The 430,799-nt window shown below is 38.4% G+C and overlaps 33 protein-coding genes, 1 non-coding gene and 3 pseudogenes across 43 annotated transcripts; 23 read left to right on the top strand and 14 right to left on the bottom strand.

Moving 5' to 3' along the window:
* The first annotated feature begins 1,953 nt into the window (after positions 1–1,953).
* LOC149025653 (glucan endo-1,3-beta-D-glucosidase-like) lies at positions 1,954–4,823 on the top strand. The gene has a single exon (XM_089145850.1). The coding sequence runs from the start codon at positions 2,214–2,216 to the stop codon at positions 4,452–4,454; it is 2,241 nt and encodes a 746-aa protein (XP_089001976.1). The 5' UTR covers positions 1,954–2,213; the 3' UTR covers positions 4,455–4,823.
* Positions 4,824–10,113: 5,290 nt separating this feature from the next.
* LOC149025652 (proline-rich receptor-like protein kinase PERK8) lies at positions 10,114–17,398 on the top strand. Its single transcript, XM_089145849.1, has 8 exons — positions 10,114–11,790; positions 12,154–12,561; positions 12,646–12,732; positions 13,791–13,861; positions 13,969–14,045; positions 14,710–14,857; positions 16,209–16,370; positions 16,518–17,398. Exons 1-8 carry the CDS (start codon positions 10,818–10,820, stop codon positions 16,776–16,778), a joined length of 2,187 nt encoding a protein of 728 aa, XP_089001975.1. The 5' UTR covers positions 10,114–10,817; the 3' UTR covers positions 16,779–17,398.
* Positions 17,399–18,063: 665 nt separating this feature from the next.
* LOC149025651 (cinnamoyl-CoA reductase-like SNL6) lies at positions 18,064–19,953 on the top strand. 2 transcript variants are annotated; one of them, XM_089143158.1, is made up of 5 exons: positions 18,064–18,326; positions 18,439–18,596; positions 18,805–18,990; positions 19,074–19,227; positions 19,389–19,953. In XM_089143158.1, exons 1-5 carry the CDS (start codon positions 18,080–18,082, stop codon positions 19,691–19,693), a joined length of 1,050 nt encoding a protein of 349 aa, XP_088999284.1. In that variant the 5' UTR covers positions 18,064–18,079; the 3' UTR covers positions 19,694–19,953. The 2 variants fall into 2 exon arrangements, with proteins under 2 accessions (XP_088999284.1, XP_088999283.1); XM_089143157.1 differs by having other exon boundaries at positions 18,436–18,596.
* Positions 19,954–21,542: 1,589 nt separating this feature from the next.
* LOC149025650 (dihydroflavonol 4-reductase/flavanone protein) lies at positions 21,543–29,368 on the top strand. The gene is made up of 9 exons (XM_089145848.1): positions 21,543–21,888; positions 24,261–24,375; positions 24,669–24,766; positions 25,921–26,046; positions 26,150–26,270; positions 26,382–26,466; positions 27,986–28,099; positions 28,221–28,260; positions 28,964–29,368. Exons 1-9 carry the CDS (start codon positions 21,718–21,720, stop codon positions 29,114–29,116), a joined length of 1,023 nt encoding a protein of 340 aa, XP_089001974.1. The 5' UTR covers positions 21,543–21,717; the 3' UTR covers positions 29,117–29,368.
* A 1,233-nt stretch (positions 29,369–30,601) lies between these two features.
* LOC149025649 (putative calcium-binding protein CML16 pseudogene) lies at positions 30,602–31,629 on the top strand (annotated as a pseudogene).
* A 1,435-nt stretch (positions 31,630–33,064) lies between these two features.
* On the top strand, positions 33,065–34,198 carry LOC149025648 (pentatricopeptide repeat-containing protein At3g62890 pseudogene; annotated as a pseudogene).
* Positions 34,199–34,895: 697 nt separating this feature from the next.
* Positions 34,896–42,655, bottom strand: LOC149025647 (putative phospholipid-transporting ATPase 9). The gene is made up of 11 exons (XM_089145846.1): positions 41,552–42,655; positions 39,789–41,134; positions 38,822–38,932; positions 38,040–38,316; positions 37,831–37,919; positions 37,623–37,731; positions 37,131–37,340; positions 36,909–37,034; positions 36,715–36,813; positions 36,235–36,426; positions 34,896–36,086 (listed from the first exon to the last, which is right to left on the bottom strand). The coding sequence occupies exons 1-11, from the start codon at positions 41,945–41,947 to the stop codon at positions 35,454–35,456; spliced, it is 3,588 nt and encodes a 1,195-aa protein (XP_089001972.1). The 5' UTR covers positions 41,948–42,655; the 3' UTR covers positions 34,896–35,453.
* Positions 42,656–51,145: 8,490 nt separating this feature from the next.
* LOC149025646 (coatomer subunit alpha-1-like) lies at positions 51,146–59,318 on the top strand. Its single transcript, XM_089145844.1, has 3 exons — positions 51,146–51,539; positions 55,303–55,797; positions 55,914–59,318. Exons 1-3 carry the CDS (start codon positions 51,332–51,334, stop codon positions 58,862–58,864), a joined length of 3,654 nt encoding a protein of 1,217 aa, XP_089001970.1. The 5' UTR covers positions 51,146–51,331; the 3' UTR covers positions 58,865–59,318.
* Positions 59,236–59,745, bottom strand: LOC149025645 (small ribosomal subunit protein bTHXm-like). Its single transcript, XM_089145845.1, has one exon. The coding sequence runs from the start codon at positions 59,678–59,680 to the stop codon at positions 59,426–59,428; it is 255 nt and encodes an 84-aa protein (XP_089001971.1). The 5' UTR covers positions 59,681–59,745; the 3' UTR covers positions 59,236–59,425.
* Positions 59,746–59,917: 172 nt separating this feature from the next.
* LOC149025644 (uncharacterized) lies at positions 59,918–69,113 on the top strand. The gene is given in 5 exon segments (XM_089145843.1): positions 59,918–64,288; positions 64,372–64,459; positions 67,326–67,410; positions 67,413–67,452; positions 68,001–69,113. Coding segments are annotated over 5 exon segments (4,332 nt in total). The 5' UTR covers positions 59,918–60,437; the 3' UTR covers positions 68,269–69,113.
* A 1,600-nt stretch (positions 69,114–70,713) lies between these two features.
* Positions 70,714–71,842, top strand: LOC149025643 (uncharacterized). Its single transcript, XM_089143156.1, has 2 exons — positions 70,714–71,439; positions 71,540–71,842. Exons 1-2 carry the CDS (start codon positions 70,714–70,716, stop codon positions 71,627–71,629), a joined length of 816 nt encoding a protein of 271 aa, XP_088999282.1. The 3' UTR covers positions 71,630–71,842.
* Positions 71,843–75,422: 3,580 nt separating this feature from the next.
* LOC149025642 (proton pump-interactor 1-like) lies at positions 75,423–78,147 on the top strand. The gene is made up of 5 exons (XM_089143155.1): positions 75,423–75,890; positions 76,040–76,234; positions 76,323–76,484; positions 76,662–76,856; positions 77,771–78,147. The coding sequence occupies exons 1-5, from the start codon at positions 75,582–75,584 to the stop codon at positions 77,828–77,830; spliced, it is 921 nt and encodes a 306-aa protein (XP_088999281.1). The 5' UTR covers positions 75,423–75,581; the 3' UTR covers positions 77,831–78,147.
* Positions 78,148–80,180: 2,033 nt separating this feature from the next.
* Positions 80,181–83,610, top strand: LOC149025641 (proton pump-interactor BIP103-like). The gene is made up of 6 exons (XM_089143154.1): positions 80,181–80,298; positions 80,825–81,176; positions 81,326–81,520; positions 81,609–81,749; positions 81,927–82,121; positions 83,072–83,610. Exons 2-6 carry the CDS (start codon positions 80,868–80,870, stop codon positions 83,249–83,251), a joined length of 1,020 nt encoding a protein of 339 aa, XP_088999280.1. The 5' UTR covers positions 80,181–80,298; positions 80,825–80,867; the 3' UTR covers positions 83,252–83,610.
* A 1,874-nt stretch (positions 83,611–85,484) lies between these two features.
* On the top strand, positions 85,485–92,150 carry LOC149025640 (monothiol glutaredoxin-S17-like). The gene is made up of 3 exons (XM_089145842.1): positions 85,485–85,844; positions 86,051–86,125; positions 90,607–92,150. The coding sequence occupies exons 1-3, from the start codon at positions 85,674–85,676 to the stop codon at positions 91,864–91,866; spliced, it is 1,506 nt and encodes a 501-aa protein (XP_089001968.1). The 5' UTR covers positions 85,485–85,673; the 3' UTR covers positions 91,867–92,150.
* Positions 92,151–92,386: 236 nt separating this feature from the next.
* Positions 92,387–93,619, bottom strand: EXPA12 (expansin 12). The gene is made up of 3 exons (XM_089143152.1): positions 93,389–93,619; positions 92,988–93,297; positions 92,387–92,895 (listed from the first exon to the last, which is right to left on the bottom strand). Exons 1-3 carry the CDS (start codon positions 93,537–93,539, stop codon positions 92,583–92,585), a joined length of 774 nt encoding a protein of 257 aa, XP_088999278.1. The 5' UTR covers positions 93,540–93,619; the 3' UTR covers positions 92,387–92,582.
* A 1,800-nt stretch (positions 93,620–95,419) lies between these two features.
* Positions 95,420–111,241, top strand: LOC149025638 (Nucleotidyltransferase family protein). The gene is made up of 13 exons (XM_089145841.1): positions 95,420–95,852; positions 97,973–98,085; positions 98,389–98,445; positions 101,798–101,893; positions 101,974–102,044; positions 103,388–103,430; positions 105,971–106,051; positions 106,139–106,198; positions 108,340–108,408; positions 108,598–108,695; positions 108,837–108,885; positions 108,973–109,017; positions 110,419–111,241. The coding sequence occupies exons 1-13, from the start codon at positions 95,516–95,518 to the stop codon at positions 110,899–110,901; spliced, it is 1,602 nt and encodes a 533-aa protein (XP_089001967.1). The 5' UTR covers positions 95,420–95,515; the 3' UTR covers positions 110,902–111,241.
* Positions 111,242–111,367: 126 nt separating this feature from the next.
* Positions 111,368–116,808, bottom strand: LOC149025637 (uncharacterized). The gene is made up of 3 exons (XM_089145840.1): positions 116,431–116,808; positions 113,813–114,094; positions 111,368–113,171 (listed from the first exon to the last, which is right to left on the bottom strand). The coding sequence occupies exons 1-3, from the start codon at positions 116,584–116,586 to the stop codon at positions 111,813–111,815; spliced, it is 1,797 nt and encodes a 598-aa protein (XP_089001966.1). The 5' UTR covers positions 116,587–116,808; the 3' UTR covers positions 111,368–111,812.
* A 794-nt stretch (positions 116,809–117,602) lies between these two features.
* Positions 117,603–153,866, bottom strand: LOC149025636 (WD repeat-containing protein 55-like). Its single transcript, XM_089143591.1, has 16 exons — positions 153,792–153,866; positions 153,488–153,698; positions 150,158–150,319; positions 150,034–150,066; positions 149,786–149,850; positions 149,584–149,671; positions 149,389–149,461; positions 141,816–141,866; positions 141,648–141,704; positions 140,175–140,251; positions 139,975–140,023; positions 139,825–139,871; positions 139,536–139,609; positions 138,634–138,689; positions 118,450–118,580; positions 117,603–118,267 (listed from the first exon to the last, which is right to left on the bottom strand). The coding sequence occupies exons 3-16, from the start codon at positions 150,250–150,252 to the stop codon at positions 118,075–118,077; spliced, it is 1,089 nt and encodes a 362-aa protein (XP_088999717.1). The 5' UTR covers positions 150,253–150,319; positions 153,488–153,698; positions 153,792–153,866; the 3' UTR covers positions 117,603–118,074.
* An 8,829-nt stretch (positions 153,867–162,695) lies between these two features.
* On the top strand, positions 162,696–171,615 carry LOC149025634 (callose synthase 12 pseudogene; annotated as a pseudogene). Of its 3 annotated transcripts, none has more exons than XR_016171763.1 (3): positions 162,696–168,321; positions 170,188–170,490; positions 170,650–171,615. The product of XR_016171763.1 is annotated as a callose synthase 12 pseudogene, transcript variant X3 (transcript). The 3 variants fall into 3 exon arrangements; XR_016171762.1 differs by having other exon boundaries at positions 170,188–170,556; XR_016171761.1 differs by having other exon boundaries at positions 170,188–171,615.
* On the top strand, positions 165,930–166,010 carry LOC149025635 (small nucleolar RNA J33). Its single transcript, XR_016171942.1, has one exon. It is a non-coding gene; the product is annotated as a small nucleolar RNA J33 (small nucleolar RNA).
* Positions 171,616–178,497: 6,882 nt separating the features above from the next.
* Positions 178,498–193,909, top strand: LOC149025633 (putative ubiquitin-conjugating enzyme E2 38). Its single transcript, XM_089145839.1, has 8 exons — positions 178,498–178,783; positions 178,906–178,999; positions 187,470–187,583; positions 187,695–188,123; positions 188,237–188,300; positions 192,039–192,178; positions 192,262–192,573; positions 193,019–193,909. Exons 1-8 carry the CDS (start codon positions 178,746–178,748, stop codon positions 193,247–193,249), a joined length of 1,422 nt encoding a protein of 473 aa, XP_089001965.1. The 5' UTR covers positions 178,498–178,745; the 3' UTR covers positions 193,250–193,909.
* A 2,368-nt stretch (positions 193,910–196,277) lies between these two features.
* On the bottom strand, positions 196,278–208,859 carry LOC149025632 (beta-glucuronosyltransferase GlcAT14A-like). Of its 2 annotated transcripts, none has more exons than XM_089145837.1 (5): positions 208,706–208,859; positions 207,436–208,165; positions 207,243–207,318; positions 207,029–207,144; positions 196,278–197,065 (listed from the first exon to the last, which is right to left on the bottom strand). In XM_089145837.1, exons 2-5 carry the CDS (start codon positions 208,004–208,006, stop codon positions 196,566–196,568), a joined length of 1,263 nt encoding a protein of 420 aa, XP_089001963.1. In that variant the 5' UTR covers positions 208,007–208,165; positions 208,706–208,859; the 3' UTR covers positions 196,278–196,565. The 2 variants fall into 2 exon arrangements, with proteins under 2 accessions (XP_089001963.1, XP_089001962.1); XM_089145836.1 differs by having other exon boundaries at positions 207,436–208,162.
* Positions 208,860–209,528: 669 nt separating this feature from the next.
* On the bottom strand, positions 209,529–240,319 carry LOC149025631 (protein SPA1-RELATED 4-like). 2 transcript variants are annotated; one of them, XM_089145834.1, is made up of 8 exons: positions 239,754–240,319; positions 238,382–239,505; positions 238,110–238,267; positions 235,878–236,844; positions 235,642–235,788; positions 235,178–235,489; positions 223,269–223,328; positions 209,529–210,357 (listed from the first exon to the last, which is right to left on the bottom strand). In XM_089145834.1, exons 2-8 carry the CDS (start codon positions 239,270–239,272, stop codon positions 210,169–210,171), a joined length of 2,724 nt encoding a protein of 907 aa, XP_089001960.1. In that variant the 5' UTR covers positions 239,273–239,505; positions 239,754–240,319; the 3' UTR covers positions 209,529–210,168. The 2 variants fall into 2 exon arrangements, with proteins under 2 accessions (XP_089001960.1, XP_089001961.1); XM_089145835.1 differs by lacking the exon at positions 209,529–210,357 and adding an exon at positions 211,455–216,016 and having other exon boundaries at positions 239,754–240,318.
* A 17,081-nt stretch (positions 240,320–257,400) lies between these two features.
* On the top strand, positions 257,401–258,494 carry LOC149025630 (VQ motif-containing protein). The gene has a single exon (XM_089145833.1). It carries the CDS (start codon positions 257,705–257,707, stop codon positions 258,374–258,376), a length of 672 nt encoding a protein of 223 aa, XP_089001959.1. The 5' UTR covers positions 257,401–257,704; the 3' UTR covers positions 258,377–258,494.
* A 1,490-nt stretch (positions 258,495–259,984) lies between these two features.
* LOC149025629 (haloacid dehalogenase-like hydrolase family protein) lies at positions 259,985–306,754 on the bottom strand. Of its 2 annotated transcripts, XM_089145832.1 has the most exons (13): positions 306,679–306,754; positions 306,282–306,549; positions 306,037–306,173; positions 304,861–304,956; positions 301,779–301,898; positions 280,850–280,939; positions 266,036–266,176; positions 265,661–265,816; positions 264,233–264,382; positions 264,018–264,119; positions 261,824–261,933; positions 261,561–261,679; positions 259,985–261,057 (listed from the first exon to the last, which is right to left on the bottom strand). In XM_089145832.1, exons 2-13 carry the CDS (start codon positions 306,493–306,495, stop codon positions 260,966–260,968), a joined length of 1,527 nt encoding a protein of 508 aa, XP_089001958.1. In that variant the 5' UTR covers positions 306,496–306,549; positions 306,679–306,754; the 3' UTR covers positions 259,985–260,965. The 2 variants fall into 2 exon arrangements, with proteins under 2 accessions (XP_089001958.1, XP_089001957.1); XM_089145831.1 differs by having other exon boundaries at positions 306,282–306,742.
* A 367-nt stretch (positions 306,755–307,121) lies between these two features.
* Positions 307,122–327,564, top strand: EMB2737 (embryo defective 2737). Its single transcript, XM_089145830.1, has 12 exons — positions 307,122–307,452; positions 308,743–308,807; positions 309,738–309,836; positions 311,489–311,621; positions 317,447–317,506; positions 319,615–319,674; positions 320,102–320,224; positions 320,586–320,657; positions 322,312–322,449; positions 323,254–323,409; positions 326,224–326,328; positions 326,773–327,564. The coding sequence occupies exons 1-12, from the start codon at positions 307,228–307,230 to the stop codon at positions 326,806–326,808; spliced, it is 1,272 nt and encodes a 423-aa protein (XP_089001956.1). The 5' UTR covers positions 307,122–307,227; the 3' UTR covers positions 326,809–327,564.
* Positions 327,565–329,970: 2,406 nt separating this feature from the next.
* LOC149025627 (protein DETOXIFICATION 18-like) lies at positions 329,971–334,011 on the top strand. The gene is made up of 7 exons (XM_089145829.1): positions 329,971–330,355; positions 331,507–332,051; positions 332,596–332,682; positions 332,797–332,853; positions 332,970–333,208; positions 333,306–333,424; positions 333,512–334,011. The coding sequence occupies exons 1-7, from the start codon at positions 330,083–330,085 to the stop codon at positions 333,641–333,643; spliced, it is 1,452 nt and encodes a 483-aa protein (XP_089001955.1). The 5' UTR covers positions 329,971–330,082; the 3' UTR covers positions 333,644–334,011.
* A 261-nt stretch (positions 334,012–334,272) lies between these two features.
* LOC149025626 (protein DETOXIFICATION 19-like) lies at positions 334,273–338,059 on the bottom strand. The gene is made up of 7 exons (XM_089145828.1): positions 337,585–338,059; positions 336,301–336,845; positions 336,016–336,102; positions 335,858–335,914; positions 335,493–335,731; positions 335,294–335,412; positions 334,273–335,204 (listed from the first exon to the last, which is right to left on the bottom strand). Exons 1-7 carry the CDS (start codon positions 337,867–337,869, stop codon positions 335,073–335,075), a joined length of 1,464 nt encoding a protein of 487 aa, XP_089001954.1. The 5' UTR covers positions 337,870–338,059; the 3' UTR covers positions 334,273–335,072.
* Positions 338,060–341,794: 3,735 nt separating this feature from the next.
* On the bottom strand, positions 341,795–346,094 carry LOC149025625 (protein DETOXIFICATION 19-like). The gene is made up of 7 exons (XM_089145827.1): positions 345,754–346,094; positions 343,737–344,281; positions 343,506–343,592; positions 343,339–343,395; positions 343,000–343,238; positions 342,790–342,908; positions 341,795–342,708 (listed from the first exon to the last, which is right to left on the bottom strand). Exons 1-7 carry the CDS (start codon positions 346,006–346,008, stop codon positions 342,577–342,579), a joined length of 1,434 nt encoding a protein of 477 aa, XP_089001953.1. The 5' UTR covers positions 346,009–346,094; the 3' UTR covers positions 341,795–342,576.
* An 11,750-nt stretch (positions 346,095–357,844) lies between these two features.
* Positions 357,845–364,638, top strand: LOC149025624 (protein kinase and Mad3-BUB1-I domain-containing protein). The gene is made up of 15 exons (XM_089145824.1): positions 357,845–358,021; positions 358,128–358,178; positions 358,292–358,439; positions 358,553–358,710; positions 358,786–358,876; positions 360,400–360,510; positions 360,587–360,665; positions 362,476–362,579; positions 362,666–362,737; positions 362,823–362,912; positions 362,993–363,150; positions 363,844–363,898; positions 363,975–364,109; positions 364,198–364,316; positions 364,447–364,638. The coding sequence occupies exons 1-15, from the start codon at positions 358,005–358,007 to the stop codon at positions 364,634–364,636; spliced, it is 1,578 nt and encodes a 525-aa protein (XP_089001950.1). The 5' UTR covers positions 357,845–358,004; the 3' UTR covers positions 364,637–364,638.
* Positions 364,639–365,179: 541 nt separating this feature from the next.
* Positions 365,180–365,959, bottom strand: LOC149025623 (auxin-repressed 12.5 kDa protein-like). The gene is made up of 3 exons (XM_089145825.1): positions 365,757–365,959; positions 365,446–365,668; positions 365,180–365,269 (listed from the first exon to the last, which is right to left on the bottom strand). The coding sequence occupies exons 1-3, from the start codon at positions 365,857–365,859 to the stop codon at positions 365,230–365,232; spliced, it is 366 nt and encodes a 121-aa protein (XP_089001951.1). The 5' UTR covers positions 365,860–365,959; the 3' UTR covers positions 365,180–365,229.
* A 7,683-nt stretch (positions 365,960–373,642) lies between these two features.
* LOC149025622 (ADP/ATP translocase-like) lies at positions 373,643–375,365 on the top strand. The gene is made up of 3 exons (XM_089145823.1): positions 373,643–374,136; positions 374,316–374,687; positions 374,831–375,365. Exons 1-3 carry the CDS (start codon positions 373,657–373,659, stop codon positions 375,128–375,130), a joined length of 1,152 nt encoding a protein of 383 aa, XP_089001949.1. The 5' UTR covers positions 373,643–373,656; the 3' UTR covers positions 375,131–375,365.
* A 498-nt stretch (positions 375,366–375,863) lies between these two features.
* LOC149025621 (ADP/ATP translocase-like) lies at positions 375,864–379,116 on the top strand. Its single transcript, XM_089145822.1, has 4 exons — positions 375,864–376,003; positions 377,435–377,939; positions 378,073–378,444; positions 378,551–379,116. The coding sequence occupies exons 2-4, from the start codon at positions 377,460–377,462 to the stop codon at positions 378,848–378,850; spliced, it is 1,152 nt and encodes a 383-aa protein (XP_089001948.1). The 5' UTR covers positions 375,864–376,003; positions 377,435–377,459; the 3' UTR covers positions 378,851–379,116.
* A 97-nt stretch (positions 379,117–379,213) lies between these two features.
* On the bottom strand, positions 379,214–392,640 carry LOC149025620 (putative E3 ubiquitin-protein ligase RING1a). Its single transcript, XM_089145821.1, has 10 exons — positions 392,234–392,640; positions 392,087–392,129; positions 389,873–389,931; positions 381,448–381,529; positions 381,148–381,268; positions 381,012–381,053; positions 380,156–380,674; positions 379,963–380,070; positions 379,628–379,849; positions 379,214–379,537 (listed from the first exon to the last, which is right to left on the bottom strand). Exons 1-10 carry the CDS (start codon positions 392,340–392,342, stop codon positions 379,505–379,507), a joined length of 1,338 nt encoding a protein of 445 aa, XP_089001947.1. The 5' UTR covers positions 392,343–392,640; the 3' UTR covers positions 379,214–379,504.
* A 7,017-nt stretch (positions 392,641–399,657) lies between these two features.
* Positions 399,658–417,566, top strand: DEG15 (protease-like protein). The gene is made up of 14 exons (XM_089145820.1): positions 399,658–399,914; positions 400,002–400,048; positions 400,144–400,315; positions 400,485–400,532; positions 400,651–400,731; positions 401,701–401,847; positions 413,424–413,522; positions 413,678–413,781; positions 414,393–414,478; positions 414,566–414,660; positions 414,744–415,491; positions 415,598–415,799; positions 416,243–416,334; positions 416,437–417,566. Exons 1-14 carry the CDS (start codon positions 399,849–399,851, stop codon positions 416,700–416,702), a joined length of 2,253 nt encoding a protein of 750 aa, XP_089001946.1. The 5' UTR covers positions 399,658–399,848; the 3' UTR covers positions 416,703–417,566.
* A 4,182-nt stretch (positions 417,567–421,748) lies between these two features.
* LOC149025618 (dof zinc finger protein DOF1.4-like) lies at positions 421,749–424,042 on the bottom strand. 2 transcript variants are annotated; one of them, XM_089145819.1, is made up of 2 exons: positions 423,499–424,042; positions 421,749–423,308 (listed from the first exon to the last, which is right to left on the bottom strand). In XM_089145819.1, the coding sequence occupies exons 1-2, from the start codon at positions 423,535–423,537 to the stop codon at positions 422,433–422,435; spliced, it is 915 nt and encodes a 304-aa protein (XP_089001945.1). In that variant the 5' UTR covers positions 423,538–424,042; the 3' UTR covers positions 421,749–422,432. The 2 variants fall into 2 exon arrangements, with proteins under 2 accessions (XP_089001945.1, XP_089001944.1); XM_089145818.1 differs by having other exon boundaries at positions 421,750–423,311.
* Positions 424,043–427,352: 3,310 nt separating this feature from the next.
* On the bottom strand, positions 427,353–430,530 carry LOC149025617 (protein RICE SALT SENSITIVE 3-like). Of its 2 annotated transcripts, none has more exons than XM_089143150.1 (8): positions 430,081–430,530; positions 429,904–429,954; positions 429,638–429,766; positions 429,409–429,514; positions 429,220–429,261; positions 429,054–429,110; positions 428,456–428,933; positions 427,353–428,393 (listed from the first exon to the last, which is right to left on the bottom strand). In XM_089143150.1, exons 1-8 carry the CDS (start codon positions 430,209–430,211, stop codon positions 428,131–428,133), a joined length of 1,257 nt encoding a protein of 418 aa, XP_088999276.1. In that variant the 5' UTR covers positions 430,212–430,530; the 3' UTR covers positions 427,353–428,130. The 2 variants fall into 2 exon arrangements, with proteins under 2 accessions (XP_088999276.1, XP_088999277.1); XM_089143151.1 differs by having other exon boundaries at positions 428,260–428,376.
* Between the last annotated feature and the right edge of the window lie 269 nt (positions 430,531–430,799).

Raw genomic sequence — 430,799 nt, 5'->3', positions numbered from 1 at the left:
TGTCTCGGTTCTCTGTTTCTTGAATGAATGAGCTTTATACCAAAAAAATAAAAATAAAATTGAGAGAGGTAGAAGTTGAAAACAGTAGAGGAAAATAAAGAAACAAGTTAAGTGTAGGGTTTTTTGTTTAAGGTTAATCTTATCCTTGTAAAATATTTAATATGTACGTAAACACTTTAACTCTCTCTTTTTTTGTGCAATTACTTCCATACTTAACCAAGATTTCCTCATGAGAAAGGATGTCTTTGAAATACTCTCTCACCCTATATGATGTCTGATTGATAAATTGAATAACCCAAAGGTAGCAATAATCTTAGGGGTTGCTCAAGGAGTGGCATTAAAAATCCCCCTTCTTTTTTTTCATCTTTTTGGAATAAAAGAGACAGGGAATCGGGTTTAACTTAACATCAATACCATAAGATTGGATTTCTTCTTAAAACAAGATAAAATAATTTTTCTTTTTAATCTTTTTTTCTCCTTGAATTGAGATTTGTTTGAACCAGCTTACACACTTAATACATCCTCAGAGGGATACTATATAATAATACAGTAGGGTTTCATCTTTGGCATAAGATTCAAACCCTTTATTTCATATTATGAGGCTTTAATCTTTACCCACTGAGCCAACCCCTTGAGAATGAACTCATCAGTTCTTTGTATCACCCAAAATATTGGATCTAAGTATTGATATTGTGATATAAAACTGATATGTATCACCGACAATAGATCAATACTTACAACCATGCTATCAAAAGGACCCATCAACTTTTACAGCAAAAAAAGGAAAAAAGGGAGAAAAAAGAGCCATCAGCCATACGTTGGCGAGTCCGGATCAGCTCCCCGACGGGGCTCCCCCGACGGTTTCTGACCACACAAAGCAGTGGGGCCCACGGTGAAAAACACTTTTTGGAAAAACAAAAAAAAAAAAATTTAATTTTACCCGTGGGCCCCACGTTTTGTGTGGTCAGGAACCTGTCGGGGAGCACTCTGTGCTACCCCACGGGGTGAGGATCCAGATTCTACGTTGGCACCCTGATTTGAATGACTACACCAAAACTAAATTGGCTCCTAATGTAATGGAAAGCTGCATAAGAATAATTTGAGATGTCAAATGTAAGTAGAGAATCCAGATTGGTAGGCTACAGATACCAACACTGTTAAGGAAGGTTTCCTAAAGGAGAATGGATAGACTTATAGAGAAAGCAATCTAGTTGGATATATTCCAGTGATGTAGGCTTGTGAATACTGTGACTGTGACGGGATGAAAAGACTTAGGATAAGAGTTTATAGATAAATCAACCAGAAAATAATGGGTTCTCAGATCACATCAAGCACTGATCAAAGATTGCCCAGAAAACACATATTCATACAATTCCAAATATTCCAACAGTTGAGAGAACATCCTCTCAGTAAGTTAAGCCAAAGAAAGTTCAGAAACTAATGGTGATACAATCAGACATTGGTTTCAATGCACTTGGATCTTTCATTCCTTCTCAAAACTCAAGCTACATTCACTATTGTTTTATTTTTCCCCATTCTGGGTATGTTGTTAAGCTTCAGGAAATGCCAACAGTCATTTTCTCATTCTAGCAAACACAGCCAAAATCAAGACTGTTTTAGCTACCTAAAAGCTCTACTACATCAGTTTACCTTAAGATCTCAGATTGAAATGTATACTCCTTGTTAAGTCCCAACCAAACAGAAATCTGAATTTAAATTTCAGATTGAAATGTGTACTCCTTGTTAAGTCCCACCAAACAGAAATCTGAATTTAAATCCTCGAAATGATAAAAGAATGAACATTCTATCAATTCCTTACACGCCAAACAATCCAAAACCCAACGTTCTGCTTCCAATATCTCTTCCCCTTACCTCACTCAAGCTCTGTAAAACCAATATATCTTGCAAGCTGTGAGCTGCAACTTGCAACATCTTCAGTAATTTCATACCTAACTGAATACTCAATTCCCATAAATCTATCTTCTTCTCCTTCTTTGCTTCCAATCTAATTCTCACCAATCAATGAGCAGGCCACAATTGCCTTTTCTTTGAATGCAGAACACAACATCCATGCTCCATAACAAACTCAAAAGGTTAGGTCACCATCTCTTTCAATCTTGTATTTTCTTTTGAATTTTCAAATCCAACGTTCAACATTTTGATATCTTCCTCCCCTAACGTCCCTAAGCCAACTGTTCTACCTGCAACTATAAATGCAAATCAAAATGAAGAAATTTGGGTGCAAAATCAGAAACCTCGTCATCAAACCATTTAGAAAGAAACGCAGGCCCTCTTTACCCAGACCACCTAGTCCTCCATCACCAGAGCTTCCACCTCCTTCACGCTCCCCTTCACCACCTCCTCCTCCTGAAACTACAGCACCCACTATGCCGCCACCATCACAGAAACCCTCTTTTCCTTTCCTCTTCCCTCCAACCCAATCGACTGTTCTTCCTGACCCATCTCGTTTCTTTTCTCCAAACCTGCTTTCATCGCCTCTTCCCACAAATTCATTCTTCCAGAACTTTGTTCTCAAAAATGGTGATCAGCCTGAATATATACACCCTTATCTCATCAAATCATCTTCTTCTGCCATCTCCCTCTGCTACCCATCTCGTTTCGTCACCTCAGCTTACATCTACCAAATATTCAATCAAGATCTCATCATATCGGCAACCCAGAATACCAACGATGGTACTCATAACAAACACATAATCTCTTCCTTCAGTGATCTTAGTGTCACCTTAGACCTCCCTTGTAATCTTCGATTCTTCCTTGTCCGTGGAAGCCCATTTCTGACCTGCACCGTCAACACTGCAACCCCTATTTTCATCTCAACCATCCATGAGATTCTCTCCCTCACACCAAACAGGTCCCTCACAAAGTACACCATTAATCTAAGCAACAACCAAACATGGCTCTGCTACGCTTCGTCGCCAATCAAATTGACCCAAAGTAGCACCTCTCTCCTTACTTCAGATAATTTTCGTGGAATAGTTAGATTTGCCATCCTACCTAATTCTGACTCGGGATATGAAATGATCCTTGATCGGTTCAGCTCTTCTTATCCAACCTCGGGAGAAGCTGTTTTCACTCAGCCCTTCCGTTTGGAGTACAAGTGGGAAAAAAAGGGATGGGGAGACCTCCTCATGCTTGCCAATCCTCTCCATATAAGGCTTTTGTTAGATAATGGACAAGTTACTGTTTTGAAGGAATTCAAATACAGAAGCATGGACGGAGAGCTTGTTGGTGTTGTGGGGGACTCTTGGGTCTTGAAACCTGACCCTGTTTCAGTTACCTGGCATTCAGTTAATGGGATCAATGAAGAAAATCTTCCCGAAATCGTTTCTGCCCTAGGCAAAGATGTTGAAGATCTGATTTCGTCTCCGATAACTACTACTTCGTCTTACTTCTACGGAAAGGCAATTGCAAAAGCAGCTAGATTGGCATTGATTGCAGAGGAGGTCGGCTCGCTGGAGTTGATTCCGAAAATTGGGAAGTTCTTGGGGGACTCAATTAAGCCGTGGTTAGATGGAAATTTCGAAGGGAATGGATTTTTGTACGATGGCGAATGGGGAGGACTTGTCACCAAACAGGGTTCTACGGATTCTGGAGCAGATTTTGGATTTGGGATATACAATGATCACCATTACCATCTGGGTTACTTTCTGTATGCAATTGCAGTGCTTGCAAAGATTGACCCGGCATGGGGAAGGAAGTATAGGCCTCAAGCGTATTCGCTGATGGCCGATATTATGACCCTATGCGGGCGATCAATTTCAAAGTACACTCGTTTAAGGAACTTCGATCTCTGGAAGTTGCATTCATGGGCAGGAGGACTCACTGAATTTCCAGATGGAAGGAACCAGGAGAGCACAAGTGAAGCAGTGAATGCTTACTATTCAGCAGCATTGATGGGATTGAGCTATGGAGACACACATCTGGTGGCCATTGGCTCAACACTTGCAGCTATGGAAATTCAATCTGCACAGACCTGGTGGCACATAAGAGAAGGTGAGTCCTTGTATGAAGCAGAGTTCACTAAAGAGAACAGAATGATGGGTGTGTTGTGGGCTAGCAAGAGGGATACTGGACTCTGGTTTGCTCCACGTGAATGGAAGGAATGCAGGCTTGGAATTCAAGTTCTTCCATTAGTGCCCATCACAGAGGTGTTGTTCTCTGATGTTGGATTTGTGAAAGACCTAGTAAATTGGACTTTGCCTGCTTTAGAAAGAGAAGGGGTTACAGAAGGGTGGAAGGGTTTTGTGTATGCATTGGAAGGGATTTATGCCAAGGAAGAAGCTTTAGAGAAGATAAGAAGTTTGAGTGGGTTTGATGATGGGAACTCACTGTGCAATTTGCTATGGTGGATACACAGCCGAGCTGATGGGGAAGTGGAGGGACATGTCAAGGGAGGTGGAAAGTATTGCTGGTTTGGCCACTTCTGTCACTAAAAAGACCTCTTCTGTGAGTCTTTTCAGACGAGCTACACATGGACATTCGAGTTTGGATCCTCTATTTGCGAGGGTATACGATTATACTATCATCAAATGGTTTTACCGTATATTTAAGATGCGAGTTCACCTTTGAGTACCGATGTAACATATGGGTGTGAGAGTAATAGTATACTCGACTCACGAGATTGGATCTTCTCCTAATGTATGGTGAAAGAATGTGAAAATAATATTATCTTCTATCCCTGTACATAGAGAACCTGAACTTTATGTGTTCATCAGAATGTATCAATGTATGTGTAATATGATTCTTTAATGATATCTCAAGATAAGTTTTATATGTAATTTAAATATCCAAGGAGAATTCAAACCTTCACCCCTTGCATCAATCATTATCAAAGACCAAGTCTTTGAAGTTCCTTTCACATTCTTCTCCAACCATACAGAAGAATAAATCGCAGTAGAGTTTGACTTTTTGGCGTTGAGAAAAGGAATTGCTTCGAACCATCCAAGAGCACCTGTTGGGTTTGTCATCATAACAGATAGCTTCATGCCTCTGAACAAAGAAAACTGGTCATCACTCATCAGGCATCAGCACAGACAGAGAGAAAGAAAGACAGAGAAGGCATGAAAATTGTTTATTCTCAGGTGCGTGACCCACTGGACCCTCCGTGATTATTGGCTCATCTCATCCCGTGTTAACTTTCAATATAAGATATGAACACAAAAAAATATATGAACAAACGTGGTCCCCATTAATGAAATTCCAATTATTTCTCCCACTCCCCATTAATGGAATTCCAATTAAATCTTGAACTTTTGTGTTCTTAATGCTTCTCTAAGGCCTTGTTTTTAGGATCTCATGTCTGAACATGGGTAGTTGAGAATCAAGATTATTAATTAGGCAGACACATTACGAAAAGATATTAATTAATTAAGTGGGATATAATTTTTTTTGGGAAGGGGAAGGCAGGACCTTTATTTTTTTAATTTGGGGTCAATGGGAATTATGTATAAGTTTCAAAAAAATAATTAGATTTAGACTTGTCTAAAGGGCATGGTGGTCATTTTGTATTCTTTTATGTGTGTTCGTGTGTGAACATAAATACTATATTCCTTTGTGAGGATTCTTTTTTCCACTGTCCTATCAATTGTATATCTCAATATTAAGTAAACTATATTTTTAATGATTTTTTTAATTTCACTTTTGGATACATATATTAGTTAGTTTTGGATGTCTTTCATATTAATTTTGTCCTTAAACCCTCACCGCCAAATCCTAACATTTTTTTAAGGGATAGTAAATCTAAAAAATTAATTAACTCATGCAACCGCTTAATTGTGAGGTTACTTCAACTAACAAAGCCTACTCTGAGGAAATAAGAGATTGGACAAGGGAGGATTGTGGTTATTGTAATTTTATATTAATTACGACCTAATCCCATGTTAGGAGCTCTAGTTTAATAAGAAGAGAACTTAACTAATCAATATATAAATTTCATAATTATTTTATGTTTTACATACATTTTTTCTTACGAGCGACAAAAGGTAGTTATTGTCGTTGTCATTATCTATCACCACCTCTTTGTTTTTCTTTTTTTTAATTTTTATTTTGGGGGGGGGGGGGGGGGGGGGGGGGGGGGGGGGGGGGGGGGGGGGGGGGGGGGGGGGGGGGGGGGGGGGGGGGGGGTCCTTATGATAAAAGATTGTTTTTTCATTCTTATCAATTTACATCAACACTAGATAGATCATCTCATCACTACACACATGTAGTAATCTTATCTCACTCTTAGGCAAAAAATAGCATTGACATGGTTGTGTTTTAGCGAATTGGTTAATTGGACTTTTAGAATATGATATCCACTAGGGGTGCAAATCTAGCCAAATCCAGCCCCGCGCCTCTATTTGGCTTGACTTATTGGGGGATGGTTAAGGCTGGGTCAAGGTGGCTTTGATTAGGGTCAAGGCTATGCCAGAATTTAGTATTCGATTAGGGGGTTGGCACTCCAGGCTTGGCTCAACCTCTCCCCCAGTCAAAACTTAGTTTGTTTTATATTAGTCTAACACCCTCTCGCTGGCCAAAAACTGATCCCTTATGTGGATGCGACAACTACCATACGTCACATTAGATATGTATTAAATTTTATAGATAGATTGATTCTTGAGTTCTTATATTTCAGGAGTTAACTTCTATAATCTATCAAGTAGGTGAAAAGAGAGATACACACAAGTAAAAATGACTAGAATTGATTTTCGGGTAAAAAAATTTATGCTAAAATAATAATCCAACCAATGATGATGAAAACTATGATGACAGTGAAAGTTACGAACTGAATGAGTAATTAATGAATGTGATGAAACTTTCAATTACTTTATTTCATAGTCTTCTATTCATAGAATCACATTAAAAGGGTCACGAGTCTCTTTAAGACAAACGAGGAGTGAGACAATGACTAGTTTAGGGCCAGAGTTATTGGTCATGTTCTTCTAATTGGTTACTGAGGTTATCTTCAGTTTCCGTCCAGTCCCTATTTCTTATAGTAGACATTGCACTCAACATAGTAGGTCCCTCAATTTCTTATTCCATCCACTGAAAAGAAAAACTCACCTTAACAGCTTTTGAAAATTTAGTAGTTTGTGGGGCCCTTCTGACTCTCCACCGACCATTACACTAGCAGGAACTTATCTCTCTCATCACATGAAGCATTGGACCACTCCACTCTCTCTGTTTCTTTCATCACTTTTCAGAATGCTATTCCAATTAGTTTTTACTTTTTTTTTTTTTTTTTTTTTTCGGTTTTCTGTTTTTCCTTTTTTCAATCTTATCTAATTGCCCTACAAATTTGAATTGTTGTTAACTCATTTTTCTCTTAGAAGCTTGGAATTTAAGTTGGCTTCACATGGCCATTTTTCATGATTATCACAACTTGCCAATTGGTCAAGTAAATACGCCTTTGTTAATAGCTTGCTACATGACAAAGCCTTATTTTAAAATCATAACTAAATCAACTCCTTTCACACTTGAAAATTGCCTTCATTTATTGAAGCAGTAAAGTCGAAACAGAATAACAAAGGTCTACAAGCCAAAGAGTGGACGAGGGTCATTTAGTCATGCTCCCAACTAATTGAGTCTTCTTAGTTAGATGATCAGCTAACTCATCGATCAATCTAGGAGAAAATAGGAGGAGAGGAGTCTAAAATTCCATACAATAACTTATAGCTCTAAGGGAGTGGGGGGCTTTGCATGATCTTGTACTAGTCTGATCGCTTCCAATGAATCCGATTCAAAGCTCACTTTGTCTAGGCCCTCCATAATGGTATGAAGCATCACTTCCCTTATGGCTAAGACCTCCCCTATAAGAACTCACTAAAATTCCATGAGCTAAGACACTGCTTTTGTTGATCGACTTTATACAACCTTGAAATATTTTGATATGTCAAACTAAAATTTGAGTTTTGATTCTGCATGCATTTCGACTAGTATAGGTAGAAATAGATTGTTACATTTCATAAGATATGGGATCCACTTCTTAAGTATGGATCAGTATCATGTAGATGATGGAGATTTGAATCGAGATATTAAATGGGATTATGGTGTCATCGGACTAGTTCAATTCTTTGAAGTTTGAAAATTCAAATATATAGCTACCCTAATTATTGATATATTATCTTACATTTTTTATTAAAGGACAAATTACATATAAACAATTTATGAAAGAAAAAAAAATCAATTACAAATGCCTTTTTACTGTTTTAGCAGTGTTGTCTATTTATAGCTTTCAATTATTAACGGTAAATAGTACCTATATATAATTAATTTTTTTTAGAGATAGTAGATGTAATTAACTACAAATACAAGAGGTTTATATGTAATTTGCCCATTATTAAAATAAATTCAAGAATGTGTGACGTGAAGACTTTAAAATCTAAACCTTTCCTCCTTCAAAATTTTAGAGTCTTTGAAATCTTGATTTATCATTTAATATGTCCTATTTAGTCAATGATGAAAACTAAAGGGTGATGGTGATTAGCCCAACAAATACTTTTTAACGTAGATATTTTGTTGGTAAATTTAACATAAATGTTACAAATTGCAAGGAATATAAAAAATCCAACTTAGTCCTTTCTCCACTCTATCAATACATTATTATTTCAAAATTCTTTATAACAATATTTAAAATTTTCTCCACATTCATTACGTCAATCACCCGATTTGTTGATTTTGAATTTATTTTATTTTAAAATCTACTCTTGTGGTTAATCTTCTGCTTCCATGATGTTCTACTGTTTATTTTTTTAATTTTAATAGTTGATTAACCACAATACTATATAATTATGATGGTTTCTAAATTGAATTTTATAATAAACTAGAATAATATTTGGTCACGGACCAATAAAAGCATATATGTTGGCAATAAACACATATAAATTATCAATTACGTATAAATTATTTAAAATACGTATTTTTTACGTATTTATATTTTTGGGTAAATGTGACCTCCCACTCATGTTTGAACACATGAACCATGCGACTAATCACCTTATTTTTCTTAATTTTTAATTATTTTTCAAATCTAACAAGTTTTTTAAAGAAAAAAAATTCAAAAAAATTTAAAGAGAAAGTAAAGATTTCGTGCGAAATTAATTGATCCTATCTACATTGACCAAAATTAGGATGACTCTCAACGTTCAATTTTCACATAAATTTTTTTTAAAAAGTCTTAATAAAGCTTTTAATTTATTTAAAAAATGCATTTGATTGCAAGGAAAATTAAAGGAAAAACAAGCTAAATTTTCAAAAATTAATATAAAAGTTCTAATCAATTATTTGATTTTACTGTTAACTCCAAATCAACGTGATTTTTGAATTCAAACGTATAGCTTTTTTTTTTTTTTTTTTTGATTAATATTTTATTTAGCTATTTTTATATAGAACAAAAAAAGAATATTTCATTCTATAAAAAAAGAGATTTTTTTGAAAGTAAAAGGCAAATTACATATATCCTCCGGTGTTATAATTAATTACATCTATTATTCTTTAAAAAAATCAATTATAGATGTCCTTACTATTAAGAATTTAAAACTGTAAATGGATAGTTCTGATCAAGAAATGAGGGATATTGTAATTGATTGCAAATATAAGATTTATATATAATTTATTTAAAATAAAAATAAAATTAGATATTGGCTACACTGCCGACATGTTTAACTATGCCTACCCCATACCCCCTTCATGGTGCTAGCGTGCAACATGCAAGTGGCAGCGTAGCCAACTCTCTTTCAAAAACATATTATTTTCTTGGTGAGATTTCAGACACATTAACGATTATATCTTTCTGATTACTCAAAAGATGCCATTTTGTTTAGACAAATTTCAAGCCTGGTTATCTTTTTGTTGCTGTGTAGGTGTAACCAACCTTCCTGCACTGCATAAAATCCAATTTTATGTCTTTTTTGGAGTTTTTAATTATAGATTTGCCTTTAAACAAAAGCAAAGCAAAACGTCTACTCTTTTTTATTTTTTATTTTTTGGGGCTTTCTATCTTCTTAAAATTACAGTATTGATCAATTCTTTTTATTCTTTTGGTTTTACGTACCTTTTGCCCTTTTTTTTATTCGATGTCGCTCTCACGATCCTTTGAACAATTGGATTTGATGCCAGAGGTTTTTTTTATATTTTTTTAATTTATTTTTCATATTTGAATTGATGTTTCTTTTGTTTGTTCAGATGGTGAAGAAGTTTCTAAGGAAGTCACCACAATTTTCTTTTCGGGCAATTAGCCACAATTCAAGCCATCCAATTCCAACCTGTTGAAGGCGGATGTCCAAAGCTACTGTTGTGAACTGTGACATCAGCCTCTGAAGAACAGGAGTTGGTAGGACTCCTGCATTTATAGTTTTTGGGAGTGTTTTTTAATTTTCTCCCACTTTTTTTCTTCCATTATTTTTTTTTTTTGATTAACTGGCAATACTGCATTTTGCTTATCAAATTACTCGAAAACTTGGTTTGGGCATTTGGTCTTTGGTGATATCGGTTTTGGGATTTGGAATTGTCTGGTGCCAGTGATTTTGTTCGAGTTTCTCTGGTCAAGCAGGACTGTGTCAACTTGGTTTAGAGTATTTGGTTGCCATGTTTGAAAGAAGGGTAGCATTTTGTGCATCTGGGCGTTATGTTTTCTGTGGAGTTGTGGTTGATGTTCTTGTAGATGGGGTTCTACTGGTGTGGGAGAAACATTTCTGATATCGAAGTTGTGATTTTGGGTTATAGAGTAAGTGCCTGCAGATGCATAAAGTTTGGGGATAGTGGTGAATGAGTGTCAGATTTGGATAGTATTGTTAAGGTCACAGAGAAATTTGACGAACATGGCTTCTCCTTCTCCAAATGCTCCTTCTCCCCCTGCCACACCTGCACCAGATGCTTCTTCTTCTACTGGAAGTCCACCATCTCCGTCTGTGATCAATAGTCCAGCTCCATCTTCCAATTCAGCGGTTGCTTCACCTCCTTCAACGACGACCCCTTCTGATCCGTCGCCCTCTCCTCCGGCTCCAGTCTCAACCCCGCCTCCTCAATCCTCTCCGCCGCCGCCGCCTCCTGTGGCTTCGCCGTCCCCTCCTGTGGCTTCGCCTCCGCCTCCTGTGGCTTCGCCTCCGCCTCCTGTGGCTTCGCCTCCGCCTCCTGTGGCTTCGCCGTCGCCTCCTGTGGCTTCGCCGTCGCCTCCTGTGGCTTCGCCGCCGCCTCCTGTGGCTTCACCACCGCCTCCTGTGGCTTCGCCGCCCACTGTGACTTCACCACCACCATCTCCTGCTCTTACCTCTCCGCCACCTCCGGTGTTTTCGCCACCACCACCTCGACGTAATAGTTCTGCGGCAGAAGGTCCTGTGCCACCACCACCTTCACCTCCATCTCCAGCAAACCCACCTTCAGTGCCTCCGCCTGTTGTTCTTTCTTCACCTCCCCCGCCTCCAGCAAAACCACCTACAAATTCTCCTCCCCCACCAAATTTAGTGCCTCCTCCAAGCTCATCACCGCCTCCGCCTCCAGGTAATCCTCCTCCACCAGTTGTGGTGACACCCTCCTCTAAATCTCCAATTGTGACACCACCCCCACCACCTGCCAATGACACTTCTACGGCAAACCGAATAGTTCCTTCTCCTCCCTCTCCCTCGGGAGGGGTATCCACCGCTGCGGTGGCCGGAACTGCCATTGCAGTAAGCTTGCTAATCCTTGGTCTTATAGCAGTTGCAGCATGGTTTGTAAAGAAACGGAAGAGAAAGACAACTGTTTTCAGTGGTGGATATCATATGCCTTCTCCATATGGATCTTCTGAGCGATCAGGTAATGAAATCCCTAACATCAATTGTCCATTTTAAATGAATGATTGAAGCATGAAACTCTTTCTCAATTGAAGCTTGAAATGGTGTCAACATAGTATGAATTGTTGTTCCATCAATGACATAAATTATCGGATTCCCCGACATTATGCACATTGAAATCATGTTGAGGTGTAAAAAGTAAAAATTTTTCTTGGCATGGACATCAACAATAGTATTAAAAATTGCCATTAACAATTTTAATTGTGGTTGACTGTCAAGTTTTGTTGATATATCAATATGATTTTCAAAGCTGTCGATCTGAACAAATCTGTACATATTTGAAATCATTTGAATGGAGTTGACAAGAGTTGCATTTCCTTTTCAGATTCATCCTTTATCAAGCCCTATTCTTCAGTTCCTCTGGTAAAAAGTGGCTCCGGAAGCGAGTTTATGGGTTCGCCATCAGAGTCAACTGGGTTAGGAAATTCAAAGTCATTTACCTATGAAGAACTACAAGAGATCACACATGGATTTTTGCCACAGAATCTGTTGGGTGAAGGTGGATTTGGTTGTGTGTATAAAGGATGCCTACCAGATGGAAGAGAGGTGGCTGTAAAACAGTTGAAGGTGGGTGGTGGGCAGGGAGAACGTGAGTTTAGAGCTGAAGTCGAGATTATTAGTCGAGTGCACCATCGGCATTTGGTTTCGCTGGTAGGATACTGCATAGCTGAACATGAGAGGTTGCTTGTTTACGATTATGTTCCAAACAACACCCTTTACTACCATCTTCATGGTAAAATAAACCTTTTAGCATCTTACAGATTCTTGTTCTGTTATTGTGAGATTGCTGATGTTCTCTTCTATTTTGAATTTGTAGGGAAAGGTATGCCAGTAATGGATTGGGCAACAAGGGTCAAGATTGCCGCAGGTGCAGCTCGTGGGATAGCGTATCTCCATGAAGACTGTAAATAACTTTTCTTTTGTTTGCATTTGATAATTTTCCCCTCTTAAACCTTCCATTGCATTGTGCCCTAGAATTATATACCCCCAAATCAAGTACAGTCACAACATGTCTGTCTCTTGTACTTGTTTTCCATTACGCTATATATAGTTATTTGATTAACATTTCTTGTTTTGTTTTGTTTTCTCTGAAGATATGATGCTTTCATATCTTCAGAATGATTCCTTATTACTTTAAGATTAAATCTTAATTAATGGTTTATACTTTTCATATTTTGTATTATGTTTGTTGCTGGTTATGCTGAGAAACCTTAATTTCTGGTCTGGGCCTAATATTTGCCCTGTTTTCCATGGTGTAGTACTTTTTTTCTTAACCTAAATACCTATTACTTTTAGGTCATACCTTAGCTTGGTTATTTGTATGAGAGTAACCCTTAACAACATGAGATTGTGGTGTGTGAGATCAACATCAATGTAGAAATATAAAAGCACACATGTACAAGAACTGTACAAAATGGATTTTGCTTGGGAGCAGTGCCAATGTGGCGCTGCTTGGGGCAGCCAACAGCCCAGATTCACTGCTCGGTCCAGATTTAATCTGGACCATTTATTAATCCACATGCAGATTGCTAAAACTTAAGTGAATCTGGAAATGTGGATTAATTAAACGGTCCAGATTTAAATCTAAACCGAGCAGTGAATCTTGCTCCTCGGCTGCTCCAGCAGCTCCACATCAGCGCGGCTCCCAAGCAAGATTTGTACAAAATAAAAAAGATTATGAATTTGACATTTGGTTCTCCAGTCCAATCCATTACGTAGAATTTTCTAACACCTTCAACATGGCATAGCTAGGTATGCAGTCCAATGGATTCCATAATGGACTGTACTTTGGTACGGGAAAATTTCACCATAAAATTGATGCTAGTATATTATCTTCTTCCTCTTTACGGAACATATTTCTAACATATTAATTTCATAAAGAAGTGGTTGTACTTTTCTCGTAAAATTTATTCTTCATACTTTACATCTGAATAGAAACTCTTTTTGTTCTTTTTTTTTCAGGTCATCCTCGGATTATTCATAGGGATATTAAATCTTCAAACATTCTTTTGGACAACAACTTTGAAGCTCAGGTATGCATTGCTATTTAGAATTCATGTTTTCTTGAGCTTCCTCTTTGCTAGTTGCTAATGCTGCTTATAATTCAGCTCCTCTTATCCTCCCTTTCCTCACATGATAGGTTTCAGATTTCGGGCTTGCAAAGTTAGCTCTTGATGCGGACACACATGTAACAACACGTGTCATGGGAACCTTTGGGTAGGCATTCATTTGTATTTTGGTTCTGAATGTAGCTTGAAAGATTAGTGGGGTTTATATTTTCTTATCCAGTTGGCCGTTTAATTTGAGGCACACCAAGGGCGGTTGTGGCTATTTCGACCATTGCTAGTTCTGGTATCATCTGGATTGGTTGCTTCTAGTTAAGATTTGTAGCCTAGTTTCTCTTACTGGCCACAATGCATTGCAGTTGTTCCCTTCTAGTTTTTTAAAAAAAATACTTAATTATAAACCATTTTTGAAGCTTTATTCTACCATGTGGGAAAATATGTGTGGCTGAAAGTTACCAGCCAAATGTAGAGGGTGTGTGCAACATGTCCTCATGTTAGAGGGTGCCAGCAAAGCTGGTACTCAAGCTGTATATTTCACCATGCGTCATAATGCTTCCAGAAATGGTTGAAAAGTTAGTATTAGAGAACATTTGCAAGAAACCATTTTGGTAGGGACGGACCATAAAATTTGACATGTTTGAATCCAAATGGGTAGCTTGTCTATTTTATGGTGGATATGGATGTGACAACCCTCTGTGTATGAAATTATTTTCCCATTTGGTCAAGTTGTGTTGTATGAACCATGCTCTCTGTATTTATGCATGTATTGCAATTCTGTATATTCATCTGATGAATGATGATGGTTGGATTTCCAGATACATGGCTCCAGAATATGCATCAAGTGGCAAGTTGACTGAAAAGTCGGATGTTTACTCTTTCGGGGTCATGCTTTTAGAGCTAATTACAGGTCGCAAGCCTGTGGACGCATCTCAGCCCTTGGGAGATGAGAGTTTGGTTGAGTGGGTAAGTTCCATACATGTACACAGTGAGACAGTGAATCTCTACTTATGGATTAATTTCACTTGGTACTTCCTTTGTCCTGACTTCAATACTTAACCTGGTGATTTCTGTATATTTTGAGGACATAAACATTGCCTGGTTTTGTATTATGCCTGGAAAGGGTTTTCTGAGCCAGCAGGACAGGGGACCCTAGTGTCTATCTGTCTCCTCTGATGAAATGACAGCTCTGTCCTCTAACATGCAATACCATTTTGTCGCACTTACTAATTTGCTTCAGTATGCTGCTTGCTCAGAGAACCCTTCCCCCCTGGTCAAACTACAATCTTGTTCCTTTCCTGGTTACTGTGATTGCACCATATTCATTTTGTTTCCTTTCACCCTTCTGTTTCTGGCCCCAGCATGGTTCCCTTGTTAATTTGGTCTGATTTGTGTCATAAAATCAACTGATTCTTCCCAATCTTGTTGATCCCTATGGTCTTCCACCTTGACTAAGACTATCAGAAGTGGCGTAGTTGGGCTGAATGAGTTTCAATCTGTTACAGCCAACCTCAAAGGATACTATGTTAGGAATTTTTAGGTTTTTGGTCCAGTTTGGTTCGGAAACATCACCTTCCGTTGCTACATGGATAATTACCCTATATTGAGTTTAGATTTGTTCAAGCATCAGGCTTACTGATGGTACACATGCATTTAATAGGGTTAATATTGTTGGGCGTTAATATCTTTTGTTTTTTTGGGTACATTGTTGCACTCATATTTACCCAAGAATAACAACCATAATTAATCTATGCTGTACTGAAGCTGGACAATGTTATTCTATGTGACAACAATATGAGTGTTCTGAGATTATAACATAATATTGGATGCAGTTGATATTTAGTGTGTTGGGCAAGTGTGAGAAGCTGTGGTGGTTAAACAAACTTCAAGGACAGCTTTTTCATGTTGAGTTGGTTTCTAACTGATGCAAGCATATTGATTACATTATTTGGAAAATGATACCCAGGAAGACAATATGCTGGTACAGGTTTTTGATATGATCTGGGTTCAGTTCATTACAGATTTGCATTGGTTACCTTCTAACCTCACACATGCTTACCCAGTGTCAAAACTTACAGTTTCACTTCAACACACATGCAGCATTCCTTGATCAAGTGCCAAATCTGTCTACCATGTTTCTTTTCCTTTTTTTACCCCTTCCTTCATAGTTGCTATCTCATCTGAATATGTCCTTCCTCTTCCAGTTTCTTTGGAGAAGCTGAAAATAATGCAATTGATCTCCACCGGTGACAAAATATGATTGAATCCCTGGGAAAATGTTTAGTTTAGCTTTACTAAAATATTATTTCTTTTTCAGGCTCGGCCATTGATTAATCAAGTGCTTGATAGTGAAAACTTTGATGGGTTGGCTGACCCAAGGCTTGAAAATAAATATGTACGACATGAGATGTTCCGGTTGATTGAGGCAGCTGCAGCATGCATACGTCATTCAGCTCCAAGGAGACCTCGCATGGGACAGGTAATGAATTCTCAATTGCAATGCAGATTCAAATCTTGCATCAAATTTTTCCCTCTTTTTTTTTTTAATCAAGAAAAACCTTGCTCTGGGGTAATAAAATGAAATGATTCAAGAGTTTTTTTTTTCTTCTTCTTTTTCCTGCCCCAGGTGGTACGAGCTTTTGACAGTTTAGGAGATACCAGTGACCTGAATGATCTAAGTAATGGTTTGAGACCAGGCGACAGCAAACTCTATAATTCCACCATACAATCTGCACAAATCAGAATGTTTCAGAGGATGGCATTTGGTAGTCAAGACTACAGTTCAGGTTTCATGAGTGAAAATAGCTGGAGGAGCCGAGAATCTGGGACGACTCAAGAAAATGAGAGAAGCCGGGAATATGGGAACAGCCATGAATTTGGGCCATAGAAGTAAACACAGATCATTGCTTGGCGATACAGAGATTGCTAGGATTAATAGCTCAAAGGGACAAGAGGATTTTTCCAGGTCCCAGTAATATTTTTTATTTTTCTGTAAATGTATAAAGGACCTGGGGCTCAAAAAAATGGCTCATTTTGGCCTTGTACCGAGCCAAGCCAAATTGTTTACTGGTACATGGAACGCACCAGCTGCCCTTACATTCGACACATCCTAGTGCTACGTATCCTGTAATTTCTTGCTCGTCCATGGTTTACATATTTATGCCTGTAATGTTCCATTCACCATTGTCATTCAGAATTGTCAATAGAACTTCAATTTACCCCCATCATGTTGTATGTATTGGTGAATGAACTGGAGCAAATGTTCATCCAAAATGAGTTAGAACTCTTTATCTTCTTCTGGAAAGGCTTCTTGAAGTACTGAGAAGTGTTGTTCAAATTGATCAACATTTTGGCTGTTTCTTCTGACTCTTACTTTTCTCCTGGGGTCTAATTCAGACTAAGCTGAAAATTAATTAGGGAATTGTGTGCCCTATCATCAACATAAAGAATTTTGGTTGAAGAACTGGGAAACAAAAATTTATGCAAAAGAGAGAACTTCACTTGGTAATTATAGATAAGAGGCATAAGAGGGAAGAATCACAAATTCTAGACGATCATATGAAAGGTGAACCTGGGCTGGGTTTTAATTTTTTTTTCCTGGGTCAAAGGGACGAGAGAATAGTTGACAAATGCACATCTTGGGCTGGGCTAAGAAGACCAGGACTGGGTTGGGGTTTTAAAAAGATCCAGCCTAAGCAAAGCCAAGCCCAGCCCAGCCCAGCCGGTTGGGGTTTTATCTTTGTTTTTCTATTTGATACAAACTTTGTTTGTTGAAATGGCAACTAACCGTTACAACTGTTTCGAGAACGAACTAAGTCACCGGAGACGGAGAAGATGAAACTCACTTCGGCAAGGACAATGGCTGGATAGACGTTTAGGTAGAGACGAAGAAAGCCATTCGTTCGGACAAACCGTTCAAGTTTACTTGTTAGAACGGTTCAGCAGATACACTTATGAAAGATTAATAGTTTAGATTTTTGAAATGACACGTGGCGTCCATCCATCGTACGGCCGCCCAAATTTGCGCCCACGGAGGATTTTGATCCCACGTTTCTATCTAATCTTCAATTTGACAATCTACGCTTCCTTCATGCACGGTACACCTAACAGCAACCTCCTCTAATCCCCGCGTGCACTTATTATTAGTTCCTCTGCCATTTCATTTCCTCAATTTGACGACACAGAGAGATGGGGAGAATGGAGAGTTGCAGCGAGGCGGTGCTGGTAACTAAACCAGAGACATCGATCGCAGCTTCATCATCAGTCTGTGGAAACCAGAAGCCATGGGGGAGCTTCAATGCTATTGCTTGCAATATGAAGGGGAGTGACAGGAAACTGGTCTGTCTCACAGGTGGGAATTCACACTTGATCTCTCACATACTAAGGCACCTCTTGGCTCGAGGTTACCTCGTTCGTCTCGCTCTACAAAACCCAGGTCTCTCTCTCTCATATACACACACAAAAACAGATGAATTGCATGCGATGTTGTTGATGTTTTTAGCTAGCTAATTTGATAGATCGATGGTTGGTTTGTCTTTGAACAGTAGAATTGGAGGAAGAGGAAATGATAGAGTGGGTGGGATTAGAAAGCGTGGTGGTGGCGAAGTTAGGAGATGTAGAGAGCCTCTGCAGAGCCTTCACTGGTTGTCATGCCGTTTTCCACACCTCCTCTTCTTTCGATCCCCGCGGTGTCTCCGGTTATTCGGTTAGTCACACCATAACACTGTCATGTAATTTGCGCATTTTATGTTGAATTTCTGGCCAAATAGATCAAAAGTGGTCGTCCTTTATAATGTGAACTCACTCACCAATGGCCATATCTGTGAATTTTTAAAGAGTTCACTGATCGTAGAAAACTTACTTGCCCTTGACATAGGCACAGAGGCTGCACCTGTTTTTGATTAATTTTGCAGGAAACAATGGCCTTTCTGGAAAGGGAAGCAGCAAATAATGTTATTGAAGCATGCGGCAGAGCCGCTTGTGTTAAGAGATGCATCTTTACTTCATCTCTGCTAGCTTCAATATGGCAGAGCAATGATTTTCATGGAGTCATCAATGAGAATTATTGGAGCGACGAAGAGTTCTGCAGAGACAATAAGGTAGTCAAAATCTATTTGCAGAACAAACTAGAGGTGATACATTATGCAAATGAACATGGTTTCTAATTTTTTTGGGTGAGCAGCTTTGGTATGCCTTGGGTAAGACGACAGCAGAGAAAATTGCTTGGAGAAAGTCCGAAGAACTGAAAGTCAATCTGGTGACAATTTGCCCTGGCCTTCTTATGGCACCAACCTTTCCAAATGCTCAAACAGAAGCTTCTCTACCCTATCTTAAAGGTAAAGAAATCCATTTGCTAGCTAGCTACTCTAGTTATAGCCCTCTAAAAATTCATGGGCTCAACAGATGGCAGATCAAGTGTCATCTTTTCTTTGGGTAAATTTTACAAGCACCTTTCATACACTTGGTTCTAATAAAAAGTACTCATGGCTCTACACAGGGGGACAGCTTATGGTAGATCGAGGAGTATTGGCAACTGTGGATGTCAATACAATGGCGAAGGCCCATGTTGATGTTTATGAAGCTATGGACTATGGAGCTTGTGGGAGATATTTCTGCTTTGATAAGGTTGTGGAAAGATTAGATGAGGTTATTGACCTTGAGAATGGGTTGAAAATGCATGGCCTTTTGTCAAGAGGAAGACCTGCTGTGTCAAACCAAGAAGAAAATGAAGAAAGGCATTGCTCTCTTAGTAATGCTAGACTTGCTAAATTGGTATCTTCTGCTCCATCTTGCAGACATTGAATCACAATCCATCATCTAGCAGAGTCAGTTCCCTTGATATTCATGGTGTGATAAGAGAGCAATAAGAAGTCTAGGTAGAGAGAGAGAGAGAGAGAGAGATGCATTTTGCATAATAATGATTTGAAGAAAGCTTTACATGGAAATCTCATTACAATTGGCTGGGTTTGATTGTGTTTGTTGTAGCCATTGATGAGGCAATGTAGAGTTGCATCTTGCATAATAATGATTTGAAGAAAAAAGCTTTACATGAAAGTCTCATACCACTATCCTGACCATCTTGTGTTTGTTTTTTTGGTTCATCGGTAAAATTAATTACAAAGAGTCGGGATCATAGGCTCAGGGATGGGGATGGGAATGGAAATTGGCGAAAATTCAAACCTAAGACCTCAATCAAATTATATCTATGTAAGAGACTGGCACCACTATTCCAAAAACGCATCTAATTAATCAATGCTTTGAGGTAGATTTTTCTACTCAATGCATCGTGAAAGAGATATTAAAATATGAAAGGTATCTTCTATCCTTGACATTGATTCGAGTTTAATTATGTTTGAGGCAAACACTGATGTAGCATTGATGAACAACCCTCAAACAAATTCTATACATTGACATTTCATTTTGTCCACGTGTTTTGATCAACAAATCAAAGACCTAATAAAAGACCAGGCGCGTGGGAAAGGTGGGGGGGAGTGGGGAAACAAAGGACCTTCCAAACCAGGGGCGGGGGGGGTCCACCCGCTCCCCCCCGCTTTACCCCCTTGGTTGGGGGAGGGCCCCCGCCCCCCCCCCCCCCCCCCCCCGGGGCCCCTGCCCCCCTCCCCCCCCCTTGCCCGCGCCGATACTTTTACTTGATTTAAATTGAGTTTCATCCTTTTAGAAGAAATTTCAATTTCCTTTTCCCTCTAGTGCAATCAAAAACTAAAATACCAAAGAGAAAAATAGTGACGGCCCATTCCAAATCAGTCACTCAATGGAAACTTTTGCGTAGTAATCTCAAAGAGATATAGAGAGATACTAATATTGGCATGGATGGGAATTGGGATAGTAACTGTTTTGTAAAAATACGTCATTTGGCCAACACAGAGTTGTTCTAGTGGTTGAAACCAACACCTCTTAGTGAAGAGGTCGTGGCTTCGACTCTATTGAGGCATATTAATATTCCATCCTCCGGTTAATATCTCATTACTTCTGTTGAGGCATATTAATATCTCATCGGGTTGCTAAGGTTGAAACAATTCTTATCCTTATCGTTTTCGTGTCTTGAATTTTCTTAGTGTAGAACTCTTAATGAACTCGGATTCAAACTTAAATTCAAATTATTGATTTACATTTTCCGACCACAAAATACACGAGACCACAGGGTATTGGTGTGGGTCTTGCTTCCTCTTAAAATTTTCTATCTTTTTATTCATCGAACCCACTTCATTTTGTGGCTGAAAAGTGTAAGCAATGCTCTCCATCCGGGGTGTTGATCCAGACTCTCTTTTCTTTAGGTGTTGGAGCATATTTCAAATTTTGTACAACGATGTACAAGAAATATGAGGTGAAGATAAATACAAACTACAAAGACATATCAAAACGGTGAGTTGGAGTCCAGCTTATGGTACCGTATCATTTACAACTCACAATGAGTCGAACCGGTTCCTCAAATTGCTGTTAGTTTTATCAACTATGATCTTTAAGAGACACGTGGCAAATGAAGAGGCTTCTAGTTTTGATATTGTGGTTGGACCAAGTAAACCCGGTTTAGGTGTAGCACAGGATTGATCCTGAATCGCATCGACCGTCCGGTCCGCTTCACCTAATAAATTGACCTTCTGGTGGTGTTCTGATCGAATTGCAACTCTCGGTATCCGATGATGCCGTGGATTGATTCCCCAAAGGTTTGAGATTCTTCGCTAGAAATAGTGAAGAAGTACCTCTCAAAGCAGAAGAATCGGCCACTGATTTCATTGGAAGAACTGTAGAGTCAATCGGTCAGAGCCAAGAAGAGAAAAGAGTAATCAGTGAGTGATCGATTATTAATGGCGGAAGATCAAGATCAGCGGTTGAAGAAGATAGCCGCCGCCTCTTATGACTATGATAACGACCCCCGATGGGCGGATTACTGGTCTAACATCCTTATTCCTCCTCAGAAGGCCTCTCGTCCTGAAGTTGTCGATTATTTCAAGCGCAAGTTCTACCAGCGTTACATTGTTAGTTTTTAACACACCCAATTGCCTCTTATTTCTTTTTCTGCTTAGCAATGATTCTGGTGAAATTTTTACAACTCAAGAATATGAGTTCCCCTCTCCCCTTTGTTTCATTTAATTTTTTACTGCAATTCAGAGAATTTTGATTCCTTTTTGGTCTTTTGACTCATGATGCTTCTGGTGCCTTGTTGTTTTGTTCTTATTTTCATTTTTCATGCGATCTCCTGGTGCGAATTCGTTGACCTGTATAATTTATGCCCTTTTTTTTTGGGGTAATTTCATTATTTTTTACTTCCATAGACTGGAAGCCCCTTGTGGGAAGTCTTCCCTTTGGTAACGTCGGAAGTATAGGGAAATTATCTCTTTTTTTTTTTTTTTAAAACAAACAGGATTTGGTTGTGTGGATTTTGTCATGTTTTAGAGATGTTGGTTGTAGTCTCAACCAGTTGGGCCGTTCTTAGAGTTCTGGAAGTGGGATGCTGACAGTAACTGACGATTTAATGAACTCAACAACGCGATACCTTACCATTTTGGGTCTGATACAAGAGTTCAGATTCACCATTCCACTCAATGGACTTTTTCTCTCTGAGCAGTTATAATTATGAAAGTGTTCTTTTTTGCTCAATTAGTAGCCCTTTTCAGCCCCCTTTAAGTTGCATTATATCAATGTTTTTCTGTTCCATTCGTTGCTTTTCATTGTGCATGACTGGACCATCCTGGTCATTGCTCCTTATCTTATAACTTATGCTAGGGAAAATGTTGTCATCAAGGTGTATGCTCTGTTAAACCAGTATATTGCAACAGAAAACGTGTCTTATAATGAAGACACAGACTTATATTTATAGTAAAACAGAGTAATACATTAAGTCATACAAGGATAAAATTGTCTTTATACTTTATCCCTAACACCCTCCCGCAAAGTCAAGGGTCCAGAATGGAGCTTGAGTTTGGACCGAAGAAACAAAAACCGAGTGACAGGTAAACTCTTTGTAAGAATGTCAGCAGGCTGAGCTGTACTAGAGAGAAAACGAATGAACAAATCACCCTTGGCCACCTTGTCAAGCACAAAATGAAAATCTATTTCAATGTGTTTAGTACGAGCATGAAATACCGGGTTGGCGGAGAGATGAGTGGCCCCAATATTGTCACACCACAACGTAGGAGGAGAGGGAAGGTGAAACCCAACTCAGTGAGAAGAGATTGAACCCAAGTGAGTTCGGTGGTGGCAAGAGCGAGAGCTCGATACTCACTTTCGGTGCTAGAACGGGCAACAATGGTTTGCTAACGAGATTGCCATGAAATGAGATTGTCACCAAGATAGATAAGAAAGCTGCCAGTGGACTTGCGATCATCCGGGCAGCCAGCCCAATCGGCGTCGGAATAGGCGACAAGGGAAGAACTAGGTGATGGGGTCAAATGAAGACCATATAAAATTGTTCCCTTGAGATACCGAAGTAGTCGCTTAAGTGCCAACCAATGCTCCTCTGTGGGACATGCCAAGAATTGACATAGCTTATTAACAGAATATGATAGATCCGGTCTTGTTAAGGTAACATACTAAAGGCCACCAACCAAGCTTCGATACAAAGTGGGATCCAAAAGAGGGGAACCAGCGGAACGTGTGAGAAGCTGTGATGGAGCAAGAGGCGTTGAAATAGGTTTGGCCCCTTGCATGCCAGCCTTTTCAAGTATAGAACTGATATAACGTTGTTGAGATAATAACAGGCCCGTAGGCTGCCGAATGAGTTCAATACCCAGGAAAAAGGTTGCTGGGCCCAAATCTTTAAGGGAAAATTGATGAGAAAGAGCATGCATGAGAGTATTAATTTCGGTGGAAGAAGGCCCAAGGATGAGGATATCATCCACATAGATGAGAATGAATAATTAACCATGCGGAGTATGGCGAAAAAATAATGAAGAATCAGTCTGAGAGCCTTGAAAACCAAGTGTTACAAGATAAGAACTGAGGCGTTGGAACCAAGCCCGCGGTGCTTGTTTAAGCCCATACAATGAACACTTCAGTTTACACACATAATGAGGAAATTGAGGATCAAGATACCCTTGGGGTTGTTGCATAAACACAGTTTCTTCAAGAGTCCCATGTAAAAATGCGTTGTTAACATCCAATTGACAAATATTCACATATTCAATTACAGCTTATTCCGTCTATAAATTCTGAAGACATTGCAATCAGGACAAAGAAAATCAATTGCTGTATAATCTGCTCAAAACAACAAGTTTCATTAATTCCTTTCATGTGATGAATCTATTAAAGTATGAAATTCAAGGTCGTAGCAGATTCCTGTGATTCTTGTATGCGTTCAACTCTTACGTAACTTATTCTTATATATGTTGAATACCTTTTATATGAGCAGGATCCTGATCTTGTGGTTGAGCCGATGGCCTCTGGCAGTTCTTCTCAACCTACAAGACCATCTGCAACATCCTCAGCATCATCAGCAGCTGAACAGGCACGGCCAAGGAATGCAGGTACAAAAATTTTGAAGCTTCATATGCTAGGATCAGTATATGAACATTAAGAAAGTGCATGTTATTTTTGTGGGAAAAGGTTCTCTTAACCACTGGGTCAAGTTATGGTAGCACTTCTGTGTCAATCCCTCTCTTAATATGACTTGATTTTGCTGCTTTTCTATGTAAGAGTCTGTTTTGTTTCAATGGGGTGGTGCACCCTATGCCACTGGCTGAGAGAATCCTCTCCCATTAAGTTAAATTTTTTGATTTGCTAATTTTCCTGCCCTGGTCTATCCCAAATTTTGTTGTAGGTTCAACTACTAGGACATCAGGAGCATCAACAACCAGCACAAATCCTGGTTCTTTCCGCTGGGACCAACAAAGCATACAATTTTCTGTCAATGCTTGGGTAAAGAAAACAAATGCACATACTTACTTTAGGGAAAGGGTTCTCTGAACCTACAGCACTCTTACACCTTCTCACATATATTCTTCCAAAAGTAAAAAATAATAAAAGAATCACAAGTGAGAAGTCGTAGGAAATGTTAGGCTCAGAGACACTTTTCTCAAATTTTTTTATTTATGAAATTTCATTTTTGTAATGTATTTTGGTGTTGACAACTTGTTATCATTTAAACATCTGAGGCATATGTCTCATCAAGAAAGTACTAATGATTGCATTCTTCATTGGAAGGTTTACTAAAATTTTCACCACTTGTAAGGTTAAAATTAGTAGATGGTGATTACATTATTATATCAATCAGAATATATAATATTATGATTTTTCTGACGTTATCAGCTTTATGTAAAAGGAATGAAATTCAAGCTGCTTAATTTGAAGTCCATAGTATTTTTCGTTCTGACACTTCTAGAAACCAATGTGGAATTTGGAAATTATAAAAGCATTAAGAGTCATTTAGAGTTGGTAAATCGGGCAGCATTTCTGTAACAGTATTCAAGATATCCATGGAGGAACCTGCCAGATAGCATTAATCATGAGTTTGTGGATATTATTGTTTCTCCAACCCCTCTGAAATGTCTAGTTAACCCATTTTGGAGTTTGTGAATCGCATTGCTTGGTTAACTCATTTTAAAGGATATACTCCACAAATCCCTTTCTTGTCCCTCACAAGAGAAATTCTTGGAATGATGGGGTCTCAACTACTTGTCCAGTTTTATGTGGCATCCATAATGTAATATTATGGACAATATGATGGCTTGTTTCTCTGCAGAAAAGAAGCTGAAAAAGTGATATCCATCAGTTAGACTTTCAGTGCTACAACGTATAAGGTTATGAATGAAATACAGTTGTGGTGTGTACTTAATAGGGAAACCCATGCTACATGTAAGAATTAGTGAGGGCTAGTGTACCATACATCAAAATTGATTTTTGAACTGATCTTTGTATCTAGCAAACTTTTTTGGCTTTAACTTGGAACTTCTATTGGTCCTCTGTAGCATCCTTGTATCTGTATAGCAGATTATTCCTGGAAATCTGGTTTGTTTTGCAGCTTTTACCTTCTGCCTTTCCTGATTTTATTGTATTGTGCTGGTTTTTTGTAGGTACTTATTGTTGCTTTGCTTGCAATATTTCCTCTTGCGCCTAGGAATCTTTCGCACAGGGCATATCGCTTGTCCTTTATGGGAACTGCTTGTTCATCTCTCTACTCTTTGTACTCAGTATATGGGGTAATGTTACTACCAAGACCTACCTTGTCCTCTCTGTGATGCGGTGCATTTTCTTGTTTATTCGATATTTCGTGTTTTACAAGAGATAGTTCTTTCGTTTCAGAAACCTAGGGCATGGAATCTTCAGGCTCTCCAAGTATGGTTTCAGTCAATAATCCCAGCAAAGGATTTTATGTACTTCCTTTACTGTCTTATGTTTGTGACCTCCAACCTTCACCTGAAATGTATGTATCCATTTGCCTAAAATTTCTTAAGTAGTGTTTTTTAGTTTCAATGATTAATTTTCTTATATTTTGGTTATAGCTTAGTATTACTAATGTCAAGTTACATGGCAGTTGCTTTGATACCTGTGCTTTGCCGAGTGCTTGAAAATGTTGCGAAGTTTCTGAGGCGCAATTTTAGCCGTTCCTCATTATACAGGTAAATTTTGTGCAACCATGCATTTAATTGAGTGAATTTGATTGCTTAATGCTTGGTGTCTACCAGTTGTTAGTGAATATCAAGCCTGTTAATATCTATCTTTTATGGTTGCATGTATATGTATCTAAAGAAAATTTCCTATTTTCGTTTACCGGTTTTGTCCATGTAATGTGCTTCTAATCCACCTAACAGTAGGTTTTGGAGAACCAACAGTAGCCAGGATCATAGACAAGGAAAATATACCAGATTTGAGAAACATCCATTAACATGGATTCAAAGACTCCTCAACTAATAGTAGGAAGCAACGATATGCAGAATTTGGATTGTTAACTAAAGGAATTGAGACTTTGTATTTGAAAATCTCCATTCTCTATTATAGTAAACTTTGAAGGCTTAAGAGAAAAGATGCTGGGCCTTATCCAGTTTCCCTATGTCTTTCCATGCCTCAAGTACCTCCCCAGTGCCTTTGAGTGCCGCCTCTCTTCCCCCACCCTGGGGTTGTGTAAGAAACCTGTTTTCAAATCGAATAATTAGGATGTCTGAGAGTGAACGCAAGGGGTCTATGGTTCTTGGTAATCCTTGAGAGATTTGATTGGAACTCTGGTTGAAATAAGAGAATAATTACCAAACAAGAATCAGAGTCAGAAAATTTTTTGTACAAACCAGAGCTTTTGCAAAATAAGGAGGAAAGAAAGGGATGAGCCTAGGTAATCAACACTCAATATGTAGTCTGGAAATATCTCTGAACCACTTGTTGAATCAACAGAGCAAGATCTGTTTCGTTAAAAGAAAGAAAGTGAGTTGGATTGTCAACTAAACCATTTCCTGTAGTGGCTGAATGTTGTCATTGAGTAAAAGCACTTCTAGTGCACAGGATTCCATGTTTAGCAGGGTCGGCTTTGGGAAATATATGTAACATTACCCCATTTTTCAGAGGCTGTCCAAGGTATTAGATCATGGGTAATATGCCCCAGGGGAAAAAATCTAAGCCTCTGAACTGCTTTCAGTTGTTTGACCTGTAAAGAAGCTACTGTAGGATGCATACAATCATATTTTGAAGCACCTTATTCCCCCAACCCCCAAAAAAAACAAGAAGAAAAACAAAGGAAGGTTGGGGGGGGGGGGCAACGGAACATACTATAGTTTCATCTTCCTGTGGTGCTTTTCTTCTTTATTCCAAATTAGCTAATTTCTTTTTGCTCTTTCCTTATTTCGATGAAAACAAGTCAGCTTCTGTCTTTCTCTGCTTAAACCATCATATTATAGTTTCAGAGTTCCTGTTTCTGAAGAGATGGTATAAAAAGAATTGTTTTTATGAGCGGCTCAGAGAGCATGCTTACCCAACCTTCCCAGTGCAAACATTTGTGTTGTTGCAGTGTGTTTGTGTGTGTTTTATATGATGAATTAAATAATTGGCTTCCTTCTGTTCCTGTGCTTAAGCTGTTCTTTTCTGTGGATCTTTTGTTTGTTACTCTACGTAGTTCTCTTGTTTAACTTGTCTAACGCGCTCTGTGAACAGGAAGTATATGGAGGATCCTTGTTTGTGGGTTGAGTCAAACACAACCACCCTTAACATACTGGCTTCACATGTTCAAATCGCATTGGGTTTCCTCCTAATCGTTTCACTATTCTCGTTAGTTGCAAATTTCTTGCCTTGCTCTATTTTTTTCCTCCCCCCCCCCCCCCCCCCCCGCTAAAAAAAAAAATCTTTTTTTTCCCCCTGTTAGACAATAAAGTTCACCTGGTGGATGCAGGTGGCAACGGAACATAATACAAGCATTTATGTACTGGCAGGTTAGTTTTGTTCCTTACTTCCTTTCACTATTTAGAGTTATATCTACTGATTCTGCTTAGGTTTTAACCAAGGAAGCTTTTGTAATGATTACCATTTTAAAAGACTTAAGGTGGACAAAAGTACAGCTGGGCATCCAGCTTTATTTAGATGATTGGCCATTGTGCGTCCACCCGATAGAGTTCAAAAATGTTTTCCATCTGAAAGAACTGATAAAACTGCATTTAACGGGAAAAGGAAATACATGCTGTCAAAGTACTTCCCCTTCACTGTGTCTCATTAAGTATGTGGGTCCCCCTTCTCTTATGGAATATAATGTCTTGCTACCTGCTGTTTGCATGGCTTGTGAGATCTTAATGTTAAGAGGCAGCATATAGATCTCTCTCCCTCGTTATGTTTCACATTTGGTCAGTGATGCTTTAGAGAGCCATTGGCCTTGCATGTGGAACCGTGTGACCTATGTCATATTTTTTCTGGGTATGATTTGGATCATTCAGAGAAGACCTTTTGTTTTGAAAAAAACATTACGTAAGTATTGCATATAGGTTTCAAACCATAAAAGAAATTTCAGTCTTCCCCTGGCTCATTTCATTTCCATACATTGCAAATGCAAATTTATTTATGTTTCAAGTATGAGTCGGAATGCAAGTTTATTATGCTAATGGATCCCTTTTCCTTTTTGTCTGCTGGACTTGTTTCTGGCAGCTGTTGAAGCTCATGTATCATGCTCCTGTGACTGCAAGCTACCATCAGAACGTGTGGAATAAAATTGGCCAGACTGTGAACCCCCTCATCAGCCGCTATGCCCCATTTTTGAATACACCCCTAGCAGCTGCCAAAAGATGGTGGTTCAGGTGAAAACGCATCAAGGATCGAGATAGAGATGATGAAAGGGGGAAAAAATCAGATTGATCCTTAGTTTTTGTTGTTTGTTTTTGTTTCTTTCCAGGAAAATTATTCAGCTGGAACAAAATCCAAATTAGATTGTATGGGATTCACGTTATAGTTGCTTTTCTTTTGGGTTAGTAGATTCAGTTAGTCATGGAAACTTTGTTAGACGCCATTTCACAGTTTCAACATAAAATTCTCAACTGCAACACTTTCATTGAAGTTGCTTACTGATTTTGTTTATTTTTCTGTGTTGTCTGCTTTTCTAGCTCTTATCATTTGGTTGTTGGAGTTAATTCAGTTTATTATTTTATGGATATATAATAATGAATGCCTCCATTTTACGAACCCATGGAATATGGCTGTCATTGCTGCGACAAAATCCACCATGGCCTAGGGTTTAGTTCCAGCAAGACGATTGTGGATCCCTTATTTTCAATTGACATGATTGGATTATTGATACATATTTAAGATTTTCTTTTTTTTTAATGATAATGGTTAATAATGTTTAATTTTATTTTAAGTTTTTTTTTTTTTTTTTTTTTTTTTTTTGCCAACTCCGGTTTTAGTTTGGGGCCCCGGGGTTTTGCATCCTTTGTCGGCCTGCTCCCGTTCTTCCTTGGCCCCCGTTGGTTGTTTTTTTTATAAAGTTATTTGTTGGCTGGTTTATTGTTGGTTTTTTTAACTCAGCAACAACTGCTATTGGTATATGATTAATGAAAGGTAAAATTTTGTTTCCAGGATAATGATTCGTGAAGTCTTTAACACTTTCTTTTCCTCGTCTTCCCAAAAGATCTCGTTAGATTGATGAAAATTGAAAATCCTAACAACATACAAGAGGCAAAATGACCTTTGCAGCCTTGCAAAAGCCGAATATTTCACCCCACTATTCTGTTGTGCATGTTTGTATTGGGCCACGTGTACAGATGTATTTCTCCCAAAAAGAAAATAAGAGATTTTCATATTTTTGAAGGGATAAAAAGCTCATTTTTTTTTTTTTTTCTTTTTCAGAGAAAAACATCAAGACTCAAGAAAGCTATCTCTATTTTATGATGAAAAAACGTAAAAAGAGCACATAACTCTTATAACTATTCCATGGTTAATTCTACTGTGTGCTTTCCAATTAATTTCAAGGAAGATTAACAGCTTTGACTTTAACTTCCTGCTAAATGTTTGACTTGATTCTCTATCGTTTCTCCTTCCACACATTGTACAAGATCAGAGGGATCTCCTCACAAGTGACGATCATGATCGTTGGATCCATGGTTACCTCTACTACCGCGTTACACAGTATCAAAATGATCTCCGTGATCTCCTTTCACACATTTATTTATGCGGTTCAACTTCATTGCAGCACAACACTTGCTGCAAACGGTCGGTCGAGATTAAAATCTCGATTGTTTCAACTGACGCGTTTTCTCTCCCTGTATAACAAACCAGCTAAAACTGGGACATTTTCCATTTTTTTTCCGCCCTTTCTCTCGCTGTTCCTGAGCTTCTTCCAGCTTTCCCTCTTTCACCACAAACGTTGTCAGATCTCCATGGCTGTCACCACAGTTCAAGGCGACGAATTAAAACAGTTGAGAGAAATTTTTTGCCGGTTCGACATGGATTCCGACGGCAGCCTTACGCTCCTGGAACTCGCGGCGCTTCTACGTTCTCTTGGGATCAAACCAACAGGAGATCAGATGCATGCCTTGTTAGGTAACATGGATTCGAATGGTAATGGGTTAGTCGAATTTGAAGAATTGGTCAATGCAATGTTTTCGCCGGACGACCAGACGGAGAAGCAACGACAGGAGTTATTGATCAACCAAGAACAACTATTGGATGTGTTTAGATCTTTTGATCGCGACGGCAATGGATATATAACTCCGGCGGAACTCGCCGGTCAAATGGCGAAGATGGGTCATCCTTTAACGTATAAAGAGCTTGCAGAGATGATGCGTGAAGCTGATAGTAATGGTGATGGTGTCATTAGCTTTAATGAATTTTCCACGTTAATGGCGAAATCCGCCAGTGATTTCCTTGGCCTCCCCCTTTGATATTTCTCTTTCTTTACCTTTTTGTTTGTTTTCCCTTCAAGAACAAGAATTTGACATGTTCCTTCTTGGGTTTCCTGGGTTAATAGCTTTTCTTGTTAGGATTCTTGACAGGAATTCATGTACATGATTAAATCTCTAACAAGTGTTTGTATAAAAGATTGAGAAACTCAGAAATTTTCCCCCACTCAGAACTTTCAATGTGATCAAGTAGCTTTGTTTATTATGTTTTTTTTTTACTATTAATTGTCTTGCATTGAATGTCTTCACTGTCTTTGCACATGAATCCATGTGTTTGCCTGAAAATTAAGAATAAAGTAGGCAAGTCCAAGGACTTCAATTCAAACCAAAAAACATCTCCAAGATATTTATTTTATAATTACATCACAAGAGAGGGAGAGATTTGTTTACATGCCATGGTCAAAAGAAAATTTTTGACAAGATAATTAGAGGAATTTGAAACTTATTGTAGAACCAGTCATGCAAGAAATGTCTAAGAAGAGAAAGCAAAAAGAATTTACAACCATAAATTTTTGGATGTATTATTAACATCTACTTCAACTCTCACAAAGAACAACAAAAAAGGAAAAAAATCTACTTTCAATTACATTAAAATTTTGTGAGTAAAAGGACACTTGGATTTTATTATATATCTAAAAAATAAATGAATACCATATTAATATCCAACTTGGATTCAATTGATTCCATTTAATTTATTCAATTATACTTTAATCCCAATGACACCCTAGTCAAATGTATTATTTACATAAAATAAGATCTGACTCCTCTTCAAGTAGGGTGAAAGTAAACGGTCCCAATGAGAATCTTACACATAACAGGTAACAATTTTCTTGGAAACTTCGTTCTTTTCCAAATTATTTTTTGGTGTTTGCGTGACAATTTTGGTTGTTGGGTAAAATATGTGCGTATAACATTTAAGAAAGACAATAAAACAAATTGACATTTGGTAATTTAGGTTATTAAGAATGAATTTCTTAATAAAAGATGTCATTATATGAAATACCAATTTTTTGCTCTAATATTTTTATAACTTTGGATTTCAAAGAGTTAGATCTTGATGAGGTGAATAAATAATAACAAAAATCTTCACGTTAGATTAACAGTTAAAAAAAGTACGAGAAATAAGATACTAATTGAACTATAGTTTGAGAGGAATCCATAATTGTTCCTTTTTAAAAATGTTATTTCTTGTGAAAACGGAAAGGATTTAGAATTGAAAATTAAAGTGGACTATAATCTCTTTTCGTTGCCAATGAGAATTACTTTTTGAATTTTAGAGAACGATAGAACGACCCAATTCGCCAAATGGAGTTTAATAAGCCCTAAAGTTTTCATCCTTTGGAGGATTTCAATCCCAAAAACCAACACTCATCAATGGCATTTTGGATCTTGAATCCTCTTCGATGACATTAAATCATTAGTTTCACTCTTTCATCATCATTTTTACACCCATGGATGGTGGGGGATTGACTACAGTGGTTGCATCTAAACAATGAGACAGCCACAACTTCCTAGGGTAACCAAACCTAACCTAAATCATCACCGAAATGGTCGCATACAACTTCATAGGATCATACTGAGATATTACAGCCCCATCAACTGTTCGATCAAAGTTCCAAATGACTCCTCAACGTTTACATGGAACACAGCCATCCGAACCTCTCCTCCGCACCATGCTTTCTCTCTGTATTTTCACATGCTCTGTTCTAGTGTTGTTCCAAACAAATTCACCTTCACTTTCCTCCTCAAAGCCAGCAACAGGATCTCACCGCCTAATCAATGGCTTCACTTACATTGTCATCTCATCAAATTTGGTATTGGGGCCGACCCTTTTCTTCAAAGTTCACTCATTGGCATGTATGCCAACGCCGGTATGATTCAAATAGCTCGAAGGATGTTCGATAAAAATTCTTGCAGAGACATAGTGTCATGGACCTCTCTTGTTTCGGCTTATACTAAGTGTGGCCTTCCTGATGATGCACGGCGAGTATTTGATGATATGCCCGAACGAAACGCTGTGTCTTGGGGTGCTGTTGTCTCGGCATATTCTCAGAGTGGGCGTCACAAAGAAGCCTTATTAATGTTCCATAATATGCGTAGTGCTGGAGTTGAACCTACCGAGGCAACACTTATCTCTGTGCTCTCATCTGCAGCCCACCTTGGTGCTCTTGAGGAAGGGCAGTGGGTGCATGGTTATATTGACTACAATGGGATTTCTTTGACTGCAAGTCTTGGCACTGCACTCCTTAACATGTATGCTAAATGCGGTTGTATTGATGATGCAATGAAAATTTTTGCGGCAATGCCTTTTCGGGATAATCCTGCTTGGACTGCAATGATATCTTCACTTGCCATGCATGGACAAGGAGAGAAAGCACTTGGTCTCTTTGATGAAATGCTCTCCCTAGGATTACAACCCGACAGCATCACCTTCGTCGGGGTTCTTAGTGCATGTAGTCATGCTGGGTTGTTTGAAGAGGGTCTTTATCATTTTAAGCATATGAAGAAAGTGTTTAGGATTTCCCCACGACTGGAGCACTATGGATGCATGGTAGACATTCTTGCACGAGGTGGGCACATCGAGGAGGCATGGCATTTGGTTCAAACCATGCCCATGGAGCCTGACAATTTGGTCCTCAAGAGTCTTCTTAGTGCTTGTGCTAGCTATGGATGGATTGAGCAAGCAGAATGGGCTGCTAAGAAGCTTATCAAGTTAGACCCAAGTAGTGCTTCTCCTTATGTGCTGCTAGCAAATGCCTACTCAAGCATTGGTAGATGGGCTGATGCTGGAAGAGTGCGGAAGATGATGAGAGAAAAAGGCATCACAAAGACACCAGGGTTTAGTTTGATTGAGATAGATGGAGTTGTTCACGAGTTTGTGGCTGGAGAAAACGAGGAACACCCAAGAATTAGGGAGATCAAGATTCTGTTGCTTGGGATGAGCAAACTTTTCAGATTAAGTGTTGGTGCTCCAACTTTAAGTGCATAACAAGTTGCAGGGAAACTTTCTTTCTGCAAATACCTTTGTTTCCCTGGATTGATCTCCAGAAAAACAATGCCAAAACCCATTACCCTGTCTGGATATCCCATTAGATAATGAATAATAAGAAACATTTATAAAACAGAATGATTATAAATCAGTTGCATGAGATGACAAAATCGTGTCAAAGAACTCAAGAGGAGCATTTAAGGACGCAACTAGAACAAAGTGTTGCCTTCTCAACCTCCTGGTGATCGAGTCTCGATGCTACATCTTCTTGGATTGTCATACCAACCTTTCTTATTGAATGCTTTTGCTTTAAGCCCCAGTGAAGTCAATTTGGTAGTGAAAAAAAGCAAACTGTAAGAAAACAACTTCCAGACGCTTTTTAGGGCTCTCCCAATCAAAGAGGCAATATTGCTGAAGAAATCTCTGATGGGTTGCAACAGAAATGAAGGAAACTGAAACAAAACCAATATATGAGGCGCGACTGTTAAACTCCAAAACACATCAAATTTGTCAGTGAATACTTTGCATTGTACATTCCAATTCCTTTAATTAGAAAAGCAAGAGAATGTTTTCATGAAAAGAAACCTCCTAAATAGAAACAGAGGAAAATATAAATTTATAATGCTGGTCATGCAGATATCACAAACTTTTTTTAGCTTGTTGGGAAAATGTGAACAGGTTGATAACCTATATGACCTTGGTAACAGAAACAGAATTCATAAAGTAGAAAGGTTCCATGATATTGTGAGAATGACTGAGTTCTCCAGAATGGAGGCTAAAAAAGAGTACTGATGCTTTCCTGGTAGGGGTGAAACATCTGATCCTGAAAGGTTGATATACTTTTCTTTGAAAAAAGGAAAAAAGAAAAGCAACTTCTTCCCAAAAAAGACAATAGCCAAAACTGTGATGAATTTATTATCTACAATATGTTACAGAAGTGAGCAATGATACAAGATGGACGATAAAAAATAAACGGTGTGAGACACCCAAGAATCAAAATTTACAGTCTACAGGCTTCCTCAATGGCGCTGGCAAACTAATGAATAGTATACAACTTTCTTTTCTTTCTACGGATACTTGCAGGAAATTGAAGCAGTAATTATCCTGACACCAATATCGGCATAGCAATCTTAATAGTTGAGCAGGAGAATGCACATGTGCCTGCTTGTTTACTGAAGAGTTGATCCACATCTGCTTGGCCTCGAAAAATTGCCTCGCCCGAGATGCAACCCATCCAAAATCATAGAGCAAGTAATTACGTCCTGTGATGGCGCTTCTCTCTAAGATGTCTTCTTTTAGCTTCAACCCTTGCTGTGAAACCTACTGTGGTGGGCCGAATTGATCTCTGTCGCACAATGTGGCAGTACTCAGGATCTTCTGACTGTCCATCCACTCTTATCCATTGTATCATTGCATGATACATGGGAAAGAACCGGACCTGGATGGCAGATAATGTGACATAGGGGACAAGGCTGGAGACTACCGCGAACAGTGTGATAATCCAGTAGAAGGGCGTGGGAGCACAAGCCTCAATAAATACCTGGTAGGCAGTGGTCGATGTGATAGGCGACATAGCACCATAAGCCAAAAGGAAAAGGTACCACAGTATGACTCCACCCCAGATGAAGATATGTTGAATAAGGGTGAAGTAACTAACAGAGAGTGCCATCTGGCAATTCACAACCCATACAACACACGTGTACATGGTTGCTCCCAAGATCTCCATTCCAACAACCTCTCCTCCCTTGCGGAAAGCCTGAATATCTAGTGCCTTAATGCAGAAGTAAAAAATGATTATGCCACTGCAAACCCCATTTAACATCCAGCTCAATATTCGAGTCCAGCTAAAGAGAACATTCTGCACACCTTCTTGGTACAATAGAGGGAACTGCCATATGCAAATTGGCAAATAAATAAGCTACTAGAAGAAAAATATATAAACAGAACCTTTTCTTTTCTTTGTTTATTGTTATTATTTTTTTGTTTTGGGGGGGGGGGGGGGGGGGGGGGAACAAGAATTGGCGGATGGGACATACCTTGAGACAGAACCGAGCAGAGACATCCTGATCAAACACACCCAGAGCAATCACAGGAAGTGATGTGAAGAACACATTATACAATGACATAAACCAGTCATTATATGCGGCTTGTGCAGAGAATGAAGTATATGCCTCAAACAAGAAGACAGTAACGCCAAATGTGATGTTCTTGTAGAAGAAGTAGCAAATCTGCAGAACAAGCAGGACAAATATTAGAACTGGATCTTCATGCAAGCTAATTGGGTTTCTTAAGGGATATCTGAGTTCCTGGATTTCTGAGGTTAAAATAGAGCAAAGATTGTTTGGGTTTAGAGCTGCTCTTCAGTTGCAAAATGAGCAATTTGGGACAATAGCCAAACTCTTATGTTAGTTGGTTGAACTGCAGCACAGTCAAGTAACAGGACTGTTCTAGGAACCTTCCAAATTTAATACAAAAAAATGAAAAGCTTTTGACATGCCAAGACATGGAAGTCATACCATTGATGAGATCCTTCTGTAACACCAATGGCCATGCACAAGTAGCAAACGCTCAAGATATTGAAACTGAGCAATTGCAAAGTCACTTGACATGACTGCCTGAAATCCAAAGTTGTAATCAACATAGTTCAGTAGGAATGAAGTGAATAAAAATGAAAAATGAAGTCAAAAAGCAATGCTGCTGTTCGCAGTACCTGCATGCCTTCAACACCACTAATGCCAACTCCAATATCTGCTTCTTGAAGCATTCCCACGTCATTGGCCCCATCACCAATTGCTAATGTAGTCTTCCCGGTTCCAGCTTTGACCAGTCGTGTAACCTGCATTATTTTTCCTTATTTAATTATTTCTGTGGGCCAAATCATATTGACTAAAGTAATGACTATGCGAGAGAAAAGAAGATGATATCTACTCACCAGTGCTTTCTGTTTTGGTGATGAGCGGCAGCAGATAACAGATGCACATCTAATTGCCAAATCTAGAAAATTGTTCTTCACGTCGTCCTCTAAAGCATATGCGAGAGATTTCCCATCAATGATCAAAGCAAATGCATCAGAGCCACCACTTGATGCAGTGAGCTTGGCCCTCCCTTCAGCTATCTGATTGATAACACTTGTCTTTGATGCCTAAAACAGTAATGAGCAACAAATGATCAAACTACATGTCAGAATTAAATATCATACTGACCAATATTTCTTTTAAAACTTTATTCACCAAGACAATAGACCGGCTATTAAGCAACTAGACCGACTTACAAGTAACTACATACAAAAAGCTGTTCAGATTTCTCACTTGACAGTAGTAATTTTGGATTGGACATTTTTTTGCAAAGCTAACCAATGTCATCACCAACAAGAAAAATACCTCAAATAGCAAAGAGATTGAGCTAAAAGCAAATTGTAGTATACCTTGGCAATGGCAGACTTGTCTCCCTCTTTTTCCAATACTTTGATTCCTGGCGTCTCCAAGTTGATAATTATTTGTTCCATTCCTTGTCTAAGCAGACTACATGCAAAACTGCAAAATTTAACTTCGAGTCAGAAATGTGAGGACAAACCAAGTTCCATCTTATCTCAAGAAGAAAAGGCAGGTGACTCAAAAGTCAAAGAATCTCACCCAATATTAATAGCAGTCTCCATTTTATCTCCAGTCAAAACCCATATTTTGATCCCGGCTTGCGCAAGTTTATCAATGCACTCTGGAACCTATAAAACACAAAAAGAGAGATATCACACCTAAACCCTACAGCCACTCTTGATAAAGTTCAGAGCCTAACAGTTCCTTCTCTTTTTTTTCTTCCCTCGCTACTAAAGTCATCCACTCACCCCATGTTGCAATTTGTCCTCAACAGCAGTGGCACCAAGAAGAATCAAATCTTTCTCTATCTTCTCCATCGCTTCATCAATCCTTGCATCACGATCTGCACTAACCAAGTTCTTGGCCTCGGTGAGTTCCTCGTTAAACTCTTTATATTCCTCTTCACTGAGTTCACGATAAGCAAACACTAAGGTTCTCAAGCCTGCATCAGCATACTCATGCATATGCTCCTGAGTCTGCAGCTCAAACTCCCTCCCCTTCTTTGAAAGCCTCTCAAACATGACGCTGTTTGGAATAATTGTAGGGAAAGTTTTAGCATATATTTGGAATAAGAAACTAAACCCCTGAATAGTTAGAAGTGAAACAAGGAAACAAAACGACCATTTACTCTCAAGAAAAGAAAAAAAAAAAAACAAATGAGGAAGAAATTCTAAAAGAAACTTTCAAGTGCATTTAGGTAAAAGTAGAGCTGACTCTAAGTGATATGGAAACATGTAAGGATCCTAACATATTGTAACGCATCCTAAGCTATTCAGAATGTTTTGAGTTTGTCACACAAAAGTTCTTTTTAATCATTATAAAAATTTCATCATTTTTTGGTTCTAAATTTAATTCAAGTCATTTCGCTCCACATATATCCAGACAGGGCTTCAAGAATCATCTGTTTTGAGGAATTTAGCCACATTGAGTAGGTCTTGGTCTTGCACCAAAAAAAGAAAAGAAAAAAGAGAGAGTGTCTTGGTCTCTCGACAATTATATCAGCTTTAAAGTAAATGTGCAATTTACAAACCTGTCAGCACCCTTGCAGAGTAGAAATAACTGTCCTTCGTTATTCCTTACTACGACAGACATCCTCTTTCTTGTACTATCAAACTCTAAGACATTCAGAAGCTTATAAGACCTGCAAAATTTATAAGTGACAACCATATTCAGACACATGTTACAACTAATATGGACAAAGATTGCTATCTAGAATCCAGAATATAAATCCAGACTTTATAAATGAGAAAGTCCTTCAGCATCAAGTTTGTGTAGGGAAAAAACCATTAAAACCAGAATAGAAGTCACTGCTCTAGTGATGCAATTCCATGCAAAGCTTGCTCAAAAATGCATATTTTCAGAGAGTAGATGAAGTGTCACAAGATTTCGATACAGTAGAGTATGTGAAATGCACAGATTGAGAAAAGATGCCTCGATTTTGATTATATTTATCAGAAGAAGAGTGATATTTATGCATAATCTGAAGGAAAACTAATTTGCAGAAGGCAAAAAAAGGAAGGGAAAAAAAGGGATGCATGAATTTATTTCTTGGGCATTTAAATTGCCAAAAAGATGCAGTTGAAAATTCAACATTACAGTTCCACATACCCATATAAATAGTGCTTACGGATGTGTATTCTATAATTTGCGAAGTCCACGCACTACTGTATTTAGGAGAAAGATACCCTAGAAGACATTCTAATTTTCATGTCCCTATGGTGCTTTCAGGTTTCAAAATTTTGTAATAGCAACATTGCAGACTATAGTATCATGCACAACAATGTGCTGATTCTAGCAACCACTCCCTAATACAGGTCCATGCAAAGGGGCTTGCCAGGATATGGAATTCCTGTTTGCAATAAAAGAAGGAACTTTATGGATAGGCCCTCCACTTAATATGCTTTTGGGAATTCAACAGTAAACAGGCCCATATGCATGCCATTCCACAGGTAAGTGTATTATATGATGATAGAGCCACAGTGGGGAAAAAAACTAACCTTTCAACTTGCCTATTGGACACAGGATCCAACTCATGCAGGGAGATACTTGTTTGTGTCCTCTGGTAAAATTCAAAGCCAAGTTCTCTTGCTGCAATCACAAAGGCTGCCTCATCTGGGGATTCTGCCTCATACGTAATATTCCCAGTTTCATCATCTACGTCAGGTATAGCCGTATGGCAGATTGCCAATAACCGAAGGAATTTTTGAATGACATCTGAACGAGGCTCATTAATCCATTTCCCATTCATGATCCTTTCATCCCTAAAATTGAAGCCTTTAACAGTTGGTACTGTATCAGCAGAATCCTCAACATGGGCATTATCATCCTCATGAAGCAATGGTGATCCTTTTCTCTTAGCCATAGCCCTTTCAACTTCTGTGGTCCCACGACCATAAGCTGTCCCAGCTATCGAACACTTTATGAACTCCATTGAGTTGCAGGTTAGAGTTCCCGTCTTGTCTGAAAGAATAGTGTCTACTTGGCCAAGCTCTTCATTCAAGTTCGAGGTGCGGGCATGTGCAGGTTTATCAGAATCCTCACAATACATGTGCAGATCTTGGTTGATGAAAATACTCTGCAGAACTTTGACAATTTCTATGGACACATACAAGGAGATGGGGATGAAGTAGCTATACAACATCAGGGCAGTTAAGAAATGTAAAATTGCTGAAACGGATGCATTTTTTGGATCAAAGAAAATTGTGGTGTCATCTGGTCTAAGATACCACCTTTTCATTCTGCCATTTTCAAGGTCATCTTTAGTCCAAATCCCAAAAAAGATAGATCCAATGAAACCAATCAAAGCCAACATAGAGAACATGAAGTAGACAAGTCTATCCATTGTCCTCTCAATGTTGCTTCTTTTAGATGGTGGTTCCATGGAATTCTGCATGACTTTTGTATCTTGGCCGGTGTAAACAACTGCCCCATAAATATAGTCTGTATTTCGCAGCTTTGAGTCCCTTAAGAGAAGTTGCTGAGGTGAAAGGGGATATTGTTGCTCTTTAAATTCCATCGTTCCAACAAAAGTGTAGAGGTTTGCGTTGGGGTCTTCACATTTAACTATAGCATTGAAATCACGGAAGTCCCCATCATCCTGTAAAGCTGATGTTACCTCGAGTGCTTGTTTCATCTTCAAGTTCGTCTCCCCATCGAGGTTCATGGTCTCAACATAGCAGACTGCATCCTCATAAGTGGACGAAAGCAAGAGCAGGTCAGCAGGAAAGAACTCATCCTTCTCTACCTTCACTATATCTCCAACCCTTAGGTTCCTCCAAGCTGTAGAATCAAAACTGCCATCACTATGAAGGACCCTAACCTTTCGATTATTCATCTCAATATCCTGTAAAAATTAGTGGAAAATAAATGATGAATAACTAACGAAAGCAACAGAATGTCCCTCTCCCCCCCCCCCCCCCCCCCCCCCACCCCAACCCAAAAAATAAAAGGAAACGGGGAAGGTGGTCTTCCAATTTTCCAGCCTATTCAAATTCTTAATGGTTTAGTCGATTTAGTAGCAAATAGAAGAACCACAGAAGGAACTGGGTTAATTCATCTAAGGATCTCTGAAAAAGGGCACCATGTTTTCCACAAAAAATCCAACATAAGAAAAGAAGCAATTAATAAGCTAAATTTTTAAAGCAATCACTTGAGTCCTCGTCATCTGATTTCAGAAGCAAGTGTCAAAGACAAGTGCAGTATATACTCAAATACAAAAGCATTGACACTAAAGGAGAGGAAACGGAGATTGATTAGATACCTGCTTCTTACGCCTCCAATCTTCTATGGCTTCTTTAATCATGCTAGCCCCAATCACAACAGCAAGAGGGATAACAGAACTGACAGCTGAGTAAGGAGAAAGAGGTGTAAAGGACAAGCAGCCAACAATGAGGAAGTATATGTTAGCAACTCTCCTAAACTGCTCAAATAAGGCCTTGGGAAAGAAAGTGGCAAGCGTATACTTGGTAGTTCTAACGTAATTATCTACATAATTGAGGCCTGAAACTTCACAGCGTTCTGGGTCGTTGCAGAAGACCACCCTTGAGAACCCAGGACCTCCAATCTGCGAAAGGTCGTCCATGAGAGATGATTTCCCACATGAGAAACCATAGATCTTCCTGAAATGCAGCTGCTTTCTTCTTCTACCACCAGCCATCCTTATCTTCTACCCTCAAATCTCACAACTCAGATGAACTACCCAAACTGCTACTTCAACACCTGAATCTTCAGGTGAATGCAGCTACAATTCCCAGAAACCAATTTGTATTTGGTTTTTCCTCCCAACAGACTGGCACCAGGTCTATAAACCACAAGCCCAGAATAGGTTCTTCTAATCCTGGCAGAAGTTCAACCTTAAGATAAGCAATTATGACAGAGGGGACCAAAAGGGAATAAAACCCAGGAAAACCCAAAACAGAAATTCTCAAAATCTACAACCCAAAAAATCAAATTCCAGGCACAAAATCTGTACAAAGAGAAATTAACTCAGTAAACAACACTGAACGACACCAAAAATTTCCCATTTCTGATCCTATTCTTAAAGGCGGTAGCATGGTAAGGTAAGGTTCGGTGTCTTGAAGGGCAAGGATCTATATTCTACAGTAGTTCCATATCAACATTGACTCACAGACGAGAGACAAAATAATTAAACACGCGTATCTGGTATACCGAGTCTTTCTCTGAATATTCAACATGATACAGCTTAACTGGCTGCGTGAAAGATTTATGCTGGTAGATCGATTTTGACCTTCTAGATATTGGTGGCTTTTCTTCCCAATTTTCGTTTTAAATAACTGGGTTTTCCAATTTTTTCCTCCTGAGCTGAAAAACCAATAGGAAATGGCTGAACTCAGAAGTGATTTATTTGGGAACATCGAAACAAATGTGTAAAACAAAATATAAGAAAATGGAAAGCGATGTTTATTTTTTTTTTGGGTTTTAAAATCCAGACATTTCTTGGCTTCATAACTCACATAACTAATAACGAGAGATTCGGATTTCTGCGTTCTGAAACATCAAAAGATTCGCCGCCATGGGTGGGAAGAAGCAACGTGGAGGAAGGGTCAAACAAGACTAACCACATGCTGCTGTGCCATATAAACATATCAATTTCTTCTCTCTCTGTCTCTCTCTTGTGGACTTTTCAGCTTTTTCTTACGAGAGAATTACAAGATTAACCTTCTATCATGAATCCCTAAATATACTCTTTTGGGCCCAATTGACTTTAATTCATTAATCATCACTTAATTAATGATGGGGTTGTTTGCATGATTCTTGCATTTAAATACAAGAGCACATGAAATTAGTATTCATGCATTCTTAAATTCTTCCATGCATAATTTCATCCGCCCGTCATATGCAAGGATTACCTAATCTCACATTCTATAAAGCTTTTTTTGTATGCAGAGACAACAAAATTATCGAGAGTACAGGCTTAGAGCTCAAGTTCAGATATTTGAATCGAAAGCAGTCTCCGCCCTCAAATTGTTAATTAAAGGAATCTAATTACGTGAACATGGCTACTCTCATGCCATTTGAAGACACTAGACAAACAAATTACGTTAAAAGATGCACACCAAGGGATAATCTGAACTATTTTAGTTAAATATGACTTTTTATATGCAGATGGCTCATCTTTCATCACCTGGTAGCACTTACAAATTAATTTTCTCTAGGGAAGGTGTAAACATGATGATTTTTTTTTTCTTCTTAGAAACATCCTTTCTTGGTAGTTGGTATTGTTAATATAATTTGTTGAAAACAAAAACCACAAAATAAAGACAAAAAACAAAGATTTAACAAGATTTACACACCAATGTGGCATGGTACATCCACCGGCAAAGAAGAAGAGTTTTCATAATGTAGAAGAAGAACATAAGGAGATCTCACAACCAATCATCAAAAACAGCATTACACAAACTCTCACCCATTGAAAAATCACATATCTCTCACTAATATGGTATGCGTACATAAGATACATATATATAGACTCCAATCGGATAAATGGGTTTGATCATACTGTACCATGGGAGCTCTGCCCCTGCACCCCTTCCACAGGCCCAAGCCATCTACTTCCACCACAAATCTTTGCAAATATGTCATTTAAGTCTCTCACAAAAATAATTTTAATGGACGTTCATCTTTCAAATCGAATATAAGAATTCGAATCAGAATATACCATAATTTAGTTAGTAAATGATGGATACAACCATCACTTTCCATACTTTTAGGTGCGTAACAATATGAATTGAAAGATGAGTTTTACCAAAAAAACAAAGAAAAAAATAATTGAAAGATGACTAGCGCAAACGCATTGTTCACTATTTTGAGGAGAATGAGACATATGAATGGATAGTCAAACCTCATGATTAAATTAAACTTCAAAATTAAAATAAAATTGCCAAATTTAGGGTATTATGTTTATATAAATTCAAATTTATATGATTATAAATATACGTTCTTTTACTTCATTAAGCATGAATTTAAATTTATTCAAAATTAAAATAAAATTAACATAGATAAAATAATTTTTAAAAACATTTGTATTGTTTTCAATGTGGCACTTAGGAGAAGATGGACTTGAATGAATCATGCTACAAGATTGAAAGAACTTAAACTACATATGTTACACTTGAAAAAAACACTTAGATGACTATAATCTGCCTCCCCAATGGCTTATCTCGTATACATACGTAAATTTACCACCAAAACTTACATAATCTCAACCTAATTCATTCATGAGATTAATCAGAAACAATCTCAATTATAATTTGTTCATCTTATAATATTTAATGGCCAGAGATGATTCTTGAGGGATAAAATTGAATATAGTCTCTCTCGCAAATAAACAAACAAACCCTATTCAGCTATTCTAACGTGAGGTGTGGATTGCATTGTCAAAGGGTCCTAAAGTTAAAACACTTGAATTTATTTGTTTTGTGTTTTAGTAGTCAAACTAAAAACTAATGAAGCCAGCTGCACTTGGTTGTCGTGGGTTGATTGTTACATATATATATATTATATAGAAATACTAGGTGACCTCATTGATGACTATGTTCATGACATTAATTAGTAATCTATGTTCACTATTTTAGTGTAATTCTTCTATTCTTCCCCCTTCTTCATAGTCTGGATTTAACATGGTTGGAGGTTAAGTATTAATATATTCATACATGAAAATAGGGCTAGAGAAGTAGAGAATCAAACATGGAAAAAGAACCAAAGGAAAATTTCTAAAAAATTGGTAGGGAAGGGTCATGGGGTAGCTCCGTTCCTGCTCCGGTGCATCCAGAGGCGACTCGATTATGTGTTTTGATATGTCTATTATGTGTTTTTAAAGTTTCAGTATATTTTCAAGTTAACTACTGACCGAAGTTTTATAATTGTCAGGTATGGATACTTGTAGGTGACCTACCCTTTGGACTTTTCTATCCTATAACCTAACAAATTCCTGGATGCATTTGATAATGGTTTCGGATAATAGTTTTGGTGTTTTTTATTATAGAAGAACAAAAGAATGAATGGTAAGTGTTTGTATAAATCGGTCTTTCAGTTGTTCTTCAGAATAAATCAATGAGAAAAATAGTTTGAAGAACATCTCTGATGAACAAAAACTTGATATAATTATCCCAATAACAAAGGTCTCTCGAGACCACCCCCACCCTTTTTACTTTATTCTTCCACGTTGCGCTTTTATTCGAAAACCTTTGCAAAATATTTAATTGCTATATGTTTGAGATTTATTTTCCTTATATGAACGTGAACCTACCCATGTAAATTCTTAGGCATTTTAATAGTTTTGCGGACTATTTAGCACGTGGGGCACGTCTGTTTCAGTTATCTAGGGTGTGGTGGGGTGTCCCATTTATTTATAACTAACTCTTCTTTTATTTCTGTTGCGTCTTTTACTCTGGACCTCTTCATTTAATGAAACTTTCTAGTTTTTTACAAAAAAAGAACCTACTTAGAACTTTCACTTATATAAATAAAAAAATAAAAAATATAGTCTTATCCAATAAAATAGAAAAATTAAAATTAAAAAACCCTAGCTAGCATTGCATGACCAAAGCTTCTAATAAGTTGAATTAGAGATTGAATTAGAAAAGTATAACTATTTAAATGGCTTCTATAGCTTTGGTCAACATGAGAATTCTAATACCTAAAATATATATGTATGAAGAAGTCTACGAGTTTTGACTTTGTCTTTTCTTACCCTAAACTTTGTGGCAAAGAAGAATTCTTTCACTTTAACGATGGAAATTTATCAGGTCCATTTCATTATCACAAATGGACTATCTATTTCCTTGTAGATGTGAAACGTGTGCGCCAACATAATTATTTGATGCGACTTATAAATGAATTTCAACTATTTAATGTGATGTTATGACACATGTCACACATCTACAAGGAAATTAATGGTTTATTTCCATGTTAAAAATGGATCTGATGTGAATCCCTTTAATGATTATCAGATGTATAGATCTGTCATGTTAGAAGAAAAAAAGAAAAAGTCTTAATTATAATAATATATTATTATAAAAAAAATAATAAAAAATTCTTCTATTTAAATGTTAAGAAATATTATTTAAGGAACCGTGTGGTATATAGGCAACTTCCCACCTTTAATAAGTTGAAAACAAAAAAACGAAAACGTCATATTTTGAATTCCAAAACCATTTCAATTTTCAAGTCGTCAGGAAACGGTATTGGGTCAACACAGCCACCGATTCAAACAACCTTAAATTAATATACACTTTCTTATCTTCTTCGGCACCATTGCATCATCACAGAAAAGAAACTTTCCGTGTTGATTTTAAAATTAATTCAGCATTTGGTAATACATATAAATGGTATTGTCATATCAGGCTTTACCACTTACCAGGAATGAAAAGATTTACAGGAGATTCCACGCATTTGATGATTTAACTTGGCTAGCATTGGAAAAACGTGTTTCATGCAAATCACATGTTTAAGCCCCAAAATCTAATTTAGGGACAAAAAGATTGAATCACTCTAAACCGATCATATGATTCCCATTAATGCCAAAATAAGCGACTCTTTCTCCAATTAAATTCGTTCACTTTTGGTTTCACCAACCATCGATTCAATGCCGATCACTTTTGGTAGTATACGTTTTTTTTCATCATACAATAAAGATAAGGCATGTATGGGATTTATTTGGGGTCCTACCTCTAAATTATTTTATCAACTCATACGTGGATTCTACACTTAATGTGTAGTGGAGAAATGAATGTTGTTTCAAAAAAAGTGTTAAAGTTTCATGGTTCATTTTTTGTCTAAACCTTGTTTTTGAAGACAAAGCAAGAGTGAGAGTGGGCCATCTCTGAGGATGGAAAGTCGCTTTCAATTATTAAGTCAGTTAAGGTGAGGAATCCAGGGTCTCCCCCTTGAGGAGTAAATGCTCAAGAAGATGAAGAGTAGAACGTTTTTCTAAAGTTAATATAGGAGAGTAATGACTGGAAGTTCAAAATCCTACCCCTTTCCACACATAGTAATCATTTATATAGTTGGGTCATACCTCAGGTGATAGTGGATGCTCCATAATCCTATGATGTCCATACACTGGGATGAAGGGTGGAGATGGCTTCTTGGGAAAACTTGTTCAGTAAGCTAACTGCTTGATTTGTTGAATAGATGAAGATCTCATCGTTGAATCAAGTGGTTAACGCATCAAGTTGTCCTTAATGTGACATCAATCACCAGATTGGGAGACAAAATGTGAAAATGCAATACTCAAGGCTGGTCTTGGACGAATGAAAAGTTTATTTATCAGCAATGAACATTTAATGATTCTCAGTGCATTCAATATAGAATTTAATGTTGTGATTGATGTCTGGATAAAGATATGTCGAATCTCCTATCGGTGCTACTTTTGTCGGGAAGTCACATGATGACAATTGGGTGTCACCACAATGCCCACTTCTTAGCTTCTCAACAAACTTCTCTTCCGAAAAGTGCATGATGTAAGAAGCATCAGGTGAACCATCTTGGACCAGATTTATGCGCTTGGTTTGATTCGAATGGTCTGCCCCAGTTCAGTGGCTTGAACCATAATGAACATGATAAAAAATATCATCGAGCAATATGTGTTCTTTCGACGAAAATGTGTTCTGGACTCACTCTATTAGGTGATCACTATTCACATTTCGCAAAGAGAGATAAAACGCCTTGACCTCTCAAATGATGGAAATAAAACACCTATTGTCCAAGATCCATTTTGCTATAAAATTTTATCTTATTTAGTTTTGTTTTTGGTTTCAGTTCTAATTTGACACGCTTGGTCTTGGTTAGGGTTAATTAAGCACAAAGTTACTTCCATCGGTCAGAACTAGTTTGGAATACTTAACTATTGCTTCCATCTGGTAATTATATACGACATTAGCTTCTAAGGTTAATTTGACTCTCCCATAAAGCACATTACACCGTGGATCGTAATATATCTAATGGTCTATATTAGAACATAAAGACAGATTAAACGTCTTGTCTATCAAATAATGAAAATCAAACACCTAATGTCTTTCACTTTCAACCTCTCCCTAATACCCAAATTGGTTTGGAATTAAATATCTAGTTTCGTTTTAGGAGTACCATTTGGGTACTCAATTAGGTTTCAGTTTTATCTCATTTAGTTCTGATTTCGATTTTAGGTCGAAATAATTCAATAGAAGAGTTATTACAAGCAATTACATCTGGTGTTATAATCATTTAGATGCTAAAGATTGAATACATGCCAAATTTTTGGAAACTTCACCCAAAAAAAGTAAACTTAGACAAGAAATCTGCCAAAGCGTTAAGGTGACACCTTATATTGTCCAACTATGAAAGGCAAAGACTTTTAATAATGCCAAATTGCCAACACCCATAGAAATTTTAAGAATTGAGTGATTCTAAAGCTTCAAAGGCCCACCAAACAAACCACTGTGGACTTTTCTCATAAACCTCATGTGCTTGATATTGACTCCCACCTTAAAATTATAACATCTAGAGGATTAAATGAAAATGTTTCCTTTATATAAGACAATTGAAGAAGTTGGCACTTGTTTCTTCTTATTTAAGTCTGTTTTTTATCCTATGGGAGAAAAATTTTAAAAACTAAAATTGAGATGACTCATGATTTTGGTTTTTATGAATGAGTGACAGATGGTTGCAAACAACAAGTCAAGTCAAGGGCTCAACCCAAACCACAAACTTATAAACACTGTTACTTTCATAGAGATCACTTGAGTTGGCTTTTAAATGAATTTATTGGAAATCCCAACCAAAAGTCAAAGTGGCTTATTTAATTTTTTGGATCAGCACCTCTAGATGTAGCATTCTAGAATATTATTGAAAAATTAAATAGAAGTGTTCTGAATGATATATGAACATCTTCATTTTTTCAAAAAAGATAATGCTAATAAAATTCAATTTGTTGATATAGTTGTAGTTTATTTTATATATAAAAATGGGAAGGTGGTGGTTGAACAACCGTGTAAATTGCTTGGCTGAACGGTTCTAGAAATCCTATCCTTAAATTTGGTGGGTTTAAATCGGAATCGTCCATCATAAATGGTTCAGATTTAATTCAATACCTTTAATGGTATGATTTATTTACACAGTCGTTCAGCCATATTTATGTCTAAAAGTATTTAAGATTTAGGAAAACATGACTGTGTGGCCAATGGTGGGTTAGTTGAGCAGTTAAAAGCCCAGACTTCCATGGGGAGGTCTTGGGTTTGCACCCATCCAGGGTCATATTTTTGTTCCCAGCCAAATCCTACTTTCTTCCCTCCCAAACACCCTTCTCCTTCTACTTTCTTTCCTCTCAAACACGACCTTTCCGTAAGGTGGTTTAGATTTGGTTTTTTGCCTTTAGTTAGGATGGGCCAGGCCCAAGGCCCAGTCAAGTGACTCAAAGTTGGGTTTAAGTTTTAAAAAAGAGGGCCCAACCCAACCTTACAAATTAATTTTGCCAAGCTGTCATTAACCTTTACAGCTTTACTTTTTTTTTTGAGTACAAAAGCGGGGTACACTGATCTAATAAAAAACTAAATAGACCCTGACATAAAATCAGTACTAAGGATCTCCTTCAAATCCTTAGGGGATCCAGAAAGAACACTGATGATTAATGGGCAAGGAGCCCCATCTTCGAAATCTAGTCAACTGCTTTATTGGCTTCTCTCGAAACATGCTTGAAGCTATTTACAGCTTTACCTTTTCCCATAAGTAACAACAATATGTAGAACTTATAATATTTTCCTAAAATGTCTCTTATCCAAAAGTCTCAGTGGGGAGTAAGTGTCTATCATAGAATTCTATTGTCTACTAGTATTTTCTACAACACTTCTTTCCATCTCACATGAAATGTCATCTTTGCGCTCATATGAAACTCACCATCATTCACAGAGGGTTGGTCACTGCTGTGGAGCACACCATTCCTATGGTTCAAATCCGTTCTAACTCGTAGGGTGCTATTGCAACGATTATGGAAAAGTATAATGCATAAATGAAAAGCGACATTCGTGATATGGCCAAACGATTTCGCCAAATGCGTCTTCCACTATTCGATGTGTGAGCTCCAATGCAGGAGCCAATTATTTGGTTGGATTATTGTTGCGTACTAATACTTTGTTTTTCCTTCTTGGCTTTTTACCTGAGGCATTTACCCAAATTGTTGATGAAAATGACGATGGTGGGACTTATTTCAGATTTTAAGTTTGATTTGCTTGACAAACAAATAATTGAGACAAAATGAAACCGAGAAATAAAATGGAATCAAATCTTCTTCAATCTAATTAATCGATAAAAAGGAAGAATGAGATAACAAATTTAGAATTCGATAAAATACGATGATACTGAAACAAAAGGAAACGAAGATAGAAAAAACAAAATCTTACTATTCTCTAATTAAAAAAAGAAGGTAGAATTATATGCAAAAAATTCATGACATTAATCAATACAGTGATTATACAAAATAAATAGACAAATTTGAACTCATAAAATATCTAATTTTTTTTTGTTTCTAATAACATCGTGGTAGTCATTTTAAGGAAGAAATTAGGATAATTTTGTCCATAAAATTAATTTTCTTTTTTTATATAGTAATATAAATATATAATACGATATTATTTGTCACATTTTCAATCAAATCATATGAGAGACTCAACAAGCCAAGATTCCCATCCAAGTGTTACGCACGTGTTTAAAACTTCACATATCTCCACGCTCCATTCCATCGCGCCCTACGGCAACGTTCCGAGGACGTCCCAGTGTCGGACAGTTATTTTGGATTGCGCGCCAGGCGTAATATATATGGAGCTGGCACTACCGACTAATCAGTCACTGGTCTCTTCTCTCTCCTTCTCCCTCTCATTTCTTCTTTCTCCGAAATTAGCGTGAACTCTACGTTTGTCTCTTCCTTCAGATCTGTGACCAACATGTAGGTAGCATTACTTCTTGATTCAAACCCTCGCTGCTGCTGCTGCTGCTTCTCTGCTTCTCCTGCTCCTGTGTTTAGATCAGATTTGCCAATTAAAACACGATGCTGATCAAGTTCGAGACGAAGAGTAACAGGGTTAAGGGCTTGAGCTTCCACAATAAGAGGCCATGGATCTTGGCCAGCCTCCATAGCGGAGTGATCCAACTCTGGGATTACAGGATGGGAACACTCATTGACAAATTCGATGAGCACGACGGTCCAGTTCGTGGTGTTCATTTCCATCACACTCAGCCGCTCTTTGCCTCTGGAGGTACATTACATATTTACATTTCGTTTTTAATTCTCATTTTCATTTTCACCGACAATGCTAATCAGTCATCATGATGATTGGATTCCGCGCAGTATATATGTGCTATAATTTACTCACTCATGAAAGTTGGGATGCTCCGCCAATCTAGTACATGCAGGCTCATTGCTTGTCTTCGCGATTTGGTTAGATAGGGAGCAATTTCTTCTTCTTGATATCGAATTTGTGAATAGTTTACATTAATTGTGCTCCAACAATATCTTATGATTAGATCGGGGAGTGCTGAGGTGATCATTTAACCTTTTCCGTAATGCAATTGCAAGTAGCTTTTAAGAACACGCATGGTATAGATTACCGTACGTTACAGTTTATGCCTGGAACCATGCTTCTTCTGCTTGGGGATTGCTAAGCGTGATTCACAAGGAGACCAGCACATGGTGGAAGTTTTCCTACATTCAATGCAAGGGTGGATCTGGATCCCAATTTCTGCGCAAGGTCAAGGCAAATGATAATGAGAAATAGGTTTGATGCATTACTATTTGATCATCTTGTTAAGTGGGCATTTAACTCATCCAGCCCAACCATTTGTAGGAAGTTAAATTAGAATATTGTACTAGAAAAGAATGACATGCTAAATTAAGTGAAGTATGTAGCAATTGAGATAACAATAGAAGAGTTGTACTTCAAATAGTAAGAAACAAAAAAACATGCATAGCAATTGTTGGCTTGTTTCTCACTTCTTGTGAAGCAAAGGAATGAGTGGATCACCATGAGCAAAATCACCGAGCATATGGAGTAAATTATCATATTTATTGACTCGATGGGTTCGGGTTAAAAAAAGGTTTTTAAAAGGGGCCTGCTTATGAGCTTTTTGGGTTTATCTCCAGGCAAAAAGGACAATACATGCCTATTATGTTGCAGCCTACAGTTGCTGAAGTGGTGCAACATGGATTTTTAGAATCTTTGAAGCAGTCTACAAAGTATCAAGTAATAGATTTTACTGTCAACATGACTTTGAAAATTCCATCTTAACCCCTTCATTTTAGTAGGGTAGCATTTTGGTGGTGGATATCAAGAAGACAAGCCCAAGCAATATGGCTAAGTTGGATTACAAACAAATGGGCAGGATCTCCTATCAAATAGATGGTCCGATTTTGAAGCATCTTTGCTTCACATGGCTGTGAGCTGAGAGGTCAGATAGTGAAGAATGTAGGTTTCCGCCGGAAATCCTCCCATATTGTATTGCATATCCATGTAATAGCTACCAAAAGTAGAGGGAGATGAGCAGGAAAACCTAGACACTTGAACAACATCAAGATTAAGTGATATATGGACTTTTCACTGTGAAAAGAGAAAATGTCATAAGACCTTGCACAGGCGGTGGAAACTTTACATTGATAAATGAAATTCTCCCACATAATTCTTGAAAAGAACATCAAACATATGGGTATTTATATTGTTTTTTCAAGAAAAAAATTTTTCCTGGAAGCTTAACTGCTCTTTGTTCCTATACTTTAAAAGACAAAAGACTGACCCTAGAGAGTATTGGAAAGTCTATTACAAAGCTATATAACTTCACCTCTACAAATTTTAGCCTTGGATATCAGTGTTATAATTGATTCGATAGTCAAGGGTTGGTGTACTCTTTCAGTCTTTGTTTAAATAGAAGCAGAACTACGGAAGCTTTTTTGCCTATGGCAATCATGCATGCTTGCTCTTTGTGAACCATATATATCTCCCAAGGATGATTTTCATTTCACAGCATTTTCATTGCTACAAAGTATAAGTCTCTATATATATGCTATAAAAATAAAAAAATAAAAAAGGAAATCTACACCAGGAATTGCCTTCCTCATCTGTAATATTCTCTGTCATTTGAAAATAGAATCAATGTCCCTGGATCAGCAGAGTTCAATTTTTCTATGGTATTGTATATTTAAGAAGCTTTGGCTACTGTTGGGTCTAAAAACAGAAATATTTAGATCTGTTGTCTTCTTTGGTTCTACAAGATGTTGCTAATATGTTTGTCTCAGGAAAGTGATCCAATGTTCAACTTCCTCTGTTCATCTGGCTTTTCCTCAATTTCATTAGGGTTTTTTTTCCATCTGGGTAGATCTTGTCTTATATGATTCCTTTATTTCTCTGTCTTTATTTTCTTAGTCAATTTGATTATCTATGTACTTTATATTTATGATTTTGGAAGTGTGATCTTACTACACTTAACTGTCATTTCTTACAAAATCCACCTTTGGTAATAAAGGGAAGGAAAACAAAAATCAATACTGAAGTGGAAAATTTTCTGTCCATACTAGTTTGTGGCTTAAGTTTCTATTTTCTGTCTCTCCCAATATAATCATCAGTTTGCCTTGGTATTCTAGGTTTTCAATCAATCTGTTAGGACTTCTTTCCAACACTGGTTATTGCCCTATTGGTTGGGTGGGTTGAGAGATATAACCCTGCCAGTTTTCTGCCTAATGTTCACAGTTTTTGGTTCAGTGCAGTTTTTGTTTCCCAAAGGATTTTCAAGTCTTTCTATCTTCAACCTGGTGAACTTCATCAAAACTCTATTGTCTTAGTCCTTCAGTAATCACCCATATATAAGCATACAGAAGTGAAGGCTTCATTTATGCATCATTCAGGGGATGAATAACATGCATATTTTGAGTGATGATCTTGGTAATAGTAAGACTCTTTTCTTGCAATACCATGTATTCTGTAGACAATTTTCACCTGTGGGCTCAAATTTTGATATTCTTGCATGAGAACTTGCAACTTTTGAGTTGCATAAATTTTGAAAATATTCTCTCCTCCCTCTCTTGACAGACTTGTGTGATGAGATTATGCTCAAAGCCAGGGTCTCTCAGAACCATCGTTTTAATCACTTCAAACACCCATAACGTAAGATGCAACCCATGAAGCCTTTTTTGTCAACTGCACGGAAGTGTTTGGCAGATCAGGACAGCAGTTCACTTAATAATTTTCTTCTCCCTACAGAATTATGGCATCAAATTATTTCTTGAATTGAGACTCCCTCAAAATCGTCATCTAAGGTATTCTTTCATCACCAATAATTTAAGATGCATCGTGAGGCACTGTGTCAATTCCAAATTGGGTTTGGAGAGGGAATGTAGGAATCTGCACAGTACACTAGTTTATGATCTGAAAAAAAGTATCATTTTTGTGGAATCCACATTTTAATGCAGATGAAATGAAAATTAAATAAAAATACATGCATGGGGCCCCACATTTCTAACAGAGGGAATGGAAAAGAGTCCGCACACAATGTGCAGATATTTTTCTCTTAACCTAAATTTACTGTGTAATTAAACAGAACCTGATGGTCTTTGGTAGCCTCATGTTTATGCCCTCCTTGTGCAGAAAGGAAAACTTCAGAACACAAGAACCCGTATGTCTTCATACCTTTCCCTGTCTCACTTGTCTGATTACATATTCTGTCAGAACAGGATGTGACATACTGACATTACAAGTTCAATCTTTCCCATGTATACATCCATGTAGTTCTTGTTTGAGGCTTCAAATGCTAGGAGTTGAATTCATCCTGAATGTATTCTGTCAATTTTCTTGATTCTGTTAGTTGTTGATTTCTTTATTGGTTCCTGGGTAATAATATTGACATCAATACTTGCACTTATAAGTAATCAAATAGACACCGATACTTGCACTTGTAATCCTCAATGCCATGATATGAGCATCAATAGAATTTTTTTCTTGTTCCCTAAATGATCAAACCTAATGGTTATTGCAGGAGATGATTATGTGATCAAGGTCTGGAATTATAAGACACGTCGCTGTTTATTTACTCTTCTTGGGCACCTTGATTACGTCCGCACTGTCCAATTCCATAATGAATATCCCTGGATTGTAAGTGCAAGCGATGATCAAACGGTTAGAATATGGAATTGGCAATCGCGCACCTGTGTTTCCGTTTTAACTGGACACAACCATTATGTTATGTGTGCCTGTTTCCATCCAAAAGAGGATTTGCTCATTACTGCATCCTTGGATCAAACAATTCGTGTTTGGGATATAGGAGCCCTGAGAAAGAAGACTGTGTCTCCTACAGATGACATTCTGCATCTTAGCGAAATTAACACAGATTTATTTGGGGGAGTCGATGCTGTTGTTAAATATGTCTTGGAGGGTCATGATCGCGGAGTAAATTGGGCTTCATTCCACCCCAGCCTGCCACTGATTGTATCTGGAGCGGACGATCGTCTAATAAAATTGTGGCGAATGAATGGTAATGCTGAGGCATATTGTCTTTTTGATGGATTACATGTGTAATGCTGCTTTGGTATATCTATTTATCTATTAATACATGGGTAAATACAGTAAACTCTGTTCTCTTTATTTCAGATACCAAAGCATGGGAAGTGGACACACTGCGAGGCCACACAAACAATGTGTCTTGTGTTATGTTCCTTGCAAAGCAGGACATTATTGCATCAAACTCTGAGGATAGAAGTGTTCGTGTCTGGGATGTCACTAAACGAACTGGTATCCAGACATTCCGCAGAGAACATGATCGATTTTGGGTTCTTGCATCCCATCCAGAGATGAATCTTTTAGCAGCTGGTCATGATAGTGGTATGATTGTCTTTAAGTTGGAAAGGGAAAGACCTGCATTTTCTGTAAGCGGTGATACCTTATTCTATGTCAGAGATCGTTTCTTGCGTCTTTACGAGTTCTCAACACAAAGAGACATCCAAGCAATTCCCATACGGCGACCTGGTTCCCTCTGCTTGAATCAGGTTCCAAGGACACTCTCTTATAGCCCAACAGAAAATGCTGTTTTGATCTGTTCAGATGTTGATGGTGGATCTTATGAGCTTTATGTCTCACCAAAAACCGGCATTGGTAAAGTTGATGTTTTGCAAGAATCAGTGAGAGGCATAGGAGCTTCAGCTGTTTTTGTGGCTCGTAATAGGATAGCTGTGCTTGACAAGAGTAACAACCTGGCATTAGTTAAGAACTTAAAAAATGAAATTGTGAAGAAAACCAGCCTTCCTATTGTTGCTGATGCAATATTCTATGCTGGAACAGGCAACCTATTATGCCGGGCTGAAGATAGAGTGGTCATCTTTGATCTTCAGCAGAGAATTGTGCTTGGAGAGCTCCATACTCCCTTTATTAGATATATTGCTTGGTCAAATGACATGGAGTGTGTTGCTTTGCTCAGCAAACATGCTATAGTAATTGCTACCAAGAAGCTTATGCATCGATGTACAGTTCACGAGACAATTCGCATAAAGAGTGGTGCCTGGGATGATAATGGGATCTTCATATACACAACATTGAACCATATGAAATATTGTCTTTCAAGTGGTGACAGTGGAATTATCAAGACCCTTGATGTTCCTTTGTATATCACAAAGGTTACTCAGAATATTGTTCATTGTCTGGACAGGGATGGAAAGCACTGTTCCATAACAGTTGATGCAACCGAGTATGTTTTCAAACTTTCACTCGTAAAGAAAAGGTTTGATCATGTAATGAGTATGATCAAGAGTTCAAGGTTCTGCGGACAAGCCATGGTCGCCTATCTGCAACAAAAGGGGTTCCCAGGAATTGCTCTTCATTTAGTCAAAGATGAAAGAAGTCGATTTAACTTGGCACTCGAAAGTGGTAATATTCAAATAGCTGTTGCATCAGCAAAGGAGATAGATGAAAAAGAACACTGGTATAAGTTGGGTGTTGAGGCTCTCCGACAAGGCAATGCCAGCATTGTGGAATATGCATACCAGAGGACAAAGAATTTTGAGAGGCTGTCCTTTCTTTATCTTGTAACAGGGAATCTGGAAAAATTGTCCAAAATGCTGCGAATAGCTGAGATGAAGAATGATGTAATGGGGCAATTCCACAATGCCCTGTACTTGGGTGATATCCATGAGCGTGTGAAAATTCTAGAGAATGCTGGACACTTACCTCTTGCATATGTTACAGCTAAAGTTCATGGGCTAAAGGAAGTTGCTGATAGGCTTGCTAGTGAGTTAGGTGATACAGTTCCATGTGTACCTGAAGGAAAAGTCTCGTCTCTCCTCATTCCTCCGGCACCCATTGTATTTGGTGGAGATTGGCCCCTTTTGAGGGTAATGAAAGGCATGTTTGATGGTGAGTTTGACAACGTGCACAAGACAGGACAAGAGGAAGAGGTTGAGTCTGTTGATGGTGATTGGGTTGAGGACCTGGACATTGCTGATGTAGATGACATGCTGAATGGAGATGATGGGGTTGTTATTGTTAATGATGAAATCAATGGAGAAGATGCAGAGGGAGGATGGGATCTTGAGGACCTGGATCTACCAACTGAAGTTGATTCACCAAGCACTGCAATTAGTGGCCACACTGCTACATTTATAACCCCAACACCAGGCACACCTGTATCCCAAGTCTGGACTCAACGAACCTCTCTAGCTGGTGAGCATGCAGCCGCTGGCAATTTTGATACTGCAGTGCACTTACTGAACCGTCAATTGGGTGTGAAGAATTTTGCTCCCCTGAAACCAATGTTGATGGACTTATACCTGGGAAGCCATTCATATATACGGGGATTTGATTCTGTGCCAGTGATCACTAAGGCAATTGAGAGGGGATGGAACGAATCTGCCGCCCCCAACATAAGGTACCCTCCAGCCCTGATGTTTGAACTTTCTCAGTTGGATGATAAACTTAAAACAGCTTATAAGGCCACCACAGAAGGTAAGTTTGTTGAGGCTTTGAGAGTTTTCCTCAACATCTTGCACACGATTCCACTAATTGTGGTAGAGTCAAGGAGAGAAGTTGACGATGTTAAGGAGTTGATTGCTATAGCAAAAGAATATGTCCTGGGATTGAAGATGGAAGTCAAAAGAAAGGAAATTAAAGATGACGTTGTCCGTCAGCAGGAGTTGGCAGCCTACTTTACCCACTGCAATCTTCAGATGATCCATTCGAGGCTTGCTCTGAATAGTGCAATGGGAATTTGCTACAAGGCTGGAAGTTTGATCACAGCAGGAAATTTTGCGAGGCGGTATTTGGAAACTAATCCTTCTAATGAAAATCAAGTGAAAAGGGCAAGGCAAGTTCTGCAGGCTTGTGAAAAAAATATGAAAGATGCAACCAAGTTAAATTATGACTTCAGGAATCCTTTTGTGGTTTGTGGAGCAACGTATGTGCCCATATACACTGGACAAAAATATGTATCTTGCCCATATTGTGGTTCACATTTTGTACCTTCAGTCGAGGGGCAGCTCTGTGCTGTTTGTGACCTTTCTATAGTTGGATCAGATGCATCTGGTCTGCTTTGTTCCCCTTCACAGGTCAGATGATTCACAGGATTCCTTGATATGCCATATAGCTTTAGGGGAGCAGGTGGGGAAATCATCCATAATTTTAAAATTTGTTTCGTTATTGACTTTATTTATTTAATTTTTTCAAAATCACCTGAGAGCTTGTGCTCGTAGTCTCTTCCCCTCTTTTTCTTGGAGTGGGTGTTAGTAGCAGTCCTTAGAATTCTCTGTTCCAACTGATAGAAAATATTCTTTGTATTGTCGCGTTTTCCCTTTTTTGCCTTTGTGAAATTTCTTTCACGGTTTGTATCATGGTTTCTATTTTCTGATTTAAAGATGAACAAATTTATCATTTTACTACTCTGTAAAGCCAGACAAGATTGCCATAAGCTAAACCGATGAATGTTTCCTCAAAATATTTGATCCCAATTCAGGAGAAAGATTATACACCTAGCTAGAAAAATATTCATTCGTAATAACAAGGAAATGTACAAGTACTCTGCTGAACTGCATAAAACAAAAACTCCCACTGATTAACACAAACTGGAAGAAGAAGACTATGCAGCTGTAGAGATATTCAGGTGATGAAATTCAGAAAAATTAGATGAGCTTGAAAGGGAGAGGCCAAGGAGTGGACCTTGGGACCTCAACCTTGTCCTTGATCCTCTCGATCATCTTCTTCTTTTTGGGTCTTGCATTGCCGTATGAACCCTTGAACCGCTTCCCCTTCTTCGTCTTCTTGTCCCCACGACCACACAGAGCCGGCAGAGACGATGCTGCAACCGCCGCCTGCGGAGCTCCCGTCGTTGCCATCATCACCCTTCTCGCTACGCCACACAACTGCACCATTGCCATCTTCTTCGCTTCTCAGAAACACGCAGAGAAAGCTTCTGGAGAAACGGGGGAAAATTTAATACCAGTGTTTCAACTTTTAACCGGAGACTTTAAAGGGCGGAATTTTTTTGTTGGGTAAAGAGGGGAGGAAATTGGAAATCGAGTCGGTTAATGCTTTCCGATCTAACTCAGCGGGTTTACTTGACTCAGTTAATCTCTACGGAGCCAGCTGGGGCGAAGACATGTCAGACACGTGTGTTTGAAGGGAAAGGTGAAGTTGCAGGCACAGGCACACACTACCAGTACTCACAAGTGAGTGAGTGATTCGTGAGGGCTCACATGGTGGTGAGGGCTGCCAGAGGAGTATTTTAAGTTTGGGTTTAGCCTGCAACTTGTTGGATCGAGGGAATCTTGTTCTTCAAAGGGCTTCGATGGTCTATCTTTGGCTTGGAAAATGAAAGACAGCTGTCATGCTTTATACAATTAGACTGTATTTTATCAGAGGAGCAGCTTGGTTCTAATGGGCGACTCAAGGATAAAGCACAAAGGGGAAAACTGAGTTCTCATTTGTCATGTTCCAGCGTCGGCAATCAAACTTGCGAAATCCAATCTGGGCAGGTGCGGTCTGGTCTCCTTGGATCGGTTAGATTACATTAGCATCGTCTTCTCAAGTATCAACTGCTGAAGCTCAACAGATGCTTCAAATCCGCCATTTTTAGTATTAGTGGTATATCTCTTTCGTATCGCTCTTTTTTCTGTCTATTACTCCAAAGTAAACATGCACAGCACTTACCTGAGCTCAATGTCCCTTTGGAGGAAAGGTTCTCTTTCTTTTTCCTTCAATGATAGTAGTTACTTATTGAGTGAAAGAACTGAGAACTTGCACTCATCATCTTCTCATTGTACTTGCTGTGCTTTATCCAACCACGGGTTGCCTGTATACCCTAGATTTTTTTATGGGTTTACGCATGCTTCTCTGATTCAGTGGTCAGCTTCTAGAAGGCTGATTTTAACTGGTTTCGAGCGTTATTGCCAGTTGCCCCTTTATGATCTTGATCGGGGATCCTATAGAGTGTCCTGCTCTCTCAATGAGAGTAATGCTTGTAGGAGGAGGAGGAAGAGGGGAAATGGGAAATTTGGTTGTATGGTTTGGGAGGAGAAGAGTGAGGGTGGTGATTCAGGTACTGATGAAAGTGCTGAAGCAATGCTCAGCTTGTTGACTGACAAACTCAGTGATACGTTAGTTGGTCGATCAGCAGCAAGGAGGAAGCCAGTGGATAAGATAGGGAGAGTGGTTGATCAACGTCGCAGGAAAGGAAAAGAGTGTGTTAGAAACAAATCACTGGAATGGGATTCCAAAGGTGGATATAAACCCATCACAGTTGAGTCAAGGGAAGATAATTATCATCAGTCAGGGTGGAGTGAGGCATCTTTGAGGACTGAGAATCACGTGCTTAGGAAAGATGGACATAGGAAAGAAAAGGAGTGTGCTCAAGCTCCATCATCTCAGAGGAATTATAAGGGTGAATATAAATCTAGTATTGTCAAAACAACGGAAGAATGTTATCAACTGTCAGGGAGGAGAGGAGTATCTTCAAGGGCTCAAAGTCCTGGGTTTAGGAGTGAACATCCTAGGATGGAAAGGGAGATTGCTCAAGCTCCATCATCGGAGAGGAATTCTAAGGTGGAATATGAATCTAGCACTGTTAAATCGAGGGAAGATTATTTTCAGCTGTCAGGGAGGAATGGAGTATCTTCGACAACAGAGGATCATGGGCCTAGGAGAGACAGTTCTGGTTGCTCATCATTTTACTCAGCATCTTCTTTTGATGACATTGAGAGTGACACCTATATTGAGGATAAGCATCCAGAGTTTGTTGGAGGATCCTCATGCGATTACAAACAGAATGAATCAAGGAGTAGCAGAGAGGATGTTCTTGCACTGGATGTCAGAAAACAGTTTAAGGGTCATGATGAAGATGTCCATGGGTACAGGGAAATCTCAAGACAGGGAAGTGCTGCAGGGTCTGCAGTGGGATCAGATAAAATGATGAGCAGTAATAAATGGGGTTCTAGAAGCAAAGCAGAGAAAAAATTCACTGAAGTTTCTGTTGTGCCAGTACAATCAAGAGAAGAGTCTTCACAGATGTTGTCCAGGAAACTTGAGGTTAATGATAGTGACATGGAAATTGTTTTGGGTCACCAGAAGGGATTTAATGGCAGGGAAGATGAGCCAAGTTCAGCGGTGAAATTGGTCAAGGAAACAGTGGAGAGAAATAGCCAAAGTGGTAGGGTAGCTCTTGAACATGCAGAATCAAGAAGAAAATCTCAACAAGTTCAAGAAATGTCAGGGATCCAGGGAAGTGATTACCAGAAGGCCTCTGGCTTCCAGAGGCAATTCAGTGGCAGAGAAATGAACTTAAGTTCACCTATAAATTCAAACCAGGTAGCAAGAAAGCTGGATGGACAAACAGTTACAGAGACTGTAGAACAAACTGAAATAAGAAGGAAATCACAGCAGCGGACCAAGTTTACAGATAGTAAAATTCAAAGGGCTCACACTTCAGGGATGCGTTTTGAGTCTGGAATGGATAACAGAGAAGAACTCTCAACTAAAATGCAGGGTTCTGTTCAGAAGTCAAAGGAGCAACAGGTCCAAACTGATCAAAGGTTTTATGGGACAGCTGAGTTAAGAAGACGATCCCAAGATCTAACAAATCAGATGGCTTCTGATGCTTCTAAAAATTTTAATTGGGCACATACATTTTCTGATACAAGAATGAATAGCAGAGAAAGAAATTTGGCTTCAGTTGTGGTTGATCAGGTTCATGAAGAGAGACAAAATGGCAGCGGAGCTGGTGAAAGAGGCGCTGAACAGGTTGGACTAAGAAAAGAATCTCGAAGGCCAACAAAAGTATCGAGTTCTTGGTGGAGCTCCATGGAGAGGGCCTCAACCTCCAAGGCACCATTGTATTCAGATCCACTTGCTAGAGTGGAACTTAAGGGCGTATCAACAGAAGAAAACAAAATTTCCCAGGTTATGCTGGCACATCCATCGCAATTGGTAGATGTCAAAATTGGGAATGAAGACCTAGAGGCTTCTGTTGAGCTCTCAGAAAGTAGCTCTAGCTCTTTGACTACGCACCCACAAGCGCAAACTGCAAATTCTCCCCAAGAATTACATGTTGAAACTAAAAGCGGTGAGGCTTTTGGAGAGAATCTAAGCCTTATGCTCCATGAAGATGCATTGGGTTCTGCTAATCGCTTTGAGAGATCCTCCAGTCAGTTTGTTGGTGAGTTTGTGGAGAAAGTCCAAGATGAAATATTTACATCTGATTTCCAGAAGGAAAGAACTTCTGAAACTACATCTGCATATGGTGACTGGAAATATATACAGCAGGGTCCTGGGCAATCTGGATCTGAGGACTTACAGCTAAAGAGACCTGATCCAAGGCAGTCATCTGATGTCTCTGAAAAGAAGGGACCCTCAGATGAAATGTGGGATGTTAATGACCCGTCCTTGCATGGTGATTCTCAGAGAGAACCACCTGAGGAGTTCACTTCCACAACTGGGGGTACAATTGTGAGGACAACTGGTAGGTCTCTCTGGAACATTATTACAGATGTGATTCGGCTACGGTGGGGCACCCATTCTGGAACCAATAATTCAACAACAAAATCAGGTGGAAAGAGTCCATCAAATGAATCTATTTGCAGTGAGGTAGGGTTCTCTGGGCATGATCCAGATGACAATGATCACGACAATGTTAAAAAGAGACAAAGAGGTACTCCGAAAGTTCCCAGATCTGCTGATCTACTAAGTAAAGCTTCAACTCAAAGCCAAGCAGAAGCCTCTGAATCAACAATGTCCGGGGACAGAATTTTAGAGGCTGAAGGTGATGCTTCATCCTATTCAGGTACCTTAGGAAAAGGTGTGACATCCCAAGGCACTTCTTCTGCCTCTGTAGAGGAAAGATTTGATTGGAAAGAAGATGGTAATGGCAATCAAGGTACTCCTTCCACTATTGCGCCGATGGAATCATCATTACCATTACTCACTAGGCGCGTCATAAGATCATCTCCAGTCACAGAACAGTTAACAGGAAGTACTAAAGCCAAGGTGTCTATTGGAAAAGATGTGACATCACAAGGCACTTCTTTGGCCTTTGAAGAGGCAAGATTTGGTTGGAAAGAAGAAGATAGGGGAGATAAAGGCAGTATTGTTTCACTCTCACCCGTGGATTCATCTTTACCATTGCCAAGCAGAGGCCTGATAAGATCTCCAGCCATAGAATGGATGCCAGAAACTATTAAAGCCAAGGTGCCCATGTGTGACTTCAAGGAGAATGTGGAGCAAGCCACCACTGAGAGCTTAACTGAAGTCCCAAAAACTGATGGGAAGGATGATCAATTGAAGAGACAGAAGTTCCAGCGGAATAAGCAAGTACCAAAAGATATATTTGATGAATGGGAAAATGCATATAAACTAGAAACTCTTCGAAGAGAAAATGATGAAAAGTTTATGAGAGAAGCGCTTTTGGAAGCCCAGAAGGCTGCTGATGTTTGGGAAGTGCCTGTTGGTGCTGTGCTGGTACAAAATGGAGAAATTATTGCTCGTGGCTTTAATTTGTAAGTAATTACTGGTTATGCCTCATTTTCATCAGGAGAATAAATAATTCCTTGACTTTTCTTTTCTTTTTTATGTGTTTCAGAGTGGAAGAATTAAGAGATTCGACTGCCCATGCAGAAATGATTTGTATAAGGGAGGCTTCTAACCTACTCCGGACTTGGAGACTTGTGGTATTTTCTTTCTCCAGTTCTTTTCTTCTGGATGTAGGTTTTACTAATTAGCATATCCTTTCTTAATCCTCAAAAGTAGGTTGTTGATTTCCCAGGATGAATGAGCTAATTAATAGTTGTATGATTGGGCCAATGACTTTATTTACTATAGGTTTGTCTGATTATGCAGAATTGATTGATCATCTTGTATCACAATATTGTCACTGTTGCGATGATTTTAAATGAAAATTAGGAATTTCGATGATGCAATAAACAATTGAAAGTTCATAAAAGAGAGAAGAAATATAATTCATAAATCGAAAGAGAAAACCAAGAATGCCTTAGATTGATGAAATCTGATACTGGATCAGCATCCATATTTCATTGTGCAGACTACAGCAGGCTAGTAATTAGATCCCTTTGACCTTAGTATATGATACTGTCGAGGAAAATAGAGAAACTGATCAAGGGATGCAAAAAAAGACGAGCTGGTAGACTGATTTGTGGAAGGTTAATGAATGGGTGTGCAAGACTGTGGGAGACTGAAGTTATGGTTGGAAGAAAGTGCCAAAGTTTGGGAGTGTAGGTAGGTAGGGTTCGTCCTGTAGCTCAATCACTTTTCTTCTCTCTTCTTTCCTCTGTCATTTATGTTCAGATCTGCTAAATATCAGAGCATTGACCTAGGACAATTCACCGTTCAAGTAACCCATCTAGGTGCTGATCATGGCAGGGTTTAGTATCCTATGTATCTGCTGATACTATCAATATGTATTGTATCATTACAACATTGTTATTATACTTAAAAACTTTTGGTGTTCGAAAAAGTAAGAAACTTCACCAAGAGATGACTCTTCATTCTTTATATAGTATCCACTGTATGCGCTTGTCTCAATATACTTTGTTCTTTCTATACATGATACATTTTACATATTACCTTTTTTTGGGTGAAGACATATTACTGATTTATAGGCTTTTATGTCTCAGACAGTATTTTCCACATATCCTAGACGTTCCATACCGCATTTTCCACATATCTTGCATCTCTCTGATTTGGTATTGGTATCTTTTCTTAAGATGACACTTCCACTGTGATAGCCCATTACTGATAGTGGTGCATATCTGGTCTCAATCCAAAAGGAGCTCACTAAGCTGAAAGTATGGCTAGCAAAAATTGTTTTCCTTAGTTCTCATTGATGAATTTCTTTTACAATGGGAGGAAGATCTCACATTGGATCACTTTAGATATCTGGGTTCAATTATAAACAAGGAAGGAGATATAGATGATGATGTTGCCATAGGATTATAAAGTGGATGAAGTGGAGAGGTGCAACTGGACAGCTGTCACTTCTATGTGCTTGTGGTATCCCTTTAAAGCTCGGAGCATCAATTAATGAAGGTTTTTAATTGATGCAGATGTGAACTCAGCATAAACAATCACTAGGCTTCCAGACGTTCTGGTCAACTTGGGCTCCTTAGATCCCTTGTTGATATTGCCTGCAATTTCAGGCCTCTCCACTGCCTTGGTTTGCCCATCACCATGTCAACTAGGACCATAACCCATGAAGCACATGAAATGTGTGCTAACTAGTGCACAACATACAAAGAAATCAGGTAACAAGGACACGAGTCCTGTTATCTATCATGGACACTATGTAGACCTGCTTGTCCGACATAGCATAGTTTTGAAAGTTGAAGTCTCCTTGTTTTGTAGAAGGATATGGTCATGAATCTCATGAGATTGCCATGATTTTGAAACTTCAATATGCTTGGAAATCCGAGTGTGCTGATCTCATAATTATTTACTGGTACCGCAAAGTGCCTTGGTTCCCTTGAGCGTCTGTGGGCAAACAAAAGTAACACTTGATGGACAATTTGTAGTTTTTGCCTTTTATGCCAAGAACAAGTGAGTCTTCTCCCTGGTCTCTTTATACTTACAGAATTGGTGATTCCTTCTTGTTTACTGTTAAAATAAGATATATGATTCCATTAGGATGGGTATGACAAGTTTGCAATCATTTAAGTTAAAAATGACCTCATAAGCAATGTTTGAATCTCGCAAAATTTCTTGAGATTTCATATGTTTCAGGGTCACCAAAATGAAACATACCTGCAAAATGAAATTGATTAGTTGACTGGAATTTCGATGATTTTGACTTTGGTCGATATCTCAAAAATTCCGGTCAAGATCTCGAAATTTTCAATTGAAATCTCAGGAATATTTGAAATTAATTGTGAGTACCATTCAAAGAGATGTATTGACTCGATTTTTGTGGACAACATCTTCTTTTAGCCAAGCCACCAGCCATACATGCTGCCAGCAGCTTTATATGACTTATCACAATGGATCAAGGGGTTTCATCACAATGTGGTGATCTATATCCTATAATAGGTGCTCAAAGAGCAGTGCACAATGGATCAAGGGGTTTCCATGAATGTGAATTTATACTTCATAAATGTTAGATTTGTGAAATTACATTAAGATTTGACTGCAAGACACAAACAAGAGTGCAAATCCAAAAGACCATTGAAGGTTGTTTTTTTCTTTTCTTTTTTCCTTTTTAACCAAGCTAACCGTGGGGTATGTGTTTATAGGCCCTATAATGGGTTGTCCAAAAAGAACCACACCCCCAAAATACACAAAGTCCACTTGCAATCTACCACCAAAACCTGGCAGATTTTGGCAAGATTCAGCAAAATCCTGAGTTTTTGGTCCTCTTGGGGTGGCTGAAACCTTGAGACAAGACGAAATCTTGAACTTAGCTCATGAGTGATTTCTTATGAATTAGACAGTTTCCAGTGCTTACCTGCAAACACTCTCTCAACTCATTTGGACTTGTCTTTCTTCTGACTCCACTTATTAGCCATTTTGTTGTGTTTCCTGTTGTAGGATACAACCCTTTATGTGACGCTTGAACCTTGTCCAATGTGTGCTGGAGCAATTCTTCAAGCTAGAATTGATACTGTAGTATGGGGGCTCCCAACAAGCTTCTTGGTGCTGATGGCAGCTGGGTTAGGTAATGTAATATACTACTATCACCTTCTGGACAGCAACTTCTTCCATAGAAAATATGAACTCGAGTCCTACTCATGAGTCTGTCCTTTTGCTGGGAAACTGATCCTTTTTCGTGTTTGTGGCCTTCTTTCTTTCAATAGAAGAGTTTTAATGGCATTGACATCCAACTGTGTATATTGCTTCCACGTTTTTTCATCTAGCAGTGAGAAGTTATGCATGTAAATCATTAAGAAAGACATTTAAGGGAAGGGGCTGTTATTCATGAACTCAACCGAAATTGTTGTACACATGAATGACCTTTTACCCCATTCCTGTTCTGTAGGTTTATTTATGGATCCCTTCATAGTTTGCTAAGTCATGTAGATATGATACAATGTGTCATTTGAAGTTCATTGGTTTTCCTGTGAGGAATATATCTTTTGATTGGATTCAACTCAACTAATCAAAGTTTTAACTCGTGATCACGTCGTATGTGAACGTGACTTCAAGGACCTCAAGTAAAAAGAATTAATGAAGTGTCAATTAATAACTAATAAGTTTGCATTGCAGGCTATTCCCTGGTGGGGGTGAAGGGGGAAGCAGTTCAGATCAGCCGGCTGGGCCGATCCACCCATTTCACTCCAAGATTACAATCCGAAGAGGGGTCTTGGAGACACAGTGTGCAGAGATGATGCAACAATTCTTTAATCTGAGAAGGAAGAAAAAGGAGAAGAATCCAGAGCCCAAGACACCGCCTTCATGCCTGCCTGTTTCATCCCATCCATCAAAATTTCTTTCCAAGATGCATGATATGTTTAGCATCATGTTCTGCTTGTAACAATTGGAAAGATGGTCTCTGTATGCCTTGAAAGTGTAAAATTTTCATGGAAATGACGTTTAATTTTAAGAAGTTTTGTAAACAACTTTATATCCAATTTTAGGTGGAGAATATATAAAAGAGCTTCAGTTCGCATTCAAGATGAGTGATTAGTGTTTCAGACATTCAAGAATGCATCCATGTTCTAAAAGAAGGTTGCTTGCTCGGCCTTTGGTCTTGTACCCTGTTCTCATTAGGTTTCAGCTTTCACACTTAATAAAACATTTGCAGGTGATGAACGTGAGGTGTTGTATGCGGGATGATGAGTTCGGTTCCACTACCTCCAGAGGGAGCCAAGGGAGAATCCAGATCTTCTACCCTTCAGGGTGACGAATAGAGGTGTGCACTCCCTTAACATCTGTCTATCACATAGTAAGAGGGAGATTTACCTTTTAACTTCTAACAAGAACATCAGAAGTAAATTTTCTTTTTTTTATTTGTATTGGAGAAATATGAAGAAAGCATAAACCTCTACTTGTTAGCTAGATTTGCAAAAGGGTGTTTTGTGATGGTTGCACGTTGATCTAAATAATGGGTAATGGAGCAGCAGTTAATGTCAGGCAGCACAGATCAAAATCTCTTCACCTGGGTGTATCTTGGTGGTCAATTTATTCTGTCTTTTTTTTTTAATTTATTTATTATTTTCTAAAGTATAAATATATGCAATGTTTTTTAGTTTGTCTTCCACCATTGATCATCTTTGATATTGTGAATATTTAGATAATTAATAACAGATCACAACACATGTGTAATCTACAATCAAGGCAACAACCAGCTTATATACTATACCTAAAACAGCCCAATGTGGGGCCTGAACCAACTACCACATGAAAATCTTGTGTTCTTCTGAGAAAAATATTTTTTCTTCTCCAACTGATAATAGATGACGGCAAGCAACAGAATGTAGTTAAATAGAGAATGCGTTTCTTCTGTTCATTTTAATGCTTCTGATGGAGATATTCCTTTTTCTGGTTGTTAGAAATTTTTGATGGAGATCATTTACCAAAAATTTGGTCCCAGGTTTTTATCAATATGAAGGATCATTCACCATCACAAGATTAATCAATGGAGAACCTATCAGAAAGAAAGATAATAATAAATGGATAATAAACGTGTTTATGTTCATTTCTTTGCAAACGTGTCAATGTGTCAGGTTAGGAAAACAGTGGAGAAAAGTCAGGTCAACCGGTTGATACAGTATGATTGAACTGGTTAATGCTCTTCTTTTTTCACTTTTGTCTTTCATGGTCTTGCCAAACATCATTAACCATATAAAATGTTTTTTTCCTATACATTTTACAGTTTCAGATTTTGATATTATATCATTCGTGTTAGACTTTGGATGATTTATATCTATCTCAGAAAGTATCATGGAGAAAAAACTATTGAAAAACTGTATACAAAATAAATGATTTCTTAAGGATTTAATATTTTGAGATAAATGAACCCAAAAAAATTTATGTATTTTGAGATAAATAATTTTATAAAGAAGTGTTTTCCTCAAAAAAAACAAAAAATGAAAAAGTAATTTGAGATCCAAGTGAAGATGGATCCCTCGAACACAAATTGCTTCAACTAGGGGAATCTGATTTCTCAACAATCTCACACGGATAGGAGTGGATCCCACATTAAACAGGATTTTAGGAAGGTGAGGGTGGACATTCCACCCGGGCCAACCCTACCCAGTGTGTGATTAAACGAAATTGAAATCGATAAGGATTTAGAAAGGAGTTTGATCCAAGCAAGGCTATAGAGTTCATTTTCCACTTGCTTGTATTTGACATGAAAGGAAAGGTGCTCGATCAGCTCATTCATTAGGAGTGTTTATTTCTTTACTTCCCAAATGATGAAACACGTCTAAGGCTCTTTTTTCCTTTAAAAAACGAAATGATAGAATCACACCAATACTTACATAGAACTATAGAAGTAGAACACATCCATGATTGATATTCATTTCCCTTAATATTTTATACACACAACAACATTTACCTTCAAAAAATAAATAAAAACAAATATTAAAAAAGAAAACCTTCCACGACATGGTTAACAAGGTTTGAACATTTAATAACAAGACAGGAAGAAATCATATATACTTCTTTGGAGGTCTTATAATAAAAACAAATTTCCTTAGTTTGTTATAAGTTTGATTCCCTAACCTAGTGGTAATAGCCATACTTGAATCCCATTTCATTAATCTACAATTTGGTGGAGCAACACTAAATACTTATAACCCAACCAGCTCTAATCCAACCTGTTCTTGACAACCTGGTTTTCTTGATCATTAGTAGAGATGTCCAATCACATGAAAGCATCTGAATGCTACATTTCTCCCTCCAACTCCACTGTTCACCAAACGTTTTTTAATTCTAAATTCCTTCTGTGTTCCCTTATATACAAATCAATCTAATGAAGGCATCTCCATTAGAGAAACACCATTTCCTGCTTACCCATCTCCAGAAAATGGCTTCTGGGTGGTGGGTTTTCGCTTTTGTTTGCATCTCTTTTCAGATCAGCATTTCCCAAGCGCAAACTCCGGCAGCCGCACCTTCCAATCCACCACCTGCTGTGGCGGCTACACCTGCTGCTGCTGCAACACCGCCAACCGTAACTGCCACACCACCAACCACCACGGTTGCTCCTCCTGTCGCCGCTCCTAAATCCTCACCACCACCACCAACGGTTTCACCCGTCTCAGCTCCTGCATTACCACCACCCGTGGTGGCACCAACTTCACCACCGCCCGTGGTAGCACCGACTTCACCACCGCCCGTGGTGGCACCAGCCTTGCCTCCACCAGTTTCCGCACCAGCTCCGGCTACTGTACCACCATCGCTGCCGCCCCCAGTACCCTCTCCGGCCAAAACACCACCTGCACCAGCACCAGCACCAGCCGTCACCCCACCTGCACCAGCACCGGCACCAGTGAAACCCCCAGCTCCAGCACCAGCACCGGTGCTGGTGCCATCACCCGCTCCCGCTCCCTCGAAGAGCAAGCACAAGAAGAAGAAGCACAAGAACAAGCACAAGAAGCACCACCATGCACCGGCACCGGCACCTCTTCCACCTAGCCCTCCGGCACCACCCACTCCAAACGTTGATGCCGAATATGCCCCAGCACCTGCACCGGATCTGGTATGATTGCATGCTAGTGCTCTTTCAGAATCTCAAACAATTTCAAATCAAATTTTATTTTCTTGACTGATTTTTGTATTCTTGATTGTGTAAATTGCAGAACGGAGGAATTGCACTCAGGGGTGGATTAATTGAAAAGTTGACAACAATTGCAGTAGCTATCTTCGTCACACTAGCAGTTGTGGCATGAATTCCTTAATTTATTCAAGACGGATTTTTTTGTTATGTTTATATTCTTATGTATTATAAGAGATTTTTATTGATTACCAGGGAAAGAAGAAAAAAAAAAAAAGAGATTCCTGTTCTTGTTTACAAAGAGAAGCGAAAAAGCTGAAAATGTGTCATGAATTCCTTTATTTAATTAATACATGAACATGTTTTCTTTGGAATGAATCTAACCATGTTGGTGTTGCTGAAATTGTTGTTGTCAATGCAAGATTGGTAAAGTGGTAAGATCCATATTTCTCATTGGAGAAGTCATGAATTTGACCTTTGCGGACAAAGCTCCCTTTGAGGATGGAATCAAAATTTAGGAGAAATTTTAGATTTCTTGGGAAGAGGGGGATAAATATTATATTTCACATATAGAAAGAGAAAATTAAGTTGGGGGGATACAAAAACTTTTGAAAAAATCCGACGAGGGCTGTCAGTGGCCACCCTTGGCCCCTTAGCAGCTCTGCCTCTATATGCCAATGTGTCGATGTCAAATAATGGAATAGTACAGTACGAACAGTCAAATGGTTAGAACAATGTTCTTTTAAGGAAAATTAGAGGTGTATGCTGAATCCGGATCTTCTCCCCGTCATGGCTTCCTGACCACAAAAACAGTGGGTCCCACTGGTGGAAAAAAACTTTTTCCAAAAAGTGTTTTTCACCGTGGGCCCCACAAAGTGTGATCTGTCGGGAGAGCTGATCCTGACTCGTGTATGGTTGGCCCTGGTCACTTGAATTTGCCCAAACCTGAGCGAGGTTGGGGTATTACAACCAAGATTGAGTATTTCTCTAGGATGGGATTCGGTCTATCTTGTAGGTTGTTTTTTTATGAAAGGCAATAATATGACATTATGCATTATTTTGTCATATTATGGTTGGTCTGATTAGGTTATATATGTAGAAAGTCCAACCCATCTATGTAGAGCCTAGTTGATATTATTTTAATTTGGCTTTGATATCATATTCGCTTTACAAGTTACCAATAATTAGTTGAGTTTGTATTTTCTACTCGAAGTAACTCTTTAATGAGTTTTAATAAATTCTATAATTCAACCATGGATAATATTTTAATTCAAGAACACTAGTTAAATTTACGCCTATGAATATTTTTGGGTTGATGCGTCTAAAATCTGCTCAGCCCTTAGATCTTCTATGGATGAACTGCAAAAACAATCGTCAGACGTGGCCTGACCGCTGGGGTCGGAAGTCCACCTCTGAAGGCTAAGTCAGTTGATGAACTGATCATAATGGGCTCTACTTGAGTATAAAGCAAATGTATGAATACGAATATTGAGAATACGATTCAGATTACCTCTCTTGTATGTAGGTGATGTCTTATATAGTGTATACCTTTGAATCTCCTTCGTTGGATTTATTTGAGCCTTCTTCGGGTGGCCGCCAGATCTTAATGAATAGATCCGTTAGTGATAGATCCATTTATTGTTGAGCTAATAGATAACTCACTCGCTAATACGATCGTTGTATGGTAGTTATCCATATAATCACGATCATTTTCTCCCGCAAGTGTCATTAACCGTCTCCTTGACGATTCGTCCACTCCGATTATCATGGATTCGGGGGTGCTTGTTGACTAGGGGCGGAACCAGGATTCAATAGTGAGGAGCCGAATAATAAAAGTTCAGATTGGGGAAGCACCAATGCTTTTTCGTCACACATATTGTGTAGGCCCTTATAAGACCAATTAGGGTCCCACCTATGAATTATTTTATTATATTAAGAAATACTTCTACATATATTTTGTGGGCCCACATATATTTGAAAAAAATAGGTAAATTATTAATAATGGTATTTTTTTGAACAAGGTAAATTAAAGCATCAGTTAAAGAAAAAAATACAAGTGACTTTAACCCTAAAAAATTTGCAAAAAAAAAAAAAAAATTTAGGTAAGAAATGCAATCAATGGTAGTTAGGTACCTTACAACTATAGACATTTTATTTACAATATAAAATCAAATAATAAAAACTGCAAAAGAAATACAAAAACAAAGAATATAAAATCAAATAAAGAATAGCATAAAAAAATAAGTAAAAGAGAAAAAATAAATAAATTGAAAAAGAGAAAGAAAACCTAATTGTGCAGAAGATTTTTTCAAGATTTTCCTTAATCCGCACTTATAGAATAAATAATAAGAAAGAAACTGAAGAGAATAAATAGGAGATATGAGATAATAAATAGGGATTGAGGAGTTAATTTCCATTAGAAATGACATTTTGAATATTTAATAATATATATTTTTTCAAAAATTTCTCTTAACCCACGTTTATAGAAGGAGAATATATAGGGAGAAAAGATGTGAGAGAGAAGAGAGGAGAATTAATAAGAATTGGGGAGTTAGTTTCCACTAGAAATGGTTTTTTCAAAAATTTCTCTTAACTCACATTTATAGAAGGAGAATAAATAGGAAGAAAAGATGTGAGAGAGAAGAGAGGGGAGAATAAATAGGGATTGAGGATTTATTTTTTAAATAGAGATGACATTTATACCTATTATTTTACCTTTAAAATTTGTTTTCAAATTGGCGGGGCCAAATAGTGATATTTCACATGTGAGAAGAGAAAAAAAGCTGAAAAAACGAAGGAAATTAATATAAAAAATGAAAAAACTAATGAAATAGTAAAAAATTTAAAAATCCGGGGGCCATGGCCCCCGCCTCTTAGTGAGTCCGCCCCTGTTGTTGACTGAGTCACCAGTTTACTTCCTCACTAATCTTTCTTTTAAACCCGGCTCGCTCAGATGCGAGTTGGCTCTATTATTCCTAACCGGGGTTGTGGGTCGAACCAAGGGCGGACCCGGTTCGATTATAATTTCTCCTGTATAATGGGTAAATCAGACTTTTTACTTTTTTTTTTTTTTTTTTTTTTTTTTTTTTTTTTTTTTTAAGTTGGCAGTATAACAAAGCATAGGAAAAAAAACCTTCCTTTTTTGTTAAAAATCTTCTATTTCTCTAGATTTCGCGCTTCAAGGTCTAATAAAAATAGATATTTGAAAACTAAGTGATAAAGGAGAAATGAACCAACCTAAACCGAATCGAACAGGTTGAGCCAAGATAAACCGACCATCTTAAGGTCGTCAGAATGACAAGACAAATATAAATAAGACTTGTAGCGGAAGAAACGGTATTCAGTCAAAACTCAACTATTCATATTTTAGTAGGATTTAATTACTAAGATTAATATTGCAATCTGATTAAGCTTTGAATCCTATTCAAACTCATACATAGAAAAACTATAAAAATGTATGAGAATACCATAAAAAAGTACGCTGAATAGAACTATTATTCGAAATTCTTATTGTTCATTACTTTCTTGTCTTCCTTAGTCTTCGGCTGTCTTGACAACAGGATTGTGTAGAACACTAACATCAACGAGTGAGTTTTCTACATCAAAGCCCTCAAAAGTTGTCGAATAGCTGAGAAAATCTTTGAATCGATCGTCTTCTACTCCAATCCCAATCCAGGTAAGACTCGAACAATGTAGGGAATGCAGTTCTTTACGAGAGAAACGTTTAGATTTTCTTAATTTTTCAGTGTTTCAACTTCCAACTTCCAAGTAGTTACTCAGCTAGAGCCTGGAGGGTAATGACATTCTTTTTCTTTTTCTTGTTGAGAAAAGCGCCAAAGTGTTCAATTTTTTTCATGTTTGAGAGATTTTTTATTAATTATTATTATATCAGTATTCTACTTCCAGTGGTTTCCTAATTCATATAAACTAACCGTACAAGCTTCTTTGATATGGGAAAATCACACGAACCCCTTTTAGATTCCTAATTGGATTGTAGGACTTAGCTTTCTAAGTATCTGGCGAGTTGATAGAATCTTCTTTCTTGATGTTAACTCGCGATATATTATCATATTTTCATCGTCAGGAACTGAATCCGTTCTGCCCTGTTTCTCGATTCGGTGGAAACCATGGCTGTGGAGGTAGCCGAAGCTGATTTCACAGGGGCATCTGTGAAGGACGGAGCTGCAATTTTGAAGGAGAAAGACAGCACAAAACCCAATCAGGTTACAGGGCTGGACAATCCAATCGAACTTGGTTTGCAAGGAAAAGATGTTCCTATCAAACTAGAGGGACACTCTGTTCTGGATGTCAGCAGCATCACGAAAGATGTTAATGATGATACAAAGCTGAAAGCCCAAATTGATCAGGTTGCCAAGGAGGTTCTGAGATTTAACAAATCTCGTTTTCCCATCATTGACGCTTTGAAAGCCAAGAAGGTACATAATGGGCTGTGATTGCCTCTGCTTTTTCCCTATTTGTTTAGCCGGAGATAGTGTGATAGTGGGTTCGCCCTTGTTTTCTGCCATATATATCATGACTCCATGAACTGGGTTTATTAGTATTTCTTTTGTTTCTCTTTGTGCAGCTGGATCTAGCACAAGTGAAAGCTCAGTTGGAATCTGTATCTCTTGAGAAAGAGCAACACATAAAATATGTTGATTTAAAGAGGAAGGAGATGGAAAAATTTCAGCAGTCATTGGTTAAGTTGTCTAATGAAAACGACGCTGACCCAGAGAGCGGGGATGGTTTGTGTTCATCTGAGGAGGAGCTTGATGGACTTGTAAGCCTAAACTTGATATTACTGTTGAATCTTGTGTACCTGTTAAGGCTATGTTACTTATTGTCCTTCGCTGTAATTGTAATTACAGATTAAGAGCTTGAATTATCAAATGCAACATGAGAGTCACACCTTAGCTGAGGAGAAGCAGCTTATAAGAGAAATTAAACAGCTTAAGGGGTCTAGGAAGAAAGTTATTGCTAAGGCTGCAGTGAAGATGAAGGTTCAGGTTACTCTGGAAGACCAAATTAAAGTAAGAGTTATATATGTTAATCTAAAATCCCACATGCATTGATTAATGTACTTTCAAATCTAGTTTTATATCTTTGCCTTTACTTCTTTCTTAATTTCCACTGAATGATGTTCCTGTCATGGATTAATCTAAGCTTAAATTTCACTAATGAGTTTATGTGCTATAATGTCATTGTAGCAAAGTGGTTGTCAATTAGATGTATTGAGGAAGGAACAAGAAGCAATTAGGGCAAAAATCAAGAATCTGAAGGATGAAAAGAATGCAATTGACAATGAACTTAGTTCATTGGAAGAAGAACTGACCACTACAAGTCAGAATGCAGATAATGCATATGAAACCCTACTTGTACTGAAAAAACGGCTCAATAAGAAGGTATGAACTATGAAGACTTCCAACTTCCAACCTCAAGTTTTACACTTTCTGCTTTAAAAGCTATCAGGCTTAAAAGTTGCACTCTATTTGTTCTCTATTGTTGATCATGTATAGCTTACAGATGTAAATTTATACACAAAGTGTAGCTTTTCCTTAAATTTTGTCTGATTTTCAAGTTAGTGATATATGTTTTGCCAATATTAAATATCTGTTGAACTCCTTGGTGATTTAAAGTTTACTCACTGGTATTTGTCTTTGAATTTTTTTTCAAGTTATTGTCTTACCTATATGTGAAGCCTCAGACCTAGATATTTATCCACACAAGGGAGAACAAGTGGTAAACAATAAACATACTCTATTATTGGCAACACCAAGGAAAAATGAAAAAGAATATCAACCAAAACAATTTGGAAGAAACATTACCAATACAATTAATTTTAACAGTAACTCATACTATTAATTGTACGATGTAAAAATTGAATACAATTTATGAACATGGTAGTGCCCAATCAACGCAGCAGGTAAACATTGAAGTATCTTGAATCAATTTCTCCTGAATTCTGATTATGTTCACTCTGTTATCAAAGTTTGCTTGGAACTGATTCTTACATTTAAATCGGAACAATAACAGTTAATGCAATTGTTGATGGTTGTTTGTTGTTCAACTGAATACAAACTTTCATAATTTTCTAATAGCTCCAAATTCTTATTGTTTGATTTAATCAAATTCAATTTCTCTCCTAACATATCTCACCTTCACTTAACCACATCACACGAACATAGCATAAAAAAATAAAGCTTCATTAATCATCTCAAATTGCAGCTTCATTAATCACCTTTCAGGAATGAGCTTACTTGCATTTTGCTTTGGATTTAAGATATGATGCAAATTGTATGTTCCCTGTGATGTTCAGGAGCGTGAAAATAGAAGAAAGAAGGATGCAACATCTCAGTCTCCTACGAATCCTGAGTAGCAGAATGAAGCAGCAGCACATAGAGAGGCTGCAGAGGCAGAGAGGACTAACCACAAAGCTTGTACTCAGGTCTCAGGGGTGGATTAATTGAAAAGTTGACAACAATTGCAGTAGCTATCTTCGTCACACTAGCAGTTGTGGCATGAATTCCTTAATTTATTCAAGACGGATTTTTTTGTTATGTTTATATTCTTATGCATTATAAGAGATTTTTATTGACTACCAGGGAAAGAAAAAAGACAAGAGATTCCTGTTCTTGTTTACAAAGAGAAGCGAAAAAGCTGAAAATGTGTCATGAATTCCTTTATTTAATTAAATACAAGAACATGTTTTCTTTGGAACGAATCTAAGCATGTTGGTGTTGCTGAAATTTATATGGTGTTTATTCAGTGCCGGACATCATAGGTGCTACCACGTTCGCCACACTAGCCTAGCAAAGTCCCTTAGCTAATGGTGTTGTATTTACCAAAAACTCTACTCAACAATGACATGCTTCTAACTAACAATATTAGTTCCGCGGTATTTTGACACATTCCATCTTAGTGGAGAGAGAAGCTCTGCAACCTTGATCGTCGCCCACAGCGCTCGTGTGGTCTGAGAGGCGGAGAGGCTCGCCTGGTAGTCTCTTCGCCTCCCCTGCTCTTTGCCTCCCTTGCTCGCCGCCCTGCACTCCGCATCCTCTGCCTTTTGTCCCGCCTCTGCCTCTCCCATGTCTGTCTCGTCTCTCCCATCTCCGCCCTGATTCCATCTTTCCCCTCTCTCCCTCGTTTCTCCATCTCCTCCCTCGGCTATGCCTCGTCTCTCCCGTTTCCATCTCTCCCCTCTCTCCCTCTCTGTTTGTTTCCTGTCGAGGAACACCAGATCTGGTGTTCTCCTTCCTCTCTTCCGCCTCTACAGTCTCCACCTCTAGCCTCTCCGGTCTCCACCTTCCGGTCTTCGGTATCCGTATTTTTGCTCGGACATCCGATCTTGTAGTTGTTTGGCTTCGATCTGTTTGTTTTTCCGGCCAATCTCTCCCTGGTTGCAGCACCTCTTTTTTCCTTTCTTCAATTTTAAATAACAAATAACTTCTTTGGTTGCAGCGATCGTTGGTGCACACTGCAGATTAACTCCACATCTAGATCCAAGTTCTTCTACCGCAAGCTTGAACGCCTCTACGGCAGAGCTAGATGGCAGGTCCGACCTTCCTCCGCACTTTTGATGTTACCACTGCGACAACCGAACGACTTTTGTGTCAGCCCTAATGGCGTGTTGTGTGTCCGCCTTTGTGGCGTGTATTTTGTCCCCCTATGTGGGTGCCTGTGCTTATTTGGTGCTGTATTTGTTGCAGCTTTCTTTCTAAGGGTATACTGGACTTGACCCATCCCTTACTCTAGAGGACCCTGTCTATTGCATGTATGACAGTTTGGTCGCATTCCGCTACTTGGTTCAGTTTGAACCTTGTGTTTTCATGCTCGTGTGTCTGTACTTTTCTTTCTTTAGTTAATGAAGTGTTTTTTTACCAAAAAAAAAAAAAAACTAACAATATTATATTTGGCCCTACTAGATGATACATACCAATAGGGCCAACCTAGGATTGAACATTGGACAAGAGGCCAAATAATGAGTTCGGATCACCTCCCGTCAGAAAAAGACCATCTCCTTTTCACTACAGATATTGTGTGGGCTTATATGAGACTCACTATAGATTTCATCCCAAAATTTTTATCATATTCAAACTAAAACTCATTATAAACATATAAATAAATTAATAGGAGGATTAAAATATAGATAAAACAATCAAAGGTAAATTATTAAAATATATTGAAATAAAGCATGGGAGCTAAAATTGTATGATTAGATTTATTACCATTTACAATTTAAAAAAATCATGAAAAAAAAAAAGATCGGGGAGAAATTGTAAGAGAAAAGATAGTTTGAAATCTATTAACTAAATATGGAAGAAAAAAAATTAATTTCTATAAATTAAGTAAACAAAAATTCAATGGTTTATGAATAAATCTGATAAAATCTTTGGTTAAAATTTTAAATGTCCAACTAAAAAAATTTAATATTGAAATTGTTGAGTATGTATTCTCTTTTCGAAGGAACTTTTCAATGAGTTTTAATAAATTAGAATTCAACCATATATAATATTCTAATTCAAGAGTACTAATTAAATTTACGAACATTAGTATTTTTGGGTAAAACAGACTTTTTACTTTTTATTTTTAAGTTAACGGGTAAAGCAAACGTTACTAGTTTCAGAGTTAAGTAAGGACTAACAAATAAATATTAATCCATAAAAAAAAGCATAGGAGAGGAAAACCTTTCTTTTTGGTTGAAAATCTTCCCTTTCTCTGGATTTCGCGCTTCAAGGTCTAATAAAAGTAGATATTTGAAAATCGAGATCAACGAGTGAGTTTCCTATATCTGAGGAAATCTTTGAACTGATCATCTTCAATCTTCTACTTCAATCCCCAATCCAAGTAAGACTCGAACATTGTAGGGAATGCAGTTCTTTACGAGATTTTTAAATTTTTTTTTGTGTTTCAACCTCCAAGTAGTTAATCAGCTAGACGGTAATGGCATTCTCTTTCTTTTTCTTGTTGGGCGAAGCGCCAAAGTGTTCAATCTTTTTCATGTTTGAGAGAATTTTTATTAATTATTATTATATCAGTATTCTACATTTCTACTTCCATGGGTTTCCTAATTCATCTAAACTAACCATACAAGCTTCTTGATATGGGAAAATCACACGAACCGCTTTTAGATTCCTAATTGGATTGTAGGACTTAGCTTTCTAAATCTTGGGAAGTTGATAGAATGTTGTTTCTTGATGTTAACTCCCGATATATTGACTTAGCTTTCTAAATCTTGGGCGAGTTGATAGAATGTTCTTTCTTGATGTTAACTCCCGATAATATTGACTTAGGTTTCTAAATCTTGGGCGAGTTGATAGAATGTTCTTTCTTGATGTTAACTCCCAATATATTATTATATTTTCATCGTCAGGAACTGAATCCGTTCTGCTCTGTTTCTCGATTTTGTGGAAACCATGGCTTCGGAGGTAGCCGAAGCTGATTTCACAGGGGCACCTGTGAAGGACGGAGCTGCAATTTTGAAGGAGAAAGATAGCACAAAACCCAATCAGGTTACAGGGCTGGACAAGCCAATCGAACTTGGTTTGCAAGGAAACGATGTTCCTATCAAACTAGAGGGACACTCTGTTCTGGATGTCAGCAGCATCACGAAGGATGTTAATGATGATACAAAGCTGAAAGCCCAAATTGATCAGGTTGCCAAGGAGGTTCTGAGATTTAACAAATCTCGTTTTCCCATCATTGACGCTTTGAAAGCCAAGAAGGTACATAATGGGCTGTGATTGCCTCTGCTTTTTCCCTATTTGTTTAGCCGGAGATAGTGTGATAGTGGGTTCGCCCTTGTTTTCTGCCATATATATCATGACTCCATGAACTGGGTTTATTAGTATTTCTTTTGTTTCTCTTTGTGCAGCTGGATCTAGCACAAGTGAAAGCTCAGTTGGAATCTGTATCTCTTGAGAACGAGCAACACATAAAATATATTGATTTAAAGAGGGAGGAGATGGAAAATTTTCAGCAGTCATTGGTTAAGTTGTCTAATGAAAACGACGCTGACAGAGAGAGTGGTGTTGGTTTGTGTTCATCTGAGGAGGAGCTTGATGGACGTGTAAGCCTACACTTGATATTACTGTTGAATCTTGTGTTCCTGTTAAGGCTATGTTACTTATTGTCCTTCACTGTAAATGTAATTACAGATTAAGAGCTTGATTTATCAGATTCAACATGAGAGTCTCACTTTGGCTGGGGAGAAGCAGCTTAAGGGGACTGGGAAGAAAGTTATTGCTAAGGCTGCAGTGAAGATGAAGTTTCAGGATGCTCTGGGAAACCAAATTAAAGTAAGAGTTATATATGTTAATCTAAAATCCCACATGCATTGGTTAATGTACTTTCAAATCTAATTTTATATCTTTGCCTTTACTTCTTTCTTAATTTCCACTGAATGATGTTCCTGTCATGGATTAATCTAAGCTTAAATTTCACTAATGAGTTTATGTGCTATAATGTCATTGTAGCAAAGTGGTTGTCAATTAGATGTATTGAGGAAGGAACAAGAAGCAATTAGGGCAAAAATCAAGAATCTGAAGGATGAAAAGAATGCAATTGACAATGAAATTAGTTCATTGCAAGAAGAACTGACCACTACAAGTCAGAATGCAGATAATGCAAATGAAACCCTACTTGTACTGAAAAAACGGCTCAATAAGAAGGTATGAACTATGAAGACTTCCAACTTCCAACCTCAAGTTTTACACTTTCTGCTTTAAAAGCTATCAGGCTTAAAAGTTGCACTCTATTTGTTCTCTATTGTTGATCATGTATAGCTTACAGATGTAAATTTATACACAAAGTGTAGCTTTTCCTTAAATTTTGTCTGACTTTCAAGTTAGTGATATATGTTTTGCCAATATTAAATATCTGTTGAACTCCTTGGTGATTTAAAGTTTACTCACTGGTATTTGTCTTTGAATTTTTTTTCAAGTTATTGTCTTACCTATATGTGAAGCCTCAGACCTAGTCACCTAGATATTTATCCACGAAAGGGAGAACAAATGTGGTAAAACATACTATATTACTGACAACACCAAGGGAAAATGAAAAAGAATATCAACCAAAACAATTTGGAAGAAACATCTCCAATACAATTAATTTTAACAGTAATTCATACTATTAATTGAACGATGTAATTTGTAAACAGTAATTGATGGCAAAAGAGAAAATTGAATACAATTTATGGCAAACATGGTAGTGCCCAATCAATGCAGCAGGTAAACAGTGAAGTATCTTGAATCAATTTCTCCTGAATTCTGATTATGTTCACTCTGTTATCAAAGTTTGCTTGGAACTGATTCTTACATTTAAATTGGAACAATAACAGTTAATGCAATTGTTGATGGTTGTTTGTTGTTCAACTGAATAGAAACTTTCATAATTATCTAATAGCTCCAAATTCTTATTGTTTGATTTAATCAAATTCATTTTCTCTCCTAACATATCTCACCTTCACTTAACCACATCACACGAACATAGCATAAAAAATAAAGCTTCATTAATCATCTCAAATTGCAGCTTCATTAATCACCTTTCAGGAATGAGCTTACTTGCATTTTGCTTTGGATTTAAGATATGATGCAAATTGTATGTTCCCTGTGATGTTCAGGAGCGTGAAAATAGAAAAAAGAAGGATACAGCATCTCAGTCTCCTTCCAATCCTGAGGAGCAGAATGAAGCAGCAGCACATAGAGAGGCTGCAGAGGCAGAGAGGAATGATCTGGAAGTTAACCCTTCAGCCCCAATCAAGAGTAAAAGAGCCGAAGAAGAATACTATCAGGTACAGTAATCAACTGAAAGGTGAAAACCCTCGTAACAGAATCATCCTCAAGCAGGAGGAGGAAACTCCTCATTGGGTATGGTTCATTGCAGTAGCAGCTATGGTTTTCTGGCTCTTGGCTTGTATATACTTGTATCTTATCTGTGCATAAAACTGGACAAAATCAACTCTTGGCTGGCTTGATCTTGTGGTAATGAAGGTTTTGTTATTCTTTTTTTCTTTCTTTCTCAGCCTGGGAATGGGAAGGATGGACTTAGCTCATAATGCAGTGCAGCTGCCAAAGCATCATTTTTAGCGGTTTGCTTAGTCAAATTTTACTGTGATTATTGTATTATTGCATTAGCCAACAGAAAAGGACCCTCTCTTTTTCTTATGAGGTAGGAATTAGTGTTCATCTCAAATTCTTTATCCCCCTCTATTGAAGTGAATATGATGTAAACGCCTTCACAAACCCTCTTATCCTCAAGAGCTGTTCATCTCAGTTTTTGCTGCGTTTTGTTTAAATTGCAAAATGATTTTGGAATCGGATCCACCATGTGAGATTCATAATCCCAATTTTCAAAATCACCACATTACCATTGAAGGTTTGCTGAGTTGGTAACTCTGTTAATGAAGAGGTTATGGCTCGACGCTCTCTATTATATATGTAATAGTCCCCACCCCTTAATATAATAGTTACCAGTTTAAAAAGAAAAGCATTCAAACCTTAATTCGAAAAACGAAAAGAAAGAGTTTGTAGAGGTTTATGTAAGGATGTGAATTATACTGTATTAGTAATTCGATACAATATTAACTTTGAACACCGAAAATCATAACCGTACGGTTTAGGTATTTGTAAAAACGGTTCAATATTAAAATCGGTGCGGGAAAATGGTTTAAACATGGTATTTAGTATGGTACAATATTTGTACCAACGAATCCATACTACTTTTTTTATTAGTTCATTAAGATCCTAATGAAATTGCAATTAAACAATTCTATCTGATATTAACAGAGACAAAACAAGTAAATCTAAGAAGAGAAGTGAATGATGAAACAAAAAACTGAAATAGGAAATTAAGGATAGGGTAAAGTGTTTTAATTGTAAAATTACATTTATACGCTTTAATTTGGTACAGTACCAATTCGGTATGGTTTCGGTACATACCGACGGTATGAGTGCTTGAAACAGGAACCATAACGAAGAAATTTGGTTTTGGTACACATTGTATCAAATTTTGAATGGCACGGTTCAATATAGTTAAATGATTTATGTATGCAATTGACACCCTTAAGTTTATGTTTCCCTCATATATTTTTTGCCACACAATTGGATGAATTCTACTTATGACTATTGATAAAATGAATTAGATATGGGACCTTATAGGGTATTTCATACGGAATCTAGCTTTACTGTGTGTGGAAAAAGACGAAGGGAGCATATACCTCTTGAAATACCTTGGGTGCTGCACAATTAACATGCAACACTGCAATACGATCAAAATTTTGATATTCACCGTCCATTTTTGAAAAATGTATTTTTACACTTTTGATCAAGTTTTAAAGTATTCCACGATACCATATGATACTAGCCGATACGTATCCATATATGACCCAACCGATACGATACATCTCAATACATCTCTCCATTGAATTACACTAAAATACATTAGCCAGAGCGATACAATACTCAATACAGGATGATACGTCTCTTAAAATCACCTAACCGATACGATACTTGATATCGATACTTTAAATCTTGCTTTTGCTAAATGAAAAATCGAGACTGATCGGTCGCCGTACATTGCTACGCAATAATTACGCAACAGTGAAGTCGAGCTCCATAACCCACCACTCTGGCCTCTGCTGGGGTGGTGACTGAAAGGCTCCTCGTACACTTGATGACAGTTGTGATTGAAACTGATTTGACTTTGGTCCCCACCTAGATGCTTTCGGCCCTACGATGAGACCTCAACCACAAAGCTTGCCAATCCCCTGTACGTCGGATCAAGCGGCGCTATTCTTAAAGGAGTAAACCAATGGTCCAGATTCATCATACGCTCCGTGAGTGCGGCCTTGGAATTGATTCAAGATGAGCATCGAACCTTCGCTTACGACACCACCGCAAACGATTCATCTCTTTTCTTTTATTTTTTTCGGTTAGAAAAAAACGATTAATCACTATCACAATTTTTGGTAAATATTAATCACTTTCACAGAAAAATAATTTTTAATTTGTGTAAAATTGAAAATATATGACTCTCGCTTCTCTTTTCTTCTTTTCTCTAGCGCTCTAGTGTTTCCACTGGTGATCTTTCGTTCCTTCGAAGGGTTGCGATTCTTGACGAAAAAAAAAAAGGAAGAGTTGGCGACCTTCAATACCACAAAGCAGCTCTCACTGTTGCTTATTATCATACAATTCGTTCGATTGTCGAAAGAGGAAACCTTGGATATGGATGGTACTGTGAAGGATTTGCAGTCAAAGGTGGAGCTTGATGACATGCTTCGCCAAGGCTCACCTATTATTCTCCACTTCTGGGCATCCTGGTGTGAAGCTTCCAACCACATGAACCAAGTCTTCACCCATCTGGCCACCGATTTTCCTGGTGCTCATTTCTTCAGGGTTTGTTCCCTTTCATCTGTTTAATTTCTGTCTTCTTTAAACTTCATTCTGCAATCGGGTGCACTGTTTTAAATACTGTCTTCGAATGGCCGAATCCTTGTTTGTTCTTTTTTCTCGGTGTAATTTTTCGATGTGTACCTACGCCATCATTTATTTATTCTAATAGATCCTCTTCTCATTGCTGCAATTCGTGTTGTATTCTGCAGGTTGAAGCCGAAGAACAACCTGAAATCTCTGAGGCCTATTCAGTTTCATCGGTTCCTTACTTTGTCTTCTTCAAGGTTAGTTTTGCAAGATTTTATATATATATTATATTCACACGTTCTTCTCCATCTCTATCAAATTTATACTGCGATCCTGTTAATCACCGGGAAGCAAGGGGTAAAGGGACATGGTTGCAACGTTTTATTTTCTAGATGGTTTCATGTTTTTGTCCTAAGCGATAATTAACTCTTTCTGTTGAGTCCTTGCTGGAATTTGTATTAAGGTAGTTGCAGTTACAAGGAAAAGCTTACTGGTGATAATGGTGGCTAAACCAAAACCCAGCACACACATACAGTCAAGTCGAATATAATTGTACTGGGATTATGCCATATCAAGTGCCTGAAGATGTCGGGTAAAGGAACTCATTTTGGGCATCTGCAGTTGACTATTCATGGGCACACTAATATATAGTATATTGTTGTCAGTGCCTAAGCAACCTAAGTAGTTGCAGAGGGCTGAAGGCAAAGCGAAACCAACAAGGTGGCTAATGCAACCAAACCTCCCAGATGCTTAGGTGACGCCTGTTCCTTAGGCCTAGAATGTGAGGCATCAATCTAGAGCACATTTCCAGGACGTCCTTCCTTTCTGTTGGAGCATATAGGTCACCCTTTACTAGATATTTTTTCCCCATAGTCAATGGTGGAGCACAAGAAATTCTTGTCTAAATACTGAAGTGTGGAAACCACTCAGCAGGGTCTATAACATGGTTTTAACTAGACAGAAGGATTGATTAATGTGCTTTTTTCCCTACATGCTTCAGAAAAAGAGAAAAGATGAAGAAAAGGATAATGTCCTTTTTTTAGGAGATTGACTAGCATGTTTTGGTTATACAAGGCTAGAAACCATACTGTTTTGCAACTTTTGTTGAAATTGTGGCTGAAAATTTCATTGTTAATGTCACCTTTTTTTTGGGAGAGGTGCAAGTCTTTTGGTTCAGTGATGAAACTGTGATTGATAGAAACTTGATTCATTGTTCCCACATTCCAAGGTGTATGCTGTACTGAAAGAATCAGATCTGAATTAGAAGGTCCGTGGGTTGTCCCTAATAGTGTTTCTAGATAGAAGATGGAATTCCTTCCTAGATTAGTTAACTCCTCTGACCCTTAGAAATGACATATTTTCAAGCACAATGCTTTCATGACATTATCTAATAATTTCATAGCTTGCCTTATAAGGAGCCACTTTTTCTTCATTTAGTGGACATACAAAATATTGATTTAAAAAACTTGCTTAAATGTATTCATTATGGCTGTTGCTTCTGCTTATTGAATCAGTTTGGTATACTTAAAGCCTCAAAAACAAATAAGTACATATAGATGACATGCCTTGCAGATCCAGCTAAAGCTTGTAAAGAAACCCTGTATGAGCTATTAACTGAAATAGTTAACTTGGGGTGCTAATCTGCATTCAACTCCCCCTTTTACCGCCTATTACATTCTCCTCGAGTATTATTGCCAGGTAATTGCAAGCTACATTTCTCTGAGACTCCATATTTTGGATCTCAGATCCCTGCAGGCTGAATGATTTTTATGATCAGGTTGAGGTCAAAGGAAACAACTGTGGTGTTAGGGAAGAAATGAAATTAATGGAAGAAGAGGAAAACATATGAGATTTGTTTTGCTTGGGAGGAAGTTGAAAGAAGAAGGGAAGAGAATGGAAGAAGTCGGGTATGGGATACCCATCTTGTATACGTTGAATAACAACACCCAAACTCTTAAAAAAAATCTCATATTCTTTACTCAAATAATCCTTAATTGATCTTTTCTTTTCGGGGGATGGGGTCATATTATATACTACGGTGCTCTAAAATCCCTAAATTAATTCATGGAAGGACTTCTATTCACTAAGGGCGTACCTAGTGCATGAGACTCTTGCCATTGTGGAGTCCATGGAGGGTCATAAACTCATAATGTAAAGTGTCTAACCCCTGCTTTGCTGAGAGGCTGATTGTCGGCTTGAACCTGTGACCACAAAGTTGCTATGGAGCAACACCATTTCTCTGAGGTCCACCCACTATAGAAGGACTTCTCACTCTACTGACTTACCTGAGTTCATCTAAGGGATCTTTAGCAGGGCAGAACAGGCCTAAGTTCCCTGGTGTCAATCCCAAAGCCGAAATACGTCTTCATGAGGTAATGAAATTTTATTCACACTTTCATTCTAGACCAAGTCCATGTTTGATGATACAATAGCTTAAGTCAACTCAAAAGAGAACTTTATCTAGCTAATTTATCTTAATCAAAACCAAATTCTTGGTAATAATCCTGCGCTCTAACTTCAGGGCTTATAAATTAAGCTAATCACAATAAAACCCAAAAGAATGTCAGGATAATATGACTTGCTGATGGTCAATTATTAGGGCATTGGACTATTACAAACACTATGGGCTTCCATACTAGATTCTGATGAGTGCAATTGCATGAACCATTGTCATAAGTTGGGATATAAAGTTAATTTTTCCAGACTTGCCACTTTCCATTATGCCATTGGAAATCGGAGAGCTAACCTAGATATGCCTGCTTTTCGATTGACTTCCTGATATTATTGAGGCTTGATGCCCTTCAGAAACCCTTTTTATGGAGTAGGTGCACGGCAAGCACCAGTGGTAAGTGCTAACAGCTTAAGAACATACCTAGGCTAATATTATCAAAAGTCCTTCATAGCACATGCCCCGTCAATTTTTGTACCAAAAGCAATAAAGTTAAGAGGCACAGTTTATCTTGCACCTTGTTAGACTTCAGCTTGCATTCAAAAACATTGCAGAATGGGCATATGGAAGTAATTGAATACCACTGCTTCACAGAGTTCTAATAAATGTTTTTCATCTCAATCTACTTCTCTGAGATTGAAAAAGGTGAGGTTTAGTCAGCCCATTTCCACATTCTAGCTGTGACGAAGTTTGGTAAGATGTTCTATAAAGAACCACTTGCCAAACTTGACCATTTACATTATTGCATTGGATTTTTGACCCTTGCAAAACTGGATTTTTTTAGGTAGGTTATGGGAAATTCCATTGAGAGCTTGTATCATGGGTATTGGGCCCACATCCAAATGAAAACCCCCCCCCCCCCCCCCCCCCAACCCACACAAAAAAAAAGCACCTTAGGCATTATGAATCAGTCTGTTAACCCTATATATGTAAAAATAAGACCATTTTAGGATTGATCGTATATTATTCTCGATTTTTATAGAAGGGTATGGATACGAACAGTTTGATGGACATTTGCAGCTCCACTTCCTTAACTCAAAAGGAGTCAGAATATAATGCATTGACTGTATGACGGGTTTAAGTCTAGAAACAGGCCTTTTTGTGAAAGCGGGGTAAGGCTGCAAACTTTATGACCTTCCCCTATGATGGCAGTAGCCTTGTGCACTGGCCACTGAGACTATATGTTCTTGCTTGCAAAGTGTGAAGAAGAACAAGGTAGGGTCCCACGATATCCCTATGATTAATTCTGTTTGATTAAGACTAAATTAAATCTAATGAGGCCTACCACCAACTGAAAAATCTATATCCAGTACCCGGGTAGATGCCCCTTTTAGGCTTAGAATTTATCACATTACAAAATAAATGTCAAAGAATTGAATACCCATACCCTGTAATATTAAATTAGAATTACTTATTGGACTGGTTCTGAATTATGACCCCTTTGCAAGTTTGTCAACGTATACCTACCGACTATCCAAGTGGGCGTTGTCATTCTAGTTGTCAGGAGGGCAAAGAAAGGTAACATATGAGAGGAGAACATGGATTAGCATTTTTTGGGTGCTTCATGCTCTGCTCTATTTGTATCATCACCTCAGCTAATCCATCCAAAGGTGATCTAGCTCTAATCTTTAAAGATAAGAAGCTGAGTTATTCACAGATTTTGAAGGTACCCCACCCCCCACAACCGGAAAAAATAACAAATATTAATAAATAAAAATAAAACAAATATTAATAGAATAAAATAAAACAAATATTAATAGAATAAAATAAAAATGCAGACGAGCACTGCCAAACAACCAAAAAAGTGAGTGTGTCTACCATGTTATCTGATGTCATTTCATTTGTTGCAAGTTACACCAAGAGCTGTTGAGATTTTAAAATTCCATATTCTGTCTAATATTTATCATGTTGTGCACAATTTCAATTAATCTAATTTATCTTTTTGGTGTGGTTGAAAATGGAATCAAGTATTTTGTTGATAGGAACTTGGGCATTGTTTTGATAGTTCTGTTTTATAAGCTTCTCCTTGTATTTAAAAATGGATGACCAAGAATATCTGTTGAAATACCACCGTGCCAACTGGGTAAATGGACTTGAGGATATTGTTTGATAGTTTTGTTTTGTAAGCTTCTTCAGTATTCGAAAAATGGATGACCAAGAATTTCGGTTGATATACAACAGCTGGTTGGCAATTCCACAAGTTCATTAACTGCTTATGGAACTCCCACCATATGGCCTTCTGAAAGTGTTTTCCCCCCTAAAGATATCTTTCTCTGCATGCTTTTTCAGGAAGGTAAGAAAGTTGATACATTAGAGGGTGCTAATCCTTCTAGTCTTGCCAACAAAGTTGCAAAAGTTGCAGGGTCCACCAATGTTGGAGAAGTGGCTGCTGCTCCTGCCAGCCTTGGAATGGCTGCAGGACCTGCTGTCCTTGAATCAGTCAAAATGTTTGCCAAGGAAAATGGTTCTTCCCGAATGGAAAGCTCTTCAATGTCTGGCCTCAGTGATACGCTTAGAAAGCGCCTGCAAGAAGTTGTGCATTCACACCCGATTATGCTTTTCATGAAAGGAAACCCTGAAGAGCCCAAGTGTGGGTTTAGTCGAAAGGTTGTTGAAATTTTGAAGAAGGAAGGTGTCAAATTTGGGAGCTTTGACATACTAACAGATGGTGAAGTGCGTGAGGGATTGAAAAAGTTCTCCAACTGGCCTACCTTTCCGCAGCTTTACTGTAATGGAGAGCTTCTTGGGGGCTGTGACATTGTAATTGCAATGCATGAGAGTGGTGAACTGAAAGAAGTTTTTGGAGACCAAGGGGTTCTTGCAGTTGGTCCTGATGAGGCAAAAATGGCTGGAACAGAAAACATTTCTTCACCTAATTCCTTGCCTGGAAAGGGCGGTGTCACAGAATCTACAGGCTTGAGTGTGGCCTTGACCTCTCGACTGCAGAGCCTCATAAACTCAAGCCCTGTCATGTTGTTTATGAAGGGGAAACCAGATGAACCTAGGTGTGGTTTCAGCAGCAAGGTTGTTGAGATTCTTCGGCAGGAAAAGGTGGATTTTGAGAGCTTTGACATCCTCACTGACGATGAGGTACGACAAGGGCTGAAGGTTTACTCTAACTGGTCAAGCTACCCTCAACTCTATATTCAAGGTGAGCTGATTGGGGGATCTGATATTGTGTTAGAAATGCAGAAGAGTGGGGAGCTCACGAGGGTATTAGCTGAGAAAGGCGTCACTAATAAAGTGCCCCTTGAGGACCGGCTGAAGAAAATAATCTCGTCTTCTCCAGTGATGCTCTTCATGAAGGGTACACCTGATGCTCCTCGCTGTGGTTTCAGCTCCAAAGTAGTGAATGCCTTAAGGGAGGAGGGCGTTGATTTTGGGTCCTTTGACATCTTAACTGATGAGGAAGTGAGGCAGGGGTTGAAGACCTTTTCAAACTGGCCTACTTATCCTCAGCTTTACTACAGAGGCGAGTTAATTGGAGGCTGTGACATTATACTGGAAATGCATAGCAATGGTGAGCTCAAGTCTACACTCTCTGGGTAGGCTTGTCATGTACTCTTGACTAGATAGCGTTCAAATAAACACTATAGCAGCTTTCAGTTTATATTTGAAGAAGAAATGTGTCTTTAATGATATTATACTTGTCCTGTGTGAGTCATGTTTCATCTTTAACTGACTTATGCCTATGATTTGAACTCCAATAGTTGTAAAGAGGAATAGTCAGTTTGTTTTGTCATCATTTAACGGATGGTTGTGATAATAAAGACTTCAAAATTTTTGTAATGGAAGAGAAGAATGAACCAGGATTAGTTTCTTATGTGGAGCATTTCATGTAATTAATGAAGGAAACTATGAATTAACTTGGTTCAAATTTGAATTTGCCTGTGGTTCAAACCTTACTCTTAAAATGACTATATTAAAGAATCTTAACAGTTGATTAGATATTAACATTATTCAAATATAATTATTAAACTACTAATAATTTGAATGCATCTGCAGATCTCTATAAAACTGATTGAGTTCGGATTGATCATTGTTGACCATATTTTTAATTGGCAGCATAAGTGCATAACACAGTTGATTGAATGTAAAGAATATATCTGAGGCAATGAATGGAAATCCGTGGTTGTAGAAATGATTTTATAACACATCCAGCATGTATTATTTAGTAATTGTAGTGGAACATTCATCTTGATCCTATTGCCTTCTCTTCAAGGTTTGATTAGCATACACTTAAGAAGTAGGTTTGATCACGAAAATTAATAGAACTGCTTTTGGGAAGAAAATGTTTGGCCAAATCTCCATGATGATGGCACAACGTTGTAGAATTCTAGGGTTTTGCCATCAGCCAAGGTGAGCTTGAAAGACAGAATTTGGCTTTGGAGATCTGTGCTGCTTAGCCAGTTTACTCCCCAGTTCCTGTGCATGGCCATCCATCTTCCCATCCTCGATCCCTTAACCCACGCAGCTTTCACAGCTCCACTTCCACCCACATTTGAGATCATCACCAAATTGTAGTTGAGTTTCCCTTTAATGGTAAAACGAACTCCTCCCCTCCTCCGGCATGGCACCCTTAAAAAAAAAGAAAAGTAAAATAGTACATTAACTCATATCCTTAAAAGCAAGTCGTCGAACGAAGTGTGTATGTCAAGTTTAATTAAAACCTTCTATAGAGGATTGGAACAATGCCTTCATTGCCTCGTCGAGCAATTCTGAAGAAAGCAGGTGTGGACATGTCGAAATGCTTGTGAGGGGGATCACACCACCCTCCATTATTGTTGGGCGGGCAGAAATTGGTGGTTGTCACAGTAACAATGGCATGGCGAAGGCACCATTTCCGGTCATGGCGTAAATTGCACATTACTTGAAAGCAAGCACCGCAAGCCTCCCCACTTCTGAAGAGTGCACCACTCAATGCTGCAGTGTTTGTGCCAAACCCAGCATGGTAAGTGTTGTCATAACCACAAGCTCCTCCTTCATACACAAAAACAATTACATTAATACACAGACAAACAGATAATGCAAGCAAGAAAGAAAGAAAGAACGACAGAGGAGAAGAACATACCAAGAGAGGAAGGGTCTTGACTGGATCCATAGGAAGTTGCATGACCAGGGAACCAACCATTATGTTGGCCATTAATCCTCATAGAACTAAAGAACTCTCCCAGGAAGAGAGGAAGCCATACCAGAAGATAATGAATGGCAATTGTTGCCATTGCTATTTGTCCAAAGTCCTCAACAGTGTAGTTCAAAATCCAAACTCCAACCACCAAACACTCCCAACGTCTATAATGGATCTTCTTCTTCTTCACTACCCAATAACCAGAAACCATGCATTTATAATGTATATGACGTGAGCTTCTTTATCTCTAATTGGAAAACGCGGTTTTAGTCGGTGACTAATATTTAAATTTCTCAGGAAATAATTTGAATTACAGAGAAAGACACGTTCCTTCACGTCTCCCTTATCTTATAGTGGTACGGTTATATGTACGAACATGAGCATTTAAAGTAGATGGAAATGGTTGGTTAGTGTCACATGCTTGGATGCTTCTGATGTTGGCTTTGATTCGGTTTGTTTCCTTGAACACTGGTAGCTTCTGCTAATTGATCAATTCCTTAGCTTGGAAATTTAGTATGTCAGGTTTCAGAGCAGGCAAGCGTAGCGAAGCTTCTTAAGAGCAATGACGGTGGACACTGGCATTGTGGCACCGTCAGTGCTTCATTTTGCTTTTAGCCTTGTCGGGTGTAGGCATTCAATGTGTCCCCAGCTCATTCTCATGTGCTGAATAAAGACTTTTAGTTTAGTAGATGCATATGCTGCATGGCTTTGTCATATATTGTCAAAATTACAAATATGCATGTAATCCACATGCATGCAATTACAATAAAGATGATATCATAGGCATGGAAAGATGATGGAGGCATTGTTCAAGGGAGCATTTTATGGGTAGGGATAGGGATAGGGATATTATATATAGGATCAAGAAAAGTTAAAGTCATGACTTATTTACTAAGAGGAATTGATTAACAACAACCTTCTTATAGTAATTCTCATATCATACTCTAATTGCAAGAATTTCACATGTAAATTCAATAAGAGACCTTCTATGCCGAAAGGATCATTATTTGGTAAAGTTTCAATCTCTAGTTGTCGGAGAATTGTTTTTCTAACTTTGGTCGTTCCTCCTAGGCAGGACCAGGATTTAACATTGGAAAGAAGGTGGAGATGACAAATATCAAATCACACGGAAATAAGGTCAACTGTTGGTATTTCCCACTTCTATTAAAAATTCAAAAAAGTGGAGGCAAGGGGTGGGGACAAGTACTAGTATTTCACAAATGAAAAAGGAATAGAAAGACTAGACAAATTTCAAAAAATGGGTATAGGGGAGGCCATGGTCCCTAGGTAGCTCCACCCCTGCCTCTTGCTCTTTTGAAAGAGTTTTATCTTACCCAAAAAAAAAAAAAGTCTCCGTCTTAAAATATTCTTAGTCTTGAGTTTGGTGTAATCGATTGACTTTGAAAGGAAGACACTTACAATGGTGAATTGTGGAAATCCCTCATAGCTAAGTGGAAAATTATTTTAATACTCCTCATCGCATGGTTGCTCAATTGGTAAGATCACTACTTCTCAGAGTCTTAGTGAAGAGGTTGTAGGTTCTATTATGTCTGATGGTGTATTATGTAATACCCCCATCTCAATACACAAAAAATAATCTATTCAAATTTTAAAAAATCATGATTTAAAATCAGGGTTGGGTTGACTCAAGGCCTCAATCTTAATAAAGGCTAGCAATATTTATCAACCCTAACCTATCCTCAGGGTGGAACAAACCAATTGATGCCCTTATTCAGATTAGATCTAAGCTCCTAAACTGCCTTCAAAGTTGAAGTGTCGTGACTCATGCGTAAGTAAGTATAGGGTATCGGATCGGATTGGATCGGATCTACGTTCTGATGTTGGGCACATAAAGTGCGTTCACATTTAGGCGTGGAGGATCACCCCGCAGGACCAACTGCTAAAGCCCAAAAGCCCAGGCCCAGAGTCCAGAGCCCAAACTCTGTTTATTAGTTTCCCTCGCTTTTCTTGGTTCTCCTGTGTTATCTGGCGTATCGGCTCAACCTAGTTGCCGCTGCCGCTGCCACTGCCGGTTGCCATTCTCGACTGCATCAGAAATCAATACTGGCAATGGAGATAGAGGGGTTACTCTACGAAACCCTAGATCCTCTTTCTGCCTCCACCATCACTTCAACCGACCCTTCCGATGCCGAACCGCCTGAGCCTTACTCGGTCTTCCGTAATCAAATCTCTGCTTCGTTACCCGACTGTCCTTCGCCGGAGATCGCCGCTCTTGATTACTTCTCCCTCGACGTTGACGCCGACGACGATGCCGATGGCTTGATAAAAACCCCTCTATCTCTTGCTGCTACTACTCCTGCGACACCAACTGTAGAACGGGTGCTTGAGTCAGGTTGGTTCAGACCCAGTGGTCGTTTTAAGAGCCCTATGCTCCAGCTTCATAAAGGTAATGTAACCTCATGCCTCTCTTCCACTGCTAACTTCACAGGATTACGTAGATATTATTATATCAACGTCTCCTGGTTAATTCAACCTCTTCTGTGAAATTGCATACGGATTTAAAAAAGACTTCTTTTTTTTTTTTTGGGGGTTTTTTTTTGGGGGGGGGGTGGTGTTTCTGATACAAAAACTTGAAACGCGGAATTCTGACTAATGTTCTGTTCTTTGAACATTCTGATTTTTGATGAGAGATTCCAGGAGTTTTTTGATGGTTCGTTAGTTAATTAAATTGGAGTCGGTGTTGAAGAATTGGCCATTGCTGATTTTGCAGCTAAAACTGATTTTGCAGCTAAAACTCTTTAATTTTTATAAGTCGGCTATAAGGCTATCAATGAATGCATGGAGGTAAATGTTGAGTGGTGATAAAACAACATAAACAAAATTAATGTAGTTGAGAGGAGGATGCTGACATGGGGGAGTGATAAAACTAAAGAAGAATGAATTGAGGGATCAGCACACTAGAGGTGGTATGAGTGCAGCTCTGGGAGAGACTAAGTCGAGAAGTTGTTTGAAGTAGTATAGACATGTCAGAAAGTAGACCTTTAAATGCACAGATAAGTAGGAATACCATGATTTAGATTAATAAATAGAAAAGAGTAAAAGGGAGGCCTAAAACAGCACTGGAAGAAGAAGAAGAAGAAGTAAGAAGTAACATGCATAGAATAGGATTGACAACAAGTATAGTTTTGAATTGAGTTGAGTGCAGAAAGAAAATCTAATATAATCTAAAAGTATATTAATATAATCTGGTTAATCTATAAGTAGGTTCACACGCAAACTGCATGTGAGCAATCTGATGGAGCCCAAGTCCAGGTCAAAAGGCTCAATGGATCCAGGGAGTGAACATCAAAATATTGTACAAGTCCAATGGCTGAATTTGAAGTTAGGGTACTGATACAAAAATAAAAATCTTCCAAAGACAGATTTACAAAAGTTGATGCTAACTTTACATCTCAAAATCATCATAAACTAAATAAATAGAAGAACAACAGAGACTAGTAATACAAACAACAACCAGAAAAGTAACTGTTGATGGATGGATCATGGACTAATACTTTACGATCCAGAAAACTTACACATAGAGCACTGCAGAATCAGTAGATGATATCAAAGATAGGATCCCTGAACCTGTGAACAATCAGAATAGATGGACAGGTTAACAAGAAACCAAGAAGAAAATTTTTTTAATAGAATTTCATTAACAGATTTGTGACTAGATAAACAAGCAAATTTAGAAAAGAAACTGATATTACCAACTTCAGGATATGCAAGTCAGGAAGCTAGCCTACGCTGATTGAGAAGAAAATGAATAAAAAAGAAATCAGAGATACATTAGGCCTCTCATCCAGCTGTGGATAAGGAATAACACCTGGGTTTCCATACTCGTAGTGGACCAGTTATGATTATCAGACCTCCAAAAGCCTGCTTTGTCTCTCACAGATCTCATAAGCTCAAGACTGAATTATTCCTTAAATCACTACTAGTGGGTGATCTCATACTCATAAGCTAAACAGGAACAGACCATCTTTCCCTTCTCTCTAATTGGTAGGAGGGTCCCTTACTAGTCGAAGCTCTTCAAAATAGAAGCTATCCTATAATGTTGCAAAAAGGAAACTAACCACTTAAAGCCAAATTAGGGCATAAATTCCTAATATTTGGGCTTATAGTTTAATAGTCTTTTTGTTGCTGGCCATCTTGTTGTATCTAACTGCATCAAGATCCTTGTTGCTGGCCCAGTTGAGTTTGATAAGATTTAGCTTACTTCAGTTGAGGGTTGTATTGCTGATTTTGAATTTTTACCTTCTGGTGTTAGGACTACATAAAAAGTAATGTATGCAATAAAATTAGTTCCAGAAATGTTTGGACCTTCATTGTTGGATGAGGCCCAAGTCTCTCTGACATTAGATTCTCTTTAATACGTTGTTCTGATATATTGGATTACTTTTTCTGGTTCAATTTATCAAAAGTATGATGTCTGTTTGCTTTTATAAAATATATTCAACTGTTTAGATGTCTCATAGAGAAATGTCATGGTAGCTGAACAAATTGAGGTTGTGGATATTTCAGAGATTCTCGATTTTTGCTCCTTTCTCTCTCCAACTGCTGAAGAGCAAGCATCACGAGCGAAGGCTGTAGAATGTGTATCTGAAGTAATTACATATATATGGCCTCATTGTAGGGTAAGAATTTAAGGAACTGCTTGTGTTTATTCCCATAACTGTCATCGTTTTCATCGTTGTTATAGTACTACCCCAACTGTTTAGGTTCAGCTATATGAATCCTTTTATCCAGATTCAGTCTATAGAGGGCTTTATTTCCCAACAGAAAATAAACAAACTCCACACTGATGTTTGTTTTCTCATCATAATTTTGGAGCTATCAGCTAGCGTTCTTACCATTCCTTTTTGACCCAGTCAAATGAAAGCTACGCTACACTGTTATTTTATCTCTATCCTTTTATAACCGATATTAGCATTTTGTAGGTTGAAGTGTTTGGATCATATCAGACAGGACTTTATCTTCCGACCAGTGATATTGATGTAAGTATACTGCTTCTTTCTGGGTTAGACCAGTCTTCTCTAGGTTTGGGTTTCCAATCTCACTCATGCTGGTCCAAACAGTTAAGTCTACTACATTGTGTAGCTTTTAAATCACTAAAATATTCGAACTGTCCAAATCATTTATGGCATTTTCTTTTCTTCTTTGTTTTGGGTATCTTCTTTCTCTCTCTCTCTCTCTCTCTCCTTCTCCCCTCTTAAAAAATATGGGGCTGGGAGGTGTGGGTTGAGAAGAACTTTAGGACCACTCAAAATAATATTTTGTTTATCATTTCCTTGACTCAGAGAACACTGGCATTGGATGGTTTTGATGTATTTTTGGATGAAAAGACTGATGTTGGATAAAATTTTGCTACAGCATTCCTGTGTTTCTCTTTAAGATCCTATTTCTATTACCTAGTGATGTTACCCTGTAGTGCTACTGACACTCTAAAGCCATCAATTCAAGGACCCCATTTGAGGTCACCCCATAAAACCCATCTCATACACCCTAGTAGAGCCTACCTAAGCTTAACCTTTTTATCCCATTGAGCTGGGTCCGTTAAAGATCTTGGTGGCCCTCATTCAGTTGAGGCTACATCACAGTTACTTCTCTTCCGACTTTGATAGTAACCTACAAACTTTCATTGACAGACTGACACCTTCAGGTAAAGGTTTCAAGTCCGATTCATTCTGGAGATTCTGCCAACTCCATCCCACAGGACCTGTCTCGTGTTGCGCAACCATTACTTTATGGGCTGGCCTACAATTCGATGATACTCCCTATGGAGTTGCAGGAGAAGCCAAGTTAGATGTCCTCAATTTGTAATTTTGTACGGGGATATAATCCAAAGAGATATCACGATTGGATTCCAGGTTTGGGAATTTTCTTTTGATGATACTGTTTGACCAAGGCCAGGAAGCTTTTATTGTTGAAGCCAAGTTCCTGGGTACAGCTTGAGGCTAGTGGAGTAAATATCAATAGTGAAATTGGACCAGAGGCATGAAACTGCTCAACTCTTGGGCTGAATAGCTTACCAACTACAAACAGTGCATGCACTTTAAATTCGCACCGTTGAGATGAGACCATGACCACTGATGAATGTGGAATAATTCTGTTTCTTGGTGACTGGTTTTTGAACTTGGATGGGATGATGAGGCGTTAATTGGCACAATTTTGGAATGGAACTCAACTCAGCCTTTTCGCAAACTGAATGGGTCAGGTTACATGAATCCTTTTTCTCCATTCAGCTCTGCTTAGAGCCACAGTTGTTACAAGTCTAACATCCACATTTCTTTTCTTAGTACTTCTCCTTGGAGTTATTTTTGGCCCATCCCTGGCTCTTTTAGTTCCTTCATTTGAATCAAATCAGCTATTCATATTGCAGCATTCAAAGGCCTCTGTTGCACCCTACTATCCACTGTATTCTAATTCTTTGTGCATCATCATATCCTTTGTTTCTCCTTTTTATTATCTTCTGAACCTATCTACCTAAAAGTTTCACATTACAGCATCTCCTTATCGTCAATTTTGACCACCTCACATTCACTCCTATTGCCACTATATTTTCTTATTGAGTTATTTATATATTTGCGGACCCATGGTGATTTCGAAGCAAGGTTTCTTTTGTCCTGTATTGGATTACAACTACTTATAGTAGCAAAAGACATAAAAGAAAAAGTTATATGTAGAGCACAAAGATAGTTTTGTGGTTGAACATTCACACACATTGCAAAATTCTTAAGGTACATTGATATACCACAGATTATGGAAGATCCAAACATGACAACACAATTTTCCATTCCAAAGAAATGGGTTTCTAATGCTTCTATTGAGGACTCTTGAGAAGTCCTACCTGCAAGTAGTTTATGACCTAAATCCAGTACAACCTTATGATGTACCACTCCCATATATTGACTTCTTTATAACATAAACCCTATTCACATAAGGCCTAAGCCGTAAAGAAACCAAACCATTAACCAAGTCCTGGACTTGGGAGCTTAGTTACTAACCAAATTATTGTACTTCCAGGAAAAAAAATGTACTAGTTAACAATAAAATCAGAATTACTTGAGAACTGAAAAACAGTCATACAACTGTCTGTTCATGTATTGATGTCTCTTTGCAGTGGTAGGGTTGACTTGGCCAACTGGATTGTCCCTTGTGGGCCTCAGAGAAGGTTAACATCAGTTCCTGCCTTTTGTTGTCTAATGTTCAACAATCTGGGATGTCGCTGTTGGCTCTATTATCTTATATTTGGATAAAAGGGCTTTGTCATCAGTTAACATGTGATAAGACCCTCTTATCAGTTCCTTGTTCTACTGAAAGCTCAATGATAACCAGAGATATAATCAGCCATTTCAACAGAACAAATATAGTCAGCAACAGTTGAAATTCTATTCATTCAATAATTTTGTTAAAAATATCCATCTACAGCTCAACTAAGATAACTATCAATGGAATTCAATTCTTGGAATGAAAGTAGTATTCGCTTAACTATAGGATTTACTCCCTATTACATATTCCCAGACTCCCTGTAGTCTTACCACCATGCCCGAGAGACTCCCCTCTCCTAGCAAGCAGAGCTTGCTGCTCTATCTTCTCCCCCTTCTCTTCCAACCCCTCCTCCCCTCTTAATCCTTCTGCTGCTAACAAACTTCCATTTCCCCCCAATCTTTCATTGCCACCTGGCGGCTCTTCTGCTGCTAATAAACTTCCATTTTCCCCCAATCATTCATGGCCACCTGGCAGCTCCTCTTTTCTGCTATTTGGTTATGGATGCTGCCCAATAACCTCATGACACTTGTCCCCTGCTGAAAGGTCTGTCCCTCTGCTCCTCACTACTGCTGCTCCGCTGCTTCTCATCTTATTCTTCCTTTGATATACGTGGGTTATTAGGGGCTTATCAACATGCTGCTGACCGTGTAGTCATAACTTCATCCAATTTGTCTTAAAAGAGAGGAGAAATATAAATAAATTGAAAAAAAAAGGAATGGTAGTATTATTGTTATGTATAGGACTTCAATAATGGATTGTCTAAGGATACTAGAAAAGTAATAATACATATATATATATATATATATATATATATATATATATATATATATATATATATATATATATATATATATATATTAAAATTGAACATTGACTTCCTAAAACAATAGTCTTTTTGAAGTCACTTCATTCAGTTTTGGTCATATACTGTCTGAACATCTTTCCCCCCTTTTTTCCTCTCTTCTTCTTCTTCTTCTTTTTTTTTTTTTTGGGTGGGGTGGGGGGGGGGAAAGGTGGGGATCTGTGTGGAATCTAATGATGTGTATGACTAATTTTCTGCACATTTATCATTTGTAGGTGGTGATTTTGGAATCAAAGGTCAACTCTCCTCAAATTGGTTTAAAAGGTCTTTCAAGGGCATTGTCACAAAGGGGAATTGCCAAAAAGATACAGGTTACTAATTTACACTGACTGCTTAATTATTCTTGTTGCCAGAACCTGTCATTAAAATGATTAAACTGTTCATATCTCAGGTGATTGGAAAAGCTCGTGTGCCAATTATTAAATTCGTAGAAAGGACAAGTGGCATTTCTTTTGATATTAGGTATGACATTTTCTTGCACTGAAGATTGGCTAAACACGATATTTCTTGGTTCTACTTCCTTGCATTTCCATTTTTTTATTTTCTATCTCGAAGAAAATCTTATTATTATGGTCTTAGATCTGGATGCTATTGGGATTAAGGCTCTTTTTTCATGGACTGTTGGTTTGTATTTATGTTTCTACCATATTTAGGAAAATAATTTATGATAATAATTATTTTTAGGCTATAAAAAAATAATCATGAGGTTATCGTTATACGATGTAGTTTATGAGATGAAAAATAGATTGGTATGTGTTATTTGATTACTTTTGTAATTTTCTTTGTTCTTTGTTCTTTTTTTTGGGGGGGGGGGGTTAAGGAGGGGCTGTTTGAATTCCAAAGAATTGGGAACAGAGTTGTTGTTCTACTGAGGCTACATCGGAGAGGAAGAAAAAACAGGGCATGACTTTGTTGACATTGTTGCAAGAGACAAAGGTGAATAAAGGGGCAGATGTCACTTCTGTCCTCCACAGACCATGGGCTAACCACTAAAGGGTTGGGCCATTGGCCTAAGTAGGGCTCCTCTTCTGGAACTTCCTACCATTGTGTAGTAAGTCTAGATACGTCCAGGGGAACTTCTTGAACTAAATACTAAGATAAGTAGGAGGTTCTGGAGTTCTCTGCGGAGGAGTTGTGAATGTTTTAGGTCCAAGTTAGGTGCCTCATTTGACCTTCGCAACAAGCAACCAAACAGACAAGTTGTAGTTACACTTTGTTGGTGCAATGCAACATCCATTCTCCCAAACTCTACTGGTTGCCCTAGCTTTCTGCGTTGGTCCCTCAAGAGTGTCCTAAGGCTGACTTAATGCTTCAAGAGTGCTAAATACCAGCTTGGTTGGATTCTCAAAGACTAAGTCCATGAAATAGAGTTATGCCACCAATTGTCCAATCTAATGGCCTCCAAGATCAGGCAACACAAACAACACCAGCAACCGTTAAGACTCCATCTGCTTAATTCTAAGAACTGATTCCCATGTTGAAGCAGGAAATTGCCTCATTTACTGACTGGGGTACATCCAAGTTGAGCCTCATTTAGTTTTTGGCTCATTTGGGTCCGAACAAATGCAAGCATTTTAGGTCTTTACAAGGAATATGTTTTTTCCCCGAAGTTCAAAACTTTATCATATTGCTTAGTCCTCTAAATATTTATTGTCACCTGAAGAAATGATTAAATGAAAAAAAGCACGAACATATGTTTTCAAGTCAAAATGCTTTAATATTATTTCTTATGGGAACAATATCTCTGATACGCATAATAGGATCAGTTCTTTATGATTTACTAATTGTTTTTTGTACTGGTCCAGTTTTGATATGCATAGTGGACCCCAGGCTGCTGAGTTTATAAAGGTACAGTACCACGTCAACTTTCATAGGTGTGTTACTTTATTTTTTCTTCTGGCATGTTGATGTGTAAACAAATGATGTCTATACCTGATAGGTAAATGATAGAATATGAGCATATGCAATATAAACTTGATGGGTATTATTATCAGATATACTACAGCCAAGGAGATTAACCTATTGATTTGATCCCCTTTGCTTTTATTATCTCTTATTACTGCTTCTATTCTGAAAAAAGATATCAAAAGTGACACATAGCAAGCTGCACTCTAATGAATTTTCTTCAGAGTTTGGTAAACTGACTAGTAGCTGCAACTGCAAAGGATTTATTACTAGCCTTCTTTAAAGTTGTACATTTGTAAAATCCCCACTTCCATTGGTAAGCTTTTGATGGGATCTATGGGAGTATTTGTGGTTTGGAGGCAAATATTCCAGTCTCAGACAAAAGGCCTAGGACATACTTCCTTTGAGATAAGTTAATTACCTTTCTTACTTCATTAGACTTCAATACTATTAAAATTCATGATTGTTGGGTTTATCTAATGATACTTCTGGAGCTATTATGTAATTCCTTTCATCTTATTACTTGAAGTAGTATAGGTGTGGTAGAGATAATTCTATAAGACATCACGTTCCACCAGTATCTCACTTCTTCTTCTTCATTGTTTTGTATCATCTTTCACGTTGTTCTTTTACATCCTTAACTTCCAACATGGTAACAAGGCACACTTCGTTGGTTTGACAGTCAGGTTACATTTTTGTTCCTTTTTCGTCCTCTGCTGGAACCTTAAGCTACAAAGAGGTTCCAAGGAAGGGACTTTTGTGTGACTTGTTTGACAGAATCTTGCAAGGAGCATGAATGAAGACTGTGGAGACACCAAAAGAGAATCCCCCATTTGAAGAAATAAGACCTTAGAGCTTAAGCAAATCCCCCAACACCAAGTTACTGCCAGTTTCTTTTCTTTTTTTATTTATTAGGCTGGTATTGAAGCTGAGGTTAGGCTCTTTTGAATCATCTTAGGGTGTACTTCAACCCCCAACTTGCTTCATGTTTATAAGGGTTGCTGCTCCACAACTGACTTGTCCCTCTCTTTTTAAGCCACTACCAGCCTTATATTTTGTGTTTCCCTCCTCCCCAACCCCTCTCTCTCTCTTTTCCCTCTGTTTTGCCTGTAGTTTGGGTCTGTTATGCTTTCAACTGCTTGGAGTTGGTGAGATATGTTGTTTTAGTGTCTCTGGTGGTATTTTGATGAAGCTATACTATGAAAAATGTGGTAGAATTCTTTGAGATATTTGCCTTGTTTGTTGTAGAATGTACTCCCCATCTGACTTTGGGTGTTTTTTCCACCTTGTAAGCTTGTTTCTTCATCATGTCTGGATCAGTGAATTTACAGGTTGTTTCAACTTTCAAGTAGTGCTCCTACATGGGCATTGTTTGAAAACCCAAAATACCCAGGCTTGCCTTGTGAAGTTAGGGAATATCAACTACTTGGACTTGGCACATCCTTGTGAAGTTTTCCCTTCAGAGTGAGGCGAAGCTGGGGTAGGTTACAAGAACCATCAAAGCCATCAATCCAGATGACACATATCCTAAATGGGAGACGACAACAGTGCGGTCATGATCTCGCTAATCTTTTCTATGAAGCCAGAAATTGGGAGAAGATTTATTAGAAAAGGAAATATTAAGGACATCCATGTTTCTGTTTCCAAAACTTTAACTGAGTTGGTGACTCAGCTAAGATGTATCAACTTTTTTAGAAGATCATTACAATGAACCAAGAGTTTAGGTCTATTTCTGAATTTTATACTACTGTCATTGGTATCTGGGAAGAATTTGATCATTATAGGAATTTTCAATTATCCAGCCAAGAATATGAAGCAAGGGTTTACCAGACCCTCGAGTTTATTATGTCATCTGGTGGTGTAGTAGCAGATCTGAAAAAGGTTTGGACTATACTTGATTAGCCAGCTCCAAAATGGTGGTAACAGATGCAAGGATGTCCATAACTTAGCTTCTTTTCATCACATGTTCATTCAAGACTAAAAACAATACCATGATGTAGAAGCATGAAAACGAACTAGGGCAAGTTCAAATGGGCACCTGCAGACAACAATGCCTTTGATCATATAATTAAAAATATGATGGAGGCTACCCGACTGAGGTGTTCAAGCTTGGAATTGTTTTATGTTGATGTTTGGACCCTCCTAACACGGGAGAACCTGCATTAAGCCTTCATGAACTCTTGGGGTGCAATAGCCAATAAGTCATGCCTTGCAACCTTAAGTCTGAAAGAGTTCTAAAACAATGTTGTCGATTCTTATGAGTGAATTTTGATGCGCCATAATCCTATAAGCATTTCTTCAATTTGTTGTCATTTTCCTTCACTTTTAAGGCAGTTGTATGCTTTAGTTAACTCAGTAACATGTTTCTTTCATTGAGTCATACCTAATTTTTATGCAGAAATTGTTGTTGACTTGTGAGGTTGTCTTAACTTTTTTGCCCTCTTAAAGTAAAGTATATTGTTATATGATTTTTTTTTTTACAGGATGCTATAACCAAAATCCCACCCCTAAGACCATTGTGTTTGATACTGAAGATTTTTCTACAGCAAAGAGAACTGAATGAGGTCTGAGATTGTGTGCATGATTCTTCCATTTCTTACGTAGCCTATCAACTCTTCCCTTTCTGATATTTATTTGCTTTTATTTTGTAGGTTTATTCTGGCGGAATTGGCTCATATGCTCTCCTTGCCATGCTCATAGCACAGTTGCAGGTAAGGATTTCAAATTTGCGGATGCAGACAAAGATAATATTCTTCTTTCAGCTAATGTAGGTCTTGTAAAGGGTATATTGAATGAACTACTACGTTATTATTATTATTCCTCACTTGACTTACTATTACAAAAACTACTCACCATCTAATGTTACCTGCTGAGGTGGATACAAATTCATCCACTTATAAGTAGTGTACCCCTTAACCCCTGGACTGCCTTCCCTATAAAGTCTTGCTGCTCTTGCTTGCTCTGGTAATAGGTTTCGTCAGTGAGGTCTCCTGTAGTACCATGATAAAGGAACCAGTTTGACATATCCATCCCCCACCTCAAACCTCTAATTGGACCACATTTGATTCAGCTTAAGTTTAGAGAAGTGCAGGATTCTAGTCAAGTAGGTCCATCATCATTAATGTTCCTTATCGGTTGTGGAGTCAGGCTCCCCTCAAACTCTGCAACCTTTCGAATGGTAACTTTGGCTGCATTTGTTTATTCCAACCCTGTGCAAAGTCATTGGGACCAGCCTCTCCTATAGCTGCTCTAGGTAGAGGAATCAGCTCCTTCCCTGGACTTTCTGCCTCCCTTTCTCCTTTCCATGTGTGACATGGCTCACTCTGGTCAATGGCCATATCTTTCCGGCTTCATCTCTGTCTCCTCTTTCAGTTGGCACAAAGTCGTCATCAGAACCAAAGTCAATGTCTGAGTCCCTCGTTCTACCTCTGCCTGTCCCCCTGCTACTGTCTCATCGAACTTTTCCCTGTCCTCTTGTTGAACTTCCACTTCCTTCCCACCCACCCCCCACCCCACCCCAAAAAAAAAAAATGATGTTAGTCATGGCCCTGTGCACCTCAAGTGGAATCCTGGGGCACTTGGCCGCATTCTGACATCTACTTGCCAAATGCCATTTTTGTCATTCCCAGTTAGTAAACCATGGCTCCGTTCCATATCCCCCCCCCCCCCCCCCCTCCTCCCTAAGCAACCATTATACAAGAAGAGTACATTATTGCACCAAAAATGGTCATATTATTAAGTTTTATATATATCAGTTAAAATACATATGAAGAGGAGCTATTTTCTAACTAATTCATATTTTCCCATGCTTCATACTGACTTCTATAATTGTTTCAAGATAATATTGATAGGAACAACGGATAACTGATGCTTTGGAGTAGGTTGTTTCCCATTCTTAAGATAGCAGCCTCTTGGACAACACATATCCAATGCTTTTGGAGTTGAACTCATGACTGACACTCTTAGAGTTGGAAGTAACAAAAACTGTACTTTTGAAATTCCTATTTTCCGAACCAAACAGAATCTTTTTCCATTTTTGTAACTTTTATACTTTTTTGGTTTAAAATAATTATTTTCCAAGGAAAATTAAAATGGCCAATGGTGTCTTCTGACTTGAATTAAGGTTGAGTTTCAAGCACAAAGAATTAATCATATTTATCTGCAAGAAAATCATTTAGTCTAAACCAAAAATCGTACCTGACTTTCTGAAGTCAAAGATTGGTTAATGCTATGTCACATTTAAAAAATAGATGCCTAAACAGTACATAGATATTGCCTCAAACTGTGAATATGCAAGAAATATCCCTCAAATCCACCAAATGTTAGCTGTAGATGACTTGTAAAAGTTTCCAGCTGGTTGTTCCACAAAAGTTAGTTGCAAGTTGAATGTGGCAAACTAAAACAAATCCAAGTTTGGAGTCAAAATACAGGTTTCAAACTACTCCTCGAAATGAGTTGAAACAGTAACGCTTTTAAACGAAAACTTGGACTTCATAAATATGGCCCACATTGTTTCTTTTAACATTATCTACTAGAAATGAACCCAAAAAAAATTATCTACTAGAAAGTTTGCCAACACAATTCAGAAAAGGCAAATTTGGTATTATGTTTATGCGCTATCTGTACTTGAGCCATTAATGTTTATTTCTTGTATTTATAACTGCCAGTCAATCAAATAATTACATTAAATTTCTGGGAGGGACTTAACAAGATGTCACATGTTTTGACATCACAGATTCTCACCACTCCTTATTGCCTCCAAAAAACTTTGCTTGGTTTTCTCAAGGTTTTTGAATCATGTTTTTGAAACTCTTGGCTGATTCATGCCCTGATGTCTGTGTTTTGTTACCAGATGCATTGGAGAGGACAGGCTTTACATGATTCCCAAAATAACTTAGAACATAACTTGGGAGTCCTTTTGGTATGTTCTGCTGTAGCACCACTCTGGGTTTTTTTTTTCCTATTTACATATTGGATGAACTCTTTTTTCCTGTGATTATCCGTTCAACAAAGAAATGTTTAGTTTTGCTTCTCACTTTATCCAAACATAGAACATTTTTCTATGCAATTCTAATACTTTTTTACATCTCACTTTGGACTTGGAGAATAGGTCAACTTCTTTGACTTTTATGGTCAGAAACTGAACACTTGGGATGTTGGTGTATCCTGCAAAGTACCAGGCACCTTTTTCTTGAAGAGTGACAGAGGGTAACATTATTTTTCTTTATGGAACTCATAATAACTGGTCATAATATTTTTCTTTCTTTTCTTAGTCTTCAGATCTTTGAATTTAATAGCGCTTGACTAGAAAATTTATTCTCTTCTTGCCATGTTATGGTATTCTTTTAGGTTTTCGAATGCAAAACGACCATATCTTCTGTCCATAGAGGACCCGCAGGTGACCTCACTATATAAACTGTGTTTTCATTTTTGGGAGGCCATTTTGCTCATCCTTAACTGATTGAAGTTTTTCCTGGATGAATAGGCTCCAGATAATGACATTGGGAAGAACTCCTTCAACTATTCTCAGGTTTGATATTCCCATTCTTCATTGCCCAATCTTTAGCTAGCATGTCACTCCTGGTTTCATTTCAGCAGAGCTCAAAATAGATTTAACATAATATGTATCGTACATCTGACGCCCCTCAGGCCCTGATAAATGTCAGAGCCTTGTGCACTGGGTACAACTGTTCTTAACAAAATCTCTGTCCGTTGTTCTTTTAGTTTTGTATTATCTGTATGTGCTGCATGTGGCAGATTAGGTTGTTTGTTAGGATCTAGTGACATCAGCTGAGTAGCAAATTGGTTTAGCCAGATTTTATTAAACTAGTTCAGCTTTAGGTTTTTTTCAACTAATGGTTCAGATTAATTGACTGAGTCGGTACCAACTCATCCTTAAGTCTCATTTAAGGGAGCTGAATTGTAACAAATGTGTGCTTATACTGAGGAAGTCACGCTATTGTTGAGTGCAAATCTCAAAATAATATCAGTGTCAACAAGGCTTTTCAACAGGATCAAGGAGCTCCCATGTTGACATTGTTTATGCAACATCTGACATTAAGTATAGTGGTGGGATGCAAAAATTTATGTTTGCATCCAGTTATTACTCCTGAGAGTACCACTTTATTTTCTCTTCAAGTTTTAATGGCTTTTTTACCCTTTACGGTCACCTGATTAGTCAAATATGTTGAGGGTCATATATCTATGGTTCTACAAGTTACTGCCGTATAAGAAGTGCAAATTTTAACTGCTATCTTGGGTTTAACTACTTGAGCAGTTCAGAGTTCTGGAACCATCTATCTGGGGTAATGTCCCTTGTGATGTTCTGGAGTGCTTTCTCTGCACTCATAGATTTCTTTTACTCATTTTCTTCTTTCTTCTTTATGATGGAATCTTTATCCACTTCAAAATGGTTAAACCTCGAGGTTTCAAAGGGATGTCTATGGATTTTGCATTACCTAAAAAATACATCTTTTCACAATGTTGTTATATTGCTTTCCTTGTGATATATCATTTTGCAATATCTTTATATTAGATTCACATTTTCATGACATCCTAATTGTTTCATTCCCTTCTGCCATTGTTATGAGAATTCACTGGGTTATTATTTCTTTTCTCTTGGGCTTCATTTGGCAGCAAGGCAAGTGGTATCATGATTGTTGTAACCAACTTGTAACTCTTAAAAAATTTAGCAAATATGTTCTCCAGATGTAAATTGTATTTTACTTTTAGTTACTTATTTTTGGTATGTTTTGGTGCTACACCTGATTACCAAAATTCTGTGTTCTGTCATGATTTGTTTTCACTAGTTCCCTTTTATTCCTTCCCTTTGTTACCCTTGCAACCAAGTAATGCCGCCTGGATCCACATTGAGATGTTGGTAAATGGACATGTATAAAAGCTTCACTGAGAAGCGACTTTCCTGTTGCAGATCAGGTCAGCTTTTGGGATGGCTTTCTCAACATTGACTAATGCAAAGACAATTTTAGGTTTGGGCCCTGACAGGAGCATTCTTGGAACCATTATAAGACCCGATCCAGTTTTATTAGAACGGAAAGGCGGCTCGAATGGAGAGATGACTTTTGATAGATTGCTCCCTGGTGCAGGCAATGTGGTTCATACGCAGTCAAGGTCTGGAAATGATTTCTTATGTAATTGGCAGTTGGATGAAGATGATTCCCCACTGCCTAGGGGGAAGAATGTTGCCGTGGAAGAGGATAGTCGGCATTCTTCACGAAAGAGGAAAGCTTTCAAGGAAAAATTGAAAGCCAAGGTGAAGGAATCTGGGGAGACATCAAAGAGAAGGCATGTAGAAAGTGCAGGTAAGAGAGGAACTAAGAATCGGTGGAGACATTCAAAAGATTACCAAGATGGTCATCATGCTCGACGGCCTCCATGGAGTCGTAGCGGTTAGAATTTTTCTTGTCCATCTGCGGCACTTAAAAGAGGGTTCAAGTACTCACCCAAAAAAAAGAGTGAGGGCTTGAATAGCTACTAGACCTTGGAGGTGAGCCAGGGCTAGGTTGTACAATGCGCAATTGCAAATGCATGCTATATAAAGCGGTTTCAAAGCAAATGTCAGATTACCGAAAATTTGCATCAGCCTTGTATCAAGATGGCAGTTTTGACAAATCAAAGTGTATTTTATAATTCTAGAAAAAGTTGTTTCACAGTTATCTAGTTTCAATAGAGGCCAAGTTTCGTTTGCATTCTTGGAAGCAATTCCTAGTAAATGGTGCATTCTACATTACTGTAAATTGCAAGATTGATAAAAAAGGACCAGAACCGTAGTAAATCTGTAAAATTTCCACAAGCATGAGGGTGCTGACCGAGAACTTGAAATCCCTGATATCCTGGCGAAAAGGATAGTCATTTTTATGCAAATTCGTACGAACTCTTTGCCATTTACACAATGCTCTGAATATCCAGTAGCAAGACTGTCAAAACTCAAAACATTTGGAAGCAATTGGATTTGAAGATCTCTAAGCAAAGACTAATAAAAATAAAACAAGGGAAGATGTAATGAGGTAAAATTACTACCTAAAACATCTGACGTGATAAGCCAGGAAAAGGGTAGAAGAAGGCATCCATGACTTGACGATAAAAATAGGACCAAGTCATGGTAGATGCCACAAATATACAAAGTCGGTCCCTGCCCCCTAATATAAAACTACTAGTTTTCAAAAAAAAAAATCCGTTACTCTTAGGCCTGAATATGGAATGCCCCACATCTAGGACCTTTATTTACGGCGCTGAGCATAGAAGAAACGCATAGAAGAAGCATATCTGCTTGCTGCCATGCAAATGGACACCGACATATAGAGTTTAGCCAGACCATCCCCTTTGGAAACCACCAGATGACTGCACATTCAACCTGCGAATCAAGCTGTTAAAATCCACTGGCTGACCACTTTCCTCTAGCCCATGGATCACAGCAGCAGCATGATCTCTCCCATAACCTATGTTCACAGCTTTCTCAATAAGCTCGCTATACATATGACTACGCATCATCTGTGATGAGCTTGGATGGTGGACTAGAAGACTACCACCAGCAGGAGGCTGTGGATTCTGGAGAGGGGTATGCGTCATTGTAGGAGGATACTCACCCTGTGGACTCTGGAGGTAATGAGAGGGCAGTGAATGAGTGGTTTGTACACCCTCCCTATCATCATACATCATGTATCCTTTTCCACGAGGCTGCGGTGGATGGTGTCCAGCACCTGAGGAGGAGTCATTGACTTGCACTCCAAAAGTGCTCTGGCTGGTCAAAGGCTGTGGTTGCCTCTGAATGTCAGGCTGTGGTGGATGGTGTCCAGCACCTGAGAAGGAGTCATTGACTTGCACTCCAAAAGTGCTCTGGTTGGTCAAAGGCTGTGGTTGCCTCTGAATGTCATGCTGTGGGGGGAGTGACTGCCGAACTGTTGTTGTTCTAACAGAACCACCATAACCATAAGCCATGGATTCTGCACGGCTCACTGCAAGTGGCATGTCTCCGGAAAACGAAACATGCATAGGCATACTGCCTGAGAAGGTCCCAGGAGTCAGGTTTGCAGGTTGAGTAGATGAGTACGATGAATACATTGGTGTTGTCTGGGGTCTAACCTGAGGTTGTGGAGACGGTTGTTCTGGTTGTCTTGGTTGGGGAAACTGTTGTGGCCACTGCTGTGGGTATGGGGAAAAGGGAACCATTTGCTGGGTCTGAGTCACCTGACTTACAAGAGGCTGTGGTGGCTGTTGGGCCTGTCCAGACAAGTCATGCATTTGCGACCTCTGGTATTGGGTATGTGCTTGCAAATATTGGTCCTGAGATTGAAGTTGGGTTTGAGGAAGCAAATTAGGCAAAGGATTCTGTTGGGGGTAATAGGAAGCTTGTTGAACCTGAGCGTGAACATTCTGAGCAATGGTTTGATGTGGAGTTGGCTGCAGTTGTTCCACAGGCCTAGGCAGCAGGGAGGATGATACAGCCACTTGATGGGGTAAAGCAAGAGCCAACTGCAGGTTCTGCCCTCCTGGTGTACTAACAACTTTTTGGCTATCAGAACCAGATGCTACACACCTCTCTTCCTTGGGCTGCAGATGAGTATTGCTCGAGGATTCTTTCTGTAAAAGCTGAAGCTTGGCTAGTTCCTTCTGAGTTTCAGCAAGTTCTTGCTTGTCTCTAAGGATTTGCATGTACCTGTGGACCTGAAGAAATCATTACACATCAACGCAAATTAAATACAGATACTGAAGAGCCTAAAGATTTCTGCAAACAAGCCATTTAAAAGAGGAGAAAATATCATTCCAGTAAACATAATATTTCTGCTTCCAACGAATCACCAGAAACCGCATTCAAAATAGAGCATTTATGTTAATTTTACTCAAAATTTTGGTGAAGATGTTCAGCCAGCATGCATCTGATGGCTTTGCTACCTGATTGGGGGCTAATAAAGCAATACTCATTCACAATAAGAATTCGCATTCAAATATAGTAACCAGTGCCACAGCCTTTGGATAATCAAACATGAGCAGCACTCACTATATGTAAAGATAGAGCATTGCTTGTAAGGGAAAATCCTGCGGAAACATACATCCGACACATTCACAAATTTTCTTATTACAGAAGCCAGTCTATCTCACCATGCTCAGCTATATGTGTCAAGTGTCAGAAGGCAAAACTTACTAATAACTGCCGTATGTCAGCAATGTTCTTGCAGAATGACAAGATGATTTAGACTGTCATGAATAATAGGTGGGGGTGGAGATTTCTAAAACCATAGGACAAGTTAAATAAGAATATCTGGAGTGCTATGAAACAATAAAAATTCGTAACAGTATACACTTACTTCTTGTAGGTATTTCTCAAGAGATCTAAGCGTTGAATCAGATTCATTGTGCTTTTGAACCAAATCAGACCGCATTTCTGCCATTGACTTATCAAGATTGTAGCAACATAATTCTACTTGTGACAGACGGCTACTAATTCCCTCAAGGAAACGAAGTAGATTGTCAGCATTTTTTTTCATTGACTTTTCTACAATAGAAATCAGATCTGGATTAAGGGATTCCTCTTGATGGTTATAGGCATGTAACAATGATGATCTCCCTATCTTGCCTTCTTGAAAGTCCTGCTCAACATATTTCAGAGAAACCATGAGTTCAGTGCATTACAGATGATAGAATAATATATAGAATCAGAAACATATGAATGGAATGATTGGCTACCAAATTCCTCCTGCAGAAATTAAAAGATACGAAATGCTTATGCCTGAACATAGGAATACAGAAGGGCCTCATAATTGCATTAATTATGCAAAATAAATCGCTTGAATGTGATGATTGTTGAACAGCAAAAGTTTCACAACTGGTAAGAGAAGTTAAAATGTTATTGATTAGTTCTCCAAAGTCCAAATAACCATAAGCAGATTATTTCTGACTGGAATTGGAACCCAATAGTATCAGCTTATTGGCACATACAAAATCAAATAAAAATAATAATAAAATAATAAAATAATAGAAAAGGTTTCCTTCAAGATGAGTTTCATGCAAAACTTCAAGAGATCAATTTTATGGACACATTAGTGTTTGTTTCTTCAGTAAATACCCCAATGAAACTTGAGGGCATCTCTTCTATTGATTTTATTTTATTGAGGAATCTTAAGCTGCAAGCAGCAGAAATTGCCTGCTTGAGGGCCATTAAAACAGGGTCCACGCATTGTGATAGTAGATCACAACTACCTTCAACTGCTATCTTCGAGAAATATTTCAACTTGAGCAAATTTACAATGCAACAAAACTTTACCTCAGCAAGTCAATATGAGACTCCTGGTTCCCCAAAATCAATTTAAATATACTGCCAAGGAATATTTGTTGCTTAAGTATAGTCCGGTGCCATGGGTTCATTACTTGCACTGTTTGTCATGGTCAAGAATCATATAGGCATGTTAAAAATCCTTTTCCCCCAGTCATCAGTACTATTTTCCTGAGCACATTCAATCAGAGCTTCTCTAAGCTTTAACAAAAGAGGTACTTTTTCTAAATGAATACAAGTGACGTAAGTGATTTACCAAAAGAAAAGAATGATATAAGTGATTTTGAAACACAAGTACACAACACATAAAGCTCTAGGAAACGAAAATTTCTAATTGCTGAAAATAGGCTTCCAATACTCCTGCTCAGATATGGCACATAAACTGCATGAAGTTTTAAACAACACCACAAAATTAACCTTCCATGGTAGAGCCCACCGGCTTTATAAAGATTGTCCATTTGTCCTCCTCTGTGACCAAATTCATTAAAGGTATGCCTTTTTCATTAAAAATTGAAAGATCATACTCTTTTAGTTAAAATAAAAGACCAGGGTATAGTTTTATAAATTTTACTAATCCTACCAGAATAGTAGGTGCAATACTACCCAAGCGTTACTCTAAGTCTAAGAGTATATTCATAGTTGCACTCTCAGAAACAATCTAACAAAGACAGCATCCAATTTAGAAGGAGCAACTTTGGTGTTGAACCAAACCCAAAACAACAGATATTTAAATCTTAGTAGGAAGGATTCCCTCCTGACGGACCTACTTGTTATGGAGCTAACATAGTGATCGTCATAAGAACCTTCCAACGGGCCTGTCATTATGGAGCAAACCTTATTAATGCCGCAAAACTCAATTATCTTCAACTTTCTTCTTCTAGCTTCCATGCATTATATTGTTTTGCAAATGAGAGATCTGGCACAATAAACTCAGATCTCAACATGTTGTTGTTGTTGAAAATGCAGGGATGCCATAAAGAATGTAATATCAAATACAGAGTCAGTGATGTTGCAAATCAAGAACTCCTAGGCAGGGTGTTTTTAAGACATTACCATCACACAAGCCTTCTGATTTATTTTAAACCATCTGGATACATCATAAGGATGACCGCCACTGGCAACACAATCAAACCAAATAATATATTCCTCTAAGCAGCATAAAGGATGAGTTTCTCAACCTCCATTTCAAGCTTAAAATTAGACCACAATAAAAGGTATCCATCATCCGGAAATTAAAAGACCACCATCAAACAGGTAACAAATACCACAGATCCATGAGCTGATTCAGACTTAAATTTATGCTTCACCATCCATTTGCCCGTGCAACCTTCAATGCTCCAAGTCAAAAATTTAGAGCCGTGAGCATGGAAATGGACTCTCCCAAGTTCCAAGTAACAAAAATACGCATGAACGACTCTAATTACATTTAAAATCCATCGAAAAGCTAGATCTCCTTAAGAGAAGCGAACGGACAATTTCACAAATAAATCTCAGCACATATGTAGCACCAAAAGTTTTCAATATCACACAAATTTCGATGCTTTTCTCCAACTCTTTTTATCAATCTAATCGTAATTCAATTCTATATAACTGAGAAATCTTAAAACGTAATAATAACAGAGAAGAGATAAGAAGGGGGAAGAAAAAAAGCACCTTTCCGGAGTTTGTACTCATCACATGATCCCTGTGGCCGAGGACAGGAGCTTCTTGATTTCCAAGGTCATCGTATGAACATAAAACGTCGTCAGAACCAAAATCGAACCCTTTGGATCCGCCAGAACTCGTCCTACCCGATGAACCTGACGCCATTGAGCTACTAAAGTGATAAACTCTGCTAAGTATCGTGAAGCCGAGACTTGGAAGTTAGGGTTTGAAACGACAAAAAAAGAATATAGAAACCCGGCAAGGATCAATCTCTCTCTTTTCTTTCTCTCTTTCTAATTTTCGTTTTGAGAGCTGTGAGGACCAAGCACTGCTAACAAAAGAGCTTCGATACGATTGCTTATCTTTTGAGTCACCGAAAGGGATGGTTTTTAATCTTAATTTATATAATTTATTAAGCAGAGGCCAGGGCTCGTTGAGGTTGACTACAGTGATGGAAGTTGGAAACTTCGGAGCTTGGATAAGGATTAAATTACATGATAATACTTAATAAATGGACACGTGGTGGATTTGAACTGGTGGGCCATGTCGGGATTCGGAAACAATAAGATGCTCTTATTGTTCATCTCATTGGTTCAATGCATCACTTGTTTTTCTCGTGCTTCGAAGTTGGGGGATTTATACTTTTACTTTCTGATCTCTCTCTCCTGAAATGAAGGGTCCCACCCGATTTCTAGATGACGAAAAACGCAAATCACGCGGTGGGTTTATTGGTCACGTGAAAAGCGTGTGGGTGAGATGAAAGGAGAATAGACACACGTGTTTTTATTTTTTGTTGTTGTATTAGCAGCATTAATCCTTTCCCGTTTAAGTGTTAACGCGTTTCATATTCATAAGACCACGTTTGGTAGTCAAGAAAATTTTTGTATTTGAACTTGGAAGTTGTACAACTCATGATGCAGCAGTCAATATTTTCCTTTTTTAGGAAATCCTTGGACCAGTTCCTGATGACTTGATGGTTATCTTTCGTGTCGATTCCCCAGTAGTTTCTTCTAATTTAACCTGCTTCACCTAAGTATTGTAAAGTGCTGCAATGTCCGTTTACCCAAAACAAAATAAAAAAGTACTGCTATGTTCTGAGATGCTTTCTCTTGCAGCATTCTTTTAACAAAATTGAAGTCATAACAAATTCACAACAGATCTGTTCAATATGCCATGTTATTAAATAAGAGGAAACAATCATTCCAAATATCCCAGCCAAAACAGCCATTAAAACCTACGTTCATCTGAAAATCTTTCCAAAGTTCATTCAAATGTTTAACCAACAAAATTGGACGAGAAGGGAGGGAAATTCAGCTGTCCTTCACCTTCAAATGTCATTTCCCAAGAGATGATACTAGATTCAGATAGGTGCATGGAGGCATGGTATGTTATACCAACCAGTAGTAGGCAATCTCCAGACTCAACGCATGGCAAACTTCATCATCGAAGGCAATGGTTCTCCTCCCAACTGTTGAGGTTCTGACACTAGTGTGTTGAGCCATATAACATAAGTCCAAATGACACTTTGCTGCGATATCGAACTCCCATGAATGAATACATGCACTACACATCTGAAATTAGAGTACCACCTAACAAAGCTTGGTTTCATGGTTCCCTATAACTGAACTACAGGAGTTTAATTGCTGATGGAATTCACTCCCTGTCAAAATTTGTGTCAATAGAAGTCGTATAGTACATCTCTAAAAATAAGAATTCCCTTGCACACTGGCAAGTGAAAATTGAAAGGAAAGCACCAATCCCTAACAATCTCACTACAAATCCATAAAGAAGCTGCTGGATGCATTGCACGGAGGATGTCCTTTTTTTGCCTTTTTCTTCTTTTTCCCTGCAAAATACAAGCACATTTTTTATAACAATACAAGCAATAATGATCCTCGTCACAAATAAATTTCAAATGTTTTGAAGAGCAGCTTAAAGTCTAAAATGTAGTCATCTCAAATGGAAGCAATCTTCAAATAGTCAATGAATCAACACTGTTTTTCTGACAAGTGAATATGATTGGCACACCTTTGGAGGATTTTTTGAGGGGTTTCGACGTCCACATCCATCTCATCACTGTCACTGTCACTGTCAGCCACAAAAGCTTCACTCTGAGGCTTATTTGCTCCACCGTCCAATAACTCATCTAAATCCCACAGCTACATGCAACAATACACAGAAAACCATTTAGAAAATTATTATTGAACTCAACTCCCTGTAACAATTGAGGTTAGGAGAAACCATATTACAAGTGTAGTGTTCCCAGACTAGCTCTTAAAAAATTAAGAGGGGAAAAAGGTAGTGAAGGAGGGTGGGGAAGAAACACTAGCTTACCTAACCACCTGAGGAGTAATACGACCCAGACAATGCCCCTTTATTCTACAACCAAGTTTTTTGGAACATCCCCCACACAAACACCCCCCCCCCCACCACAAAAAAAAAAAAACAAAAGAGGGAAGATTTAGTTCTCAATAGATTGCAACATCCATACCCTGTAAAAAAAATTTGCCTTTTGAAAATAATGTACAAGTTACAGGCATGGGTCAGTTACATCAATGGATTGATTAGATGAACTAGTGGATCAGTTTAAATAATTTGGATCCATTTGAGTGGATTAGGTTTTTTTTTGGATGAATAAATAATTAAATTAGACAAACAGCAAACTACAAGAAAGATCCAGAAGGGGAAGGATCAGAGAGCAGCATGGAATTGGGAGTTGAGACCCCAAGAGACAACAATGAGCCTGTTCCTTGGGGAGTCAACAACCGGGGGATAGGGAATGGGGCTAATCCTAGCCAAAACATCAAAGTGAATAGCATTCCAAATCAAGTCAAGAGAGCAGGATTTGGACAACCAATGCTTGAGATTACGCTCCCACCACAGATGGTGGATTATAGCACAGAAAACAAGTCTACCAATCCGGTCACAAATGGAGGAACCTGCAAAGTTACTCAAAACCCAAGACCAATCACCATCAAACGTAAATGAGCGAAGAGAGCGGGGCCAAAAGGAAGCGAGGGCTTTTCTCCAAATAGAACTAGAGAAGGGGCAAAAGAAGAACAGATGCTCAATGTCCTCAGTACCATTCCAACAAAAGATACAACTGGGGTTAGCAGGGATATGGCAGCTAATAAGGAAAACTTGGGTGAGGAGGGCTAAGTTTAGGGCTTGCCAAGTGAGGGAATGATGGGGTATATGATCTTTGAACCAAACCAGGGGGACCAAGGGTGGGAGGGAGATGGGGAACGCAAATAGATTCCAAGCAGAAAATGTGGTGAAGGAATTGGTGGTGGAGGGGAGCCAAACTAATAAGTCATGGGGGGAGGGTAAAATGGGGGGAAGAGAGTTCCAAACTTGTGTGAGACTGTGGTGGGGGAGGGGGTCCCAAGAACCATTAGAGATGAAAACCGAGAGAGGGGCTGATTTTGGTGTGCGGGTTTCATAGACAGTGCGGGGGGAGAAGAGAGTAAGAAGAATACCCATCGGATGCCACGGATCAAGCTAGAAGGAAGTGGAGGAACCAGAGGAAACATGGGTGGAGATAGCAGGGAGAGCTCTTGGTCTTAAGAGGAGAAGCTTCCTCCAGATCCATGAGGGGTTAAAAGGGATGGGGATAGTCCAAAAGGAATCAGATTTGAGGAGAGAAGAGTAGACTCAATTGACCCAAATGGAGTCATGTTTAGAAACAATTTTCTAAATAAGTTAAGCAGAGCAGCAGAATTGACCTCTTGCATTTGACAGATCCCAAGGCCCCCCTCAAATTTAGGTCGACAGATGTTAGACCAACTGATGGGGAGAAAAAATCCCGAGGATCCGGCCCCCGGGAAGGCACAAAAGAGGACCATGTCGAAGATGACTGGGGAGGGAAAATACCACACCAATAGAGGTAGCAAAATTGGAGGACATAACAGATGAGCTCAACCTTACCCGCGAAAGAGAGGAGCCTACTTTTCCATAAATGAAGACTCTTCTGAATGTGATCAAGCATAGGGGAGCATTGGTGCCTAGAGAGTCTACCAGCGATAAGAGGAAGACCAAGGTAGCCGACAGGAAAGGATCCAAGCTTGAACCCAAAGAGACTAAGGAGGGTAGAGCGCAGATGATCAGACACCCCAGATAAGAAAATACTAGACTTGTCAAGATTGACCTTGAGACCAAAGATGGACTCGAAGAAGGAAAGGACTTAAATGATGGAGGAGATCGAGCAATGCTCAGCTTTGGAGAAGATCATGAGGTCATCAGCAAAGGCAAGATGGGTGAGATTGAGGGATTTGCATTTAGGGATAGGGAAGATCAGGAGCTGATCAGTTTTGGATTGGAGGAGACGGGAAAGAACCTCCAGAGCCAAAGAGAATAAGTAAGGGGAGAGGGGACATCCTTGTCGAATGCCGACACAAGAGGGGAAGAATCTAGCAAGGGAGCCATTGGTGATGATGGAGAAGTATGGGGTAGAGAAGTATGTTGTAGACTTGAGTGGATTAGTTTGATGGGTTCAATGTGTCATTTTTGTCCAATAGGAAAAAAGAGGAGGGTTGCATGAAAGGGGAAACTAAAACAGAGTTTAATGGGAGGGTGGAGAAGAAAGAGGGGTAGTTGGCCTGGTAAAACCCCATTGTATTATACTCTTGGGGTTGTGTGGATGATATATTGGCTCAATCATAAGTGGAAAAAGAAAAAAAAAGAAGAAGAAGAAGAAGAAGAAAGAAAGAAAGAAGAAGAAGATTATATGGATGGTGCTTCCCCAAGAATTAAAAATGGATGAATGAATTGGATAGATGCGTCCGGGGTTCTGTATGATTGACGAATTCCTTTACAAGGAAATTTTATAAGACCATCTTATGACCAGCATGTATGCTACAGAGTGTTGGGCAGTTAAGAAGCATCATATAAATTAACTCAGTATAGTATAAATGGGGATGTGGAGATCAATGAGTAGCAAAACTAAGAAAGAATAAAGGAAAGAATGATTAAATTAGGACTGGTATGGGAATACCTTCGGTAAATGATGAGCTATGAGAAAGTTATTTGAAGTGGCACGGCCATGTTCAACTAAGACCTATTAGTTCCCCGTATGGAGGAGTGATTTAATCTGAATTGAAGGATATAACAGAGCTAAATGCAGACCTATGACAACCATAGAAGTGGTGAGAAAAGATATGCAAGACTTAACCCATGTATCGGGTATGGCCTTAAATGGATCTCATTGAAAGGCAAGGGTCCATGTAATCGACCCCATTTAGTTGGGATAAGACTTGTGCTGCTATTGTTGTGAGTGTGTGGATGGTGCTGCACAAGTGCCCATTGTAGACCCTGCTTTTTGTTGAAAAGGAAAAAAATGAAGAAGAAATCAGAGGTTGAGGAAGCAACGCTTCATAATGGGCCTCCCATATAAGCCTACATCATGGTAAGTTGACGAGTCACTAATTAGAGTACCCAAAAAATATACAATATGCTCTCACAATGTGAACAAGATCTTTATATTTATGTTGTTTTTTGGGGAATACTTCAATGGAATTTTTGCAGTAGTTATTGTTTCACATAACAATGGTAACCACGTACAAAAATAATGCATGTAATGGGGGAGTTACTCTTGAATCTATATGATGCAAGGGCTGTTATACATATCTATGGACTATTATGCAAATAATTTCAGAATCTACAGAGATAATCATTGCCTAGTATGGTCAGAACATGAAGCCTGACTAAGGCTATATCCTTGTGTATTGGAATAAGTTAAGGAATTTGACAGGTAAACTAATAAGGCCCACCAGATACATTGGTGTGAACAAGAATTCAGCCCCTTCCTGAAACCTGGTTTGGGCCCCAAGGCCCAACCAAGGCTGGCTGAACCCCTGTAGGGGCAGTTTGGTCATTTTACAGCCTGAATTACATGATTATTTTATTTTCAGAATTTGTTTTCATTTTTTGAATCTAACTAAGTTTTGAATTCTTAGATTGAGTTAGTAGTTGAGTCCTTGGGTCATAGTCTTTCTTTTAAGTAGGACTTTTATGGATAATCAAGTCTATTAGTTAAGTTCTTTTATTTATGTGTGGCTAATATTTATTTGTAAAAGGTCTCCTAACTTATAAATGAAACCCTAGTTGAATTAGTTCTCTAGTTGAGTCAAGTTAGGTCTCTTAGAAGCTTGGTTACTCTAGAGTCTTGTGAAGGCTATATATTCTCATGCCTATTAGAGAAGAAATCAATTTTGATAAATAAAATTAGGGAAGGTGGTGGCTGAATGGCCGTGTAAATTGCTTGGCTGAACAGCCATGTAAATTGCTTAGCTGAACGGTTCTAGAAATCCTACCATTAAATTTGGTGGGATTAAATCTGAATCGTCTATCATAAACAGTTCAGGTTTAATTCAATACATTTAATGGTAGGATTTATTTACACAGCCGTTCAGCCATATTTATGCCATAAAATTATTGAGAGTATTGCAGCCAAGGAGGTATTGGCAGGGTTCCTTTGAGGGGGACCTTGCAGTTGTCAAGTTTCCCCTCTTCAAAAGCTTCTAAGTTCAGTTCTGCAACTTCAGCGAGCATCTTCAGCCTTCAACCAAGGACTTCCCCCTTCTCTGTCACTCTTCTTTCCTTTTCTTTAGCCAGCAGCAGCCAAGAAACAACAGCAGAATTTCTGGAATTCACTTCCTTCTTGAATCTGAACTGAAAGATCAAAAAAGAGGGGGCAGCATTTTCAAGAAAAGAGAACCACAGAATTCCAAGAAAATACCCCTCCTTTTCTTTCTTGCAACAGCAGCCAAACCCCCCCCCCCTCTTTTCCCCTCTTTCTTGCAATACCACCCCAACCCCCTTTTCTTTTTCTTTTATATTTTTCGGTTCATGCGGCAGAATTAGAAAAGGAAAAGAGAAAAGAAAGAAATGGAAGAAAGAAGAGAAAGATAAGAAAAGAGGAAGGAAGAAAACAAAGAAAAAGAAAGAAAGAAATATAGCAAGAACTCCCCCATCCCCTAACCATAAGCTTCCTTCCCCTTCCCCCCTTCCCCCCTTCCCAGATAATTTTAGATTATCTTATAACCAAACCATGTCTCTTCCATCTAATCCCAAATTGTATATATTGCTTATCCATTAATATCCCAAACTCTTCCCACACGTTCGCAGGATTTCTCTCCTTTCCTCTTCCTTCCCCTCCCTTTTCCTAAAACTATCCCAACCCATTTGATTTGTGATAATGGAGCTTTCCCACATAATTTTAGTTTGATACTCTTTCATCCCCTACTAATCTAAATAATTCTTACCCTACCATAATGATCCAAAGTATCCCCATGGGATATTGATAAAACCCTAACATCTTTCAAATCTCCCCATTACCTTCCCCTAAGCTTCCTAGCTACCTGAACATCATCTATTAGCTTTTGGATCTTTTTGCTGGTCTGGTTGAGAGATTCTGGGCAAAACCTTAATCTTAGAGAATTCATCCAAGAAACCTAACCCTAAAGCTGAGTTTTACATCATACATGGTACACATTCTAAATAACAAGAACCCAAGAACGTGCATGCTGAGATTATAGTCACTTATACATGCATACATCCATAAAGTTAGGGGCGGTAAAATGATACACTTAAAGTAAGACAAAACCGTAGAATTCAAATCCTAGACAAACAAATTCTGTGAAGGAACATTAAAATTAGGTTCCTAGCTTGGGCCTACCTCAAGCAAAATATGTACATAGGTGGTGGTAACCATATTAGAGGATATAGTAATGGGAAAACATGATTAATAGAGGGTGGTCTACATAGGTAGATTAAATATGTAAAAAGAAAAACTGTAACAGCTCCTTCTGGGGGTGAGCCCCCCCTTTCCAAGAGAAACCCTAAGCCGGGAACAAACCCTAATCTGGAATCTCTTCTTGTTTCCTTCCATCGCCGAAGTTTTCCATTTATGTGGACGGATTTGCTGTTGGAGTTTTCATCACAAGATTCGATCGACAGAGCCCATATCCTTTGGCTGAGCTCTCCAAGAACCTATCCTGCAGATCTGGCTGTAACTGCTTCCTCTTCCCAGGTACCTCTTGAGAACTTCTACCCTCCAAACATTTTCCCCATGGTCGAGGTAAGCCTTCCAATACCTTTCCTTCTCTTCACTTTGTTGCATTAATTGCTTCTTAAGCATGTTTAACTCTTTATTTTTCCCAAAGATTTCTTTTAAGCCTGATAATGATGACTTTAAATTTGAACTTCACGCATGGCTTTTGGTTTCTGATTTTTTGCCTTCATTTTTCGCAAATTTCTCTGAGGATCTTTTATTTTTCGAGGGGATCGAAATGTTTTTCACTAGAGCATGGATCATCACTAACTCATACCCATTGCATGTTGAGATCATTCACTCATTGCTTGTTATCTTGTCTGATTTCTTCTTTTTCTCAAGCAAATCCACTGATTTAGGCGGCTATAGGTCTGCTCTGCTCTATTTCGATGTTCGGACTCTCCTGATAATCACCCCATGCCCTCTCTCCTCGTCTAGGTTCATGGATCTCCCTCTTCTCCCTTCGCCTATTTATTCCTTGTGGTGGGTTGGCCGTCCCTATCCCCTAGCTATCCTCCATCAATTCTTCTTCACGTTCAGTTTTGTTAAATCTGTGGTTTGGAACTTTGTGGAAAGGGTTTCCATGGCTAAACCAACTCCCTCTTTCTCCCAGAATCCCTTTGACTTCCCCAGCTTCCTCCCCTCTAACCCTGTGGTTGAGAGATTATCAGCTGAGTTCGCTGCCAAGATAGATCTGCCTGTTCGCCCTATCAAAACTGTTTCTATCTCTTCACAAAGACTCAAGGAAGTGAAGAATGATCTTAAATATACTATCTTGGGCTGGGTTCCTGATGGTTTTCACATTACCTATCCTGAACTTAAAAAATGGTTCACGGTGGTTGGAAATCAAAGTCAGTTAAGGCTGAAGGGTATCATCTCATCGAAGAGGCTATTGACAAATTCATCATTTAGTTTGCCAGAGCTAGAGACATGAATGTTGTCCTATTCTCCCAACCATGGAACTATAGGAATCTCCTTGTCTTTTTGCAGCCCTGGGATCAATCCATCCCTGCTAGCCTAGCACCATTCCCTATTGGTGTGTTGTGGGTTCAAATCACCAACCTCCATTGGAGCCTTCATAAATAGGATATTCCTTTCGATCTTTTCTCTACTGTAGGTCATGTGCTAGAGATTGAGAGTCCTGAAGGACCCGTAGCATCAAAAAACTTACCTGCTCCTAGGGTGGCTATCCCTCTAACCATGGATCTGATCACTTCTGTCATATTTGAGATCACACCCACTAAGCACCAAATCATTTATTTCAGTTATGAACACCTCCCCTCCTTCATTTGTCCAAACTGTATTAGGATTTGTCACAAAAGTTGTGATTGCCCTTTTAAGACTTCAAATGAGCTTACCCAATCCACTGCTTCATCAAAAGCTGCTGATAATCTCAAACTCTTCCCTAAGGCAGCCATACTTGCTAGATGGTTAAGTCTTATAGTAGATGTCCAAACCCCAAAGAATTTAGGATGATCTGTTCATGGGCTACCCATGGTTATCAAAGTGTCCGCCTAGGCGGCAAAGCGGTTTTTGAACTACTAAAATTGTTGCTGCTTAACTAACGGGCTGATTTCTTGCCGCTTTTTTGCATAAGCACTACTACTTTTGCGCCATATTGCCGGCTTAGATTCTAAAGTAACCATTTTTTTTACATTTTGTAATTTGTGCATATTCTTTTTTCTTTTTTTTAATCATAATTTATTCTACAATGCCGTATATAAATTTAAATATGTGAGCCATTTCGGAATCGAGGCCCAATTTGCAAATGAACTCCGAGGCCCAAAGTGTCTGTTGGCAACAAAATGTGAAGCATGAGCCATATTCAACATTGATAATCAATGAATCATTAAATAAACGATGACTTGGAAATCGGAATAATGAGATCATTAATTTATCATGTCGGAACTGTTTGGTTAAAAAAAGGGGGAAATGGATACATCAATTTTGATTACTAATCTATGCACAAGAGTACAAGACACTTATTTGGCGTCACACTATCATAGAGGTAAGTAAGAATGTAAAATTACTACTTTTATTTTCATTTTTCACATTGATTACTGATATAGTACATACTAGATAATTATTGTTATGAATTTTATGATGTTTGATGAGATGAAGTGATGTTTTTAATCTTTTTTTGGATAATTTTTCATAATTATGATTCTTGAATGTTTTTTTATTTTTATTTTTATGAATGTGATTGTTAATTGTTTGTTTAGTACTTTAGTTTATTATAAAAAATATTTGTATTAAAAAGTAGTTTAAAAGTAGTTATATTAAAAATATTGACTAAATCGCTTTTGTTGCTTTATTGCCTCCTAAGCACCGCTTAGTCGCCTAAACGCCAAGACGGAACCCCAATCGCTTTGCCGCTTTAATAACCTTGGGGCTACCCTTTGACCCTTCTCATTTGAACAATATTCCAAACCCACCTATGGAAGCCCCGTACATAAGAGAAAGACAGCTACAACTTCTGAAAATTTTTCTTTGGTTAGCACATGCTTTCAATATTGAAATCCCCAGATACCATGCTTTGAATGACCCTGTTCCCATCAACATCATAAAACCAATCATAAACCAAAACCAATCCCAAGACCAAACCGTTCCAGTTTTTTAAGAAATGGAATTCACCATCAATCAACCTAAACAATACCATAACCCACCAACAGACCTCACTCTAGCCCCACCTTCAGCTCTTGTCACTTGTCACTCTATCCCTCCAACACAATACCTTGTTAGGCCAAACCCTTCATCCCACACCCCCATCGTCCACAACCCCAATTGGATATTACCACAAGCTGAAACCCAAGGAGAATCTTCAAACTCCATCAATGCTCAAACAAATCAGAATGAAGGTCCTATGAAAATCAGCTTATTTGAGAAAGAAATTCCCGTTTTCCTAGAATGTTCAACCCTTTGATGTCTTACAAGAGAAAGTGCCTCATTTGAGAGATAGAGGATGTGACAGAATCAACTGAAGTTGAACCAAAAAAGATGAAGACTAATCAAATTTCCTCTGAGGTTGTGATGGCCGACCGGAACCAGCCATCAAAAGAGCCATGAAAGCTTATTGTCTAAATTGTCGAGGGCTTGGTCAACCCTCGACACAAAGGGAAATCAAGGAAAATATCAGAAATTTCAGACCTTCCTTTGTTTTTCTTTCTGAAGTTAAGAGTGTTATTTTCTGTCCTAGAACTTTTGCTAGACAATTAGGTTTTGATTGTTTCTTTGTTGTTCCTCCTACGCATGGGAATGGAGGTCTTTTTGCTTTGTTGGGATTCCGCTTTTTCCTTTCATATTTTGTGGTCCTCTGATCGGTGTATCCATGCTCTAGTGTGTAACAATCCCCATCAATGGACAATGACATTTCTCTATATGAGTCCCTACTATAATATAAGGAGACTACAATGGACACCTTATATAATATTGCTGGAGTATACACCGATTGCTTAGGATGACTTCTCCCCCTCCCCCTCCGGTAATCCTCTCCTCTCCGCCGTCCCTCTCCCCTCTCTCCGCCACCGCTCCCCCTCCTCCCTGCCCTCTATCGTCGCCACCCCCCCCCACTCTCAGCCCTCCGCCACCGCTACCATTCCCACCCCCCTCCGTCGAAAGCCTGGAACAATCTTTTTTCCTCCCAAACCCCTTCCTGCGATCTCTCCTTCATCCCTCCTTCTTCTGAATCCCCCATCCCTCTGGTGCGTTGCCCCTCCTCTGCTACTAGCCCCGATATCCTTCATTGGAAGAATGTTGTCCTGGGGCAGTTTCTTGGCCCCTGCCCTCCCATTGGTATTATCAAGACCTCTTTGGCTAAGCAATGGAATTCCTTGGGTTCTTTAGATACTTTTACCATTGACGAAGGGATTTTGTTGTTCAAGTTTGCCTCTCCTGCTTGTCATTTGAAGGCCATCAATGGTTCTCCTTGGTATGTTGGGAAGTCTCCTATTTTCATCAAGCCTTGGGAGCCTTCCATGCCTCTCTGCAGGGTCGACTTCAACTCCCTTCCCCTATGGATCAACTTGCCAGGTCTCCCTCTAGAATTTTAGAACAGAGAATGTCTCAGCCGCATCGGTTCTACTCTGGGGCGCCCTCTTCGTTCTAATTTGAAGACCTCTAGACTTGAACGACTGTCCTATGCCCGTATTTGTGTTGAGGTTCCTGCTTCCAAGCCTCTGCCTCCCTGCATCTCTATAGCTGATGACTCAGGTATTCACTTCAATCAGATTATTGTCTATGATTGGATCCCTGTTTGGTGCTCTGGTTGCCTGTCGTTTAGACACGAAGTTCACAAGTGCTCTGCTGGTATTGCTACTCCATCGCCAACTGCTCCTCTGGCGCCGAAAGATTCCTCTCCCGATGCTGCTCTGTCCTCTTACCATCGATTGGTTTCGCCTGCTGCCACTGTTGCTTCTCCTTCACGTATTGCTCCGCCACCGCCTGTGGTTGAGTTGATGATTCCTCCTTCATCGGATATTCCCAGAAGTCTGATTGATCGGTTGGATCTCATTTCTGTTCCGACTGCCTCTGCTCCTCCTTCGACTGCCGCCGTTGATCCATCGCCAGTTCCTCCCTCGACTGCCGCCGTTGATTCATCGCTAGTTTCTCCTCCCGCCGGCAAGACTTACAGAAGGCGGAAGAAAAAACTGAATCACCGTACAACTACTGCTCCTGTGACTGTCGCTGCTGCAATGACTGATACTGCTTCTGATCCTCCTGATCCTGCTCACCTGGCGCTGATCTCTGCCATTGTTGTTTCTACTCCAACCATTGATGATGTTGCTCCTGACGGTGCTGGCATTCTCAAACTCCCTTCATCTGGGTCTTCGAGCTCCTTGGTATGTCCGACATCTTCCTCTCAGGTAAACTTCCATTCTCGTGCAAACCCTAGGTCTGCCAGGGTCTCTGAGCCTCTGCAAATACCCCCTTTGATAAACCGTCAACCTTCTTTTGAACCGATCCCATCTTCCCACGATACTACCATATCTCCAAAATACCCTTCATCGAACCCTTCACTTAACGACACATCACCGCCCCTCTCATCCCTTTTCTTTCACCATTCCCGGGCTCATGGGCCTACTATCCAAGGCCCACGGACCTCGACCCCTCACCCATTTTTTCCCTCGAACTAATCCAATTCTAAATCCCTTTTAAAGCCCAACCCATCCACCTCTAACTCTCGCCCCGCTTCCAAAGCCAAATCACTTAGCCCTCAGAAACCTCTCTTACCTTTACCCATCGCCTCTCCTTGCTCCTCCTATCCAAGCTCAACCATATTGCAACCGTCTCCTAAGCTTACCTCCCTGACCACCTCTTCTGAGCCTTTCACTGCTTGCTCCCCTTCCCTTGCCAAGCCTGCCATCTCCCCTGTTGCCTCACCCTCTGGTTTTGGCTCCACCATTGACCCTGACATGTTTGAATCCCCCTCCCCCATTAGCTCATCCCTGTGTGAGATTTGCCCTCACTGTAGTTTGAATAGTCACTTATGCATGGATGATAGACTGGATGGTTCCCCTTCCCCTTCTCTTGGTTGCTTAATTTCTACTCCCCCCCACTATTGTTTAAATGACTAATGTTATCATTTGGAATGTTAGAGGCCTAAACTCAATTGCTAAACAAGCTGAAATTAAACGGTCCATACATGAGTCAAAGGCCTCTTTTGTAGCTTTATTAGAAACCCATGTTCACTGTGACAATGCCCGTCGGATTGCCATCTCCATAGCCCCCTCTTGGTCTTTCATTTCCAACTCGTCTCATTCCCCTAATGGCCAAATTTGGGTTCTTTGGGACCCAGCAAAATTCCAGCCAACCTTGCTCTTCTCCTCTCCCCAACTCTTACATTTTCACTTATCCTCTACCTGTTTCCCCTCCTTCTATCTCTCAATTGTCTATGGTTTCAATCGCCCGCTGGATAGGGCTCCTCTTTGGGATGACCTCCATTCTATCTCCTCTTCCTTGTTCGGCCTGCCTTGGGGTATTGGGGGCGACTTCAATATTGTTCGATTCGCTAATGAACGTATTGGAGGTAACCCCCCTGACCCTGCGGCTGTCGACAGCTTCTCTTCTTGGATTAATGATGCGGAAGTCTTTGATCTTCGTTGGTCTGGTCAGCATTTTACCTGGGATAATCGTAGGACTGGATCCGCCCGCATCGCCTCCAAAATTGACAGATTCCTTATCAACATCCCTTGGTTCTCTCTCTTCCCCGTTAGCCATGCTCTTTATGATTCCCCTCTCCTCTCTGATCACTCCCCTTGCCATATCAAGCTTCTTGATCATCCTTCATTTGGTCCCAAACCCTTCAAATTCTTCGATATGTGGACTTCTAACCCTTCTTTTCTCCCCATTGTCATGGATGCCTGGTCCCAACCTGTCCACTGTCACTCTCTCCCTCTTGTGGCTTTTGCTCGTAAACTCCAAAACACTAAAATTGCCCTTCGTTCTTGGAACTCCTCTACTTTTGGTAATATTTCTTCTAGAGTCTCTGAGTGTCGGGTGAGCCTCTCCAGTGTCCAATCCCTCCTTCAATCTGATCCTTTTTGCCGCTCCCTGGCGGATGAGGAGAAAGCCCCCTCCCTTCACCTCTCCTCCCTGGTCTCCCTGGAAGAGAGTTTTCTCCGTCAAAAATCCCGGATCAAGTGGCTTGAGCTTGGAGATGCCAACACCGCTTTCTTCCATCACTCTCTCAAAGCCCGCCACAATTTCAATTCCCTGCCTTGCCTCCTTTCGCGGAGTGGTGCCTGGATCTCTGACCCTCCCAATATTAAGGAGGAAGTCGTCTCCTACTTCTCTAACCTCCTCTCCCCCCCCCTCTCTCTCCCCACTCGCCCGCCCTTCCTTCCCTCCATCCTTAATAAATTCTTAGACCACTCCCTTCTTCCATCTCTGTGCGCTATCCCTTCCCCTGATGAGATCCGTTCTGCCATTTGTTCCCACAAAGCCAACAAGGCCCCTGGTCCTGATGGCTTCAATATGGGATTCTTCCTAGCCACTTGGGATTTCATCGAGCTTGACCTTATTCATGCAATTCGCAGCTTCTTCCTTAACCCGTCTCAACTTGCCTCCATCAACAACACCTTTCTCTGCCTTATCCCCAAGAAGCCTGGTGCCTCTTCTCTCTCTGATTTTCGTCCCATTTCGCTCTGTAATCTCATCTACAAATTCATCTCCAAAATCTTGGCCAATCTTCTTAAATTGGTTATCCCCTCTCTTGTCAGCCCCAATTAGTCGGCATTCATCGCCGGTCGGAGCATCTCTGATAATATCCTCCTTTGTGCTGAAATTGTCCGAGGCTTTGATAAAGCTAGCCATTCCCCGGCTGCTCTTATAAAGGTTGATCTTCATAAAGCCTTTGACTCTATTCGTTGGGATTTTATCAGTGAAGTCCTCTCGGCGATGGGCTTCCCCCCCCCTTTGTCCATTGGGTCGAGACTTGCATCTCTACTCCTCACTTCTCGGTCATCACCAATGGATCCCCTGCTGGCTTCTTCTCCTCGCGTATTGGTATTCGTCAAGGATGCCCTCTTCCCCTTATCTCTTCACTTTAGCATTGGAAGTGCTATCCCGTCTTATCCAATCCAAAACTAATCAGATGCTCATTTCCCCCATTCCCAAATGTTGTTCTCTTAAGCTCACCCACCTCGCCTTTGCTGATGACCTAATGATCTTCTCTAGGGCTGACCACTCCTCCATTTCATCTATCCTTGAAACTCTCTCCCGTTTCTAAGCCCTTTCTGGCCTTAAAGTCAACTTTGAGAAATCCACCATCTTTCTCTCTGGTATCTCTGATTCCTCTAGGGCCACCCTCCTAGCTCTCTCTGGTTTCTCCCCTGGCTCCTTTCCTATGACCTATCTTGGTCTTCCCCTCATCCCTAGTAGGCTCACTCGCCACCATTGCTCCCCCATGCTTGATCATATTCGAAAGAAGCTTCAACTCTGGAAGAGTAAGCTTCTTTCTTTTGCGGGGAGAATGGTGTTTATCCACTCTGTCCTCCAATCCTCCTATCTCTACTGGTGTGGTATTTTTTCCCTTCCTAAATCTATCATCCATTCTCTTGAGTCCCTTTTCTGTGCTTTCCTTTGGAAAGGTCAGGAATCCTCCCGCTTCCTTCATCCTATTAGCTGGAAAGCCATTTGTCATCCCAAATCTGAGGGTGGTCTCGGATTCCACCGTATCCGTGATATGAATATGGCTTGTCTCATGAAACTCATATGGAAGATTGCCTTCAGACATGATTCCATTTGGGTTTCCTGGGTATATGCCTATCTCCTCAAGAATGACTCGATTTGGACTGTTGCGCTCCCCTCCAACCCCTCCTGGATTTGGAGGAATCTCCTGACTCTCCGTGGTCGGGCCCTCCCTGCCATCTCTGTTAGTGTTTCCTCTAGTCATTCCACTTTTTTTGGCTAGACCCCTGGCATCCGATGGGTATCTTGTACACTATTCTTGGCCCCATAACCGTTTATAACACCCGTATCCCAAAAACCGCCCCCTTTCCTCATTCATCTCTTTTGGTTCTTGGTCCCCCTCCCCCCACCCCAATCTCACACAGGTTTGGAGCTCCCTCCCCCCCTTATCCCCCCTCTCCGATGACCGCATTGTTTGGCTGCACCCCCACTCTACCCCCTTTTCTACTACATCGGCTTGGAACCTCCTGAGAACCCCTTCTCCCTCTACCCCTTGGTCCCCTCTTGTTTGGTTCAAAGGCCACATCCCTCGCCATGCCCTTACTCTTTGGAGAACCCTTAGCCTTGCCCTGCCTACCCAAGCTTTTCTCATTAGCCGTCACATTCCTGCCAACCCAAATTGTGCCATCTGTTGGAATAGTTTAGAGGATATTAACCACCTATTTTTCTGTTGCCTTCTTTCCCGCTCTGTTTGGACCCACGCCCTTGCATCTATTTGGCCTAGATCCCGTCGTTCTTTTGGTTTTGCATATGAATGGAACTGGATCTTGAGAATCTTTGCCGGTACCTCTGCTTGTGACCTTGTGGGTAAGCTTGTCTTTGCCGCCACTATTCACCATCTTTGGTGGGAGCGTAACATGCGAAGATGGTCCTCCAAATCCCATTCAATTGATATGATTTGGAATGCCATCTACTTTGATGTTTTTTCGAGACTGCGTCCTCTCCCCCCCCCCCCTGTTGCTGATTATCCAAGAAATAGGCTAATTGTTAGTTCTTGGAGTCTCTCAGCTACTTTCTTGCCCCTCACTTGATTTTTTTTTGTATTTGCATTCTCTCCCCTCCCCCCTGTTGTAGATTCTCCAAGAAATAGGCTATTTGTTAGTTCTTGGAGTCTCTCAGCTTCTCTCTTGCCCCCTTTTTCTTGTTTCTTTCGTTACTTTCCTTAGCTTTTGGTAATTAATTATTTATTCATCAAAAATATATATACATATATATATTGCTGATTTTGTTGATAATGCATGGATTTTGGGTGGTGCTTGGAATTCTTATCTTCTTTTCAAGATAAATTTGGAGGGCTTGCTTTGAAACAGCATAGAGTATTTTCAAAACTTCTCTTATGCTGCAAATTTACTTTCCTTACAAGCTCATGGTTCTAAATCTACTTGGTGTAACCGTGTAACAAACAAAGAGGTAGGAAAAGGGAAAGAGTCCTTGACAGATTTGTAGCTAATCCTAAATGGATTAACATTTTTCCGGAAGCTTAAACCCAACACATTACTTTCACCAAATCTGATCACTGTGCAATCCTTCTTCATTTCGACCCTCCTTCAGCTAGATTTAATAAACCTTTCAGATTTGAAAATTTCTAAACTCTTGAACCTACCTACCTTGACTTAGTAAAAGATGCTTGGAAAGCTCAGTTTTGAGGGTCACCTTCATATATTTTAGTTTCAAAGCTTCACCATCTCCAAAAGAGAGTCTCGGATCAGATCTGACATTGATATCATATGAAATGTCCATGGGATCATAGAGACACAAAGTGGAAAATCACTGAAAATCATCTCCTTGCTACTCTGAGACTGACTCTTAATCAAATTGACCTCAAATGGCAACATTAGTCATGAGTTCAATGAAACCTCCAGGGGGATAGGAACACCCACTTTTTCATATATCTACTATGAAGAGAAGAGCTAGAAACAGAATTAGATCTCTTAACTTTCAAGGCAACTCCATTAGTGATCAAAAGGAAATTGAGGATGATGCAGAATTGAAGACATATTTACGAAAGAAGAAGCCAATTGAGTTAGGCCCATCAAAGGCCTAAAGTTGTCACCTGAATCAGCCCATGGCTTTCATGGGCTAGGACTGTTTTATTGGGTTAAAGTTAGCCCACTTGAGTTGAACTTCATAGTCTTAAACCTTAAGCCCAAGTCTAGTTTTTGAAAAGTCAATAAAAGGGGCTATGGTTTGAAAATAAAAGAACTCATTGTCAAAGGATTTTTCCTTTGTCAAAGAGATAGGTAGTAGTTGAGTTATTAATAGGTAGGTGGTGTTAGCTAGTGGTTGGATATTACCATTAATGTTGATGTCTCTTTAGAATGCTATATAAAGAAACTTATGTAAGAGGTGAAGACACAACTCATCTATTGAAATCAAATTGCTTTGTTAGCATTCCTTCTCTATGGAGACTCCTTGTGTTTGATCAAGGTAGGTTGGTGTTCGATCCAATCGATTCACCTTGCGGTGTGAAGCCCGTGTGTTACATTCTTATTCTCAACTCCCTCATATTGTCCTTTCAACTTCTTTATTATAGTTTTGCCCCTGTTTTGAAGATCTATTCAGCATGTTTTGTTATGTTATTATCCTTAAAATACCACTCTAGTTCCAGCCCTCTTTCACATCCAAATTATGTTTTATCTTAAGTCTATCAACTCTGAACTTGATTCCCTGTGAAAGGTCCTATATCCTATTTGGCTATTGTTTTGATCAATCAAATACAGTACTACATTAGAGGAAGCCTTCTTATCTCACTTCAAAACTGTCTACTCCACTTCCAATCCTTGCTTTGAAGATTCATACTTGGATGTCATTAGAGATAGACTTACTAATGATCATCTCAGCATCCTTAACACACCTTTCACTGATGAGGAAATCCAACCTACAATTTTCAGTATCTCTAGCACAAAAAGCTCCTGGCCCGGATGATTACTCTAGTGGTTTCTATCACTCTACATGGGACATATGCAATCATGAAGTCATAGCCCACATTAAAATTTTCTTTGAGACATCACTTTCTCTTCCCAAATTAATCAGACTTTCAGATCCCTCATTCCTAAGGTTGACATCCCTAATTTTGTGAATGAGTGTAGACCTATAAGCTTATGTAACGTAGCTATAAGGTTATTACCAAGGTCATGGTTAATAGGATCAAACACATCCTCCCTAGTCTAATCTCTTTCATCAAAATGGATTCATCAAGGGAAGACACATACAAGATAACATCTTGATTGGCCATGAGATTATGCACAAAATCAATATGAGAAAGAAAGGAAAGAAGGGTATTATGGCTATCAAACATGATATGAGCAAGGCTTACGATAGAATGGAGTGGACCTTCATTAGAAGAGTTCTTCAAGTATATGGCTTCCCTACTACATGGATCAATTGGATCATGTTTTGTATTTCAACCCCTCAACTTTCCATTCTCATTAATGGAAAGCCTTCACCTTACTTCAAACCAACAAGAGGTCTAAGACTGGGTGACCCACTTTCATCCTATATTTTTGTTCTTTGTGTTGAGGTGCTTTTTAGCCACATAGAAGAAGCAAGATCTAGAAAGAAAATCAAAGGGGTTAAATTATGTAGAAGTGGAGAAAGTCTTTCCCACCTAGCTTTTTCTGATGACCTTATTTTATTTGGGTAAGCATCTCACAAAGAAGCTGACCAATTTCATAAGATTATGGACAAGTACTGTCAAGCTTCTGGCCAACTCCTGAATACCCAAAAAACTCGTGTACATTACAGCAAGTGCACCCCAAATCAAACTAAAAGGCTGTTGGCTAAGCATTTCAATATAAACCCAACTTCTGATCTAGACATTTACCTTGGCATTCCTCTGTTTTGTGGGAAACTAAAGAAAAATCACTGCCAAGGTCTTATCGATAGGGTCAATCTCAGACTTCAAAGCTGGAAGGCAAAACTCCTTAGCTACGTTGGGAAATCAGTACTCATCCAATTTGTTACTCAAACAATGCCTAGCCATTACATGTCTTGCTTCCTTTTGCCCAAAAAATCCTTAAAGGAACTGGATCTTGCAAATAGAAGATTTTTTTGGTCAAGTGGAGAACAGAATCACTTTCACACTGTTGGGTGGAACACCATTTGTCAACCTAAGAGAAGTGGTTTACTCAACATCAAAAACCTTGAAGCTTTCAATTGTGCATTGGTTGCCAAGAAAGCATAGGAGTTGATCACAGAGAACGATTCACTTTAAATCTATGCCCAAAATTCTTCATGGGTTGGAAGGCTCTTATCAAAGTTAGAAATTTGATATTGGAAGGAATATTTCATCAAGTAGGTAATGGTTCTAATATCAATCCATGGAAAAATAGATGGTTTCCTCAATCCCATCCACTTCAAGCACCTTACCCTCTTCCTATAAATGCTCCAAATGATGTAGCATACTTCATTGATAATGAGACCTCATCTTGGATTGAAGATTGGATAAACCAGTGGTGGCCCCCTGATGTGGCACAAAGCATTATGAGCATCCCATTATCATTGACTAACACTTCTGATAAGGTCATCAGGGATCAAACATCTTCTGGTGATTTCACTGTTGCATCAGCTTACAGGTTAATTACCAAGAATGAAAACTCAAACCCTCATCATTCTTGGCTCCATCTAGGGCATCTTCCCATCCCTCCGAGAGTAGCTCTTTTTATTTGAAAGATTCTTCACAACAAACTTCCTAGTTCCTACTACTAAGTTGCTTAAGGAAAGAGGATGCAAATTTACTGACCGATGCTTCTTTTTCCAAGCTGATGAAGCATCTGTAAATCATATATTTCTAACTGTACCTATGCAAGATAGGTTTGGGCATGCTTTAGTACCTGCTAGTGGAACCATTTGACTGACTTGATTGATCAAATCTCAAGATGGATCACTTCATCAAAGAAAAATCCTGAGGAGGTTTATTTTCTCACTTTACACTGGTTTACCTCGTGGATTATTTGGTCTTCCTTTAATAAGGCTACACATACAAAAGCATACAAAAAGCCTTCTCAGGTCTGGTGGTTAACTCAAACTTTGAACAACGAGCACTTTAAAGCATCCCCCCCCCCCCCCAAAAAAAAAAAAAAAAAAACAGAAAGTCAAAGATGAGATTCATTGGATCACCCCTCCTCACTCTGTTATTAAGATCAATGTCGATGGATCTGCATATTAAGAAAGAACACAATATTCATCAAGCTGGTTATGAAGGAGTGGCCCGTGATCATCTAGGCCAAGTTATTTTCTGTTTTGCACAACCTGGAGGTAATATTTCTGCTCTTCAAGCAGAGGCAGCAGCAGTTAGAAGGGCTCTCCAACTTGCTATCTCCAATAATATAAAACAGGTGATAATTGAAGGAGACAATAAAGCAATAATCTAGCTTATAACAAAAAAGAGAAAGGTTATCCTTGGAAGATCAGACACTTGATGGAAGACACAGAATCTCTACTTCAAGAATTTGATTACATTGAATTCAAACACACTCTTAGAGAAGAGAACAGTGTTGCTGATTTACTTGCTTCTCATGCAGCATCATATCAATCTTGTATCTTCACTTTCTCCCCTCCCCATTTTATCCTTTGGTCACTTTATTTTGATTTTGTAGGTTGTAAGCTCCCTCAGGGATTTTCTTTTAAATAAATGCCCCCCCCCCGGCGTTTGGAAAGAGGGGGGGTGGTTCTGAATTAGGGGAATGTTGCAATGAACTTCACCTATGTATGATTTTCAAGCTACCGCTGCCACACCCCAACCCATAGTTGTAACTCCCTTTCTCTTATTTAACGATAACTATTTAGATTTCCTAACAACTCCTCGAAATCCATTTATTTGAAATTAGTCTTTGACAGTATATTTTGCACTACAAAGCTCTCAACTCCATTCAAATTTTCAATATAAGTGAAGATTATCAAAGGCCTTATTTAAGTCAAACAGTGCAACTGGAGCACACACATAGACACACAGAGGGAGAGAGGTAGCCACACACCTTCAAAAATTGATCATGTGAAATACTGGCCAGATGCTTCCTATTGCAAGAAATAGCTGCAGAATCAAGTAATAAGTTAGGCACAGAAGGTCAGTACATGATCAGAAGTGAGATAACCTACATCAACATTTCTCCGGTTCTACCCTTTACATGTATCTTGGTACAAAGGCTTGTTTGTAAAAAGCGTCAGAGAAAACACTGGCCCATAAGGACAACCAACCAAAATGTACAAAGGTATCAATTTAGGGAAAAATCCTTGCTTATACAATGGTTCCAAAACTCATCTTGAGATCTCAGAAAAATTTTAAATTTTGGCAAGCAGATGGAGAGATTTGGATAGTAGAAGGCTCAGAAGTTATAGTGAAAGTTCACATTGCATATTATGTAAGAAACCCAACCCAAGTACAGTGAGTAAAACACATGTCATAGACACCTAACTACCCTCCTCCTTCGCATTTCAAATCCCAAGTCCAATGATACAATACCATGGGGTATGTGACCAAGATTCACTGAGATTACTAGAGAAAGCCAAGATCTTATGAAGTTTTTGTAATTATGGCTCTAACAAGCAGATGTGGGGGTTGATTCTCTCAGACTGCCAATCACAGCCTAAATATTAGGCAAGTCCACTTCAACAGCATTGCCCAAAGCTACCCCAAAACTTCAGGTCTACTGACCTCACTTAAATGGAGAAAATACAGCATCATGGATACAATTTTCACAAGACAAATCCTTTGGCATTGATCATTAAAAAAATATTATACAGATCAGACATTTAGGATCACACAAATATATCAAAATTTGAAAACATGAGACACCATGTATGGGCAGTAAGAAGCTGCTCCGCATAGGCAATGGGTTCTCCCAGGTTTGCTTGAAAAGAAAAAGATTAGAGATCATACCAAGGCGCTCCACAGGATATTCTGAATGCTCAGCCAATGGTTGAATTACTCGGTTGGGTAAGATGCCTACCAAGCTGTACATGAATTAGGATATTACGTAGTGGAGGGGTGAAAAAAGAGTACTAAATCTCCCCATATATGTGTCTAATACATGACCAACATGCAGCAAGATGGTCTTATGCTAATCAAATCTAGCAGAACCATGTAAACAGTGATTCTGACAAGCATGCATGCCAGCAACAATAGTTTTTTCATGCCCATTTCCTTTCTACACAAGAAACCTTCTCACCTGATGAGTCCATTCTCTGACCCGGTAATAACCCGATCTTCATCAAGCTGACAAATGAAAAGCACACTATTAGTTATTTTCTTGAAAGCACATTAGTAAGCTTGAAATGCAACAGAAGAAAAGAATGGACAAGCTCAAGGTGTCAATCACCTTCAGTAGTACATCAACAGCATTTGGACAAAGTTTGATGAATCGGTCACTGCAAATTCACAATGAAGAGATTTGAGCATTTTCTCAGAAGATCATTGAACATGAAAATGCCTTCTAAACAACCACTGCTGTGGAGATGCAAGATTTTCTTATTAATAAATTTCAGTGAATCATATCAACCCAGTTCAGAATTGGCATACCTGCAATCCTTGAAATGGCCCCAGGAATAGAGTAATAAAGATCCAGATTGAGTTCCACAGACAACTTTGCGACCATTCTATTCAAACAGACAACCCCCCCCCCCAACCCAAAAAAAATAAAATTAGAACATCAAAATAAAGAGGTAATAACATAGTTATAATTCTTTCTTATATTTTCTTTTCCTTTTTCACCCTTCGCTTTTAATGTCCTTTTTCACTATTTCCACTATGAATCTAACGATTTTTTTTTTTTTGGATGAATAAATAATCAAATTAAAGAGACGAAAACCGAACTACAAGAAAGATCCATAGGGGAGGATCAAAGACGACAATGGAATTGGGAGTTGAGCCCCCAGGATACAACAATGAGCCTGTTCCTTGGGGAATCAACAACCGGGGGGAGGGGGATAGCAATAATCCTAGAGGATACATCAAAGTAAATAGCATTCCAAATAGAATCAATAGTGGGATTTGGAAGTCCAATGCCTAAGATTATGCTCCCACCACAGATGGTGGACTGCAGCACCAAAGACAAGCCTACCAATCCGGTCACAACTAGAGGTACCTGAAAAGTTACTCAATATCCAAGACCAGTCATAGACAAACTCAAATGAGCGACGCGAGTGGGGCCAAATGTAGTTAAGGGCTTTTTTCCAAAGAGAACTAGAGAAAGGGCAAAAAAAGAACAAATGTTCAATGTCCTCAATACCATTCCAGCAAAGGATGTAGTTGGGGTTCGCAGAGATGTGGTGGGTAATAAGGAATGACTAGGTGGGAAGGCTCTTTTTAGGGCTCTCCAAAGGGTAATGATTGATGGGGGATATGACCTGTGAACCAAACCAAGGGGGGAGGGGAGGGGGATAATCTAAAGATATTATAACATCATGAGGTCTCCTGACTTCAAGAACACAGTGGATATGGTGAAACCAATGCCAAGCACACAAAAACACTGCCTGCTTTGGCAATATTTTCAGATTATTGAAACCCCACCAACATACCTAAGAAACTATACCATCTTAAAATAAGATGGATTCCTAAACCCAACTCCACGGATTTGGGTCTTCCAAACCCCCCTCACCCTCAACCCCCCAACTGGGCCACTGTTAAAAGAAAAAAAGGAAAAAAAAAGTGTCTCCACCATTTTCTAAGTCCACAATGAATATCTCACTTGAGCCGATATACCATTTTCCTACTTTGACAAGTCTTATGGAGCAACAAACTTGTGGAATAAATTTAAATCATGATATTACAAGTTCAGAAACCTAATAACTGCACTACAATGTTCTATTCACACAGAAAGGAACCAGAAACAGTTACAATCTTGCAAAGGGGAAAATAATTACACATTGAAAATTGATACATACAAGTGACCTAAGTCAACCCATTCACATCTATTCATTTGTTTATGCAACACAAACTTGAATGTAACAAAAAAAAGATCCCCATATCTCAGGCTGAAAGAAAGTAATATACCTTCATAAGAACTACAGACAGCAGCTCATCTTCAGAGAATTCGGATTGAGATTGCACCTAGAGTTAGCATTTACAAGATAAGCAGATTTCTAAGATTCTAGAGAAAAGAAAAAAAACGTTTGCATTCTTTAAATTTCATTAGATTTATATTCAAAATCAATAACTAACCTTATTTCTTCGAAGATTGCACACAGACAGAGTCCCATCTCCACTATACAATTATAGCAAGACAGTCTTAGACTTAATCTTAAACATTGTTTTAAAAAAATGGCAAGCAAATAATTATGTCAAATGTGTGAGATAATTCTCCAGAGAATAGACTAATCACTAATGTCAATAGCACAAAATTGGCATGGTAGTAACAAATGAGTAATTTCAATCTAAAGTGCCCAGCAATTAGCGTTCTGCAATGAGGAAGACAAGCATCAAACTGTGATTTGTAGGACACTTCCTGATGTAGGCCGATCTTCCAAACATCCATCACAAGTCCAAAAAATAAACTGCAGAATTGAGCACAAAGAATTGAAGAAAGAAAAAACAGGAGCCTCAAGAAACTTTTTATTTTTTATTTTTTTTTGGTAATCCAAGGCTGAGGATGTCACTCATGATAACATGCTTCACTCTTAATTGTTTATTTTCAGTGTCACAATTTGGTCAGTTAGACCTAATGGACCATGCAGAAAGATTGAAGCATCATTCGCTGTAACATTAGCATTCAAACATATCAATTAAACACAACCCACTGACAAAAAACCCCCCCCCCACTCTTCTTTTTGTCTTTTGAGCCCGGTTGTTTTGCATTCATGTAAACTTCTATTCCTTGTAATAGTCTACTTTCCTCTTTATTATAAATAAAGGGCTTGAGATCATAGATCAATAAGCCATTCTGCCAAACATTGTATTTCAACATGGCATCAGAGCCTAAATTCGATTTGGGAAGCGACCTACCTTCTTCTTCTGATTTTTTTTTCAAACCCATCGCCAATCTTCAGTTCTAGGCAGTTTTTCAGTACCATCTTGGTCGCCAACTGAAACAGAAAAAAAAAAAAAAAAAAAAAAAAGAAAGAGAAGCGATTCGTTCCGTCTCGATTCAATGAATAAACAACGAGGAGAGAAAAAAAATCGCACTTCCCTCTTCCAACAACTTCGCTTCGCCTCCCCAATTTTTTCTCGTCATTCTTCATCCGCCTGCGATTCGGCTTGGTTAGTCATCCAAACCTTCGATTGGGTTCTCTATTAAGGTTCTTCGATCGGTGTTCTCCTTAGCTCTGAAAGACCATAACGGATCTGTTATGGTTTGAATTTGATTTTTGAATTCAGTTTTTGAATTCAATTTTTGAATTCAAGTTTTTGAATTCAATTTTTGAATTCATTTTTGATTCAAGTTTTGAATTCAAGTTTTATTTTTGGTAAATTTGCTTTACTGAATTCAAGTTTTTGAATTCAATTTTTGAATTAGTTTTGATTCAAGTTTTGAGTTATTTTGGTAAATTTGCTTACGGACTTATATGTAAATTTGTATAAGTTCTGAGATTTATTTGCAAATTCCGCTTTTTCAAGGACATATTTGTCATTCTGGAAAAAGGGTAGATCTGTTTGGGTTGTTTGCTATTGCATTCTCGACATTTCGGTTACTTAGGTTGAAGACTCAAGAATCTAGATAATTTTGTCAACATGACAACTATTGACGTCACCTCCCCTCTTCCTCTACTACCCATACCAACTCTTACCTTGCTATATCGGTAAACTTTTACGCTTTCGCTTCTTCAGTTTCTACTCCTTGGATCATTGATACGGGAGCCACAGATCATATGACAGGTTTATCCTCTTCTTTCTTACAATATTCTCCAACTTCCGGAAAGGATAAAGTTCGAATCGCTGATGGCTCATATTCTTCTATTGCTGGAAAAGGAACCATTCAGCATTCTCCATCACTTTCTTTGTCTAAAGTTTTACATGTTCCCTCTTTCTCTAGTAACTTGCTCTCTATCGCAGTCTTACACATGACTTGAATTGTAAAGTGACTTTTTCCCATCTTATTGTGTCCTTCAGATCCGGTCACGGGAAGGAGATTGGACGTGGTAAACTAGACAATGGACTTTATTTGCTTGAGCCGATTGAGAATCTCCGCTTTGACTACATCTTCTAATCCAGTCCATTCGGTAAAATTAGACCTTCATCGTGGCACCGTAGGCTAGGTCACCCCCTCTAGGAACTCTTAGAAAATATTTCCCGATTTGGTTTCTTCTTATAACGAGGATAATTTTTTTTGCGAAGCTCGCATTTTTGCAAAGGACTCGTTCTACTTATTTACCTTCTCTTCATAACAAGACCTATTCCTTTTATGCTAATTCATACTGATGTGTGGGGTCCCCGCCGCGTGTATCTATTCGCCATAGGTACTTTGTTACTTTTATTGATTGTCACTCTCGTTCTACTGGATTTATCTTTTAAAACAAAATGAGGTTTTCCATGTTTTCTGATTTTCATAATATGATTAAAACTCGCTCAATGCCACCGTAAGATCCTTCGCAGTGACATGGCACCGGTATATTGATGGTGAATTTCAAAGATATCTCTCTCCTGGCATAATACATCGACCAGTTCTTGATACGGCTGCCCAATGGGTGGCCGAAAGGAAGAATCGGCATCTCTTAGGATGCCCGTTCCATTATGATTGCTATGATGTCCACCGACTTGGTGATGCTATACTCACGCTTCTTACCTTCTCGAATAGGATGCCCGTGGATACTTGGTTTTAAATGTCCTAATGAGATTCTTCAGGGAGCCTCTTCTTTTGTTATTCCCCCAGGTTTTTGGATGCTGTCTTGCCTAATCACCCCACCAGTGCTGCTCCCCCGGCTTACGTTGCTTTTTGGGGTATTCTGCTACTCGGGTACAAATGTTATCATCCTCCCTCTGAAAACCATTGTATCCATGGATGTATTTTTCATGAGTTTTGCCCTTACTATACACCTCTCCAGGGGAGAGTCCTAGGAGAGGTGTTCTTTCCACTCTAGATCTTCCTATCATCCACCACTTTGGTCCCGAGTTTCCACCGGGAGACTTCGCCGATACGACTCTAATCCACCCCCTCGTTTTCCAACCATGTGAAGAACCTCCGGGGACCACTCTGTGAGACACCCTTGGGTCTTTCACCAATTGACCGTAGGAGGTGAGACTTATCGAGGAAGAAATACAACCGGCTAGCGTGGAGGTGATCTCCACTTCCCTCTCGCTCCCAATCGTTCTCCAGGTATCTTCTTCCAATCTTCCTATTGCTGTTAAGGGGTCAGTCTTTACTCAACATCCCATAGCTAAATATGTTTCTTATAACTCTTTGTCCACTCCTACCATGCTTTTATATCCTCTCTCGTCTCCGTTCTGTCTAAAGTTCAGCCTATCTGATAAGAAATGGAAGGAACTTGTAGAGGAAATGGCAATGAAAAAAAATGACACGCATTACCTTCCTCCAAACTCTCTTATTTTTTCTTTGATCTCCTTCTCTTTCTTTCCCCCTTGATTTTTCCCTTTCCCCCTTCACTTCCTCTTCCTTTCTTCTGTACACCCAACTTCCCCTCGTTGCCTTCTTCTGTTCAGTCTTTGGAATCCCCTGGTTTTTCCTCTCTCAGTCTCTTGGTCTTTTTCTCTCCTTCTTTCCTTCCTCTTTTTTCCAAAGCAATGCTGATCATACTCTATTTGTCAAGTCACTAACATCACACTTCTCATTGTTTATGTAGTCAATATTTCATCACAGGAATGATGGTGAGAAATTCAAGTTAAAAGACTTTCTTCAGAGTTTAATTAAAGATCTGATTCTATTTCTTTTTCTCATCAATAGGTATATTCCTATCCCGAGTATTCCTGATCTATTATCGATGTTGGGGTGTAAACCTTGATACCCCTATTGCTGAGCTAAACTTAAGAAAGAGGAGACCTCGGATCCGGCTTAGCTTTTTACTTTCCCACCCACCCATCCTTTCTGTGATTGAGCCTTCTCTTCCTTTTCTCTTCTTCTCTCTTTTACTCTGTACTTCATCCCCCCTATCTGTCTCCCTCCCTTCTCCCATCTTTCTTCTCCTTTTTGTTCTTTCTTGAGTCTTTCTTTTCTTCCTTTCTTTTCTTTTTCTCTTTTCTTCTCTTTGAGTCCAGTTCCCCCTATTGTTTTTTACAACAAGTCTCTATTAGTATTGCTAATAATCCAACAACATATCGAACTAAGCACATTGAATTGCGTTTTTTCGTTCCTTTCTCTCCTTTTGTGTCTGACCGTCTTTTTTCTTTTAGTTTCCTTCCTTTTGCTTGGCTCTTTCTTCCTCCTGGGGAGTTTTTCTTTAGTCTTTTTTTTTTTTTCTTCTTCTTCTTTCCTTTTGTCTCTTTCCCTTTTTTTCTTTCTCAATAAGCCATTGGGGGGGGGGGGGGGGGGGGGGGGGGGGGGGGGGGGGGGGGGGGGGGGGAAGAGGGGGGGGGGGGGGGGAAAAAAAAAACAAAAAAAGAAAAAGGGGGGGGGAAAAAAAAAAAAAGAAAGAGGAGGGGCAAGTATATTATCATTTCTAAATTTAAGTAAATCAGTCAAACTGTTGAAAGAACTGAACAAATCCTGACTTGTGTGTGAAGGGCACAACAAGAAATTTATTTATACTCAAAACTTACCAAATACAGATCAAATTAAACCTTCCCAGTTTGCAAATCTTACAGGAAAAATAAGATCCTAGAAAATCTAATCCCAATAAGGAAAGTAAACTAACTAAATCAACCAAATCTCCCATAATTGATTCTGTCTTTCAACACAAACAAAAAAACTATAAAACAATGTGCGGAATGGGCCACAACCATGCAAAAGGAGGCTGTTAGGACACTAATGTGGAGGGGCACTATAGGGTAGTGAGTTGTAGGGGATCATTTCCACCCAACCATGTGAGAGACAGAAGGTGGAGGACAAGGACACATGGCAAGGACTCATTGGGGAGCAGCTACTTGCTGTTGTGATATGGCTAAGGTGGAAAGGGGTAAGTTAGGATTTGTCTTGGGGTAGTGGTTGGGGGTATATGAAGGGAAGGGAAGGAAAGGGAGAAGTGGGGGCTTATGCATGGAGTCTGCAAGAGAGGCAAGGAGGTCTTGCTGGGGAGAGCTTAGCTCTCAGGTGAGCTGTTAGGTTAGGATCTGCAGTTAGTCTTACTGTAGTTATGTTTGATGTTAATGGAAGTTGTTAAGCAATCTTGTTAGTTCTATACTCTGTAACTATTCAGCAGAACAGGAATGAAGTAATTGCATGATTGTCCATTGATTTCCCACTGCTCTATTTGTTCTATGCCCTATGGTTCCGTAGCTTGCAATCAATTGAGAGTTATACGCTGCAAGTGAGGAGAGTTTGTGGTAGCAAGGTGATAAGGTTCTTATCAAAGGCACTGAAGCACAGATGATGAATTTGGCCGATGTGGTAGCTTGGGGAATGAGTTTTTATTTTTGTAACTCATGGTTTCTTGTACTTTGGGCAGCAACAATACTTTTTTACTTCTGTTATAAATGAACACCTCCTTCGAAAATGCTGATATCCAACCTAATAAACAAACAGAGCCACAAAGGATATAGCAGCCAAGTCCAGTCTGTTCGGATAGTTTCACTAACCAGTATGATCTCTACATTCAACAAGGACATGCCCGAAACTCCATCCCAGCAACATAGAGAGATTATCTTAACAACTTTTTTCTGGCTAATAAGGAATAGGCAGAGAGATGTTTAGTAAACCTTCAATTCAATAAACTCATTTTAAAGGGAAAAACAGTTTTGTTTTTACTAAATTCTAGGATAGTATCTTTTACTTTCTCATAAAAATTGCCTTTCATTGTCAGTTTGACCAACTCATTTTTAGCCTTCTAGTTTTATTTTTAGCATTTAGGAATAAAAAGGCTAGTTTTAAGACATGGCAAAGAACTAAGGATGTGAGGACTTCAAGGTATAGGTTAGAAAAATGAGCTAAAAATGCGGAAACAGGAAAAGGTTAACAATAGTTGGGCCAAGAGGAAACTTTTATAGATACTAGAGGGGGAAACTTGACCTGTGATGTAATGGAGGGTTAGTTTGTGAGGGAAAGTGGGAAACCTATTTCCGTTCAATGGCTTCTTCCTTGTTTGGCGTTACCTTCCCGCCGGTGTCCGCTTTCGTTTTTGTCGGGGGTGGGGTGCCCCCGGTCCGTATCCCTGGGGCGCCCGCTGTTTGGTTGCTGTTGTTTGTTGGCCTGCCGTGTTGGGGGGGGGTTCCTTTCAAAGGGTTTGTTGTAATACTTGGGCTTTTGATGCCTCGTTTTGGGGGTTCCCGCTTCTCGTTCGCCTTGGGTTTTGCCGTCTCGGGTTTTCTTTTGGAGCTTTGGGGTATGTGTGGCCTTCTTGGTTTTTTGCCTGGCTTGTGGTCCCTGGCGTTTTTGGGTCTGGGTGTTGGTATTTGTGTTGGTATGTTGTGGTTCGGTGCTGTGTGCGTGGGGGACGTGGTTCCGTCGTTGGGCTACTCGGGTCCTTTGCCCATATCTATTGCCGGTTGGATGATTCCAAGCATTCGATGGGTCCCCGCGGTGTGGATTGTGTTGATTGATGAGCCCGTGGGGTTATACCTTAGATCATGGGGTAGCTTTGGAATCGGCTTTAAACTTAGTAGATCGAAGCGAATATCTGTTTGTCTTTAGTCATGATCGGGCGGTGATGGTGGTGTCTTGCGATGAGTTCCTCGAGTGTTGTTTTGGTACCTAGGTTCATCTGTAAGGGTGATTTAGAGATGGGTTTCCCAGTTTAGGGTGGATGAGTGGAGAGGTGCATCCGGGGTCTTATGCGTCGGCGTATTCCATTAGCTTGGTTTTATGGCCGTTGTCCGACCAGCTTGATGTCGGTGCGGTGTTGGGCTGTTAGAATCATATAGATAAACTCGGTGTGCGAAATGAGTGCTAGTGGATGGTGGCAACTAGGATGGATAAGATAGCGATCATATTGGTTGGTCCGGGAGTTGCTCCCATGTGATAAGCTTGAGAGTCGTTTGGGTGGCCGGCCCGTTCCGAGACCTATAATGCTCTGTTCGGAGAGTGATATAATCCATATTGAAGGACTAGAAGAGCTAGGGGTAGCCTAAGATAACCTTGGAGGTGGTGAGAAGGATATGTATGCTTAGGCCTTGTATCTGCTGGCCTTGAGGACTGTTGGAGGGCAAGAATCCATGTGCCGACCCCATTTAGTTGGGGGCTTTTGTTGTTGTTGTTGTTGTTGTTGTTGTTGTTGTGTAGTTTTATTTTTAGCACCTCCAATTTAAATGAAACCGACTTCACAGTAGACGGTTTTTTTGTTCACAATTTCACAAGGCCAAACCATCTTTATGAATTATCCCAAACCTTTGCCATCCTCATCTTGTCGCCTCGTGGTGCTTCTCCTAAGTTCCATTGCATGCATTCATTTTTGCTAACACATGCATCTCATATGACCACGACTAAACCACTAACTCTCTAAGCAAAGGAAGAAAAGCATGCTAATCATAAACCCTCTTCAATTCCCAATGAACAACATGCTCTTGACCATACCACTTGCTCAATTTTGTGAAACTGAAACTTAGTTAAGCATTTTACTCCCTTATATTTATGTTCCCACAAAATAAATTTAAAAAAATCCATAATAGAAGGAAAAAAGAGATACGAGATATAAAGGCACATTAATACTATATCCAAAAGAAAGGAAATTTTGTGATATAATTAATTGTAAGGCACCTTAATACAACCCTCATCATCTCCTGAGGCAATAGTAGTCTCCGTCAGGTTGACCAAGCGATTCACAGCAGCACTGTTCATGAGCAAACGCAATACTATCAATTTTCAAGCAGCTGAGAAGACACAAGAACAAATGGAAAGGGCTGAAGAACGACAAAATTGATTGCAATTTGGTAGGATATCAAAAAACCATACCCATGGGCATCTTCCAGGCGTGCAATAGTGGAACCAGTTTCCACATCTGTGGCCAGAATTGAGCAATCTGGAGATCCAGTCAAAATCGCTGAATGCATAAATCCCATCCAAAGCAAATCTAAGTTAGTTACAGACGAAAATTAAAAAAAAAAAGTTTTCAAACTCAAGTGTTGGGCTAAAATGGAAAGACAAATAGCAATACCACAGCCTCCATTGATGAATCGAACAGCCCTACATGATTCAGAGTGTGCATGAATTTCCAACAACCTGAAAGAATGGGAGTAAGGATCATACAAAAAACATTAGAGCCTGACTGTAATCAAATCAAACCATTGCAAGACCAATGGAAATTATAGAAAACTGTGTTGTCTGCATAAATCGACATATTGGATTTGATGAACTGGCTATAAAACAAATTAGACCATAGTCAGATAAAGTGCTTCAGTTTACCTTTGAGGCTGCGAATCTATAGCATAACGGTACCTGATCCAGAATGAGTTCAATAAGGATTTCAGAAACACTATCAAGATAACCACATAGAACTAGTAAATGAGACTCTTCTTATTGGACTTACAGCAGTAGGTCACCGGTGATCAAACCTGCACTGACAAGTGAACTTGAAGGATGAAAATCGAGATCAAATGGAAGTTTTCCCAAATTAATCTCCATTGTAACGTGTTGAAGATCAACACTCAATAGAACTATCAGATATTACTGAACTTCCACTGCCAAATCACTGCACCAACAGACATGAGAAGATAAGACTGTTTGAAATTACTTCAGTTCAGAGTCTCAAACCATCAGCTTGACAAAAATTTGGAAGGGAAGTGGGACACAAGGTGTGCTCATTTTACTTTGTAGTGAGATATTGTCAGAAAACTCCAGTGACAATAAGTTCTTCTAAATTCAATAAATCTTTGTACTGACTACTGAAAAGCTTCATTATCATCAAATGGGTGTTCAAAACAGAAGATACTGACACAAAGAAAATGATGTCAACAGAGGAAGAAAAAGAAAGGAGCACAGTGAGATTTGAGTGCCAATAGGGGTTGAGTGTAGAAGACAGTAAGGGCAGTGGTGGAAATTTGAGGTGGAAGATAGCAAGAGGGAAGTTGAAGACCTAAAATAATAATAAATATTTTTTAAAAAGAATCTCACAGCGCACAGTAATCGCAAGAATAGAGGGGCAATGAACAGGCCAGGACTAGATGGCTTGAGCGCAGGGGAAAACTCTGTGAGTTAAGAAGGGAATGGCAAGAAAATGCTGTTCAGTATTAATGAGGAAGCAAGAATATTAATGAACAGGCAAGGATTTTTCTCCCTGATTAGTGATTAATGAGTTGGTTCCATGTGATTGCTGCCACCACCCCCACCCCCCAACAAAAAAAATTAGATGCTATGAAAAGGAAACCTTTTAGGACCTAAAATCCAACCTTAGAATTGGGCGGGCCTACGCTTTATTGCTCGTAACAACAAAGGGGAGCCTGTTTTAGCCGTGTCAGAGCTCACATGCGCAGCATCACCACTTATGGCTGAGGCGTTGGCACTCCAAAACGCCATGCATCACATGTTAGGGGATTGCATGGACTATGTGATTTTTGAATCGGACTATAGGGAGCTAGTCCAATATGTAATGGGCGGGTGGAGTCCCCCACCTATTTTTATTCACCTATCCAGGATATCTTAGAATTGGCAAAGCATTTGAAGCTTGCCAGCTCAATAATGTTTCTAGGGTCATCAACCATGTAGCTGATGCCTTAGCCACAAAGGCCAAATCAATGTCGGTGGTAACCAATTCGCCTGTTTCCACTCCTTGGGTTCAATCACTTTGTAGTCTCGTTCCCTCGGTTTTGCCATCTCAATTAAAAAAATCCAACCTTCTACAAGTGCACACATAAGATGAATGGGAAAAAGAAAACCAAAAAATGCAAAGAAAATTATCCACTTTGACTATATAATTAAATATTTTAATCTCTTTCACTAGGGGGTGATGGTGGTGTGCTTAGTTTTCCACACCAATATGAATATTATCTTGAACATTTTACCCTTCGCCTTGATCTGGTATTAGCTAGGTTTTGTTACCGGTGTCAAGAAGATCAATTAACCATAGATAAATAAATAAATAAATATTTCATTAATTTGGGATGGCTTAGGAAAGCTTTTACTTATGACCTATCATATTCTTGAAAAGGAACCATATTTCCTGTTTTCTAGAATTTTTCACTCCCCAACAATCCAACATAAACCTCTAGAAAAAGGCAGTCTTGACTCATAATGTGAAAATGCACTAAAAAATATGACATGCTTAACAGCTAAGAACACCATGATACGCCCACCAAAATTGTTATGTGTCTCCCATTTCAGGCATAAACCCCTTATGTTCCTATTTTATTTCCATCAAAAAAAACAACAACAACAACAACAAAAAGCCTTGTAACAACTAAAGGGTCGGCTACAAGAATTCTTGCCATCCAATCAGTTCTATTTGAGGTCATGCTAGATACAAGGCCTAAATTATACATGTCATTTTTCACCACTTCTCTTAATGTTATCTTAGATCTACCCCTAACTCTTCTAGTCTCAAATTATATCACTTCTCTGAATAGGGGCATTTGTAGGTCTCCGTTGAACGTGGTTGTGCCACCTCAAACGACTTTCTCGAAGCTTATCACTTATGAACAACTCCCAAACCAACTCTAATATGATCATTTCTTATCTTATCCTTCCTAATCTTGCCACTCATCCATCATAACATCCTCATTTCTGCTACACTAAGTTTATATATATGCTTCTTTTTAACAACCACAAACTTTGCACCGTATATCATAGCTGGTCGAACGGTCCTATAAAATTTTCCTTTAAACTTTAATGGAATACGCCAATCACACAAGACCTCGGACGCACCTCTCCACTTCAATGACCCTAATTTAATTATTTAGGAAACATCATCCTCTATATCACCTCTTTTATTTATTATTGAACCTAGGTACCTAAAACAATCCCTTTGAAAAATCTCATTATCGTCAAGTATCACCACCTCATCAATTCCCCGATCATGAGTCATGACTAAAGTTACAAACTAGATATTCTATCTTTATTCTACTTAGCTTAAAGTCTCTTGATTCCAAAACTACTCTCCATGATTCTAATTTGGTTTTAATCATCACTTGAGTCTCATCAATCAACACAATATCATCAGCAAAAAGCATAAACCAAAGGACCTCATCTTAAATGTCTTTAGTTAATTCATCCATTACAAGTGCAAATAGATATGGGCTTAAAGTTGATCATTGATGTAGCCCAACTATAATTAAAAATTCATTACTTTGTCCCCCCACTATTCTTACACTTGTCACCGAATCATTATATGTATCATTAACTATGTCTATATATTTACTTGCAACACATATTTTTTCTTGTACTTGCCAAATTAATGCTCTAGGAACTCTATCATAAGCTTTTTTTTAGGTCAATAAATACCAAATGAATGTCTTTCCTACATTGCTCTATACATTTCCATAAATCTCTTAATTATGTAAATATCCTCCATTATAGGTCTCCCGGCATAAATCCAAACTGGCTCTTCGTAATTATAGTTAAGTGGTTTCAATTACTCTCCCATAATTTCAAAGTATGGCTCACCAATTTAATATCTCCATAGTTATTACAACTTTGAATATCTCAATTATTTTTGTAAATTGGAACAACGATACTTCTCCTCCATTCATCTGGCAATTTTTTAGGCTCATAATCTTATTAACCAACTTAATCAACCAAACTAGTCCGTGGGTTCTTAAGCTCTTCTATACTTCAAAAAAATAAAGTCGCACAAATTGAAAACACAGAAAGGTACATATATGTTCCCCCGACAATCTCAGAGAAGGAAAGAAGCACCGATGGTAACCTGGTGATTTTGGGTGATTGAAGGTGCGACAACAAGTCCAGGGTACTCAAATCGCCGCTATGGCGCTGTATTGAATGAATCTTTGACCAAATCTCTTTGTACGCATTAGCCTGGAGTGCGAAAGTATACTCACGAGTGAGGTCGAAAGTCGGTGAAAAATATCAAGACGACTCCGGCGTCTCCTCTCGACAATTCTCGGTGGTTTGAGTCCCTACACCACCAATCATCACGAATATAAATCCCACCATTAACGTGAAAAAACACAAAGAATTATCGAAGAACTGCGAAACAAAAGCAGAGTTACCTTTCATAGAAGAAGATGAAGGAGAAAAAGTATAGGAAATTTTCAGCGCCCAAGCCCACCCCGTGAGGCTGTGAGGTTTCCCTCAAAAAAATAAATGTGGTTGATGATTTCAAACAGGTGGGGCCGGTGGCGGGTGGAGGGGTTATTTTAGTCATTACATGGTTCAATGAAAATGTAATATTAAAATTTTATCAGTAAAAAATAATTGAAGACTAAGAGCGTTAGTAATAGAGTGTATTCGTCAAAGGAGGAATTTTAATTTGCGGCAGCAGCTGCCTGCTGCTGTCGACGGTCCTGATCTCTCCACGTCATCAAAGACTGATTGTGTGGTTGAGATTCAAATACTAAAAGTTTATCTGTAAATATAGATTTTTCTTTTACATTGAAAGGGGTTAAGTTTATTAATTTACAAGTTCAACTCCCTCATTTCCCGTACCCAAACCCTCCTTCCCCCACTGCGTTTGGGCCGTGGCGGTTCCAATCGCAGGCAGTCTGTTGCCTGGAGTCCGTGGGCCTCGCCGGCGGGGTTTTGGTTGCGGTGTGATATCCCCTCCCTGTTTCTCCCCCCTAACTAACCCTTTGACGGGGCTCGCTCGCCCTCTTTGTCTTGGTTTACCGCTTGCTTCGTTTGTTTCGTTGCTTGTGGCTGCTTTTTCTTTTGGTGTCTCTGTTGGTGGGTTTTTTGTGCTATTTCGTGTTCTTTTTCACCGAGCGACATGGATCAATCCTGTTTTGCTTTTTGGGATTTGTCGGTTGGGTGTTGCAGCTTGGAGCTTTCCTGGTGTTTCCTGCTGGCTTGGGTGGTGCTTCGCTTCTCGTTTTCATCGCAAGCTCACTGGAAATCTCCCTGGTCTCTGTTCTGGTCGCCTTGCGCCATGGGCTTTCTGTTTGGTCCGTTCCGATCGCTGGGGGTGCGTCGCTTGTCGGTTCGTGGGTGGACTTTCTCATGGACCATTCCGGGGGCTCTTCGCTTGCCTCCTTGTTCGTTGAGTTTCGATAACTATCTTGGGGTGTTTCGAGGCCTCTGTTGCTGTGTCTGGGGCAAATCGCCTTCCACACACTCACGGGTCTCTGCCTCCTTCTTGGCGTTCGCTCATTCGTGGTCATGTTCTCTGGTCATCCTGCTGGTTGGGTTGCAGCAGCTATCCAGCGGTAGGTTCGTGTTGCAGTGGGTTTCTTTGTTCACTAGTAATCATATTCTTGATGGTTGTTCGCGGTGTGTCTGGGTTGTTCCCGTGGTTTTCAAGCTCACGGGCGTCCCGTGGTGGGTTTTCTCTGTTGGGGTTCATTTTGTTTAATATCTCTAACCTGTTGTATAATAAATATTTACAAATAAATCCTGTCTTTGATTTTTCCTTCGTCATTGATTATGTGGCAGTCTGGTGGCATTAATTTTGGGAAAACCAACTTTGGCATTTTATTTGTGACTGATGTTCATCCAAGCCACCTTGTGCATACCTTGATTACATCCTTAGATGGAGCTTTGTCGTCCATAAGAATCGAACCATGACCTCTCCACTGAAAAATATGGATCTTACCACTCTACCAAACCATCCAGGCATTTCCCCATGAATCCATTTGCAAGTTTTTTACCCAAAAGAAGAAGAATAAATAAATAAACAAAATAGCAAAACCATGATACGCCCAAAATGCTTTTCTTGTGAATCCATTTGCAGGTTTTTTATCGAAAGGAAAAATAATAAATAAATAGTTGTTATGGACAATTTATAATAGACCTACCTAGGTCAATCAAAGAAGAACCGAACCGATCAAAACTTGGTTAAACCACAAAAAAAATGAAGGCACTCAACAATGTGTACAATTTGAATCGTCTCCAACCTCTTTAAAAATAAGAATAAGGGTTTCGATCAAATAAGATATTTTGAATTACTCTTAAAATCCAAATTAAATTTCACAATTACAATCAAAGTAATACTCTCTTGAAGGATAAGATTATTCTCCTCAAAAAGTTAGCAACAACTATAGAGTTTCATTCAAACTCTATTACTGCACATTTAAGATAACCTCTCTTAAATTATATAAATATTCACACCTTCATCATTATCATGTATGTACTATTGAGTTTACTCTCTCAAGCATTAAAAGTTGTACGAGCTATTTTCTTATCCTAAAGATACGAGTTTCTACTAATTCGATAGTCAGAGAAGTTCCTTGACTAACCTGGTCGAGTAAATTTTTTGCAAGTTGTGCTGTAAAATGAATTTTTGCAGCAACAATAGCAAAACCTAATTTTAAGATAGCAAAAGCAATATCATGCCATCATAAATTCAGAAGAGACAGAAAGGTGGAAATATTTAGTTTGTTTTGAGATATGATTGTAAATATTGAGAGAAAAAAGTGTGGAATTAGGAAAAGGAGAGAGAGAGTGCGTGTGTAAAAGTGATATAGAAAAAGGATTGATAACAAAGGAAGATTGGTTACCAAAAGAAATATATATACAGATAGATATAACGTAAAGTTAGAACCAATGGTGCACCAGATACACGTCTCTTGGAAGGCTGAGCCCTTCACGGCATCCATTGTTGACATATCGTATGGTAGATAGATTCCTAGGTCTGCAACTCAGTCTTCTCTTCTTTGTGTGATGGAAGATGGCGACACTAAAACTTTATTATCACTTCTCACTGATAATGGTGTAGTTTGAAAATAAAATAGTTTTTTACATGAGTACCTTTTATTTTCATGGCAAACAAACTACATCCTCTCTAAAATAAAAATCTTTGCAAACACTCGCTTCCACCATTAACTCCGTTACTTAAGACTGTTAACTAATTTTAATATTACCATATTACCCTCGAATATGGTAAGGTTTGAACTTTTTATTTTCAAGATTTTTTTACATGAGCCCCCTCCAGTTTCATGGAAAACAATGCTCGCCCCCCTCTAAAATAAAAAACTTGCAAATACCCCCTCCATCAGAGGAACATTTGAGGAGAAGCAGTGCGTACCTCTCTTGCAATTTTTTTTTTTCTTCTCCAGCAACGTTTCTTCTCCTCAAGATGATGTACACACTGCTTCTCCTCAAATGTTCCTCTGGTGGTAATCGTAGATGTTGATTGGCAGTAGTGATGATAGATTACGAGGCATTGTGAGTAAATGTGAGAAGTGAGGTGGTATGGCTTTGAAAATAAGAAATTAAAACGTTACTATATTTGAGGGTAATATGGTCATATTAAAATTATTTAACAGTCCTAAGTAACGGGATTAATGGTGGAGGGAGTATTTGCAAGGTTTTTTTTTATTTTAGAGGGGGTGCGCATTGTTTTCCATGAAAATGGAGGGGGCTCATGTAAACAGCTTTTGAAAATAAAATTCAAACGTTTCCATATTTGAGGGTAATATTGTCGTATTAAAATTATTTATCAATCCTAAGTAACGTGATTAACGGTGAGAGGGTATTTGCAAGGTTTTGATTTTAGAGGGGTTGTGGTTTGTTTTCCATGAAAATGAGGGGTTCATGTAAAAAACTCAAAATAAAATAATGGTGTGGAACTTCCAATAGGGTGGGTCACGATTTTCGCTTTGAATATTTGACATTCTCAAATCTTGTGCCGCTTTTTAGAAAAAAGGAGAGCTTCTACTTTGCATACAAATCTTATTTACTTTCTCAGATTATATTTTATAATATATGCCATAAGGAGGTAGCTAATTCGTGACAGAAGTAAAGTAAAATTTTAAAAGACAAGAAAGGACTTGTGAGGGAGACAGAAGGATTGAGTTTAAAACAAAATGGAGAGAGAAATATTGCGTTTAAGATAAGATGGAAAGAGAAACCTTGCGTAATAAGTTCGGATTAGTTGTTTAGGTTGCGTTTGTTTGTTGGAAAAAAATTATTGAAAAATTAAAATTTCTCTTTAAAATTTAAATATATAGTTTTTTTCGTTGATTGGAATAGTAAAGTTAGACAAATTTTCTTAAAATTTTTTTAATTTAAGAAAGTTTATTTGGTGACATGACAAGCTTCCCACTTCAAGTGTTTTAATAACCCGACAAAATGTGTAGATTTTGTGTAAAAATGTAAAAAATAAAAAAATCACACAATTAATACTTTTCTACCAAATTAATTAATTTCTTTTCCTTTTCCCTTACCCCACTATAAGCCTACATTTTTTTTTCTTTTCTTTAATCGCCTCACCTTTGCAAACTGATAAGGATAAAATAAGCTGAGCTGGTTTCGACCACAGTAGGGTCACAAGTTCCGATTGGAGATGGATTTAATCATGGTCGGTTCAAGAAACTCGGTCGGGTCGGTCCAGAGTTCAAATTAGTAACTAACGCGAGGATAAAGGGACTTTACGGTTATCAGGATAAATATGGTTCCAAATAATTCAGGGGATATGTGATCAGAATTATAAATGGATAAATAGTAACTACCATTATACAAAGTGGACGATCGTGTTTTGAAAGGTCTGTCTTTGTCTCCGAAAGAAAGGTAAATCCCTAAGATCAAATGGTCACCAAGAGAAGATACCAAGGAATCTTTGAGAAATAAAGGTAGCCCTATATAAATCACAAGTTCACGTACAATTGAGATGTCTTAATCATTTCCTTCCCATATATTGAATTTAAGCCCGGCAACTTATTAGAGCTTGGTGATCAATTTCAACACTGTTGTATTATTTTTAATATAATAAAATAATAAACGTTTCATTTAAAATTGGATTTATAAGTGCGAAAACTTTCCTTTTTTTATTTTAGGAAAGTGTGTTATATAGTCCCACATTGGAAACCGAGATGTCGGAATCCAAGTTAATTAATAGGTACGCCTATTAACTTTGATTTAATATCAAAAGACATGCCAATGCGTGTGCGATGTCGCGGGCGGTGTGCCGTCCGGCCCGGGCGTGGGCGTGGGCTATTTAGGCGTTTTTGGCGCCGCCTCGCCTGATAAGATCCGCCGTCTATTTTGATCACGGGATCTAGGGCGATGGAAGTAGATTCATAAATGTCATTTTGATGGTTCAATCGGCCGTTAGATCGTGCGGCCGATCCAACGGCTCAAATACCCGTTGGCATTTGTATCCCTCGAGAGGGGTGCCCCATACGAAGTCATGACTGGGTAAAGGCCCTCAATGCCTATAAATCCTCTCTATTTTCTCAACGGCAGAAAATAAGAAAATTCGAAGTTTTCTCTGTTCTGAGTTTTGTCTGTGCTTTGCAAAACTCGGGAAACAACCTTGAGTTTGGGCTTCTTTGTATCTTGGGAGCGGTTCTGGCCTCATAGCCCTTCCGTGAGGGGCGTTCGTCTTAAGGACGAGACATATCTACGCTTCGAGCTATCTTGTTGATCTCGTGCTCCTGATTACACCAGGTTTTATTTTTTCTAATAAACACTAACTTAGCCTTCGAAGGTGGCTTCTGGCCTCCTAACCCCACGGTCGGACCACATCTAACATTGTTTTGTAAGTTAATGCTTAAGGATCTAAAAGTTTAATAAATTTTAGTCGCATCACAAACAAATACTGCCTCTAAGTAGATGTGGAAGGATAAATCTCCACTTTTTATGACATTCATTTCTCTCTCACCGAGATAAAAAAAAATAATAAATAAATAAAAAGGCATTTTTTTTTCTGTTAAATATCAGATGCGTGGAAGTCCGATCCTCAAGTTGTTTTCACTTTTCAGCCAAAAAAAATAAAGAGAAGAAAAGACAACAAAGCTGCAGTTTAGGATTTAAAGTATTAAAGACAGAATCTTGCTTGGCCAGCAGACTAGCACTATGTGAATTTTATTATTATTTTTATTAATTTGTTTTTTTATATATATATTTATTTATTTATTTTTTTATTTTTTTATTTTAGTTCAATGAAATCTCAACCACTCAAAACAGGATTGATTTCTTTCAATGAAAAAAAAAAAATTGGTCAAATTGAATGCACATAATATTTTGAATAGCTAGAATTTAATGAAATTAATGTAGCATGTATCTAATGGCGATATGGTGGCATCACAAGCACCGTCATGTTGCGTGCACGCACAACTAAAGAGATATGTTGATAAATGGGACCAGGTGTTTTGATTCTACTGAACTCCTCGAGAAAAGGGAAAGCATATCTAAAGTGTGAAATGCATATTAGAGCTCTTGGATTTACAACCCGTGAGATGCTTTTGTTGTGGTCCCGATGGAATGATGGTAGCTACAAGGAACGATAGTTCGTTCAGTTCGCCCGGTTCGCTACCCAGCGAACCGAGCGAAAGGGCGAAATATCGCCGAGATTTCGGCGATATTTCACCCCAAATAGTAATTAAAAATTTAAAATATATCACATTGGTATGACCGTATGAGAGTTTTGGTTTTTTTACATTAAATAATAACATGTGAAAAGTGAAAAACTGAAAAGTCGATTAGTCAAATCAGGTTCATGTTTACTTTGAAGGTTTTTGTTTTTTGTGCCTTTTTAAACAATTTCATGGTCATTAAAGAGCCACGTGACATGAGGCTCAAATGCCAAAAAGGTGAAGATGGTATGATTTACCATATTTAATACTTTCATAAATGAGTGAGAATGACGGTTGCTTGTAGTCTTGTACATCTTCATCTTCTCATCTTCATCTTCACCATGAACGGTCGGGCGAACTCTTGCCAGCAGTGGCCGGAAGTCAGGTAGGCACCCTTCGTCGCCTCCATTCTTCTCCTTGAACTGCTTCTCCCACAGCTATCGCTGCTGCTGCTGCCGGTGGTGCCTCTGGGTGCCGGACATACTACCACCACCAACACCAAAGACAACACTGATGAAGACCTAGAGGCTAGAGCTCCCTCGGATTGACGGAGAGAAAGAAGACAAAGACTGAAAGAGGCGAACAGTGTTGATTTTCCGGCGAGATATCGCCGGATATCGCTAGTTCGGCAAGATATCGCCGAAAAATCGGCGATATCCGGCGAATATCGTTTCGCCCTCTTATTTCGTTTCGCCGGTGAGCGAAACCAGCGAATTTCGGTGAAATTTCGCCGAAATTCGCCGAAATTACTTTCCCTGGGTAGCTAGATGACCCATTTTAAGATTGAACCAGTTTGGTTTGGTTAGACTTCATTTGGTTTTTATAAGGTTTAATGAATTTGTTTTAAAATGAAAGGACACTCATAAACCAAAGGACGGACTTAGTGTTAGATAGTGTTAATACTACTAGCACATGAACCCCACAACAACCGAATAAGTAATTTGAATTTGAATTCATTAAGAGTTATACTTAAGAAAACTCAATACGATAAAATGATAAGGATAAGAATTATTTCAAATTTCAACTTTAAGAGAGTTGTGTGTATCTTATTGTAATAAAATTCAATAAATTAAAATGTAAAACAAATCATAAATATAGTAACGGATAAAATTTTTATAAGAGGTATACCATATCCATCAATAAATTATTGACATAACCCATTCAATAATGATCGTCAAAGCATTTGAACCATTCTAAATCTATGTTGTTTTTCTCTCTTTTTTTTTCCTTTCTTTCTTAAATATGAATTTAACAATTAGTCTTTTTTATTTATTATTATTATTTTAATTTTTATTTGTTTTGAATTCAAGTTTTTAGGACTTTGGGGTTGATTTATATTTTATTCTCACGTAGTGTTTGCTGACTATGTGGATTACTGGATTGTAATGTGTGATAAATTTACACGGAGGGGAATATGTTTGCCTATTCACTAGCCATGAAGGCTATGTCTATTTCCAGCAAGACGTACTTCCTAAAGTCTACCACTTGAATCCTTGAATTATGCATTTAAGACTCCTTGAGGTTTGTTTGTGTTTTTCAATGAATTTTTTCTACACAAAAAAAAATACTAAATTGATAAATATCACATTATCAACATTCTCCCCTTGCGACCTTGCTTTAGTCTTGTGCATTAATTGTCAAGCATAACACTTTCGGCCGTCGGTTCGAAATCTTGGCCGTTGATATTCAATAGTCGAGATCGAAATCTCGACCAAAATTTAAGATCTGATGATCCGAAATTCGGCTTGATAGTCATGGGCATTTAATTGAAGCAATTCCCCCTTTCACACCACATCCCCCTCCCCCAAAAAAGATGAAAGAAATAAAAACTTAAATAGTGAAAAAGAAAAATTGTAACCATGCTATATTGCAATTTAGCGCATAGAGAGACTTTCTTTCTTAATCCCTCTTGAATGATGCACCACCCTCTATATATGATGTTACGATTGCTGGTTAACTTTCTACACGCAAGTGTTATGCTTATCTCTATCTCTTATAAATAATAATTCAAAATAAATTGCCATATGACTCTTCCAAACCCAATTACTAATTTAATTTTTTTTTATTAAAACTATAGCCTCTAATTTTGATTGTACTTCACAAATATCATTACTATTCAACAAAAATATAAAAAATAAAAAATACATTTTCTCTCTCTACCACCTAACAAATGCCAATATTTTCAAGTTAAGTATATAGAAAGAAAAAGCAACATTGATTATCACTTGATTGTGTAAGCTTCATGCTTTTTGGTTTCCATTGTGGGAGTGAAGAAGGCAACATTGCAACAACATATGCCTTCTTTAGATCTCCCCATTCCTTATCATTAATTATGTGGACTCTTCCATTGACGAGTCCCTATTTATATAATTTTTCTAAAATACTCCTCTTGTTTTCATGTAATAAATCATTTTCTCAGGTGTCTTACAACATCATAAATCAAGTAACAACGTCAAAATTCTCCAACAACTAATACAGTAACATTTGTTTGATGTCATGCCATTCTCATAAGGCAATCGAATCTTTTAAAATTCAACAACAACTCTACGAAAAAAAAATCGATTATGTCACATCTTTTTCTTCTTTTCTTTTTGCAAGGAATATAGATCTTCAATTTCAAACGTATATTCTTGAACTAATCATAACGGACAAATAATACTATTATTGAATCAATCGCTTTGCGTGTTGGCTTCTGTGATGGATTTTTATCTCTACACGATATAAGTGGATCTTTCAGTTTCAGTTACTCATTTGTTGTTCCTTTCGGAGTCTCAGTGGCTCCGTCACTCTTTCCATCTCTGTGATCTTCCGCAGACAAACACAAAGACAGATTCCGATGAGATGAGATGAACTTGAGACAGCGCCAACCTCCCCCACGTGGTCCCACCCATGGATCCAACTACGTCCAGAACCCCATCGGTGCCGCCGCCGCCGCCGCCTTCAACGGTGGAGTACAGCCGCCGCCGCCACTATACTCCCGGCGGCCGCAGGCAGAGGAAATCTACAACATCATCCCTGTACACGATCTCCTGGCTGATCACCCATCCCTCCGCTACCCTGAAGTACGCGCCGCCGCCGCCGCACTTCGTACGGTCGGAGAACTCCGGAAGCCACCGTTTGTCGTTTGGCACGAACGTATGGACCTGCTGGACTGGTTGGGTGCTTTCTTCGGCTTCCAACGTGATAACGTTCGTAATCAGAGAGAGCACCTGGTTCTTCACCTAGCAAACTCGCAGATGCGTCTTCAACCTCCTCCCAACAACATCGACATCTTGGATGCCGGTGTTCTTCGCCGTTTCCGCAGAAAGCTTCTCCAGAACTACACTGCCTGGTGTGGTTACCTTGGCCGTAAGTCTAATGTTTGGATCCCAAATCGCCGTGACCACTCCATGTCTGACCTTCGCCGTGAGCTTCTGTATGTGTCCCTCTATCTCCTCATCTGGGGTGAAGCCGCAAACCTTCGTTTCGTTCCGGAATGCATATGCTACATCTTTCACCATATGGCCATGGAGCTTAATCGAATCCTCGAGGACGACGACATTGACGTAAACACTGGTGGCCCTTTTATTCCTTCCTTCACCGGTGAAGATGCGTTTCTGAACGGTATTGTAACCCCTATTTATGAAATTATAAGCAAGGAGGTCGGGAACAGTCGAAATGGCACTGCTCCTCACTCTGCCTGGAGGAATTACGATGACATTAACGAGTTTTTCTGGAAGCGCCGCTGCTTCCAGCGACTCAAGTGGCCAATCGACCGTAGCAGCAGCTTCTTCACTACTAAGGCGGAGGGGAAGGGTATAGGTAAGACTGGGTTTGTGGAACAGAGGTCGTTCTGGAATATTTATCGCAGCTTCGATCGGCTTTGGGTTCTGCTCATACTGTTTCTTCAGTCGGCCATTATTGTCGCTTGGGAGGGGAAAAATACTCCGTGGGATGCGTTGAGCAGCCGTGATGTTCAGGTAAGGGTCCTCACCTTGTTCATCACCTGGGCTGGTCTTCGTTTTCTTCAGTCACTACTTGATGCTGGTACTCAGTACAGTCGGGTATCGAGGGATACGATGCTGCTTGGGGTGAGGATGGTTTTGAAGAGTGTTGTTGCCACAGGATGGACTGTTGCATTCGGTGTTCTCTACGGAAGGATTTGGTCTCAGAGGTATCATGACCGTAGGTGGTCTGCCGAAGCAAACCGTAGATTAGTGACTTTTCTTCAGGCTGCCTTTGTTTACATCGTCCCAGAGCTGTTGGCATTGGCACTTTTCATTGTCCCCTGGTTGAGGAACTTTCTTGAGGAGACTAATTGGAGGATCTTCTATGCGCTAACATGGTGGTTTCAGACCCGGGCTTTCGTGGGTCGTGGTGTCAGGGAAGGGCTGGTAGAGAACATCAAATATACCACGTTCTGGATTGTTGTTCTGGCTTCCAAATTCACCTTCAGTTACTTCCTCCAGATCAAGCCAATGGTCGCCCCAACCAAAGCTGTGTTGAATCTTAAGGGCATACGGTTCAAATGGCACGAGTTCTTCAATAACACTAACAGGTTAGCTGTTGGACTGTTATGGCTTCCTGTTATCTTGATCTACTTGATGGATCTGCAGATATGGTATTCAGTTTTCTCATCCTTTGTTGGGGCTATGGTTGGTTTGTTCTCACACTTGGGTGAGATTCGGAGCGTCGCACAGCTTAGGCTGAGGTTCCAGTTCTTCTCAAGCGCAATGCAGTTCAATCTCATGCCAGAAGAGCAGTCATTGAGTACTCAGGGAACACTGAAGAGCAAGTTGTTTGATGCCATTAGCAGAGTGAAGCTGAGATATGGGTTGGGCAGGCCCTTCAAGAAGATTGAATCAAACCAGGTAGAGGCAAACAAGTTTGCACTGTTATGGAATGAAATAATTACAACGTTTAGGGAAGAAGATATCGTTAGTGACCGTGAGGTTGAGCTTTTAGTGTTGCCACCAAACTATTGGAACATCAGTGTCATCCGTTGGCCTTGTGTGCTCTTGTGCAATGAGTTGCTTCTGGCTCTTGGCCAAGCAGAAGAATTGGTAGATGCACCTGACAAATGGCTTTGGAGGAAGGTTTGCAAGAACGAGTACAGGCGGTGTGCGGTTATAGAAGTTTATGATAGCATTAAGTACTTGCTTATTGAAATTCTCAATGATGACTCTGATGAGCGTTTAATAATTATAAACTTGTTCCAAGAGATCGATAATGCGATTCTGACCGAGAAGTTCACACAGACGTATAAGACTACTTCACTGAGGCTGATACATTCAAAGTTGGTTGACCTTCTTACACTAATCACCAAGCCAAAGAAAGATATGACACAGGTGGTAAATGTTTTTCAGGCCCTTTATGAGGTTATCATTTGGGATTTTCCGAAGGCGAAGAGGACCCATTTGCAGCTGATTCAAGAGGGGTTGATACCTCGCAGTTCAAACAGCGGAAAAGGTCTACTATTTGAGAATGCTGTGAACTTGCCGAGTGATGAACATGTTGACTTCTATCAGAAATTACGCCGTTTGCAAACAATTCTTACCTCTAGAGATTCAATGAATGATGTCCCAAAGAATCTTGAGGCCAGACGGCGTATATCATTCTTTAGTAACTCCCTCTTCATGAACATGCCCCGTGCTCCCCAAGTTGAGAAAATGATGGCTTTCAGCGTCCTTACTCCCTACTACAGTGAAGATGTAGTTTACAGCAGAGAGCAGCTGAGAAGTGAGAATGAAGATGGTGTATCTATCCTGTTTTATTTGCAGAAGATTTATGATGATGACTGGAAGAATTTCATTGAGCGGATGCACCGAGAGGGAATGGCGGATGACAGTGAAATATGGACAAAGAAACTCAGAGATCTCCGCCTTTGGGCATCATACAGAGGTCAGACGCTGTCTCGCACTGTAAGGGGAATGATGTATTACCATAAGGCTCTCAAGATGCTTGCGTTTCTTGATTCTGCATCAGAGATGGAAGTCAGGGCAGGGTCAAAAGATCTAGCATCTCTTGGTTCAATGAGGCTTGATGGTGCAGTGGATGGTCTGGGCACAGGTAGATCCTCATCTTCCCGGAGGCTTACCAGGGCAGGTAGTATGGTGGAGGATCTATTATTCAAAGGCCATGAATATGGGACTGCTATGATGAAATTTGTATATGTGGTCAGTTGCCAGATCTATGGGGTTCAAAAAGGAAAAGACCAACGTGGAGAGGAGATTTTATATTTGATGAAAAATAATGAGGCACTCCGAGTTGCCTATGTTGATGAGGTCCACACAGGTAGGGAGCAGGTGGAATATTACTCTGTCCTTGTGAAGTATGATACAAAGCTGGAGAAGGAGGTTGAAATCTATCGGATTAGGTTGCCTGGTCCTTTGAAGCTTGGAGAGGGTAAACCGGAAAATCAGAACCATGCAATTATCTTCACTCGTGGTGATGCAGTTCAGACCATTGATATGAACCAAGACAACTATTTTGAGGAGGCACTCAAGATGCGGAACCTATTGGAGGAATTCAAAACCAATTATGGTATTCGTAAACCAACAATTTTGGGAGTCCGGGAACATATCTTTACTGGTTCTGTCTCTTCACTTGCTTGGTTCATGTCTGCACAAGAGATGTGCTTCGTTACCTTGGGACAACGTGTTTTGGCAAACCCCCTGAAGATTCGGATGCATTATGGCCACCCAGATGTCTTCGATAGATTCTGGTTCTTGACTCGTGGTGGCATTAGCAAAGCTTCCAGGGTCATCAATATCAGCGAAGACATATTTGCAGGATTTAATTGCACATTGCGGGGTGGTAATGTGACGCATCATGAATACATTCAGGTTGGTAAGGGAAGGGATGTTGGATTTAATCAGATCGCAATGTTTGAGGCCAAGGTTGCCAGCGGTAACGGTGAGCAAGTTTTGAGCAGGGATGTCTACAGGCTGGGGCATAGGTTAGATTTCTTCCGGATGCTCTCATTCTTTTATACCACTGTTGGATTCTATTTCAACTCGATGGTTGTGGTCCTGACTGTTTATGCATTTTTATGGGGCCGCCTTTATCTTGTTCTAAGTGGCATTGAGACTGCTATGTTGCAGAATTCTAACAATAATAGAGCACTTGGCACAATCCTAAATCAACAGTTCATTATTCAGTTGGGTCTTTTCACTGCCCTCCCAATGATTGTGGAAAATTCTCTTGAGCATGGGTTCCTTCCTGCAGTCTGGGATTTCTTGACGATGCAATTCGAGCTTTCATCCGTATTTTATACATTTTCTCTGGGAACTCGTACCCATTTCTTTGGACGGACCATTCTTCATGGTGGTGCAGCGTATCGAGCAACAGGGCGAGGTTTTGTTGTGGAACACAAGAGCTTTGCTGAGAACTACAGGCTCTATGCTCGTAGTCATTTTGTTAAGGCGATTGAGCTTGGGGTGATACTGACGGTATATGCTTCACACAGCAGTATAACTAAGAATACTTTTGTTTATATTGTGATGACACTCTCTAGTTGGTTCTTGGTAGTGTCATGGATCATGGGTTCCTTTGTGTTCAACCCCTCGGGCTTTGATTGGTTGAAGACTGTATATGATTGGGATGATTTTATGAACTGGATATGGTATCCTGCTGGGGTGTTCACTAAATCGGAACAAAGCTGGGAGATGTGGTGGTATGAGGAACAGAACCATTTTAAGACTACGGGTCTCTGGGGAAAATTACTGGAGATAATTTTAGATCTCCGTTTCTTTTTTTTCCAGTATGGAATTGTATACCAGCTCCGAATTGCTAATGGAAACACAAGTATTGCGGTTTACTTGCTATCTTGGATCTACATGGTTGTTGCTGTTGGTATAGCGGTGATAACTGCATATGCTCGAGACAAGTATTCCGCGAAAGAACACATCTACTACCGGCTAGTTCAGTTCCTTGTCATTATGCTTGTTGTACTTGTGGTTGTTTTGTTGGTGGAGTTTACCGCCTTTGAGTTACTCGACATTCTCACAAGCTTCATGGCATTTATACCCACAGGTTGGGGTCTCATATCTATAGCCCAAGTACTCAGGCCCTTTTTGCAATCTACTGTAGTATGGGAGACTGTAGTTGCCCTGGCGCGGTTTTATGATATACTGTTTGGACTCGTTGTCATGGTTCCTTTGGGACTACTTTCATGGTTGCCTGGCTTCCAGTCTATGCAAACAAGGATCCTCTTCAATGAAGCATTCAGTAGGGGCCTTCAGATGTCTCGTATTTTAGCAGGCAAGAAATCTAGTCAGCCTAAAAATTGATTGTTGGCGTGTGAGTTGAGGTAATTCTTTTTTGCAAGTTTATATTCTTATCTTGTTTATTCTTATCACTATCATTTTAAAATCTCCTTTTGATGCTTATTTCTTCACAAAAATGGCATAATACCTTCAGGTACTGCACTTTTGCATCATAATTCTGCAATTTAGCCTCTATTTCTGGAATATTTGTGCTATGTTGCGCTTAAAGCATTATTAACTTCGTGGAGAGGTCTTGGGTTCAACTCCTACCGGCGGCATATGTAATATCCCTATCCCCATATATAAAAAGCGTCTTTGTACAAAAAAAAAAAAAAAAAAAAAAAAAAACCTTCGTGGATAACATTAAAAATTCTGAATCATCAGCTTTATTGGTAGATAAAATTTTTGAACAGCTTGAAATGGACAATTTTTGAATATTTGTCCTAGTTTGCTCTTGAGCCCCCTGGACCCCCCATCTTACCTGGTGCTTCTCACCCCCCTTCACAACCAACCCCCTCGCAAAAGAACAGACATTTTCTGACGGTAGCTTGTGCCATGGTGTTACATATGCCACATTCCTAAGTATTTATGATGTAATGGAATTTTAACTGATAGTTTTATAATCAGTTACATGCCAACCTCTGTGCTTGCCAATAGGTTCCCCTTTCCAGAAATGTTTCCTAATCTGGAACCCTTCACCTGTAACCCTCAGGTTTTTGGTAGTGTCTGTTTTGGGCTTACTTTCCACTCTTTAAGTGATTAGTTAGCCTATCAGTCCAGTATGTTTCAGTGTACTCCCATACTCAAAAAGGATAGTGGTGTTATGATTGGATTACTCATCAGCAGTTTGTTGGTGCTGCTATATTTTTCTTCGGGGCAGATCCTGCTTTTCCGATCGGCACATCTTGCTTATGATACATGGACTATTTATGATCCACCACCTATTCAGTCCCTTATCCTGCTTCTTACACTGCATTTACAGGTTTATAAGTGCCAAATAGAGAATGAAACTGCCAGGAGAAGTGTCTGTTCCTCCAGTCACTACATGTCCACAAAATTTGGCCCCATCTGATCTTCACTGGGAAGATACAGGGCCATATTGGAATACCTGAGTAAACAGTCCAGAAAGTCATTTCTTTGCTAAATGGCTGGGAACATTAGAACAGTCATGCTCTTTACTCAGCTGCATTGTCTATAGGATTTGAAAGGTTTAGAACTAGAATGGTTTTGCACTTATACTTGTAATATGTCCATTTCTTCTTTGTGTACTTGAAATACAAATGAAAAGAATATTGAAAGAAGAAGAAAATAGAAGTGTGTGTGGAAGAACTAGAATGCCATCACTTGATAGAGAGGAATTGGCTTCATTCTTATTGGTTAATTTCTGTAACAATATATTGCATATTTCTCACCCATGTATTGAAGTTGGCAACAAGCATGTTATCATTATTGAAAACTTCAGTCTGATGGAAAGCTAGAATATAAAAAGTATTTCACTATGACTAGTGGTTCACTAGTCCACTTTGGTCATCTGATAGACTAAAATGATAAACTTGTCTTCCTTTTAGTCTTGCAGATGTTTACCCTGAGAGTCCAATCTGGACTTCAATTGGTTTATTACTTTATGGATGGTCCATATTTGATGCAACGAGGAATTCTCTAACATTTATTGTGGAGTATTGATATTCTATAGGAATGGTGTGGTGATCAGTAAAGTGAACTGTTACCTGTTTGTTCTCCTTTTTCAAAGCACCCATCCAAATTCACTTTTGCACAAAAATGTTCCCTTTCATTTTGTGGTGAGGTGGGGTAGGTTATCCAAATTATCAGTGATTCTGTGCATGCATTCCCCTAGTTCCATTCATTGTATTATCTGCATGCTTGCTGATTTGATGGTTATGGTTTTGCAGGATGGAGTGGAACTAGGTGTAAAAGCAGAGGAGTAGGCGATGTATTTATTTTTCTACTGAGGGAGTTCCTTATTGTGTGCAGTGTCATGGTTGCACAATTTTTTTATTCTTTTCTCATCTTCAGTGTGAGAGAAGGATAATCTGACTGCCACTTCATCATCGGTTGCATCTCACCCCGCCTTTTGTAATCAATATGAGTTTTAGATTTGATGCTGACAGTCTTGTCTGAGCACCATGTAATATATTCTGCAGAGGGCTTTTAGTTTACTATGGACTCTCTTCATTATCCCCAGGGTCTATAAGGTATGTTTATACACAGACCCTTTTGCCGAATGGAGCTAGGAGCTTTGGTTTTTTTTTTCCTTCCTGGTAAACAGCTTTGTGTTCTTTAAAAGCATATTTTCTTATCCACTAATTAGGTTTTGTGATGACCCAAATTGTGGTGCCCATGTTTCTCTACAGGTACATTTTGGCCCTTGGGCTTCAGAAAAAGACCAATATCCTAATCTTAAATGTGTCTTGAGGCAAAGATCCGTGAACTTGGCTTTTACTTTTCGACAATGGGAAAGCACAGAGTCTAGCAGCCTTCAAAAGAGTCAAGTTGGTGAGTAGCTCCAACCCGGGCCCATAGAACAGTTAAGCTGTTTCTTTACTTCTTTTTACTCTGAAGCGAGGGAAGCAAAGAGTTAACTGTACTATGCAGTTCATTTTGCAAAGTGGTGTTCATCTGATGAGGTTTTGATCGGTCACACCAGCCTTCTATTTCAGTTTTTCCACCATGGTCCACAAGTAGCTTAGGTGGCACTAGGGTTGTAAGGATCCATTGTAAATTTTGACTTATTTTCGTGTGGTAAGTTGGAGTCTACTGGGAAAAAATAGAAGCTTCTAAAATGGAGAATCAGAATGACGATGTGATAATTTTGACCGTTAGATAAATTGGTATGTCTTTTTTTGAAAAAAAATTACTTTGATTAGCTACAGTTATGTTTAGGGAGTCTACTTGGGAAAAAAATAGAAGCTTCTGAAATGGAGAATCAGAATGATGATGTGATAATTTTGACCGTTAGATAAATTGGTTTGGTAATTTTGACCGTTAGATAAATTGGTATGTCTTTGTATGAAAAAATTACTTTGATTAGTAATTATGTTTAGGTTAACAAAAATAATCATTCATTGTTTCCCTCAACAGGAATAAGATGTTTTGGAGTTGGGTTTACAAACTAGCCAAACAATGGTTATTATTTTTTTTTTTTACAGTTTTGCCCCTTTTCCTTTCTTCATGACTGGTTTCTCTTCTTCTTCCTCTCACCAAAACAGGGCTGCAACCCCTAAAAATGGCCATTTATGGCGACCATCGAAAACGTCAGGATTATCACCCCGCCCCCTAAGGTTTTACCACCACAAATTCTGTGGGACCCACAGGAAAAGATAATAATAATAAAAAAATCATCACCCAACCTTGGGTCCCCTTGTATTTATGGTGGTAAAGCTGTTGGGGAGCACTTTGTTGCAATTCCGGACTTGGGAAATCGTGCCTTTCTTTGAGTCTCTAGCGTCACCTACGGCAAGGAAAGAGTTGATCTTGCTCGGCTGCTGGAAAAGTAAAATAAAATCAGGATTTGGCAGGAAAATTAAAACCTCATCGAACCAAAGTTCAGAAACCCTAAATTCGAGAGTCATGTAGCTATTGAATTTGATAATTTGGAGCTGGTGTCAATTCTCAAAGTACCCTCCAAACCGGCCCCTTTGACTTCTCAAGCGGTGATCTCAGCTATTCGGCTCCTTGCAGCCAATTTTGCTTTGTGTTTTTTCTCTTTTGTTCCTAGAGAGGCCAATGTAATGGCCAATAGTCTAGCAAAGGTGGCCATGTCTATCTCAGAAGAGACATGTTGGCCTATTTCCACTCTAGCCATGTCTATTTCGGAAGAGACATGTTGGCTTATTTCCATTCCGTGGTTGGACGACCCTAGTTGTGTCCCCACGTGTTTTCCCTCTATTTGAATGGATTAACTTCACACCAAAAAAAAAAAAATTGTGAATTTACTACGTAGAAGGCATAAAAATTGATTCTTCAATGTTGAAACAGATCCTAAATAAGTGAAAATCGAATTCCTTCGTTTCTGCTTCTCTTTTGGATTTTGTCATATTTGTACTATCTGGGGAAACAAGAGTTTCAATCTGATGATGTAGTGGTGAAACATTATTTTTTGTTTAGCACACTAAAATTTTATTTTGATTTCCTACCCACCTCTTTGGATTGATAGAGATGCTGACGTGAAAGTCTTTTCGGTTTAAAAGAACAACGGTTGTGTTACAAGGTATCGTGTGTCAGCAATATATCGCCGACACAAGGAGAAATTTCGACGTGTCGTTGGGGGCGACACGAAATCCCCCAGTTATACGATTTTTACCGTAAGTTGGCGATATATAGCCAACGGCGACATTGGTAACCCAGCGTCGGAGATGACGGAGTCGAATGCAGCGAGGATGGGCAAGCCTCCCCGTTTGGTGCTTCCGGTGCTAGGAGAGAAGGCCATGGAAATTTCCAATTCGAAATTACTTTAGGAATGTTAACTGTATAATTGTTTTTGTCTCAGGTGGTCGTTGTTGTCTCAGTCTCAAGTGAGCAGGACAATTTCGTGTCCTGGTTTGTAGTTACCAGACTGAATCGTCATAACCAGCAGACCTTGTAAACGGCGAGCCTTAGGGGCCATTCCAGCGGCGATGCCACTTACATATCTCAGAGTGGAGGCAGGGGAGACGTACCTGCCGACGGCGATGGAGGCTGTGTGGGTGTCGTGACCATCGGAATCCCTGGGAGAACAGTATTTAGTAGTCTCGTTCTTCTTACCATTGGTGGCCTCATAGCCATTGCAGAAAAACCTAGCTCCAATGACTTTCCGGTTGCATGAGGTGGCGGGGAAGTTCTTCGAAACCACGCAATCTCCCTTCCATCTGCTAGGAATTGAGGAGATCGAGTGGTTTGGGGATGGCGGACTTGTTCAAGAATGACGGTGAGTATCCTTGGGAGACCTCGAAAGGAGAGAGCTTTGTAGAGAAACCGTAGAAGACGGTTTGATAGCTTTTCAAAAAAACCAGAGATGATCCCGATTCTGTGAATGATAGGTTTGAAAAAATCGGGTGACATGTTGCTTGTGTCGCCTGGCACCGACATGTCGGACAATGGTTATGACTAAAGATGGTGGAGTTGAAGAACATAAAAGTAAAGGTAGGGAAAATAGAAGATAAGGGTTGGTAGAGTGGATAGATCTATACTTCTTAGTGGAGAGGTCATGGGTTTGATCCTTGCGGATGATAAAGCTCCTTATGAGGATGTAATCGAGGTACCCACAAGCTGGTCCGGATGAACCTCAGACAAAAAAGAAAAGAAAAAGGATAATTACTATTGCCTTGTTAAGTTTCGTTAGTTTACTGTTCTATATATTTTTTTTAAAATCCCAATAATCCTGCAGTTATTCCCAACGGGGGTTGGTCCAAGTGGTAAGCAGCTTGGTTCGCTTAAGCAAGGTTCCGGCATCGAATCCTTGTGGATGCAAAAAATCCCCTCTGGGAGACTCACCCACCACAGCTAGGTGTGCGATGCGGGTCGAACCATTGGTTTATAAAACCGGGGTAGGGAAAAAAAAAAAAAAAAAAACCCCATGAGAGTGTGGTCCCACCAAAGCCAAAATTGATTATAAAATAAAGATTTTAAGGATATAATTGACATTCAACATAGTTCTTATAAATGAAGGTAACATCATATTTTTAACTTTTTAATTTTAATGAAGGACAAAATAAGTATTACATATTTGACGTTAACAATCATTTAACACCGTTAGAAGTGGGGGATAACAATAATTTCATAAAGAAAGATGTTTGATTATTAATAAAACAAAAGTACAAGGGAACAATAATAATTATCTTAAAAATAAAAAAATAAATTAGCGCAAAATTGTCACACAAAAAACAATGATTACTATTAAGCCAAACTCATAACACTCTATTTTTATTAATACAAACGTAATTGTAGTAATCATGTAAGTTTCCTCCTTTTATTGTTTTCTACAATTTCTAAAATTTTTCTATTTATGTTCGAGTATTTATTTTTTCCGAAGGCTTTGCTTCTGACCTTAGAAGCGATATGGATGGTGGTCTAAATCGATGAGTATCCGTGTTTAGGGTCCTTTTGCCCTCGCCAGGTGCTTCTCTCCAATGATAAAATTTTATGTACCCAAAAAAAATAAAAATCTTTAAGTAGGTATGTTTGATTTTTTTTTTTTGGTATAGGTATGTTTGATTCCAGTTCTATTACTATGAGAAATTTTCCAGAGGAGGATGGTGGCAGAGAAATTTGCTAGAGAAATTTTCTGGCAAGGGGTGGTTTTTGGTGAAAGTGGACTATTTTCGAGGAGGTGTAGATAGAAAGATTGGTGAGGATTGGGTGTGGAAGGGTTTAAATGAGAATTGATTAGTCATTATATCATATAAGAGTGGTATAAATCATGGAAAGTAATATCGCTGAAATTCAATGGTTTCGGTTCACAAACCAAGACCGAAACTTGATCTGCAAGATATTGCCGATATCTCGCTATTTCTTGTGATATATTGACAAAATATTGATATTTTGCCGATTTCTCTCACATTTTACAGCAAAATCTTTAGGGTCAATGGACAATCTTACTATTTCTATCCTAATGATTCAAGACTAAAAAAGTAATGTATTAAATATGAATAGGGAGGAAAGAATAATTTTTAAAAATAATTTAAATTAAGAAAACATTTTATAACAAAATTTTCAAGATTAATAAGCAATCTTATCAATTATATTCTAGTGATTTAGGCCTCAAAAGTCAACGTGCCAAATGTGGTTAAGGAAGAGTATATACATTAAATAATTTATGGAAATAATTTAAATTATTAAGGAATTTTATAATAGAATATTCAAGGTGAACAGGTAATCATTATAATTATGTCCAAATGATTTAGGCCTTAGTAACATGTTAAATGTGGCTAGGAAGGAGAATTTAAATGGAAGAATTTATAGGAAATAATTCAAATTTACCAAATATTTGCATCAAATAAGGGTATGCACCAAATTTGGACTCAAAATGACCAAAACTATCCAAAATGGGGGTCAAAATTTGACAATTTTTGGGCGAAATTTCGTCAATTCGTCCGGTTCACTAGGTAACTTCAGCGATATTTCGCACTATGGTATGAACATTTCACTCTTAACTTAACAGAATCTTAGATGGAAAGTGATGAGCGTGCAACTTGTAAGTTTGAGTGTACAATATGTAATATAGGGCGTTAAAGCGTGCAACTCGTAACTTAAACCCCAACAAAACGTGTAATCTGTAATTTTCTCTAAAATATATTTACCAAATTTTTTTTTTTGATAAGTATACATGTTTGATTCCAATCCTATGACTATGAAATATCCACGAAGATTTCACTTTTAAAATTTTCGTTTTTTGGAACTGTAACTTGTAAATACAAGAGTTCCTTCGGTTGTAAGGGAAATATAAATATTTTTACGTAATCATGTAATGTAAAATTTATTTCCCTAGAAAGAATAATTTATGTGTTTGACTACTGGAATATTATTTTTCATAGTAAGAGAATTTTACACTACAAACGAAAATTGCAATTTTAATTAATTTATTAAAAAGTACAAGTAAATTAAAAACCCAGAGATTTTTCGTCTCCAATGATGGTTTTGATGGTTGAAAGCAAACTAATTTGTTTTTGTCGTGCACATTGTAAGCTTGAAATAACAAGTGTACGAGGACGAGATCATTTATGTGTTGGTGGGAGGATGAACAAATGTACTAGATTGTGCAGGCCAACATGTACGTGAATTGTGGGTCTATTGACAAGACATGTAGTCTCAATGCGTAGAACCACATCCTCTACAATTCACGTCCTTGCCAGTCCCTGCAATTAGGGTCTAGGATCGTGACATGTGACATATAATTATCTAACAATTATAATTAAAACCTCATATTAGGAAAACATTGATCTTCTCTTAAAATTTCTCTTCTATTTTCTCTTCAAATTAGAAACGAAGTCTAATAAATTCTTAAGGGTAGACATGTTTCTGGAGATTTCAAATCTATGGAGTTATAATTCATAAATTAACTGTTTGGTTAACCTGAATTTGTGAAAATTTCATTATGAAAAACTGTTTGGTTGATGTGATTTTGTGAATGGGCAAATGTTTAGTGTTTTTATAATAATGGTGAAATCCGGAGATTCACCCCATACCTATAAATCTACATATTCACGTTTTTAGTGTAAAAAGATGAATCTCTAGATTTAATGATTCCATAGATTTTCATAGCCAAATGAGTATAAATCTCATATTCGTGGATCTAGAATTTGAAATATCTGGACATGTAACCAAATAGGCCTTAAAATTTTCCCAAATTCTAAGTTTTTTCCCATTTTCAGACGTTAATCACACTTGGAGGGAGGAGGATCCAACAAAGCCTTTTGAACTCCACTTTTACAAATTTAGAGAATAGTTTGGATCGTCTCTCTGACGACTGACAGATGTTGACCACAAATTATAGGGTTGGGATGCTAGGTTAATTTTTTTTAAATGTTTTATTAATTTTTACTTGTGGGCCTCACATAATTAATGGTTAAATTGAAGAAATAATAATGAAAGAAATTGAACAACGCATATAAGAATGATTAAATTGAAGAAATAGGAGGAAAGAGAATGTGGAAAGAGATAGTAAAAATTTATAGTTAGGAGAGAAAACATGAGAGAAATTGTTAAGAGAAGATCAATGTTTTCCTAATGTTGGGTTTTAATTATAATCGTTGAATAATTAGATGCCACATGTCCGACCTATACCCTAATTTCAAGATTTGCTAGGAGGCGTGGATTTACAATAGTTTAGTTAGAGGTGTGTATCACGGAATATTATAATCATGGCGCTTAGATAAAATAATATGACTTATAAATTTTAAATAATTTTACATTATTTTTACATCAATTTTACAACAGAACAAATAATTTGATAAAATTAACTTCACTTTATTCGGTTCATAACCCAACAATGTAGCCTTCCTTTCTAGCCTTGAGGGGTGTGGCTCAATTGGCAAAAAATCAACGTCACGTATGAATTTAGAGTTCGAATCCCCTTGAGGCCAGGGCCGAAACCTCGTTTATATTAATTACAAAAGCCTCCTCAAAAGATGTAGTCGAGGTGCGTGTAAGCTTCTCACCACTTCCTTTTGAGTTAAATTTTAAAAGTAGTTATCTTCAGGTGTATACCTAGGCAAATCTACCACATAGCTGGTCAGGATCAGCTTCTCATAAAAAGAGAACAAACCCTTGATGCTTTTGAATCACTTTTGAATCACATAATAGGGGTGAAACTTACAAAGACCTACTGAAATTTCTATCTTTAATATATTTTCAAGTGGGCTCCACTACTATGTGTGTTTGGGAGGTGATCTAGATTAGGTCACAAGATCTACATTGTCTATAATCCATTTTTTCCTTTTCTGAAATAGCCGATTGTTTTATATATTGGCGATGGAGGTATTACATCATATAAGAGGGTGCTATGCTTACTGTTGGATTTATTTACCAACGAAACCAAATTGATAGGATTGTTACGCCTACTGATATTTTAGGGTTGGATAGTAGCATGCGAGTATCAAATCCTAACCTCCTTGGCTGAGAGTCCTACAAATTTTTTGCTCTCTTTAGGTTTTACCTGGGATATGTTAATATAATATTTATAGTTGTTGGAAAAAAAAAAAGGTAGAGTCCTTGGCTGATAGGCTTATTTCAAAAATGGTTTTCCTAAATTTAAAAATATTATTTTTTTACCCCCAAAAACGATATTGTTTTGTGATTCGATTTTAAATGAGGTTGGATGTCCATTTTAAATCAGTGGGTCCTATTTAATCAAAGAGAAAAACAAAAATTTGTGGGTCGTTGATCTCTAGAGAAAATTCAAAAAGTGGCCCAAGTATCAAATACACGTGTCTCATAGCCGAAGTCTGAATATCGCTCCGAATTTCTTGGCAAGCACGGTAAAAGATCCAATGGCTACAGTGTGTGGGGCCCAAACAGCTTTTTTAATTTATCACATTTGATTGATGCACGACCACCAGATGACAGTCCCGTATTCTGCACGGATTCAAAAAACTCACGAGGTCCGTACACGTACCAACTCTGCCGCAAATTAAAGAGTAGCAGTTGAGCGAGGGTAGTTTCCGTAATATATTGGTTAACTTAAGGGTATTTCTTAGGCGTAGCAATCTAGCTATTTTCTCTTGCGGATGAGCGAGAGAGAGATTTGCTTGAGATTCTGAGAAGGCGCGAATTAGGAAAGAGTAAAAAACGGAACTAGGGGTGTAGAGTGAGAGAGAGACGTCGAGAGTACGAAGGTTTGCAAGCGAGAGTGAACGAAGAATCTCAAGAGAAAAAAAAAAATTTGAAACCGTCGAAGCCAGTGGAGCCTTAAAAACCCTCACTCGTCTCCCAAGACTTTCTTGCTCTATATCAAAATCAAAGCAGCATTACAGAGATGGAGCGATTCTCCAGACATGAAGCACGGAAATCGAGGTCAGTTTAAATGCTATATTTTTTTTTAATACTGTTATGAACTTTTATTTTCAGTTACAGTTATCTGAGTTTATGTTTTTTTTTTCTTCCTTCTTTCTTTTCTCGATTGTATTGCGAAACAGCCTTCGTGCAATGTCTGTGGCCGGTTCTTCCCTCTACCAATCAGACATCATCGAGATCAAACCTTCGGCTTCCAAGTGCCGCAAACGTAATCCGGTAATTTTCTGATCAATAGAATTCTGCTCTTTAATTACTTTAATGTTGATTGTGGATTGAATGGATGGAAGATTGATCGGATTGCCGTTATCCTTTCTAATGATTTTAAAAGAGAGCGATCGTCGGTTTCAAGTAAACACTATCCTTTCATGAGTAGTTTTCTTTTGTTCGATTTTCCTGATGAGAATCAATGTCCTTTCGTGGTGATCGTTTGCTGTGTTTGATCAACCGTTTTGCAGTTCTTGGTTCTCTTGGTATTCCTTTTCCCTATACTTTTTTTTCGGTAACAAATTTACTGTGTCGCAGTCTGGTGATTAGCTTTTGCTTTTTATTTGATTTGTATGTGGTGAGAGATTTGTAATAGACCGAATGCTTTCATTGAGTATGGATACTAGCGTCAACCATACGGATGCTTCCTTTACGAGTCAAGTAACATTTTTTGAACTTCATGTTACCCAGTCCTTTAGAGTTCTGCTGAAAAGTAGTTTGTTAGAGACAAGGGAAATGTTTCAACTTTAAATTTTGCACAAAATTTTCCTTTTCAGTATTTTGAATACCCATTCTTTTGTACTGTTGAGGACTTTTAGTTGCTTAGAATTGCACTTTTTCAAGAGGTTTATTTCGTATTTCTCCAAATTTACTTTTCAATATTTTGAATACCCATTCTTTGTACTGTTGAGGACTTTGAGTTGCTTAGAATTGCACTTTTTCAAGAGGTTTATTTCGTATTTCTCCAAATTTCCTTTTCAATATTTTGAATACCCATTCTTTTGTACTGTTGAGGACTTTTAGTTGCTTAGAATTGCACTTTTTCAAGAGGTTTATTTCGTATTTCTCCAAATTTACTTTTCAGTATTTTGAATACCCATTCTTTTGTACTGTTGAGGACTTTTAGGTGCTTAGAATTGCACTTTTTCAAGAGGTTTATTTCGTATTTCTCCAAATTTACTTTTCAGTATTTTTAATACCCATTCTTTTGTACTGTTGAGGACTTTTAGCTGCTTAGAATTGCACTTTTTCAAGAGTTTTATTTCTTATTTCTCCAAGATCTTTTTATATATGGATGGAACCAGGATATAAATATCCAACCTTAGAGATTGTGTTGATGCCCTCACCATAGCTATCAATTCCCTGCAGACTATGATTTTATCCTTTTAAGTTTCTATTAATATTAATTAACTGCTGCTTCAGATATGGGAACCTGTCATTGAATATAGGGATTCTTCCAATTCTGTCCCGTAGGGCCCATCTAATGTTACACACTGCCGCTGCCGCCACATTTTAGAGCTCCAAAATACTGTATTTTACACCACCACCATCTTCACCATATGGGTTTGGCTGGCCTTTTGAAGGTTCTTTGTCTGGAACTGAAAGACTAGACATTTGATATCGTTGATTGTACGGCAAAATGAGTTGAAAGTTACTCACACTATGTTGGATACTACTAACATAGTGCAGATTAAGGAATAAGAGATGCCATAGAATTACTATTTTAGGTATCTAGGGTCAATCATAGATAAGTAAGGTGACATGGAGGAGGATGTTTCCCAAAGAATTAAAGTTGAATGGTTAAAGTAGAAAGATAGCATCCTAAGTGCAGCATGAGTCTATCATCATTTCATTCCTAAATGCAGAATGTTAGGCAGTTAAGAAATGTCACATTGAGAAGTTGTGTTGTAGAAATGATGGTGTTTAGATGGATATGTGGAAAAATTAAGGGGGACAAAGTTAGGAACGAATGCATCAGAGCCAACTTGGCAAATTACCCTGATCAGGTGAGCTTTCAGGGTTGTTATGCTGGTTTTCTTTGGACTTCCAAGTCAGCAGGATTGGTATGATCCTGACAGGCCTAGCTCAAAGAGCTAGGGGAGGCCTAAAATGACTATTGGAGAAAATTGTGAGGAAGGACATGCATGTTGTGCCAAGTACGACTTTGGAGAGCTTATTGGAGGGCAAAGATCCATTTGTAGACCCGGTTAGCTGAATTTCTCCTGTATTGGTCGGCTGTTCTTTTCCTTTCACATTTTTTCATCATTATTTGGCTTTTGCAAATATTTGTTTTCTCTTGTCTTACTCACCTTCCCTCATTTTTCATCTCTTGATTCCTTTATTTTAAACCTTATCTTTCCCTAAATTGTTTTGATTGGATTCATGTAGTTGTGATAAGCCTAGGTTACTATATATATATTTTAAAATTTTTTGTTGATTGGACAGGATATGGTAATATAGAAAAATATTTGGATTAGATTAACAGTTTGAGATTTTTAGATGGTATAGGTCGATTAGGACTCGAAAGATTCCTCTCTCTCCCTTTTTTGTGTGTAGAGGCTAAATGAAGGCATTCCTGAAGTATGGCAGGTCAAGCCCTAGTAACTGATTCAGGCTGAAGGCTTCAGGTTAGTTATTACTTGGGTTGGAGTTGAGAAACCACCACAGGTTGGTTCCTACCAGTTACTGGTGGTGCACACATACCTCAGGTTTGTTTCAGTAAAGACAAGATAACATGATAGCTGAAAGTATGTGGCTTTATTTTTACTTATCCACTCAATCTGATATTGAGTGGGATGAAGAGGTTTTGATGCCGCAGTTGCCCCTGATGGAGGATGCAGTTCAGGTGGCATGTTAGGTAGCAAGAATCTTAGGAGGCCTTATATTTGGAAGACTTTCATAGCTCCTTTCCGAAAGGTTATAGTTCCAATCTGCAGTAGCCTTCTCCCTAGGTAAGTTCATTTAGCAAGCTGATTGTTCATTTGTGGTATTTTCATCACCTAACTGGCCAAAATCTCCACATAAACATGGTTACATCCTGTGATGCAAAACTCTATTGATCAACTTTCGCTTGCAAAGGCGAGTATGTCTCTTCTCAGTTTCCTAACCCTTTGAAGCTTATATTAGGAAGAATTTACTGATACCTCTAATGTGGACACAAGGACCCCCTGGCTGAAATCCCAAGTGGGCCGGCTCTAGGAAACCCCCATAAGCTGGCCGAACCCCCTAGTAGGTGTAATTAGGGCATTTCAGCCCTTTTTTATTGCTGGAATTAATTCCAGCTCAGTCCTAGAGTCCTATTTGAGTTTTATCTCTTAAATTGAGTTTTGTCTCAGTTGGTTTTAAGAGTTGTGTTCTGATTAAATTTTGTCGAGTCCTTGGTTATCTTAAATTTAGCACACGTGCCTTAAGATTTTTTAGTAAAAAAGATTTCAGGCTTGTGCTTATTTAAGTTAAAGTCTTATTTCAGCATGTGTCTTTAGTTATTTAGATACCAAATCAAGAGTACAGGTCTAGTGGTGGGATCTTTATCTGTTAAGGATTAACACATGGTGTTAAAAATCTTTTAGCTTTTAAAAGGCTATAGATAAGCCTTTTATTTCTTTGTAAGTTTCAAGTTGGATTGAATAAAATTAAGTCTTTGTGGAACACAGGGTTGTGGTTCTCTTTGGAGGGCCACGATGGATTTTATGAAGAGTTTTCAATCACAACCACCACCTACTCTCCATTCACAGCAGCCATTAGTCATTTTCAGAAGCTCATATCAAGTAAGTAAACTCCCCAGCCCCTTTCCCCTCTTCTTCCCTCCCTGTGCAAGCATCCCCTACCCTGCCTTGTCATTCCCAGCTCCTCCCCTAGCACCCGCAGGCCTCCCCTTATGACTTCCAATTTCCTAGCTTTTTTAACTTCCCTTCTTCCGCCATTAGGATTGAACCATCCTTTGGGTGTTATCCCTGTAGCTATTTCCCCAATTAAATTCTGGTTCCCTAGTTCTAAAAAATTCCTGCACATCATCTTCTTCTGTTGAATTCTCTGCAAATTAGTTTTAAAACTGGTGAAACATAAACCTACAATTTTGACCATACCCTCCATTCTAGTCCTTTAAAAACCAGTTCTGAAATTACAGAAAGCTAGTGCAGGGCCTCTCCCACCCTAGCTGAAACCCCCAAGCCCTAGTTTTCCTGTTTTTCGTTAAAAGAAGATCTAAGTATCTCAGCAGTCGCAGCAGGCTTTTTTAGAGCTGTGGAGCTCCCTATACACTCTAGAACATCCTTCACCTTGCTGGAATTCCTGGGCAGTTTGAGGGAAATTCACCACCACCCCTAGCCCTAAAACTGGGTTTACATCAACATCTTGCTTTGGAAGTGCAACCAAATCTTAATACAGTTAGTTTGGAGGCAGAGAGTGAGCATCGTGAAGTCAACAACGGTGATAAGAGTGACAACCTGCTTTGCGTTTCGTCCTTATTTTTGATCACTCACAACGTCTTTAAGGATTAAGATGGATGCCATAGCAATGTGTTTTAGATCACAATGAAATGCAGTGACTACTTGTATATCCTTTGATTGATGGAAATAGTTGCACTAGACACTAGTTGTCTTTATAGATGTCAGTCACAAGTTTGGATAGAAGACAGAGCCCCCATAGTTATCAAGGTGTGTGTGGGCCTTTCTAAGCAACTTGGTTATTAGGCTGCCGCAAGGTGTTGCCTTGGTGAACAAAAGCAGTTTACATTTTTCTAATAGCATACTAAGACTCTTATAGTTCTTATCAGCTAACAAGTATTTAGTCATAACAATGCAAGATTATCATAAAACTAAAAAATTAAGAGACAAATTAATGGGGGACAAAAGAGAAGAAAGAAGGATAATGAAGATGGGGGAAGAAGGGGAAATCTTAAAAGAATTAGTTTTGAAGAAGGGGAAGAGGGAGAAGGACACTCATAAGAAGAAGAGAAGGGGGAGGTGGTTGCAAATGCACAAAGCTAAAGCTTCAATTCAAAATTTTCTATTCCATCCTCAATAAGCTGATTACAAGTGTTTAAATAATAAAAGAGACATACTTCAATACGGAAACAACTATTGTAGGACTCTTGGTAATTTAAAACTAACAAAAAAACTGATCATAGTAGGACTCTTAGGAGTTTAAAATTGACTAAAATTGATCTTAGATATCCCCCCTAATTAAAAATCTAATTACATATCCCTTGCTTGACCTGCTGACTGGTCTGGTCTATGGCTGTTTCCTTGTGCAATTATCCCAATAAATAAATAACAAAATCTTAAATTATCTCTAAAACTCCCACGAAAACAGTTCCTATTTTATCTCCTTGCAAACTGGACTTTGGACCCACCAAATTTGAATTTATCTCCATGCAAGCTGGACTTGGGGCCCACCAGATATGAAAATCAGCATCTAGGTTACTGTTCACGCTAAAGTAGTGTGAATGGTAACTTCTAGCTGTGCTGCATCAATTTCTCCTTCTCTTAAAAAAACTCGTCCTCGAGTTTTATTAAAAGAAAATCTGCCTTGCTCGATCTGCATCTACAAAAACAGGCTTTGATGGGTTGCTGCATCATTGTTCACAATTACGGAGAAAATAAATTAGGGGAAAGAAAAAAATGAGGAAGAGTAGAAAAATCTCAAGGAGGAGAAGAAAAGCAGGGAGGAGAGACAAGTAGGTTGAACAGACCATGAGATAAAGAAGAGATTTACCTAGTTTTGGGCTTTGATACGAATTAATGGGGGACAAAATGGAGAAGAAAGAAGGATAAAGAAGATAGGGAGGGAGGAAAAATCTTAGAAGAATTTGTCTTGAAAGGAGGGGAAGAGGGAGAAGAACACTCATAAGAAGAAGAAGAGAATGGGAGAGGGGGGGGGTTGCAACCGTACAAAGCTAAAGCTTCAATTCATATTTTTTCATTTCATCCTCAATAAGCTAATTACTAGTGTTTAAATAATAAAAGAGACATACTTCAATACGAAGACAACTATAGTAGGACTCTTGGTAATTGAAATCTAACAAAAATTGATCATACTAGGACTCTTAGGAATTTAAAATTGAATAAAACTGATCTTAGATATCCACCCAAATTAAAAATGTAAACATAATTATCCCAATAAATAAATAACAAAATACTATTTTAACTCCTTGCAAGCTGGACTTGGGGCCCACCAAATATGAAAATCATCTAGGTTACCGTTCACGGTACTGTAGCGTGAACAGTAACTTCTTGTTGTGCTGCTTCACAAATATAAGTTCATCTCATAATATTGCAATAGCAACAGAGCATCATAACATAGGATTATGATTTATATAAATATGAAAATAGTAGTAATTTTATTTACCTCTGCAATGTAAAACTAATAATGACTTTGATGGTATTGTAATCTGGTTTTTACTTCTAATCTGATTTCCAATATGTCCCAATTAATTTGTTTCCTTTATGATTAGGTTTTGATTTTTATTTTTGTAACTCTTTAACCTTAAAATAATTCCACGCTTCTCATTACATGGAAACAAAGTATACAATCAATAATTTGTAGTGTTAGAATTTTGATCATTTAAGAAAATCCAAAAAGTGAAACCTAAGCATAAAATGTCAAAAGAGCAACTGCTCAGCCATAAGGCTTCAATACAGTGTACAAGGTGTCGCCTAGAGTATAAAATAAGGATCCCTTTCACGTGTACGAAGGTGGACCATCACCTTGGTATACCTTGTCGCCAGGGTGTCGCTTCGATAACTCATCTCATTGGCTCACTCCTTAGTAGTTTCCATTGCTTGAGTAAACAACACCACCTAAAGGCCTCTGAACGTCTGTCATATTCTTCTGGACGACCATGGTTTTTTGATAAGTAGGCACAACATCGTGGGCATGCAATCACCTAGTTTTCCCGGCATGGAATCAGAAATTAAACATTTTCCACCAAGGAGCTCTCCAAAATAAGCTCAAAATGGCAGTAGGGTTGTTCCTCATCCCATGAGTTGGCTATGATGGCCTCCTAATCATCATCTAAAATTGATGGTCTAGTTTTTTTTAAAGGAGAGTTGATGCAATGGTATTTCAACCAGGTTTGAAGGCTTTATTCTATGTTATCCCATAGTCTTTTTGTTCTTTTCTTTTGTCATGTTTTACTTGGGTAGGAGGAGTTCAGCTCCGTTTTAGTCTTTTGGTGGTAGGCTAGGAGTTTCTTTGTTTCTTTTCTTGTTTATGCAAGAATGTACCTATATCATTGGACTGAATTTAATAGAATGAAATTGGGTTATGATGCACAGTTGTGATCAATGGGTGACCAACCGTATTAGTCTTGAATCTTCTTTCTCTTCTTTGATTCATTCCCTTTCAGTGAACCCATACTGGGTTTTTGCCCCCAAGATCTCATTATTGTGCTTGGTTCTTATTGACGTGCTTTGCCATTGAGAAAAGGATGACATCATGTTTGTCAAGGTAACCAAAGGCAATAAAGTAGTGCCTTAGTGCTTAAGTGACAAGGCACCTTCATAGGCATTGCCTAGGTGACAAAAGCACCAAGTTCTATTTTCCCTCTTCTCTGACATTATTTAGCAGTGTACAATACATATTCCCAAATTATAAAGAATATAAATATCAACATAGAACTAAAATACTGCAGAATTGACAACCTAATGAAAGTTACAAACCATCAAAACATACATTTGATTATTTTCTTCCTGGAAATAATTTTTACTTGTTTGTCTAGTATCGCCTGTGGTTTTTTGTTCTTGGTAAATATGGTCTTATCCATGAGAAATTGAACAATTCTTGATTTAGAGGCATGTTCTTGTTCTCTGATAACCTCAAAGGGTCAAATTGTTTTATTTCTACATGAGGCTTGTTGTGTTAGGTAGAGTTGTCACTCCGTTTGGGGGAGGGGGAGAGGGAGGTGAGAGTTTTGACATGGGGAAGGGGGATTAGGTTTGGTCAAGTTTGCAAGGATGGGGGTAGGGGAAAGCCCAAGTCCATATGGAGATAAAGGATGAGAGAAGGTTATCTTTAGGGATACCAAAAGAATAGACAGCTCTAGCTCTGACAACATTAAAGAGAGTGCTTAGAGGATGCCAAAGGTCCAGCTAGAAAGAGATCTTGAACCGTCAGCAATTGAGAATGAAATGGTGGAGAGGCAAGCTGGCAGAAGGAGAGGATGGATCTCCAAGTCCTGGTGTACTTAAATGTTATTTGGCATAAATAGGTATAATCAAACATGGTTCTTACCAATAAAATCAGCTCCCTATAGGTAAGGGATCATATAGATCCTGAAAAGCCGGCTGGATGCCAAGGCATTCCTAGTCATCACCAAGGTCACCTTGGCAACTATGGTACAAGTGTGTATTGTTGAACTTTTCCCCAGTCCCACAATGAAAAGGGAGGAAAAGTACCATTTGTCTCTTGATGGATTGAATCGTTAGAAAATGGTTAGCCATTGTACGACTGCATAAATTTGAAGTGCAATATATCTATTCCTCTGATCTACAAAAAACTTTGGCTTTATTTTTATTTATATTAGGAGTTTAGGACTATACTCTCACTAAAGAGGTCCACTGTACTAGATTCAGTGATTCAACTTTTTTATTTGGTGTTACGAGATGCAAAGTTAATTTTAATTTTCCTACATTGTTCATCAAATCTTCTGTAGTTCGTTTTCTCAATGTTTCAGTCATCTAAAGGAATTGTTTCTTTATAGGTTCTTCCTGATGGCATCATTGAAATTGATGGAGATGAAGATCTTGGAGTTGTAACTAGTGGCAAAGGAAAGGCTATAGTGAATGGACATGATAACAGTAGGAAATTCGTTAAGGTATGTGGTCAACTGTCTTACTGGTCTATGATGATTGTTTTTTTTCCTTTGCTCACAGCTCCCATGTTCTTTGGGCTCATTAATTTTTATGTTCTCTCCTTGGTTTCATAGGATCCTTTGGCCAATGATTTTGTGGGTCCTACTTCAACAAATATCAAGTTGATAAATAATCTTCCTACACCTGATCTGGACAATCTTGAGCTAGATATGCAGGATCTGGTGGATCTTGAAGAATCTGATGATGATGATTCATCATATTATGATGATGATTCATCCTTGCAAGCCCAATTTGATGCAATGGACCTCCCTCCTGGTGTAGAGGCATCGGTTCCTTGGTTTCTGGATTCTACTTTAAGTCAAAACGCAACAGCTGGTACAAGCAGTTCACCAGTCCACAGCCAGTCAAGTTCTTGCTGTGAAGTTGAACTGATAGAGATTGATGATGAAGAGGATGAAGTCCTAAAAAAGTATAAAGATTTTAAACAATTTGATACTGTTGAAGATTATTCAGACCATCATTTTGTTCAATCAAAATCTAAGGTGAAATTAGTTTTACAAACATCTGGACACTCCCTTCCCCAAAAAAAGATACCCCCTAAGAGAAGTTTTATAGTTCATTTTCTTACCTTTGTCATTTTACTCTTGTTTGTCAGCCACCCAAAGCTTGGACAAAGAAAGTTCAGGAGGAGTGGAAGATCATGGAAGCTGGGTTACCAGGTGAGTTTCTAAATGGCAGTATTTGACAAAAGTCATATGGTGATATTTTCATGGTACCTTCTGTGACTCTCAGTTATGGTACTTGTTTATTTCTTATCCTCCACACCAAGATCTATTTGATTCCATAGTTGTCATGGCGACGAGGCGATACAAGGCGGTTTAGGCTAGTTGAGGCGATACAAGGCGGTTTAGGCTAGTTGAGGCGATGAGTCGACGAGGCGCCCTCCGAGGCGCTTTTAAGGCGGTTGAGGCATTTTAAGTGAAATTTTTAGTGTACATCTCATTCACTCTAATCCATTATAAATATATCATATCTTATATAATAAAAAAATTAATATTACCCTACCTCAAGTCATCCAACATACTACAAACCACACATAGTAGGTCCTAAATAAAAAGTAGCAAGAAGAAACCAAGAGAAGAAGTCGCCTGTCTCTGGCCACTGCTTGCCGGAGTGTCGTCGCAGGAATCGAAGAGAGGAAAAGAGAAAGAGATTAGGATTAGAGTGAGAGTGAGAGTGTGAGACTCAAGTCAAGAACTTATTCTCTTTCGATTTTGTTTGTTTTTATTTTGATCCCATGTAGCGTCATTATAAATATGCATATAGGTTCAAACAATAGATACTTTACAATCGGAATCTAATAAGTAATTCAATATATGCCTTCAATTTGGCATCTTTCATGTGATTTAAAAAAGAAAAAAAAGCTATATGCCTAAAAATAAGGCGACGCCGATTTGAGGCGCTCCGAAGGCACCTGGATGCCGAGGCGACGATTAGGCGACGCCTTAACAACTATGTTTGATTCTTTTTCATTTTCAATCAAATTCTTGGGTTTTGACCTGATGTTTATTGGGAGGATCTGAAACTTGCTTGTGTTGTGGTAATCATCGTTATCTGATGACTAGGGGACCCAATGTGTTGGAAGGGAGCTTAAGCGAAAGGTGCCTACCTAGGCACCCTTGGCATGCAATGACTATATGTAGGATGACAAGGATCATTTTTTTTATAAAAAGGGAGTACCTGATGTAGGGCCTAAGTTACGCTTATGTGCAACAATAAGTTGTATCAATGTAATAAGATATGTTGAAGCTAGTAATGACTTAATATGAGAAAACCACGAGGTTTTGGTTGAAAAGTTGAAACCGAAATTTCTGGTTAAACCTGTAGATATTTCTTTTCAAGTTTTCATGTGTTTTGGTTTCTTGTGGTCAAATTGGCAAATGAGGTCTAGGAACTTAATCAACTATATATAAGGCCCTCAAAACATACTAGAGCCCCTTAATTTTAGAATATCACACCAAAATGTTAGTTTGATTTTGAGACCCTAGGTAGTAGTGTATGGTGTATATGTTCTTTAACATGGTCTGTTCCACAAAATTTTACTACATGTATCTAAAGTAAACAATTCAAATCTGCATTAAAAGAAGATGCTCACCCCATAGGACCTTCTCATGATTTTTTGAAGAAGGTAGAAGTTTTTCAGAACTTTGCCACAACATCCTTCAACTGCTTTTAGACTTTGCATTCTTTTTCTCCTTGTATGCTTCCACAGACTTTAAGAAGACAGTCTTGCCATCATAGTAGACCATTAAGTAGATGATGGACTGTCTAGGGGAACAAGCCCAATACCGCAACGATGACATGTTACGGTCATCCTGTAATTTTTTTATGTTCCCTTCATTGTGTATGTTTTGTCCAATTCCTTTTGCCGGGTAACATTCATCAATTGCCATGGGGTAAGCCCCTTCACTCCTGGATCAGCCTTCCCTGTGAGGTTAAGCATTGCATGGTCATATGTTCTTGGAGCAGCATTCAGTAGGATGCTATAATAAAAGAGTTTTGAAATGGCATCACCAAGTTTCCCTTTCCAACCATCCCAGACTTGCTCTTTATAGTTCTGTCTGGTATACTGAGTCCTGTATATCAGAGGATCCTGCTGTAGAGCCTCTGTGAGTTCACCGTGGCATACTAGTACTGGTACTCTGTGATGGGGTGTCCTCACATTTTGTGGTCTCCTGAAGTCAAATTCCCTGCCTCTGCTTCTTCCTCTCCCCTTTGGGCCTGTCTTTTATCCACCTGCTCTGGAGCCAGAAATAACAGCTCCTCCCAACCCCCCACCCCTCCCCCTCCCAAAAAAAAAAAAAAAAAAAAAAATCTCTGCTGCCCTAACCCTCTCTATTTTATGTGAGAGTCGACTCTCTGCCCTAGTTTGTGAGAGCTGTCTCCACTTTGCCTGCCTTGAAATACTCAGGCTTGTAATCACTACCGGAGTCATTAGAGGCAACCTACGGGTCTCTCTAACACTACCTATCAAACTCACTCTTGCCTTTTGCATTTTGGACTTATTCTGTCTTGCTGCCTTCAAGATCTATACTCACAAGAAACCTTGGTGCATAGAGCCACAGCAACTAGCCATTTCTCCCCACAGTTGAGTCCTGAATTTAGTATCTTGTGACAATAATTGCATTGAGACTTGTTCTTGTCATTTCAAACCCCTTCAACAATCATATAGCTCTCTAATACTATACCTTCATCTCTGCCCTCAGCATGTGCTGTGATCTCTTATCTTTTAAATTTTTAGGCAAAACCTGCATATATATATAACGTTTTCTTTACTCCCCCCCCTGAAAAAAAACCCATTTCAAACCCCTAAAACATTATAGCTATTTCCTGTTTGCCTTCTCTTATACTTGTTCTTAATTAAAAATTATTTTGTAGAGAAGGGAATAGGAAATAGCTATTTCCTATTGTTCTCCCTTCTTACGGAGCAGTAGATTGTCATGGCTCCCCTCCCCCTTGTTCCTTCTCTCCCTCTCTTGTATATTCTTTCCCCCTATTGGTTGGGCTTTTGATTAATGATTATTTCATTCATGCAAAACAAAAAAACACTATTATTTGTCAAAATGATTGTTGAACGACAGATGAATCTTATTTTTTCTGTTGTAAATACACCAACAATGGTATATTATTTTTAAAAATTTACAAACCCTTAAGAGAATTTTCCCCCTATTTTCTTTAATAAATAAGGAATCCAAAAGCTAAAATAACTAATTGCACAAACATTATAAACTCAACCCTCTCTGTCAGTATATCGGCTAGGTAGTAGTGCCCAAACCTTACCCAAAATGTTAAAACTACCGCAAAGACCTGGACTGAATGAATCTGATCCTTATTCGATTGGTTTTGGACTAGGGTATGATGAGGCTAGCTGAAAAGCAGACCGCACCAACCAACGGACATCCCAACCTAAAGGAGAACTAGATGAAACCAATAAAGAAAACCATCAAGTACAGGGGACAAATAGGCGAATTGATTATCCATTAATTTCAATACTAATAAACACATCAGTCAATCAACGATGAGTATTCAGATGGTCACTATGGCAGAGATGAATAGACAGCTCCTTGGCAATCTGTCGACAACTATGGGGGTTATCATTGTTGTGCTAACCATTTGAAAGAAAATTAGTAGTCCACCTGGTCTCTAACTGGATTTGTCAACCAGGCACGTTGGCTTGTATACTAATTCAATTTCATGATTTGTTGCTAGCACAGCAATAAAATATTGTGATATAAATAAGAGAACGGAAACCTCTGATCAAACCCTTGTTTAGGCACAATGTTGATGATGAGTTGGTTCTGCCATGCCTCTGTGACCGGAATAACTTGTTCTTGCCCTTCTTAAGTTTTTCTATTGACTCGCTTCTTTGTTTTCTCTTTTCATTTCAATTCTGACAGACACCATATATGTGAGAGTCTATGAAGAGCGGATGGATATCCTTAGGGCTGTTATTGTCGGAGCTTCTGGCACTCCTTACCATGATGGCCTTTTCTTTTTTGATGTTCTCTTTCCTCCGAGTTATCCTAATGAACCACCAGTAAGTGCTTTTGATGGTAGTGTGACTTTTCTAATTGTTTTTATAATAAACTAACTTTATGATTTCGGGATTCCTCATGCCAGAAAGTACATTACCATTCTGGGGGACTTCGACTGAATCCAAACTTGTACCACTGCGGGAAAGTCTGTCTGAGTCTTTTGAACACTTGGACGGGTAATGCAAACCAGATGTGGATCCCTGGAAAATCAACCATTTTGCAAGTTTTATTGTCTATCCAAGCATTGGTTCTGAATGCAAAGCCCTACTTCAATGAGCCTGGATATGAATATACCCGTGGGCGTAAAGATGGGGAAAGCAAGTCACAGCAATATAGTGAAGAAGCATTTATCTTGTCTTGTAGGACAATGCTTTATTCGCTGAACAGGCCACCTAAGGTAAGTATCCTTATCCATCTTTCTCTAAATTTGGTTATTTTGTGTGCCTACCCCTTCTGCTGCTGGCATTTATTGTAAATAGTTCTTTTGGTTCAGTGCAACTGTATCCAGTAACCTGCGTGCCTTGATAGGCATAGTTCTATTACTTGATTAGGTAACTTAAACCAGCCAAAAAACAAGTTGCACCAAGATCTCGCTGAGTTGGTGCACTTTTTTCAATTGAAATTGAAGCCAGGTTTGGGTGGGGAGCTTACAATCATACTAAATTCCCTGAATGTGTATGTGCAGCATACATCCGCACTAACACACCCGACAGACATATAATGGATGTTCTATTTCCAAGCATAATAGTACCCGTTTCTTGTCCTTCTTTGGGAGAATGTTGCTTTAACTAGTTTGGTGTTATGTGTTGATTAACCTATATATAATTCTTTTTGGATTGCAGAATTTTGAAGAATTTGTCCTCGGTCATTTTTATAAGAATGCGAGCAATATCCTGGAGGCTTGTAAGGCATATAAGGAGGGTGCTCCGGTAGGTTCTCTTGTTAAAGGAGGGATTCAGGACCTTGATGAGGGTGACCAAAGCTGCTCGAAAACTTTTAGGAAGAAAGTGAATGACATTTCCAACTTACTCCATACAAAATTTACAGAAATTGGAGCAAAGGGATGTACATGATTTGGAACCCAAGCAAATTAAGGGGGACGATATGCCTGATGAACCAACCACATTTTTAAAGTTTTTATTCACCTATGCACTACTGAAAGAACAGAAAGGCAGGTTGACTGAAGCTGACATACAAGTTAACAGAGATCTGTTTGTGGGTAAGAAGATACATTTTGAAATATTTTAGGTAGATTCTGGACAAGAGGAACCATGGTTGTAAATAGGTGTAGATATGGCAAGGGATTGAATTGTCTATATCGTTATTTATATTTAGTGACAAGGAACCTATGAACTCAGAGGATGTTGCGATTCACATCAATGTTCTATACGTTTTTTTGGTTTTCTATTATTTTTGTTCTTTGTAGGGAGTAAGGTTTATGCCAACGCTCGCTTGTGCATAAAAATCCCTACGAATATCGTAGTATCAAATTCTGAAAGCAGAAACATACAAGCAATCCTAGGAATCACTGTCTTTCGTTTATTGCAATCTTGTCATTCTATTCCAAGGGTTACCATTAAAGCTCTATCCTTATAGAAGCAGTAAAATCTCAATTAGAAACTAACTCATAAATCTTTCTTTCTATTTATTCTCTCCTATTTTCTTTTGTATTTCTGCTCTCTTTTCTCCCAGCTTAGGGAAAACTTGAAGAAAAAAAATATGAGTGCTAGGAGTTCATTACCAAACCTTCTCCACAACAATTGGGTATTCTCTCTTTGTTTTTAAAAAAAATTAATTTGACTGAATATTGATTTTTTATTTTTTTATTTAATTTAATTTTATTAATGGAATATCTAATTTGTAAAGTAACTAACAAAAACAGTATCCCCCTAATCTGATGCGCTAGATGCTAAATATCCAAAATAGAAAGTCTACCACCTCATTGAGGATATTGATGACCTCCAAATTTATAGATAAATTCAATGTAACAAAAATAAAGAAGCTAAGATGGATAAGTGTTAAAATTAAAAAGAATAAATGAATCACCATATTAGTGCTGCCCACATTCTATTGAGGCCTTTAAATGTTCTTGTATGGAGGAGAAATATATCCGGTTGCAGAAACTAAAAGAGTAAAAGCATACCTAAATTAACCTTAAGAGAAGTTGTTAGAAAAGAAATACATGGCTTAACCTTTATATTTAGTATGGTCTCAAATACAACCAGTTGAAAGGCAAAGAACCGTGTAGCCAACACCGCTTGATTGAGATAGGATTTCGTGTTATTGATGGATTAAATGTCTGGACATTAAAATTAACTGTGGCACAATTCTAGAAATGATTAAAAATAACATAGTTAGCATCCTCTACCCTTATGGGTGGAGGACTATACTCTCTTAAGCCTCCTTTGACGATATTGCACTTGATAACAAAAGCAAATGAAAAGAGTTTGGATCTGGACCACATAATGCTCCCTTGACGGGGAGGTGATTTGGACTAAAACAAAGTTGGGTTGGATGGAAAATTAATATATTTGTCCTAATCAACCGACTTCATTGCGATAGATTGTTTTTTTTAGGACAAGATTAATGCCAAGACCTAAAAAAAATCAACTAATCGATCTCATGGTATAGAATATGATACTAGAGATCTGTATTTGTTTATAAATTGTCTCAACAGATGAATAATACTCAGAATAGCTATTTATGATACTATGCAATTTGTGCCACAAGAACAAAAAAAATGAAGAATAAGGAAAAGGTTGTTGAATCCTGTACTAGTGGAACGTGACACTCCTAATTTTTTTATCATCGTTACCTAGTCATGGCGACTAGGGGCTCACAGACCGGGGGAGGGAGGAACGTGTGGTAGGGGTAGAGGTTCGAATTTTTTTTTACCATCATTATCTAGTCATGGCAATTAGGGGCCCACGGAAGGACGTGTGGTAAGGGTAGAGGTTCGAATCCATGACCTTCTTCGACTTTTACTATCTCGTCATAGAAGGCTTCCAAAAACACATCCACGAAACACTCCGGGAAGAACAAAAACTTAAAAGAAATAGTTTTTCTGTTCGTCATCCTCAACAATTTAGGGTTTTAGGTACTAAAAATGGAGAAAATGGGAAGTAAGGATATTGCGGAAGAAGTTGACACAGCAATGGCTAATCCAATAATTTATTCCGTCCCTTTCCTATAATCTGATAATTTCAACTTGAAACTTCTGTCTTCTGCTCTTCTTTCCAGAAACCTTTTTTAAGTTGTATTCATATGAAATTCTGATTAGATAATTTTGAACATCGTCTCGGTGTGAGAATTTTTCTTTTGGGACTGAGGTTTAATACTTGTGTTGAACTTGCAATACGTGTTCAATATGATTCACTTGTGAAATGGTGAAATGGAATAGGAAGGATATAGAAAATATAACTGCAATCGAATCCAGATTCTATATTTAGTTGAAGCTCTTGTCTACGGCAATTCTATCAAAAGATAATTACAACCAGAGAAAGATAATTTTGCTGCAAAAAATAAAATTGCATCTCTTCATCTTCTTTTTCATAAGTTCATCGCTCTCTGATACGCTCTCCTACCCTCCTTACTCCGGACTCAGTGGCTAACAATGAAGAGGGAAGGAAAAGGAACTTATTAAACCATTCATGGATTCCCAATACGGTTGAACTCTTCTGCCGTCAATGAAACAAGAGTGAATTCACTTTTTGATTCCCAAATACCCTCTAGTTTTTTATACCCAGATTGCAGCACAACTTGCAGAGATACTGTAATACCAGGCGATGTTGGACTTTCCAAAGTCCTACAAAACTTGCCCAAAAAGGTGCTCGGCTTTGGGAGAATTCATCAATGTTATTCGTATAGCTCATGCTGACAGTTACAAGTTGTAAAAGAGAAGCCAAAAATGGTTGTAAAAAAGTATTTAAACATCAAGAGAATTAGAGAGCCAAGCATTTAGAAGAAGCAGTCTGTAATTATAGAGTGTTCTCTGTTTTTTTTTGTTCTTGTTGCAGTTGCAAGGCGTAGCCGGTGTGTATTTAAACCGTGCCGCTTTGGGCTCTGTTTTTTGGTGGTTGCTTGCTTGCATTTCTCCTTCCTTTCTCCAAGAAATAAAATAGACCTGGAGTGCCAGATACATACTGTTGCTAATGTAAGTGTGTCTCCCTCCTGATCCTACAATGAAAATGGACTACCCTACTGTGTCGACAATTTGAAGCTCTGCTGCCTGTGGGCACATGAATTCATCACAGGTCCAACTGTATAAAATTGTGTACGACGTGATGAACAGTGCCGCTGGCAGCCTCTATTGTCTAATCCTTCCAACGTAGAACTGGCAGTTGCTGAATTAAAAACCTCCCAGCCTTGTGCAAGAATGCTTTGTGCACTTCAATGACACTGGTCTTTCTTAAACATTGAAGACAAAACTATCCTACCCAAGAGTTCTGCAAGCCTTTGTGCTCCTAAACCTGGTTTAAGGAGGGTAGGGTCCCCCACTTCCGAACAAGGTGGGTTACCAGAGCACCAACCACCCTGGACAAAGCTCCCAGGCACCCGGAGGAGGAGTTCGGCATCAATCTTATCCAAAACAGGATCATCTTGTTTAAACTTTCTAGCAAAGGGAGCATTGCTTTTGATCATATTCGTTGTGTCATTAATATTAAGGGTTTGTGGGTGTTGTTGTGGAGGCCTATCCCATGAGATGTAGTGCAAGTCATGGTTAACAGCAGTCCGTGCAAACTCCGGGACATTGCAGATGACTGTGTGGAAGTAACCTTCAGGAGAAGACACAAAGTTGGTGTAGTACATAAGGAGAGTTCTTGGTAGGTTATCCCAACCCAATATGCTGTACTCCACAAATTCTCGTGACAGAACCATCCAAGCTGAACCTGCAAAGCAAGATTGCAACAAGATCATAATGAGATATACTCTATAAATATTTTTTTTTTTTGGGGGGGGGGGGGGGATAAATAATCAATTATAAACCCTAGAGAGATGAAAAAGGTGGCTTGGAAAACTCCATGGCTAAGAGCTAGACCAAGGAGATAACAGAAGGGAAGGTTCTACCCAAGGTAACAATAGTAAGCCTGTTCCTTTCGGAATCACCAAAACAATTAGGGGGTTGCAAAGAAAGCTTAAATCTAACATCATGAAATATGGCTTTCCAAGTCTGATCAATGAAGTAAGATTTGAAAGTCTGTCTTCTAAGATTCTACTCCAACCAAGCATGGGAGATAGTAGTCCCAAAGACCAAGTTTGCCAACGTCATAGATGGAGGAACCTGAGACGGAGAATTACACAGATCCCCCCTGCATTTTGACATATCATTGAACCACAGCCCATTAGTATTTTAAGGTTAACTCATAAATTTGAAAGACAACATTTTACTGACCAATTTACCCTTGATGTAATCTATTTGCCCTTTAGGAAGTTACCCTTGATAGGGTTAATGTTACTTTTTTGCCCTTAAGTTGTTACCTCCTTTTTCTTCTTCCTCTTCCTCCTCCTCTAACCGTTTCCTGCAACTCTGCCCCTTTCTTGTTGCCAGCTCTCTCCCTCTCTTCTCCAACTGCTGTATCCAATCTCAAGAATAGTTGTAGAGCTCAAATAAAGTTACAAACAGGCTTGTGTACCACATCCTCTAGCATGGAACTTTATCCACCCCTCATCCCCCCCCCCTCCTTCCCTTGGTTTTCTTTGGTTTGGTTCAAAGGCCACATCCCCCGCCATGCCCTTACCACTTGAAGAGCCTTTAACCTTTGCCTTCCCACCCAATCCTTCCTCACCCACCATCAACTCAATATTAATCCAATTGCATCATGTGTTGGAATGGCTTCGAAGACATTGACCACCTCTTCTTCTCCTGCCCCTTCTCCAGCTCCTTTGGGAGAAATCCACTACCTCTATTTGGCCACGCTCCAAACGCTCGTTTGGGTTCTCTAGGGATTGGGTTTGGTTATCAAAGCACTTCTCCAGCTCTTCCATTTGTGATATGGTTGGCAAATTGGTGTTCAACACCTTGATCTCTCATTTGTAGTGGGAGCGGATGGACCTCCAAATCTAGATCTATCGACTCTAATCTCTATTTAGAGAGCCCTTTGCTTCGATGTCTCTGCTAGGCTTCAATCTTTCCCCACTCCCCCAATTCCTGACACCCCAAGGAACAGAACTATTGGTGTCTCCTGGGGTTTAGGTTCTTCCCTTTTACCGGCTAGTAGGCTGTAATTCCCCCCCCCCCTGTTGTGGCACCCCAATGAACAGGATTATTGTTGTCTCCTGGGGTTTAGGCTCTTCTTTTTTGCCAGCTTGTAAGCTGTAATCTCCCTTCTTCCTTCTTCTCTTGTACATTCTTTCTCCCCTTCGGAGCTTCAGTTAATGAATTTACTCATTTATCCCACACAATAAAGAAATAAAGAAATAAAAAAATAGTTTAACAAAAAGACCAGAATCATTTTCTGATGTTGAAAATGTGGTTTCTACTTTCTACAAAATACACTGAGAAAAGGCCTTGAAACCAAAATAGAAATCCAAGTAGTCTCATGGTCCCTCCCCATAGTCTGGTCCGGATGAGGGTGAGGTGGGTGATGTTTGTTAGAGATGCACCTTCCCATTTGTGAAGAGATTAGTGATCATTTGCAGCTGCCCCTTGCAACCCAAGTTTCTGAAGAAGTGCCAATACGAGAAAACATAAATCTCAACCAAATGGGGCATTCATTAGAATAAATCCTTGCGGGAGACACTTGCTTTAGCATTTGGTTGTTGTGACCCCAACCAAATTCTCAAGTAGTCGTGGCTGATGCACACATCACTGCACAACATATGCCTTGATCATTTCCTTCTCCAAAATGGAGGATTTGGATGAGGTAATTCTCTTCCAAAAATTGTATACGGATGATGATCATATAGTACACCCAAATTCTTTCAAATTCAACCCGCCAATTTCACTTGGAATGTTATGGATTATAACCAGACTGAATAAATCTAAGACCAAAATACATAAGTGCTGAAAATATTTTAAACAAAAAATTCCAATATGGATTACTAAATATTCTGTATGATAGCAACATTGTAGATTCTATGATCAAAAGAGAATTGGGTTTTCTTGGGATACACATATATTACCGGGACTTACAAATACTAAGTAATTCTCATGCCGCCACTGTATGGAGTTTCGGTTTGCTTTCTAATCAGAGAGGTTGAGCTATGAACTTAGAAATTTCTTCCAAGGCCTTTGATCTTATTGGAGGGCATTTTGGGCATTAGAAAATAGCCTCAAGATTAGCGCCAGGCACTAAATCTCAGCTGAGGTCTTCAGTTTTAGAGTCCACACTGGACTCTTCCTTCTCTGGTTTTTAAGTTCGAGTGTAAGTCTGCAACTATTTTATAAATAGTAGAGATGTTTCATTGGAGTCTCTCAATTAATTGAGGATCTTCTTCTTCTTCTCTGTTTTTCTGCAATTTCTTTTCTTTCTTTTATTCATCGCATTCAGTCTTGTGCCATTACTAACATGGTATCAGAGCCAGTTGCATCCTAGAAAGCCTGCAATCCAGCTCTCCATCTTCCTTGATGTCTTTCCATGACAAAGAGAGGCATCGAAGGTCTGGCAGAGTCTATCCAAGGCTGCAATTTGGGGGGAGCAGCACCCGATACTGTATTTTTGGGTTTTATTGATGAAGTAAGGAGCGAAATCTTACGTGTTGGTCTTCAAAATCTCAATCCCTTGATATGATTTGGAAGGCTATCTGTTTTGAGGTCTCTTCTAGATTTCTTTTTTTCTCCCCATCCCCCGGTGATTGACTCTCCCAAGAATAGGCTAATTGTTAGTACCTGGAATCTCACCTCCTCCTTTAGGCCTCCCCTGTGAGAGGCTTGTTCTTCCCTCCCCCCTTTTTCTCCCTTTGTATTCTTGGCGTTGTTGTCTTTAATATCCCTGAAATGCGTTGAGGCGCAGCAGTTGACTGGACATCTAAGGGTAAAGCACTGTTTTGGTGCGGGCCATGAGATTATTCATCCAAAAAAAAAAGGAGTTCCCTAGCAATTTCTCTTTCTGTTGAAGGTTTCGGCAGCTTCTGAATTTTTGAGGTCAGTCAGTTTTGGTTTGCGATTCCATTTTTTCTGGACTTTTCTCCAATTGGAAATATTTTTTTGGGAAGTTTACTGTATTTGGAATATTTTTTGGGAAGCATTCCGCAATTAGAATAAGTTCTTAGAATCAGAAGCTGCTCTCTTCAAAAAAAATTTGAGGTCTTGGTTTCGGTGGTAACCTCTGGAACTTATTACTGCTGTGCTTATGTCAGTCATTTTCTAAAAAGCAATTCTGGCAGAAATCCTTTTGAGAAGAGATCCTGGTATGCAACATATTTTTCTGAGAAAATTCTGATATGTTCTAATTGAGAAATTGTTGGGTGTTGCCAGTGTTATATATATTAAAGTGTTTCTGATTAGATCATCATAACTGAACCTCAGAATTCAATTACTGAAATCATGACATCCACATCCCATCATAATTCTAAACAAAAACTTGAAGGGGCTCTACTAATTTTTATTAGTGGAAAAAGATAGTTCAGATTGTGTTGACTGGTCGTGAACAACAAGACCATCTTACTAAGTCCACTGGGAATGATACATGGAAGACTGTAGATACCCAAAATTTAGGGCAGATGTTGAATTCTAGGAGAAAAGTTTTGTTGATTTAGTTACACATATTGACCCAGTGAAGGATTTATGGAACTACCTAAACATATTATATTCTGGGCATGATAGTCTTTCTACTTATGAGGTTTCACAAGACTTCTATAGGGCCTATAGGAAGGGCAGACCTGTGACTCAATATTTTGCAGACTATAAGAAATGTATGAAGAGTTAAATCCCATTATACCCATCTCATCAAACGTTATTGAGATGCAAAATCAGCAGGAACAACTTGCAGTCATGGGATTTTTGGGAGGACTTGGGAAATAATTTGAATCAGTTAGAGCATAGATTTTAGGAGGAGATAAAGTACCCTCACTGTCTAAGACTTTTCCCATGTACATTGGGTGACCAAAGAAAACACACAAGAATCTAATTCCTCCACCAATTTTGCGTTAGCTTCTTTTACTCCTAACTGTGGCTCGAGTGGTGGGTCAGGTACTCGTGGTCGCGGAAATGGAGGGTCAAGTAGAAACTCTAATACTTGTCATCACTGTGGAAAACCAGGACATATACAGAGATTTTATTGGAAGCTTCATGGTAAGCCACCTAAGGTTGCTAACACTGCATCATTTGAAACATCGACCACTACCATCCCACAGTCAAAAGAAAAAAGTATAAAGATGACTAATGAAGAATATGTGCGCTTCACCCAGTTCCAAGCACTCAGTCTCCACCTCCCAATGCCACCATTGTTCAAGCAGGTAATGTTGCAGTTTATCTTTCTACATCCCGTCCTTGAATCATTGACTCAGGGGCATCTAATCATATGACTAGTGACTCAGTTAACTTTTCATCTTTTTTCCATCATCTTCAATTGTGACCCTTACTGATGGTTCCCATGCCAATATTAAAGGTGTAGGAACAGTCAGTCTTACCCCCATCTTATCCTTGTCTTCTATTTTGTATTTACCTGAGTTTCCTTTTAATTTATTATCTGTTCATAAACTAACTACCACCTATAATTGTTCTGCGACTTTCTTTCCTGGTTATTGTGTATTTCAGAATCTTACGACAAAGAGGATGCTTGGTAGAGGCCGTAAATCAGGAGGACTGTACGTGTTTGATGACATTCTCTCTTCTGCTTACTCAAGCACATCTACCCCTCACCAAATTCATTGCCGTTTGGGCCATCCTCCATTTAATACTCTGAAAATTTTGGATAAACATTTTGATTGCATTTCTTCTTTACCTTGTGAGTCATATCAATTTGGGAAGCTTCACTGTGTAAGTTATCCCCCTTGAGACAATAATAGGGTAGACAAACCATTTTCTCTTGTTCATTCTGATGTGTGGGACCATGTCCTCTTCTTCTTTGGGCTTTCATTATTTTGTTACTTTTATGGATGATTATTCAAGAGTTACCTAGATATATTTAATGAAAAGTCGTTCTGAATTGTTTAGTATATTTTCTGATTTTATGAATGAATTGTACACAATTTGGGGTCATTGTCAAAATTCTTCAGAGAGATAATGCAAAAGATTTTTTTTGGTCCTTAATAATTCTATGGCATCACATCGCATTCTTTATTATTCCTCTAATGTTGCCCCCCCCCCAAAAAAAAAAAAAAATGGCATGGCAAAACGAAAGAATCGCCATCTGATGGAAGTTGCCTGCCTTTACTGTTTGAAATGCAGGTCCCCAAATCCTTTTGGGCTGATGCTGTCCTAATTGCTTGTCATCTTATTAACCGACTGCCCTCATCTGTTTTGAAAGGAGGTGTCCCCTTGTTATTTCCTAATCTTCCTTTGCATAAGTTGCCTCCTTACATCTTTGAGGAGTGTTTGTTTTGTTAGGGATCACCGACCCGGGTTGACTAAACTTGACCCAAAAGCCCTTAAATGTATGGTTGTTGGGTAATCCCGTACTTAAAAGGGGTACCTTTGCTATTCATTTGAGCTTCGGAAATATTTCATTATTGCTGATGTTTCATTCTTTGAGACTATTCCTTATTCTTCTAACATTGTGCATGACTCTCCTATAGATGTGGATCTCCTTGTAATCATTTTTCTACCTGTTACAAATAGGCCACCACTTCCACATGTTCAGACAGAGAACATTGTTGTGTACCAGCGATGTCCGACGACATCTATAGTTTCTCCTACTCGTGTAGCTCCTCCACCTTTGCTTCCTCCACTTGTGGATCTTATGGTAAGTGCTTATGTTTTTGACCTTGATGTTCCGATTGCTCTTCGTAAAGCAACTCGGAGTTGTGTTCAATATCCCATTTCTAACTTCATTTCATACACTAATATTTCTCCTACCTTTCATGTGTGTTTATCTATCATCGAGACTCAGGCTCTGCCCAAGAATTTGTTTGAAGCCTTGTCTAGCCCTGGGTGGACGGCAATGATAACTGAGGAGTTGGCATCCCTAGAGGAAAATCATACTTGGGACCTTGTTCCTCTACCTTCTGGGAAAACTGCTCTTGGATGTCGTTAGGTGTTTGCAGTGAAAGTAAATCCCGACGGTACACTTGCTAGAACAAAGGCTAGAGTTGTTGCAAAAGGATATGCTTAAGTATATGGTGTGGACTATTTGGATACTTTTTCTCCCGTTGCAAAGCTTACTTCTATTCGAATCCTGATCTCATTAGTTGCTACATATCATTGGCCCTTGTTCCAACTAGATGTGAAGAATGCTTTCCTCAATGGGGATCTTTATGAAGAAGTTTATATGGAACAACCTCCAAGGTTTGTTGCTTAGGGGTTGAATGGTTTGGTATGTCGTTTAAAGAAGTCACTTTATGGACTAAAACAGTCCCCACGTGCATGGTTTGGCCGGTTTACTTCAGTTGTGATAGAGTTTGGTCTGTCTCGATGCGTGAGTGATCACTCTGTGTTCTTCCATTAGTTTTGTACAGCGAGGATATTCTTAGTTGTGTATGTGGATGATATAATCATTACTAGAGATGATTCAACTAGTATTGATGCATTGAAGACTTACCTAAAGAAACAATTTCAGAGCAAAGATTTGGGAAAACTTAAGTAATTCTTGAGGATAGAAGTGGCCCACTTTAAGAAGGGAATTGTTTTGTCCCAACGAAAATATGTGGTTCACTTACTATCTAAAAGGGTATGCTTGGCTCAAAGCCTTTGGATACTCCGATGGATCCAAATAGAAACTTATACCTGAAGATGGAGATGCCCTTGATGACCTAGAGAAGTATCAAAGGCTATTTGGAAAGTTAAACTATTTGGTTGTGATTCAACCTGACATTGCTTTTCCAGTCAGTGTTGTGAGTCAATTTTTATCTAGCCCTTGTACCACTCACTGCAGTTGTGCACATATTGAGATATCTTAAGAAAGCTCCTGCACGTGGGCTCTATATAGATCATGGTCATAGGAGAATTGAAAGATTTTCTTATGCATATTGGGCTGGTGCACTGAGTGATAGAAAGTCTACTACAAGCTATTGTACCTTTTTTGGAGGAAATCTTGTGTCATGGAAAAGTAAGAAGCAAACAGTAGTCACTCAATCTAGTGCAGCATCAGGGTACCGGGCCATTTCACTTGTCACTTCTGAATTAATGTGGATCAAATATTTCTTGGGTAAGCTTGGCTTCAGTCACTGAGTCTCCTATGTCTCTGTGGTGGGACAACTAGGCATTATTCACATAGCATCGAATCCTGTCTTTCACGCGCGTACAAGGCATATAGAAGTTGATGCCATTTTGTTCCAGAGAAGCTTCAATAGGGACTGATCTCCACTCATCATATACGAACCGGAGAACAACTGGTTGACTTATTTACAAAATCTTTAGGGGCAGAAAGAGTGAGGTATATTTGTAACTAGCTAAAAATATTTGATGTTTATTCTTAAGCTTGAGGGGGAGTGTTGGAAGGCATTTTGGGCAACAGAAAATAGCCTCGAGATTTAGCGCTTGAGCTGAGGTCTTCAGTTTTAGAGTCCACACTGGACTCATCCTTCTCTGGTTTTTGAGTTCGAGTGTAAGTCTGCACCTATTTTATAAATAGAAGAGATATTTCATTGGAGTCTCTCAATTGATTGGGGCTCCTCTCAGTCTTCTTCTTCTTCTTCTTCTTCTCTCTGTTTTTCTGCAACTCTTCTTCTTCTTCCCCTCTGTTTTTCTGCAACTTCTCTTCTTTCTTCTCTTCATCACATTCAGTCTTGTGCCATTACTAACAGATCTATTGAAATTCAGTAACTGAAACTGATTGGATAAGGCAATCTCTTGAGCTTCCTCCTCTTCTGTTGTTGGTTTTCTAATCTTAAAGTTTTGTCATTTCACTTTGTTGTTAGGGCTTGTGGGGGAATATCAATTCCGGTATATGTGTTCTGGAACATAGTCTCAGAAAGAAGGGTGAAGAGAAAAACTCTGGACACTGTGTCCCAGCGTGTTCAAATAAAAGTCAAAGTCAACATTCATGGATGGGGCTCAAATTTTGGTTTAAGGTAGGATGATGTTAAAAACAATAAACTCTAAACCATTGCAGTGATTCAATGGTCTGATTTGAACAAAATTCAAACAGTAAATTCTGAACTTGAACAACCAGAACTATAGGATCTTTTTTAACAGCAAATCAGAGGCTTTGATCAGCCCAAAAACCTAGTTAAAGGATGCTCTTTCATGGTCTTAGAATGCCCCCAAATGGTAAGTAATCTGATAAACAGACTACCCACTACTTCTAATCTTAATTTATAGTAAAAGAGGCTAAAAAACAGTATCTAAAAAGATACCAAAATCACTCTCACTTTCAGGTTAAATCAAAATTCAGGAAGCATACAAACAGCAGATAACAGCACTTGCATGAGAATATTAGTCACAGTCCATTTGGAACTGAAACAGTCGAAAGGAACTGTCCAACATCAGGGAGTTGTAATGCATCTTTACAACTTGTACCATAGCTCAAAAAAGAAATAGAAACAACATTAAGTAACCATCGTATGAAGTAGGTTGATGGATAGAAGCTAGGAGAACATAAGAAAGGCCACCAGGAAAATTTGCCTTTATTTTCCATATGGAAGCATGTTTTGAGCTGCTCCACATCAGTGTGCCACAACTTTCCCTTTATTTTCCTGATGGAAGCATGTTTTGAGCTGCCCCGCAGCAGTGTGCCACAACTCTTTTTGTCATCTTATATAGCTTAAGGCAGGAAGGGGATGCTTATGATATTCTGGCTGATAAGTTTATAACACAGTCTAAAACTGAGTGCTCTGACAACAAAAAGGGGCCAGGAAACTGAGATGACACCAAAAGATGCCCAGGCAATGTCTTGAAAAGCATTTATATAGAAGGACTCACAATGTATCTTCCACATTACTGTATTTTATACTCTTAAGGAAAACAAGATAGAAATAACTGAATTTAACAGTGTAAGAAAGTTACCAAAACCGTTAATGGCTGATCCAGTAGAATCAGCAAACTAGGGTCTATATGCTGAAAAATGGGGAATACAGAGAAACTTCTTAAGCCTCATGCTTATAAATAATCAAGAGAAACAATTACCACTAACTTTCTATAGCTTAAATCACTCCTATGTTCTAAACACTTGGCATTTTGTATATTGTTTTATATATTTGGTCAAGAGGTTTACTTGGTCGGTAGCACAATTTTCTTAATGAGCTCAAAGTGTGCAATTTTCTGTGGGCATGGTTTAGAAACTGATAGTTGGGATAAGGATATGATTATTGTTGTTATGGTCTAGAAACTGAACCAGATACACAGCCTTGAACTGACCTAAATCCAATTGTGTATCTAAATGGAGATGAACAAGGATAGGAATCTTAGAAGATCATTTCATTGTTAGAGTTTGTTTCTAAGCTTACTAGGTTTCTTTGTTAGTTGGATGGTCATAATTCAGTTTTTGTTTTAGCTAGTACTAAGATGAAATTTCAGATATGAGATTAGCTGTATTTGGATGCAATTTCAGGTATCAGTTATGGTTTGAAAACCTGTGTGGCAGTGCACTCCCCCTTCCTCTCTCTAAAGGGATTTCTTCTCTCTACCCTGCAAATCTGGTCCTTCCCCAGATCACTTGAAACTTAATGACTAATGCTTAGAGCGTTGAGTGTTCAATTTTCATTACGAAGAGAAACCTCATAAAGTTTCATGTGCAGCAAATATGAAACACTAATAAATCCTCCAAGTACTAGCGGATTATACATAAGCACAAAGTAATGGAAGGACTGCTGACCGGTAAATAATTTAAAAGCTGTTGGCAATTCCCTTTGCTCAGTCGCAAAGAAAACACTTGACTTAGGTGCCATATAAAGGCCAGGGTCTATAAGCATTGGTTTTCCCCTTTGATTCCTGCATCAACAGCCATAAGATTTGTCAGGATGTACAACATGAACAATGGGGAAAGAAGCATGCTTATGATATAGTAAACTGAAAAATCCAAAGCTTACAACTTCCATCCTAGTCTGCCGGTGTGCTCTATGAAATTGAGACTTCTATTCAATGATGAAAATGCAAAAAGAATATCTGTATTCACCAAATTTGTCAGAAAGGATCCCTAAAGCAGAGTAGCAGACCACTTAAATATCACAAAATACAGAACAAGGTCAAATCAACATGTATCCAGATTATATTTACACATACCATCTTGCGTCATGAGCGGATAATCTGAAGCGCTGAGGTTTATGAACCAATCCCATTCCTTGCTTTTCTTGAGAAGGATGGCACATGCATGAAGGGTATTGGAAACCATTGTGGGTCCTCTGTAAGTAACCATGTTAGCTTTGGCAGTCAAGTGCACGTTCCCTACCTTGGCAAATATGGTATCATTTTCCACACGAGAAGCAAGAGCCTGTCGTTCCTCTGCAGATGATTCCAGGTCCAAATGAACAACGTACTGGTTCAGTGGATGATAAAGCACATGGAGAGTCCTCCAGAGCTTATCTAGATCACCTTTTGATCCAGAGATCAAATATGCAAATCGAGAAATATTGGTCTCGGAGGGAGGTTGTGGGAGCAAAACCTTCGTTTCAATAAAAGCACGGTTGATCTGCTCTACAGACACTCGTGATGGGAAGATTGAGAAAAACGATTTTATTGTATGTGTTGAAGAGATAAGACCCATATTGAAGGAAGTAGCAATTATGAAGACACATATCACGGAGCTTACAACAAGCGGGAATACCCATTTCTTCTCGACCTTTAGTGGCTCCATAGCTAATGAGTTTCATGAAATCTGCCCAATTTTTATCATCCTTCCTAATTTTAACTTATGATTCACCAAAGATCTTCTAACATGTAAATACTCTCATTCAAGTTGTGAACTGATCCTATTGTGTTGACGAGCTTATGTCGGATAGTTGAAAAATACCTGCTAAATTAGTAACCAGAAGACAAAAGCATATTAATCAGGTTGAATTTGAAAACTCACTGAAGGAACAAATAAATAAGACAAATTCCATCTGTGGACTGAAAGTGAAGCCACCTTCGCAATCCAACAATGCAATCTTGACCATGAAGCCTCTAAATCCAGAGAGACAGAACCAATTACGAAAATCCAAATTAAGTTTCTGTCTGTTTGTTTTAAGGATTGAATGACTAAGCTAAACCAAGAATAATATAACACAGATAGAAACCCAATGCCGTTACACGCTTAATTAGCAGATTGATGACCCATAAACAGAATCAGACAAAACACAGAAGATCATGAAAGAATCATAAAATTAAAGTTGTCATGGTTTCCCCATTTAATTACAGCAAGACAGTCAATAGAGAACACACCAAGCAGAGCAAAAACAATGAAGAACCAATACCATACGATGCAGCAAAACAGAACCCATCAACCATGATCCATGAGTCGCCCTGTTAAAAGAATTCTAAAGTGAAGCTACAGCTACACAGTTTAAGAACGAACCTGTTGCAAATGTGATTTTGCAGCTAGAAACCCGTTTGTGCACTTCCACAAACAACACACAGGAGGAGAGAGAGAGAACCTGGCGTTAGAGATAGAATAAGAGCCGAGAACGGTGAGGGGAGAAAGACTTTACTCGTGAGACTAGGGGATGTAACTTTTGACACCTGTCAGAAACTAAAGAACAGTGGTTTCGAACACCTGACAAATTATTATTTTTTCCCCTTTTTTTTTGGGTTCAAACCTGACACATTACAACAGTCATAAAATGAGACAAAAACCATCTGACACGTTCCTTCCCCACTTTCTCGGATTGAATTTTGCAGTTTTTTTAGTGAAAACTTCTGGAAGAGAATCTACGCGTGAGCAATGTACAATAGAATGTTGCGGAAGGTGAAACTAGCATTTTCTTTAGGCATCCAATGAAGCACGGTCATTACCAAATTAAAAATAAAATAATAAAACACAGCACTTCAACCGTTTGATCTTTGATTCCGTGTCATCATGATCAAATTGTGACGTGTCAATGTAGATTCTATCTGATTGAGTCTTCGCCCGTCGTAGACGCCATAAGGACATGACATTTTCCTGGGGAAAAACCAGGAAACCTTATTGTTTATTTAAATAATTATACAAATTATAACTCGAAGACGTAGTTGAGACGTGCAAAAACTGGTTAGGACGAACTTGAGTTCCACAAAATACTATTTTAAAAAAATAAAATAAATAAATATATGACAGTCTAGATTCGATGACATAAATCTAGTTTATTAGTGCCATTCATGATTTTATTAGTTTGAAACTTAGTCATAAATGGAGCCCTAAGTCGATTGATAGAGCGGTAAGATCCATATTTTTCAGTGAAAATGTCATGGGTTTGACCTTTACGGACGACAAAACTACCTCTGATGATGTAATTGAAATACGCACAAGCTAGCCCAGATGAACCTCAGACACCAAATCCAAAAAACAAATGAGACAACTTTTGTGTTGTTTAAAGATTTTTAACCCAAATCTCTATTCTATGAACCTGGTAGATGATGTGAGACTTTTAATTAACAAATGAACCACAATAGATTACAAAATCACCTGAAATTAGAACTGCTATAATCAATTAATATACAAGTATCCACTTGATATGAACTCTTCCTCTTTATTGTTCTTTTCCTGCTATCTTCAACAGTCACTGGTTAAACTGTAGCCCCTCCTTTGTTTCCTCCAAACAGCCATAACTGCTTACTGTAGATATCTAATGTCAAATGTTATGCCCACAAAAAAAATGGCATTATTTGGTCTATCCATCATGCCTCTTAGATTGCTGCCCTGAATCCTCGTTTCTTGGACTCTGATTATTTTTTATGCAATTCTTTTTTAAGTCCAGGAAATCCATGGCATCCCAATACCTTTCTATCCTCCTACCACCTTTTCTTCGTTTGGGACTATTTGAATTTCCCACAGGAAACAAATCAGAACATCTCCAATAGTTTGATATTCCCAGTGGAATTGGCTGCAACAAGTGTGGAAGTCTGACCGCGCCAACATACGGAGGATATGAATTGAGTAGCATTATCATCCTCATGGCCAAACAATGAGTCCTCACAGCCAAATTCGAATGACAAAACTGGCATTGGGAAAGCTTTGTGGTAAATGAAAACCTGTTGCATAGAAAATGAGAACCATATCATAATGATTAAAATGGGCAGAAAATGCGTCAGGTATAATTGCCTATAAAATGGATTTGTCTCCTCCCCATAATTATAATAAAAACATGCTTCCACTTCAAGTTTACAAAGAAAGATTACGAAATGCCTAACGCCTGGCCAACACAAGGAAATCAAATTAACTGAAGGCATTGACAAAAGAATTCTAAGAGCTTAAAAACCAAAAATAAAATAAAATAAAATAAAAATGAAAGGAAAGCTAGGTAGGGCTAGCTTTGAGGTCAACAATAGACTTACTGGTGTACTTGATACATCTGTAAACAAGTCCATAGGCTGGGAAGAGCATCACGGTTCAAGTTGGTTGTAACAACTATCTGGTCATCATGTACAGACAATGAAGCTGAAATCATTTGGGGAGATGTTGACACAGTTCAGAATAACAAGAAGTCCAGAAGGAAGCCAGGTAACTGGACTGGCAATAGATTTTATTTAGCATGTTTACTCTGTTACATGGACCTAATACTTTTGGGTTGATTTTATATTAGGTCAGAGGATTCTGTAAGCTCTGATGCTAGGGATTTGATCCCTATATGAGAATGGGATCAGGGTAGAATTCTATTTAGTAGTCCTACATAAGTGTCTTTTGTGGTAAGCTCTTAAGCTTTAAGAGATCCTCCCAACACACATGGGGGATTTCCTGTTTTGCTAGTTTCCATGAAGTTACAAGTACAGGAGATAATACCCCCCCCCCCCCCCCCCCCAAAAAAAATCAATTTCAAAGTTTTTTAAGGTTGTGCTTGATTCTGAGAATGGCTCTGCTGGAATGAGGGTTGCTCTACTATGGAATTCAGTAGGGGAAATTTGGTGAGATTCTGATTCAGGACAATCAGCTAAGACTAGTTCAAACCAGCCAACTAGTCAAAATAGAGGGTCCCCTTGCGCCACAATTTTGGTCAATCAACTGACACTGCTACAGTAGGAGATGTTGTGTTTTGACCCAAATTCTTGTACCCAATTTGGAAGATGGACCTACACCGACATATTTTGGTGGGTGACCCGAATGACCCGTTTTCGAGATCTTGTGGCTGACCCGTCTACCTGATTGGAGTCTATATATAGGTATCTTATGTTCGCCAACCACATTATTAAAAGATTTGGGATTTTTCAATTAGGGTTTTGGGTGAGAATTCTTGTGACGCCGTTCTGGGCAATTGGTCGTGAGATCTCCTTCTATTCTTCTTCTACATAGTGAAAAACCTCTTCTTCTTCGCCCGTGGACGTAGCATACTGCGTTTATGTGTGAACCACATTAAATATCTGCGTGTTTTCGTTTTGTTTATATTTCAATTTGCTATTTTGTGGTGTTTGTTTTAACAAACTATTATCAGAGCTCTTGGTTATTCACGATCTGTACATCCATGGCTTCTACATCAACGAAGTACAACAACAACAACAATAAGCCTTATCCCAACTAAATGGGGTCGGCTACATGGATTCTTGCCTTCCAATCAGTTTTGTTTGAGGTCATGCTAGATGCAAGGCCTAAGCTATGCATATCCTTTCTCACTACTTCTCTTAAGGTAATCTTAGGTCTACCCCTAGCTCTTCCAGTCCCTTTAATGGATTATATCACTTCTCCGTACAATGGCATATATAGGTCTCCGTTGAACATCATCATGCCACCTCAAACATTTTTCTCAAAGCTTATCATTTATGGGAGCAACTCCCAAACCAATTCTAATATGATCATTCCTTATCTTATCCTTCCTAGTTTTGCCACTCATCCATCTTAGCATCCTCATTTCTGCTACATTGAGTTTAGCTATATGATTCTTTTTAACAGCCCAACACTCTACACCATACATTATAGCTGGCCAAACAACGGTCCTATAAAATTTTCTTTTAAGTTTTAATGGAATACGCCAATCACACAAGACCCCAGACGCATCTTTCCACTTCATCCAACCTATTTTAATTTTTTGGGAAACATCATCTCTTTACATCATCTCTTTATTTATGATTGAATCTAGGTACCGAAAACAATCACTCTAAGGAATCTCCTTATCGTCAACTCGTCAAGTAACACCACCTCATCGTCAGCCAAATCATAACTAAAGTTACAAACTAGATATTATGTCTTCATTCTACTTAGTTTAAAGCCTCTTGATTCCAAAACTGCTCTCCATGATTCTAATTTGGTATTAATCCCCACTTGAGTCTCATCAATCAATATAATATCATCAACAAAAAGCATACACCAGGGGACCTCCTCTTGAATGTCTTTGGTTAATTCATCCATTACAAATGCAAATAGATATTGGCTTAAAGTTGATCCTGGATGTAGCCCAACTATAATTAAGAATTAATTACTTTGTCCCCCACTATTCTTACAATTATCACTGAACCATCATACATATCCTTAACTATGTCTACATATTTACTTGCAACACTTCTTTTCTCTAGTACTTGCCAAATTAACGCTTTAAGAACTCTATCATAAGCTTTTTCTAGGTCATAAATACCATATAAAGGTCTTTCCTACATTCTCTATACCTTTCCATAAGTCTCCTAATTAGGTAAATAGCTTCCGTTGTAGATCTTCCCGGCATAAAGCCAAACTGGTTCTCCTTAATTGTAGTTAAGTATCTCAAACGGGTTTCAATTACTCTCTCCCATAATTTCATAGTATGGCTTATCAGTTTAATGCTAGTATAGTTATTACAACTTTGAATATCTCCTTTATTTTTGCAAATTGGAACCACGATGCTCCTCCTCCATTCATCTGGCATTTTCTCTATGCTCATAATCTTGCTAAACAACTTAGTTAACCAAAGTAGTCCATGGGTTCTTAAGCTCTTCCATACTTCTATTAGGATTTCATCACGACCTTGTGTCTTATTGAGTTTCATCCTCCTTAGTGCTTCTTTTACTTCGGACATCGAAATTCTCCGTATATAAGTTCGAAAATTGGTGCCTTGGTGAATGGTGTAATCATTTGAATCATATGTGCTTAAAGTATGCACGTTTAGTAAACTAGAGAAATAGATTTTCCATCTTTACTTAATGTCCACATCACATACTAATAATTTACCATCTCCATTTTTAATATATCTTCTGAAACTCATTTGAAAAATTGCCTCAAAACAAGAATCCATCTGGGTTTCTTAGGACTACTCCTACCTTCTTAAATCGGACTCCATCTGGACCTCCCCTATCCCCTCTAACCCTTCTTGGGTTTGGAGAAAGCTCCTCCTTCTCCGTCCTAGGGCCCTGGCCAGTATCACTATCCTAGTATATTCAGGATCTTCCACCTATTTCTGGCTTGATCCGTGGCATCCAATGGGCATTTTGTACTCTCTTCTTGGTCCCCGTCTAGTCTACAATACCTGCATCCCTAGAGACGCCATCCTATCTTCATTCATCTCTAATGGTTCTTAGTCCCCCTCCCCCCATCCCAACCTCATGCATGTCTGGGATTCCCTTCCTCCCCTCTCACCCTCTGGCTTCGATCTCACCATATGGCTTCCTTCTCCCACCAAATCCTTCACTACCTCTTCAGCTTGGAACCTCATCCGTCCCTTAGACCACCTTTTTCTCTCTTGCCCTTTCCCCCACTCGCTTTGGTCCTTAGCCATCTCCTTTATTTGGCCTTGGTCGAGGCACCCTTGTAGTTTTGCTAGTGATTGGAATTGGATCTTGAGAATCTTTTCGGGTTCCTCTATTTTTGACCTAGTAGGTAAGCTAATCTTTGGAGCCACTATCCACCACTTGTGGTGAGAGCGCAACCTCAAGAGATGGACCTCCAAATCTCGCCCCTTAGACTTGATTTGGAGGCCATTTGTTTGATGTTTCTTCTGGCTTTCGTCTCTTCCCCACCCCCGGTGGCAGATTCCCCCAAGGACTAGGCTTATTGTTAGATATTGGGGTCTCTCCGCTACCTTGCGATCCTCTTCTTGATCGGTTTCCCCACCCCCTCTCTTTCCTCTTTTTGTCATTTAATATATTATTTATTCACCTGAGAAAGCAAGAAAGAAAAAAAAGCATGGTCAAGATCTCTACTCTTCCTATCCTTCATCTTACCTATCTTATAAATAGATTTTTCCCCTTCCTTCGTGCCCAACTTATTGTATAACTCTTCATACTTCTTTTCCCTTACTTTTTCCATAATTTTCTTAGCTTCATTTCTATCCAACCTATACCTTTGGAGATCCTCAACATCCTTAGTTTTTTTGCCATGTCTTAAAACTAGCCTTCTTATTCCTAATGGCAGCTTGAACCTCAATATCCTATCACCAAGTCTCTCTATGAGAATGGAGCTTTCCTTTTGAATCACCTATGACATCTTTAGTCACCTTTTTAATACACACAGCCATCTCATTCCACATTGCATTAGTATCCCCCTTAAAATCTCACTTTCCTTGTTTGACTACTTAATTAGCGAAGGATTTCAAGCACTCTCCTTTTAAGCTCCACCATCTTATCTTGGGGATAGTTAATCTTGCGCTTTCTATGAGTTTTTTGGGTTAGGCACATATCCAAGACCACAATTCTATGTTGTGTAGTTAAGCTTTCCCTTGGTATCACCTTGCAATTCTTACACAACAATCTATCAATCCTTCTAATTAGGAAGAAATCTATTTAACTTCTATGATGTCCACTTCAAAAGGTAATTAAATGCTCCTCTCTCTTTTTGAGGTACTTACAATAGATAGATCAAAAGCGACAACAAAATCTAAAATTGAGATCCCTTCCTCATTCCTCTCTCCAAAGCCATATCCTCCATGTACACTCTCATATCCTCTTTGATCTTTCCAATGTGTCCATTTAGATCACCTCCTATGATAATCTTTTCTCATCGACGAATTCCTTGCATTAAGCATTCATATTTTTCCAAAATTCTAGCTCTAGACTTTCATCCAATCCTAGTTGAGGTGCATATGCACAAATTAAATTTACGAACTCTTTCTCCATTACTAGCTTGATAGCAATAATCCTATCACCCACTCTTTTAACATCCACCACATCATTTTTAAAATCTTTATCCACTATTATACCAACTCCATTTTCATTAGTTTTATCCCTAGTATACCCATTGTTGTCACGGCAATGAGGCGATGAGTCGACGAGGCACCCTCCGAGGCGTTTTTGAGGCAGTCGAGGCGTTTTAAGTGAAATTTTTACTTTTTAGTGTACATCTCATACACTAATTCATTATAAACATATCTTATATATAATAAAAAAAACTATTATTAGCCATTTAGCCTACCTCAAGTCATCCAACATACTACAAACCACACATAATAAAAACAGAGACACGTACACCAGATAAGAAAAAAATCATTACAATGATACAATCAGGTAGATGAAATAGAGATGGAACAAATTCAACGAAGAAGAATCGTTACAAATAAAAAAAAAATGCAGATACACCAGATTGCAGCTCTGAACCATGCAATTAGGTGCAATTTGCAAGTCACTGACTCACATAAATGGTGAACAAAGCTATGGACGACATACAACTACATAAGTATATAACATAGTTACAACGTAGGGAAGAAGAAGAAAAAAAGCATTCCAGCGACTTACCGTCGCCTGAGATGGTGACTAGAGTGACCGGAAGCTACTGCAACTTGGTCGCTGACTAGCTGCAAGCCTGCAACCGCAACAGTTGCAAAATGGATTTAGGAAAAAAATTAATGATCCGTCGCAGAAAGAAAAAGAAAAAAGAAAAAAAGAGCATTTTGGCGACTTTCCGTCGCCTGAGATGGTGACTAGAGTGACCGGAAGCTGCTGCAACTTGGTCACTGACTCGTTGCAAGCCTGCAACCGCAACAGTGGGTCGCACGGTGAACAAAATAAATTTGGGAAAACAAATAATGATCAGTTACAGAAGAAAGAAGAAGAAAGAGAGTCGCACGATGGCACGTTGCTGCCGCCGGAGGTTGGCCGCTGCAAGCTTGCAACTGAGATACAGTGGAGTTTTGGTTAATGAAAAACAGAAACCAAAGTCTAGAATTTGACGCTGGCTGTCGCCCGGTGACGCTGGCTGTTGCCGGTGTCACTGGTGTTGCCAGTGTCACTGGTGGTAGGAGTCGGAGACGAAGAGAGTAGCAGAGGGAGAGTAGAGAGAGCAGAGAGGTTAGGGGTTAGGACTTGATTCGATTGAGTATGCTCGAATGGGATTTCAATCTCATTTTTCCATTTTTTTTAATTAATTTAATGTTACAAATAATAATATGTAACACATATATAACAATTCACCCCTTAGATTCTTTCCGATTGGAATCTACTTTTCAAATTATTTTTTACCTTTGATTTGGAATAAAATAAGTTACAACTTTTAAAACCCAATTAGTCGGTCGCCTAGTGGAATATTGCATCCGAGTCGTCGCCTCAGACGACTCGGAGACGCCTCAGAGCCGAGTCGAATGCCTTATGGACTTTTCCTGAGGTGAGTGTCGCCACAGGCCCTTCATATCCGCCAGGACGCCAAGGCGACGCCTTGACAACTATGAGTATACCAAAGTTTGAAGTCATCCAACTCTTTACCTTTTTTACCCTTCCATCTAGTCTCTTGAATGCAAGCTATATTAATCCTTCTTTTTCCTTATAACGTTCATCAATTCTAAGCTTTTACCTGTTAAAGATCCTACATTTTCAAACTAGCTTCTTTACCAGCAATCGTCCACAACGTGGGAACCCTTGCTTAATTATCACCGCATCCAGGCGCCGAAACGATGCGTCGCTTACAGGGGACGCCCTAACTAACCCTTACCCACTTATCACTACACCTGGGCCATAGTGTAGTGCTTTGCTTCTTTTGTCGAGGGACGTCCTAGCATAGCGTTTATCATATATGGTTGAATCCATGAAAAGGGTTTGGCTAGATTTTTCTGGCGCTAGCTGTTGACCTGACGCACCAACCCTCCTCCTTTACCTAGGCTTGGGACTGGCAGCAAAACACTGGCGGAGTTGCATTAACGAAGTACGGTATTCAAAAATTCAACGGGAGCATCAGTTCAGTTTATGGCAAGTTCATATGTTGGCATTTCTTACTTAATAAAGAGTGAAGAATGCCATATTTGCGAAAACGAAGAAACCTGCAGCTATGTCTGAAGACGATAAGAATGATATGGATGATCGAGCCCTCACCACAATTCAATTATGCATATCCCGAAGTTCTGCAAGAAGTTCTCTTGAAGAAGACAACGGCATATTGTGGTCGGCATTGGAAAGTTTATACCTCACAAAATCCCTCACTAACAAGTTAAGGCTAAAGCAACAGTCATATACTTTGCGTATAGGTGAAGGTACTTCTTTCACATCTCATATTGCCACTTTTAACTTTATTGTTATTGATTTGCAAAAGATAGATGTTAACATTGAGGATGAAGATTAAGCCCTACTATTGTTATGTTCACTATCATTGTCATATAAGCACTTTAGAGACACCATGGTCTATGGTAGAGAGACAATCTCAATTGCAGATGTCAAAACGAATTTCTAAGTAAACAGAATATTGATGATGAATTGACAACAACCAAATCTAAGGGTGTTGGTTTGACGGTTAGGGGTTAAATTACCAAGAGAAATTCGGACAATGACAAGAAAAAATCTAGGTCAAAATCAAGGAATACAAACTTGACCCGTGATTATTGCAAGAAAAAGGGACACATCAAATTAGAGTCCTATAAGCTTCAGAACAAGCAAAAAGCAAGTGGTGGTGCCAATCAATCAAAGAAAGAAAACTCTGCAAAGGCTAATGTTGTTGAAGATGGGAGTAATTCTAAAATGCGATTGGTGTCTGATAACAGAATTAGATCTAAAGAAGAATGGATCCTAGATTCAGAGTGTTCCCACCATATGTGCCTTAACCGTGAGTGGTTCTCTACTTATAAACCTTTTCAAAGTGGAGTTGTGTTGATGGGGAATAATTCTCCTTGTAATATAGTCGGAAAGGGAAATATCAAAGTTAAGATGCACGATGGTATTATCAGAACTCTAACAGATGTCTGGCATGTTTTTGAGTTAAAAAAATATCTCATCAATTTGGGCACCTTTGATCCAAATAAGTACAGAAACACAACCGAAGGTAGAGTCATAAAGGTCAGTAAGGGTGCCCTCTTATTAATGAAAGAAAAGAAGGTTGGTAACTTATATGTCTTGCAGGTACTACCAGTCATTGGATTTGTTGTATCAGCTTCATCAGTTTCTGATTTAGATACTACAAAATTATGACACAAGAGATTAAGTCATATAAGTGAAAGAGGGATGGTTGTGTTGAGCAAAAGGGGTCTATTATGTGGTCAAAGTATAAGAAAGATGAGTTTTGTGAGCCTTGTGTTCGGGAAGCAAAAGAGAGTTTCAGTACTACTATTTATAGGACCAAAGGAGCTCCGGACTACATTTATTCAAATATATGGGGGCATCCAAGGTTCCTTCAAAGGGAGCTAGTGTTAGGTCTTTATTTACTTTTATTGATGATTATTCTAAGAAGGTCTGGATCTACTTTTTGAAGCACAAAAACAAAGTATTTGTTACTTTCAAGCAATGGAAGCTTTTAATTGAGAAGCAGACTAGAAAGCAAATTAAAAGATTGAAAACAAACAATGGCCTAGAATTTTATGAAGGAGACTTCAATGAGTTCTGCAAAAATAAGGGAATTACAAGACACCATGCAGTTGTGAAGACACCTCAACAGAAAGGAGTTGCACAACATATGAACAAAACCTTGTCAAAAAAGGCAAGGTGCATGTAATCAAATGCAGAACTTGGCAAGGAGTTCTAAGCAGAAGCAATAAACATAGTAGCATGGTTGGTGAATAGGTCTCCTTACACGACTATTGAGTGCAAAACTCCAAAGGAGGTATGGATTGGTAAACCTGTTGATTACAGTAATTTAAAATTTTCTGAAGTCTTACTTATGCACATGTGAATGATGGAAAGTTGGAACCTAGGGTTACGAAGTGCATTTTTCTTAGGTATGGATATGGAGTTACTAGATTCAGGTTATGGTGTCCTGATCCAATTAATCCTAAATTTATTATTAGCAAACATGTAACTTTTGATGAGCTTACTATATTGAATCCTATAAAAGAAACTCATATTCACAGTGATGAAATTCAGAAAAGTTATGGGGAGAAGGTGTAGTTTGAAGTGGACGATCCATCGACAAAGAAAGCACAAACAACATCAATTCAACCGCCCACTCTTACTGAAGAAGAATATGCTCTGGGGAATCGAGAAGAAGAGAGAGTACAACATTGTCAGAAACAAGCCAAAGAGGAACATTAGGTCACCACAAAAATATGGGCATGTTGAAATTGTTGTTTTTGCATTGTTTGTTGTAGATATATCTGCAACATATTCAAAAGCTATTTCTTCAGTTGATTCTTCAAAGTGATTGTTGGTCATGAACCCCAACTGCAACATTTGCTGGTTTGGTTTGGAAAACCTTGAACACCTCTTCTTTTCTTCCCCTTTTTCTAGATCTATCTGGGAAAAGCCCTCTTCTCCATATGGCACTGTTCGATGCGTTCCTTCGCATTTGGTCTAGATTGGTCCTTGATTTAAGAAACTTTTCGGGTTCTTCCATTTGCGATCGGATTGGTAAACTAGTGTTCTGTGCCTTAGTCTATCACCTTTGGTGGGAGTGCAATCTTCGGAGATGGACTTCCAAAACTCGCTCTATAGACAACATTTGGAATGCCATCTATTTTGATGTTTCCTCTAAACTGGTAGCTATTCCCCATCCCCCTGTTGATGATACCCTAAGGAATAGGCTTATTGTTGTCTCCTGAGGTCTTAGTTCTTCTTTTCGGTCTTCTACTTAAAGACCTTGTAATTCTTCTTTCTCTTTAATATAATTTTTTATTCATCCAAAAAACAAAGGAGATTGGGTCTCTTTATAAAAATTAGACATGAGAGTTCGTTAAGCCACCTAAAGGGAAGAAAATTGTTAGTAGCAAATGGGTCTACAAGAAGAAAGAATCCACCACAAATGATGGAGATGCCAGATACAAGGCATGGCTGGTTGCAAAATTGTTAGAGATTCTAGATACAAGAAAAAAATCCACCAAACGGTAGAAAATTGTTGGTAGCAAATGGGTCTACAAGAAGAAAGAATCCACCACACATGATGAAGATCCTAGATACAAGGCACGGTTGGCTAGTCAAGTACAAGGTGTTAACTTTAATGATGTATTTTCACCTGTTGTTAAGTATAGTTTCATTTATGTTTTGCGTACTAAGTTGCTATGCATAATTTGGAGTTTCAGCAACTTGATGTGAAAACTGCATTCTTGCATGGTGAACTAGAAAAACATATTCATATGCATCAGCCTGAGGGTTTTGTTGTAGAAGGAAAGGAGGACCAAGTTTGCTTGTTGAAAAAGTGCTTATATGGTTTGAAGTAGTCTCCTAAGCAGTGGTATAAAAGGTTTGATTCTTTCATGGCTACTTTAGATTACAATAGGTGCAAGTATGATTGTTGTGTATACTTTAGAAGACTTTTTAATGGTTCATTTACATATTGGCTATTATACATTGATGATATCTTGATTGCTACTAAAGATATGGATGAGATCATCAGGTTGAAGCAACAGTTAAGCATTGAATTTGAGATGTAAGACTCGAGGGCAATAAGAAAAATATGAAAATTATGAAGGATTGGAAGGCAGGGAAGTTATGGTTATCTAAACAAAAATACATGGAGAAGGTGTTGGAGTGTTTTGGCATGAAAGATGCAAAACCTATTAGTACTTAGACTTTTAGCTGCTCTATCACCTCAGACAGATGAAGAGGTGAGTTATATGTCACGTGTTCTATCTAGTGTAGTTGGTTCCATTATGCATTCTATGGTGTGCACTCAACCTGACATTTCACAAACCGTTGGTGTGGTAAGTAGATACTCATCATGTCTAGGTAAAACTCATTAGGAAGCAGTGAAAAGGATACTTAAGTATCTAAGAGGAACCTCCGACGTGTGTTTGGAGTATGGGAGGAATGGTGATAAGTTGACAGGTTATGTTGACTCAGATTATGTAGGTAATCTTGACAAATGAATGTCACTCACAAAATATGTGTTTACTTTGGGAGGTTGTGTAGTTAGTTGAAAGACTACAATTGTATTATATACCATAGAAGCAAAGTATATGGCAGTGACTAAAGCAATTAAAAAAATTATTTGGCTGTGAGGCTTAATTAGAGAACTCATAATGGTTCAGGAGGTGATTGTTGTCCATTGTGATAGAGTGGTATTCACTTAACTAAAGATCAGATGTATCATTGGAGGACGAAGCACATTAATGTTCGGTATCACTATGTCAGAGAGGTAGTTGCTGAAGGCAATATCCAGGTATTGAAGATTGGTACTAAAGACAATCCAACTGATATGTTGACAAAGCCTTTATTTACTGACAAGTTCAAGCATTGCTTGGTCTTTATTGGAGTTGGTCGCATTAGAGCTTAGCCCACGAAGGGGCTATTGGAGAAGATGAAGATTATTCAGCTTCGTGGTTAAGGTGGAGGTTTGTTTTGTTTAGACCCAAATTCTTGTACCCGCTTTGGAAGATGAACCCGCACCGACATATTTTTGTAGGCGAGCCAAATGACCCGTTTACTCGATTGGAGTCTATATACATGTATCTTAAGTTTGCCTACCACATTATTGAGAGATTTGGGATTTTCCAATTAAGGTTTTGGGTGAGAATTCTTGTAATACCATTTTTGGCGATTAGTTGTGAGATCTCCTTCTGTTCTTCTTCCACATCATTAAAAACACTTCTTCTTTTCTCATGGACGTAGCATACTGCATTTGTGTTTTCGTTTTCTTTCTATTTCAATTTGCTATTTCGTGGTGTTTTTTTTAACAGGAAAAAAACATGAAGAAGGCAAAACCACCATTCACATGAGTAGTATCACAGCCCTTTATTTAGTATCTTGGGAATGCTTCATAGAAGATTTGTAGGGCCCAAAATCAGTTGCATGAAGATTTTATTCTTGGGAGATTTAGGATCTTTGTTTAATTTCTATTTAAGTTATACATGCATGTAGCTGATACATAAAGCCTAGTAGTTTCTAATTTTAATTACTTCCTATTTCTATATTCATAAGATTCTCTAGTCACTAGTAATCAGCATATTAGTTTATATTTTTAGTTTACTAACTTTCTATTTCTTGTCAAGATTTAGCCAAACTATAAATAGGCATTTACATTGCAATAAAGAGAACACTTTGGGAATAGAAAAAGAGATGAATTGAAGCTTTAGCAGTGTGGATTTGTACCCCCCCCCCCCCGCGTTCTTCTTATGAGTGTTCTTCCCCTTCTTCAAGACTGATTCTTCTGAGATTTCCCCTTCTTTCCCTTATCTTCTTTATCCTTCTTTCTTCTCTATCCTGTCCCCTAATAGATTCCTTCTCCAAAGTTGGCTGAGAAACCAAATGTAGATCCTTTATTTCTTCTTTCATTATTCTGTATTCTTCTTATTTCCATTTACTAAAGATCAGATTTTATTTTTCCACACCCTCTTCATCATTGTACATGTGACATGCAATTTTCTTGTCATCTCCTGAACTGCATTTTAGAATCTAGCAATCACCAAAGGCAAGAAGAACAAAAAGGCACAGAGACCAGTAACCTATAGCCAGCATACCCAACCAAAGTTCCAGTAATAGACTTGCTGATTACAATAGTAGCATTTCCATTCACATGGGAAGAAGAACTAACAAGAAGACAAACAATTAACAACCAACAAATGTTTCCTAGTAAAATATGAAGAAGGGAAAAAAAAGTAAAAAAGGATTCCATGATAGAGGAACTACCATCCCTGTTCAATCAAAAGCCTGATTAAATGGTAGGTTTCAACAGCTATTTCATGGATATGGAGAAGGTTCAAAGACAGTACCTCATTAGTTTCTGAGCCTGTAGCAATATACCCATCAGATACAGAGAGGCCCACAAAATTCTACAACCAGACGGCAATATGTCAGCAAAAAAGAAGGATAGAACAACACAGGAATGGATAAAACAATCACAAAAACTCAGCCTCGGCTACTTGGATCCAAAACAAAAAAAATTGGGGAAAAGTAGCAGTCAAAACGATGAGGGGAAATGATAAAGGGAATATGGAATGATATGGGAGTGTAAATTGGGGAAATAAATAAATAAAAAGGCAAAAGCAAAGATAGCCATTATTAATCTTATAAGACGGAAATCATCTGAGCAAACAGAATACACAATCAAGCAACAGAAAATTTGCAGGATTTGAATAAATTAACTTTTGACTTCCTTTTTTTCTTGAAGGGATTTTTTTTTTTTTTTTGGGGGGGGGGGGCAGTGTTGGGTGGGGAGGTGTACCAACTATGACCCAGAATTGCTACCAAAAAATGGGTTCCCACTGGGCCATTGGCCAGAGCAGATTGATCAGAAAATCTAAATTCTCATTAGCAAAGAGCATGGGATGGCATTGTTGATCAACTGGATTCAAGTGAGTTATGCCATGCAAGTTAAAGGTATTATAGCTGGGATATCTGTTATAAGATTTTTAAGAAAGAAATTCAAAGCACCAAGAAGAAAATCTTATAATCTCACTCTACTTTTTCCTTGATTTAATGAAAAACATAAGTAAATTATAAATGACAAAAGAAATCACAGAAACCCATAATTGTCAAAATGTGATACACATCATCCCATATTTAATTAACATTGGACCAGAGACTCTAGAACTAGAGAGATGCTGGGAAATGCCAAGGGAAACACTCTCCTCGCTTTGCTTCACATGGACCAGCTTGTGAAAGCATCAGGCATCTAAGCACATCAAAACTGACTGTCACAATATCTGGAATGCTGTTAATAACAAGCTCATTGTTACTCCCATGGTGGGAGATCTGCCGAGATCTTGTGAGATATCTCGGTTTTTTTCATAAACCGAGACGAGATCAAGGGCGAGATCTGCGAAATGGGATATCTCGCTATATCTCGCCATATCTCGCCCCAAATCTCGCCATATCTCGCTGGAACTCTTAATTTTTGCCATTTTTTTTTGCGGATTTCAGCCGAAGTTTCACTTGCAACTACTCTTAGCACATCTACAACATCAAAGGAAACTCAATCATCCTCTACTTATCTTATGAACTTATGCGTTAATGACTTATATAGAACTTCTAACGGTTGTATACTTTTATCATTCTATTCTCAAAAGTCAAGATTGTAATACTCATATGAATGTTATCTTGATGACATTTAAGTTATTTGATGTATTTGATACACTTGATTTTCATTTATATGCCTTAATGGTTTTATATTACATGTTATATAACCTTGCATTCTCTAATCTTATAGAATTTCGGTTTCACACTATGGGTAGACTTAGAAATCATACTTAAGGCTGTTTTCTCACAAATCCAAGGCCATTATTGTGTTCAAAAGGCCTTAAATAGGCTAAATACCAAGTTTTAACTCAACTGGGACCCTAAAAAACCCACCGAGATGGGCTACCGAGTTTTTTTTTTGGGTGAATAATATATTAAATAACTGAAAGAGAACAAGAGAACATATACAAGTGGGGAAAAGAGGGGGTGGGGGAGAGAACAGTCAATTTGAAGATTGAAGAGGGGGAGAGAGGCTCCAAGAACTAACAATCAGCCTATTTCTTAGAGAATCAGCAATAGGGGGTGGGCAAGAGAGCGAAGTCTCGTCGAAACATCAAAATAGATGGCATTCCAAATCAAATCACGGGATCGGGATTTGGAAGTCCATCTTCTCAGATTACGTTCCCACCAAAGATGGTGGATAGTGGCTGCAAAGACAAGCTTACCCACATGGTCACAGATAGAGGCACCTACAAAGTTTCTCAAGATCCATTTCCATTCTCGTTCAAAGCCAAAAGGGCGTCGCGATCTAGGCCAAATAGTGGCAAGGGCTAGGATCCAAACAAAGCGGGATGGCGGGCAACCAAAGAAGAGATGGTCCAGGTCCTCTAAATAGTTCCAGCAAGCGGCATAGTTGGGGCTAACAAGAATGTGGCGGCTAATGAGAAAAGCTTGGGTAGGAAGAGCAAGGTTAAGGGTTCTCCAAAGGGTGAGGGAGTGGCGAGGGATGTGGCCTTTAAACCAAACAAGCTTACACCATGGGACCGGGGGTGAGGGGGTTCTGAGGAGGTTCCAGGCTGAGGCAATGGTGAATGGGTTAGAGGGGGATTGAAGCCAGGTGATACGGTCCTCAACGAGGGAAAGGAGGGGGGGAGGGAGGGAGGTCCAAACCTGTGTGAGACAGGGGTGAGGGATGGTAGTCCAAGACCCAGAGGAAATGAAAGTGGAGAGGGGGGTGGATTTAGGGATACGAGAGTCATACACAGTTCTGGGACCAAGAAGAGTGAACAAGATACCCATCGGATGCCAAGGATCAAGCCAAAAAGAGGTTGAAAGACCAATAGAAATCTGGATAGAAATTGCAGAGATAGTGCGGTCCCGGAAAAGCAGGAGCTTCCTCCAGATCCAGGAGGGGTTAGCAAGGAGGAGACAGTCCAAAGGGAGTCATTCTTAAGGAGGTATGAATAGACCCAAGGGACCCAAATGGAATCATGTTTAGAGGCAATTTTCCAGATGAGTTTCATAAGGCACGCCATATTCATGTCAGAAATACGACGGATCCTCCTTCAGAATAGGGCAGGCAAATAGCTTTCCAAGGTATGGGATGGAGGAAGCGGGAGATCTCTTGGCCTTTCCAGAGGAAAGCGCAGAAGATAGATTCCAGAGAGCGGATAGTGGATTTGGGAAAGGAAAAGATACCACACCAATAAAGATAGGAGGATTGAAGGACAGAGCGGATGAGCACAACTCTCCCAGCAAAAGAAAGAAGCTTACTCTTCCAGAGTTGGAGCATTTTCCGAATATGGTCAAGCATGGGGGAGCAGTGATGGCGAGTAAGCCTACCAGGGATGAGGGGGAGGCCAAGATAGGTGACAGGGAAGGAGCCAAGGGAAAACCCCGTAAGTAGGAGGAGAGAGGCACGGGTAGAGTCCGAGGTACCAGAGAGAAAGATAGTAGACTTCTCGAAATTGACTCTGAGACCGGAGAGAGAATCAAAGAGAGAGAGAGTGGACAGGATAGATGAGATAGAGGAATGGTCAGCCTTAGAGAATATCATGAGATCATCCGCGAAGGCCAAGTGGGTGAGTTTCAAGGATCAACACTTAGGAATCGGAGAGATGAGCATTTGATCAGTTTTGGATTGAAGGAACCGGCAAAGAACCTTAAGGCCTAAGGTGAAAAGATAAGGAGAGAGGGGACATCCTTGACGGATCCCGACTCGAGAAGCAAAGAAACCCGCAGGGGAGCCATTAGTGATTACAGAGAAATGGGGGGTGGAGATGTAGGTCTCAATCCAATGGATGAAGGGTGGGGGGAAACCCATAGCCGATAGAACTTCACTAATAAAGTCCCAACGGATAGAGTTAAAAGCTTTGTGGAGATCAACTTTCATGAGGGCAGCAAGAGAATGGGCAAATCTATCAAAACCTCAAATAATCTCAACACAGAGGAGGATATTGTCAGAAATGTTGCGGCCAACAATGAAAGCGGATTGGTTAGGACTCACAAGAGAGGGAATGACAGACTTTAATCGATTGGCCAAGACCTTGGCGATGAATTTATAGAGGAGGTTACAGAGAGAAATTGGACGGAAGTCCGAAAGGGAGGAGGCACCCGGCTTTTTGGGGATGAGACAGAGAAACGTATTGTTGATGGATGAGAGCTGGGAAGGATTAAGGAAAAAGATACGGATAACATGAATGAGATCAACTTCAATGAAGTCTCAGGTGGCTAGAAAAAATCCTATACTGAAGCCATCCGGGCCAGGGGCTCTATTAGCTTTATGGGAATGGATGGCAGCATGGATTTCCTCGGGGGAGGGGATAGAGTAAAGGGATGACAAGAGGGATGGGTCGATGAATTTGTTAAGGATGGAGGGGTTAAGGGGTGAGCGATGAGGGATGGAGGGGGAAAGGAGATTCGAAAAGAAAGAGACAACTTCTCTTTGATGCTAGGAGGGTCATAGATCCAGACACCCCCATGAGAGAGAAGGCAAGGAAGGTTAATGAAATTGTGGCGAGCTTTGAGAGAACAGTGAAAGTAAGCTGTATTAGCATCTCCCAACTCAAGCCACTTGATTCGAGATTTTTGGCGGAGAAAGCTTTCCTCATGAGAAGAAAGCGAAGAGAGGAGCAAGGAAAGAGATTTCTTTTCCTCAGCCAAAGAAAGGCTAAAGGGATTAGCCTAGAGGAGATTGAACTCTGGAGAGATCAGCACAACAAAAGGAGACTCTAGATGAGATGTTACCAAAAGAAGACAAATTCCAGGAACGAAGAGCCTCTTTGGTATTACGAAGCTTACGAGCAAAAGCTACAAGAGGGAGAGAGTAGCAGTGGGTGGGCTGGGACTAAGCATTGGAGACAGTGGGAAGAAATGATGGGTTGGAGGTCAACATATCAAAGAATTTGAAGGGTTTGGGGCCAAAAGACAGATGATCAAGGAGATTAAGATGGCAAGGAGAATGATCCAAGAGGAGGGGAGGGGAGAAAAGGGCATGAGAAGAGGGGGAATGGGAAAGCCAAGGGTCATTGACGAGGAACCTGTCAAGCTTGGAAGCAATACGGGCATTACCAGATCTTCGATTTTGCCAAGTGAGATGGTGGCCACTCCAACGGAGATCGGAAACACCCGCATCATCAATCCAAGAATTGAAAGCATCAACAGTTAAGGGGTTAGGGGGGTTACCTCCAATTTGTTTGTTCGAGAAGCGAACAATGTTGAAGTCACCCCCAATACCCCAAGGTTGATCCACCAAGGAAGAAGAGATAGAATGGAGATCAGACCAAAGGGAGACTTTATCAGAAGGACGGTTGAAGCCATAGACAATGGACAGATAGAAAGAGGGGGATGAGGTAGAGGAAATGTGGAAATGTAAGATTTGAGAGGAAGAGAAGAGAAGAGTGGGTTGGAATTTTGAAGAGTCCCATAGGACCCAAATACAACCATTAGAAGAGTGGGAGGAGTTGGAGAGGAAAGACCAAGAGGGGGCAATGGAGTTGGCAATCCGACGGGCATTGTCACTATGAACATGGATTTCAAGTAATGCAAAAAAAGTAGCCTTAGACGAATGGATTGATTGTTTTAATTCAGCTTGCTTGTCAAGGGAATTAAGACCCCTTACATTCCATATAATGATGTCAGTCATTTAAATACACATGGGGATTAGCAGTGTTAATGTTGCATGGGGGTGGGGAGTCATCTTGCCAACTAGATATGCATGATTGAATATCCACTGAAAGAAAATGGGACGTCTCACACAAGGAAGAATTAAGGGGGAGGGAGATTCAAATATATCAGGATCAATGGTTGAAACCCCCCCCCCCCCCCCCCCCCCCCCCCCCCCCCCCCCCCCCCCTCCCCCCCCCCCCTCCTTCCTCCCCCCCCCCCCCCCCCCTTCTTCTTCCCCCCCTTTCTTTTCCCCCCCCCCCCCCCCCCCCCCTCCCCCCCTTTTCCCCCCTGTGCTAAAATAACCACTTTTTCTTTTGTTTTGTGCTTTTTTTTCTTTTTTTCTTTTTTCCTGGGGATGATAGTTTGGGGTGGAGCCCTTTCAACATTGATATCATGTCTTCTGGCTTGAAAATCGGAATAATGAGATTTTTTTTTTTTGAGGGGTTAAAAAGTGGATACATCAATTCTAATTACTGATCTATGCCGGTTCAAGACACTCAATTGGCGCAATGGTATAGAACATATTACATTTATTGTTATGAATCTTATGATGCTTGGTGAGATGAAGTTTGCTTTTAATCTTTTTTGGATAATTTTTCATAATTGTGATTCTTGAATTTTTTTATTTTCATTTTTATGATGTGATTGTTGAATGTTTGTTTAGTACTTTAGTTTATTATAGTATTTGTATTAAAGTATTTAAAAGTAGTAATATTAATATTGACTAAACCGCTTTGGTCGGTTTGTAGCGCTTAGTTGGAGGGTTTTGTTTAGAAGGTTTGGCACTTGGGCGGTTAGAACTGGGGGTGAGATGGGCGGGGGGGGGGGGGGTAGGTGGGCTTTTGTTGGTTTTGGTGGGCTTTTTGGTTTTGGGCCAGGGTATCTTCGAGTAATGGGTTTAAAGGGGTTGGGCTTAATAAGCGGGCCAGAGCCTGAAATGTTCAGAGGACCAAGAGAGGGAGGTGAGATGGGCTTTGGGCCAAACAGAGAGGGCCCAGTCGAGGTAGATATCGTAATTCCAAATAAAAGGTGAGGCGGTGGAAGGATAGAGGGGCTGAGAGAAGGTGAATGTTTGGCGAAAGGTTGCAGAGAGGCGTTGGTCAAAGAAGAGGAAGAACTTCTCAAAGGGGTAGGATGCAGAGGGACAGGGTTCACGACAAATTCAAGGCTATCATGAGAAGGAAAACATACCTGGAAACAGGTTATAGGCGCCAGTACAATCGGAGACCCAGGGTTAGCAGGCTTTAGGGGAGCAGCTGTTCGAGAATCGTCGATCAGGGGGTGATCCGACACGGCAGAGGTAGATACAGGCACAGTAGGCTCAGAAGGAGCAGTCTTCAACAGCAAGGCAGTCGTACGATGGATCTTCTTTTTATTCTTTTTCCTTCGATAAACATTTCCGGCGAGAGATGTTGCCGGCAGCAGAGTAGCAGTGGTAGCATCATCAGCGGCAGGAGTAGTGGTAGCATCAACAGAGATAAGTTCCAAACGGTCAATCAATTTGTGAGGAACAACTGATTCCAGGGGAGACATCAGTTCTACTAACGGAGGTGTCGGCAAGATAGCACAGTTCGGACGGCCATCATCAGCAGTGGTGGACAGCAGGATCGTCCGAGAAGATTGATTAGTAGCAGCGGTGTTCGTCGAAACAGCAGGTAGAGGGGCAGCAGAAGACGTGGCAGGGGCAACAGTGACAGGGGCAAGAGCAGCCGAGCACGAGTGGGTTTCGTGGCCAAAAGTTTGACAGAGGTGGCATCGCGAAGGAACCCAGTCGTACACGATAATTAATAAGCATGCATTTACCATTATTTATTTGATTTAATTCCCCATACTTATTTAATTAAAGAGATCTAATTAAGTATTTTTGTGTATTTTTCAGGAATAAAGAGATTTTGGATATTAGAGATAATATGGAGTAAAGTTGGCAAATATATTAGATATTGGTGGATTTTAAATCATGGCATTCAATCTTGCTGCTCAAAAAATCATGAAAAGTGAGATCTTAGCCAAATTGGAAATAGGTGGAGGTCTAAGGAACAAAATTGGTAATAAATCTGAAAATCGGGTAAACAGACCTACCTTCAGTATTTTGGGCATATCTCTCCGTATGAGCTTGGATTTCGATGATTCAAGATGCTATGAAACGATATTGAAAATATCTACAACTTTCCAGTTTTGAGTTTTTCCAAATTCCGAAAGAATAAAGGTCAAATCGACGGGTAAAGAGAGGGGATTCATTGTGTGCGGGAGACATAAAAGAGAAGCCAACCACAGAAAAGAGGACGGCGAATGCGGCTCTCATCTCTCTCATTGCTGAAGAAGAAGACCACATCTCTCTCTCTCTCCCTATGTTTCATCTTTATTTTTCTTATGAACTTTGTAATAATGAGTAGCTAGTTCCTTTGCTTTGGTATGTAGATGTACCATGCTTATTTCATTAAGTTGATTGTGTTTGAGTTTGGCCAAAGATGTTCTATAACTCAGCGAACTAAGCGTGCCAAGCTTCCGTGAAGGACGATAGTCTTGCGAAGATAGGGCATATCTAGGAAGACCATCCCTAATTTACTTTGAAGTATAAAGTTATATCGGTTAGGGAAAAGCATTGGGGATTCGAAATCCCAAAGATCTTCACATATTCACAGTTAACATTTTACATTAGTTAATAGATTTAGTTTAAATTTAGTTTTGTTAAATTCAATCTTAGTAACTTAGCCTTTTAGTTCCCCATAGTTCGACCCCGTACTTTCTGCTAGCTAGATTAGTATAGGATTTTATTTTTGATTGGTTAGCGACACGATCAATAATTTGATTAAGGTGCTTGCCAGAGTCGTCAAAGATAGAGATACAAGGCGGCAGGGGCTTCGAGGCAGGAACGTCAACACAGATACGAGCATAAAAGAGACGCTCCATCCTGGAAGTTTCCAAGTCCGATCGTAGAGGGCGACCCAACGCAAATCCGATACGGCTAAGGCAATCGCAGCTCCAAAACTCCAGGGGAAGTCCAGGGAGGTTGAGCCACAAGGGGAGAGAGTTGAAATCATCCCGGCGGAGAGGCATAGAGGGTTCCCAAGGCTTGATGAAAATTGGTGATTTCCCAACGTACCATGGGGAATCCTCAATGGCTTTGGAGTGACAAGCAGCAGAAGAGAATTTGAAGAGCAAAATCCCATTATCAATAACAAAAGATTCCAGGGAGCCAAGCGCGTTCCATTGTTTGGCAAGGGAGGCTTTGATAATGCCCAAAGAGAGGCAGGAACCTAGAAACTGACCCAGAACAGCAAGTTTCCAGCGGAGAACCTCAGGAGAGGTAGCAGAGGATGGGTAACGAACCAGAGGGTAGACCTATAAACGGACCGGATGCGGCTCGAATACACTAGTATCCGAATCCGAATCCGATTAGCAAATCCGCTATCCGAATCCGAATCCGAATCCGAATCCGATTAGCAAATCCGCTATCCGAATCCGAATCCGATTCCGGCAAAAATTTAGAGAAGGCATCCGAATTCGAATCCGAAATCAGATTTCGGATATCCGATAATAATTCGATCCGATAAAATATCCGATTATTGATTGATAATTGTCACTTTTTTACATTTTTTATTATATGTTTCTAATTTCTGATTACCGAATACTGCTATCTGAATCCGATTACCGGTATCCGAATCCGATTATCATCTATTTTTAAAGAAAATTTGTTAAAATACTTTACTCTATCCGGATATTATCCGATCCGAGAAGCAATTATCCGAATCCAAATCCGGTTGTTTAGCGGACGGATACGGATATTTTCCAGTAAGAAAATTTTCGGATACGGATGCCCTTAAACGAATACGAATGCGAATTCGGAGGTGGATTTCGGCTATCCATTTACAGGTCTACCAGAGGGACAAGGGAGCCAGGAGGAGAAGAAGAAGGAATGAAGGAGAGAATGCAATCAGGGGTGGAGGGTTGGAAAAGGGTGTTCCAGGCAGACGGAAAGGATTGGGAAGGAGCTTGGGGAGTTGGAGATGGCGGAGGATGGTTAGCAGAGGTGAGGGGGTTTTGGTTCAAGGTGGTGGAGGGGGACGGCAATGGAGGGTTAGGGGGCGGGGGATGGAGGAGAGGGATCCATCAAGGGACAGCAAAGAGAGGAGGGGAGAATGGTCGTCGGAGAAGAGACAAGGTTACCGGAGAAGGAGTAGAGGTCGTCGAAGATATCGGTTTTTCATGGTAGCGATTTCCTACCATGGTTACTCCATTCAAATCAACTGGATGATGTTTTCACTAAACCAATAACTCCTTTTCTGGCAAGTTTGTTTCAAGATGTACATGAGTGACTTGTATGCCCCAGCTTGAGGGGGAGTACCATATTAGAAGTGTGCCATGATATGGGGAGTGTTCCCATCATGGTTTAGCTCAGTATTTTGTTTTCTAGTCAGTCCGGGATCGTTTAAAGGTTTTAGATTTTGCATCGTTTCAAAGACTCCTACTAGGTTTATGAGTGTGGATCCCTTGTACTCTTTCTAGTCTCCTACTATTATAAATGTATTAGTTAGGGAGAGCCATAATTATCATGTCTACATATTCTTCAAACACTCTCACCTAATCTTCCTCATTTGCTTATTTTCTTCTCTTGCATGGGTGCTGATATGTGTGTAAAGTACTGTCACAGAAAATAAGGAAGGAGTGCTAAAGAGAAATCACCACCCCACCAAAAAGGCAGCTCCCTGATGCATTTTGACCCCAGCCCACCCAGACCCAACCCCTCCCCCTAAAAAGAGAAAGGGAAGGGTTCTCTTTTCTGTTCTTTTCCTTTTCTTTTGGGGGGGGGTGTTTGTGGAAGAAAATCCAAATCCTAACTTTTATTTGTGCAAATTGCAGCGGCCACAAATCAGCAGCCAACAACCAAGTTTCTTCTTCATGGTAATTCTATAAAGTTCAATCAATAGACCAAAGCAATGCCTAAAAAAGAATTAGAATTTATCACTAGTCATAGCCAGTTTCCTTAAGCAAAGACAAAAAAATAACTCTGGATGACAATTATTGACTACACAAAAAAATATTATTGGTTTGAAGGAATAAAAATGCATAACTCTACTGGTGCGGTATCTTCACCCTTCCCAAATCCACCATCCACTCTTTGGAATCCATCTTTTGTGCCTTCCTCTGGAAAGGCCAAGAAGTTTCCCGTTTTCTCCACCCTATTTGTTGGAAGACCATTTGCCGTCCCAAATCCGAAGGAGGTCTTGGAATCTGCCGTATTTTTTATATGAATATGACTTGTCTCATGAAACTCATCTCGAAGATTGCCTCCAAACATGATTCCATTTGGGTCTCTTGGGTCTATTCCTATCTCCTTAAGAATGACTCCCTTTGGACTGTCCCACTCCCTTCTAACCCCTCTTGGATCTGGAGAAAGCTCTTGCTTCTCCGTGGCCGTGCTCTTCCCACCATTTCTATCCAGATTTCCACTGGTGTCTCCACTTCTTTCTGGCTCGACCCTTGGCATCCGATGGATATCCTGTTCACTCTCCTTGGCCCCAGAACCATGTACAATCTTGTATGCCAAAATCCACCCTCCCTCTCCTCCTTTATTTCCTTTGGATCTTGGTCCACCACCCCTCACCCAAGTCTCACATAGGTTTGGAACTCCCTCCCCCCCCCCCTTCTCATCCCACTCTGAGGACCGCATTACATGGCTTCATTCCCTTTCTACCCCTTTTTCCACCGTCTCGGCTTGGAACCCCTCCCCCCAGGTCCCATGGTGTCAGCTTGTTTGGTTTAAAAGCCACATCCCTCGCCACTCCCTAACTCTTTGGAGAGCCCTAAACCTTGCCCTACCTACCCAAGCATTTCTCATTAGCCGCCACATCCCCGCTAGCCCCAATTGTACCATTTGTTGGAATAGTTCAAAGGACCTTGACCATCTCTTTTTTTGTTGCCCGCTCTCCCGCTCTGTTTGGACCTTAGCCCTGACCTCCATTTGGCCCAGATCGCGAGGTTCATTTGGCTTTGCTCGAGCTTGGAAATGGATCTTGAGAAACTTTGCTGGTGCCACTATCTGTGACCAATTGGGTAAGCTTGTCTTTGCCGCCATTATCCACCATCTTTGGTGGGAGCGTAGCTTGAGAAGATGGACTTCCAAATCCCGATCCCGAGATATGATTTGGAATGCCATCTATTTTGATGTTTCGTTGAGACTTCGCTCTCTTCCCCACCCTCCCTGTTGTTGATTCTCCAAGAAATAGGCTGATTGTTAGTTCTTGGAGTCTATCTTCTCCTATCCAGTCTTCTCCTTGACTGGCATCCCCCGTCACCCTCTTTCGCCCTTTGTACATGTCCTCTTGTTTGCTTTCAGTAATTTAATTTATTATTCATCCAAAAAAAAAAATGCATAACTAGAGTGAAAACAAGTTAAAAATATTCAAATTCAAAAAGAAAAGTTGAAAAAAAAATTATTTTTTTTTTCCTTTTTCTTCCATTTTTTCAGGATCTTCACACATAAACTTGCGACCCTGTTTAGTATAACATATGCTTTCACATCTAGAAACTTATTTGAATCAAGAAGAAAATGTACCTTTGTATTTGTGTGCCCTGTGAAGGTTTGAAGTGGACTGTCTAGCATCCCAGACGAGCATGCTGATAAATCCCAAAGCTTCAGTGTGCTATCAGTGGATGCAGAAACAAGAGTGGCTGAATCTACAAACTTCACATAACTCACAGTCTTACTGTGACCAACTAATGTGTAGAGAGGAACTTTTATGCTACGAAGATCATAGTAATAGATTTTATGATCTGCTGAACCTATTGCAACTGAATGTGCAGAATCAGGAGGGAACTGCACACAGCAGATGTTAGCCTTTGCTTTGATAGTACTGAGACTTCCCCTCTGCAGACACATGTAAGGGAAGGAAAAATTATACATCAAGATCAAAACATAATGTGGTAAAATTAACAGATGAATTCTACCTAAAAAGAAAAATTAACAGATGAGAAGCATGTTTGGATTCAAAGCAGACATCAACCAAGGGTCAAATATACCTGATTAATATTCCATAGTTTAACTGAGCCATCATCACTTCCACTAGCTAACTTGGTTGGATCTGCTAAAGAAAAGTCTACCGACCATACACGTTTCTCATGCTCCCTCATTTCTGTAAATACCTGACCTCTTGTGACGTCCCAAACCTGACCACATTTGACATAGGTGATAGGTTAATGGAATATCATACTAAACATAAAATGAAAAATATAACACAGATAAAGGCTTGGTGCACCTGCACGATGCCATCAAAGTCACTTGAAGCAATCTGGCATTTGATATAACCATTCCAACATATACTTCCAAGTTTTGATCCACTAGACATCTCGATAACAGGATAATGAATGTCTCGGTCTTCATTTAGAATTATGTCACTTTCAAAAATTTTAATTTTCCTATTGACACCAGCTGTAGCAAAAAATTCTCCATCACGATCAAAACTCAAAGAGCACACAAGGTTGGAAGAATTTAATAGGTCCCCTTGCTTCAGGTCTGCCCTTACTTTTAACTTGCTGAATGATAGATATTTGCACAAACCCTCAAGGAATGGATTTATCCATCCACTTCTTCTATCTTCAGCAAAACCCTCCTTGAAAGCTACATTATCAACAGACCAGCCATCAGTTACCACAATTGACCCCCTTCCACTACTACTGATTGGAGAGCATCTGTTATGTGGTTTTGCAGTTGGCTTTGTAAACCTGCATCTTGTTGAGAAGTAAGCAGCCTCCAATTTTTTAAAGTTCTTCATCAGTCGATAATTTTTGGATAATATAGTTTCCAGGTGTTCTGGCTTCTGTACCTCAGCTTGGTTCCCATAAAGTTCTTCTTCATCAGAAACCTGAAATCCTTGCCTGACACGTTTCCTGGACCCCAGGGCAACTGACCCCTCTTCTATGGCAAGATTCAGTGATTGGTGACCTAGCTTTTTCAATGCTGAGTTATCATCCTTGTTTGGTTCTGGGTACAAGCCCTCCTTCTTTAGGATACTGTTTCGCTCAAGAACTTCTTCAATATCAGAAGATAGGCAGCAAATGGCATAGCGCAATTTATCAGCAGCTTCTTGTTTTCTTTGTTGCACATGTAACAGGAAGTCCAACACAAATTCCTGTTCTTCAATTTGCTCTTTGAGACTTATAGCTGATTGGTGTTCTTCCACATTGGTACTTGGTTCATTGAAGAACTCACTTTTCAACAGGTCACTGATAATTATAAGAGAAGAATAATTAGTATCCAACTACTTTAATCTCAGGGAGTGCAAAGACTACAGCTGACATAAAGGACACAATGTAGATGCCATCTCAATTATGATTCTCAGACAAGAAGACAAAAAATTTTCAGTCCAAGGGGGAGAGAAGATTTATTTAAAAAAAAAAAAAAAAAAGGTTGACATGAGGAGGAAAATGTGTGTCCAATGTGACACCTAAAGTAATTAAGAAGGTAAAAGTCAGGATACGTTGAGGACCCACCCAACATCAAATATCACTAGATTAACAATAAACAAGATTCTTTATTCATAACTTGTAAGCCAATGATAATAGGAGGAAAACACATAATTTAATTTCTAATGATTAAAAGCACTAAATTGATGTAATTAATCACCTCAATTTGAAGTATACGTGTCAGGTTAAGTGTGCCAAGGAATTAATTATGACCATCGCCTTTCTAATGCAAGGCAGCTAATACTCTTCCTGTGTCGAAAGGTAACTTTCATCTACCAATGGAGATCCAGTCCTAAGCCTATCAATCAAAAAATATCTACAACCATGAGGTAGATAAATAAAAGAGAAAAGACAACAAATATAAGTAACATATTTTTCAAGTCTGCCAACATAAATTTTTCTAGTTTGTCAACATCAAGTCAAGCAGATGAGCGACTTCAACAAGAATATAAATCAGCAGAGACATCTTGAAAGCCTAAGTAACAAACCAGTTTAGCACCCAAATACAGCATATGTTATCAATATGTTATCAAATGGTGCAAACCCCACAAACTTGCCAGCAAGTTCTTGTTAACAAACTCTTCGAATGTTTGTCATTATTCCCATGTTCCAAAGTTAATCAAAAGCCTTTCATTGAAAGTAATAAATAAATATGTCAATCTTTTCATATCAAGTTGTAATGGATAGGATTAGAAATTGAGCGGCTTAATAGCAGAAATGGATGACTAGCTAAATGCATTACTGTAGCAGCTGAAATTTTATCAGTTAAGAGTATCTTTTGTTCACTACATTCAAAGTGAATTCTCAGCATGAATCCTAAAGGTGGAAAAAATACTATAGCCTACTGGACATGATAATAATTTTTTAATGTCATAATTCTATTTCCAAAAATAAAAATAAAACATTTTTCTATCTAAATCAGAAGGCAGCAAATTTCACTTTACTCAGCCAAAGAGAAATCCTGTCGGTCAATCAGCAGGATAGAAAGGCAAGGAACAAATGCAGATAAGTAATGCTGCACCCACCTCATCTTAGGCCTAGAACTAGGCTCAGGGTGCAATAACCAAAGGCAAAATGAAGCTTCTTTTGGCCATTTCAACAGCAACTGAGGGGGTAGAACTCGATGCTGGAGATTGGACATTGTTCTGATCCTTTCACCCATCAAGCTACACGGACAGAATAACTGCTTGTAAATAAAGCATCATGGGTTTAAAATTAGACGAAGGACCATAACAAAGCCTACGTTTCAACATCCGATTAGAAATACTGATCAAGAACAAGCTACAACAATACAAACCTCAAAAAGAAGAGTGCCCAATCGATAAATATCTGAAGAAAAAGAACTTGAAGCACCAGCAACTTCTTCGGGACTAGCGTACCATTTGGCCTCCATAAGCAAAATCCGCTTTAGTGGGGAAGTCTCCCAATTTTCTTCTGCAACTTCAACTTCTTCGTTACCCTCCACTTGAGTTCCTTCTCTCTCTTCAATTGATGATAGGTATGTCGGACAGGCTGAACCTGACTGCAAACTACTGGTCTCCGATTCCCCAAAGAAAGTAGCAACGCGAGAAATCCTCCGCAGGGAATCTTCGGCAGCAATCCTGCCTCCGCCACAAGGCAAGTCCTGGGGGGAAGATGAGGAGTAGTTCCGTGCCATTAGAGTTTGGTAATTCCAGGCACTGCCATGTGAATCAGCACCTGAACTGAAACGTGAAGAAGATTCGATGAAGGAAACCCGATTAAACGACGACACGACGAAATAGGATGGTCGCACATTATGGAAAATGACGCCCTGCGCATGGGCCAGGTTCACAATCTCCACAACCTGCCTGAAGATGTTAAAGCACTCAGTAGTGTCAACAGAACGGTCTGGTTTATCCAACCATTGCCTCAAGCTGATATCACCCCGTTCTAATGCATGATCAACAGTTCCCACAGCCTCCGTATCTCCAGAAACAACAGAAGAACCGACCTGGTTATCAAGCTGAGCAGAGTTGGGCAAAAGTACCCAATCAGTGTCTTTCCTCCATGGCGTAAACCTAGCGGAACTGACATTATTCGAGGCATCAACGGATACGCCAAACCTGTTAGCGTGAGCTAACCCAGCACTCCTGCGGGAAACAACACAAGCATTCAATTCGCTAGAACTATCGGACTTCTCCAAGCGGGACTCTGTTGAACCCTCCATCAGTATCCTCCTATAGCAGCTCCAATACCTGAGGAAACGCCATGAAGCAACACAATGATGTTCCGACGTTTAACGTCACTTCTTAAACCACCATTTTGATCTGGTAAAAAACACAACTTGGGCTGACAATCACAACCAACAGTCCTAACTTGGTTTGGATTTCTCCAGGAGAAAAGGGGAAAAAATCAAACCAGTCCACCACTTCAGTTCCAGAAATCAAACGTAATCATCTCCTGTACAGACATAGATAACGAGCTTTGAGCATGGTATTCTGAGCAGAAACAAGGCAAACATATCTAGCCACAAGTACCCACTTTCAGAACAGAAAAGCTAATTTCAGCATTAGCCAAAAAAACATAACTACAATCCAGTTCTACGAGTATAGATCAACTCCAGGTCCAGTTTTAGAATTCCAATCTGGAAATAAAGTATCAGAAAAGTAAAAGCAGTACGAAGAGGAGAGAGTGCAAGTAGGATATACCATAAGCAGATTTCCTGTCACAGGCTTGATCCTTCTCGTCCAAACTGAGAAGAGAGCCACACAGACCTGCAGCTCTACGAAGTCCCAACAGAGACCAGCGTCAAGTTGTCAACCTCGAAAAACCAGAGCTTTTATTTAGCTTTCCTCACGCCGGCCAAAACCCACAAATCTCTTTCATTTCCATATGAGGCAAACGCCGGGACTGTCAAAACGCATGTAAATAGAACATAAAATGAGTGCATGTGTAAATAGAATACTCATTTAATAAAACCTAGAAAGTACAAAATCTTGCAGAATCTCGGGTTGGTTTCCTTGTATTAATTTATTGTTGCTCTGCGACTCTGCGAGCCTAAGGTCCTCAATTTCGTCATCTTCGCTACTATCATTTCTGCTTTATTGAAGGTAACGTACGTGGAACAAGCGCAACCACGACTTCACGACTTCTATCTCCTCGCGATTGGATGGGGCCTAAGCAACTACTTTTGTGAGTGGACTAGGGTTTTCATACGAGTTCGACGCAAGAGACACAGAAATCGGACAGATGGGATGCTCATCCCTAATTTTGCGCACGGAATTCATTCATTATTCAGGCTAGAAATGACAAACCAGATTCGATGTCTCACTCGGCGATCTTCGTTAATGGACATGCCAATGCAGAAAATCTCAGGGAAAGATCACGACTCACGAAGCTTTCCCTCTTCATTCACGAAATCATGGAAGTAAGTTGAAGTACTACGATCGACATATGAAAGATGAAGAAGAAAATGAAAAATTAGTGACTCTCGATCTACCGGAAAGCAACCCATTTATTTTTACGAGATCGATATTTGCAAATCAAAGTATCATACATGGGTATTTTCCCGCGCTGAAATTGAGAGCGATATCACAAGACAACTAGCGTGTGTCGGCTTTTTTTTTATTTATTATTAATTATTAGCAAGTGTCTCATGGGAAGTTGCGCTGGACGACAATCGACATTAGGAGTTAATGGAATAACGGCTACCCTATTGTTATCCTCTCCACGTACGTTAACAGGGATTACCCTCAACATGTGATGGAAAAAGAAAGAAAAAAAAAATTCCCTGTAAGATGTAAGATAAAAAGGACAAATGTATTGATTAAACTAAGGTTGCGTTTGTTTGTTGAAATAAAAATAAGGTTGGAAAATTCTTGAAAAAAATGTAAATTTCTTACTTTTTCTTTAAATTTCAAAATTGTAGATTGTTGATTGCTTGGGGTGGAAAGTGAGAGACAAGTTTCTAATTTTTTCCTGGTGGTAGACTGGTGATGTGGTAGACTAGTAGTCCAACTTTTCGACCCCAAACCATTTTAAAACCTCACAAATTTTGTAGGATTTTATGGTAAAATTTGAAAAAGTAAAAAGTAGAACCTACTACTATCACTTTTCCATAAAACTTTTTCTTTTCCTTTCCTTCTCTCACCTACACATGAGCCCACATATTTTTTTTCCCACTCCTTTTTTTTTTACCCCACCTTTGCAAACAAACGTAGTCTAATGGAACAAAAAATGACATCACCATTGTATATATGTCAATGAGTGGGGAGCACATACTCCTCCTAATGATTTTTCACCACAAATTTTGATGGAACTTACATCTAAATAATAATCAAATAAAAATAATATGATGGCTAAACTACCATGCAAAATGTTTGGCTAAATATTCATAAAAATTCTGTCATTAAATTTGGTAGGATTAAATTTAAATAATTTATTGTATTTAATTTAATAATAATATTTATTTCACATCCGTTAATGAAAATTTTTGCCTACGATAAAAATATTTAAAAGTCAAACCTCTAGTAGGTCTTGCATGTGCCCCCACCAAAATTAATGGTGGACCCCCAATGGGCCCTTAATACAAAAGTAATTTTCAATTTGTTGAGGGAAAATTCAACTTATACTCCTAATAGCCATCATATTTTGAAGTTCAATTAACCAATTCATTGGTACACATTAATTTCATGCTATTTTTCGCCCTGAAAGTGAAAGGAGAGAGAAAAGAACATTGCATGTGTGTAGTGAAAAGATGATCTATCTAGTGTCACAGTAAGTGGATAAGATGTAACAAAAAAAAATAGTATGTATGTATCCGGTAATCGCAGAGCTCTTGGGCCTAAAACGAACTCAAAGACTGGATAATAAATGTATTCAGTTGCGTTCCCCCATTCAAGAGATTGTCTAATTTGGACAATGGTAGATAGTGACAACAAATGAAACCACCTTATGAGACTATAGAACAAAATGCATAAAAGACATAAAACAATCATGAAATTCATATCTTGAATCCTTGATCATCTAATTTCCTTTTTATTGAAAAATTGAAGTTCCTAACATGCATAGTATTAGGTTGCGAGCATTCAATATAGCATTATAGTAACCCTGATCTCCCATTAGCCCTGACCTCTAATTTTTTATTTCGTAAAGAAAAATCTCATAAAATTAGCTTTTTCGCTTGGGGTTTAGAATTGAAAGTACACAATTAAGTGGTTGTATGAGTTAAATCACTTTTTGTGATTTACTCATCAGTTATCAAAAAATCTTAACTGTGAATAAGTTGTAATTTTAACAGTGAATAATTGAATGCTATATAATTTAGAGCATAAAAGTTAGTGGTCACTAGTTTCACCCTAATAATAATAAATATTGTATAATATATTATTTTTAATTTAATCATAATTATCAACCTCTCATGTTCTAACATAGGATCCTAGAAAAACAGGGCGTTGAAGCATTAAGAAGACAAAAGTTAAAGACATCATTTTTTTTTACGAAATGCAGCCTTTGATATTGTTTGTTTGTTTTTGTTTTTGTTTTTTTGGTTTTTCAATTCAAAAGCTAAAACAATAGGCTTACATAACTAGTCATCCACAGACCATAACTATTCAGCAAATCTCAGCTACTTGGCCATCCCCCACCGAGGAAGCAAAGCCCGATGTCGCATTTTTTATTTCTACTTGCATCTCTTGAAGATAATTCTTCCTCTTCGAGAAATTTGAAGAGAGGCGACATATCCTCTGTATCAAAATCCTAAATTTCAATATCTCTGACATATACTCTTTATCAAGATCCTAAGTTTTGGATGAGAGATAATTAAGAAGACCACAACTCCATTCCCTTTAATTTGGATTCTTTATTCAATTCAACGTACCTAGTAATGGGGGAGGAATGGGCCTTTGTGGTTTATAGCCTTACAACTTATAGCAATTTGGCTAAGATCCAAACTGGGAACTTATCCATAAAGGAACCCCTTTACTAAGGACTCAACTACTTAATAACAAAAGGACTCTTAAAGAAACCCTAATTGGACTCATACACAAGACACCTTGAATGGATCAAATTACTAACTCTCAAGAGTCCTTTTTGAAAGTATGATTCTAACTCAGAGTCTTACATAGACTAGGACTCTGTCATAACTCACAAAACATTAATCCAAATAAGAAAATGAAGATATATCAAGGAAATTCCAACCAGATTCTTCTTGAGCTCTTAAAGTGCTGGAAAAGTGACAAAAATACGCTTAGGTATTTGGCCAGCTCTCTATTGGGAGTGTAATTTGAGAAGATGGACCTCCAAATCTAGATCCTTAGATGTGATTTGGCATGTCATTTGCTTTGATGTATCTTCTAGACTCTAGTCTCTTCCCCACCCCCCAAGTTGTGGATTCCCCAAGAAACAAGACTATTATTGTCTCCTGGGGTCTAAACTCCACATACTCCCCGAGTAGTAGATTGTGATAGCTTTCTTCTCCCCCTCCCTCTTCCTTCTCTCTCTTGTACTGTGGTACATTTCTTTCCCTCAGTTGGGGCTTTTGGTTAATGATTATTTCATTCATCCCCTCCCCCCAAAAAAAAAAAAAAGAAATCAGCTCAAAGTACAAATATATCTAGGGTCCCACAAACAAGATGGACCCAAAGACACCCTAACTTGGATTCAACGAAAATTGTCAAAATAACCAAAATACCCCTGATGGAATTAGGGGCTGTATTTGGGAAGCAACCCTAGCCCCTATGCTGCCCTTGGAAATGGTTTACATAAATAAAGCTATCCTATTAGACAGCAGGGTATTCTTTTGCAGTGTACTGGTTTTATAAATGTTCATACAATTGTTGTTAGCAGATCATATGCCAATTTCATCTTTGATTGATTTTTTGAAGTACTCAACCTTCTACATAGGCACTTTTCAGCAAGATTTGGGAGGAAGCCATCTTGCTTCTATTAATCTTCTTCTTCCCTTTCCTCGGCCTTTATTTATATTTTTATTATTTCTTGGTAATACTGACAGTCCCTCAAAGTTGTTTCTTTACTAATATACTGTTCATATATTAATGCAAACACATGTAGTTCCTAGACGGGGACAGATAAAGTTCCATCGTGATAGAACACCAAGGAGAAGGGGGGGGGGGGGGGGGGAAAGGTTTTGCGAAGGAGAAACTTCTACCCAAATTTTTAGAGGAAGGTTTTTTTTTTTTTTTTTTGTATAGTCATAAGCCCTCGCTGAAACAAAGTCTGTGCTGCTACAGTGTCATGTGCCTTACCTAGAGGACTTCTTTTCTTCTTTTTCTTAGAGGACTTGAGGTCCACCAAGAAATTGTCTCCAGATGGGTTATGCTCTTTAGTGGGTCGATTGCTTCTTTGACACTCAGTACGGTCAAGGACATGTAAAGAGGGGAGACGGGGGAGTATCCGAATCGAGATCGGAAGGGATCAAACTACAGGCCTGAGAGATGATAGTGCAAGCAAATTTCGGGGAATGGGCTTGGGAATTTCAAGAAGGGGAGATGGGCGAGGAAGGTTTGTAATGCAATATTTTCTTCAGTGACCTTGTAGAAAGATACCAAGCTATCCAGTTGTTTTTTAAAATGTTAACTAGGGCAGGAAGTTGGAACTGAATCTGGGTATGCTAATGAACATGCTAATGTATTGGGGTCTTCTTATATTTCTTGTGGCGAGTTTTGCAAGTAGTTTAAAAGATAATGAAAGGTTGGTTAGCTGGAGCTTATTTTTGGTCAATTAATCTCTCAAGTGAGGTCCTAATTCCTCTTTGGATAGCAAGAGAACTTTAATTTTCTCTTTTTGGATCTAAGATTATCTGATTAGCTGATCGGCTGGTTTGGTTTGCATGGGCTTCTTTCTGAAACTCGTGGTGGCCTATTCTGGGCTGGACTTTGCAGGGATCTTCACAGGGTTTAAATGGGCTGGTCAACCCAATTCAGATTTCTGACACTAAATATAATCCTTCCACTGCACAGTGATCAGCGATTGCCTTTTCTATACCAACTCTGTTATGCTCCCTCTCTGTGAAGTTGTGAACTGCAAGTAATCTGTTGCCAAGTGTTGCCCTGAGTTTTAGTACAATGAGAATTCCAAAAAAGAGAAATCCACGTGTCAAATCTTTCATTACTTTTGGAATTCAGAATCCAAAAAGTTCTTCTGTGATCCATTGTCCACTCCCAAGGTAATCCAACCTTTGAAAACTATCATTCAACTTATTTAGAATTCAGAAAGTTCTACTTTGTCATCTGCACCTATTCTACTTTTCAAAGGTTGCATTACATTAGTGGTGGAGAAGGGCGAATTACTATGACTTTAGTGTGAATTACTATGACTTTTGGTGCATAATCCTGTGTTCAGAATAGTTCCCATAACAAAAAAAATAGATTCAGCAAGTAGCTGGTAAAAGAAAAGCAAAGAGAAGAGGAGATGACACAGGAGTAGTTCTTTGGGCTAGGCTAAACCTGTTTGATAGTTCAAAGTTCTGGAATCAAGTTGAGTTTTTGGCTGTAGTAGGATATTTGTAATATGTATTTGCATTTTGGATGTATCTGGTTATCTTTTACTTTTGCTAGAGTTCTTCTGTTCCAGTTTTAGTTCTGAGTCAAATTTGATCATAGATTTACTAAGATAATCAGGAGACACATAAACATTTTGCTTCCATTCAGAATAGATGAAATCTTATTTAGTACTCATCTACATGATTCATGTATATGCAATTGCATAATTAGAGTGAGGAAAAAATTGTTGTGAATACCCTAAAGTTGCTGAATGTATCATCTGATCTATTATTGTTCTTCGTCCCTTGCAGGCTGCTAGGAGGCCAGAAAGTTAAAGAGAAAAAAAATGCACCTGTCTGAAATAGAGGTTAGACAAAAACTGCTCATTGAAGAACTGTGACACTTGCAGAATATGGTATGACCCTCTTTTTTTTTTTTAATGAATAAATAATATATTAAAAAGAACAAAGCAAGAAGGATCCAAACAAGGAAGGATTTGGGAGTTGAGCCCCCAGAAAGCAACAATGAACATATGTTCCTTAGGGAATCAACAACTGGGGATGGGTAATACAAATGATTCTAGAGGAAACATCAAAGTAAATAGCATTCCCAGATGACCCTCTTAACTCTTTCTTCATCTAGTATTTTGTTTCATCATTTGCATTTCTGATGCATAACTTTTCTGACTTTTCCCCCCTTATACAGATCTAATCCAGGAGGAAGAAATGTTAAAGCTGAAAGAGCAGATGCGTGATGAGGTAAGGCTAGAATTGGGAAAACTAGAGAACAATCATAATGATTTGTTCCATTGGGCGTGATATATACCTAGATGTATTTGACATATTTGAGGCACAATGCATGCTCTATGATGCATCACAGAAAAAGATTGAACCTGTTCTCAAATTTCAACTCCTTGGCCTCACGGCATGAATTCTGTTAATTCTGTTCTCCGGTTCAGTGTGTATGATTCAGTGTGTATGGGATTCTTCCTGGCTTCCAGCACATCATATTTTTCTTCTTTGTTTGAAAATGGAACATCCCTTTGTTTCATCATCAGGTCCTCATTTTATAAAACTTTGCTGTTTCATCACTCTTCATGATGATGTCTTTACCTCTTTACTTTTAGGATATCTTCAACCAGAAAAAGACAATAACAGTTACTGATTATACCCAAAAGAAAGCCAAAATAATGCTTATCTTGCTGTTGTCTTCACACGATTACAGGGTCATACGGGCCTCTTATCATTTTTCTGGTATTTTGAATTTTTATTGTTAATGAACTTGGTAGAAACTACAGAAGTAGAGAGTCAGAGAATGATCTCTCATTGTCTCAGTCTGAATGATTTTCTTTTGATTTTCAAGTTTACTGGATCGTATTACTAACATAAAGAAGTGGGTTTGTTCCAATGCTACAATTGCTTGTCAACCCAGAAATGGTTTGTTGGAAAGGAAATGATAAAGAGTTCCTCTTTAGTTGCTAAAGTGTGACCCACTAGAACAAAAAGCCATACCATAACCCTACTGCTAGGCTGGATGGATTAGGTATATTATTTTGATGGCGATGGGAATAGGATCCAAGGGATTTGAGTGATAAAATGTCAAAATGATGAAAAACTAGGGGCTTACACTTCTTTATACAGGTTGGCTTCAGGCTCTCTGAACATCTAGCATAGCATAGCCAGAAGACCCAGAAGGGCCAGAACCAAGGCAATATGAAGTTCTTGTTCCAATGTCCTTGCTGCTCATGCTTCTGCTTCATGAAGCCCAAGAAGGGTAAACCTAAAGAGGTGGTCAAGGAAAGTAAGGCAGATAAACCTAAAGAGGTTGTGAAGGAAGACAAGGCTGATAAACCTAAAGAGGTGGTGAAGGAAGGTAAGGCAGAGTGAAAAATGTAGAAAAATTGTGCTTCTCTGTAACTGTTTCTGAGGATTATTCTTCTTCTAGATCTATCTTTCTTTCTCTTTGTAACACTCATGAGGAATGTGCATTTCTCATCCAATAAGCTGAGATGCTTCTTCCAAATCGATCCTTGTTGATGCTTCTATATTAAAGTATTATGTTTGCAAAATTTGAACATTAGCATGATCAGTTTACTTGCTTTCTTCTTTCTTTTTAATTTAAGCAGTAGTCGTCTCTGCTAAAAAGCTGGAAAGACACATTAACATCACTTTTCATAAGGATAGGCCTCTTTAGTCCTGATTTAATGTCTCACAACGCTCATTGCTATTTCCCGGAAGTTTCAGATCTGCTAGCTTTGAAACTTTATCAGATGTGAAAACCACCCTTGGAAGAAATGCAAAAGGTGGAGAAATTTAGAAAAGAAAGTCCTTGATTTGATCTGTAAAGAAGCTACTAGGAGCCCTAAGCTCGAGAACTTAATAAAAAAATAAATTAAATCAATTAGAATTTAAGAGAAAACCAATGATTCCAAATCCCAACTTGGGGTCAAATAAAGGGTCACGGGAGGGCAAGCATATCATCATATGGCCTAATTCCACTACATCACTCTTGATCTTTATAATCAAGACGTCTTTAGTCCTCATGGCTTGTTTCAATGAAATTCTCTCAAAAAAAAAAAAAAAAATGGTTCAAGGGACTACGAAAGTGCTTGGTACTATTTGGACACGCTTCTGATCACAAATACAGGAGGGCCTCCAAGATACCATTACAATAACATTATGGGTCCCATTTCTCTTATTATTATTATTTTTTAAATTTGGAAGTCCTACATGATTTTGTGTAATTTTGCTTGGGTCATGGGCATTAAATGTGCATGACTGTCAAGTCGAGATTTTGGACTGTCGGATCCAAAATCTCTGTCGAAATTGAACCTCGACCGTTGATTTTCAATGGTCGAGATAGAAATTTCGACCGAAATTCCACTCCGACGGTTGGCTTGATGGTCCATCGCATTAAATGTGCAGGACCTAAGCAAAGTCCAATTTTGTGGTTGAGAAGTGTAAGGGGGAGCAATTCCTTTCAGGAAGATGATCCAGATTTAAACCTTAACCCAACTTTATCATTCTTTAGTTCAATCTATGCTGGACCTTGCTTTATTCATGCGCAAGATTGTCATGCGGTACATCTCGGCCGGTCGGATCTAGATCTTGGTCGAGATTTCAATCTCGACCCTTGAGATTCAACGGTTGAAATTGAAATCTCAGCTAAAATTTCAGATCTGACAGTTCAAAATTTCGCCTAGATGTCATGCACATTACTGAAGCAATTTCGAGTCTATGCCTAGCAAGAATATCAAAGCTCATCTCAGCCCAAGTCCACATGATTAACTGACTGAGCTTGATTGACCTTGATGGACGTAAAACCTAAAAGGGGATGGAATCCCAAGTAGATGGTGGTGGTTTCCCTAACCCTGTGTTTATCTACAAAAGAGAAAAAAAGAAATGGAAAAGATAGGCATGTGGAACCACTAATTGTCGAGGTGAAAAAAATAAACATATAAGACCCACATACAATGAGTGGAAGAATAAAAAAGGAAAAGAAAAGAATTGGTAGAAAAATTAAAATATGGGTCCCCATGATATATAAAATAAAATTTTTCCCCATTTCTATTATTCCACTACATCTAAATAAACAAACCTATATTTGAAAATTTGTAAAAAAATATTTTTTTTCCCATCCTTTTTCCCAATCCCACTTCAAATTGTTCAAAAGAAACACAGATTTTAAAAGATCAAAAGAAAGTCGCTAGTCAATATTTGGAAAATAAAATGCGGTTTAATATAAAAATCCTGCAACTTTATGAAATAAAAATCAGGCTGGACCGGGCATCAATTCTAGCCCGGTCCAACCTTGAATGAGGGCTTACATTTTCTAACCCCAATCTGCCCTTAGAGTTGAAAAACTTAGCCCAGGCCTCTTTAAATAGTGCACACTGCACGAGAAGCCAATTCTGATCATGTTAAATGGGCTGGGCTTACACATGGCTGGTTATTGAGCTGAGTTTTCTTGCTGGTTTTGGGCCTCCATGAGGCTGGAGGCCCATTGTGGCATCAATATACTTGGACCCCCCCACCCCTCCAAAGATTTTGTGGGCTTTCTTAATAGACACCAGTCCCTCACCACATCACAAACCTCACAAAAAAAATACCCTTTCAGAATCAATCAGGATCATGGGGTTCACATCCTCTACAATTCCCACCGGCTTGCAATTCCTGTAATTCCTATATAGGATTGTGACACGTGGCAGTTAATTATTTAAGGGTCAGAATTATCATCCAATTAGAAATTGAATCTAATAAATCCCTAAATTTGTCAATTGTGGGTTAGTTGAGCGGTTAAAAGCCCAAACTCCTATAGAGAGATCTTGGGTTCGCAGAACTTCGCACCATCCGGCAGCACCTATATTAGTAATATTCTCCCCCTCCCCCCCATAATACAAACTTGTTGGCTACAAAAAAAGAAAAAATCCCTAATTTTTTTCCCAATTTTGTCTCTCTTCTTTTCTTGAGACATAATTCTAGAGATTTTATTAAATTCAGTTCTTAATTGGATTCTAATTCTGACCCATGAATAATTAACTGTTACGTGTTACAATCCTAAATAGAAATTATAGGGAATTGCAGGGGTTGAGAATTGTAGAGGATGTGAACCCATGAATCAAATACAACAATTCGAGTTGCACGCAATTTTAGAAGAGTTCTGAGAACCTACTCTATACGTTTGTTCTAAGAAGAGCCAAAGAAAATAAGTAAACTAACATTCACAAGGTGACATTTTTTTCTAACATCATCTAATTGATATATTTTTGAAGCAGGTGAGTATAACACATGCATGTAGCTTAACAGTGATGAAGGAAATAAAAAAAATAAAAGAACTACTAGATTCCAGTGAGAAACTCCAAAGCCACTTTCAAGAGAAGTTTGATTCTCCCTCCAAGATCCTTTCATAACTGCCTTTTCTTATTTGGTTAATATACCCATCTTTTCATTTGACCAAGTTAAAACATTTTTAGCTTTCTCTTCCCATTTCATTAAACAAAAGTTTCTTGAATTCACTTTGAATCTGTTCCTCCACTACTTAGCCATTTTCCAATACAAAATTAATAAGCTTTAGTTGAGTAGAATCCACAATTTACAAACACAAAGAACTGCCCTGTCTTTTTAAAGTTCACAAGTTGCAGATTAATTTCTGGAATCTAAATTTTTTAAACTCCATGCCCAGATTTTCTCTGATTCTTTAATGTGCACAGCATAAACACTCTAACATATTCCAGTTGCACTCAGCTTCCTGGTAAAGAATCCTAAAAAAATCTGTAACCTTTAGCTTAAACAGTAATGGTGAGGCTCACCTTGACATCTAATTTCTAAAGATTTGGGTTTGGGTTTTTTAACATTTTAAAAGTTTTATTTCTTCTAATCATCAAATAAATAGGAAATCAATGAAACTTAATTTTATAATAGATTTACAAGATTTTGGAACTAAGAAAAAAATATTTTCTATGGTTATAACCTATTCAAATTAATTTGATTTTTCATTCGAATCAAGTCAAAATCGATGAAAGCGAATCTCATGCCCCATTCTGAATTTTTAAATCTTGTGCTTTACTTTATAACCATCCAACATTACTTCTTGGAGCATTTTGAAGTAGCCATGGAACCCATTATTAGATTTCAAAATTCCAGTATAATTAAGAAGACAATCTCAAAGTGTTTGGTAGAGATATATTCCTTCGTATTTTATTTAATAAAATAAGATGATAAAACTGCAAGTAGAATCAATAAAACCAAGAATTACTTCTGGGTTCACGCAATCTGGTAAGCATTTACATGGTTCATCTGAAAGGTACGTCCATAAACCAGTAATGATACTAACCCAAAGCCGAAACATTCAAACTTAGTAAAATTGATCTTCACTAAATAATATAATTTGTATTAAATTAATACTCAATTATATAATAACAATTACATCTACTTACTTGAAGTAAATTACTAATTTGATATCAAAGAAGGATCATAATCATATAATCAATGATAATTAAGTAAGTAGAAGGTGGATAAGCAGTAAGACTGAGAGAATCAATTCTATTAGGAAAAATCTATGATGGCCAATCAATTGAGGGCTTTGGAATATGTGGAACTGGTCATATGATTGGGTCAACAGAGCAATTCAAAATTTTCTATATAATAACTAAGTACATTAGCCCTATTTTACTTCACCTACCATTTAGAAATATATCTATAATTTTTTTCTTCTTTCATTTGTAAAATTTTCTAATATTATAGACAATTTTTAATAGGTGTAAACATAGAATGTTGCCAACTCCTTCTCTGGCATATCTTTGAGATATTCCCATAAAATTTACGTGTCAAAAATCTTATAATTGTTGGATCATATATTTCTTTGCTGCTATTTCAATTGTTTGACCCTTTAATGTAGTACACCATTTCTTACTTCACCTAATACTTAAGCTTCTTTTTTATTAAGTTATTGACTTTTTAATAAATTTTAAAATTTATTTATAAAAAAATTAAATTAAAATTATAAATCTCTTTCTTTCTTTGTAATTTGTAGATTTTAAGTTTTGATGTTTATGGACTTCTAATTTTTTTTGGTAAACAGCACTTCATTTAGATAACTAAAAAAAAAGTACAACATAACTGCATGAATACACAAGGTTCGAAACCGAACCAAGGAGCGGAAAGCGACCAAACTGTCGTACATGCAATTGACAGGGTCATCCAGGCTAAGGGTTGGGACAAGCCCAAAGAACCCTTAGAACATAAACTGTAGCAACTACAGCACCAAAACACAAACACAACACGCCACAAAGGGCGGAGATACAACACCCTCATAGGGGGACATACAACACGCCTCAAGGGCGGACACAAAACTCGTACGGTTGTTGCGATGGTAGCATCGAAAGTGCGGAGAAGGTTCAGACCTGTCATCCGGCTCTGCCTTAAGGTGAAAAACTCGACCCAGAAAAACTTGTATCCACAGCTGGAGTTAGTCTGGGTGTGCACCAAGGAACGCTGCAACCAGAGAATTGATGTGTTATTTGATAAAAAAAAAAAAAAAAAAGCTGCAACCAGATGAGGAGTAGCCGGTGAAGGGAGAGCAGAAGTACGGGAAGGAGCGACCGGAAAACCTGCAGATCAAAGTAAAAACTCCAGATCTGGTCGTCCGAACAATGAAGAGGGAAAGCAAGCCGAAAACACCAGATCTGGTGCTGGAAGAGATGGAATCGGAGAGGCGAGGTGGAGATGGGAAGTGAGAAGATGGGAGAAGAAACAGAAGAAGAGAGGCTGAGATGGAGAAGAAACAGAAGAAGAGGGAAGCGGGAGAGGTGTGAGGCGGAGATGGAGAGGCAGAGATGGAAGCTGGAAGAGCCGGGAGAAGAGACGGGCCGGGAGATGGAGAAAGAGACAGAGAGGGAAAGAAGATGCAGAGACGGGAGGTGGCCAGGAGAAGGAGAAATAGACAGAGAGGGAGAGAAGAGGCAGAGGCAGAGGCGGGAGGCGGAGAGACTACCAGGCAAGCCTCTCCGCCTCAGGTGTTGCGAACAATGGATAAGAACTTTTAGCAGAGTGATTATAGTCTTTTATGAAAAGATGGTAAGATCAATGAGATTTTGAGTTCGAACATTCATCTCTTCGTACCTTCGCCTCCTGCCCCCCAACCTCAACCTTCCATCCTCGGCCCTCTGGAACCCAAATCCTTGTGATTGACCTAATGATAAATCCAAAAAAATAAAATAAATTAAGAAGACTTTTTTTTTGGGCATAAAAAAAGCTTTTATGTTTGGGCCAATTCCATAACTACACACATAACAATTAAACTAAGTGAGTTGTCCATCAATCCTTCCTTGTTCCACTTGTTCAAAGTTCACCATGAATGAGAAATATGGGGACCTTGTGGGACTTAGTGACTTATTACTCCCTCAATAAAACAAAATAAGACTACAGTTGCTATGTCATGTCCTTCTTATTCTTCATTTTTCATCCCCACCACCTAAACACAAGTGAGATCCATAAAAATCTTTCATATACTATTAATGTCCCACAGAACAAATCAAAATACTAGATATAACTTCGGTTAACAAGTTAGTTCTTAAGTAATAAAAATACTCTTCCAAAGTTGGTAAAAGACTTATACCTCGTAATATAAGTTTAAGAGTCCGAAGCTCTTTGGGGCTAGGGGTGAAGTTTTGCTTTATATTTAAATTATCTGTAAAAAAACTACCACTCTAAGGATATAGTCAATGTGTACATAAGTTGATCAAGACAAAACTCAGTTATAAAAAAAAAAAAAAAAAAAAAAACTATTTTAGTTATGTGAAGTATCTATTAAAGAGACCAATCAAATGATGAGAAATTGATCTAGAAATTATTTCTGTATTGAATTAGTGTTGTATTTGTAAACTTTTGATTTTGGTGAGAAGCAAAGTCTTCCAATGACAGTGAATATATAAGATGTTCAAAGACATGGATGTGGGACCCACATGATAACATGCATGGGCCCACTTATCTCTATCATCTCTATGAATTGATATAGGTGGCAGTTGCAATAGAGACACTCACACTCACTAGTCAGCAAAGACTTTATTGTTTTGGATGAAAAAGAAAAACAAATCAGAGACTGAAAATAAAATAAAAGGTGTAGGCCACTCCATGGAACTAAGGTGGAGAAGGAGAGTAATTAAGTTTAAGGAGTCCAAGAACTAATCATCTAACCAAATTAGGGTCAAGTCAAGGTCTTCCTCTATATCATTACCTTTTAATCAAATTTTTTACTTAGTGGGCTATCCTTGTTAAAGCTAATCTTAGTAGATTACTTGGATAATTAAAACTATCTTCATAAGCTAAAATACGTGTCTCTAATCTCTTAATCTGTATTAAGTTGATTTGTCGTGTAATCATCATAGTTTAATTATCTAGACGTAAACCGTCATCTTCAAACTTCGGTGAAATTTAAAATTGCTTCCGAACATGTACTCTCTGATTAGCGTGGTTCTTGTGTCTAGATGTAAGCCATCGCCTTCACAATATAAATACCCTTGAAACCCTGGTGAAATCTAAAATCACTTTCAAATCTATTCATTTTCCGGACACTTTCATTAGATATGTTCTCGAATTCTCTTCTATTCGACTCTTGTATCGGCATCAGAACGACGCAACTAGATAGTATTCCCTTATCAGTCAACTTAATTATTATAAATCTGAAAATGATTCCGAAAGAATTTCTGTTAATACAACAAAATGCAGAATGTCCAAGCTGACATAAACACAAGTGGTGTATGATGGTGAAACATGATTCATGCATATCTGGTATGACCTTGTCAAGTTGAATTCGCGTTGTCTACTAAAATATCTATTAGATTTATTTCCATGTAAACATGATTTTAAGAATCGAATCCAAATCCACTAATATAATTATGGAATTACTCATGAATAAACTTAGATCATCAGTAAATAATCTTTCTTTGAAAAGGAAAAAAAAAAAAAAAAACACTACCTCAAGTGTTTTCTCCTCCATTCTTTTCTACTAACCTTAGGGTTTTTTGACATTATGAACTGACTTGAATCAAAATAGGTAGAAATTTTGATCTTATGAATGCTTCCAAACAGACAAATCCACCAACAAATCTGAGATTCTGGTCATGTTGTGAGAGATTGGAAGATCTGAGTTAGATTAGAATCAGTGAATTGTTGAAATATATAGAACCAATACATAAAGTCAGAGGTGCAGGCATAGCACGCCATGACAGATTTAGGACTTGAAATTGAGAATAGATTTTCTTCCATTCTGCCAACCTCAAAGAGGCTTCAAGTGATTGGTTTAGATTCTGCACTAATTTGGACACCATGGATATGAATGCTGGTTGGTTCAGGTAAAGCTGATCGATCTAAAATGCTATTGGCAAGATCTGAACTCAAGTAAAAGTATTTCTTCAAAATCATAAGCTTTTTGACTCTTATCAAATATCATCATAACCTTCATAAAGGAATTTTACAACTCAAAAAATTTCTTTGCTTTCCCTTAAGATTTTGAAAATCAAATTTTATACATCTGGGCATGGGGAAAAACATTGGGTTGGGGCCATGGTTCCCTAGATTTTTTACTTGTTCACTTTTTTAATTTTGTGAAACTTTTCTCATTCATTTCTTTAAATTTTAAAAATTTTTTTTTCGACAATCATTTCATGTGCGAAGTATTAAAACTTGTAACTATAAAAATATTTGATAAAAAATTCATTGTGTGTTGTATGAAATATCAATATTTGACCATTTGTGATATCAAATCCTACCCCTGCATCTGGGTTTTGTTTGAAAATGAACTTTTCAAATTTGAGATTATTTTGATACTGATTCTTAATCTGATAATACACTTGATTTTTCTGGAAGGCTTCAAATCCTCTGTTTTTTTCACCTTTCATTGTCTCATTTGTTACCTGGAAGACGAAACTGAATGATATTTTAATACTGAAATGGTTTGGTCCCTTCTTTAGTCTTCTATGGTTCGTTGAAAAATTTTAATACTTTTTTTAGGTCTTTGAAAACTTGGAATTTAGTGGCCGGTCTCATGATGTTAAATAAATATTTAAAAATGGCCAGACCCAACCCATCATTGACCACCCCTCTCTCTCTCTCTTTCTCTCTCTGACGGTGTGGGTTTTCAACGAAAGCAGACACTTTTAGGTCCACAAGTTCAAGCTCTGGGTACTTTCATTTTTACACCAAATGCCATTGACTCACTTCTTATTTTCCATTCTACCATTTTACTAATAAATTCATGATTAAAAATTTTGTTTATATTGTTATGAAAGTTGGGTTTGATTTATTTAGTCTCAACTCGTTGTTAAATCAAGTTGAAATCTCTTCTCTAAAATCAAATCAAATCAAATCAAATCATGGAGTATATAGAGAAACTTGAAATCGTATTGTATAAGATACACATTAATACATGATGAGGAGAAGGAGAATTTGTTTGCTTATAATTTAATCAAACAATGTGAATTAGGGAGAAAAGGGGGAGAAAGGAGACTAGAAGAGGAAGAAGTTGTTTGCTTGTGTTTTAATCAAATTGTATGAAATAAAATCTTGTTAACCCATTAATTTAGCATGGGGTGAGGTTAGTTAGGAACTCCACACCATAATGACATTTAAAATTATGAGAATTTGTAGATGAAAGGTCTCATCTTTGCACTAGTGTATATAGGGAAAATGGGCAAATGGTCCCCACTTTTTCCCTTTCATCTTCTCTTTTCCATTATAAATGAGAATTTGATTCCTCCTCTCTCCCCCCTTGTTTTCCCCTTTTCCCAATGCTCCATTAACCATATTAGCTTAAGTTCCAGAACAGAGTAGTCTTCCTACCTCATGTGGGAATCAATTCAAATATTACTAAACAAAGAAATAAAGAGAAAAAACTAGCCCACTTCTGACATGATCAATTGCTGCAAGCTCATCCATGGAGGTATCTTGTTGATGTTGTCCTATAATGATAAGAAAGTAAAAATCCAAGAGAGAGTACTGTGACAAGTAGCAAGGAGAAGAAATAAAAGGGTTTTGAGGAGAATCAAAATGATAATCTAACCTGACATATTATACCATTTTGTCTATAATGAATAGGGGGAAAAGGCAAATTTATATTGTCTGTTTCTTACAGGTTTGAGTGGTAAGTTAATGGGTGTATCCCAAGCAACAAAGAGTCAGCGTCAGAGCTCTGAAGTCAATGGCAAAATTTTGAAACTTTTGATGACTTCTTCCACATCACAACCCATCTTCACCACCAGACTTGAAATTCCAAGCACAACCAATGGGTTCCCTCTGTATTTTTGCTTTAAAACCATTGGGCATTTTATTAATAGCCAATGAAGAGTGAGGACCACCCACTTCTCTCTCTCTTCTCCTCTAAAAAACTAAGAAGAGCAAACCCATTATCACCAGAACTGCATAGAAGATAAATAAATAAAGAAAAGACTAATAAGAGATAGGGGAAGAGTGAGAGAAAGAGTTGAAGAGAGAAGCAAGGAAAAACAAAAGTCATCTCATCATCTCATCAAACCTTGTTCTTCACACATCCTTCTCTCTTTTTCTTCCTCTCTACCCGAACCAACCCAAGCCCTTTTCCTCTTTTTTGCTTCTTTTTCTTCGTCTGCGTGTGAAAGCAGTAGAGGAGAATTCCATTACTGATCGATGGAGAACTCTCCGCGACGCCAAGAGGGAGAGAACCCATCTGCCTTAGCCTCTCCAAAGAGCAATAGCAGCAGTAGCAGCAGCAGCAACAGCAATGGAGTTCAACTTCCCTTGACGCCAAAACCCATCTCCAGATCTGATGCTAATGCTTACCCAACGACCTTCATTCAAGCTGATACATCATCCTTCAAGCAAGTTGTTCAGATGCTCACTGGATCGTCAGAGACAGCCAAACAAGCTTCCAAGGCAACCCCTGCTGATCCATCCAACAAGAGCGCTATACCTCCGATTAAGTCTGGACCCAAGAAACAAGGTTTCAAGCTTTATGAGAGGAGGAACAGTCTGAAGAATCTAAAAATCAGTCCTTTGATGCCTGGAGCACTCAATCATCCAAATTCTGGGTTTTCGCCGAGGAAGCCAGAGATCTTGTCTCCAAGTCTGCTCGATTTTCCTGGACTTGTTCTGAGCCCTGTTACGCCTTTGATCCCAGACCCCTTTAATAGGTCTCCTCCAACTTCTAACGGTAACGATTCTATGGCGGAAGATAAGGCGATTGCAGAGAAACGGTTCTATTTGCATCCATCTCCGATTTCGACTCCCAGAGACGCCGAGCCACGGCTTTTGCCCCTGTTTCCGGTTACATCTCCCAAAGTTTCAGGTTCTTCTTCTTGAGATGTTTAACTTCGGTAAGCATGTATGGGCACTGAAGATGTCGAACTTCTGGGTACTTGATTGTTTGTAGAGAAATATAGAGATATTATTGCTTCAATTGTAGAACTTTTATCTACTACATCGTGGTTTCCCCTTTTTCCCCCCCTGTTCTATCAACCTCTGTTTATCGTTTTCGATCCGTTAACACTGAGCTTGCTCTCTCTCTCACTATGGGTTTTCAGTTCTGTGCTTGTCTTTCCTTTTTACCTCTTTTTCGTCTTCTAATTTCATGGGTTCTGCTTCATGCGAGAGGATTATTCCTCTTTCTAGTTGCATTTTGGAGTCTGCTCTGCTTTGGAGTGGGGTTTCAGATTTCCAGTAAAGAAAGAAAATTTTTCTTATTTAGTTGTTACTGTTTGGTGGGACTTGAGAGAGAAGGTGACTGCCGCGCTCTCTCTGTCTTCTCACTCTTGTCTCTCCTCTCTCTCTCTCTCTCTCTCTTGGTTACAAAATAATGTACATTGAATGTGACTGAGATCCAACTCAAATTTGACATTATTTTACCATTAAAAACTACCGGAAAATGGGGAAGAGAGTTCGTAAGTCAGGAAGGTGAAGACTTCCATTACAAGAATTTGGAAATCTATTGTTTCGTATCACTGTGGAAGGGCTGGTTTTTTCAACCCTTAAAACAAAAAGGGTTGGTCTTTTACGCCAGCTGTTGAGCTGGGATTGGATGGAAGCGAAAGGAATCTTGACCCTTGATGAATGATGTGAAAATAGGCCAAACTATTCAAGGGCCCAGAACCTTAAGTACAGGCAGGCATTCTAGCTTTTGCACTTTTGACCATTGTGATTTGTGAGTTATATAAGTTTCAATCCAGGAAAAAAAAAAAACTCAAAAGTCTTCAGCCATGCCCTTCAGGTTTAGGTACTAATAAGAAGAACTAGGGTTCCCCACCCCACCCACTTTAAAACAATATGAAAATGAAAGTGTTTGGGTTTGGGGAACGGGGTGTTTGGCAGGTGCTTCAAAGAGAGGATCCAACTCAGTGCATGGTGAACACTTTCTGATATGCCTTGGTTAGGTCGGTGGAATCACCTAAATTTGGATTGGGTAGGAAATAGGGATGGTTTTTCTCATCATCCATACCGTTCCATTAATACTGGAATGGCTTTTATTGATTGCCCAAAACCACAAACTATACTAGAGATGCTAAAATGATTACCAGGTTCTGATGCAAACTAGGAAGATTCACACGTTTGGCAATCAGGGTTCTGGGTTCTTGTCCAGGGTGTCTGTATCTTGCCAAAGATGCTGTTGGTCTACGTATTGAGTAGTCAAAACGATCTGATGCATCATTGAGAAAGAGATGCTATAGTGACAGCAGAGGGAAGGGGCAACCTTGATTATGTATCAGTATTTCCTGTTTTCTTATGTCGTGTGCTGTCATTGGGTTGGTCATGGAATTGATAGATGCCGTCAAAGAAATAAATCAAACCTGTCAGTCCAAATCCCCGTTGGGAGACTCACCCACCACAGCCAGGTGTGCGACCCGGGTCGAACACCGGATTAGTCAGGGCAAAGCCTTGGAAACCGGGGTTAGCAACCCAAAGAAGAAAAAAAAAGGGCATCAAGCGCATTCCAGTATAGACACAACAAATTAGAGTTGATGAAAATAGCTGACGAAGACCAAGTAACCCACCTGTGTTCTTTAAACTCATTCAAGAATCAAAATTGGATACAAGAACTTGGGAGTAGTTCAGTTTTCTTTCTAGAGTTGGAAGTTGGAAAGAGACCTGCAAATGCAGAATTAATGTGTTTCAAGAGAAATCAGAGTGGAGAATTGAATCGGGTCCAAGAAGATGAAAATCAGTAGACAGAAGTGAATAAGAACAAAAACTGTGGTGGTCAAAGGAAAAGGATGGGTGATTTTGGCTCTGAACTGCCATTGTCGTTCGGCAATGGTTGACCATCTAACACAAATGGGGACTTTCATGTTAAGTGGTTGGCTAATTCATTAATCATCAATATCCCCATCAATATCCCCATCAATTATCATTAACTTTCTCCAGTTAGTAAGTAGTGAATAAAGTACAAGCGTCATCACCTCCTCACCCCAAAGTCCCCTATCTGCACCTATTAAAGAAAGGAGACAAACGTTGGTTATAAAATGTCAGTACTTACCACATCTTGCACCATGAGCTTCTTTTTTTCCCAGAAGAAATTAGGTTTCTTAAAGGTAGTTGTACAATGAGCTCGGTGGCTGGATAGATATCACTGGAAACTAACACAAGCATTTTCCACAAACGGGTCCCATAGCCAGCTCTGAGTCTCTGACCATGCATTCTTTTCCAGCACTGGAGGTCCTACTTTGAATTCCTGCGGAAATTCATGACATGGGCCAAATGCAACACGACTCTATAAGGCCATACTACAGCTTGATTTGGCTTTCTTGACCTCTTTTCACACGCCCCAATGACCACGGGCAAGACTAGTGTGAATACAAGTGGTCAAGTCACATATTTCAGCTTAAGAGATTTTGAGATTGTTGGATAACTATTTATTGACTTCCATTGCTCATTCAGAAAAATACAGAACTGAAGAACTCAAATTTCAACAAAGGACTGAACAGTCTTAAAACCATGGTTCTCTGGGAGTGGTCCATTTCCTGGCCGAACAGATATTATCACTTCCAAACCTGAAAAAATGCATTAGTATGTTATTGTAATTAGTGCCTAATCAAAACAAAGGCTCTCAAATATTTCTTTTCTATCTTCATTGTAGTGGTTAATTAAATCTATCTTCAAGAGTTTTTCAACAAAGGATTTCACGCTGGTGCCTTGCAGCACAAATGTGAAACAGGAAAGTCAGTCTGTGTCCTGTGACCTCCTTCAGGCGTGCACTCTATTAGCAAGCCACCAACCGAACAAGCATTTGCCACTTTTATAATAAAATGGCAATTTTTTAGCTACTTGACCTGCCCATTTGATACTTGTATACCGATTTTCCTTTTTTTGAGGGTTAAAGTGATGATACTTGTATTACTTAATTTAGGAAGAAACTGAAAATCTTGTATGAGTGTATATACATGCATACCTAAATATATTTACCAGATGTAAAAATATGTAAATAGTAGTGCAGATGTGTCATATCAGAACTCTAGATGAGGATCAATGAGAATCAATGAGAAATAGAAATTACCAGCTCCTTTTGCAGCCTCAGCTTCCTGATAGATATCAGTTACAAATAAGATATCTGATGGCTTATCAACTCCAATCGACTGTGAGATCTCAAAGTAACTTTGTGTTTCCTTTTTGTTTCTGTAGTCCAAAAAAAAAAAAAAAAAAAAAAATAATAATAAAAAAAAATTATATATCTTATAGACGTCCAGAGATGCTGCAGGTAAGCTCCCACATAAAAATTGGTATGCATAAAAACAGAGGTATGACACAAGAAAACCATACCCTACTGTGGTGTCAAAGAATCCACACAAAAATTTTCTCAAGTCCCCATAATTTGAATTGCCAAATAAAAGCCGTTGAGCCTCCCTGCTACCACTAGAATATATATACACCTGAACAAAAAGACACAGGTGACACAGGTGACAATTAGCTCTACAAATGATTTGTTATAAACAGGAACTCCTTTATGAACAACCAGAAGGATTCAGTAAAAGGTGAGAATCTAATGGACTAGCAAAAGAGAAGAAAATGGCTGAGGACTAGCAATTAAACTTATACTAACAGATATGTATTACTGGTACTTTCGGAAAGAAATTGTAAATCCCTTCATAGGCCTGGAAATCTCTTTCAGTAATCTTTTGTCCAATACGATGCATATCAAGCTTGAAAGATCTCAAAAATTCCCATGATCTTAACTTGGAGAAACCATCAAATGGAAGATTAGCCTTCAATATGCAAATGATTTTTTATAACTTAATCTTACATATCTGCCTTATAGAGAATAATGATGCTTAAGTAGTTTATCTCCCCATATAGTGGGTTCCATTTTGAATGTGTATATCATGTATATGCTAAAGGCATTTTAGAGCTTTTAACCCAACATCTTCTATAATGGAGTTTGTAAGGGTTAGGTGCAAGCCTTAAAACACTTACAGTTAAGAGTAAAGTGGCAGTAACACTGGCTTCCCCCCCCCCCCCCTTTTTTATTTGCTTTTTTGGGTAAAAGGAAACAATGGGTTTGATAGTGAAACTGATAAAAAGAAAGTGGTTGCTTAGGGAGTCATATAAAGCTACCTTGCAAGGGTTTCCGATAAAGCAATGAAATCTGTAGAAATGTGAGGAGCTTATTAGTGGTTGCTTTAGGCAATATTTTGGCTTATTGGTGTGAAAACCCCAATGAACAGGCTTATTGTTGTTGGGTTTAGGCTCTACTTTTGGGTTTTCCACCAAAAGACTAATTCCCCCCCCTTTCTTCCCTCTCTTCTCTTCTGCATATTCTTTTTGCTTCTCTCTCCCTTTTGGGGTTTCGGTAAAATGGAATTTAATCCATCCAAAAAAAATATTGTTTTTGCATTTTTCTCCATTGTTCTTTCTTAATCCTTAACATTATATTTAAAGGTGAAGAATTTCAACATGGGTCATCGCCTTAACTAGGAAATTTGATGTTTGAGCTTTGAAGTATTATTGAGAAAAATGCTTATAAAACAGCTGGACAAACTAGAAGCCACAAACACAGAAATCTAGTCTGGGACTTGATAGAAAAGAGGAGTGCCCGAACCACTATCAGGCCGTGTAAACTGATCAGCAAGTCAAGTAAAAACAAGAAGATAGAAGCAGCATAGGAAATTAATCCACCTAATTCCCAACAATAGTCCAATATTCCATTGAGGAATGCACCATAACACTGCTGGAGTTCCAGCAAATCTTGAAGGCACTTCTCTACTTCATATCATCAATCAACAGCAAATCTTGAAGGCAGCTTCAATAATAATCTCAAAATTTCGAAGGAAACTTATATTTAGAATTTAAAAACTGACCATTTAATACTCCCACCTTTGAAAAGCCATAACATACTAGTATTTGACACTCCTCTTCAAGTAGGACTCTAAATCACTGGAAAAACTAAAAAGTAAACACCGACAGAGCTTTAAACTCTAGGACTCCAAATACGATACATACTTGGAAACTAGCACTAACTCCAACTCAAGTAACTAGTTAATCCCTAGTTCCTAATTCTTACCATTATCTAGGCCTATTACAGTGGCCAAATTCAACGAAAAAACCCATTGGATGAGGACCTAGAATTTGTAACCCAGCCCGAGACTTATTTCCCCTAGTGAGCACTGCTTGCTTTTAGGTAACGAGTTTGTGCATGTGTGGGTATAAATTCTAGTACAATAACCACCCAAAAAAAAAAAAAAAAAAAATTCTACTACAGATACATACACAGCCAACATACAAAAATTTGTTTTCTCATTCTTAATGAACTATAAACAAACAAACAAACAAAAGGAAAAAAAAAAAAGTTTGCTAAGAAAGGATCTTTACTGCTGCTAAAATTACTAATGCATGAGTAGAAGATAATATACTAAAGTAAAACTAGTTTCTTGAATTTCCATGTAAATATAAATGCCATGCCGATGCATATCATGAATTCATGACTACTCAGCTAAAAAACAGTGCAAAGAATGACAACCTTGATACCCATAGCATGCCATTTCTGAAGAGCATCTGGTACATCTTCAAAAACTACTCCTTTCAGTTCATTATTTTGAAACCCAGTTCTCCATATATGACCCTGCATTGAATACAAATTAGGATGTGAGAGAAAACTTGGGGGGGGGGGGGGGGGAGAGGTTGGGGAGCTACATTACAAGTAGCCATAAAGTAGCTCCAAAATAAATTTGGTACCTGCAACTGCTTCAGGGAAGTGATTTTACGGTCAGCCTTGATCATTGCTTCAATATTGGCAACCAAGGATGTTATCAACTCATCTTTTCCTGCGTCATTAGCAGGAATGGGCACAGCACCGGCAACACCTTGGCGCAAGTCCTCCTCAACCTATTATGATGTTAGCTCTATTCAAATTCCCTTATCCTGCATCACTAGTGGGATGGTACACTGACCCACACATATATCCAGCGGCCGCAATTGGTATAGAATATTACAATAACAGTTGCCAAGGAGCTGCCTAGGTGTCTAGGTGGATTTTGAGTGGTCAATGCAGTGGTTGCCTTAATGGCTATTTCATTCAAGTAATTTACTTTATTCATAAATAAGCAAATCCAATATAAATAAATTTTAGAAAAAGAAAAAAGAAAAATCCAAAGTCTTAAAAAGTCAACCCCCCAATTCAAGAACACAAAACTGGTTTTTGGGTGTCGGAGAAATTTTTAACTTTCTAATGCTGCAGAGTTTTCAAATCTAAAAATTCCACAGATCTTAATTTGTTAAAACATTGGAAGAAAACAAAAAGGTGGCAAACTATTCAATGTTTTGATATCTAAAAGATTATTTTTTCCCAAGCAATTTTGACAGCATTGGTATACACCATATAAGGTTCGACTGGAACATAACTCTTCCAATATAAATCAGATTTAAGCAACTTGGATTTGTTGGAGAGCTGGTTTGTACCCAGCTACTACAAAAAGTTTCATGTAAAAATAAATTCATTTAAGCAGCCAAACTTCACAGAGAACAAAAAGGTTTATCTAAATTGGGAGTGCTTTAATTTATCAGGGATAAGATCATTTTTTGAGAATAGTATAAATCAAAGGTGAGACTAGGTATATCATGAAGATGACTAATTTCAAGAATGGTATAAACCAGCTATCTGTTTTGATTGTTTCAAACTTCCAATGGCTTGCTTGCTCAGCTCTGTTGTCTTCTCATTCTATGTTGATTTTTCATGACTTTATGTGGCTAAACATTGATTTTTGATGAATTGATGCATGGTTATCAAGGTGACAAGGCGAGGCGAGGTGAGGCAATAGAAGGCAATGAAAGCCAAGGCGACACCAAGTCGCCTTGACTGAAAAATGGGCCTAGGTGACAAGGCTGCTGCCTAGGCGGACGCTTTGACAACCTTGAATTGATGTGGCTTTCTATTGCTTGATATGGCTTGATGTTGATTTTTTATGAGATAAGGGATAATCTTGTAACATACTATAATGTTAAAAAAAATAATATCTGGGAGACGTGGAGCCTTTGCAACTATGATTGCAATGACACTAAAAAAATTAAATGGAGGATTAAAAAGAGAACGGAAACCAGATATCTCTGCTCTACCGGTCATAAATATAAATGGTAATATATGATAACAAAAGCTAGAGAACTTACTTGAGCACGCAGCAACTTAATGTCAGCCTGAGTTTCTTCAGTGTCATATGTTGAGTATAAATGCTTTCCCACATTATCACGTGCATAAGGGAAAAGAACATCTGTAACAAATGATATAGGAGTAGTCGTCCCCTCAATGTCCAGAATAATACTGTGCTGCAGACAGCAGGAGACAAGAAGAAAAATGTAATCCCATATACACATGGCAATGGATAAAGCAATCAAAAATACTCATAAATTTGTCAACTGAAAATTTTAAGGTCAATATCCAGGCTCCCGTCCAGTTAGCTATCAAATCAACAAAACCAATATACAAAAGAATATGAGAGTCTACAACCAGAGATTGCTTCTTTAAAGAAGACCTCTAGAACTTACATGAGATAGCTCCAGAGCATTATTCAAATTCAGTGGACCTCCAAAAGCTCTTTGAATTGGACCATGGCTAGGAGTAGACCAGTCCAAGCCCAATTGATAAAGTTTAATAGCAGCATCAAATAGATAGTGATAACATTCAGCCTGACACAATGACAATCCAATTAGAAGATAACAAAACCAGTTAGCTATCCTTTTTCAGCTTGACAGAAACACAGAGCTAAAAGCAGGGATTATCAGATCAAATTCTTTGACGCAATCTGAAAACTAAGATTTACCTATAAACATCACTCATTTAGTTGTGCTTGTATTTTCAGACATTATAAAGACAACAAACTCCATCCCTAATCCTGCTATATCAGACTCTAATTCTTCATTTTCCTCTTACAAATATTTCCAGCATCTCTTTGATGATCAACCGTTCAGGCAACTCATGATTATGATGTTATACTATCTTCTAATCCAATAGATGCAAGTAAATCTGAAAGTTCCTAAAAATGTGCAAAGAAACTACAGTAGAATTTCATAAGATATCACAAGTTGTATCAATGTGTGTCAGTGTGCAGCTTTATTTTTGTAAAAAACACATCCTTGCCTAGCTATCAAGATTCTTTTCTTATATCATATTTCAGTCACTCTAATAGCCCCAGGTATGAAAGGAAGTAATTAAACTTGGTCATTTAATCCTGTTACATTTACAGGTGTGGCATTTTAGAGCTTCCAAAATCCACCATTTTTGCCATAATCTCTCTTCTGCACCTTCCTCTAGAAAGGCAAAAAACCCTCCAGATTTCTTCACCTTGGGCTGTCACTGCTCCCTAAATCCAAAGGAGGCCTTGGCATCTGTAAGATTTATGACCATAATTATAGTTGGCATGCTCGAGACCTAATTTGGAAATATTCCTCAAAGAATGACTCCATCCAGTTAAACAGGTTTTATTCCTATCTATTTAAACATGACTCCATTTGGACGATCCCCCAACCTGTTGAATCCTTTGAAGTATACTGCAAAATTCTTCTCCTTCATCTCTAGACCCTCCCAGCTACTTCCTACTTGATTGCTGATGGATCCTCTATCTCCCTCAGGCTGGATCCCTATCAACCAAATGGAGCTCCCAATAACTTACCAAGTGCTTCTCTGGTATCCCTAAATCTGCCCACCTCCCTACAATCACCTCCCTAGGGTCTTAGTGCCATTAAAAAATATAAAGGAAAAAAGAAAAACTTTAGTTAAGACAAGGTTTCTTGGCTCCCATCCCCAACAGGCAATTTTAGCACTTCTTCAGCTTGGGACCTCACCAGACACCATGTTCCTCCTGTCCCCTAGTCCAATATTGTCTAGTTTAAAGGCCACAAACACCTGCCAACATATGGAGAACCCTCAACCTTGCCTCCCTGCCCTATTCTACCTCCTTCACAAACATGTCCATGTCTCTCCCTTCCCCTTCTACCCTAGAATGATACTGAGGACATTGACCACTGTTGCAAGTCAAGAATTTAAGTGAGAAGGGTAGTTTTATCAGTTAGTATGCTTTTTTTTTAATTTTAGTCCACATCGGGTACTCTTGTATTCTTTCCCATCATAGCACCTCCACAGCTTCTGCCACCTACCACCACCAAAAAAATCCCTGCAATACCTTTAGAAGAGTCGCAATACTCCAGCAACTCATCTGGGGCCATCAAAATCCCCTTCCCCCCTTCCCTACCAGCTGCGATCTACCCTAGAGGAATCACCAGTCTCTTGTGATACTCTGAGGGTAATTGACCCTCCTTTCTTCTTTCCTTTCACCTGCAGTAGGTCCTAGAGAAGTTGCAATCATCTAGTGACACCTCTAGGCCAACCACCTAGCCTTCCCAACACCAATTGATGGTCCTAGAGCTACCCATTTCTCCAAAAATTACTTCTAGTGCCAGCATTCCTTAGTTTCCATGATCTGAATATCGTCCCTAATTTTTTGTCTTCATCCTTGACCTTTTATCGTGGATTCCCTTCCACGATTTATCCCTAAATTTTTTTTCCCTCATTCTTAATTAAACTTTGTTCCCTTGATGGCTAATCCAATTACCCCCACCTCTTTTGGTACATCTGAGGATCTTCCCGTTTTCACCTATTCCTCGGGATCATGATCTTTCTCCTCTTTAGACGGCCATGGTCAAGCTTAATGGGACCAATTATCTTTGGTGGCCCCGCTCTGTTTCCCTTGCCGTTGGTGCTCATGGTCTGACTGGCCATCTTGATGGAAGTACTACTAAGCCTCATACTCTTGGTCCGCAATATACTAAATGGTATACATATGAGTGTTTTGGTTATAGGATTTCTCCTGAATTCCATTGAACCAATCACAATCATAGCAGAGAGTCATCCCCTTCTTGAAGTTGCCACTGTTTGGAGAATTGCATGAGATACATATTCTAAATGGGTAATGATGCAAAGTGGTTTTAAGATTCGGAGGAAGATTCACCAGTTGCAACAAAATGATTTTACTTATCCCAGTATTACGATACACTTAAGAGTGTATTATCAAACACTGAATTTCTATGAAAACTTACCCCAACCAGTGCTGCTGATGTTGCTGCTCATCAGAATTGGGAAGACAAGCTCCGCATCTATGGTTTTCTAGTAGGCCTAAACATTGAGTATGATCATATTCAGGCACACATTCTTTCCCGAGAGCCCTTTCCTTCTCTTGAGCAAGCCTATGCAATGGTTGATATTGTGGACAGTAAGCGGACAACTATGGGTACATACATAGACTCCTAATAGATCAACATACTTGTTGGTTCTGGTGATTCTAAGCCCCCGATAAAGTGTGAATATTGTGGGAAAAAAAAACCATACAAAAGAGAAGTGTTGGAAGTTGTAAGGATGTCCAGTAAATTTGCATAGAGGATGTAGGAATTAAAGGTGTCAATTGGTAGAGTTTTGGTACGGTATCAACTTTGAATATCAAAACTGAGAACCATACCGTACCAAATTTATATGGTACGGTACGATATTTGCAAAAACGGTGTGGTACAGTTTCGGTATGAAATCACTGCGGGAAAATGGTTTAAACATGGCATACAATGCGGTAAATTTAAGTACCAAAGAACCCATTCCACTTTTATTATTGGTTTATTAAGATCCTATGCTCTAAAGGAAAGTCCTTATTGTCCAAAGTGGCAATAAATGTGCTTATTACCATAGGATCATGAAAGATAGTTCAATGCTTTTGACCTGTATCATCAAATATCTAATCAAGAAGAGCATAATTCAGAATGAGATTTTTATTGGGTCACTGTGGATATGATCTTTTTTTATTATACATAAACGGGGTTAAAAACCCAAATCAATTTAAAGAGAGCTGGTCAAACGATCCACCTGAAGGAACTCCTCTATACCGTGAGGGGGTTCTTGAAAGAAATGTGAAGGAGACTCCAATGTTGTTGTTCTCTTCGCCATCCAATCGGCAACCATATTTGCTTCTCTATTAGTATGAGTAATGATGATGTTTCCATGCAAATCAACCAACTCTCGAATCACCACAATAATCCTTGTCATCCTTCCTTGATTTTGAGCACTCGGCTTCAAACAATCGATTACTTGTGAAGAGTCATACTCCACGTGAACAGGTAGCATATTTCTTTCTACTACATAGCATATGCCTACACAAATAGCATGGAGCTCAGTTTCGAGAACACTTGTCTTGGGGATTCTATGCACAAAACCTCCCATGTACACCCCTTTTGAGCTACGAAAAACCCCTCCAATTTGATTGAAATCTTCTTTACCGGCTGCAGCATCCACATTGCATTTTAGCCACCCTTCCATTGGTCTCTTCCACTTTGCCTTTCTTCTAACACTTTGTGATAATGATTGTGGATTATTATGCTGGGTCCAAGCTGCCTCCACATGTGCGTAGTATTCTTTTATCATTTCCACCCCTCCCCCTTGGTCGAGTGAAGTCTTCTTTATGATTATCACGATTTCTCCAACCCCATAGTAGATATAGTGTGATGCGAATTTGGATGACCATCCTTTCTGTTGTTGTGATAGATTTCCACATATGTTTAGGTAAAACCAATCACGACGATCACAATTGAAGAAATGTTCATGTTGATTCATTGGAATTAATCGTTTCCATACTCCACTTGCATATTGGCAATCTTTAAATACATGTAGACTAGTTTTGGCTTCATGAAGACAAAAGTTATAGAAGGAGTGGCTCATGAGTCCCATTTTCCATTTCCTATCATTAGTTAGCAGCCTGTTCAGACTTAGAACCCACATGAAACAAGAGATTCTTTGCGGCACCTTTAACTTCCAAATGGCCTCCCAATACCTGCTATCAAAAGAAATGTCCACACCAAGACTACTGGAATCTTTAAACACTACATATGCCGATTTTATTGTAAATCATCCATTCTGTGATGGATTCCATAGCCATACATCCTTTCCTTCACCTGTACTTGGCGATGAGCATGCTTCAATTTTAATGCACCAATCAAAAGGTAATATATTTTCGATTTTTTCCTTTCTCCAACCTCCATTTTCATCCACATATGATGATATTTTTTCTTTACTCATTCCACTTGGTATATCATATATAGCTTTTGACTTAAGGTTCTGCCCCACCTCCAACCAATTATCTTCCTAGAAAAATGCTGAAGTTCCATCGCCAACATCAACTTTGTTGTTGCTAAGAACTTTGGGAGCTACAGTACAAATGGCTTTCCAGATGGGAGAATCACTCGGACTAGCTTTGAATTTCTCTTTTCTTTTACTGCTTCCATATTTTGCCTACAAAACAAGATGAATTCCAGATAGTATTATAATTTAAGAAACCCCCAAGCAAGCTTCATCTAGAAAGCTTCATTCACCTTAATGAGATTTCTAAAGCCCAATCCACCTAACTCTTTTGGTTTGCAGATAGTGTCCCACCCAATGAGATGGGATCGCTTTTTGTTTTGAGTATCACCCCATATAAAGCCTCTAGCTGATTTTTCAACATCTTGAAGTATTCCTTTTAGTAAGGGTCTTGACTGCATAGAGTAAATTGGAATAGCCATAATAACTGATTTAGCAAGGGTTATTCTGCCAGCCAAAGAGAGTGAATTAACCTTCCAATTCGACAATCTATTCTTCACTTTAGCTAAAATATGGTGGTAATTTTCCTTCTTAACTGTCCATTTCAGATTTGGATTCCTAGATATTTACCAATTTCTTTTGTTTCAGTGAAATTGCTGACATGGGTGATGTCTCTAGCTTGAGTGTGACTGACATTGCTAGAAAAGAAAATTCTAGTTTTTGAAGAACTGACCTTGTTACCAGAAGCCATACAAAAATTGTTGAGACAATTATTGATTGCTGCTACCTGTTCAATCGTAGCTTCGGCAAAAAGAAGTACATCATCTGCAAACATTAGATGAGAAATGCATGGACCGTTCCTCCCAATTTTGATAGGTTTCCATCGCCCATCACTTACAGCATCCTGTATACAATGTGACAACCTTTCTATACACATCACAAAAATATAGGGTGACAAAGGATTTCCTTGCTGAATGCCCCTAGTGGGGTGAAAAAAATTTGTATCTTCCCCATTCCAAAGAACACCCAACTGTGATGTGGTTATACACTTCATAATCACATAAATCAAACTACTCGGAAGATTGGCCAGTATGAGGGTTTCTTGTATGAAGCTCCACCTAATTCGATCATAAGCTTTCTCAAGATCAATCTTGATGGCCATAGTGAGTTGTTTGTTGGATTTCTTGCACATAGTATGAAATATGTCTTGTGCAGTAATGATATTTTCCTGTAAATGTCTCCCTGGAATGAAGCTGACCTAATTTGAAGATATGAGGCCTAGCATATACTCCTTTAATCTAGCAGTAATAACCTTAGTAATTATTTTCATGTTCACATTACACAGAGAAATTGGCCTGAATTGAGAAATTAACTCAAGTTTGTACACTTTAGGGATGAGGGCTAGATATGTTTCATTCAATTTGGCATCTATTTTTCCTTTAAAAGTCTCTTTCACCATCTTAGTGATTGCTTTCCCTACCACTTTCCAAGATTTTTTGAAGAAGGCAACTTGGAACCCATCAGGACCGGTGCCTTCCATGGACTAAACTGTCTAACCGTCTTGTAGACCTCATCTTCTTCAACCATCTTCCCAAGTGACAATAACCAATCATGATTTAATGTCGGAAAGCAATGAAGGGAGTGAAGTACCTGAGTATTTGATTGCTCCTCGGAAAATAGGTTTTTATAAAATCCAGTGACATGTGTCTGTAGCTCAGCTAGATCGCAAATCCATTCACCTTCATCAGATTTTAGTTCTTCGATCTTATTCCGCCGTCTTCTGATGATGGTTGAAGTGTGAAAATATTTAGTGTTTCTGTCCCCATGTAACATGTGGATATGATCTTTAACACAACAACTTGTAGGTTGAAGTGGAAGAGTGGTTTTACGGTAGGCTTGGAGAATTGGAGTTTAGACACCAACGAATCTCCAATAGCGTGTACTTTAAACGTCAAGGGGCCAATCAGCTTACTTGACTTGAAACACCAAGCAAAAAATATTTAATGTAGACTTTAAACACTAGATGATTCTCTCACAGAGTAGTAAGGCACTTTCTAAGTGCGAAATTACATATGTAGCATCTATTTGACATGATATACGGTTTTATACGATACCACACTGTTTTATGCAAATTCGGTACTGTTTCAGGACATACCACGGTATGGTTCCATCAAAACTGGTACAATACTGAATTTTAAACGGTGCGGTTCGGTATGGTTGAATGGTTTGGGTACACAATTGACACCCTTAGTAGGAATGGAACCAGGGGTAGCAATCTAGCATCTGCAAATTAGGCTATTTCAACCACCGTGAGTACCCAACACCTCTTTCCTCAGATGAGCTCCAACAACTTCGTCTATTCATCAATTGATGTCTAGGCTTCATTTATCCTCTTTGGGATAGATTCCTAGTGTGAATGTTGCCCATGCTGTTACATCCACTATTGATTCCCAACATTCCACAAGTATTTTTGGTTGTCACAATGTCAACTCCATTTATGCCTCCTGGATAATTGACTTTGGAGCAGCCAATTACATGATAAGCTCATCCTCTTTATTTCATACTTATTCACATGTTTCTTTTGCTTAGGATGTTCGAACAGCCGATGGATCTCTATCTCCAATCTCCGAAAAGGGTTTCATTATCTATTTTCCTACACTTACCCTTTCTTTTGTTTTGTACATTCCAAAATTTTCAGCTAACCTTTTGTTTATTAGTAACCTTACACATGATATGAACGGCAAAATAATTTTATTTCCTTCTCATTATGTTTTTCAGGACTTGGAAATGGGGCGTACAATTGGCAGTGGTATACAAAAAAGGGGCTTTATTTATTGGATGGGTCTCCATCAGCTTTTTCTACAACATCTACATTGTCCTCTCCTGCATTAGTGGCATATTCGGCTTAAGCCACATTCCTTTATCAATTTTGCCTACATTATTTCCTGACTAGGTTAAACGATGTGATTTGAATGATTTTCATTGTGATGCTTGCATTTTGGCCAAACAAATAGACATATTTATCTTATTTCTAATAATTGTAGTAATATTCTTTTTTCTGTTATTCATTCTGAAGTATGGGGTTCCTCTCAGATTGTGTCTATTTCTGATCATCGATGGTTTATTTCTTTTATTTACTGTTGCACAAAAACCACATAGGTGTATCTTCTTCACCAAAAAAGTGATGTATTTTCTAGCTTTTAGAATTTCCATAATATGGTTAGGACTCCGTTTAAAACTATTGTAAAAGCCCTACGAATTGATAACAAGACTGAATATACAGGTGGGGCTTTTCCCTCTTATCTTAATGATCATGGGATTGTACATCAAGCTAGTTGTGTGGATATCCCTCCAAAAAATGGGGTGGTTGAGTGCAAGAATATACATGTTCTTGAGGTAGCACGATCCCTTATGTTCACCATGCACGTGCCTCCTCGTTTTTTGAGTGATGCAGTTCAAATCGCCAACTATCTAATTAATAGGATGTCTTCCCGAGTCTTAGATCAGCGCTGTCCTCTTGAGGTTCTTTTAGGGACAACCAACTTTATAGTTCCCCCTAAAGTCTTTGGGTGCGTTGCTTTTGTTCGCAACCATCATTGTAATGGTATGTTAGATCCCCGTGGGTTACAATGTATATTCTTGGGTTATCCTCCTATTCAAAAGGGGTATAAGTGTTACCATCCCGAGTTTTGTTGTTTTTTTGGTATCTATGGATGTTTTTCAAGAACATGCTCCTTTCTTTTCCCCTACTCTTCTTCAGGGGGAGAGTATAAGTGAAAAAGCTCCAGTGTTCCTTGAGATTCCTCCTGAAGTTTCTACTTTTGAGTCTCCTTTGGCAGATTCTCCTTTGGAAGATGGAGGGACTAAATAGGAATAACTGATGCATGATGTGTAGGGGGAGACTAGACCTCTGAAGGCCTACCAAAGGAAGCAAAAAATACCCCCTTTTGAGCCATGCCAGTTAGAAGCACTAGCTCTTAATCCTAAAGAATCCGCTCCTCCTGATAAGTCTTGTCTTTGACCTTGTTCTACCTATTGCTTTGAGAAAGTAGCCACGTACTTGCACTAAACATCCTATTTCCAATCATGTCTCATATTAGTCCCTATCCCCAAAATTTTAGAGCTTTATTTCCTCTTTGTCCTCTACCTCTACTCCTAACTCATGGTAGGAGGCAATATCTCACTTAAACTAGAAGAAAGTCACGGACGAGGAAATACAAGCCCTAGAAAAAAATGTGGGACTTGGTGTCTTTGCATGCAAGAAAGCCAATTGTTGGGTGCTAGTGGGTGTTCCTCATAAAACACAAAGTAGATGGAACCATAGAAAAATATAAGCCAACCAAAGGCTTCACTCAAACCTATGGCATTGACTACCAAGAGACGTTTGCCTCTGTTGCCAAGATGAACATAGTTCAAGCTATTCTCTCATCTGCAATGAATCAAGGGTGAAATCTTCAGCAATTGGATGCAAAGAATGCTTTCCCACATGGAGAGCTTCAAGAGGAAGTGTGTATGGATGTGCCTCCAGGCTATTCTAGTCCTGAGAGACATAGGAAAATGTGCAAATTAAGAAGAGCCTTGTATGGACTAAAGCAGTCCCTAGGGCATGGTGTGGAAGATTTCATAAGGCTATGATCTTCTACGGCTACAGGCAGAGTTATGAAGACCAAACTCTATTTATTACGCGGAATGGTTCTCATGCTACAATACTTCTGGTGTATGTGGATGATACTATCATCACAGGAAGTAGTGAGGAGGTAATTACAGCTTTGAAGACTTTCTTGAGGACAAAATTTGAGTTAAAAGACATCGGTAAACTCAGATATTTTCTCAGGTTAGAGCTAGCATACTCAACTAATGGAGTCTCTCTCTCTCAGAGGAAATACACTCAGGACCTACTAGAAGAGACAAGGATGTTAGGATGTAGATCTATTGAGACCCCAATGGAGCCCAATCATTACTTGAAGCTGAAGGCAAAGGAAGGAGAATTGGTTGATAAGACTAGATATCAGAAACTGGTTGGGAAGTTGAGCTATCTGACACGCATTAGGCTGAATATCACTTTTGCAGTCAACTTGGTCAGTTAAGGTGTGTTTGGTACCGGTCTTTTTTGAGGATGACGTTCTTCGCGAGAATTGTTTTCTAATGTTTTTATCAAAGAACGGTGGTCTAAGCAAAATTTTGACCGTTTGGTAAAATCTTTGTTAAGAACATTTAAGATGATGGAGATTTAAAAAAAAAAAAAATCTTATAAGGGCGGGAAGGAATTAGAAGTTGCATGTGAATGAAATTTGGGTTGAATGTCCCTCTTTAACTTAATTTTGACATGCTTTTTGTTTTTGAAAATGACAAAACAAGTCAAAGTTGTTTTCGAAAAGCCTTCTCAGACAAGAAAATTGGACCGGTTCATTCCCTAAAAACAAAAGAACAACCCATTTAACCAAAAGCTTTTTGGCGTTCTGAGAACGGAAGAACGTCAAAAAATTGTTCCTTGGCTCGTTGCCAAACGCACCCTTAATGCATGCACGATCCTTACTCTTCACATCTTGATGCAATGTATCGCATCTTGAGGTACATGAAGGCACCCCCAAGAAAAGGCGTCTTAATTTCTCTTCCCATTGGCATCTTAGAGTTTTTTTTTTGGATGAATAAATAATCAATTAAAGATGAAAACCAAAATACAAAGAAGGATCCCAAGAGGCAGGATCAAATAGGGGGATGAAGTTGGGAGTTGAGCCCCCAGGAAACAACAATGAGCTTGGTCCTTGGGGTATCAACAACCGGGGGGGAGGGACTAGCAGAAATCTTAGAGGAAACATCAAAGTAAATAACCTTCCAAATAGTATCAATAGAGCGGGATTTAGAAGTCCAGCGCCGGAGATATCGCTCCCACCAAAGATGGTGGACTGTGGCACCAAAGACAAGCCTGCCAACGCGGTCACATAAAGAGGTACCTGAAAAGTCACTCAATACCCAAGACCAGTCCCGGTTAAACCCAAAGGAACGACGAGAGCCGCGCCAAATGAAGTTAAGGGTTTTTCTCAAAAGAGAACTAGAGAAAGGGCAAGAAAAGAACAAATGCTTAGTGTCCTCGGTACCATTCCAACGAAGGATACAATTTGGTTTCACAAGGATGTGGTGGGACAAGAGGAAAGACGGGTTGGAAGGGTTGTGTTTAGGGCTCTCCAAAGGGTAAGTGAATGGCGGGGAATGTGACCTTTGAACCAAACCAAGGGGCGCCAGGGAGGGGGAGGGGAGGGGTTGCGAACCAGGTTCCAAGTTGAACAAGTGGTAAATGATTTGGTGGTGGAGGGAAGCCAAGGGACCCAGGAACCACTAGAGATGAAGTGGGAGAGGGGGTAGTTTGGGAATGCAGGTCTCATAAGCAGTGGGGGGGTGAAAAGGTTAAGAAGAATCCCCATCGGATGCCATGGATCAAGCCAGAAGGAAGTGGAGGAACCAAAAGAGATATGGATGGTAATGGCAAGAAGAGCACGAGATCTAAGAAAAAGTTTCCTCCAGATCCAGGAAGGATTAGGAGGGATAGGGGTAGTCAAGAAAGAGTTAGATTTTAGAAGGTAAGAGTGGACCCATTTGACCCAGATGGAGTCGTGATTTGTGACAATTTTCCAGATGAGTTTAAGTAAAGCAGCGGAATTGACTTCTTGGATTCTACGGATTCCAAGGCCCCCATCAGATTTGGGCCGACATATGTTGGACCAACTGACGAGGCAGAGGAATCGCGTAGATTCCTGGCCCTTCCAAAGAAAAGCACAGAATAAAGATTCCGTCACCGACGAGATGGCCTTTGGGGATCGGGAAAATGCCGCACCAATAAAGGTAGGAAGATTCGAGCATAGATCGAATGAGTTCCACCCAACCCGCGAAAGAGAGAAGCCGGCTTTTCCAGAGTTGGAGACTCTTGCGGATATGATCCAACATGGGGGAACAATGATGGCGAGAGAGCCTACCCGGGATAAGAGGGAGACCAAGGTAGACAACCGGGAAGGAGCCAGGCTTGAAACCAGAAAGGTTTAGGAGATTAGAACGCAGTGGCTCAGACACTCCAGAAAGGAAGAGAGTAGATTGGTCAAGATTGACCCTAAGGTCAGAGATGGATTCAAAAAAGGAAAAGGCAAAGATGATAAAGGAGATGGAGCTGTGATCAGCTTTGGCAAAAATCATGAGATCATCAGCAAAGGCCAAATGGGTGAGATTGAGAGCTTTACATTTAGGGATTGGAGAAATCAGGAGCTGATCCGTCTTGGCTTGAAGGATACGAGAGAGCACGTCCAAAGCCAGAGAGAAGAGGTAAGGGGATGGGGCAACCTTGGCGAATACCGACACGGGAGGGAAAGAAGCCCGCCGGGGAGCCATTGGTTAAAACGGAGAAGAAGGGAGTGGAGATGCAGATGTCAATCCAATGGATGAAGGAAGGAGGAAATCCCATCGCAGAGAAAACATCACTAATAAAATCCCAGCGGATGGAGTCGAAAGCTTTGTGGAGATCAACTTCGAGGAGAGCTGCAGGGGAGTCAGAGGATCTTTCAAACCCCTTGACAATTTCTGCACAAAGGAGAATATTATCCGCAATACTTCGACCCGAGATGAAGGCAATTTGGTTTTCACTAACCAGGTTTGGCATAACCTTTTTTAGCCGATTCGCAAAGATTTTGGAGATGAGTTTATAGAGGAGATTGCAAAGAGAAATGGGGCGAAAATTAGAGACAAAAGAGGCCCCCGCCTTCTAGGGATAAGACAGAGGAAAGTTTGATTGATAAAAGAGAGTTGGGAAGGATTGAGAAAGAAATTGCAGACAACATGGATAAGATTAACCTCAATGAGGTCCCAAGCACAAGAGAAGAAGCCCATACTGAATCCATCCGGGCTGGGGGTCGGTTAGATTTGTGGGAGCAAATGGCTTGAATGATCTCATCATGGGAAGGAATAGAGAAAAAGAGGGGAGAGATTGGGGGTTTACAAATTTGTTGAGAAGACTAGGGGGAAAGAGGGGGGCAAGGCGGAAGAGAAGAAGGAGAGAGGAGATTTGAGAAGTAAAAGACCACCTCAGCTTTGATTCCTTGGGGGGTCATAAATCCAGGAGCTTGTGCTAGATTGGCATCTTAGAGTTGAAGCATATACGTATGCAAATTGGGCAGGATGTCCAGATGATAGGAGATCTACATCTGGTTATTGTGCTTATGTGGGGCTAACGTCATGGAGGAGCGAAAAACAAGCTGGAGTTGCACCGTCTAATGCTGAAGCACAGTTTTAAGGCTTTGGCTCAAGGCATTTGTGAGGTAATATGTTGAAGGGTCTTCTTTAGGAGCTTGGGACAAATCTAGAAGAACCTATACAACTGTACTCCGACAACAAATCAACAATCAATATAGCTCATAATCCAATTCAGCATGACAGGACTAAACATGTAGAGATTGACAGGCATTTTATTAAGAAGAAGGTTGAGTTTGGGCTGATACAGATTTTCTTTGTCACATCTGTTAATCAGCATGCTGATGTGTTCACAAAGAGTTTGAGTGTTAAGTTGTTCAGTAGCATTATTAGCAAGTTGGGCATGATAGACATCTATGCACCAACTTGAGGGGGAGTGTCGTAAGTCAAAAATTTTAGTGAGAAGGGTGGTTTTATCAATTAATACGCTTTAATTATTTTAGTCCCACATAGGGTACTCTTGTATTCTTTCTTTCACATTATTATTATAAATAAAGGCCTGCTAAGTCACACTAGCATAAGATAGGGGTTTATTCATTATTCCAACAACCACCTATTTTTCTCTTGCCTCCTCGCCTAGAGGATCTGAAACAGTGCTTTAGCCTCCATTTTGGCCCCTTGCAAGAGCCTCTTACCTTTCCTAGGTAGTGGTTTTCACCAAATAGGGCCTTCTTAGGTTGGATGATATGCAATCCTGTTGGCAAGCTAGTATCCGATGTTGCTATTTCTTATATCTAAATGTGGCAAATCTTAGAAGATGGACATCCAAATCTCGCACCATTGTCATCATTTGGAAAGCCATCTTCTTTGACTTCCTTTTTTTTTTCCCGTAGAAATCTTCTTTGACTTTCCTCCAAGCTCCACCAGCCCTCTCCCTGAGATTCTTTGATGATCAAGGAAAACTGGAATTTAGACGTTTTTCTTCATAGCCCTTAGTGCTCGCCTTCCTAAGGCTATGCCTAGTTCCAACTTCCACCCCCCCCCCCAATTTTTTTTTCTTTCTCTTTCTCCTCTTTAGAGCTTTGGTAATAGATTTTTCTTTATTCACCGAAAAAAACTTAATGAGATTCAAGCCTCGATCCCCTTACAAAATATTCCACCACTTAAAATACATTAAATAATTGAATATATTGGTATGGTTTAGCCAGCCAAGACTCTCATGTCCTAATTTTTCTAACTTTCTTATTAAGTTTAGCAAATTCAGGTTTAATTTCATTGATGAGAAAAATAATGGCTGTTAACAAGATCGGTAATGTATGGTCCAATTTGACCCATTTTACGACACACGTAACCACATACTTCTTTGAAGTCACAAGTCTATACTCTATAGCTAATTTCCCTACTTTTCTACAACTTCACTTATAAATCCTTTTCATGAATGTAATCATGCTTGCTTACCATTCTTTTTGAGTTGAGTAAGAATTTCAAATTTCAGAGTCTTTTATCCTAAAGAAATTTTCACTGAATCAACTTTCTTATTTTGGGAAAAAGAACCACACTTTTCCCAGATTTCCATAACTTCAGGAAAATTACCAATAACCAAATTTTTTACCTTAGTCTTCAGGATAAGGAATATCTTCAAAAACCAGAGGGAAAAAATTGATCATCTAGAGCTAACAAAATAAACCTGAACTAGAAATAACAATGCATCTGTGGAGCAGTTTGAAGAGCATATTTTTGCCTTATGGAATGGGAAACCTGGTAAGGCTGAAATCTGATAAGCATATGCTTTACGTGATGGATATGATAATTGTATTAACTAAGTGAAATAGCTCGAATGCAACAACATGCTCAGTCCTTTGGAGATCACTCATGTCAATAAGGAATATTTGACATTCTGCTTCTCAAATAAACTGCTCATTCTCTAAGTTAATCTCATAAAACTATCAAATACAGAAATACCTGGTCATTTATTACCAAAAAAAAGATAACTGAAGGATTTTAACTTAATGTCACAAACTTATATTGTCCATAATGACAAAATTTTTAATCAAAAAATACAAAAGTAAAATACAAACCTGAGTTTTAGCTCTGATCCATGAGTCTCCCCACACATAAATTCCATGGTTACGAACAAGAACAGCAGTAGATTTTGGGTAAGCTTGAACCTGCATGTTTAAGTTCAATAAGCATCTGTACAATGTAAAAAGCATTGGATTCATCACCTAGTGTAGAGGGATACCATCTACTTTGACAGTGAGGAAAATTGACATGTAAATTCCAATGAAAGGCTATTCACAAGAGAATCATTTTCTGGACAACACCCTTGAGCTAAAGCAGAGAGTATAAGTAACAAATGATGATGCTAAAATTCATTACATTAAAAGCTAGCGGGTGAGAGAGTAAGAATGGCAAGAATAATTAAGGATCCACCCTCTGTGTGTATGTGACTGCTATAGCCTGATTCTGCTAATAATTGAGAAGCAACTCACGTATACTTTGGGCAGCACTAATTTATGTTTCTACCCTATTTCTGCATTTGCAAACTCTATTTTCAGCAGAAAGAAAGTGCTATGACAGATTTAACTTGTTGAGAGTTGATCCAGCCACTAAGAACAGGAACCCACAAGATAAAGCCAATGGATCCATGTGAGTGAATGGATTGTAATCATATGCTATGATGTCATAGTCATAACACCCCTTATCTTATCAGAGAGAACCAGATGCAGACTTATCATAGAAAGAAGAGGAAGAAAAGATTTTTCCTGCAGTTTGGTTTGGTTCACCTGGTTTCGACAAAGGTTGCAATTTAAGATTGATGAAGTTAGACTCAAATTTAAAGTCCCTATGGATTATATGGGTCATAGCCAAGCACTTTTAGGCTTTGCATTGTAAAGGCCCAACATGCAGAATTTGAGTACACTATGAGATAGGGCTATACTCTATCTATATATATATATATATATATATATATATATATATATATATATATATATATATATATATATATATATATATATATACACCTTATGTATATAGACCCCTATCCATAAAATGGTATCAGAGCAGTTTCGTTTCTTGTGGAACTGTGTAATAATTTCTTCATATCTTGATAAGCTATATCTTCTTATGGAGATAATTCGTGATATTTTTAATGAGTATTGTAGATATATTATCTATGATAATTCATCAGATTTGCATATTTTACCTTTGCATGTTAAAGATATCATTTATGAAAAGCTATATCTTCTTATGGAGATATTTATCTAGATTTTGATAAAATTATAGATAAATATACAGAAAACTTTACTTAAAGTTTACCTATTCCAAATGCCCATATGCAAAGATTTTACCAAAAACATTCTAATATCTTTAATGTCTGAATTAAAGAAATTGGAATATCTTGGTCTTGAGATAACTGGTGTAAAGATTACCTTTTTAGATAAATATAAGGTTACATGTCATTTCCGTTCTATGCAATTTAGACATAAATTGCATAGTAACAAGTATGAAGATATTCCAGATCATATAAACTATTTGATTGATCTTTTGATAAGTTTATCAGGTTAATTCCTCCAGAATCAAGATATCACAGCTTGAAAGAGAAAAACATGATGCTTTGGCATGTCTTCTCAAGGCAAAAGATTTACTTTAGATGAATGGAGCTCAGATCCACAAAGCATTCGAAGAAAAGAACCGTAAAGCCCAAGATCCAGCCCAGCAATTTGTCCAGGCTCAGCTACAAGGATATTCAAAGATGGAAGCATATGTCAAATCGATTGATACTATGCTCGAAGATATGAAGAAGATGATGGACCCTCCCCAACTGACCAATGAATGCCATACAATTTCAAGTAAGATTGGAGCTTCCTAGAAGAAAGCCTCCAAAATCAAAACTTAAGAAAGTAGTACATCCACTTAAAAGATATTTGGCAAAAACTAAGAATAAGATAAACAATAAATTTGTTGTCCGAGAAAGTTGTGGGAGCACTTCTCTTCTCTCTAAAGTCAGTGAAGATGCTACACAAAGATTGGTGTCTCTTCTAGAAGAAGATGACATCACCAGATATTTCAGGGAATAATTTCCAGGATAACGTCGGTGCATACTGTATACTGCATGATGTGACCTGATTCTTATCACTAAGGATTAGATAAGAATTCTCGACGCACTCTTGACGTGTCACCTTTGTGATGGCGACATAAAGGATGTAAATTTGAATTAAACTTTTATGTGATTTTAATTTGCATCTGTATTTAGGTTTGCTTTTGATCGTCTATATAAACGAGCCTTTGTTTGTGTTATAGTAGAATTATATAAAATTATATTCGGTCATTCTAACTATAACACAAACAAAGGCTTGTTTATATAGACGAGCAAAAGCAAACATAAATACATATGCAAATTAAAGTCATATAAAAGTTTAATTCAAATTTACATCCTGTGGCTAACAGGCTCCTACCTAAATCTTGTTTCCTTTATGTCGCCATCACAAAGGTGACACGTCAAGAGTGCGTCGAGAGTTCTTATCTAATCCTTAGTGATAAGGATCAGATCAAATCATGCAGTATACAGTATGCACCGACGTTATTCTGGAAATTATTCCTTGAAATATCTGGTGATGTCATCTTCTTCTAGAAGAGACACCAATCTTTGTGTAGCATCTTCATTGACTTTAGAGAGAAGAGAAGTGCTCCCACATCTTTCTCGGACAACAAATTTATTGTTTATCTTCTTCTTAGTTTTTGCCAAATATCTTTTAAGTGGATGTACTACTTTCTTCAGTTATGATTTTGGAGGCTTTCTTCTAGGAAGCTCCAATCTTACTTGAAATTGTATGGCATTCATTGGTCAGTTGGGGAGGGTCCATCATCTTCTTCATATCTTCGAGCATAGTATCAATCGATTTGACATATGCTTCCATTTTCGAATATCCTTGTAGCTGAGCCTGGACAAATTGCTGGGCTGGATCTTGGGCTTTACGGTTCTTTTCTTCGAATGCTTTGTGGATCTGAGCTTCATTCATCTAAAGTAAATCTTTTGCCTTGAGAAGACATGCCAAAGCATCATGTTTTTCTCTTTCAAGCTGTGATATCTTGATTCTGGAGGAATTAACCTCTTCAACTAATCTGGAACAATGCGCTCTACTCGTGGAGAGACCCTGGACTAAGTCGTGCATCTCCATTTTTGTAACAGAACATTCATCACAAGCGACAAGTGCTCCCTTAAAATCTTTCTAATCTGATTTTTCAATTTTGGGATTTTTGTAAAAATTAATTTCAACTGTTCTACGGGCACAGTCAAAAGCCTGTCTCAAATCTGTAAATCCTTGGTATAAAGGATTCTTAAAATCTTTAATACACATAGCAACATCTAACCATGATGTATAAAGTATAAACACCAAGTAATTTCTCTTATATAACCACATAATAGCGGTATCTTGAGGATGATCTGGATTGGGACATATTCATCTGGTAGCATAAGCTATTCATTGTCGTAGCAAAATAATATCTTTTATTTTTATTAGCTGGGTTTTGGATCACCTGATGGTGTGATACCCAGAGATTGTTTAAAACAACTTTATCTTCTTGACCAACTTCAAGTAAGTTCTTGAATTGGAATCTAGGATCGACGGTAAACAAATAATTCTGCCCAAATCGACATCTTCTTGGAACATGTTTCTCCTTTAGGTTACGAGAGCTAATCTTTAGTGGTTTGTCCCACTGTATCTTTTATTGCTTCTTCAAGCAGCTTTTCTTTCGTCTTTGGAGACGAATCTTTGTTCTGAGCTGGATCAGCCATCTAAATCACAATCAAAGTGATAATCAGGATCACATAATAAAACCTGTTCTTCAACTGCAATATTTTGAGAACATGTTATTCTGGATAAATAATCTGCAATAAAATTGTCAGTTCCTTTGACATGTTCAAATTTTATATTGACTCCTTTGTTAACTACTATATCTCGAAAGACAAGCCATCTTCTTTGAGAAATCTTGTTTTCATTTAAATTTTTATAGAATTTGACTATGGCTTCGCAATCAGTGCGAACTAGAAACTTCTTATTTTGTAGAAAGAACTCAAAAGCTTCAAGTCCTTTAATTACTGATTCTACTTCAAAATCTATTGCAGCAAGGTGCATATCTACATAGAACTTCAGTATTCTTGGCCGAATACTCATTAGGTCTAATTTTAAGGATTGCTCCCCGTCCATCTTGAGATCCATCAGTTTCAAGTTTCAACAATATGAAACCCATCTTCTTTAGGATATCCCATTGGTTGTACTTTGGAGATCAGTTCTTTTATCTTTTTAACTAGAGCAATATCTTGCTGGTTAAATCTTTTTTCTCCTTTTTGTGAGGTTTTCGTATAGAGTGGTCCAAGCATCTTTCCAAGATCTCTAATGAAATCTCTGGCTTGGTTAACTAATCCAATGAAAGATCTTATTTGGGTAACTCCTTCAAGTTTATCTGGAAAATCAAGGGCTTTTCTGGCAATATGGTCTTGTAAGGATACTAATTCTTTGCCTAAATTTAAGCCTAAAAATTTGATTTCATCTTTTCCTATTTCCATTTTCTTTTTGAAAATAACTAAACCATGGTCTTTAAATAATCTGAATACAACCAACAAATGTTGAAAGTGATATTTCTCATTCTGGGAATATACCATAATGTCATCTATGTAAACAACTACAAATTTTCTATAAGGTAGGAAAATTTGGTCCATTCTACGCTGAAATATCAAAGGGGCATTTTTCAGGCCAAATGGCATAACTAACCGCTTATAATGTCCTCTACTTGTGACAAAAGTTGTCCATGGAATGGAATCTTTATGTACCATTATCTGATGAAAACCTGACTTTAAATCAAACTTACTAAAAATTTTGGCTTTATCAATATGTGCTATAAGAAAATCTCTTATAGGAATATTATAAGCATCATCAATTGTGTTATCATTAAGACGCTTATAGTTTATCACCATTCTGCTTTTACCTCTTTTCTTTTCAGATTCTTTATTAACAATAAAAGCAGCTAATATATGGGGACTATCAGAATTTCTGATTAATCCAAGCTTTAAGAGTTCATTAATATGTAAGTCAAACTCTTCATCATCTTTAGTGTTATATTTAGGAGTACCTGTAACAATCCTAAGATCTGAGGTTTTTTATTTCAAGTTTAATATAAGGCTTATCTTTATCCCAATGTTCAAGGGGATTTATATCTTGAATAACCTTTGCCTTTTCAAGTTTTCCTACAATCTGTTTTATCTGGTTTATCAATTGAAATGTTTAATCTTCTAAAATCTACATAATTTGAATCAACTTGGTAACATGATTCATTTTCATATTCTTCAAAATCTAACATGAGGTAGTTTTCAGAGACATCTGTATCTTTGGAACATTTTGAAATTTTACAAGATCCAGGGATCCTGCATTTACAATCTTTCGGCAAAACTTTATTATCCTTCACCATGTTTTGCTCGGAACTCTGATGGGAAGGTAGAGTGGGTATAATCACACTCGGTCTACTAAGCTGAACACAATGTTTATTGATGGTTAAAGCACCATCCATTACTAAAATAAAACTAAGGCCAATCAGTAAATCCCATGGCGAATCTCTAATAAGTATAGTTCCTAATTGTAACCATCGATTTTGGCCACAGTTAGTTTGGAAACTAATAAGAGGATTTTTTAGCTTTTTAGTAACTGAATAGCCTATATTATCTATTCCTCTAGTAACTATTGGAGTAATTTCAACTAACTCAGATGGATCAGTAAACCATTTAGTGTTAATGGTAGATACTAAGCATCTTGTATCTATAATTCCTTTAAGGTTATGGACTTTGTTTCTTACTCGTAAGTGGCAAGCAACCTCAAGTTCTTTTAGGTCTGGTTTCAGTTGACATAACTGAACTTGGCCTGTTTTAGCTATTCCAACTTCCGGCTTAGAAGTAGTTGGGATGTTTGTATTGGTGGATCCGAATCCTCCTTTTCTCTGTATATCTGGGCCAGGTTCATAATTTGGGATAATAATGAACTGGGCAATCTTTTCTCCTATGGTAATCGGTCTGTCTTGATCTGAATGATTAAAGAAAAATATTTTAATTGGATCATTAAAATCTGCATCAATAACTCCTCCAATAATAGCAATTCCTTGGCTAGCAAAGGAAGATCTTTCTTTAATCAATATTCCAAATCTTGGGTTAATCTGGAATGTTACATAGGTATCTACTTGAGTCATTGATCTAGCGGCTAAGATATAGTCAACAGGGCTGAAAACGCCATATCCTAGACTATACCTAATTGATTTTTTGGGTAGCATTGCTATTTCAGAAAACCATCTAACATCTAGATTTATGTCAATATCCTTAGTTTTTGCATTAAGGATATCAATATGGTCTTGTAAAAGTTCAATCTTAGTAGAATCTCTTTTAGTTTCTAGTTTTATAATTCGAACATTTTTTCTCTTTGTTCAACAAGTATTACAAAATTATCTAGACACTTATTGCATCTTTTTTCCAAGCAAGTCCTGCATTGGTATTTGACATCTAATCCTGGATATAATTTACATCCCACACATCTAATATGGAAACTTCCTGCCCTATGTTTCCAAGTATGCTTATCCTTTTCATAGCTTGATTTCATCATAGCAATATTTACTAATTGATGAAATAAATCTGGCAAATCTTCTTCACAAGGACTTTCCGTATCTTCACAAGGTACATTTATTGAGACAATACTATATACTGACTCATTATCCGACATTTCCTTGTCTACAACAATTAAACATTCATTGGTATTTTCTACCACTACTGCTCTTTGGTGGAACTATTGACTAGTTTAGGACAGTCCTTAACTAGGTGATCTAAGGATTCACAATTATAACAAGCTAACCTATTTTTGTAACTTCTTTGTGGATTATATCTTCTTGCATGTCTATCTGGGTTAAGAAAAGGTTTCTTCCTTTTTGATCTTCTCATATACCATTCCTTTTTAGGCATTCTTGATGTATCATGAAATCATTCCTGATCATATTCATTTTTCTGACTAGTAAATCTTTTGTATTGCCTTCTAGATCTTCTTCTGTCAATATCTTGTTCTCCATACACCTGATAAGTCAAGCCATCTTTACAAAATCCAAAGTTGTTTCTCTGGAATTGCTGCTGGATCTGTATAAAAGTACATTCTTCGATAAGCTTATTCATGATATGTGTTATTCTAATTGACACATTATCACGAATGGGTTCATTGGGTATTGGTTCCCAAGAATCTTTAATTTTTTGTCCTAAAGGTCCTGGTAGCTTTTGGAACAATTTATCCATAATAGCTTGACTAAAAATATTACCACTTTGGCTTGCATAGTAATAATATTCTTTTAGGAATCTTTTAATATATATATGTAATCATTGAGACTTAGTTGTTCAAGACTAGCTAAGGCTTTAAGCTGTAACTTGGTCTGCATACTATTTGGATCTTGTCCAGTACAAAGCATGTGTATGAGACTAGTAAAACTATAGGTATTTGTTCCTAAATCTAATAAATCCTTAAATTTATTGGGAAATTCAACCTTAAATCTTTCCCAATTAGCTCTGATTGTTTCACCAAGAAATGTTTCAAGGTATCTATACATCTCGTTGACAGTCCATGTCTTTTGTTCATTAAAGAACTCATTGATCACACCCTGTTTCCAAACTTCAAGGGTAGAATCCCACATCTGAGGATCATGAAATCCTAAATTTAAGAGTCTACCATTTTGTGTAGCAAACCTTAATTGTACGGGTGGTTTGATGGGCATTGGTTTTCCTCTAGGTTTAATTCTAGCACCCGGTTCCATATCTTCTAACTGGTAATCTATTTGTTCAACCGTAAGACGAGGTCTATCTCCCCATCTCATATCTGAATTTGCTGGACCATAAGGTTGGTTAGGATCATAAGGCCTTCCTTGTGTATTCATCTTAACATCTTCAAAGTTTATCTCTGAAGGGAAGTCATCAAAATCAGGCTGATTCATCCCAACTCTGGCTGATTCTATCAGAGTTATCTGGTCTTCTGTATCATCTATGGATTCTACTTTATCATCATAGGATTTTTCTTCAATTTTATCTACTGAATTTACAGATTCTTCAAGAAATATGTTAAATCTATCAAAATCTCCAGAAGATATATCACATGATTGAATTTTTGTGATGAAATCTTTCTTCTCCTGGTGGGTGTATTCTTTCATTTCACGATTTTCAGGAGGAAGATCTTCAAAACTTATTCCATATCTAGAATATAAAATCTTTTCAGCCTCTTTAATCATCTTGCTATCTTGCCTTAGATATGGCCTTTTCTCTTATCTGTCTAAGCCTAAATTCTTATACCATTAGGTTCTTTGATCAAGTTCCTCTCCGATGCTAGATTCGGCATCATCTTCTTCAATGTGATCTTTATTATGGTCTTGTATATAATTATGAAATCTAAGGAGTGTATTACCACTCATATCTTTATAAAGGGTATTTTCTTAGGGAATAATAACCTTATTATCTTTTTGATGAACTAATTGAGTTACATCCCATTCTAGTCCTACTAGCTTTGTGGGATCAACCATAATTGGTTTTTGTAACTGGATATATCTTGATGCTATCCCTTAGATTACTTCATCAATCTTAACTCTAAAATTTATAGTAGAATTATTGGATGATTTTCCCATAAATCCTACACAAACTAGGAGATTATTTTCTTTATAATCTTCGTAAACCCTTAGTTAAGATCTTAATTTTTATCTTATGGATATCTTTTGATTTCTTTCATAAAATCTGAGCAATATAGAACAATCCTAAGTTATTGTTCATATCTATCTCAGCTTATAATGGCATTTTGGAGATCCATCCAACCATCATCTGTAATGGCAACCAATACTTTGGTTCCCAAACCTTTTATGGTCAAACCTTTTACTCCTATGACAATTACGTTGCCTAGGTGTAAAAGATTCATTTTTGCTGATCTCATCAGGTCTTGTACCGCTCTATCAGAAAGTAAGTTGATGATTCCAACTTGTCTTCCTACAACTTCAAGGGCTTGTTCATGATATGCTTGAATTAGGCTTGTATCACGAACAAATCTATTATTAGCATACAACTCTTGGGGATGTAATAGGTCCAATCTTTTGTTTCTGAAGTTATCTATATTCTGGTCAACATCTATAACTTCTTCTAAAGACATATTGTGGTCATTAGGTGATCTAATCATTCTGCGGAACATATTTCCAACAAAAGATCTTCTTCCAGAGGATTCATATCCTCTATTTCTAGAGACTGATCTTTCAAGAGTATCAAATCTTCCAGTAAATGGTCTAATGATACATGATACTAATCTTTTTAATCCTATCTTGTAACCTTTTGTAGGTTGATAATCTACAAAATTTCCCTTTAGTGTTCTTTCTCCACTAACCTTCAAGTTCCTGAGAGAAAATTTAGGCCATCTAGCTGACTACACAAGTTTGTAGGCAACTTAGGTGCACTAGTACTTGTGGTAGGAATCTTCAAAATTTTTTCTGAAATTATTTTTAATAATTCGAGGATAATATTATTTTGGGTAATAATTATCCTATTTGGCACTCTTGGTGCAATATATTTGGTGATTCTCATATTATCTGCAGTAAGCTAGGCAATATAATCTTGCAATCTTTCAATTGCAGTGGTATAATCTCTATTGGGGGCAGGAGTATCTCCACTCATAGTCCAAACAATCTTTTAGTCAAAACTTCAAGTTGATCTATCTTAGAATCAATGATTTTAATTCTTTGTTTAAAATCTTCTGATTCTTTTTCTCTTTGAAGCCTTATCTTTTTAGCTTCATTTTCTAATTTTTCTAATTTAGATAATGTTTGTTTTTTAATATCTTATGGTTCTTTCATCTTTAGCTGAGTAATTAATTCTCTAATATCTTCCTTTGAAGGTATTTTGGATAAATTAATCACTGGTATTTTGTTTTTATATTCTTCAATCTTTTGATTGATATAATCTAAATTTCTTATAATCTGTGAGTTATCATCTTTTAAATTTAATCTAAGCTCAATATCCTTTAGTATGAGATTTTTCTCACCTATACTATTAGCTAAAATTCTAAGAATCTTTTCAACTGTTTCCCAATCTTTCTTTAGATTTTTTGATAAACTTATCAAAAGATCAATCAAACAGTTTATTTGATCTGGAATATCTTCATACTTGTTACTATGCAATTTATGCCTAAATTGCATAGAACAGAAATGACATGTAACCTTATATTTATCTAAAGAGGTAATCTTTAAACCAGTTGTACTAACTATCTCAAGACCAAGATATTCCAATTTCTTTAATTCAGACATTAAAGATACTCGAATGTTTTTGGTAAAATCTTTGCATATGGGCATCTGGAATAGGTAAACTATAAGTAAACTTTTCTATATACTTATCTATAATTTTATCAAAATCTAGATAAATATCTCCATAAGAAGATATAGCTTTTTCATAAATGATATCTTTAACATGCAAAGGTAAAATATGCAAATCTGATGAATTATCATAGATAATATATCTACAATACTCATTAAAAATATCACGAAGACAATCTGGTTTAGGCAAATGTTTGTGTTGAAGTATACGTAAATTTGGGATTTTTACTGTTCACGTGAATAGTAAAAACAACTTTTATTGTTCACGTGAACATTATTATGCTATTGTTTTTATTCTATTTTCTATTTCTAATGTGGGAGTCTTGCTACATAAGTTTTGGGAGTTTTTTTAGAAAGCATAGTTTCTATTTCTATTTTGGTGGTAGTTTCTATTTTCAGAACTTTCTATTTTAGGAGTTAGGAAGTTACTAAAGCTGTAATTTTTTGTTTCCTTTTTTCTAGAGGACAATTACTTGTCTCTCAAGTTGTATTAGATTCATTTAGAAGCTATAAATAAAAGGGCTCTGTGATTCTAGACTCTTTAGCTAAGAATCATAGGCTTTTCTACTGGTTCTTCATCTTTCTTCTTCTCTTCTTCTTCTTCTCTCTTTTCTCTGTTCAGGTTCAACTGCTATTTTGATTATTTAAAGCTTGTTTTTTAACATGGTATCAGAACTTTTTTGAATCAAAATAGTGTTGTTCTCAATATTCTCTTTTGAAAATTTTTTTTTCCCTCCTATTTTCCTTGGTGTGCAACCACCTAATGCTGTATATTATAAACTGTTAGATTAGATATTCACGTGAATTGATCTTTTCTACCTATTACCTTACTCTTACACGTTCTAGAACTTGGATACCTTTGTTACTTCTTTTTTTTGCTGCAAACCTTTTTTTTTCTTTCTCCTATTCAGTCCTTAGGTTGCAGAAATTTTTTTTTTTGGTGCTCATTCTACTTCAAGTTTTGGGGCGGGCGGCGCAAGGTGAGCCCCAGGGGGCGCCCCCCGGGCCCCCCCGGGGGCTTCGGGCCCTTATTCTACTTCAAGTTTTGGAAAACTGATTTGAGTGATATCTACCTCAATTTAATGTCTTCACTTACACGTGACTCAATCATGAGTACGGCTTAATCAAAAGGATCTCAAGGAGATCATGTAAACGTTCAAATTACATCTATCAAGCTCAAGGTAGTTCTAATTACTTGTTGTGGTCACAAGCGGTTTGGGTGTACATACTTGCAAATGGTAAGCTTAAGTTCATTGAGGATGAACCTCCTGCTGAAACTGACAATTCCTATTTTAGTTGGATCCAAGATGATGCAATCATCAAAATTTGGATGTGGAATAGTATGGAACCTGATATTGCAGCGAATGTTATGTTCCATAAGACTGCAAAGGGAATATGGGATGATTTGCAAGAGACTTATTCCCAAGCTAAAAATATGACTCGGATTTTTAGTATTTATGAAAAGCTATTTCAATTTCAGCAAGCTGACAAGTCTCTGCAGGATTATTACAACTCCTTTAAAGGCATGATGGAGGAGTTGAATGTCTTTCAACCTCTCACCACTGATATAGAGAAGCTTAAGGCCCAACGGAATGAATTTTTTGTGTCTAAGTTTCTTGCAGGATTGAACCCTGAACTGAAATTTGTCAAAGGACATCTTCTTGTTGGTGAGCATGTTCCTACTCTTAGTGAAGCATATTCTAGACTTCAACGTATTGCCTTGCCTGAAGGGAGTTCTCCAGAAAAAGTTCTAAAGGAAAAAAATTCAGCCTTCACTACCTCTCGTGGAAGGGAACATGGTCGTGGTTCAGGGGGAGTTAACAAGTCTTTTGGAGGTCGTGGTGTTCAACTGTCGATAAGACATCTCGACTTTGTACTCATTGCGGTAAAACAGGGCACTTTGTGGAAGCTTCGTTGGGTCAAACATGGAAAACCAAAGTGGGCCAAGCACCTTGCCAATCATGTCGTTTCTGATGGTGGTACTGATACTATAGCAAACAACGATAGTGGTTTTGGATCTTCTTCAAGGGACTTGTCTAAGACTCTAAGAGATGATGTATGCCAAATCCTTTGCTGATTGCAAAATATTGAAACTGGCGCTTCCACATCCACTAGTACTTCTAGTGCCACACTTTCTCATGCAGGTAACACATCACTTCTCACTTCTACTCCCACCCTTTGGATCATCGATTCAGGGGCAACTTCCCACATGACTGGTAAGTCATCACTTTTTAGCTCCTTTTCTAAATCTACCACTAAAAATTCTGTTGTTATAGCTAATGGGACTTCCACACCTATTCTAGGCTCTGGAAGTGTTTCTCCTACACCTTCTCTTACTTTATCATCCGTACTTCATGTTGCTAACTTTCCTTTTAACTTATTATCTATTAGTCAATTAACTAAAGCACTAAACTGCTCTGTGACTTTTACTCCCACTTATTATGTTTTCCAGGATCTTCACACTAGGAAGACGATTGGTGGAGGGTGTGAAAGGAACAGACTCTACTATCTAGACTATGCTACCCCTATTGCTGATGTTTCTGATGATTGTGTAGATGCTCTCCAGTGGCACTATCGTTTAGGCCATCTATCTTTACCTAGATTAAATTATTTCCTTCTTTTAAATCAGTGTCTAGATTAAATTGTGAAGCGTGTGAGTTAGGGAAGCATCATCGTGCCACCTATCCTCCACGCTCTATCTCTCGTAGTGAGTCCTTATTTTCTCTTGTTCATTCCGATATTTGGGGCCCTTGTAGAATTAGTAATAGGCATGGTTTTCGATATTTTATTACTTTTGTGGACGATTTCTTCCGTCTTACATGGTTGTATCTTTTAAAGGATCGGACAGAGTTCTTAACTACATTTAAAAGTTTTATTCATGAAATTCGGACTCAATTTTATCTTCCTATTAAAATTTTTCGATCTGATAATGCTTTAGAATATGTGCAACATGATATATATTCTAACCTGTGTGATTCTCTTGGAATGATTCATCAAACCAGTTGTTCATTCACTCCCCAACAAAATGGAGTGGCTGAACGCAAAAATCGTCACCTCTTGGAGGTTGCACGTGCTATTTTGATTTAGATGAATGTTCCCAAGAGTTACTGGTGTGATGCGGTTTTGATTGTTGGTCATTTAATTAACCGCATGCCTATGCCTTTGCTTTATGAAAAATCTCCTTTTTCAATTGTTTTTCCCAATAGAGAACCGTTTTCAATTCCACCCAAAATTTTTGGTTGTGTGTGTTATGTTCACATACCACATCCTTTGGATAAACTTCCCCCTGTTCTATTAAGTGTATTTTTCTTGGGTACTCACGTACTCAAAAAGGTTTTCGCTGTTATGATCCGGTTCTTCGCAAACAATTTACAAGTGCGGATGTGACCTTTTTTGAAGACACTCCTTATTATCTTAGTCAATCTGTGTTTGTTGAAAACTGTGTTTTGGATGATACTCCTCCTATTCCCTCTTTAGTTCCTTCCACTAGCAATGTTCCTCTACAGGTTTAACAGCGAAGACATAAGTTGGCAGAACATATTGTGGATAGTAGAGTTCCTCCTAACAATATTAGCGGCTCTCCTTTAGTGGAGCCTGAAGCTGGCCCTACGGATGTTCCTTCTTCATCCTCTCCACCGGCGGATTCTTCTAGTGGAGATCCCACTCCGCCTTCAGATGACTTACCAATTGCTTTAAGGAAAGGTACTCGTACTTGCACTTTACACTCTAACATTGTTTATCCTATTTCCAATTTTGTTTCTACCTCTCATCTCCCTCCTAGCTTTCGTTGCCTTGCTTTGTCTATGTCTACCGTTCATATTCCAACCCATTATACCGAAGCTCTTAAAATTCCTGGCTGGAAAGCCGCTATGGATGTGGAAATGGATGCTTTACATTCTTGTCATACATGGTCTTAAGTCAACTTACCTCCTGGGAAAGATGTGGTCCACTGTCAATGGGTGTATACTATTAAGTACCATTATGATGGTACGGTTGAAAGGCTCAAGGCTCGCTTGGTGGCTAAGGGTTGTACACAAACATATGGTGTAGATTATTTTGAGACTTTTTCTCCTGTGGCAAGACTTAATTCTGTCCGTGTCTTGATATCTTTGGCTGTGAATTATGATTGGCCTCTTTTTTAGCTTGACATAAAAAATGCATTTTTATATGGTGATCTTCATGAAGAAGTTTACATGGAGCAACCTCCAGGGTATGTTGCTTAGGGGGAGGACAATGTTCGTGTTTGCAAGCTTCATAAAGCGATTTATGGACTCAAATAGTCTCCAAGGGCTTGGTTTGAGAAATTTAGCAAGACTGTGGAGTCTTTTGGTTTTGTACAGTGTTATTCTGATCACGTTATGTTTGTTAGACGGCAGGGTGATTGTGTTGTCATTATGGCCGTTTATGTTGATGATATTGTCCTTTCAGGCAATGATGTTGATGCAATCCATATAGTTAAGGCACACTTACAAAAATCTTTCCAAACCAAAGATTTAGGTGATCTACAATATTTCTTGGGGATTGATGTGATCCACAGTAAAAAAGGAGTAAGTTTGTCACAAAGAAAGTATGTGTTAGATCTTTTGACTGAGACTGGCATGCTTGCTTCTAAACTTAGCGACATTCCCATAGATCCTCAGTTGAAGTTAGGACGTGATGATGGTGACTTGTTAGATGATGTCCATTGTTACAGGAGTCTTATTGGGAAACTTATTTATTTTATTTACTCGTCCTGATATTTCTTATTCTGTTGGTGTGTTGAGTCAATTTATGCAGTCTCCTAGGAAGGCCCATTGGGACGCAGCGATGAGAGTGCTTCGGTACCTCAAGAGTGCGCTCGGAAAAGGGCTCATCTATCGACCAAATCGGAGTATGGACTTGGTTGCCTTTTCTGATGCAGATTGGGTTGGATCCGTCATTGATCGTCGGTCAACCACAGGTTATTGTACTTTTCTTGGTGGAAATCTTGTGACTTGGAAGAGTAAGAAACAGTCCACCATTGCTCGATCTAGTGCTGAAGCTGAGTATAGGGCTATTGCCCACACCACTGCTGAATTGATGTGGCTTCGTTCATTGTTAGAGGAAATAGGATTTCCAGTTTTTGCCCCTATGAAAATGTTTTGTGATAATCAGGCAGCCACTTACATTGCTAGTAATCCAGTGTTCCATGAGAGAACGAAGCATATAGAGGTAGATTGTCACTGTGTCTTATGCAGTCAAGAAGAAGCTTATAGCAACTCCTTTTGTGAGCTCTACTGACCAACTAGCTGATTTGTTCACCAAAGCTCTATTCAGACCAAGTTTTCAGTCTATCTGTTGCAAGCTGGGCATAGGAGATTTGTATGCTCCAGCTTGAGGGGGAGTGTTGAAGTATACGTAAATTTGGGAATTTTACTGTTGGAATTTTTACTATTCACGTGAACGTTCATTCGTTTCACGTGAACAGTATTATGCTATTGTTTTTATTCTATTTTCTATTTCTAATGTGGGAGTCTTGCTACATAAGTGTTGGGAGTTTTTTAGAAAACGTAGTTTCTATTTCTATTTTGGTGCTAGTTTCTATTTTCAGAACTTTCTATTTTAGGAGTTAGGAAGTTACTAAAGCTGTAGTTTTTTGTTTTCTTTTTTCTAGGGGACAATTACTTGTCTCTCAAGTTGTATTAGATTCATTAGAAGCTATAAATAAAAGGGCTCTGGGATTCTAGACTCTTTAGCTAAGAATCACAGGCCTTTTCTACTGGTTCTTCATCTCTCTTCTCTTCTTCTTCTCTCTTTTCTCTGTTCAAGTTCAACTGCTATTTTGATTATTTAAAGCTTGTTTTCTAACAGTTTGTACACAGCCAATCCATCTATCATGTGAAAGAAACATGAATAAATTTGGAACATAATCTTATAATTAACTTGGAGCTCGTTTCATTTATCAAGATATGAAGAAATTATTACACAGTTCCACAAGAAACGAAACTGATATGATACCATTTTATGGATAGGGGTCTATGCAAATAAGGTATATATATATAGTTTTGTTTGTTCTTTTTTCAGTTTCTGACCTGAAGTTTACTGACTCTTCTGTCCAATTTTCATAACCAGAAGAAGTCTGCCAGGTTCAGAAACTACATAATTGTTTCTCAAATATCAGTTTTCTAACCTTCTGGACCTATGGTTTCTAACTTACATCTATTTTTCATCAAATAAACTGTTGGCTATTATCTTCTTTGGTACCAATTAGGTTTTCTGTTTAGCATTTCTATACCCAGCTGTCAATAATTCCTATCCCAGCACTACTTAATAAATCTGATGGGAGATTTGAAGCTTGTATTTTCTGTTCTATCAATTTTCAAATTTGGTTTTTATTTCTGGACATTTCTAATATCAAATATCTATGTTACTGTTTTTGGTTGTTTCTAGTTTAGGTTATTTAGGAGTTGTGAATATGGTTCTTTTCATTTTGAAAGTTACTAATTCTATCTCTGGTCTATATTCTGGGCCTAAATATTTTTAAATATGATTGTCAACTTTCTGTCTAAAATTTTGGGGTTGTCATCAATTCCCAATAGACCATTCAAACAAGCTCTCATAACCATCTGAACTGTTTTTGTTGGATTCTATTAGGAGTCTAATAAGAGTTTGTATAGGAGTTAAATTAGAGTTTGCATTCATGTAAACTTCTATTCCTTGTAATAGTCTACTTTCCACTTTATTATAAATAAAGGGCTTGAGATCATGGATCAATAAGCCATTCTACTACAATCGTTTCTTTCTACATGGCATCAGAGCCTAAGTTCGATTGAAGAATTTTTTCCTTCTGCAAAACCCATCGCAGATTTTTTGCAGATTTTCTCTTTCTTCTGCTACCGTAAAACCAATCGCAGTTGCAGAATTTTCTGCAACCATCGCAGGATTTTCTGCCTGTAATACCATCGTGGCTCTTTCTTTTGCAAATTGCAGAACTTTTTCTACAACCATCACAGGATTTTTCTGCAACTATCGCAGACATTCAAATTCCTCTTTTTTTCTGCAACTATCGCAGATATTCAAATTCAGAAATTTTCTGCACCTATCGATTCTTCGGTTTTGGACGAATCTGCCACCGCAGAACAAGAAAAAGGAGGGAAGAAGAGAAAGGAACCTCCTTATACCATCACCGCTGCATCTCTTATCGAGCCGTAAGCCATCGAAATTCCTTGAATTTTTTTTTCACCCATCGTTTTTTCGCATACCATCACCGCTGCATCTGCACCCATCGCAAACCCTCGCAACCCCGATTCTGTTTTTTCGGTTCTTCAATTCCACCCCATCGCAAACCCTCGCAACCCATCTCCTTTTTTTTCTGTTCTTCGGTCCCCCGCCTACATGGGTTGATTAGGGAGACCGGAAGAGGAGAAGGAGAAGAGAAACACCATCGCTGCTGCTACTTGCTTCGTCTCCAGCTTTTGGGACTTCAGAAGAAGAGAAACGAATCGATCAACCGGTAAACAATAAATCTTGGTCGAACCATATTTTGGTTCTCTCCAACTTTAGACCATATTTTGGTTCTCTCTAAATTTAGACCAAACCGACCATTGCATATTTGGCCAAACCATATTGTTATTTTGTTTCTTATAATCTGCTATTCGTTGGAAATTGTCCGAGTTGTTTGGCTATTGCATTCTGCGCGTTTGTTACTTGAAGGGTGGACCAAGAATTGCGGATAATTTTGTCAACATGACAACTATTGATGATACTATCGCTCCCACTGATTCGAATATTTTTCCACTTTTCATTCTCTTTCGGTAAGATTTGCGGCACAAATTACTTGATCTGGTCTCGATCCGCTTACCTGACTATTCTTTGGAAGAGGACTAGTTGGATACATTACGGCACTACTATCAACTATCAAACCCACTACCGCGGTGTTTTCAGATAAATGGATATCAACGACTCTCTTATTATGTCATTCTTTTTGAATTCCATGCATCCAAATATTGCCCGGGTTTACCTATTACTTGATCTGCAGCCCAATCGAAGGCTACTCTTAACATATGGACGGTTGGGGAATGATGCACGTGTTTATCAGCTACGAAAGAGCTTCATGAGACTACCCAAAGGAACTAACTGTGGCCCACTATTATGCTGAGTTGCGATCTCTTTGGCAAGAGTTGGATCATTACGGGGATTATCACCCCACTAATCTAGATGATGTGGCGACATATAAGAGTACATTGATAAGATTCGAGTATATGACTTCTTGGCGGTTTGAACGTGGAGTACGATCGATCGAGAATGCAAGTCTTAAGTCGTTCTCCCTTTCCTACACTAGAGCAGGTCTTATGCTCTTGTTCAATGTGAGGAAAGTCGTCGATTAGTCATGCTTCATACTCCTATTATGGAGAAATCAGCTTTACGGATCTGTTCGCACTAAATCCGATCCGGCTAAGGAGATTGTCAAGTGTGAGCACTTGTCACAAACCATATCATACCAAGGAAAATTGTTGGAAACCCATGGGAAGCATACTGATTTTGAGCAAAACGAGCACAAAGACAGGGAAGACCAAAGACTAATCTTTCCGAGACGGTTTCCACCACACCCTCTCGCAGCGTTGGTTTTCGCGGGAGGAGTTCACTACTCGCGACGTATATGCGATCTTCTCACGATACACCTCGACCATTGCTTCCTCTACTACCCCTACCAACTCCTACCTAGCTACTTCGGGATCCTGGGAAGGAGATTGGTCGTGGTAAATGGACTTTATTTGCTCGAGCCGATTGGAGGATCTACTTCGCTTTGACCATCTTCTAATCCGGTCCATTCGGTAATATCGACCTTCATTAGTGGCACCGTAGGCTCGGTCAACCCCCTTTCAAATTTTGTCATTTTCTCAGATTTGTTTTCCGATACTTTTATCTTACCATTACAATTTCTTCCTTTCCAAGTTTCCCCATTGGAATTTCCTTTGTTATTATCTTCCCACGGTAAAGCTACCGTGAGGGGGAGATTGAAGATGTCTACAATTCAAAGCCTTTCATGTAGACTTCCTTATGCAGAATTTGATCTTTGTTACCTTTGAAAGTTTGTCCCTTACCTTCGCAATCTTCCACTTTGGAGATCTAACATTGCTATGGTGCTATCTTTTTGACTCTGCGAACTTGATCTCCGTTAACCCGGAGATTTGCCCCTTAACTTGACATCTTCCCTTCGGAGATCTAACCTTGCAAAAGACTTGTCGTTTGACCTTTGCGGAACTGATCTCTATTACCTTCGGAGTTGTCACTTATCTTGACAAATTTTCCCCTACCTTTGGAGATTGTCCCTTGGCAAACTTTCCCTTTAAAGATCTAACATTGCTACAAATCAAAACTTTCACTTTGGCTGTTTTACCCTAGCTATTGTTACCCCAAAAATATATTTTCCTTCAGATTTGTGCAGAAATTTAGTCTTCTCAACATTTGAAGATTCTACTTTTTTACTTGGGCGTTCTTCCTTGGAGACATAAAGTTGCGGTAAAGATGAGGACAAATCAAATGGAAGTCTATAAGGCGACGTAATCTATAAGTTTGAAGATCAAATTGCGGATGTTTACCGGACGGTGTTTTATACTTTTTTGGTTAAGTTGGACATGTGTGATATCCATGCCTCAACTTGAGGGGGAGTGTTGGATTCTATTAGGAGTCTAATAAGAGTTTGTATAGGAGTTAAATTAGAGTTTGCATTCATGTAAACTTCTATTCCTTGTAATAGTCTACTTTCCACTTTATTATAAATAAAGGGCTTGAGATCATGGATCAATAAGCCATTCTACTACAATCGTTTTTTTTTTGCTTTTGTTTTTTTTTTTTTAGGGCTTTTCCTCGGGTTTGGTTCCTAATCCTGTGTTTCTTGATTTACATGAGGTTTTCTCACTGTGATCCCTTAGGTAATTAGACAGACCCATTAGAACCCCAGTGTCATGGGAAAGATGGCAAGATGGGAAAGTTCTGTGCCAAGATGAGTACCCTAAGGAGGAGGTGTTGGTTGTTCATATAAATATTAGTATGGTAATTAACCAGTAACAGTAACAGTAACAGTCAGGTACTCCCAGAGCATTCCATCATAGCAAAGTAAAACAAGATTTCCTTGCCACCCACTGGGTCTGTGACAATACCAATAATTGAGGAGCAACCTGCCAATATTCCATACAGAATCATCTCCGTTGCTACAATACAATCAAATCTCACAGAAATCTTGATTAAACAGAGTTGAGTGAGGACTATCTACATCCATCTTCTAACTCTAGGGTAGCCCCAAGAGCATGCATCTTTGATAAGAATCACTTGATTCTCTTCCAAGGGTGTTCAAACAAGACCAGAATCCATGTTCTTATTCCAAACAACCATAATGTTTAGAGAGGACTATCTATACTTCCATCCTCAAATTCTAAGAGCTAACGAAAAGCATGCACATTTGATGAGAAGCTGATTCCCTCAAAAAAGTGTTCAATCAAGAACACACTTCATCTTCTTATTCAAAACAATCAATTATTATAATTGTAATTATTTTATTGAAATAATCATGTGTTGTACACCAGTCAACAAGAAACAGTAGATAAGAAAAGTATGAACAATTGAAGAAAAAATTACCGCTTTACTAAGAGATTCTGTGAGCTCTCCCTCATGGGCAGTGTTTTCTATTATTGGGACTACAAGCTCATCATAATAACCATGCCCATCAATTCCTTTAATCATCTCCATATGAGTAATCTAATAATCAACAGGAAACTCAAAGTAAGCAAAAGATGAGGATGCATATAGAAGGTCGTCTGAAGACTATAAGTGAACAAAGGCAAGGACATACAGTTTGAACTTCCAATAACATGCAAGGAGGAAAGATCAAACAATCAAACAAAATTACAAAAAGGTAAAGAAGCTTTTTGAAAATAAAATAGCAGCATCATGATCAAGCAGTTCGTGTGGTTTGAAACCTAGTTATTACATCTTGCAGACAGTACAGACTACAGAGAATCTAAAGATTCAGCTTCCAAAGGGATAGGAAATGAATTGAGAAGAATGAATCAGTGACATTAGCATTACAAAGTAACTAAATTAAAATCAGAAACAGCAGAATTGAACTAGATGCAGTATTTGAAAAATTAAAAGCAGATCCATCCAACTTCAATCTATGATTAGATGCTTTAATGAAGTAAATACTAATCTAAATGCAACCACTGCTCATGGCACTTTATACATCAAATACATGCATAATCGTTGGGGGTGTACATCCTATAGGGACCCAAACCCATCCCACTAGTCAAGTTTCAGCTAGAAACAAGCATATTAAGTGGAAATGGTTGAAAAGTTAGTTAAAACTTACAAGAATGCATACTTCATAATAGCGTGACTAAGGCACTTTTGCAATGCTCAGTCACTTTAGACTCACTTATGAGGCACATCCCCTGATTGTTTGGTGCTGAAACTTGACACTTAAGACTGGTACCCATACTTCCTTAATATGGGCCATCCATGTCGGCCACATGACAAAGTGGAGCTGTCTAAATTGTGGTTGGTAGTTGGTGGAATGTAGACAGAGCCCATAATTGAAATCAGAAAAGTTCTATATATGTTGAAACTAGCAACAGATGCAATCTCCCTAAGGCTTCTCTTGTTTTCTCCAATCAACTAATCAAGTACAGTTCTTATGACTTCACTTCCAAAATATCGAGACTCAAACTTAATATAATCGTAGGAGCGATTTGTATAGGTTCTTGAATGATAAAAGGAGTTGCCCTTATCTGATGCTTACAAAGTCCCAGCTAGTAACTCAGTAGTAAGTCAAGCCTCTCCCTAGACAATAGGTGCAAGAAACCTCTTAATAACACTAAGAAAAAACATAACAAACCATCTGTAACGAAGACTATCAAAAACCTTTACCCATGAAACCTAAATACAAGCATAAACTAGGGTTAAGGTTTGTACCAACTGGTCAACATAAAAAATCTCCGTTAATCATACTATTGCTTTCAGAATGGTCTGGTACTGTATAGGCCATAGGGGAGACACTTGTGAGTTAGTACATGAGTTGGTTGCTATACCACGAGCATAGAGCAAAAGGGCCAAGAAAACCATAGTTAATACTTCTAATGCTCATACATTTTCCAAGTTGTGGTATTGAGTTCAACTAATTCTTTCTAAAGATTTGATAAATGAAATAAAATGGATGCACAAAATGTTGTCCCAACAGCTGCTTGGAATACACTAATATTATAAGACAGCACTTTAAAGACCGACAAAACAGATGTGAAAGAATCATCCACTCAGTTTGGAAGCAGCTAACAGGGGAAATGGAGTAAAAACTAACAAAACTGGACTCGTTTTTCATATGCAGAGCAACATAGAACTCTGCCCTTGAATGCATTCCTCATGGTAAACATAAGAAGCCTGGGAATCCACTCTTCCTTAAATCTTATTATTCATCATCTGGACAAAGTTTTGTTCCTTCATCCTTTTTCAATACAGAAACTGGACATGAGAAGTTAACCCTATAGGTCTTTATTAGTTATTTTATAGCCATTCGACCTTCTTTTTCATCTTTGAGAATGTGGATAACACATAATCAAAAATTATGGGGAGGATGAAGGTTGAAAATGGTATTTTCACTAAATCACATAGCTATTTAAGTCGTTAAACTTGCAGAAAAGGCCTTAAACCAAGTTCCTTGGGAATCCCCTCCGAAGCAGTTTGAAACAGAGTTTTACTAACTCATAGAATACTTAATGTGGTTTATGAGGTAAATTGCCATACAATGTTCTATCTTTGCCTTAGGTTAAGTTTCCCTCCCAGGCAATCCAAGCTCATCAAAAGACTAATACCTGAAACGAAGCTTAATTAAATATTAATGCTATAGCACCTTACAGGAGTTGACTGCCTTAAAGAATCATGCCATATAGCATCAAATTAAGCTATTGAACTTAAAAGAAAGGGTTCCCTGAAAGGCAGCATGCACAGAATCATCAGAAGGGGCAGAATTCCCATGATGCTGCCTTTCTTGTTCTTTACCCTACATTTAATTTGGGGAACAGAAGACCACCTGGCCTTGTGCTCAGCATGCAACCACCTCGACAAAATTGCCTTTGAGACAGCTGGAAATTCTGCATGGGACAAAGAGGTCATTTCTAAGATCCCCAAAGCAGTTACTTGTCTAGGCATGGGTCTGGGTAGAATTCTTTCTTCTGTTTAATATATAGCCAGGAAAAAATAAATAAAATCCTATCCCCATGTTCAAAAAAATAGTTGCAGTTAAGGTGAAAAATTCCCTCTAAAAAAGCATGCTGCTTTCAAGACAGCAGTGACATCATAAATAATTTTTTTATGGCAAATCATCATTTGCTTCCTCAAATGAATATCATGTCTACAGATTATTATAAGTGACTTAAGGTTGATTGTTTATTAAGGATCCCTAAGCATTAAATGACGGTCGTGCAACCATCCTTCAGGCTGCAATTATTAGGAACTTCAATGTCACATCTCTTGCTTCAGCTCTTCGACAGAAAGGAAGAACTTCATGATTTATCATCTTAAGTATGCAGGTAGTGAACAAAGGTATATTCTATTCCAAAAGGAGCCAGAAAAAAACAACTTGATAAACTAGCATAGAAGTATGAACATATGTCATGAAAGACGAGATGGAAACAGTCAACTTCCTAATAGTCAGAGAAAAAATAATTACTCGAAACTCCTTTGAGGATGGTTTGATCATTGTCACAAGACAAGACTCCATCCCATGACTGTGAATGACAGCTCCAGCATTCCGCATCAGATAAGCCTGGTAAGAGTGGACAATGATTGGTTATAATTGATGCTTGTGCAGATATCCAAAAAGATGTAGATAATCAAACCATCATAGTTGTGGTCATTTCATCCAAGGAAAAACACAGAGATTTCAGAGAGGAAGGTGTATAGTTAACTAAATACACCCGTAACCTCTGAAATGAGAGAAAGCTTTTCATTTTTACATATGCTACATGATAACTGAAAGTTGATGGGGGCAACTAAGTTCATTTTTCCATATCAAAGAAAGAATAGCACGTGAAGAAAAAACTGATTCAAGATTTGATGCCAGAGTTTAGATACTTAGTAATACAGTGCAGCTCTATGTGTGGAACAAATACTCCAAAACAGATAACTCTCCCCCATAAAAAATTATTAAATTCTATTTGTCAGCAAATCTTAACAAAATTACACATCTCCAGGCAAATTTATTTTTCAACAATTCAGGCATTAGGTAGCATTTACTTCAATTATCAGGAGAGAAAAAAAAAGGAGAAACGAAGCAAAGTTAAATTTTAATCACTTGAAACGGAGAAGCAAGACTAAACTTCCAGAATATGTCTCTGATTATTCTGCTAATTTTTTCTTTCTAAATCAAATAAAAAAAAATAACTTTCTGAGTTCAAATTTTCCCTGTTCACCCGGAAATCTGTATATGAATGAAGACGAGAAAGTACATCACCATTATGCAACAAACGGCCATAACAGAGGTCGCAGTGACTGAGGCATATCCCATTTGACAGAAAACATAGTATGATAAGAACCCAAAAAGAATTGTGTATTGGTAGCTGAAACCACTATGCCGTAAACCCCAGCTGAATATTTCCATGAAGTTTTTTTTTTTCTTTTTTCCTGAACAAATATACGATTCTCGCCTTCGGTTACTTGCGCAAAAGCCACGGATCTCATTTAAATTCATAATGGAATACAGCTGAGAACTCCATTCCCTTTATCAGTCTAAAATACACCACATCAGCTTGAATAGGAATAGTAGCAAAAAGTACAGTACTAAACCGCAACACAATCGAAACGGATTAGAAAGAGGGGAGGTGGAAAAGAGGGAAATTGTGTAAACCTTCATGAAGAGGGGAGCACAGTCGGTACACTTGGGAGGCTTGTTGGGATAAGGTTTAGGAGAAGGAGCAGAGAGAATAGACCCAGATGAAGAAAGAACATACATATCTTCCGGAGACATCCTCTCCTTCTGAACACCTACAAATGCATTGAACGTCGAAATTGCGAACAGTCATAAGCGATAATAACAGAACGGAACTCGAAAACAATAGATGACGAGAAATTAAGGAGGGAGAACCAAGATACCAGAAGGGGACATGACGATGATCTGCTGAGACTTGGGAATGGACTCATCGTGGACCTTGATGGTGATGCTGCCACCGGTGCCTGTCACCCATCCCTGATTGTAGAAGTGACGGCAAAGTTCCGCCACCAGCTCCTTTGTTTCCTTTACAAGATTGTTTTCCAGGTATGACTGACAAACACCGTTAGCGGCGGCGGCGGCCGCTCCTGTCGCCATTTTTTCTGGTGGAGTAGTTAGCAGCAGTGAGAAATAAACAGTGATCGTTCTTGGCTGTGCAAGGGATAGAGATTATTAGCGTAATAATCGAACAACTTTTTTATTAATTATCTATGTTTAATCCATCTATTTAATACCAAACCGAATCCTATACTGTTTTGAAGCATATTTTCTCTCTCATACCAGTCACGTGGAAATTCTTCCAAATGACAATGGTGGAGTGAGGACTGAGAATCTCTTCCCTGTGAGAATTTCTCCACTAAAAGTAGAATGCTTTTTGGGAAAGAAAAAGTTGAAATAATCGGCACGTTTATATTAATTTTTAACCTCAAAATTTATGAATTTTACTTTTGGACCCCTCCAAGCCTCCAAGGTGCTCCTCCAAGTAATGTATCTTCCCAATCACCGTTTCTTTTAAAGTTTTTTCACATACACCTCCTCCAAATAAATCTAAAATTTTGAAAGCCACTTCAAAAAGTAAACCTTACAAATAGATCCCTAAGCGTTAACCCAACATGAATAACAGAGCTGAGTCGTCTCATAGTTAGCCGGATTTTAATTGGCCCGACCCAACCTGAAAGAGGTTCGCGTAATTCGTCACTCGTGTGTCCTAGGAAGCGGAAATGAAACTCCCAACCCTCAATCTATCTATCTATCTATCTATCTATATCTATCAGATAAAAACACAGCAGCTTCTACCTTCAACTGAGCTCGGTTTCATGTGAATTCACAATGTCGAAGGGCTCTGACCGTTTCGTGAGATCGTTGAAGCAATTCTGTGATGTTCGTTATAAAATATTCACGGCTCGTTATGGCCACCAGTTGATTGACATCTTCGAGTTCCCGATTAAGCTCGTTTTATCCCCTTTCACACTCGCTTATGATGTTGCTGGTTCTGCTCCTCGTGGATTCGGCGTTCCCGAGTTCATTTCAAATCTATCCTTTTCTGCTATCTTTGTGAGTTCCTCTATTTGACACCGATTAACATGTAACTTTTGAAGCTGGTTTCTCGATTGCACTTGGCTAATGATTTATTTCTTTGTTACCGTGGATAGGATACTCATTCTTACTGAATTCTTGCATCTGAGGGCTATCCCTCCTTTCAAATAAACAAACTTGAGTGTGACACTATTCGTTGCTTGTTTATAGCTCATCCGTTTGTTCCATGGAGACTTTACTACCAATGTTGGTTAAATTCTTGTGTTTATTATTTCACTGACGCCCCTTATCTTAATGACTCAGTATGTATATCTGTGTCTCTGAGTGGGTTTTGTTATTTTTTACTTCTTGTTTGATATTTTGTTACTGAGCATTCGATTAAATGAGTCAACATCCTGAATATTTATCTACTGATACAAGGGTATGTTGGTTACTTGGTTTTGCTGCTCCTTGGGAGTGGAATAGAACTCATTCTCTTAGCTTATTGATGTTTATCTTTTGATTTATTGGGAAGAAAAAATGAAAATTTTAATTAAGATGACCAGTGTACACTGTATGTTTTTGAGGAGTATTTGATATATTAATTTGATTTATCTTCTGTTTAGAATAAGGTCTGAACAACGAGAGCTTTTACTTAACAAAGGGATAAACTAACCTACTAGCCTAAGCTTAGCTAAGATACTAAAGGGTATTGAAAACCATACACAAAGAGAACCTATGTCACTGCAGGATGTGGCCCAAGCTATGTGTGGCTGTATGCTTATGTAATGTCTGTAGTGCTACAATTTGGAGGAATTGCAGTTGCGCATGATATTATTGCAGCCGAAGATTCTTGTAAATGTTTGTTCGGCTATTGGATGATATCTCTTGTTTGATTTATTTGTCATGCTTGTATGTATATCAGAATTGAATTCCAAAGAAAAATCATTGCTTTGAGGTACTGCAGTAGTTTTGACAACCTTCAATATATTGTCACATCATGCACATTCTGTGGATTGCATGTTTTTCTTATTCAGTTAAGATGATATTTTCTTGATATTGACAATTTGATATGTCTTAATTTGTTTTTGGAGCTGTTTATGATATCTTTATTCTTTACCTGTAGTGTTCACATTTTGCTAAGTGACGAACAACTATGAAAATTCCAGTTTGCCCTTTTATGTGTTGCATAGATTCTTGATTGTTTCCCTTGGTTTTCCAGTTTTCTAATGAATCCACAGATAAAAATTATCTAATGTTTGCTCGCACCATTGATATTAACATGTATCTTAGCAAACAAATGCTGAATTCCCTAAGGGCTGATTGCAGGCAGTTGCAACGCTTGGTACTTATGATATTGCCTTCGAGATGGTGAGGAAGGTTGTTTGCCAAAGGTGCTTATCAACACATTTGACCTATTCCTTGATTCATATTTTTGTCAGACTGTTCTTCATTTACCAGATTTCAACTTTTTGGTGGCTTCTTCTCTCTGTGCATCAAACATTTCTTCCCATATTCAATCTTCGTTATATTCTCAACTTTGGCCATGTTCAATAGAGGCCCTTGAATGCTCTAGTAGGGAGGAGCATTTTATTTCAGGACTGAAGGAACTAAAAACGAAAGGGGCAGGCCCAAAATAGCCTTTAGGAGACTTGATGAGAAAAGACATGCATGGCTTAGGTCTTGTATCCAGTAAGATCTTGATTAGAGCTTATTGGAAGACAAGGGTCCATGTAGTCCAATCCCATTTAGTTTGTGATAAGGCTGAGTTGTTCTTATTGCTGTATGTACTTAACTTAAAGTGATGAATTGAAGCTTGGTTAATAGTGTTGTTGGTTGAACTTTGTATATTTTGTATTTCTCATGTCATTTCATCTCAAGATGGTAAATTTTCTTGAGTTTTTTTTATCTATGATTATGCATACAAGAGCATCTGTTCCTCAAACAAATCAACTGCATAATCTCAGTTGTTCTCCTGTGCTAGCAGAATGAAATTGACCTCTTGTCAATTGTCAAAAATGGATTATTTGTTGGGAAAATTGCTCAGTTGTAAGAATATGTTACTCTTGCTTCTTGGCTTGTTATCCGGAAAACGAGAGAATTTGAATAATAGTCTCCCTGGGAAATATGCCATTGTGAAAGATGTCTGATATTATTGGATTTAACCTTCCCAAACTGTGGAGTCATATCAACTGATCTTCGTAAAGTTTCATCGCATTCAATTTACTGAAAATCAAGTTTTTACTGGTATTCATGAAAGATGAATAGTTATTCGATTAAAGTTTTGGATGCACCCTTCTCATTGTCATTTATGTCAAGTGCAGGAATTGCCGGACCTGCAATGGATGGCAAGCAATGCGGTGTACCATGTGTAAAGGAACAGGAAAGGTGCACTATCAAGTGAAAAATTATACCCTGAAAAGGTATCTAGGTCCTGCAAAATTCATGTTTTACTACATGTTTCTGCTTTCTGGTTACTTTTGTAAATTCTATATGCAGAGTGGACACTATATACTTTTCATTACTTAATGCTTAGAACGTTACCTGGTTAGATTCAAAGTTACATTGTATAGGTGAGATATGAGTTTGTATGGAACATCACTGGCAAATGTCATTGAAGTCCAACTTGAAATGTGGGATGAGATCTCAATATGGAAAAGCAGATATAAAATTGGGAAATTTTCAGCACCACCCCCTAAAAGTAATACTGCCCACTGAGTTATCCAATTTAAACCCCCTGTAAAGTTAAGATATATCAAAGACACCCCCTATCATTAGGAAATCACAGTTAAGTGCTGATGTAAGTAAGTTAAATATTTCAGAAGGACAAAAATAACCTTGAAGGAATTTTACCCATGCTTGAGTCATTTTTTACCGTCTGTGACTATTCCTCTCCTAGTCATATATCCTCACAAAGTTTGGAAGACATGCATCACTCATGAATAGTGTTTCTATACTTAGGATGAAGGGATAATATTGGAAATAGATAAGTAAAAACTAACTGAGACTAATGGGTAATAGGGGGTTTGTCTGATAAATTGAATAACTCGGGGTGGCATTAATATTAGGGGGTAACTCAAGGAGTGTGCTGAAAATTTCTCTAAAAATTTTGGGATGTTGAGTTTATTTGGCTTTGGGAAAATGATGTAGAAACATTATCAATAGTCTTCCATTTGTGTATTGCCAAGTATAGTTTGGTACTATGAAGTGCATGACAAGTAGAGTGAATTTGTTGTATGGCATTTGCTAGAATTTTAATAGGCAGAGAATTGTGGCTCTCATAAGTTGATTCGATGGAAGTCCAATATCATCTCAAGCCACAGGAAGTAGACGTAAAATTGTTGAAGATGCTTCTTCTAGCTGTCTTGCAAGCCTGAGATGATTATGTGATATTGGTGGTGAAGTAAGCTTCTCCAGACAAGGTACAGGAAAATATCCCTGCTAACAGTTAATGCTTCAGGAAACAAGATATGGGGAACAATCAATGTTAAGATCTAATACCAGCACTCTTGTAGTTCTTTATATGAGAATTCACTTCTCAATGAAGTCAGTAGGACTGTAGGAGGGCATTTAATTTCCATGATTGTACCTCTTCCATTCTACATCAAACGAGGAACATATCAATATTTACTGAACAAAGAAACACCAATAATTAGTAATGACCTTAAGCTTACTAGAAGCTACAAATATGATCTGTATGTGTCTGGCCCTTCAACAACATGCTAGAGTTCAGTTGCATTTGTGATGCAATCATTTTACACAGCCTATTGAACAGTTAGGTTTTCAAAAATGCTATTGATCACTGAATACTTTAAATTCAAGATATATATTGATATGAACTTCCAATTGATGCCAGGGACATTGCATTTTTTATGCTTTCATGGACTTCATCCTTGTTCCTTAATAGTGAAAGTTCTAGATTGTGAATGTTTTCTACTCTCCCTAGTATTCTTAGACAATTCTTGTCTGTTATAGATAAATTTTTCTTCCATCTGTCTATTTTACACACACATGCACACTTACTTGAGTCTGATTTTCATTTTATTTTATTTTTAGTTTGTCAACCTTTTTGCAGTGGTGAGAAAGCAACAGCTGAGCATGTTGCCAATGCTATTGTTGACAACCGGGCTGAATTGGTACATCATCCTTCTGCCTTTGATCTTCAATTGCCATTGCCCACTAAAGACTGCCCAACATGTACTGGATCGGTGAGTTATACTTAATCCAATAAATATTTGGATTTCCACCATTATATCTAATCTTTAGCGTGAGTGTTGCATGTCCAATACTCCAGTAATCTATCTTACATTCTTTTGATTTCTCATTTCGTTATTGTTGGTCATATTTTGTTTTTAATATGTTTTTCCTTTTTGATCACTTGCAAAGTTACTTATAAGAAAAGTTATAAGCACATGGTGGTAAAAAAAGTGAGACTGTCATGGGAGCATGTATATCAAAGGTCCTTACTTCTTGTTTCTGGTTTGGTAGATGAGTGTAAAATCTTTTGTAAGGCTGAATGTACTTTAGAACTATAGAGGATGGTTAAGTTTTTAGGTCGGGAGGACATTTTGGTACTTTGGCATATGAGGTTTGCTGGAAAACTGACCACTCTTTGTTTTCTTCAATGTATATTTTGGTCAGGGTGCTTGATTAGTCTTTATTCTGTCATATGTTCTAGATTCTATGCGATTCAGGTAGTTTGTTCTTAGAAATGCATAGAACCTAGGGAAGTTATTTGGGATAATTTTTGTTGTACAGAGTTTCGGTTTTTTCTTTTTCTGATAGAAGTAGGCTTTTGAGCATTCATTTTGAGTTGCACTCTGGGATGAGTTGCTTCTCTCTTCTCTTCTCATGGTTGCATCTGTTAGTTAGAGAGGTTGGTCAAGAAACATTTACTAGCAAAGTGTAGCTATTGCTGCATTTCTTTTCTAATGCATCTTTAGAACAGACATTCCAGATGAGTTCTTAGTCTACTTGTAGTCTTCATTGTAACCACTGAAATTTGTTTGAGTTATGTGGAAGGTTGGTATGGCGGAGGTTAAAGATGCCTTAAGAAAGATGACAGTAGGCAGTATGATGATCACTACGCTGGAATGAGATCCCAATAGAAGTTTGGAAAGCCTTAGGAGTATTTTGATAACCAAGCAAGGTTTGAGAACTTGATCTTGGAGGCCAACTTGGTGGTCCCCAAAACAGAGTTGGAGTTGGATCTTGCTTAGATATCACCAAGTTAGCATAGTTGCTTTGGGAAGCATAAAGTTACAGTAAAATCCCAAGTGAGATTTTGAGATATTATGAAGAGATGAACCTGCATTCTATGTTGTCTTGGTCCACCATGCAAACAAGATATTGTTGCTATCTCAGCAAGACAGGATGTTCCCATGTACTATTTAACCAAGTTATTTAGTAAAATTATGACTAGAAGGAAAATGCTAGATGAATGGAGAAGTACTGCTGTCCTGGTGTACAAAGAACAAGTCGTGTCCAAAGCTACAATAACTATAGAGGCATAAAACTGATTATTCATAGTATGAAACTTTGGGGGAAGGTATTCAAGCCTTAGATGCGCGTAACAAAGGAGGCAATGAGGCATTAGGGTTGATGTTCCTGAGTTTCATGGGAGACTCAACCCCGAAGAATTTCTGGACTGGCTTAATAACTTAGAAAAGCTTTTTGGCTGGAAAGACATGCCAGATCAGAAAAGTTTTTATGATTCATAGTATGAAACTTTGGGGGAAGGTTATTGAGCTCATCTGAGAAGAGACAATTGTATCTCAAACAAGGTTGTCAAAGTGACCAAGGCGATGGAGGGTTTCCAAGGTGCCAAAGTGACAAAGCGCCAACAAGGCGATGACTAAGCGGTCAAAGCGTTCTGCTGTTAATTTTTAGGCTGTTAAGGCATTCTAGTGTTAATTCAGGATTTCAGGTTCTAATCCACAATAATTAACTTTAAGAAAAGCAGATGTAACGAACTGGAAATTTTCAGGGACAGCCATGAATTATATAAATATGAAAGGATAACCTAAAAATTGTTAAATTGGGAGGACTCCAAAGCATACCATCAAGAACAATTGGAATCAAATAACTCCGCAGGTGTAGACTTAACAGTTGGTTGAGATGAAAGTACAAGACCAACTCATTGATATTTATGAAGTCCAACAAAAACAAAAACAGATAGATCATCTTCAAACACTTTCTAAACCAGGGGGTTTAGATGCAAGGATAAGAACAGAAATATAAATGGAATATCTTCAAACATTTTTTAAACCAGGGGGTTTAGATGCAAAGATAAGAACAAAATTACAGAAATAAAACACACAGAAATATATTGTTCTCTGCCATCAAATCATAGAAAAGATGTCTCTATATACTCAGGAAAAAGAACAAGTAACTGACATTACCGACCAGCTTTCTGTAAGAAGAAGAAGTGAAAACTGAGAAGAAGAAGCTCGGCCACCGGAGGGGTTACTGGCTCGCTGCAGAGTCGGCGACCAGTCAGAGAGTGATTTTTTTTTAAAAAGAAAAAGAAAAGAAAAGGAAGAAGCATTGCAACTCACCGGAGAAGAAGAGTGACACTGGAGACTGAAGCAGCTTGCTGGTGATGAGGGAAATCGATAGAAGAAATTCCATGGACAAAGAGTTGAGTCCTTCGGTGGCTTCAGTCGAATGTAGAGAAGAAAACGAAGGAAGAATGAAAATGATTTTTCATTTTCTTTTTTTTTTATTTTTTTTTTTTTAAATATGATTCTATGTAGCAATTAGAAAGAATTGTTTGGCACCAAAGCGACCGCTTTATTGGCTTAAAAAAAAAAAGCAATGGTCGCACAGCCGTGTTAGAGACCACTCGGATGCCTAAGCGTTGCTTAGACGACGCCTTGACAACTATGATCTCAAAGAATGAATTTGGTTTATTCTAGGTAGATCCATAATGGAAGCTATCTACTTATTGAGGAGGTCATAGAAAGATGTAGAGCTTGCAAGAAGGGTCTTCATTAGTGGTCTTTATTGACGTGGAAAAAGCTTGTGACAATCTGGCATGTTCGTGCAAAGAGAGGCTGATGTAGGAGAAACCCTAAAAAGAAACTAGGGGACCTACAAGTGGGCTACTAGACTCTTAGAATTAAACACCTATTCTTGACAGATAGTAAAGAAAGAAATTTGCAGCACTTGAAATATGATTAATCATGCATGTAAGACAGCGAAAGTAGAGAAATAAACACAATAAGTCTTACTGGTAAACACAACTAAACAAGAATCAATAGAGAAACAAGGGGATGGGGATCTTGGCATCATAGCACTAAATTGAATGCAAGGGTATTAAGAAACTTAAAGAAAATAGAGCTATCCTAATAATTCGATTTCTAACAAGGAATTCAACAATTAACAATGTAGGGAGTCTTGGAGGTTTTTTTAAACAAACTACTACCATAGACTAATGAGATTATTTAGGGAGAGATAATGTTACTTGGCTGCAAAATGGGGTTAGGCATTTAGGAGCGAAATAAGAGAAAAATTTTTGAGTAGTGGTGAATCCTAGGAAGGAGAAAATATATTTTGAAATAATGGTGTATCGAGGAATAGAGTAAATGATAGGAGAGAGGGAGAGAAAGAAAGAAACAAAGAGAAGGGAAGGGAGACTAACACGAAAACTAGCGCCATATAGGGAGAGGGAAGAAAAAAGAAAAAACAAGATTTTTTCGCAAGAAAATTATACAACTGTGGGGTTTGGGGAAGAAGAAGAAGATTTCCAAGAAAAAACTAGGTCTTTTAGAGGAAAAAAAGTAGATCTTTGTAGAGGAGAGCAAGGGAAAATTTTCTAGTGGGAAATAGGGTGAAAGGAGGAGAGAGGCTTACCGGGGAGGGGGAAGAACTGTACCGCCGGGAGAGAGAGAGAGAGAGAGAGAGAGAGCAACACGAGCTTCTTTTTTAATTCTTTTTTTCATTCATTGATTGCCAAAAACGAATTTCATACAAGGTTTAAATAAAAAAATTGATCCCTCACAACCCTACATACTTTTTTAATTCCCAAAATAACCCCAACTTAAATTGTAAATATAACCCAAACTCAAAATAATTCAAATTTGGGCCAAAATAGACTCTAGGCCCAGCCCATAAAGACTCAAACATGAAATTAAAATATTTCAATAGTATACTATTACCCAACCCACTAAGACTAATGAAATTAACATGACAAATTGCCTATGGGCAGTGTTTCTCATCTAACCATAGGATCCTAGCAATCTGATAACCTCCGAACTCATCATCAATATACATAGATGTTGTCGTGGGATGATCTCTATGTCAACGTCGTTGGGTACTCTCGTGTCATCAGAGGCTCATCCATTTCGCTTGATCTCTAGATGCTCTTTGTCCTTAGAAGTTGATAAATTATATAGATAATTAGATATAAAGTCTTGAAGGCATGAAGAGCTTTATATAACAGAAAGAAGGGCCATTCATGTCGCTCAATCTCTAGATGCTCTTTGTCCTTAGAAGAAGTTTTTTTAACCATAAATTATCAGAGTGAGTTGATGGTTAGAAATATTGGAAAACACTAGCAAATTGTAATATCTCATGGTAAAAATTGTTGATGTTTTTCATGAAGGAAGTTTTCAATTTAAATTTGACATTGTTGTGAAAACTTGTGAAAAAACAGCGTGTAGTGGAAGAACAATCATAATTTCAGTTAATATCTCAACGGCTGATCTCGGACTACTCACAGTAACAATTCAAATAAATCTATAGAATCATATTTGCTTAATCCAAATAGCACTATAGCGATTACCTAGGCTAGGAATGGAGCCGTCGTAGTAGTTAGAGATGCAAGGTGTAAGCTACTTTGCTTGCTCTATGTTTGGACGAATAGAGTCTAACTAAAGTGAAGTACCAAAAATTGTATCCAAATTTTCCCATCTTCCTCAGATCCTAATATCATGGGAGTAACATTAAACTTTAAAATCAATGGTTTCACATGTTATTAGGTAATTTAGTTCTAGATTGGAATGGATCCAAATAGAAGCGAGTAATGAGGATCTCAGATGAACTGGTTAACTCGATACGGTCAAGAATGGGGGTTTAGTTCAAATTAGGGTTAGGGTTTCATAGGAGGTTTGATAGTAGGGATAGGCTATGTTGATGTAGCAGAGCTTATCAGTGAAATTTGCTGAAATTTAATTGGCAACAAGTTAAGATTAGGTGGGGTTCTCGAGAAGAAGACAACAAAGGTATCTGGGTTTTCACTGGTAAAAAAGTGCTGCTACTTCATTGCTAAGGGAAGCAGTCAAGTTGATGGAAAGGGAAGGATGAGAAGTGAGATCGATTTTCTTGGGAGGAAGAAGAGAGAAGAAGAGAACACATCAGGGTTGAGATGTGAGTCCCATTTGCATTGCTTGACAGCACCAGAGCTCTTGGAGATTTGACTCAAAGATATCCCGAATCACTTAATAAATTAAATGAACTGAAAACAGAATTATACATAGTCATTTAGTACCCTAATGGGCCTAACCTATCTCAAATACCCAATTTAACTAGTATTCCATGCACTGACATTGTCGCTACTTCATGGGCTTATGTTTTAGGTCTGTTGCAAACCCAAAAATAAGATGACTAATGCCTATAAACCAACCATTGGTCTACTGACCCAGATGGCCAATTTTAATTGCATCACCAGGATCTCAGAATTTGGCAGAATCTAATAAATCTGCTATTATAAGGCTATGATCACTTCTACCCCCATGCAAAACAAATAGATAAAAGAGCGCAAACAACTTCATTCCAGGAAAACTTTCGAAGGGTCAATACCATAGTGCCTAGAATAATCAGGTGGGAAGAGGTTACCTTACAAACTCCTGGAAAGTAGAGGATAAGGTTAAACCAAACGCACTGTCAAGTAATCTACCAAAGCATTGAACATTCTAATGGAGAGGTCGAAATCGAATTTCCTTCAAGAACATCTCTGATATATGTGTGTGTGTGTGTGTGTGTGTGTGTGTGTGTTTGTGTGCCTAATAACGTGTTGTTCTATATTTTTCAGGGTGTGATGAGCTGTCCTGAATGCAAACACAAGCTACAAGTTAGGATCTCCGCAGATGATGTGAGTGCTTTTATTTACGTTGAATATTCTTTAACCTGCCCCCGTTGCCCTTTCTTCTGTTTCTTCTCCCTCCCCATTTCTGTACGTGTAATTCATTCTTCAATATAACATCATTGGAGCAGGTACATTTACTGATTGGGAAGGGTGAGAATCTAAGACGCATAAGGCAAGGTTCCAGGTTTTGGTTTCTGGTGGGCTTGAGATCTGAATTAGTTTTTTGAAACTGTGAATTTCATTTGTTTGAGCAGATGATTTTGATGGCCAAATAGCTAAATTAGGTCCCGAAATTTCAATGTAACCAAATTTTAGGCCATCTGAATTAAATGGAATCCTTAGATTAAGATAAAATAAAATAAAATAAACCAAAGGCTTTCAACCATAGATTGTTTGTACCATGGTTGTCAAGGCAAGGCAATAGAAGGCACCCAAAGCAAGGCTACAAGGCGACACAAGGTCGTCTTGACTCCAAAATGGGCCTAGGCGCCTATGCAGCTGCCTAAGCGGATGCTTTGACAACCATGGTTTGTATACATTGTACATTAGTGTACTTTCTCTATAATGGCCTGTCCATACAGATTTCAATATGAAAGGACACATAATTAAATAAATCCACTAAATTATGCATTTGGGTTGAAAAGACTATGCATATGAAGTTTTGAACCACTTAATAATTATCAAATGTTATACATGGTTCATTGCTATGAGTAAAGACATGAGAGTAAAGAATACATTATCCTCTCTATATATATTTGCATAAATTTCAAACTTGCGGGGGAATTTCTTGGCCAAAAATCACAAAGAACCAATCTTACCCCTATCCTTTGAGTCAAACCAATGAAATGGGTTGAAATTCATTTAAGCAGATTCTGATTTTGACCTTCCATCCGATACTACCTAATTTATATAGAGGTTGGTATTGTTTTGGTTTGCAAGGTAGATTTTACCTAAACAGAGAAATTTCAACTGAAATGTTGCATTTTTTCCATATTGTGTAATATTTCATTTTGACATCGTATGAACCTAAAAACTATTTCATGAAATTTCTGTGGAACCTGGAACGTTGGCATTAAGGAATACCTGAAAGGTGCTAGACTTTGTGCAGCTGTTTGTTAAATTAATGAATATTTTTCTGCGTCATTCTCCCCCAACCCTTACAATTGGAGGTACAATATATCAGTAAGCTCCAGCCTCCAAGGATAAGATTATTTATATCTATTTGGTGTTGTTTCCATCTGACAGATGCAAAAGAATCCTTAGTAGTTTTCCTTCTGAGACTCTGGCTCATGCCAGCACTCTCAAGTCTCTACCTGTCTCCTCAAAACAAGGGTATATCTTGTCTTCTCATAGGGGGTGGAGACTTACAGGAGTGCTTCTGTAGGCCATACTTCCAGACAGAGTTCTTTTCCCCTTTTTTAAATTACCTTAAGTTTTCTACAAGGCAGAGAGTTGGATCTGAAAGAATTTGATATGGGAAAAATGTTGGAAATTGTTAAAAATAGAAAGATCCCGAAAACATTACTCATCCAAAAAAGTTATAAATGTTGGGGTTTTTTTTTTTTTCTTTTTTAGGGGGGGGGGGGTTGGCCCCCCGCCCTGGCCACAGCTTTTTTTTTTTTTTTTTTGGGGGGGGGGTTTGGAATCTAGTAGAAGCCTCATGCAGTGGATACCCGCTTTTATTCGAAAGAATCCAACTAGGGCTGTCAGGGATATTACAATTTACAACTATAACCTTCGTAAGAGAAATTAATTGACTGAAAAAACAAACTGACAACTCTGAAACATGTTCCCAATGTAATGTTTGGTGGGGCTGTATGATCTTCTCATAACAATAATTTTTTATTTCCTATCAAAAAGAAAAAAAATAGAAACGACAATTTTAGAGTATCAAAACTGAGAAAATGCTTTTTAATGTTTTGGTGAAATGGACCAATATATGGTACTTCAGTAGGTCCTCGTAAGTTGTTTGTTGCACTTAGCAGAAAAGCTTGGTGGAGTCCTCTCTCTCTCTCTTGGGTTTGGGGAATATAAGAATCTTTGTGTTGAGGTTTGAAATTGCAGTGGAACTCATTCTTTTTCTTCTTTAATTCTTCAATTTTATTTCTTCTCAGATTATGGAGCCACCTTGGAAAGCATACAATGTCTTGAGCAAGATGGATTACCCCTATGAGGTTGGTGTGAGGATTCTAGTTATTTTTAAAGTTTGTCTGACAAGTCCTTGGAAGTTTTGGAGAGTTTCTGCAACTATCTTCTTTTGTTTCAACTCCTTTCCTGCTCTTCCTGTTTGGTTGTTTTGTGTAAATTTCCCTGATTATCCTATAAAACTTCAAGGAGGGGCGAGCCTTCACACAATGTTTCGTGGACCTTGGTTGTTGCCTGAGGTCAAGGCATCAAAACCGCCTTGGTAAAAATTGCTGGGGTAAGGGCCTAAGGCTGCGTAGCATAATTGCCCCCTGGACTCTGCTTGTGCAGAAGCCTTAGGCACCAGGTCCGCTATATCCTATATAATTTCAAGGGCATGTGCTGCAGGAGAAGAAAGAGGAGCTTTAATAATTGACCGCATCCTATTGTGTCTCATGTTGATTTTTACCTTTACAGAATATTGCTCACAGCATGAAAGATCCGAGCATTGCTGCATTTTGGTTAATTACCATGCCTCAGATTTTGGGAGGATTCAATTATGATGATGATGTCAAACAAAAAATATGGTGGCAGTACAAGGTTAGTGGGGTCATATTTTGATTATTTGTCCTGTTTCCCATGTGCTATTTTATATGTTTGTTGTTCCAATACTTTATTTAGTTTCTTTGTTCATGTTCTGGTGAGAGGTCCTCCAACATAGTTCTCTACTCAAGTCTGGATCTGGTCTCCAAGTTGGGATGGTCCCCATACTATCCACACTGTTAGTGGAGCATGGCTTCCACATGCTAGAGGTCGATCCTGCTCCCTGTGTATGTGGTGGGGGCCATCCCCATGTTGAGAATGGATCTACTTTACTCTGACCTTGTCGGTCATGGAGCATTTCCACCCCTCTAGCAATTCTTTTACTCCTTATGATGATTCCATTTACATCTTGGCCTAGGAATCAATGCGATATGATCAACTTCGGGATGTGGTAGCCAAGCGGAAACCTGGTTGGGAGCATTTACAAGAAGTGGGTAACAGAATTTTCTGCATTTTTTTCCCTCTATATATTAAATAACACTAATCTGTGCCAATGAATTTATTTATTTTTTCCATTTATATTGGATCCAATCAGTTAAATTTCCTGAATGATACATGTAACAGAAAATGGAGTGAAAGAGGTAGACATCTAATTCTGAATATATGATGCATTTAATTCAGTGGACATTAATTGGCTAATACTGTTTCAATAAAGATGTTGTGTGGTAACCAGGTACCAAGGCGTTGTCTAGGTGCGACCATGAGATGTAAGACTATAGTTGTCTAGGTGACTGGATGCCCTAAGACGTTGGAGGAACACACAGGCACCTCCTAGGTGTTGTCTATGCACCTTAAGCATGTGATATGTGATACAATAATGGCTACTGTTTGGACAGCTTTCTTGCCCCATCTGTTGGATCCCTTTCAACAAGTTATATATATTTTGTACCCTTCTTTTCTTGGATGCATCAATTACTTCAAGGAACAGAGCCTACCATCCATCACAGTGTAACATGATGTTGGTGACTATCTAGTGTCTAGGAGGTCCAGTCAACCCATCATACATAAGAATGACACCTTAGTCTGATCATGTTTTCTGAAGGGTCTCTATGAACTGCTCTTGCTCCTTTCTCGGATGGCTATATAGGCATTCATCAGATTGTAAGCAGTGGGCTATATTCACTTCTTCCCCAACCTTCCCTACAGTTTGTAGCATATTTTGATAGCAAGTGCTGGGATACTGGTAAAAGAATCCCTTCAATTTGGTTTCACCATCTTTACCCTTCTAATCAAACTACAGATGCTTTAGCTTTCCATATCTACTACTCTTGGGTCCTGAAGAGGACAGGATCCTGCTCAATTGTGTCAAAAACAACCTGGTGAACTGGGCTGGGGCTACCCTTGTGGTGCTCTCTGAAAGGGCTTCTCCATCTGCTCCTGTTTTGTCTTACTACCCTATGCAGAAGAACCACTTCTACCAACCAGTGGTGCAGCTACTCTAATTGAACCAACTCCTGCCTTGAAACTCCTGGGTCAATCCTCCTGCATGTGTAACTTGGCTCATTGTGCTAGCAAGTTGACCTGTCTTGCCTCTGCCAGTCTCCATATCAGCAGATTTGTTGTGTGCTTTACCTTCAAAATCAAAGGCCCTGCTCCTGCCTTTTCCATCTCTCTGACGTTGCCTCATCAAACTATTCTCCTGCCTTCTCCTTATCCAACCTCCTCTTTATTCTTTGTTTATGAAAGCAACTAGGACTTCTGCAATTGAAGAATGAGCCTAGGGCTTTGTGAGTTTTTATCATTTCCGACGGGTACAGCATGCCTCTAGTGGCTGGTTTTCCTAGTCTGAATTCTGTGCTTTTATTCATCTCCTTTCCTTTTTCCTTGAGGGAAATCTATTCAACACTGAGCATTTGGGGTCTCCAACAGAATAGTTGCTCAGAAATTTATACCTATTTACTGTGTACAGTTCCCTTCTATTTAGCTTTATTTTGCATTTTTTTAGGCTAAAATTTTGATGTATGGACTTCCATTATGTTGGGAACTTGGGAAAGATGAAACTTAAAGGCAGACACTGTTATGATGTCGTTTCCTAATATTTTGATTTTTGCTGAACTTCTGAACTCAAATTTTTTAATTGACAGGCCCTTATTGCCATAGACCCAGTTCGTGCGAGGGATGATCCAGTCATTGTGAAAAACGTTCCTTATTATAAGGCCAAGAAGGCACTAGAGGCAGAAGTAATGTATCTTGATGTCCCACCACGACCTCAAAACTGGGGTGTAAGTGCTCTCTGATTGTTGTATTGTGTTCTAGTGGTGCTTATTTTTCTGAATCTTTTTTTGGAGATTTGGGAAATTCGCATATTATTGGAGAAAAGTCAATGTGGGAAAGTTGAAGGCCTTTTGAGTATACAGCTACTCATAGATACTATAAAGGGCCATCTTTCGAGTATACAGGTGCTCATAGATACTATGAAGGGCCATCACCTAGTGCTGATCCGGACCTAGGAGGGGGTCAGTTGAAGTCAGTCCTAATCATTGGCAACTTTGCACAAAATGGCTACTTTCAAGACTTAATCCCGGGCATTTGCATGATGGTGGTCCATTATGTCATCGTTGGCTACACCATGGATATAACAATCCCAGTTAAAGCATTACTTGCACTAGGTTACAGCCCCTTTTTGGGGCAGGCAGTCCATTGTGCTTTTCATGGATCGTGATATTTGGCTGGTCATATTTTGGTTAATATAAAGAATATCATCAAGATTGAACTATGGAGTAGCTTTGATAACCTCAGAGAGAATATTGAATTACCTTCATGGTCAGTGGCTTGTAGTTTATACCATACATCAAGAGTAAATTAGCATCTTTCGCAAAATGTGCAACTTGATTCCAAAGGAACCTGGACTTTAAATGGATTGAAATTTTCTCCTCAAACAAGTATGGACTGATTTGTCTGATTAAGGAGAAAGCAATGCACAATGGTTACATTGTTCCTTTTATGGATGAACCTGTGAAAAACTGAACAGAAAGGTTTTATTATTTCTACTCTTAATTATTTGGTTTATTATGGGACTTCTGCAGGAGCTTAACCTTCCACTGAGTGCATCTTCTTGGAGTGAGGAGGAGCTCAAAGATCCAAAGAAACTGTATGAAATGACAGTCCTTCTCAATGCTCAGAGAGAAATGGCAGAGAATTTTTTGGATTCACAGTGGCAAACAAAATGGCGTCAAGACAAGGTAGGTGGCATTCAGTTACCTATGGTCAACACCATGTTATGAAGACCTTTTTTTCCCCACCTCTAGTTCTTTGGATTTTATGTTAAAAGACATAGAGTCAATAAGGAACTGGGGCTGTATGGTGCTACTTTTTTGGCTGAATAGACTGGTGAACCAGGGTTCTGTAGATGATCCATTCTGCTGGGCTAAGTTTTAGTTATTAAATAATAGTAATCAATTTCATTTTAGATGGTTAACCAAATGTTGCTGTCGAAAGTAAAGACTTAATGACTCTAGTTTGTATGCTTATTTAGTAGTTCTTTTCTTATGCCATTGAATTTGAATTTTCAATATCTGTCCTTGATTTTGTTTTCTAACTCTGAAATAGTTGAATACTACCAGTGTCTTTGCGAGGCTAACCTTCAATCATTGTTTTTCAAATTGGCACAGAAAGGGGTCCCCTGACTCTTTTATAGGTTTTGCTGGCAGTTTTTCATTAAATGTATGAATCAAGCAGGAAAAATAGGAATCTAAATGGTGGTCAGTTCTTGTTTACTTTGGTCAAATGGCCTGTGAAATCCAGTTTATAACTTTAGGTTCCAAGTTTATGGTGCAGCAGTAGTAAAATTGAAGATTAAATTCTGTGTCTTGCATCTGAAGTTGAATTGATACGCAGACCCTTTCTCTAATTCTGGTTCACTGTACAGGATATTTGTTGGATACTCCAACACTAGTTTTTTTTTTTTTTTTTTCTTTTTTCTTTGACTTAATTCTTTTTATCTGGGGCTGGGGGTGGAGAGAGTTTATGCATCAGATTACCTATTATTTGCACATATAATGAAAAGTGTGGCTTCCATTTTTACAAGTCCATGTTCTGTACTTTAAGATATTATAGTGCAATTTTAATGGGTTGCTTAATATTTTCATTTTTCGGATATCAATACTGACTGCACGTAGATTAGCTTGCTCATATGTGATTGTGTCCATTTGTATTTTTATTTCTCATACTAGATTAAACTTTGGAGTCAAAAGTGTTAAGAGGATAGTTGAATGAAGACAGACCTTATGGTCTGCAACTTATACACTAGGATGCATAATAGGGTGGTAAAATTTGATGAGACTGAGATCCAGCAGTGATGACTGTAGTTATCTAGGTTCGATCAGGAACTAAAAACGTGATATAGAGGATGGTGTTTCTAGAGAAATGAAATAGGATACTTGAAGTGCGCTGCATCTGGAATGTTACACGATCAACATATTATTTTAAAGGTAAAAAGGAAAATTTTATAGGGCAGTAACAGGCCCGTCTATGATGTTTAGTGTGGAATGTTGGGCTACTCAATAGCATCATGTAATTAAGGTCTGTATAGTGGAAAGACAATGTTGAAATGGATGTGTGACAAACCTAAGCAGGATTAAGTAATGAATAATCATATTAGAGCTAATTTAGGAGTAGACCAGGGTCAAGGTATCAAAGCAGCCTCCCAACAAAAATTGTTGGGGTAACGCTGCGTAGGAACCCCTCCCCCCGTGGGTGGACTCTGCTTGTGTGGAAGCCGTTGGCACCAGGTTCACCTTTTTGTCGATACAATCTAGAAGGTGTTTGAAGTTCAGTTGTGGTATTCGGATGCTCCAATAAGGGGAGTGATTTTGCTCAGATTGAAAGGAACTGAAAGATCTGGGAGTAGACCTGAACTGACGGGTGGTGAGGAACTCAGGAAAGACAAGTATAATTTGGGCCTTAGTATTACCTCAAATAGAGCTGATTGGGGGGCAAGCTTTCATTCAGCCAACCCAATGTAGCTGGGATAAGGCAGAGTTATTGTATAAGAAGTCACTCAGTTCTGATATCTTAACATTGAATGGCAGAAAAATGTGCTAGTGATCCATTCTCCCTCCCAAATCCATGATAGTTATCCTATGCCCTGACGCATTGATAGTTAGCTCAATAGATACTAGGTGGAATTCACGACTAAAGACTACCTCTCAGTGAGTTTCTGAAAAATTAACCGGATTTGGACCGGAATAGTGGATATCCATATCCGCATCCTATTATATTCGGACGGATTCGGATAATATCCTATCGGTTCTCGGCCGGATTCTATCGAATTCGGATGATAATCGAAGAATTATTTTCTTAAGTAGATTCTTCTAAATGGGCACGAATATAGATTGAATACAAGTTTTTGACTACCTGATTACATCATTACCTTTTTATTTGTGAGGGCTAGGTTTGAAATTTAAGAATTTAACAACTTTGGTAGCAATTTTAGTAGAAAATCTAGAAAAATAGTCATGTATCATAGATAAAATTTATAAAAATAAAAATAATAAATTTAAATAAGTTAATCGGATAATTTTATCGGACAGATAATAATCGGTAAGAAAGAGGTATACCATATCCGCATCTTATTAATAATCGAACGGATTCGGATACCCCTAAACAGATGCGGATGCAAATTCGGAAGCGGATTTCGGTTATCCATTTACACCCCTAATTCGGACGCATAATTTTCTTTAGTGATGTATAACTCATTTTCTGAACCATAAATATCTTGGTAGATGCACTAGAGTTTTTGTGTCGATAGAGCTGATTGGAGGGCAAGCTTCCATATAGCACAAGCAAACCATGCCTGTGCTTAATTTGCATTTTATTTGTTGGGGCTAGAATGTGCAAAGAAAATAAATGATGCATCAGTAGTTCAGATCTGTGCATCACTTCCCTCTCCCCTGTGTAGGCAGTTTCCTTTGTTAAAAAGCTTGGAAATATTTTGTTAGGGTTTTCATGTTTCAACAGTTTTTTCTAAAATTAAGTGCTTCATTCTAAAATTTCAGTTGAGTGAGCTACTGGAAGAAAAAGTGCAGCCATACATACAGAGTATTGACAATGGTCTTCTTCCACAACCGATTGTGATGCAATCCCCAATTCAAGAACAGAAGGTTTCTTTCTCACTCCCTTGTTTGGTGTTTCCTCACTCAGTAATTTCTTTTTAATTTTATGATAGTTCAGGTTAAATTTGTTGAGAATGTAGACAGTACTTGGTAATGATTGATTTTCAGCCTAGACCGTCATCTAGCGGTTTAGGAACTCTGAAAACTTTTTCTCTATGGTTGTTTTGTCTTTAGTGGGTTAGTTTTGAACTCTCCCCATAGACTTGTCTAGTTCTGTGATTCTGTTTTGGTAGTTCCCTGTATGTAAGTTCGCTGCTCACCCTTAAATATAAGGTTTGAGGTTTAGAAACTTGCTTACTTGGCAGGTCTGCCGAGCAGTCCATGAGAAAAATGTTTACACAACGCATATATTTATGGTCTGGGTTATAACCTGAAGCTTGTCAGAAGTTTTGTGACTTGAATTTCAATGGTTTTTCTTTTGGTGCATTGCAGAAACGGAGAAGGCAACGCCGGTGGTGGTTTTTCTGATAGATTTATGTCCCAGAGCAACACTCAAAAGTTGTATCTGTGGGTTGTATTTTTCTGTGACTACTTTAAATTAAAAGGGTCTTTCAGGATGTTGCTCCTGCTTGTATTTTTCTGAATTTTACGGAAATGGTGAAGGTTATTTCAGATCCCTTTTCTCGCAATCTCTTCTTTATTTTGAACTTTGAACTTATTCTTTGTCTTTAGCGCCCTTTCTTTGCCCTTAAATGGGCAATTTTAGAGTGAAACTGAAGGAGTTTGAACTCAATATTTTCTCAACTTTTTGAAGTTTACTGAAATTATTTGCATGGGTTGGTTAGTCATTACCCAGATGCCAATTCCTGTTGCAGTAGAAGGAATTTGCGATGAATAATTGATCCTTCCTTTGTGTTTGTCTTTAAAACACAAATGCACATCGATACACCTTGAAAACGGTAAACAAAGAAAGACCATATTGAAAAACCATGTGTACTGCAGAACCAATGCAACTCCACTAGCCTAGGGAGAATTAAGTTTGGGCTATTCAATTGGAGAAGGCTGGAAAGAAAAGCGAGCCTCAAATGTGAAGGAACACCAAATTTGAATAACGATTTCCAATTGCAAATGGAAGAACCAAATTCAAATAACACTTATCGACTCTAGTTAGTATCTTTCTTAGGGAGGTAATAGTGGAGAAAGTTGCAAAAGATTTTTCTTTTGAACAGGGACGCAGTGACGTTGCAGGGGAAAGGTGGAAAGGTTTTATCAAGGGCAAAATATGTTATAAAGCTACAGAGGAATGGGACGGATATTTCCAACTTTCTCATGGATACCTTGCTTGTGGTCGTTATTCTTTTATCATTTGTCACGGCAAGTAAGTGATCAGGAAGGATTACTCTACTCCTTGGCAGATTGTATTGAAATGGAAAACCAGCAACTAGTAAATTTGGTGAATGGTCATAGCAAGGATTGTCTGCCTTTGGTGAAGCCTTTGCTTAATGATATTCTTACCTTGGTTGGAAATTTTCTGGATTGTAAGATTTTTTATGTTTCTAGGAGGGCTAATGCTATAGTCGATCTCCTAGCTATGAAGGCCCTTTCATTGTCAAGCACGTTCAAAATGGGCATGTTCCATTGAGTGGTTATTTGAGCTTTGCTCAGCCAGTCCCTCTGCTTGAGCCAATAAAATGCTTCATTAACAACCCCTCCCAAAAAAAAAAAAAAAGATAGCATACCTTGCCTGGTATTAATAGTTTGGATTTGGAACTCCTAATACAATCTCGTGGGTGACATTGTAATTGTAAACCTTGCAGGGTTAGTTCTTTCTTTCTTTCTTTTTTTTTTTTTTTCTTTTATTTTTTATTTTATGAAGTTATAGGGCTAGTTCAGAGTTTCTATGATTTATGTTATGCCAAACCATATTTGGGACTTCCGAACTGGAGCGAACCGTATGAACCAGGCTCAACCAAATTTGTCTTAGTTGCTTCCCAAAGTTTAGTACTTCTCAAAACTTAGTCTCCCGATTAGCCACTTGATGGTAGTTTCATTCCAAACATGCCACTTGATGGACTTTTCAACCCTCACTTGTCGGCAAGATTTTAGCTAGATACGAAGCACTTCTTATACAATTCTACGCATGCTATAGCATTAAATTCAACATTTGATACATCGTACCCATGCTTTTAATGGTCTACACTTATTAGGAGAGATGTGTTAGCGCGTCAAAATTCCTTTGGTTATTGCTTCCTACCGGCTTGTTGAGAGTTCGAACAACAAGGCATGTCACATATAGTGTCAACTTTTGCAGAGTTTAGTACGGAATTTGTCAAGCATGCCAAAAGCAAGCTTTTGTATTGGTTCATGCGATAGAGATTATTGGGAATTGTATCTAGCCATCCAAAGGCCAGCATTAGTTGTCTCCAAGGTTTACTCCAACTATAGAACGGTCAGTTGGACATTCTTTTGGTAAGCCAAAGTGAAGGTTGAACTAATTCCTGCACTTACTCAAGAGCTTCATTTCTTTCAGCATTTACTCCTCCTTAAAAATAATTATGTTACACAAGAATCTAACTTCACTATTGGAGGTGACTTCACATCCTCAAAGGCAGGCCCGCTCTCACATGTTTGTTTGTTCATAGATCACTTCTTGGCTGAAGAAATATTATATATTTAGATACCAGATTCAACCGAGATGTTGAGTGTTTGTATTTTTCTAGAATCATCTCATTTCTGATGAGAAATCTCGAACTATTCTATGACCCTACCCTTCCTTTAACCCATGCTAATTTCTGTATGGAGGTCCCAATCCCCACCGAGCTTTTCTGCTTTTCTGTGTTTATATTAATTATTTCTCTTCATGGACAAAGTGTCGAAACCAAAGCCCTTCCCCTTAAAAACGCTACAAAACAGAACGTTTTAGACATGTGGGGGCTTCTGCCAGCTATTAGTTTTCTCATTCATCACACACCTGCCTTTCCCTAGTTGTTGCCGTGGGGAGTAGGGGACCCAACCTTATCCATTAATTCGTCTCCAGCTTATCAATTATCACTTATCACTCATGCACCACTTCAACTTGGAAGTTGAAGTTGGAACTGTCTTCCCTTCCCCAACCCGTTATGAGTTATGATAGATTTTTTTCAGTCTAAAATAATCATAAATACTCTTATTTCTGGTAGAGAAAAATCATAAATACAAGGGTGGGTTTTGCATCTTAATTTATCAGATTTCAAATCGTAAATTTCTATTAGTTCAAGCACGAGACTCGTTCAGGGAGATGGGGTGTTCTGAGGGTGGTTGCCCCTCTCTGAGATTTTAGGTTTTTCTCAAATCAGAGTCGATGATTCTGAAACCTAACAACCCTTCTCTCTTCTATCCAGAAAATTGAATTTCTCTTTATATTTATGATCGGAAAATGGACGTGCCACCCTCAATTATTTTATTGTTTTTGTTATCTTTCTCTCATTTGTGGAAATCCGTATTCTTCTTACCAAAAACAGACGTTTGCGGAAAATCGACTGTGCAATATCAATATGGTACACTTTTTTCACATGCGATTAATAGCTATCAACCAAATCTCTCATCCCTTTTCATAGGTGGGCTCCTCCTCTTTTCTCTTTCTGCTCCAACAACATCTCTCCTGCTATACCCAGTAGTTTATAATGGGATATTCGTCTTCGATTCTTCTTCATTCACATGTTTCTAGTCTCAGTTTTCTGCCCACCTCTTTCATTCTTGTGCGAGTGTGTTTCTTACACACACAGAGAGAGAGAGAAGGATAAGAAGATTCTATAACCTGATAATGGCATCGATTAAAGCACCACTATTGGAGAATGGGGTTGGCGGTGAAGGCGGTGGAGGAGAAGAGAGAACAGAGAAAGGATGGGGGAAGTTGGTGGATTTGGAGGAGGCTAAGAAGCAAGTTACCTTCTCCGTCCCAATGATTCTCACCAACGTTGCATACTATTTCATCCCTTTGATGTCTGTCATGTTTGCCGGCCATGTTGGTGAGCTTGAGCTCGCTGCTTCCACCCTTGCTAACTCCTGGGCTACTGTCACTGGTTTTGCTCTCATGGTATGTTAGTTTACGTAGCTTTTTAACTTCTCCTTCTCTTAATGGTTGTTCTACTGATGCAACTGTCTTAGATCTACTGGTGCTGCAAATGACATTTTTTTGACCTAGTTAATGGCGACAGATGAGTCCAATCAAGGGAGTTTAGAGTTTTTTTAATTAGTTCCGATGTCAACTAAACTCAAAAGATTTAGCTCAGCAAATTATTGTTTAACATTTGGAAAGCTATAAACATGTCCCAATTGTGGTCCAACTTTTCTGAGCTTCTTCTTCGATTGCTATTGAAAATACCTGGGAGACCATTATTTTTTGTTGATGAGAAATAAAATTCTAAAAGAATTAAAGAAATCCATTGTGTGCCCAGGTACCATTAGAAATAGGCATTTTCTCATGCTTCATGGTATGTTAGTTTATTTAGCTTTATAACCTCTCCTTCCCTTAATGGTTTTTCTACTGATGTAGTTGTCTTAGTTGTCTTAGATCTACTGGTACTGCAAATGATATATATTTTTTTTAACCTAGTTAATGGCGACAGATGAGTCCAATCAAGGGAGTTTAGACTTTAGAGTTTGTTAATTAGTTTGGAATCTTTCGATGTGGGAGTAAACTCAAAAGATTTAGCTCAGCAAGTTACTGTTTGACATTTAGAAAGCTATAAACATGTCCCAAGTGTGGACCAACTTTTCTGAGCTTCTTCTTTGATTGCTATTGAAAATTCCTGAGAAACCCTTATTTTTTTATTTTTTTTTAGTGGATTAGAAATAAAATCCTAAACAATTAAAGAAATACATTTTGTGCCCAGGTACCTTTAGGAACAGGCATATTTCTTATGCTTCGGATATTCCTCTTGCTTTACCTAGAAAGAAGAATATTCCTGTCCTTCCCCTTTTTGTTTTGGTGTTTCTTCTTTGATCTTTGTTTCTTCCCTCCCTTGTTGTTTTCTGGATATTTAGGTTTATGGGCTTTTGAGTTGTAATTGTGTTTCTCTGTATGATATTATCCATGACCCCCAAAAAATAATGATGGTTACTGAAAAAATGAAATAAATAAATAAAAATTGCTAGAATGTGAGAGAAGCTTCCCTTGCAAATTCTCAATTTTGCGTTTTACCAGTGAAGTTTACATGATTAATTCTCATATGTTGCTTGTTTCAGACTGGTCTAAGTGGGGCACTAGAGACATTCTGTGGACAAAGTTATGGTGCAAAGTTGTACAGAATGATGGGAATTTATCTACAGTCTTCAATCATAATAACATTCTTCTTCTCTGTGATAGTATCTGTTTTATGGTTCTACTCTGAACCCATACTGATACTATTACATCAAGACCCTCAAGTATCAAAAATGACAGCCATATACATGAAGCTTTTGATCCCAGGGCTGTTTGCTTATGGCTTCCTACAGTGCATCCTAAGGTTTCTGCAGACACAGACTATCATAGTACCACTGGTTGTGTGCTCAGTGGTTCCATTAGTCATCCATGTTGGCATTGCTTACACTCTAGTTTTCCTCACACCTCTGGGATTCAGGGGAGCACCATTGGCAGCTTCCATGTCACTGTGGATGTCATTTGTAATGTTGGCTCTCTATGTGAACTATGCCAGTAAATTCAAGCATACATGGGAAGGGTTGTCGATGGAATCCCTCCGCCATGTACTTCCAAACTTGAAGTTGGCAATTTCTTCTGCTGTTATGGTCTGGTGAGTGACACATTCAAACTAGCCTTTACATTAAGGTGTCTAAAAAACTATTTCAATTTCCCTGACTTGGTATGATTCCTGTTTCAATTTATGACCTATTGGTTAATCTGATGGGCAAAATAATGATTTCATGATAAAAATAAAACTTCTCCTCTCACCATGATACCACCATCATCCTTCCAGCTTAGCCCCATTTTCCACCACCAAAGAGACTTAGATCATTTGTAGTCAGAAACTGAACTGCCAAATGGATTTCTTACTCTTAAAATATTTTGGGTTGATGCAATGAAAAGAATTTCAGTTTCTTGACCAGAAAATTTATATGTTGACCATATCATGGAAACAATCCAAAATTGAAATAGATCCCGAGTAATACCCTTAAAGAATTGATACACCGGACTTCCAACGTATCATACTGAATCCAGATTTCACTTCTACAGTGGAGGTTTTACCTAGTATTCCATTTCTGTGTTAGCTGATATATATTGGAACTAATCAAGATTATGTATCATTTCCACATGTTTTCTTATCTGTGTCGTTTCAGCTTGGAGGAATGGGCTTTTGAAATATTGGTGTTGATAGCAGGATTGTTTCCTAATTCAGAAAGGAGCACATCACTGGTAGCAATGTGGTATGTATAGTTCCTTCACTCCATTTATACATTCCCTATGCCTTTATACAATTCAGCTTCAGTTCTTTTTAGCATTGAGCCTGACGGATTTCTCTATATCGTTGTCTTAATTAGTGTGAATACGCAAGCTGTCACATACATGTTTACTTATGGTTTCAGTGCTGCAGTTAGGTAAGTTTAAAGAATTACAGTAGTGAGTTTTGAATTTCAATGACTTATGTTTCTCCCATGTAGCCTGTGGTCCTTGTAAGAAAATGAAATGATGGGAAGTTACTCTACTGCAACAGCACACGAGTGTCAAATGAATTGGGAGCTGGTAATGTAGATAAAGCAAAGAATGCTATCGTGGTGACCCTCAAGCTTTCTATCTTTCTAGGTCTTACAGTTATTCTAGCCCTAGCATTTGGTCACAATATCTGGGCAGGTTTCTTCACCAATAGTCCTATCATAAGGAGAGAATTTGCTTCCATGACTCCATTGCTTGGAATCTCCATATTAGTTGACTCAGCTCAGGGCATATTATCAGGTGAATGATCCTCGTCCATTGCTTGAACAACCTTAGATGGTTATCCAATTATTATACATATATACATATATAAGGGAGCAACCTAAAAATTATGCAGGGGTGTCAAGAGGATGTGGGTGGCAGCACTTGGCAGCATGGACTAACTTGGCAACTTTCTATGGTATTGGCACACCATTAGCTGTTCTCCTGGGTTTCAAGTTGAGATTATATGTCAAGGTAGTGAGTAATAATCAAATTTTACATGTGAAAACAAAAATAGCAGCAGAGATCTAACATGTTTACTTTGATTCCAAATGAATACAGGGGTTGTGGATTGGTTTGATCTGTGGCCTCTCCTGTGAAGCATTCAGCCTACTGCTTATTACAGTACGCACGAAATGGGAGAATATTAATCTCTCAGTGGAGAAGGAAAAAGATCAACCATTGCTGGTCTAACTGATTATGCCTGATATAACTATATCGATGATAATAGAATAATGGCTTAAACAATATGCAAGCTTTTATAGAGAAGCTAGAGAGTGAGAAGTGGTAGCTTTTGGCAACTGATTTGATGGGTTTTCTCATGACAAATGATTACTCAAGGAATTAAGGATTGAGTAGACAAAGGTTCAGGAGCTACCTAGATTATCTATGCTACCGAACTACTGCTTATGCATTAAGAAGGTATGCTGCAGGTTCCACATGCGCTTCATGGTACATAGATTACAGCAATTGAGTTAGTACTCTGTATATCATATTAACCTATGTCTCTCTGCAGAGCCCAGACAATCCAGAGAGAGAATTGGGTATTTTCAAAGTTTTGGCCTTTGGAGTCAAAAAACAATAATGGTCTTTTTGCTGGTGATCTCCAAACCCCCCCCCCCCCCTCTTAAAAGAGGTAATTCCAATTTTGATCCTACATGGATCGTTAGCACCAGAATAAAATATGAAGAAAAGGTCTCAAGGACCCGAAAAGATGCTATTACTGTGGGTGATAACATCAAACCACAAATCACATCCTTCTAATCAAGATTTTTTTGGGGGTAAATTCTAGTCAAGAATTTACATCTTAGCTCCTTGAATAATTTTCTTATCTTGAGCAAGAAGATGAAGTAAATTTCATTATTTTCTATGCAGTTAGATTCGCAATTGTTGAGATACTCCTACTCTTAACTTTAGAGTTGGCCTACATTTTAAACAAAACCAGAGTTGGTTAAATTTAAGTTCACTGAAGGCAAAATTTCCATATAATGCTAGTTCTGCGCTTGGATTGGTTCTACCCACCACTATGGGTTTGTGTTTTCCATCAGCTGCAACCATCATAGACTAGAGTTTCAGGAGAAACCTTAGTCCTTCATCTGACATAAGGGAGACAGAAGGCTTTAACCTTTGATGGTAATTCTCTACAGGGAAAGAAAGTGTATTGATGTGGAATTAAATCTTCATGGAGAGGGAAGGTGACTTGTAGAGTGTAACTGATTGCACACAGATCCAGATTTAATGGTATTTTGATAAGTTCATTTTAAATATTACAAACTTATCAGGGAATAGTACCTGGAGACATGTTGGGGGTGGCTCTTGGAGGGTTTGCGCCTGTGAACTAAAGGAAACAAAGACTCTCCCACTTTTTATGTAATTTTGCCCTGAGAAAACCCCATCCTCTGTTATCCTCAGCAGTTGATCTGGGCAGAGGTCACCCTCTCAATTTTAAAGGGTTGACATGCGACCCAACGAATCAGTTTCAAAGGAAGTCATTAATCCCACTCAGGTTTCTGTATCTAATGCATACATTTCTCGTTTGACCCACTAAACCAAGATCTGTATATTACTCTCGAGGCATTAATCTTTCATCACCCATTCTGTAATTTACATCAAACATGATCAATCAAACCAGTACTGGTTGGGCATTGCCATTCTCCACACACAGATTAATCTTTTCCCATTTTGTACGTACTGTAACAATGAGTAAGCTGCTTGCTTGGCAGAAGAGGCCACAGATCAGACCTATCCACAATCCCTGTAAGCAGATGAAATCAAAGTATTAACTGGTTATGTCTCTGCTGCCATATGTTTTCACATGTAAAATTGATTCTTGCTCGCTACTACCTTAGCATGTAATCCCGTCTTGAAACCGAGGAGAACCGCTATTGGGGTGCCAACCCCATAGAAAGTTGACAAGTTGACCCATGCTGCCAAGTGCTGCCAGCCACATCCTCTAGACACCCCTGCAAAATTTAAGATTGAACATATCAATAAAATCATATAATCATACAGGATTGTTCAAGCAATGATGTTGATCATTCACCTGAAAAGACACCCTGAGTTGAATCAAGTAATATGGAGATCGCAAGCAATGGGGTCATGGAAGCATAGTCACTCTTTATTATAGAACTATCAGTGAATAAGCTCGCCCAGATACTGTGACCAAATACTAAAGCTATAATAACTGTAATGGCCAGAAAACTAGAAAGTTTAAGGGTCACTGTGAAAGCATTCTTTGCTCGATCTACATTTCCAGCTCCCAACTCATTTGATACTCGTGTGCTGTCATATCAGAAAAAAATTCCTATTATTTCATCATCTGGTAATGACCAAGGATGCATTGGAAGGAGCATATTAGATTTAAAGCCAGAAATCACTTCCACAATTCTAGCTGAGTCTCCTACTTACCTAACAGCAGCACTGAAACCATAAACAAGGTTGAATACGAGAGCTTCTGTACTCACACTAATTAAATAGATAATAGAAAAGAAATTCATCAGTCTTAACCACCCTCAATTATAAATGCCAGAGGAAATATACAAATAGAGTAAAGTCAGAAAATGTACCACATTGCTACAAGTGATGTGTTTCTCTCTGAATTAGGCAACAATCCTGCTATCAACACCAAAATCTCAAAAGCCCAGAATTCCAGGCTGAAAAACAATACACCCTCAATTATACAAAATCAGAGTGGAAGACCACGGTAGGATACAGATTAATCCTGATTAATTCGAATATAAGAAGCTAAGAGACAATTTTGAAAACACTGGGAATCTTGCAATTTATTTGAGGTTTTAGACTTTTGACATATGAAATAAGGGTAAGATGCTGTAAGTTTGGATGTCACTTACCAAACCATAACAGCAGAAGGAATTGCTAACTTCAAGCTTGGAAGTACATAGTGGAATGATTCAATTGAAAGCCCTTTCCATGTATGCTTGAGTTTATTAGCACAGTTCACATAGGTAGCCAACATTAGAAATGATATCCATAGTGATATGGAAGCTGCCAATGGTGATCCAATGAATCCCAGAGGTATGATGAAAACCAATATATAAGTGATGCCGACATGGATAACTAATGGAACCAGTGAGCATACAACTAACGGTATTATGACAGTCTGTGTCTGGAGAAACCTGAGGATGCATTGTATGAAGCCAAAAGCAAACAGCCCTGGGATTAAATGTTTCATGTATATGCCAGCCATTTTTGCTACTTGAGGCTCTTGATGAAGCAAAATCAGTATAGGTTCTGAATAAAACCACAAAACAGATACTGGCACAGAGAAGAAGAAAGCTATTATGACTGAAGATTGTAAATAGATTCCCATCATTCGGTATAGCTGTGCACCATAGCCTTGTCCACAAAGTGTCTCGAGTGACCCACTTAAACCAGTCTGAAACAGACAAAATGTAAGGATAAATCATGTAAGAACTTCCCCTGAAAAAGTAAAAAAGCAGTCACAGATTTCGCAAGGAAACAATTTATCCTAAGCTTTCTCCCCACACTTCACTAATCCGTCCAAAATACAGAAGTTGAAGCTCTCTACAGTTGCTATTAATGCTTATCCACTTGACTGGCATAATTTTGAAGGTTTTCCTCTGTTCCCCAATTCAATCAAATCATGGAGATGGCCCATAAAATAAATTCATGAACGAGTTTTAACTAGTGAGGTGCAGAATAGTCAAAAAGTAGTGATCCGTCCCTATTACTAACCAAATCTTCGGTCAATAAACCACATCGCTCAAGAACATCAGATGAACCTAATGGGATTTGGAAGAGAGTTTTACTAAAGAAATATAAAATGATTGGTGGACTAATGGTGACTAGAACTGGCGTGTGGAGGATATTATTCCTACCCATTGAACTTCAACAAAAATGAGCCTTGTTTGTGGGTCACATGAAGAGAGCGTTAGTGTTCAACAACTAGTATCCATATTTATAGCAAATATTAGCCTCATTCATACTTGTACAAGTCGAGTGGTTGCTATTGATCAGAGGTTCTCACCCTTGGTCTCCAGTAAGAACAGAAGGCCTACAGTTGGAGAGAGAGAGAGAGAGAGAGAGAGAGAACAGACACTAGTGAAAGAGGGTGGGGGAAGGGGGTGTTTATAGCCTGAGTATGGAATACTGACCATAAGGGCGAAACCAATGACCACAGCCCAGGAGTTCGCGAGGGTGGAAGCTGCGAGCTCAAGATTGCCAAGGTGTCCAGCGAACATGACAGAGATCAGGGGAATGCAATAGTAAGAAACGTTTGTGAGGATCATTGGGATGGCAAAGGCAATCTGCATCTTCGCCTCCTCCACGTCCAACACCCTTTCCCATCCTTGCCTCTGTATCCCCTCTTCTCCACCATTCTCCAATAACGGTGTTCTATCCGAAGCCATTATCAGATTATTTACAGGTCCCCTCTCCATAGACCCAGATTTTTATACGAATGAAAAAGCTATGTGAAAAATGTGAGAAGGGTAATCTGAGAATACCCAGTATGAGGTTGAGGATAGAAGATTCTCAGCGACAAATTTTTACTCTGGTCCATTAGGTATCAAACGAAAAAGGATATGTACAAACGAGACTCAGTTAAAGCAGATTTTTAATCTGGTGCTGAATGAACACATGGATTAAAGTCGTTAGGTATGATCTGATCAAGTGTCTCTCAACTCTTCCAGCAACAAAAGAAACAAAATGTCTCTTCTACTCGTGAAGTTGTCCTTTGGATCCTATCATAAATAAATAAAATTGTCCTTTCCTCGATCTGTTCGCTGGGTTTGAGGGACTTCGAGTCTCTTTTTCAAATCACGCTTTGAATGAATAATAAATGCAAGCAGTTTTTTCTGATGAAGAACAAATGCCAGCAATTGGCCACCAATCGATGCCTTCAGTGTACGGTTTCCAAACATTGTCAATCGACTAACTCACTATCACCTGCATTGTGTGTTTAACAGAGCCATACTATTTCTTCTTCCAATCCCAATTAACTTAATTTAAAGTTGCGATGCTTAATAGACCGTGTAAAGAAATTGTAATTATCATTTGGGAAGAAATGGGGTAGCATGATTTGGCCGATCAAAACATACTTATATCATGACAAAGTTAGTTTTTTTTTTTTTTTTTTGGTTCAAACAAAGCTAGTTCTTTACCAAAGAAAGAGAAAGATAGTCCATATCGCTATTACTCTATTCATGCAAAAAGATGGGTTGAGAGGCCATGATTCGACTGATCAATAGATATGAACAGCATAAGAAAGCCAGTCCAACCACAATTATTCTGCAATTAAGGCATTTCTCTTTTTTTTTGGTAGAAAAATTGAGGCATATGAAATAGCCTTGATCTTGATCTTTTAAATTGGCCTAAAGTTCTTGAAGGAAAATTTAATTTTTGCCAATTATGATTATCAACTGGTGATTTGAGGTAATCACCTATGGTTATTTCATTTTGCGTGATCCTTCGATACCTTTCACAAACGGTGCTCATGAAATTTATAGTTTGTACTGGAGTTACCTCTTGGGATCATTTAGCAAGAGTATCATTTATACTGATGAGACACTACTAATACAATTGTTTTACATACAAACCCATTGCTAATACACTTGCTGTAATGCATATGCCCAGAATTAAAAGCACTTTCTTTTCAATCCTTCTTCAAGTGATCATTCAGTCCTTGAACATGAGAAAAATTAACCGTAGAATCAGATATGGATACCTATCACATCAGTTGGAGCCTTTAACATGAACTTCTTCTTTTTTGGGTAATAATCTTTGAAGTGAACTACAACAGCCAAGCTTGAAGTGATCTATAATCACTCATTTAGCTAGACCAGCAACGACTGGTCTTTATTATTCTCGACAGAGAGGTTAATCTTTTCCCACTTTGTACGACCTGTAATTACTAGTAGGCTACATGCTTGGCAGCAGAGGCCACAGATCAGACCAATCCATAATCCCTGCACCAATTAATATTAAATCCAACAACCAGTTAGATATCTGCTGCCATGTGTTTTCACATGCAAAATATTGATTGTTGATCAGACTACCTTAGCATATAGTCCCATCTTAAAACCCAGGAAAACTGCCATTGGCATACCAATACCATAGAAAGTTAGACAAATTAATTGGTCCATGCTGCCAACTGCTGCCACCCACAACCTCTCGACACACCTATCAAATTTAACACACTACATTTATGCATCATCGGCCTAACGAAATTTCAGTCGAGATTTCAATCACTGCTAGTCTCTGTTGTCTAAGCTGAGCTTTCAACATTTATTTCAAATTAAATCATTATGTGCTCCAAAGACCAAGATGATGGTATCCTGTTGTAGAAATCTATCGTGTCAATCTCAAAGGATTGGTATAGGTGATAAAGATCAATGCATGAGGTTACAAGTCTCAACTTTGAATCTCTTTAGGATTAAAGTTGTTTTGTCTAATACTTGTGGATTTATCAATGTCCAAATGATTCTCTGTTTCAAAAACCCAAAAAAATAAGAAAAAGAAAATCAAAAGTTCTAGGAGTTATTAGTGAAAAAAGCCACCAATTATGACATTCAATTTTTTTTTTTTTTTTTTTGGTTCCAAACATGCAATATTGATTTACAATAATGAATTTATTCTTTTCGGTAGAAAATGATATTTGTTGACCCAAATGGCATGAATGAGTATTACAAGACTTCATTTACCAAATATCACAAGACTTCCATAGAAATCTAGAATATATGTAATGATGTAGAGAAGGTAGGTTCATCAAGTATAAGCTTTAGAATATTATTTTTAATAAAGGTGTAATGAGAAGCATCTTGTTGCTTATGTAATGGATATGCTAATATGAAATGTTTATTAATTTTATAGAAGGATTGTTGTATGGGACAATACATAGGAGGATTTGATCGTGATTGACCATGAGACTGTAATGGTGATTGACACTTTCATATAATAATTTTGTAAAACAATGACTACACAAGTTATTCAGTTAAAAAAATTGAAGTTTAACCTAGGCACACTTGTTTGATTGGCAAGACCAATACATCTTAGTGAAGAGGTCAAGTTACACACGGATAGTTTTTGACCCTTAAATACATCTTAATCGTTGTTGAAGCTGAACCTTTGACCTCAGTTTCATTCTGAATTCTTATGGTTCGTCTGCAATTCTAGAACTTTATTTCTATGGGACTCCCCTGCCGAAACCATGTGAGAATCTAGTAGGTGATCATTTCATTACCTACCTGTTGAAATCGATCAACAACAACATTGATTACTATACATGCGATCGAGATGTTTTACAATATGGTGCTTCTTGATGCCGAGATGGCGGGTATTTGGGCGCAGCTACCTTTGATTCACAATAATCAAAGATGGAATACACTACCAATGATCTAGTCAAAGATAATCTGCAAACACCCCTAGTAAGAAAATCAATAAAACCATTGTCAATCCTAGAAAAATGAGCAAAAGAAATCCTACTAAATAAAGAACAAAGTTTCAAAATATCTATACTAAACAACACATTCAGTCTAAAGATTTAAATAATGGTTTGAGTGTAAAAGAATTTAAATTAGGGTAGATTAGTCATTATACCATAGGGAGGCAATATGGACATTTCACTCCTAACTTAACAAAAGCTTAGATGAGAAGTGATGAGCGTGTAATTCGTAATTTTGAGAGTGCAATATTAATTAAAGGCACTAAAGCGTACAATAGACTTTAAGCCTCACCAAAGCAACCAATGTGTGATTAATTCAAAAAAAAAAAAAAAAAAAACCTCAAAATTGTCCTTTGGAGAAGGATCGGCTCACACCTCGCGGCCAGAATTCCAATGAAGGCATCGAGTTTTGCTATAAATCGAATTTTCAACCATTGATATTCAATGGTCGAGATCGAAATCTCAACTGGAATTTCGAATCCGACAGTCTGAAATTCCACATGACGGTGATTGAAGCAATTTCACGATAGAACTTTAACTTTGCTTCATTCCTACGCATTAAATGCGCAGGAGACAAAATAACTCGAACCGTCGGATCAAAATCTCGATCAAAAATTTTGAATCCAACAATCCAAAATTAGGCATGAGGGTCCTGCGCATTGAAGCAATTCCACTATAAATCACGCTCTGAATGAATAATAAATGCAAGCAGGTTTTCCAATCAAGAACAAATGCCAGCAGTGGCCTACCAATTGAAGTCTCTAGTGTACGGTCACCGAATATTGACAAATGACAACAATGACAATCCACAAAGTCGCCATCACCTGCATAGTGTGTTTAACAGAGCCATGCAATATCTTCTTCCAATCCCAAACAACTAAATTCAAAGTTGGGGACCATATTGGACAAATCATTATCAAACCTTCATTGTGCTACAGCCTACAAGACTACAAGACTACAACATTATCATGGCTTATCAACCTGGGTCAACATACTTTCATTGCTGACCACACTGTAGAATAGATGTATATTGCCCATATTGACATCTGTACTCATTATCACTCTTACTATTTTCATGCAAAAAATGGGCTGATCAATAGATATGAATAGCATAAGAAAGCCAGTCCAACCACAATTATTCTGCAATTAAGGCACACATGAAGTAGCCTTGATCTTCATCTTTTAAAATTGCCCTGAAATTTTTTTGCCAATTATGATTATCAATTTGGTGATTTTGATGTTATCACCTTACAGTTATTTGACTTTGCATGATCTTGGATTCCTTTCAATGGTGTTTATGATCTTTATAGAGTCTATAGTACTGGAGTTGCCTCTTGGGATCATTTAGCAAGAGTATCATTTATACTCACACACTGCTAATACAATTGCTGCATATACAAATCCCCTGCTCATACATTGGCTGTAATACATATGCCCTGAAGTGCTTATAGAACTTGCTGCATACCTTCTCAATGTATCAGCAGTAGATCAGGCAGAGATCATGCAGCCCCCAAACCGCCCTTTCCTTTCAATCCTCCTTCGAGTGATCATTCTGTCCTTGAACTAAAGTTGGAGCCTTAACATGAGAAAACCTGTAGAACTCATTCTCTGCTCTTCTGTATCCCATCGCGCGTATCATCTTTGAAGTGAACTACGACAACCAAGCTTGTATTCTGATAGAAGTGATATATTATCAACCATATAGCTAGACCAGCAACGACTGGACTTTATCATTTTCCACAAAGAGGTTAATCTTTTCCCACTTTGTACGAACTGTAATTACTAGTAGGCTGCATGCTTGGCAGCAGAGGCCACAGATCAGACCAATCCATAATCCCTGCACCAATATTAAATCAAACCGGTTAGATATCTGCTGCTATGTGTTTTCAGATGCAAAATTGATTGTTGCTCAGACTACCTTAGCATATAGTCCCATCTTAAAACCCAGGAAAACTGCTATTGGCGTGCCAATACCATAGAAAGTTGCCAAATTGGTCCATGCTGCCAAGTGCTGCCAGCCACAACCTCTGGACACACCTATCAAATTTAACACAGTATATTTATGCATCAGTCGTATTTTATGACAGGCCATCAAGGATTGTTCAAGTAATGGATGTCCATGATTCACCTGATAAAATGCCCTGAGCTGAATCAAATAGTATGGAGACAGCAAGCAATGGGGTCATTGAAGCAAATTCTCTCTTTATTATAGGACTATCGGTGAAGGAGCCTGCCCAGATATCGTGACCAAATAGTAGGGCTAGAATAACTGTTAAAGCTAGAAAGATAGACAGTTTAAGGGTCACTGCAATTGCGTTCTTTGCTTTATCTGCATTACCAGCTCCCAGTTCATTTGAGACTCGTGTGCTGTGTTGTAGCAGAATAAATTCACATTAATCCATTGTCTGGAAAAAAACATGTGTAAAAATTCAAAAATCACTGCAACAATTCTAGTTTTCTTAATTACCTTACAGCAGCACTGAAACCATAAGTAATCATGTATGTGATAGCTTCTGTGTTCACGCTAATTGAGCAGATGAACAAAAGAAATCCATCAGGTTGAATCCACAAAAGAATCCAGTCCTAGTTATAAAAACCAGAGGAAATACACAAATAGTAAATCCTGAAACATACCACATTGCTATCAGTGATGTGCTTGTTTCTGAATTAGGCATCAATCCTGCTATTAACACCAAAATTTCAAAAGCCCAGTACTCCAAGCTGAAAAAACATCCCAAATTATTGAAATGAATGAATGGAGAACAAGGTAGGAAACAGAGTAGAACCTATCAAATATAATCTATTGAAGCTTTCTAGACATTGAAAATATTAAGGTAAGATGCTATCACATTAGATGTCACTTACCACACCATAACAGCAGAAGGAAGTGCTAACTTCAAGCTTGGAACTACATAGCGGATGGATTCTGTTGAAAAACCTTCCCATGTATGCTTGAATTTATTGGCATAGTTCACATAGACAGCCAACAATATAAATGATATCCATAATGATATGGAAGCTGCCAATGGTGCTCCCCTGAATCCCATAGGTGTGAGGGTAACCAATGCATAAGTGAACCCAACTTGGATGAGCAATGGAACCGCTGAGCACACAACCAGTGGTAATATGACAGTCTGTGTCTGGAGAAACCTCAGGATGCATTGTAGGAAGCCATAAGCAAACAGCCCTGGTATCAAATGCTTCAAGTATAAGGCTGCCATTTTTGATACTTGAGGTTCTTGATGAAGCAAGATCAGTATGGGTTCCGAATAGAACCACAAAATAGACACCATGACAGAGAAGCATAAAGTTATTATGAGTGAAGATTGTAGATAAACTCCCATCATTTTGTATAACTTTGCACCATAACTTTGTCCACAGAGTGTCTCAAGTGCCCCACTTAGACCAGTCTGAAACAGGCAAAATGTAGAGATCATGTAAGAACTTCCTTAAAGGGAACAACAGGAAGCATTCTGACTTTGCAAGGGAATCAGTCAGTGTGGCTAAGCCTCTCCAACATTCAAGGAACATGGATGAATTTGTTTTTTTCTTTTATTTTGTTAGGTGAAAAAACCATCACAATATTGATACAGGTAGACTCTTCTATCAAAAGGTATCATTGTCATGCACTTTATTTTGGTACACATGTAAAATTCCTAAACCCTTGAAAAAATCATTTCTGTGTCATAATAAAAAAAGGATAAAGAAGTAAAGTTACAAGTTACAGATACTTAACACCTCACAAATTATTCTACTTTTATCAACCCTGTTTTATTGTCCTTTTACCTAGACATTATACTAGCAGAACTAAATCTCTTTTCATTTAAAATAGGAAAAAGGAGATGCAAGGTGTCCAACTGGGCATATCATCTCCATTGCCATAAGCAGGATCACCTAAGCAACCAAAAAACGACCCCTGAAGACCCAGGAGAAACAGTACCAAGGCCTAATTCATCCAAAAACGTATAAAAGATGTCTTCCTTTATTTCTTCTTGAATTTGAGAAAGAAAACCCAGTCAATGAGAGACAAATGCTGCCGCTTCCATGAAAAGGAAGTCTACTATCAGATGAGTTTTCAATGATGTCTTTCTCAATTTCTTCACGACAATGTAAAGCGAGTCCAAAAGCGACAAAGGACCATTTGTTTGCCGTCTACTCTGAAAGGAATTTGCTATCAAATTTGCTTCTCTGAAGCAACGATATAAAATAGAAAAATCGCTATCTTTTTGGGTTAGAGAATTTCGTTCATTAGATGTTGTGATGGAAATCTTGAAAGAGTGAATTTTGTCCTTAATTCTTTTACTATATGAGTGAATTTTCGAATTCTCAAGTCCAATCCCGTGGATTAAGATACCTTTCCTTCGCCCAGAAAACAATTTCAGATCCTAAATTTAGAAACCCAATCAACAAGAGTTCAGCGAGACTGCAATAAAAAGTAGTGGAAGAAATAAAAGCTAGCTACGAACAAAACCAAATAAAGAGAATAAGCCCAACATCCAAAGAATATATTACAAATAGAGAAGATAAAAGATGTAGGGCGTCACTATGTCGAGAATAGTCAAAGAACAGTGATCCACACAACCTCACCAGTCACCAACCCTTTAGTCATGAAACAACACCACTAAAAGTAAACCACCGCGCAGGGGAATTATTATTTTTTAAAAGTCGGATCTGGAAGAGATTGAATCAAGGAAAAATGAAACGAGTTATTGAAACTTGTTTGTGGATCAAAATGTTTCATGACTAAAACGAAGTGTTCAACAACCACTAGATAGCCATGTTTATAGCAAACACCACACACAGAGAGAGAGAGAGAGAGAGAGAGAGAGCAGCCATTAATGGAAGAAGAGGGAGGGGCTGAAGCTAAGAGTAGAGTACTGACCATGAGAGCGAAACCGGTGACCATCGCCCATGAGTTAGCAAGTGTGGAAGCTGCGAGCTCAAGGTCTCCGACGTGACCGGCGAACATGACCGAGATCAAGGTGATGCAATAGTAAGAAACGTTTGTAAGGATCATTGGAACAGAGAAGCTAACTTGCAGCTTCGCCTCCTCCACATCAATCACCTTGTTCCATCCTTTCTTCTTTCTCTCCTCTTGACTACCATTCTCCATTAAAGGCGTTTCCATGGAAGCCATTATCAGAAGATTTCCCTTCTTCCTCTCCTCCGATTAATCTCAGAGGTTGTGAGAGTGAAACAGAGGAGTCAGAAAACTGAGACGGAATTCTGAAGAGGACCCCATTATTAATAGACCATAGATGAGAGGCGGGCACGGAGGGAAGGGTTTGGAAATAGCGCACGTGCGTTAAGTCGTTTGGCAAACTGGGAAACCAGATTGGGGCCAATCCCAGACAAGCCACACAGGTGTGGGAAAAGTCATTTAACGCAGGTGGACAGAAATCAGTACGGACCAATATCAGATGATTCAGATCTATTTCTGGCCACCATTTTTTTCGTAAATGTTTTTTTTTTATGTGATTTAACATCACATCAAATGGTTGAAATTTATTCATCAGTCACATCAATCAACTCTTTAATGAAATTTATAAATGAATTTCAACTATATGATTAATGTGATGTTAAGACACATAACATACATCTACAAAAAAATTGATGATTACCTTTTAATAAGGATATCGACCTAATAAATTTCATACAACTATTATCTTAGGATTTGAATCAAATGATATCTTCACAAAAAGGAAAAATAAGTCTTCATTTTTTTTTCTTTTTTTTTTATCTTTTTTAGAGGACTTGAGGTTGATCAGGCTTAGTTGAACCCACAAGGCCACATTTGTAGGGATTACTATTGAATAAAGCCGTCAATGAAAATCTTCTTTGAGGATGTCCGTCATTTCTAGCAGGAGATCATTAAAAAAAACCAGACCTTCTCTTCCATTTAGCCTCTTCTTAGATAGGCAATCAGCAGCCATGTTATTTGAGCGTTTTGCATGACCGAATTTAACATGACCTCGAGAAGCATATAGGCTACGAATTTCAGGAATTAATCTTCCCAACGATCCTTACTGGTTGACTATTGGATCCAGTAACTTTATGGCTTTCAGTGAATCTGATTCTATTTGGAGTGGCCATGCTCCTATATCGAATACTACCTTCACCCCTTCTTTGATTACGCACATTTTCGCCTCTACCATATGGCATAGAACATTCAATGTTAATTAACGATAATAAATTTCAACTGAAAATGAAAAGGGCACGCATGAGTATCACAAGACTTCATTTACCGAAAGAAGAAAATTCTGGAAACTTATACATTATTTTATACAAAACGATGTAGAGAGGTTTGGCTCATATAAAGGTATAAGCTTTAGAATATTATTTTTAATAAAGATGCAATGAAAAGCATCTTCTTGCTTAGGTAGAGAATATGCTAATATGAAATACTTATTAATTTTATAGAAGGATTGTTGTATGGGACAATACATAGCAGGATTTAATCATGATTGACCTCGATAACTGTAATGGTGATTGATACCTTAGGGTATAATTTTGTAAAACAAATGAGTATAAGTTATTCAGATAGGCTTATTGAATGTATGCTTACATTGGACCTATTCTATTTTTCTTCTTTCTTGTATTTAGTAGTTATTTTTAAATCAATATTATGCCTAATATGAGTAAGTATATATATCATGTGTACCCCCCTTGCCAAAAAAAAAAAAATGTGTGTATCAAATGTGTCATGAACCTTCATTAGAAAGGAAAGAAGAAAAAAATAGTAATTAATTTTATATTATACTTTCATATATATGATTATAATAATGGTAAAGTATTTACGTCAATGTAAGTGAATATGATAGATGTATTATCAACATGTCATTAGACTTGCTTTTATGTGTTTGAATGCACGACAATCTGATCTACACGCATTCCCCAACCTCCCCTACTTCTCGAAACTCGAATAATACAAGAAAAAATTAATATAGAAAACTTCTTCAAAGCCTGGGATTTTGAAGCCTCTATTTTTTTTTCCTTGTGTTGGGTTATTTGGTTACTGTATATTCTATGATTTAGCTGGACGTGACATATGATATTTAATTTTAACCAAAAAGACATATGATATTTAACATGCCATTTGAACCACACACCATGTGAACTATGGTGTCAAAGATTTTGGAATTTTATATGTTGATATTTTACGAAGAAGTCTGATTAAAGTCTTAGGAAGTCTATGGTTCGAAAAGCATGGGCTTATTGCTTTCAAAACATAAATGACTTGGGCTAACTAACCCACCATTAGACCATCTCTTATGGTACCTTGGTTTATGCAAATTAGGCTTGGGGTTGGGCTTTCTGGTTTCTAACTTTTCTTTTTCCCGTGCTTATGGGTATGGCTAACTAATCTTGTGTCTCTTTTCAACTGGAGAAAATTATTGGATTTCCGATTGTTAGGGCAAATTACTTCAATTTGAACCAAAACCTAATAATTAATTACGAAAATCTTAACCAAAATCGATCCATTAAGCACTTGGTTCGGAACCGGGTTGAGCTAAGTCACTTTATTTGGTTTCATTTGGAATTTGTCATCCATAGAAAAATGAGCAAATTGCATTGACACCCCCACTTTATGTTTACAAAACACATAGGTGATATTCTGTTAGAATGATTAGTTATATTATCACAAAGATTGCAAAGACTATTATACCTTTCCAATAAAACTGATTCTCATTTATAAAATAAATAATAAAAAAAATTCTTTTGCTTACAAAGCTTATTTGATGAAAACATTGTTTTTAGATTTTTTCTTTTTTTTTTTTATTTTTATCTTCATATTTTGGTAAAGACATTTTTTGAATTAAATAAATAAACAATAGGTTAACTGTTTCACTAACAGAACGGACTAATATTTTTAGGGCCTGTTTGGTTACATGAATCCTGAGATTTGAAATCTCTGGATTCATGAATCTGAGAATTATACCCGTTTGGTTGTAAAAATCTCTAGATTCATGAAATCTAGAGATTCACCTTTTTACACTAAAAACATGAATCTATAGATTTATGGATAAGGGGTGAAATCCAGAGATTTCAAAAAAGCTATACATTTGCACATTCACAAAAATCACGTTGATCAAATAGTTTTTTAGGATGATTCCATAGATTTCATTCCACAACCATGCCAAACATCTAATTTTATAAATTATAACTCCATAGATTTGAAATCTCTAGATATTTGAAATCTCTAGACTCATGTAACCAAACAGGCCCTTAATAAATTGGAGTGTTTGTGTTTTTTAAACATAAAGTAGGGTGTCAGTGCTTTAAAGCCTCTATTTTAAGGTACTAGTGCAATTTACGCTAGAAAAATTAGTATCGCATTGCAGTAGACGTGCATTAGTGTAATGGTAAAGGCAAAATCTGTAATTGTTAAAATACTATTTGTTTCTTTGGTTCATTTTACTATCTACCTTAGAGAAACAATAGTGCCATGAAATATGCATATCTTGGTCACTTTCAGATTTCATCAACGGGGAGGAATTGCACAAAGTCTACTACATTGTGATGCATGTAGACAGTTAAGGATATATTCCTCCAAAAAAAGTACGAGAGAGAAAATATGAAGTTTTTGGATAATATTAATAATAATAAACGTAACTTCGAGTTTTTCTCTAGAAATGAATTGAATACGATTGAAGAATCCGCAGATAGAGAGGAAACAAACATGTATGCTAGATCCACATCATGTAAGAGAGTTGAGAAAGGGGTGAATTCCATGACTGATAACCTATGATGTCTACAATAAGAAAGGAAAAAAAGGGAAAGGGTAGAAGTAAATGAAGATTTCAATGAATGTGCAAATTAATGGAGAGCTGGGATCCTCTACAATCGCAGGTAGAAGATTGCACTACCCTTACATATCTTGATCACACATCTATGAGGGAAGCCGTATTCTTGTCCACGTTGATTGTGCTTAGAGATAAGCTTTCATCCTGAATGTATGGTGATAAAATGTAAATTTAATCCCCTACCTTCACAGATATAGAATTCAAACTCATTAACCATGGTGGACGAGAGTTCAAACTTCGCATGCAAGAAATGTAATATAAATATCGTAATAAGATATAATCCAGATTGAAGGAACTAGAATATCTAGAGGTAGACATAATATAACATTAAGATAAGTGGTAAGATATGATATGCATAGCTTAGGCCTTATGTTTAACATAATCTAAAACGAAACTGATTGGAAGACAAGAATCGACCTGATTTAGTTGGAACAAGGCTTATTGTTGTTGTAGTTGAATTTAATTTTGGAAAACTAGATTCTATTGCACCTTAGTTGCAAATCAAAACATGATTCTATAGAATTATGCAATCAAATGCTTCCTACATATTTGCTTGTAGTTAGATTGAATATATTCATTAAAAAAAAATAAAAAATAAAAAGGCATGGGAGAGAAAATATGAAGTTTTAAGAAAATATTAAAAATAATAAATTTAACTGGAGTTTTTCTCTAGAAACGGACTAAATACGCTCAAAGAATCCACAAATAGAGAGGAGACGGACTTATATGCTAGATCCACATAATGTAAGAGAGTTGAGAAAGGGGTGAATTCCGTGACTGACAAGCTATTACGTCTACAAAAGGAAAGAAAAAAAAGGAAAGAATAGAAGTAAATGAAGATTTCATTCGTAAATACATTAAATGTGCGAATTAATGGAGAGCTGGGATCCTGTACCATCGCGGGTAGTGGATTGCACGACCCTTGCACCTCTCGATCGCACATCTAAGAGGGAAGCCACATTGTCAATGCTCATAGATGAGCTCCCATCCTGATGTCTGTTGATAAAATGTAAAGATAGTATAATTCTAAACCTTCGCAGATAGAGAATCCAAACTCATTAGCCCGTAGTAGGTGAGAGTCTAGACTTCGCATGTAAGAAATGTATGGTAAGAATGGCCAAGGGAGGTGAATTCCAGATTAAGCGGTTTATTAAAGCTCGTAGTTGGCATTAAAAGCGCCCTCAGTTTTCCAGTTTCCACTCCTAAAAGAAAAACTCAACGCATTATTCATGTGAAACTCAACCGCGTATCCGGGGATGGAATCGGTCTGAGTCAATTCGATCTAAATCATATCAAATCGGTTCCAAAAATCATAGAATCGTCCATCATATCAAAATTGGAGGATGAATCAACAGCATCAAATCGGTCAGAATCGGAGTCACTCAATTCCAATTCTGGTCTGACTCACCGATCTAATCCAAATTTTGAAATCCTTCCCAAGCCCGCAATAGACGAAAATCCGTCCGGATTCGTTTCATATCAAACCAATCAGCGTTGCTGCAAAATGCGGAAAACCGTCTCCGCTTACAGTAAGGTGGCCAAAATTTTTTTGTCTATAAATCAGAAGGGAATGAACAACGAAGAGACCAGAGAGAACTCAGCCCAAGAGATCTTAGAGAGAGAGAGAGAGAGAGAGAGAGAGGAGATTTTGCGTTTGAAAGTTGACGGAAGATCTCCGCCGCCGTCTCCGGTTCTCCCTAACGCTGTTGTCCATTCGCATCACTTTTATACTTTCTAGATCTTTCTCTGTCTTCTGCTTCTTCGTCGTGCTGAATTGAGTTTCTGTGTTGTCTTTTTTTTCTCTGTTATTCTGGTTCACTGCGATTAAACCAAGCCCAGATTCAACTAGTTCGTCTCAGGTAGAGTACATGCATCGAACTCATTTTCTCTGTTATCTCTGCAGCGATCATACCTACTCTGATCAACGTTTGATGGATGTGCAAGCAGGTTAATTTCCGTTTGGTTGCTGTTCGATTTCATCATTTCTCGCAGAGAGTAGTAGATCTTTGGAGATTTTGGTAAGATACTCTGAGTTTTAATTAGAATTTCCATTCTTCATAGTTTCTTAACACGTTTGATTCCTGTCTATCCCTGTTTTACAGGAAAAAAAATGCTGCGAGGAAGAGAAGGAAATCTGATCGGTTTAAGGGGTGGGAATCATCCTCCATGTCCTCGTTGTAATTCTCCGAATACCAAGTTTTGTTACTATAACAATTACAGTGTCTCTCAGCCTCGTCATTACTGCAAGAGTTGCAAACGATACTGGACTAGAGGTGGGATCCAGAGGAACGTTCCAGTTGGCGGTGGACACAGGAGGTTTCGTCGACACAGGAATCCTCCGGCTGTGGAAAACCCAGTTCCATTACGGTGGGCTCCGCCTCCTCCTCCGCCTCAGCCTCAACCTCAACCTCAACCTCAGAACCAGCCCGGACAATTGAACCTGGTTCCAGCTCCTCCAGCTCCCTGGCCATCGAACCCTACTGTTACTGTTACCGCATGCAGTTCGATAAGAAGAGCTTTTTTCTCTGCACCGAACCTCCCTTCCATGGCATCAGCTTCTTCTGCCATGCAGTATCAGGTTGGAGGATTCGTGCCTTCCTTGGCACCGACTGATCAGACTTCCTCTCGGACCATGAACGTTGCTGGCGATTTCGGGGTGTCCAATGGCTCTGTGCTCCAAGGGTTAAGTTTCAGTTTTCCTTCTTTTAACCGACAACCGCCGCAGGAGATCACCAACTATTCTGGAGGATCGACTTGGCCCGGTGGCAGCGGCCCTAGCAGCAGTAGTGACCACTCAGGTGGTGGTCATGTTTGATCACAAAATGGTTGTGTAGATCATGATCGGTCCTCCTTCAAACCCATTAGAGTTTTTAGTACCTAGTTTCTATGTAAATTCTGTTGACTCGTGTTTTCTGTGTTAGTTCTTGTTTGGCTTTGTTATTTCGCTTGGGCTTTGTTATTTAGCTGTGTGTATTCAGGATTTATCGTTCAAATCCTTATAGTTATAGAAGCAATTAATAGCCTATATGTATCTCTTTTCAGTAAATTGATGACTTTATCATGTATATGTTTCTGCCTTCAGTGGTGGTTTCTTTTGGTTATTACTCCGTGACTTTCAAAACTGTAAAAAATAACGCACAGTGAGCTCTGATAGTTCTAGCTGTAAGAACTGTAATTCAATAATTATAGTGACTAGTCTGAACCTTGCCTACGATAGCTAGAAGCAATGGAAGTTGATGAAAGTGAAAACGATGGTTGCGCTTAGACGATTAATTTTTTTAGTGCTTTTTCTTCTCTCTCTCTCTCTCTCTCTCTCTCTTCAGATCTGTATATGTTTTCAGTGCTGATTATGTTCACATTTCACTGGCACTGCAACTATTGGAAGATCAGATGTTCATAATCGTGGGAATGCATGCATGCTTGCTGCTTTTATTCTTTGGTTACCTTGAAAATGAAAGTACTTCTCTTGCTTGCTTTTTACTTTTATGATTCGGAACTAAGGTTTTCTCTTCTCTTTCGTTTCTCCCCCCAGTCTTGCTATTAGGATGTTGTCATGGTTTTTTCGTGGCCATTCTTGTATGATTTTTAGGTTTGATCAAGCCAGGCAAGTATTCTTGTTAACTTTTCATACCTGATTCATACCTGATTCATATGATTCATAGTAGATTGAGTTATCAGAGCTCCAGAGATGTAGGTTCTTAGAACCAAACTTTGTTATCAGAATTTTCATATGTTTTCTTCTTTCCATACGTTACATTTGTATTGTTCAATCACTGAGTTTACTCATTCGGTCATTCGGTTACAATATATTGGTATCAGAGCAAGGTTAGAGCACTTTGAGTTTTTTGCTGCTTTTGTGTTATTGCCCCTCTGCAATGATGATTTAGGGCATGCTATTTTATTTGTTTGATAGTATGTAGTGATTTTGTTAACTGTTATACACTGTGGTGATTAGTTCTATCTTCTTCTTGTTTATAATCTTTTTCTACCAGTGTGTTTGGTGTATTTCTTGTTACTAATATTAAGTATATCATCATGATTTGATACCTATGGATGGTCTAAAAATATCATGATTGTTTGTATATGCACTCATTATCTATATTATGTTTGATATGAGAACTGGTTCCTCTTCACCCATCTGTCCACATACGCATGCATATATTTGCATGAGCGTAAAATCCACATTGTCTTGCTCTAAGTATAGAAAGGACTGTGGGTATAAATCCCACGCTCATGTGAAAGTGAGTGTATTGATGGAGAGAATTTGGACTCTTGACATGATCCATTTGTGGCTTATAGTGTCTGACATATTGTATGTGTGATTTAAGTTTCAACATAATGGAAATCCTCTCCACCTAGTATGCTGCTCCACCAATATAACCACACACATAAGTGTAGGATCTAACTTTATAAAATTTTCCTGTGTCAGGCAAGACAATGTAGGTCTTACACTCATGTGATGAGTGTGACCGTATGGATAGTGAGGCAGGCAAGGTGGAAAAAATTTGGACTAGCTCACTATTGTATCTTTAATTTAAATCTCATTTCTCTTTAAATGTGTGAATTGATGATTAAGATAAATATATTAGCATTCAAAAATTAGTTTATGAGCACTGGAGGGTTAGTAGAATGATTAAGAACTTTACTTCTCAGTGGAAAGGTTGTGGTTGGAGTATGTAATATCCCTATCCTTTATATATAAAAATTCCTTTCTAAAATAAAATAAAATAAAGTAAAATAAAAAAAAAAAACCTGGTTGGTGATCCTGACAGCTTTTTTACAACGATAATTTAATGTAATATTCTATTTATCGGAGAAAAATAAAATTTTGATAAGTCAAGTAGTTTGTCATTAATTAAAAAGAAAATATATACTAATCTTTGCCAATAAATGAGAAACGTAACCCCGGGGTGCTTTTAACGCTTTACTAACCCCCTTGGAAGAGGTGACGAAGGGATCCACATCAATTCATCTTCCCTCCTCAATTCCTATTTAATTTTCATAGGATTTCTTATTTTGTGACTTTTACGTGACATTTAAGTAATCCAAATGTTATATAATTTAAACTTAATTTTAATTTTATTTAAATTCTAGTTTGTTGGTTAACCTTTTTGAGATTACTTAAAAATTGGATGCCACATCTCGGCACGAATCGGGGCATTAGTAATATGACAAAGTTACAGGTTGGATAGTAATTTGTAGGGATACTTAGGAATAAAATCACAGAGGATGTGGAATCCATTTACGGAGAATTTGGTAGTCAGTAGTTGCGTTAATAAAAGAAAAAACTAATCTTTACCAAAAAAAAAAAAACTGTTCTTAACGTCGGAGGAGGTGACGAAGCCGTTATGACTCTAATCAGTCTTGTTCTTATCATACCCGCCTGCCCGTCTCCTAAGATCTTCGATTTCCTCACCATCGATGGAGAAATTGGCGTCGCCGTCTTTATCTTCACCCACCACAGTCTCTTTGATCTTCTGCCCTGTCTCTTTCGTTTCACCCCAAACACCCTCGACCGTTTGTCTTGCTTTCTCCCCTAGTCTTTGTGCAGTCTTCGCTGCTTTCTCCGTCCCTTCCTTGCTCTTCTCCTTCATTTCCTGTGCAGCTTCGCCTGTGGAATCCATAACCGCCTTTGCTGTTTCTTTCGCCCTTTCAGTCCCTTCCTTCATTGTCTCCTTTGCCCTCTCTGACGTGTCTGCAGCCACGTCGCTTGCTTCTGTAAATGCATCCTTATCCTCACCTGTGTTTCGATCTTGCTGCTTTCCATACAAGAAAGCAGTGATTTCACAAGCACAAATGGAAACTCTATAGAACAACAATATATATAAGAATATCTATTTACCTGATTGTAGTTTGAAGCAGAGGAGAAGCAATACCGTGAAATGCTACCGATTGCTGAAACTGGAAGAGAAAGAGAAGAGTTTCCATGGAAGGTGGCCTTGGACACGCTGAACAATGCTTTCTTTTCTAGATAGCTTGTTGCCATGATTAACGACGATAATGGTATAGTTTTCCCAGCTTCTGCAAGTTTGAATGTTCGTTGCACCACTTCAAGTCCACGTAGATATATAAGGGTGCCACCGTAAGCAGGTGGTGTCATTGCCGAACGACACGTTTCGGACATGCTAAGCACCTCCCCGGTCAACACATGTTCTGTCTGCAAGTTTCCGCTTTCAAGCGCTACGTATCGTTTCAGATCCGTACACGTGGCGCGCGAGCTATTTGTCAGTATTGTTTTATATTGAGTTCAGCTCGTTCGCACAACGCGTGTAGGACACGTACTTACAGTGGTCCATTCGCATTTTCAGTCTTAACCCGGTTCGGCCTGAACAGATGAATAATTTGTTTACTTATTGAATAAGATTGTCATACCCTTGCTTCAGTTCTCATTAAAGAAAAAATAAAGAAAATATTACAACTTCTTGCCTTCCCTAATCTATTTGATACATTTAATTTCTTATTTTTATCAAAGATTGTGAGAACTACTAGTGATGATAAATCTTTTCTCAAATTCAATTAGGGTTGGAAATAGCTTGAAATCTTCAATGAGTTATGTTTTTTTCTTCTAAATAGTGGATAATGAGTTCTGTAACATTTGTTGTTGCTAATCCAAATGAACAATTATAGGTATTTTATTTATTTATTTATTTTTATTTGGGTGTTACATACTTATTTTTGTTTCGTAATAAAGATAAGATAAGAAAATGTCTGTTAGAAAATTAAATAAAGATGAAAATACGTCAAACCTTACAGATTTTGTGAAAAAAACAAAGATACTTTTAAAGTGTAATATCGGATGTATCTTATCAAAGTTTTAATGCATGGTGAAAAAATAAAAAATAACAGAAAGATGTGCATTGGAAACTTTGAGAAGTTCGTAAATATCCAATTATTTTCCAATTCAATTTAACATTATAAGAATACATGTAAGAACGGAAAAAAATAGTGGTTGCAACAGAAGACAAGTTGAAAATAGGTTTTGTCATTCAAGGGTATTATTGTCTTTTTAAAAAGTTTAACTTTTTCTGTTTAGGTAAAAAGTTTAATGTATCACCACGGTACATTATGTCGCCGATTTATCGCTAGCTGAAATGTCGCAATAAATAAGCATGTCGCTGAAGGGAACACGAAACTGGACTTCGACATGACATCGATCGAAAGTTGTCGAAAAATCATCGGAAAATCGTGAAATCGGCGAAACATCGACCAAGATCGAACTGCCGCTACCGCTCTTCACCTTCTCCGACTTTGATGACGGGAAAACTTCACTGCTCTCTCCCTTTGTCGGCAATCTGAGTATTTTCAGTTGAATCGAAGGACTTAGCTGCAAATTTACGGTGGCGAGTCTCCCTCTCTCTCTCTCGTTTCAAGTGAAGGCGTGAAACAGTGGGCTAGCAGCAACATTCCAGCGATTTTGTGGAGTTCCTGCCACCGCCAATCTCTCTCTCGTTGACAAAATCCATAGCCCATCTCCAACGATCTCTCCAAAAACCCATATCTAGCGATCTCTCTCTTTGCAAAACCTGCTGCAAAACCCCATCTCCGATGATCTCTCGCTCTCTACAAAACCCGTTGCAAAAACCCTCTCTCTCACTGCAAAAACATGTGAGCTCTCTCTCTGGCAATTTTTGAAGCTTTTCCAAAAGCTCCTAACTTTGTCCATGTTCGTATTTGCTGGTGACCATTTGCATCAATTAAAAATACAACTTCTTTTGGCAACGAGGAATCCAACTCATGTTCGGGGGGCAAAAGCTGCAAGAACCAAGAACTTCCCCTACTTGCTTCAAGATCCATAGGCTCTGTTCCTGCTTCTATCACCCGTTCATCACAAACAAAAGCTTCCGAAGCACCGGATGAAGCCCACAACCTCGAAATAGTGGCACTACAATACTGCATTCAACCCTTTTAAATGTCGGCGATGTTTCGTTGACATTTCAGAAAGTCGGTGGTTTCACCGGTCAGCAACACCCGAATATGGGCGACACGTGAAACATTGCGTATCACTAATATATAATATAATTTTTCAGAAGTTTTAGTTGAAAATTTTCATGTATAAAGGTTTTAGTTGATAAATTGAAAAAATTTAGGGGTAGCAATAATTTTAACAGCTAACTAAGGGGTGGCCTGAAATTTCCAAAAGAAAAAAATCGCCAATTCAAAAACATATCGTCCCGCTCTATTTCTCTCCTCATTTGTCTTCGGAAAATGCAATTTAAAATAGACACAGTGACACACCGTCGACTTTCCGCTCTACCACGGAGAAGAAGAGAAACAGTGAGATTTGCGAAGCATTTCACAGAAGGCAACGACTCTAGAAGGAAAGAAATACATGGCGGTCACTTGCAGGTCGCAGTTCAATGATTTCTCACAATTTATGCTACTTATTCACCTGTTATTCGCTTATTTCGTAAAATTACAGATTGAATTATTGAAACCCCCTTCGTTTTCACAGGGATTCGGAAGACGATGCCTCCGTCAACGATCCCCTCTTGCCATGGCTAAGGTACCTCTCTACCCATCTCTTCATTACAATCCATACAAATCTAGGTCGTAGTAATCAGTCAATTTGTATAAAAAGATTATTCACATTTCGTCTGATGGTTGAATTTGAGTCAGGTCAATCATGAAGGCACTTGATGGTTTAAGCTCAACTGCTGATTCGTTTTCCCAGCTTGAAACCCTTCTCAAAGACTGTATATTCAAATTCAAGGATGATGACCAGTACAGGAACGATGTCCGATTTCTAAAGATTTGCCTTTTATATGTTAGTCCTTCATCTAGAAAACCTATTCATCTTTCCCTTCCCCCCCCCCCCCCCTCTTTTGTTTGCAACTTATCTATGCGCTATTATAATTCGTGAATCAATGAATGCCGCAGATTGATGCTGTTGAAGACTTTGAAAGCGTTTTCAAGATGATGGAGGATAGTAGGATTTGTCTCAGCTATTCCCTACTCTATGAATCTTATGCAATGTTTCTGGAATCGAAGGGGAAATTGGTGGATGCTTTCGAAATTTATCAAATAGGCATTTCAAGGTTCATTTCTTTTTTCTTTATTCGTTTGGTGTTCTATTTTTCTCTATAACGCTTTCAAATTTATTTTGGTATTAGGAATGCTGAACCTCTTGAGAGGCTAAAGAAAGCGGAGGCATTATTTGTTAGCAGAATGTCTGCTATAGTGGATGCCTGTTCCCTCAAGAAGGTATGCTCAAATTGAATTTGTACCAGGGACTCAAATATGTTGTTTATGAGAAATAATTTATTTTCCATGTGAAAATTGTTTTATTTTATTTTAATTTAATTAATTAATTATTTATTTATTGTCTATATATGAAGTCGACTAGTAAGTCTTGGCTGTTTGTTTTCTTGCCCAGTTCACATCATACCTGTAATTTTAATCCATTGCTGTGACATGAATTTCTGAAGCACTCTGATACGTTGAACTTTACTGTAGTTCAAATCATTTCATGGACAGGGAAAACTATGGGACGCTGTTATGTAACTCATAGCTTTCTCCTTTGTTCTATTGTGCAGTTACAATGTTTGTGTAACAGACGATGTACTTATATGTGCCCTTCATTAGGGCTTAAGAGAGGGAAAAAGAAAGTTTCAAGGATATAATGATATCAGACATTCATTTTTGTTTTGTTCTTTCAAGCACAGCTGCTATGAAATTACTTTAGATGATATTGTCTCATTGTTGATGGTTGTGGGAACTGAAATGACCCAAAATAACATGGCTGGACCATTTTTAGTTGGTGAAAATTGACTCTTAATTTGATGCACCTTCAGACACATTATCAAACAGATACTTGCAATGATTTATGATTTATAGACATCTTTTTCACTTGTTCGGGAGAATTATCCTTTATCATTACTGGTGGAAAATTTTTGGACTTAAAAGTGACATCAAATAATACAATTTGTCCTATTAGTTTAACTGTTTTCTCGATAGCATCTCTCCATTGTTTGCTAAATATATGTATTGTTTGGTTGTTTCTGTATGGAGATTGAGGCTCATGGAATTGGTTGGGCAACTCATCCAAAGCCTTGTAGTGATTATATCAGGTGAAATCATTGATGCATGAGACTATACTGCTTTTGTTTATGCAATGAAGACATTCTACTTTTAGCCATCCACCTCTTGTACATGTGGACATTGAAGAGGAATTAGTTAATAAACTTATCCTTCCACCACCTGTCCTTATATATTTACTGGTTTTGGTGATTGCAACATATTGATAAATTTCCAGGTGAATAGTACTCAACCCAGTCAACAAAAGTTAGAACCAACCAACAAGTTATTTTGCATGTGAAACTGACGATATTATCATATAGACTATTCAGGTGGTGTTGTTAGCCAACCACCAACCAATAAGTTATTTCACAAACATCATAATATCATATGTAGGACAATGACTGCTGTGATGTACAACCTGAAAGAAATTGCAATGGGCATTTGTAAACTCTCTAGCTGTTCATGATCGAAGAAACCAGAAGATCTTGAAATAAAATCATTTATAATAACAATTAAACAACATATCAGCACAAAAACATTTGATTTTAAACATTCAAGATAGCTGAGTGAGATATTTGTTTGTTTGTTAGTTCTTTTTCCAACTGTTTTTCTATTGAACTGTTGCCTCTTATGCTATTACTTTCTTCTTTTTCTGTGTTTTGTTTTTTGTTTTTTATTTTCTGGTAACAATGAGACCACCTTTGTAGGTTGATTGCATGGAATCTGTTGATCCTGCTAAGGATTTCATAAATCCATGGTCAGTTTCCACAATTAAAAGTGTACTGATGAAGATGAAGAAGCAGATATTGAAGTACAGTGTGAGATAAGTTACTCATCTTTTTGGATGGTTTCTCATTTGACTTATAAGTTAACCATGTTCTGAATATTTTCCAGGGATACCATGAAAGTACGAAAAATTATTCAGGAAAAGTTCCATTGTCTTCACTACAAAGAAATAAGATCATTGAGATAGGTAATATTCTTATTACTCTAAAGGTTCCCAGTCTACTATTGGTTTATTTGTTTAGTATGGCTGAACTTTCAATGTTGTATTTTGTAATTTGTTTCCCATTAAAGATTACTCTCTCTTAACATACACCTTTTGAGTAAGTTTCTAATGACATTACTGAGAGGGGAATGGGGCCTAGGTCAATTACAGTTGCAAATTCACCAATAATTTGGCAAAATTGGTCAGTGACACATTCTCCCCCCACCCCACCCCCCTCCTTGTAGTTTGAGGCAAAATTTCTGTCTGCTTTCCTGAAATTTTCAGTTGTAATAAATCTTGTTGGTTGGCTTATATATGACAAATACTGGGTTTACTAGGACAGGGAATTTGCTTTCCTAGAAGTTCCAAACTTGATACATTTTGTAGTACTGATATATTGGAGTGGGAAATCACTGCCAAATTGAGATGTACTAATTTAAATTACTTACATCATCCATACTCCAAATCCTTCTTTTTAATGATTGATAGTTTTGTTCTATTAACCCTCTTGCTTTGTGTCTGGAGATTCCCTAGTCTTATTGGGTACCTCCTTAGTTTGATTCACATCTATGACCCCTCCAGCCTTCTTCATTAGCTTAATTTTGCATTGGTTATCAAGGTTCTTTATTCACTTATGAAAGAACCACTGTTTTCTGCTGCAATCTCCTTTCACTTCTAAGTGATCAAATCTTTCCTACGGGGCTAGGCATATATGACATAAAAGTCCTAAATTCCTTTGGAAGATTTTTCATTGAACTCTTACCACCCTCCCTCCATTCCAAGTGCTTTTCCTTTCTCTGGGAAGAAATATGTCATAAAGGCATTTTACATCTACATAGGGTTGCAATAACAATTGAGCTTAATGAAAATGTTATCTATCAAATAATAAATAATGGAAAAGTATTATTCATTAGCTGTCTGTGGTTCTAATAGTAAAATAAGAAAGTAACAATAGGGTAACAAATGTGTGTGTGATAGAGGGATTGAAATCTCTTTTCCTTCAATTCCATTGCATATGGTTGAATAAGAATCCAATTCCTCAAAGACCTCTATTGCTCTGGTTTTTGTGGATTTGCAAACCCATATATAACTTGAATCTCGGAAGCAGCAATTTAATCTACTCTGATCTCTCACTTCCAGCGTTCTGACTCTGCAGCAAAGCTGCCTTTGTTTTTCCCGCTCACCATTCCTCTCTTCTTTTTGTTCCTTCAATTGAAACTTTCTTTTCAAACACTTCTTTTCTTGTCCTCCCAGTGAGAATTTGTGTGATGGTGCAAGAAAAATGTGACAGTTGTCTGAAATTCTAGGAAGCCAAGAAAACCATATTGTTTATGAATTTCTTTCTTTTTTATTCATGGCAAACAACCTCAGCCTAAGTGGGGAAAAAAAAAAGGTTTGATGAATCTACCTCAGCCGTTGCAAATTTTTAGAAGCTACATGCCAACAAATCACTAGGCTAGGAAAAAGAAAATTTGTAAAAAATATAGTCAGAGGAAGGTTGTCACATTGATGGTTCTCCTTCAATTGTCAACTCTACATGCTGAATGTTTTGGCCAAGCACTGTATTTTCTAGAACTAAGAAAGCTTTTTACATTTTGTTACAGTGACAAGATATTGCCGCTAGGTTTTGCTTTGGAATTTATTGAACCACCCCTGCTCCCCCCTTCTCTCCACATAAGAAAACAAGAAAATAAGAGGGAAGAAAGTGAATGTCATTGAGAACTTTGTTTAAGTAATTACAGGGGTATAAAGTGTATGTAATTTTAACTCTGTAGATGTACTTTTGGTTCCATAGGTGGAAAGAAATACCAGATCATAGGCCGTGCTGGTCAAGGTGGCTTTGCTCAAGTATACAAAGCATATCTTAATGGTAACCCTGATGCTGTTGTTGCTTTGAAGGTACTTGTGTTCATTTGTTTCTTGAACTTGGAGTTCAATTATGGAGATGCATGCTGCATTATCACCTGTGAAAACCTCTGTGGCAGATACAAAAGCCTGCTTTTGCTTTCGAATTTTACATGTATCGGCAACTGGACAATCGCATAGCGGACAAGGAAGTATGGCATCTCTCAGGTTTATTTCATCAAGGAGGGATCTGGTTGTCATTCCATCCTTGCTTATTTTTATTCTTTCATTTTTCAGAGACCAAAGTTTGGCTTTGCTGAGAGAGTACATGTCTTTTCTGATTGTAGCATTCTAGTGTGTGATTACCTAACTCATGGAACACTTCAGGTCGGTGCATTTGTATTTATACTCTCATTTAATCTTTCATTCTATTATCAAGCTTGTTTTTATATGAGCACCTTATGCAGGACGCTATAAACTCTTATGTAGTTACTGGCCATAACATGGATGAAGTGTTGTGCATTTATTACACCATAGAAATGCTCCATATGCTTGAAATTTTGCACAGCGCCAGCATCATTCATGGTGATTTCAAACCTGATAACTTGCTTATTCGCTATGCCAGGTAATGGAGGATTTATGAACATATACTTCATGTCATTACCATGTACAAGATGACCCATATTAACAGCTAGGAAAGCAGAAAACCAGAACCTTCTGCCTATGTAGACTGCTTTTCCCATTAATGTGCTTAACCTTCCACTCTTCCATTTATGTTGCTCTTAACCTAGATCAAATTATAAAGAAAAATCTGTTCCCTCATCAATGCACTCAACTTTGCCATAAGTTGCTTTTGTTTCCTCAGACTAATGCTAGCAAAGTATGCACAACTTATGGCACTACTACTTCAACGATCTAGTTACCAGTAATAGACTTTCTTGCAAAATTATTAACCGATTAAATCATTAAATGAGATATTATTAAAGACTGTCTTAAACTAGATCAATTGATCATAAGTTAAACAGTAGTTGGTATATCAATTCTTAGATCCATTTTTCTCATTCAGAAACAAATTCCAAATAGCAGCATAACTGAGACTGAGGAGAAAAAGTTTTGATTTGTCTTTATACTATGTTTGAGACCCTCATACCATGCTGATCCCCTGACTCATGTGGGGGTTCAGCAATTGATACCAGTAGAATCAAAAGGAAGTTAGTTATACTGCTTCAGTTGGATGCTCTTTTATACTGCTCCAATGGGATGCCAGTTTTCTCTTGAATTGGATGATTCATACTTTCCTCAATCTTTCATTGGTCAGGGATGAGCTAATTGAAGAAGAGTTTCCCAACCAAACCGGTGCCTGGCACGATCAGGTTACTTATTGTTGCATCTTTGAGTGCTGTGGTTTGAAACATGCGTATTCTGACAGGTCAGTATATTGTGATGCAGGGTCTTTGCCTTATAGATTGGGGAAGGGGCATAGACGTAAGCTTTTTCCCTGGTGGCACTGAATTTGAGGGAGATTGTCGGACGTCTGGCTTTCGATGTGTTGAGATGCAGGAAAATAAACCATGGAAGTTTCAGGTGAGTCATTGCATACAGTTGCTTTTGCAAAACTCAGATGCACAACAGTTTTATTACACTGACGTCGTTTTAATGCCTGGTACACCAGGTTGACACATACGGTCTCTGTGTGATTGTTCATATGATGCTCCATGGGTCATACATGGAAATTCAAAAGGTGTTTTCGAATGGAAGCTATAGTTACCAACCCAAATCATCTTTAAAGCGGTATAACTCTAACTCAACGTCAGCCTTGCTCCATTAGAGATCTTCATAAAGATATGAAGCTTTCACAACTCATCTGGTTTTGCATGCATGGATGAGAACCACTAATCGTCTAGATTAATTTCACTGTCAGGTATTGGAAAGTTGATCTATGGAAGGAACTTTTCACGAAATTACTGAACATGGGTCCGGATGAAGACCACATGAAGGTGCTGCAAAATTTGAGGGAGTCATTTGAAGAGTACATTCGTTCAAATCCTCAATTGATAAAGAAACTAAAGCAGCTACTGTTGAAGCAAAGAACTACTCTATGCTCCGCTTAACCCATTATAACCGACTTCACCGTCATCTCAACCATTCCCAGCAGAAGAATTCTTCGGCTAGCCACCAATATTGTAAGTTGTTCTTTTCCCCATATTCAGAGAGAATGTGTAAGTAATTTTTTTAGCTTAAAAGCTTTGTCTATTGTGTTTGTTGTTTCAATATAGGCTTAACCATATCAATGTCATGACCTTATCCTGATAAAAGTAGAAATACTCAAGCATCACTTCTGTTTAGTATATGAAGGATCACAGACAAACATAGCGTGTTATTATATAGATAACTTTCTACGGCATAGATGTGACAGAGCATCTCCTTCAACCTGCAAAGGCAGGTCACCTTACACTAACCCACACGTTTACACAACACGTGTCGGGATCCACTACAGCGATAAGCTGAGCGCAAGCATCTAGTGGTGAACACACCATTTTATTGAGTTTGACCAACTCAAGCACGACGCACCACCTACTTACCTAGTACGAACGACGAAACAAACACTTATGTACACAACAGAACAGACAGAATATTACTTATACTTCACCATCCTACGTGACAAATGGCAACATCACGGTGTAAGCCCCTTGATCACACTTGCTCAGCGGTGGTGCTTGCTTCGGGTGCCATCGCTGTAAAGCCTGCAACCACATAAACACAAGAGTGAAGTCATTCATGAATCATGATCCCGATTTTTAAAAATAAAATCTGATCCAAGCCGTTCAATCCATAGATCTACTGATGCATGCAGGAAGGATCTGGATCTGACGGCTTGGCTCTTGGTCTTGGGGAAGAAGAGGGTGAAGAAGTATGAAACCAGTCGTAAATAGTTGGGGTGTTGGGCTGGGGCTTGTCGAAGACAGCAGCACCGATGTTCTTGGTGGCAAGGTTGCTTCCTGGATGGAACACACTCCTCCACACGTTCTCTTTCTTAGCAGAAGAAGGTGTCAACGGCGTTCCTGGTGTTGCTGGAGTGCGAGGGGTCGCCGGCAGCGACAACGATCGCAAGTAGTTGCTGCTTCCTTCTCCTTCCACACCATCTATGTACGTATATATACAAGCTTATTTAGATCCAGAGCTAATACTTAAATTGCTAAGAACTACTAAAAAGAAGAACAGAGATAATACCTCCAGTTAAGGGCATGGGCTTGACTTTCCTGAGCTTGCCGAGGCCCTGATCAGGGTGAGGACCTGCAAAAACATCATCCCAAAGCTGGTCTAGCAAAACCATGTTTCTTTCTCTGGATGAATCTTTTTCCTCTTCTCTTCTCTTCTCAGAGTTTTCTTTGATGATTCTGCTATAAATGGAGAAGGTCGGTGCTTGTAATAGCAATAACCCTTAAATATCTCTCTGGTGTGCCCGGCACTGAGAATTTTGGCGTTGAAAAAAGACGATGTGGCGGATAAGGACTGAAGGGTCCCTCCAATATGTTATCATATCGGGATTTTTGGAGTAGTTTTGGGGCTTGCTTGACAAGTGTTCGTGTTACTGTCCAAAAGATATCGACATTGGAGTTTGTATTTATGGGGTGTAAAGATGCCATTGGGGTTTGCAATTGTCCACCAGATATTGACACTGGCCTGAGCCAGACTTTCTACCGCAGCCCAGACTAGGGTTCAAATCTTTATGCCCAAAGATTTGGTCTGAGGTGAATAAAAAACCCAAGAGTCAATGAAGTATAAAGGTTCAAGTGAGGAAAATTAAATGAAAAAAAAAGAAAAGAAAAAAGTATACGTCTCATGTTTTCTCTGGCAGGACAAAAACAACGTGCCAGAAAACTAATGGTGATCAGGGCTAATCTGGAAACCGCCCAGCCAGCAGAGTCAGCCCGTTTTGACTGCTGAGATACCTTAACTTGGGTTAGAACGAGTCGGATTTGCAAGTAGGGATGTAAATTCGTATATTTTATTATAATTTTTAAATTTTTTATTTTCGAAAGCAAGTTTTATCAAACGTCTAAAAAATTGTTTCTACTTTAAAAATATGCAATATTATTTCTTGCATTTTTCAAAACAAAAATACTTGGACATTGTTTGTTTGTTAGAATAAAGGTGGTGTGGAAAAAAAAATTTTATAAACCAAGAACTGTGACTTGTTTGGTTTACTAGAATGGAAAAATTGGTAGTCTGTTGAGATGTTAGGCTAACTTTTCTACTTCATACTTGTTTAAAATCCTATAAAATAGATGAAATTTTGTAAAAAAATGTGAAAAGTAATAAAATAGATACCATATTTAGTATTTTTCTACGAAATCATTACCTTTCTTTTTCTTCTCATTCACCCAGACCACATGTTTATTTTTTTCACCTTTTCTTTTTCCACATCTTTCAAAAAAACACAACCTTGGTGAATTATCAAATGGTCCGTAGTAATTATATTTAAAGTTGAATGGGAGTGGGAATTAAAGAAATTATATTTTTACCCATATTAGATAGTATTTGAAAAATCACATAAAATAAATCATGACCAAAAACTAGGGTTTAGATTCCTTAATTTATATGATTTTTTATTGATTTTAGATTTATTTTCGTGGATTTTGATATAATCAATTTAACAATTTACTAGAACCCATCTTGGTCCTAATTCTCTAGCCAATTCATTCTTAGCTCTTTTTTTAAGTCCCAAAGTACAAAAAGTGTTTGATATTGTTGATTATCTATATGAAGAGTAGCACTTAAAAAATCAAGTCCCTTTAGATTCTTATCTAGTCTTATTTTGTGAGGGATAACAAAAACCTCTAGATAATTATAGAGTTAATTGATGTGCATTCAAACGTTTTGGGTTAATTAGAATGTGCTCAAGTGATATAGTAAGATATATATATATTTTTTAAATGATTCCATTGTTGTCCTATTTTGGGACATTTTGCTTCACAAGGGAATATGGGATCCTTTTGTGATAGGTGACATCTACAAAGAAATCACTTTAATAAAAAAAACATGACAGAAAAGTAATTATTAAGAATCATAATATTCAACAACCATCTAAGGGTTGTTTCGATTAGCAAGGAATAACGCCACCTAGTAAAGAGGTCATGGTTGATTCTTCTTGGTGATATATGTAATAGTCTTCCCTCCTAATAAATATAATATCGTCAAATCCAAACAAAAATTTGACAACCAAATTTTTAAGAAAGAAGCACATTGTTTTGCTCAGGCTAGCTTTTGCACACATTGACTACATCTTCAGGATGATAGCTTTTCCATATATAATTTAAATGTAATGTAGGGCTTCACCCCTAGTCCCTAGGAAAATCGAATTCTTAACCTCATACGATGAGAGACATTGGTGATTACCAATTGAACAACTCCTTGAGGTTCACTAGAACTTAGAAATTTGATCTAGCCTTTGGATAAACAGTCGCAAAATTCAATTCAGTTTATATATTCAGCTATATAAATCAATCTTGGGTGGCTTTAGATCAGGTGACTCTTTGGTTCGTTCTGTGTATCATAAGAAATCCATCCCCATTACCCAGATCCATTTTTGGAATATGTAAGAATCTGGGATTAAAGAGGTTATTTGAATTGCAGCCAAAGCTTCTGGAGAATTCATAGCTTTCTGATTCATTTTAAATCAACATTGATTACCAATTAATCTGATAAGGAGTTTATATATGCCAACAGTGTAGTGCTATATGTATATTAGCATATGCTTTCCTATGTACTACTATAAATACATACGTACCTTTACACTCAATAATATACGAATTACATTCCTCTACATGGTATGGTCTCTCGACTCTGGCCTTCGCCCTTTTTGTCCTGCTAATGGCTTCTGCTTGGTCTCCAATGAATGTGATGCCATCTCCCCTGGTTTTAATCAATGTTGACATCGCTGCTGTGCTTCCCATTAAACAACTCCACTCCTAATTTGCTGATATGAAAGGCATAGTTTGTGCCCTTTTCCCCAATTCTTGGCGTTTCACCCTCCATGTTATGGTTGGCTCATGACTTCTGTATCTAACCGAGTCTTGGCTCATATACTTGCGGGCTGATGTCCTCTGAAGCGTCTTTCTGCCTTGTTTTTGACTTTCTTTCGTTCTTATAACACTAAAAAGCATTTGGTATAATGACTCGTTATTTCGTTCTTGGAAAACAAACCGGCCCAATTTTCTTGTCTAAGAAATTTTTTTGCAAAATAATTTTGACTTATTTTATCATTCTCAAAAACAAAAAATTCATAAAAATTACTTCAAAGAGGAACACTCAACCCTAACTTTATCACATGCAACTTCTAACTCCTTCATCAAGAAAGAAAATCTTTGTCGTTTCAGGTGTTCTCAGCAGAAATTTTATCAAACGATTAAAATTGTACTCAGATCACCATTCTTTGTAAAAACGCTAGAAAATAATTTTTACAAAAAAGTCATTCTCAAAAAACAGACCACTTCCAAATACGCACTAAGAATACTAAGAATATGAGAAGATAATATCACCCCGTGATACAATAGGAGGAGTTTTTTATTTTTTGTTGATTGTTATTGAGAAGATAAATTGAAAACAGTTATAGGAAAGAGAGAAATTTAAAGAATAGAAACACGATTCAATCTTGTCTCGGTGTGGCGTATCGGAGGTACAGACGTACAATGAGAGAGGCGATATGAACAAATGAATTTCTGGACTGTATCGTATCGATGACGACTTGCGAAGAAAATTTTATCTATAATCTTTCTAAAGACTTCGAAATGAATTTCGCATTAGAAAAGAAAACAGAAACCTTTGGAAGCATCGAGAGCTAGTTTTCCTGTGAAAATGCTCGTTCGTGTTCCAAGTGTCATTGGTCTGGTCGTTCCAGACCAGGAGTTTTACTCTCAGGGCGGGTGTCTCTCTGTTTCCACCATTTCTCTGTCACACTCTTCACTCCCTCGTGTTCTGGTGCGTACTATTTCTTCTGCAACCTTCAACTAAGGTGTTCAATTGATTTTGTATTCAGTATTTCTTAAATTGGAGCACCAAGTACCTCTTCTGTTTTTGATGTTGATGTATTTTCATTTTATTGGAGCTTGATTCAGGCATTTTACTAGGCGTATTACTCTGTGATTGTTCATTGATCGTTTCTGGCTTTGACATGCAGTGAGATCCTAGTATAGTTTCTGCTTTTCTGTTATCATTTTCCTCCTTTGCTTTTGCTTGATCATTAATAATACTTTTTCGAGCGACTTGACAGTTATTGAAGCACTAGCTTTTGTATTTTTGGATATGGTTTGAATTTTCCTACTCACCCGAGGAGCCTGTACATATATTAGCCATTGAACCATAGCTGATGCATTTTGGATGTGATCTGATTGCAGTTTTTTATGAGAGTGGTTGCATTTCTATCTGTATATGTGTATTTTTCCCCCTAAGAAACCATATACGTTTTCTTGTTCTTTTCTGCGACTTGTGTTGCTGAGCTTGAAAAGTAGAAGTAAATCAGTATTTATATAGAAAAACCTAACTAGTTAACTCTGAAGACCGGTAATCTGTACATCAAGAGTTTTCATTACTGAATTGTTACAATCGGGTAGGTTTGCAGGCTTGCTGCGTGTGAAACGCACCACCGGCGTAACCAACAGCCTTCTTTCTAAAGCTGAAGTTTTTGAGTGTTTATTAATTATCGACCACTGGATCACAATTTTTTTTTTTTTTGGGGGGTACAAAGGCGCTTTTTATATATACACAATATTTGATTGTTAGATCTGAGATCAGATGCAACTCACGCCTAGCTGTCAGATTAGGATCTCCTCCATTCAGATAGGGCACATCGCTTGCAGGTCTTCTATTTTGAGACTATACTGGAAGATCTGGTTTTTCTTATTCATAGATTAATGGGAGAGGTGAGAGATTCATTTCACAGTTTGTGTTAGTGATGTTGTCGGAGACAATTAAGAATGATCGTTGATGTTTTTGTTTAATTTTAAGATTCTTCCTATGATGGCTTCAGGCAAGGCAACTAGACAACATCGCATGCTGTTCCATTCACAACTGCTCTCCCATTGTTCTCAAACTGTATGGATACCAAATTCTGACTTGAACATCAGAGAATCGCACCAGAGTCCAACTCTGTCACACACAAGCACCAGAAATTAGCACCAGAAATTAGCAAGTAAAATAACTAATGATAATTCTTCCGCTTGGGATTCTGTCAAAAACTATGCTTCCTCTGTCACCTGGTCATCCGTTTTCTGGTTCAAAGGTCACACTCCCACCACAGGCTTAACAATTTAGAGATCTCTTCGTCTTTGCTTTCCCACCTACTTATTTCTCCTCCACTGCCAACCCCTGTTTCCCATGTTTGTGCCCTTTGTTGGAATTTTAATTGGGGATTAAGCACTCACTTATCTTTCTCCTATCCCTTCTTCCTCTCTATTTGGAAGAAAACCTTAGATTCCATCTGTTTCAATATTAAGCCACTTAATCACTTTGGTTAGGTAGCAGTTTTTTGCATAGTACAGTCTTTGACACCAGCAGTAAGGCAGTAAGCTTGTACTGGGACTGCTATTACTCACGTTTGGATGAAGTGAAATCTCTGAAGATGGACCTCCCATTCTCACTCTTTTGACATGACCTGGAAGGCCATCTTCTTTGATGTTGACTCAATGGGTAACCTTGGACTGAGTGACTCAACCAAGGGCTAATGCTTCCTGGATCTTAGTAAAATCAGAACCAAATAGGTTTTCAGATGTCAAGGAGGGGAGGGACCGTTCAGGGTCTGCAAGTTTCAGACAGGGATGGGGCTTAAGGAAATGATATGCAGTCCTGTTGGAAGTATTGATGTGAATTTTTGCCAATTGTGAAATCTCTTAATTTTTAGTATTAGTTGAGGCAAATCAGGATACCAGAGTCGAAAGTGTCTAGAGGGGGAATCAGGAGATTTGACTTGGATCTAATGGAAGGGACAAAGATCTTGGTGATCTGAATCTGGACAGATATTGGTTGGGGTTTCTAATGAACAGAAACTTTGGGAACATGAAGTTCAGGTCTTCAATAGAAGCCGGATCTTCAACCAGAAATTAAAAGAGGAGTAAGGAGTGAGGTCCCTGAACTTGGCAGACTTCCTGCCTTGGTTGAACCTCCAAGGTCTGTTAGCTTGGCAAGCTTCTATAACATTGCCCATCTGTCTGTGTCAATGGAAGAGGTCCCGGAGCTAGCAATAATGAACTCCCAACTCCTAGACAAACTAGGCTTCCCCGGGAGTAAATAAAGCAACAGCTTCCATAGCTCATAAAACAAATCAATAATTTACTAAATACTACCCAATCTATTCATCCATGATGGGGGCTTTAAATAGGGCTGTAACAGCCATTACAAGACAAAATCCTAATAGACTTAAGATTGACTCCTCCTAATTCTTGAATTAACTTGCTAGAAGTTAGAATTTAAAAGCTAACCCAAAATAAGACTCCAATCTCTCTTGCGTAGAGTTTGAGAAAGGCCCTAATTACATACTATTAACTGAAAAAATTATTAACTTGACTTAAATTGGGCCAACAACCAACTAAAAATGAACTAGAGTTAAACAGTTGGTTCAATTGGCTTGACTAAAAGACTGAAAATGAAAAATCCGTATTCAACTCTTGTGCCCATATGTTAGGTCCATGAAGTCGGCTGATTACTAGGTAAATCCATCCAGTGAAGGCCCAACCTGTACTTGTATCACCCCTAGGTTGCTTCCTAACAAAAGAAGGCTCTGTTGTCCTGGATCTGCATCACAACTCCAAGCTCCATATGCCTCATTGACCTCTTCTTGACACCCCAAGAAATTTGCATCATTTTGTATCCTGGGGTTTAGATTTTGCTTTTCTTTGGTCTCCTAGCCCTTCTTCCTAGGCTTTAGCCTTGTTTAGTCCTACCTCCCGACTTCTTGCCTTGTGTACTCCCTTCACCTCCCCCTTCCCCTAAACCCAACCCCTTTTATTATTTCCCATCTCTCCCTTATTTGGGGTTTTTATATTATTTGTTCACCCAAGCACAATTTCCCCCCCCCCCCCCCCCAAAAAAAAAAAAAAAAACCCAAAGAAAAAGCAGGGGAAAAAGTGTAGGACTGTGTGTAGTTAAACATGGAACTAGTAAAATAGTCATTTACATGCTTGTTCTGAAACCCAATTTATGGGTTTCCATAATTCAGCTCATTATGGTAACAGAACAGCAATCTCAACCTTATCCCTGCTCAATGTGTTTGGCCACATGGATCCAAACAAGACAAGTAAGAAACTGAGATCTAAATAAAAGGGGCATGGTGAGATGCGACAAGAGGGGTGATAAACCCAAAAACTAGTGCCCAAGTTAATTAAACCTATATTAAATTCTTGTCCAAATTTAAACCAGGCCTGCATATCCTTCCGGTTCAAAAACATTTGCTGAATTTTTTATCGTAAAATGCCTCAGTCAGGATGTTGAATGCTTGCTTTTGATGATGATCCAGTAGCTTCTCATCAAAATAACAAGAGTCACTGCCAAACTTCCAGCATTTGAGTAAAAAAATTTAGCATCTTGGTCTCATTTTGATGAAGTAGACATTATGGGAAGTAGCATTTTCTTTTGGTATTATGTCCGATATTATTTTTATTTGACAAGAGAGCTGTTATTAATTGAACTCGATGGTAGGATTAGCATTTTAGAGTTAACCTTAAGAGAAGTTGTGAGAAAGGATATGCATAGCTTAGGCCTTATATCTAGTGTGACCTCAATTCAAAGCTGATTTGAAGGAAAACATCCATGTAACAGACCCCATTTAGTTGGGAGAAGGCCTCTTTTTGTTGTTGTAATAGGGTTAGCATTTTTAGTTTTGCATTTTCCTTTTTCAAGTGTGAGTTGCCCTTTCCTAAATAAGTTTAGCTTAATCTACACTGCCTGATTGATTTTGTAACTATGATTGATCTGATATGAACATTCCATAAGAATGTGTTCGTGGATATCTGCCAGCTATGGTCTTTGAGTTTGGACATCGTGTTCTTGTCTGCTTGGGAGTAGAGGGCTTGCCATTAAAAGATCCCCCATGTTTGATAAATTGGTTCTCTGCAGATCATTGCCTTGAGTGAAAAAAATGGAAGATAAATTACAGGATCCATCTGTATTTGAAAAGATACATGGGCAGTCTTATCTCTTCTCCAGGCTTGCTCCCAGCATGGGCAGTAGGGACTCTGGCATCTTTAATCGATCTGGTACTCGTGTAAATGGGGGTCTCCAGAGTTCTTCGCTCCTATCATGCCAAACCAATGTCGACTCAGTTGCATTACCTCTATCACGTGTCTTTATCCAAGCACCATCAGAGAAAGGATCTGGTGACTTTATGGTCGATTTCCTTATGGGAGGTGTTTCTGCTGCAGTCTCCAAGACAGTAGCTGCTCCAATTGAGAGAGTGAAGCTTTTGATCCAGAACCAGGATGAAATGATCAAGTCTGGCCGTCTGTCTGAGCCTTATAAAGGAATTGTAAACTGTTTTGCCAGAACAATCAAGGATGAAGGCTTCCTCGCTCTGTGGAGAGGCAACACAGCTAATGTTATTAGATACTTCCCTACACAGGTCAGTTCATTATGAATGCTATTAGATACTTTCCTTCACAGATCAGTTCATTAAGCCTGGAAGTCAACGATTAAGTACATGGTTGTTCACTTTCTCTTGTCGGATCTTGCTCCTGCTTTTTCATTTCTTTGCTATCAATTTGTTTTGCCTGTAATGCTTGTGCTTATTCTTTGCACCAGGCTCTGAACTTTGCCTTTAAGGATTACTTCAAGAGGCTATTCAACTTTAAGAAGGACAGAGATGGCTACTGGAAATGGTTTGCTGGAAACTTGGCATCAGGAGGTGCTGCTGGTGCTACATCTTTGCTCTTCGTCTACCACCTTGATTATGCCCGAACCCGCCTTGCCAATGATGCCAAGGCTGCCAAGAAGGGTGGTGAGAGGCAGTTCAATGGGTTGATTGATGTCTACCAGAAAACCTTCAAATCTGATGGCCTTGTTGGTCTGTATCGTGGATTTTACATCTCATGTGTTGGGATTATTGTATACCGTGGCCTCTACTTTGGAATGTATGATTCTTTGAAACCGGTGGTACTAGTTGATGCATTACAGGTCGGTGAGCCTTTCCTTCCATTAGAATATAATTGAAAGGGTGATGAATAGGTAGTGATCCATAGAACAAGTGGAAATGTGGTTAATGGTTTTGGAGATCATACCATTCAGAAATTGATGTGTCTTTCATTTGATTGTTACAGGATAATTTTCTAGCAAGTTTTCTGCTGGGATGGGGAATCACGATAGGTGCTGGTTTGGTATCATACCCATTTGATACTGTGCGAAGAAGGATGATGATGACATCAGGAGAAGCTGTCAAGTACAAGAATTCATCGGATGCATTCCAACAGATCATTAAGAAAGAAGGTGCAAAATCTCTTTTCAAGGGCGCAGGTGCAAACATTCTGCGTGCTGTTGCTGGTGCTGGTGCACTTGCTGGCTATGACAAGTTGCAGTTAATGATGCTAGGAAAGAAGTATGGTTCTGGTGGTGGTGGCTAGTTCGAATTTGCACGCTCATAAATGTTGATGATCATGATGATCATGATGATGACGATTATGAGTAGAGTAGGTGATTTTCCATCGTCTTCGTTTTAGTTTTGTATTGTTTTTTAGCCGCTTTCTATGTTTTTAATTATCAGTGCACCATGAAACCCCATCTTGCTCCATGTGTCAGATGGTAGTCACGGGTCCTTAAACTAGGTTCTTAAGAGTGTCATATTTATGTTAGAACCCCAAAAACCAAAACATACAACAGAGTTCGCAAATGGAACTTTCCAGTTTGCCTCTCTGTTTTTTGTTTGGTAAATCCTTCTTCTTCTTCTTCTCTATTTTACCATAGGAACGTGTGATCATTTCATGGCTAATTTTGTCTACACATATATATTTATAATCCTTATGAGGTTACCCAGTAAAGAACTACAAGCCCACATTACATGACTTGGTCTTCTTTCTCTTCAAATCCTAATCTCGAAGGTTAAGATAAAGGTTAAGATAATATGTAGATAATTACAACTTAATGATGAATAGAGTAAAAGTTGATAGCCCAATAATAAACTTCCTTTTGTGGTAAAAGATGACTCCAAATTTCAATTATTTTATACAATAAAATGAAATTGTCAAGAAAGATGTCCTCCCTCATCATTAGCGTCAGTGGTGACGATTCATGAAAAAGATATATAGACTTTCAAAACAATTTCATATTAAGAAAAGAACTTGGGAGTCTGGTCTTGTTTCGTAATCTGACCAAATGTCTTTCTCCCTCTCTTCCTTCTTAAAACGCTTCTTCTTCTTCTTCCAAGTCTCATTGGTCGTTCCGAGCGTTCCAAACCAGGAGTTTTTACTCTCTCCGTTTCTCTACTCCCTCGTGTTCTGGTATGATTTCATCATATTATCTTGCTTCTGCACTCAAGTCTTCAAATTATGGTGTGTTTAATTGATTTTGAATCAAATATTTCTTAAATTGGAGCATGAAGTACCTCTTGTACTATTGATGTATCTTCATTTTATCAGAGCTTGATTTAGGGGTATTTGTGGGTGGGGGTTCCGAAAGGTATGTATGGTAGCAAAATTCCAAGACCATCCCTTTGGAAAGAACAAGGGTAGTCCCAAAGGAATGTTCACGGGTATATTTTCCAAAGGTCAATGCCTGTGATCAGTCACATTTGAGACACTTGCCAACCATGTCTTAATATTGGAATAAATAATTCTATGGCATGGTTCATTCAACTAGAAAATGTTTCTGGCTTTGACATATAGTGTGACCTATAGTTTTTCTGCTTTTCTGCTTTCATTTTCCCCATTTGCTTGTGCTTGATCGTTAATAATACTTTTTCGAGCAATGAAACACTTATATGGATCTTCACTATGAGAAAGAAGAAGAAGATAATTATAGCTTAGTCAATTTTTTTTCTATCCACACTTACACCTCTTAACCCTTGGTAAGAAATTATAAATACTCATGAGAAAAATGGATAGTAATAAATTAACCTCTGTACCCAAAAGAAATACCAAAAAATTAATAAACAATTTTCTTGTGAGAACTGTCTGTACATGGAATTTAAAGTCAACCCTATCTATTTTATTGTGTTTATGTTTTAAAACGAATCTAGGTTCATTTCTTCATATGTTTGAAACTCAACTGATTGCAAGTCTGCAATGCCACTGATAGTAAAAACATACCCAGTGTTGCTTCTTTCATTATTTATATCTCCCGAGTGATTTAAATCGTATTCTAACTCCTTTTCCCATAAATTAGGTCTGTGAAGTTGGCTGATTATGAGGTGAGTCCATCCAGTGAAGGCCCAACCTGTACATGATCACCCCTAGGAAGACCTCTAAACCAGACAAGTAAGAAAACTGAGATCTAAACAAAAGAGACATGATGAGATGTGACATTAGGGATGATAAGCTCAGAAAGTATTGCCCAAGTTAATTAAACCTATAATAAATTCATGTCCAAATTTAAAACCAGGTCTCCTTTCCCCAGTTCAAAAAAATATCCTGAAGTTTTTTCGATGTCTTAGCATCGTAATGCCTCATACAGCATGTTGAATGCTTGTTTTTTTATGACGATCCAAACACATGTCATGTAAATTTACAACTGTCCCCACCAAACGTACGAGCATGTTGAAGTTTGGGTTAATTTACAATACCCAAGAATGTTTGAAATGAAAATTCTATATAAGAATGTTTCCTGGATTTCTGCCCACTATGGTTTTGAGTATGGACATCATGTACTCTTCTGTTTGGGAGTAGAGAGTTGTCATTAAAAGATCCTCATGCTTGATAATTGGTTCTCTGCAGATCAGTGCCTTGAGTTAAAAAAAAAATGGAAGATAAATTACAGTATCCTTCTGTATTTGAAAAGATACATGGACAGTCTTATCTCTTCTCCAGGCTAGCTCCCAGCAAGGGCACTAGGGACTCTGGCATCTTTAATAGATCTGGTACTCTTGTAAATGGGGGTCTCCAGAGTTCTTTGCTCTTATCAAGCCAAACAAATTCCGAGTCAGTTGCATTACCTCTATCACATGTCTTTATCCAAGCACCATCAGAGAAAGGATCTGGTGCCTTTATGGTCAATTTCCTTATGGGAGGTGTTTCTGCTGCAGTCTCCAAGACAATAGCTGCTCCAATTGAGAGAGTGAAGCTTTTGATCCAGAACCAAGATGAAATGATTAAGTCTGGCCGTCTGTCTGAGCCTTATAAAGGAATTGTGAACTGTTTTGCCAGAACAATCAAGGATGAAGGCTTCATCTCTCTGTGGAGAGGCAATACAGCTAATGTTATTAGATATTTCCCTACACAGGTTAGTTCATTATTAGATACTTCTCTTCACAGGTCATCAGTTCATTAAGCCTGGAAAATCAACGATTGAAAGCCATATATACTAGTTCACTTTCTCTTGTCGGTACTTATGCTGGTGAATCATGTTCCTGCAGGCTCTGAACTTTGCCTTCAAGGATTACTTCAAGAGTCTATTCAACTTTAACAAGGACAGAGATGGCTACTGGAAATGTTTTGCTGGAAACTTGGCATCAGGAGGTGCTGCTGGTGCTACATCTTCACTGTTTGTCTACCACCTCGATTATGCCCGAACCCGCCTTGCCAATGATGCTAAGACGTCCAACAAGGGCGGGGAGAGGCAGTTCAATGGGTTGATTGATGTCTACAAGAAAACCTTCAAGTCTGATGGCCTTGCTGGTCTATATCGTGGATTTTACATTTCTTGGGTTGGGGTTACTTTATACCGTGGTCTCTACTTTGGAATGTATGACTCTTTGAAACCGGTGGTGCTGGTTGGTGCATTACAGGTGAGTGAGCATTTCCTTCCATTAGAAGACAATTGAAATGTGGTTTAATGGTTTTTGGAGATGATATAATTCAGTAATTCATATGTTTTTCATTTGATTGTTACAGGATAACTTTCTAGCAAGTTTTCTGCTAGGATGGGGAATCACGATAGGTGCAAGTATGGTATCATACCCTTTTGATACTGTGAGAAGAAGGATGATGATGACATCAGGAGAAGCTGTCAAGTACAAGAGTTCATTGGATGCATTCAAACAGATCATTAAGAAAGAAGGTGCAAAATCTCTTTTCAAGGGTGCAGGTGCAAACATTCTACGTGCTGTTGCTGGTGCTGGTGCGCTTTCTGGTTATGATAAGTTGCAGGTGCTGATGTTAGGAAAGAAATATGGATCTGGTGGTAGTGGCTAATTCGAACTTGGTCACTGTAAGTGGTGATGATGATGACGATTATGAGAAGAGTAGCAGGTGATTTGATTTTCTATTGTCTTCGTTGTAGTTTTGTATTGCAGAAGCGTTCTATGTTTTCATCAGTGCACGATGAAACCTCATCTTGCCCATGTGTCAGATGTAATCACGAGAGCTTAAATTGGATTCTTAACATGTCATACCTTATATTATGTAATACTCCTATCTCCAATATATAAATGTTCCCATTCCAAGTCATTTGAACGCAAAAGTTGTCGCAATGCTTACACTATTGGGAGGAAAAATAAAATAAAATAAAATAAAATCCTCACAGTGAAATACATAAAAGAAAGTAAATTTATAAAAACATTAGCAGCCATACAAGATTGGCATAGAAGTTTTACAGCTATATTAATTATATAAGTTATCAAGAATAATATAACCAATCATATTTTTCACCTGAAGTTCTGTCTTCTTCCAACTCAATCCCAGCAACTCACTAATCTTTAAGGGGTTTTCATAACCCAGTGTTGGATAAAAACGCGTCATCATAAACAGGATAAGGGAAACAACCTTTTGAGGGTTTATATACAAATCACTGCAAATCGCTATGAAAAATGTAATTAATCTGCTCAATAAGAAAAGGCCGAACGGTTCTTATCTATCTTCCTTCTTTCGATATGCCAGAACCTGAAAACAGCACAGGCAGAAGAGACTGATGATTGCAAGACAACAGAATCAAAATCTGCAAACAGGCATTTATTTTCTGGGCAGACTCACCAGTTGGCCTTGGCAGGAGGTACAATTAGCTTGAAGTTCTGACACAGTTTCTTGTTCTTCCAACAATCGCAGGTCATCTTCCGAAGTACCAACTAGGGAGTTCAGGATCAGATCATCCTTGGAAGTCGAAGAATTGAACAAGGACCCACGCTGTTCAGCAGGCTTTTTTACCATCAGTATTTGCACGTCTTCAGCTGGCACTGCAGTTTGGAGACCAACAAACTGTGCACCGCAAATGCATGGCAGCACCACTTTGAGAAGTGAGCTTAAGTTTGTACACATCAGGAAGTAAACTGAAATAAAAATTGATGAGGATAAAATGTCGAGGTTTTTACTTGGCATAAATGTCTTATAGATAAGCTAGGCCGGCTGCAAAGATATGGCCGCTGCAAACTTGGTATACTTTCTTTGTCCAAAGGGATGAGTGTGAGATGTACATCCAACTGAAAAAAAAAACGAAGACACTGTTTGTAAAGGTCCCCAGTTGAAAGCCCAAGAAGCAAAAAAACAAAGAGATTCCTCTTGTACCTGATCTTCATTTTCATCCAAGCTTTTGAGGTAATCCACCAACTTAGTTAACCGGGTAGTCCGAGCATTCTTACCATTATTACCACTTAAACTACCATATCGTGTGTGACTTCTCACACCACCTTTGCCCCAAGCCAGTACTTCTGGGTTTCCCATTAACCCAGGGGATGCACCAGTGTTTTCTCTGCTTGCTTCCATATCATCATTTTCATCACAACCTCCATCTGCATTGGTAGCTGCAGATGAAGGCTGAGAGAACCGTGGTCCTGCCCATCTTCTGCACCTTTTAGGTTTTACCTCAATTTGTTCATCAGAAGATGAATCATTTCCATTTGTCTCATCATCATCAGATCCTTGAATGTCTGAACCACGGCCACTTCTTCTTGCTCTTGAATGAGAGCTCCGATAATTTCCCTGAGATCTCCTCATAAATGCAGCTGCTGTGGCTTTGGCTGTAGTGCGTCTCCGACCAAGTGCTTCTGATTGCCGTTTTAATGTCTGGGCAATGGATGCTTGGATCTGTCCAACCAAGTCAAGTTCTAAAGCAACAATGGACAACATAATATCCTAGCCAAAAGCAACAAAGCATCCCCTTTCCTAGGCATTGGACACCTTTTGGCATCAACTGGCAAAGCCATGACACTCATGAATTGGTCTAGCCATTAGACAGACTAGATTAATGTTCTCAATCACAACAAAGCAATTCTTTTTTCTTTTTCTTTTTTTTTGGTTGGGGGGGGGGGTTGTTGGGTGGGAACTAATCAATGGAATGTATGCCCTAAAGATTCAAACTAATCACATTATAATAGAGACCAATAATGCTGCCTTTTATGTGGAATATAGGGTAAATATCTACCTGCTTATTCCGATTCCTCTCCTCTTCATGGAAAGCCAGTTCCTGCAAGCATACATTCAGCAAAGATAAATGTACTCAACGTGTTGAGTCACATTTTAGAAATTTGAAGGAGAAGGATATTTGAGTCAAATAATACCTCCTCCTCATACTTGTCAATATCTGGATATAAGGCTGCAATTAAAGCATCATAGTTTGGATCATCCCTCAAAGAACGCCGGCTTGCACAATGTGTCCGGCAAGCAGGACATTCATTATTCCTGAAACAGGCAAAGAACCCACTTAAACAATTTAAAGAAAAGACATACAGCTCAATTCTGTGTCCCTTCAATAGAAAATGGTCCCCACAATCATCTCTTATCAAAGAAATAATGAGTGAAATTTGTGAAGCAATGTCCCATTGAATTTGAAAAAGAAGGGCTGCCAAAGTTTAACATACCCCAGACGCATTGATTTGTCAATGCATTCCCTACAAAAGCGATGCAGGCACTCCATTACAGTTCTTGTTTTCCGAATGATACCTGACCAACAAAACAGATGATCAGTCATAGCTTCTCCTACAAAAATAGAGACAACTATCAGTTCTCAGCCAAGATTCAACAATCACAATCTACTGGCTTTTCTATAAAAAGTTACGTCAGTGACATCCATTGGAAGATAATCCAAGGTCGTGACTGACAGTAAAATCGTAGTGCATGCCAGGAATAGCCTCGGTCCTGAAGGAGGACGAAGAGCAAAAAGCAATGCCTAATCACTGGAGCAGCAAGAACATTGGCAAATGTAGTTAGCCCACCATTATCATTATCACAAATAATTCAATCATGTTGGTAATCCGAAAACCAGAAGGTGAAGAATGGGTAAAGCCACGGTCTACAGGTATCAGAAGACATAATTGTTTACTCAAATTCTTCTCCACCTCTACTAACCAAAATAGTTAGGATTCTTCAACCTAAGTTCCTACATCAAGAACCCAACCTGACTTAGGTATCAGGTTCTCTCAGTTGGATTGGGTTTGCTACCATATAGAGGTAATGAATGCGAAGAGAATGAATTTCTGATTCTTTTATCATAAAGAGTTTGTTGACAAGATGATAACATTTAGAAAGGGAGGGGAGGGGTTGAAATGAATAATGCAGAGAGAACAAAATAAAATGTAAGACTCAGTACCTTGCAGCATGATTTTGCTAACGTATGGAAAAAGTTCACAAGCCTTTCTGCCACATTGACTGATGATTTAAGCATTCTGCCTATTCGATAGATGGGGATGCCTGGACAGGGTTCGTGTTAAATTAAGATGTCAATCTCAATCATATGGCTTTCCCCCCTCATGTTTTTCAAACAGATTTGACTGTCGCAAACAATATTGGAGCAATATTGACACATGGTAATGTCAATTGGGGTGAAACTAAATCCTCAACTCGGTGATGCCGTGGACAACAAATCCAAAAAGTTTGAATGCTGACCAACACTACCATGTGGTGGGGAAAGGGGGGAAAAAGAAATAAGGAAACCAGAAGGTTAATGGCTAACGTGCAGCAGAATTCCCCAGACTTCGGTGATTTTAGCATTTCAATTTTTTTTTTAAAAGGATTAACTTTTTCTTCACCCATGGATAAGGAAAAATTCACCATTGGTGATGTGACCTTGTGATTGGACTCCTATGTAATCATTAACTCCAACCCTACTTGTACATGTTCAAAATACCCTTCACCTTTCTAATCAAAGGGTCTCCATGATGCTGAGTCAGCTGCATGCATCTTTGAGCTCCAACCAGCTCTATTCGAGGCCATAACTGATCAGGCCTAAACTATGTATGTCTTTCCTCACTATTTCACCTTGAGTCATTTTTAGCATGCTTCAGATTCTATGGGTTCCTTCACTCAAAGTCAAATCACTCCTTCATACTGGTGCAACCCAAATAGCTCTAATATGGTCATTCCTTGTCTAACCATCCCTAGTTTTGCCACAGATTCATCTCAACATCCCCATATTTGCTATACTCATCATGCTTCTAACTGCCTAACATTCTGCCCCATACAAAATAGCCAGTTTTAAGACCATCCTATAAAATTTTCCTCACAAGCTTTATAGGTATATGTCAATGAAACAACATTCCAGACACACCTTTCCACTTCATCCATCCTACTTTGCTTCTCTGTAAAACATCATCCTCTTATCACCTTCTTTATATATGATAGACCTGAGATAAATATGGCCACCCACCCTTCCACAATGTGGTATTGGCCTTAACTGTCTAATATTTCATTTGTAACACTATTTTTTTAATCAACTAAACATTTACTAAACCAACTGGAAACAGGTTTAGAATGAGGTTATTAACTCTCAGCTGCTCTATTTTTACATTTTTACAGCCTCCATTCCATACAGTGCCCTAACTGCATAATGGATTAGCTGCCTCAAAGAAAAAAATGGGGGTATGGTGTATAAGATCACAGTGCAGATACATGAATAAAATTTTGAGGACAGAGATACAGTAGGCTTTAACTTGTTAAGATGTGTAGGAGACTTGAATACAATGAGATTTGTGCACTAAGCAGTAGTCTGGAGAAGATCTAAGTTGGTGAAGAGAGTTTTTGATAGCTACCTATAAAGAGTAAAATACCACACTTCAGATTGCAGCCGAAGGTAACTTACAAAAGTAATCAACTTAGATAATATTTAGAAGGTGAAAATGGTTCAGCTGCAGTGTGCATGATACCAAAATAGGAAACCAGTTTTCAGGTTGAAGATAACGGAAAGCTAGAAGAGAAACAGAGGAAGGGTGAAAAAACATAGAGAAGTCGGTGGGTGGTAAGAAAGAGATGAATGAACTTCTATGAATAGGACTTCAATGAACATGAATTGGACATCTATGAGCAATAAAATGAGTGATTGAGAAAGAAATAAAAGTGAATTAAGAGGTACTAGAATAATAGAGGTAAAGGAACAAATTTATCAGGAGTTCAACCCAGAATTTCATCAGGTGATATTCTCAAACACATTATTCCCTCTACACTCAACTCTTGTATCAACCCCAATCTTCCCGTTCCAATATCGAATATTAACACACAAACTTGTAACACTCCTAATTAAACTTGGGAGTGTTATTTGAGATGCAAACGTATTTCCAGCAGTTACAACAAATAGAAACCCGAATAGATAAATCTAGTTACAAGAATATCCCTTCAAACTTAAAAAATTCCCCAAAAGAAATTACTGAAGAACAAGAATACCACTACAGCAGAGGCTATCAAACTATAATATAAAGATAAAGATAAGAGAAAAGAGATTTGAGCAAGGAAATCATGGACAAAGTCGTAACTTGTGCTACACTACCCCTATCAGCTTCCCATAGAGTCCATCTTTGATCATATTGACCACATCTAACAATTGATTGCAATTTGCATCTTTATTAAGGCATTTATTTAAAGGAAGAAGGCACCCAACCACTTCCTTGGAAACCTGTGACCTGGGTGGTAACCCTGGTTTCCATTTTTTTTTTATTCTTTGTCATACAAATTATTGCTTTTCTATCCTTTTTGATTGGCTTTGTGTATATTGTCATACATGAGCATGCATGTTTCTATAAAAAGATAAAAGACAAATAAGAGAAAAGTTCAAGCTAGGTGGCATTAGGAGCCCAGGATTCTGATGGTGAAACCCTTTCTCTGCTTCCCCGAAATGGATGAAAGTGATGGAACAAGTGTGCAAACCAAGCTGTGGAACAGTTAAGCTACTTTTTCTGTGGATTCAGCATTAAGAGTGGAAATCTCTTGACCAAGTGAGTGTATTCCTAGTCCTTGAGGTACTGTTGCTGACTTACTGCTATACTTACAGGCCATGAACTGTAATCATCAACACTGCAAGTCGATTTACTATTTTCCAGCAACTAAGGCAGTTCTGCAAACCTTTCCAACCCTTGCGGTGGCACTGTTTCCAGCTTACTTTTCTGTAATCTGCAGCTTGACACAACTCACTTGATACAGCTTTTCTTAGCCCTGAAACTTCAGCCATTTATCCAGTTCATCCATTCCTCTGAGACCAATTACCCTGCCCTGTTTTGGCATAAGCCCACCTTAGTTTCAATCAGAACCTACTCCTGGCTTCAGTTTGTCCTGAGAGTTTGCCCACTAATAGGCCCTTCCTAGTCCACCACACAAGTGAACTTTCCAGGCTTTAATCACTCTGTGGTGCAACCTTTGGAAGTCAAAGGCCAGGTTAATACTGCTCTGAAGCTTCGGGCACCTGGCCAAAGCCTTGGGTCACCCAATCACCATGACAACTATGAATCTGGGGCTGACTCTACTCTAAAGAGTGAATATCTACTCCATCTACATGATAAGATTAAGCAAGGAAAGACTGGAGGGGAAATTAGCCAAACGAAAATGAGAAAGCAGTTTATGTTTGTCACTGTCACAGCCAAGTACAAGACTATGAATCACATATCCCTAAAAAGGACAAAGAAAAATTCCCAGCAAAGATGCAGTGATTGACAATGACAATACATGATTAGCTATAAACTGTAGTTGAAGCTTTTTTGTTCGTCATCCCATAATAATTCCCTTTAGAGTTGGAGCATATGGAAATCAATTAGTTTCAGTTTTTGAGTGTCCCTTGCAGGGTCTAGGTCAGGGTGATGTAACGAAGATATCTAACATACCAATTGGTAGAACCCACCATGGAGCATAACTCATCCCATGAAGTTATACATTTATTGCTGTAAAGTAAGAATACATGCTCTCCAAAGTTGATTTCGCTCATTCACCCTAATATGGTATTTATAGATTTACAAATCATAGACTAGAACCAACTTAGAGAGGGATAGAAAACATATTAGGGAAGAAATAGGAAATAACTAAAAATTCCTAAAGCCAGAATGAGAGGAGAGCTCTATTCTAATTAGGATTTCCTCTCACAACACTCCCCCTCAAGTTGGTAGAATGGAACACGGAGTGGAATTCCAAGTCCTCAGATGATACCTTTTCCTCGAACTAAGCAAATCAACTGTAAATGGTTGATTCTCTCAGGATAAAAATGGAATACCCACTTGACAGAGGTAAACTGCAAATTTGATAGTTAAACTATAATTACAATTTATCCCATCTCTGCACCCCTTCAGGAGAGGTGCAAAATAAAAACAATAATAAGATAAAGCAACAAAGATATATATGAAACTATAATCCCAAACAGCCAAAGGCACACAGCACCATATCTTGATACTATAATTAGCAATAGCATATCTTCCCTTGATCGTTCTATAATATATAGAGACACTAAAAACTTATTACTTGTCCATGACAAGAAGCCCTCTACAAATCCATACCAAACGCCCACATACATATCCAATGCAGCAAAAGCATTCATTCTCATGCTTGATAAGGTGGAATTTTTTAGAATCTAATAGCTTTGCAATTGTAAGAACTAATTATAGGAGAGAAACCATTACAGTTAACTGCAAGATAAATGGGCATGTCTATTCGTTCATAAGATATCTCAATGCCTATCGATGGACATAGGCTAGGTTTCCTAGCTTCTGCTCACCCTGAAAATTTAGGTGCATAATTTCTTTAAACTTAATGTGTCAAGGGCCTCAAGGCCTACTGTATAGCTTGGGGAGTGATAATGCAAGAGGTAGAAAGAGCATGAAGACATAATCCATAATCCGTTTATTAGTGCAGGAATAAGGTGGCCCCAATTTTATGAACATATAGCGTACTTAGCTAATGAAGATCGCTCCATATTATGAGCATATACCATAGTTAGTTCATTGTCTCATTGGTCAACTGCTCCCTTGGTTCAGGGACTGGACTCCAGTCACACTATAGGCAAATTAACCGCCCGAAAGAACCAATTGTATATATATTCTTAATTAAATTTGAAGCACGATATAATCTAACATATTCTCCTACATGGAGTTGTCAAGTGCTCCTTGCAACAACATAGGTTAATCCCAACTAAATGGGATCAGCCACATGGATCCTGCTCTCCAGAAGCTCTATTTAAACTCATACATGATACGAGGCCTCAGCTAAGCATGTCTTTTATCACCTTTCCTATGGTTATTTTAGGCCTCCCACACGTACTACTTAGCCCTTGCAACACCAGTTTATGGGCAACTTTAATTTAGTAATGGGAGAAGTAAGCCTCAGTGAAGGTAGGATTCCTCTATTAAAACCTGGTGGTCATGGGTTGAAACAAGAAAAGCAACCTCTCCACAGGAAGGAAGCTGCATATATATGCACCCTCCTGGACCCTACCATAGTGGCAACCTCATGCTTATTTTAATTTTACTAAAAGGGCAAGCAATCCTTTTACTGAAGAATGTAATCATACTGAATTACTGAGGCAAGCTATCGAAAAAGAATGGTTGTATCCAGCAGTAAGAACAGTAATACACAGTCATGCACACCCATCCCTAGGGATTCTTTAGTTTTCTAGAACTGAGGAGAAGTGGAGAACTGGATACCATATTGTTTGACAAAGAGCCGATTTTTAATTGTCTAACAGATATTTAGATTAGTACTATAACGGTAATAAAATCCTTATAAAAAAATCATATGACAATGTTAAATGTTAGATTGGATTTCATGTATTAAGTCAACATCTTCTTTAGTCATGATCTAGAGCAGAACTTTGGGAAGAATTCCTATCAAACCAACTATACTAAATGAAGCTTGATTTTAATGGTGGGGCCCACATAGGTACACCCATAAAAAGAAAAAGGTGACCGTGCAAGTTGAGGACTCTAGAGCAGCATAGATGGTTCAGGCACAAGCAACCGAAACAATTATTTAAGCAGCAACAAGTTAACTCTAGAAGTGCACGAGGATGGAGGGAAAAGAGCTTCAGTCAAATAATGAGAACGCTCATGAAAGCTAGCACTTATCAAAAGATATGAGTCTAACTACGTGGAAAGATAAATAATAATAATAATGAGGCCGCCCTAGTAGTCGGGAAGTGGTTTTGTAATTTGACTTGACCATCACTTTAAGTGGACTCTAACCTCCAACTCTTTTAACTCCACAGGTCTTCCAAGAAAATGTGAAAATGATAAGGACAAAATCCCACCCATCAATTTAAATTAAAGAAAAGAAAAGGGACACTAAAGAGGAAAATTTTTAGCAGGAAGCAAATGGGGCCCAAAATATGTGTACAATGATCACTACTCTTACATCGCATGCAAGGGTTGAGATTTTAACTTCGATTGAAACGTCGCATGTTAAAACTGGCCATTTTGGGGGGTGACAAGGCCACATTTTGGCCCAAAAACTTCAGGAGCAGCATTTCTAAGCACAAACTTAAATTGTAAGAAACTACACTGAGAATGGAAACTTGGTTTGTACATGGTGTATGCTGTATGCTGCTGTATCTTTTTCCATATACCTACTCTAGACCTAATTTAGTGCTGGAACATATACATAGTTCAACAAAAAAATTAAAAAGTACACTAGGGGTGAAATGGGAAGAACCATTTGATATCACACAACATTAATATGTTACAGGAGTAAAACCTAGGTTAAAACATCACTACTAAAACCACTCCTTCAACTCTATGTTAGTATCACATGGAGTTTGAGGAACGCTTCTAATATTGCTCAAAGCGATAAATCGATGATGTAAATGCATTCTAGTAGTCCCCAATAGCTTTTTGGAGTTTTTTTTTTTCCTCTTAGCAATTGAAACCACTGGAAGCTGAACGGGAACCAAGTCAGAACTAAAATTGCAATCAACGCAATGCAACATGTACTGTTGTCTTCTGAAACTGAGTCAAAACCAAAATTGTAGCCGAAATCCCAAAATTTCAGTTGAAACCCTGCATTCCAAATGAGTCGCACCCATTTTCTTTTCAATCTTCATCAAGACCAGAACACTTTGCAAAAGCTCAGTGGTCTATTGCCTGAAGCTTTTAGTGGAAGTGACCAACTGAATCTCACTTACAAGGTTAGTTAGACATGCATCATATCTTCCCAATTTGGTAACAAGAGCTAAGTTAGAGGAAGACTTAGAGAGCTAAGTGTATCTTCTCCAATGAACTAGCATAGTACAAGGAATAAAAGTGAATCACAGTCCCTGTTGCAGCAGCTGACCCTCCCATACAAATTGTAACTTGTAAGAACAAAGTCTTGTTGGGTTCACCACTAAGCATAAGCATAATATGCATCATCAAAAGATGCTAAAACTGAAAGTGAATGACTCAACTTCACTTACAAGGACATCAAGACACACATCATATCTTCCTAGTTAAGTAACAGAAGCAAGGAAGACTTAAAAGAGGTGAGTGTTTGTGCTCCAATGAACAAATAAGACACAAGGTGTAAAAGTGAATCACACTAGTAAGAAATCATATGATCTAACTAAGTATAAGCATAATATGCATCATAAACAAATATAGACTCCCACGGGCCACCAAAGGGAAGTGTCTAAATTGAGGAACAATGCCACCAACAACAGAACGGCTAGCACATTGTGTTTGACAAAAGGATCTCCAGTAATTCACATGCATATCTGGCTAAAATTAACCTACTCTTCTGGATATCTCATCTTGACAATGTAGTGTAGAGATGAGATTTTCTTACCAGCATAGGGTTGCTATACGTTAACTTTACTGATTAAACAACATAAGCTTTACAAATGGCAGATAAGGATGCTGCCATTCTATTAAGTAATAAAAAATAAAATAAAATAACACATTTGCATTCTACCCATGCATTTTACAACTAATCTAAATAGTAAAAGGCAAACTGTATGGTAGGATGCCAATAATTGTCATTCTTCCTAGTCAACCATTTAAGCATGAAAGCAAACTGATATAAGAAATTAAAAATATTGCTCAGGTATAGAAGAAAATAGACAACATAACATACCTAGGCATATTGGACATTGTACTTCTTTGCGTATTTCTGACAATCTCACTAATATAAATCTGCAGAGACATAACAAGAGACGGTATCGCAAATAAATAATTTTTGGCAAAAAGATGAGGGAGGCTGAGCCACCTGAAAGTGGGAGGGAGTGTATTCAGCAGTTCACAGAGCATAATATAAAACATTCAGTCACGAAAGTTTTACTTTCAATTATAATGACAGAATATAAAGAAATTTTATCATTCTTCTCTTATATATTGGCTTTCTCTCAAAAACTCAGTTATCACTAATTTTGTGGCCTTCGCAGTATAAAAGTACATAAGTATGTCAATAGGCAGATCACTGTGAATACATTGTCTTATACTTTAATAGGTCTAAGAAAGAGCTTAACCCACTTTTGTTAATTTATGTCTAGTCATCTCATCAGCCACTCCACATAAATCCTTTCTGCACATCAGGTATATTCTTCCAAATTTGCTCGGATAATTTGAATATGTCTATAAAGCCCAATAGGTTATAGTTTCCAAGGAATTGGCCAGGCATCAAGTTGCCCATTTCTGGAAGGACCCTTAATTGCGTAGTTGCATGTAAGCACCTTCTTAGGTTCAATTCTTTATTTTTCTTTTGGATACTCCTCCAACCCCAAGGTTAGACTAGAAAAGAGAGTTCAATAGATGTTACAGAGCAGAAATGAATCCCAGCTCCAGTCGGAGTCAAAATTCAAGCTTTCAGAGGGTCCCTGCAGGTGGATTTTCAGCCTCTACCACATCATTCTCCAACGACATAGTCAGAATATTAGAAGATATGCCATGAAAAACTTTTCAATACACACATCAAAACAGATGTGTATGAATAAAACACCTTGAAGATACCTAGATAAAGTAAAGAAATTATTTCTCAACCAAAAATGTGTACAATAGATAGACTATCTTCATAGAAAATAGGCTAGCAATAGTTTCTTATAAATCATATGTTGCAGCAAGACAGTTATTTAGAACCCCTGTGTTTTCACCAGAATGAAATTAATGAAAATAGAAGTAGCACCTTGTTTCCCGCATGAAAGCCGGAGGAGGCAGAAAAAAAGTCAAACGGGTTCTAGAAGATACTAGAATCTTGCTAGCCAGTACACGAGATTAAAATCCAAAATGCATTATACAAAATTGAACTCATGTTATTAGGCCTGCATGGAGGTAGTGCATGCATACGCTAGTGACAACAAGCTCGGTGAAAATTAGGAAAGAAAGGAGGCAAAGCAACTCAACTAACAACGATAACTAAACACAAACTTCATTCGAACAAGACGTGTAGTAAACTTCCACCAGACAAACTTAAAGAAGGATTGCAGAGTGAGAGGGCAGAGGAGTATGCCCATGCTTGATCTGGTTATACCATCGCTAAATAAGTTGAAAACTCATGAAAAACGATGGACATGAGAAAACCTTTCAATGCCCCGATAGAATATAACAGCGAAAATCCAAGGATCGAATTTGGTCATAACAAACGAAAACGCCGGCATAGCATCGGCTTCAAGTTTCCAAATAGAGACCTTCGCTTGTTACGAAGAAGCTGAAGTTCTGAAATGATAGAAGATAATATACGCAGAAAATATCCGGCGGGAAGGGGCCGATGGAGCGAGGAGAGACGAGAAGAACAAAATGGGCAACCATTCCTGGTTGACCTCTTACACAGCATCTGTTCGATTACCAGTAGAAGTGAGGAAGAACCCGAAGACGCCAATCACGCCGGACGGCCTAGGCAGAACAGGGAAATAAGACTTCCAGCAGCAGTAATCACATGTCGCAAAAGAAAAACAAGTGCCCCCAGTAAGATCATAAAAGCAACAGAGCGCGGCAATCTTCAAATTGGATTATTTGAGTGAGAACAAAATTCGGTGCATGGGAGCGTCGGCATGAGCTGCTTCGAGCTCAATTTGACAAATATTAGAATCGCAACCACGAGAGGCTAAGAGCAAGGGATAGTTCAAAGAGGGGCGGAAGGAGAAGGAATGCGCCTCCATGGATGGATCACAGCATGCAAACGATCTCTTACGCATAAAACCACCCAGACGAAGAAAAGATAATACACGATCCACGAGATCCAAACAAAGAAGACCACCAACATTCGCCAAGCAAACAACTATCCCCTTAGAAGACACAGAAGCCATAACAAGACAGAAATGCTCGTAAAACCAAAAGTGGAGAGAGAAGAACATACTCGCTTTCATCTCCACCACTAGACGAAGGGCTCCCATCGGAATCTGAGAAATACAGATGATGAAGCAAACGATTGTTAACGATACGGTAACTGAAACCACCAATTCAACAACACTAAGCTGAGAATATCGAAAGCGAGAACACGTACCCTCTCCATCTTCTTCAACTGACGCTTGTGTGTGGTTGTTGTTATTGTGATGATGGCGTTGCTGTGATTCCTCTTCGAGATTTTCTGAAGAACGCTTCTGAGCAGGCATTGTTGCTTTTACGGTGAAAAACTTTCTATGACGAAACAACCGAAAGCCAGAGAAGCTCTTCTTTCCTCTCCTCTTCTTCGGTTCTCTTCTCTCTCTCTCTCTGTATCGCTTGTCTTAGAGAGATTTCTCGCTGCTAAATTGTCTAGTTGTCTTCTCCGCTTTGCTTTGCTTTCTTGTTCTGCTTCTCCACATCACAGATGACGCAGAAGCCGAGAGGGATACGCGGACGGAAGAGGCAGAAGAGGCGAGCGCGAGCGAGAGCGAGAGCGGAAGCGGTAGAGAGGATGGGAAGTTTTACTTCTACCAGAATTTAATATTTCAATATTACGGCTACAAAGCAAAGCACATGCACCCGATTTCTTCCATCTCGCGTGCCCCTTGCTCGCTCGATCTACCGGGTTTGGGGTTTTGAGGGGTAATCACGTAATTTCCAACAGCTTGCGTACGGTGCCGATCGGCTGTCCTTGCTTGTGTCTCTGTTTATCTGCGTCAGCTTAGAAATGTTTAGTAGAATAGTCACCGGCGAGGATTCTCTCTCCAAACACGAACTCCATCTCTCTCTCTTGCGCTTGCCCAAAATTTTCCTTTGCCTGCAGGAAAAGAAAGAATCTCTTCGACCATTAATTTTTCAAAGTCTCTCTCAATATTAAAATCGTGCGGTATTGTCTTCATCTAAATGTCTACTCATTTATTACATGTCCTTCTGAAAATATACTTTTTTTTTTGGTTAAATCCTTCTGAAAATATACACACACAACTGATAGAGATATGATTTCCTTTATGATAGTATGGATTTTTAGGGAAATTTTCCTAAAAAGCCAGCAGAAGAAGGATTTGTGCACCATAATCAATAATCATAAAAACCCCCAAGTCTGATTTGAAGCCTTAGATTGACAAGTAAATCATAAATGCTTGTGGTTCTTTTTTGTAAATTCAAAGGCTCTTTAGGGTAATAGGGAGGCGTTGGCAAATAGGGTGAAAGGTAAACACAACAAACAAGATGAGTATGCCAAGATACTCAAAAACCAACCACCCCATCCAAGAAAAATAATAATAATAAATAAATAAAATAAATTTCTTAGACATTTAGAGATCACTAATCTTCAGCATATGATGATGCTAAAATATGATGTTAAAATGTCGCAAATCTCTAGTGCCCCCCACCCCCCTCCAAAACTGATTTAAATCTCCAGGGCCAATGTTTTGAAACAACTGAAACCTTAGTGAGATCCAGCATAATTATTAGACTATCGTTCATTTGATATAAGGGATAAAATATTATTAGGCTTATGAGTTTAAAAGATGAATTAAAGTTTGCATGTACTTAGAATAACAAATCCTCTTAATATTCTAGCATATAGAAGTGTGAGTGATATAGCACTCAGTATGTAACAGAGCATGGTTAAAATTAATGTAATGAAAAAAATACATAAACAATAGTCTATAGCTGTGAACTATAAATCTTTTTAAAATACAATAGTTCAATGGGAGAAAAAACCTCCGAGTATTACAGCAACAGAATTTTGTGTTTTTGGTTATATAACTACAAGATGGAACCATACATGACTAAACAATAAAAACAATCAACACACTAACACAACAACTAACATGTTATCTATCATACAAAGCACTATATGAAACATGTCACTTGTACTAATTCAAAACCATCACTAAATATATGTGAATTATTGAAAATTTCAAACTCAAAAGAAGAAAATTGTAAAAAATATGTGAAACAAACATTTTGTTTAGTGATAATTCCACAATTAGGTTCTTACCAGTTACCAAGCATTTCAAAGTTTATTAGTAGTTGACATTAGAGGAAAAAAAAAGTAGTCAAAACAAATATGTAAATAAATGCAACTTAACCAATATACCTATAATCATCATTAAAAATTGATTATAAAAATATAATTAAAAAATAAACTAAAATGGGAGAATTATTTCTATCTCTGTAATATTAGTCAAACTTCTCAAACAACACATTTCCTTTCCCATCGCACTTATATTAAATCCCTAAGTTACTCAGGTTTGTCTCTTCCCTTATCCAGGACCAGGCCTCTTTCCTGTTGCTTCCCCCAACCTAGCACTTGATATGAAATAGAACAAAATTAAAATTAATACAATGGAAAAATACATCAACAATAGTCTATAGCTTTGAACTATAAATCTTTTTAAAATAACAGTAGATCAATGGAAGAAAAAACCTCAGTATTACAGCAACAAAATTTTGTATTTTTGGTTATATAACTACAAGATGGAACCATACATGATTGCACACTAAAAACAATCAACACGCTAACACAACAACTAACATGTTACCCATCATACAAAGCACTGTATGAAACATGTCACTTATACTAATTCCAAACCATCACTAAATATATGAGAATTATTGAAAAATTCAAACTCAAAAATAGAAAATTGTAAAAAATATGTAAAACAAACATTTTGTTTATGAGTAATTGACATTACAAGGAAAAAATATAGTCAAAACATATAATAAAGGCAACTTAACCAATGTACTAATAATCATCATTAAAAAATGATGATAAAAATTAAATTAAAAAATAAACTATAATGGGATAATTATTTCTATCTCTGTGATATTACTCAAATTTCTCAGACAACACCTTTCCTTTCCCATTACACCAATATTAAATCTCCAAATTACTCAGGTTGGTCTTTTCTCTTATCCAGCACCATGCCTTTCTCCTGTTGCTTCCCCCAACTTCGGGGGAAAACATCTTTTGTTGTGTACATCTCTTTGCTATGTACAACAATATACCTTTGCACACAAATGGTTGACTAGAAAGCAAAGTAAATACAAGACTATTGAGGACTATTTAAGATTTCTAAAATTTTAAATTAAGCTTTGAGCAAATTGCATAGTCACCTCACTTTATATTAATACTTTAAGGCTTCCATTTTGGAGTGCCAATGCAATTTGCTCTTAAGCTTTTAATCTCAGCCTTTCATTCGGTAAAAGTGCACTACTATTCACAGTGGAGAAATATGCGTAACAACAGAAGATTTTTTTTCCCCAAAGTTCAGCCACAGTACTATTACTTCCCTTGACCGTGAGCCACCACCTTCCTTTGCTTATTAAATCCTGTTGGGAACAAGTAGACTAGCTATGTACCAGTGTTGCTTTGCTGTCAGTGTCAGATCACATTAATTTGTAATCATCGAACTGGACTTTGGGATTGGTAAAGATTCTAACTTTCGTTTAGAAGCATAACTGCATAAGTTCCCATACAAGTCATCTTCATTCCAAGAAAAGCTGATGTTGAATATACATATTTGGGTTTCATTCCTTGGATTGCACTGAACTAATCATGCATCGATTGTTGAGTGCATCAATGAAATCTCCAATCTTACAGAGAGTTTTCTAGCTAGATTTTTGGGTAAGCTAGGGTTCACTTGAGGGCGTCGTGATGTTTGTCAGTGAATATATCCTGCATTTGAATGATCAAAGAAAATGGTGAATACAGTAAAGATGATCGAGATGGCTCACCGCGAACTTCATATAGGGTTTTTTTTCTTGGTTTTTTTATAGCAGCTTGAGCACCCAAGATCGACTTCAGCAGAATCAGCACTAGCGTTAACACCTGCAAGACAATCAGAAACCAAAGCATTTGTTTATTGTTTCTAGGAACGAGACAACAAGAAGCAGCTAATGTTGTCCAATAAGTGACAGAGCATGTACCCGGATATGGTAGAAAAATTACAAAGGCCTTGAGATGGAATAAGACCTCACATGTTTGAATTAGCAGGGAGGTTGTGAGATAGGGCGGCTGATGGTACTGGGAGAAGGGGGGTAAGGGGTGGTGATGGCAGGGCGAATGGTGGGGGAGATACCATAGAGAGGATGTACGATGGCGCTGCTTGTGGAGTCAATCCGCCGGCGTTTATAGGAAGGGGTGGCAAAAGTCCAGAGGTAATATAGTTTTAGAGGGTTTTTAATTATTCGAGATTATAATTTTATTTCTTACTCAATTTGGAGTTCAGATTCTCTCCACCAAGCAAGCCGTTTCCTTGTCACCCGCCCTTTGGTTTGGGTTGATTGACCGTTTTTTCATCTCCCCACCCTCTAGGTTAGGGTGTCGAGTTTTATTCCTCTCTACTAGGGCAGGTTGCCACCCCATCCTCCCACCCCCACAGTTGGGTTGACACAAGCATACACGTGCAAGGGCAAAGCCATGCGTAGCATAGACAAAGCCCCCTCAAGGTTGGGGTGGCAAATTTTTTTTTTTAAAGAAATTATCTATAAAATTCATTTTGGGCCTTTTTTTTTATTATTATTTTTTTATCATTTGACCTTTTTGCTAGTGTAAAATCTTAGCATTTGCCCCCTCCTACAATATTGAATTTTGATTGTTCCACTCTGTGTCAGAGTGGGGAATGGGAGGATGAGTTACCTGGGTGAAGAGAATCTAGACTTTGGGCTGACCATTCGGATGGAGATGATTTGGATTACTTCGGTTTAGCTACTACCTTTATGATTTATTTTTAAAAATTATTAAATTCATCGAATAAATACCTCCACTAACTCACTTCCTATAACCCCTACGTTCTCTGCAACAATTGACTCTAGCATGCATTTTATGAGGAACTATTAACTATATATATCTTTTATCGGTGTTGTTGATCTTCATGATGGGTAGCATCAAGGGATGGGTCGATGGAGGTAAAGCAATGAGAGCTATAAGTCTAAAGATGTAGTAAGGATGAATTGCAAAAGTTGGTGGGTCAATATTACGAGGCAATAGAGGTTTAACAGTTTCTACAACTGAATTGCAACACACAGGATTTTTTGGTAAAACACAAATTCATTGAGCATTAGAGTGATTATAAACATTGACACCTGAATTACATAGATTTAAAGGGCAAATATTGGTTTTTATTCAAACTTTAAGTAGTTCAACCGAGGGCGAACTTAGATAAGGAATCTTTACCACAAGTTTGGAGTTCCTTGAAATAAATTTACACCGGTTTATAAACCGTTGTTTGACCCGTGTCGTACACCTAGCTGTGGTGGGTGAGTTTCGCAGTGGGGATCTTTTGCATCCACAATAATTCGATACTAGAACCTTGCTTAAGCGGACCAAGCTGCTTACCACTTCAACTAACCCCCCGTTGGTTATATATGAGTTTTTTTATCACAAGGACAAGGTATCCAAAAACTGATATACGAGTATAAAATTGAAAATAAAAATGGTTTCAAATATAACATATTGATATTGCATCTTAGAGTTTGCATCTCCTTGGGATTCTCCCAATGAATGTTTAATGAATATTCTAATCTAGAGGTTACAATAAATCTAATGAGTGTATTGAAATTTTCTAACTCATTCTACATCCACTAGAAGATTCCCTTTACGGAGACAGGCTAAATACTTTTAAACAGGAAGCACGAAATACATTTAAAATGGCTTTTAAAACATTTTTTAAGTAGTTAATGTTACCAAAAAAACAAAAAAGAAGTAGTGAATATGCATTTTTGGTAAGCTTAAGCATCTCAAATATAATTTATCAATCAAATCAAAATTTAAAAAAAACGAAAATTGCTATTTCTAAAAGTCGGAAAAAGAAGAGCTTATTTTCATTTTGGATTTGACCATTTTGGTACGACTTTTCTAAGCAGCCTGAGTTAAATCGCCAATCGAACCGATTCATCACCATGGGCGAGTTTTGTAACGTTCTTAAAAATTACTTTTGTCATTCTTCTATTATTTGGGAACGAAAAAACGTATTATAGGCGTCTGTTAAAATAGTTTGCTCTTTTGTTCCTTCAAAATGGACCGACTATAAAAGTGGTTTAAATGACATCTTTTGCAAGACATCAAAGATACGTTTTAATCAAAGAACAAAAACAGAAGTGATAAAATTGATCATAATCGAAATCTTAGAACAAGTTTTTCAAACACCAACTTATTCTAAAAATATTTTTAGAACAGATTTATCAAACGTCCATTTTTTAAGTAGAACGGTCTTTTAGCACATAAATATTAAAAAATAATTTTGTATACAAACTACTCCCTCACAACATAAACATTACCCACCACATACTGGATTTTTATCACCTCCAGTACTGACATCCTCCTGTTTCATCCTGTTGACCACTAGATGATGAACACATGTATTATTCTAATCTTATGTTTGTCAAACCTTAACCATTTCACCCGAAAGTATTTCTCTCCTCCCTCCGTCTTTTCCCTCTTTTACTCCGGCAACCCACTCACCACCGACGTCTCATTTCACTCTTCCCTCTTCCCTCTGCCCTCTTCGACTCCGGCAACACTACCGTTATTGTGGATATGGAAATTGGAGGGAAAGAAACTCAATAGACAAAGTAAAGGCGAGAGCTTCTCCGTTTCCAAGATCTGGCTCTCATCAAAAAGAGTAAAATTCCTGCTTCTTCAAGATCTCGTATGATAGGCATTCCTTCTTCTTCTCTTAATGGTGGCTTGCCGTTGGCAGAAAGAACTCCAGATCCATGAAGGCTCGTTGTGATCTGTATTTTTTTAATTTATTCACTCAATTCATTTTCTGATTGAGCATTTTTTTCACTCGAGGAATCCAAATGGGTAGCAGTAATGCTTCTCTGCAGAAATACTCTTAAAAGTGAAATACCATAAAGGAGATTGCCTATATGCTAACACGTCTTATATATAATGAATTTTTGAAAAAAAATGCCAATATATTTCTTCTTCTTCTTCTTTTCCCTTTCTATTTCTCATGCAACGAACAAGTCTCCAGAAAAACAAGCTTCGAACACCAAAAGAACACTAGAAACTGAAAACCGAACCTAGATCTGAGAAGAAGAAGAACAGAGATCTAAGAAGCAGAACTAGAGAAAGTAGATCGAAGACCGATCGCTTCGTTTCAGTGATTGCTCGATCCCTTGATTCGCTTCGCCGGCGATGAGTCGATGTTGCCTGAGGTGAAGAGGGAGAGCCAGCCGACACAAGAGAAAGAAAAAAGAAGGATAAACTGGTTAAGTTGGAATAATCGTAACCATACGATTAGAATGAAATACGTGTTGAAGATCTAATGGCTAACAGGAGGAACTGGAACCTGACACGAACTGGAGTGGATAAAAATCCCCACAATACTCCAGCGTCCCACAAAAAGCGGCGATGAACAGTTTCGAATCTCTCGAATCCTGATTCTTGACCACGTCATCACGAGAAAATAAGGTGGGGTCCAAGGAGAGAACGGGCGTTGTCGTTTAATTATTGGACCTTGTATTTCTGTTTGTTTCCTTTCGGCAAGATAAGTTTTAAGTATTTGACGGGCGCCGCTGATGTAGAGTTTCTGTTTCAGATTGGATTCCTTGTTCGCTAAAGCGATAGCACTAAAGTTGAATTTCCAAATCTCAAAGTAGAACCTACCAAGAAGTATCAACTAACCTGGTATTCCGTATTCCTCTGAGAACTCGAGAAGTGAAAATCACTCGCCCCTCCCCATCCCCATCCCCATCCCCAAGCACACTTTTCGCAAATGGAATTGCCTGAAATCGTCGAATTTGCTCGGAACTTCGCCGTCATGGTTAGAATCGAGGGCCCTGTAAGTCTTCACCCCTTCCTGTCTGTTCTCGATTTTCTTCCTTGTTTAGATATTTTGGATTCTTATTCTTTTTATCAAATTTTGTAGGACCCAAAAGGCTTGAAGATGCGAAGACATGCGTTCCATCACTACCAGTAAGCAAAACTGTTGTTCAGTTAGTCTTCCGTTTTGAATGAATTGTTGACTCTGATATTTTGATGGACGTTGAATTATCTCCGGTTGGATTCAGGTCCGGCAAGACTACTCTTTCCGCATCTGGGTTGTTGCTGCCTGATCCCTTCAGTGACTCTCCCATTTTGAATCATGTACGGAAGTCTTCGTCTGTGATGGCAATTGTTGTCACTGTTGCATCAATGGTTGAGCCATTTCTATTGCAAACACATCGGCAGAACGCTGCCCAGGTTGAAGTCTTTTCTCTCTACGCCTTATTTGATGTTCTTTAATGTATTTTCTAGATTGTTATTCCTGTCAAGACTCGAGAGGTCAATTTTGTTCTCTCTCGCTCTCTCTTGGATTAATTGACTTGTGCTGTAAAATTTGGTTAATTGACTCGAGTATAACAAATTGCAGCCCCTCCCAGAGTTGATTCCTGGAGCGAAAATTGATGTTATGGTTGAGGTATAAAATGCCAATTCTTATTATGCTGAAGCCAAATCTTTACCTCTCCCCTGCGGCTCACCACCCAACAGAAAAAAAAAAAAAGGAAATATTTTGTTTAACGTTTTGTGATTTGCAGCCCAAGATAAAGGCTGGGAGTCAGGTCGATGTTAAAGCTAAGGAAACTTCCCGCTGGCTCCAGTCGGAGCTTCTAGCGTTGGTATGCATTCACTTAACTTCCTTGCTTGTTTGGTACTGCTTTAGTGTTACTTCGGTTCATGATATGAGGTTCTATTGAGTTGCTACTGTATGCGTGTAATAGCTACTTGCGCAATCATTAGGGTGTAGCACCATGCTTAAGATGTGGTTTGCAATTTTATTGTGGCAGAATCATCCATAATTTAAGAATACCTTTTTTTGAAACTATATTTTCCACTGATCTAGGTTGAACTGTTGGCTTGTAAATTTTTTGTGAACAGTTTTGTTAGCTGGAAATTAGCTCCTGCATTGAAATACATCTTAATGTTCATAGAAAAATTTACTGCAACTGAAAATGGTGTTGCTATACTTAAAAAAATGTTATGGACTTCTGTGACTGAGATATTGAGCTTTCCAAGTGATAATTCTGAAATTATATATGTGAACAATTTGAAGACGCTCATTTTATTCTTAATAAGAAAAGCAATTTGAGACTGGAATGCATTAGGGTATCATGTGTTCGTCTGGGCATCTTATCATGATATTATCAAAAGTTTATTTGTGCTTAACTGTAAACATACCTTCAAATTTAACGCTTACTCTGTGATAGTTATTTATCTAGTTTTGCTTAGCAAGCTCAAGTACTGTTTACAGTCTTTGAGTCCAAAATGGGTTTTAATGTGTTATCCCAGTCCTTTTGCTTAGCAAGGTCAAGCACTGCTACTCTATTATGTCCTTTTATACTTATTGCTACTTATCAATGTATTAGCAATATACTAGTTTCCTGCTCCAAATCTGAAAAATAATATTTGCTTCAGTATACAAGTTTATTTGCTTCACTCCAATGAGCTTGATACTTGATAGTCGTTACTATAGGTTGTTGGATGTGTATATCGCTGGTGATGTTCTAGTGTTGCTTAAATTCATGATACATACTTGGATTACAGTTGCAGCATTAGTTTTCAGCTATAATGCAATGTGTTTTATATAGGTAGATGTTCCTGCATCTTCCCTTGCTCTCCATTCACTAATTGAAGTTCCTAGTGGCTCAATTGAGAATGGTTCGTGGGATGTTGGTTGGTCTTTGTCAAGATCAAACAGTGGTCCTTGGGCTTCTACAGATGCTCTCGCAATGCAGGTAATCCCAGATTTTTTATTTGTAGCTTTTTATTCATCAGATGCTTGGCTTATTTACATTTTGTTGCATCTTTCTCCTCTCTCTATAGAGTAGAACTAGAATAGATAACATTGACTGAAAAAGAATACATGACAGGAAGTTTGTGATATCTGGATTGTCTTCTTTTCTAAGATTTAGGAGGCTGTAAGTTGACATGAAATGTTAAGAAATGATTGGTCAGTCTGATTTGGGAACTTAATTCTCGAGCATAATGAGTATAAGAGGTCATTTGGCTTAGGTCATTGTGGGACAACTGAGCCAGCAGTGATATTATATGGAATGATTTGTAACAATTGGCATGATACCAACTCCAACAAGAACCGATCTAGTGGTTTTTCAGCTTACTAGGGTTGGAAATTGGAATTAGGTTATTCATTTAGTAGGTTATCATTGTGTCTTTTGTTTGTTAAGGGATACCAACTTAGGAATTAGTTAGATTTGAATTGCAAGTTTTGTTAATTTTAGTTGCATAGTCCAGCTAGGAGATTTGTTGTGTCTTCTTTAAATACATGCTTATAACCTGATAGTAAGTATAGTGAATCTAAGAGAACCGGGAATCATGAGTCTGTAGAAGTAGGTTCTGTAGAGTCAAATTCCTAAAAAAATCATGTTTGGTTACCCCGATTCGAAGTGAATCGTCGATTAGCGTTTGGTTACCCCGATTCGAAAGTGATCGTCGATTAGCATTTGGTTACCTGATTGTGAAAGTGAATCTGTCTGAATTAGCATTTGGTTACCACGATTCTGAAAGTGAATCTGTTTGTTATTTTATTTGATTAACCAAATAGCATAACAATAATTTGTCAAAATTCAATACATCAACCATGAAATTTTTCAGACACATTTTTGGTCAAGAATAAATATTAATTAAACATCAAAATTATTAGAACCCAGTTATATGTTCCAACTTCCAAGTCAATACAATTGTTCGAGTTCATCCTAAGCTTTTTGAACCTATGGTTGTTAGTTAGTTTTGGTGAAAGTGGCGTCACTAATAAGGTATTTGATCCTTTGGCAATTAAAGGTTTTTTTCTTAGGTTTTAATCCACAAAGTTATTAAGCAACTAATTCAATCCAATGCATCAATCTTATTTACTTTTATAATAACCTAATCCATCAACTTAAGCAAGTTTTTCCTTCCAAGTTGCGGGACAATTTGTTTGATTGTGTGTGAACATGTTAAAAGGAAGAAAAAATTGCCATTTTAACTGACTATAATTTTTTACTGACTAGAAATAGCCCCTAGTCAACTTCCCTTGCTGTGTAGCGTTAACAAGCTATTTCCCATTTTGTCTTTGAACTTAACTTTCAAACTAAATACTTGGAATTGTCAAGCACTTCAGTGTTTGCATCAATCAATCAAATAGTCGACACAATAGCTTTGTTGTATGATTCAATCACTACCTATAAGAGTTTATTTCAAAATAAATACCATCTTTGTCCCAAATATCATGATAAAACAGCACAACGAAGCCAAAATAACAAATTTGAGAATTTAATTAGTTCTTCAGTTTCCCACAGGACCCACCGCTCTTAAAAGGCCACCTGGAGCTACATTCGATTCTTAAAGGAATGTTTTTACATCTTGGTTGCATAAAAAATACATAACAAGAAAGTAACAAAACCCACACACTAAGAACAAGAATCCAATAGCCAACATTGTGATTCGGTCCATCAAAATTTGAATTTGAATGTGCACGTGTTCACTTGGTGCTTGCCATCCAACACCCAAATTTTTCTTGTTCATGCTGTCATATGATGTTGAAGCTGTAGAACCCTCTTCAATTGTTTGACTCTCCCACATCTTGTCTACCCAAATAAAAGAATTTTGATGGCTACTACCATTTGGGCACCTATAAAATCTTCGACCTGGATTTTTTCTTGTTCTGGAAGTCATTAAGATCATCCTTCCTTGTCTGCAATAGCACAATGGAGGCTGTTGTTCCATACTAAGTACAGCCTTATGAAAGTAAACCTGAAATAGATGACTCACCAACAAGAACATATTAATACATTAAACCAATATTTACCCACCTATATCTGAAAATTAGTCTTAACTTCACCTGCATGGGATTCAGTTTCCACATTCAGTTTATTCAAGAAACGACATTAATACTTATTAAACTAAATAAGTGGGTAGCTCTAATTGGATACAAATGGCAAAAAAATAGAGAGGAACACAAAACATCCCACCATAAACATAGGAAGTGCCTAACCACCTAAAGCATATGAAACTTTACATGCAACAACCAATAAGCAAAGCAAACAAAGAATTCTGTGAAGGGAGAACTCTAACTAAATAAGCTTTACATGAAACTTTCATGATGGAATACATATGCAACTCTTCATTTGATACATTCCATTCTAATTTCGAACTATGCTCCTACTTTGGACTCAACATAGAAAGCAAAGCAAACAAAGAATTCCTGAGATGGCTGAACTCTTAACTAAATAAAATTGCAAAATCACAAGGACTTATATTATGAGAAGGAACCCTTTTAAGATAAGATTCCTGCTGAACCATTCCTAAATAGACTAGGACTCTTTCTTAACTTAACATAAGTTGCTCTAGCAAAACCCTGAAATACCGGCGACTGAAATCTTTTATTATGTAACAACAGCAACAGTGAAACTACTAATGGCAGGTAATTTCAGAAAACTATCCAGAACATTATTTCAGAAGACAGCTGGAGGAGCTATAGCAACAAATATGAAGTTGCATCAACCCAACACAATAAGTACAACATGGAAAGTTATTGCTCTGAGGAACAAAAACTTAAGAGAAAGTAATCCAAACCAGATAAATCATACCAAGTAGAACAAAAAAACCTAGTAAAAATTTGAGCTCTGTCAGTCCTATATAGCAGGAAACATTGATGATCACCAAGAACAGCTAATCCAAACCAGATAAATCATTAGGACTAAAATTATATAGTAAAACAGCTGCACATCCTCCTCCGACGTCGATGACGAGGACGACGACTCTCCCACACTCACGTACCTGCAGCAGCAAAACCACAACATCACAAGACTTCTGATCAGTACTCTATTGACGAACGAATTAACGCCTTACGATCGAGTAACGACTCAGATTAATTAATTAGATCGATCACGTACAGAAATTAATTAATTAAAGTAGCTAGATATATACATATAATAATAAGAAAATTTACAAACTAATCAATTAATACATACATACATACCCAGTTTCCAACTCAAAGGGAAGAGGGCCTGCAAAGCCAGGAAGATGTGTGACTGCAGCCGAGTAGGAGAACGGTAGCATTAAAAACAACCACCCCACCTGCTGCTTCCCCCCTACTAGTACTACTCTTCTTCCTCCCATTCTTAATTAAACAAAAAAAAAACTATACCTTTCTTTCTGTTACAGGAACTTTGCTGCTTATGCTTGAATATTTGGAACTATGCTGCTGCTATGCTTTTTGATCAATGAAACAAATTCTGTTACAATTTCAAAACAAGATCACCACCCCACCTATCAACTATCAAGTATCAATGATCAATACAAGGTGAAACAAACAACGTAAATGGAAATCTTAGATGAAAAAAGCAATGTCATTTACATTAGGATGTGCCAATTAATCAATCTTAGTCCTATATAATTTTCTACATTAGCCAAGTAAATCTTTAATTTTAAGCTATGAAGTTTCAATTCAGACATGGTAAGCAATGCTCAAGTTAACCGAAATTTGCAGTTAATACATCAGCCCTCCATTCTCCAACCATATTAAGTTTACAGGTATCATACATGGAAAGCATGAGGCAGCTTCTTCGAATGGTAGGTGTTCACTTCTGATGTGCAAAAGATGCCAAATCAGTGAGAGAAGCACACAGTAATGAGATTTTGGGTGGATGAGCTGATTGAGTCTTCAACATTAAAACCTATTAATTTTAACCCAATGACTTCTAGAAATGGAAAGACCTGTGAAAGCTAGCTCTCAAGCTGAATTCTAGTCTCTCTCCATATTTTAAATCTCTCTGAATATTCTTGGATATCAAGTCTTCACAAAATTCTTTTTTCACCCACAACCAAAACTGAAATGATTTCAGAACCTTATTACCAAAAAAAAAATGATTTCAGAACCCCCACCAAGAAGGGAAAAAATTGAAATAATTCACTCTAATCAGCATCAAATATGACCTTAAATTACCATCAACACAATATCTCTGAAAGCCAGATCAGAAGATTATGAAGAGCCACATGCATCAACCCTGTTGTCCTTGTTTGGAATCTAATAATGGTGACCCTGTTTGCTCCTTACTTCAAATAAATCCAAACACTTCAAAAAAGCCTTTGGTGAGAACATGTCTCAAATTCTTTTCAAACAGAGTATTTCTAATAACAGATGTGCTTGCACATGTAATAGAAGGCCACCCATTTTTTTCTCCTTATAAATGAATGTTGGCTTCTCAGTCTCAGTTTGTCTCACCATGGTTCATCCCTAGCTTCCCAGCTTTCCTCTTCTCTAGCTAGACACCAACATTTATGTCTTTCTTCTAAAAAAAGATACCTGCTGTTGATGTACATAAAAAGGAAACCTCCTTCCTTTTCAAACAGAGTATTTCTAATAACAGATGTGCTTGCACCTAAAGAATTTATCTAAACAGGAACTAAAGTTTCTCAATGGAAGGTATATTACCTCCATACGGTCCATGGAAGATTTTCATAAACCAATGGCTGAACCATAGGTTAACTCTCATTCTAAGGCAATACCAAAGAACAGATAAACCAACCATAAATTAGAAATACTCCGTTATCATGCATTATAGATACAATAAAAGAATTTTTGTAGAATTGAATTCAGTCAGCCCTAGCTCCAAAACATAGCCCAACATTAAGAGTTATCATTAATGAATGACACAATTAAAAAAAGATTGTGCCATATACCAGTTAACATAAGTCATTTTAAAACATCTCAATAAAAGTAGACATAAGTACCCCCTCCAAATACATGAGTCTTTCAACATGCCTGCAAATACATGATTGTAGCCCAAAATATTGTGATCATTCAACAGCCCTAGGTAATCAGCCATATTTTTCTAAGAAGAACTTGATGACGGTTGCCCTATCCTCCTTTGCCTCCGAAAGTAGTGCACTTGCAAAGTGGATGTGACTTAAAAAGAATTCTTTTGCACGCATTCGAGTCCCCAAGTCAATCTCCGTGACTGCATTAATGGCATCACATAGAAGATCCCCGATGTTGCCTTCAGCCTTGTCAGCTGCAGCCTTCTCTGCAGCTGCCTTCTCTCCAGCTGCATTCTCTGCAGCTGCCTTCTCAATAGCAATCCTCTCTGCAGCAATCTTCACCATGTCTATCAAAGCAACCGAGATATTCTCCAAGGGACCCACAACTTTTTCAACTCCTTTCTTCTTCTTGTTGGAATTCTCAGACCGATCATCACCTCTTTGCCTGCTTCGAGATCGACTACTTTCACCTGGAGATGGATGGTAGTCACATGTCAACCGTATTAGTATCGCTGAACATGAGAGTTGCCAATCTCATAATCATCCAAGTGGATGTTGAATTCTTAGCTAAAGGTGACTCCATCTGTGACTCATTCATGAAATTTGCCGTTCCACTTGACCGCCTGCAATCTCATTACCTAGGGCTGAGCAACCTCTAGGTGAATGGGACCCCGAATGGTCCTTCCAATATTTCTGTTCTTTTTTCTGCAAATTCAAAATATAAACATGTAAACTTTTTATCAACTATTGGGGCTGCCTATTCACTCACTTTATCTGCTAATGTGCAGCGGCGAGGAAAGTGCATTAACCTATAAAATAATTTACTAGTGGTGAAGATTACTTGTTACCTTTACTTCGGCCCAAAAATGGGGGCGCATCAAACCTATTTTCACTTGGATTCCATCCAAGTCCACTTTGTTTTTGTAGGTCGCGCACGCAACCTACTTTTCCAAATCCGAAAATGATTGCGGCATTGCTCCCAATCATAGTTTGACCCAAATTTTTCATAGATTTGTTTGCTGATTCCCATCCAGTGCTCCCTTCTTAGGCCATTATCTCCTGCCCTCCCACTAGAGTGGAATTGTAGGAAAGACTCTAGTAGAGAAAGAGACACCTCCGTAGGCCATGAGGCTATATCTCTTCCTCTTGAATGAGAGGCATTTTGAGAGTCCATCTGCTAAAATCACATTTGGGTCATAAAAGTAAATACACCAAAAAAAGACATATCAACTTCTAATATGTGAAGCAATCATAATTTGAGTTCTGACATGAAATAATACAACAAAGTTTGAGACAAAATGAAATAATACAATAAAGTTTGAGACATAGTAACAAAATAAGGTACACTCCATACACAAACACAAACCACAACATCAAATTGAAGTACATTTAAAAATTTAAATAATTTCATTCCGACTCAGTCTCTGATCCCATGTCTTCATCATCAACATTTGTTGTTGCATATGCATTCCACATCTGTGTTGCCAAGTCATTCCGGAATGCTTCTGCATCGAATGAATCTGCATGGTTCGCTTCATCTTCATCGAATCACTACTTTCCTCATCTTCCTCCAAGTGTGGTGCAGAGGAAGCTTTTCCCCGACCCCTCCCTCGACTCCGAGCAGCCATTCCTCCTCTTCTTCAAGAGTTTTTTATTTTTCGCCGCTATCACAATCTTAACTTGAGTTCAGAAACCCCTTTTTCATATCTTGCACTCTTCAACAAACTAAAGCCCTTCATGCGTCTACCTTGCATGCCTCAAGTTAAACAACTCCTTTTCATTTTTGGGTCTTTGATTTCCCCTCTTCCATTCCTTCGGATGGTACCTAACATTTCGATATGGCCTCAAAAACCTCTTTGGTTCGCAACCGTCCGATAATTTACCATTTGGAACCACTAATCTTGCATCTTCGTCTCTATGGAGAGCATCATCCAAAATGCTCTCCCCTTCCCAACCGCAAGTATATACGTGATTTTTTGTCTGTCCTGCCTAAATTTTTGTGTAATAAGACCCTTCCTATCTCAAACTTCTTATGTTGTTCACGTCCCATGCTGGTATATGAGACCCATCAATGGCTCCAACGCATCTTTGAGATGGGTAGAGCTTGATGGTTATCTCTATCTTCGATGCTTGACTGGGTTTTAAGCAATGGGTGTAGTTTCATCATTCATTTAACACTCTATTAAAGTGTCACTCACTTCTCCCTCCCAACGTTCTTTAAAGTCTTCTTAATGTGTGTCCAACACAATGTGAAACATTGTTACTTGTTCTTCAACTAACACCAATTTGTTGTCTTCTAACAGCCCCCTCGTCGCATAAACTAACCGCTTAGGATCTTTGCTCATTCTCGCTTCCTCACCTCCCTTCCCCATAACGTTTTTACCCCCACATCTACTCGATTGGTTGCCTCCCAACATATGTTTTATTAATGTATTCAACTACGTTGACAACTGCGGCGGCCACCAGAGCAACTACCAACTCTTCGTCATTCATGTTGAACAATGTGACTATGAGTTCTCTAAATTTAGGTCCTGAAATGTGATCATATAGACAATGCATACTTAATCAAACTGAAATAAATGACCCACCAACAAGAACATATTAATAGTCTAATCCAATGGAATGAGAAATAATATATGCATTTTTTTTGTTTTGTCTTCTTTCCTATATAAGCATTCTAGCTTTTATAACACTAAAGATTCATAGTGCATTGGATTTTGTTATATGGATTGCTAAAAACAGAGAGATTAATGATATATATGACATGACATGACATGATGACAAATCAAGCTTGCTAACGTTTGATACAACACGCAAGTAGTGATTGATCTAATTCAAAACCCAAAGAACAAACAGTGGCCGCTTGCTCATGTCCCCTTTTTGGCAAATCTAACTATTTGTATAAAAATAAAAATAGACTTCAATAGTTTTAAGAACCCCGCATTCCAGCAATAGTTCACCTATTTAGCACATAGACCGTCGATAGAATTTCTGAATGATTGAAATGTAGTGGAACTAAGTAACCTATGTAACTGTCTTTTTAATAATTTAATTTATCCTTTTATTCAAAAAAGAAAAAAAAATCAAGAACCTATCATCAGTTTTAAGACATGTTTTGAAAAACTGGCCTGTCACATTAGAAGCAAGACTGTCATTTTCAGATGTCCCAAGACAGTTGTGTAAATAATAATTGCCACGGGCACAAACAGGTATCCTCTTTGAAGAATTTCAGGACTAACCCTAGGATGTGAGGCAGCAGGTGAAAATAAATGCAGAGAAATAAATAAGAGTAGTGAAGCCCAGCAGAAAGCAGTGGACGAGAAGGGAAGGGGGTTCCTCAGGATGGGGCCCAACCCATTTGCTTGGAAGACCCAAACTTGTGGAAGACTCTAGACTTCCACTTGAATAATCTTTACCTTCCATTATCCCAAGCAAGACTGTTAAACCAACCCATCAACCAGTCTTAGATAAAAGCAATCTAACCCTACCCAACACAACAATCTCTCAACATATGTATCAGCTAGAACAAAGATTGCAAAAAAGAGGAAGAGCATAAGAACACTATTTCCATATAACCTTGTCACTAAAGCTAGAAACCAACCAAGAACAAACAAATCTGAACCAAAAATTTAAATAATAGTAGAAAATCTAAGTCAAGATTTCCATATAACCTTGTCACTAAAGCTAGAAACCAACCAAGAACAAACAAATCTGAACCAAAAATTTAAATAATAGAAGAAAATCTAAGTCAAGATTTCCATATAACCTTGTCACTAAAGCTATAAAGCCCACAATATTATTACTATATCATTTCTTCTTCAAATGAACTGAAGTTGCATATTGGCTATTAAATTTGAACAGCAGGACTAAAATTTGGTTGTTAAAAAGATAGCCTCTCATGATTTCTTAACAAAATAATTTTAGTACACTGAATTATAGAAACCATAATAAGAAGTAATTCTTAAACTACCATTCTTTCCTTTATAGTGAGATAATTCTGCATTTACATCACTATAAGCGTTGGAATTAATGTCAATAAATAATATAACATAGCAAAAGCTGAGAAATTCTCTTTGTGAAAACAACAATGGAAAATAGACAAGATCAAAGACCCGAACCAATACCTTGAGAGGAGGATTATCGGCGTCTGCAACAAACTGTGGTCCCAATGCGAGGATTATCGGAGCCTTTGATAAAAGAACGTGTTTCTCGGCGAGTATCGCGCCGTGCCTTCTGTTCAAATCACTCAATCCGATTAAGAAAAGAAAAAATAAATTAAACCGGCACTAACACGAAGGTAAGAAACCGATCAAACAATCAATCACTAATAATTAGTAACTAACAAAGAGGTATGACGATTGAGTTATCTCATAGTTGTTCACTATATTTAAATTATAGACTCACCTCGAAACTCAAATCTGTCTTCGGAATCCCAAATCGGTGATCACCTCTCGTATTTCTTCACTCTTAATTCCAAAACAAGGTACTTGCTCTGTGTACTTGCCGGTGGACCAAAAAGGCTTTGCTTGCCCTCTCCTTGCTGCTACGCCATCAACTCGCAACATCCCAAAAATTTAAACGGGGAAGTCAACTCAAAATAGAGAAATCATCTCCTAGTAGGACTAGAATTGACAAAGGAGAAGCTGAATAGGAGATCTCCACTCACCTATATATGTCTGTGCCCACCAGGCTCTCCCTGCTTTTATCTAAACACTCCAAGAACAGTTCAAGCTTCGCGTTATTTCCAACGCTTTTCTAGCTTTCCGCACTTTCCTTCTCCCTCTCACTCGACCAAAGCAGCAGCCATGTTTCTTGAGCGAGGGTTTCGTAGAGGGGCAAGATCGCAGCTGCAATGAAAGAGAGGAAAGACACCGTGCTGCGTGGAGAGTGGCGAGTGGCGGATGGTAGCTGCGTGCGATGGAAGAGATGGCGGATGACCGGATGGTGCTGCGTGCGTGGAGAGATGGCGGATGGCGAGTGGTGCTCGATGCGTGCATGCGTGGCGTGGCGGTGAGCAGATGAGCAAGATGAGGCGCGATCGATGCGTGGAAGAGGAACGACAACCCTAGCTCGCTCGGTTCAACTCGCTAATGAGCAAAATGTAATTCCGTGACTTCCAACCCGTTTTATCGTGGGTTCCAAAGGTGAGTCTGTTTGGAAACCACCTCGGGTGGTTTCCGGGTGATCCTACATTTTAGTGTAAATGTGGATCCAGCTGGCTAGGTTCCACTCGTTGGAACCAAACACGATTTTTTTACAGATTTCATGATTCCCTGGAATCTAATTCCAGGGAAACGCAGAACCAAACGCCACCTTAGTTTTCTCTTTGAGAGGGGTGGGGTTGTGCCACCCTCCCCCCCCCCCCCCCAAAAAAAAAAAAAAAAAATGTTCCCCTGAAAATTTTCCATTCTGCATATATAGAGCCAAAGCACCCATGTTTTTTCTCATCAACTTCTCTTCCATTTCCTATCAATTTCTCACGATCTTCTTCTTCTTCCCTGTAACTCTGTGTCCGACCAGCAGCACCTTCTGATTATGAACTTGGGTACTTTACTGCTATCAGATAATTTCCTGCATAGTCTAGGTCTTGTACCAAGTATGACAAACTCTATTGGAGGGCAAGGATCCATGTAGCGTACCGCATTTAACTCAGATCCTCTTGACTGGGTTGTGCCACTTCTCTCTCCATCCTCATCTTTCATTTGTCATATTCCTTTCTTCATTTATGTCTTTTCAGATCTCTCTTTTTCCCATCTCTTCATTCCCCTTTTCTGTTTGTACCTCTGTTTTCTCCGCTTTGTTTTGTTTGGAATCATGTAGCTGACCCCAGTGACCGAAAAGGGTACTAGTTTGTCTCAATAATAGTATGTCATTGATCTTTTGTCCAAGCCCGGCATATTAGGCTCTAAACTGTAGATATGATTACAGATCCTCAGAAAATTGGGGCGCGTGATGTGGAGTTTGTTACTAAGAATCAGTGTGGGAGAGTGGTAATGAACTTATCCATCAATGACTGGGCTTGACATCAAAATTCAGTTGTTTCAAACTACACATTGGACATATTTATGCTCCAGCATTCTTTCTCTCTTCTTTAGTGCTTTTCTTTCTTTCTTTCCCTTCTTTTTTTTTTTTTTGGGGTGGGGGGGGGGTGGGGGTGGTTTTAAAATTTCTGCAGTATATTAGCATTCATAGAGGATATTTTGGGAATATTTCTTTGTATGAGGTCTTATGGATATTGCTTATGTTAGAGGGCTGCTTGTACTAAGTTGTATATTGTGTAGTTTTGATATTTTTAAAATTATTATTATTGGCATTATCCTTTTCATTATTAGTTAAATTCCATTATTTTTATCATGCTCCTCTGGCCATTAATATCCATACATCGGTTAAAAGATGTCAGTTAAGTGATATTATTGGAGTGGATCTCCCTAAGTTCCCAAAATTTCTCTTTCCTCACTTTCTTTTTCTATGCTTTCTTCTGAATCCCGTGCTTCTTGTGTTTTGTATGGTTATCTTCATATTTCAACCCATCCATGATGGGTCTTCGTTACAGAATGAATCGCATCCAGAACATGAACCAAGTAATCACCGTCATATGGCCATGTCAGCTTCTAGACTTGCTTTCCTTGGAGTTCCTTCAATTAATTCTGAGGTATGATTCAGTTATTAGTTATTGCATAGGCCTTTAGGTTTTAATTTTATGTTGAAATTCACAATTTTTATTTTTTCCAAGGCATGGTTCTCTGCATGATTTATTACTTAACTTTCCATGTCACGAGTATGAGAGGGTGAATCATGGTTATTCAGGACCTTCTGGATATTGGTGTCTCACCGCCAAATAAGAGGGGAGATCTTCTTCTTGCAATGGGGTCTCCTTTTGGTGTTCTCTCACCTCTTCACTTCTTTAATAGGTATTTCCATCAAAAACCTACCCCAGACAGATTTACTGGCTTCATAAGCTTCACATCCCCAAAGAAGGTAGCAAGGCCTCTTGGCCATTTGGCACTGATCTACTAGGGGATACAAAGCAGGAGTGCTATTTAAATTGAGGTTGCTTGTAGCATGGGAAACTGTTAAAACTTTTTGTATGATGTTGACTTGATTAGAAGCCTGAGATTTGTAACAGCTATGTCAGGAATATATAATTTCTGTATGGCACTCTGTATATTTATAAGACACTGGACAAATTTATGTTTTGGCACAGGCAGCCAAAATGAACAGAAATCCAGCTGAAAACCTGATTAGGCTACCAAACCCTGCCTATGGGGGATGAGGTGGGCAGGCTCAAGAGTACTGGCTAGTTGTTTGTTTTGGCCATTCCTAGTCCTGATCCAATTCCAGGGCTGTGTCCTGTTCTTATTACATTCTAAGTTGGTAGTTACATGGTATCCCTTGTTTCATGGCAAACAGTATATGTGAAAATGTTTGGAGTCTGACCTTTTCCATGTTTCATTTTGGCTTACATTTTGACTGGCTTGTGATTTGGGTTCTTTTGTGTGATTCTTTTTGTTGCTTGAAGCAGTATATCTGTAGGATCTGTTGCGAACTGTTTCCCGTCAAATTCTTGTAACAGCACACTACTGATGGCTGACATTCGGTGCCTTCCTGGTAGTGTTATTGTTTCTTTCTTCCATTAACTGAGTCAGTCATTCATGTTGCTGAATTCTAACTCCATTTTGATACAAATTATGCTAGGGATGGAAGGTGGTCCTGTTTTTGGTCAACATGCACATCTTATTGGTATACTAACCCGACCATTAAGACAAAGATCAAGTGGTGCTGAAATTCAGGTACCCTGGAAGCATTTGAGTCTATTGTCATTTAGTTATTATTCATCTTAACAGACTATGCATGCTCTAGTTATGGATTACAGCTAGTGATTCCATGGAAAGCCATAGCAGCTGCTGGGAATGAGTTATTGCGAAATGAACCTCAACGGTTAATGAAAGGGATAACAGGAAAGGAGAACTCACAGATTTTAGAGAAGTCATTTCCACTGACCAGTCAGAATGCACATGGTGGTTCCTTTAACTATGTTCATGATCATCTGAATTCTGATTGCTCTCTGCCAATGCCAGTTGAAAAGGCAATGGTTTCTACTGTTCTTATTACACTTGATGATGGAGTTTGGGCTTCGGGTGTCTTACTCAACAGGGATGGCCTCATCCTCACAAATGCTCACCTTTTGGAACCATGGAGATTTGGCAAATCAACTGTACAGAGTGGAAGAGATGGAGTTCCATCAAAAGCGGCATCCATCTTTTCTGAGAAGCCAATGTCTCCATGGCATGAAAACATTTCTGGTCCAGTGACAATTCATAGTCTGAATCCAAAAATGGCAAACGGGTCAAATATTTCTTTTGTAGATGGACGTGATGAATACAAATTGGAGTCAACTCATGAAAGTCCCAAAAGAATACATGCTCGCCTGGATATTATGGGCTCCTGGATTTGGTGCAATGCTAGGGTGGTTTTTGTTTCTAAAGGGCCTTTGGATGTTGCCTTACTGCAGCTTGAGTCTGTTCCTGATAAATTAAGCCCAATTATGCTGGACTTTACTTGTCCATCTCCAGGATCAAAAGCATACATCATTGGGCATGGGCTTTTTGGACCACGATGTGGTGAGAGACTGTTTTGACTTTCACATTTTTCACTGCCTAGAGAGTAGCTGCTTTCCAACTCTCTCCTATATTTTGATCATTGAGTTCATCTTTTGTTTTGCATCAGATATCTACCCATCCATCAGTGCTGGTGTAGTTGCTCAGGTGGTGGAAGTACAGGTGCCTTGCCACTCCAATGTTTGTGGTCCGCAAAAGGATGAATCAAACAATATACCTTTAATGCTTGAAACCACTGCTGCAGTGCATCCTGGTGGGAGCGGTGGTCCTGTTCTCAATTCAGATGGGTATATGATTGGACTTGTAACAAGGTATTATGGCGGTCAGCTCAACCATTCCATACATTGATTACTTCATGCACAATGAATAAGTAACTCATATCTAATTGAGGGGCATCATAATGTGGATAGGATTAACAATCAGAAGTCCCGATAGCTGCTGCCAGTGGCTTCCTTGTGTTTGTGTGGTTACTTATAGTTGACAACGAGGAAGGGAGATTTTGTCTTGGAACCTTCGGTTGCTTATCTTGATCTAGTACTAGTAGTAGTACCATTAGTGGGCCCAACTTAGGTTGGTGAAATGTTAGTACTTTGGTATTGTGATATATATATATATATCAATCATAGAGATGTCACTAGTTGGAAGTGACTAATTATCTTAATTGCACAAAGCATTATCACAATTTGTATAATTTTCTCATCATCCTCATCTACGTTGAACTTCAATCTTTAATGGGGACGTTCTCTGGTTACAGCAATGCAAGACACAGTGGAGGAACAATCATACCCCATCTTAACTTCAGTATACCTTGTGTGGCTTTGGAGCCCGTCTTCAAGTTTTCAAAAGGTCAGTTAGCTCATTTCATACATAGGTGGTGCAATCTATCTACATTGTGATGCTTAAAATGAAATATTTGTGAAATCTAAGAATAGTTGTTTTACTGAACAGAGATGCAGAATCCATCAGTTCTACTTGATCTGGATGAACCAAATGAACACATTTCTTCTGTATGGGCTTTGATGCCTCCCCTGCCTCCTAGCCCGAGGCCCCAGCTTCCTCATCTGCCACACACTCCATCTGAATCTCAAAAAGAGGTCAAGGGTTCTCGATTTGCTAAATTTATCGCTGAAAGAAATGGTGATGTTTTCTCCAAGTCAAACCATCAACTCAAAGTATCAAAGCTTTCTAGTGATATTCTACGCAGTAAATTCTGACAAGTGGAAAATCAATTGTGGTCAACTGGGACAGTGGATCTTCTAATGGATGCATGGTAATTGGGTACATCCTCAACTGCTCTGTGTATTGTTGCACTTCTCGGTGTCCACCCACTTGCTGGATGTCTATTCCTGTAAGCTGTTGGTGTTGGCGGTTGATAGTAAATTTTGTTAATTGTAAACTTATTTAATGTATTTCTTTTTAAATTGAAGAATGTGACTTTTAATTATTATTAGCCAAGGGAAGCAATAGAAGAAAAAAATTGCCTTAAAGAAAGATATGAGGAAAATCTCAGAGGGTAGATATGTAGCATAGAGCTATTCCCTTTGCACTGGTTCAGCTGTATAAACCCCCCCCCCCCTTCAGTGGTCATGAGGTCTTTTATCACAGCATGATTTTAGGGAATTGAAGGAAGTCCTATGGTTTTGTGAAATGGCGCCGGATCGGGCGTTACGAGGAAGGTGGGATGTGTCTGATCAGTTGCTGCTGTTATTGTACTGGATTTTGCAGCAGATTTGATGATCCAAAGAGGTTATCTATGACATCTCCCACGCTCCTGCCCCATCATCCGTAGCATTCAGTGAGGAGAAATGGAAGGATTGTGAAAAACAGATCGCATGGAATGCAGTTTTTATTTTGTATCTCCAGATTAGACACTCAGGTTGGTTGTCAAAAAAGTGAAACCCAACCACAGAATGTACTGTGAACTGTTTACTGTGAATCCCTGCACCGGAGGGTAGGATTGTTCTTGTTCTCTGTTTGGTGGATGTCAAAGCCAGGTAGAAAAGGTTTTTGATTTATGAATACCTGGCTATGAGGAGAGCACAATCCTCTACCTGACCTGTGACTCAGAAAAGTGATTCAGAAACAAAACCGATCTATTATCAGCTTCTTTTAACTTTCTTTGATCAGGAGGCTCACCCCCATAAGATGATAGAGGTTGACAGACCCGGCTAAGAGTCTTTTTGACATCAAACACAGCCTTTGTTTAGCCCTTGGCTGGACCGGCTGGATCTAACGAGTTCACAAACGTCTAGCTTCTTAGCTCCACTTATGAACTGAGCCCAAGGTAGCAATGCCCACGTTGGCTTACTTTGAGAAAATGAAAGGTTTGTAAAACCAGATGAGCCCAATTCCATGAATCACTTAAGAGGGCCAAACCACTCCACGTCGAGTCAAAACAGGATCCAAAAATGGTCTTATCACCTTCAACCTAACCCCTAGATTAGGGTGTATTTGTTTGCTGAAATAAAGGTGGGGTGGGAAAATTCTCGAAAAAAACAAATTTTTTTTTATTTTTCTTACTTTTCTTAAAAGTGTATATGGTTTGGTTGCTTGGGTGGAAAAGTGGGATTTTTAAGCGGCTGCGATCACGCCACATGCGTAGATACCAATCTAATGGTTGTAAATCAAAGTATAAGGATGTAAGTGTAAATATAACTTTTTTTTATTTTACAAATCTAACCAAATTGTTTGAAATTTACAAAACCAACTCCCTGTGTTCTCGGTGAGATACCCGTGGTTTGGAGTTGGTTCCTCCACCGTATCTGTCACCCGCCCGATCGGCACACCTTCCTTGCTGACGTCGTCTCTGGGTTTATGTGCCCACCCGCAACCATCACCGGTTTGACCTTATCGATACACAGTTAGATCGAGCATGGAAGGATTCAAAAGCAAAAAATCTTTCCCCTTATTTCAAGTTTCAACGATTTTGCTACTTCTCTGTGGATGTAGTGGGTGGGTTTTTTTTCTTGCTTTATGGACGGGGTTCTGTTCATTCTTTCCATTCTTCCTTCACCCGACCGGGAGGGGTGTGTGAGCTTAGAGAGAGAGAGGCGTAGTGCTTGACCGAGATCTGCTCGCGTTCGGGGAGAGACCTCCTTCTGGTGAGTTGAGCTTAGTGAGCTACCCAATGGAGAGTGAGGTTCTTTTCTTATGGAGAGTTGGACCTTTGTGGGACGGTGTTTCAAACTTTCAATTTTTCACGCAAGTGGAACAAGAGGGGAGGGAGGGGAAGAGAGAAGAATGAAAAAGCCCTAACTCGAGTTATCTCAGACGGAACACAGGTAGTTGGTTTTGTAAATTTCAAACAATTTGTTCAGATTTTGTAAAATAAAAAAATCTATATTTACACTTACATCTTTACACTTTTAATCACAACCATTAGATTCATATATGCACACATGGCGCGATCGCAGCCGCTAATAAAAATCCAGAAAATTGAGAGACAAGCTTTCTTGAATCAATGAAACTTGTCTGGTGAGGTGACAGCCTAACTTTTCCACTCAAGGCTTTTTAAAACCCCACAAATTTGATGGGATTTTGTGGTAAAGTTTGAAAAAGTAAAAAGTGAGACTCACCACTATCACTTTTCCACAAAATCCTTTCCTTTCTTTCTCCCTCACCCCACTACCCATGGGGCTCACATGTTTTTTTTTTTTTTTTTTTTTTTTTTTTTTTTTTTTCCACCTTACCTTTGCAAACAAATGCAATTAGGGATCTGTTGAACTGCAGATGTGCCCAACCTGGGGATCTGATAGCATATGCTTGGGCCTTCTGTATTGGTTCTTGCTTGGTTCTAGGATGGCTAGGGCAATGTGGACTAATCAATTGCAAGAACTCATATAATAGCAATCAGTTTGTTCCTTTTAGTTACTAGATGAACTTGGGGTGTGGGGGCAACATTTGAAGTCTAACAAAAACATCAAAATAGATGGCTTTCCAAAGTCGATAAATCTGGAGTTAAAAGTCCATTCTTTAAAATTTCTTTCTCATCAAAAGTGAGATCATAGGATCAAATATCAGCTTACCTATTAAATCACAAATAGAAGTACTAGGGAAAGATCTCAAAAACCAAAACCAATCCCCCTGAAACCCAAAGTTGCATCTAGAGCAGTGTCAAATGGAGTTAATGGCTTTCTCCTAGATGGAGTAGGAGAATGGACAAGAAAAGAAAAGGTGATTAACAACTTCAAAGCTATTCCAACAAATAATGCAATTAAGGGTAAATGAAATGTGGTGACACATGAGAAAAGATTAGGTAGGAAGGCAAAGGGTGAAGGTTCACCAGACGCTAAAGAAGTGACAATAGATGTGACCCTTGAGCCAGACCAACTGGTGCCAACAGACAATGTTGCTAATTGCTAGTGCTATTCGCTTTGGTCAGCGAGCTTGGTTTGCCAGCAAGGACTGTGCTGCCTCGCACTTGTAAGCTAGTTTGGAAGTCATGGCTGTTGCCTAAATAAACACCACTGAGGTCCAAATTTCATACAATCAGTATCAGTAATTTCTCTCACGATGTTACCATCGTATATAAAGTGGATTCCATGTTGAATATGATCATTCCTCTCAAGATACACTCCATTTGGCCTGTTAATATATAAAGTCATAAGATTGTACGAGCATCAACCATTGGCATATTACGGGCAACAACAACGTTATCTACTGTAGTATGCGCTTTTCAGGTACAGGGACAAAAAGGTAAATGATAGACAGATGACCCATACTGTATGTACAACCTTTAGGCGAAATTTTGGCTTTTTCGGTGAATGGCGAATCGAAAAGGTCCGAAATTCGAGATTGCAAGTTCAGCGATATCTTGTTGAAACGTTATAATTTTTGTGATATATCGCCAAAATATCGATATTTTGCCGATTTCTCGCAATTTTTAGGCGATTTCTCTCACGATTATATAGTGGAGTCTTTAGGATCAACGAACAATCTTACTCTGTCCTAATAATTCAAGACTCAAAAGGCAATGTCCCAAATGTGATTAAGGAGGAGAATCTACATAAAATATTTTCTGAAAATAATTCAAATTAAGAAAACAATTTATAGCAAAATCTTCAAGATTAATGAACAGTCTTACCAATTATATTCCAGTGATTTATGCCTCAAAAGTCAATGTGTCAAATGTGATTAGGGAAGAGTATATACATGAAAGAATTTATAGAAATAATTTAAATTATAAAAGATTCTGTAATGAAATCTTCTAGGTCAATAGATAATCTTTTCAATTATGACCAAATGATTTAGGCCTCAAAATGTAACATGTTAAATGTGACTAGGAAGGAGATTTAAATGGAAGAATTTATAGGAAATAATTTACTAAATATTAGCATAAAATTTGGGCCCAAAATGACCAAAAATACCCTTCAAATGGGGTTGAAATCTACATATTTTTGGGCGAAATCTCTCCAAAATTTTGGCGAGATTTTGCCAGTTCGCTGGCTTGTCAGGGTAGCGAACCGGCGAATTGGAACAAAATTTCATTCCTTGCACATACAAGATTTTTATAATGATCAATATCCACCAGTTTTAGGCAAGATTTTGCCAGTTCGTCTGATTTGCCAAGTAGCAAACCGGTGAAATGGAACGAAATTTCGTTCCTTGACCATACAAGATTTTCATAATGATCAATATCCACCAGTTTTCGGCAAGATTTTGCCAAGTAGCGAACTGGCGAATTGGAACGCAATTTCGTTCCTCGCCCATACAAGATTTTCATAATGATCAATATCCACCAGCCATACGATATTGATGTCCCTGTCTATACTTCTATTTAGTTCAGGTTTATAGTCATAGATCCTGATATCTCTCAGTCTTTTGTTGCAAGTTGCAACGAAGTTTTCATCTATAAGGATTTCTTTTCCATTGCGCTCATGGATTCCAAGTTGTTGCTGCTGCTGCTGCTGCTTCTGCTTCTTCTTCTCCTCTCTTACTCAGGTGTACAGAGGTTAAGTGTGGATTATGACCAAGAAAACTATCACAAATTGGTTTTTCTAATATTTATGAAGCAGTTTAATTAATTACCCAATGCAGATTTTACTTGGTCTGAAACATTCAAACTGAAAGTATTAGCTTTATTTATCAGGTGACAGAAACTGACATGGGCAGAAGCCATGGTACCCAAATTAAGTTTAATTTTGTACTGAAGCCTGGATTGCAGTACTTAACTTCTTAATCTAGCTCTCATGCATAGTCTAAACCCAATGTGGCAGTTCCTTATCCAGATCTATAGATGCATTAATAGTACAAATTAGAGAGAGAAAAAAAGAAAGAAAGTTTACTGAATAACGATGTCTGAGACCACAAAAACTGATGAACACCAACATTCCAATAGGAAATTACCCCAATTTTATATTACTATACTCTCACATTAACCATTTGAAAAGAAAAGAAATTTAATTCCCCATTTGATTTCTCTCTTTTTTAGGACTTGAATTCCACTGTATCTCCAATACACCCTGACACACCACCACCTAAAGACAGATACATCAGAAGGAAAGCATATCATGCATATATACATACAAAGAAGACTGACTTACTTGTCCAAGAAATTGCCAAATTAGGTACCATACACCTTTCATGAACAGTGCAGCCTAGACTCAGCTGATGATGCTGGAAGATTTTGAGAGGAAGATGATCCGAGGTTCCTCTCAGAGCAAACACAGTTTCTCTCTTCAACCTCTGAAAATCTGAATAGGAAAACAACAGGTTGTGGTGTTTGCAACTGACATGATCGCTCCGATCCGATCTCCTCTCATTATAGCTTCTGATGCAAAATTTCTTCTTTTTTCTTTTTTTTTTTCAGTATACCCCCACCCCCACTCTGGCCACAACGTTCTTCACTAAAAGAAGACAATAACCAACAAAAACCTGACTAAAAACAAATACCCAGATGTTGAAAAAGCAAGTAGAAGCCAAGATTGTTCAGGGCTTTTGCTGGATCACATCAAAGGGGTGACTGAAGATCCCAAGTTGTTGAGATCAGCCCAGGCACCGACACTCGTGGTATTCCAGTACAGAGATTGGTCTACTGCATGTTCGATTTGATTCTGGAACGGGATTCGTTTGTCACCTGCTTCTAGCTTTACTCCCTTCACTATACTCATGTCGCTGCTCAAACCCATCTGGAGGTCTTCGAAGGGTAACAAGTCCTGAAAATGATTATTAGCATATTTCCTATCTTTAAGCCCACCCAGCTGCTGATGCAGACTCGAAGCAATCAGAGAAGCTGTTGAGGGAGAAGAAGAAGGTCCAAAAAGGGAATAGTTTGACACCATATCCTGGATCTGGCAAGGAGGATTAAACCCAGTTCGATAATCCTCTTCCTTCGCTTCAGAAGAGAAACCCAACCCAAGAACATTCAATCGTGGTTGAATATTATGGTGGGTGTTGCATGATGTGGGCAAAGTATCAACTCTGGAATGGAAACTTGGGAAGGAGAAGTTACCAATGTCTGAGGAAGCACCAATGCCAGATAGGCCATAGAACGAAGGATTAACATGGATGGAAGCTGTGGAAAGAGGAGTGGTTGCGGTACCAAGAGCTGAAGAACAAGGAGAAGAAGAAACATCATCAGACCTCTTAACCCTCTTGTTCTTGCGGTAGCCTCCACCGACTGGGACGTTACGCAGAGTTCCACCTCTAGTCCAGTAACGCTTGCAGGCTTTACAGAAGTGCCTGGGCTGGGATAAGCTGTAGTTGTTGTAATAACAGAATTTTGTGTTTGAGGAGTCACAACGAGGGCATTTCAGTGCTTGTTCTTGCCCTGATTTCTCCATTACTCTCCCAGTCTCATCTATCTGATGTTGCTGTCTTTGCTGCTGCACCAAAAAAGAGGAGAAAGAAAAGAAGATTACAAGTTGATATGGGAAGCAAATAAGAATCTAACATCCATATATTCTCATACAAGAGCTAAGAAACAAAACTGTCATGTTACGTTGAATAATAATTGAGTCGTATGTGTTTATGTCTTTGTCTGTGAGAGAGAGAGAGGAGAGAGAGAGGAACCTGTAGTGGCCACTCGTTAGAAGGAGGAGAGATGATCATCTTCTCAGAGTTACTTGTTTTCTTCCCCTATCAAAGGGATCGTTGAAACTGCGAGTAAACGGACAAAGTGCAGGTGGCGATGTGAGTCGTCCTGGACAAATTTGGGTTGAAACGGTAACGAGGAATAATGAGGATGTGGGAGAGATGGAGAATGACAATGTGAAGATAACACATAAAGAAGAAAGGAATTTAAGTTAATAATTTGTTATTGATCTCAAAAGCCAAAATTCACGTGATTAGTGGCCAAAAGTTCCAAAGCAAACAGTGAGTGACCAGTGTTCAAAGAGACAACAGTAGGAGCAGATGAATCACATTCCCACAAGGTTCAAGAAAAAACACTATAGACCTAATATAATGTTCTCTCTCTGCTGCAATTCTTCTTCCTTTCTCAGTTCCTCTCATTCATTGATTTTGATATTAGAAAGCAAAAGAGGGAATCCCAAAGGGCCCAACACCCAAGGCTGTAAGACAACAATTCCCTCTCAAATCCTACTTCTCTGAGTTCTATCCTTTCTTTCTTTATTATTTCTTCTTCTTCTTCTGTTGTTTTAAATACTTAAATCCCCCACTTGTAGCTAACTAGATAATGCTATCTACAATGCTATCAAAACAACCCAATCTCAAGGGTAGTAACCTAACCAGTAACAATGTAGAATAGAAAGAAGGTGCAGACTCCAAAAAGAAAGGGACAAGAGCCAAGAGGGCACCATGTGGAAGTCTACATCACAATCCTGGTCTTGCTTTATTCCAAAAGGCAGTGTTTCTCCTACACTTGTGGTGCTAGCTAGGGCTAAAATGGGTTGGTTTTTTTTTTAAAACTCCATTCTGCTGTTCTTTTCTTCTTCAGCTGGTCATCATCTAGCCTTGTCAATTGTTCCCTTTCTTCTCGGCTCTCCAATTGGGTTTTCAAAAAGATCGTTAGAAGAGTGTCAGAGTTTTGGGATGAAACATAAACATCAGAACCATGTGGTGGCAGCTCAGCTTCAAGAGAAAAAAGAGAGAAAAAGCAAACCTGATTAAGGGAACAAATGGATTTTGTAGTGTCCCAAGGGATTTTCCTGACTTCCTCCACCCTCTCAAAATCCCATAATTATTCCTATCTCCAAATCCAGCTTTACTAGTTAATTACTACTTAAACCTCTGTGCTAGTCAGACTTTGCTCTTAGCAATCTATATTAAATTGCAAGACTAAGACAATTTTTCAAATACAGTCTTCCATTCTCATCTCATTTAATAATTTAATCTAATCTGTTCCATCTCTCTTGAACCAAGAAAACCCCACAAGGTGAAGATGTTTCTTTTGAACACAGAGGGGGAGAGGGAGTGTGGGAACTGAGAATAATGCCTTTAGTCGGTCCAAAAGTGCTTGCATGTGACCTAGTTGCAGGATTTAACCATAATGTTGTCAATCCAATAGTGACAGAAACTGTATGTATAACGTGAGAACTGAGAAGAAGAATAGAAAGGAAAAGTGGGTCTTTAGTCCTTTGGGAAGAAACACCATGGGAGATGGCTATCAAATCCTGAGACTGCTGGGTGGGTGTGGACCTTAGTACCTTACCCACCACCGACCACCATCTTCTGAGCCCCTCAGCCGCTTCTCTCGAACCACTCCACCCCACCCCACCACCACCATCACCCGTCACCACTCACCACCAACCTGTCCTTCATGTTCCAGTTTGGCTAACAGAGATAGAAACCCAACTCGAATTCAATTAGCCACAACTCATGGAAGGGAAGGGGACCCAAAAAAAAAAAAAAAAAAGAAAATCAAACCCATATCAAACTACCCAACAAAAGCTGACCAAACTGTTACCCAAAGTTCAAAAGGAAGAGGGTACCGGGTATCTCTCTATACATTTGTTTTTCCAAGACCGATACAGTCAAGCTATACGTACCGGTATCCGAATGCCGATACCAACTACTATTATCTTGGATCGAACAATTCCATGCTTCAGTCATAGTGATCATGCGATTCACCCCCTATGGACGATGATTGCGGTCCATGATACCCACATTATAATGCACTTGCAGTGACCTAAGACGTAATTATTTATGTAATCATGTTTACATAAGTATGATTATCTATCTAATCATGACTATCTTTCAAATCGCCAGTGGAGTCTCACGTTTTTACAGGAAAAAAAAAAATGGAGTCTTCTTTTTATGTAAGAAAAATAAAAATGCTTACAGCATTTTAATTAATCTTACCTTTTGCATGGAAAGCAGTCTTGGTTAGCTTGAATAAAAACTATAAGTTGATGTTTGATCCGTCGGTTGAGAATGAAGTTGTGTAATTGATGAATTAAATGTAATCTTTTAAAAAAAAAAATTAGTAAAGATTATTGGTTTTGTTTGTCGTTATCAAGGTATGTGATATTTCGGTGAAGTTCACTTAGGACAAACAGGAGAATTACGCTGATATTTAAGGGATAGTTTCGTTAGAGAGAGCCAGAGAGGTTTAGGTGTTTGCAATCGCAACTTGGATTTTCGGCTCCTCATACTCAAACACTAATACTTCGGTCGTTGTTGTCATTGTCTTTATCATTATCTGAAGCAGAATTTTCATACAACAAGTCAAAATTTTCGTGATCAGACCCCAATTCTGAATAAAGAATCTCTTCTTTGCTCCTTGAATAATCATTCATGGCCCAATCATTTTCATGAATCGAACTCGTGTTCTCGGCATTCTTCACTTCCCAAAAACCAGGTAGCTTAACTTCACTAGCAATTAACTTCATAGGCTCGATTGAATCATTTTAGACTTGCGAGTTGGTTCAATGTAGCAGGGTGAACAGGAGTTGAAAGTTGCAACGGCGTTGTCACTAGCGAGGTGAAAGATGAGGTATCTGCTTAGGACGATGAGGGTAATGAAGCATTGATACGAGGATTCGAACAAGAGAGAGAGAGAGAGAGATACGGCAAGATTCTGCGAATTTCAGGTGATTTTCGCCATTATTTCACCTATTCGCATGATTTTCCTGCAAGATTTGGTCTATATCAATTTCTCCTAGTTTACAGTTTCAGTCTTTGTCGAACACGACCAATTTCGCCATATTTCAGATGCAATTTATGTTTTCCCTTGGTTGAGCTCATATTGAAAGAGATTCTAAACTAATTTGTTTGAACCGTGAAGCTTTTGCAATTTGATATGGCATGCTTGAGGGGGTATAAAAGGGGTAATATAAGATGAATGAGATGTTCATTGTCGCCGTATTTAAAGAAGGAGAATTGCTACAACAAAGGTGAGATCCTTGTGCACTACATACACCCTTCTGTTTATTAATTGTGTAAGCTTTTTTTATCAACTCTAACAGTCTATTTGTTTACTTTATTCCTCTGATGTTTGAGCTGAATATTCTGATTTCAAATCCAGGGGTCTGCATCAATAGCATCATACTTCATTAAACAAAAACTGTTTGATTACCCTAATATAATAAACTAATTCATCTTGAAAACGATATCATTATCATCATTATATTGTGAGCTAAAGGTCCTTATACTTAGAGTCAACTTGAGGACATTATGGATTGACACTCATACCATGAAATCCCAATAATTTTCAAAAAAAATAAATTTAATCTGAGATTCATCCGAGCTAGCTTAATCAATGTAGGTGAGACTTTGCCCCTGGCCCCGAGGGGATTCAAACTCTGGAAGAGTGTGAAACAGTGCTAGGTTTCAATCCTGATTTCTCTCAACTGAGCCCAAATCCAACCCAATGCTGAGACCCTCTCACCCCAAGCCCAACTGTACTGGGCTCAGCTCACTCAGCTTTGCCTTGATTAATTATTATCAGACTGACCTGGGTCAGGTTGGCCCTAATGAAATGAACCTCAGCAGCTTCAGTTTTTATTTATTCATTTATGTTTTCTTAAAGCACTAGGAAATGTGAGACCCTATCAACAAGTAGTCATTCTTCAAAATAATCTTCAAGGCTTAACAACTCCAGTTACAGGAATATTCTTTGCAAAGACTAAGACTGTGAGCTCGTCATTGTTTCTTGGTCAAATCGAGGTCATGGTTCAGAATTTCCCGAAGTTGAAGATAGGGAGATTTTTGGGGTGTCCCCCTCACGTGGATGCTGTTAAGTTTCAGGTAATTTAGTTTTTGTTAAGTACTAGATAATCAACTATTAGTGATTCAGCACTTTATAAACTACTAATTTAATTATCTATTCAAACAGTAATAGAGTCAATGGTTCACAAAACCAAGACCCACCTGGAATTTTTAACCCTTAAATTTACTGGTGTACGCTACCTGAACGTTATAATCAACCATAAAACTTTCAACTAAGTTGAGAAAAACCAAAGATGAAATCAAAATCCCAAACTTGGTGGTATTCCAAACAGAAAACTGACATTTTTCAAGCATGATATCATGATCAAAAGGAAATTCAAAGGGGAGGAAAAATTTATGATTTGCAAGATTAATAGAAGGAAAAGAGTTGTGTGGATCACTGCAAAGAGAAGTAACAGGAATCATAACAGGTGACAAGATCATGATAATAAATCGTGGAGGGAAATGGAGAAATTCACTGCCAGATACAAAACATGTTAATCACTAATGTTCTCCAAACAGAACAGTCTAAAATTACTCCAAGAAGGTGTCCATTATATCAGAGTAAACCCTGGCATCAGACCTTCTGTAGTCCATGGAATTTTGTGAATGATGATCTAAAGAAGTAGAAGAGGAGGACGATGTCATTCTACCAGGCAAAGTGAAGCTCCTCTTGAACTTGTTTTCCATTTTCCTGTCATTGCTTGAGTGGCTCTCCAAGCTCAAATATTCACTGAAATTTGCCATTCCTGCGTTGTCATTTCCGATTCCAAGCTGATTCTGTGAATGTGAAGTTTCTGAGTGGGTGTTAGACTTCCTAGCATTTCCATAAAGATTAAGGCAGAGTTTGAATACTCACCCCCTAGAACAAGTTGGTGTTGATGTTGGTTAGAGTTGTTTCCTAAACCCTCGTGGCCAGAGAGAAGTTTCGCATCGTCGTTCTGTCCAGTGAGTGCATTGAAGAAGGATAGTCCATTTGGCCATTTTATATCAGAGTCAGGACCAGCAATCATGTTCATGTCCTCCATCTGGTTCTCGGACGAATGTGGAGGGAGAAAGAGATGGGTTTCATCTTTAGCCTGTGGCAACCCAAGTCGAGAAGAGTGCTGGAAATTGTGAGAAGCAAATACAGAAGTTGCAGAGGGAAGAGGATTTTGGCTCCATTTGAAAATGGGAGCAGAAGGACGGCTTGGAGAAAAGGACTGCTTCAAAGAAGAAGCAGATGGGGAAGTATTCCTGTTAGTAGAGAAGAGCTGGGAGAGGTAGTAGCCAGATTGATACCCAAGAGATTCGAAAGTATGTCTCATTCTCAGCACAAAATGCAAGTCTTCTGGAATCTGAGGATGAATAATTATGTTACATTGAATGCCATTATTCTAAAACACAAATAACTTCGTGCCAGAGCATTCAATAGGGAGACCAATAATAAAAATTAGAAAAGCTAGAAGGAAACTCACAATCTTGCAGGAACCCAATTGTAGGAGGCCATGACCAGCTTGAATCACAGCAATAGTCTGTTAAACAGAAAATCCTAGTAAGGAAAACCATGGTGACCGGGCTAAAAGTACAATATTGGAAATAACATAAACCAAACAACAGTTGCAAGAACAATCCTATTCTTACCTGAATGCCCGAGTTAAACTGATCAGTCCATTCAGGAGGAAGCTGCAAGAAAGGAAGTACAAGGAATCATATATATGTCTATAAGCAGTGACATCTGATTAAAAGAGATTTTGATTATGATTTTGGTTTTGATATCCAATCTTATCTTTGAATTTCATGTGTCAATCTTATCTAGGATGACATACTTACAGCATCGAAAGAACTCTGCCAGTAATTAGAGATATTAGGTTCACACTCAGAAGGTTCCTTGAAAACCCATTTATGACATTTATCTGAGGCAACTTTTCCCATTAACCTGTTGAACCATCCAACCCATCAAAGAAAAGAAGATATATCCTCATTATATTCCTTATCATCTCATGGAGAATGAAATTATGGGGGTGAATTTAATTTAAAAAAAAAAAAAACACCTACCCACCCTTCTCCGTAGTTATACAACTGAATGGACATCTTGCTGAAAACCTTTCTGACTGGATCCTCTCCGTCTATATGTTCAAGGCAATCTGCAACTCTTTCACCGCAAAATCCATCTTCCCACATCAACATCCTTCACAAAACAAATATCCCAATTAACAAGCAAAACCCATGTATCAAAAAAATACCAATCAGTCTCTGGATATCTGTATCTCTGTCTTGTCCTCTGCTTTTTAGTAAGCACAAAAGAGTAAAGGAAAGCTGACTCACAAGCTACCATTATCGTCCCCGACCTTGCAAACATTTCCTCCTCTACTCCTTCTACATGCAGGAGAGAAACCCATTTGAAGAAAAGAACCGAAATGGAAAGAAACATATAGTACAGAAATTAGTCAAGTCAGACAGAAAAAAAAAAAAAAGGAGAGAAGGGAAGTGTTATTAACATACGGGCGAGGTCGAATAGTCCAGAAGACGGAGTAAGTCCAGTCTGAATTGAGACAGACATTCCTGAGGGCCTCATGAAGGGCCATCATCCCAACCGCTTCTTTGCTCCTATCTGATGCTCCCGAGCCCACCATCTCTCTTCACCTCCTTTTTGATCTCTTTCACTACACAATCACCCCTTTTCCCCCCTTTTCTCTCTCTCTTTCTCTATAACTATCTGCTCTATATATGTGAATTTTTCTCTAACCAAGCATTTTTATCTTCTTTCAGCATCTGCACTTTCCCAAGCAACAACGAAGAATCCCCTCTCTCTTTCTCTCTCTGTTACTGTGAACTTTACCAGTTGGTCGTTTTTTTTTCTCTTCCTAGTAATCAGGTTTGGTAATTGAAAGTGGGGGAGAAGGTAAAAAGGCTTTTGAGTTGTGTGAGGGTGTCTGTTTTAGCCAGAGCTGATATTCCTCTTCTTCTTAAATTAAACATGAAAGTAATCCGGGTACAGCTTTATCCACTCTTCTTGCAAAGCATGCCTGAGGGGGAGAGAAGACATAAAGGGACTGTTTTTCAGTTTTTTCTATACGTAAGGAAATTACATTCTTACCCTTTATGGCTTGGGTATGAAGGAATTGGGATTTACCCTTACCACCTGAGGATCCAATCTCAGTGTTAGGCAGCACGCGCAGCCTAGCATTGAATGTAATAGTTTGCTTTGCGTGCTAAATCCA

The sequence above is a fragment of the Hakea prostrata genome, chromosome 2 (assembly GCF_041222555.1).
Source record: "Hakea prostrata isolate BN-2017 chromosome 2, UWA_Hpros_2, whole genome shotgun sequence".
In the NCBI taxonomy this organism is placed as follows: Eukaryota; Viridiplantae; Streptophyta; class Magnoliopsida; order Proteales; family Proteaceae; genus Hakea; species Hakea prostrata.
The sequence above is the reverse complement of the archived record's forward strand: the minus strand, read 5'-3'. Positions and strand labels throughout refer to the sequence as shown.

What these genes read in the sequence shown, in the direction of transcription:
- LOC149025653 (XM_089145850.1), top strand. Translation starts at nt 2,214, where the DNA reads ATGCAAATCAAAATGAAGAAATTTGGGTGCAAAATCAGAAACCTCGTC.
- LOC149025652 (XM_089145849.1), top strand. Translation starts at nt 10,818, where the DNA reads ATGGCTTCTCCTTCTCCAAATGCTCCTTCTCCCCCTGCCACACCTGCA. An exon ending in AGCGTATCTCCATGAAGACT is followed by an intron (nt 12,733 to 13,790) that starts GTAAATAACTTT and finishes TTTTTTTTTCAG; the next exon opens with GTCATCCTCGGATTATTCAT. An exon ending in ATGAGAGTTTGGTTGAGTGG is followed by an intron (nt 14,858 to 16,208) that starts GTAAGTTCCATA and finishes TTTCTTTTTCAG; the next exon opens with GCTCGGCCATTGATTAATCA.
- LOC149025651 (XM_089143157.1), top strand. Translation starts at nt 18,080, where the DNA reads ATGGGGAGAATGGAGAGTTGCAGCGAGGCGGTGCTGGTAACTAAACCA. An exon ending in GCGGTGTCTCCGGTTATTCG is followed by an intron (nt 18,597 to 18,804) that starts GTTAGTCACACC and finishes TTAATTTTGCAG; the next exon opens with GAAACAATGGCCTTTCTGGA. An exon ending in TTCTCTACCCTATCTTAAAG is followed by an intron (nt 19,228 to 19,388) that starts GTAAAGAAATCC and finishes GGCTCTACACAG; the next exon opens with GGGGACAGCTTATGGTAGAT.
- LOC149025650 (XM_089145848.1), top strand. Translation starts at nt 21,718, where the DNA reads ATGGCGGAAGATCAAGATCAGCGGTTGAAGAAGATAGCCGCCGCCTCT. An exon ending in AGTTCTACCAGCGTTACATT is followed by an intron (nt 21,889 to 24,260) that starts GTTAGTTTTTAA and finishes TTATATGAGCAG; the next exon opens with GATCCTGATCTTGTGGTTGA. An exon ending in AAGCATTTATGTACTGGCAG is followed by an intron (nt 28,261 to 28,963) that starts GTTAGTTTTGTT and finishes TGTTTCTGGCAG; the next exon opens with CTGTTGAAGCTCATGTATCA.
- LOC149025647 (XM_089145846.1), bottom strand. Translation starts at nt 41,947, where the DNA reads ATGGCTGGTGGTAGAAGAAGAAAGCAGCTGCATTTCAGGAAGATCTAT. An exon ending in ATTGGAGGCGTAAGAAGCAG is followed by an intron (nt 41,135 to 41,551) that starts GTATCTAATCAA and finishes TAATTTTTACAG; the next exon opens with GATATTGAGATGAATAATCG. An exon ending in CTGCTCGGTTCTGTCTCAAG is followed by an intron (nt 36,087 to 36,234) that starts GTATGTCCCATC and finishes TGCATATGGCAG; the next exon opens with TTCCCTCTATTGTACCAAGA.
- LOC149025646 (XM_089145844.1), top strand. Translation starts at nt 51,332, where the DNA reads ATGCTGATCAAGTTCGAGACGAAGAGTAACAGGGTTAAGGGCTTGAGC. An exon ending in GCCGCTCTTTGCCTCTGGAG is followed by an intron (nt 51,540 to 55,302) that starts GTACATTACATA and finishes TGGTTATTGCAG; the next exon opens with GAGATGATTATGTGATCAAG. An exon ending in AAAATTGTGGCGAATGAATG is followed by an intron (nt 55,798 to 55,913) that starts GTAATGCTGAGG and finishes TCTTTATTTCAG; the next exon opens with ATACCAAAGCATGGGAAGTG.
- LOC149025645 (XM_089145845.1), bottom strand. Translation starts at nt 59,680, where the DNA reads ATGGCAATGGTGCAGTTGTGTGGCGTAGCGAGAAGGGTGATGATGGCA.
- LOC149025643 (XM_089143156.1), top strand. Translation starts at nt 70,714, where the DNA reads ATGAAGGCATCTCCATTAGAGAAACACCATTTCCTGCTTACCCATCTC. An exon ending in CAGCACCTGCACCGGATCTG is followed by an intron (nt 71,440 to 71,539) that starts GTATGATTGCAT and finishes TGTAAATTGCAG; the next exon opens with AACGGAGGAATTGCACTCAG.
- LOC149025642 (XM_089143155.1), top strand. Translation starts at nt 75,582, where the DNA reads ATGGCTGTGGAGGTAGCCGAAGCTGATTTCACAGGGGCATCTGTGAAG. An exon ending in AGGAGGAGCTTGATGGACTT is followed by an intron (nt 76,235 to 76,322) that starts GTAAGCCTAAAC and finishes TTGTAATTACAG; the next exon opens with ATTAAGAGCTTGAATTATCA. An exon ending in AAAAACGGCTCAATAAGAAG is followed by an intron (nt 76,857 to 77,770) that starts GTATGAACTATG and finishes TGTGATGTTCAG; the next exon opens with GAGCGTGAAAATAGAAGAAA.
- LOC149025641 (XM_089143154.1), top strand. Translation starts at nt 80,868, where the DNA reads ATGGCTTCGGAGGTAGCCGAAGCTGATTTCACAGGGGCACCTGTGAAG. An exon ending in ACGCTTTGAAAGCCAAGAAG is followed by an intron (nt 81,177 to 81,325) that starts GTACATAATGGG and finishes CTCTTTGTGCAG; the next exon opens with CTGGATCTAGCACAAGTGAA. An exon ending in CTCTGGGAAACCAAATTAAA is followed by an intron (nt 81,750 to 81,926) that starts GTAAGAGTTATA and finishes ATGTCATTGTAG; the next exon opens with CAAAGTGGTTGTCAATTAGA.
- LOC149025640 (XM_089145842.1), top strand. Translation starts at nt 85,674, where the DNA reads ATGGATGGTACTGTGAAGGATTTGCAGTCAAAGGTGGAGCTTGATGAC. An exon ending in CTGGTGCTCATTTCTTCAGG is followed by an intron (nt 85,845 to 86,050) that starts GTTTGTTCCCTT and finishes TGTATTCTGCAG; the next exon opens with GTTGAAGCCGAAGAACAACC. An exon ending in CTTACTTTGTCTTCTTCAAG is followed by an intron (nt 86,126 to 90,606) that starts GTTAGTTTTGCA and finishes ATGCTTTTTCAG; the next exon opens with GAAGGTAAGAAAGTTGATAC.
- EXPA12 (XM_089143152.1), bottom strand. Translation starts at nt 93,539, where the DNA reads ATGGCAACAATTGCCATTCATTATCTTCTGGTATGGCTTCCTCTCTTC. An exon ending in TCAAGACCCTTCCTCTCTTG is followed by an intron (nt 93,298 to 93,388) that starts GTATGTTCTTCT and finishes TTGTGTATGAAG; the next exon opens with GAGGAGCTTGTGGTTATGAC. An exon ending in GTTCCAATCCTCTATAGAAG is followed by an intron (nt 92,896 to 92,987) that starts GTTTTAATTAAA and finishes TTTTTTTTTAAG; the next exon opens with GGTGCCATGCCGGAGGAGGG.
- LOC149025638 (XM_089145841.1), top strand. Translation starts at nt 95,516, where the DNA reads ATGGAGATAGAGGGGTTACTCTACGAAACCCTAGATCCTCTTTCTGCC. An exon ending in AGGCTGCTGAGTTTATAAAG is followed by an intron (nt 103,431 to 105,970) that starts GTACAGTACCAC and finishes TTTTTTTTACAG; the next exon opens with GATGCTATAACCAAAATCCC. An exon ending in ACTCCTTCAACTATTCTCAG is followed by an intron (nt 109,018 to 110,418) that starts GTTTGATATTCC and finishes TTCCTGTTGCAG; the next exon opens with ATCAGGTCAGCTTTTGGGAT.
- LOC149025637 (XM_089145840.1), bottom strand. Translation starts at nt 116,586, where the DNA reads ATGGCGTCAGGTTCATCGGGTAGGACGAGTTCTGGCGGATCCAAAGGG. An exon ending in TGAGTACAAACTCCGGAAAG is followed by an intron (nt 114,095 to 116,430) that starts GTGCTTTTTTTC and finishes TATGTTGAGCAG; the next exon opens with GACTTTCAAGAAGGCAAGAT. An exon ending in TTGAGAAATACCTACAAGAA is followed by an intron (nt 113,172 to 113,812) that starts GTAAGTGTATAC and finishes TGATTTCTTCAG; the next exon opens with GTCCACAGGTACATGCAAAT.
- LOC149025636 (XM_089143591.1), bottom strand. Translation starts at nt 150,252, where the DNA reads ATGGAGATTAATTTGGGAAAACTTCCATTTGATCTCGATTTTCATCCT. An exon ending in ATTCATCAATGGAGGCTGTG is followed by an intron (nt 149,672 to 149,785) that starts GTATTGCTATTT and finishes TTATGCATTCAG; the next exon opens with CGATTTTGACTGGATCTCCA. An exon ending in ATGATGAGGGTTGTATTAAG is followed by an intron (nt 141,867 to 149,388) that starts GTGCCTTACAAT and finishes GTCTTGCTATAA; the next exon opens with TTGTATAGTGGAGATGGGAC.
- LOC149025633 (XM_089145839.1), top strand. Translation starts at nt 178,746, where the DNA reads ATGGAGCGATTCTCCAGACATGAAGCACGGAAATCGAG. An exon ending in AGTGCCGCAAACGTAATCCG is followed by an intron (nt 179,000 to 187,469) that starts GTAATTTTCTGA and finishes GTTTCTTTATAG; the next exon opens with GTTCTTCCTGATGGCATCAT. An exon ending in ACAGTAGGAAATTCGTTAAG is followed by an intron (nt 187,584 to 187,694) that starts GTATGTGGTCAA and finishes TTGGTTTCATAG; the next exon opens with GATCCTTTGGCCAATGATTT.
- LOC149025632 (XM_089145837.1), bottom strand. Translation starts at nt 208,006, where the DNA reads ATGGAGCCACTAAAGGTCGAGAAGAAATGGGTATTCCCGCTTGTTGTA. An exon ending in TCCGCTCATGACGCAAGATG is followed by an intron (nt 207,319 to 207,435) that starts GTATGTGTAAAT and finishes TGGTGAATACAG; the next exon opens with ATATTCTTTTTGCATTTTCA. An exon ending in AGCTTTTAAATTATTTACCG is followed by an intron (nt 197,066 to 207,028) that starts GTCAGCAGTCCT and finishes CTTGCTTTGCAG; the next exon opens with GTTCAGCTTGGATGGTTCTG.
- LOC149025631 (XM_089145834.1), bottom strand. Translation starts at nt 239,272, where the DNA reads ATGGAGGGTTCAACAGAGTCCCGCTTGGAGAAGTCCGATAGTTCTAGC. An exon ending in ACTTTGATGGCATCGTGCAG is followed by an intron (nt 235,789 to 235,877) that starts GTGCACCAAGCC and finishes AAATGTGGTCAG; the next exon opens with GTTTGGGACGTCACAAGAGG. An exon ending in CAGGCTCAGAAACTAATGAG is followed by an intron (nt 210,358 to 223,268) that starts GTACTGTCTTTG and finishes TCTATGCAACAG; the next exon opens with GTTTTCATTTACCACAAAGC.
- LOC149025630 (XM_089145833.1), top strand. Translation starts at nt 257,705, where the DNA reads ATGGAGAACTCTCCGCGACGCCAAGAGGGAGAGAACCCATCTGCCTTA.
- LOC149025629 (XM_089145832.1), bottom strand. Translation starts at nt 306,495, where the DNA reads ATGGCGACAGGAGCGGCCGCCGCCGCCGCTAACGGTGTTTGTCAGTCA. An exon ending in GGCATGCTATGGGTATCAAG is followed by an intron (nt 261,934 to 264,017) that starts GTTGTCATTCTT and finishes CTTTTTGTTCAG; the next exon opens with GTGTATATATATTCTAGTGG. An exon ending in TTCTTTGACACCACAGTAGG is followed by an intron (nt 261,680 to 261,823) that starts GTATGGTTTTCT and finishes TTTGGACTACAG; the next exon opens with AAACAAAAAGGAAACACAAA.
- EMB2737 (XM_089145830.1), top strand. Translation starts at nt 307,228, where the DNA reads ATGTCGAAGGGCTCTGACCGTTTCGTGAGATCGTTGAAGCAATTCTGT. An exon ending in AGATGGATTACCCCTATGAG is followed by an intron (nt 319,675 to 320,101) that starts GTTGGTGTGAGG and finishes TTACCTTTACAG; the next exon opens with AATATTGCTCACAGCATGAA. An exon ending in CCCCAATTCAAGAACAGAAG is followed by an intron (nt 326,329 to 326,772) that starts GTTTCTTTCTCA and finishes GGTGCATTGCAG; the next exon opens with AAACGGAGAAGGCAACGCCG.
- LOC149025627 (XM_089145829.1), top strand. Translation starts at nt 330,083, where the DNA reads ATGGCATCGATTAAAGCACCACTATTGGAGAATGGGGTTGGCGGTGAA. An exon ending in ACATCACTGGTAGCAATGTG is followed by an intron (nt 332,683 to 332,796) that starts GTATGTATAGTT and finishes TGTCTTAATTAG; the next exon opens with TGTGAATACGCAAGCTGTCA. An exon ending in AGCTCAGGGCATATTATCAG is followed by an intron (nt 333,209 to 333,305) that starts GTGAATGATCCT and finishes AAAATTATGCAG; the next exon opens with GGGTGTCAAGAGGATGTGGG.
- LOC149025626 (XM_089145828.1), bottom strand. Translation starts at nt 337,869, where the DNA reads ATGGAGAGGGGACCTGTAAATAATCTGATAATGGCTTCGGATAGAACA. An exon ending in CCTTCTGCTGTTATGGTTTG is followed by an intron (nt 336,103 to 336,300) that starts GTAAGTGACATC and finishes ATTGTTTTTCAG; the next exon opens with CCTGGAATTCTGGGCTTTTG. An exon ending in AACTCAGGGTGTCTTTTCAG is followed by an intron (nt 335,413 to 335,492) that starts GTGAATGATCAA and finishes TAAATTTTGCAG; the next exon opens with GGGTGTCTAGAGGATGTGGC.
- LOC149025625 (XM_089145827.1), bottom strand. Translation starts at nt 346,008, where the DNA reads ATGGCTTCCATGGAAACGCCTTTAATGGAGAATGGTAGTCAAGAGGAG. An exon ending in TCACCGGTTTCGCTCTCATG is followed by an intron (nt 344,282 to 345,753) that starts GTCAGTACTCTA and finishes TGCCTGTTTCAG; the next exon opens with ACTGGTCTAAGTGGGGCACT. An exon ending in GGTTTCAGTGCTGCTGTAAG is followed by an intron (nt 343,239 to 343,338) that starts GTAATTAAGAAA and finishes GCTACAACACAG; the next exon opens with CACACGAGTCTCAAATGAAC.
- LOC149025624 (XM_089145824.1), top strand. An exon ending in CCCCTCTTGCCATGGCTAAG is followed by an intron (nt 358,179 to 358,291) that starts GTACCTCTCTAC and finishes AATTTGAGTCAG; the next exon opens with GTCAATCATGAAGGCACTTG. An exon ending in AGCAGATATTGAAGTACAGT is followed by an intron (nt 360,511 to 360,586) that starts GTGAGATAAGTT and finishes AATATTTTCCAG; the next exon opens with GGATACCATGAAAGTACGAA.
- LOC149025623 (XM_089145825.1), bottom strand. Translation starts at nt 365,859, where the DNA reads ATGGTTTTGCTAGACCAGCTTTGGGATGATGTTTTTGCAGGTCCTCAC. An exon ending in GCCCATGCCCTTAACTGGAG is followed by an intron (nt 365,669 to 365,756) that starts GTATTATCTCTG and finishes ATACGTACATAG; the next exon opens with ATGGTGTGGAAGGAGAAGGA. An exon ending in ACCCCAACTATTTACGACTG is followed by an intron (nt 365,270 to 365,445) that starts GTTTCATACTTC and finishes ATGTGGTTGCAG; the next exon opens with GCTTTACAGCGATGGCACCC.
- LOC149025622 (XM_089145823.1), top strand. Translation starts at nt 373,657, where the DNA reads ATGGAAGATAAATTACAGGATCCATCTGTATTTGAAAAGATACATGGG. An exon ending in TTAGATACTTCCCTACACAG is followed by an intron (nt 374,137 to 374,315) that starts GTCAGTTCATTA and finishes TCTTTGCACCAG; the next exon opens with GCTCTGAACTTTGCCTTTAA. An exon ending in TACTAGTTGATGCATTACAG is followed by an intron (nt 374,688 to 374,830) that starts GTCGGTGAGCCT and finishes TGATTGTTACAG; the next exon opens with GATAATTTTCTAGCAAGTTT.
- LOC149025621 (XM_089145822.1), top strand. Translation starts at nt 377,460, where the DNA reads ATGGAAGATAAATTACAGTATCCTTCTGTATTTGAAAAGATACATGGA. An exon ending in TTAGATATTTCCCTACACAG is followed by an intron (nt 377,940 to 378,072) that starts GTTAGTTCATTA and finishes ATGTTCCTGCAG; the next exon opens with GCTCTGAACTTTGCCTTCAA. An exon ending in TGCTGGTTGGTGCATTACAG is followed by an intron (nt 378,445 to 378,550) that starts GTGAGTGAGCAT and finishes TGATTGTTACAG; the next exon opens with GATAACTTTCTAGCAAGTTT.
- LOC149025620 (XM_089145821.1), bottom strand. Translation starts at nt 392,342, where the DNA reads ATGCCTGCTCAGAAGCGTTCTTCAGAAAATCTCGAAGAGGAATCACAG. An exon ending in AGTGGTGGAGATGAAAGCGA is followed by an intron (nt 389,932 to 392,086) that starts GTATGTTCTTCT and finishes ATGTCTCTGCAG; the next exon opens with ATTTATATTAGTGAGATTGT. An exon ending in ACAATGTCCAATATGCCTAG is followed by an intron (nt 381,530 to 389,872) that starts GTATGTTATGTT and finishes TTTGTTGGTCAG; the next exon opens with GTATCATTCGGAAAACAAGA.
- DEG15 (XM_089145820.1), top strand. Translation starts at nt 399,849, where the DNA reads ATGGAATTGCCTGAAATCGTCGAATTTGCTCGGAACTTCGCCGTCATG. An exon ending in CCTCTTCACTTCTTTAATAG is followed by an intron (nt 413,782 to 414,392) that starts GTATTTCCATCA and finishes TGCTTGAAGCAG; the next exon opens with TATATCTGTAGGATCTGTTG. An exon ending in CGTCTTCAAGTTTTCAAAAG is followed by an intron (nt 416,335 to 416,436) that starts GTCAGTTAGCTC and finishes TTTACTGAACAG; the next exon opens with AGATGCAGAATCCATCAGTT.
- LOC149025618 (XM_089145818.1), bottom strand. Translation starts at nt 423,537, where the DNA reads ATGATCATCTCTCCTCCTTCTAACGAGTGGCCACTACAG. An exon ending in CTAACGAGTGGCCACTACAG is followed by an intron (nt 423,312 to 423,498) that starts GTTCCTCTCTCT and finishes TTTTTGGTGCAG; the next exon opens with CAGCAAAGACAGCAACATCA.
- LOC149025617 (XM_089143150.1), bottom strand. Translation starts at nt 430,211, where the DNA reads ATGGTGGGCTCGGGAGCATCAGATAGGAGCAAAGAAGCGGTTGGGATG. An exon ending in AGTTTAACTCGGGCATTCAG is followed by an intron (nt 429,111 to 429,219) that starts GTAAGAATAGGA and finishes TCTGTTTAACAG; the next exon opens with ACTATTGCTGTGATTCAAGC. An exon ending in ACACCAACTTGTTCTAGGGG is followed by an intron (nt 428,394 to 428,455) that starts GTGAGTATTCAA and finishes ACACCCACTCAG; the next exon opens with AAACTTCACATTCACAGAAT.